This window comes from Mixophyes fleayi, chromosome 11 (assembly GCF_038048845.1).
Source record: "Mixophyes fleayi isolate aMixFle1 chromosome 11, aMixFle1.hap1, whole genome shotgun sequence".
Lineage (NCBI taxonomy): Eukaryota > Metazoa > Chordata > Amphibia > Anura > Limnodynastidae > Mixophyes > Mixophyes fleayi.
The window spans coordinates 42,331,908-42,908,623 of NC_134412.1; the positions used below are offsets into that span (position 1 = coordinate 42,331,908).

Consider the following 576,716-nt stretch of genomic DNA (forward strand, 5'->3'; position numbering starts at 1 on the left):
TGCCTATACTAAATTATGGGGAGGGGGGCTGCCTATACTGAACTATAGGGAGGAGGGGCTACCTATACTTAAGTATATGGAGTGAGATGGGGGCTGCCATATAAAACTATAGGGAGTGGTGGGACTGTCATACAAAACTATAGGAAGGAGTGGGGGCTGTCATGCAAAACTATAGGGAGGGGGGCTGCCTATACTAAACTACGGGAGGGGGCTGCCTATACTAAATTATGGAGGGATGCCTATACTAAACCCTGGGGGGACTGCCTATACCAAAATATGGTGGGGGGACTGGCTATACTAAACCATGGGGGTCTGCCTATTATTAAATTATAGGGAGGGAGAGGGGGGCTGCCATACAAAACTATAGGGATGGGGGGCTGTTATAATGTGTGAGGGAAGAGAGGTATATATTGCTAGAATGTGTAAGGGAGTGGGGTGGTCTTAATATATTGTGTGATATGAAGGAAGGGAGAGGAGTCTTAAAAACACTTTGGTGGGAGGTAGGCTTCTAATATAATGGTGGAGTTTAGGTGGATGCTAGATAGTTAATGGGTGCTATTTTATTTATGGGGTGATGGTGGGGCAATTTAATTTATTGGTGGGGCCTATTAAGTTAAGATGGGGTGACAGGACCTTTAATATAATGCTGGGGTGGTTTAGGGCTTTTAATTAAAAGTGGGGGAGGAGGGTTATTTATTAAATGTGAATATTAATTTTTTAATGACGGAAAAGGTTGTGGGAAATGGCTATATTAAATGTAAATGCTGTAAATGTATTCCTGGGAATGTTTGGAGGGGGGAATAGGTTTATTTATTAAATGGCAAAACTATTATTTTAATGTTGGGACTGGAGGGAGGCCTAATTATTAAATGTGGGTGCTATTGAGTTAATGCTGTGGCTGGTTGGAGTTTTCTAAATGTCATTTACCCATTCTTTTTTCCAAATAGGGCCTCCAACATTCCAGGATCCAGACAAGTAGCAACTGATCTAAAGAACCAGCAGCCACAGTTGGTGAAAGTGACAAGAACAGGTAGAAGACAGCAGGCCAGTCTGCCAACTGTCCTGAATCTGTTGGGACAGTCCTGAATTTAGGTGACTGTCTTGCTTAGTCAGGATTTGATCCGACTACAAGGACAGTTGGGAGGTATTTCCCCCTTCTCAGGGGAAGAACTTGACCAGCCAAACGGGATCAGATTGTTGCTGTCAACTCTGCTATTTTTCTTGTGTTCATTAACCAGAGGGAAAGTTGCAATGGACTTGGTAAAACTGTGTGCCCACCTAAGAAGCAGGGTGACAGATAATCTTGTCCGTACCAAGCTGGTAGAGAAGCATAGATAATGGAGTAGGGACCACAGAACAGCGCAACCATTTTAAGTTTAGCTTTACCACCTGGATGATTGGAGCCTGACTGCTTTTGTGACTATTGGGAGACTGGCTCCGAAAAAGTCCAGTGTATTATATTGGCACAGACTTCCAGCATCCTTGAGACAATGACCTTTTCATATATCTGGCTGAAGTGGGAGATATTATGGTCCTTGTTACATTAGGTAGTGGTAAACCTTTGGCAGTTTGGTAATAATTTTTGCTTATATATATATAAGTCTAAGTGTTGTTACATAAAAAATTATAGTCATGTTTTTCACATAACTGGTTTCCTGAGTGATTGTGTCCTCACAACCATATGCGGCTAACTGTCTCCTTACCACTGTGCCAATGTACTGTATCACAGTCAAATGACAGTCCTTGTTTGCCGACCCCATTTGTTCTGACCAGTGTTATGCACGTTTTGTCGCTATCCAATAACGATTGTCGAATATCGATTTTTGTGTTTCCAAAGCACAAAGTAATTTAATATCCAAAGGTAGCAGAATAACAATGCGAAATAAAACAAGTACAGCCATTACTTATTGCAGGCGCTCTGGATCCAGTGTACAGTCATTCAGGTCTGAAGGCTGTGGTCAAAGAAAACTGGTCACTAAGCCCAGAGCTCCTGCTTATATGCAATCAGTGAATACAGTAAAACAATGCAGATGATGTGGCTTGCTTCTATTGGTCCAGGCATCAGGAAGGTCCAGTGTACTGCAGGTCATAGGCCAGTTCAAACCAAAATAGCCAAAGGTGGGGGTCATCTCTCCAGGGAATGTGCTCCGACTTTCCCCCCAAGAATCCAGTTTCAACTAGTCTATTAGCATTTTACAGTCTGTATCACTTTTAACATTTATCCCTTAACATCGCTAACTAGAGCATGCAATATGCGATTCCTTCGGCAAATGAACCGGATAACTGCTGATGAAAAGGGGATTAAAATGATACTAAACATGACATAATTCCTGCAACCTGAACCTTTGATTTCACTAACATGCATATAACTTATAATATTAAACATAAATACTACTATATTTCGACATAAATAACTATGTGTTGCAACTACAATTAATGTGTACTAATTTACACATGTGTGTGTTCGTGTGAATGTGTGTAAAAGTGTAAAACCTGTTATTGCCACGTGTTGCAGCTGGATACGCCCTTCCACGCCGTAGCGTGGTCTACACATAATTTCAGACAAAGACAACCAAATCTGCTCGATATTAATTGAAATGACTTTATCCAATTTGCTGACTTCGACACCAGACTATCTCAGAGATGGAAAAGATGATGTGTAATATAAAAGTAGAAGGGTGCGAAACCGAAGTCTTTTTGAAAGTTTAGAGACTTCAGTGCACACCAGCCTGGTGAATTCTGGGAATCTTAAAGAGTCTTATATTGGGGTCATATGTGATCCCTGAGGCATTTTTTTTTATTTTTCCTTAGCAGTCTTTGCTGGTGAAAGCAGAGAAGAGGAAAAGTTGCAGATACTTGACTTAGGGGTGCTACATGTTGATTCTGATATATCTCAGTTAAGGAATCTCACGTCATTGATGGCAAGGAAAAATAATAGTAGTTAATGGAAAACCGCAATGATAAAGTGTTTCCTCATATGCCAAGAACCTGGATCGCCTTTACCAGCTAGACAAAATAAAATGTGAGGTAATAGAACAATTAGTGGCACCTCTGTCCTATTGTAGGAACATGTTGTATATGGGCCACAAACATGAGTAACAGGTTAAAAAACCTGAGTTCAGATTTTACACAAGTTTGTTTGGCCAAGGTTACATACAGATGTCCAGAAATATTGTGAATCCTGTCCTGATTGTCAGTTATTGGCTCCTGTATTTCATTTCAGTGCCCGTAAGTACCACATCCCATTATAGAGATTCACTTTGAAGGGATTGCCATGGACCTGGTTGGTACCTTAGTAAAGACCATTAAGGGACACCAGTACATTTAAGTTGTAATGAATTATGCTACCCTCTATCCAGGAGCTATTACCCTAAGGAACATGTCTTCAAACAATATTGCCAAGGAGTTGTTTCATATATTTATTCGGGTGGGAATTCCAATACAGAGCCTCACAGACCAACACATGCCCTTTATGTCTAAAGTCATGAGGTCACTGTGTCACTTATTAAATATCAAACATTTATGTACTATTATTGGTAAATTAATAGATTGTCTGGTCCAAAATTATGTAGTTCCAAAGCACAAAGAAAGTTATTCGCAACCAAAGTTAATTTAAATGTTCAGGCCAATAGTACATAAGCACGGCTAGTGCATGGCACAACAGCTTCAATGCAAAATGCTTAGTTGCAGTTACAGACTGCGATCTGTATACAATCGCATATAGTAAAGTTACATATCATTGGTCAATAAGTTCAAACATCTCAATAACTCAATGCACAATAGGTAAAACAGTCTTCTTGGTATTAGGATGCTACAGTTGGATTTCAAACTTGTATAGCCAAAAACTCCCGCTACTAGATCCTATTTCGAACATATTAAAGGTGTGAATCTTTCATTTGATGCTTTATTAATCAACCTAAAATTTTAAAATATTACCAGTGTGTAACATTTGTAATTACTGTGTGTTAAATACAGTTTGCTATGCCATAGCAAATATATTAAATGCGTATAAATCGCAATCTCGCGCAATAATAATTGGTATAAAATTTATCTTTTCATATTAATTTGATGTACTAAAATTAATCACTTTAACAGTACTTCTGTTTATCAACAATAAATGGATGGTCTGGTTGACAAGTTAAAGAAGACTTTGAAGAGTATGCTAAAAAAAAGTGATAGGCAAGGATGGGAAGGACTGAGATTGTCTATTACCATGTTTAATGTTTGCCATTCAGCAAGTGCCACAAGCTTCCACAGGTTTTCCCCATCATCATCAGCATTTTTTTATATAGCGCCTTCAAATTCCGTAGCGCTTTTTAATTGGGAACAAACATTAATAAGACAATACTGGGTAATACATACAGACAGAGAGGTAAGAGAACCCTGCTCGCAAGCTTACAGTCTATAGGACAATGGGAGTTTGAAACACAAGGGCATGTGCTACATCATATTGCACAATAGACCAGCTAGAATGCAAAGGTAAAAGTATTGAGTGGGCTGTGTGTGTTGCAATGTTGGTCAGAGGGTTGTTGTCTTGCGTTAGCAGTGCAGAGGATGGTAATAAGGTAATCTAGGGAAATTAAGATGGTGGTTGAGGAATATCATAACCTTGTCTGAAGAGGTGGGTTTTCAGTGAACACTTGAAGGTTTGAAGACTAGAGGAAAGTCTTACTGTGCGTGGGAGAGAATTCCACAAAGTGGGTGCAGGCCGGAAAAAATCCTGTAACCGAGAATGGGAGGATGTGATGAGAGTGGAAGAGAGACGTAGATCTTGTGCAGAACGGAGGTGTCGAGTTGGGAGATAGTTTGAGACAAGTGAGGAAATGTATGTCGGTGCAATTTTGTTGATGGCCTTATATGTTAGTAGAAGAATTTTATATTGGATTTGTTGAAATACAGGCAGCCAATGTAGAGACTGACAGAGTGGCTCCGCAGAGGAATAACAGTTTGCAAGGAAAATCAATCTAGCCGCTGCAGGCAAAATAGATTGTAGGGGATCAAGTCTGACTTTGGGAAGACCAGTAAGGAGGGAATTGCAATAGTTGATGCGGGAGATGATGAGTGCATGAATTAATGTTTTTGCGGTGTCTTGTGTCAGATATGTGCATATTCTGGAAATGTTCTTTAGGTGTATGTAACATGATTTAGATATAGAGTTGATGTGGGGAATAAGCGACAGTTGTGAATCAAGGATTACACCTAGGCAACGAGCTTGCGGGCTGGGAATTATGGTCATGTTATCAACAGAAATAGAAATGTCAGGTAGGACGCTTCTGTTTTTGAATGGGAATATTATTAATTCAGTTTTTGAAAGATTGAGTTTGAGTTGCCGAGAAGACATCCAAGATGAAATGGCAGAAAGACAGTCAGTAACGCGATACAACACAGATGGTGAAAGATCAGGAGAGGATAGATAGATTTGTGTATCATCTGCATAGCGATGATACTGAAATCCAATAGAGCTTATTAGTTTTCCAAGAGAAGTGGTGTAGATAGAGAATAGCAGAGGACCTAGGACTGAGCCTTGTGGTACTCCAACTGATAAAGGAAGCGGAGCAGAGGTGGATCCAGAGAAATTAAAATGTGATTAGAAAGGTAGGATGAGAACCAGAATAGGACAGTGCCTTCAAGACCTAAGGATTGCAGCGTTTGTATGAGGAGAGAGTGGTCAACCATGTCAAATGCAGCAGAGAGATCCAGGAGAATTAGAAGAGAGTAATGGTTATTCTTTTTTGATGTGATCAAATCATTGACAACCTTGGTCAGCGCAGTCTCTGTGGAGTGTTGAGAGCGAAAGCCTGACTGAAGAGGATCCAATAGGTTGTTTGCTGTAAGAAAGTGTGTGAGGCAAGTGTAGACAATTCTCTTGAGAAGCTTGGAGGGGCATGGGAGGGGCATGGGAGCTGGGAGATGGAACGGTAATTTACGAGAGAGTTAGGGTCAGAATTCTGGGTTTTTTTTTAAATGGCAGTAATCACTGCATGCTTGAATAGTGATGGAAAAATACCAGTAGAAAGAGATAGATTACAGATTTTAGTTAGAGGGGGAATGAGCACAGGAGACAGGGACATACCAATTTGTGAGGGAATGGGATCAAGAGGGCAGGAGATAGAGTAGGAAGATGAGAAGAGAGTAGAAACTTCCTCTTCATTTGTGGGATCAAATGAAGAGAGAGTGTCAGAGGGTGCTACAAAGGAGTTGAGCTGATTGCTTGTCAAGGGAGATGATATCATTTCAAGTCTGATCTTTTCAATTTTGTCCTTGAAATAGGCAGCAAGATCCTGTGCACTGATGGTAGTTGGAGGATTTAGGGCAGGAGGATTCAGAAGAGAGTCAAATGTGTTAAAGAGGCGTTTGGGGTTAGAAGCCTGAGCATAGATGAGAGATTGGAAGTAGGTTTGTTTAGCAGTGTCCAGAGCATTTCTATAGGAGTGGTAGATATCAGTATATGTGATGAAATCATTAGAGGTACAAGATTTACCCCAGTGACGTTCTGCTTTACGAGAAAGTTTTTATAGAGTTTGTGTTACTGTAGTGTGCCACGGTTGGCAACGATCTCTATGCGAAGTATGTAGTGTCGCTTGAGCAACTTGATCCAGGGCAGTTGCTAGGGTTTGATGAAAATGGGGTACTGTCCAATCAGGGGAGGAGAATGTAGAAATTGGGGAGAGAAGTTGTTGGAGAGAGGTGTAAAACTGTTGAAAATCAATAGTTTAAATTCCTGCGAATGTGAGGAGACTTGGAAGAGTTTGACACTAGGGAGAGTAAAGAACTGGAGGTGAGCGACTAGCTAATAAGGTGATGATCCGAGAGGGGGATTCAATCCCCTGGGAGAGGTCAAGTGATGATGTTAGAGAGAGTAGTTTGGAAGTAGCATTGGAACGTGGATTAGAAATAGGGATGTTGAAATCACCCATGATGATGTCAGTAGATAAGAGGTGAGGGAGCCATGCAGAGAAGTGTTCAAGAAATTGTTAGTGTGGACCGGGGGGCGATAGATGACAGCAACACGCATAGAGAAAGGGTTAAAAATCCTAACAGCATGTACTTCAAAAGATGTGAACGTGAGTGATGGGACATTTGTTAGAACTGTGAATGTGCACAGTGGGGAGAGAAGTAGTCCAACCCCTTTTCCTTGTCTGCCTCCCGGTCTGGGGGTGTGGGTGAAATGGAGACCACCATGTGAAAGGGCTGCAGGTGAGGCAGTGTCTGATTGCGTGAGCCATGTTTCTGTTATTGCTAGAAGGTTGAGGTTGTTTGAGAGGAGGAGATGAATGGAGGTAAGTTTGTTACAAACAGAACGTGCATTCCAAAGGGCACATTTAAAGGACTTTGGAAGAGAGGGGAGACAGGTGATGCGTTTGAGGTTTGCTGGATTTCTGTAGTGTTCAGATATATGTGTGTGGGAGAATTAAGGGGGACCTGGATTAGGTGATATATCACCAGCTATTAGAAGCAGGGAGGAAGAAAGGTAGGAAAGATGATTGTAAGATGTGTGTTTTTTTTAGTTTCTGGCGGCAGGGTGCGGCTGTTAAAGGTATTGAATTTAAATTGGAAAACAGTTCATGAGTGTTCACTAGAGGTGAGTGAAGTAATGAAGGGGCAATGTGGACAGGATGAGTGAGGGATGATATAGTCTTCAGTCTTCAAGTTGTGAAGCTTGTAGCCAGGGAGAGATGGAAATATCAGGGGTAGATTATGGTTTTTAAAGTGAATACTGACTGTTGACCTTGTGTTCCTGTGATAATAGGCAGAATGTTCTTCTCCTGTTTCCTCCGGTATAACTCCGAATTATGCTGTTTAAATTTGTTACACTTGTAACTGACACACTTAGAACTAGACACACACTAACTATGCAGCCATCACTGGCTTGCAGCCATTCTACAATGAATATATAAGGTTAACAAACACATGTGATCAGTATTCTTCAATCAAGCCCTCAATAAACTCCCCCAACCAACACTAGCCATAAAAGGTTTAAACAAACAAACAGTGAAAGGACAACTTGCAATAAGGCTGGAGTAATTACCATTAGAAATAAAATTGCACTTTCTTAATTTCAGATCAGACTCTGGTGCAATAAGGCTGGAGTAATTACCTGTTGATGAAAGAGAGAAAGCAGAGATTAGACCCCATTTGAACTTGTGTATGGTTAGTGGCCACAAGGACTCCTGGACCTTGCTAAGGAGGCTTGGGAGCAGGAAGATACTCCCAATCAAAGTAAAATTGAACATATTATTGCTATGAAAGATAGATTTGTGCTGATATTGTCAATTGTAAAGTAACATATGCAAAAAGCTCAGGTAGTCGAGTATATAATAGGTTCGCTAAGGTTAAGATGTTTAAGCCCGGATATAGAGTGTTAATCCTGATGCTCACTTTGGAAAGTAAATATCTATTTATGGTATATTGTCTTTCAGCTAAAAGTGTTTGACCGCACAGGTTTGAGCAGTGGGGGTGGGGGTGGGATATGTGAGAAGGTGACTGGAAAAATCTGGGAAAGGAGGTATTTTAATCCCATTACCTTGTCCTAGGTGTTCTAGAAGAGGCTAATTATGCTAGAGATCACCTGCGACCTGATCTCTTATAAGGAGGTTGTGTCTGCAGAATTGAGGACAGAAAATTATCGATACTTTTACACAATTTAAGTAAACTATTGAAACTCTACCACTCAAACTCCAAAAAAATTATAAAATTATGACGATTAAGGCAGAAGCCGTAATGGACGTGTTCCTTGTGCCATCACACCCTGTGGTTAGCTACATATGCAGCACTATCATGGGGTGAGATTGCTGTCACTCACAAAATGGTGGAGCTTTTAATTCAGAGAATACACAAATGCAGTCTATGCAACTGAAGGTCTGAGCAGCTATGTAGCACAAAAGATAGTACCCAGATCTGTTCCTTTCTTTCCTGATTTTTGGATGGTAATTTAATCAAGCGTGTTTGAAAACTTGGAGCTACATACTGGAGCTTGGTTTGTGAATGTACATAGATTTGTTTGTACAGAACCCACATTTTGAGTACTTAGGGCCGATTCATCAAGGTTTTTTCTGTACCTGGAATTTTTTTTATATGACATTTTGCAAACATATCTTTGTTGTATGGATATTAATTTGGCCCATATTTTCCTATCTCTACAGAGTTTGAAGTTGCTGCATTAAGATAAATTTTCTGAAACATTCATTTTAGTACTAGCAAGAAGACTGTATTGGCCTGCATAGTGTCATGATATTAGATAACTGAGGCTTACTTACTGGTATTTGCACAGCTAACAGGGAGGCACAGAGTCTAAACGTACCCCTGGTCTTTGCTAGGAACCCCCGCAAGGAAGTTTGGAGTTCGCTGCAGAAACACGCAGGTCGCAGCCCTCCAAGTTAGCCACCAGTGAAGTAATGGGTGAAGTAGCGTAGTCAAGCAATCTGGAGTCTGGCCGTGCTGGTAGCGAGGTACAATGGGAACAGGCAAAAGCGTACTCAAACAATCCAGAGTCAAACCAGGAAGGTAGTAACACCAATGGATGATCCCCAAAGAAGGTCAGGGAAGCCAAATCAGGAACCAGCAAGTCAGTCAGGGTGCTGGGAAGCACTAGGAACACTGGAGCAGAAGGGACGTAGACCTCGATACTCTGGCACCAGGAGGGCACCAGAGTCTTCTTGAAATAGCTGCTGCATGAATCCCATTGGTGGCAGTGGGCGGTCAGTGATCAGATGACCGATAGCCAGCATCCCGTTGACTAGCAGCGGTGATGCGTGCCCTTGTGCATGCGCCCGGCGGCTGAATGTGGAAGTGCGTCATCTGTTGCATCCCGGCACGCCCCTGCGTATGCGCCCGGCAGAAGTGAAAGTGCGGGGACAGCGCCTGACACATAGATGACCAATTGGTGCAAGGAATGGGGTGCATCAATCCCTCCCTCAACAGTAAAACAATCCCGCCCAGGTAATTTTGATATCACAATACATGCATCAACTTTTCAAATGATTGTAATGTGACAAAATAAATCTTAACATCTCCACCAACAATTTAAATATGTCCATGTTTTCTAAATTAATCTCCATTTGTTATCAAAAACCTCACCAAAGTCTAGTGCCCTAGACTGCAATCCTGATGGCAATCTTACGAATTAACACACACAGAGCTATGATGTTGCACACAATATCCAGTACTCCACCAGATTAGTCAAGCCAAAAGAATATGGCCTTTAAAGGTTCATAAGTCGTCTTTATAACTGATCTGTTAGAGGTGTGCATGGAATTATAAGCGACCTCTTGCTCTGTGTGTAGGTTTAAAGAGAAAAAAAAAAGTATGTATGAGTAATATTAACTAAATCATACAATTAGAGAGATATATTTGCATGCAATGGCGCTAATATAATGCTACAATATTCAACTTTTTTTTTTTATATAAGTACACCATAATGCAAAGAGTGTTACAATTTTGCAAAAGTGCTACAATGGCCTAATTCTAAATAATGATGTGATTGAATAAAGCATCTAATAGCCAGGCTTCTCCATGTGTCCTGGCACCTCCTTGCTTATGCTGTATTCTGCACCACATACATGATTGCTTGAAGGCAAAAGAGTTGGTCAGCGGTGTTATTAATGTTGAGGCGTAGGGTCCAGGTCACTCAGCACAATGAGCAGGGTGTCCATGATGACATTAGGTGGAAGCCGATAGTGATGGACCTCCTCAGCATCCGACATGCCAAAGAGGCTGATATGTGGCCTGAAGAAACACTCCCTGGGCCAGCAACATGTTTAGTTGCTGGTTTTGGAGGAGACGATGCAGCAATGATTGGCTACATGTGAGAAAGGTGATTGGAAAAAATATCTATTACCTTATGCATTGTAGATTTTTGGGTCTCATTTGACATTATACATTATACATTATAGACCAAACATATTTACAGCTAACAAAGCTCTGTTCATATTAACAGTTTTCAGAAGTTTCTGTTTTAAAAATAAATCACAAATCGCTCACACTCTACATAACTGATGAGAAATTCTAAAAGACAGCAATTAGTGTGTGTCAATATCCCAAGGGACAAAAGTACAATCAGATATCAACTCAATCATCTGTAATTCAAAAATGGATTGTGCAAAATGTGTCTGTGTGCATTTTGTTGACCATTGTTCAAAGATATATATATATAATACAATTTTGAAATTAATGTGACAAAACAGATAGATTGTTACAAATCACGGCAATCTTTGACTATAGGAGAAGAGACAAATGTATTCAACCCTATTTCACTATGTAGAGATAAAACAAAAACGTGTGCCTTATTTTGCTTCTGACACCAGGCTAACCTCTGGATAGTGAAACACAGATTAGAACAACTCCTAATTAAGCTATAACTTATCCTGGCAAAGAATTCTAAAATAATATTTTCTTTCTTTGCTGTGACATCATGGTGTCAATCTTTGACAAGGTAAGATAGAGTCTTGTCATTCGTCCAAAAATCACAGATTCTTCTTCTATTCTCCATTTTCTATGGGGAGAAGAAAAACAAACAAACAAGGATTACACATCACTTCTAATATTATTATCCCAGGACATATATATATATATATGTATATAATATATTATTATTTTTTTACTTAGGACATTTGATAAGACAGTTACCCTACAATCCATTTTATAAGAAGTTTACCATTGTTACGGCTCACGCCCCAGGTATCAACTCCTAGAACCGCTATGTTCTGTTTTCAATTTGATAATTTTGCTATATTTCCAAACATTAAGTTACAACTTGCATGAGTTGATTCTACATATATTAGCATTTACAATTTTTGGAATATTTATTATTGTAATTACTGTTATCACCTCATTACTTGGAGCCATATTTTGTGTACTTAACCCAGATGTACCAATTTCCTGATTGTCAACCATAGTTTTGGGATTGAGCTATGCACTGCCCCTCCCTCCTGTCATGGAAGGCCACTTTGGCTGTGTAGCACACGGATAATGGTGGCAACATTATAGATACAGACCAGCGCTACCACAAAGATTTAGTGATAAATGTGAGGACGGGGTGAAATAGTAAATTGAATAATGTAGTATTAAATACAGTATTGACGACAGTAAAGACTGTAACTAGAAGTATCAGTCTAAAATGAATAATTCAGACACAGAGATATGTATTCAATAATAAACATGTATATTGAGAAACATATATAAAGAGATTAAAAACCATACAAATGAAAATAAAGGGAAAAAAGTTTAATCCTAAAATGCGTAAAAAGTCTATCCTAGGAATAAAAACATCCTGAAAACTTCCTAAAAAAACACAATCGAAATTTGCCTGTGCATGCCAGGTAAAAAAGGTGAGGATCCTATGAATGTGATAGCGCGTACTGCCCTCTGTGTTATTTGCAATTGGTGGAGTCCTCTGCTTCAATCCTAGAAACGAATAAAGTCCTATTTTGGCCACTGAGAGGGAGAAGGCAGTCGCTCATCCATACCCTGCCAATGGCGTGCGTTCCACGCTATTTCCGGTTCCTGTATGACGTCAATGGGGTCCTGACCTGTTTCATCTTCCGACTTTGTCAAGGGATATCTTTACCATGTATGAAGTACCCTATTTTATAGTTCCTTACTGCAATCCATTTGGACATCTAGTTCCTTGTGTGAAAATAATAAAAACCATGTTAGCAATTAATATCCTAGATGGAATTAGACCGATGATAATGTAAATAGTTATAATCAACTGGTATTTGGAGATAGTTAATTACATGTTGATGATAATAAAGAACAATAATGGTATTGTTATACAGGCAGCTATTTGGTACATGTTGATGATAAAGAACAATAATAATATTACTATACATTCAGCTATTTACAATAATATGAGGATATCAAGTTGTGATCTAGAAAAAACGAATAAGGAAGTAAATACAATAAACAAATATACAAAAAACAAATATAAAAAAATATATAAGAAACAAGTAAAAGACAGATTTGCCTACATGGAAGATAAGTACTGAATAGTGACAGAGAAATTCTGAATGCGTAGATATTAATTGCTTAAATGGTAAATCTCCATTGACTATACTACACCTATATAGATATAAGTATGCTCATATGCATATTTAAACAAAAACACAAAATGGGGTATGAAAATGTTATTTTCAATAATGTTGTTAACACAAACAAAAAAAAACACTAAATAGATGTATATAACCACTATAATATAATATATAATATGTATTGTAATAGACCTAATGTTGTTTAGGTGGTAAAGGTTGCATTAACCTCTTTATTCTATTGGAGTACCTAATAGGCACAAGGATAACAGACGATGTCAGACTGAATTGCCCCTAGACACCTGCAGTACCAGGTATCCTCCTGTCTCCTAAGACGGGGTACTAACCTAGCTCACCTCATTTCGCTTCCAAGATCGGCAGGGTTTGGGCTGATGGAATGGTGATTTGACCTTAGATGTCTGGGATTCGTCCTTGTCTGTTCCTTGGCTTAGATAAATCCCATATTTTCAAAATCAATTGGTTGTCACCAGGGGCCACTGCAAGGTGGTTTGGACTTAGCTGCGTCCGTCCACAGGTCGCGGTTCTTACCAGGAGTGTCAGGCGAGACACTATAGGGGAAATAGTAGAATAAGATGCTGTATGGAGGCAAGAACACAAGGCCAGAGGCCAACGGAATAATGGAATCAGATTGAGCGTTATCTCTTAAGCCAGCGGCACAATAGAGACAGGTAGAGCGTGGGCTCTTTAGCCAGCGGCACAGTAGAGACAGCTGAAGTATGAGTTCTTTAGCCAGCGGTACAGTAGAGACAGGTAGAGCGTGAGCTCTTTAGCCAGTAGCACAGTAGAGACAGCTGGAATGTGAGTTCTTTAGCCAGCGGCACAATGGAGATTGGTGGAGCGTAAGTTCTTTAGCCAGCGGTACGATGGAGATAAATGAAGTGTGAGTTCTTTAGCCAGCGGCACAATGAAGATAGATGAAGTGTGAGTTTTTTAGCCAGCGGCACAACGGAGACAAGTGCAGTGTGAATGATTCAGTCAGCAGTATAGCGGAGACAGGTGCTGCTTGAGTAGTTCGGCCAGCGGCACAACGGAGACAAGTGCAGCATGAACATTTCAGCCCGCAGTATAGTGGAGACAGGTGGAGCTTGAGTAGTTCAGCCAGCGGCACAACGGAGATAAGTGCAGCGTGAACGGTTCAGCCAGCAGTATAGCGAAGACAGGTGCAGCTTGAGTAATTCAGCCAGCGGCACAATGGAGACAAGTGCAGCATGAACGGTTCAGCCAGCAGTATAGCGGAGACAGGTGCAGCTTGAGTAGTTCAACCAGCGGCACAACGGACACAGATAGGCGCTGAGGATCCAAGGTAAAATACATAGGAGGCAAGACGGTAAGTCTAATCAGGCAGGTAACTTGATCAGCAGGCACTGAGGAGAAGGGGGAAGCGCCCCCTGAAGTCCGGAGCCAGTCCAACAGCCAATAGAAAACTTGCAGAGGACATCAAGGACACGGTCCGTGCATGCGCAGCACCAAAGCCAGGACCCCAGCAGCTGCAGCACGAATCAGGGAGGAACAGGCGAGCGTGTCGGTCCTCGGTTATAAAAGCCAAATGACCGTCGTGTGACATCCTCCCTATATATTGCTGGTGACAGGGACATTCAAGTAGGTAAATCACATCCTTGGTGTCACATGTCATGAAATCTTTTATATTGTAAACTTTTCCTGTTTTGTTGGATTGATATTGCTGAATAGGTTTAGTGTCTCTTTGTTTGTGGTTTCTACAAGTGATGCATCTCCCACAAGGGTAAAAGCCTTTAGGTTGATGTTCGCTAGTGAGTGACAGTTGAATAGATCTCTTGGGGGCGATGAAGCTGCTAACTAATTGGGTCTTGAGATTAGGTGGCTTTCTTAAGACCATTTTGAGCCCATCAGATAATGTATTATGCAAGTCAGGGTCTTGGAGCAAAATGTTCCAATGTTTCTTAACTATGTTTCTGACTTTAAATGCTGAATCATTATAATTTGTGATGAAAAAAATATTGTTTTGACTCGATGCATGACTATTTGATTGTTTATAAGTCAGTAAGTCTTCTCTATTTAGCTTCATAGTTTCTAAAAGAGCCTTTTCAACGAATTCTGAATCATATCTTTTTTCCAAAAATTGGTTTCTAAGTTGTTGGCCTTGTGTCTCAAAGGTATGTAAATCAGAGCAATTCTTCTAATTCATCTAAATTCTCCAAATGGAATATTGGACAGCCATTGGGGGTGGTGTTTACTGGTAGCTAAAATAAAGCTATTCACATCTACTGGCTTGTTGTAGGTCTTAGTTTTAAGTTGATCGTTTTCGACATCGATGCTTAAATCGAGGAATTCAATGGATTGTTTGCTGTATTTTGTACTAAATATGAGATTGTGAGCGTTTTGATTGAGTTCTGTCACAAAGTGGTTAAGGTAAAGTTCTTCTCCCTTCCATATGAATATAATATCATCGATATAGCATTGCCAGAGGACCAGGTTCGCCATTTGCTCATAAAAAGGTTAGCATAGCTAGGGGCAAATCTGGTCCCCATAGCTGTGCCTCTAATTTGAAGTTGAAATATATATTGAAACCAAAAATAATTGGGATTTAGTATAAATTGTATACTATCTAGAATGAATTTGCTTTGTTCAGGTTTCATGTCTGAATCCTGCAGAAGAAAATATAATATATTATCCAATCCTTGTGTGTGATCTATGACTGTGTACAGTGATGTCACGTCACTTGTAGCTAACTAGTATGTGTCATTCCATTCTATATTGCTCAAAATGTTGAGAATCTGGGTAGTGTCTCTGATGCACAATTCTTGCCTTCCTACAAAATTCTGTAAAAAGGTATCTATATAATGTGATAGGTTTGATGTCATGGAGCCAATACCTGATATGATTGGCCTCCCAGGTGGGTTGGTTGTGTTTTTATGTATTTTTGGTAAATAGTAAAAAAACAGTATTTTAGGATGTTGTATATGTATGTAATCATATTCTGTTTCCCTGCTTGTAGGCTCTGTTTGAGAAGATTAGTCAGAATTTTATGAAATTTAACAGTGGGATCTGATATTAATTCTTTATAGGTCATGGTATCTTGCAGAATTCTATGTGATTCTTTGATGCAGTCTTCTTTATTCAATAATACAACACCTCCCTCTTTGTCTGCTGGTTTTATAATAAGATCCTTATTGTTTTGTAAGTCTCCAAAGCTTTGATTTCTGTTATAGTAAGTAAGATTGCAACAAGTGAGGGGTCCTTATATTCGCCGTCATACTGCCACAAATTTAAATATTAACTCTTTCATTTATAGATTTTAGCTTACAGATTGTAACATTTCTTTATCAAAAGTACCAATAACACCGAACGGTTTCACACAATCATCATTCTTCAAACATCACTTCATTTTCCGTGCATATTGGTTCTGCATCTATATTTAGTATCTATAATATCTATTTTGATGTACCAAGTCCCCTAATATTATTTTGCTCCACATTCTAGCTTTCCACTTCGTTACATTACAAAAACATCTCCAATAAAACCTTTCCAACGATTCCTCACCAGGGGCTGGCCAATACAATCATAATTGCATGCATCGGACCATAAATACATTTGTTAGTATCCTAAAGTTGTTTAATTGGATTCCATTTCCTAGGCTCTTCCCTAGAAGATACAGCTGCAACAGATAGGTAGGATATACAAACTTCGACACACTATATACTTTAATTATCGGCCAATACAATTCTAACTCTCATCTGCACATCCACAGGGCCCACTCTTCCTTCTGAAGTGGATACAAATGTATCTCCTTTCATGGAGAGGGTAACCGGACCTCCTTTCAGAGAGCATCTACACCTACCAACCACTTTTGCGCTTTAACGCACAATTGTAATATTCTCAATTACCCTATGCTATCTCACCCTAGGCGATCCCAGCTTTTAACTGGTTGTCCCTACACTAACCTATACACTATACTAAATCACTATACCAATTGATTGTTTATAGATACCATGAAATCAATGCACAGCTTCAGTACACATAACTCATTCTCACTCAATTCAATCTTTACGCATTCACTGATTACACGCAATTCAGTTACATGTTACCATTCATTTATAACACTCAATTAAAAACTACATGTATTTAACAATTGCGCACAATGGGCTTGAGTTATTAAAGAAAGTAAGGCAAAAAAAGGAGTAAATGTTCTCCGGGACAAACCATGTTACAAATCAAGAGGTGCATATTAGTTTATTACTTTGCACATAAATTAAATACTGGCTGTTTTTCCATGTAGCACACAAATACTTGATTGCTTTATTTTTACACTGAAATTTGATCTAGGACATGCTCTACCCCAACTATAAATCTGTCCCCACATTTTTTACCTCCCCTTCCAATGCAACATGGTTTTGCCCAGGTGCAAAGTTACTCCTTTTTTTTGCTTTGCTCTCCTTAATGGCTCAGGCCCAATGAATTAGTAAGACACTTGTTTGTACTTTTGATATCAAGTTACAGAGGGCTTAAGAGGAGGTGATTTCCAAGAAGAACTTCTTCAGGAGACACAAAGAAAATCATTCTCATGGATAGTTTGGTTCCTCATGGTCTTAATGATTTTAACAACTTCATGGTATTTCTACATTGATATACAGTGGTTAGAGTTATCTTTATAACCTAACGAGATTGGGGTTTTTTTTAGAAGTTTTTCATTTTTTAATGACAAGGGAATGGTATTCCCGAGAATATGATATGGTGAATCTCAGAGTATATTTTGGGGCTCTGAATGTAATAGCATGAACACACCACATGCTAGTAACCTGAGGGTATACTATGATAGACAATATCTACAATTTCAATTTTAATATGTGCACTTATTCTCAACTTGATCTACAAGTTCACCATGGTAATATTTTTCAAATCTTATTAATTTCTTTCCAGCAACACAATAATTTCACTCTTTAGTAAGAAGTCACCCTCATACATCAACTTTTAAAACTTAAATACTTAAAAATTAAAAAAATTTTTTTAATAGAATCCAACACTTATTTCTTATTCACTACACACTTGAGGTTCTTTTAATATAATTTTGTTTGTCACTATTATTGTTATAGCTTACTATTAAATCATCGTTTCACTTTTTGTTTTTTACACAACTAGCTTACACCTTTTCACATCAAAAAATCAGTCACCTTCATGTTCTTCATGGTATTATTGGAAATATTTGTAGATCAAGTGTCCTCTTATATTTTAATAGGGTTTTTCTTTACCTGTATGAGTAGACTTCATTTATGTAATTAATAGTATCAGCAATATCTATGGTCTCTATGGGGGGCATTTCTTATTAATCCTTATTATTACTCTAATTGTTACCTTAACTCTGGCCCTACATATTAGTAGCAGCATTGCTGTCATTTAATACTAATAATAAAATGAAATTGCTTAATATAATCAATCCATCATAATTGGTTTTATATGCCCCCTTGTCTGATCTATATACAATTGGACTGTGAAATATTGAATCCACATCGCATGGATTAACAACAATATTCATTCTAGCAAGTGGGTGGTTAACTGCGCTCCCTAGATGTAAATGTAGTGGGGAGCTGCCAAAAGGAGAGCAATATAGATGACCCCTTTCCCTAAAGAATACTAAACAAGTACAAAACAGTACTTCTTGGCGCTAAGAAAAGGAGGGGGGGTACAGTAGTAATGAATGAAACTGAAATGGTTTATTTTCAGTGTTTCTCATTGAACACAATAAAACATGCAGTTCTGGCCAGAACACAATACAAAACAGCAATGGTATGCCACAATAATGCATCAAATGGGGGTACATAGATACCCCCACCAACATTCAAATGTGTAACATCAGAAGGCAATATTCATGCCCAGTATATATTGCAGCGCAAATAGTCATATATGGCTGACGTAGTATGGTGCCTAAATAGCACATATGAGTCAAAATTGCAAGAGTCTGTGTAGGCTAAAGTAGCACAGATTTGTACCAAAAACTAAAGTTTAGATCCAATTTAAACAACAGTCCAATGGGAATCAGGAAGGACTAACTCGTTCCTGTGGAATTCTGTGTAGTAATCTTTTCCTTACCTCCCCTTAAGCGATCGGGGGCAGTGTTTTCCTGGCTGTAGAAGCTGTAGTTGCGACGTCTCCAATGGACCGCTCATGCGCAGAACGTGTTGGGATGTCCCAGCTGTTCCCTCGGTTCTGTAGCGTAACACGAGCGGGTGATTCAAAGGTCCTGTCTTAACTACACTCTAGATCAGGCACTAGAACAGTGTTTCTCAACTCCAGTCCTCAGGACCCACTAACAGTGCATGATTGCCAGGTGACCAGTGAAATAATTAGTACCACCTGTGGATCTTTCAAAATGTGTCAGTTAGTATTATTACTACTGTACACCTGTGCTCCAGCAAGGAGATATGGAAAACATGTACTGCTAGGGGGTCCTGAGGACTGGAGTTGAGAAACACTGCACTAGAACGTCGTTAAGACAGGACCTTTGAATAACCCGCTCGCGTTACGATAGCCCGCCCCGTCAGCATACAGAACCGAGGGAACAGCTGGGACATCCCAACATGTTCTGCGCATGCGCACACTATTAGTATTATAAAAACAGCTTCAAAAATATAGTAATAGTAGCAGTAATAGTGCCTCAATATCACAACTGTTTTTACTTTTTTGTGTCTAAAAAACAAACCAGTTGAAAGAGAATTAATCAGAAATGTTACAAAAATAAATAATAAATTAATCTATATACACAAGCCCTATAAAATATTACATAATACCATTGAATTATAAATTCTCATTAAAGCCAGAAGGATTCAGTGTATTTAAAGAATGAATACAAAATACTTCTTGGTGACATAATATTTTAAATGTATCTCCACCACGGTACGTAGAACTAATATGTTCTATACCCAGTACTTCTAAACAGCTAGGATCCCCATTAGATTGATTTGCAAAATGATGTGATACATGTATGCCAAGGAACCTTATTCAAAATATTTCTTCTATGTTCCAAAAATCTGATTTTTAGGGCCTAGTCGTCCTTCCTACATAAAGCAACTGACAGCTGCATCTAAGAACATATATATTGTATATAGTTATATACAGTCCAATCACTTGTAGAGTGATCAAAAATAATATAATTATGTATAAGAATGAAGTCTAAGGAATCTATAATAAACTGTCACTGTGCCTCTGTAACAGTGAGCATCCTATATGCAACTCTTTCAATAACCTTAAAATCAAATTTATGAGGAATGTCACTATACATGGATTCCACATTCAGAATAAGGAAATCATAATTTTCTTTCCATTGCATATTTTTCAACATATTTAGTAGATGTATAGAATTTTTGCTATATTAACACATTCCCCTTCAATTGTAAAAAAAATTAACATAAAAGACAGCAAAGAAGTAAGTGTACCTGATATTATAGGCCAACCAAGGGTAGTGTTCAAATTTGTAGACATTATATATAGCGGTGACAGGGTGCTCATTCAATAAAAAGTGAAACTCATCTTTAGTAATAACTTCCAATTTCATAACGCTCTCCAAGATGACATTCAATTCCCGCTAGAATTTCAAAAACAGATCACCACTTTACATTGTACAGAAAAATCGATGTCATCCCGCTGTTACAACCATCTTACAGTGAGTACCATCTGTGGAATGATAAGTTTGCAAATATATATGTTTTCTGATGAGCATTGCCTTATGTGTGGTTACAACAGTTTGTAAAAAACACAACAGCAATAGATTGAACACCTGTTCCAGTCATTGGATTAAGGGTGATAATAGCACTCTTTACATCTTAGAGTAGATCTGAGACTCCCCTGGAATGTTTCATTCATATCTTCCACTGCCTGTCATTACTTGCTCACAGTTCATGGTTTCTGAGCAGAATTATTTCTAATTTGTTTGAAATTTGCACTATCTTTATGGAGGCTAATCATGTATTGTTTTCATGGAAAGTGCATGCTTTTGTGACGGGTCGCTCTGCAGGCAATATTACTGATGAAGAGTATATAAATAATCTATTATTTATGTTTAATTTTATAATATATGAACAGATTCAGCCACAATTGAATTAGCACACTGATTGGGAACAAAAATCCTCCCCCCACCTGGGACTATGGGTTGTAAATACTTAAACAGGTTTTGAACATTTGGGGCTAGATTTACTAAGCTGCGGGTTTGCAAAAGTGGGTATGTTGCCTATAGCAACCAATCAGATTCTAGTTTTCATTTATTTAGTGCTTTCTACAAAATGACAGCTAGCATCTGATTGGTTGCTATAGGCAACATCCCCACGTTTGCAAACCCGCAGCTTAGTAAATCTAGCCATTGGTCTGTAATTATTGCCCACAAGAGGGGTTTACACTGTATTCAAGGTAAAAGTTATCTCTCTCTCTTCATGCTTGATCCCCGGACTGAGAGGTCATGCTGCTTTTGCTACTAGGTGAACATGTAGGGAAGTGAGCCATATCACGGCCTACATAGGCCCTGACTTGTATGGAGTTTGAATGATAAGAAAGATGAGTGAGTGAGTATGGATAACATGAGAATGAATGATTATTTGTTGTAAGTGATATAAAAGTTTGAATACAGATGATAAATGTAATTGAAAAGATTTTGGTTTGGTATAGACAGTGTTACATGAATGCATGCCTTGTTTGGGATAGATAAATGAAAGCATTTATGTTATACATAGTTTGGGATAGATTGTTGATATAAATGGATGTGTTTGTGTTATACATGGTTAAGTTTTGGTCATGGAAGCATTGGTGTTATACATAGTTCTGTGGTTAATGCTGCAATTGAGTTTTTAAATGGAAATAGTTTGCTTTATGCAGTTTAGTGTTTATGCATAGAAAGTGCAGGAAGTAATCAGATTGTTAAATATAACGTTTTGTTGGATTGTTGGTTCAAAGGGAAAGTAAAGCAGATAAATCTGGTTGAAATACCAAGTGTTTAAAAATGGCCGTTGGACTTGAGTGAGATGTGTATGGATTCTCCCCTCCCCCTTCACTACACAATGCATACACATACACATAGCTTAAAACATTCACACACACACACCTTTAGACAATAGTTAGTCAAAACACACACACAATGACTTATATATTTATATTACAGTCAATAAGTGTGGTATATGGCATCAAAATCTATATTTTGTGTAAAATATTGTTACGCTGTTTATTGTTCTATAATATAATACAACACGCTTTAAATGAAGTTATATCTTATTGTGGTTATTCTTGAAGTCTGTCGATTTAAGGGAGTATAATGATGTTTCTTGGGTTAATTTAGAAATACCTTTGTCAGGAGTTGGTTGATGGTAATAGTCATATATATATTGTGGCAAAAGTGCGCTACTGCAGAAGCACACGCGAACAACTTCTTCCTTTTTACGTAATTTTATTGTCAGGATGGTAAATGTTTTGACACCGTACAGATTTCACAGCATTTCTTGGAGACCCTAAACGCTAGCTAGACATTGCTCAGCTCTCTCAAGACCAGCCAGCTTCCCCAGCGTTGATCTCTCTGAACAAATGGCACAAACAAGCTTTTATACATGTTACTCCTCCCCCAGCCTTAGCTTGATAGACAGGTGACACACCCACCTTCTCTTTAAAAGAAAACACCCATCAGTGGCTCTGTTTGCACAGACACACCCTGTCTGTTTGCTGAGAGGAAATCATGTAAGTTAACAAACTTTAAACTACACATACGTTTTTGACTGGTTTAATCTCCACCTAGGTGCATAACTGTGCCAATGTTTTATTCTGTTTGTATACTTTCTCTGCCTCTTGTCAGAAAAATGCCTCCCTTTGTTACCCATCCCTCCCCCTAGCGTCTTCAAGTAGGGGGACGCGGACTTCGCGAGGAGTGCATATTTTCGTGACAATGCATCTGCATTCTTGTGCAGAATCCCAGGTCTATGTTCTACTGAGAACTTGAAAGGTTGCAGTGCCAAGAACCAACGGGTTACCTTGGCATTTACCTCCCGGTTGTTCTGCATCCATCTTAATGGTGTATGGTCTGTTATTAAGGTGAAATTTCTGCCTAGGAGATAATAGTGCAGAGCTTCTGTAGCCCATTTTATGGCGAGACATTCTTTCTCCACAGGGGCATATTTTTGTTCCCTTGGAAGCAACTTCCGACTTAGGTACAGGACAGGGTTTTCTACTCCATTCTTCTCCTGTGACAAGACTGCACCTAAGCCAACACCAGAAGCATCAGTTTGGAGGTAGAACCTCCGGGTAAAATCTGGTGCTTGTAGAACTGGAGAGGAACAAAGAATTAACCGAAGATCAGATCAGGCGGTTTCTGCAGAGTCAGACCAGGTTAGTCTATCTGGACAACTTTTTTTTAACATGTCCGTAAGTGGAGCAGCTCTAGTGGCGAAGTGGCTTACAAAACACCTGTAGTAACCTACTAAGCCTAAAAGGGTTCTTAACTGCGACTTTTTTCTGGTCTTGCCCAATTTTTGACTGCCTCCACTTTGTCTAGCTGGGGTTTTACATGCCCTCGACCAACAATGTACCCCAAATATTTGGCTTTCTCATGGCTATGGCACATTTCTCTGGGTTAGCTGTTAATCCTGCTGACCTTAATGAAGCTAAGACCGCCTCGACTTTGGCTAAATGTGATCCCCAGTCTGGGGTATAAATCACTATATCGTCCAGCTGCATAAGCTGTGTGAGGTCGTAGAAATTTATTCATGGCCCTTTGGAAGGTGGCAGGTGCCCCATGCAACCCAAAGGGTAGGACTTTATATTGATAGAGACCATCATCGGTGGAAAATGCAGTCTTTGGCTTGGCCGTGGGGAACTTGCCAATAACCCTTTGTTAGATCAAGGGTTGTTAAATAATTGCTACCAGCAAGATTTTCCACTAGTTCATCCACACGTGGCATCGGATAGGCATCAAACTGCAACATACTGTTTAGGCGCCTAAAGTCATTGCAGAACCTAATTGTCCCATTGGGTTTCGGGACAAGCACAATGGGACTATTCCATTCACTAGTGGACTCTTCAATTACATCTAACTGGAGCATCTTCTCGACCTCCTTCCTCACGTCCACCCATCTGGCTTCTGGAATACGATAAGGCTTCTGCTTTACAATGACTCCTGGCGCAGTGACAATGTCGTGTTCGATTAAGGTAGTGCGCCCAGGAATGGAAGAGAAGACATCCCTGTTCCGGCGAATCATTTCTTCAGTCTGTTGTCTCTGCTGAATGGACAAAGCTGGCTCTATGGGCACTTCAGACTTTTCAATGGCAGTACTCACTACCTGAGGAGAGGTTTCCTCATCATGCCAAGGTTTAAGGAGGTTAACATGGTATATTTGCTCTTCCCTTCTCCTACCTAACTGGCGGACTCTGTAATTGACAGGGCCGACAGCCTCTAGAACTTCATATGGACCCTGCCAATGGGTGAAAAGTTTGCTTTCCTGGGTGGGAACCAGGACTAGAACCTTGTCCCCAGGCTTGAAAGATCGAACAACAGCACTTTTATCATAACTTTTTCTCTGTAGTTCCTGAGCCCCATTTACATGTTGCTGCACAATGGGCCCTATCTTTCCTAGCCTCTCATACATTTGTGACACAAATTGTACTAGATTTGGCTCCCTGGGACCTTGCTGCTCCCACCCTTCTTTTAACATATCCAAAATACCCCTGGGCTGTCTCCCAAACAATAACTCAAAGGGACTAAACCCTGTTGAAGCTTGAGGTACCTCACTGATGGCAAACATCAAATAGGGAATAAGAGTGTCCCAATCTTTTTTTTCTTGAGCCACTGCTTTCCTGAGTATGTGCTTTAATGTGCGGTTAAAGCATTCCACCAAGCCATCTGTTTGTGGATGGTATACAGAGGTGTGAAGCGCCGTAACCCCTAGCAACTGGCACATGTCCTTCATCAGTTTAGACATGAATGGAGTACCCTGATCTGTGAGAATTTCTTTGGGTATTCCCAAGCGTGTAAACATCAATACAAGTTCCTTAGCTATGGTGCTGGACTTTATGTTTCGTAGGGGAATTGCCTCTGGATACCTGGTTGCATAGTCAAGCACCACTAGTATATATGGGTGAATACGTGCAAATTTTTCCAGTGGCCCCACAAGGTCCATAGCTATCCGTTCAAAGGGAACTTGTACTATTGGAATTGGAATGAGAGGTGCCCTGTACATGGGTTTGGGACAGGTTCTCTGACAAATGGGACAGGACCGGAAATACTTTTTCACTGCCATGTGTACACCGAGCCAGTAAAAGCTAAGCAGAACTCGTTCCCGTGTTTTATCCTCCCCTAGGTGTCCCCCACAGACATGTGTATGTGCTGCTTTTAACACTAGGGTTACATGGACCTGAGGAACCATTAATTGTTCTACTTTGTCCCCCTGTACAGTAGCAACTCTATACAGGAAATTATTTTTAACAATAAAATATGGTATACCTTCTGCAGGCTGGGTGGCTTTTGCTACCCCATTTACCTCAGTCACACTTTTGAAGGCATGTTCCAAAGTGGAATCATTAAGTTGGTCTCGAGCAAAGTCCTGCAAAGGAAACAAAATTGGTATTGCGAACCAGTCCGTATCCGCACTGATAGGCGGGGTGGGCTCATCTGCGACATCACCGACCAATGCTAGTTTGGACTGTCCATGTTTCCCCGCAGGTGGATGCTTTTGTGCAACTCTTGCTGTGACTCCCAGGATGGCATTCTGGTTTGGCGGTTCCCAAAGATCGATGCCCAGATGTTGTGGATTCTTAGGCGGTTCCTTTAAGACCGGGCTTCTTTCCTTTGCATCAATTGCCGGCATGTCCGGCCGGATCCGCTCACCGAGGACATCATTAAACAGTGGGAAGTCTCGCCCCAAAATGAGTGGATATGGGAGTTTAGGTGCTATGGCAGCTACCACCATAACAGTTGTGTCTTTGAGTGTGACTGGTAGTATTGTTCTTTCATACTCCTCTGTCGTGCCATGTACGCAAAGAACCTTCACCTTGGGCAACCGAGAAGTTATGGTTTCGGGTAAGACAGAGGTAGAAACCAATGAGAGTTCATTCCCTGAGTCAACCAAGGTCAGAACAAGGTTTTAGTTGATTAGCACAGTCACCCGGAACAAACAAGGACTTCCTGATGTGGGACTCATGGTAAAACAGCTTGTAAAAGCAGGCCCAATATGTGCCACGGAACAGTCCATGGGTTCCGGTAGTTTAGGACACTCTGCCTTAAAGTGGCCTGGCTCACCACATTCAAAACACTTCAGATTAGACGGCTTTGCACCTGGCCCTCTGTCCGTAGCAGTTTTGCCATTGGGCCCTGTAGCAAGTATTGTCAAACCTGGCTTTTGGCATGGCAGCGGCTTTGGCACAAATGCAGGTTCTTTAGTCATTTGCTGTAGCGCACAAAACCTTTCTACCACGGTGGCAAGCTCTTCATAAGTTTGTGGGTCTGATTGCAGAAACCACCTTTGCAAATCACGGTTCAGCCCCCGGATGCAGTGATCTATCGCCAGAACTTCAATAATCCGAGAAGACGAATTCTCCTCAGGCTGCAGCCATTTCTTTAAAATTTTAGAAAGCTAAGCCACTTGCGCTCTGACCGATTTTTCATTATCATAGCGCCATTGGTGATAGTACTGGGCTCGGCCTGGCCCGGAAACTCCAATGCGAGCCAATATCTCAGACTTTACGCACAGATAGTCAGAGGCCCGTTCCTCATCTAGATCCATATAAGCTCGCTTAGCTTCACCAGTCAGATATGGTGCCAGCCTCTCAGCCCAGTCTTTAGGAGGCCATTTTGCCTTTTTTGCAAGTCTCTCAAAGGACACCAGATATGCTTCTATGTCATCACCTGGCGACATTTTCTGGAGAACAGGACCAAGTGGTTCATTTCTGTCATGCCTCACCTGGCTTAACTCTTCTCTTAAGAGCCTTGTGTTTTCCACTTGTGCCTCGGCAACTCGTAGCATCTGAGCTTGCTGTTCTTGCTGCGCAGCGGCCACATTCACGAGGGTTCTCAGTACTTCCTCTATGTTGACATCTGTGCGGGTTGGGTAGCGGAAACTTGCTTCCCGGAGCATCCCACTTCTGACACCACTTGTGGCAAAAGCCCGCTACTGCAGAAGCACACACGAACAACTTCTTCCTTTTTACGTAGTTTTATTGTCAGGATGGTAAATGTTTTGATACCGTACAGATTTCACAGCATTTCTTGGAGACCCTAAACGCTAGCTAGACATAGCTCAGCTCTCTCAAGACCAACCAGCTTCCCTAGCGTTTATCTCTCTGAACAAATGGCACAAACAAGCTTTTATACATGTTACTCCTCCCCAGCCTTAGCTTGATGGACAGGTGACACACCCACCTTCTCTTTTAAAGAAAACACCCATCAGTGGCTCTGTTTGCACAGACACACCCTGTCTGTTTGCTGAGAGGAAATCATGTAAGTTAACAAACTTTAAACTACACATGCGTTTTTACCTGGTTTAATCTCCACCTATGTGCATAACTGTGCCAATGTTTTATTCTGTTTGTATACTTTCTCTGCCTCTTGTCAGAAAAATGCTTCCCTTTGTTATAATATATATAACGGTATTATATGGTCATACATACATTTGCCAGAATATTAAGGCGATTGAAACCCATAAGGAGGGAAAAAATCCTTTAACAATTACCATACTCAGTCAGTACATTTTACCCTGGCTAGCTGGTGGGTACGGACAATCCATACCAGAGGACCTCCCCCGAATACACGGTTGTTTAACTCAGTCACCTGTGGACAAACTCTAGTGCAGTAATGTGGTGCAGTGCAATGAAATATTGGGCGCCAGGCCATCCCAGTTGAAAACAAGAAACACTTTATTGAACTCCTCTTCTCCTCCAGCACAAAAGAGCATAACGGTTGCAGGTAAAGATTATCTGACCACTTTAACTCCTCCAGTACAAAAGAGCATAACGGTTGCAGGTAAAGATTATATGACCACTTTAACTCCTCCAGCACACACATTGCAGCAGTAAAATATTTCTGTCAGCTCACGCATCTGTTATGGTAGAAACAGTCATCACACAACATCAGCAGATCCAATCATATACACAGACAGACGGTAGGCATGGTCCAAAGGTTCTCACACTACGCTCATGTGCACCATCCCCTACGTCGGGGACCCTCCATCTCAACTTGCTGCCACACTGCCTTCATGCAGTGACCCCCCCCCCTCAAGTATGGGGGCTCTTTCCAAGGGGGCTCCTACTGGTGCTGTACAGAGTGGTTCCCCATTTCCAGGAATCTTCCCTCATCTCTCTGCTGAAGATGCATTTAACTATTTAGGGGAACACTTTCAGAACATTTTATAGCCGCTGCACATCCCAGTTGTCAGGGATCTCCGCATCACTTACTTTTAGACTTATACTGTCTTGCTGACTCACAGTACTCCCCTGGTTGCAGGGTCCAACCGTACTATTACACATGACACATTCTCTCCTGCTAAGGACACTTGATTCAGTCTAACAGGGCATCTGATCATGAACTCTCTCCTGGGTGCTAAAACTCATCAGGACTCTACCCAGGGGCCCTTTTCCCCCCTGCTGTCATACAGACATACTTCCGTGGCAGTTGCCGCTCACTCACCTCTATCCAGGGTCTCTGGCTGCCATCCATCCAGGCCTTTCTCTCTCAAGCACACTTTTTCAGTAGCTTCTCCTCCAAAGGCTCTACCTTTCTGCTGGCCTTTGTAGTGGGGGGGGGCTCTCCCCCCTCTTGCCCACTGTTATACATGTGTTTCATCACTCCATACACTCTCGCTCTCCATTGGTGCCTCTTCTGAGGTACCACTAATGGTGGGGATCCCCCTCCACATAACTTCTACCCACTTTAGGACTCCCTTGCTGCCCTTCATCAATAAGAGCTTTTACTCCCCTCAGGGAGATCTGTTAGTGCCACACTTACTGCACCCCCTACTTTATTGCCCTTCCAAGTACTACTCGATGAGGGCACTGTCCCCCTACAGGGGTCTCATTTATTTGGCGACTCGCGGCACCTGCCGCGCCCCCCAGCCTCATTTGCCGGGGACCCGGGACCACTACCTCCCTCCCGGGTCCCAGCTGCAAGATCTCTCCCTAAATGGCGGGAAGTCAGACTCCCACCTGACCAAGTCCGTCTCCCAGCGTGCTACATCGTTGGCCACACCCCCAACCAATGACGTGGCATTCGCGTCATCAGTGGGGCAGAGCCTAACGGTCGCCGACATTACATTTTTTTTGTATTTATACAGGCTGAGTCCAACGAATAATCCATCAATATTTCGAATGATGGAAATAGATTTATATTTTACTCTTTCACATACTGGTATGTTGGCACGAATAGTTGTAACAAGAACTTACTACATATTGATCACAGCATTTATTATTATTGTTATATGTTTTAAAAATTGAGAGATATTATTAAAATATATTTTATTTATTTACCTATTACTATCTGTGTTAGCATTAATATTTGTGAGAGAGATTATTAACAACTTCCAGCACTGTACATTTTTATTTTTTCATTAGTGTATTTTGGGAAGTTCACATATCACCTATGCAGCATTGGTTGTTGCATACTCTATCACAGTGTTTCCCAAACCCAGTCCTAACAGTGCTTGTTTTCCATGTCTCTTTGCTGGAGCACAGGTGTATTTATTACTGAGTGACACATTTTCAAAAGATCTACAGGTGGTACTAATTATTTCACTTATGACCTGGAAAACCTGCACTGTTAGGGGTATTTGAGGACAGGGTTTTGGAAACAATGTTCTATCACATCAAATCGGTTAATATTTGTTTATGTGTTCTTTTATTCATTAAGATATATGGTGCATCATTAGGAGTTTTTTCTGTTTTTTATTACTTTCTAGTGGTTTATGCAATAGCAAGGAGGTTGAGGGATGTAGAAATGAATAGATCATGAATTGAGGTAAGTTTGTTACAAACAGATCTGACATTCCATAGTGCACAGAAGAATGGAAGAGAGGGTAGTGAAGATTTCTGAATAAGGTTGTCGGGTTAGGAAGTACGGGGTGGATGGAAAGTTTTGGGTGGAGCAAGTAGCATGATGGTCCTGCATTTTTCTATATCTGCAAAGTTCAGAAGTGCTACATTAATATTCATCTTAGTGTGAACACAGTACTAGCCAGAGGACTGCAATTTGGAGGCACATGCAGATGTATTGTAGAGGGGTTGCTTTACTTAAGGGCAAACACTTATTAGGGACATTAGGTCTTACACCTGTATAATAGGAAGATTTAGTAAAGCAATTATTTCTGAGGCCTAGACTTTCCTGCAGATACAACACACTAAAATATACCACTAGACTATTAAATAAAGATACTTGCATCCTTCTTCAGTAACCTGCCTCCTCCATCTAGGACTCCTGGGTTTCCGCCATTGGCTACTCCTGGGGTTCCCCTAGGGACTCTTCCATGGACTCCAGGGGATATTCAAGAAGTTTGTCTGAGGGCTCCTCCTCTGGCTACTCCTTGGCTCTTACCTGGCCTCCTCCCTTGTCTCTTGTTGGTGGTGTTGGTAAAGGTAACGTTCTGTTTAATGAAATCTGACACATTAGTATTTACAAAAATATTTTATATCTCTCTCCTATATATATATTGTAGCAAAGAGTCTGCAGGAAGAGGTTGCAGACAGGGTTAAATTCCCTCTGGTTTTCCCTTACAGCACACAAACACACAGGTGCACCACATGTGTGTAATTGATTTGTTTCTGTGATTAGTTTGAAGTGCTTGGGTGGAGGATAAATCACTGTCATGTTCTTGTGGATGGGGGTAACCTACGCCAGATAGTTTCCAGTGACTAGATAAGGGAACTGTGTTGAGCTAGAGTGATGGTTGTCTGGGGTCATCCTAACATAAATTTGCTGTATTATTATGATGTGAACAACAAAAGCACCATTTATTCACAAAAGAAGTTGTTGGTGTCTGTCATCTGCCGGGTATCAGTATCATAGTGGTGTCATTGTGGGATTGCAAAGGTCAGCCAAAACATGGCTGTCCACCCAACTAAACTGATCCAATGGTGGTGAGTGATACGTGTTCAATACCACTATTAAAGCACCAAACTGTTATAAAGCTACCAGTTGCAGTGTTATCAAATCCAACGTATGCTATCTGTGGATTGATGCCGAGCTTATACATAATCAAAGGAAATCTTATTGCATGCATGCATTACGATCGATCGGAAAACAGACTATACACAATGGGCCTGAGTCATTAAGGCAAAAAAGGCAAACCATGTTACAATGCAAGGGGTGCAAATTAGTTTATTATTTTGCACATAAGTTAAATACTGGCTGTTTTTTAATCTAACACACAAATACTTGATAGCTTTATTATTACACTGAAATTTAAAGTTGATCTAGGACATGCCTTACCCCAACTATAAATCTGTCCCCACGTTTGAAATTTACCTCCCCCTCCAGTACAACATGGTTTTGCCCAGGTGCAAATGTTACTCCTTTTTTATGCTTTGCTCTCCTTAATGACTCAGGCCCAATATATCTTCTGTATAGAATCTGCTCTGCCTTAATGCATATTAGGTTTAAACCTTTATAGTACTTTTGAGGAACTTGTTCATGTGCAGAAACAGTTGATGAATCACAAGAGCAGTTTCCTGACAAGCCTGCAGTTGCACTTATTCTAGTCTTTTGGTGCAATTTTCCAAGAATCCTAAGGAAGTATATTATTTGTAATCAGCTAATTCTGCAGATCTCATTTTTACTTCTGCTTCTAAAATTCTCTGCAATACGTCTTACAAATTCTAGAATATATCCCTGAGCATATTAAAATGTGAAGCATTCTTAAAGGTACACTACATTTCATATAAAATACATTATCAGTGTGGAGATTGCTGTGTTGCAGAAAAAGCAAAAATTTGTCTTTTTCTTTATGCCAGAAAACTACACTGTCGCAGTACAGCCTCAATTAGAAAGGGCTCATAAGCATCCTTTTACAAAAATAAGGGTCCATTAGTGGAGAGAGAAGAGAGGACAGGCTGTTTCAGAATGGTATTCTTAAGTGACGTGAGATAGGGTCTCTGTTTGTGTGCTGGTGGGCGTGGTTGAGAGAACGCTTAAAATGGTAATGAAAGTGCTCCTTCACAGAGATGTGCTCTCTGCAGTGTCTGCATCAACGAGGTTTGCGATGCTAAGGAGAGGGGTATGTAACAAAGAGGCCAATTTGTCACATCTCTCCTACAGAGGGATGGGTGATAACCCAGGGAGTCTGCAGTAACAGGCTGCAAACAGTTAAATTCCCTCTGCATTTTCCTTACAACACACAAACACACAGGTACACCACACTGGTGTAATTGATTTGTTTCTGTGATTGGTTTGAAGTGCTTGGTTGGAGGATAAAACACTGTTCTTGTGGGTGGACCAATGTCAGCTAGTGGCCAGTGACCTGATAGGGAAACTGTGTCGAGCTAGAGCAAGGGTCGTCTGGTGTCATCCTGACGGAAGTTTGCTGCATTATTGTGGTGTGAACAATAAAAGCATTGTTTATTCACAAAAGAAGTTGTTGGTGTATGTCATCTTCTGGGTGTCAGTATCACCATAGATACATATATATAATCTAAGGTTTCAATATGAAATATTACATAACACACATGAAGCATTACTGCACCATTGACCAAATGCAAACACCTCTACACCACTTGGAAATGGACTTGACCTATGAGGTTCATTTAAAATGAATTATTCTAAAGTGAATGTAATCACATACTGATACTGACACATCACTACTACATAGCAGACCTTGTACTTTATACAATGAAGGTTATTATACACCACATTACTATCTAAAATACTTTCTCTTTTACACTGGGATATAATCTAATTGGCCAGATAAAGCTATAATCAGATGAATGCCTGGAAAGCTCCTTCCTAATGTTCGCAAGGATCTGCAATTGCCTCCTGTGAAGAACCAATGGTGTTGCAGTTAAGCAACTGACCACCTGATGCCCATTCCATGCCACAGATATTGTTTTGCAGCCCTAAATGCTGCATTTTTAGCACCATTGCTAATGTATTGGGCTGCGGTACACAAACAATGGTCCTTAGCTGAAGTAAGGGCCCGCGGAGCAGTACTTGAGAAGCTTGCTGCATGCATGATTGCAAGTGAATGAGACTTTTAAACATTTTCCTCACTGATTTACTCGCAGGACATTTGTGGGCATAGGTACGTAAGTCGTGGATCCCTTCTAGACCATATCTAAAATGGCAGAAAAACTTATCTTTTGCTTGTTACTAATAGAGTACCTACCCTATCACCTTCAATCACAATAGTGGGCTGTACCAAAGCAATTAGTGGTGTCGCAACGCCTGCCCATTTACACACAACAATTTGCACTTTTGCAGAAACAATATAAAGCTGAAGAGGCAAAGATTGTTCCTTTACGTTTTGTGACTCAGGCTGTATATTGTCATTATAGGCTATAGATTGCTTTTTTTTAAAAAGGCCCCATATAGAGTAGAGATGAGCGCACTCGGATTTCCTGAATCCGAGCCCACCCGAACGTTGCCGATCCGAGTCGGATCCGAGACAGATCCAGGTATTGGCGCCAAATGAAAACTTGAAAGCGAGGCTCCGAGTCATAATCCCGTTGTCGGATCTCGCGATACTCGGAACCTTTAAATTCCCCGCTAGTCGCCGCAATCTTTACTCGGGCATTGATCAGGGTAGAGGGAGGGTGTGTTAGGTGGTCCTCTGTTCTGGTAGATCTCGTGCTGTGCTGTGCTGTGTTCTGTTCTGCAGTATCAGTCCAGTGGTGCTGTGTGCTGTGCTCTGTTAATTTTGAGTTCAGTGGTGCTGCTGGGTCCTGTGCTGTGTCCTGTTCAGTCCAGTGGTCCTGTGTCCCGTGCTCTGTGCTTCTAAGGGCATAGTTATTTCCCCAATATTCCCAAGTGTTTAAAAAATTTAAAAAAAGTTAATAAAAAAAATATACAAAAAACGAATTAAAAAAAAATTTAATTACAAAAAAATTTGCCAAACCAATCCTGCAGTATAAGCCCATTGGTACTGCAATATTACCAAGTTCACACATTCAGCAGTAAAAGTCCAGTGGTACTGCTGCAATATTACAAGGTTCACACATTCTGCAGTATCAGTCCAGTGGTGCTGTGTGCTGTGCTCTGTCAATTTTGAGTTCAGTGGTGCTGCTGGGTCCTGTGTGCTGTGTCCTGTTCAGTCCAGTGGTCCTGTGTCCCGTGCTCTGTGCTTCTAAGGGCATAGTTATTTCCCCAATATTCCCAAGTTTTTAAAAAATTAAAAAAAAGTTAATAAAAAAAATATACAAAAAACTAATTAAAAAATTTTTTAGTACCGGGGCCACCCAACTACACAGTCCAGAATTTTTTTGGGGGAAATTCAGAGCCGTGGAGGGTTTTTTATTAATTATATTGTGGTGACCACTCCTCTACGCAGTCCAGATACATTTATTGGTGCGAATCATACAAGTTCAGGGTTTTTAAATTATATTGTGGTGACCCACTCCTCTACGCAGTCCAGGTACATTTTTTGGTGCGATTAAGACCAGTTGATGGTTTTCCTATTATATTGTGGTGACCCACTCCTCTACACAGTCCAGATACATTTATTGGTGTGAATCATACAAGTTCAGGGTTTTTAAATTATATTGTGGTGACCCACTCCTCTACGCAGTCCAGGTACATTTTTTGGTGCGATTAAGACCAGTTGATGGTTTTCTTATTATATTGTGGGGACCACTCCACTACGCAGTCCAGAAAGATACCTCGTTGCAACATTTTGGACTACTAACTATATTGTGAGGTGTTCAGAATACACTGTAAATTAGTGGAAATGCTTGTTAATGAATGTTATTGAGGTTAATAATAGCGTAGGAGTAAAAATAAGCCCAAAAACTTGATTTTTGAACTTTTTATGCTTTTTTCAAAAAAAATCCGAATCCAAAACCTTAAATCCGAACCAAAACCTTTCGGCAGGTGTTTTGCGAAACAAATCCGAACCCAAAACATCGCGAAAATCCGAATCCAAAACACAAAACACGAGACACCAAAAGTCGCCGGTGCACATCCCTAATATAGAGGAAGAGTTGTCTGGCTCTACTCAAGCATTCAGTAAGTTAACACAGCCAAACTTTGGCTACAAAGAGGTTGAACTGCTGGTGAAGCTCATGTTGGAGGTGCTGCACTATAGTAACCACCAATATCCACCACAACAAAGCACCACATTCGGAAGTATATCGCCGAGCAGGTCAATGCTGTGGGTCCTATTAGTATGTCTGTCACTGAAGTCAAAAAGTGGTAAGTGAGCACAAATATTTTTTAATTATATCATGCTCAGATTACATTTGAAAAATGGCCACTTTATTTCAATGTTGTAAAACACACAGATATTGTGCAAGGCATGGGATTATCAAACCCAAAACCTTTACAACATATAAACATTTGTAAAATTACATTGCTATCTTTTTTATGTTTTAAAAATGTTTGTGTGTGTGTGTGTGTGTGTGTGTGTGTGCGCGCGCAAGCGTGCACCAGTACTTTATAAATATTTTCTGGTGTACATTGTAACATTCTTAACTTTAGACATTTCACCCAGGTGGCAGAACTTTAAGCGCATGCTTAAAGATAAACTCCACGACCACGCAGACATGCATGGTGGTCCCATAGAGTCCTTTGACCTCATCCCTTTGAAGCCCACAGAGTTGACCTGCATCAACGAACACCTGGTGCAGGGTCTGGGATGTATAGATAGTGGCAAGAGTTCCCCCCAACCACACAACAATCCCCTCCAGGTAAATATCATATAATAAAACATGCATTAACTATTCATCTGACTTTAATGTTGTAACTAAATAATTATGGACACCCCCACCAACAATGTATATGTTTCTGCATTTCAAAAATCATCTACCTTTTAAATAGGATATTTGCTATTTTTAAACACCGCTCCTCTAAAGACTACCACCCTAGAAAGCAGTCTATTCAGCCTATTGAATAATCTGAACTTTTATGCATATTGTTAAAACATTTTGTTCTCTCTAAATGACTCCAGATATATATACATGTAAATATTTTGTGAGCTGTACAAGCCAAGGACCCCAGTGAGGGAGAATCTGAACCAACTGCTGAGGACACCCGTGATGGTGCGAAATAACAAGTGGATCATGAAAGCGATGCATCTGGAGCTAATGACACAGCAAATATGTCCATTTCTCAACAACTGTACCACAAAATAAATGTTAACAGCACCATTGTACAAGGCAAAATTGTGCCCTTGCTGCCGCCTCTATGGCACCTCCTGCCCTTGCTGTCCTTGAGGGAACCTGGTGCACCTGCTGTCCCTGCTGCTTCTGGGATCCTGAGCAGGCAGAGACAGAGGCTGTACCACCTGCTTCTGTGCCTGTTCCATCCCTTGTTCAGGTGATCCAGATGCAGCTAAGGTCAAGCAGCAATGGGAAAATTGGGCCTGGGGGAGTGCTTTTCGTGTGTGTGTGTGTGTGTGTGTGTGTGTGTGTGTGTGTGTGTGTGTGTGTGTGTGTGTCTGTCAATAATGTGTTTGTTTTTTTACCACTAAATGGACTGTTTGTAATTTGAATGGTTTCTGGAGGTTTTTTTTTAAAACATTTTTGGTAATGATTCAATTGTAAGTCAACACAAAAGGTAACATAAATGTAAAGTATGATGAAACCACATATGCCTTGAAAGGTGAATGATCTTGCAAATCTGGAGGACTAGGATCGACCTCATCTTCCTTCTGGCCAGCAACCTCAGCCTCTTCCATCCATGGAACATCACTCCTGATGGCAATATATTGAAATATCATACAGAGCTATAATGTCCCACACAATATCTGGTGCATAGGTAAGGGCTCCACCAGACCGTTCAAGGTAATAGAATAGGACTTTTAAAAGCCCAAGGGGTAAATTTAACAAGCTGCAGGTTTGAAAAACTGAAGATGTTGCCTTTATCAACCAATCAGATTCTAGCTGTCATTCTATAATGTACTACTTAACTGATAACTAGAATCTGATTGGTTGCTATAGGCAACATCTGAACTTTTTCAAACTCGCAGTTCGAAATATTTACCCCCAAAAGCCTATTCTATAACCGATCTGGTTCAGGTATGTGCGGAATAGTATGCAACCTCTTCTTCTGTGTGTGGATGTAAAATAAAATGGAAGTGAAGAATGTGACATATGCGTATCATTAAAAAAATATTTTAAACAATAAGGGAAATATATTGACATGATAGAAGGAAAGTGCGGGAGGGGAGGTTTGTCTTAATGTAATGAGGAAAGTGGGGAATTGTTATGTAATGCATATTAATTTAATTTTGGATGGTGAGTGGGGGCTAATTATTTAATGTGTTATATTAATTTACTTGTCTGGTGATGGTGGGGTAATAAATTTAATGGTGGGACCTATTAATTTAATGTTGAGTAATGGGACCTTTAATTTAATGCTAGGCTGGTTTAGGGGCTAATACTTGAATGTGGGGATGAGTTTGGGGAGAAAGAGGGCTATTTATTAAAGGTGAATATGAATTTTTAAGGAAATATATTTATTTATTAAACGGGAATACTATTTAATTTTGGGGCTGGTTGGGGGAGAAATAGGACTATTTATTAAATATGAATGCTATTAAATTAACATCAGTACATCTAGTTGAAGTAACATAGGTATATTTATTCAGAGTGAATACTATTCATTTTATTTAATTTAATAGTTGGGGCTGGTTGCAGGGAAGGAGGCCTAATTAAAACAAATAGATATTTTTCAATACACTCTCTACTTATATAAAAAATATGGGAAAATCTAAACCATTTATTATATATTATACTTACCAACTTTTGAAAGTTGTCTTTCGAGAACCCGCCGGGGGAAGTGGGATCCAAAGTTTGCGTCATTTTGGCCCTGCCCCGTGACGTAATGACAGTGTCGGACTGGGGCATGAAGGGCCAACCGGGGGACTGCAACACTAGGGGCCCACCAGAGGGGCGTGGTCAGCCATCATAGAGGCGGGACCAGAAACTAGAGGGGGAGTGGTCAGTCCACGAAGGACAGCTAGCACCTTAGTGTAGTATATAAAGAATGCAGTGTGTGTATAAAGAATACACAGTCTTGACCTGCCCCTTAGATTGGGCAGAACAGTCACCAAAAATCAGGATTGTCCCACTAGACCAGGCTTGGCTAACCTGTGGCACTCCAGGTGTTGTGAAACTACAAGCCCCAGCATGCTTTGCCAATATATAGCAGCTTATTGCTGGAAGGGTATGCTGGGACTTGTAGTTTTACAACATCTCGAGTACCACAGGTTAGCTAAGCCTGCACTAGACTCAGATCATTTGACAGACTGTCCTACCTGTTGTTGTCACTTTTTCCACTATTTGGAAAAAATAATTGGTACATTTAGAAACACCAACTATCCCTGCCATTAAATCAACAGCACCCACATTTAATAATTAGGCCTCTCTCCAGCCTCAGCATTAAAGGTCCCATCACCCGCTCCCTATAGTGTTCTCTGTGCAGCCCCCCTCACTATAGTTTAGTATAATCAGCCCCCCCTATAGTTTAGTATAGATAGGCAGCCCCCCTATGCCACATAGTAATGCCCCCAAAACAATGTTATACAACACAGTAGTGCCCCCAATGTTATGCCACACAGTAGTGCCCCAATGTTATGCCACATAGTGCCCCCAATGTTATGTCACACAGTAGTGCCCCAAATGTTATGCCACCCGGTAGTGCCCCAAATGTTATGCCACATAGTGCTCCAAATGTTATGCCACATAGTGCCCCAAATGTTATGCCACCCAGTAGTGCCCCAAATGTTATGCCACGCAAGTGTCCCCAATTTACACACACATACACACTAACACACACACACTATATATATATATATATATATATATATATATATATATAGTATAAACAAATGGTTAATATACTTACCGATATGTTGATTGCTGCAGGGCAGGCTCTCTGCTCCTTCTCCCTTCTTCAGCAGTGGGAACATCAGCTGACGGGGAGGGGGCGGGTCACATGATCGCAGCTGCGATCGCAATTGAGCAGCGGGGACATCGGAGAGGACCCTCGTGAGGACGGTCCTCCAGGTAAACTCCGCCCATGGATAAAAGGGGGTGTGGCCGTAAGGTAGGCGGGCCTACCGGTGATTTTAGCGGTAGCCGGCTGGGCCAGTCCGACGCTGCGTAATGAGACAAACGTGTCATTTTACAGCAGGGGTGGGGCCAAATGCCGCAATTCCTGGTGAATCGCTGCATTTTGGACCTAATTCTGCCCACTTCACTAGGAAGTAGGCAGATCCGGGAGATTGCCACACTCTCCCAGGAGTCCGTGAGACTCTCGCGAAATGCGGGAGTCTCACGGACATTCCGGGGGAGTTGGCAGGTATGTTATATATTCCTGATTCAGATTTCACTAGTGAGAAGGAAATATAGGAGCAGGGACAGTTATAGATAGATGGGAACAGGGGGGTAAGGGTTGTAGTGAGAGAAGCAGGAGGTAAGTATGGGTTGAGAGGAGCAGGGGCTCGGGCACAGAGGAGAGCAGATGGAGAGCGAAAGAAGACTTACCTTGGATCATGTTAGGAGCACATGGGCAGACTGGACAGGTACCAGAGAAGTAAAAGTTGAAGGGTCACAAGAAAGACATAAAGGAGAGGTGAACAAACACAGGAGTGGTAGGGGACACAGGGCGGGTAGCCTTGCATTATTTAATATCTTTTGCATTATAATATACACTGTAAAAATGCATCTAAAATTAATTTCACACTATCAAAATATCCAAAAGTATCTGGGGGCCCATTAATTTCAAATTTCCACTTCGAGCATTGACAAAATTTGTACTAGATAGCTATACTGTCACCAAAATAGTGATTAGTAATTATATCCAGATTTATATAGGGATACTATACATATAAGATAAAATGTCTAATAAGGAAAATACATTTCACACATTGATCGACCAATTCCAAGCTGGCTGATTTCAAGACCAGCAGGCTACAAAAAATGTGGCAATAATCTATAAATCACCTGGGACTGTATTACACTTATTGTAATAAATTCAGATCAAATATTATACTAATTTTAAATATAAAATTAAAAGTTTTATTAACTGTCAAACTGACTATGTAATCTACCTTTGGAACGTAGCTGCCAATTCCTATATATTGTTTGCCAATTCCTAGAATACAGATGTAACATTATCAAAAAACTATATGCACAAATGAACATATGCCCATTTGCATAGCATAAGTTGTGTGATTTTGCACTGCACATACTTACAAAAACTCTACAGCCTAGGGGCTGGTGCAAATACACGATGATGATGATAATGATAATGATGATGATAATGATGATGGTGATGATGACAATCGCAGGCACTAGCTATCTGATTCTGGTTGCAATTTTACCCCTGAAGCTGCTGGGTGCTTTCTTCATTGCATGTGCATATATTAAAGGATTATATGAAGCCTAATAAAATATGTGTTTTTCCCTATGAAAACAAATGTCTATAAAGTTTTATTGCACTTGCAAGCTGGTTCTGTGTATGTGGATAATTACACCAGCTATAAACCTGGAGCATATGCTACAGATATAGAGTTGGATGCACCTTGAGATGCCTTCAACACTGCATCAGCTCCAGTGTCTCAAGACACCCCAATTATTATTATTATTTGGGCACCACAAATGGTCTGAAGCTCCAACAGAGAGCATATTACAACAAAAGAGTACATAGAATTACAGGACTATACAATGGACACATTGCAGTAAAATTCATAACACAGCTATGACACAATTGCCTAATCTCCCAGAATGTCTGGGACATTCCCAAATTTCTGGAAGTCCTACAGGAATCCCGGGAGAGCATGGCAAACTCCCAGATCAATCCCACTTAATAAGTGGTTGTTGAGGGCCAAATGGTGATGTTTACTTAGGGTGCGGGGCCAAGATTACATAATTTGTCGAGACCAAACCATTTCTCTTTGTTGATAGCAGAGCCACCTGCATATGATTTTGAACCTAATAAATCTGTATGTAATTCTCAATCTGATAAATCTGTATATGATATCCTGCATCTGATTATCTGAATATGCTGTTTGTTGCTGATCAACCTGATAAATCTGCATATGATACCCTGCATCTGATTATCTGAATATGCTGTTTGTTGCTGGTCAATTGTGCTATTATATAAAGGCTGTAATTGTAATTCACACTCCTTACTTTCTGCTGTTAACCTAACAGAGAGGTTAAAATGAGAAACAGTTGTGTGAGAGGTAGGAATTAATCCATGACAGGCAGGACAGTGTTAGATAGACAATGGTGTGAAGGGTGCACAGTAGGAGAAGGTGGTCTACGTTGTCAAAGGTTGCAGAGAGGTCCAGGAGGATAAGCAAGGAAAAGAAGCCTTTAGACTCAGCAAATAGATGATCATTCGTGAATTTAGTCAGGGCAGTTTCAGCAGAGTGGAATGGGCGGTAGTCAGATTGCAGAGGATCGATGAGGGAGTTGGAAAACTAAGAGGAGATAAAAGACTTAATGAAGCATTATTTGGGAGAGGAGAGGACATAGCTGTAGGAGGAGAAGATAAACTTGAAATTAAGGAAGTGTGTCAGGGAGTTAGATTTCCTCCAGTGGCATTAGGCAGTATGTGAGCAGTTTTAAAGGAACCAGGTAAGTTTGGAGTGTCAAGGTTGGTTAGGAATGGCAGAGACAAACAGAGGTGGCAGTGGCAGCAGAGTTTGTTTTGCACATAGCTTCACTTAGAAACATTAAACAGCAACAAATGAAATAATTTGAAGGTGATTGCACAGTTATTTGTTTGCTTCATTCAACTTTAACTACCTTGCTCATTTAACAAATGGACAATACAAGGGAACTCCGATCAAGGATTCAAAATGTCCTTAATTTGAAACTAATTTTTTTTTTGTATTAAACTATAAAAAGATGCCAAAAAAAGAAAAAGAAAAAAACCTAACTGATCGGATACCTTGCATGGTTTTGTACTTAAAAGCCTCAGTTGAAAAACAATGCAGCCTCAAGTATAACTCATCAGAAAAGCCTTAGTGGTTTGGCCAGTTAAGAATGCATCCATAGCAGCCCAATTTCTTGCATGTGTTAATTTCTAAAAAACTAGAGATACTCGGGCTCGGTTTTTCCGAAAACCGAACTCACCCGAACATCGCAGAACCGAGTACTGAGCCGAAACGACTCAGTACTTTCCTGCTAAATCGAGGCAAAACATCTTTGTTGTGTTGTTGGATCTCGCAGGTTTTGGATTCCATAAGTACCTCCTTCCCCAGGAGAACCAGCGTCATTGCTCACACAGAAACAGGGGTTTCAGTGTTTTTGTCCCTTTCCAGTCTCCAGGGCCATTGCTCATACACAAACAGGAGGGGTAGCAGTGCTCTTGTCATTTAACAAAAATTGACTGGAAATTATTGGAAATCATTGAGGTTAATAATAATGTAGGCACAAAAAAGAGCCAAATTATGTGATTTTAGCATCTTTTAGCAATTTTTTTTAAAAAAAGATACAGATCCAAAAACAAATGTGGGGGTGGTTTTGCCAAAAACAATACCAAAACACAAAGTTAATACAGATCCAAAACACGGGGGTCACTGAACATCCCTATAAAAAACATAAATACTAAACAGGTAAAAAAACAATGGTAACTTAAAGAGTATATTAAAAGTGAAGAAATGCTAGAAATGGCATTGGGGTTGCACACAATGCTTAATTACTTTTACCTCCAATGATTATCTGATCACATCAGATAAAATAAAATGCTAAATAACATTATTAAACATCATTAATGATCATATCACATAAAACATATCTAACATTATTATATCACTGATCACAAACATCACGCATCTCCTATGACAAAATCTGCAACATTAGCAAGATCACAAAGTCACTCTAAAATAATCCTAAATATTATTCAATAAAGAATATGTTTTCAAATTATTTTTAAAATGTATTTAAAAGCTTTTTTTGCTATAAAACACCTTTCGCCTTCATCAAGTTGAATGAATTATGCTACATTCAGTAGTTTTATATCTTTGAAACAGTTACATCCTTAGAGAAAATCTCAAACTTGATGCAATAATTATCATTGTAAATGTATTTATTTATTTTTCATTTTTTTATTTGTTAAAACAGGAAGGAGTACCAGAGCCAATTGCCAAACTGTATACCAAGCAACTAGTCAGCGCACTTGAGTTCATCCATAGTAGAGATCTGGTCTATCGAGACGTCAAGCCTGAAAATGTGCTTCTTTTTGGTCCTGATTGTCAAAGAATCAAATTAACAGACTTTGGCTTAACTCGTCCCAAAGGCACCATGCTTAAACTTGTATCAGGTATCATACCTTACACTGCACCAGAATTAAGCAATACTCAAAATGGGGAAGCAATACCTATTGATTTCACACTAGATGCATGGGCCTTTGGTGTTCTCCTCTTTTGTTTAATGACGGGGTATTTTCCATGGGAGAAAACACTGTCATCTGACCCCTTCTTTGAAGATTTCATTATGTGGCAAGAAACTGGCAGGAAAGAAGATTTATCTTGGCATTGGAGAAGATTGACACCAGATGCTATGGACATGTTCAGGGAGTTAATGGCTTTGAATCCATCTGAAAGGAGTCCTGTAAACAAAGCTTTATGGTATCTGGATTTTCCATGGAGAATGGAAAACTGGAAATCACTGGAAGAATTATAAAATGAGTGTACACTTATGAAAGCATTTCACAATATTTCAAAAATAAACTTAGTAGTGAACAGCTATGTATTTTTAAAGCAGATTGATCACCCCATTTTGGAAAGTATAGGTGCCCAACGCCTTTACTTGACCAATCTGCATTTGCTATTCCAGACTTGAAGTCACTGGAGTAGTTTTGGCTCTATAACAATGCTCTTGACTACAACTAAATAGATAAATATTGTGCGTGTCATATCCACTACCTAGTCTCTGATTGGTAAACCTATCCATACACTTGTGAACTCGTTAAACCAATAATTCTAGGAAATACAAGGACGGCCAAGTTATTTCTGTGTCAGCTTTAAGAGATAGGTCTCATTATTTTTTGTTTCAAATTAATATCCCCAATTAATAATAACATAATTTGCAAACACTATTATTCATTTTTTATGCTTTAGTCTTTAAAATAAGCTTCTCTGTAGTATCAATGGTTAACTATTTTGCAGAGAAGGTACATTATTGTAAAAGCTACTACTATCAATCTAGCTAGACTTATAAGTTGTGCATTATAGTAAATAGTGACAGGAGGTGGATGTGCAAGCTCTTGGAATATTTAATGCACAAAGAGGAACAGTTTTAAAGGGGGATGTTCACTCTTGTAGACGTTTGCCTCTTTGTAATCTGACTCCCTGGTACAGCAAATGGGGCAAGTTACTCTCTTACAATATTGAGCTGTATTGCAGAGGGATATAGATTAATAAAACCAGCATGTACCAGGGGGATAGTCTATTCTAGGGGATGGGTTAGACAGAAGTGGCCTTCTGTAAAAGTGAACATCTCCTTTAATATATGTTAATTTCTTCTACCAGAATTCAGTAGAAATCTTATTAATAATAATGGGCAAATCAGCTTATTGGGAATATGCTATTTTTTTATTTTTTTTTAAATGTGTACAATTGCCTTTTAAAATCCAATTGTCATATATCTGAATGGATTGAAGTGCACCTTAGTTATAATGTTAACATCTATACAGCTATTTTTATAATATATGTATGTATTAAAGCAGATTACGAGACAAACTGCAATATCATGTTTTTATTCAACTATTTCATTATACAACATATACATGAACAGTTTATATTACAATTCACACTAATAAGCTTTATTTAGAGTTTTATGCTGCTTTTTCTTAAAAAAATGTTTTGACACAGAACATTAAAAAAGGTTAAAATTAGGATGGACCAAGTTTTTTTAGCGGTAAGAATGATTTGTCTACAATGTGTATTTTCAAAAATCTACAATGCATAAGGGAATTTTTCACCATATTGCCATTCGGAAAAGGGTTCCATGGGTGGAAGAGACCAAGGTTGCTGGCCAGAAGGAAGAAGATGTCGATCCTAGTCCTCCAGACTCACAAGATTATTCAGCCTTCAAGGCATATGTGATTTCATCTTATTTTACATTTTTTTTCTAAACAGTGCATTTAGTGGAACAAACAGGCAAAAAAGTGACAAACAAAAATTAAACACCTGGTCAATTATTCTCTGTGTTGCTTCAATGGAGTTGACTCTGGCTCAACTGAGCAGCAGTTTCCACAGGGGTAGGAGGGGCAGCAGGTTCAATAGGGGCAGGTTGGGCAATAGGTACCACAGGGCAAGAAGGGTAACCAGGTGCACCTGGAGCAGGAGGGGCAACAGGTGGATTCCCAATACAATGAACAATCACATTGATAAATCTTTCAAAAGTAAAGGTTTGTAATGGTTTTCGCATTGTGATCCCTTTTGCATGTAAATCTTTGCTGGATTCATACATTTTTGGGAACAATTGTTGAAAGATTAACCCATGGCCACTATCCACAAATGGTTCTTCATGTGGCTGTTGTTCCACCACCCCATCACAAGTGTCTTTGTCTGTGGGGTCCTGTTCCACCTTACTTGGCTCCTCAGCATCTACTGTCACAAGCTTTCTAACAGCAGCTTCCCGAATTCTGTTCTGGTTCCTGCCCTGTTTGGATGGTAATCCCTTGGTTGACAGCAGGATCATCTCCAGGTCTCAATCTATTCAACTTTTTATGGGCACTGTGACAGGATGGACCACCTATGCCACCCTGTCTGTTGTTGCTGGGAACCGGCTGGGCTTACTTTGCCACCGTTCCCTTTCAGTATCCCAAATGCGCCCTCTTGCTGCAGTAGGAGGGGCTTACAATGCTGCCACTGAGCTCCTATGGCAATCAGAACCACGTTCCTTCTGGGTAACTGACGCTGCTAGTGTACCTCGTTGCTGGTGTACCCGGGCTGGTACTCCTGACCTCTCATTATAGATCAGGGTTGCTGTGGATGGATCCCCCGCCCCTTACATTCTGAGACCCTCTCCCTTTACCTGATCTCCTGCCCTTCCGTTTCTCTCATTCTGGGACATCCCTGGCTCCAGTATTATAATCCTCATATTGATTGGAGTAAGGGGGATATCATATATCTGCTCCTCAACCTGTTTGACTTTACCTCTGCGGATTCTACATCCTTGACCGAAACGGCTTACATACACTTATAGGGATTTTCAGGATGTTTTCTCTAAGAAAAAAAGCGGATTCCCTTCCTCCTCATTGGGAGTATGACTGCCATTGATATCATTCCTGGGTCCACATTGGCCAAGGGCAGGTTGTACGCACTTTCTATCTTGGAGACTAAGGTTATGGAGGAATATGTGGAGGAATACCTACATAAAGGCTTCATTAGACCTTCCAAGTCCCAGCTGGGGGCGAGTTTAAAGCCATGCATAGATCATGGCCTGAACAAAATAATAGCAAAGAATACTTACCAGTTTCTGCTTATTTCGGTCCTCTTCAACCAACTTAAGCAGGCAACAATTTTTTCTAAGATCAATCTATGGGGAGCATATAATCTCATCTGGATCAGTCAGGGTGAAGAGTGTAAACTACCTTTAATACCCATTCGGTACACTATGAATATTTGTTCATGCCCTTCGCAGTTTTCCAGGACTTGATTGACGATGTGTTACAGGAGATGTTAGGCAAATATTAGTGGTCTACCTAGACAATATATTGATCTATTCGCAATCTTTGACACATTATCGCCAACATGTTCAAAACTCCGCAAACATCAGCTTTTCGCCAAACTCAAAAAGTGTGAGTTTGAGGTCACTCAAGTAACTTTTCTGGGATATGTCATCTCCCCCAAGGGTTTTTGTATGGATCTCAGCAAGGTCCAAGCAATCCTGGATTGGGTGCTTCCTACAAACTTAAAAGCCATCCAGCGATTCTTAGGTTTTGCAAATTATTATAGGAGGTTCATTTGCTCATTTTCCGTTCTGGTGGCACCCATCACTGCTGTTACCCAGAAAGGGGCCGACACAGCCAATTGGTCCTCCATAGCTTTGGCATCCTTTCCAACATTGAAAAAAGTTTTCATCACTGTATCGTCAGGCACCCGAATACTGAACTTCCTTTCATTATAGAGGTGGATTGCTTCGGTTATGGGTTCGGGTGCTATCATTTCGCAAAAGGATCCTCGAAATCAGAGACTGCACCCCTGTGCTTTTTTTTCTCAGAAATGGTAACCGGAAGTTGTTAGCCATCAAATGGGCATTTGAAGAATGGTGACACTAGTTGGAAGGAGTTACGCATTAGATTTCTGTCTTCACTGACCACAAAAACCACTAATACCTCCAGTCAGTCAAAATATTAAACTACAGGCAAACCTGATGGGATTTCTTCTTTACCCGCTTTAAGTTAGTTATTACTTACTGACTAGGTTTCAAGAAAGTCAAGTTGGATGCGCTCTCCCACAGCTTTGTATCCACACATTCATCTTCTGTCAATCCCTTTTCTATATTTCCGGTTTCCTTTATTGTTTCAAGCCTCACACAAGATCTGGGCACGACCCTATGCAAGCTTCAACAATGGCACCTCCTGAGACTCCCGTTAACAGGTTGTTCATTCCTAACCATCTGAAAAGAGTGGTTCTCATTGAGACTCCGGGCATCCCAGAGTCTCCAGGACCATCAAAAACTTGTCCCGTGTGCTGTGGGGCTGTCTCCGCCTTCTGATACCAAGGAGTTTGTGTTGTCCTGTGAGTTCTGCACTAGGAAGAAAACCTCCCACAATTTTCCTGCAAGTCCTCTTTTCCCTTTATCTATTCCAGAAAGAACTTGGACACACTTATCCATGGATTTTATTGTAGATCTACCCCAGTCCTCTGGCTGCAACACCATTTGGGTAACTGTAGATCTATTCAGCAAAATGGCCCACTTTGTACCCTTAACCGGATTACCGTGTGCATGAACTTTGACCTCCTTGTTCACACAGCACATTTTCCGTCTCCATGGACTTTCTATCCATCTGACTGTGGCTCTCAGTTTGTAGCTACCTTCTGGGAAACCTTTTGTACTTTATTTCAAAAGTACAGAATTAAGCTCAGTCTCATGCACAGTCCAACTGAGAGAGTAAACCAGTCCTTAGAACAATTTCTCTGCTTGTATGTTTCAAAGTTCCACGATAAATGGGCTACCATGCTTAATTGGGCAGAGTTCGCTTACAATAATGCCTGCCATTTTCCACACGTGTTTCTCTATTTTTCTGTAATTTTGGGTTCCATCCTCAGGCTAATTCCTTGACCTTTATAGTGCCCTCAAGCTTGTCTGATGTTCGTAGCCCTGCCATTTGCCTCACCTGGATTTGGAGGAAGGTCCATACAGCCCTCAAGCAAGCCTCTTTCAAATTTAAGTACTTTGCAGACTAACATCGTAGGCAGTGTTCATTTAAAGTCGGTGATAGGATCTGGCTCTCTACATGGAATATTAAACTTCACCAGCCCTGCAAGAAACATGATCCCAAGTTTATCGGACCATTTCTCATTACCAAACAAGTCAATCCTGTGACATTCAGACTGGATATTCCCTGCTCTCTTAGAATCCTGAAGTCTTTCCATTGTTCTCTGTTCAAACCAGTTTCCTGGTCTCAGAAGTTTGGGCCTCATCAAGCTCACATACCTCGTTGTGTCAAGGTCAAGGGATGCCAGGAATTCACTGTTGAATAAATTCCAAAAGAGTTCAAGGACAAGTCCACTTCCCGGTGTACTGGAAAGGTTATGGACTGGAGGAATGTTCTTGGGAACCTCGGAAATATCTGCAAGCTCACAGACCTTGTTGTGTCAAGGTCAAGGGATGCCAGGAATTCACTGTTAAAAAAAATCTTGATTCCAAAAGAGATCAAGGACAAGTCCACTTCCTGATGTACTGGAAAGGTTATAGACCGGAGAAATGTTCTTGGCATGCAGAAATATATGCATGCCAATAGGTTACTCAAGGAGTTCTTTAAACAATTCCCTGGGAAACCAGGATGTCGGGGCTCTTTAACCCCTCCTCAAGGGGGGTACTGTCACGGGTCTGTCTGGCTGCGTCCCGGCATTCACTATGTTGACCGGAATGTCATTTCCCCTTCAACGCCCCAGCCGTCACCAGGGCAGCGACCAGGACGTTTCCCCTATAACGATGGGAGGAAATTAGGGATGTTGAACGCTGGTTCCTCATTGGTCAATGTGGATATAAAAGGCAGGGAGGGCTTAGCTTAGCTTCCGGTTATAGCACTCAGTAATGTGTTAGCTGACCTGCTTCCTTATAGTCTTCTGACTTCGGATTGAATCACTGTTACTGAGCCTTGAACTTTTTGGACCCTAATTGTTTGCTTGTTACCCTGACCTCTGGCTTGTTACTCAGATATTCTTGCTCGCTGCCAGCCTTGACCCTTTGCCTGTTTCTGACCACGCTTTCTGCTACGGATCCCTGAGCTCGGCTTACTTCTGACTACCCGATATCATCCTGTCTACTGTCTCCTGTTTCCAGCTACTCTACAGCCCCAAGGATAAGCTTTTACTAAACTAGAGCTTAAGACCTGGGGACATCTAAGTACCTGCGAGCACATAAAGCTCTACGGGAAAGGCGGCTGCTAAAGGGGAAGACCTCCATACCATCTGCTCTAAAAGTTTATCCTAGTAACCATGAACCCTAACAGTTACTTTAAACCATGATTAGGTATCTGCGCTTCCTAATTAGTGTTGGTGTAGGCTTCATTATTTAAGGGAAGAAATGGGTACGGAGGGGGGTTCCAACCCACCCAAGTAACATAATATATGTATACAAGAGGTCCCAAGACGACCTAGGTGTAATTAGATAACATGTACATGCGGACTATAAAGTACCAACACCATATATTGGCAAACAGTGTGTATTGATGCAAAAAATGTAGCAAAAGGGTCATCACTCCAGACAGAATAAAACCAACAAAAATAAGATACATAAATATGTCAACTTGCATGATATGAATAATATCTGTCCTTGTCAATCTCAAGCAGGCATATTAGCTATTCGTTAAAAATAGTCCTTGTTCTTATAATCAAATGTTAAAAAACTCCATATAGCAACATCTCTTAAGTTCAGATACACGTGTCGCTACACAAAGTGACAGTCTTATTCGTAAACAACAGTGGGCAGTACAAGAGAATGGGTAATCAGATTTACCCATAATCAAGATGAAAATCCCAGGTTCTCTGGTCTATAGAGATTTTCACTGCTTCTGTTCCTCAAGCTGCTTGTTTCCTCTAACAGTATTGTGCTGTCACTGCGCATGCACACTGTCACATGCCGCACTCCCGCTGTCCGGCGCTGGAGCCGGCATGTGCAACTGGGGCCTCCGCTGCTCCCCCCGCCTGATGTCCTGTCTTACTTACCTGGTTCCACGCTGCAGCTCCCCTCCAGTGCTGTCTCTCCTTCCTGGTTCAACGATCACTGGTTCTGCGCATGCGCGGAACGTCCTATCCTTTTTCTGTGTTTCTACTGCCCTCTATTGGCTGCCTAATAGGAACTACACTATAAGACACCTCCTGACCTGAAATCTGTGCTGGTTCTTTCAGTCAGTCTCTGACACCCGTATTGAATACAGCTCCTGTGTCGTTTCTAGTTCCCGGGGATTCCTGCTCTGCCTTTTCAAGTTCCTGCACCTCCGGGCTTCCACGCCACAGTATACTCCACCTATTTCTCCTAGTGCCGATATTGCATCATTTTCACTACCACCTCCAGTGGCAACGCAACAGGCTATCCGGTAGATCCGCTCCTAGCAACATTCCTCGGCTCATCTTCTCGCCAGTTGCCAGTAGCACCGCATACTACCTATCATCTGTCTACGCTCTCGCTCTCTTGTGGTTCACTGGGAACTTCCTGGGGGGCCGTGACCTGCAAGTGAAAGCCGCGAAGTCCAAATTCCCTTGCGGGAATCACTGGTGAACACCTTTCGCTTGTTAGACTCTGCGCCCCTAGCTGAAGTCACGTCAATTCCAGTGAACCACCAGGATCCAGTTGTCCTTCATTGGAACCGTGACATTAAGAACCAGCCATGTCTGATCCTGACAGAGAACCTTCCGCCAAGGACATGCTTCAACACTTGGTTGGAAGGGTGGAGCGTCAAGACGCCGTCCAGATGCAATTACTACAGTGTCTAAAAACGCTGACAGTCCACCTGGATGCACTATAGGTGGCTCCGCCTGCCCCGGTTGTCCAACCACAACCTCAAGTCGCCGAGATTCCTTAAGGCTGCTGCTTCCTCTCTGCGTTTACCTACCCCCTCCAAATTCGATGGAGATCCAAAATCTTGCCGCGGATTTTCAAATCAGTGCTCCATTCAGATTGAGCTCCTACCACAGAATTTCCCCACTCCCAGGTCAAAAGTGGCCTATATGGTCTCCCTCCTATCTGGGCAAGCCCTGGCGTTGGCCTCTCCCCTCTGGGAGCGAAATGACGACCTCATCAATGATGTGTCAGCTTTTACTTCTGCATTCCGGAGGATTTTCGATGAACCCGGATGTGTGACCTCCGCGGCATCTAGCATCCTGAGACTACGTCAAGGTTCCTGCTCGGTGGCGCAGTATGTTATCGAATTTCGGACCCTATCCTCCGAACTCCAGTGGAATGAGGAGGTGCTAGTTGCTGCTTTTTGGCAAGGGTTATCAGATAAAATCAAAGACATCCTTTCCTCTCAAGAGTTACCACCCAGCTTGGACGCCCTAATTTCTATCTGTAACCGGATGGACCTTCGGTTCCAGAAGAGAACCTCCGAGAAGGAAGTACTCAGACACCCTATCTTTCGTCCAGGGCCCTGATTTCCACCATCCATTCCTGTGGATGAGCCAATGCAGCTGGGACGCTCCCGTCTAACTCCTGAGGAGAGGGACAGAAGGATGAAGAACAAATTATGTTTATATTGTGGAGATTCTGGTCATCTTCTAGCCTCCTGTACCCGGCGCTCGGGAAACAACAGACCTTAGCTTGACCTGGAGAGGTCAGGCTAGGGACCTTTGCTTTCTCTCCAACTTCCCTTCCAGACCCTACATGTTCCTTTCCCGTCACTTTAAGTTTGCCTTCAGGGTCCATTCCATCCATGGCATTGCTGGACTCAGGTGCAGCCGGGAATTTTATCTCACAATCTTTGGTAACCCAGCTTGCCTTACCTACGGTTCCACTGAAGAAGCCTGTGGTTACTACCGGCATTGATGGTTCCCGTCTCCCTAATGGCAGCATTCACAAACAGACCAGACCCATCTCCATGCAAGTTGGGGCACTCCACTGGGAAAAAATCTCCTTTCTTTTTCTGCCACTAACTATTAGCCCCATCATCCTTGGGTTACCCTGGCTACATCTTCACTCACCCCACCTGGATTGGCCTTCTTCACAAATAATCGCATGGGGTTCTGCATGCTCTCACAAGTGCTTGACGTCTGTTAAACCCATCTGTTCTGCTCAAATTCATTAGACCCTCATCTTCACCTGCCGGGGCCGGATTTTTCTTTGTGAAAAAAAAGATGGAGTCTTCAGTCCCTGTATCGACTACAGAGGGTTGAATGCCATCACTATCAAAAAACGGTACCCTATCCCATTGATCACGGAGCTGTTCAATCGCATTAAGGGTGCTAAGGTTTTCACGAAATTAGACCTACGTGGAGCATATAACCTTATTAGGATCCATTCTGGCGATGAGTGGAAAACGGCCTTCAATACTCGGGACGGTCATTATGAATATCTAGTGATGCCGTTCGGCCTTTGTTTTTCAAAGCTTTGTTAATGAAATTTTCCGTGATCTATTATATTCATATGTAGTAGTATACCTGGACGACATTCTCATTTTATATAAAACCAGATATTTGCAGGCAGGCTCCAGTCAGGAGATACAATAAAGTCAGGAAGTTCAAAAAAAGTTCAAAGAGTCCTATATCCAAAGAACGAAAGAGTCTTCTGATAAACTCCATGGAGCTTCATAAATCCTCATAGGTCAGACATACAAAAGAAAAAAAGAGGACAAAACATAGTGTTAAAATGTAAACAAGATTCAAAGGGACAAAAAACACCCTTATAATCTCCGTGTATTGAATAACAAGACTGGATCACCATGTGGATTAGAGGCTTAAGACTTGAGGGGTACACACTCACCAAAAGGTGTATAACTACAAGCCTTTAATATGAATCTCGCTCCTTCTATAAAAAGATCCTCCAACATGTAGTCCCACTCATTCATAAAAAGATCCCAGGAGAGAAAAAAACTTCATAGTGTAAAGCCGTACATATAACATTTATTACAATCAACAATAAAACCAAAATAGCGGCAGCGTCAGGCGGATCCTGACATTGGGGAATAGATGGACCCTTACCATCCTCAGAGTGGTTAGAAGCGTGTTCAGAGTTGAGCAAATTCCCGGGAAGCTCACACTAGCGATCACCGTTCCACCAGCAGAAATGCACCAGAGTCCGGTAATGGAAGGAACCGGACTCTGGTGCATTTCTGGTGGTGGAACGGTGATCGCTAGTGTGAGCCTTTTATGTAGGCTGGTCCACATATTTTACTTCATGACCCATATGATAATGAACCATGTCACTCCACCATGAAAGTATACAGTTGCACTTGAAAACCATTCTCTATTGAGGTTGTGAAAATATTTTAAACCCTGGGAGCTGATATAAAAGTCCAATTTAGGTAATCACTGGTGAAAGCTCAATGTTATGCAAAATTATATAAATGCAATCAAAAATCGCTTTTTACAAAAAATATAAATATTAATATTCTTGAAGAAGGTTGAGAGCACCTGAGAGACCACATGAAATTTGAAACTTATGTGCATTTCCACAGGTTATTCGTATCTCTGGGAAAACATCACCTACCACACTAGGGGCCGGTGGTTTCTCAGAGAAACAGTATGTACATAGTAACTTTAGAAGCAAGTCCACCTTCTATCCGCAGCACTGCAAAGGCTTTATCACCTTTCAAAAGTTAGTAGAAAGAGATCTTGAAAGAATAAAAGGAAAAAGGAAAACTGATCACCCCAATATAAGCCAAGCAGAATACAAAGCTGGAAACCAACCAGAACATAGTCATTAAGCCGGCTGATATGGAGGGGGAGGGGCGATAACTATCTTCAATAAAAAAGATTTCTTATCAGAAATAGAAAAGGCAATTTAGTGATACTACCTCTTATGAACACTTCCTAAGTGATCCCACTAATGAATATCAAAAATTCCTAGACCTAGCAAAAGCAATGCGAATAGGTATACTTAACAAACTGAAATTAGAATTTCTAGCTAACAAGAACCCGAGACTACCAGTGATTTATCAATTGCCAAAGATCCACAAAATTTTAATTAATCCAGCTGGTAGGCCTATTGTATCGGGCATTAATTCCATCACAATGAACTTATCAAGTTAAATTGACTTTTTCCTTCAACCTCTTGTCACCCAACAAAGGAGTTACCTGAGGGATACGAATCACACACACTAGAAATCCTCCAAAATACTGAATGGAAGGAAGGTTATTTCTTGATGACGTGTGACGTTATGTCACTGTATACCATCATAGAGCACGAAGCAGGCTGCAACCATGCCAAAACTATCTTAAAGAAAGACATAAGCTATCTGTAGAACAAATAGATTTTCTTGTAGAAAGTAATAACTTTGTCCTACATCACAGCTATTTCTGGAATTCCAGCGGGTATTATAGGCAGATTTGTGGAACTGCTATGGGCACGAAATTCATTCCCAGTTACGAGAATTTGTTTATGGCCCACTGGGAAGACAAACACATATTGGACAATAATCCCTTCTCCAGCAACATTCTTCATTGGTGCAGATTCATAGATGATGTACTTTGCATCTGGACGGGGAAAAGGAAAGAATTGGGTCTATTCTTGAGTCACATTAAACACAATTATTTAAACATATATTTCACTGCTAACTTTAGTAGTAAAAGGGTTGAATTCCTGAACTTGGACATTTACATTGAAAGCAATTACATTGAAAGCAAAACTTTCTTTAAGGAGGTGAACTTGAATTCTGATATCCCGTCCTCTAGCAACCACCATACCAACTGATTGTGTAACATCCTGAAAGGTCAATTTATGAGACCGAGTTGGAACTGCTTCAGCTTGGAGCAGTATGAATTGCAAGCCACCACACTTCAGAGCAGATTCCGTAAGATAAACTATAACCCACGTTTAATTGAACAGGCCTATACTAAGGTGAGGGAGATAGAGAGGATCTCTTACAGAAAATGTATGAGGCACTTCAGAGTTGCCCCAAGAACCTTCCCTTCATCAACCTGTTTTATAAGGAATCCAGAAAGATGAAGTGGGTCTTTAGGAAACATTGGGGGAACCTACTGTGTGATGAAAAACTGGAAGGTCTCCTGCCAAAAAGACCGAAATTTGTCTATAAAAAGAAAGACAACCTTAAGAATAGGTTAGTCAAGAGCAGCATATCTACTAGCACCCAACCATAAATGAGCATTTGGTTAGGGGAAAATGATAGTGGTTTTTACTTTTGCAACAGATGTCAGGGATGCAAAACCAACCGCATTAAGAGTACTATTAAAATGTTTATTTCAAACTGTGACAGGATGGACCGCCTATGCCACTCTGTTTGTAGTTTGCTGGGAACTGTCTTACTTTGCCACCGTTCCCTTTCATTATCCCAAATGCGCCCTCTTGCTGCAGTAGGAGGGGCTTACAAAGGCTGCCACCACTGGATTCCTTACCGGCATCCAATACCGGGTTTCTTCTGGGTAACTGACACTGCTAGTGTACCCCGTTACTGGTGTACCCGGGCTGGTACTCCTGACCTCTTACTATGGATCAGGGATGCTGTAGATGGATCCCCCCTGGCCTATCACACTGACCAGGGCTGCAGGGTAGCAGGCAGAGCGGTGGTACCGGAAAAGCTGGGTCCAACCTCAGAAACAGCCGGAGAATGGATTAGATTTAGAGTCTTATCTGCAGGTCACAGGAATACAGCAATATTGAAGATGTTTTTCGAGCAGGTCTTTGAAGCAAGTGATGTTTATTTGCTCGCACACTGGTGGAAGGTACCAGTGCTAAAGTCAGAATAAAGAAGAACAAGTTTTCAATAAAAGCCAGTGCCTTTTATACAGTTTAGAACAGGTTATTTTTAGAATCAGGATGTAACCTGTTTACCAAAACATAGATTTTCATGCATTGCAAAGGTTATTTACACTTACCTGTGAAATTCTAGAAACTCTTTGATGTCCTGTATCTTGTTTTTAGACGCAGAAGATCTAGCAGCACATCTTTAATTAAACCTTCCTGTCTTTAAGTGAGCCCTCACACATCAAAAGATCCAATCAACATGAATCCTATTTTTAGACAGTCACATAATACACATTCTCAAAGACAGGTGCAACCCCAAACAAAGCATTTCCTTACACCAAGATATACAAAAGGATTTCAAAACAAAGGCTTATTGTATCAGATATATACATCAGAAATAAGGCATTTCCTCTAGAAAGGTTAAAATAGAAAAACAAATTTTTTTACCCTAGTCTCAGAAATAACAATTTCCTATCTCAAAATATACACAATCAAAAATAAGTGCATTGGCAATTATATAAATAAGCGCACTGTGCTATTTCCTTTAAATAAATTTATACCAGAAGTTATTTATCAGTGATCCAGTCACACAAACACTACATTTGAAATATACAATATTAAACACAAGCTCACATGTGACAGTAGAGGGGTCATTTAGTAACTTGAATGTCCATGTGGTAGGCAGTACATGGGAAGGACCAGCAGATGCCTGCACATGAGAATTGCTGAGCATTATAGAAATGTTAAAAAGGGTTTTGAGGCACACAGTGTCTCGGACCACTTTATTAAGTGCCACTACAAAGATCCCTCTCTATTGAACTACTTAGCGATCTGCAAGGTACAAATACCCTGGAGGGGGGCAGACTATATAAGTCTCATGTCTAGGGAGGAATCCAAGTGGATCTATAATCTCAAAACTCTATCCCCAAAAGGACTTAATATAGATTTTGAACTGCCAGCTTTTTGTAGATCTCAAACCTGTATTGTGTGTCATCCATTGTGATTTCATTCCTTATACCCCATTTTACACAAGAACACCATTATATATATTTTTTTTGTAGAAAGCAATTTTGATTGCATCTATAACATTTTGCATAACATTGAGCTTTCACCACTGATTACCTAAATTGGACTTTTATATTAGCTCCCAGGGTTTAAAACTTTTTCACAACCTCAATAGAGAACGGTTTTGAACTACAGCTGTGAACCTTCATTGTGGAGTGACATCATGATTCATCAAATGGCTCTACCAATCACGGAGTAAAATATGTGGACCAGCCTACATCAAAGGAACCTCATGCCTTGAACCCTACAGCTATCCCTGATGAAGCCACTCTGGCGGTGAAACACGTTGGTTAAACACAGGACTGCAATTGGTGTAAGGGACCTTACATTAATAGAACTCATACTGTTATTCCCAAAAACGTCAAGAGAAACTGTCTCATTATTTTCAACGTTGACGCATGCACGTGCGCCGTGAAAGCACAATAATATATATATATATATATATATATATATATATATATATATATATTATTTTTGTTGATTTTATTCTGTCTGGAGTGATCACTCTTTTCTACATTTTTTGCATCAATACACACTGTTTACCAATATATTGTGTAATTACTTTATATTCCACATATACATGTTATCTAATTATACATAGGCGCCTAACAATTACTTGCATGTTTTAAAAATGCAAGTTGCATTCACAGTTCATTAGAAGATGAGGACAACGTTAGGACATTAACACAAATCATCGTAAAGCTTCTTCCACTATACATAAATAAATATGATTTTTTGGACTGTGCAACAAATGTGTTAAGTGTGCTGTTTAAAATTTGTTTTACAAAGTAACTGCTTCCACAGTGAAATTGTCCAGCTAACGTGCAGAAGAAAGGATCCCGTGAGGATGTATCCATGGTTTATAGCTATCATCTATCAGGGGTGTTGAAGCATAAACTCAGAGTAATCCCAGTACCTAGGGGTTTATAGATCACAAAGTGTAGGAGAGTAGAATTATACAAAATAAGATATGAACTGTGAAACAGTAGCAACTGTGTACAAAAAGCAGGATTAACAATAACCAGAACAATCGCCAATCTCCATATGCTATTAAACAATATTAGTTATGTTATAATACCTTAAAGGCTTGGTGGCCATTATGGCAGCACATATTTTTAGGGAGCTCCGTGCCCAAGACTGTAATATAGGCTAACATCGGGGTTCTCCCTACTCCTGGGCGGCAGGCACCGGTCTAATGCCTGTTCTCTGCAGTGAGGCCTGTTTAGCATGAAGAACCTCGACACCTGCTTCGCCCGTCCATCAGGGGACAAATAAAAGGTCATAGCCAACAATCACTGCTGCTTGATATCAGAGACCCTTCATCTACCTGTCTGAGGCTGCAGTGTATACAGATTAAAGGCAAAGGCACACAGCGGATCATGACTCCAACCATCCACACACATTCTGTAAAAATGGTGATTATAGAAACTCATCCTCTACCAACCACTCCAGAATGACCTGCCCATCACTCTTCTGCCACCCCTACTCTCCTCTCCCTCCAGCCACCAACTCTTGTGCTCCTTCCTCCCCACTATGGGTGAAGAAGTCAATTCTCTTACACTATTCTCTTCCCCCTCAACCAGCACCCTGGATCGTATCCTCTCTTACCATCTTTGGTCCCTCTCTCCCACTGACTGCTCCCACCTTGTTCACCTCTTCAAATTTTCTCTCTCCACTAGCATCTTCCCCTACCACTCTCTATCTACCACCCCATTTCTCCTCACCCCTTTGCCTTCAAAATACTTGAGCAACTTGACTACAATTGTCTCACCAGCTACCTCTCTGACAGCTCCCTACTTGATTCCCTCCAATCAGGCTTTTGCCCCCTCCACTCCATAGAAACTTCCTTGATCAAAGTCACCAGCGATCTTCTCCCTGCTTGTCCTCCTGATCTCCCTGCAGCCTTTGACACCATTGATTGCCCTCTCCTATTGCACACCCTTCACTTCTTTGGCTTTTCTCACACTGTCCTTTCATGTTTCACGTCCTACCTCACCAACTGTTTCTTCTCTGTTTCCACCTCTGTTTCCTTCTCCTCCACATCCATCCTCCCACCTGTCGTCGTCCCCCCGCTGCAATCCCACATGGTTCTGTCATTGGCCCTCTGCTCTTTTTTATGTGCACCTCCTCCCTGGGTGAAGTCATCAGTTCCTTCGGCCTCCAGTATTAGCTCTATGCCAACAACTCTCAACTCTGCATCTCATCTCCTGATCTCTCCCCATCCATCCTCTCTCCAGGTGTCCAGTTGTCTCCCCACCATCTCCTCTTGTATATCCTTACACTTTCTCAAACTTAACATGGCCAAAACTGAACTCATCGTCTTCCCTTCATCAACAGTCTCCTCCCCCCGACCTTTCTATCACTGTTGACAACACCACTATCTCTTCTGTTCCCAAACTCCACTGCATGGGTGTCATTCTTTACTTCTCCCTCTCCTTGTCCCCCCACATTCAATCTCTTGCCCAATCCAGCTCCACAACATTACTCAAATCAGAACCTTCCTCTCCAAGGATGCCATTAAAAGTCTTTTCCATTCACTGATCATTTCTCCCCTTGACTACTGCAACCTTCTCTTTACTGGCCTTACCCACTGCCATCTAACTTCTCTTTGATTCATGCTTAATGCTGCAGCTAGACTTATCTTCATCTCTCGCTGTATCACATCTGCCTCCCCTCTCTGCCAATCCTTACACTGACTCCCCTTCCTCTACAGAATCCATTTGAAATTAATTATCCTCACATACAAGGCCCTTTCTAACTCCACTGCTCCCTACATCTCCTCCCTGATCTGCAGACGTACTTGCTCTCGTCCGCTCAGCCAACATCACCTTTTCTCCCCTCTGTTAACCACATCTTACTCCGTTTCCAAGATTTCTACCGTGCTGTCCCCCATCACTGGAACAATTTCCTTCGTTCTATCAGACTAACCCCTTGTCTGTATGGCTTTAATCGGTCATTGAATTCCCACCTATTCATAAAGCCTACCATTCCTACACCCAACCATTTCACCATATAGTGTACATCACCCTCTTACATCCTCCATCTCTCCTACTCTTGCTTCTTGCCCTGAAATCCACTTATACTGGTTCACCCCCATGTCAACAGTTTGTCTGCTCCTTTCCCTTTAAATTGTAAGTTCTAGTGTACAGGGTCCTCTTCCCACCTGTTCTCATGTTCTATATCATTGGCTCCCCAACTACCCTGCACACCTCTTCCATGGGCTCTCTGCCCTTTGACTTCACTCCTCCATTGTCTTTGCAACTCTTTCAGTGGCTCTAAATCTGTTAGTTGTGCCCACGCTTATGGGTACAGGTTTCAGCTTGCACTGAATTTACCCCTTGCACCCCATTACCCATACAGGCTATCAGTAGCTGTGTTTAGAGTTTTTCCAGGCCAAGCTGTAGTTAAAACATATGGTCCTGATGAATTTTCTGGGGTTACTTCATCAATGGTACATGAAAATTCGCTAGTCTGTGTCTCCGACGTTCCTTCGGGGTTAAGCAAGAGCGATTCACCTGCATGAGCTTATTATATTTAATACAATGACAGTTTCAAATAAAATTTAAAAATATCTTATGTTTTTAATACTTTGGGCAGCTGAAAGTGTCACAAATATCTTGAGAGCACATATGAATAGAAGACATCTAAGCTCTGTGAAAAAAAGTATTTAAAAAAATCGAACTTAATCTTAAATTCCTTTCCATTCTTCCTCCAATGCTGGAACCGTAACCAAAATGGAACCGGAATGCAGGCTACACTGTCTGGGCAGAAGAAACTGAGTAGAACTGTAGACTGCTAGAAAGCAGGATGGAATCTGAGTAATCAGCGTTGCACTGACAACAGGTTAGGGCTCTAGGAAGTCCTTTTAGGAAAACTTTTATCCACTGATTGGAAGCTGCAGTCAGCTGAGGTGAAGCAGCACTCTGACTGGCTGAGAATGTTTAGGTCATTGGATCCAAGATGGCAGCACCCTGGCACTGGTTTTGTAGGGAACTCTGAGACTGCTATCCTCTGATTGGAAGCTGTGGTCAACTGAGGTGAAGCAGCACTCTGGCTGAGAGAGTGCAGGTGATTGAATCCAAGATGGCAGTGCCCATGCACAGGTTTTGGTGAGATCGCTGGAGTGGAGACAGACTGGGCAGCCTCGTGCAGAGAGATTTGAAACCAGCAGAGCTTGTGGACCGCAGGGACTGCTTAGAAAGAGAGCGGAGTTGTAATATACAGGGCCTGAGAGCCTAGTGCATGACAGACTCCACATATACACACATGACACCCAAAAAAATATACATGTGAAATAACTAATGTGTGTTAAGAAATATATCATTATAATACAAAAACTTTGATGTTTTGGACAAACACATACATGATTATGTTGTTATTTTTTTCTTCCATTATGTTAGCTAGGGGATGTAGTCGAAATGTCTCCAATTAAATTGTCGACCTTTTAAAATGTCTACGGCATAATATCGACTGAAATAATGTCTACACGGTTATAATGTCAACCAAAGAAATGTCAACACGGTCATAATATCTACACATTTAAAATATTGACATATATAATGTCTACACATGAAAAATGTAGACAACTATAATGTCAACACATGAGAATGTCGACAAGGTCATAATGTCTACACTGTTGTAATGTCAACATACCTAATGTCAACACATACATAATGTTGATCTGTGAAATGTTGACACATGACATGTCCGATAGGTTTAAAATGTCAACATTATATGGTTACATTTTCGACATCATATAGGAACATGTACAATATATTTGGCAAACTACAACTCATGATAGGGCATGTGCATACAGTCATGTCTGCTTATTGTCAGCCATATGTTCTGTATTGTCTTAATAATTATGTGTTGTCATGGTATATCATTAGACATAACAGAGTTAGAATGATATGAGTTATTGTAAAAATGGATGCACTAAATCTATGCGACCATTTTACGCCTCTTAAAATCCAATAACCATGTCAGTTCTTATTACTGTAAAGTAACTGATAACCAAAGAATACTTTACTGACTTAGTTTAGTGCATCAATTAAAGTTTTAGACCTCTGCTGACCTGTAAAGAATTCAAAGTTTTATTACTTATAGGAAAATATATTTTACAAACAACAATTTCATTACAGCACTTGCGCATACAATCATGACAGCTCATTGTCAGCCATATTTTCTGTATTTTCTTAATGATCATGTGTTGTCATGGTATTTTACTTGACATAATTAAAATCATTCTAACCATCTTTTTGTATGAATAGATACAGTAAATGTAGGCGGCTGTTATATGTTGCAACCAAAAAAATTATTTAGAGCGACCATTTAACTCCTTTAAAAATCCTGTAATCACGCCTATTCTTATTTCTGTAAAGTAACTGACAACCAAATAATACTTTATTATATATTTAAAACTCGTTCTCTGGTATTCCCTTGAGATGTCTAATAGAGAGAGATATGTACCTGGGGTGCTGCTGATATAGAATTCCGCTACTCTGATTCACCATATAAACACTGTGTGATCAGCTCTGCACCAGAGGTACTTGTGTATCTATCCACAGTATGTGTGATTGTATAATGGTTCACTATAGATAAATACATTTATTCGTGAGGTATGAGAAGCAATTTATTGAAATTAATCGCATCAAATGGATAGATCTAAGGTCGCAAACTCTGGGGAATCTATAAAGTCTAATCATGGGCCGCAAATGGCATAGTATGTTTCAAAATAGTCAGAGGAGGAGCTTCTTTTATTGTCTATCATTGTAAAAGTATGTGGGTTTAGTGTTTATGATATGAAGCTCATTAGTCTTGAAAATTTACAGTGCGCGTTTTCAGGAGATAATCATTATCACATTTGAAATATTTACCAACACATGTTAAAATGTAAAACTATGTCTACCAATGATTGATGAATATACCTGTGCATAAGTTCATTATTATGAAACAAAGTCTGTTTTATTGATTTGTATTGGTATTGATAATAATGCTTAAAACACTTTTAATATAAATAAAATAATTTCACAACAATCACAGTAATATTGAAAGCTTTTATACTGCTATAAAGTTACAGAACACAAAAATGCACGATTACTGTACAAAATTAATAAAAAAGAAATACAAATATAAAATTCACTGAAGTCATATTCTAAGTTATAGAAGCGAATGCATTATTTTAATTTAAAAAATAAGTGTGCAAATCTATATTTATTATTGAAATACAGTAAAGAGGCTGTAATTTATACCACAGAATATTCTTAATGAACATATCAGATACATATAAGGAAGCATAATCTGGGGTACTGGCCATCAGTATGTACCAAGAGTTTTTCAGCAAAGTTTATTAAAGCAATACCTCTTTGGAAAACAAAATGGATCAAATTCAAAATACACTTAGCATAATCCATGCAACCTGGAAGAGATTGACCAATGTCACTGATTCCTGTATTCAGAATGCACCAGTTTTACTCTCTTGCCTCTCTCTCTCTCTCACCTTTGTATCCTCCTGGCTCTGTGCCACCTGTTTTCCCTTCTTTCCATATGCTATTTGTTTCCCTCCTGCCCTTTTCCACCTGTATAAAATATGGCATATTGGAAGAAGAGTAATCTCCTTCCCATATGTCACATGTTGTCCTACTTCCCATCTGTCACTTGTTGACACTCCTTACTATCTGCCACATGATTACACTCCTACCCTGAGGCATCTGCTTCTCCTCCTACTTGGGTGTTATGGAAGCAGCTATGATCTAGCAGCACAGAGATTATAGAAGTACACAATCATGCAGGGCCGTCTTTCCCATAGGACACAATGGGCAGGTGCCCGGGGGCCCTGCAGCCCAGGGGGACCCGTCGGAGGAAGCCAAAAAAAAAAAAACTGGAAAAAGAAAAGAAGAAAATACTTACCGTGCTGTCAGCTGGCGATCCAGCTCCCTCCCTTGTCTCCTCCTCTGTCGCGCTCGCAGTGCATGTCGGGCGTGATGTCTTCACGCCCGCCCGACATCCATTGTGGAGCGCGACGGAGGAGGAGACTTTTTTCCAGGTTTTTTTTTTTTTGGCTTCCTTCGATGGGCCCATATATATAATCTTTTTTATTTTTTTTTGTATATATAGGGGCCCCGGTGCACTTCTGTGCCCGGGGGCCCAAGATGGTCTTAAGAGGGCCCTGCAATCATGCAAAGAGTGTTACAATTTTGCAAAGATGCTAGACCCACTGTTTATTAGTACACTGTATACCAATCTATTAAAGACAACAAAGGCCTAATTCTAAATAATGATGTGATTGAAAACAGTACCTAATAGCCACACATCTTCATGTGGCCTTGCACATTGTTGCCTCTATTGTAATCTGTGCTAAATGATGATGTTAATACTGCCAGAGATTACCGTGGCCCCACTCCCCTATTAAACGGACGCTCTGGCACCATTAGGGTGCTATGGGGGTCTCCAGTACTCCACTGTGATCACTGTGACCTACCCCTGCATCCTATTACTAGTCTCGTAGTTTCCTTTGGTTCTGACCCAGCTCCCTTTCTGATTTCTGTCCTGGAATACATTTTGGTTGAATCTGCTCTCTTGGCTTCTGACTCCAGCTCGTTTAACTACTCCTTCGGATCATCCCTCTTTACTTTGCTTCCGGGCTGGCTTGACACAGACCATTTCACTATTCTGATTCTCTAACTAGTTTGCTTGTACTGTCTAGTAGATCCGCGACCTGCTCGTCCCTTGAATCAAAGTCCATACCTCCTTGCGGGGGTTCTTGACGAATACCAGGGGCTCGTTAGACTCCACACCTCCTAGCTCAGTAGTGCCAATCCCAACAAGTAGGTTCCATCTACAACCTCAGCATGACATATAGATGTTATTCGATATCACAAAACAGGTATATGAACCTTAGTTTTATGCAATGTAAGTTATATAGATTTAATCTTTGAGGCAACGTATTCCTATATGTCAATAGTAGATGCTTCTTGTATGATATATATACACTGTAGTTTTGAATAAAAGTGAGGGATTTTCCAACTCACGTTTATAGTGTGAATTTCGATCTGTGCTGATTACCCTTCTTTCTGTTGTCCTCTATCGGATCATATCCTCTTTACCTCCCCTGTGTCAGCAGGAGGTGGTTATTGTTTCCAGGCTCTCGATCTCAGGACGTCATCAGGAATCTGTGCATGCAAGGTATGGATAGAGTCTTTTCTGCTGGTCACGAACAGCCGTCTATTGCTTATCTGCTGTGTCCCAGTAAGCGGGCAAGCAGAATTTACAAATGGTGATGGTGATGTACTTTTTCTATTTTTCCTTAGTGTGGGAGCCTTAGTGTGGGAGCTTGGAAATGCCTCTACTGTTGTTTGATACATTCAATTGCTCCTTTCCCTCCCCGTTGCAAAAGTTAAATTTTTGTTCGAAAATGAAATGCATATACTTGTGTTTACTGACGTATAGTCCATTTCTGGGCATGAGCAGAACAATTTTACGCAAAATACAGTACATATTGGGATTTGCATTCCTTAATAAATCAGAACCTATGAGTTCACTTATGAATATAGAGACAAAAAGAGGCATACTACTCACAATTAAAATTATACAACAATGTAATGATCATGGAATTTATCAGATAACAGTTCTACTCAGATTGTCCATATTCATTTTCCAAATACATTGCCTAACCAGATGACTTAGGTTCTATATTTTGGAATTGCACATTTCTTGAACATGGGAGGGACAAGAAACTTAGCAGTTCTCACTGTCGTGCATTTGCTATAAACCACCATAAACAATTGATTGGAAAGGGAAGTAGGGGGACAGAAGGAGATTTGTGGTCACATCAGTAGGCTTAGGAAGCCATCTGTACAAGACCTGGCTCAACTTAGCTGGTAGGTACCACTAGAAAAATAAATGTAAATAGTTCAGTATCATGCATTTCCTTCCACATCTCAAATGCCACCTAAGTTGGATATCCACTTAGAAGTTACACACTTTTGAGAATAAAATAAGGTGGAGTGTGCAAACGTTATGTTGAAAGCATTTACCATTTACAGATTAATAACATCTAATAAACATACAAGTGGGTCCAAGAAATAGGAATTGAGATCATGAAATTGATATAGTAATTTACTTTTGTCCAAAAATATTTAAAATAATTATCATGATCTGCGGCAGTGCCCCAAGCTGCTGCTGCTCACTTCATACTCACCAGCCCCTAGCATTACTTAGTGCCTCGTCCTGCCAAAAGTGCCAACCGGACATATGCGCATTAACTATGTTTAATTAATTAATCAGATCCAGGGGCTGATTATTCGCAGGCTGGCTGCCTGTTTTCCCATTGGTCATCTTTTGCATTTAAGGCATGGCTTTGCCTCCCTGCCAGTTATAGCACTTAGTGTAGACACAAACTGCTGACCAGCTAACCTGTACCTCTGAATACTTGGCTATCTGTGAACTGATTTCCCTGTTGTGACCGGGGCTTGTTTTCTTGACCCAGCTTGTATTCCTGTGCCCTTTGACCTTCACTTGTTTTCTGGATTTTCCATGTTTGCTACCTGTCCACGACCTAGGCTTGTCTCTGATTTCTGCCTTCAGTATTCCGGTTTCTCTACCCTGCGCTGTGGCTATCCTGATAAGCATCTACTACTACAGAGTTAAGTCCTGGGAGCATCCAAGTACCTCCAAATGCATCTTGTTCTACTGGAAAGGTGGTTGCTAAAGGTGATGACCTCTACGAGTCCGGTTCTAAAAGCTAATTAGATAGCCACAGCCTTAACAATAATGACAATTTCAATGTTTTTCATACTTTGGAAAAAACAGAAAAATCCCACATGGGTTAATGGCGCACACTGGGTAGGTGGAGGAATGGACACAAGATGAATATCTTGAAAGTTAATGCATAGATATTGTATGGTGATAAAAATACAGAGAAGGGATAATACGGGTCTCAGCTGCTGCACTGTCGTGGTCTATTGCATATCAACCACTATCACACATATGTGTGTATCAGCCAGAACAAACAAAACAGGTTGCGCTGCGGAGACCTCTATTAGTATAGCTCAATAAATCTAACTGGAGAGTCCATCAAAGACAATAGAAAGTGTTTGAAGACATCAAAAGAGAGTATATATTTAATCACAAGTAATACATTAAAACATATATTCTTTATTCTATTCTATTCTATATTCTTTTATTTTTATATTTTACTTTTTATTTACTTTATCTTTATTTAGTTTTTTTTTTTATGTTTTTGTTTTTATTTTAGCTCTGGTATTAATATGTTTTCCATTATTAAAGTTGTGAGACACTGTCTCTCTGGTTAACAAGAGTGGTTTTTCCACATGTCTCTATTATTTATTGCTATTAATGAATTATATGTCATGTGCAAATTTTATTTTTGGGGATAATTTATGAATCCATCGTTTATATTATGTTTTGGAATTTTTAACAGGTTTTTTGCCTTAAAGAATGTGAATTTTACATATAAGTCAAAAGCTATTAACGCTAAATATAAGAAATCATATTAATAGGTATAATTCATATTGTTGAAACACTGGATTCATCATGATGTTCTAAAAAATTCTAAATGTCTGTATACAATGGAAGAATAAAAAATGTGAAATAATGCTTTAGCTATGTCCATCTGGTGCATTGTAAGTTAATGAATTACTGAATTTAGTGACTGGAAACGATCAGGAAAATATAATCAATCTAATACACCTGCTTAATCAGCTCCCTATTTAAAAGAATGGATTCAGACCTCTAACAGCTTTGAGAAAGTGCTGAGAACAGGCAAAAAAAGCGTCATGGAATGAGGTTTATGACTGCATCCCACTATCTCGTGGACAATATATTTACTATAATCGGCTTTAATTCATCACGGATACGTTGGAACAAAGACTCACAATCCTCTTGATATTTATCTATTAGTCCTTACCGGACGAGCGCTGGATAGCGCAAGAGAGTTTTAATCTGGAAGTCAATTTGTTCCACTCCCGCTGACGAGCGGGTCTTATCCGGACCACCACTGTGGCGTGTCGACTATTAGAACCGCGATCCAGTAGTCACAGTAGGTTTGCCTTTGGAATTTTTTATGGTACCAGTTATTGTAATTCCCTCCAGAGGGTAGAAGACGACCACTGGTAAGAAGTACGCTGCTACATTTGAATCGCAGCTTTAAACATCTGTAATAGCAAATATCTGCTGTTGAGAATGAGCTGATTGCTTCTGTTACATTTGAACTGCAGCCTTGACATCTAAAATAACAAATATCTGCTGCTGACAATGAGCTAATTGCTTCTATGTATTCAGTTGTATTAGATTGGACATAGCTATAACCTTGATGCCAAAGAAACTTTTCACCACTCTTGCTCTAACTGTGATATAAATTGAAGTACGAGCCTGTTTTTTAAAGAGTGTATCAACTAATGTAATAATACTCTTAACTGTTGAGAGCAGTGTGGTCACTGCCCGGTATATTTGATTTTAACCTTGAAGATCTGTTTGTATATCAGATCTTTTGACACATGCCGGCGGCTTTATAATTTTTTTTTATATAGTGTCATTATACAGAATATATGTGTTAATATATTACTTGTGATTAAATATATTCTCTCTTTTGATGTCTTCAAACACTTTCTATTGTCTTTGATGGACTCTCCAGTTAGATTTATTGAGCTATATTAATAGAGGTTTTTTCATACTTTGGGCAGTTGAAAGTGTCATAAATACCCTGAGAGGACATATACATAGAAGATGAAAATCCTTCTTAACTGCACTTAAGAAGTTCTCCCAACACTTAAGAAAAAGGGTTGAGAAAGGGGGATGAATGGGTGGAGATTGGGCGGAGATCGTACTAACTTAATAAGAGTAGGAGTTTACCTCCGGATCCATCCGATAGATAAGAAGAAATGCTTAGTTTTTTCTTAACTTCTTCCATAATCTTAAGGAAGCTTGGGGTTATGTCTAAGTCCAAAGCAGCTATTAGCAGCAGCATTGAATAACACCACTAGACTAATCAAAAAGCATTGTTCGTTTTAAAACTTACAACTAAATATGCACAATATACATCTTAATACATTTCACTCAAAAAAGATTTTTATTTTATTTTATATTAAAATAAAATATTAAACAATTTGTACTCTTTTTTTTAAAAACAACCATGGTGGATGCACAGTTGTAATAAATTGCAATGTAAAGTGCTTGATGTGTCTAATAGTTAGCCTATACCTTTTTCGATATTTGTAAAAATCTGCTAATAATACGCTAATAATATGAAAGCCATAACAGCTTTTAGTTTACCTTTTTATAGACACTTTAAACGTTTGTGTTTGTAAGATATTGTATGTTCCACAATAACAGTGAATCTCTGTTTTCAAATTTAATGTGTCTTGTTTGTCTTATAAATTTTAACCCAATTTTTTTTTATGGGGGGGGGGGGTGTTGTAAAGCTTTTAGATCTAATATCTATTATGATGATTCTTATGTGTTTTGGCACTTTCCCATGTTGCATGTTTGTCCAACAGATCCCCAGCCCTCTTGAAACTGTGGAGGCAGGCCACTTCAGGTTCCAGATTAATTAGCACGTTAAAAACTTTTTCTAATATGATTTATATCGCAGTTTTAAAATTCTCTAACATCCTAAAAATAGAATTGTTGCTTGGTGATGAAAGTAAAGGCCTGTTTCATTTTTCTAAACATATACACATGCATGCACCAGACCGTTTGGACTTTAAAAAAAAATCACCTTTGAAATCTGCAATTTTGAAATCAGCCTGTATGGGCTGCCTCTGCCCCTGCTGAGATTATCAGATGTGAGTTTTCTAGCCATAGCACTTAGAAAAATAATGATGAGGCTTGATTATTAGAGTTTAGGTTAAAATAGACTAAACTAAAGGCTTTCATTGATGTACTACCAGGCCTTAGCTGAGACATGTCTGCCTCACCTGAAAAATATTCAGTAATTTAGCATAGTCTGTGTTAATCATATATCTGACTCACTATGTGACTTTTCTTTTCTGCCCAGTAAAGTACATAAACTAAGTGTTGTGTGTTCATTGATTTTAAGGCACTGATTTGTCAATGTTTTCTAATGGAGATACCTTGCATTCGCTTTCATTTTGTGGATAAGTGAGAAACAGAAACCATTTTAGTAAATGGCTAAATGTTTGATATTTATTCCAACAGACCATAAGACCCAGCTGTCTGGTGGAACACAAAGGAAGTGTGGCAAGGATCATTTCATGGAGGAAGATCAAGACATGAAGGAGTTTCCTTTTGCAGCATGTAAGTATCTATAATTATCAATGTTATTCCTTTTAGGTTATTGGGGGACCTGCGGTACAGTTAAGGTAACAAATTGTAGGTTTTAAGCTTGAAAGTACAGGTGTGTACAAAGTACAGAGAAAAAGGGGGGGTTTTATCCGCTCCAAGGTAAGGCTAAACCTCAAATTTATATGCAATCTTCTTTGCAGGTGATATCAAAAGGCAAATGTCACATGGAAAGATATAATTTTGTCTTTCATAGAGCTCTCCACATGTTATAATCCGTGAAAATTTGGAAAAAAGAGAGAATAAATGGATATCAGATTAATATTTCCAGTAATAAAGATCCATCTTCCTTAGTTCTAAAAAGTCATTTATTCTATTGAGTCAATTATTGGAAAAGGCTCATATGAAGATTAAGAATATGGAAAGAACATCACTATTAGAACCAAAGAAACAAACAGACGAAAAGGAAACAAAAGATATTATGTTTATTACACAATATAACAACAAGCATAAGAATTATGAGAATGTTATTAGGAAATATTGGAAGGTATTAACTAGTGACCCTGTTCTTAAGGATGAGCTACCTAAAAAACCGAAATTTGTGTATAAGAAGGCCCCTAACATTAAAAATCAGGTAGTCCGTAGTATATTGCCCATGAAACGGAATCAGCAACGGATAACCACTATAGGTTTTCATAGATGTGGCATGTGTATATCCTGTAGATCTGTTGCCAGTATTGAAACTAAGATAGTTGAGTGCAAATCCACAGTCAATAATTTGAATTATAAGATCAAAGATTTTATTACCTGCCACACGAAGAATGTATTGTATCTAATTCAATGTAAATGTAAAAAACAATATATAGGAAAGACCAGCCGCCCACTGAAAATCCGCTTAGCGGAACATATGAGAAATATAAAGAAGGGATATGTGAATCATACAATATCAGCACATTGTAAAGATGTGCACAATTGTGACATCAACTCAATAGAGTCTTTTTGTGGCATTAAGAAAATTATTAATAATTGGAGGTGCAATGATATCGATGTGAGACTAGCCAAAGCAGAAATGGAGAATATCTATAGATTTAAGACCTTGATACCTGATGGTCTCAACACCGAGTTTGAACTGAAATGGTTTTTAGAATAAAATAGGAATAGAATACTACTTATATTGGTTTCTGAAGTATTGATCCTTAAAAGATTTGGGTGGTTGTCTCCTATTGTAGTAAAGAATCCATGTGAGAGGTTGATATTTGTAGTTCACAATTTGGGGAACATGAAGTGTTTTGCCATAAAAGGGATTGGGGATTGAACCAGACACAGTATAATCTGTATATTGCTGAGTGTGATCATATATATAAGGAATGGGTGTTACAGAGCTTAAATGAAATTATTTTATGATTCCATTATAATATCAATACTAATATATGTTCAGTATACTTGTAGGGCAGCTAATTATTTGTGAACTTATTAGCGGTATGATGGCTGAGTTTATAATATGAATTTGCTATATACTGAATTTTTTATATATTGTATTTTTTTTATATATACTGAATTTTTTATGTATTGAATTTTTTATATAATGAATTTTTGACATATTGAATTTTTAGCGAACGGTTTATTGTCATGTCCAGTTGATACTTGATTTCAGATGTATAAGCCTATTATTATTTTTTAGAAAAAGGAAGAATCCATAGCCAGAATGAATAAGTTGGCTTTACAATTGTTTTTTTATAATTGTTTTTCTATTGTTTGCATTATCATTTCTTGTATCGACTTTAGTAACTGTATCATTAGTATGAAGACGTATATGATTGATTAATATAAATGAAGAAATGAAACTTTATTTCTATAATTGGATTATACGATCAAAGATTGGACATTTTAGGTTTAAATAGATACTGAATGGACTCTGTGTATACCTTGACAAAGACCCCAGAGGCGGGGTTGAAACGCGTCGGTGAAACACAGATCAGCCCACTTGACAGCAGTGTTACACGCGCCGGAGGAGAGAGGACTGTCTAGCGGAGATTGCCCGGGAGCTATTCAATCTACACGCTGACTCTTCACTTAAGTCTGGTACGGGTCCACTTGTTGTTTATGTTGGGATACCGTATATGATAAGAGCATTTTATTGTGGTGCTTTTAAATTATGTGAAATAAACCCTGATGATATTATGCCAGATTCTTTTTGCATACTTCTCTCGGTATACATATTCCGAGTGAGCACCGTGTGGCAATTGAATCAGGCACGATTTTGGATATCAGTCAGTGGATTAACGTCACTGTGTAAGTGATTCATCTCATTTTCTCATTTTCTCACTTCACCTGTGTGGGGTGTTAAGTAACCGTTAGTTTACACACGGTGAAGTGGATATATGTCACTTTTTTTAGAACTAAGGAAGATGGATCTTTATTAATGGAAATATTAATCTGATATCCATTTATTCTCTCTTTTTTTCCAAATTTTCACGGATTATAACATGTGGAGAGCTCTATGAAAGACAAAATTATATCTTTCCATGTGACATTTGCCTTTTGATATCACCTGCAAAGAAGATTGCATAGACTGGACCTATGAGAAGCGTTCTGATTTGTGTGAACATTGATGGACTTTTTCTCCTTTCTATTCTATGGTGAACTTGTTATATGCACCTTTATACCTTTGTTGTATTATTTGTGATATATTGAATGTTGTGCCATTTATTGTGGTATTAGGCAGCTGTAACAGGGAGCGCTTTTTTTGATCTCTCCCTTTTTGTATACTCAAATTTATATGGTTTACAATTAACATATAATATGAGAGGGTGCTCTCATAACTAGACGAATCTAGGGTTTAGAGGAAATACAGTTGATATTAGATATCGACTGAACAAAGTAGTGTGCGAGGCACTCCTATCCATAGGATTTGTGAATGTAAAATCAACTTTATTAGTCATTGTTAAAAAGATTTAGACAAATAACCAAATGTCATAACAATCGGCGAAATAAAATTATAGATGTGAGAAAGATTGAAATAAAGTGTGAGAGAATATATCTAAAAAATTGACCCGTAGGGATGGTCAGTTACCCCTATTTGTTATCAAATCCATATATTAGCTAAATATAGCTGAATACATAGGGGTTGGTCTAGTCTCAAATTGAGTAGTGGTTTCTAAGACCACTATTAATTAGAATATTCGGTCTCATCAGGGTATGAATTTATAGTATGTTTGGCTATCATTGTAGCTATCACAGGGTCATTATTTATCCCACATCAAAAAGGGTACTGTCATAGATACATATGAAACGTTCTCATATGTTATTAATGTATCCTCTGTGGGGAAAATATTAGGCTAGAAAGAGAGGGATTATGAAGAGGGTTTATATTCATGCACAGTATCAGTAGCTATAATTGATTCCCACATACAATCCCAACTCTTGCTTATAACCCCATATGAAAATGCGGTCATATGTATCTGCGTAATATAATCGTGTATTGATGCACACATCCTTCCTTCCAGTGAAAAAATCTCTTATAGTTTAGTTGCAGATTAATAGTGGCAAAGGTAATGGATAAAGGGTCCTATCACAAAGATATCATATGTATAGCAGAAGCACCCATCGATATATATTTTTTATATCCAAACCAAAATATAAATAAGCCAGTTGTGAACCCTGTTGTACAGATAAGATAGGTTCACCCCAGGATTATATATCCATCTGTTTTATTGTGGCTTGATATTAAATTAGAAGCCACTGTGTCTGCATAACAGTATCAACAAGTGAGAGATCCCTCTATGCAGAATCTCACAGCCGTGATATCTGCCCTCAAGTGGAACTCTCTGAGCTTCCCACTGGGATCGTCGGAATTACCCACAGATACATTATATGGCCCTAAGATAAAGACCCTGAGATAGACTCCTTCCAAGCGATTTAGATTAATATTGCCCTTATTTATGAGACATTTCCCATGATTAAGCCTTGTCGGACGTACGTCGGGTAACGTGACGCGTGACGTCACAGGACCCGGAAGTAGGGAGCCGGTCAGCAGTATTTCACCGCGGTCGTGTCTCATAAATAAGGGCAATATTTAAGCAATAACTAGCGATTAATCTAAATCGCTTGGAAGGAGTCTCTTTCTATAACACTTTAAACAGATAAAGAAGACAGTCATTATGGGTTCCAGCATGACCTGCCTTGCAGCACCTCTAACCAATAAGATAAAACCAACATGCATGTGTTTGTTTTTTGGGGGGAATTTGTGTTTACAAAGGAGTTTGTATTTTCAGTTTGTTTTTATTTTGTTTCATTTGATTACTGAAATTGTGTTTATAAATAAATATTATTATTTTTTTGTTGCAATACTCATTTTCCTGTAACACTCTGCTGCTTGGACACTATGGAACACCTTCTTCTCCTAAACATCCTTGACTCCATTGTCCATCTAGACACAGTTCTTTCCTGGGTCACTTCCTACCAGTGTTGGACTGGGGCATGAAGGGCCCACCTGGGGACTGCAATGCTAGGGGCCCACCAGAGGGGGTGTGGCCAGCCATCATAGAAGCGAGACCAGACACTAAAGGGAGACTGGTCAGCCCACGAAGGACAGCTAGCACCAAAGTGTAGTACGGTGGTTCCCAAACCGTGCGCCGCGGCTCTCAGGGGTGCCGCGGCGCTGTCACTGGGGTACCGCGGGCCAGCCATATAAAAATAAAAGAAAGAACACAGTAACTTGCCGGGCGCCGGGACCCAGTAGACTCCTCTCTCCCGCAGCAGCTGTCACTGACGTCGATATTCAGTGACCGCTGCTGCGGGAGAGAGGAGTCTACTGGGTCCCGGCGCCCAGCAGATTGGTAAGTTACTGTGTTCTTTCTTATTTTTATATGGCTGGCCCGTGGCAGAGGAGATAGAGGGATCGTGAAAGCGGGGGAGAGGAGAGGAAGAGGGTGACAGCGAGGCAGAGGAGGGTGACAGCGAGGCAGGGGCGGGGGACACAGCGTGAAAGGGGCAGTGGAGGGGGACACAGCGTGACAGAGGGCAGAGGAAGGGAGACAGCGTGACAGAGGGCAGAGGAGGGGAGACAGCGTGACAGAAGGCAGAGGAGGGGAGACAGAGGGCAGAGGAGGGGAGACAGCGAGCAGAGGAGGGGGGAAAGCGTGACAGAGGGCAGTGTGTCTGGATGCAGAGGGGGCAGTGTGTCTGGATGCAGAGGGGGCAGTGTGTCTGGATGCAGAGGGGGCAGTGTGTCTGGATACAGAGGGGGCAGAGTGTCTGGATGCAGAGGGTGCATTTTTGCATACACTTTTTTGACCCAACTACTTCTAAAACAGGACTGCTCAATAATTATATTGGAGGGGTGCCTTGAAAAAATTTGGAGACTCTAAGGGTGCCGCAAACTGCAAAAGTTTGGGGACCACTGGTGTTGTATATAAAGAATGCAGTATGCTCATTCTTCTCTTTTAAAATGACAGGCTGACTGCACATTTAGTTACTAACCTGCTCATGCTCCTCTGGGCGGTTGGATATCCGGAACTCCTACTCTCATCTGCTCTGCTCAAAGTGAAAAACACACTACCGCGCAGGTTCAGGAAGCCCAGACGTGGCTCTCTGCACCTGTGTGGTAGTGTGTTTAATGGGAGTGTTTGGCAAAAACAGGGGGGGGGGGGGAGTTGCGCTCTACTCCTACTGTTGCAAGAGCAGCATTAACACAGGGTATTCCTACCTACGAACTAATAATATACTGAAAGTTTAGCGCTCATTGACTTATGTATTATTCCAAGTGTAATACTAATAATAAAATTTGTATTCTTTTATCTTGAATACAATTCGTATTTTTCTATATCTTGTATTAGGCTGTGAGCAAGAGGCTCGATTCAGTTAGTGGGATAACATTTAATGTTAGTTTTATCACAATTTATTGAATCCTGGTTAAAATACATAAAAATACATTAATATAGACAAATAAAATACTCCCATTAAACCACAGTATCTATATTATGAGGCATTGATTTCTATATACATACATATGGTATGGCATCAATTGAACATACATAAAAAAATCAGACAACCCTAGGTATATAGACCTGGACTAGTCTACCTATTGGGAGGCAAATGGCAGTGGGTATAAATGCTGTATTGATCCAGATATAACAGTCACTGATATCTAAATAAAATAATGTTCATAGCATACAAGTCCAGTAGATGGGAAATGGTATTTATTTAAGTCTCTGCTAGTGCAATATAAATATTCAGATCACTGTCCACATATATCACATGGTTATTGCTGCGATGCTTTCAAATGTAACTTTGTTTACTTGCAGTTTCAATGTATATAGAGATGGTGGCCGGGTACCCAGTGTGCTGAAATCAGAGGATGTTTCTCGTGGTTCGTGCTTGTTACTGTTGGAGAGGAAGGCGCCTGCGTTTCACTGAGGAACGCATCTGTCCCTTCCTGTTCTCGCGTATGTCCATTAGATGAATTGTATGCAAGTTGGGAGTCAGCTGTTTTCTTAGCTCCTCCCTAACAACGGAGGGGGCGTGGCTATAATGTGGCGGGGCCTACCGGTGGATAGTCCGGCTGCCTGACAGGCCAGTCCGAGCCTGCTTCCTACCTCTCTAACAGCTCCTGTAGATTACGCACCTTTGGCACATTCTCCCTTCCACTCTCGCTCTCTATTGAGGTCTCACAAGGCTTTTTTTCTTTTTAAATGTTGTACTTTAATATTGTACATCTCTTATTTTGGGCTACTAATTTGATCATTTGGCCTCCAATACCACCTCTACGCCGAGGACACCCAAATGTACATTGCTTTTGCTGACCTATTTCTTTCAGCACTATCTGTTGTAAACCACTGTCTTTCTGCATTTGCCCCATGGATGTCACAAAGATAGCTAACGCAAATCATGTTCTATACAGAGCTCATTATTGTCCCTCATGCTAGAGTCGCCAACTGGCCTCCAATCTCATTCACTGTCAATAACATCACTATACCCTCTGTGGTGTCTAAAATTTAATTACTCAGTAAGATTGTGATGAGGATAGAAGGAACATATTCATGAGGCAAATTAGTGCCCAAAAAATGTGTTACTTTGAACCTTGTTAAAACCATATTCCAAAGTTATGTTTTAAATTTCAGACACATATTTTAAACCCTAAGCAAATTACTGTCTCCTTTTTGTGGTAGTTACCTCAAAATTTAACACTTTTTTTTCCTACATTTACAACTCAGCTTGGGCAAAAAGTAACACACTTAAAATCTAGTGTCTGTTATCAGGTGCCAGTAATTGTGAAAAGCGGAGTACAATACCCATTGGTCTGCCCCCCCGTTTGCTAGGATTTTAGGAATGACTAGCCAAAATTTTGCACACAGATATGTAAGAGACCCGTGAGTGACGTAAGCTCGTCCACATGTGCTCTGAGAACCAATTTCAGAGATTCTCTTTTTATTAGTTTTTCAAATTATTTAGAATGTGTTTTTTGGTAATATGCATGTTTTAAAAATGGTTGTAAAAAAAAAAAAACTAAAAAATTGTTGTGGTGTGTGTTTTGTAATTTAATTTCACAATATGCGTCGAGGTTATTTTTGGTCCCTTTGCACTACATCATAATTTCTTTCATTATTTATTTATTTATGATGGCGCCAGCTAATCTGAGGCTCAGTACAGAGAACACAGTCCCTGTCCCAATAGAAATAACTTTTGATTGGTGAAGTCAAACGGAGTTCAGGGAGGACAAAACAAAACATGGGGAGAACATACAAGGCAAGATTTGTTAAGAAAAGTTAGTCAATAAAAGGAGTAACTTGGTCAAAATATATTTGATTGCATGTATATTGAAGAAGATGGTATATATTTATAATTTGGGTAAGGCATGTTCTAGATCAACTTTCTATGTATCTGTGTGGTACTGGAAAAAAGAGCCGTTAGTTTACTTTGGTGCCTAAAAAACAACTTTTTTTTTTCTAAACTTTTACAAGGTTCATAGTTCCTCTAATTTTGCCTTTGCTTAAATTAATGGGCCACAAAGTCCACCTAGATAAGGCCTTGTTTGGGAAATGAACTCATGACTCCAGGGCGGTAAGGCAGAAGTGCTAACCACCAAACCACTGTGCTGCTGAAGTGCTTTCTGCATTGGGAAGCTGAGTACATAAAATACAAGCGGCAGATGAATAAAAAATAAAAGGTTTGCACACAATACTTGCATTAAACTCTAAGGAGCATGCCCCCTCAAAATGAACCCCCTCCCCCCCAAAAAGTCTAAGGACATTCATAGTAATAGATGACAGCATACAAAGTTGCATTTGAGGGGGAGGTAGATGTATGTTGTAGTGTAACTTTGAATGCCAGAGTAAAAATCAAGTGTTTTTTTGTATTTGTGTGTTACATGAAAAAAAGCCATTACTTTCCTTATGTGCTAAATAATAGCCAAACACTACCACTTGCTAATTAAAAACATCTGCTCCTCTTGTATTCCTTTCTTTATTGATTCAGGGCCACAAGTTGCACACAGATGCTAAGGTCATGTCTGGTATGTGAACTCATAATGCCAATGCTGTGAGACAGAAGTACAAACCACTAGGGTAACCGTGCAGATGTTAACTAGCATATATTTTTTCTTAAGAAGGGAAGAGTGCCAGTGTTATATTTATTTTTGGTTTAAAGCACTATTATGTAGCTCTTACATCTGTTGCACACATGCTCAATTGTTGTGCGTTTCACTCTAGTCTATGTATTTATTTTTCAAACTGAACGCTCACTTAGTAGTTAGCCAATCCACCTTCCAACAATGGAGTCATGAGTTCAATTCCTGACTGATGACCTTTGTCTGTGTGGAGGTTGCATGTACTCTGTTATGTATCGATTATGGAAGCGTACGCTACACATTTTGTAACGTCAATGATATAAATTTTTATAATGCACAAATGTTTATTTTAATATGCATGTTTATTTATGCTAGCGAATTATTATGCAATGAATTTGTATCAACATTCCTAGTTCAAATCAAACAAATTACACGGTCTTTCATGTAGGTGAATAACAAGGTATGTTGATTTAGCTCATTAAAAACACTTCAAAGTCATTTGTCCCCCCTGGTTCTATAACATGTAAGTGTTAAAACGAATAATGAGGATACAACTGTCCTTCACAATACACCCAGATTGTGTTTTAACATTTGTAAACAAACCTTTCACACCTTCCACATTTGCAGTTACTTAACACTTTCTTATCTTTAAATAAGAAGTGGATCTTCAGATGAACTACTTGCTTAAGATCCGTTGTATCTTATTTTCTGTTGCGTAAAACACTTAAGATGAGCGTGTCTTTGAACTTTCTGCTCCTTGTTGAATTGCAAATTTCTTATCTCCCTGTTTGTTCTTAAAATACTCATCGCAACTTCTGCACAAGATAAGATCAGTAATGAATCAGGCCCATATTCCTTAAAATGGTCCTGTATGAACTTTTTATAAAAGTTCTGAATCCTGATGGGTATTCCACCAGAGCAGTCTATTAGGGGAGTCTGTTTTTATGAGTACAAATTTTTCAGGTTTTAAAAGTATAATATAAGGGATTGAGGGAAAAATACATGTTGTGAACATATTTAATATTTCTGTAACCATTGTAGTAGACTTGATCTAGAATATATACATTGTTGTCACAATACCAGAGCATCCTTTGAGTATTTATCCTGACCTACTGGTAGAGAGTATGGGTCTATTAGCAGCCATCCCAAGGATATCAGCTCCAGGCTTGCTTCAATGCTGCAGAGGCTTTACTGATGATTCTGATGGAAAGTCAGTGGTCCTGCTTTCCTGCTTTATTGTCCCCCATTTTTAGCAGGCACACAGAACCACCGGACTTGCAGGGAATCCAGATGTTAAAAGAAGCCTTGCTGATAGCACAATGATTCTTCAGACAGTCAAGCAAGAGCTATAACTCCTCTTCAGCTCACAAACACACAGGAGATGCTAAACACTGAATACAGCCAAATCCAGTTTCTACCCCTGAAATAAATTTGATTAAACATTTCAATCACTGCACCAATCCTACTGGATATTTGAGCATGGTAGCCAAACTGGAAGAGGAGATTGGTTGACTCAGTGCAATCTATCAGGACTAGATTTGTCTGTGCCATTGGGAAAAGCTTTTATGAGCAGGTGTGTAGTGAACAGAGATAAATTACAGTTATAAGGAATAACCAATAACATAATTGAGGGGAATAAGGCCTAATCATAACTGCAGTGTAAATATGTTATATCAAATGAATCCATTGATAAATTGAACTACTAAGGTGTAAAATGTGTCAGAAGGTCTGGTGTGTATTTACCTGATGCTTCTGCCCACCTCTATGTTAAAAGATAACAGTAACACTTTCAGGGAAAACTGAGCATCTTCAAAGGCCGATGGGGGTGAATGGCATCCTGACATAGGAGAGTTTTTTGACACAGAGAGAGACTATAAGGAACCATTCACAGCTGGCAAAACACGAAGGCTCTCTATGCAGGCATGTAGAAACATGAACTTCAAAGAAAATTCCTTTATATTTCATATTTTGGAAAATCTGTGTGCTATTCCATACAGAGGAACAGAAGTCACACCAGGGTTGTGAATTACAGGTACAGAGTAGTCACATATCTTTGTGAAGGTTATGTCATATTGTTATAATCCCATCATGTTTTGTATTTAAATGTGCAAGAGATTATGACCCATTCATTGATGGGGAGTTATGTTTCTGTGATATACCTGAGAAAAGTTAAGACAGACCAAACATTAGGATTAGGTTTGGACAAGCATTAGGTGACACCCAATAGACATTTCCACCCGCACATTAGCATCCACACTGACCCTGTGAATACCGTCCCAGTTGATTTTGCTTTAAAACCTGTGTCGTGAAGGGACAAACTGTAAGTCTTTGGGAATTCAATCATCATTGATAAGCTGTTCATCTTCAAGCCAATTTCCCTTGGCGCAGATTGTCTTTAAGTTATAGTCTGAATTTTACCCCTTTATTTTACCTGTTTTGCAACTCTTTATTTGTATGTCAATTGTTTAATATTGTTCTTTTTATCATATATAACCTGTATGCATTGTACCTTTTGTATTAAATCTAACATTTAATTAGTTATGTCCTTACTGCTCTAAACCAATTCACTGCTTGTTTAGAAGAGACTGCTGGACCATGCATACCTTTCATTGCTGAGGTGTGAATTGTGAATACATTTGTATACCAAGCCGAGTGTGTGCCTACATGTACATTGGTGTCATAAAGCCTTGAGGGGTTAAGTGTTAACCCTTTAATTGCTGGTGTGTGCCCTGCTAAACTGTGTGTAACAAGGAGTGCTCATTTTTGTGCCTGTGTAAGGTAGTATATTGAGGTCCTATTGCCCTTATTCAATAAGTGGTGTCAAGCCGAAGTGGGTGTGGTTGTGTGAGCGCTGTTCAGGGGCGATTCATCAAATCTGTAACCTGTGCGATAGGTGAGAGGTGAGAGGAAGGCCCAAGGGGCCTGATTCATTAGCGGACTTATCTTGAAGTTGAGCAGAGTATTTTAAGTAAAAGCCTGATTCATTAAGGAAAGTTAAGCAAAAAATTGAGTACATTTTCTTACTCAAGTTTTCTGGACTAAACCATGTTGCAATGCAAGGGGTGCAAATGAGTTTATTATGAGTTTATTATTTTGCACATAAGGAAAATACTGGCTGTTTTTTTAATGCAGCACACACATACTTGATAGCTTATTTGTACACTAAAATTTAAAGTTGATCTAGGACATGCCCTACCTCAACTATAATCTGCCATCACATTTTAAATTTAAATTTAACCAATGGTTTTGCATTATCTGCATACTTTTGTATAACGTTCCTTAATGAATCAGATCCCTAGAGATAGGTAATGAGCGATTCAACATTGAATGGAAGCCAAGATATGAACGAAGATGAATTCGTTCTTATGCCACTTACATAATGGAGAAAAATATGCATCACATAGATGACAAAAACTATGCATCTTAAGTTGTAAGTTCAACTCAAAATACAAACTATTTAGTACTTAAAGATAAGTCCGTATTACGGAACAAGAAATGTGGTGATGCGAAGAGTTGTTCTTTAAATTTTAAATCAAACTGGAGTGTATTGTGCAGAACTGTTGTTACCTAATTATTAGGAATAACATTTTCTTTATCCTGGGACAAATTTCTTTAAAGTGTTAATTGTTAATATTAATCTCACACACACACACCGGTCATGGAAGTGCTAGAGTGCTTTCATCCCAGGGGTGGGTACCCCTAGGGAGGGGCACATTTTGGTGGGTACCCCTAGGGAGGGGCACATTTTCCTAGGGAATGTGTGCAAAGACGACAAGTCATTCATTACACTCATAAGGGGGGGGGGGTGCATGTTCAAGTTTGGGGATACCTGTGTTGGGGTATCGGGGTTCACCGATACTTCTATCAAGCACCTTCAATGTCAGTCAGATCTTTCTTTGTTTTCAGTCGACTGGTGAACAGAAAATACTCAACACCTGTATGATATAATGCTGAGCAGCTTTATTCTGTTCCAATTTGAGACCACTTCAGCGCTTATTTTTATACATGTAAGTCTAGGGGTATAGATTCTGAACAACCAATTATAAGACAGTAAAATAATGAGAGAAAATCAATTAACAATATATATATTTCAGTTTTACATCAAAGATCGAACAACTCTTTCTTCTTTGTGTGTTATCTCTTTCCAGGCTTTTCGCCAATATCCTTGTGCTGCCCCCATCTTTGAGTCCTTGGGTTTTATCTATCAAGAATGTTGCTACATGTTCTTGGAATGTTTTCGTTGATGGGAACATGGCGCTGCGTGGCCAACCTTGAATAATTTGTCTTTTTAAACTGAAAATAATATCTGCTTAATTTCTCTTAAAGTTATAGCATAACATATTAGCATCTAAAGCTTAGCACATGATAGATATTAAATCAATAATCATACAATTCCACTCTAACATTCCCCTCTTTGATTAAATATCAACTATTAACCTCTACCTATCAGTCATGGCGATACTCAGCAGAAGACAGTTAGTACCTACATTTAAACATATGGTATCATAAGGACCCCATATGATTAGAACAAGAATTCATTAAGCACATATCTCTGGTACTTTATCACCATAACTTTTCTTTCCCTACTTAATGTTTTATCTCGGTGCATAGAGGGGAATACTTTGCTGATATCTATTCAAAAACTTTCTTGTATTACATTTTAAGTAGCAGTTCCATATAATCATTATAGTTAGTACAAGAAGAATTAGTATCAATGGATGAATCAAGATATTCATTGCTTTCTATATGGAATAAGATTCATTAACAAATATGTCCCACTAATGAAAAGGACATCAATTTTCATTCTGGTTTATCGATGGTCACTGTCAATCTCTTGTTGCAGACTGTGCAGGTTTTTGGTTTGATTGTTGACCATTGTTCATAATGTTCACTGTTTGTCTCAGACATTAAACTTGTAGAAATTTCTGTGATCATTACTGGTTCTGGAAGCTCATTATTTTTCCTGCAGGAACAACAATCAAGTGTCAGTAATTTCTTAATCAGCCATATAACAATTTTCTCTACCACATATACAATGAGCTGGATTGCCAAACCCTTTGCTACTAATGGCAATATTCCCAATATTCAAAATGAATCATTGCTGACAACTTTGCCAACGAGGTTATGTATTCACAAAGGCATTTTCAAAGTTTATTCTCCTATGAGTGCAAATTGTTGAGCACTCCTTCCCCTTCTGTTTCTCACAGTGACATAGGCAATTTGTCACTTATCTGTCTGTTTCATACTGGGTTAGGGAGGCCTTGACCCCTACTTCAGGCACAAATATTCTGGTAAGACATATCAATACCATAAGACAGTTATTTCTATTTATCAGAACAAGACTCCCCTGATTTGAAGACTTTGCAGTGTGATGCGTGAATCCAGGTGTCTTTTTCCTGTACTTTCACTGCCATGGGAGTCATCAACAGGACTTGATAAGGACCCTTATATCTGGGTTCAAGACATCTCCTAATGTGCTTTCTTATGACCACCCAGTCACCAGATAGCAGTTTATTGGTACCTGTATCAAAATTAGGGTCTGGAATGAAGGAGAACATTTGACCATGTATTTCAGTTAGTTGTTTCTGTAATAAGGCAACATAGTTCAACAAATCACCACGTACATGCTGTAGTTGCTATGGAAAATAACAGCCTGTTCTGTGTGCTGTGCCAAACAGAATCTCATGTGGTGCTAAACCTGTGTCTCTTCATAAGTGTAGTTCTAATGTTAAACAGAACTATTGGTAAATATTCTAACCAAGTCTTTTTGGTTTCTTGCATCATTTTCTGTAGTTTCAATTTAATGTCACCATTAAGCCTTTCTACCCTCCCACCTGCTGGTGGCCTATAAGGAGTGTGAAAAGCTTGTGATACTCCCAAGTTCTTCATTACATGCTTCATTATCTCTTCTGTAAAGGTTGTACCTCTATCTGATTCAATAACTTCAGGTATGCCATATCTATAGATGACTTCTGAGATTAATTTCTTTGCTGTATTTTTAGCAGTAGCTTTTCCTTCTAACACATACTCGTAGGTACCACATTTAGGAAGTTGTATATAGTCGATCTGAAGTCTCTGAAAGCGATAGAAAGCCTTTGGGGTCTTTACTCTTTGCCCTGGATTGTGTATTCCACATATCCAGCAAGCTGCCACATAGTTTGTGTCCGCACAGTTAAATCCAGGGGCAATCCAATTTTTCCATACCCTATTAGTCATTGCTTCTTTGGAATGATGCACTTGTCCATGTGCAATCTGAGTCATTACTGGGTATAAGGCTCTTGGTAGGCACCATTTATTTTCTTTTGACCATATTCCTTGCTCATCAAGCTGTGCACCTTCTTTTTCCCACTTATTCTTTTCTTCCTTTGTTGCTTGTTTCTGAAAGTCTTTAAGGCTTTGTAGGTCTGGGAATTGAAATTTGTCTGGGTCACCTTCTGTTGAGTCTACAAGAAATGTAGTATTCTTTGGTTGGAGGGCTGCCTTTTTTTGCTGCTTGATCTGCAAAGTTATTTCCTCTTGCTTCTGGAGTTTGTTCTCTAGTGTGAGCTTGAACCTTTATAATTCCCACTTGTTTAGGGAGTTCCAATGTTCTAAACAGTTCATTAATCAAGTTGGCATGTTTGATGGATTTTCCATTTGATCCTTGGAAATCTCTGCTTTTCCAAATGGGACCGAAGTCATGCGCCACTCCCCAGGCATAACGTGAATCTGTATATACATTGGCTTTTGTCCTTCTGCATATACACAAGCTTTAGTTAGAGCTATCAATTCTGCTTCTTGTGCTGATGCTCCATTAGACAGTGTTCCTGAGTCAAGCACCTCTTCCTCAGTTGTGATGGCATAACCTGTATATTGAACTCCATCCACATACTATCTAGATCCATCTACATAAAGAGTTAGGGTTGCATCTGAAAGTGGTGTGTCAGTAACATTATGCAAAGCTCAAGTTTCTAATTTCATAAGTTCCAAACAATCATGTGAAAATTTTTGTGTGTGTATTTCTTCAGTTTCTTCTTCAGACGCTTCACTCAGGTCCTCATATCCCCTGTCTGATGATTCATCTTCTTTGCGACTCCCCTTACTCCCCTCTTCTGAATCATCAATGGGGAGCAGGGTTACTGGATTGAGGACTGTGCAATTGGTAATTGTTACATGTGAGGCGCTGAGCAAGGCTACCTGATATTTAGTTAGTCTAGCTGCAGACAAATGTCTTGTTTTTGCTTGATTAAGAATTTCTGTGACTGCATGTGGAACTTGAATAATAAGTGCATGGTCCAATACCATATCTGCTACCTTTTCTTTCAGTATTGCTGCTGCTACTGCTTGTATACATGATGGAGAACCTCTTATAACTGGATCGAGTTGTGCAGAATAATAGGCCAGTGGCCTTTGCTTCGTTCCATGTTTCTGTGTGAGGACTCCTAGAGCATGTCCTGACTGCTCATGGCAGAACAATGTGAAAGGCTTCAGGTAATCTGGTAGTCCAAGTGCTGGTGTAGTAGAGATAGCATGTTTCAGGGCTTGCACTGCATTCTCTATTTCAGTTATATTGAGTGGTTCTGTTCCCTGTTGTTTCCTCAAGCATTCATACAGTGGTTGCATAAGAATTGAAGCTGAAGGAATCCACTCTCTACAATATCCGAGGAGTCCCAAAAAGGCTCTGAATTCTTTGACTGTTTTTGGTGTCTTCATGTCTCGTATAACTTTAACTCTTTCAGTTGTAAGATGTCTGGTTCCTGCAGAGATACAATGTCCTAAGAATATTACTTTTTCCTGTACTAGTTGCAACTTGCTTGGTGATACTCTGCAGTCTTGTTCGGCCAGAAAACAAAGTAATGACAGTGTTTCTGCTTTGCATTCTTCTTCAGCTTCCGCAGCCACCATGAGATCATCTACATATTGAATGAGTTGAGTAGTTGGATTGATAGGCCTCCATCCTTGGAGAATTAGTGCCATTGCTTCTGAAAATTCTGATAGGCTTGTGGCTCCTCCTTGAGAGAGTCTTGTCCAACAATATTGGTTTCCATCATGGGTGAAGGCTAGAAGGAATTGACTATCTTCTGTGATTGGGACTGAGAAGAAAGCATTTGCCAAGTCAATTACTGAAAACCATTTTGCATTTGGCGGTATCTGATTAAGCAAAGTGTGGGGGTTGGGTACAATGGGAGTGTTGATCAGAAGTCTTTTGTTGACCTCTCTTAGGTCATAAACCATCCAGTATTGCACCCCCTTGTCCGACATCTTGTTTCTTTACTGGGAATAGGGGTGTAGAATAAGGAGAGCGACATTTTCTTAACATCCCTATTTGTAGATATTCTTGTATTTGTTCTGAGATCGCTTTGGTTTGAGCTGCAGCAAGTGGGTACTGTTTAATTGAGACAGGATGTGTTCCTGGCTTTAGTGTCAGTTTTACAGGATTTACTTTAAGTGTGCCCACATCGTGTTTTCCTTTGGACCATAACTTGTCTGGTACTATGTTCAGCCAATCTGGTAGATTAACAGTCTTATCCTTGTGACATGTGCTCATCTGCTCTAGCATCTAGATTGCTGCTGTAAGCTCTTCTTGGACTGGAGATGGGAGTTGACTTGTGAGTTTTACTCCAGTTGGGGTGTATTTGATGCTGGCTTGTATCTTTGAAAGTACATCTGCTCCCAACAGATTATAGGGACAAGATGAGGAAGTGAGAAATTGTATTGGTACTTCAATTGTCTCTTCACCTACTAAAAGTGTAACTGGTTTACTTTCTGTTAGTTTTACTTCTTTTCCTGCTAGGCCTGTAGCAGGTAAATCAATTTCTGTTAATAGTTGTTGAGGTACCTCCTGTTTTCTTAATACAGTGTGGCTTGCTCCAGTATCAATTAGACACTCACGTTCTTGACCATTGGGTAATATGATATTCATTAGGCCTTTAGTTAAGTCATCTTTCAGAGTTTGGTTATATGTGAGCCGGAGGTACGTTGGAGTGCCAATTTCCTATGCCAGTTGTTGGTCTGTAGCTTGTTGATTTCTTCTTTCCAGCCATTTCTTATGCTTAATGCAATCTCTTTTCATGTGCCCTCTCTGTTTGCAAAAGAAACAAACGCCTTGCTTTTTCATTTCTTCCAGAGTCATGTTTTCTTTTTCCTTTATTTGTTGCTTTGGTGCACCTCTTGTGTCTGTACGAACCTTCCAGTCTTGATTCTCTTGGACCACATGAATGGTAATTTTCTGAGTTTGAGATTTGTCTTTGGCTTTCCTTTGCTTCTCCTTTTCCCGGTCTTCTATATCTTCCAGAACTTGGAGCATGGATTGCATTTCCATTGTTGCTGCTTCTGGTCTTATAAGGAACAATTGTTGATGATATGTTTCAGAAAAGCCATTGAGGAATCTGGTCTTAAACAGTCTGCGATGTTGGGCATTATCTTGAGTGAAGCCTTCAACTTTGTGTGCTTGAGTAGCTCTGTCACAATCTGGCAAAGCCAGTGCTGGTGCTGAAGTTGCTTTAGCTTAAAATTGGTTAAACATTTGGTTTTGCTCAGTGGAGAGTGTAAATGTCTTACTATCAACCAGAATTACTAATGCAAAAACACAGATAATAGCTCATAAAGTCTTAAATCTTTTTCATTTCCGTACAAATATTGAATTCCCATCAATGCATTACTATACCCACGATACAAAGAAGGACTTGCAGTATACTACTATTATAGCACAGTAAATAATGGCAGTGAATGCGTTTACAACACTGATTGACTCAAAATTGTTATGAGGATAAAAATAAAAACCTTTTGCTTTCTGCACATACAGAAAAACCATCTGGTTCATGCATTTGCTATGCGAATAGCACATAAACTCTAATATCTCTTTACAAAACAAGGTAATCATTACTCAGCAGAGTCTACGGTTTTTAAATTCTTGATTAGTTTCTACTTATGTTTGTTGTAGCTGTGGATCAAAACATTGCAAACTTCTATTCATTGGAATTTGGATAAATTCAATCTGGATTGAAAGGGTGCTTTGTAGCTGGAGAGCTTCTGTGAAGAAAAAAACTTTTGCATAGAGATTAACATTTATTCACTAGGAATTACAGTAACTGTTATTAATTCACATTGAACAGCTGCTAATACGACACTTGTTTAAAAGTTTCTCTTTGTAGCTTAACTGTGACGCTATGCGTTCCATGCAATGAAAAACTGATTTCCTCAAAGGGGCAGTCCCTAATCTCACAAACAGGGAATGTCAAAGTGACGAGACCTGGGCGAGTGTTCAAAGCCACTCCTTTCTCATCATCTCTTTGTAAACCAAATATTCACACATATTTCCAGATTCTGTGATTTCCATGTTTAAAGTACAAATATTTATTCACAATTCTCGCTCACAGACGACATTTTATCTCGTAACATTTCTTTATGGGCATAACAAACCCTCCTTATTTCTGAGAACATTCATCAGCGCCATTTTCACACAGATAAAAACAGCTTGTAATATATATCTTCATGTAAAGGCTCACTCCCACAATTCTCAACTTCATTAAAGAGAAAGCTATTTTTCTCAAATTTCAGAAACAAAATTATTTTGTTCAAATACAGAAACGGCTTGTTGGACCCCAGCCAACTTGTCCGTCCACTGAATCGTGTAATGACGGACCAAAACATTTCAACACTTGTTATGCATCTCTTTAAAAGCTTAGAATTAAGCAGGCAGGCATTATATTATTTACAAAAATGTACAACTTCTTTAACCTTGAAACATGTCTTTTGTAAAAAAAAACAAAAAACAGACAAGACAGACAAACACAGATCTCCCTCACACGAAGTAAGACGGAGACAAAACTCACATACAGAGAAAGAAAAATCAGCTGATACCTTCCAGCCTACTGCTGTGGAACTACAAGTCCCAGCATTAGACTAAATACAAGTTAGCCTCAACATGTCATTATCACTCAGCACTCCGGACATATTTTATCAGCATTACATACATTGTCAGATAACAAAAAACAGAGTGCTTCTTATCTCAACACACTGAAATCTTTTACACAGAATAAGGGAGGGGCACATCTCACTCATTCAGCTGCGCAGGATCAAACATACATTTAGCATATCCACACATTGACCTGATCTTCATAGCCAAGCCTTTTTATCCATTCTTTATTATTCAAATAAAACCCATACCATTTCTGTAAGTCTAATGTCCCTTCTGGGGGAAATCCTGCTCTCTTGAGTACTTTATGAATTCTTTTAAGAGCTTTACTACCTTCTCTCTTTTTCATTATATCCATAGGCTTGCCTATAGTAGGCATCTTACTGTTCTGTGCCCCCATTTACTGGGTTACTGGTCACAGTACTGTCAGTATCTGGGATACAATGTCTTATAAGTGGAATAAGGTAATACAATTTTCCCCTTTGTACAGACTATAAGTATCTTTAATCCTTTACCTCCTAGTCTGCCCTAGGAACACCAGATGTAAGGTTTATTGGCTGTAGATTAAAAGGCTGGCATTTATGGCTGATCCGATTCTTCCCCTCAAGTCAGTGTATGGACATATAGGTTTATAATCTGGTAACATATGATTTTGTGGCCAGTATGTAGTATTTCTTCATTCAAATGCACCCTAACGTAAAATATAGTTCTTTTTCATTACTTACAAAACCGTAATATGCATTTGTAGTTGTAACACCCTTTAGTCTAGGTCCTTTGCAACCTGAATATTTTCTCAGAACAATGCAGCAGGTACAATTCTTACATTCAACTCTCTTATTATCTTCTAACTCAAATTGTCTACATCCATCATAATCTACAGTATCCATACATGTATCATTTCATTATCCTTTCCTCTGACTGTACATTGGGTTCATAGAATACCCTCTAATCACCTCAACTGACTTTCCTTAGACATACAAAGAAATACTGAACAGAGTAAGATGGTAGAAATCTACACTTTTCTTACTCACCGGATTTAGTTCAGCAGTTCTCTGGACATCAATGGAGTGTGGCGTCAGGTGTGGAGATATTGGAGCATCCCGGATCTAGCCCCCAGAAATGTTGGGGTATCGGGGTTCACCGATACTTCTATCAAGCACCTTCAATGTCAGTCAGATCTTTCTTTGTTTTCAGTCGACTGGTGAACAGAAAATACTCAACACCTGTATGATATAATGCTGAGCAGCTTTATTCTGTTCCAATTTGAGACCACTTCAGCGCTTATTTTTATACATGTAAGTCTAGGGGTATAGATTCTGAACAACCAATTATAAGACAGTAAAATAATGAGAGAAAATCAATTAACAATATATATATTTCAGTTTTACATCAAAGATCGAACAACTCTTTCTTCTTTGTGTGTTATCTCTTTCCAGGCTTTTCGCCAATATCCTTGTGCTGCCCCCATCTTTGAGTCCTTGGGTTTTATCTATCAAGAATGTTGCTACATGTTCTTGGAATGTTTTCGTTGATGGGAACATGGCGCTGCGTGGCCAACCTTGAATAATTTGTCTTTTTAAACTGAAAATAATATCTGCTTAATTTCTCTTAAAGTTATAGCATAACATATTAGCATCTAAAGCTTAGCACATGATAGATATTAAATCAATAATCATACAATTCCACTCTAACACCTGCTACCCTCCTCACAAACTTCCTTATCACTAAAATTATATGTCAGTTAATATCAGCATGTTGCCTTAGTGGTTAGCACTTCTGTCGCACTGCACTGGGGTCATAAGTTCGAATCCCGAACATGCCTTATTTTTTGGGCCTGATTCATTAAGGAAAGTTAAGTAAAAAATTAAGTAGTCTCCTGGACAAAACCACGTTACAATGCAAGGAGTGCAAATTAGTTTTCTATTTTTCATGTAGCACACAAATATCAACTTTAAATTTCAGTGTACAAATAAGCTATCAAGTGTTTGTGTGCAACATGACATGCTGCAGGCTTTATAAGATGGAGGTTCAGGGGAATGGTTCTACATGGGACCCCCTGAATATAAATTTCAATCACTAGTTTAGGGACTCACCTACAGGAGATGACTTGATGATGGCAGGTGAGCCTTATCCCTATATAGCCAATATTATGCACAAAATTATCCTTCATGTTTATGCTGACACATGGTGATTTTTATATATTGTTTGTTTCTGAGTGCCGGACAACATTTTAATTTATATTATTCCCTGGTGCACTACAAGTCTCAATGGTGGTGGTTCCCCAAGTACCAGCATGACCTGACAACCATGGTTAAGCAGGTGCTTTTAGTACTAGTGCCAGCATCTCCAAACACTTAATGACAGCATGGGCATGTTGTGACCTGTAGTGCACAATGGGAAAATCATTATTAACATTGAATTAGTTATTATTACTCAGTGTTTTTCTGCACGGGGCAGGTTAAATCTAAGTGGTGTGTGCATTTTTTGCAGACTCAATCTCCTTAGGGATTCCAGCCTCATGCTGAGCAACCTAGGGTTGGTTTTGCATTATGGCAGGGGGACCTCATGCTGTGGATTTCCCTACTTTAGTGCCACCAGCTAAGGATTGCAAATTTGTGGCTTAACGTTATTTAACCTTTGTATGTGAAAGAAAAGCTGGTGCGTAGATGGGGTAGCATTTCACGGAAAAGCTGGTGGACATATGAGAGAAGCAGGGGGACATGTGAGAGAAAAGCCGGTGAGAATATGGGCTAAAAGTAAAGCTTGTGGGCATGTGTGGTGTCATGTGAAAGAAATTTGGTGACATATAGGGCGGCATATGATAGAAAAGCTGGTGGGCTTATAGGGTGGCAGGTAATTGAAAAGCTATTGGATATGTGGGTGACATGTGAGACAAAGCTGGAGGGGAAATGGGGTGACACAAGAGAGAAAAGATAGTGGTCTTATGGTATGGCATGTGGGGGAAATACATGTGTGCAGGTTTGGGATGTGTGAGAATCTGGTGAGCATATTGGGTTACATGTGAGAGAAAAGTTATCGGGCATTTGGGGTGGTATTTCAGAGAAAAGCTGGAGGACATGTGGGGTGGCACCTGAAAAACATGGTGTGCAGGGGTGACATGTGAGACAAAGCTGGTGGACATATGTGGGTAAATGTATCAAGCTGCTAATTTATGGTGGGTTTCAAAAATGAAGATGTTGCCTATTGAGTCTAGCTATCATTTTGTAGAATGTACTAAATCCATGATAACTAGAATCTGATTGGTTGCTATAGGCAACATTTCCACTTTTCAAACACGCCAGAAACTCGCAGCTTAATACATTTACTCCATGAGATGAGATGTGATAGAAAATCTAGGGCCTGATTCATTAAGGAACTTAAATTAAGAAGTTTCTTATTTAAGTCTCCTGGACAAAACCATGTTACAATGCAAGGGGTGAAAATTAGTTTTCTGTTTTGCACATAAGTTAAATACTGTCTGTTTTTTCATGTAGCACATAAATACTTGATAGCTTATTTGTACACTGAAATTTAAAGTTGATATTTGTGTGCTACATGAAAAAACAGACAGTATTTAACTTATGTGCAAAACATAAAACTAATTTTCACCCCTTGCATTATAACATGGTTTTGTCCAGGAGACTTAAATAAGAAACTAGTGAGTGTGTGGGGTGACATGTGAGACAAAGCTAATGGGCATATGGGGCAGCATACAAGAGAAAAATTAGGGGGCATCTCTGAGAAGCAGCAGAGCAGTTGATGATGTGAGGGAGAAACTAGTTGACATACAAGATGGCATGTGAGAATATATATGGTAGAAATGCTGTTGGACAAATTGAATGGCATAAGACCAAATCTAAAGGGCAGTAGGAGTAGCACTTGAAAAAATTCTTATGGGCATAATGTTTGGCACGTCGGAAAAAAGCTTGTGGGCATATGAGGTCACATGAGATAGAAGTTAGTTGCTATGGGCTTGATTCATTAATGAAAGTTAAGCATAAGTAGGAGGTAGGGGGAGGTAAATTTAAAATGTGATGGCAGATTTACAATTGGGGTAGGGCATGTCCTAGATCAACTTTAAATCAACTTTAAATTTCAGTGTACAAATAAGCTATCACGCATTTGTGTGCTACATGAAAAAACAGACAGTATTTTCCTTATGTGCAAAATAATAAACTAATTTGCACCCCTTGCATTGTAACATGGTTTTGTCCAGAAAACTTGAGTAAGAAAACTCACTCAATTTTTTGCTTAACTTTCCTTAATGAATTAACTACAAGAAAAAACAGCCAGTATTTTCCTTATGTCCAATATAATCCTCATTATTTTCCTTTTCTTAATGAATCAGGCCCACAAACTCCAAACAGATGGTCAGAAATCGAACTCATGACCCCAGTGCTGTAAGGCAGAAGTGATAGCCACTAAGCCACTGTTACGAGCCGCGGCGGTGTCCAGCCACCGCGATTCACTCACCTGTGTCCCAGCTGTCGCTATGGCGACCGGGACGTCACTTCCGGCCCTGACCCGGCCGTTGCTGGGGCAACGAGTAGACGCTTCAGCACTGCGTCCCGGCAATGAGAGGGAGCCGGGCGCAGCGCTCACCATATTCTCTAGTCTGTGGGCTAATTAATGCAACCTATTAATTATGCTGGGGGCTGTGTCTAATTCAGAGCTAGGCTCTGATTGGTGGCCACTGGTATTTAGGGCAATGAGGTCTGCTGCCTCATTGCCGGTTATAGCTTCTGTGCTCCAGTCTGCTGACCTGCTTGTTCCTGTTCCTGTATCCTGATACTGCTATTGATTTCCCGTGTATGACCCTTGGCTTTGAATTGGACTTCGCTTGTGTTTCCTGTGACCCTGAACTCCGGCCTGTTTACCGTTTCTGCTACCCGCTTGTGACCCCTGACCTCAGCTTGTTTACCGATACTGTTGTTGGCTGCCGGCCCTTGACCTCTGCGTGGACCTCACTCCGCTTGCCTGGGTTCTCCCCAGCCGGTACACACTTCACGACCCTCTGTCAGTCTGCGGCCCAGTCTGTCCCCACCATCAGGGGCTCCAGTGAACACCTGATTGGCAGAGTAGATTCCGGGTTGTGTTGTGCCGGCTGGAGGGGTTCCTAACATTATAACCGGCCCACACACTGAGACGAGGTTGCGATGGAAGGAAGCGGATCCACACCGTCTCCGGCACAAGCCTTAGCAGCCCATGTTGAGTCCTTGTATCAGATGATCCAGGGATTGGCTGAGCGTCTGTCTGTTCAAGAGGAAGCCGCAAAAACTTCTCAACCCATTCCAAGTTCCTCCTGTGAACCTAAGATGAACTTGCCGGATCGCTTCTCTGGAAATAGATCTCTGTTCCGGAATTTCAGGGAAAGCTGCAAGCTCTATTTCCGGTTGAGACCCCGTTCCTCCGGGTCAGAGCATCAAAGAGTCGGGATCATCATTTCTCTCCTACAAGGTGACCCCCAGTCCTGGGCCTTTTCTTTGCCACAGACCAGTCCTGCCATGCAGTCCGTAGACTCTTTCTTTGAGGCATTGGGTCTACTGTATGATGACCCGGATCGAGTTGCCTCCGTGGAAGCTCATCTATGGGCCTTGAAACAAGGCCGGCGGTCGGCAGAAGAATACTGCGCGGAATTCCGTAGATGGTCACCTGATAGTGGATGGAAAGACCCCGCCTCACGTAGTCAGTTCCGTCTCGGCCTATCGGAACAGATCAAAGATTCTTTGGTGCAATACCCCTCTCCTAGCTCTCTGGAGGATCTGATGCACCTCTCCATTAAAATTGACAGGAGGTATAAAGAGCGGAGAACTGAAAAGGAGACATCTTCACCTCCATCCGCTTTCGTTCCTGTTTCTACGGATGGTGAGGAACCGATGCAGTTAGGAGCATATCACCTTTCCCCTGAGGAAAGAGACAGGAGACAATCACAAGGCCTATGTCTGTATTGTGGCACAAGAGGCCATTTCTCCCGTTCCTGCCAAAATAAGCCGGGAAACGAGCATGCCTAGGGAACGAGGGGAAAGTTCACCTGGGTCTGCAAATTGTATCCCCGAAAAATGCTGTATTGATTCCTGCGCAGCTCATGTTCAATACCCGTTCCATGAACCTGGCAGCCTTCATTGACAGTGGAGCTACGGGCAACTTCCTTGACATCGGGTTCGCCCGCGCTGCTGAAATTCCAATAGTAAGACTCAAATCTGCTGTTACTGTCTGTGGGTTAGATGGAGCTACGTTACCCGGTGGCAAGATTTCCTGGGAGACCCCGCCACTACAGTTGAATATCGGAGCCCTCCATTCAGAATCAATAACCTTCCTCCTTATTGATTGTTCATCGGTACCCTTCATCCTGGGTCACCCATGGCTTTCCCGGCATAACCCTGTAGTGGACTGGATAAAAGGAGAAATTGTCCACTGGAGTTCTTATTGTGAACAGTCCTGTTTGTCACTACCGCTGCGGGTGATCCAGTCTATTCCGGAGCAACTTCCCTCACAATACCACGACTTCTGGGACGTGTTTTCTAAGAGAGCGGCGGATACCCTAACAACCTCACCGTGACTTCGACTGCGCTATCGAGCTCATACCTGGTTCCAAGTTGCCGAAGGGACGTCTGTATTCCCTCTCAGCTCCCGAGTCCAAGTCCATGCAGGAGTATATTGAGGAGAGTTTGGAAAAGGGCTTCATCAGGCCATCCAAATCTCCAGTAGGAGCTGGTTGTTTTTTTGTATCTAAAAAAGACGGAGGGCTAAGACCCTGTATTGACTACAGAGGATTGAACCTCATCACAGTCAAAAACACCTATCCACTTCCTCTCATCTCTGTATTGTTCGATCAACTAAGGGGTGCAACAGTCTTCACCAAAATTGATCTCCGGGGTGCATATAACCTCATACGTATTAAAGCAGGTGATGAGTGGAAGACGGCATTCAATACGCTCTCTGGCCACTATGAATATTTGGTCATGCCGTTTGGTCTGAGTAACGCCCCTGCAGTGTTTCAGGATCTAATTAACGAAGTACTACGTGAGTTTCTGGGACATTTCGTTGTGGTTTACTTGGACGACATCCTCATATATTCGGACTCATTGTCAGTACACCAGGGTCATGTCAGACAAGTTTTACAAAAGTTGAGAAAACATCAGCTCTTTGCTAAACTCGAAAAATGTGAGTTTGAGGTTCAGAAGGTATCCTTTCTTGGTTATATCATCTCCTCAGAGAGATTCTCTATGGACCCAACCAAGGTCCAAGCAATCCTAGACTGGGTACAACCGAATAACCTCAAGGCGGTCCAGAGGTTCCTGGGATTCGCCAATTATTACAGGAGGTTTATTGACGGCTTTGCGGATATTGTGGCTCCCATCGTCACCTTGACCCGTAAAGGAGGTGATCCAGCTGTTTGGTCACAACAGGCAAGAACTGCAATCGAAACTTTGAAGAAAGCTTTTGTGTCTGCTCAGGTCCTCAGACACCCGGATCCTAAGGTACCGTTTATTCTTGAGGTTGATGCCTCTGACGTCGGTGCCGGGGCCATCTTGTCACAAAAAGACCCTCAGACCCACCGCTTACATCCATGTGCCTTTTTTTCCCGTCAGTTTTCCTCAACAGAAACTATGACGTGGGAAACCGAGAATTGCTGGCAATTAAATGGGCCTTTGAAGAATGGCGACACTGGTTGGAAGGCGCTGCACACCAGATCTTCGTTATAACGGATCATAAGAATCTGCAATATATACAGTCAGCCAAACGTCTGAACCCCTGACAGGCTCGTTGGTCGCTGTTCTTCACTCGGTTTAACTTTATTATCACCTATTGTCCTGGTTCTAAAAATGTTCAAGCGGACGCTCTGTCCAGAAGTTTCCTGGCACATCATGCTCCGGTCACTAGCCCAGAACCTATTGTTCCTGTGTCTATAATCCATGCCGGATTAACTCAAGATTTGAGCTGTACCTTACAAAGGTTCCAGAGGTTGGCTCCTGATAATACTCCAGTAGGTTGCTTGTTTGTCCCAGTACATCTTAGGAAGGCAGTCCTTGCGGAAGCACACAATAATCAGATCGCGGGACATCCTGGAGTCTTCAAAACGTTGGAAATCCTTTCACGTACGGTATGGTGGCCATCTATGTCTGCTGACGTCAAGGATTACGTCTGGTCTTGTGAAATCTGTGCCAGAAACAAAATTCCCAGGACTCGTCCAGTAGGCCAGTTGGTTCCTTTGGCCATTCCTGCAAAACCATGGACGCACTTGTCCATGGACTTTATAGTGGATCTGCCTATCTCTACAGGACACAATACTGTCTGGGTCGTGGTAGATCGGTTTAGTAAGATGTCTCATTTCATTCCACTAACCAGACTCCCTTCTGCTCGAGATTTGGCCTTCTTATTTATTCAGCACATTTTCCGACTCCATGGACTTCCTACTGACATCGTTTCTGATCGGGGGTCTCAGTTCATAGCATTGTTTTGGAGATCCTTCTGTACCCTTCTCAGAATCAAGGTCAGTTTGTCATCCGCATATCACCCTCAATCAAATGGGCAAACTGAGAGGGTTAACCAGTCCTTGGAGAAGTTTTTATGTTGCTACACATCAGAGTTCCATGACAACTGGTCCTCCTTGTTACCCTGGGCAGAATTTGCCTACAACAATTCCTGTCACTCATCCACCAAAACCTCTCCGTTTTTTTGGAATTATGGTTTTCACCCCAGGTCTAACTCTTTATACTCACTCAAGTCCGTTGGTACCCAGGAGATCCGCTCCACTGCCAGGGATATCAGAGTTGTCTGGAAGAAGGTCCAATCATCATTAAGACAAGCCTCATTTGTGGCAAAAAAAAATTCGGACCGCCATCGTACCATCTGCTCCTTCAAGGTAGGCCAGAAAGGTTGGTTGTCTACAAAAAAATCAGGCTTAGACAGCCTTGTAAAAAGTTAGGCCCTAAGTTCATTGGACCATTCTCCATTATCAAGAAGGTTAATTCCGTAGCATTCAGGTTAAAAATTCCGGTTTCGTTAGGGATCCCCAACACATTTCATTGTTCATTGTTGAAGCCTGTACTGTATCCAAAGCAATCTCCAAGTGTGCCTGGGAGAGATTCGAATGGACCACGGAGATATGTGGTCCAAAAGATCCTGGATTCCAAAAGAGTGCAAGGGCAGGTGCACTTCCTGGTACAGTGGAGGAACCGCGGCTTAGAAGAGCGGTCTTGGGATCCGCGGAGACAACTCCATGCCCCTAAACAATTGAAGGAGTTTTTCAAGAGATTCCCAAGAAAACCTGGATGTCGGGGTCCCTCGACCCCTCCTCAAGGGGGGGTACTGTTACGAGCCGCGGCGGTGCCCAGCTGCCGTGACTCACTCACCTGTGTCCCGGCCGTCGCTATGGTGACCGGGACGTCACTTCCGGCCCTGACCCGGCCGTTGCTAGGGCAATGAGTAGACGCTTCAGCACTGCGTCCCGGCAATGAGAGGGAGCCGGGCGCAGCGCTCACCATATTCTCTAGTCTGTGGGCTAATTAATGCAACCTATTAATTATGCTGGGGGCTGTGTCTAATTCAGAGCTAGGCTCTGATTGGTGGCCACTGGTATTTAGGGCAATGAGGTCTGCTGCCTCATTGCCGGTTATAGCTTCTGTGCTCCAGTCTGCTGACCTGCTTGTTCCTGTTCCTGTATCCTGATACTGCTATTGATTTCCCGTGTATGACCCTTGGCTTTGAATTGGACTTTGCTTGTGTTTCCTGTGACCCTGAACTCCGGCCTGTTTACCGTTTCTGCTACCAGCCTGTGACCCCTGACCTCAGCTTGTTTACTGATACTGTTGTTGGCTGCCGACCCTTGACCTCTGCGTGGACCTCACTCCACTTGCCTGGGTTCTCCCCAGCCGGTACACACTTCACGACCCTCTGTCAGTGTGCGGCCCAGTCTGTCCCCACCATCAGGGGCTCCAGTGAACACCTGATTGGCAGAGTAGATTCCGGGTTGTGTTGTGCCGGCTGGAGGGGTTCCTAACAGCCACCGTGCGCCAAAGTGTTATGTGCATTGTTTTTTTGACCCCTCCTCAAGGGGGGGTACTGTTACGAGCCGCGGCGGTGCCCAGCCGCCGCGACTCACTCACCTGTGTCCCGGCCGTCGCTATGGTGACCGGGACGTCACTTCCGGCCCTGACCCGGCCGTTGCTGGGGCAATGAGTAGACGCTTCAGCACTGCGTCCCGGCAATGAGAGGGAGCCGGGCGCAGCGCTCACCATATTCTCTAGTCTGTGGGCTAATTAATGCAACCTATTAATTATGCTGGGGGCTGTGTCTAATTCAGAGCTAGGCTCTGATTGGTGGCCACTGGTATTTAGGGCAATGAGGTCTGCTGCCTCATTGCCGGTTATAGCTTCTGTGCTCCAGTCTGCTGACCTGCTTGTTCCTGTTCCTGTATCCTGATACTGCTATTGATTTCCCGTGTATGACCCTTGGCTTTGAATTGGACTTCGCTTGTGTTTCCTGTGACCCTGAACTTCGGCCTGTTTACCGTTTCTGCTACCCGCCTGTGACCCCTGACCTCAGCTTGTTTACCGATACTGTTGTTGGCTGCCGACCCTTGACCTCTGCGTGGACCTCACTCCGCTTGCCTGGGTTCTCCCCAGCCGGTACACACTTCACGACCCTCTGTCAGTGTGCGGCCCAGTCTGTCCCCACCATCAGGGGCTCCAGTGAACACCTGATTTGCAGAGTAGATTCCGGGTTGCGTTGTGCTGGCTGGAGGGGTTCCTAACAGCCACCGTGCGCCAAAGTGTTATGTGCATTGTTGTTTGGTAAAAACAACACAAAACAGCGCTAAAAATCCAATAAGATAGAGAAGTATCAAAAATGGCTTGTACCTCACTATGACAGAACTATTCAAATCAAAACTGGTAATTGTAATTCAAAATATTTAATAATACATATTTATAAAAATTACACATACACATAAATACCTCGAGATTATCACGTGAAAAAGAGAGACTGGTCTCAATTAGAACTAAATCAAAATGTCCATTAATTCACTACACAATAAAATGTTTGATCTACCGATTTAAAATCTGTTAAATGTCAGTTTAGTGATACCTTCACAGTAGACAAATGTTCCTAATATACAGCAGCTGACTGAATCATCTTGATTTCTACTAATAAGTGAAAATGGATGTACAAACGTCCAGATAAAAATAAACAGACTTTTCAGTAGAAGCCGATTCCTCCGGGCATATTGTGACTTGTCAGATCCAACTCTGTAAGAATATGTGAATACAGCAGCCGATGCAGGCACAATAACGTTATCCCTACGGACATCCACAGTAGTCGTATGCCGTGTAATCTGGTTAGCAAGTAAAAAGATAATTCATGCCTCTGTCCGGCGGTCACGTCCAATAAAAGCAAATTATTGCAACCACAATTCTGTCGTGGTAAGGTTTGTAATAGGATAGATCTGTAGAAGGACGGATAAATAACCATCCCAGTCCTGTATTCAACTATTGTGTAACAGTTAATATTTAACTTCATCTCAAGCTATTTTTTACAACTCCGCTCTTACTGTCTTAATAATATAATTTGTACGTTTGTTCAGTAGATAACATTTAACTAGAGGTGAGATACCATGATCAGAGACTTGGATTTAACACCTATTTTACTAACCGAATGAACATTTAGACTATATGCACCGCAAGTTCGCCAGTTCTTCTCCTGGCAGGTGATTTTAATGTCAGGCTAAACAGTTACCGAGATGAAAAAACATTAATACACTTCTATTCGTTCTAATCAAATTATGGCTGGCATTGGACAATTTAATAACAGGGCCTTATATATAAGGGTTCTCTTGTATAGATTCCTGTCAGGTATTGGTGATCATATTGTAACATATTCTATAGGAGTAAGGACTCTTTCCAGTGCCATGACCTCCCTTATGGCAAGATAATATATCTAGCATTTTACTTACTGTACCAGGTGTTTTCAGGTGGTCACCCATCCTGTTACTTACCTGGCTCCACTCTGCTTAGCTTCCAAGATTGAACATGGTTGGGCATTCCCAGAGTGGTGTGACCGTAGTTAATGCAACAATGCTGCCTATCCAGGCAAGGATATATATTATATAGTATACTATATATGGAATACTATATAGTATACTATATATAGAATACTATATATAGAATCCGGGCTATGATCTATAGAATACTATTAAATCCTAAAGGTAAGTAGTGGATAAGAGTATTAAGATCTAAAAGGTTTCCCATCTAATGGGAAAGTGTGAGTGTGGTGTGAGTGGCTGAACTGTACTGTAGTCTAGGTAGTAATTTGTGTTTGTCTGTACTTTAGTGTTAATTGTGTGCTAGTTCATCATGTAGTCCCCTGCTGTGAGTTGATTTCAGACAGTCTTGCCGCCCGTACTCTGCTTAGGTGTTGAAGTCGTATAATTGGATGAACGAAAGTATATTGGTTTAATATTGTTTTGCCGTGAAATTGCGATCCGTACGCCACGTAACACATGGCGTGGTGCGATCGCACGGTAAAATACGCACACACACACTCGCATTACAACATTTAGTTATTTATATAATTCCTATTCATATTGGTTTTGTTACACTGTAATTTATGAGCAGATAATATTTGGTTTATTAGTAGTATATATATATATATATATATATATATATATATATATATATATATATATATTGATTATACGTACACTTCAGTGATATATATGGTTCAGGTTGTGGGAAATGTGGCATGTCTGGTATCATACTGAAACCCTATTCATCAGCAGCTGTCCGATGCAATCGGCGAAGAGATCGCACATTGCATACTTTAGCTATTGATATTAGGGAATAAACCTTTTGTATGATGCTGGCTATGAAAGGAGCAGACCCCCTGGAGAGACGACCCCCACCTTTGGATTCCTTAGATTTGTCACGACTGATAGTGGGTGTATGACTGGTAGTGGGTATCTGCTGTTGTTGGCGCAACTCAGAGGAAGGCGCGGAGTCTAACGTGCCCCTGGTATTCACCAGGAACCCCCGCAAGGAAGTATGGACTCCGCTGCAGGGACACGCAGGTCGCGGTCCTTCCTAGAGTCCACAGCGAGATACAAGGGGGTGTCAGACAGGCCGGTTCAGCAACGTTCAGGTAGAGGAGGTACAAAGGGAAATCCAGAAGAATGGTGAGGCAAGCCGGGTCGGTAACTTTCAGGGAGTGCAGTACAAAGGCAGAATCCAGATAGGGGTGGTCAAACGGTCCGGGTCAAAAGGGTCACAAGCAGCACGAGGAATGTCAGGAACAAATACAGCAACTGGTACACACAAACGCTGGAGACAGGAAGACCTGATACTCTGGCACTGATTAGAGGGCAGGAAGAGGTTTAAATAGTGTGGTGATCCAATCAGCATCAGCGCTGCAGCGCTGTCATACCTGCCGCCGGGAATCCTACATAGCGTCCCGTTGCCTAGCAACGGGGCGCGTCATACAGCAAGGGGTCAGATGGCAGGGGGAATCCGGAAGTGATGCGTCTGGTTGCATAGCAACCAGACGCGCGGTCAGGCAGTCAGGCGGCCGTGCGGACGGCGCCTGACAGTATACCCTCCTCTTCTTCCTCCTGTTTGAAGGAACTTTTTGAGAATTCTAGGAGCGTGAAGGTCCTGCTTGTCCACCCATGATCTCTCCTCTGGGCCAAATCCTTTCCAATGGACAAGAAATTGCTGTTTGCCACGAAGAATGCGAGAGGCCAAGATCCGATTGACTTCGAATTCAGTTCCAGAAGAGGTTTGTATTGGTGGGGGACGACAGGGAGGTCGATAGAATTTATTGAGTACCACTGGTCGTAGTAATGAGACATGAAAAGTATTATGACATCTCAGAGAAGGAGGAAGTTTCAATTTAAAGCATACAGGATTAATGACTTGCATGATGGTGTACGGGCCAATAAATCGAGGAGCCATCTTCATAGAAGGAACCTTTAGTCTTAGGTCCCGGGTGGATAGCCATACTTGGTCTCCCACCTTTAAGAGAGGAGTGGCCCTCCGATGACGATCTGCAAAGATTTTGTGATGCTGAGTAGCCTTGAGTAAAGCCATCTTAGTCTTAGCCCAAATGAGAGAAAACTCCCGATAAAGAGTATCTACGGCTGGAACCGGTGAAGAGGACACTGGAAAAGGATCCGGAAACACAGGGTGACTTCCATATACAATAAAGAAAGGGGAGAATCCGGTAGACTCATGAATGTGTTGATTATGGGAGAACTCCGCCCAAGGAAGGAATTGAGACCATTTATTCTGGTTGTCGGAGGTAAAACAGCGGAGGAATGTCTCGAGATCTTGATTGATTCGCTCCGTCTGTCCGTTGGTTTGCGGATGGTATCCCGAAGAGAATTTCAATTCTATGTTCAATCTCTTACAAAAGGTTCTCCAGAAATGGGATGTGAATTGGACTCCACGGTCCGAAATGATCTCCTTCGGGCAACCATGTAGTCTGAATATCTCTTTGATGAAGATATCTGCCAGACGACTGGCCGTGGGCAGTCCAGTTAGAGGAATAAAATGTGCCATCTTCGAAAATCGATCAATAACCACCCAGATAGTGGTAAACCCTGCACTGAGGGGTAGGTCCGTGATAAAATCCATGGCCACACTTTCCCAAGGAGCATCGGGGATAGGGAGTGGACGAAGAAGGCCTGCCGGAACTCTTCTACAAGTTTTGTGTTGAGCACAAGTGGTACAGGAAGCAATAAATTTACCAACATCGGCACGTACATTAGGCCACCAGAAGCGTCGGCAAAGCAGCGATGTTGTCTTCTTTATTCCAGCATGGCCGGCAATGCGGGATGAATGAGCCCACTGCAGGGTCTTGAGCCGGAGATGGGGTTCCACGAATGACCGGCCTGGAGGAGGAGAGGACGTTTTGGTCCTAGTAAGGGCTACGATATTAGAAGGATCAATAATATGCTGAGGAACCAACGGTCTTAAACGATCGGAATCGTCAAATGAGCGAGATAATGCATCGGCACGTCCGTTCTTGGCTCCCGGGCAGAATGTGAGCTTCATGTTAAATCGAGCGAAGAAGGATGCCCAGCGGGCTTGCCGAGGATTAAGGCAACGAGCCTCTTGAATGAACACTAGGTTCCGATGGTCGGTAAACACAGTAACAGGAAATATAGCCCCCTCCAACAGATGTCGCCATTCCTCCAGAGCCGCCTTGATGGCCAGTAACTCCTTGTCCCCTATTCCATAATTACATTCACTTGGAAGAAATCGTCTGGAGAAAAACCCACACGGGTTGTGTGAGCCAGCCGGAGACTCTTGAAAAAGCACCGCCCCAATGCCTACAGAGGATGCATCTACCTCTAAGAAGAAAGGTCGTTCTTGATCTGGCTGGGACAGAACTGGGGCTGAAGAAAATGCTTTCTTTAACGTTATGAAGGCAGACATGGCTTCCGAGGACCAAACCCTGGGGTTGGCAGTCTTCCTGGTTAAAGCTGTAATGGGGGCTATAATGGTGGAGAATCCCTGAATAAATTGGCGATAATAGTTTGCAAAGCCGATGAACCTTTGAATAGCTTTAAGGCCTTGTGGCTGAGGCCAGTCCAGAATAGCTGACACCTTGGTGGGATCCATACAAAGACCTTGACCCGACACAATGAAACCAAGAAAAGGTACCTGGCTAATCTCAAACACACATTTCTCCAGCTTGCAGTAGAGGTGATGTTTCCGGAGTCTACGTAAGACCTCCTTTACTTGTTCCCGATGAGTCTTCAGATCTTTAGAAAATATTAATATATCGTCTAAATACACTACCACAGAAGTGTACAACAGGTCATGGAAGATATCGTTAACAAAGGTTTGGAAGATGGCTGGGGCGTTGCAGAGGCCGAAGGGCATCACCAGGTACTCGAAATGTCCATCTCTGGTGTTAAAGGCCGTTTTCCATTCGTCTCCTTCTTTGATGCGAATCAAATTATAGGCCCCACGGAGATCTAGTTTGGAAAAGATTTGAGATCCACTGAGTTTGTCAAAGAGGTCGGAGATGAGGGGTAGTGGATATCGATTTTTGACAGTGATGCGGTTGAGAGGACGATAATCAATACAAGGCCGAAGAGACCCATCCTTCTTCTTAACAAAAAAAAAACCTGCACCCGCTGGGGAAGTGGATTTGCGGATAAATCCCCGTTTCAGGTTTTCTGAAATATATTGAGACATGGCTGACGTCTCTGGACGAGATAAAGGGTAGGTCCTCCCTTTGGGGATGGGTTGGTCAGGAGATAAAACAATAGCACAATCCCAGGGACGATGAGGAGGCAAGATCTCCGCTTCCACTTTACTGAATACATCTTGGAATTCTATATAGGCCTCAGGAAGGTGGGTTAGCTCGGAATGAGCCATTACTTGACATTTTGGAGGCAAGACTCTAGACAGACATTCAAAGCGACATCCTGAACCCCACGACATAACTTGAGCGTGGTCCCAATCCATCTGAGGAGAATGTTTTCTCAGCCACGGTAGCCCCAAGATGAGGGGATTAATGGACCTCGGCAACACCAAAAGTTGGATCATTTCGCTATGAAGTACTCCTACCATCAACCGAACAGGAGACGTCACGGAGGAGATGGAGCCGTGAGTGACACGACTTCCGTCGACTGCCGTCAGAGATAACGGTTGGGGCAATGGGTTTAGAGGTATTTGGAGCTGCGAAGCTAGATCTGCCGAAATGAAGTTCCCGGAGGAGCCGAAGTCCACAAAGGCCGTGGTGGAAAAGGTACCCTTGGGGGTGCTCAGGATGACAGCCATCTGAAATTCTGGGGAATTTTCTTTAGAATAGGGAGCAACTGTGGATTCTCCTAAAACGGCCTCCCCGCCACCGTTTAGGAGGAAGAGTTTCCCGGTTTCTTGGGACAAACTCTTAACAGGTGTCCCGGATCTCCACAATACAGACACAGGCGTTGTTTGAAGCCTCTCTCCCTCTCTTCAAGGGATAATTTAGAGCGTCCTACTTGCATTGGCTCGTCCACTGGCAGGATGGGATTTTGGAACTGGGGTGCTAGCCGTGGTATGAACCGTTTGCCAGGAGAGCGTTCTTGCGTGCGCTCTTGGTAGCGCAAATCCACCTTGATGCACATGGAGATGAGAGAATCTAACTCAGCCGGGAGTTCTCTGGAAATTAGCTCATCCTTAATCCGGTCCACCAGACCTTGCCAAAAGGTTGCCACCAGTGCTTCGTTATTCCATTTTAACTCGGAAGCCAGGGTTCGAAATTGAACTGCGCATTGCCCCACGGACAGGTCACCTTGGCGGAGGTTTAACAAGCTGGTAGCTGCAGAAGCAACTCTTCCGGGATCATCGAAGACTTTCCTGAAAGCTTCAATGAAAGAGTTGGAGTTATTAAGAAGTGGACCCCCTTGTTCCCATAAAGGTGAGGCCCAGGCAAGGGCTTGACCACTGAGGAGGGAGATGAGAAAGGCTACTTTGGTGCGTTCTGAAGAAAAGGCCCCTGGGTTGCACTCAAATTGAATGGCACATTGGTTCAGAAAGCCCCTGCACTTCTTGGGATCACCGTCAAACTTTTCGGGTGTCGGGATGCGTACACCGGAGGCCGCTGTAGAGACCGTAACCACACTGGATGCTGTGGATGCCGCAGAGGTTATGGCTGGTGTAGCGGGTGCAGCATTCTGAAATGTATCGAAGCGGGAAGCAATCCCTTGGACACATTGTAGAAGATGCGTCAGGCAGTCAGGCGGCCGTGCGGACGGCGCCTGACAAGATTGAGTCAGCCTATGACCTGTTTACCCTGGACCCACCCAACGTCTGGACCTATAGAAACAATCTACGTCATCTCTATTGTTCACTGTGTAACACTGTACTGTATATAATCATAGCTGCACTCCCCCTGGCCCTCAGTCAACTCTGACACAGTATTCTAACAGATATACTGTCCTCCGGGTCCCGTGGGTGCGCAGCGAGCGCATGCGATAGCATCGGTATGTATTTATCTTTTGGTATTGGCTGTACTGTACTGTATCATAATATAATAATGTATTGAATTGTTGACTATTTACATCTGCTAAAATAAATCGCTTTGTGCTTTGGAAACACATACAATTGATTGGGCAATGCTTATTTTCAAAACAATAAAATTACTTTAATAGAGGCATAAACGCCAACTATGGGCGCAAATCTGTCAGGCAGTTAATGCAGTGAGTCCTTTAAAGAGGTCTGTGCCTCACTGTTGAAAGCGCTTCTCAGACTTCAAGAGGCATCTGAAAGAGAAACTGGGAGAAGAAGGCAGCAACAGCCACAGGGGGGGGCACCTTTGCATGTGGAGTTTACTTTGTATGAGGAGGAGCTGCGTCAAATATTACCTCCAGAAATTAGGGAGTCAATGAACAGGACACTGATGCCAATAGAGTTCCACACAAATCTGGTGAGTTGTTTTTAAGTTTTTTTAAAACTGCTTAACAATGAAAATGCAATGTAACATTTTTTTATTTTATTTTTTTACAAGAACATTTGCAAAGTAGACTGTATACATAAAGCAAGTTTGGTCACTGCTAATGCAGTTTTTAACTTTTTGTTTGAAATCAGGTTTGCCTTTAACAGAGTCATCACAAACCAGAACTCCTACTCTTCCTCCTTCACTCAGGGATGCCGCCCCGCAAGAACAAGCTGGAGTGAATTAAACAAGCCATCAATAGGATTTGCATAACGGTATTATGGGCCTGATTCATTAAGAAAACTTAAGCAAAAAATTTCGTTTTCTGACTTAAGTTTTCTGGACAAAACCATGTTGCAATGCAAGGGATGCAAATGAGTTTATTATTTTGCACATAAAGAAAATACTGGCATGTAGCACACAAATACGTGATAGATTATTTGTACACTGAAATTTAAAGTTGATCTAGAACATGCCCAACCCCAACTATAAATCTGCTATCACATTTTAAATTTACCTTCCCCTCCAATGCAACATGTTTTTGCCTTACTTGCTTAATTTTGCTTAACTTTCTTTAATGAATCAGGCCCTTGATGGGTATACTAATGTATTTTCAGTGTCAAATCTGCAAGCAGTTTACATGTGACTTTCAATATACTTACCATTTTTATTTCTCTACAGGAACATCTTCACAACAAGCTGTTCATTTGGAGCAAGCACAAATGTCATCTCCTGCAGAGCAAGAAGAAGACACATTAGTGACACTATACCTAGTAAATGTACCCATTTCTAGTCACCCGGAAGAACCCACTGACCCTGCGGTAGAGTCACAGCAGCAGCTATCTCCACCTCCTCTACTTGATACAGGGAGAGAAATGGCACAATCTATTGCTAATTTCAAGGTGCAGCAATCTCACTTTATGGAGACACAAACTAGACACATGTCGCAAATTATAGCCCATTTGAGTACAGGGTACCGCACAAACACTGAAAGTAACGTTGCTTTAAATTGTATTGCTGTAGCTATTGAGCAAACAAATAATAGCCTCAGATGGCTGGTGCAGTTGAAGATTTACTCACCACGGTCAAGGAGGTAAATGCAGACGTGCACAGAATGAGTGCACAAATGCATCACAACATCATTTCAAGGTTACCTGCTCAAAGTTCCTTGGGAGAAACAAGTATGACAAGGACGCATGTTTGGTCTACCGAAAGTATTCTGCCACGGTGAGGAAGGGGAGAGTCTGTGTCATACTCCGTTCCCCGGGTATCTCCACCCGAGCCTCTAAACACTGATTTTCACTTTAAATCTCTCTTCTTAATACAAGCTGCCAGCTATGCCTTGTACCTGTGATTACTTCACCTGCGTGTTGGTCAGTTCTGCTATTGCTCAGCCACCCTTTATAAGGCCCCTCCTTTCATCCTTTCATTGCTGGTTCTTCAAGTCATACTTGACCTGATTCTGATGCCCCCCCTGTGTTCCACATCTCTGTGGTAAGCTGTGCTTCATCGTTGCTGTATATATCTGGACTCTGCTAATCTCTGTGCACCAGTTCCAGTACCGTGGTAATCATTATGATCAACGCCCGCTATTCATCCTGTCTGCACCGCTGACTACTGCTGTTTCGTTCCACATCCCTGTGGTAAGCTGTGGTTCATTATTGCTGTATACATCTGGACTCTGCTGATCTCTGTGCACCAGTTCCACTACTTGTGGTAATTGCTGTGATTAACACCCGCTACCTACTCGGTCTGCACTATTGACTATTGCCGTCTTGTTCCATATGCCTGTGGTAAGCTGTGGCCCATCGGTACTGTATATATTTGGACTATGTTGATCCTTGTGCACCAGTTCCATCACGTGGCAATCACTAAGATCAACGCCTGTCATCTATCCTGGCTACACCACTGACTACTGCTGTTTCGTTCCACATCCTTGTGGTAAAATGTGGCTCATCGTTGCTGTATATACGTGACTCTGCTGACCTCAGTGTACCTGCCGTGGGAGCAACGCTTGCTATATACCCTATCAACATTGTTGTCTAGTGCTGGCTCGTTTTAAATCTCCGTAGTGAGCAGTGATTCATCGCTGCTGCATATCTGGATTTAATTGATCTGTTCATCTCCAGTAACTTCATTGAACATTTTATTATGTTTCACTCCTTAGTGGTATAAGTGGTGACTTTGCTTATTAGGCATTCAGTCTACATTATTGAACTTTACTGATGGTTCCTACTCTCTGTATATTATCATGACCATCATCTACAGTTTATTCAACCTTCAGTGAACTTTGTATTATATTTTATAATAAAGTGGTAATCCTTATTATCACCATTTGATGTCCGAATTGGATTTCTTCTACTATTCAATCTGTTCTCCATCTGTCTCACTGGGAACTTCTCCGGAGGGCCGTGACCTGCAGGGTGGAAGCCGCTGATGCCCAAATTTTCTTGCGGGAGTCTCTGGTGAATACCTTCCACCTTGTTAGTCTCTGCGCCTCTAGGGAAGTCTAGCCAATACCAGTCTAGACAGCAGGATCTCACTCATCTATTCGTGATAACCTGACAGTCAGTTTCCAAAAGCAAGCATTTACCTGCCAAAAGGCGCAAGCAAAAACATGTAAAAAAAATATTCATATAATGTTACAAATTGTCTGCAAATCCTCAAATTTAAATTGTTTTGTGGTCAGTAATATGGTGTACTTTTTTTGTGGCCTTTTAGTTATGTTCAATGAACATTTTTGGTGTCACCAATATAGTGTTGTACATTGGTGTGCTCGTTTTTTGCATACTCTGTTAAACTTTATCTTACATACCCCAGTAAATACTTTTACTTTTAAAACAGTATTCTTTTTTTTTTTACTGGTACGGAAACAACATTAGTAAACGTGTTTTTAACAAAGTGTCTACATTGTACAAAAAAAATAAAATCACACTTGTATGTCACCTACCAATCAATATTCAAGAGTGCACAAGAAGAGGACAAACTACCGTGCTCCAACAATCCCTACTCTAAAAAGCAAATATAAAACATAGTGCATTGCTCACACATAAAGCAAAAGATCAAAGATTTGGGGTATTATTATTATCAACTTACATGTGAAGTAGTTGGCAATCAGACGGTCTTTAATATGATTCACCCCCTCTGTAGTCTGCACATCACCAGATGGTACACAAACCCCTACATGTTCACCCTCTACTGCAATAATCTGTGGGATAAATTGTTGTAAAGACAGATTATGCAGCAGACAGCAAACCAGCACCATATCAAATACCTTTGCAGGTGAATAGAGAAGCACACCACCAGATTTATCAAGGCACCTGAACCTGATCTTCAATAGTCCAAAGGTACATTCTATCACATCTCTAGTGGCTATGTGTGCCTCATTATATTTGTGCTGGGCAGGAGTCTGAGGATGCAGCAGAGGAGTCATCAGCCAAGAATGACACCCATATCCTGAGTTACCTGTAATTATACACAAATGTTAGCTAACATTGAATACAGAGTATTCTACTGCAGGTAGCACATGTGAGGCAAGTAAATCAAGGATAAGATTGCATAAAATTACGCTATTTACATACCCAAAAGCTATCCCTCCGGCACTTCTCCACTCTCAAATTTGGCATAAAAGGCAGACTGCCTCAGTATATAGGCGACAAGACATGAACCAGGATAACCAGCCAAAATACTCATTATGTGCATGATAGCATCACAGACAACCTGAACATTGAGGGAGTGGTAGTGGTGCCGATTAATGAAAACCTCAGTCCTGTGTTGAGGTGGTTGCAGCCCAATATGAGTGCAATCTATAGCTCCCAAAACATTAAATAGTCCTGAGAGCCTATAGAAAGCTACCTTAGCTCATGCCACTGTGACTCCTGGCTGGAGAAGCAGATATATGTAGGGGCAACTCTTTTTCGGGCACTTAAGACCTGTCCAAATGCCTAGAAAATGTGGGCTGAGTGATCCCAATCACTCTTGAGGTCACAGACTGAAAGGAGCCTGTGGCCATAAAGTGTACAGCACACAATAGTTTGTGCAGTCCAGACACAGCATGTGAGCGAGTGGTTTGAGGCTCCAAATCCTGCTTCATTTGCTCATAATGTCTCAGGAGGTTATTGCGGTTCAGGCAGAACATTTGGACTTCCTCCATATCAGCCAGAGAGTCCAGGTTCAAACATACAGAAAACACACGTGCAGTGCAAGTTCGTTGTGGGCTTCGCGGAACAGGTGCCAGCTGCTCAGTATTCTCCTCCTCTTCTCTCCTTTCTGCCTCCATCAACTGGGAAGCAGCATACATACACTGGCAAGAATATGCCAGATTCCCTGAAAAAGTCATTCTCCAACAAAGTCACACCTGCACACACTTGTTGGTCCCTTTTTTATAGGCTTCATAATTAACTGCAGGCCAAAAGAATGTGATTGATTCTGATTTCTCCACTCAGAAACACCTCTTTTGTTTTGCACATTTTTATTTAATTATCTTTATATTATGGGTTCACTATTTATGCCACATTGTGCATCATAAATAATTATAGCCCCTATTAACAGACAAATAGTATTGGCAAGGTAATATAATTATATATAATCATATTTCCTTCCATAATATCATGCAAAAATGTAACCGTAATATAATAAAAAAAAGCCACCATAAATTATTTCTAAATTAATTTTGCACCTTAATCAATAAATAATGATTTCCCAAATAACACAGGTCTGCAAAAAAAAAATTTTTGACAGCTGTTTTGGTTTACTTGACTGATTCTTACGTTTTTTGGTGTGCTGAATCCAAAAATGACAGCCGTTTTGTCCTAAATACGTCAGGTTTTCGGTCATCGTTTAAAAAAATCTCTTAACGCAAATATTTTATTTACATGAAAAATATTAACTCATTTGCACAGGTGACTACAAAATTAACACCACACTCAAGTAGATTGCTTGTGAAATCGTCTTTTTTTAAACTCTAAACTTCTTTTTGAGCTTTTCCTCTTGTAGGTGGCTTCCAGAAGATCCCTGTACAACATCCAGCAGTAGTCAACCATCATCGTAACACTCCATTTCCATTGATACCTTTTTTCCATTTCTTTTCTTTTCTTGATGGAAACGTTCTCACTGCTCCCAAATTTTCAGGAAAATAGTCAAGGTGTGAGTTGAGAAAATGGACTTTTAAGCTCATGGAGCAACCAAGCTTGTGGAACGCTTTCAAGATTGTTTCCACCATTTCCATGTAATTTGGGTCCTTTTGGTTTCCCAAAAAGTTCTTTATGAACACAGTAAAGGCAACCCACGCCTCTTTTTGAGTTGGAGTCATTGAACTGATGAAGTCTTTGTCGGATATGAGTTTTCTAATATCTGGGCCACCAAAAAACCCCTTTTTCAGTTTTGCCTTCGTTAAACCTGGAAACTTGTATCCCAAGTACTTGAAGCATTCGCTATCTTTGGGAAGTGCCTTAACAAATTGCTTCATTAATCCTAACTTTATATGGAGTGGTGGTAATAAAACCTTCTCAGGAGGTACCAATGTATCTCTGAGAACATTCTTTTCACCAACAACTAGACTTCTTGGTGGCCAATTTTTTTGCTTCCAGTGATTTTGTCGGTCTCTACTGTCCCATAAACATAGAAAACAAAGGTATTTGGTGTACCCAGCCTGTTGTCCCAGCAGTATACACAATACTTTTAAATCCCCACATACCAACCAGTTTTGATTTTGATAACCCACTTTCTTGAGCAACAACTCCAAGTTCTCATAAGTCTCCTGCAAGTACACCGAATGAGCAACAGGAATGGATGCATAACGGCCACCATTGTGAAGTAAAACCGCTTTTAAGCTTCTTTTGGAAGAGTCAACAAAAAGCCTCCATTCAGAAGAATTATACTGAATGTGGAACTTAGCCATCAACCCCTCTAGCAAGCACACTCAACAATGAAGTGATCACCATCAGGACCAATAAACATGTATTTTCATGTTTTTGGGAGCACTGGCAGTGAAAATAAATTTGTCTTTCCATGTTCAGTTTTTTTCCCCCAAGTATGGGAAGTAATTATTTCCAGCTGCCTGTTTGACCAAGGCACATTTCGATTGTGAAAAATCCTGACGTCCCAGGAAAAAACCGTGGTCATTTTCGAATTCAGCGCACCAAAAAACATAAGAATCATATAAAAATATGAAAACAGCTTTTTGGTTGCAGACCTGTGTAATTTAAATGTGAATGGTGCTTTCTCTTATGTTCTGAACAGAAAAATAGCTCAAACACCATGAAGTTTGATCAATTTCGCCACCTGCAACCACCTCTTTTAATTTGGCCGTTTGGATGGCGGTTTTGCAGCAGCTTTGCAAACCCCAGCTTAGTAAATCCAGCGGTTTGTATGTTTATTATGATTAAAATCGGAATGGCAATTTGTAAAGTGGTGGTTGTGAACACTATCCATTCTGGCTGTTTTAATGGGGGTTGGGGCTTAGTAAATCCGTTGGGTTTAAAACCACTGGACATATCGCCGAAAACCGGCAGTTTCACCAAACCGCCCTTTAGTAAATCTAGCCCTAAATGTCCATTAGTGTTAAATCCGAGTCTATGATCATGGTATCTCACCTCTAGTTAAACGTTATCAACTGAACACATGTATATATTTTACTATTAAGACAATAAGGGCTGAGTTGTAAAAAATAGTTAAATATTAACTGTTACACACAGCACATCAGTTGAATACAGGATTGGGATTGTTATTTATCCGTCCTTATACAGATCTGTCCTATTACAATATGTGAACTAACATGTGCATTATTCATACTTGATGATTTGCATGTACATGAATGATCATGCAAGCTTATCCAGCTTGCATAATTATTAAGGAAAGTCCGAAAGATATAAGGTTTTGTAGAGTCAATAACAAATATTATAAGGGCACAGTCGTGCCCTTATATTAATGTTGCATCTAATGAACAACATTTTGCCATTAGAAATCTGTGAGAGGGGGGGGGGGCATGGTGTTTAAGGGTCTACATTTTAAAAAGTATTAAAGCTATTAAGATGAAATGTGGCATGCGAATGGAGAACTGTCCACAGGTGCCGCATGCCAAAGTTAAAAAAAAAAAAAAGAATAAAAAATGAAATATTATGAATAATCTAAACTTCAAAATCTCGTAATATTTTTCCAATTCCTGTTTAGCAAAAGTCGACATTTTTCTGTTTTTTTTGGGAGAGCGTAATTCGGTGTACAGGGCGTTCAAAGACATGCGGTCAGTTTTGTTAGAAAGCTATTATGGCTGAGGAGTGCCTTTGAGGGTTCAGAAGTTTGACAAAGTTACAGTTTTTTTTACAATTTTGTAAAATATGCCCCATTTAAACATAGGGGATTTCATAAAGTTGGGCATGTCAGATAGAAGTGTGTGCTGGGTGTTAAGAGCGTTTTGTCGCTATCCAATAACGATTGTCGAATCTCGATTTGTGTTTCCAACGCACAAATATTTATTCTCAAAAAGTAGCAGAATAATTCAAGCTAAATAATAATGATAAGTACAGCCGTTACTTATCGCAGGCGCTCTGGATCCAGCGTACAGTCATTCAATCCTGAAGTCTGTGGACAAGATGTCTGTTCACTGGATGTGAGGCTCATGCTTATATGCAAACAGAAATACAGTAAAACAATGCAGAAGATGTGGCTTGCTTCTATTGGTCCAGGTTTAAGGAAGGTCCAGGGGGTTGTAGATCGTAGGCTGGTTTAATCTAAGGAATCCAAAGGTGGGGGTCATCTCCCCAGGGGATGAGCTCTGTTCTTCCCTCCATAACTCCAATTACAACCAGTCATTAGCATTTTACAGTCAGAATCATATTAAAGGTTTATTCCGTAACATCAATAACTAGTGTATGCAATGTGCGATCTCTTCGCCGAATGCACCAGACAGCTGCTGATGTAAAGTGGATTAATATGATATCAAACATGACACATTTCCCTTAACCTGAACCATAGGTTTCACTAGTATGCATATACCTTCTTTATTAAACATGAATTCTACTATATTTCGACATAAATAACTATGTGTTGCAACTACAATTAATGTGTACTATTTACAAATGTTTATGTTTGTGCGAATGTGTGTAAAAGTGTAGAAACGGTTTATTGCCACGTGTTGCGGCTGGATACGCCCCTTTTACGCCGTAGCGTGCTCTACGCATAATTTCAGACAAAGACAATCAAGTTTGCTCGATATTAATTGAAATGACTTTATCCAATTTGCTGACATTGACAGCTCCACCCTTTGATAGTGTTCTAAACTATCACCTAATCACCGTCTCAAGTTCAGGATTATACAACAGTTCCTCACAGACCATGATCTCGGTATCTCTCACCACTCTTTCAGTCTCGTTCTCAGTGTTTCTCCCAGAAGACTGTTTTTCACACTTCAACACAGTAGGAACACATTTGACACATAAACCAATTGCTAAGATGACACCCAGTATAAGGAGAAGGAGCTTACCTTCACTAGCAACCATTTCCTGTACCCACTCCCCAAAACCAGAGAACCATTTCACAGGGTTTAACCACGAGAACCAACCTGCCACCTTTTCCCCGACCTCATACAACGAAGAATTATGGTTCCTTCGAAATTCCCATTTCAGTTGCAGAATTTCCTCCATCTTCCGGTCTATAACCTCCTTAGGGTCATCCGTATTATTGGTGATGTACGTGCAACATTTGACACCGAACTGGGTGGCCAGTGTCACACAGTACCCACCAGTAATAGAGGTGAGATAATTTAGTACCAGTCTATGTTGCACCAACTCCTTCTTGTACGCTTGTAGCTCCCTTCCAGTATACCTGAAAGTGTCATCATACATCTCGTGATATTATCTATCAATTTAGCTAGGTCTTGAATATATTTAAAATTCAACGTTCCCCAAGCGGTGCTGGTGAGGTCTAGAGCAACCATAACTTGAAAACCAGCGGTTTCACTAATCAATTTTGTAGCTATGGGTTCCTCACCAGGAATCATATTTCTCTTGCCACGGTGTTCATACTGTGTGTGTATGTATGGTAGTGATGTAGCCTTGTGAATACAAACCATTTCATCATGAGTAATAGTCATGATTTCAGGAACCAGTTTAGCTAAGAAACACAAACCCTTGGAACTCGGAGTCACCCAGGAATAAGCTTTTCTTCCTCAAAGTACACATCATCAGGGAGAACATAAGGAACAGTATGCCCATTAATTATATCACATAAGGTGTTAACAAAACTACCCATGCCTATTGTCTCCATTTGTTCAAGACACGTGTCGGCATGGATGACATTCTTACAATTACCTATAGAGACCTTTCCAATGGCTATTTTCTCATGTTTAGTTACACACCCTAATTTGTGGTGTCTATCAACAGTCCTGCCTATTGGTGACCTTACAAGTCTCCCTCCAAAATGAGCGTGGCGAGCCATTGTCTGATCGGATAGGTCAGCTTCCCAATTCTCCAGACGCTTTGCATGAGAGATGTTCAGGCACAGTAAGGATCTGTCTAAGGAGTATTGTCGAAGCTTCAGACTAGGGGACCTAGTGTTATTGTACCTCCCTTCTATGGGCCTCCCTCCCTTGAGTTCTAGTACCTCAGAGATGTTTAGTGGGAATGGTACCAGTCCTATGTTATGCTGTCCCTGAGGCACATGTGAGCAAACCCAGCACTCAGTGTGATTTAGAACCTTACCCACTAAGGAGTGATAATCCTCCAGAGGATGTCCGCCCATGTCCAGGATACTGGTGGACTGGCATCGCTGGATGAACTTTTCTTTAACTAGGGAGTCACAGAACTTACAGATACAATACTCATCAGACAATAGCCCCTCACACAGTCTCAGAGTTCCCGAGCTAGCAGACCTTTTCATAACCCCTGGACCAAGCTTGATAATGGGCTGCTCTGGGTATTCTAATAACTCCATCTCATCCGTATCACTACCAGAACCTGCCTCTGTCTTCCATCCTCCTTCACAAAAATCGAGTGTCCTAGAGAAAGTGAAAACAAGGAAAATCCTGGAACAAAAGAAAAACAAAAACCGCCACTCCATCGCTGGAAAGATAGTTCTGAGGCAACGTCTCTGGTTCAGGTGTCTTGACTGCAAGCTTTAGGTCTCCCGGAACAGGTTTACGAGTGACAAATCAGTGCCGTCAGTCTCAGTTTTATCTCACACTTTCTCCAGGTTTCTGACTCTCCTGCAGTGGGTGGAATGGACCCAAGTGTCTCTCTCTGCAACCTTCAGTGATGTGGTACTGGTCAGCAGCACTTGGTACGGGCCTTCCCAACTGTCTGTTAAACAACCTGAACATAAAAAAATTGTGGCTCATAACATAGTCCCCAGGTTCAACATCATGACAGTTCGCTTCTGGCATACCAGGTGACAGCATTTTGAGTTTTTGTTGTTGTTGTTTCAGCTGTCTGTGCTCATTTTTATAAGATATTGCACAGTCACTTCATTATTACACTTTAAGTCGTCTTGCGGACTCACGATCAAATAAGGTTGTCGGCCGAACAGTATCTCAAAGGGGGACAGATTAAGAGGAGGTCTAGGAGTGGTTCGGATGCTATGGAGGACTAGTGGCAAAGCTTCAGGCCACGCTAACCCAGTTTCAGCCATTACCTTACCAAGCTTGTTCTTAATGGTACCATTAACTCTTTCCACCTTACCACTGGCTTGTGGTCGGTAAGGGGTGTGAAGTCTGCTACCGATTCCCATGAGTTTACACATATTTTGGAAGATATCACCAGTAAAGTGGGTACCCCTATCACTTTCAATGATTCTAGGGATACCGAACCTACACACAAAATCTTGTACAATTTTCTTTGCAGTGAACACAGCAGTATTAGTGGCTTCCGGATATGCTTCTGCCAAACCGGAAAACACATCAATACATACTAACACATATTTTAGATTCCTGCAAGGTGGTAATTGGATATAGTCAATTTGTATTACCTGAAAAGGTCCGTCTGTAGGAGGGATGTGGGATGGCTCAGTTGGAATAGTTTTCCCAACATTTTTCCTCAAACAAATAAGACATGACATTGCTTTCTTACCAGCCTGAGAGGAAAATCTCAACAGTTTGCACATACCTTCTTTACCCAGGTGAGTCAGACCGTGTGCTGCTTCAGCCAGGCTTGGATAGTATGTTCGGGGAGCTACAGGCTTACCTTGTCCATCCCTCCAGAGTCCTGAAGAGTCTTGACCGCCTTTTCCTGCAGGGAACACAAATCTTGTGTCACGGGCACTAGGAGTCTTGCCCAGGAATTCACCAGATGACTGGGCTTACCAGAGTAGTGAAGTTCACACAACGGTCCTCTGGTAGCAGGGTGACTAGTGGAACATATATCACAGCAGATGGAGAGAGAATGCCAATAAAGAATAGGAAAGTCAGTGACTTGCAGCAATCTTGGTCAATGAGTCAGCGACTAGCTGAAATAGTGGAAAGGCAGATTTGAACACGGAGATCAGGATGGACGTGAGCAGATGCGGTAGGTAGTAGGGAAGTCAGTGGTCTGCGTACAGCAAGTTGTACCACTGCTATGGTGAGGATGTGTACAGGTGTCGATGAGTGGAGGCATACAAGGATAATAGGATGCAGACACTAAGAGCACAGAGGAACTTGATCCCAACAGATATGCAGCGCATCCAGCAACGTCTATAATGGTATGTGTGGCGCTGCTTGGTAGAGACTTGCTCAGCACAGATATGCAGGCCAATAATGGATAGTCAATCACAATTATGCATATAACGACTGAGTAGTATGGTTAATTCCAAACAGATATGCAGCGTAACAATAACAGTCTATAGCGGGTATGGATACCGCTGCTGAGAGTGAAAACTTGTCCTAGCGGATATGCAGAGTAAACGTAGAAAGTCAATAATAGATAGGCATACCGCTATTCAGTAGAACAGTCTGTCCACAGGAAGATGCAGGGACTGCAGAGACGCTGAACGGCAGAGACGAGTGTAGGAACCACAGATGAGTAGATCCGGTAATCAGAGTCCAGCTGAGGACACAGGCAGGAAACAGGAGACCGTAGCAGGTATGGAAACCAGCGATGAGTAGCACAGGGAATCCACAGATACTGAAGACACTAGTAGTACACAGGAGACAATAGCGGGTATGGAAACCAGCGATAAGTAGATCAGGAATAAGCAGGAAACTGAAGACACTAGTAGTACACAGGAGACAGTAGCGGGTATGGAAACCAGCGATGAGTAGATCAGGAATCAGCAGGAAACTGAAGACACTAGTAGAACACAGGAGACACCTTCAGAGACTCACAGGGAATGAGACTCAAGATCAGGCAATGAGGTAATGAGCACAGGTGCCTTAAATAGGGAGAGTTGCCTGATCAACCAATTAGATTAAAAGCAACAGTCACAAGAGTTCTTGGGTGCTGCGCATGTGCAGTCCATCAGGATGGTGGACGGCCGCGGTTCAAGATAGGTGTCGGCAGGAAGGCTAGGGAGCCACGCACCAGCGTAGAGGCACTCACGGTCCGGTGAGTGACATCTTGCATTTCAATTAATTTCTGCATGTCTAATGTCTGAAAAACCATCATAATCTCGGTCGATACAGTCATAGGTTGCCCTGCCGCCCATTTAGCAGCTTCGTCTGCCCTGTTGTTGCCCAATGACACCGGGTCTTCTTCAGAGGTATGGGCTTTACACTTTATGACGGCTACTGTCCTGGGTAACTGTATCGCTGTCAGAAGTCCTTTTATGTGTTGTGAGTTTTCCACTGGCATACCCGCTGCTGTACGTAAAGTTTCTAAGACGCCAAAGGTCCCCAAAATCGTGCACTACCCCGAAGGCGTACCTAGAGTCAGTATATATATTAGCTGATTTATCTTTTACCAACTCACAAGCTCTCCTTAATGCTACTAGTTCAGCCACCTGGGCTGAGTGAGGTAGACCAAGGGGTTTAGCTTCTACAACATCCTGATCGTCTACAACAGCGTAACCAGTACATAGTTCTCCCGTCTCTGTCTGTCTATGACAACTCCCGTCTGTATAAAACGTAAAATCAACATTTTCTAAGGGGGTGTCACGTATGTCGGGCCTGGCAGTAAAGGTCTGGTTCAGGTATTCCATACAATCATGCGTATCAGTACTCTTGCCAAACTCATCATCACCCAGGGTCTCCTCACCTCCCACCCTTTGTGTCTCTCGAGACACATATGGAAGGTATGTAGCTGGATTTAAGGTGCTACATCGTTTGATGGTGATGTTTGAGGGTGCCATCAGAGCTAGTTCCCATTTTGTGAATCTAGCTGAGGAAACATGTCTGGTTTGAGTTGAGTTTAACAGAGCTGATACACCATGGGGTGTATAGACAGTTGAATCATGTCCTAATACTACATCCTCGCTCTTACTTACTAGTAGAGCTGTCGCTGCTACACTTCTGAGACATGTTGGGAGTGATCTTGCCACAGTGTCCAATTGTGCACTGTAGTATGCTAGCGTCACCATGTTTCTGTGTGAGGACACCTGCTGCGCAACCATCAGCTTCCATACAGTATAGCTCAAAAGGCTTTTCATAATCAGGTATTCCCAATGCAGGTGCTCTAGTCAGACTATCTTTAAGATTAAAGAACGCTTGCTCTGACTCTTCTGTGTGTACAACACGTTCTGGTTTTGAGGAAGAGACTAGTGTCACGCTGTAGGCCTATGAAGGCTGAAGATAAATAGACACAAACCGGTATTAGCGCAACTGGTCAAACAGGTGCGGAGTCTAACGTACCCCTGGTGTTCACCAGGGACCCCCGCAAGGAGGTTTGGACTTTGCAGCAGAGAGCACGCAGGTCGCGGTCCTATTAGCCAGTTACCAGTGTAGCGTAGAGAGGTCAGACGGTTCCGGGTCACAGCAATCAGGTATATAGGTACAAAAGGGAAATCCAGTAGAGTAGTCGCCAAGCCGGTCACGGTACAGAATGGGTCACACAGAGAAAGAGGATGGTCGCCAAGCCGGGTCACAACGATAAACAGGAAGCAGGATACTCAGGGAAAAACAAGGGAGTTTGGAAGCCAGGAACACTGGTGGTGAACCTGTTACTCTGGCACCCTAATGGCGCCAGAGGCAGGTTTAAATAGAATCCAGACTGAGGTGATTGGTGGAGAGCAGAGGCGGCAGCGGAAACTGAAGCAGCGTCCCGTTGCCTAGCAATGGGACTGAGGCCAGGGCGCATGCGCCCGCTATCCGGAAGTCTGCGGCAGCCGACGGGGGGATCAGACGTCCGTTCCCCGTCTGACAGGGAATCAGCGGGGACGGCGTCTGACAGTACCCCCTCCCCTCCTCCCTCTCAGAGAAGTATTGCCTTTCCTCAGAAATTTTGCAAGGAGACGAGGAGCATGAAGGTCGGCCTCCGAGACCCACGATCTCTCCTCTGGACCGTAACCTCTCCAGTGTACAAGATACTGAGGTTTGCGCTGGAAGAAACGTCTCTTCAGAATCCTCTCGATCTCGAATTCATCCCCTAAAGATGTTTTAATAGGTGGAGGAGGAGCAGGTTCTCTGAAGAATTCGTTGAGAATCAGCGGTTTCAGCAATGAAATATAAAATGTGTTATGGATTCTAAGAGACGGAGGTAATGCAAGTTTAAAGGAAACAGGATTGATGACTTGTGATATGGCAAAGGGACCAATAAACTTAGGAGCCAATTTCATGGATGGGACTTGAAGTCGAAGGTTGCGCGTAGACAACCAAACACGGTCTCCTACCCTCAGGACTGGAGCAACTCTTCTATGAAGATCAGCCGCTTTCTTCTGTCTCTGTACTGAAGTAGACAGTGCTTCTTTGGTTTGAGACCAGATTTGAGAGAAGTCATGGATGAGAGTATCAGCCACTGGTACTAGAGAAGAAGGAGCTTCGGATAAGAGAGGAGGAGTGGGATGTCTGCCGTAGATAATGAAAAATGGAGAACGCCCAGAGGAGGAATGTAGAAGATTGTTGTGGGCGACTTCGACCCAATACAGAAGATCATTTCATGTCGTTTGATGATCAGAAGCAAAACACCGTAGGAAACACTCCAAGTCTTGATTCACTCGTTCTGTTTGTCCGTTAGTTTGGGGGTGATATCCGGAAGAAAATTTGAGACGGACTCCAATCTTATTACAAAAAGCTCTCCAGAACTTAGCGACAAATTGTACTCCTCTGTCAGAGATGATCTCTCGAGGGCATCCATGAAGACGGAAGATGTTCTTTAGAAACAAATCTGCGAGTTTAGGGGCTGAAGGGAGACCTTTACAAGGACCACGACCCAGATGGTATTGTAGCCATTGCTCAAAGGGAGATCGGTGATGAAGTCCATAGTAATGCTGGTCCAGGGAGAATCCGGAATAGGCAGAGGAAGGAGAAGACCAGGAGGGCTTTGTCTTGGCACCTTGTGGCGTGCACAAACCGAACATGCAGATACAAATTTTTGAACATCTGAAGCTAGTTTAGGCCACCAATAATATCTGGAGAGGAATTCTTTGGTTCTCTTGTAACCGGCATGGCCGGCAAAATTGGACTCGTGAGTCCAACATAGTAGTTTAGAGCGGAGATGAGGTTCCACAAATGAACGCCCTGGAGGGGGAGAGATCACTGAAGAATTGGTAATGGCCACTGTTTGTATTGGATTTAGAATCATTTTGTTGTCTAAACAAGTGAGAATACCAGCATTATCAAAGGACCTGGAGAGAGCATCGGCCTTAGAGTTTTTGGAACCGGGACGGAAGGTAAGAATGAGTTGGAACCTGGCAAAGAAAAGAGACCAGCGAGCTTGACGGGGATTAAGACATTGTGCCTCCTGGAGATAAGTAAGATTTTTATGATCTGTCATGACCGTGACGGGATGTAATGCACCCTCTAGTAAGTGGTGCCACTCCTCAAGGGCAATCTTGATGGCTAATAATTCCTTGTCACCGATTTCATAATTTAGTTCAGTGCTAGAGAATTTCTTAGACAGGAATCCACAAGTCTCTAATGTTCCTGAAGCAGATTTCTGGGAAAGTATTGCTCCAATCCCGACTGAAGAAGCGTCCACTTCAATAAAAAACGGTCTCCCCTGGTCTGGCTGTTTGAGTATAGGGGCCGAAAGAAATGCTTCCTTAAGAGTCTTGAAAGCCAATATGGCTTCGACAGGCCATGGTTTTCTGCAGGCACCTTTTCGAGTTAAAGCTGTAATAGGACAAATAATGGATGAAAAGCCTTTAATGAACTGCCGGTAATAATTAGCAAAGCCAATAAAGCATTGGGTAGCTTTGAGACCAATAGGTAATGGCCAGTTGACAATGGCCTCCACTTTCTGCGGATCCATCAGCAGGCCGGTGCCTGAAACTATGTATCCTAGAAATGGAACTTGTGAACGCTCAAAAAGGCATTTCTCCAGTTTGCAATATAAGGAATTTTTCTGGAGACAAGAAAGAACAGTCTTGACATGGAGACGATGAACATGTAAGTCAGATGAAAATATCAAAATATCGTCCAGGTAGACAATAACAAATTGATACAGAAGATCCCTGAAGATCTCGTTGACAAAATCTTGAAAAACTGCTGGGGCATTGCAAAGTCCAAACGGCATGACTAAGTACTCATAGTGCCCGTCACGGGTGTTAAATGCCGTTTTCCACTCATCGCCCTTTCGAATGCGGATCAAGTTGTAGGCCCCACTGAGATCTAATTTAGAGAAGATTTTGGCTCCTCTAATCCGGTCGAACAGTTCTGTGATCAATGGGAGCGGATAGCGGTTCTTGATGGTAATATCATTAAGACGGCGGTAGTCTATGCACGGTCTTAATGAACCGTCTTTTTTTTTTTTGTACAAAAAAGAATCCAGCTCCTGCTGGCGAGGTAGACTTTCTGATAAATCCTCTTTGAAGGTTGTCTGAGATATATAAAGATATTGCCTTTGTCTCAGGGAGAGCCAGGGGATAGACTCTACCTTTGGGAATAGTTTTGCCGGGAATTAGCTCAATGGGACAATCCCATGCTGGATGTGGAGGGAGAGTCTCTGCAGCGGTCTTGCTAAACACATCAATGAAGTCTAGATACGGCTCTGGTAGTTTGAGGTGGGAGTCCAGAGAGAGACAAGGAAGTTGGTTAGGAGGAAGTATTTTCGAGAGACATTGATTGAAGCATGAGGAACCCCAGGAGGTATATTGAGCGTGAGCCCAATCGAATTGTGGTGAATGTTTTCTGAGCCATGGTAGCCCTAAAATGATGGAGTTAACGGACTGTGGGATAACCAGGAACTGAATCCACTCTTGATGGAGAACCCCTACCTGCAACTGAACTGGAGCAGTAGTGTCAGTGATGGAACCGTTGCTGACACGGTTACCATCAACTGCAGTAAGAACCAGAGGTTGCGGCAATGGAGTACAGGGTATGTGAAGCTTCGACACCAGAGTGGCAGAGATGAAGTTTCCTGCAGATCCGGAATCCACAAAAGCAGAACAACTTAGGGAAGAGTCCGAGAATTTGAGGGTGACAGGCATCAGAAAACTGTTATCTTTGGAAGGAGAGGGAGAATGGAAACAGGAACCTAGAACAACCTCCCTGGTGTTGCCTAGGCGGTGAAGTTTTCCGGCCTCTTGGGACAAGAAGATAGCAGATGGCCGGATTCTCCACAGTACAGACACAGACGATTCTTGATCCTGCGTTCCCTCTCATACCGTGACAGGCGAGAGCGTCCAATTTGCATCGGCTCTACCGCCGGGAGAGCTGGAGATTGAAAACAAGGAGCCAAACGTACAGTGCGACGACCTTGGACCCTTTATTGAGAACGCTCTTGAAGGCGAATGTCTACCTTGACACACAGAGAGACCAAGGGCCTGAGTCATTAAGGCAAAACAGGAGTAAATGTTCTCTGGGACAAACCATGTTACAATGAAAGGGGTGCAAATTAGTTTATTATTTTGCACATAAGTTAAATACTGGCTGTTTTTTCATCTAGCACACAAATACTTGATAGCTTTAGTATTACACTGAAATTTAAAGTTGATCTAGAACATGTCCTACCCCAACTATGAATCTGTCCCCACATTTTAAATTTACCTCCCCTCCAATGTAACATGGTTTTGCCCAGGTGCAAATGTTACTCCTTTTTTATGCTTTGCTCTTCTTAATGACTCAGGCCCCAAGTCGTCAAGTTTGGACGGAAGCTCTTGCGAAGCCAGTGCGTCCTTGATAGGATCTGACAGGCCTTGCCAATAGGTGGCGGAGAGAGCTTCATCATTCCAGCCTAATTCTGAGGCTAAGGTAAGAAACTGAACAGCGTATTGACCTGCAGTTAAGGAACCTTGGCGAAGAGCTAACAAACTGAATGCAGCCGAAGACACACGACCAGGTTCATCAAATACCCTCCGGAAGTTCTCAATGAAAGTATCAGAATGAAGGAGGGATCCATCTCTTCGTTCCCACAGTGGTGAGGCCCAAGCTAGGGCTTGTCCCATCAGGAGGGAAATAATGTAGGCTACCTTAGCTCTCTCAGATGCGAAGTTTTCCGGTGAAAGTTCAAACTGGATGGAACACTGATTCAGTCCTTTGGGATTACCGTCATATTTCTCTGGGGTTGGAATCCGTAGTGTTCTAGAGGTAGCAAGTACTGCGCTTGGTGGTGCAGCGGCTGGAGCAGGATCAGGAGCGGGAGCTGCTGCCTGAGAAGTGCTCAGGGCATCCAAGCGGGAAATCACTCCTTGTAAACACTGCAAGAGTTGTGCTTGGTTGGCCTCCTGGCGTTCTACCCGTACTCCTAAATGGATGAGGAGGTCTCAGGATGAGGGTTCTCCGGTACCATCAGTCATGGCCAGAGTAAACTGTCACGCTGTAGGCCTATGAAGGCTGAAGATAAATAGACACTAACCGGTATTCGCGCAACTGGTCAAACAGGTGCGGAGTCTAACGTACCCCTGGTGTTCACCAGGGACCCCCGCAAGGAGGTTTGGACTTCGCAGCAGAGAGCACGCAGGTCGCGGTCCTATTAGCCAGTTACCAGTGTAGTAGAGAGGTCAGACGGTTCCGGGTCACAGCAATCAGGTATATAGGTACAAAAGGGAAATCCAGTAGAGTAGTCGCCAAGCCGAAGTCACGGTACAGAATGGGTCACACAGAGAAAGAGGATGGTCGCCAAGCTGGGTCACAACGATAAACAGGAAGCAGGATACTCAGGGAAAAACAAGGGAGTGTGGAAGCCAGGAACACTGGTGGTGAACCTGTTACTCTGGCACCCTAATGGCGCCAGAGGCAGGTTTGAATAGAATCCAGACTGAGGTGATTGGTGGAGAGCGGAGGCGGCAGCGGAAACTGAAGCAGCGTCCCGTTGCCTAGCAACGGAACTGAGACCAGGGCGCATGCGCCCGCTATCTGGAAGTCCACGGCAGCCGACGGGGGGATCAGACGTCCATTCCCCGTTTGACAGGGAATCAGCGGGGACGGCGTCTGACACTTAGCTCCTGCAATGGTAATGCCAGATTAGAAAAACCTGGGATCCAGGATCTACAGTATCCACACATCCCCAGGAAGGTACGAATCTGCTTCTGGCTCTGCGGCAGTCATGTGTTGTATAGCCTCAATCCTGTCGGTTGTCAGGTGTCTTAGCCCCTTGGTGAGGCAGTGTCCTAAGTATTTGACCTTAGTCTGACATGGCTGTAATTTATCCTTTGCCACCTTGTGCCCTTTTTGTAAGAGATGGAGAAACAACAATTTAGTATCATGTAAACATGACATAAAAGAATCAGAGCACAGCAACAAATCGTCCACATATTGAATTAGAACAGACCCATTGCAGGGTTGAAAGGATTGCAAACAGTCATGTAAGGCTTGGGAGAAAATACTGGGGCTGTCAATGAACCCCTGAAGCAGTCTGGTCCATGTGTATTGCACTCCCCGGTAGGAGAATGCAAATAGGTATTGGCAGTCAGGGTGAAGAGGGACTGAGAAGAAAGCAGAACATAAGTCAATGACAGTAAAATGACTAGCAGACGGTGGAATCTGCATGAGGATGACAGCTGGATTCGGCACTACGGGGAATTGGCTCTCAACAACTTTATTAATTCCCCTTAAGTCCTGGACTAATCTATAGCCCCTTCCCCCGCTCTTCTTCACAGGGAAAATGGGACTATTTGCTGTGCTAGATGTACGAATTAAAATCCCTTGTTGCAACAGCCTCTCGATAACAGGATATACCTCTAATTCCACCTCTGGTTTTAATGGATACTGTGGGATTTTTGGAGCTATCCTACCACTTTTTAGATTTACCATGACAGGGGCTACGTTTGCCATCAATCCAGTGTCCTGTCCATCTCTGGTCCATAGTGAACCTGGTATTTCCAGCAACATCCCCTTTACTTGAGATGGACTTTGTTCTATAACAGTAGAGTGTAACATTAACCTTTGAGGGGTGTCTAATATATCCTGTACCTCATGCGCGACCTTCTCTGGTATATCTAAGAACACACCATCTGGAGTACAGTATATGACACATCCCATTTTACATAACAAGTCTCTCCCTAGCAAGTTAGTAGGAGCCGCTGCAGCTAAGAGAAACGAATGCTTAGTATGCAGGGGCCCGATAGTAATTTCAGCGGGTTTAGTTAGAGGATAATGTAACACTCTTCCCGTTACCCCCACAGCTGGAATAGTTTTACTGGTCACCTGTAAATTAAAAGGAGAGGTTATCACAGATCTGGCCGCCCCTGTATCTTCTTGGTTGGTATCTATGTGATCCCCCCCTGGATGTTTCTTTTCTTGCTTCTGGACAGAATCTCCTTATGTGTCCCTCTTTATGACAGCGAAAACATACCACTACCTGTTTACTTGAGTTGTATGTGTGGTATGTTTGTGGTTGTGTGCGCATTCCCTCTAAAGCCTGAATACTTACCGTCATCAACCTGTCACTCTTCTCTTCCTTTTTTCTAAAAAGGTTTTTGTCATGCTCCACAGCAGACTCCCTAAGAGAATCTACTGTGATGCCTTTCCAATTAGGTAATGTGGTTTCTACCCTCGTCTTTAAATTTTCTCTAAGGCCATTCATTAATACCCCTACAGCTACCTCTCTTTGATGTGGGTCCTCACCTATGATTGATATCCCAGTGAACCGTACTATCGCTGTTAGAGCTCTAGCGAAGTATTCTGATGCTGTTTCACTATCTTTCTGTTTAATGGTGAAAATTTTACTCCAATTCACTACTACAGGAAAATAGATGGCTAAATGTATGACAATTTGTTCTATATTTTCTTGATTAACCTCATCTGTCAAGGTGTCGTCTTCCTCCAACGAACAATCTTTAATACATTTTTGTAAGTTAGTATTGGGAGGAAGACATGCCCTCAACACTACACGCCAATCCTTATTGGTTGGTTCGTTTGCATTTCCTAAGTCTTTAACAAATTTCTGACACTTAGCCAACTCTTTTCTAGGGTCTGGGAATTCAGTCATAATGGAACGTAATTCTGACCTAGTCCACGGACAATGCATTATAACATTTCTTAAAGGAACTACACAATCCTTATCCGCCTTCCCATTGGGAACTGATATTGTGCGGACTGGATACGTACCCACTGGTTCACTGTCTTCAGAAGTAACTACAGGATTTGCTGTTTCAGTATTTTGAATGTTATCCCCCCTAGTGGTCACACTACTCTCACCTATCTCAGCCATTGCCCCCTTTCCATAATTACGACGAACCTCTAGTATATTAACAGCATGGGCAATGGCTGAAATTACAGTGGGTTCATCTTCTTCATCCGAAACACTTGTTTTAAACTGACTTAAAACAGGATATAACTTAGCAAATTCCTTTTTTTCATTTTTAATAACGGCTGTACTTACTCCTCCAGCGCGCTTGCGCTGAGTTCTCCACGCTTATCAACGGCTACTTCCATTGTGCGCGCGCTTTTCACCACGCCTACTTCCACTGTGCACTCGCTGCTCTGCCACGTGTTGCCTTCCATTTGCCACAATTTTAAACAATCATTATGTTTATTTCTCACCTTTGTTGACTTAATCAACCACACTTTATCTTTTACATTATTCAGTACCTCTGAATTAAAACTTCCTATTGTTGGGAAAGGCCTAACACAATCCTTGGTCATCTTGACCCACGTGTCCACACGAACCAACTAGAGATTTTACCGGCCTCTGTAACTGTTCTCCTTTCAAACAGAGCCTATTTGTGGACGGTTTCACAGGCTATGCCCACACACCTCCTAACACAGAAATATCACTATGAACAACAGAAATATCAACTCCTCGATATCCTGGCTCTACCACAAAATCTGTTGAGTATATTACTGAACTGGTAGCATCGGAGTTTACCCGCCTTACCAGAGTAATTCCTCCAGCCGTTCAACCCAAGTCACAAGCACGGTTGCACAATAAACCATGCGGTCTGATCGCACCACTTAGCGTTACTAATTAGCGCTAAACTTTGCAATTATTATTGGGAAGAAAGTTTGAAAATCCTCCTTTTAACAGAGCTTTTGCTGCCAGTATACCTGCCATGTATAATTAACCTCGGTTGTCCAGCCCGCCTCGTCAGACGGCAACCGATATCCCTGTCTTTTCAACAGTAAACCAACTTTCACTTCAAAATCAACATACACCTTTTCTGCGCAGAAAATCAAAAGTTCCCAACAATAGTAATAATGTCTCAGAGGCTTTCACAAGTAATTATACTATGCACATATAATAACTATCAAAACGATTGTTTAACCATGTGGCAAATCTACCGGAAGTTCACATACGCTAAGCAGGAAGTACACATACGCTATGCAATACAATATATCAAAACGCAATATGACAGAAAAAGAAACAGTTTTCTCTTTTGTCCCTAGATTCTAGTTAGCGCACCTTCAGATTATGCAAAACGGACATTCGGTTTCACAACACAGTGTAAAATTCAGGTTTTGAACACATTGCCTTCTTACCCGTATATGACGCGTCTTTGTTGAGAAACCGAAATCCGTTGGTCTTGCCTATCGTCCGGCAACGAAACCACCGCCGCGAGCCCCCAAATTGTTAAGAGTGTTTTGTCGCTATCCAATAACGATTGTCGAATCTCGATTTGTGTTTCCAACGCACAAATATTTATTCTCAAAAAGTAGCAGAATAATTCAAGCTAAATAATAATAAGTACAGCCGTTACTTATCGCAGGCGCTCTGGATCCAGCGAACAGTCATTTAATCCTGAAGTCTGTGGACAAGAAGTCTGTTCACTGGATGTGAAGCTCATGCTTATATGCAAACAGAAATACAGTAAAACAATGCAGATGATGTGGCTTGCTTCTATTGGTCCAGGTTTAAGGAAGGTCCAGGGGGTTGTAGATCATAGGCTGGTTTAATCTAAGGAATCCAAAGGTGGGGGTCATCTCTCCAGGGGATGAGCTCTGTTCTTCCCGCCATAACTCCAATTACAACCAGTGTGACAAAACGAGTGTGATATGTGGATTATAGCAAATACTTTTTATAGCCCATGCTTTGTTCCCTAGCTCACCAGACTACAACTGCATTGTCCAATAACATGTGGCTAAGGGGACATTGTAGTTCAGTGTACATATGTATATTGTGTATTATATATTGATGACTTGCAGTAATGTTATTCATTGTCCTTAAACAGAAGCCAGGAGGGTTATGGGTAAACTTCAGGTGGTGTCCAGGATACAGGTGAGAGGGTTGAAGCTGCATTCATTCTCCCCCCTCCTTCCTCTACAGGAAGCATGGAACAGCTGGGGACCCTGTGACATCACAAAGTAGTGTAAGGGGTTAATTTTAGGAGGGGCTCACTTCTACCTTATCCTTGGAAGTAGGGGAAGCCAATTAGCATCAATTGTTCTCCTTAGGACTAGTCCAGACGTGCTGTCTGCATCCCAGCAGGGGGCTTCTGTGAAAGGACATCTCATCTTCACTGCCCTGTCCAATCCCCTAGTCCTGCACTGACCAATGGTTAAGAAGAATAGACCCAGGGGTTTGCCCAGGGAGGGGAAAGACTGTGGAAATTAGACCTGGGATATAAGTAACAACTCCAAGGGGGGAGGGTGGTCATTCTGGGATTTCATTCATGAAGGTGCAAGATCTAGCTTTTGAGTTGTCGTTCTCTAAGTAGAGTCTATATATGCAGCTGAGAGAAATCCATTGGTCGTGAAGTCTGGACAGCCAGGTGACTATATCTTCTTAAGTTAGTGGGGTAAGGGACGGATGATGTGGTAAATCTGCCTGGCATTTATTTACTGTGTGTATATAATATTCTAGTGTTGTTTGTATGACAATAAATATACTGTTGTATTTTTATAACTGCATTTTGCCTGAGTGACCATACGAATCCTAGAAGGTACTGGGTAGCACTGGGCCAGATATACCCGGTATCTTCACAACCAGTCATTAGAATTTTACAGTCAGAATCATATTAAAGGTTTATTCCCTAACATCAATAACAAGAGTATGCAATGTGCGATCTCTTCGCCTTATGCACCGGACAGCTGCTGATGTAAAGGGGATTAATATGATATCAAACATGACACATTTCCCTTAACCTGAACCATAGGTTTCACTAGTATGCATATACCTTCTTTATTAAACACGAATTCTACTATATTTAGACATAAATGACTGTGTTGCAACTACAATTAATGTGTACTATTTACAAATGTTTATGTTTGTGCGAATGTATGTAAAAGTGTAGAAACTGTTTATTGCCACGTGTTGCGGCTGGATACGCCCTTTTACGCCGTAGTGTGCTCTACGCATAATTTCAGACAAAGACAATCAAGTTTGCTCGATATTAATTGAAATGACTTTATCCAATTTGCTGACTTCGACATGGGTGTACTCAGAGTGGCTTCACTTGAAAGTACAAATATGGTTGACTGACCCTCTCACTAAGAAATTTTATTCTGTGAGCAGGAGAATTTAGCCATATTTATTGGGTACAGGGGGGCTGGTTGGTATTTTGGTACTGATTGGAGGCACATTATACTAGTATTAGCCCTGGCACCGCTCTCATTTCAAAGTTTAATAATCTCTCCGAGCGGTGCCAGAGCTGTGTTACAGAGCCCGTTTAAACTTCCCGGGGAACGGAGTGTGACACAGAAATTCAAAAGTGCTCTAAGGTTTCTGCACTGATCACTGTCATCCACTCCCCCTCTCCTCCTCATGTCATCCGATCCCTTCTCTTTTGCCTGTCATCCGATCCCCCTCTCCTCTGCCTGTTATCTGATCCCCCTTCTCCTCTGACTGTCATCCGATCCCCTTCTCCTCTGCCTGTCATCCGATCCCCTTCTCCTCTGCCTATCATCCGATCCCCTTCTCCTCTGCCTGTCATCCGATCCCTTTCTCCTCTGTCTGTCATCCGATCTCCTTCTCCTCTGCCTGTCATCCGATCTCCTTCTCCTCTGCCTGTCATCCGATCACTTTCTCCTCTACCTGTTATCTAATCGACTTCACCTCACAAGACAGAATTTGCACTGCACCTTTTTCACTTTTGCTAAGCTTTCGCTAAGCTCATTGCGTTTCAGAGCTTGTACAGTGTAGAATCTCCGATGCGCAATGAGCTTGCGGTAGATCTAATTATAGTATTAGGGGTTTCCCACAACAGCGTGGGAAAATCCCTTAATACTATAAATAGACCCAGCGCAATGAGCTAAGCTCATTGTGTATCAGAGCTTCTACCTAGTTGAAGCTGTTTGCGGCGGACCTGATATTTTTTTTTCTTTAATCAAGAGAGAAGAGTCGTGGATCTTACAAATATGGGGCTCTCCTGGCTGAAGACAAGAAGACTTCAAGCAACAAGGGGGACCCCTGGCCAAGAAGATAAGAAGACTTCAAGCAACAAGGGGGGCTTTGTGCCCAAGAAGAACAGAAGACATTACAAGCAGGGACTTTTGGATACAAATACTTTACAAGCAGAGACTTTAGATTTACAAATTCTTTTTGGACTTTGCAAGCCGGACTTTGGATACAAAATGATTGGTTTACAGCCATTTTTGGATTAAAAGCTGCTGACAACAGATGAAAACATCAGTGGTAAGTATAGGGCATTTATTATTTTTAATAAAAATATATGGTATAAATGAGGGTGTTTATTGTTTTTATTGTGGGTTTATTATTTTTATTAAATGTATATAGTTTTAACAAGGGGTGGTTTATTTAACATTTTCTTTTGTGGAACTACAGGTCCCTGCCAGCCCTGGGTGTCAGGGCATGTTGGCACTTGTGGATCTCCAAGTGCCAATATGCCCTGGCTGCCATGGGTATGCTGGGGCTTGTAGCTATACAAGTAGCAGCATGCCCACACTATTTATGGCACCCTGGCTGGGACTTGTAGTTCCACAAAACAAAATGGCGTCTAATTGTTTTTTATACTTTAATTGCCATTATTATTAGCCTACACCCACCGTCCAGGGGTGTAGGAAGAGCCCTAGTACTTTCAGCACTGGGCTGGGTGTGCCTAGAGGGGGGGCCCAATCGTTTATTCGGTGGACCCCACTCCCTAGGGAATCCTAGTGCTGGTTCTGTGAATATCGGGGGGATCCCACTCAAATATTTTCCCCGATTTCACGGAACCAGCAGTAGTCTGGTAGCACTAGGGTTAATAGAGTGGGGCCTCCGCGCTTTCTTTTTTTTTTTTTTTTTAAATCACCACAGGAACCGGAGTACCTTTGAATTTCTCGTGCCCAGCTTAGTACAGTGAATAAATTAACTGACATCAGTGAGGGGTGGGAAATTTGTAATGGTTTCTGTAACCCATCACACACACACTTTACTGACATGCTGCCCATCACACACACACTTTACTGACATGCTGCCCATCACACATACACTTTACTGACATGCTGCTCATCACACATACACTTTACTGACATGCTGCTCATCACACACACACAGACTTTAGTGACATGCTGCTCATCACACACACACAGAATTTACTGACATGCTTCCCATCACACTCACATATTTTACTGACATGCTGCCCATCACACACACTTTACTGACATGCTGCCCATCACACACACACACACTTTACTGACATACTGCCCATCAAACACACTTTACTGACATGCTGCCCATCACACACACTTTACTGACATGCACTCCATCACACACATCAGTAAGGGGTGGGAAATTTGTAATGGTTTCTGTAACCCATCACACACACACTATACTGACATGCTGCCCATCACACACACACTTTACTGACATTCTGCTCATCACACATACACTTTACTGACATGCTGCTCATCACACACACAGACTTTAGTGACATGCTGCTCATCACACACACACAGACTTTACTGACATGCTGCCCATCACACACCCACACTTTACTGACATGCTGCGCATCACAGACACACTTTACTGACATGCTGCCCATCACACACTTTACTGACATGCTGCCCATCACACACTTTACTGACATGCTGCCCATCACACACACACACACACACACACACACTTTACTGACATACTGCCCATCAAACACACTTTACTGACATGCTGCCCATCACATACACTTTACTGACATGCACTCCATCACACACACATTTTACTGACATGCAGCCCATCATATACACATTTTACTGACATGCTGCCCATCACACACAAACTTTACGGACATGCTGCCCATCACACACACACTTTATTGACATACTGCCCATCAAACACACTTTACTGACATGCTGCCCATCACACACACTTTACTGACATGCACTCCATCACACACACATTTTACTGACATGCAGCCCATCACACACATTTTACTGGCATGCTGCCTGTCACGAACACGCTCCCAGCTGCCGTGACTTTGGGGTGTTCGCTGTATGAGGTCACACACGATTTCAGCCCGCAGTCTCTCTCTACCTATCACACAGGTTATAGACCTACGGAATCGCCCCCAAACACAGCGCTCTCACACCCCCAGACACTTCAGGTTTTGCCACCACCTATTGAGTACGGGCAATAGGACCCCAATATACTGTCCCACACTGGCACACAGGCTTCTAGTTCCACAAACTAGTAAGACCCACACCAGCACACACAGGGTTAACTCTTCACACCTCCAGACTGTTACACAAATGTAAATGCAAGCACACACAGCTTGTTAATCAAATGTATCAACAAATCACACTGGCATTCAAAGGGTTAACCTGGTCGAGCAATCTCTCTCTTCTAATAGGCTAATGGATTCGTTACGCAACTTATTAAATTATAGATTTAATATACAAAAATACAGGTAAAAAAATAATGAATAACAATTAATGTACATAAGCAAAACAGTTTAAAATAAAAGAGATAACGTACAAAGCGTAACTTACTTATAATCTGTATGCCTGGGGCAGGCAGAAAAAATGGACAGTCCCTCAATTAGATTGATTCCCCAAGAAGCTGACAGTTTGTCTTTTCAGAACACAGGTTTTTAAGCAACATTAAATGGGATGGTCTATACAGGGGCAGCGTTTAATGCTAATAGGGAGTTGTCGCCTGTGACACTTTTTCAATCACCATTTGCCTGTTGCCTGATTTACTAACCAATTCTACTATGTGATATAACTTTTTTGTAGAGCGTGACATCGATCCCATTTTATCATTAATAAATTTCTTATCACTCTGTCCATCCTTTGATACCAAACATGATGACTTTTGATAATGGGACATACGTTTTCCAAATATATGTGATTTCAGCTGTTCCCGGATACTCCCCGTACCTGTCATTCACAACCCTGGTGTGATTTCTTCTCCTCAGTATGTAGTGCCACACAGATTTCCCAACATATGAAAAATTAATTAATTTCCTTTCAAGACCACAGTTCTACCTGCATAAAGACCATACAGGTTTATACAAGAGTCTCCAAGATTCTCACCTAGGCATATGGCTCTCCAATTTACACCTAGTGGTTAGTTGTGTTTACAACCCTATTGAAAGGAAGTCAATTAGCTAGTGGAAATACATGATCAAATACAATGGAAGTCTGTGATCTGCATATCTTGAGCTGGTCTCTTCACAAAGGGTTTGCTTAAACTTAATTAACTTCTACTGGGCTCATTTGGTCACACATTTATCTTAGTTGAAGATCAGGTTCATTTATATGTAGCTATGCAAAGTTTTATTTGGGCCCTGACATTCAATATTCTATTTCATCATATCAGATTTATGCTCTCATCCTGACACTGCCCATCACACACACACTTTACTGACATGCTGCCCATCCCACACACACTTTAATGACATGCTGCCCATCCCACACACACTTTACGGACATGCTGCTCATCACACGCACACACACACACAGACTTTACTGACATGCTGCTCATCACTCACACAGACTTTACTGACATGCTGCCCATCCCACACACACTTTAATGACATGCTGCCCATCCCACACACACTTTACTGACATGCTGCTCATCACACGCACACACACACAGACTTTACTGACATGCTGCTCATCACACACACACACACTTTACTAATATGCTGCCCATCACACACCCACACTTTACTGACATGCTGCCCATCACACACACACTTTACTGACATGCTGCTCATCACACGCACACACACACAGACTTTACTGACATGCTGCTCATCACACACACAGACTTTACTGACATGCTGCCCATCCCACACACACTTTAATGACATGCTGCCCATCCCACACACACTTTACTGACATGCTGCTCATCACACGCACAGACTTTACTGACATGCTGCTCATCACACACACAGACTTTACTGACATGCTGCCCATCCCACACACACTTTAATGACATGCTGCCCATCCCACACACACTTTACTGACATGCTGCCCATCACACACACTTTACTGACATGCACTCCATCACACACATCAGTAAGGGGTGGGAAATTTGTAATGGTTTCTGTAACCCATCACACACACACTATACTGACATGCTGCCCATCACACACACACTTTACTGACATTCTGCTCATCACACATACACTTTACTGACATGCTGCTCATCACACACACAGACTTTAGTGACATGCTGCTCATCACACACACACAGACTTTACTGACATGCTGCCCATCACACACCCACACTTTACTGACATGCTGCGCATCACAGACACACTTTACTGACATGCTGCCCATCACACACTTTACTGACATGCTGCCCATCACACACTTTACTGACATGCTGCCCATCACACACACACACACACACACACACACTTTACTGACATACTGCCCATCAAACACACTTTACTGACATGCTGCCCATCACATACACTTTACTGACATGCACTCCATCACACACACATTTTACTGACATGCAGCCCATCATATACACATTTTACTGACATGCTGCCCATCACACACAAACTTTACGGACATGCTGCCCATCACACACACACTTTATTGACATACTGCCCATCAAACACACTTTACTGACATGCTGCCCATCACACACACTTTACTGACATGCACTCCATCACACACACATTTTACTGACATGCAGCCCATCACACACATTTTACTGGCATGCTGCCTGTCACGAACACGCTCCCAGCTGCCGTGACTTTGGGGTGTTCGCTGTATGAGGTCACACACGATTTCAGCCCGCAGTCTCTCTCTACCTATCACACAGGTTATAGACCTACGGAATCGCCCCCAAACACAGCGCTCTCACACCCCCAGACACTTCAGGTTTTGCCACCACCTATTGAGTACGGGCAATAGGACCCCAATATACTGTCCCACACTGGCACACAGGCTTCTAGTTCCACAAACTAGTAAGACCCACACCAGCACACACAGGGTTAACTCTTCACACCTCCAGACTGTTACACAAATGTAAATGCAAGCACACACAGCTTGTTAATCAAATGTATCAACAAATCACACTGGCATTCAAAGGGTTAACCTGGTCGAGCAATCTCTCTCTTCTAATAGGCTAATGGATTCGTTACGCAACTTATTAAATTATAGATTTAATATACAAAAATACAGGTAAAAAAATAATGAATAACAATTAATGTACATAAGCAAAACAGTTTAAAATAAAAGAGATAACGTACAAAGCGTAACTTACTTATAATCTGTATGCCTGGGGCAGGCAGAAAAAATGGACAGTCCCTCAATTAGATTGATTCCCCAAGAAGCTGACAGTTTGTCTTTTCAGAACACAGGTTTTTAAGCAACATTAAATGGGATGGTCTATACAGGGGCAGCGTTTAATGCTAATAGGGAGTTGTCGCCTGTGACACTTTTTCAATCACCATTTGCCTGTTGCCTGATTTACTAACCAATTCTACTATGTGATATAACTTTTTTGTAGAGCGTGACATCGATCCCATTTTATCATTAATAAATTTCTTATCACTCTGTCCATCCTTTGATACCAAACATGATGACTTTTGATAATGGGACATACGTTTTCCAAATATATGTGATTTCAGCTGTTCCCGGATACTCCCCGTACCTGTCATTCACAACCCTGGTGTGATTTCTTCTCCTCAGTATGTAGTGCCACACAGATTTCCCAACATATGAAAAATTAATTAATTTCCTTTCAAGACCACAGTTCTACCTGCATAAAGACCATACAGGTTTATACAAGAGTCTCCAAGATTCTCACCTAGGCATATGGCTCTCCAATTTACACCTAGTGGTTAGTTGTGTTTACAACCCTATTGAAAGGAAGTCAATTAGCTAGTGGAAATACATGATCAAATACAATGGAAGTCTGTGATCTGCATATCTTGAGCTGGTCTCTTCACAAAGGGTTTGCTTAAACTTAATTAACTTCTACTGGGCTCATTTGGTCACACATTTATCTTAGTTGAAGATCAGGTTCATTTATATGTAGCTATGCAAAGTTTTATTTGGGCCCTGACATTCAATATTCTATTTCATCATATCAGATTTATGCTCTCATCCTGACACTGCCCATCACACACACACTTTACTGACATGCTGCCCATCCCACACACACTTTAATGACATGCTGCCCATCCCACACACACTTTACGGACATGCTGCTCATCACACGCACACACACACACAGACTTTACTGACATGCTGCTCATCACTCACACAGACTTTACTGACATGCTGCCCATCCCACACACACTTTAATGACATGCTGCCCATCCCACACACACTTTACTGACATGCTGCTCATCACACGCACACACACACAGACTTTACTGACATGCTGCTCATCACACACACACACACTTTACTAATATGCTGCCCATCACACACCCACACTTTACTGACATGCTGCCCATCACACACACACTTTACTGACATGCTGCTCATCACACGCACACACACACAGACTTTACTGACATGCTGCTCATCACACACACAGACTTTACTGACATGCTGCCCATCCCACACACACTTTAATGACATGCTGCCCATCCCACACACACTTTACTGACATGCTGCTCATCACACGCACAGACTTTACTGACATGCTGCTCATCACACACACACACACACTTTACTAATATGCTGCCCATCACACACCCACACTTTACTGACATGCTGCCCATCACACACACTTTACTGACATGCTGCTCATCACACACACACTTTACTGACATGCTGCCCATCACACACACTTTACTGACATGCTGCCCATCACACACACATTTTATAGACATGCTGCTCATCACACAGACTTTACTGACATGCTGCTCATCACACAGACTTTACTGACATGCTGCTCACCACACACACACACTTTACTGACATGCTGCCCATCACACACACACACTTTACTGACATGCTGCTCATCACACACACACACAGACTTTACTGACATGCTGCTCATCACAAACACACACACTTTACTAATATGCTGCCCATCACACAGACTTTACTGACATGCTGCTCACCACACACACTTTATTGACATGCTGCCCATCACACACACTTTACTGACATGCTGCCAATCACACACACTTTACTGACATGCTGCCAACCACACACACTTTATTGACCTGCAGCCCATCCCACACACTTTACTGAAATGCAGCCCATCACACACACATTTTACTGACATGCAACCCATCATATACACACTTTACTGACATGCTGCCCATCACACACACACTTTACTGAAATACTGCCCATTAAACACACTTTACTGACCACTTTACATTTTACTGACATGCAGCCCATCACACACACACTTTACTGACCTGCTGCCCATCACACACACACACATTTTACTGACATGCAACCCATCATCACACACACACTTTATTGACATGCTGCCCATCACAAACACACATTTTACTGACATGTTTCCCATCACACACACATTTTACTGACATGCAGCCCATCAATTACCTTATTCATCCCATCCGCCCGCTGCTCCTCACACATGGGATGGCACCTGTCACAGGGATCTGCGGCCAATGAAAGTAGGTGGCTGGCGCTGGAGGAGGGGCCAGCCACCAAGCAATAGAGGCTTGGGACGTTCATTGAACCGGCCGAAAATAGACTGATTCTATCCGGCCCAGGGGGCATATGGCCCCCTGGCCCAGTCCGCCCCTGCTAACAACATTCATTCTTTTACCCAATTATAAAATTTGAACAGTTTCTAAGACAGTCCTTGAATTACGAGAATTGCGGACAATAGCACTCTAGAAATCACACTGTCCCTTCCTTTCCACTCGAGGATCTAGACCATACAGTCTTTAGTTATAATTCAGGAAAGTCTGATCACTGGGCATACGATAACCCACTCCCTTTGATTTGATTGTGGCAACTACGATTTATCTGCCACACTTATATTAGAAAAGATTTTGAGTTTATACGAGAACTCCAGTGAGTGTTTTTTTAAATACACATGTCTTTTGTGTTTATGTTTTTGGTTTTAATATTTCACATTTTCTTTGGCAAGATGATGTCCCATTATTTTTATTTCATAATTAATAAAAGTTACATTTTAGGGTGGAGTGCTGTTTAGCCTTTTCTTATCGAACTCTGTTTCGTTTCTCTTTTTCCAAAATTACTCACAAGGCTATCACCCCCTCCTGTATAAAATTGAATTCATTCAGGAGATATAAATATCACACAGGATGTTCCCCTTTTCTCTTTTATTCTCCTTGTGCGGAGCATTCCTTTCATGTTCTTGGAAGTGAGCAGAGCAGCATCAGCGTGAGAACGAGCCAAGCGGTCAGCATCCCCATCCTGATCCGAACCCACTAACTACGGTCAGGGCTGCCAAGAGGAATTCAGGGCCCCGGTACAACAAATTCATGGGGCCCCCCTCATAGCTGAGCATGGTAAAAAAAAAAATTCAGGGTTGTGGTCGTGCATTTGGGGGCATGGCAAATTCACCATTGGGGCGTGGCTAACACATCAAAATCATTTGGCTCTCAATTCACACGAGCGTCACATATGTCCAAGCACTCCTGGCTTTCAGGACATCTAGCACCAAAGTGTAGTATAGAAAAAATGCAGTGTGTACACAAAGAGTTCAATCTTGGCCTCCACCTTACACTGGGCACAACACTCACCAAAAATTGACATTGTCCCTACTAGAATCACAACATTTCACATACTGTCCTGCTCTCTCCTACCTGTTCTTCTCACTTTCACCACCTGTTGCTGCATGTTTCTTTAGTTGCGGCTTGTCTGGATCCTGGAATGCTGGGGGCCCTATTTGAAAAAAAAAATCTACATTTAGATAATTCCAAACAACCCTGGCGTTAAATCAATACCATCCACGATTAATAATTAGGCCTTCCTCCAGCTCCAATATTACAATAATGTGCCCCTTCATCATCGCCATGCCTTATGATCACACTGCGCCCTCCATGCTGCTTTTGCCCCCTTCATCTGGCTCCCCTTCATCACACTATACTATGCTGCTCCCCCCCTTTTTCAATCCCACTGTGCCATGCCTCCCCCCTTTTTAACCCCACTGTGCCATGCTGCCCACCATTTTTTAAAACCCCACTGTGCCATGCTGCCCCATTTTTTTAACCCCTCTGTGCCCCCCCTCATTTTTTAACCCCTGTCATGCTGCCCCCCCTCATTTTTTAACTTCTCTGTCATGCTGCCCCTCTCCCCGTTTTTAACCCCTCTATGCCCCCCCTCATTTTTTAACCCCTGTCATGCTGCCCCCTCCCTCATTTTTTAACTTCTCTGTCATGCTGCCCCCCTGTTTTTAACCCCTCCATGCCCCCCCCCTCATTTTTTAACCCCTGTCATGCTGCCTCCCCGTTTTTTAACTCCTCCGTGCCCCCCCCCCCCCCCCCCGTTTTCCTCCCTGCACTTACCTTTTCTCCTTTCTTGGTCTTCTCTGCTGCTCTGTGCTCCATTGCTCCAGACTGACTGAATGCTGGGCATGACATGATGACATCACACCTGGCATTCAGACAGTCTGAATGGAGCACAGAGCAGCAGAGAGGAGGGATGCCGGCTCCGCGATCAGGTGAGTATGTTTTGTTGTTTTTTTAAACTAGCCTGCTCTCCCCACCAACGACCAAGCCCCCCCCCTGCAAAAAAAAAAAGAAAAAAAAAAAAAGAAAGAAAGAAAAAAAACGTTTAAAAAAAAAAAAAAAAAGCAGCAGCGCAAGGGCCCTCCTCACCATCTCATCACAGAAAATGCTCAGCATTCCCCCCTCCCCTATCATAATAAATGCCCCTCCATCATAATAAATGCTAAATAAAGTATGCAGCTATGTACAATGTACAACCCTTTCTAAAGTACATTGCACATAGCTGCAGATTTACAATACCCGCTTAAGAGCAGCATTACCAGCGTCGCCTATCTCACTAATGTCATCAGGTCGCGCCAGCGTCTTTTTGCATCGGGATTGGCTGAAGCCAATTCACAAAAGAGTAGTTATGGATCCTCATCGGGAATCACCCTGTCCGGACTGAAGATGTTGGGGTAAGTGTTGTTGGTGTACTTAGCACCATTGGGCCGTACCCTACCCCCAGACCCTGGGCGCAGTGGTGTTGGTGATGACGACTTCAGGCAACCGGAGCTTTTAAGTTCTGCTGCTTCTAACAGCTGTTTGGTCCTTTCATCTTAGCCAAGCTGAAAACGCAGAGCCATACCTATGGTACATGTCAAAAGAGAGTGCGTGTACTCAGCCTGGCTTCACATGAGAATACAAATATGGTTGACTTTTTTCGCTAAGAGATTTTCATTTCTGAGCTGGAGAAATTAGCCATATTTTCTATCCACAGGAGGGCTGGTTAGTGTTCTAGGGCTGAGAGGGGGCACTCTGTAGTATTATTAGTGCTCTAATTTGAAAGTTTAATCCCTCTGAGTGGTGCCAGATCGGCTGTAACAGAGCCGTTTCAACTTCCCGCCCCTCAGTGACGTTAGTTAATTTATTCACTGCACTGAGCTGGGGGCAGGAGATTTAAAAGTGCTCTGAAGTTCCTGCTGTGATCACCTATTATCATCTGTGTTCTGTGCCAAAAGTCAACGAGGTATGTAACGAGTAACATAACAAAGCTCTCCTTATAGCAGCCCACACGCTTTCCTCCTACCTGCCTTGGAAGCTGAATTTGGGGAGCGCACGATGTTCACAAGCTGCACTTCACAGCTGGAAAATATGAGCCACTTGGTGTATGCCATTGCGTGGCTCACTAACATGTCACACACTTGCTGTCCTTATACTGCAGTACCTGTCACTCACTGCCCTGGAAATTGCACTGTTTTACAAATATTATAATAACATATTTTCTTTCATTACGGACCTCGTTTAACTGTGTGCCAATAGATGCACAGGTGTAGACATGTTTACATGTATTTACTATATCCTGTCTCACGTTTATTAAATTCACAAAACGTCATGCTGTGTCTGCAAGATATGAAAAGATCAGTGCTAGTATATCTATTTTGTCTTCGTGGGTGGACTTGGGTTGAAAGGAATTGAAGCATGTGTGCTTGATTTTGCCTTTGTTTTTGCAAAGATATGATGTTTTTGTTTGAGTTGTATGGCTCTATGTGCTGGGGTTTCTTGCATTCCCGTTTATCTCTGCTAGGAGATGGGAAAATCTGGCTGCTATAGATGGACATACACTTCAAGTTGTCACACTGGCTGCACTCTGGAGCGATGTGTCAGTGTGCAGTATACTACAATGCTCAGTATAAATCTCTATCTAGTCCACTGCACTGCGGATAAATTTCTTCTAAAGTACTGTCAATCTCAGTGCATTGCACTATATAACTGCAGAGCGCATGTATATCTATGTATAACCAACGGTATCAACTATATATCTAGCCAAGTGCCCTTCTCATTCACTGGAAGTAATGGTTCTCAGTGGAATGCATAGGATATAGAGAGATGCACTATGCCAGAGACATTCAGAAGTAAGTTGCAGCACGCATACGAGGGCGAGACAGCAAGCTGACTGTGATCATCTGTGAACATCTGATAGTGGAGACAACATGGCAGCGTGTGGACACTTAGAATACTTGTGGGAGATCTCCATTGGAAACCACGAGATAAACTTCTGTCCACTAGGAAAACCACCAATAGCTGTACTTTGGGTAAGACAGCACAATTTACATTTACAATTTAAGGGACTAATAGAAGTCAGTTTGTATGATAAAGATCCATTTATTCTCTTAATGTTTCGATGGAGAGTCTCTCTGAGATGATTCTATTCAGATTGTTTATATTGACAACAGGGCCGGACTGGGACTAAAAATCAGCCCTGGCATTTAAAGCACACAGGCCCACCTCTGTTGATAAGCTGGAAAAAAAAATGTGTGCCGCGGTGCCGCCAAAGGCGTAGCTACATTATGTTGGGGGCGTGGTCAAAATGGTGCGTTGATACATACATTATAATAAAACATTACATTTATCAGACCCTCCCCATCCACATTACGCCACCCCCCAGATACATTATGACACCCCCAGCCCACTGTACTTATCTATGAGTGAGCAGGGAAGCTCTTAGTCTCACGAGATTAATAAATCTCGTGAGACTTAGAGCTCCGCTGCTTGCTCTGCAGGCTGTGCCCTGTCCGGGACGGAGCACAGATCCTCCTGCTGACCAACTGGATTAAGGCTCGGGGGGCCCGGGCACTTAAGTCAGGGGGGCTCCTATGATGCAATTTGGCTATTAGACAAATTTTTGACAAATACAAAGGCAATACAGTGTGTACTACTGTTAGGTGCACGCAGTTCTGCCTTAACAAGCAGTACAGTGTGAAGCAGGACATATCTCCCAACTGTCCTTGTAGTCAGACCAAATCCTGACTAAGTGGGACAGTCACCCATCAAATTCAGAACAGTTGGCAGACTGTCCTGGTCTCTCCTACCTGTCTTGTCATGGTCACCACTTGTGGCTGCTGGTGTCTTTAGATCAGTTGCTGCTTGTCTGGATCCTGGAATGTTGGATGCCCTATTTGGAGAAAAAAATGAGCAGATGAAATTTAGCCCTGGTGTTAAATCAATATAGCATCCATGTTTTAAAATTAGGCCTCACTGCAGCCACAACATTAAAGTACTAGTATTCACATTTGATAAATAAATCTATTTCCCTCCAACTAGCCCTGACATTAAATAGTATTCCCATTTAATAAATAAAACTATTTCCCTCTCTCCAAAGGACCCCAGCATTAAATTAAAAATCCAATCACCCCATCTGAAATTGATAGGCCCCACTATTAAATTGCCCCCATCTTCACCCCACAAATAGAATAGCACCCAATAATTAGCCCCCACCTGCAATTCCCTATTAGATTAACAGCCTACCTCCCACATTATATTAAGAGCTACCCATACACACATTATGGTCATACACAGGCCCACACACACATACTATAGTTATACTGTTACACACATACACAATATAATCATAACCTGTCACACACACACACATACTATAGTTATACTGTTACACACATACACACTATAATCATAAAGGTCATTCTTTGGATATTTTTTTGGGGGGTTATTTTTTTGGTAATTTGTATTCAATGTCATTCAGAGCTTGATTTATATATTTTTTAACTTTGTCGATCCTATTTTTATTGGCGCCTGTCAGTAAATTCTGTGTTATTTTTTGTTACACTATAATCATACCCTGTCACACAAATAGATAGATACCCTGTCACACAAATAAATAGATACCCTGTCACACAAATAGATAGATACCCTGTCACACAAATAAATAGATACCCTGTCACATAAATAAATAGATACCCTGTCACACAAATAAATAGATACCCTGTCACACAAATAAATAGATACCCTGTCACACAAATAAATAGATACCCTGTCACACATATAGCTCCCCTGTCCACATATAGCTCCCCTGTCCACATATAGCTCCCCTGTCACACATATAGCTCCCCTGTCACACATATAGCTCCCCTGTCCACATATATGTCACACATATAGCTCCCCTGTCCACATATAGCTCCCCTGTCACACATATAGCTCCCCTGTCACACATATAGCTCCCCTGTCACACATATAGCTCCCCTGTCACACATATAGCTCCCCTGTCCACATATATGTCACACATATAGCTCCCCTGTCCACATATAGCTCCCCTGTCACACATATAGCTCCCCTGTCCACATATAGCTCCCCTGTCACACATATAGCTCCCCTGTCACACATATAGCTCCCCTGTCACACATATAGCTCCCCTGTCCACATATAGCTCCCCTGTCCACATATATGTCACACATATAGCTCCCCTGTCCACATATAGCTCCCCTGTCACACATATAGCTCCCCTGTCACACATATAGCTCCCCTGTCACACATATAGCTCCCCTGTCACACATATAGCTCCCCTGTCCACATATAGCTCCCCTGTCCACATATATGTCCCACATATAGCTCCCCTGTCCACATATAGCTCCCCTGTCACACATATAGCTCCCCTGTCACACATATAGCTCCCCTGTCACACATATAGCTCCCCTGTCACACATATAGCTCCCCTGTCACACATATAGCTCCCCTGTCCACATATAGCTCCCCTGTCACACATATAGCTCCCCTGTCACACATATAGCTCCCCTGTCTACATATAGCTCCCCTGTCACACATATAGCTCCCCTGTCACACATATAGCTCCCCTGTCACACATATAGCTCCCCTGTCCACATATATGTCACACATATAGCTCCCCTGTCCACATATAGCTCCCCTGTCACACATATAGCTCCCCTGTCACACATATAGCTCCCCTGTCACACATATAGCTCCCCTGTCCACATATATGTCCCACATATAGCTCCCCTGTCCACATATAGCTCCCCTGTCACACATATAGCTCCCCTGTCACACATATAGCTCCCCTGTCACACATATAGCTCCCCTGTCCACATATATGTCCCACATATAGCTCCCCTGTCCACATATAGCTCCCCTGTCACACATATAGCTCCCCTGTCACACATATAGCTCCCCTGTCACACATATAGCTCCCCTGTCACACATATAGCTCCCCTGTCACACATATAGCTCCCCTGTCCACATATATGTCACACATATAGCTCCCCTGTCCACATATAGCTCCCCTGTCACACATATAGCTCCCCTGTCACACATATAGCTCCCCTGTCCACATATAGCTCCCCTGTCACACATATAGCTCCCCTGTCACACATATAGCTCCCCTGTCACACATATAGCTCCCCTGTCCACATATATGTCACACATATAGCTCCCCTGTCACACATATAGCTCCCCTGTCACACATATAGCTCCCCTGTCCACATATATGTCACACATATAGCTCCCCTGTCCACATATAGCTCCCCTGTCACACATATAGCTCCCCTGTCACACATATAGCTCCCCTGTCCACATATAGCTCTCCTGTCCACATATATGTCACACATATAGCTCCCCTGTCCACATATAGCTCCCCTGTCCACATATAGCTCCCCTGTCCACATATATGTCACACATATAGCTCCCCTGTCCACATATAGCTCCCCTGTCACACATATAGCTCCCCTGTCCACATATAGCTCCCCTGTCCACATATATGTCACACATATAGCTCCCCTGTCCACATATAGCTCCCCTGTCCACATATGTCACACATATAGCTCCCCTGTCCACATATAGCTCCCCTGTCACACATATAGCTCCCCTGTCCACATATAGCTCCCCTGTCACAGATATAGCCCCCCTGTCACACATATAGCTCCCCTGTCCACATATAGCTTCCCTGTCCACATATAGCTCCCCTGTCACACAAACTACCCCCTCCCTCTTACCTTGTGCGCTCCGCAGCGCGCTGTACAGTCTCTCCTAACACATGGGACGGCACCTATCACATGGTGCTCGTCCCATGTGACATCTCCAGAGCCATTCATAGAAGAGAGGGGAGGAGCGACCACACCAGGAAGTAAGTGTATTGCCGACCCCACTGCTCAGCACACAGACTGTCATGCTGAATTCTGGCATGACAGTCTGTGTGCTGAGCGATGGGGCCGGCCAGCTAGCAACCGGCCCATCTGGCCATCGGCCCTTCTGGCATTTGCCAGAAGTGCCAGATGGCCAGTCCGGCCCTGATTGACAAGAAATGTTCTACCTATGGGATACTAATTTGCGTCCATAGGTGAGTGGCACTTGTTTGTACTGGTATTACTATATCCCCTAAGGAAAAGCGAACATAGTGACATTATTCACTTATTTGTGTACACTTATTATTATTTCTATTTCATACACACATGGTCTATATTTATTTACCAACTCCCCTCAGACACACGACTGAATATCTCTCTGGATTTCTTACCAAACACACAGAGTGTAGAGCTAATTTATTTTCTTTATAGTTGTTGTAATCAAGGATGCTGGATACTGGTGCATAGGATGTCACAAATGAGAGAAAAGCTGGTGCGCAGGGGGTGATGTGTGATAAAAAAGCTGGTACGCAAGGGGTAAAAGGAAAGAAAAGCTGGGGAACATTGTGACATGAGAAAAAAAGCTCCACATACAGTACTAATACATTTTCTTAGATTAGCTTGTAGTTTAGGGCTTGCGTGTCTTAGAAAGAGACAGTAGAGCAACTTCATAAAAAAGTAGAACTACAAAAACCTTGCAGAGCTTTTCTCCATCCAGGCATGAGGAAAGCGTGTGGGCTGCTATAAGGAGAGCTGTGTCATTGTTTTTGTAGTTCTACTTTTTATGAAGTTGCTCTACTGTCTCTTTCTAAGACACGCAGGCCTTAAACTATGATAAAGCTAAACGAAGAAAAAGTAATAGTACTGCATGAGTATATTCCAGTGAACACACAAATCTGTGAATTAGCAGTTCCACCATTTTGTGAGTGACAGCAATCTCACTACATGATAGTGCTGAATCTGCAGCTAACTACAGGATGTGATGGCATACCATGTCTGTATTGCTCAAGTAACACGTTCATTAATGTTTCTGCCTTGATGGTTGTAATTCCATTGCTTTTTGGAGTTTGAGTGGAAGAGTTTCAATAATTTTCTTACATTTTAGATGGTGTGTAAGGAACCTTAATCGGACATGTTAAACCGTAAGGTTTTTCGTTTATGGAATCTATCTATCATTAATCAGAGCTCACATGGGCAGTATGGCGGCTTAGTGGTTAGCACTTCCGACTCACAGCACTAGGGTCATGAGTTCGATTCCTGACCATGGCCAGGAATCGTGGAGTTTGCGTGGGTGTGCTCCAGTTTCCTCCCACACTCCAAAGACATTAAACGGCTGCTATAAAATTGACCTTAGTGTGTGTGTGTTAAGGAATTTAGACTGTAAGCGCCAATGTGGCAGGGACTAATGTGAGTTCTCTATACTGTGACCGGGTCCCCCGAGTGCAGTGGGCATCTTGAAATGGATTCCCATGCCGGGATCATTACCAGGCGCCGGAGGGGTTAAGTCACAGGTGCTACGTGTATACTTTAAATGTGTTTAACTTAAATAAAAATGTGTTCCTGTATGTGCGCTGCAGTGCTAGGTGGGTAGTGCCCAGCACTACAGCAGGGAAAGGATTCAAATGTAATTACAATTAAAATTAATGAAAATGTGTATGTGTAGGTGCTGCAACGCTGGTAAAGAACCAATGCACAGCACTGAATGGGTTAACTCTTGGCGCCAGGAGTATAACTGTGTGTATCATGTGGTTTAAATGTGCAAAGTGTATTTAAATGTCTGTAATGTGTATGTATATGTGTATATAAAGTAAAAAAGCACTTACCTTATGCTGGGGCTGCAGGGGCAGTTCTGGATACCCAGCTTTAGTGGTTACCGGAGGGACTTAGCAACCAGCCTTCTGGAAGCCAATGGGTCCATGAGATGCAGCACCTCCTGGGGTTCCCAGAAAGCCAAGAGCTTCAACTAGTGACATAGAAACATAGAATTTGACGGCAGATAAGAACCGCTTGGTCCATCTAGTCTGGTTTAAGGTAACCTTAAACCTTTTTTGATTCCTTATTCTTTATAAGGATATTCTTATGTCTATCCCAAGCATGTTTAAACTGCTCTACTGTATAAGCCTCTATCAGCTCTGATGGGAGGCTATTCTACTTAGTTTTTCCTCAAATTTCCTCTGAACCTACTTCCCTCCAGTTTCAGTGCATGTCCTTGTGTTCTAGTACTTCTCTTCCTTTGAAGAATGTTTCCCTCATGTACCTTGTTCAAACCCATGATATATTTGAAAATTTCTATCATGTCCCCACTTTTCCTTTTCTGCTCCAAACTATACATATTAAGTTCTTTTAGTCTTTCCAGGTAAGTTTTGTGCTGTAAGCCATGCACCATATTAGTTGCCCTTCTCTGTACACTTTCTAATGTATTTATATCCTTCTGGAGATATGACTTCTAGAATTAAACACAGTATTCTACTTGAGGCCGTACCAATGACCTATACAGTGGCATTATTACTTCTTTCTTTCTGCTACTGATTCCTCTTCTTATGCAACCAAGCATCTGACTTGCCTTCCTTATTGCTTTGTTGCATTGCTTACCTACCTTTTAGTCACCTGAAATAGTGACTTCTAGATCCCTTTCCTCTTCAGTAGTTTCCATTATGGTTTCCTCCCACACTCCAAAAAACATATTGTTTAGTCAATTGGCTGCTATTAAAAATTGCCCTTAGTCTCTCTCGGTCTGTGTGTGTGTGTGTGTGTATGTTAGGGGATTTAGATTGTAAGCTCCAATTGGGCAGTGACTGATGTGAATAAGTTATCTTACAACGCTGCGGAATTAGTGGCGCTATATAAATAAATAAATAGATGATGATGATGATTATAGTGCCATTAATACCTTTGGGTTTTTGAGACCCAAGTGCATGATTTTGCATTTTTTGGCATTAAACTGTAGTTGCCACTCTCTTGACCATTCCTCTAGTCTACCTAGATCCTCATTCATTTTTTTCACCCCTCCTAGTGTGTCTACCCTGTTGCATATCTTTGTGTCATCTGCAAAAAGGCATACTTTCCCTTCAATACCATTTGCAATGTCTCCAATAAAGATGATAAAAAGTACTGGTCCAAGTACAGATCTTTGGGGTACTCCACTGATAACCTTTCCCTCCTGTGAATGTACTCCATTTACTATAACACTCTGCTTTCTATCCTGCAACCAAGATCTTATCCATTCCACCATCTTTGAATCCAATCCCAAGCTTTCAAGTTTAACAGTCTGATTAGTGACAGTGTCAAAAGCCTTACTAAAATCTAGATAAGCTATATCTACAGCCCCTCCTTAAACTATTACTTTAGTCACCTAGTCAAAAAAGTCAATAAGATTTGTTTGATATGATCCTTCCCCAGTAAATCCATGCTGCTTGGGATTTTGTAAATTAATGGATTTGAGATATTCTACAACTCTTTCTTTTAAGTGTGTTTCCATCAATTTTCCTACTACTGATGTAAGGCTCAGTGTTTTGTAGTTGCTTGCCTCTTCCTTGCTTCCACTTTTGTGTAGCGGGACTACATTCGCTCTTTTCCAGTCCTATGGAATTACTCCTGTAGCTAGTGACTGATTGAATAATTCTGTTAATGGTGTTACCAACACCAGTTTAAGCTCATTTAATATCCTTGGATGTATCCCATCTGGCCCCATTGATTTATCCACTTTCAGTTTTTAGAGCTCTGTTAGGACCTTCTCCTCTGTAAATGTACTTGTATCTACCTCATTTTTATGTATACTTGCAACTTAACTGTGGTCCCTTCCCTGCTCTTTCTGCAGTGAACTCTGAGCAAAAATAATTATTAAGATGATCTGCTATTACCTTGTCTCTGTCAACAAAACTCTCACTCTCTGTCTTTAGTCTTATTATTCCTCCTTTTGTTTTTCTTCTTTCACTTACATACTGAAAAAAGTTTTGCCCCCTTTACCTACTGACTGGGCCATATCCTCTTCAGCTTGTGCCTTTGCACATCTGATTACCTTCTTACCCTCCCTCTGTTTAGCAAGATACATCCCTTTGTCTTCATTATTCTGCTTATATTTCCTAAATGCCATCTTTTTTTCTTTCACAATACTTGCTACTTCTTTTGCAAACCACACTGGCTTCCTTTTTCTTGCACTTTTCTAAACCCTTTTGATCTGTTGCTTTAAGTATTGCACTTTTAATTTTTCCCATCTCTCCTGCACTCCTTTTAAGTTCTTCCACTCTGCCAAAGAGACACTTACACATTTTCCCATCTCTACAGAGTCAGCCTTCCTAAAATCTAACACATTTGTTTTTATGTGGTATGAGTCGGTCTCTGTCTTTATACTAAACCATACTGCTGGATCCTAGGTTCTCACCCACATTTACATCAGTTATTCTGTCACCATTTGTATGAATTAAGTCTAATATTGCATCTTTGCGAGTGACCTCCCTCATTATTTGCTTGAGGGATGCTCCTTGCAAGGAATTCAGAATATCCCTACTTCTAGTGAAACTTGCAGAAGACTCCTCCCTGTTCACATAAGGTAGATTAAAGGCTCCCATAATTATTACCTCTCCTTTTAAAGCCATTTTATTAATGTCCTGCAGTAAGTTCCTGTCCAGTTCTTCTTCCTGACCTAGTGGTCTAGAGATCACCCCAGTAGGAAGAATAGCCTTGTCGCCCAATTCTATGGTCACCCAAAGGGCCTCAGTTTTGTTTTCAATACTTTGTATTAAAGTAGTCTTTATGCCTTTTTTCACATACATTGCTACCCCTCTTCCGGTTCTTCCCACTGTGTCCTTCCTAAATAAAGTATATCCCAGTATAGCTATGTACCAGTCATGATTTTCATTGCACCATGACTCTGCTGCATCGGGATCTGGCTGCTCTCCCCTGGTACTATTTTTGGCCAGGGAGCAGAGCCAGACCCTGGAGCTCAGTCCCAGGAAGTCAGTGTGGGCGGGAGATTTAAAAGATAAACCTCCCTTCCCAGACAAAACGGCACCAGGGGAGGAGTGTGTGCTGGGACCCCCTCTCCCTGGCAGCTCATGGACGGGGGGGGGGGAGTATACTCCCCGCTGCCACTAGTTTCTATGTAAAAAGGTGTTGACTTCTCTGGCCTGATTCACCTGCAGACTGCATGAATCAACCCATATTGGTTAAAAGGTAAAGGAGGAAGGATTACCTCCTACTAAGACTGGTCTCCAAATGTGTATAAAAAGAGCATTGGTTTCTATTGAAATGCTTTATTGTTTCTTCTGACCTCCTGATCACTGGTCCCTTCAACCAGTGTGAACTGTCCTTGTTAGAACTACTGAAGCTAAATAAACATCATTTGCTTCAAAGACCTGATTGACAACTTCTTCCATGCTGAAATTCCTGAGACCTACAGATTAGACCCAACTCTAATCCGTTTCCGGCTATTATGAAGTTTGGGCCAAGCTTTCCGATACCACCCCTCTACCCAGCAGTTCTGGTCAGTGTGATAGGCCAGGATGGATCCATCCACATCAACCCTGATCCATAGGACGAGTTCAGGGGTACCAGCCCAGGTACACCAGCAATGGGGTACACTAGCAGCGACAGTAACCCAGAAGGAATGTGGTTCTAGATGATGTTAAGGAGTCCAGTGGTGACAGCAGCTTAAGCCTCTTCTACTGTGGTTACTGCGCATTTGGGATAAAGAAAGGGAACGGTGGCAAAGTAAGCCCAGCCGGTTCCTAGCAGCAACAGACAGGGTGGCATAGGCGATCCATCCTGTCACAGTGGTGTTATATAAATAGCTAATGATGTTGATAGAGGGTAAACTATTGTTTTATTGTTCTCTTGTTCATGTGAATATATGCTATGGATTTAATTTTATATGGTATAGACATCTGCATAATGCATATGAATATCACCCCTCCATTAAGATGTTTGACTCATGTTTGCCATAGTCCAACAAAGAGTTAATTTCTATTGGCTGGAGACAGTAATGACGCTGCCAGACAAAAAACAAAAAAAAGGTATCCCATTACCTATGACAGACACAACCCATAGAGAAAGTCTACTAGTCAGATGAAACGTGTTGGGTATGCCTCCTATGACATCACACAGGAAGGAAGTATTGCTCATGTGTTCCACAATGGAATACACGCCAAACCTCTGATGGATCACACTGCTACCATTGAACTGGTCTAAGCTCACAGAGGCAGTTTTATTCCATCATACTGGATTGCCATTCTAGCGTAGGATTTGCTGACTGACTGAATTACACTCCAGTTTCTGGACTTTATTAACACCTAAGAACCAAGCAAGTAACTGGGCAGTTAGCCCAGTCCTCATCTTTCTTTTTACTTTTTTATCTTTAGCCTCTTTTTTATCTTCATTTTTACATCGTGAAGTTACTCTTGACTGTGTGTTATAATGATTTGGCATCACATGATGACCTCTAGTTAGTTTAGCTCAATTTTACATGTATGTACAGCATTTCAGAGTTTTGATAAACAAGCACAAGAGATGATAAGGGCTTTTGAGGATAAGGGATATCCATCAAGAACCCTTAAAAAAGCATATGAATATACCAAACATATAGACCGTAATTCTCTCCTAGAATCGAAAAAGATAATTTCTGCAAATAATAAAACTGAAATAATAGGTAGTGCAAAATTTATTTCGAAATTTAATAGCAAATCAATGGCGATAAAACGTATTATTCATAAGAATTATCATATCTTGAAACAGGATCCTATTTTAAGTACCATGTTTCCAGAAAAACTGTTGAAGTAATAATTAACAAAAACCCTATATTACCAATTAGTTCAATAGAATGAACCAATGAACTTGAATTTTGTTTCTGTGTGTCTTTAAGAGAACGGAGAAAAACACATATTGCATAACAAGAGACACGTTTGTAATTTTCCATTACTGCACAAGTCATGAGAAAAACAGATTAGATCATGGTCTTATGATTGTACTTAGCAATATCACCGGATATGTCCAAAATAAATATTGGCACCGTTAAAGGTCAAGCTGACCATCCAATAGAACATTGTTATTTTAATGATAGAGTGCCAGCAGTGATGTAAGCTGGGAAGGTGTGTTTTGAAGTAAGAAGGAGTTTCATATCTTATAAAAGAATAAGTTAATCAAATATAGGGGGTCAATTGGCATTTGAGACCCTAGGCGTATGTCTGCTTTGTTCAGTATGGCTGTATCTATGTATTATATCTTTTTAATAAATTATAGAAATATTATATTTTGGAAACCTGCTCATCTCATTAATTATTTAAAGAGACGGGAAGAAAATAACTTATACAAGCTGGGGGGCGATTGTCCTATGAGTATCACATACCACACCTTACTCTCTTCATGACTGCTTCGACAAGGGGTAGACGATTTAATGACCTACACTCTTCTGCACTGGTGAGTATCAGATGTAGATATATCTATGTATATCTGTGCTCCGAAGTCTATCGAGTGTACCGAAGCAGTGAGTGAAGAGAGGGTGGGGGGGATGCTGATATGTAAAGTAACTTAGGACCTTATTGCTAAATGTGTGGTAGTTAATTTAATGTGTTTCTGCAGAAACTTAGTAACTTAAGAAAATATTGTTGGTTTAAATGTTGCTAAAATGTGCTTTTTTCCAGACTGGCCACCCATAACTGGCAAAAGACATTTTAGTGTTTTAGTGCTCAACACTGTAGAGATGTGACTTGCAAAGTTAATGTGTTAAATGAAATGCTTTTGCAGTATAGGCTGATGACCTATACTTGACAGAAAGCGTTGTGATGTTTTGCGATCTACTCGGTAGACTTATTTGGAAAAAATAATAAGTTATAATATACGAGTAGAAATGCCGGTTTCTCGTGATGGACGCATCCCTGATGAATTGAGACTTTAAGTCAGGATAAAGTCTGCTTTTCATAAGGAGAGAAAGGGCGTGGCGTGGCGTGGCGTGGTGTGGTTCCCCCCCCTCCCCCTCCCCCCCAAGTCAAATAAGTGTGTGCCTATAGAGTTTTAAATCCTGATTGCATGAAAACTCTAAAACAGGGGATGCCAGGGAAAAAATAACATATAAATGTGAGATTAAATTCTCTTATAATAGTAAAGTGAAAAAAAAAATAAGACGGTTGAAATGTTGTTTAATTGTTAGGTGTTAATAAGTGACATGAGCAGTGAAAAATTTTTGCATCAATTTCAAATTGCAGAAATAAATATATAATTATACAGCCAGCGCAGCGTATAATCTTATCATGTTTCATCTATTCCTGACAGAAAAAAAAAATAAGGAAACTGAATGGGTTGAGGTTTTTTTGATCAGTGAATTTTTTGTTTCATACATCTGTCTCATACTTTTGTTATCCATACTGATACTTAGTTCTATTGCGGTAAATGCTGGACATTTAATTTCTCTATCATCTTGAGATGAAATAAGTTTGTTTTTGTGAAGACAATAGGCTAAAGATAGTCTGATTTTTTGTAGTGCCTGTTAAGACTTGTGTAATGATTAAATGAGGTTTTAAAGCATAGAGAAATGTCTCATTGCAAGTGTAAGTTTATCTTGTGTGTGTGCATTCCAGAGGTTTTTTGTGTGTGTGATTTCAGTGTGTGTTCAGTGAAACATCTGGTTTTAATATGCGTAGTACGTATGAGAAAATTATGTGCTTAATTTTCAGAACGACAGGGAGATAGGAGAAAAATATATATATATATATATTGTCAGAAAATATGTTGGTTTTATGAATCTGGAAGATATACAGATTAAATTTAAGGTTTAAAGACTTTTATGGAGGTATTAAGTAAATAAATAGTATTTGTCAGTTTTATAGCAAGCAACTGCAAAAGACAGGGTCACACCCAGATTGGAAGGGACTTTGTTGATTGAATCGGCAGAAAAGCATGAGATGAATATTTAAATAAGGTCTTTAATGTGTGTTAAATAGTGAAATAGTGATTTTGCAGATGAAATGTATGTTAAAATATTTTCAGAGCGATTGCATAATGTTTTTGGGCATGTAGTGTGAACCGAATCTCCGGTTACACATAGAACACAATGTGTGTGTTTAAACTTTGAGAATTCGTTGCTGTTTTGAATTACAATAATTGATATTTTAAATACGGCAACAAAATCTGTGTTATGTTAGCTTCATCAGAAAATATGGCATCTGTGTAGTGATTTACATAGGGAGATTGAGAAATAATAGCTGTGTCAGTAATCCATTCGTTTTTTTTTGAGGTTTCGCCATTTTGCAAAGATGTCTCTACTCCCATCTCCCACGTCTTATGGAATTGGGCGGATTTTTCATTTGTCATGCCAAGAGGAGGAGTTCAGTATATGGAAAATTTTCTGTGTTCTGAGCTTTTATCATTGAATGGACAAATGACTGGACCCCGCCCTGCATACCCATGCAGATCTCAGTCATAGATTGCGCAGCGTTGATTTTTAATGCTAATAAGAAGTATTTAGAATATTGTTTTTGTTGCCAACAGGGGGTTCAATCTTTATAAAGTTTTATAGACAGTTCTAATTATTTGTTATAACGTGTGCAGAATAATTTGCAATCTTTTGTACCTACAGAAAACCGGAATATGTGGATGTTCTGCAGTGAAGAAACGAAATAATTATTGTGTTTTCTTTCAGAAGTATCCAAGAAGGAGAAAATTAATTTACCTAATTAAAAAGATTAAATTGTTGGACACCTGGCCAGAGATATTTAGGTTTCCTAAAGGGTGGTCCTGATATTTGAACACCCTTTACCTCAGAATAATGAAAAGAAAAAAAATAAATAAAAGCAGTACATTTATTTCTTGATATGTCACAATTATGTAGCCAGTGAATACTAGTATTTTCAGCCACAGCTGTATGCTAGATGAAGTTGAAAAACATTATCTAGCATACACTTCTTAATACATTGAGGCAGTTGAAGAGATTAAAAGACTCTACCCCTGCATCAGGCATCTAAAATTATAAGAAATGCTTTTTTTGTACTGAAGATAACACTGTTTTAGGATATCTAAAAGATAATTAGTGTACAATTAGATAGGTAGCAAAAGCATTAACTTTATGTTAAAGGTTTATAGCCATAGCAGCTATTATTGTGGAACAGATACAGGATATTGTGTTGCAGCGTGAGTTACATTTTTTTGTCCCTCGTGTTGTCACATAACTCCTGAATAATGCACAGACTACACATGTGTCTGTAGCAAGGTGTATACAATGGGAAATGAAAAAAATTAAATTGCTTTAGTTCTTCTAACATTACAATATGCAAATGTCAGAATCTCAATTTTGTTACATCATTGTCTTAGAAACCTCACATGACAAGGAAAACAATGAGCATTATTGAATTAAGTAAATGTGTAAGTTTTTTTCTGTATTACCAGACATTTCTGAGACTACATTGGAGAATTTAGATTAAAGTTTCTTTACTGATGAAAATGTTTTATAGATAAATGCATGAGAGCTCACTAGTGACAGTATGTGCAATCACTATACATAATGAGATAACAGCACTCATCAGAGCATGTCAACTAGGTAAAAGAAAACGAGTAAACAGTTACACAGATTAATAATAACACAGTAGTTTATGATTTTGGAATTATTTGAAAATATAGGGGTTACCTAACATCAATGCCTAACACCAACGGGAACACCTATATAACATGCACAAACAGTCAAACAACTGATAGAGGCTATACAGTTGCCAAAAGAGGTTGAAGCCATTAAGTGCCAGGCACATACCAAACAGACAGTTAAAGTATTATTAGAATATAAAAATAAAATAAAATGGAAGTTACTCAATCAATTTATAGGGTATAGCAGGTGCTTGAAAGGGAGGGGTTATCCTGAAAGGAACAAATACACAGAGAGATCTCCCAGTACACTGCTATAGCCAGCAACAGATCTGCCAGAAAACAGACTAGCAGACTCTGCAACTCGGAAAAAAAGGCAGCCACATACCCAATTGATGATTTTTAATGATATCACATTTGAGAACTTACGACAATGTCAGTAAAAGTCTATATTGAATGAAATTAATACATGTAAATTGAAACAAAGGATGAAATTTGGGGAGATATAGAAAATAAACCAGTAGCATTAAAAATGTTGTTACCAGCACTTGTAGAAGGTACTCATGGGTTAGTACACATGGGAGCAGATATCATGATTAGAATTGTTAAATCATACTGGTATGCACCAGGATTTACTACTGTTGCTAAGACAAAATGTGGAACATGTGTAATTTGTATTAAAAATAATGAATGAAAGATAGTACCTACTAAGGTCAGACAGTTGCCTAATATAACCTTTTCAGAGGTTACAAATTAGTTTATAGATTTTATTTAATTAAGAAAAAAAAAGAGAAAAAAGTTAAGAGAGTTACAGTATGTGTTAGTTGGTATTGATACGTGTTGGTGGGATGAGGCCTAGTTAACTGCCTCAGAAATAGTACAACTCATTGCTAAGAAGATTTTGCCAGAATTTGTATGTAGATGTAGTTCCCCCAGAGAGTGGACTCATTTCAGAGAAAAAGTGTTTCAAAGAATGTGTAATATGATAGGAATATATTCAAACGTTATTCACTATATCATTCTCAAGCTTCAGAGAAAGTTGAAATAATACATGGAGTAATTAAATAATAACTAAGCATACTAAAGAAACAGGAATGGCACTTCTTTAGTTTATCATGGTAGTAGAATCACTTCTAAACCTCTTCTCAATCTCTCTCCATATGAACTGTTATTGGAATTCAGCCAAGATATGTTATTAATCCACAGACTTCAAGCTGCATCATGATCTAACTGTGCAATATGTCATACAGTTGTCTGAACAATTGCAGAAGCTTCAGAAGGTCCAGAAGAACACTTGAAAAAAGACATTCAACCAGAAGCAGCTCTTAGGCCTGCACACAGAAGATACAACTTAGAGACTATTTTATGGTAAGAAATCTCTTACACTCTGGTTCTATAACGACTGAAACTGCTGTAAAAGTTGCAGAGAAAGACATTTGGATCCATAGTTCCCATTGCAAACAGGTCAAAGACCCAGGCTTAAATGAACCAAAGGACTCAGGACTGAATACAGATAAAGAGACTGAGTTAGGTTTAAAAGAACTCTTCAATCAAGATGGAAGTGATGATGTATAATCAGCTACAAGATTATCGACTTATGACACAAAGAAAATTCAACCTTGTTGCCTTTGTTATAGGAACAATGATATTTGAAGCCTCAACATGTTATTTATATATTTTGGAAAGGAATTGAGGAGAAGTTGGTAAGGTGATAGCCCATCTGAAATATTAGATGAGGATGATTTTAATAAGACTATTTCTGCTTCTTTTCTAAACAGGAAAACCAGAGAATTCAGAAATTGTAAAGGATTACCACCAATTCCAAAATGTATTTGTGAGTATTGTGGTACTCCACCAAAAGAAAGGTGGTTAATATGGTGGTCTGATAATAATGAATATTGCTAGAGAGAATATCCAGTTGACCGATAGCATGTTATGTTAAGTGAAATGTTAGGAGTTACAAATTGTTGAGCGTGTACTAAAGCTCCCTTATTGAGTAAAAATATGCCAATGTTACCATTTCCAGTATCTTATGAAGAATGACACACAAGTAGTCCTAATATGTCAAGGACAAAAGTGAGATTTTAGTGATTATGTTCGAATTGTTGAAAATGTATATAACTTGACTAAATCTCTGGTTATAGTTTTAGCACCTAACTGAATACATTTCTTTTATGTTTAATAAAGCAATAAATGAGGTTAAAACGATAACACCTCAGATATAGGACAGCTTCAGGTATATACATTGCTGCCATAAAACAATAAGTATTTCAAATTGTAAGAATTAGCATGAATAAGTGTAACACAATGGTTATAGTGCCCGAACCATATGGGCCCGAATGTAAAGAACCGTGTACTTTTGATGTAGACAGAGATTTAGGGCTAGATTTACTAAGCTGCGGGTTTGAAAAAGTGGGGATGTTGGCTATAGCAACCAATCAGATTCTAGCTGTCATTTTGTAGAAGGTACTAAATAAATGAAAGCTAGAATCTGATTGGTTGCTATTGGCAACATCCCCACTTTTTCAAACCTGCAGCTTAGTAAATCTAGCCCTTAGAAAATTACGTAAAATGAAAAAAGCTAAACTAAAGATAGAACTTCAAACAGATGTAACTAAGTTTGAAAGGTATGCCACCAAAATACTAAAGAGTAAAATATGTACACAATGCACTTTGTATTAGTAAAATTTACTTTTTAAGCATACACTACCAGAACCAGACTTAGGCGAAGAGAAAATGATACTAGATATAAAAAATGTCACTTGGGTATGATATTCTAAACCATGGTGTTAGAATATTGTGGTTCATTTCTTTTACCAGGAAACATTTATTATATAAACATATATTGAAAATATGCATTTAAATGGTTATTAATTAATTATGAATTATGCTGTTTAAGAAGAGTGGTTCCTCAGTTTTATACAGTGTTGAACGATGAGTTAAAAGAGATATTATTAATAAAAATATGTTCTACTCATTAATAAGTAAAATGGGAATAAATATTGATAATATGTTTACTTATGGAAATTATGAAATTATGGATTTATGAAATTAAATGTTTGCCAGGATTTAATTGAGAATGTGACTGAAATTTATCATGATAACTTTCATTATGTTTACTTGAATTACAGGTATTTAAATATGAACTTTTACAACATTGAGTAGTTTTGGACTATTTAACGGCTCAAACAGGAGGATAAAGTTTAATCCTTGAGACTGAACTTGGAGTCCATTGTTTATTACCTAATGAACGACACTTCCGATCCAGAAGCTACAATTATACGTTATATAAAAAACGCCCATAATACAAAGGATTTTGATGACAAAATTATTATAAAGACTTTTAAAATGATTCATCATGGACATGTCTAAATCAAAGCATATGGTTCTTTGGACTTGAAAAGTGGCCATCAAACCAAATGTATATTTACTTGAAATTTATTGTGATAATAATTGTGACAATATTGTTTCTGTATACTTGTTTAAAGGATAGATTTGTATTGTATACAAATATTTGCGAGAGTCAAACCAATCCGAGAACATCAGTGCTGACAGAAATATATACTCCCATTCAATTAAGTATAGTCACATGAAAAAGTACTTTTTATGTGTATACAAAAGGGTGGAAAACTGTCAAAGTAATAATTAACAAAAACCCTATATTACCAATTAGTTCAATAGAATGAACCAATGAACTTGAAATTTGTTTCTGTGTGTGTTTAAGAGAACGGAGAAAAACACATATTGCATAACAAGAGACACGTTAGTAATTTTCCATTACTGCACAATTCATGAGAAAAACAGATTAGATCATGGTCATATGATTGTACTTAGCAATATCACCGGATATGTCCAAAATAAATATTGGCACCGTTTAAATGTCAAGCTGACCATCCAATAGAACATGTTATTTTAATGATAGAGTGCCAGCAGTGATGTAAGCTGGGAAGGTGTGTTTTGAAGTAAGAAAGAGTTTCATATCCTATAAAAGAATAAGTTAATCAAATATAGGGGGTCAGTTGGCATTTGAGACCCTGGGCGTATGTCTGCTTCGTCCAGTATGGCTGTATCTATGTATTATATCTTTTTAATAAATTATAGAAATATTATATTTTGGAAACCCGCTCATCTCATTTATTAAAGAGACGGAAAGAAAATAACTTATACACAACCTACAGTGGTTTTTAAAAAGAATAAAATGTAAGAAATGTATTAGCTCCAAGTCATTTTTGTCTAACAAAATAAAAACAAAAAGAATCCTAAGCCTCTAGTATAGCGGGCGATATAAAGGGGAGCTATAAGTGTGGTAAACCACGTTGCACAACTTGTCAACATATTAGAAATAAAGAAGTTCACAAGAAATTTTACTATACAAGGTCTCTATAATTGTAGTACTATTTATGCTATCTATGTGCTGAAATGCCCTTGTAGCCTGCAGTATGTGGGTAGAACCACCAGGACTGTTAGAGATTTATGGAACATAATCAATAAAGTACATAATCATAGTGTATCTAGACATTTTATGGATACACATTTCACCAACCCTTCAGGTCTTAGGATGGCGATTATAGAGTCCATAAAACCCACAACTAGAGGTTGAGATAGATTCAAAACCCTCTGTGAAAGGGAGACATTTTGGATTTTTAAACTTCGGATCCTGACACCAGAAGGGCTGAATGAATATCTAGAATTCAATTACAGATAATATCAGCCACTAATTTTCGATCTTCATGTTTAGTAGTTGTAATTTTATACATATATGTATCCAACTTATTTAATTGCTATTACTGGCTAATAGGATTTTATAGAAATTATTATGTGTATATGTTTTTTGTTATCTTTTTTCTTTTTTAGTTGATCCATAATATCCATATGATGTGTTTTTCACCTTATTTTTACAATGTTTAGGTTTCCTTCCTTCCATATAATATTCATAAAATATTTAAACCAGTGGTGGTTCATATATATCTATTTTGTCCTAGTAATTCATTCATGAGAGCATGATTCTCTTAATGACCGTCGTTTAATTACTTAATTCATAAGTCTGTTATCTTTTATTTATTCTAGGAAGTGTTTTTGCCAATAGGCAGAATTTATATTCATAATACCATCTAGTTATAACATAGCTCACTATGCAATTCGAGATCCATATATACTATACAGATATTTATTAAGTTTAAAATGGAATTCCACACACATATTTTTTCTTATTATTTTTTGTCCATAACTTCGTTTTCTTTTTTGTCCATTTCTTCTCCACACAATACCAGAAGACGTGTGGCTCAGCTCATATACACACCGTCCTAGTAATATAATAACGAGGGTTCGATACCCCTCATGGATCACATTTTTTTGTCAATACCACAATTATTTTTTTTCAAATAATTTATTGACAGTGTTTTGCTTTCAATAGGCAACATTGCATTTAATATATATCCAAGGTAATGGATTGACAGGAAATGCAAAGGAGCTACACTCATTTTAGGTTTCTCTTCTCTTCAGCCGATACATGAATCATTTCATATAAGATATTAAGATATAAATATGTATAATGAAATGGAGTTTCACAATTTAATTATATGTAATTTAAGTTTATTTATTATTATTCTTAAGTTTAATAAGCCTTATAAGTGTGGAAACAGAAAAACTATGCTAATAATTGAAAATACCAGTTTCCAATTAACAGAACAGAGCTCTATAAATACCAAGAGAAACATCATTGGACAATCTTTGAAAAAGTTGGCCCTGGAGCTGACGAAACGCGTTAGTTGCCATTTATCTCTGGACTTGTGAACAAAGTGGAGATCAATATTTTTTTATTGCGATTTTCAAGCCTCTGCTCTACTATGTACTAGGAGGTGGTAGTCAGTTTCACGATACTGACTACACCATCAGAGGACAGAACTGCATGAGGAATGCGATTACTAGAGATGGGCGGGTCCGGTTCTCCGAGAACCAAACCCACCCGAACTTTGGGTATCCGAGTACCGAGCTGAGCAGCTCGGTACTCTCCCGCCCATTCCAAATCCAAATCGAGGCCGAACGTCATTGTGACGTCGTCGGATCTCGGGGCTCGGTTCTCGCGATACTTCAACTTTATAAATACACGCCTCCACAGCAATCCATCGCCATTTGACAGAGGGAGAGAGCAGGGTGTAGTCATAGGCTAATTAGAGCAGGGACAGAGAATACAATATTGTTCTTGCAATTGCTCTAACCAAAATCGCTAGTGCAGAGAGGAGGATAGAGGTTTATTATTTTTTCTTCATATTTGGCACTCCCCAGCGCTTTTGGGGTGTCCCCCATAATTGTGCATAAATATTTCTGGCTGTCAAAAGTCATATCTGTCAGCAGTATCTACTAAATAATTTTTAGCACTCCTCAGTGCTTTTGGGGTGTCCTCCCTAATTGTGCATTAATATTTCTGGCTGTCAAAAGTCATATCTGTCAGCAGTATCTACTAAATAATTTTTAGCACTCCTCAGTGCTTTTGGGGTGTCCTCCCTAATTGTGCATTAATATTTCTGGCTGTCAAAAGTCATATCTGTCAGCAGTATCTACTAAATAATTTTTAGCACTCCTCAGTGCTTTTGGGGTGTCCTCCCTAATTGTGCATTAATATTTCTGGCTGTCAAAAGTCATATCTGTCAGCAGTATCTACTAAATAATTTTTAGCACTCCTCAGTGCTTTTGGGGTGTCCTCCCTAATTGTGCATTAATATTTCTGGCTGTCAAAAGTCATATCTGTCAGCAGTATCTACTAAATAATTTTTAGCACTCCTCAGTGCTTTTGGGGTGTCCTCCCTAATTGTGCATTAATATTTCTGGCTGTCAAAAGTCATATCTGTCAGCAGTATCTACTAAATAATTTTTAGCACTCCTCGGTGCTTTTGGGGTGTCCTCCCTAATTGTGCATTAATATTTCTGGCTGTCAAAAGTCATATCTGTCAGCAGTATCTACTAAATAATTTTTAGCACTCCTCAGTGCTTTTGGGGTGTCCTCCCTAATTGTGCATTAATATTTCTGGCTGTCAAAAGTCATATCTGTCAGCAGTATCTACCAAATAATTTTTAGCACTCCTCAGTGCTTTTGGGGTGTCCTCCCTAATTGTGCATTAATATTTCTGGCTGTCAAAAGTAATTTCTGTCAGCAGTATCTACTAAATAATTTTTAGCACACCTCAGTGCTTTTGGGGTGTCCTCCCTAATTGTGCATTAATATTTCTGGCTGTCAAAAGTCCTATCTGTCAGCAGTATCTACTAAATAATTTTTAGCACTCCTCAGTGCTTTTGGGGTGTCCTCCCTAATTGTGCATTAATATTTCTGGTTGTCAAAAGTCATATCTGTCAGCAGTATCTACTAAATAATTTTTAGCACTCCTCAGTGCTTTTGGGGTGTCCTCCCTAATTGTGCATTAATATTTCTGGCTGTCAAAAGTCATAACTGTCAGCAGTATCTACTAAATAATTTTTAGCACTCCCCAGTGGTTTGCGCTCAGAATGGATTCAAAGCAGTCCACATATGATCTGAATGAGCAACCAGGTTCTGTCACCAGTCCTGATGTTAGTGTTCCCAGTACGTCATCTGGCCAAGGCGATGTCAAACAACAGAGTGTTTTCAAATTAGTGCAAAAAACAAAAACCAAAAAAAAATTTACTGTATTGAAGCGAAAAAGAAGTGTAACTGAGCAAAAGTTAAGTGACGATAAAAAAAAAATTGCAAGCATTCCATTCTACACACGCAGTGGCAAAGAGAGAATGAGGCCTTCACCTTTGGCTATTAGTGGCAGATCCCAAAAAGTTACCCAGCCTACAATTGGTGCACAACTACTGTTACGCGTCAAAGCTGAGCTGCAAGATAACAGTGAGGCATTACAGGAGAATATTTGCTCTGATTCACAAATGACAACAATCCCTGTGGAGAGTCCATCCAACAGTGGGATGTCTAATCGTGAGCATTCTGCTGATGTGTGCCTTAATAGCCCGAGTGTAGCCGGTGATACCCAAATTGAGGATGCCACTTTGGAATTAGAAGAGGATGAGGGGGAGATTTGTGTAGGCAACGAGGGTGCTAATGAGGATGTTGATGAGGATGAGGTTGTTTGTGTAAGTCCTGCACCAGTGGCAGCAGTTCTGGCACGTGACAAGAAAAAGGCCATTGTCATGCCTGGGCATAAAACAAAAAAATCCACTTCTTATGTGTGGAATTATTTCTACCCAAATCCAGACAACAATTGTATAGCCATTTGTAGTGTATGTGAAGCCACAGTCAGTCGAGGGAGGGACCTTAACCATCTTGGAACCTCGTCTATGTTACGCCATTTAACGAGAGTTCATGGCAAAGTGTTGGGAAAAGCTGAAAGTTCTTCCCAAAAGAATACAAGCACTCCCTCATCAGCTAAGACCCTCCGCTCACCGACATACCGATGGCTACAAAATACACCCACCACACCATCCTCATCAATATCCTCAGTAGCGCTCGGAGTTAGCCCGGCATCCCACTTAAGGCTGGATGACTCCGGCTCTATTATTGATTCCTCTGAAGAAAGCGTTAGTCCTGCTGCTGCTGTTGCTGCTGCTGGGGGTGAATCGTCATCCCAGAGGCAGGTTAATAAAATGAGCAGTCCTACATTTCAGCAATTAACTGTGAAACAATCATTTGCGAGGGGAAGCAAATATGACAGCAGTCACCCAGTCGCCAAGCGAATCACAGACGCCATGGCTGCAATGTTAGTGTTAGATCTGCGTCCAATCTCCACAATAAACGCAGCTGGTTTTTCACAGTTAATTGAGGTTTTGTGTCCGCGTTACAGAATTCCATCGCGACACCATTTCTCCCGTAAAGCTATTCCACAACTATACCAAAAAGTGTGTAAAAATGTAGAGATTGCGCTGAAAAATGCCATTCTGCCCACTGTTCACTTAACCACAGATATGTGGGCAAGTGGAAGTGGCCAAACCAAAGACTATATGACTGTGACAGCCCACTGGGTTGGTCATTCACCTTCACCAGCAGGAACCGCAGCAGCATGTACAACACTACGTAACATTTGTCACAGGCAGGCCACTCTTTGTATCACCGGCTTCACTAACAGGCATACGGCTGACAATTTGTTACGCAAACTGAGAGATGTGATTGATGCATGGCTTATACCACTCGGACTCTCCCCAGGGTATGTCATTTCAGATAACGCCAACAATATAGTGAGAGCATTACAGCTGGGTGATTTCCAACATATTCCCTGTTTTGCTCACACCATCAACTTGGTAGTGCAGAGCTTCCTACGAAATAACCGTGAGGTGCAGGAGATGCTTTCGGTGGCCCGTAAAATTTCAGGCCATTTCAGGCATTTAGCCACAGCATGTAGGAGATTACAGCAGCTCCAAGAGCAGTTTAACTTGCCCTGCCACCAACTTAAGCAAGAGGTGGTAACTCGGTGGAATTCCACCCTGTACATGCTTCAGAGGATGGAGGAACAGCGCAAAGCCATCCAAGCATATTGCACAAGTCATGACATTGGGAAAGGAGGGGGGATGTATTTCACTCTTGCACAGTGGGGAATCCTTTCAGTGCTGTGCAAGGTGCTGAAACCATTTGAAGTTGTGACATGTGAGGTCAGTGCAGACTCTGCTAGTTTGAGCCAAGTCATTCCTTTAATTAGACTATTGGAAAAGCAGCTTGAGAAAATGAAGGAGGAGCTGAAAGCAAGCAATTCAGCAAAGTATGTTGGCCTTGTGGATCAAGTACTTAATTCGCTTCACAATGATCCTCGAGTTATTAAGATCTTGAACTCGGATCAGTACGTTTTGGCCACTGTGCTTGATCCAAGGTTTAAAACCTACATTGAGTCTTTACTTGTAAATGAGCGAGATGTGAACTTTTGCAAGGAGCTATTGCTCAGCAAGTTGGCCGCTGAACTGGGCCTCGGCTTGACGACGTGTCCTCCTTCACTTTCTCAAGCTGTTGCTCGTAAAAAATTAAATTTCCAAAAAAGAAGCAGGGAAGACACAGGGGGCAGACCAGAACAATTTAACATCTGGGCTGGTTTGAAGGATTTTTCAAAAAAATGTGTCACTTTGCCCATAACTCCATCCAATATGAGTATAAACATGCAAAGGATGGTGGAGGATTACTTTCAAGAGGTAGTTGATATGGAAATGTCAGACAGTCCCTTTCCTTACTGGGAAGAAAAGCAGGCCATTTGGAAACCCATGTACAAACTTGCTTTGCAATACCTAAGCTGCCCACCCTCCAGTGTGTACTCTGAACGAGTGTTCAGCACAGCAGGGAACTTAGTCAGTGATCGCCGTAGAAGGTTACTTCCCAAAAATGTGGAGAAAATGATGTTTATAAAAATGAACTACATCTTCCACGAGGAAGGCCTTCACCATCCAAGACATCCAAGCACTGACTGTTCTCTAATGGCGGATTCAAGCGGCGATGAATTGATAGTCTGTGATGATGACGTACACACTGATGAGGGTGAGGATGAAGCTGAAGATGATGCCGATAACATCTTTTTAAAACTTTCTATGTAAGTGTAGGGTGCAATCTACCCCCAAAGAGGAAAGGGACTTGTGGCATTTCCATATCACATACCATCTTGAAAGGCTGCTGTTAGGGCAATTTATCCTTAAGGGTAGGGTGTCATAGACAGAGTGACCCTAAACTGGCTTTGTCCATTTTTCATAATATTGTACAGTCTATAATGGCTGAATTTTTGGGTATTTTATACAAGTGGAGGGGGGCCTAGAGAGACAGAAACCAAACTGGCTTTTTCCATGTCAATTAATATTGTACAGTCTATAATGGCTGAATTTTTTGGTATTTTATACAAGTGGAGGGGGGCCTAGAGAGACAGAGTGACCCCAAACTGTCTTTCTCCATGTCAATTAATATTGTACAGTCTATAATGGCTGAATTTTTTAGTATTTTATACAAGTGGAGGGGGGCCTAGAGAGACAGAAACCAAACTGGCTTTCTCCATGTCAATTAATATTGTACAGTCTATAATGGCTGAATTTTTTGGTATTTTATACAAGTGGAGGGGGGTCTTGAGAGACAGAAACCAAACTGGCTTTTTCCATTTCTTTACATATTTAACTATAAGTGTAGGGTGTAATATACATTCAAAGACGATGGCTGCATTGCCAATATGCATAGATGGAGAGGAAGACAATCTGTTTTGTGTGTAGAATAGGCCTACCAACGAAGAATTAAACTGTTTTTTTTGGATGATTTATTACCTCAACAATTAGATTACTTGTCTCTAAAACAGTTGGAGCACTAAATTGGGTTAATTTAGGCCCAAAAACATGGATTTTCCAAAAAAATAGCAAAACAAAACCAAACAAAACCAAAACCAAAACCAAAACACGCAATGGCGGTTTTGCAAAACCAAAACCAAAACCAAAACACGACGGTAATCCAGAACCAAAACCGAATCCAAAACCAAAACACGGGGGTCAGTGACCATCTCTAGCGATTACCTAGTACACCGACCTTCTAAGAAAACTAATGAACGCAATTCAGATGACCTCATATTCCAATTGCTTGTCTTGTAGACTGCTGAAAATGACATGATTAGAAACACCGACTTCCCTTAAAGCGGCACTGGACGGACCCACCTGTTATTTATTTCCTGTAAGTATTAGGGGTTAGGGGTGTTAGGGTTAGGAGTTAGGGTTATATTTCATAAGTGTCAAAGGTTTTAATTGACAGTTACATTAAATGTATGCAAATATTCAATATTTGCAGTGTTGACCCTTCTTTTAGAAGACTTCTGCAATTTGCCCTGACAAGCTGTCAATCAACTTTTAACCGACATACTGACTGATGGCTGCCCATTCTTGCCTAACTAATGCTTGGAATTTGTTAGAATTTGTGGGGTTTTGTTTAACCACCCACGTCTTGAGGATTGACCACAAGTTCTCAATGGGGTTAAGGTCTGGGGATTTTCCTGGTCATGGGCCCAAAATTTCGATATTTTGATCCTCGAGCCACTTAGTTATCACTTTTGGCAAAGTGCTCCATCATGCTGGAAAAGGCATTGTGCGTCACCAGACTGTTCTTGGATGGTTGGGAGAAGATGGTCTTGAAGGATGCTTTGGTACCATTCTTTATTCATGGCTGTGTTCTTAGGCAAAATTGTGAGTAAGCCCACTCCCTTGGTTGAGAAGCAACCCCACACATGAATTGTCTCAGGATGCTTTACTGTTGGCATGACACAGGACTGATGGTAGCGCTCCCCTTTCTTTCTCTGACAAGCGTTTTTTCAGATGCCCCAAACAATCTAAAAGGGGATTCATCAGAGAAAATGACTTTACCCCAGTCCTCAGCAGTTCAAAACCTGTACCTTTGAATTTCAGTCTGTCCCTGATGTTTTTCCTGGAGAGAAGTCGCTTCTTTGCTGTACTACTTGACACCAGGTCATCCTCCAATAGTCTTCGCCTCACTGTGCGTGCAGATGCACTCACACCTCCCTGCTGCCATTCGTGAGCAAGCTCTACATTGGTGGTACCCCGATCCCACAGCTGAATCAACTTTAGGAGACGGTCCTGGCGCTTGCTGGACGTCCTTGGGCGCCCCAAAGCCTTCTTCACAACTATTGAACCACTCTCCTTGAAGTTCTTGATGATCCGATAAATTGATTTAGGTGTAATCTTACTAGCAGAAATATCCTTGCCTGTGAAGCCCTTTTTGTGAAAAGCGATGATGACTGCACGCGTTTCCTTGCAGGTAAACATGGTTAACAGAGGAAGAACAATGATTTCAAGCACCACCCCCTTTTAAATATATATATATATATATATATATATATATATATATATATATATATATATATATATATATATATATATACATACACACACACACACACACGCATACATACTGTTAGGAACCCCTCTAGCCGGTACAGCACAACCCGGAGTCTGCTCTGCCAGTCAGGTGTTCACTGGAGACCCTAGTGGTGGGGACAGACCTGGCCGCAGACTAGCAGAGGGTCGTGAAGTGCGTACCAACTAGGGAGAACCCAGGAAAGCAGAGTGAAGTCCAGGCAAGGGTCGAGGGCCGGCAGCAGACAGGGAATCCAATACACAAGCCGGGGTCAAGGGTCACAGGCACGGTAGCTAGGTCCAGATACAGGCAAGAAGGTCAGGGTCACAAGAAACACAGGAAAGGTCCAAATCCAGGCAAGGGGTCATACACAGGCAATCCAATCGTAATATCCACAGGACAGGACTGGGAACACAGCAGGTCAGCAAACTGGCAACAGGAAGCTATAACCGGCAATGAGGCTGCAGACCTCGCTGCCTTAAATATACAAGTGGATCAATCAGAGCCTAGCTCTGCAAACACACCCAGGGGCTTGCTGATTAACATATAATATCTTAATAGCCATCAGGCTATTAGAGGTCTCTGCGCACGCGCCCGGCTGCTCCCTTGTTGCCGGGAGGCGGTGCTGCCTTGCAGAGCGTCCAGCCGTCGCCAGGAAGTGACGTCCCGGTCGTCATGGTGACGTCCGGGACGCCAGGGCACACAGAAAGCGAGCCGCGGCGGCTGTGAGTACCGCCGCGGCTCGTGACAGTACCCCCCTCTTGAGGAGGGGTTAAGGAACCCCAACACCCAGGTTTCTTAGGAAATTTTTAAAAAAATTCCTTCAGGTGTTTTGCAGCACAAAGTCGTCTTTGCGGAATCCAGGATCGCTCCTCCAAACCATGATTCATCCACTGTACTAGGAAGTGCACCTGACCCTGCACTCTTTTAGAGTCGAGAATCTTCTGAATAATGTATTTTTGTGATTTACTCGTATTCCACACAGGCAAACTCGAAGGCTGGGATTGGTTAGAATATAGCACAGAACAATGAAATGTTTTAGAGATCTTCAATAAAGCAGGAATTTTCAATCTGAAGGCCACAGAATTAACTTGCTTGATGATGAGAAACGGACCGATATATTTAGGGCCCAACTTCCTGCAAGGCTGTCTGAGCCTAATATTTCTCGTAGAAAGCCACACTCTCTGGCTCACTTTGAAGGAGCAGATGGTACGGTGGCGATCCGATTTTTTTTTTGCAGAGAGTGTGTCAGACGCCGTCCCCGCTGATTCCCTGTCAGACGGGGAACGGACGTCTGATCTCCCCGTCGGCTGCCGCAGGACTTCCAGATAGCGGGCGCATGCGCCCTGGTCTCAGTTCTGTTGCTAGGCAACGGGACGCTGCTTCTGTTCCCGCTGCCGCCTCCGCTCTCCACCAATCAATTCAGTCTAGATTCTATTTAAACCTGCCTCTGGCGCCATTAGGGTGCCAGAGTAACAGGTTCACCACCAGTGTTCCTGGCTTCCCTATTCCTCCATACTCCTGAGTATTCTGATTCCTGATTACCTGTTGTGACCCCGGCTTGGCGACCATTCTACTCTTCTGTGTGACCCATTCTGTACTGTGACTTCAGCTTGGCGACTTTCTTTGGATTACCCTTTTGTACCTGATATTCCTGATTGCTGTGACCCGGAACCGTCTGACCTCTCTACGCTACACTGGTAACTGGCTAACAGGACCGCGACCTGCGTGCTCTCTGCTGCGACGTCCAAACCTCCTTGCGGGGGTCCCTGGTGAACACCAGGGGTACGTTAGACTCTGCGCCTGTTTGACCAGTGGCACCAATACCGGTTAGTGTCATATCATCTTCAGCCTCATAGGCCTACAGCGTGACAGAGTGAAGCCCGTCTTAAAGAGAATTAAAAAAATTTCCAGAGGACCTTGAGATCAGCGGCTGTGGAGCGAATCCCCGGGATACCAGCAGATTTGAGGGAATATAGAGAATCGGACCTGGGATGAAAACCAAAACTACAGTAGAAGGGAGAGGTTTGAGTAGATGAATGGGATGAGTTATTGTAGGCAAACTCTGCCCAGGGTAACAAGGAGGACCAGTTGTCATGAAATTCTGAAGTATAACAGCGTAGGAACTGTTCTAATGACTGATTAACCCTTTCAGTTTGCCCATTAGACTGAGGGTGGTATGCTGACGAGAGTCTAATCTTAATTCCAAGAAGGGTACAAAAAGATTTCCAGAATTGTGCTATAAACTGGGAACCACAATCAGAAACTATATCAGTAGGGAGTCCATGGAGACGGAAAATGTGTTTTATGAACAGGACGGCCAAATATCGAGCAGTAGGGAGCCTGGTTAGCGGTATAAAGTGTGATATTTTGCTGAACCGGTCTACCACGACCCAAATGGTGTTGTGTCCCGCAAAGATGGCAGGTCTACTATAAAGTCCATGGACAAGCGAGTCCTGGAGATCTTATTCCTGGCGCAAACCTCACAAGAGCGGATATGACTCCTGACGTCAGCAGACAACGATGGCCACCACACAGTGCGGGAGAGGATTTCCAAAGTTTTATAAACTCCAGGATGTCCAGCAGTTTGGCTATCATGTGCATCAGTCAGGACTGCTTTCCTTAAATGAACAGAGACAAATAAGCATCCTACCAGAGTTTTATCAGGAGCTAATCTTTGAAACCTTTGCAGGGTGCAGCTCAGGTCTTGGGTTAACCCAGCATGGATCATGGACGAGGGAACGATAGGCTCCGGACTAATAACTGGAACAATGTGTGCCAGGAAGCTTCTGGACAGAGCATCTGCTGGGACATTTTTATAACCTGGACGGTAGGTGATCACAAAGTTAAAACGGGTGAAGAACAGCGACCAACGAGCCTGTCTGGGGTTCAGGCGTTTGGCCGCCTGTATGTATTGTAGATTCTTGTGATCAGTTATCACAGAGATCTGATGTGTAGCGCCTTCTAACCAATGTCGCCACTCCCCAAAGGCCCATTTGATTGCAAATAGTTCCCGGTTACCCACATCATAGTTGGCTTCTGCTGAGGAGAACTGATGGGAGAAGTAGGCACATGGGTGTAGGCGGCGAGTATGGGGATCTTTCTGTGATAAGATGGCACCAACACCGACATCGGAGGCATCAACTTCAAGAACAAATGGTACTTCAGGATCTGGATGTCTAAGGACCTGAGCGGAAACAAAGGCTTTCTTCAAGGTCTCAAACGCGGTTATTGCCTGGGGTGACCAATTAGTTGGATCCATTCCTTTGCGAGTCAGGGTGACAACAGGAGCCACAATATCGGCAAAGCCGCAAATGAATCTTCTATAATAGTTGGCGAAGCCCAGGAACCTCTGTACCGCCTTGAGATTATTCGGTTCTACCCAATCCAGGATAGCTTGGACCTTGGTTGGGTCCATGGAGAATCCTTCAGAAGAGATATAACCTAGAAAGGATACTTTCTGCACCTCAAACTCATATTTTTCTAATTTAGCGTAGAGGTGGTGTTCTCGCAATTTCTGTAGAACTTGTCTGACATGATCCTGATGTACAGATAATGACTTAGAATATATGAGGATGTCGTCCAAATAGACGACCACGAAATGTCCAAGGAACTCCGGTAGCACTTCATTAATCAGATCTTGGAACACCGCAGGCGCGTTACTAAGACCAAACGGCATGACCAGATACTCGTAGTGGCCAGAAAGCGTGTTGTATGCCGTCTTCCAATCATCTCCTTCTCTAATGCGGATGAGGTTATATGCACCATGAAGATCGATTTTGGTGAAGACTGTTGCACCTCTTAATTGATCGAATAGTACGGAGATGAGAGGAAGGGGATAGGTGTTTTTGACTGTGATGAGGTTCAATCCTATGTAATCAATACAGGGTCTTAGTCCTCCATCTTTTTTAGACACAAAAAAAATCCAGCTCCTACTGGAGATTTAGATGGCCTGATAAACCCCTTTTTCAAATTCTCCTCTATATAATCCTGCATGGATTTGGTCTCGGGACCAGAGAGAGAATACAAGAGTCCCTTGGGTAACTTGAAGCCAGGTATAAGCTCGATGGCACAGTCGAAGTCACGTTGAGGTGGTAAAGTATCAGCAGCTTTCTTGGAGAACACATCCCAGAACTCGTGGTATGAATGAAGCGCTCCAATGTTCAAGTTTAATAGCGGAGTCTCCCATTCAATCTTGCCTTCAGGCAATGGATTCCCATATAAGCCACAGACTGTAATAGCGGATTTCAGCTTTACAGGTGGAATCCCAGCAGAGCGGGCGAGCCCGATGTCAAGGAAATTGCCTGCAGCTCCACTATCAATGAAGGCCGACAGGGCCACAGAACTGGCATCGAAAGTGACTTGTGCGGGAATCAGGACAGCATTCTTTTGGGAAAAAATTTGCAACCCTAAGTGGACCTTTCCTAGACATGCTCTTTTTTCAGGTTTGTATGGACAAGAGCAGGAGAAGTGGCCCTTATTGCCACAATAAAGACATAGGCCTTGTGACCGTATCTTGTCTCTTTCCTCAGGAGGGAGGCGAAACACCCCTGACTGCGTAGGCTTCTCAACATCTGTGGAAAATGGATAAAATGCAGACGAAAAAGATGACGCCTCCTTCTCTGTCCTCCTCTCCTTGATTCTCCTGTCATTTTTAATAGCGAGTTGCATAAGGCTCTCCAACGAGGTGGGGGAAGGATACTGCACAAGTGAATCCTTAATCTCCTCTGACAGTCCTAAGCGAAACTGGCTGCATAACGCTGGATCATTCCATTCGCTGTCAGGCGACCATCTGCGGAATTCTGCGCAGTATTCTTCTCCCGAGCGCCGGCCTTGCTTTAAGGCCCATCGATGAGCCTCAGCAGAGGCAACTCGATCTGGATCATCGTAGAGGAGGTCTAATGCATTGAAGAAAGCTTCCAACGATTGCATGATAGGACTCGACTGCGGTAGGGTGAAAGCCCAGGACTGTGGGTCACCCTGCAGGAGGGAGATGACAATTCCAACTCTCTGCTGTTTCAGCCGAAAATAGAGTTTGCAGCTTTCTTTAAAATTCCGGAACAGGGCTCTATTTCTGGAGAACCGATCTGGCAAATTTAACTTGGGTTCATCAACAGAACCGGAAATGGGCAGTGTATTCCAGGAGTCCTCCTCTTGAGAGGACAACCGCTGAGACAAACCCCGGACCATTTGGTACAGGGTCTCAACATGACCCGCTAGGGCTTGGAAAGGAGACAATTTGGTTCCGCTTTCTTCCATCCCAACTTCGTCTCCGGAACGTCTGCTTAGGCCAGTTATAATGTTAGGAACCCCTCTAGCCGGTACAGCACAACCCAGAGTCTGCTCTGCCAGTCAGGTGTTCACTGGAGCCCCTAGTGGTGGGGACAGATTTGGCCGCAGACTAGCAGAGGATCGTGAAGTGCGTACCGACTAGGGAGAACCCCGGAAAGCGGAGTGAAGTCCAGGCAAGGGTCGAGGGCTGGCAGCAGACAGGGAATCCAATACACAAGCCGGGGTCAAGGGTCACAGGCACGGTAGCTAGGTCCAGATACAGGCAAGAAGGTCAGGGTCACAAGAAACACAGGAAAGGTCCAAATCCAGGCAAGGGGTCATACACAGGCAATCCAATCGTAATATCCACAGGACAGAACTGGGAACACAGCAGGTCAGCAAACTGGCAACAGGAAGCTATAACCGGCAGTGAGGCTGCAGACCTCACTGCCTTAAATATACAAGTGGATCAATCAGAGCCTAGCTCTGCAAACACACCCAGGGGCTGGCTGATTAACATATAATAGCTTAATAGCCATCAGGCTATTAAAGGTCTCTGCGCACGCGCCCGGTGCTCCCTTGTTGCCGGGACGCGGCGCTGCCTTGCAGAGCGTCCGGCCGTTGCCTTGGCAAGCATCAGATGGAGTGGTGTAAAGCACACTGACACTGGACTGTGGAGCAGTGGAAACGTGTTCTGTGGAGTGACGAATCACGCTTCTCTGTTTAGCAGTCAGATGGGTGAGTCTGGGTTTGGCGGATGCTAGGAGAGCGTTACCTGCCTGACTGCATTATGCCAACTGTGAGGTTTGGTGAAGGATGGATAATGGTATGGGGCTGTTTTTCAGAGTTTGGGCTAGGCTTTTTATCTCCAGTGAGGGGCAATCTTAATACTTCAGCGTACCAGGTCATTTTAGACAATGCTATGCTTCCAACTTTGTGGCAACAGTTTGAGGAAGGCTTTATCTATTCCAACATAGCCCCAGGGCATGGAATACAAAGACATGGTTTGGCGAGTTCGGTATGGAAGAACTTGACTGGCCCGCACAGAGTCCTGACCACAATCCCATCGAACACCTTTGAGTTGAACTGGAACGGAGATTGCGAGCCAGGCCTTCTCGTCTAACATCAGTGCCTGACCTCATAAATGCTCTACTGAATGATAGAGCACAAATTCCCACAGCAACACTCCAACATCTTATAGAAAGCCTTTCAAGAAGAATGGAAGCTGTTATCGCTGCAAATGGGGAACCAAATTCATATTGAAGTATATGAATTAAGAATTCAACATCATTACAGTCCCTGTTGGTGTAATGATCAAGTGTTGGTTTTGGATTTTGTAAAATCATGCCATTTTGAGCTGTTTTTGTTCCTACATTAGTTTTTCAATCATTAACATTAATTTATGTCACGAGTCGCGGCGATACGCCGCATCCTGGCGTGATCTAACAGCCAGGCGTGTGCATGTTTCAAAGCACTGTTATTTTTCCTTGGGCTTATCTTTGTGGCATAGAGTAGGACATCCTCCAACACCAGGGGGAGCTCTCCTATGATTTAAATTGGTTCATTTATACATATGATTTATGTTATTATCTATGCCAGTTCTAAGCTAGTTCAAATTAGCAGCCTCCTGAGGCTGATTGCCAGCCCTGTCCTCCTCTTTTCTGATTGGCACATCAAAGTATTTAAGGCAGAGAGGGCTTAGCCTCACTGCCGGTTATAGCGTCCAGTTTCCTGTTAGCTAACCTGCTCCTGTGCTGTGTTTGGTGAAAGCCTTTTGGATTGATTTCTGTGTATGACCTCTGCCTGTTTCCTGGATTTTGATACTTGCTTGTTGCCCTGATCTTCTGCCTGTACCCGGACTCTGAACAATTGCCTGTGACCCTGACCTCCTGCCTGCACCCGGAGGCTGAACCAGTGCTTCTGACCCTGCTGGTATCTGACTTCTCCACCGGTGCTCTGTCCAATCCGCAGACCCCCTGGCCTGTCCAACTCTGTGCATTACCTCCTGTACCTGTGCGTCGCCGTGCAGGCCTAAACTTGTACTACTCTGAGCATAAGTCTTGGGGGCATCCGAGTACCTGTTAGCATAACCAGTCTCTACGGGAAAGGCGGCTGTTAAAGGTGAAGACCTCTACCCCTTGTTTTACAAGTTTATGCCGCACTAGTGACCATAACAATTTACAGTCAGTTACAGTCCATTATCTAATGACTACGTCTCAAATGTCAAAATTTTCACCAATATTGGCCAAAGGCTGCAGCGAGCTGGCTGGCGAAAATTAGTGACAGAGCAGCAGGACGAATATATGGCAGTTTAATAAAAGATACAATTCCTATCATCATCATTTATTTATATAGCGCCACTAATTCCGAAGCACTGCACAGAGAACGCACTCACATCAGCCCCTGCCCCAATAGAGCTACAGCCTAAATTCCCTAACACACTCACAGATTAGGGTCAATTTGATAGCAGCCGATTAACCGACTAGTATGTTTTTGGAAACATAGTAGCGCAGCAGTGGTTGATAGGATGGCAGTTTAATAAACTAAAGGACACCTTTAAAACAAAGGCGTTACCTAACGTGCGACACAATGAATAGTGACATCAGTAGCAGTAATAAATTGTAATTTTAGAAATGACCACACACCAAGGTAGTCTCCAGTGTGCTGGAGTAAGGTAACATGTTCCCCCTCTCCAAAACTCATGGCTTCATGTTTAGGCCTTGATGGCTTGTTGTCGTTCCCCCAGTTGCTGAAGCATATAAAGTGTGGAATTCAGGTCATTTTTGCCGTACTGATCTAGATGTGGTCTTTAAATGTCGAAAGTGCTCAGAAATTTTAAAGGCCACAGCATCCCATGCTTCAACATCTCATTTTTAAAAGCATTCTGAACATCCTTGTCTATTGTATGTGCAAAACATGATACGTGTTGAAATTAACCCAGTCGCAACGCACACACAGGGCCTTGTTCATATGTTTACAAGCGAGATGCTTAGGGAGGCAAGCTTCCCAACCCGCATAGAAATTAACATGGAGAAAATATTGAGAACCCTCGCGAATGTGGCTGCTGCACAGCAAGAGCAGCAGGCTAAGGTGCTATGAATTGCAGACCACAGGAGGAAAACACCAGGCTCTTGCCGAAAGAGTTAGCCGTACCCCCAGGAAATGAATCACACTCAGAACCTTGGGCCTAGTAGGTGTTGAAGTTTAATAATTGGACAAAAGTGGTAATAATTTCTGTACACTACTATCAGTTGCGATTAATAAGCAGCGTAATTATCATAGCAACATTTAAATATGTTTAATGTATTTTCTATCTTTTAATATAAACTATAAAGGAGTGAAGAAGCTAATTCATGTCTCCATCATTTAAATGACAAATTACGAGTTTGGTATAATTCTGTTTGCGATTGCATGAGAACGTGTTATTTATGTACCCTTGAGAACACTAGTTATAAATAATATCACTTTTCATACACCAAATAGCCAGTTCACAGGGATTTCAAAGGAATCAGTCTGTATAGATCTAGAGAGGCGGGAATCTGAAGAAGGACACCTGGCAATCTCAAGGAACAATGACCAGAGAAGTCATCCAATGACACATTGAGTTCTTGGGAGGTCCTTCGACCTATGAATGCGGACCCAAATACTGTTACTGTGAATCTTTGTGATGCTTTTACAACAAGTGTATAAATTGTTTATCTCTGGCTTTGGAAACCAGAGCATTCTGATAGAAGCTTGTGCTAGTGCTAACAAGCGCATGCGTATGCATACCAAACTTTGTCTTGTAATACAATTGTGAATAAATGTGCTTTGCAACCACAGCAATCACACTAGAGAAACTTTATTGCATCCAGTACATATGGACATAACAGTCTTGGGGCTTATGAACGGACTCCACTCTATACCTACGGATTTCGGTTTCTCAACAAAGGGTAGAAGATGCATCAAAGAAGATAAGAACGCTTAGCATTTTATACTTTTAATTTACATCTTGTATTGATAAACCAAATGACTGCATTGAGAGTCTATTAAGGGGTGCTGGGTTAAACCTGGAGGGACAAAGGTAAAATTGTTTTACATAGTCCTAATGTACAATGTTCATATGTTTAAATAACACATATTACGTTTCTATACTGCCACAGATTTAAATATAGATATATAAGATTTTGTTGTGTCATAATTTAGTAAAGTAAATTGTGAAACATGTCTAGGCAAGAAGGCTGCCAACAATAGGACATTTTACTAACAAAGTATGTATGTGATCACGTGTGTATGTGTCATGTAAGGCAAAGGGAAGTTTGTGTTGGTATGCAACACAGACGTTTAACAATACTGTTGTGTTTCTCGTTTGTATTCTGTATGGTTAATAGTACCGTCTGGCCAAGCAATTCATATAGTATACTATAATACATTGTAGATTACATAAATTAAAAATACAATATTAAATTGATCATAATTGAAAGAGTATCCTCGCTGGACAAAAGAAAGTTTCCGGGTAGGAAGGTTAAAGAGAATGCTCGCTGGAAAAAAAAAAAAAAGTTTCCAGACGGGATTGAGTATCCTCACAGGAAAAAGCGTTTACAGTGGGAAGAGTGAGGGAACGTTGCTTTAGAAACGTTTAGCTCCACTAAAGTGCAAATCATGTGCAACCTGTATTGGTAAATAATTCAGCATTCTTCTTAATCTACCCTAGAGTCTGAAGGACCACAGACCACGGGATCTAGGCAGGCAAGATATGGGTAATATTAGAACATAAGTAAACGGTAGAACTTAAAGAGTCTGCAATATACATTATGAGCAATAAATATGGTCAGCATGAGCAACTGTGTATTGTGAGAAGTGGACAAAAATAACTGTTGAAAATGTGAAAAATGTTACTGATGTTGGTAGCTTTGATCCTGATGTATTGAATACAGTTAAAGATCAGATTTGTATGCTACGTTAAATGTTTTTCCAATGTTTTGCAAAAAATACATGTATTAATGAAGGGGATAAGGATGATCCTACTTTAATCTCTGCAGTAGCTCATACATTACAGTTATCTGTTACAGAACCCAATAAAACCCTTCCACATACCAATAAGCACAACAATATCCATTGTGCAGAGACAATAGTTCCAGCTATTGACCCTGTGTGTAGTGATATTGTAGAATTACATCCAGTTAGAACAATAGTTATTCCCAATGGTGCATATGCTAAAATCTGACATTAAGGCCACACCTGCAATCTGTAGATGGTTAAATTGACTAATAAGAACCAAAAGTAAAAATGAATATCTCTGGTACTAATCTTTTTTTTCAGACATAGGGACGGCCAGATCTATATTTATTTGAGAAACTGTTCCATCCCTCTGTCCCTTGGGGCAGCACAATGGCTTAAAGATTGGCACTTCTGCCTTACAGCACTGTGGTCATGAGTTCAATTCCCAACCATGGCCGGGTGCACTGGTTTCTTCCCACACTCCAAAAACATACTCATAGGTCAATTGGCTGCTAACAAAAATATTGACCCTGTGTGTTAGGGAATTTAGTCTGTAAGCCCCAATGGGGCAGGGACTGATGTAAATTCTCTGTACAGCGCTGCGGAATTAGTGGCGCTAAATAAATAAATGGTGATGATGAGGTTTGTACAAGAAGTTACTATTGGGCCATTGCATACAGTACCCACACATTCTTTTCTTCTAACTGCAGCGGTCCCTATTAACTTACTTGGCCAGAATTTATTAATTAAAATGGGGCATGTAATATACTGTACTTCTGATGGTGTGTTTTTAGATATTCCAGGAAGGCACACAGGAAGTAAGATATACTGGACAGCCCACAAGGACTAATGTTGCACTCCTCTGTTATAGAGACAAGTCCATCACAGGTAAAGAAAATGTTATCACATATACCTGGATGGATTATAGATGGACAGGACACTGAAAAGTAGCTCCCATTATAGTTAAGATTAGTCCAAAATTTAAGGGGTATTAATAAGGCAGTCAAGAGCCAATTCCCCGTAGTGCCCAATCCAGCTGTCATTCTGATACAAGTTTTCTTTATCTGCAAACCTTTTTCAGTATTATTGTTCTTTACTGTTTTTTCTATTCTCTATCCTATCCTGACTGTCAGTACCTATTTGCTTCGCTTATAAAGGGTATAAAATACATGGACAAAACTGCCTGAAGGGTTTATAGACAGCTTCAGTATATTGTCACAAGACCTGCATGACTGTTTACAATCTTTTTCAAACGAGCAATGAGTTTGTTTTAATTTAGTATGTAGGATTGCGATGTTCTGAATCGTTTATGTTATCTTTTTTTTTGTTTGAATTCTATTTTACTTTTACTTGCATTTCTTTTAATTTTATGTGCTTTTCATTTCATCTCATTTCATCTGCACTGTATTTTAATTTTTACTGTATTCTAATTTTTGCTGCATTTCATCTGCACTGTATTTTAAATTTTTACTGTATTCTAATTTTTGCCGCTTCTCATATTGTTTTTGCCACTGCCATCGTTCCTGCTCTATACCATGCCACCCCGCTCCTTTCCTATACCTATCCTCTCCCCCAACCCCCTTCTCCAGCCCAACTCTCACTGCCACGCCTCTCCCCCTCGCTCCATCAACCCTAACAATCTCATCGACATCTTCCCTGTTCCCTCCCTCCCTTTCTCATGTGCCCTCTGGAACTCCAGGTCCATCCATAACAAACTATCCTCCATCCATGACCTCTTCATCTCCAACTCTCTAACTTTTCTTGCCATCACTGAAACCTGGCTTACTTCTTCTGACACTGCCCACCTGCTGCCCTCTCCTATGGGGGCCTCTCCTTCACCCACTCCATCAAACCGGATGAGCGTCCAGGAGGTGGAGTGGGCCTCCTCCTGTCTCCTAACTTTACTTTTCGGGTCATTCCTACTTTACCTACCCTCTCCTTCTCCTCCTTTGAAGTTCACTCCATCCGTCTCTTCTCCCCTATCCACTTCCGTGTCTCTATCATCTACCGTCCCCCAGGCCCCAGATCCCTTTTCCTCAACAACTTTGCTGCCTGGCTCCCCCACTACCTTTCCTCTGACCTCCCCTCCATCATACTTGGCGACATTAATATCCCCATTGACAACTATTCTGACCCCGCCACAATCAAACTTCTCGCTCTTTCCTCCTCTCTAGGCCTTACTTAGTGGACCTCCTCACCCACCCACTGTCTTGGTCACTCCCTCGACCTTGTCTTCTTCCATCTCTGTGATCTCTCTGACTTCTCTAACTCTCCCTTCCCACTCTCTGACCACCATCTCCTCTCCTTCACGCTGTCCTCCTCCCCTGCTCCCGTCCCACCTAAAAGCCACCCTCACTAGGCACAACCTTGATGCTATTGACCCTACCTCTTTCTCCTCCTCGCTTTAATCTCTCCTATCACCCCTTCCCTCCCTGGCCTGTCCTGACCAGGCGTCCTCTCTCTACAACCTCTCCCTCACTACTGCCCTTGACGCTGTCGCCCGGCCTCCTCTATTTGCCAACGCTGACTTATTCCCCAACCATGGCACTCCAAACTCACCCGCTTCCTCAAAAAATTGCTCTCGCACTGCTGAACGCCTCTGGAGAAAATCTTGTTCCCTGGCTGACTTCCTTCACATTAAATTCATCCTCTCCTCTTTCTGCTCTGCCCTCTGCCTCGCTAAACAATCCTTCTTTAAGTCCCTCATTTCTTCTCAGTCCTCCAATCCCAGCCTCTTTGCCATCTTCAACTTGCTACTCTCTCTCTCCCCCTCTTTCCCGCCTTCCCTCTCCGCTTCTGACTTTGCCACCTTTTTCTCTTCCAAAATTGAGGCCATCAGACTGAACATCTCCTCCTCTCCTTCTCCCCCCACCCTCATTGCTTCTCCTCCCTCCAACTTTGGTGCTCCTTTTGCCCCACAACAGGTGAAGAAGTTCACTCTTATTCTTTCCTCCCCACCCTCTCCCTGTCCTCTCGACCCCATCCCCTCTCACCTCCTTCGCTCTCTCTCTCCCACTGCCTGTTCTTACCTCGCACACCTATTCAACTTATCACTCTCCTCCTCTTTTAAACACGCTCTTATCTCTCCTATCCTCAAAAAACCCAATCTTGACCCCTCCTCTCTTGCTAATTATCGCCCTCACTACAACCATATGCCTCCAAATTACTCGAGCGGATTGTCTGCAGCCACCTCGCCAGACACCTCTATGACTATTCCCTCCTCAACCCTCTCCAATCCGGCTACCGTCCCCAACACTCCACCGAAACTGCCCTGGCCAAGGTTACTAATGACCTCCTATTGGCTAAGTCCAAGGGTCACTTCTCCCTACTCATCCTCCTTGACCCCTCCGCAGCCCTTGACAATGTGGATTACCCCCTCCTGCTGCAAACTCCTCTCTCGGTCTCTCTGGATCTGTCCATGCCTGGTTCACCTCATACCTTGCCAACCGCTCCTTCTCTGTATCCACGTCTGGTTCTTCCTCCTCCCCCTACCCTCTCCCTGTAGGAGTCCCGCAAGTATCTGTTCTCGGCCCGTTACTCTTCTCACTCTATACTTCCTCCCTTGGTGCTCTCAGCTCCTCCTTCGGTCTTCAGTATCACCTTTATTCTGATGACATTCATCTTTACATCTCTTCTGCTTATCTTTCTTCCACCCTCCTCTCTCAGGTATCTGACTGCCTCTCCGCCATCTCCTCCTGGATGTCTGCTCGCTTTCTCAAAATCAATATCTCTAAAACGGAACTCATTGTCTTAACTCCACCCAGACTCCCATCCCACAATGACCTCTCTATTGTCGTCAACAATACCACCATCTTCTCTGTTACCGAACTCCGCTGCCTGGGTGTCACCCTCGACTCCTCTCTCTCTTTTGTTCCCCACATTCATTCCCTTGCCCAAACCTGTCGCTTCCAACTATGCAACATCGCCCGCATCCGTCCCTTTCTTTCCCAGTACGCCACCAAAACTATCATCCACGCACTCATCTCCCGCCTGGATTATTGCAACCTCCTCCTCACTGGCCTCCCCCACTCCCCCCTCCACTCTATACTCAATGCGGCCGCTAGACTCATCTTCCTCTCACGCCGCTCCTCCTCGGTCTCCCCTCTCTGCCTCTCCTTACACTGGCTTCCCTTCCCCTACAGAATCCTTTTCAAACTCCTCACCACCACTTACAAGGCTCTCTCCCAATCTACTGCCCCCTACATCTCTAACCTCCTCACCATTCACACTCCTACCTGCTCTCTGCGCTCAGCCAATGATCGTCGCCTCTCCTCCACTCTCATTACCTCTTCCCACTCCAGAATCCAGGACTTTTCCTGTGCAGCCCCTCTGCACTGGAATGACCTCTCTCGTTCCATCCGTCTCTCTCCTACTTTGTGCTCCTTCAAACGTGCACTGAAAACTCACCTCTTCCGTAAAGCCTACCATATACTTAAACACCTCACCTCCTCCACTCGCTCTTCCTTCTCTCCCTTTGCCTCTTCTGGCTCCCCTTGTGCCTGTTCTGTCTACCCTCCCTTAGGATGTAAGCGGACATGAGCAGGGCCGTCTTCCCTCCTGTCTTCTCACCTGTTCTTCTACTCCATGCTTATTGTATTAGCCCGTGTGGAGCTTCTGAAGTATTGGTATTTTTGTTTATTGTTCTGTAAGGTTTCACCCTGTATAGTCTACTGTTTGTACTGTGTACGACGCTGCAGATACCTTGTAGCACCTAACAAATAAATGATAATAATAATAATAATATCAGTGTCTGATACTAAATACTTGTTGCTTCATTTCTCAAAAATAGGACACAAGTTTGCAAACCATACATTATAGCCATGCTAGACAAATGTCAAATACTTAACCCCTGGATGAGACAGTGGCCTAAGACATTTGACAACGGACAGGATTCAGGCTATCCAGGACATGACACTACCACAGAACCAGCAACAGATTTGTACTTTCTTAGGGATGTGTGGGTACTGTAGATCCTGAATACCATGTTTTCTCTATATTGGCTTAACCAGTGCAAGAGTTAGTCTCATCATCTAAACCTGAGCTTGCATCACATACAGAGGAGTCAGAGCAGGTGCTTAAGTCAGAGTTTGACTAAAGCATCTCCCCTAGGAATAACCGATAACGAAAAACCTTTTGAGTTATGCTGTACAGAAGCTGCTGGTTGTGCTGTAGGAGTCTTAACATAGATATATAGCGATGCAAGCCAACGGGTAGCATACTACAGTGCACAATTGGACACTGTGCCAAGATCTCTCTCTATGTGTTTAAGAAGTGTAGCAGCAAATGTTCTTCTGGTGAGTAAGAGTAAGGACATAGTACTGGGACATGATTTAACTGTCTATACATCAGATGTGGTATCTGCCCTCCTAAATTTTGCCAAAACTAGGCATGACTCGTAAGTAACATTTGCGAAATGTGCCATGAGATGCAAGGAAGGATAGGAGACTCTAGCTGAAGGTGAATTTGGCAGGTATACAGATGCACGATTGTATGGAATATTTGAATCCGACCTTTACTATAAAAGCTGAACCCCTTGGCCCACCTCACTTAACTTGTGGGATTGAGAAGGGCATGTGAGTTGGTAGAGGATAAATCAGTCAATATAGACACTGATTTTAGGTACACCTTTGGGGAAGTGCATGACAATGGGGCTCTATGGCATCTTAGAAACTTTATGACAGCAGCAGACACACCAGTAGCGCACTCACATCACATAAAAAGGACTTCTGACAGTGATACAACTACCGAAGGAAGTAGCTATTAGAAAGTGTAAAGCAAACACATACGACAGGGACCCCATATCACTTGGTAATAACAGAGCAGATGCAAGGAAACACGTGCCGTCATCATTGCTTTGCACAAAAAGAGCTTCACAGGCAAGGATATTGTTGCTAGTAAGATTGCACCTAATTAACCATTTATCTGATCATCAAGAACTTCAAGGAGAGAGGTTCAATAGTTGTTAAGAAGGCTTCAGGGCGCCCAAGAACGTCCAGCAAGCTCCAGGAAATCTCCTAAAGTTGATTCAGCTGAGGGATCGGGGCACCACCAGTGCAGACCTTGCTTAGGAATGGCAGCAGGCAGGTGTGAGAGCATCTGCATGCACAGTGAGGCGAAGACTTTTGGAGGATGGGCTGGTGTCAAGAAGCCAGCAAAAATCCACTTCTCTCCAGGAAAAACATCAGGGACAGACTGATTCCTCAAAAGGTACAGGGATTGGACTGCTGAGGAGTGGGGCAAAGTCATTTTCTCTGATGAATTCCCTTTCAGATTGTTTGGGGCATCTGGAAAAATGCATGTCTGGAGAAGGAAAGGTGAGCGCTACCATCAGGCCAGTGTCATGCCAACAGTAAAGCATCCTGAGACCATTCATGTGTGGGGTTGCTTCTCAGACAAGGAAGTGGGTTCACTCACAATTTTGCCTAAGAAAACAGCCATGAATAAAGAATGGAACCAAAACATCCTCCAAGACCAACTTCTCTCAACTATCCAAGAACAGGCAAAAGTGATAACCAAGAAGCTTGGGTATCAAAACATCAACATTTTGGGTCCATAACCAGGAAACCCCCCAGGCCTTAATCCCAATGAGAACTTGTGGTCAATTCTCAAGAGGCGGGTGGACAAACAAAAACCCCCAAATTCTGACAAACTCCAAGGGGCATATTCAATTGTTGGCGTTACTGCCTAAAGTAACATGGCGCACGCACTATTACCGTCATTACGATAATAGTGCGCGTAAATACCGTCATTACCGTACACTTCATGCTGGATTTCAGCTCGCGGCTCAGGAAGCTGCGAGCTGAAATCAGACTTAGTATATGTCACGGGCACTAGGAGTTGCTTACCCGAGTTTCACCAGATGGAACTCTGCTAGAGAGGCGGGGTTATGGCACGCACCTCAAAGCAGGCAGGTGAATGATTGGAGCGACACAACAGCAGGAGAGTAGAGATAGTCTGAGGAAGTCAGCGACTTGCAGCTATGGTTAGAGGAAAGTCAGCGACTTGGAGCAGTAAACTGGAGGCTGAAGATAATGTAGACACGAGGAGTGGACGTGGATAGGTGATGGTAGGTAGAGGAGGAGTCACTGGTCTGCGTACAGCAAGTTGTACCACTGTAGTGATGGGAAGAATAGTACTGGTGCAGGTAGGTAGCAGGGTAGTCGGTGGTCTGCGTTCAGCAAGTTGTACCACCACTATGGTTTGGAGTCTGGTCCAGGTGTAGGTAGGTAATAGGAGAGTCAGTGGTCTGCGTATACCAAGTTGTACCACCGCTGTGATAGGACTTGTCCAGGTGCGGGTAGGTAGCAGGGAAGTCAGTGGTCTGCGTGCAGCAAGTTGTACCACTGCTGTGAGAAGGAATGAGGACTTGTCCAGGTGCAGGAGAGTGAAGTTGAAAGGCAAACTGTGGCTGTATGGAAACAGCGCGAGTAGAGCAATGTCTTGTGAGGCAGAGATGGAAGGCACAATGAATAGTCTGTATGGAGTAGATGCCTTGCAGTGAGGAGAAGTTGGTCACAGCAGATATGCACAATAACGCTAAGTAGAGCGTGAGGAGATATCGTAGCTTGAGTGAAAGCTTGTCCTAAATGAAGCAATGCAGTAACACAGTCTATATGGGTACTTGTACCCTGTGCAGCAAACAACAATGGAAACAACTGGTATGCGAGCAATAGGCAATAGTCAATAGTCAGTAGAGCATACCCAGTTGTGTAGATCCGGAATCAGCTGAGAAGTGAAGCGTTGTAGCGGTATGGGAACCGCCGCTGAGTTGAGCAGGGAGCAGCGTGGAAGCTGAAGCACGAGTAGAGCTGAAAGCAGTTGGAAACTGTACACACGAGTAGAGCTGGAACAGTTTGGAAACTGCACACAGTACTCCTGTGTGCAGTTTCCAAACTGCTTCCAGCTCTACTCGTGTGTACAGTTTCCAACTGCTTCCAGCTGGAAGCAGCTTGGAAACTGCACACAGGAGTAGAGCTGGAAGCAGTTTGGAAACTGCACACAGGAGTAGAGCTGGAAGCAGCTTGGAAACTGCACACAGGAGTAGAGCTGGAAGCAGCTTGGAAACTGCACACAGGAGTAGAGCTGGAAGCAGTTTGAAAACTGCACACAGGAGTAGAGCTGGAAGCAGTTTGGAAACTGCACACACCTATAGAAGTTCACTGGGAGTGAGACTTCAAGATCAGGCCACTACCTAAGGCTGCAGGTGCCTTAAGTAGGGAGGGGTGATTGATCCATCAATCACATTAGTGGTCAGGTGTAGTTGTTAAAGGGACCTGCGCATGCCCAGTGCGACAGGATGGCGGACGGCCGCGGTTCCACACAGGTGTGAGCGGGAAAGTTGGAGAACCACGTACCAGAGTGGAGGCACTCACACTCCGGTGAGTGACAGTATGACCGTAATAACGGTAATACTTTTTCCGCGGCGGAAACTGCCAACAATTGAATATGCCCCCAAGCATTGATTAGCTAAGAATGGGTGGCCATCAGTCAGTATGTGGCCCAGAAGTTGATTGACAGCATGCCAGGGCAAATTGCAGAGGTCTTCAAAAAGAAGGGTCAACACTGCAAATATTGACTCTCTGCATAAACTTAATGTAATTGTCAATAAATGCCTTTGACACTTATGAAATGCTTGTAATTTTACTTCAGTATACTATAGCAACATCTGACAAAAAGGTCTAAAAACACTGAAGCAGCAAACGTTGTGAAAACCAAAACTTGTGACATTGTCAAAACATTTGGCCATGACTGTACAGAGAAAAGAGCAGAGGGTCAAGGACAGAGACTTGGCCATTAGGAAGAGGGGGGAGAAAGAGTCTGAAGCAGAGATGCTAAAAGATTGGCTAGAGTGAGATGAGGCAGACCAGGAGAGAGCAGTTTCGTGAGCTAGAGAGTAAAGAGTGGTGAGGAGAAGACAATGAGCAACGGTGTCAAAAGCTGCAGAAGGGTTGAGGTTTGCGAGAAGGGAGAACTGACCTTTGGACTTAGCTGAGAGTAAGTTGTTTGTTACTTTAGCGAGGGTCGTTTCAGTTGAGTGAAGGGGATGGAAGCCAGACTGGAGAGGGTCAAGAAGAGAGTGGGAAGAGATAAAGTGGTTCAGACTATTGCAGGTAGTTTATAGAGAGGATACAGTAAATAGTGAATTAAAAGGAAAAAGTGGTCAATGGAGTGCATGAAGAAACAAAATAAAATCCAGACAATGAACATATAAATATAACTATTAAATGGTGTATAAGTCAAATGTATTTTATCACCACAGTGGTTTCTCCATAAGATCCAACTGAGGAATCCGTGCATGGTGGTGAAACACGCTTGGACTTCTAAATTTTGATTTCCCCCAATCTTTCTCATTTCTATATCTTACACAAACAGACTTCTAATTTTGTCTTGCAAAATACACACGCATATATTTACTTTTCACTTGTCATATTGCCTCCACACCCTTCTATTCACATGTATTCCTTGGCATCCTAGATTCTCTGACCACCAGCACATCATCGAAAATGAAACTGGAGCACACCACCCCTCCAGACATCGATCTACAAGACACTTGCAATGCTCCACTGCTGCAATAGGATAAATACTACTTTTTTCTAGTCTTACTAGGTGGAAGATACACATATTACATGTTTTGTAATGATCACCCACACTCCCTAGCCACACAGCCAGACACATTAGTATACCTACCATTTTGTGTGGACAGTGCTCAGTGCTGTGGATCTCAGATCTAAAATTAGTGGAAATAAGTTTAAAGTCAAGAGTTTTGTGAAGATGAGGGGTTTATCTGGCCCAATGCTACCCACTTCACTCCTGCTGGCTACCCATGAGTGCTTTCCTAATCCAGGGAAGCCTACCCAGTACCTTCTAAGGTTATTATTAGCCACTCAGGCAAATGCAGTTAGAAAAGTACAACAGTACATTTATTGTAATAAAAACAATCACTAGAATATTATGTACACACAGTAAATACATGCCAGGCAGGTTTACCACATCTGTCCCCTACCCAAATAGCTTAAGGAGCTACAGTCATCTGGATGGCCTTACTTAAAGTCGGAGTGTGGAGTTTTTCTCTTAGCTGCAGCTGTAGTCCATTGGTAGAGAATGAAAACTCAAAACCAGCTACACTACCCCTTTCATGAATCCAAACTCAGAATGAATATCACCTTCCCCCCCTGGAGTGGCTCCTTATATCTAGGGTCAAATTTCCACAGTGCTTTCCACTCCATGGGTAAACCCCTGGATCTCTATCTGTTTAAACATTGGTGGGCCCTGGATCAGGGAGAAGTGGAAATAAGCTGTTTCCACAAAAGCCCCCAGCTGGAATGCAGATAAAACATCTGGTATAGTCCTATGAAGAACAATGGATGTCGATTGGCCTCCCCCACCTCCAAAGTTAGGGTAGCAGTCAGTGCCTCCTAAAATAAACCCTTTACACTACTTTGTGATGTCACAGGATCCCCAGTTGTTCCATGCATCCTGTAGAGAAAGGGGGGGTGGGGAATGAATGCAGCTCCAGCCCCCTCACCTGTATCCTGGACACCACCTGATCTTTACCCATCTTTACCCATAACCCACCTGGCTTTAATTTGAGAACAATGCATAACATCACCTAATCAACAACCAACACGTTTTTACAATGAGTAAAAAAGAATGAAGAAGTCTCTTATCTAGGCATGGCTACAATGGCCACTTATCCACATCTAATTACATGTGTCTACAGTGTCTAATTATAATTAGACACTGCAGTTGTACTCTGTTCAGCTGGAGAACAAAAGCAAGGGCTATAAAAAGTAAATGCTATAATCCACATTTTGTGAAAAACAAGGGACAGGTTGGTTAGGGTGATATTAATACCTTGTTTCACAAGTTAGTATTACATGCAACAGTACATTTGTGGTTTATTTAGTATAATGTCCTTGCAGGATTCAATATGTTATATAACAAAATTATTGACAGTGCATCTATTAAATAGTCAACCTGTGTAACACATGAGAGTTGCTGTCCGCAGAGTAATCCAAATCTCATATACAACAATGCTAAAAACAAAGAACATTTTTTAGACATTTTTTGGCTTTATGTGCTTTATGTGGATCGATTCATGGATTGCCTGTTACATGACAATCTTATTTCACTAATTAATGACTCTGGACAATATATATTAGGGAATCCCCCACTACTAATTTTGCTCATGTGCTATTGAAGAGAATCTCTCAAAATGCATAGACAGAACACAAGATATTGGTTGGTTCGGATCTGCTACGGTGGGTGGGTAGCAGCCCAGTGCTCACCTATTTATGGTCTTCAACATGTAAGTGTATTTTAATTGTTCTTTAATAAATTAAAATGGATTGATCTATTTCAAATTGTGAGGCCACGCGTCTCCATAACTGTATATTATGGTCTATGCCTTCTTGCTGCCTTTCAGATTTTATTACTATGATGTTGTTCTTATGAGTTTGGTTGAACATGTCAGTATAATACCTTACGTTATTATGCTGACATTGAGGTTATATATGATCTACACAGGTTATTCTTAAAGGTCGCCAAGTGGGTTGTTATTATTGAGCTTTATTTATAAGGCATCACAAGATTTCCACAGCCCCGTACAAAAACTGACAGTGGACCATACAAGGTTACAGTACAGAATAAACAAAAAATACCAGTACTTCAATAGCTCCAAAGTTTAGAATTGGAGAAGAACAGGGAGAGAGACAGGAGGGAAGAGGGCTCTGCTCATAGATGCTTACATCCTAAAGGGAGGGCAAACAGACAGGAGGCATAAGGAGATCAATCACAAGAGGAACAAGAAGCGGGACAAGGGAGGAAAGTGAGAACAAGCATGGAGAGAAGGGTAGGTGGATGGCTGGTAGGCTTTGAGGAACAGATGAGTTTTACGTGCCATTTAAAGGTGCACAAATTAGGGGACAGTCAGATGGAGAGTGGGAGGTCGTTCCAATGGAGGGGGGAGGTCTGGGAGAAGACTTGGATTCTGGAGTGGGATGAGGTGATCAGATTGAAGGAGAGACAACAGTCATTGGCCGATCGCAGGGAACGGGATGGAGTGTGAATGGAGGAGGAGGTTGGAGATGTATGGGGCGGTGGAGGGGGAGAGGGCCTTGTAGGGGTGAGTAGTTTGAAAAGGATTCTGTAGGGGGAAGGGGAGCCTATTTAAAGCAAGGCAGAGGGGAGGTAGTATCAGGGAGCAAACTTCCCACGGAATCAACGGTCTCCAACCACCAGGGAAGAACACCAAGGGAATAGGTCTTACCACCTGTCCACCTATCATAGCTTGACTACCACTCCTAGTCCACCCTCCTTTAGCCCCACCACTGTGGGGTTATTAAGGTGGATATAACCTGTGATTGAGGTTGACCGTGAATCGATAGGATGCTGTGGCTGTGTGACTCTGCAAATCTGCCAAAAGCAGAAAGGTATTGCGCTGGGTCTACCTTGTGGTTGGTAGGAAGTCTGCCTAGGTGATTTTCAGGAACTCATTAAGACACACAGTCCTGACACCTCCCGCTCTTTTATACCTACATACAAGATCCAGCCATTCTGTCAGATAAAATGGTGCAGCCAATAGCTCTACCCCATGGAGCATCCAAAGAAGCCATGTGAGATACATAAATAGCTACATGTTAATATTTTAGAATGATTACAGATTATAAGAAAATGTTTTATATATGTAGTGAAAGTTCTGTTGTACAATAATTCCTTTTTACATCTTGCATTTATAGTATCTAATTTTATGTAAACAACTTTTTACATATTATTTGTCCTTCATGATACAATCTCCATGTAATGAATGCCACACATTTCTGTAATAGAGAACTACTTTATTCTCTGTACAATATTTCAATATAATATATTGTCTAATATATATTCTAAAAAGTGAATGGTATTTAGTGGTCTATTTTTTCCAAGCAAAGTGAGTATGTGGTAAGTTTGTCACATAGAGGGGACAGCAACTTAGTCATAAGCAAATTAATCTACCAGTATGTTCGCATTGGGGAAAAATAGAACTGAAGGACCCCATGTAAGCACTGGAAGTTACATATCCTATATATAGAGAGCCTTGGTCAAAATCAAAACCAAGGTCTCAGCGCTGTGAGGAATAAAGATATAAAGCATGTCATATATAACAAGTTTTGCCAGGAAAAAAATACATTAAGAGTTTCCACTAATAATCAGACATACAACAGCTTCTTTGGTCACCTCCCTTTTATTTTGTTAATAAATGTGATATGGTTGGGATTGGACATAAATGTGATACAATTACATTTTACATATGCCATAATTTCCCAGAGTAAAATAACAGCAAGCTGTAGGTTAGGTCATTAATTTAGTGATATTCATTGGCCCTGACAAAACCATTAACAGACCATAAAGAATGGTTGGAACATAATGCATCCTTGCGATAGGACTCCAATCAATTTTGAAGTATGCAAGTTTTCATTGCTGAATGTGTATAAGGCTTTTGAAATTTTGATCTTGATTGATTTCATATACAAATGAATATTTTTTTTTCTATTTTCAATGCATAACAATGTAAAGGCACATATGGCATACAGGATTAACAAAACAAAGGTGTCCCTGGCAAAAGAGGTAATATAGCCAAGGTTTAACCAATTCACTATATATATTTATTTTGTTGTTGTCCCAGATAGTCAAAATGGCCCTCTTGTCATTAAAAAAAAACAACAAAAAAACACAACAAAAAAACGAAGCACCATACAAATGGTCAAATAACAAAAAAGATTTAAAACAAATTATTTAATACTCTTATGAATTTGTAAATCAATACAGAAGTACAAAGATCTCTTTGTCTGGTCGAAATGGAGTAAACCTGCATAAGAAATGTCTACAGGTTGCATTTTTAAAAGTCAATGTTGGAGACTTGGTCTGACCATTAGGCTTGAGTGCTGCTTTCCTTCTGCAATTTTGCTTTTGCTACCTTGAAATGTTTTTAAAAAAAAATAGTAATGTCCCAGAAAAACATAGAAATAAAATATCAATTAAATGTTTCGTTCCCCAGTTTTATTTAGTTGAAGTCACTAAGGGGGGAATTCAATTCCCCCCAAAGTACCGCCGCGTTAAAGCTATTACCGCTATTATGGCAAGTTTAATCCGGCTTCCTGCTGGCAGCTCAGGGAGCTGCGAGCAAAAAGCCGGCGTTAAAACTACCATTATACCGGTATTTACGCGCACTATCACCATAATAACGGTGATAGTGCGCAGGCCGCGTTAGTTTTTCAAGCAACGCGGCCAATTGAATTCCCCCCTAAAAGTCAAATATGGACTGCAAAAGTGTAAAACCACAGCATAAATACATTTTAGTGTTATTGCCTGCCTAGGTGCAATTGCACCTGTTTATTCAGGAAAACACAGTTCTGCTGACCAGAATGAGGGAGGGAGAGAACATTTTGTGGCTTAGAGCTTTTTAATGAGATAAATGGCTGGAGAGAGCACAATTACAGATGTGTTCCCTGCTTTAGAGAATGGCACAAAGCCTTTTTCTTTTTGCAAAAAGACTAGAAATTTCTGGCACTTTGGAGGTTACTTTTATGGGAAGCATTTTACACTGTCCAGTTGATATGATGTGGGGAAGCACATTAGGGGAAATTAAAAAAAAATACATGACACATGCGATAAGGACTGTACTGATCTCCTTGATCTCATGATTAATTTAAGACATACATGAAGCTAAGACAACCAGTATTTTAGCAGAAAAGCTTAAATAAAAATGGGGCTTGCCTTAAAGTGTTAGTAAGATAGACATTTTTTCGCTTTCCATAATGTGTATTATGAGGTGCGGCTGAAAACTTTAAAACTGCTCCTGTTAAATCACGATGCACCTTTGAAAGACCTGAAATGTACTAGATGGACAAGTAGGTAAAGTTGCACACAAAGGGTCTGTACTTTTTGCGATTCATAATTGACCCTTAGTGTGGTTATTTAACGGTGAGGATCACTCACTGAAAAAAATGGAGGTCTTTAATGTGTACTGGAGTGTCATGCTCAACCACATATATACACTGTTCCCCATACGTGACATTTTTGGGACTATAGTCTGTTTTATGAATGCGTCTGTTGTAAAGTATAAAAGTAATTTCAAAGTACTGCCTACTCTAAGTTTAGAACCATCTCCTTAATTGTTTACAAAATTCCTTTTATTTGTTAAAAAATACAGCTCATCTTGCATAATTAAGTTGAACAAATTATAGGAAATTCGAGATGATTTTTGTATGTCACATTGAACCGGATTTAGGATTTAGTTCATGAAGTGCAGTGGATGCCCTGCAGAACACACTTTGGGGCAAATTCAATTGAGCTCGAATACCGTGGCCACGCATTTGTTAATAAGGTACCGCAACATTGTGGATTTCCCTTCGCAACCCTATGGGGTTTAACGGAAATCTGCAATGTTGAGGTAACGTGGAGTGCCTTTGGATCCATTTTGGAGGAGCGTCGCGCTTAATTGGTTATGCCCCTTTGGATCTCACATCTGTGCATCTTTTGGGAAATACCTCTTTTCTAGAAGTGTGCCTAAGACTTGAAGACTTGCACTATACAAAGGTAAATGTCATATCAAGAGTCTAACCACGTTAGAACGATTTCTTCATTCAAATAAACATTTTAGATTTTACTAAACTCCTTTGTTTAGCCTCATTTATAGCTTAAACTAATTATGGGAGGGAGTGACAGCTGAACTGCTTTTATTAGATGTGACACACAGTGATTGAAGTGAAACAGAAGTAGCAGTATGAAATTTAACAGTTGTACAATCAAAGCAGTAGAAGTGGTCATATGGCATAATACCGAATACCAGCTCACTTCGACCACTGACAACACTCATGTTTTTTTTTTTACATTTGTAAAAGCAAGCTTAGAAATTCCCTTCTTAACCAAATTTCACCCGATACCCATCAGTTAAGAGTGATTGTTAAAATGAAGTCCTTTAGTGGAGTTACAAGTTCTACACGCCCCCCCCCCCCCCCCGACAGCAAGGAATGCCCCCCAAAAATGCTCTCTTCTGACCTCTTTAAATCTTTTTGGTTTTGCTTCACAAAACTAAGCATTAGTCCATAATTAGCAAGAAAAGATCTCACTGTGCCAAATGTTTGCATCCGCCAGTGCAAACTCTCATTTTTCAAAAACACCATCAAACCAATGCACTGTGGTGGATATCTAGGTGTAGCTACGTCAACTAAGGCGCACAGCACCAGAAAATTATATTGTGCACTATGCTTTGGCTGTTTTGTGCAAAATTGTGTTTTGAAAGTCCACTGGTTTATATCAGCCTATTAATGCACTGTCCCACATAAAATGTGCAGAGCTGGTAAAACTCTTATCACTGAAAGCAATAACCAGCATCTGATTTCTATCACCAGATTTCCATTGAAAAAAAACAAAAAAACAGGTTATTTTGTGTTTATAAGAGAGGCATTGGAAATTAGATGTGTTCTGCAAAACATCCTGGTTTTGCATCTGTTAACTTGAATGGACCTCCTAGCCCAGTTGAAAGTGCAAGTCTACCCTTCGATCAAGGGCTGGCTGGGCTAGGAGGCATCTGCCCTCCCGTCCGGTCCAATAATGGGCTACTGTGTCACCTACATTTTTTTCCTTTTAAATAGGCTGCTGAGTCGAGACTTTCTCCCCCGGCTAAAATTTGCCAGGCCTTCCCTGCCTCCACATCATGGAAGTGCACCTAGGTGTGTGGAAAGGTGAAACAATTCTGAGGAGGCTAATTGAAACACTTAAAATATCACAATAAAGTACTATTTTCATTAAAAAAAACTGTTCTATTTTGCACCTAAAATACAGCTTGGTTTTGTTACTTTTATGGCTTACATTAATCATGTGTGTAAAGAGTCATCAGGACTGTCTTCATTACATTTGACAATTGTGTATTTAACTTTTTATTATATTTCTCAGTATGCATAGAAGTGTGCATCTCTGCAGAAGTGCAAGCACAAAACAGGGTCCACTAAGAGAATAGGATGAGATCCCACAAAAAACACCTCCTTACTACTTTATTTCATTACAACAATCTTGCTCAGCAAAATGAAATCTCATTCCTACACTTTTACGCAAAATGAGGTGGATTGGTACATCCAGTCTATACTTCTATACACTCCAGCAGCAATGTAGGTGCACTTGCTCAAATTGAGGTCCCAAGGCTGCTTAGCACTATGGAGCGGCCATTTTGCACTTTGCAAATTTACCTTCCCGTGTACACATGCTAAACTAGAAAGTCTCCACAAAGTCCATCCACTTAAGTCTATAACAGTGAAATCTCCAAATTGCATTTTGGTGCATAATTAGGCACACTATAAGCTACTTTCTAGCCCAAATTATACAATAAAGAGGTCCAGCTATCGCCTTCAAACTTGTACCCGTAAAAATAGGAATTAGTGCGCAAAGCAGAAAAAAAAGGCATTTGTGTTGAGTCTTTGCAATTTTCAATGTGCTTGGTTCTACATGAACCTTGGATATATATAATTACCGCTCACTTGGCTATACATGTGCACTCAATTAGCTTGGAGAATAATCAAATAATTAGTGGTAACAATGTAGCTATCTATAATTTTGCAGCACAGTGAGAAGTGACAAGCTATTGAAAGGAAGATAAAAAAATTATTTCGGCATCACAATATGGATATAACCTACTTAAAGATGTATAAAAACAAATGAACATTTTGATGTGTCCCTTTAATGATGAAAAAAATATATATATTTCCTCTGTTTTGGTTCATGAGGAGCATTTAACTGAATAATTATAGCTTGGACTGTGCATTAATTCATGAACTGCGTGTAACCCTCAGCTCCTGTGACGATTACATCCATCCAAATCCGCATGGCCTCTGGAGAAGGAGCTACCATATAATACAGCCGATCATGGGTTTTGACACAGAAGGTCAGTGCTGGGTTGGGACTCTGTGAGAGAAACAAAAATTAGAAAAACATTAATCTATCTTTAATTAATGGTAGAATAGAAGTAACAAAGAGGCTAGCATAAATTCTAAATATTACCTGTAATAATAATGTGTAGTGCACAGGAAATCAAAATTATATTTTATATATATATCAACTAATATTTCAACAAATAAAAATCTAAGAATGTGTGATTATGCAGATGTAAATGTAAACCAGTATGCTAAATACAAATACACACTACATTAAAAGCTGTGTACACACATTAACCCACCTCCTTCAACAGGGGTACAGAGAGAAAATCGGATATCTGCTACAGATGACAAGAGAGGAGTTCAGTGCAAAATAATATTAAAGATTAAATCCTAATTTCATAGAGAGCAAAATACACACTAAGGGGCATTTACAAACCACAAAAACCGTGGACCCGCAATGTTTGTTTATAACCACTGTGCTGGATCCCCTATAAATAACTACTAGTATAAATTTATTTAAATTAGTGGCACAGTGCGCCGATATATACAATTGCAAATGTACTGATTTTTGTGTTAGAAAAGTATTGCAGTAGGCATATGTTGGAGGAAAAGTGTTTTTGTAAGGAAGAAAGAAAATTCCATGCTAATTAGGCCTTTTCATTTGTAAATGACCTCTCTTAGCCTGAATGCATAGGAGAGGGTCCTTAGACTTTAATACTGTATCTTAGAAAGATAGGAAACCTAACAGCAAGTAATTTAGGAAATCAGACTGATATAAATTTTGTTAAGTTTAAATTGCATTTAAATCCAAGTACAGAGAACATATTACATCCTGATGCTAATCATTGATGTAATATCGCAGACTTTGTTGAGCCAGGTAGCAAAGGGAACTGGTTTACCCCATGCCAACATGTATCAGAAACAGTAAAACAGCTGTTTGACCATGTAATATATTATACTATCTGTACATCTAGATGATCACTAGTACCTCCAACTAGTGTATAAAGGTCCTTCTAAGTACCCTTGAACAATAAACATCACTGATTTAAGATTCTGCCTGACGCCTATTGCCTGCTGTATCCTGTGACCAACAGATAAGCGCTTACACTCTAATCCGTTCCCTGGATTTCCTGTGTTGAACCCAGCGCCACTGTGCCAATGTTCTGCCCGCTACCCAGCAGTTCTGATCCATAATAAGCAGTCAGGAGGTACCAGCCAACCCACAGCAAAAAAGCACTGTAGCAGCTATACCAGCTAACCCTGAAGAAAGCGATTCTAGGCACCGTAAAATGCCAAGTGGTGACAGCAAGATTCGCAGTCGGCGAGTGTATGGTGGCAAGATGACACCAGTAGGAGTGGTCAGTAACTGTCGGGTTTCTTTCTCACCGTACATAACCAACAAAACTGTGCAGGAAAAACATCTCTTCATGATTCTTCCCCAATAGACTTTGGATGGACAAAGTAAGCCCATCCAATCACAAGCACAAGTGTGGCAAATAGTTCAACAAAAGCATTTTAAATTGCATGGTCACTTTACGGTCTTTCATAACCCCCTATAAAAAGACTTTCTACCCTATATATTTCCCAGAGTATCTGGCTGCCTGAAATATTTGATGAAGGTTCAAAGTCCTGTCAACTAGCAGTTTAGAACTAACCCTATATTCATTTAAAATATCTATTTTTCTCCTACAATACTGACATTTATATTGATGTATGGCTAAAATTGTTTATGAGAGTGAGGAGACATTGGGACTATCTTTATTCTAGTTCATGTGTTTGAGGCTTTCTATTACATTGGTGAAGGTGTGCCCACAGAAGTGTGAATGGTTAAAAATGTGTACCACGTGGGTGTGGCTTAACAGCCATACTTGTCAGTCAAATTATCCATCAGCTCTCCACCAGCCAAGCACTTATCGCTGGCATCGGTGTCTTGTTCCCCTAAATAGGCTTCAGAACACGGCCATCAGCGGAGCCGCTCTCTCCCACACACCTGGGAGTGTGAATTTTCTCTGTAGTAGCCCTACATCACCCAGACAGTGTTGAGGCCTACAGCACTGTGGATGCACGAATTGGTGCGGACCGCGCCCTAGTTCCTGGTTAGCTGTCCAGACCCTCTTATCACACTGGAGCCTGTAATGCCTACCCTTCCGACATCTACTGCTTCAATTGGAGCCGGTCTTCTTACTACTTCATCATGTCGCCTGGCTCCATGAACAGGTGAGCTTAGACTCGCAGCTTAGCCCCCCAGAGCTGAACTGAACACTTGCTGGCTCCTCCCGGACTCTTACCTGTCAGACGCACTTGCCTACCCTCCACGCCTGGCTGGGACCCTCAAAATGTGCTCTTTCCCCTGTCAACGAAAAACGTAAGTCCCTGGCACCCGTACTTCCGGTCCCTGATGTGCACCATGGGCTCTGGTCCTTGGAGCCTCCTAGGGTTCTCTCAGACTGCAATCTGGTCTCTGTTCTAGCCCTATATGGTGGCTTGAAGATTTCCAGCCATCTAGTTGTACTGACCTAGACAAGCTGCAGGCTGTTTGAACTCAGACACAACATCGGGTTACATTAACTCACCATTTGCCTACATTGGTCACATATCTGACTTGGATCTGTATGTGCCATCAGCACTTGAACTTATCCTATTCGACACGGATATCCTCTCAATTCTGCTCTAATATTTTGCACGCTGATTACCTGCAATATCAACACCTTGCTTTGCAGCGCCGGTGCTAGGGTTCACGGCGCCCTAGGCAAAATAACGCCGCCGCCGCTCGCTCCCAGCCCGCTCACCCTCCCGCACACCAGATAAAAGAATAATTAATTAAATGTTACTTACCTTTTCTTCCTCTAGCTGCTCCTCGCGATGCATGCTGAGAGGGGATGGGAGAACTCAGAGGCGCCGCCGGACAAACTATCACATGATAGTCAGTGATCATGTGTGACTAGTGTGAGATGGAAAAACAGCGGCGGCACCCCACCGCTGCTGCCCTTCTCTCCTGAACCGCTGACTAGATTAGAAAATCTAGTCAGCGGCGCCCTGCAGGTCCCGGCGCCCTAGGCAACTGCCTAAGGTTACCTAATGTGAGCGCCGGGCCGGTTGCTTTGGTTGAATACACCCTCTCCACTTGACTCTCATCATCTAACTTGAAGGGGTGCTGCATCACTATCCCTTCCTGTGAACCCTTGCAGAAATCAGTGCATTTATCCTATCTGTGTATATTGGCTCCGTATTGCTAGCATTTGAGCCATTGCTGTAGGACACTGCTGCCATCTAGTGTCTAATCTGTCACACTACATCTTGTGCTTATTCAGATCTCACAGACAGTGCTTAATTAACAAAGTGCTTACTAGATAAACATGTAATTTACTACCTTATCCATGCTTGTAGGATCCTACACCCTTTCAGCTGTACACCAGCTGCACACTGTCTCAGTCTTGCTGACCTAAAGAGAACTGCTTGACTACTCTACTACGGAGAAATACTCTAACCTAATTGCTGCTCATTCCGTAACATTTAGTACCTACCTATGACGATATCTTTAACATAGGAGGTCTCTGACGAATACAGTCTGTGTAATCAACACTGCCTGGGAGTCATGGCTCCAAAAAAATTAAACCCGACAAACCAATTCCACCAGTGAACTACTTCGGCACTGGCTCAATGACATCTTTGTTCAAATCAGCTGCATCCCATGCCGCGTCGCAGAAGTGCACTAAGCCTCCCAGACCTCTCCGGCTAGGACACAACCAGATCCATCTGGCGCTCCGGTTGACACACAGGCCTTGGAAATAAATGGCCCTGTTATTTTGGAGTCCATTCATTCTCTGTTGACAGTGATAAAAGCGACATCACCTCTGAACTTAGGGCCTCAATCAAAGAAATTCAAGCTGAAGTAACCCACTTGAGAGCCAGAATGTACCAACTTGTACACAAAATGGAGGAACTTGTGCCTTCGCATAATGACTCGATATCTGCTCATGACCTCCTGCAGGAAGAAGTTACTGGGATTAATGACAAACTGGTGGATCTTGAGGACAGACCGCGGCACAATATCAATATTTGGGGTATCCCTGACTCTGTCTCTAACTATGAATTATATGAATTTGCCACGGACCTGTTCCATAAACTATTGCCAATGGCCTTGACTAATGACGTCCTCAAACTGTATCCACCCTCTGCCCAAATCTAGGAATGCCCCGGACTCAAGATCCAAATATACTTCATTTTAGGTGCACTTCTACAGAATTAAAGAACAGATTCTGCATGCTTCGATACCCTCTTCTCCTACTTCAGCGGAGTTGGGGGATCTACAACTGTATCCGGATATATCTGCCGCTACTCTGGCGAAGCGCAGGCCGTTTCACCAGATTTTAGTGGCCTTACGATCGGCCAACATCCAATACCGCTGGGGCTTTCCGACAAAACTACTAGTCCAGGAATGGTACTTTGGTGGCCATACCGTCTCCCAACAAGGCCATTGTGCTGCTTAATAATTGGAATATCCAGATACAAGACCCAAAAGATACAAGGCAAGCCAAGTCGACAAGGAATGGTCTACAAGCAACACATGAAACTGTTTCCGTTTATTTCTCTGGTTGGAGTAGATATGTCTCACACTGATCCAAATCAGTACAGACAGAAACTCTGTATCCTCCAAATCTGCTTCCCTACCAAGGTTTGTTAGTTGGGGGAATCCCTATACCTCGCTCCTGGACACTCCCCTATTTTCCCACAGAGGTACACCAAGCTCCATTCTCTTACTCAACTGTTATGGTATTTTATAGTTACTGTTGCGTTACTGACATTACATACTGCACTCATATGTCTCACTTTTAGATCTCTTGGTACACTATATCTATGCCACAGAATTGACACATGATGAGCAAGCATATTTAATAGCTTGGTTTATATATTTTGTTTAGACTAGATTAGATTAGAATGCCCATGACCCAGGCACATGCCCCCACAGACAAACACTTCCTTTCTGCCACACCAATTACTCTATTCAGTGGCATAAGTGTTAGTTCACTTATGGGTACTATTTCAGTTTTTTCGGTCTATTTCCATCTTCTCTCACCTGTCCTTCACTTTTTTCCCCTAATTTCTTGGGAGACTGTTTGGAGATGTAAACAGCCCAGGTTAGATTTTTGGTTACGTGGTCTTAATCAATGTTATGATCTAGGAAAATGGTTAAATTTCTCTCTATAGATGCGAAAGGTCTGAACTCCCCTAATAAGCGGAGAAATGCCCTCAAGAGCTGTTCTTACTACATTATTTAATTTGGCCACCCGAGAAATGCTCGAAGCACGAATAAACTACCATTCCTAAACCAGGTAAAGATACTTTCCAATGCCATAATTACCGACCCATAGAGCTTCTCAAATGTGACCTCAAAATCTTTTATAGGCCAATTTCTAACCGGCTAAACCCTATTCTTCCCCAAATGATCCACTTAGATCAAGTTGGATTTTTGCCTGCAAAACAGGCACCAGATAATATGAAGAGATTATTAAACATTATTGAGACGCACACTGCTAGTTCCGTACCCCTACTACCGTCTCTAGACCCTGAAAGGGCATTCGATAGGATCCATTGGGAATATATGGCCGTGGTACTACCCAAATTTGGGTTTGGGGTATTTTTCCTCCAAGCCATCTTCACTCTCTACACTACTCCTTCAGTCAGGGTCATCAGCAATAGGTTACGCTCATCTTCCTTTCAGATCACTAATGGCACTAGACAGGGGTGTCCCCTCTCCTCAATAATCTTTGCATTCGCTATGGTTCCCCTGGCCACCAAGATTAAAATAACTGATGCAGTCAGAGGGTCCACTATTGGTTCCACCCACCACAAAAATCTGTCTTTTCGAGGATTATGTTCTCCTATTTGTCACGAAACCTGAGTCCTCATTGCCTGCACTATCCCAAATCCTACAGGATTATTCAGGTGTCTCCTATTATAAACTTAACACCTCTAAATCAAAGCCACTAGGTGTGGCCCTACCACACAACACTTTACGGTCCCTAAAGTCACTTTATAAATTCAAATGGTGCCTCACTTCTATGACATACCTAGGCATACGTATTCCCCCGAATCCTGTCTGTTACTGAGTGCAATCACCAACCACTTCTGAGAATTTGACACACTCACTAAATCTTGGGTAAACTATGAAATCTCTTGGCTGGGGAGGATGGCCGCCCTGAAAATGATGTTACTCCCGACGATCCTGTATTTGTTCTGCTCTATCCCCTACCTGGTTTTGGGGTATCAAATAAATTTTATACCATAGCATTTCACTTTATCTGGCGCAATAAACACCCTAGACTTTCTAGAGATCGAATACTTTGCTCTAGGCTAAGAGGTGGCCTGGCCACGCCTACATTGGAAGCCTATCAACAAGTGGCTCTACTAAATTAACTCAGATTAGCAGGCCCCTTCCCCTCTCAAACCTTAGGTTACCATTGAACAAGACAACTCTTCCCCATTCCCGTTAGCGGACCTCCTTTGGTTAGATAAGCCTAGTAGACCTATTTCTGCAACTACTCTCCAGAGTTTTAATGATTCTCTCTTTGTGTGGGATAAGATGAAGCTCTCACCAGATATCCCACTCCCCTCCTCCAAATTCTCTACCATTGCCCTGTCACAACTGATCCCAGATCTCCGCCTTGATTTGTGGCATAGACAGGGAGCTGGCCAAATACAGGATCTTCTGGAGGGTGGCTTACTTCCTGCCTTTTCACACCTACAATATAGTATGACATACTAGCTCGAGATTTTTATAAATATCTCCAGATCAGACACTGGATACAATCTTAACCGTCACAACCCCCAACACTGAAGCCTATCCTCCCCCCACTATGTACAAATGTCAGTCTCTTCCTCATCCCATGTGGGTAGCATTTCAATATAGTACCAGTCCCTTTTGTCCCCCATTGACTCTTGTGACCTCCCAGTCCAAGATACTGTGAGCCAAGGTTTTCCATCTGATATCCCAGGTTACTAAATCCAATGTCCTACCTTGCCTTGCTGTAGCATTGCTACCCCTATACCCGCCTCATCTCCAACACCATAACCACTACGTTACTGGGCTGCTATAGCACAGCATTGGAAGTATCCACTACCTCCATACCTTACAAGCATTATTGCCAAATATAGAACGCAGCTATGAGATGCAAACAATTGGTTTCAGATATTCCACTGTCGTGTCTTCTCCATTCATTAAGTGTTTCCCGTAGTATGAATATTATTTGGAGCCTCGACCCCTGAAAGATCCTTCGCAACTAACTCCGCTTATGGGAACCTCACTGTTCTGATGTTCCCAAATGTGCCCTTTAGAAACGCTGCATATCTCTAAATTAGTCTCCTCCCTTTCCCCCCCCCCTTGCTCCCCTCCCCCCATTTATTTTGGGATTATGCTTTTATTTCTGTAAGGTGTCTTGCTATATGTCAACAATGTTAATTTAACAAATTTCTGGTATTATTGACTGCAACCACTATACATTGTTATGTCCGTTTTGCATTACTTTATAAACTCAATAACAAACTTCCCAAGTTAAAAAATGTATACCACTGAAAATATAGGGATGAGACCTGATCTCAAAACCTCAGAAGTGGAAGAGAATTCAAGTCTCAAGGAAGAAAGATGTGCATCTTCCCACAAAGCAGGGAGTATCACTGTAAATGAACCGTCACAACCCCTTCAACTTATTTAATTAATCCCGTCCCACAATATGAAGTTTCATATTTGAATGTTCTAGATCTGTCCAACACTTCCCACTGCCTGGTGCAAAAGTTTTCACATTCGCAGATGCTTTCACATTAATCTGCAAGGCATGTGCTTCCGGGTGCAACTGCGTACATCTAGGTGTTTGGCATCAAAAAAGATCATTTGCTGTGCGGTTTTACAATTTTGTAGTTCATAAATGAGCCTTACTATGACACACACACTTTGGCACGAAAAAACCCTATCTACAGTCAGGTACATACAGATAAATACAGATGTACTAGCTGATGCACATAAACATAAAAAACAGGCCAAAAATTCAAAAGTAGCAATATATGTACACAAACAACTTAAGAAGATGAGCCTCATCTAAATGTACACTCACACCAATATAAAGAAAGTCATTAATGCAATAAAACTGCACCTTAAATAACAGTATATTTTAAGAAGAAAGAAAAGCAAATATTAGCAGGATGTCCAAATAAGAAGGAATGCAGACCTCATTAACAACATGCACTCATGCATTTGCAACAGTGTGCTTATATGGTACACTATATGCCCACCTACAAAAGCATGCCTATTTTCTGCTTTTGGGAGATGCCTTTACAAACTAAATGTCCAACATGGTGGAGGATATGTAGAAAAATCTGGCTCTGTGACTGTGTTTCACTTATCCAAACACACAATGTGGCAGACAATTTCATTATATATTATTTATGGTGTAGTGCAGGGATGTGCAACCTGATACACTTCAGAGATCGCAAGTGTGTGGCCCTCTATCCTTCAATCTCCGTAATAAGTTAAAAATACATTCAGTCAAAGAGACATCTATCTAGAATAACATATCAGCAGACATTTAAAACAAGTGTTTCAAGCTATAACAAAAATCTGACAAAAAAAGCAAGAAAAAGCTGGGGTTGAAGGCCTGGTGTGCCGCCTGTTGCCCATCAATGCTCTAGAAAAACAAAGCAGTTTTAGGCTACGTACTGAAAAGCAGATCCAGAAGGTTTCTAATGAACTTAGGAGAGAGAAGCAAAGAAGCAAAGCAATGTAGCTCAGTGAGCTGTAGCTACATATACAGAAAGTATAAAGATTAAGGGCACGAGTCAATAAGGAGAGCAAAGCAAAAAAAAAAAAAAAAAAAAAGGGAGCAACTTTGCACCTTAGCAAAACCATGTCGCATCGGAGGGAGAGGTAAATTTAATATGTGGGAACAGATGTATAGTTGGGGTAAGGCATGTCCTAGATCAACTTTCAATTTCAGTGTAAAAATAAACGCTATTAAGTATTAGTGTGGAACATGAAAAATAGCTAGTATTTAACTTAAGTGCAAAATAATAAACTAATTTGCATCCCTTGCATTTTAACATGGTTTGTCCAGGATCAAATACACTCCTTTTTTTGCCTTGCTCATCTTAATGACTCAGGTCCTAAATCTCTCAAATCAGAGAAAAGTGTGCTAGTGCTGAGTGGAGGCTGTCACTATATTGAATATACAATTTGCAGGCTAATCATCGTGAACAGATATGGGGAGCAGCCTGGATTGGTTAAGTTAGAGGGGTGGCTGGTCTACCCACACAGAAACCTGTATGAAAAACGTATGAAAGGAGGGCAAGTGTATATAAAGCATTACATTCTTGCATGCACTTGGAAGTGTTCATATATGAGTTAACACAAATATTATTAGATTCTAACTGGTCCTATGATATTCTTGCTCTACTATGTCCCTGTGATCTCCAGATTAAAGATAACCCTTTAATTCCTCCCACCAAAGCTGTTCTGCACGGAGCCCAACATTCCTAAATCTGTGCTCGTAGAGCATTCTTGATACACAATTAAGTGGTTGGAAAGGATTCAACCATAGCAAAGAAAAAGCCTGGTGATGGCAGCATTACCCTCTTACAATTATGGATGCCACACTCGTGTTCAGTTGACACTCACACTTAGTGAGTGGCTGTCTGACTTGACCAGCTGTCATCGGTAATAGATTAGTTGCTGAAAGTCAATGTAACACCATAAAGCATGTGGAGCATGCTGACATTGTAAGTCTATCCCATCAACATGCAATAGTGTAACTGTTACATGAAAAGCCCATCCTGCTATCAGTTAGAACCACCTATTTCACTAAATACAACTTTTCCATTTGTTCTGCTAAATGAACACGAGGGAATGTCAAGACAGTATTTTGTGTGTTTGAAGCTTTGATATATATTGGTTTATATTTATAAAGATGGGGAGATTTAATCCGCACACCACAATTGACCTTATAGAAGAATGATAAGCACACTTTATACACTACAGACATATTAAACACAATAAAACATTTGTGCATTAGACTTATATAATATTACATTGCAATATTACAATCAAACAAAGGGGTTTTGGTGCACATTTTGATCAAATGCCAAGGCTAATCTACCATCACAGGGTGACCTCATTCAGATGGGTACCTAACATAACAATTAATTTCTATAACAGGGAACATACCTCTCTCACTGTAGCATTTGCCAGCAGGATATAGATACAGGGGCACCCTGGGGGGAGAAAGTTTCCAGTTGCCCAGAAACTACGCTAACACAAGAATCACGACAGTTCTGTGGTTTAGAAGGAGGAAATGGCTTCTAGGAACCTCCTCCCTCTTTCTGTACTAAAAAAAACAAAAAAACCTATTAACCAGTCTGCAGTCTAAGACCCAGTTTTGTGGGGATCTGATTGTGTTTTAATGAACTTTGGCTTCAACAAAATGGTCGCTGTGACTTTAGAGAAAAAGGAAGATGCAGTACATTAAAGTTACTTGTGATATTCTGCAGTTTCAGGTATAGCATATTATATTTGTTTTGGATGGTCAAGAATAATTAAAAGGGATTAATACTAATGTGTTTTTCTTGTTTGTTTACTTAAAAAACGTTATTACATTTATATGTATTTTTCTACTTTTATTGTAATTGTATATGTGATTAAAAGGATGTCAGTGTGATCAGTCCCAGTCTCTGCTCTATCTAGAGGAAGGGACTGCAGGGTCTCTGCTGTGAGTAAACTATATGTGCTGGAACTTCTGTTTTGTTTAGTTTGACAGTCAGGAAGGATATGTGTTTAATTAGTGCTGGACAGTCAAGGTGTTTATCTTTAAGTTTTCTTATTTTTTTTCTACTTAAATAAAAGTGGCTGTTGCCAGCAGTACCAACACCTGTTTTCCTAAACCGGTTAATATATAAATATATCTACACTACACATATATAATATATTATAACAAAGGGAGTTATTTAGCTGGCAATATGCAGAGAAAGCATGCAAGAAGCAGAGTAAAATATTTGTGCAGTAATGCACCTAGATTGAAGATAACCCAGGTGAATACATATGCATGACAAACAATAGTTTAATGTTTGGTTAACTTGCATAGTTTGAGCGTGTGTGTCAGAGCGAACAAACAGAGCCACTGATGGGCGTTTCCTTTTACAGGGAAGTTGGGTGTGTCACCTGCCAATCAAGTTAGTGCTTGATTGACAGATGACACAGGTGTTAGTGGAAGGAGTGTCATGTATAAAACCTTGCTTGTTTCATTGCTCAAGGAGATCAATGCTGATGCATGGTTAGCTGGTGTTTAGGGTCTCAAAAAACAGTGTGAAATCTGTATGGTGTCAAATACATTTACCATCCTGACATTAAAACTGCATAAAAGGGAACAAGTTGTTCGCATGTGCTTCAGTAGTTTCAAACCGCCACCAAACTCGATTCTTAGCAAATCTAGCCCTAAATCTCATATCTTTTACAAAAGATATATAAATAATTTGTTTGTTATATGGTCTGGAACAAAAAAAAAGAATGTAAAAAACTCGGCACTGCTGTATATCAAAAACCCACTTATCCCACTCTTAATAGCTAACAGTCACCCACAATCTTTAAAATATGGGTTACCATACCCTCAGGTATTAATAGTTCACTGAATGACCAGTAATATGAAGGTTACTGCCACACAAATGGACAAGATAATTGAAAAATTCCTACATTGTTGTGACCCCAATAACCAATTACTCAAAATTAAAGACAAAGTATTGGCCATACCCAGATATTAAACGCTAATCACTAACAGATCGAATAGAACCAACAGACTACCATAGTTTCAATCCTATACCATCAGTAGCCAAACAGTTCAAAAATGCCACTGCAGATCTGTGGCCACTAATAAAAGCAGATCCAGATTCCAGCATTAAAAGACTTTAAAAATGATGCATGATGCAGTGTTATAAAAGAGAAAAAAATTAAAATCAAGTATATAGTTATGTAAACTGATGTAAAAACTTCGAAACCAAACTTCTTTACACCTAAAAAGGACTGTTTTTGATGTCCTAAATGCATTACCTGTAGGCACCTGGATACGGGCAATTCTTTTATTTATTTCCACTCTGGAAAAAATTTTCTTTCAACTTTACTCTAACCTGTACCAGACGCTTCTTAGTAAATATATATGCCCCTTGTATATATGCCCTTGAGGCTTATACTATGTAGGGAAGACATCAAAACAGTTTCAAGAAAGCATGGCACTCCACAGATCAGCCACCAGATCTGTATTAGAGGGGAAATCCATTCAGCAATCTGTTTCCAGACATTCTGTACAAGCGAGACATACACCTTGCCACTATGCTACAAGATTATAGATCATGTCTCTGTATTAGACAGAGGTGGAGACAGAGATAATATGCTATTAAGACTTGAAGCCACTTGATTAAGCAGTTACATACTGTATTTCCAGTAGGACCAAACATAAATTTATCTCTAAATGGTTTGCTATAACTTAAATGTATCTGCATTTTGTTACGGCTAGCGGCAGATATCATAAAATTGTCAGAACTGTAGGAATAGAGGTCTTCACCTTTAGCAGCCGCCTTTCCCGCAGAGACTAGTTATGCTCACAGGTACTCAGATGCCCCAGGTCTTAAACTCAATGTATTGAAAGTTTATGAGTAACTCCGCAGTATCGCGTAAGAGGTGATGACAGGCAGTACGGGTGGTCAGGAATAAGCAGTGGTCCACGGACTGGAGCAGAGAGGCGTAGTGAGGTATAGGCAAAGGTCTGGGCCGGCAGCAAACAGGGGTATCCGGGTCAAAGGCAAGGTCAGGGCCACAAGCAAACAATCAAATCCAGGAAAGCAAGCTAAAGGGCCATACATGGTAATCAATCCAGAAATCAGAAAAACAGACAGGAGCAGGTTAGCTAATCAGGAACGGAGACGCTATAACCGGCAGGGAGGCTAAGCCCCCCTGCCTTAAATACTTAGATGGACCAATCAAGAAGGAACACACCCAGGACTGGCAATCAGCCACAGCTAATTAATACTATAGGCTGTGAGGTCATGGCTGGCCCGGAACCAGTATGTAGAATAAACATAATGCAAAAATTCCACTTGAAGTTACATGCTCCCTCCTATCTATCCTAATATGGCAAACACTACATTTGTTTTATGTGTGCGCCCAGCTGAATCATGCTGGGACGCGGTGCTGACAGGAAGAGGCGTCCCGACCGTTGTCTTGGCAACGGCCGAGCCAGGAGATGAAATGAAGTACCGGTCGTCATGGTGACGGCCAGGACGCCTTTGGAGCAGAGAGTCGCGGCGGGTGACACATTTATGCTTATACTCTGTCTTCTCAAATTCATTATCAGTGTGCTCATTACATGTTTCCTCTCTATACTTCAAATACCATATGGTTAAATATATTATCACAACACGCCATATTTCCAGCAGGACTAAATGAAAATTTCTAAATTGTTTTCTACAACTTAAATATATCTGTATTTATGCTTATATTCTACCTTCCCTATCTCATTTCTAATGTACTTAGCACTTTTGTTTCTCTCTATACTTCTAATACCATATGGTAAAATACATTATAACACTAGATCTTCTCACAAATGTGTATCTTTTGTTTACTTTATTGTATATACACTATAGGGACAAAAGTATTTGGCCACACCTGTTAATTATTGAAGTGAGGTGTTTCAATCAGGCCCATTACCAGAGGTGTATAAAATCAAGCACCTCACCATGCAGTCTCCATTTGCAAACATTTGTGATACAAAATGGGTCGTTCTGAAGAGCTCAGTGACTTCAAGCATGGCACTGTGATAGGATGCCACCTTTGCAATAAGACTGTTTGTAAAATTTCATCCCTGCTGGATATTCCACGGTCAACTGTAAGTGATATTATTAGAAAGTGAAAGAGTTTAGGAACAACAGCAAATCAGCAACGAAGAGTAACATCACGTAAAATCCTAGAGTGGGTTCAAAGACTGCCAAGGCATTTAGTGCATAAAAGTCGCCAACGCACTGCTGATTCCATAGCTGAAGAGTTCCAAATTTCCACTGGCATTAATGCAAGCACAAAAACTGTGCAGCGGGAGCTTAATGGAATGGGTTTCCATCGCTGAGCAGATGCTTGCACGCCTCACATCACTAAGACCAATGCCAAGCGTCAGATGGAGTTGTGTAAAGCACACCAACACTGGACTGTGGAGCAGTGGAAATGTGTTCTGTGGAGTGACGAATCACGCTTCTTTGTCTGGCAGTCAAATGGGCGATTCTGTGTTTGGCGGATGCCGGGAGAATGTTACCTGCCTGACTGCATTTTGCCACCTGTGAAGTTTGAGGGAGGAGGTATAATGGTATTGGGATGTTTTTCAGGGTTTGGGTTAGGCCCCTTATCTCCAGTGAAGGGCAGTCTTTATGCTTCAGCATACCAAGTTATTTTGGACAATGCTATGCTTCCAACTTTGTAGAAACAGTTTGGGGAAGGTCCTTTTCTATTCCAACATGACTGTGCCCCAGTGCACAAAGTAAGGACTACAAGAGACATGGTTTGGGGAGTTCAGTGTGGAAGAACATGACTGGCCTGCACAGAGCGCTGATCTCAACCCCATCGAACACCTTTGGTATGAACTAGAACGGAGAGTGCGAGCCAGGCTCTCTCCTCTAACATCAGTGCTTGATCTCATAAATGCTCTACAGAATAAATGGGAAGAAATTTCCACAGAAACAATCCAACATCTTGTTGAAAGCCTTCCAAGGAGAGTGGAAGCTGTTATCGCAGCAAAAGGGGGACCAACTATATGAGTTTCAATACAATGTCATTACAGTCCCTGTTGGTGTATTGGTCAAGCGTCCGAATACATTTGTCCATATAGTGTATATAAACACATACATAAACAATTTTTTTTTTTTACACCAATCAGTTACAACATTAAAACCAGTGACAAGCAAAGTGAACAACATTGATTATCTTGTTACAATGACACCTGTCAAGAGGTGGAATATATTAGGCAGCAAGTGAACAGTCCGTTCTTGAAGTTGGTGTTTTGGAAGCAGGAAAAATGGGCAAACATAAGGATCGAAGAGAATCTGACAAGGGTCAAAATGTGATGGCTAGACGACTGGGTCAGAACAACTCCAAATGGCAGGTTGTATGGGGTGTTCCTGGTATGCAGTGGTTAGTACCTACAAAAGAGCTACTGTGGCACAAATTGATGAAAAAGTTAATGCTAGCTATGATAGAAAGGTGTCAGAACACACAGTGCACCATAGCTTGCTTGGTATGGGGCTGCGGTCAGAGCACCAATGCCGACACCTGTCTACCACTTAAGGCTCCTACAATGGGCACGTGAGCTCCAGAACTGTGGATCATGGAGAAATGGAAGTAGGTGGCCTGTTCTCATGAATATTTTTTTCTTTTACATCATGTGAATGGCCAGATGTGTGTGCACACACAGAAGATGGCACCATGATGCACTGTGGGAAGAAAGTAAGCCAGCGGAGGCAGTGTGATGCTCTGGGCAATGTTCTGCTGGGAAAACTTGGGTCCTGGCATTTATGTAGATGTTACTTTGATATATACCACCTATCTAAACATTGTTGCAGACCAAGTACACACATTCATGGTAACTATATCCACTGATGGCAGTGGGGTCTTTCAGCTGGATAATGAGCCCTGCCACATTGCAAAACTTGCTCAGGAATGGTTTTAGGAACATGACAGCGTTCAAGGTGTTCACTTGGCCTCTAAATTCCCCAGATCTCAATCTGATTGATTATCTGTGGGATGTGCTGGAAAAACAAGTCTGAGCCATGGAGGCCCCACCTTGCAACTTACAGATACCAGTACACCTTCAGAGGCCTTGTGGAGTACATGCCTCAATGAGTCAGTTGATTTGGTGGCATAAAGGGGACCTACAAATTATTATACATGTGGTTTAATAATGTTAATAATGTTTTAATAATGTGGCTGTTCGGTATATTATTGTGACAAACACTGGAATGGTGCTTTTGGGCAGGTATGTTTATCCTAGGTTTCTGGGCAGGAAAATGTTTGTCTGTATTTAAACAGCTTGCCAAGGGCTTTTGATAAAAGTTGCTATAGGATTCCTGGGGTTATGGATGGAGAGTGAGAGCAGGATCCATCCACAAGGTCCCATTTCGGGTCTTTTGGGCCACCAGCCTGAGCATAGGTTGATTAGTATTTGCACCTGGGTAAAGGTGTTAAAAAAGCAGTCAAGCTAGACATCCTGCTGTCTATATGTGTTGGAACTTCCAATGTCTTTTATTTTTTAGTTGGACAGTCAGGAAAGGCTGGTGTTTAGTTAAAGGTTTTGTTTATTTTATTTTTTGCTTAATAAAAATGGAGGAAGGAAATCCCATGTTAATTAAGCCTTTTCATTTGAGAGTGACCAACACATCTATTAGCCTGAAAGCACAGCAGGAGATCACTATCCTTTTTATCCTTTGTGTTTTGTGTGTTAGAGTTGTGAGGAAACTATTTGAACAATGAGGCAGAATTTTTTTTTAAGAACTGTAAGTTTTAAGTTAAATTTAAATTGTGTTATTTGCAAGTTTAGAGAATATATTGAATCCTGATGCTAAACATTGAGAGCCTGATCCATTAGGGCACGCAAAGTAAACGTATTATGCATTTTGTCTTCATTAAAACTCACATAAATTGGGCATAGGTGCGTCTGCATCCAACAAGGAGCAGATGTAAAAGATACATATGTTGATGAATACAGGTCTAGGTCCACTGTACACTGCAGGTTATGTTAAATACATATGTGGAATATAAAGTCACAACGAAAGGCACATAACAACAAAATAGTCCATTATTGTCACCAGTAAATAATATAGTCATTAATAAAAAAATGTTCCAAAAAATGTTTTTTCCCCATAAAATACATTAGGATGTTATAAAGGTCTACTGTACACAAAATTCATTTGTCTAGTTTCATGCGCGACAGTCTTCACTAGTAATCAGCACTTAAACCAGCCTGTAGCTGGTGCAAGTGATACAATGTGAAAACATGTACATTTGAGATGTCCCAATCTTCAAATCAGTCGCTACTGAGTGTGCTCCTGAAATCGTAGGCTGTAGTAAAGGTCTTTTGCGCTCAAATATTAATTGGACATTGCCGAGTTCTCTGGCATATGGTTTGTTTCGGGGCGTTTGCAGAGCTATTTTATGCAAAATAAAATAGGTACGTATCAGCATTTATGTGCCTTAATGAATCAGGCCCTGAATGTGATTTCAGACTTGATGGTGCCAGGTATGGGAAGGGGGGGGGCTAGATTACACCCTGTCAGAAACTGTTTAAAAATAGCTTTATTTTAACTCATACCATCTATACTTCTAGATAATCACTAGTACCTTTAATTAGTGTGTAACAGTCCTTATAAGGACCCGTTCTGAGCAATAAACATCACTGGTTCAAGATCCTGCTTTGAAGTCTATCCACCTGCTGTAATTCCTGTGATTTACAGATTAGACCACTCTAATCCATTATCTGGCTATTCTAAAGACCAAGCATCTAGCAACAGTACTCTGCCCGCTATTCTGCAGCTCTGGTACATTGTGAGGGGTCAGGCGGAAGCATCCACAGCAACCCTTATCTGAAATAGGAGGTCAGGGGTACCAGCACAAGTGCGCAGCAAGGCAGTGCTCCAGTAGTAAGCATTATTATCTTTAATTTATAAGGTGCCATAAAAGGTCCGCAGCGATGTACATGACATATACAGAAAACAGTGACCCATGACACAACATGATACATAAAGAACAAAATATGAAGAACAAAAATATATAAACACACACACTCACACACAGGTAACATGATTATGCAAATCAAATTATTTCTGGGACAATGAGTGAAAGTGATGCTAGAAATCAGCGAGAAGTAGAACGAAGCTTAAGAAAACAGGGCTAGTGAAGCAGGCCAAGAGGTACAGAGGGTGATGGAATAGTAGAAGCAGCACACAAGGAAAGAGGGCCCTGTTCCTGAGAGCTTACATCCTAAAGAAAAGGGGGAGACACAAATAGGGTGGTACTAATTGGGGGAGAGAGCTGGGATAAGGGAGTTAGGAGGAGGACTGATAGACTTGAATAAAGAAATGAGTCTTAAGGGCACGCTTGAAGCCTTTGAGAGTAGATGCTAACCTGATGGAGCGTGGAAGATCGTTCCACAGCTGGGGAACAGCCTGGGCAAAGTCTTGGAGACGGGAGTGAGAAGAGGATCAGTGAAGTGAGGCGGCGGTCACAGGCAGAGTGGAAGGGGCGCCTACGGTTGTATGTAGAGATGAGATTGTAGATGTAGGGAGGGGAGAATTTATTAAGAGCTTTAAAGGTGAGGGTGAGGAGTTTAAATTTAATTCTGTAGGCCATGGGGAGCCAATGTAATGTCTGTTAGAGGGAGACAGCAGAGATAGAGCCGCAGGAGAGAAAAATGAGGCGGGCAGCAGCATTGAGGATAGACTTAAGAGGGTCAAGGTGAGAGTCAGGTAGGCCAGAGATGAGGAAGCTACAATGGTCAAGGCGAGAGATTACAAGCGAGTGAACAAGGGTTTTCGTGGCTTTCGTGGTGAGAAAGGGGCGTATCTTGTATATATTCCGAAGGTGGAAGTAGCAGGATTTTGAGAGGGACAGAATGTGAGGTTTGTCAAAGAGGGAGGAATCAAGGATGACCCCAAGGCATTGGACTTGAGGGACAGAAACAAGGGTAGTGTTATTGACAGAACTAGAGAGGGGGGGGTGGGAGAGTCCTGGAAGGGGGGGAAGACGATAAGTTCAGTCTTGGATGTTCCCACGCTTCCTGCAACTCAATATTTCCAAGATGAGATGGCCGAGAAACAGGAGACAAAAGAGAAGGGGAGAGGTCAGGGGATGAAAGATAGATTTAAGTACCATAAGCATAGAGGTGGTACTGGAGGCATGAGGAGCAGATGAGGACACCAAGGGAGGAGGTGTAGAGGGAGAAAAGTAGGGGGCCAAGAACGGAATTTTGGGGAATGCCAACAGGTAAGGGAAGAGGGGGGATGTAGAGTCATGTGTAGAGACTGAGAAGGAACGGTTGGTGAGGAAAGAGGAAAATCAGAAGAAGACAGTGTTAGAGGCCTATAGATTTGAGAGTTTGCAAAAGAAGTGCGTGGTCAACGGTATCGAAGGCAGCAGAGGGGTCAAGAAGGATAAGAAGGGAGTAGTGTCTTTTGGATTTAGCAAGGAAAAGGTCATTAGTGACCTTAGTGAGGGTAGTTTCTGGTGGAGTGGAGGGAGTGAAAACCGGACTGGAGTAGGTCAAGGAGTGAGTGAGAAGAGAGAAAGGAGAGGAGACTGTTGTAGATAACCTGTTCAAGGAGTTTGGAGGCAAAAGGAAGAAGCAAAATAGGACAATAATTAGAGAGAGAGGCGGGATCAAGGGATGGTTTCTTGAGTATGGGGGAGACAAGAGCATGTTTAAAACAGGAGGAAAAGATTTCAGAGGACAGAGATGGGTTGAAGAGGTAGGCAAGGTGGGAGCAGGCCTCAAGAGAGGGAGTGGAGGAGGTGGGATGGGATTGGGTCCTTTGGGCAAGTGAAGGGGGCTGAGGAAGAGAAAAGGGTATGAAATTCATCTGCAAATACCGGAGTAAAGGAAGAGAAAGAGGGTGAGCAAACAAGTGGGGAGGGGAGAAAAGAGATAGCAGTTGCAGAGGAGGGTGGGAAGGGGGACAGAGTGGGCAGGGAAGGGGGAGAGGGTGGGGTAAGAAGGGACTGCTGGGAGATGTCATGACGTATTGACTCAATCTTGGAGGTGAAGTGGGTAGCAAAGTCGACAGCATTGACCTTGGGGGGGAGTGGGAGAGGAGCGAGTTGCAGGTAGCAAAAAGCCGACGGGTGTTGGAGGATTGGGAAGAAATAAGAGCCTTAAAGAAGGAGTGCTTAGAGAGTGATAGGGCCGAACTGTAAGATGCAAGCATGAACTTGAAGTGGAGAAAGTCAGCAAGTGTGCGTGACTTTCTCCAGAGCCATTCTGCACTGCGGGAGCATTTGTGAAGATAGCGGGTAAGTAAGCATATAACCAGAAGGAAGTGGTTCCAGGTGCCAGTGAAGGAGCCAGGTGGTGGCAGCATGGTGCCCTATTAGTGGGACAAAGAAGGGTGGCAGGGTAAGCCCAGCTGCTCCCCAACACCACGACAGGGTGGCATAGGAGGTCCATCTTGTCACACACATACACACACTGCACAAAGTGGGCTGGTATACAGCAGTATGACATACCAGCACTTCTCCAAACTGCTCAAGTGCTCTACAAAGGCTACTGCTCGTTTTCCACAGCTGGCATTATACTAAAGAATGGAGATACCAAAACGGATCTCAAAAATGGCACCAGCAGTGTTGTAATATATTATTAAAACTACTAGATTTCAAATGAACATAGCCGCTATAAGCTTGTTTACTCCAGCTGCCTCTACACTACTTTCACCCTGGAGGTCAACGTTTCTTTTGATCAAGGCGGTAGTAAGTACATGGAAGGTGTACCCTTCCCAATATCCTATTGGAGTCACAAAAACTTGCTCTGTGTTCTACATTTTTCAATGTGGGCTGAGCAAGGCAATCGTCATTGTGATAATAAATGAAATATATATCAAAAATTAAACTTTAAAAAACAAACAAACATTGTGCTTATACAGACAACAAAATGTATAACTTTTATAACAAAAAAACAGTCTCTCTTATCCAAGTCTATGTTGAAACAAATTAATATATTCTATCTAAATGTGCACATTATATAGTTCAGTTTATTTAATTTACTTTTAAAGTGCTGCAATAAGAGAATTGGAGTAGGAGCTTCCAAACCATCTCCTCCTGTGAAAGATTTTGCCATTTGAAATTGAGAAAATCATCTTTTGGTTTACAGATCTTCCTGCTGTTAATTTGTTTGGACACAGACACAGAATTGGATGAGAGACTGTTTTTTTTTAAAGTTACATATTTTGTTGTCTGTATAAGCACTTTTTTTTTGCAATATGATGTTTGATATATGATATTTCATTTGTTTTGAACCGGGAAAGCGCTAAGAAGGTGTTTTCTCTTTATTAATAGTTATTGTGAGGCTTTTTAACCTGGCCTAAAAGGGCTTATTTGATGTGCTGGTGCCACTTTGTCTAGTGTACTGTCTACCAGGAATGTAGCTCTTTACATCCTTAAAGTGTTGATGGGATGAAGAGGAAAGGTTATACTTAACCTTCGTGGCAAATGGTTGGATTTACCCCCAGAAATCTTTTGAATCATGGAATCTATCTGGTCACCAAAGAGAAAGTGACCTTCAAAGGGACTATTCTTAAACTGGGTACACACTACACAGTTTTCATCCAATAATCGGCTAAATCAGCCGACATACGACCGCTAGTTCAAAAGTCGGGTCAGTGTGTGCAGTGACACGATGGTCGAAAGTCTGCCCAAATGGACGATTGTCGCCTCATTTGGATGGTGGTACCATTTAATATTTTCGTTCCATTCTCGTTTCCGTTGTGTAGTGTATATAAACTTCCGACCGATCCACAACAGAGAGTATAAAATTACAGTCATTGCTCAGGCCAACATGGCTGTAAAAAGTCGCTAAAGGGACGTCCGCTCTTCCCTTTATCGTCCTAAACAAGGCTAGTGTGTATGCAGTCCATGGACCGAGCGATCGCATGTAAAATCAATCGGCATAAAAAGTTGGTTGAAATTTCTGTAGTGTGTACCCAGCTTTAGTGACCATTTGCTGCACATGGACCTAGCCCGAGATCTCATGTAGCTACCCTTACTGAAGCCATAAATTTGCGTGAAGGGGCACTGGTATTGCATGATGCCTCATAAAGGAATTATTTCCCGCTCTTCAAAAATTCAATTCCATCTAATATTGTCTTTTAATTTTCTCTTGAACATCCACATAAGAGTCTCTCTCCTCATAGCCTGAGTGCTCTAGACCAGTGGCTCCCAAACTGTGCGCCTGGGCTCCTTGGGGTGCCTCGGCGATCTCACAGGGGTGCTTTAGCCAGGACCAATGGCGGTGGACTACTTGGTAATAATTTTGGCTTGCCTTGAAAATTTTTTGGAGACCCTAAGGGTACCTAGAACTGAAAAAGTATGGGATCAACTGCTCTAGACACTGAATCCATTGCCACACCTGCCTTTAAGACAGTATCAGAAGAAATAAACGTTTCTTAAAACTAGTTTTCATCTTTCTATCCATAGGACCACCATTTTGTAATGAACCTAGTTGACAGACTGAATATTGCTGCATCCACTTTTGAAACCAAGCTCCATCTTAGCGCTTCTTCATCCCTTAAGAGTTGTACATTTTGTAGCCTTTGAAGGTTATACTAGTGTTTTTCCAAGTGATCTAATTCCTTATGAACAAACTCTTTTACCATCTTATGCACAAGGAATACTCTATTTTATTAACAATCCTCAAAGACAGAATTCTAAACTACTGTGGCCAAAAATATCAGCATCTGACGAAAAGAGGGACTTGCTTTCACTTTTTTTCTGTCTGTACCTCATTTCACACAAAATATGGACTACAGTACTCTTATAGCCCTGTTTGATATTCCCATCCCCAGTGTGATTGGGCGGAAGGGACACGGTCCCATTACCTGAAGGTTGTGCTTTCCCTAAGTTCTTAAAAGGTCTTATAATATTCATTTGTGTGGATTATATGTGTTACAATGTTGAGGTTCCCTGCTAAAATGTATAGTTTACTCTAGTAAAATACATGTTGGTAGCAGGGAACGGTGGAACTACATCTTAATCTGTGGAGTTTGTATGTTTTCACCGTGTTTGCGTAGGTTTCCTCCGGGTGCTCCAGTTTCCTCCCACACTCCAAAAGCATACTAGTAGGTTAATTGGTTGCTATTAAATTGCGCTTAGTCTCTACCAGTCTGTGTGTGTGTGTATGTTAGGGGATTTAGATTGTAAGCTCCAATGGGGCAGGGACTGATGTGAATTCGTTTTCTGAACAGCGCTGCGGAATTAGTGGCGCTATATACATAGATGATGATGATGTAAGGGCACCCACAAGTGGTTTGGGAGTGGGACCGAAAAAGAGGATTGGTCAGCAACCCAGTCAGAGGGCCAGTCATGTGGTATATTAAGAGACAGGCACCCAGAAGCTCCACTGGACTGCCACAGGAGGCTAAGGATTCACTGTCAATTGACTATTTGTGGTTGGGCATTCCGTGGTGGGGAAGTCACCCAAAGAATGGCAAAAAATAACTGCTATCACTGATATGTGCTCAGTAGTGGCACAGTTTTTTTCTATTCCTGCCATACAGCAGCATAAGCCCCACCACAACTGGGTGCAAATATTTTCCTGCATTCATAGGACTCTGGGGAGAGATCCAAGAACTGTGCACTGGTGTCTACTTTACCACCTAACACAGGTGAGAAGTCAGCATGGCAGGTCATTAGCTTAGGTCAGAGACTTTGGATTTCGGGGAGAAAAGTTTGCTTAGAAAACTATGGCTAAAAAGTTGGGGAGATATGTAATTAAATAAGGGGCTTGCTTTCACTTTATTCTGTCTGTACTTTTATAGCCCTGATTGATGTTCCTCTGATTCCCAGGCTTCTGGAAAGGGGACTGTGTCTTATTACTTGAGGATTGAGCTGTTCTTTTCATTTTTCTTTCTGTAAACATTGAGATGATGTGCTTTACTAAAAAGCTCTAATTTGGTCTCAGGTGTTCATAGGATTTTCACCCAGAAGGAATTTGGCTTGCCCTCCTGGTCCTCATATCATAGAACTCCCTTTCATTGATTTAGAGACTGATGGTGTGTGAGCTGAAACAGTTGTACCTTGTATCTGAAGGTCAGTTTGAATCTGTTTGACCTAGGTGCCTTCTCCACCATTCAATCAATTCTGTAATCTTCGATCAAGTTTTCTCTTGCAGCCACATCCCTGGAATTGGGATACAGTGACATGAACCTTAAACTTCCTAATATTACACATGGTGAAAACATCATGGTCTCTGGATATTGATTTGTAGTCTTGAGATTGTCCATGCTTACCTGCAAACTTCTATCTGACCTCCACAGATCATTATCTGGCTTTTTGTTTCTCCATGCTTATTGCAGTACACAGTGATATAAAACAGCTGGAGTCCTTCTCTCTATTCAAATTCATTTAAAGGAGTGATTATTTTAATTGCAGGCACCACATGTGAGTTTAGTTCCAAAGTGAAAGAAAATTAACTGCTTGAATTCCAATTAATTCTAGTGCTGGAATTATAGGTCAACCCGTGATCAAGCCCAATAGGTGAAACGTATGTTGGGATCAAGATGTCACTAGTGAGGCCACAATCCACTAAGATAGAAACCGGTACAGCAGCATGATCTATCTGCTGCCGAAACACTACATCAATTTTCAATTATAAAATAAACTAATTTCTTATTCAACTCTATCCGTGCCAAATAAGTTACCCTTAACAGTGGTACGAACATAGCGCAAAATGCACAGCTAGATACAATATACAGAAGGAACTTTAATGAAAAAAAACCAAAAACATTTTGTTACACGTGGCACTAATAGTCTTGAATTTCAAGTGAAAGGTAATAAGTCATTTTAATAAAGACAAATGAAATACTCACTATATATATTGTGACAAGATCGTTTTTGGGATGTTGTCCTCTGGGGTGGACGGTTGCACTTCAGCCAGATAAATCACACTAATCCAGTGTTTCATGTTAAATAGCCTTATTCACCAGCTTGCAAACAGAACAAAATATAAATAAAATCCTAGCTGTCTGGCTACTAACTAATACAAAGGTATTCCCTTTCTAGATTGAAGGGCCTAGTGTCTCCCCACAAACAATGGAACGCACAGATCAAAGTTGCAGTTTCTCTCAGGAGCCATCTGACCTCCTCCCTAGACAGTGAGAGAGAGTGTGATCAGAGCTGCAGATTTTTACAGGCATCACTCCTAATTAGTCAGTTGTGAACCCTGCACTGGGAAGCTTTTTCCACATACCTAAATAAACTGTCTGGTGTTTTAAAATACAAATGACAGAAATCTAAGACTTCTATACCTGCCATTCACTTCTTTCTCAGTACTTCTGTCACAATATTTATAGACTACACTAAGATCCTGTTAATTTCAGAAGGGATTATAAATTTTGAACCCTTTAAAACAATCCATATGTCAGAATATGAGCCTCTTTCTACTATTCAGATACTATAATGGTATCCAAAAGGGAGAAACACAGACTCAAGTATTCAAAAACATATATAAAAATGATTCTTCTCTGATCAATAATTATTCAGTTGCTTATTACAACTCGCCTGCAATAAATATCTTTTGTCAATATATTCTACAGTGAATTATTATTTATTATAGATGTGCATACAAGATAAGGTGCATGCAATGTCCCACCACTGATTTGAATTCCCATGCAGGATCTGCAAACTAGGTATACTGCAGACAGAATTAAATGTGATACCTGTTAAGGAATTGAACACTGTGCATGTGAAATACACAATATAATCAAACAAATGAATAAATACTCAGTTGTTTTACTGTTATCACCCTACAGCCTAATACACCTAAACACTGAATAACACACTTTTAAACAAAAACACTTAGAGGCATATTCAGTTAGCTCCAGAGATCCTGGTTACTCTGCGGAACGGCCCACAAAATGAATCTGAGGTACCACAAAAACGCAGATTTCCCATTGCTCCCCACAGGGTTGCAAAGGCAAATCGGCGTTGTTGCGGTACTGTATTACCTAATTGAAAAATATGCCTCTTAAGGGTAAATGTATCAAGCTGCGAGCTTCTGGCGGGTTTGAAAAGTGTACAAGTTGCCTATAGGAACCATCATCACCATTTATTTATATAGCGCCACTAATTCCACAGCGCTGTACAGGGAACTCATTCAGTCTCTGCCCCATTGGAGATTACAGTCTAAATTTCCTAACACACACACAGACAGAGAGAGAGACTAGGGTCAATTTTGATAGCAGCCAATTACCCTACTAGTATTTTTTTGGAGTGTGGGAGGAAACCGGAGCACCCGGAGTAAACCCACACAAACACAGGGACAACATACAAACTCCACACAGATAAGGTCGGGAATTGAACTCATGACCCCAGTGCTGTGAGGCAGAAGTGCTAACCACTTTGCTACCGACTGACTGCTTAAGAGCCATTGCATCTTATTTTCCATTGCTTAAAAGAAGGGTGGCGTGTCTTTGAACTTTCGTTCCCTGTTGAATTGCAAATTTCTTATCTCCCTGTTTGTTCTTAAAATACTGATAGCAACTTGAGCACAAGATAAGATCAGTAATAATTCAGGCCATGAGAGACTAAGAGGCAGTTTCCCAGACCAACGGTAGAGCCCTGGGAAATAAATGATAGCTAAAATCTTATTGGTTGCTACAGGCGGCATCTCCACTTTTCAAACCCGCCGGTAACTCGCAGCTTGATACACATCTAGTCCTTAGTCTCACAGCATTATGATTTGAGACAATTATACTGTGCCTCAGACATTATAACGTAACTAACTCTTTAAATGAGATTCTTCATAATAACCTGTGTCTAATTTTAAGGTCTAGTTTCATAAACCTTAACTGAATATGAACCTGCCTGTACGATAATTGTGTGATGTCTCAGCTGCCTTGGTAGACATGAAATTATAAATATACTTGCTGAACTTTTAATTTACATACTACATTATCAGAATTAATGGGATCAATTATATGGGTCAAGGTGTTTACATACTGCAAGCTGGACATGAAATCATAGATGAAAATATGTGATTACATTAATTAGAAGTGCTTGTATTTTCTAACATTCTAACCCTACAGTAAATGACTGCATATGGACTCAACTAGCAGCTTAACATACTTAACTTTTGTGGTACTTATAATAAATTACTACACCATTTAGTGCTTCTTTAAACATTCCTGAGCTACACAGATAAGACTTGGAGAGGTAGAGTCAACAATGGCAATGGGATTAAAACAGATAACATTCTTTATCCTATTTGGTACCCAGATTAACTATTACAAATTTGTTTAACTAGTATGAAGTACTATTGTATATCTGGTTCTTTTCTTCTATTTTTCTGGCACAGTGACAGTGGGATCCACAGATTCTGGATCTACACATATAGATATGCCTTGTTTCTTCATATATATGATATATAAGCACCTGAATACATATTGGGTCTCATGTTTTAGATTTGACTTTTGTACCTGATGAATCTCCAGGCATCTAAAGAATGGCAGGCAGTTAGGAAGGGTCTTTATTTTTTGCCCTTGTCTACACATATACTGTATGTGAGTGACTAAATAGTTTGGTTGCGTGCCATTTTTCACTTCTTTTTTTTGTGTTATATAGCATAGGATACTCAATTTCTCCAAACTCACTAGATGACCAGTCCAGGCCCTCCAAAGAAACCAACTCAGAATGACAGGACCTATCATTAAGTCCATACTTGTCTGGTACAGACTTGAAATTATCTGGTGCACAAAAGACCAGTTTATAATCCACACAAAGGTTTGTCATAGGCTGCACAGACCCAATTGCTGTTGGGCTTTACTAGGTTTCTTATCTTCCTCAGGCTTTAAAAGAGTACTGAGGGGGGAGGATGTTACAAAATAACTAACCAAAATCACTTAGGGGCTTTCCTAGAATGGGTGTCATTCTGCTTTTTGGGTATGGTCTCAGGCTCCATACTGCTGGCAACATATATCCGGTCTGTTTCATATCTCGGAAGCAGCAGTAGGCAGAAGTGTTTTCCAGGAGTGCAGGGAACGCCACTATACTTATGGTTCAGAAGCACACTAAAATATATCCAGCTCTACATGAGTCCAAAAGAGCCTAAAATGAGTTTGGGTGAATGGCAAGGTCTCTTATCGTAATTAGCATCCGCTCAGCATATGATTTGTAGTGCGTTTTCACACAAATTACATTCCCTTCCAAGTACATATGACGCTATTCATCCAGTGTGCCCAGTTGCACAGGCAGCTGGGTAGATTACTCTTATGTTTTATTATTAACTTGGTGACCAGTCTGTGGCACCAGTTCGCCTTGCGGATGGTCTCACAATAAATAGCGTTCAGATCAATCGGATCTCATTTTGCTTTGGGTGCCGCCCTCGCCATCTTTCCAGCCTTCGGCTAAAACGTGTCCCATTAGAGGAAATCTGCCCTTAGCTGCACCTGTTCTCACAGTAACCAATCAGGACCCCTTGGACTACCATGAGCTGCACCCGGTTTAATGATCATGTGTGCACTGTAACTGGTCCCTGCAGCTCACTGCGGAGCAGGAAAAAAGATTGGTGTCGAGAGCACCCTAACCAGCAGCTAGCCCTTAGAGCATACGCTCCAGCTGCTCTGCCCATACTACACCTTTGCCAACAGTGCAACCACAATATCCACATAAGTATTATATATATCTATTCTTAAGGACTTGTCTGTAAGTTCAAGAAATTTAATAATGAAAATAGCAGGACATAGAAATAACTTGTGGAAACTTCTATATGCTTGTTCCATCCTATTAAACTTGATTTTGTTTAAATACATTTTTATAACGGTATCAATCATACATTAACAGTAAAGTTTCTTGCGATTGAAATGTATTTGATATTTAAATTTTCTATTTTGCATGTGAAAAATTATGACAAACATCTACCCACTTCAGGTCTCTTATAATATTACATACTTTGTGCCCAGGGGGTGAAAACCCTCTTACTGTGTCAAATTTAAAATAAAAGGATACCAGGCTTCCCATTCTGCTCCACACACCCCCTACAAAAGGCAGCATATCCCACACATCCCCAAAAAAAAAAAAAATTACAGTGCAGATAGTTCAACCATTTCATCTGTACTATCCCTCTAGGAATCACTCATATAATTATATAAAATAATAATAATAATAATAATAATAATAATAATATTATGTGCCTTGTGATAGCTGTATTCTATAAAATATTTATGAAAGTTACTGTAGTATACAAAACACAGACAGCAACTTTATGCATTGCATAATACATTAATAGATAAAACAAAATAATACAGAGACCAGACATCTACTAGTTAACAGATAACTTGGTAATGCAGATGAAGGGCTTGGGAGATAATTTCACAGGAGAGGAGCAGCCCAGGCAAAGTCCTGGAGGCAGGAGAAAAGCTAATCAATGTGGTAGTGAGGCGGCGGTCATTGCAGAGCGGTCATTGCAGAGCGGAGGGGGCAGGAAAGGAGTGATGGAAGATATATAGTTGGAGATGTAGGGGGGTGGGTTGGATGATGGCTTTGTAGGTAAGGATGAGGAATTTATATTTAATTATATAGGCCATAGGGAGCCAGTGTAGCAACTGACAGAGAGCAACAGCAGAGACAGAGCTGCGAGAGAGAAAAATAATGCAGACAGCAGTATTTAGGATAGACTGAAGACTGGTAAGGAGGAACTTGGCTAGGCCAGAGAGGAGGAGGTTACAGTAATGAAGGCGAGAGATTATAAGAGAGTGAATAAGTGTTTTGGTAGCTTCTATGGTGAGAAGGGAACAGATCTTGGATATTTTCCAGAGTTGGAACCAGCAGGTTTTGGAAAAGGACTGGATGTGAGGTTTGAAAGAGAGGGAGAAGTCAAGGATGACCCCTAGGTAGCTTACTTGAGGGACAGACGAGAGGGTAAGAGGGTAGCATTATCAACAGAAACTAATTGGGTGGGAGCCCTGGAAGAGAGCAAGACAATGATTTTAGTCTTTAAAATATTACGTTTAAGGAAACACTGTGACATCCAATATGAAATGAACAGGATACATAATGTTGATGTATCATAAATCCATGTGTGAATCTAAATGTGGAGCTTCCCTAAGAATTTTCTTCAACAGACATGTCCATGCTTAAATGGTTAAAATGTAATTAAAATAATTATACATCAAATACTTTTTGCTGAAAGTGTAACTGTTCCCGATTGTCACATTGTATGCTAATTTATTAAGGAATGTTGATCATTACTTCGGGCAAAAGTTAATTTATGTTCACACAAAGTTAATACCATAACCAATGTACATAGTGTTTGGAAAAACTGTAACATATGTCAAACAGCAACAACCGTTGGTTAATTAGAAACTGAACATGCAGTTAATGTCAACACATCAAGGTGATTGTGTCTCACACCCAAGTAGCCACAGCATTGCAGGTGTTTCTTACAAAGCATCGTAAAATGGAAACTGCAATAAACACAAGTTCTGAGCCACTGTAATGTTATTGCTAGAGTGAAGTTATAACTAATATTAATTTAGAGGAGTTAGGATTATAAAGAAGTAATGACAGAGCTTGGGATGCAGTATACGTACAGAAGCCAGACTCAGATTAAAAATTCTTTTCTGTAAGAATAGAGAAGAAATCACTGTGGTGTTAAGTGATAGGAATACATTCTGTAAATGATTGAAGAGAGAGACTGTACTGGTCAAGTAATAGAAAAGGAAAAGGCTGGTTGGGTGAGCAACAAAATTAGTTGTAGTCTCACCTTTGCTGCACTTCTAAGGTGGTCATAATAAACCTCCTCAATAGCCTGGAAATAGATAACACCTTTCAGCTTTGCTTCATGTTTGTCTGTAAGGAAAATCAGGTTGTAGAAGATATTAAAAAAATAAAAATACAATCAGAAATAGTTATTGAACAACCACTATACCACAACCCACACATTCTCCCTTATTTCATTGCCCTATCAGTGTGCTTACCACAGCCTAGGACACGAGTTACAAATTGGTTCTGAAACCAACAGATTGCACAAGCAAAATAAGTTAGCCAAAACCCCATATCTTATATTTTATAAAAATATGATAGCAAAGTTGCCATTTGATTAGCAAATATCATATTTTGTAGTTAAAATGCCTCTCATATGTCACAAGGGTGGATTTGTGAAGCCTCAAAATAGGCGAAACTTGACACTTCCTGCCCGCATGCCAGCAAATAAGCAGTGTAAACACAGAGGTCCCATCACATCAACACTAATAAAGCTATTTTCAACGTTGCCAGCATTGTTTCCAGACACTTTGTTTTGTAGCTTTTAACCAGACACACATTTCTTTATATTTAATAAATTAAAAGTTGCAAGGTTAAAATTTGTTGCCGTATATTACTTTGAAGGATTTGACTTGCCTTTACTTTGGCTTTGCACTCCACCCATTTACCTATAGGTGTTTTTAAGTTAATGGAGAACATAGGTTCATTTAATGTTGACATTGTGACTGTCGATGTTACTACTGTCGACAATCACAGTGTCCTCATTTTTACTATGTAGACAAAATGAATCTGTCAACAGGTAGACTGTCGACATTTTGGTGTCGACAGTCATATTTTCAACTCTGAAGCACTGGTAGGCTGTCCACAAATTCAAACAACGTAAAAAAGATTGATACAAATAGAAATAAACAGTCACACTTTCCCTCACTCTCATGATTAATTTAAGCCATAAATTAGGCTAGATAAGTATTTTAATTAAAGGGATGTTACTAAAGCGGTAGGAGGATGGATTTTTGTTTGACAAATTTAAACAGTACACATCTTGAGATTTTTCTACCTCTCTGCACATTTAGCTTCACTGGGTAGACCATTCAGGTGCACCAGTGGAAAACCAAGGTGTTCTGAAGAGCAATTTGTAAACAACCACCTGGTTATTTACTATAGTAACTACTCTGTTGCTAGGCTTTCTCTTCTGTATCTTCAAAAGTACCCAATCCCAGTGGCAGAATGACATCACAAGCTGGAACAATGACTCATACTAATATAAAGCACTTTTTTCACTTCAACATACTGCCGAAATAAGAAGCTTGGGAACCATAGAGGAGAGATGTCGCTGGTTTGCGTCTCTCAAGTATCTGTATCCAGCAGCAGTGTGAATGTAGAAGTAGTGTGTCCTGTCATGCACCTGTCTTCCAATTGATTCTACGGCTTTCCTATCTTCAGCAGAACTAATTGGGTGGCATATTGTAAGTAGAGAAGAAAACAGCACTACAATGGTTATTATCCAGCACTTCGTACCTTTAGACAAAAAAACCCAGAAAACTATGGATAAACAAACATTTATATTGTGCAGAGATTTAAACTTCACTGATAAAACATACTACAGATGCAGGTCAAAAGTAAAATGATGTTTGATCTATGCATATGCCTATGTACTCTAGACATTCTGGGGCTGATTAATCTTCATACACAACTTGCGTTTAAAAAAAGCAGCACATAACTTGAACACATGTTTGCCACTTGTCGGCGGGTCCAGTATTCTGCCCACTTTAAATGTACTCCAGCACCACTGGAGAGTTAATACCCGGCGCAGGAGGGGTTAATTCATTGGTGCAATGCTCTGCATGTATAAAGTAAATAAAAATGTAATTAATATATTTTAACCTCTCGCTGCTGCGTCAGGAGAGTAATACCAAGCGCCGCCGCACTGAAGGGGTCAAAATTGAACGAGTGTGTAACTTTGTGTACTACTATATTTTAAAACGTATTTAAATAAATGTGTATGTGGGTAGAAGGCTGTGGTGCCAGTCAGTGCCCGGTGCACAACATAGTGTAAATGTGCATGTTTTTAAAATGTATATTTGATAAAAAGAAATATGTGCTACCTCTCAATAGTAGTCTAGTAGCTTCCTATAGCAGTTAAACAGTAGCACACAAATATCAACTTTAAATTTCAGTGTACAAATAAGCTATCAAGTATTTGTGTGCTACATGAAAAAACAGTCAGTATTTAACTTATGTGCAAAACAGAATACTAATTTGCACCCCTTGCATTGTAACATGGTTTTGTCCAGGAGACTAAAATAAGAAGTTTCTTAAGTTAAGATCCTTAATGAATCAGGGGCTAAGTCTTTTGAGACGAAGTGTCAAATGCCTGCTCTGGCCGAAGGTCCAGCAGGGGGTTGTTACTGTGTGGTCTTTTGTCCAGAGTGTTAGAACCTGTCTGAACATTGTACACAGCACAAGATTCAGGAAATCACAGCAAGTTTAGGATATCACAGATAATTGTAAATATTGTTAGCCTTGCATGTAAATCAATGTTTGGGTAAACTAATTGCATCCTGATTCTAATAACTCAGACCTCAGAGGACAGGCTTTCCTGTGAGGCTGTGTTCAAATCTGTATAAAAAGCACTGTCTTGTATTGAAAATTGTACTTCTGGTTCCATCTGGCCTGACCACTGATACCTTCAATCAGTGTGACTGCAAATAAACATCACTTGCTTCAAAGACCTGCTTGAAAACATCTTCCATGCTGAAAATCCTGTGACCTACAGATTAGACTCAAAATCAAATCAGTTCCCGGCTGTTTCTGAGTTTTGGACCCAACATCCAGTACCACCGTTCTGCCTGCTCACTTGTACCTTCAACCAGGGTGAGCAAATAAACATCACTTGCTTCAATAACCTGCTTGGAAACTTCTCTATCCCTGTGACCTACAGATTAGACCCAACTCTAATCCGTTCCCGGCTGTTTCTGAGGTTTGAACTCAGCTTTCCGGTACCACCGCTCTGCCTGCTACCCAGCAGCTCTGGTCAGTGTGATAGGCCAGGGGGGGAATCCATTCACAGCAACCCTGATCCATAGGAAGAGGTCAGGAGTACCAGCCCAGGTACACCACTAACTGGGTAAACTTGCAGCGTCAGTTATAAAGAAGAAACCCGGTTCTGGATGCCGGTAAAGGAGTCCAGTGGTGGCAGCATATGTAAGCCCCTCCTACTGCAGTGAGAGGGCGCATCTGGGATAAAGAAAAGGAACGGTGGCAAATTAAGCCCAACCGGTTCCCAGCAACAACAGACAGGGTGGCATAGGCGTCCATCCTGTCACACATACATTCATACAGATAGGAAAGGCACATTTATACATTGATAAAACAGTTGATGTAGGCCATGCATTGTATTTGATGTAAAATATATGAAACTTTCTATACTGTTATTATATATTATATATGTGTAAAGACGGTTACTGAAAATACCTATTGTTAATAAGAAAACATTGGGCTAGATTTACTAAGCTGCAGGTTTGAAAAAATGGGGATGTTGCCTATAGCAACCAATCAGATTCTAGCTTTCATTTATTTAGTGCTTTCTACAAAATGACAGCTAGAATCTGATTGGTTGCTATAGGCAACATCCCCACTTTTTCAAAGCTGCAGCTTAGTAAATCTAGCCCATTATCTTAAATAAGACTTTGTGGAAAATATTTCTTGATATCATTTTAATTAATAAAGTTTGTGACTCTGGGGAATCAATAGTGCCAACCACAATTGGTTATATAATTTATATATATCCTTAGTCTTAAGAAAGGATTATATCTGTTATTCGCCATTAAGAAATATTACCCCTACGGTAAGAAAAAAGGATATCAAATTATACCACACCAAATACATAGTTGCCTACTTCTCCCAGAATGTGTGGGAGATTTAGAATCTCTCCCCGACTCCTGGGAGAGCAGAACAACCTCCTGTATCCTGGCCACTTCGTTAGTGAAGTAGGTGGGAGTGGGGCTTCGGAAGTTATTCACAGCGAATTGGGTCATCATGACCACTGCCCCCTGCTGCAGTAGGCTGAAAATGTTAAACTAAGGGGGAAGTGCATAATGGCGTTATTCACGTGAGCACACCCCCAGGACACGTCATCAGTCATCAAGATCTCCTCTCCCGGAGGGGCAGAAGTTGGCAAGTATGAGCAAATGCACTTTATAACACTAACTTTAATAGTCATAGTCCACAAGGGATTAGTGCATTAAAAGGCACATTTATAATGCATTATATGGCACATTTTTAGGGTCACACTTTTGATGCTCACAGTACAATTGACATTTTAACATTATTAATCAATCCTTTGTTCAAGCACATTGAGGAATGGAGTCAGGGATTGATAATGCACATGGATATGTGTATCATAAATTGATCTATGAACGGAAATTGCACAAATTGAATAAACTGCATAAACTTGCTATAGGCAATATCTCCACTTTTTCAAAGTCACAGCTTGATAAATTTACCCCTGAATGTTAATGTGCCCCACACTGGGCAGGTATGTAGGAAGAACATCTATATAAACAATAGATGTGTAAGATCTTCACACACACCTCCCTGAATAAGTCATGTTATTAGAAAAAAAAAACACGTCCCCCCCCCCACTCCCCTCGTGTGCTGCACATAGCCGGACCGGAAGCTGGCTACTCAGAACAACTTAAACACCATGGCCAGATAGGAGTTTCATTCATCACTTGGACAAGCAGGGCGCGCACAGGTTGCAGCTACAGAGAAGACTCTTTTCTTTTTACATAAGGATCTTCTGTGACCACTAGAGATATAGAGAATGGGCCCTATACTTATAATTGGTGTCTGTATAGGTGCATCTTTCTTCATTTTTCATAGCGAGATTAGTTTCAACGTGTGGTGTGTGTAGTTCAATAAAGATTATTTAGTTATTATTTTACTTTATCCATATTTTGCTCTATTATATTTATTTATTTTTACTTTTATTACACACATACACTTTGAGGAGCAATGAACCATCTGAATCAAGGATGAAGAATTAAGGATGAAGATGCATAAGAACTTTACCATCTAACTAGAAAAGGAATATTCTTTGTATTTAATTTTCCCAAACGATAAAAAAAGGACAATCAATATCGATTAATATCGCTATACCAGTTGTGACAGAATGGACCGCCTATGCCACCCTGTCTGTTGTTGCTGGGAACTGCCTGGGCTTACTTTGCCACTGTTACCCTTCGCTATCCCAAGTGCACCCTCTAACCACAGTAGGAGGGGCTTGCAAATGCTGCCACCATTGGACTCCTTTACCGGAATCCAGTACCGGCTTTCTTCTGGGTAACTGACGCTGCTAGTGTACCCCTTTGTTGGTGTACCTGGGCAGGTACCCCTGACCTCTTTCTATGGATCAGGGTTGCTGTGGATGGATCCCCTCTGGTCTATCACATTGGCCAGAACTGCTGGGTAGCGGGCAAAGCGGTGGTACCGGAAAGCTGGGTACAAACCTCAGAAACAGCCGAGAACGGATTACAGTTGGGTCTAATCTGTAGGTCACAGGGATAGAGAAGTTTCAAAGCAGGTATTTGAAGCAAGTGATGTTTATTTGCTCACCCTGGTTGAAGGTACCAGTGAGCAGGTCAGATGAAACAAGAAGAACAATTTTCAATACAAAACTGCTTTTTTATACCGTTTGGACACAGCCTCACAGGGTAAGTCAGCCCCCTGAGGTCTGAGCCATTTTTAGTATCAGGATACAATATGTTTATCCAAACATGGATTTACGTGCAAGGCAAAGGTAACAATATTTACACTTCTCTGTGAAATCCTAAAACTTGCTGTGATTTCCTGCATCTTGTTTTAGACACAGGAAATCTAAGAGCAAGTCTAATTAAACCATCCTGTGCCTTCAGGTGCTGGACCCTCACACATCAAAAGGTCTGAAAACATGGGTCCTTTCTGCAGACAGTTGCAGAATACATATTTCCTCCACTTGAGAACTCCCAAAGAAAATTACAAAACCCCAAACAAGTTGATTTTTGCATCAGCTATATGCCTCAGATATAATACAGTTTCTCTAGCAAAGTTAAAACACAAAACAAATTTCCTCCTCTGGTCTCAGAAATAAAGATATTTCCTTTATCAACATATACATAATGTCAAAATTAAGTACATTTGCAATTATATAAATAAGTGCCATGCGCTATTTACTTTAGATAAGTTTATACCATAAGTTATTTACAAGTGATCCAGTCACACCAGTGTATATGTTCTGTTATTTGTCTTACAGAATAATTTGAGTTTATTGTGCAATTCTATGATAATAATATCTAAAAGATTTTATTGTTGGTAGGTAACTCACTGATTGAATTACATCATTTTTCAGAATAGATCACAAATTATTTTAAAACTTCACATACATAACGAAGTTGTATCAGACACTGATAAAATTCTCGCTATATTGTAAATGATAATAAATCAAAGTGGTATTCAGCCACTGTACAAACCAAAGCACCTTTGATAATACTCACTAACTGATTTGGATGTTGATAGTTAAAAATATAGATAATTGAAAGCGTTACCTATCGATTAGGGATACTGGACACCCCCCTCTTTTTGCTAAGCATCTTCTAAGACACTTCTACATAACTTTAATCAGTTTGAGCGCAAGCGTACTTGAGGTTTTCCTAAGGCGGTTACACTGCTGCTCTGGTTCCTGGGGATGGACCTCCTAAGAAGCACTGCCGTGCTAAGGTGTCCCTTGATCCCTGTTGGTCCAGTGGCAGCTGCACAGTCACTCCAACCGGCAACCTAAATTCAGCGACTGTGGAAGGTCTTCTAATGGTGCCTCCTGGATTCAAGTGAATCCAATCCAGGAGGCGTAGTGCATGCTGAGGAACCCAACATGCAAAGAGCCAGGAGTGGCAGTATGAAACACCTGCCTGGTATCAGACTGCCTACTCGCTGGAGCAAAATTTGGATACAGGGGGGAGCAGGAACCCAGGAAGGTCCCTGGAAGTTATTTTAGTTGGGAGATTTAAAGATACATTTCCCGCCTTAAACATAGTGGAACCAAGGGTGGAGAAGAAGCTGAGCCCCACTCTCCAGGAATTTATTAATGAAATATTTTGAGACTTGTTGTATTCGTCAGTGGTTGACTACCTCAATGACATCTTGATCTGTCCTCAAGACTTTTCCTCGCTTCAAGAGCATGTCAAGGGAGTTCTTACCTGTCTCCAAGAGAACCACCTGTCTTGTAAGTTGGAAAAATGCCTGTTTGAGCAACCACAAGTACATTCCCTTGGATACTTAATTTCTAGTGTGGGTTTGCAGATGGATGCCAGGAGAGTGAGGGCTATTCTTGATTGGCCTTAACTCTCCGGCCTTAAAGCCACTCAACATTTCATCGGTTTCTGTAATTATTACCGACCGTTCATCAAGACCTTTATAGGTCTTTTGATCAGTCTGATACCTGCCCTCCAGATTCTAAACCTATTAGTCCACTCAAAATTCTAGCTTTGACCGAGTCCTCTCGAAGATCCCTCCTGTTTGGCATTCCTTCATGGATGTTCACCTTCACCCCAAACTTTTAGCCTGGGCTCACGACTACAAATTTGCCAGTCACAGTGACACCAAGAAAACCATTGCTCTTCTGTCCCGCATTTTTTGGTGGCCTTCCTTAAGCTCCGACGGCCACAAATTTGTAGAAGCCTGTGACGTTTGTCCCCGCATAAGACGCCCAGGTGGTCTCCTGCCAGTCTTCTTCTACCACTTCCGGTTCTAGACTCACCATGGACCAGCATTTCAATGGACTTTATTACGGACCTCCCTAATAGTCATGGTTTCAACTCCATTTGGGTAGTAGGGAACAGTTTTTTAAAATGGGCACACTTTGTTCCTCTTAAGAAGTTACCTTCTGCTACAGAACTTGCCCTTCTTTTTATCAAGAATCTTGTTCGACTTCATGGTTGCCCCTGGGAGATCATTTTTGATCGGGGTCTACAATTTATCTCCAAGCTTTGGAGATCTTTTTGTAGTCATCTTGGGATCCAGTTAAAATTCTCTTCGGGCTACCACTCCGAGACCAAAGTTCAAACGGAGCGGGTCAACCAGGATTTGAAGACCTTTCTCTATTGTTATTGCTTTAATCATAAAGCCTTCTGGAAAGATCATTTTCCTTGCGCAGAATTTTCTGATAATAACCATCAGCACGAATAAACCGGAACATGCCCTTTCTTTACCATCTTTGGCAGACACCCTATTTTACCTACTTTCTCTGACAAATCCATTATCCAGTACCCGCTGTTCAAGGAGTAGTCTATAATTTTTCTAAGATCTAGACCCAAGTACAGGATAAACTGCTACAAGCCTCGAACCGGTACAAACACTTTGCAGATCACCATGGCAGGAGCCTTCTGGTTCTTCATGTAGGGGACAAGGTGTGGCTATCCACAGTAACTTCAAACACAGAGTACCATCTATGAAGTTTGCACCACGCTATATTGGTCCCTTCAGCATTTTGCACGTTATTAATGCTGTCACTTACAAACAATGAACTTTCTAAGTTATCTTCCACCTCCTCCCTTCATCAAGTCGGTCTACGGGTGATGAGTATGAGGTAGAACGTATCTTGGATTCTCGTTCTATTCGAGGCAGAAGACATTTTCTAGTCCATTGGAAGGGTTACTACTAGGGTGCAAGAGTATAGTCTCCTCTGCTTCAACACCTTGTTTGCATCCAGAAATCTGCTCCTCTCTATTTCGTCTGAACTTCTTTTGGATTCTGTTTTGGTACCTTGCTGCTAGTTCTGGTTTCCCAATTCCTGGCTTGCCTTTGACCAATCTTCGGATCTCCCCATGTACCTCGCTGCCTGATTGGTTTAGACTCGGATTGATTGACTACGGTCTATCTACTCTGCTACTACGCTGGTGCCTAACTTGGAGAACCGCGACCTGCACACCCTTCTGCAGCGAAGCCCAAACTCCCTTGCAGGGGTCCCAGGCGAACACCGGGAGTGCGTTAGACTCCGCGCCTCCCTGCTAAGCAGTGCAAATACCGGCTAGTAGCTACCTCACAGCATGACACTGTAGCAACAAGGTTAAATGTGTTAAATCCCTCCAAGCCGATTCATGAGCTAGCTGCATGAATCAGCCTGGATTGGTTAAAGGGGCAGGAGGCTGGCTTATCTCTTGCCAGGTTATGGGGAGAATTCAATTCTCAGCTGTAATTTATTTCAACACAGGTTTCACTCATTTTGGAGCACTTTAAGTTAACCCGTTATTCAAATATATTTTTAACGCACTGTTTTGTTCGCGTAAACGGTCCCATCAAGGAAAAGTAGATGATAGGGAGGGTGGGAGGCAGAAGCGTTAAAAGCTATACAATTCTTTTTTAACATAGCTCGGTAAACTGGCCAATCGGCAGTTTTTTCTCGCACTTCTTATAGCTGTGTAAAAAATAGAAGAGATAAAAAAGAAAATACAAATCATGTAAATATGGTAAAAAACAGAAAAATGACGTTTCTTAGCAATGTCTGGCATGGTAAAGGTGCAAAAACTGTACAAAAAGCATGTTAAAAAATACCAAAGATTACTTTTTCCGTCAACCATCATTTGAAGCTAGGAATATAAAGAGATCCAAATACTAGAGACACCAGTCCATCAAGTTATAATTGAAATTGATCCAGATTAAGCAATCGCCAATCTGTTTCAATCGGGAAAAATCCCTCCAGACCCAATATTGCAGTCCTATTTTTACCCTATATCCACTACTAACATTCATTTTAATCAACGGTCATATCCCTGGATACATTCTTGAATCTGCTATCTCAACCTTCCCTGGGAGTGAATTCCATATCTTGACTGCCCTTACTGTAAAGAACCCCTCCCTTTGCTGGATGTGAAACTTCCTCTCCTCTAACCTTAGGGGGTGACCGCGTGTCCTGTGTATATTCCTTGGAGTAAAAAGTTCCCCTGAAAGTTCTCTGCATTGACCCTCAATGTATTTGTACATAGTAATAATATCTCCTCTTAGACGCCTCTATTCTAAAGTAAACATGCCTAAACTGGCTAACCTTTCCTCATAACTTAATGACTCCATACCCTTTATCAATTTTGTTGCCCAGAACTGTACTGCATATTCAAAGTGAAGTCTTACCAATGATTCATATATAGTGGCAAAATTACACTATCTTGCCTTGCATCTATGCCCCTTTTTGAAGTAGTTTTTGAGTCGTATAACTATGTCTCGAGGCAGTTGGCCTGGGCCTGGTTTTGGGCATAGCGCCCAATGTGCTCTATCCAGATTTAGTAAATCTTTTGGAAGATCAGGGATCATTTGTAGAAACATACCTTCAAGATAGTTAGGTAGGGCTTGCAGCTGAATCTATTACGGCAGATTTTTTTATTCTGATGTTGTTGCATCTATTACTGTTTTCTAAATCTTTTAATTGATCTTTGAAGATGTTGAATTCCACCCGTAGATCTCTGTATCTGTTTGTTGATGCTTGGAGATTACATTTATTTGACTTTCAACAACATCTGTACGGGACCCGAGCTCTGAGATTTCCGAGCGGAGTTCTGAGATAATTGCCTGCATTTCTGACTGTATTGTTCTTGTGACTATGGCAATCACATCATTCGGAGTGAGTGGAGACTTAGATAGCGAAGTGTCATCTGAGTCGGATCCCAGATTTGTTTGGTCGGGATGTGGTTTAGAACGGTGATTAGCCTTTTCGAGGGCTTTAAGGATGGTATGTTTAGGAGTATTGCTTTTTTTATTATTTTTGTGAGACATAAATGGTAATTGAAAAGGTTCAATAAACAAATCAATTGCTATGTAGAGATCAATATCAATTGAAATATGTTGAGTAGTACTTCAGATGGCTTCCCATTATATGTAAAGAAATTTAATACATTAAGTGCAGATGGAATTTCCCACAGCCACTGTAATTACAGTGCGAATTACATTGTTTTGTGTCCTTTAGTCGTTGGACAGAAGGCTATTGTTAGAAAATATTAGTAGTTTAAAAGTGAGAGGGTGTTAATATTGATCAGGAATCAGGATGTAATGGAGTGCGGTGAGGGCTTTCAGAAGAGATGTAATATATCAGTTCGCCACTTCACAGCAGCAAAATGTGGTGTTCAGACAGCTACCAGTAGAAGGTACAGCAAGTGTGACTGTAATAATATGCCCACTCAGATTATTTAAAATGCACTTCTTTTAAGAAAGAACGAGGGTATTAGGCAATTATAGCAGACTTCTAGGATTGTGATGATAAATTGATGTGAATTCACCAGAAATTATGTAGGTTGAGATCCTTTTAGATTAAGATCTCCTATCACGATGTGTCACTGTGATGACGGCAAGAGATGTATTTTGGCGTCAAAGTTTTAATGTCAGTCAGCAAAACAGTACACAGTTATGATGCAAATAATTGAGATATAGTTAAGTGACTGTGAGAAGCAATATGTTAAATGGCCACCAGATGGCAAACTGACCAACTTTGATCTGAACGTGATAAGGTAAGGTTCACTGAGTGACCAGCACGTAGCAGCACCCTTGTTAGAAATGCAGTGTCCTCTTCATTATTTATAGATTTTCACAGAGTCTGTGCTCAATATGTCAGATAGGCATATGACTGCTGATAAATGAAGCAGGATCGCTGCTGCAGGCTTTCCCTACCAGTTCTGGCTGGGCTCCCTGCAGGTGGCTGTGGATGGTCAGAGATGCTTTGTCGGAGATTTAAGCAGCCAGGAAAGTCACAAGGGAGTGAGAGAACGATTCCAGTGGGTCCTCTGAGGGATGACTTTTTCCGGTCCTATGGCTCTTCTCGATCACGTGACTTGGCGCGAAATTGCAGCAGCAGGCAAACTTAAGAAATATGGAAACTTTACTCTCTAAACCAGGCCTGTCCAACCTGCGGCCCTCCAGATGTTGTGAAACTACAAGTCCCAGCATGCCCTTCCAACTATCAACTGGTTGTCTACCAGCAAAGCATGTTGGGGCTTGTAGTTTCACAACACCTGGAGGGCCGCAGGTTGGACAGGCCTGCTCTAAACCATCACCACGGTCATTAATAAATATATTAAAAAGGAGTGGCCCCAGCACGGAATCTTGAGGTACTCCATTTAAAACTTTTGACCATTTAGAATGCTAATGATAAAATCAGTATATATGAACACAATCCTGTGTCATCAAAGGGTGTATTCACAAAGAGACTACTCTGTATCATAGGATTGTGATTATAACATCATCTCAGCGTGTATGCCGAATCTCATTTATATATGAGGTAGTTAACATCGGGACATCAGTCCTCGGCTAATTGGAAATCCAGCACCTGAGTACGATCATTCCGAGACCGCTTGGACATATCATCATACTTATCAGCGGACATCTGGTTTTACCGGGACGCCGGTTTATTGTGGTGAAGAGCATCATATTAACATCCATACCATCTATTAGATCTCGGAGGAGACTTACTATATTCTCATTTGGGAGCTACAACCAGTGATAATTGTATCACGCTCCAGACCAATACACTCTACAGACGGATCCAGTTCATGCACCCTTGTGCTGCAGCCGCATACGATGAATGGGTGAGATCCATCCTGCTATACACCCTTTGATGACACAGGATTGTGTTCATATATACTGATTTTATCATTAGCATTGTGTACTGGCCAGACACATCTATCATTGTTATTTGATGTACACATGTTTATTGTGATGTAATATTGGACATCCATTGTTATATTTTCTACATGTGAGTTCCGCCATTGGAATAAATCATATTTGTATATTTTAGAATAAAGTTTTATCTCTTCTTTGGACGCACCCTGTTTATTTCTGTTGTTCTATATACTTTTGGAGATTGGCAATCTCACACAGGGTTTGCTACAAGAAGATCTGTATACTCAATCATTATTAATATACTGAGGTGATATTAGGTTGTAGCACAGTAAGCCATTTTTGTTCTGTAGTCATATATGTTCTAATGTTTTGTATAAATTAGTGTATTAAACAAAAATTCAATATGTAGATAGTATTAATTATAGATGCAGTGTAATGCTAATGTATGCCAATTCAATTGATTGCAGAATACTCACAGCCAGTTGCTATGCAGTCACCAAGCCAACCAACAGCTACCAGCAAATGACAGTTTGCTAATGGCCATGTTATTTTTATAGTCAAGATGGCCACGTTAAACCCTACCCTCCACTTCTCTAAAAATTTGCATACACCAATGGTTAACGCGTCGGGCGCCGTTACCGGCTTTCAAAACGAATACCACGATTTTTACGGATGCGTTAAGCAAAAACGGCTCCATTGCATGTCCAAACCAGCGTGAATCGTTTCAATCACTGATTCAAGATCCTGCTTTAACACCTATTTGCTTGCTGTAACTCCCTGTGACCTCCAGATTAGACCACTCTAATCTGTTATTCGGCTGTTCTGAGGTTTGGGACCCAGCATCTAGCAACAATGATCTGCCCGCTACCCTGCAGCTCTGGTCCATTGTGAGAGGCCAGGGGGAACTATCGACGGCAACCCCTTTATCTGAAGGAAGAGGTTAGGGGTACTAGCCCAGGTGCCCAGTAAGGGGGTGTTTTTGCAGCAAGAGTTTACTCCATAATGTACATACAATGCACATTCATAGTTTTTCTTCCTTGCATATATATATTCTGTGGGTTTGGTTGCATATGTGTAGTCATCACTTTCAATCGGCACTTATACCTGCCCTGTAACTGGTGCAAATGATACTGCTACAAAATATGTACGTACAAGATGCCCAGAATTTGAATCGTATGCATTCGCATTGGCACGCCCTTAGTGTACACAGACTACGTTCATTTGTGTCTTCCCTCCTCAGTTTCACCCCTAAAGCCGTAGGCGGTAGTAAGTGTCATTTGTGTTCACACACAAATTGGATGCAATAGCGTTCATTGGTGTAAAGTCAGTTTCTGAGCATGACAGAGCAATTTCATGCAAGATACAGCACGCAATGAGACTTGCGTCTGTAGATGAATTGGGCCCTCTACGTATTTCATAAATTCTAGACATAAGCACATCATGGTATTATATATTAATATGTCCATTTACTCAGTGTTTCTGTAAATATGACCCTTACAAGTACCTCACTTTATCTAGATTAGGATATCTATTGTTCATACATTGACACCAACAAAAATCAATTCAGCATAAATTGTGGTATCATCATTCTCTGGTCTGTTATGCCAAAAAAGGGTTGGATATTTTTATTCCGAGAAATAACATCTATAGCTGTAACTATTAGTTTGTAATATTGGAGTGATTGATCCAAGGAATTCATGTGAATGCCATTTGTGGAGTCAGAAGAAAATCTTTCTCCTACTCTGTAGACAAATTGCCAATTGCCTCATGGTGGTTTTGTTTGGTCTTCCTCTGTATAAACACAAATAGAATATCCTTAATATTCTTTATACTCTGCTAATAATTTCTTGGAAAAGAAAGTTTTACATTCTTCAGTTTAAAAAGGTAGCTTGTGAAAATTAAGCCTTGTTTTTATCTATAATCCTATTAAATAGAACACCAATGGTAACACTATTAAAGTTATTTTAAAGTTATTTTGAAAGCAAAATTTGTTTACTAATGTTCTGTGCAAGCCTTAATTAGCCACCCCCTTAGTCCTGTGGTAGAACAATTCACACTTTTCTTGTTCTTACAACAAAATAACCTGTTCATAGTTGGAAATTAAATGAATTTTCTTCCTACAAGGGGTGACTGTGTCCTTTGTGGAGACTCAACTCTAAACTGTGCTATAGCCATGTACTCTAATGTGACATAACTATACCTGTGTGAATGGGTCTACATTATGTGTATAATTTAATTACTAAAGTTAATAGGATATGTAACTACATATATATCAATGTCAGCATATATTTGCAACTCTTCCCTTCTTCTCCATCAATTCATACAACAGTAAGATCACTATAGGGAATACCTCCTTGTAGGAAGGTCTGGGGGTCCTTGCTTGGGTAGACTGAATCAAAATTCAACTTGCTGGACAACACCATAGGAAATGATAACAATGTAATACAAATATCCTTGTACCTAAACAAACAAATTGTCCAAGCATACCTCAGGTGGGACACCTTCCCCCTTCCCATCACATATCAAAACCTCAATTATCTACAGTCAAGTTAATGAAAGAGTTTACATTTTCTGCACTGTAGACAGGGACCAACACTGTAATGGTGGCCCTGATTTAAGAATATTCTTAAATCAGGATCCTTTAGCAATTGAAAATAATCCACCATCAGGCAGATTTGTTTATAGTCAGTGGCATTACTACATGATTTTTAGTCTGTTTGCTAATATACAAAGCATAAGCAAAGATATAATCTGAAAGTAGTCCTGCATTTTGTTGCCCACTAGGCAAAGTTGTCCTTTAATATTTACAGTGTTGAAAAGCAAAGTAGACCAGCAATTCTATGGCTGGAAGGCACAGCAGCCGTTAGTCTTAATAGTTAGATGGCAATGACAGACCTCCAATCTTGATTGCATATATCGAGTGTTGGTTAACTAGGAGAATTTGTTAATGAGCCTTGTTAGGTTTATCAGAGCTGCCCTGCTGATGGGAGCTCTACTATTATACCAATGAAAAAGGTAGATACTGCACAGCTTAGACACAGATTTGGTTGTATGAGTTTGGTATAATGATGATGATTAAACATGTATTGAATAGTTCATAGTGCATGTCTACTATACATATATTATTGCATTATTATATGCATATGTCAGTTATTAACAATCTATATTTATAGAACAGTACAAGTTTGATCTTACTATGAAACACTTGCCATTTTTCTTTAGCCAATACAAGTAAAGCTAAATTACGTCAGATCCCCAACTAGCTACTTACCAACATAATAGGACAGAGTGCGTTTCAAGCGATCAAACACAAACCAGCGCTTCTTCCAGGATTTGATTTTACCACCCATCTTTGTTAGAAAGCCACGACACATTTTTTCACTCAGAATAATGTGAGAACACGCATCCACGACATGACCTGAAGACTCAATGTGAGTTCGGAGGTCAAAATCTTCTTTGCGAATAGGGAGATAGCGGGTGAGAGGACGGGCCTTGAGGATAGAGTGCAGAAAATAAATAAATTAAAAGCACAGAATATTGAAATACAAATCCTATATGTGGGTAGCATAGGGAAAGTTGGGATTCTAACCTGTGAAAAGTGTTTCTCTCTCATTTTGACCTCTTTCTCCACTAGCCTTTGTCTGTGAGAGGTCTCATCTTGCAGACGTCTCTCCAGTTCTTTTCTCCTCCTCCTTTCATCATCCAGGGCTCGCCTACGTGCCTCAACCTCACGTTCCTGCAAATAAGTACACTATAAATAATACATAGCGAATACATACATACAAAAGCAAATAAAAAACAACTCACAACCGCAACATCAATGACTCTCAGCAGTAAAAGTCAAACACTCATTAAGTTTTCTTTCTTGAGGTTAGGTTTAAGGACGTTCTCCTTATATAACCTTAAGCAGCAAATATTTTATACTCAAGAGTAAAACCAGAATATCCAGTATATATGTTAATAACAAATATTAAATTAATTAAAACATATCATGATATCTAGATCATAACAAACATAAATTTACCTTCATCAAATGGCTTGCATACTTATGATATAGATACATCTAATCATTACAGAGACCTCTACATTATTGCTTCAACTCACTCTGGATTCTACAAGTCTTGCTCGCTCTGCATGAGCCTCTAAAAGCATCCTCTCCATTTCCTCAATCTTCAGCATGTCCAAGCCACTGGCACTGAAGTAACAATTAATATAGTGTAAGAAACTAAATGACTAAAACAAGTAAACCATAGAACAAGGGTAGTTAGAAGAACTCACCTAGACATATTATCGGGGGAGCAAGCAGAATTCCCTGTAGATACACTAGTGTCCAGACTATCAGAGCTCTCCAAGCTCAAAGTGTCATATCCATGTGAGGGATCATCTTCACGAGAATGCAAAGGTCGCTGGTGGTGCAGAATGGAGTGATGCATGATTGGAAGGTACCCTGAAGGTGTGGACTGAAGAGACTGCCATTGTGACTGCGCCTCAACAACAGCTTTCTGCTTCAACTCTGCAAGACGTTTACGTTGTTCCTCTATTACTTGCTGCCCTGTAAAAACAAATAATTGATTGTAAAGGACAATTTATGAAGGGCACATCATTTGTAGTGAATTTCTGTGATAATCTCAAATTCATTTGACTGCAATTATATATCAAACTATTCACTGCAGGCCAATATGCATAGAAATAAATAGAATAAAAAATAGTTTTAAGCATTTTTCTGTTTGTTTTGAAGTCAGGAAAAACTTCTAATTTATTTTGAAATTAGGCTTTCCCTGCTGTCATACTGTAGTTTTTCTAGGGTAGGTGGGTCTCCAACAGATTATAAAACATAAAAAGCAAAAATTAAGGGTGGTGATCATCAACAACACATCAGGCGATGCACATATTAAAAAATAATGAAGCATTAAGCAATTCAATTGGAGTAAAAAAAGACTAGTCATCATTCATGTTATCCCTTCTTATACTGTACATATTTCCTGTGAAATGCTTTGGTTTTCAAATTGTGAAAGGTCAGCCAGCACATGAAAGCTTTTTCATGCAAAAATAAAAATGTCACTTTATAGCACTATAGTGTTGGTAAGAAGGTGCAATAATGCAGCCAATATTGAATGACTGTCCCAATATTGCAGTCTGTGTTGCCTGATAACAATGGCAATGCCTGAAAATAATACTTTTAAAACTGATCAGCTAATTTTCAAGTATATTGGTAAATGTAGTGGAAAAAGGACCACTATCGGTTAGTATGGCCATCTCCCAAGCACACTGACAGGCCCCAGTGATTACATAAATGTGTGGCCAAACTGGACACTAATTTATGTGTGGCACCTCTAAAATGTGCAAAATCAAATTGTATCACATTTGAAAATATAAAAAATGGGGTTAAGAAATTTACTTCTATAAATAATGGAAAGAAATTTGACAATTTGGGTTTTATTAATTGTAACACCGATTATACGATATATTTGCTACAATGTAGCTGTTCCCTTCAATATATTGGCAAAACCACAATACCTCTTAAAAGAAAAATCAGAGAGCATAGATGCAATATTATAAACAAATATCCTTCTCACAGTGTATCCCGTCAATACGTTTCTTATCCATAATGGTGACCTTACATGTTTGTCTGTTAAAAGAGATTAGGTGACAGATTTAGACATTTGTGCAGACAAAAGGTATTCTGGATGCAATGAAGCCATGGAAAGAAACAATATGTTGTGAAGGCTCATTTTGACTTTGGAGTTGCTTTTCCTTATTTTCTAAATCATCATTAATGCAGAGGCATAAGCCTGACGAATGGTAGCTGTAATCCATCTAGAGACCGTCTGTTTTGTGGCTGGCCAGCCACGCTTCCATACATAACACAAGACCACAAGACAGTCAGTCTTCCTGACTGACGCTAATCGGTCCACATAAATCCGCAAAGAGCTGACTACATCCAAAAGCAAAAAAGAGAAATTTGCTCGCCAGAAAAGGTAGGAACAACAATATCCTCACTTACCTGGAATCGGGACACCACATTTGGAAGAAAAGATGGCACAGGACAGAGTACCAACCCGTTATCATGGAAGCAATGAAAGGGAGGTCAACAGGAAAGAGATGCCAACTCCGAAACTCTCCAAGCCGAAGAAATGGCCAGCAAAAATACCACATTCCAAGTAAAGAATGTGAGACACAGATTCCAGTGGTTTAAATAAAGAGTCCTGCAAGACTTGGAATAGTAGATTTAAGTCCCACAGTTCCAGTGGCGAGACAAAGGGTGGTTGCACATGGCGAACCCCCTGCAGGAATGTTTTTACATCGGGTAGTAAAGCCAACTGTCTTTGAAAGTAGACAAACAAGGCCGAGATCTGCACCTTAAGCAATGCCAACCGCAGATCCTTATCCAGGCCCTCCTGAAGGAAGGCCAACAAACAAGGCACCCTAAAGGAGAAATTAGGAACCTTCTGCAACTCGCACCAGCCGATGTAAGATTTTCAGATCCTGTGGTAGTTACTAGAGGAAGACTGCTTCCTGGCTCTGAGCATTGTGTGAATGACCAAGTCAGACAAACCTTTATTTCTTTAAATTAAGGTTTCAACTTCCAGGCCGTCAAAGCGAACCATGCCAGGTCTTGGTGGAAGAACAGACCCTGGCTTCTCTCAGAGGAAGATTCCAAGGCGGCTCTGTGTACCAGGAATGCCAAGGCCAAATCGGGAGTCAGCAGAATGTCTGGAACCCTTTCTCGCCTTTTGCAGGATCCTTGGCGGAATTGGAAGCGGGAGAAAGACGTACCCTAAGCTAAACTGCCAAGGAACAGTCATGATGTCCACCACAAACGCCTGAAGATCCCTGTTCCTGGCACAATACTTGGCCACATTGCAATGCAACCAAGATACCATTATGTCTACCTCCGGTAGACACCATTTGTGTACAATCATGTTGAACACCTCCGGGTGCAAGGGACCACTCCCCTGGATGTAAGGCATGAGCAAATGCGGCTGAAATAGTCCACCTCCAAATTTTGGACACCTGGGGAAAACACTGCCGAAATGACCGGAACCCCATCATTACACCCATTTCAAGATTTTGGCTACCTCTGCCAATCGCCAGTGAACTCCTGGTTCCTCCCTGGTGGTTGATATAAGCCACCGCAGTGGCGTTGTCTGACTATATCTTGACAGGCCCGTAACCTTAAGATCTCCAGGGCCTGAGTCAGCGAATTGAAAATTGCCTTCAGCTCTAAGACATTTATGGGTAGGCATGCTTCCTCGCGAGACCAAGTGCCCTGCAAGCAGAGATGCAGTGCCACCGACCCCAGCCGGAGAGACTGATGTCTGTAGTCACCACCATCGAGTCCCACGACACCAAGTGGCACCCCTGAGTCAGGGGTGCCTAGAGGCATCTCCACTGACCTTCCAGTTGAGGATTCAATCTAGACCATTTTGCCACAATTTCCACTTGGAAACATCGACAACGGAGCCGTGCAAACAGACCCGCCTTGAAGCAGGACACCATGTGGCCCATCAGTTACATGCACTGCAGAACTAAAACGCGGGTCCAAGAGACCAATGATTTCAACTGGACTTGAAGTTTCCGAACCTTGTCCCATGGTAAACACACTCTCTGGGCTTTGGTGTCGAACAAGAGGCCCAAACACCATCCGCTGGGTACGAGTCATGTTGGATTTCTTTATATTGATAATCCATCTGTGCTCCTGAAGGAATTGCATGGTCGAGTTTAGATGAAGGCTCAGTAAGAGATAGTCCAGGTGAGGAATGATCACTACTCTCCGTAACCTCAAATGGGTGGCATAACAGCCATCACTTTCGTGAACACCCTGGGAGTTGATAGTCCAAAACGGAGAGCCCTGAATTGGAAGTGTTCCCGGTCCACTACGAACCGAAGCAGGTTGTGGTGACCTTGCCAAATTGAATTCATCCTCTACCATGGAATTTATAACTGAACGTATAGATTCCATTAGAAATCTCAAATTTCTCGACCTTTCAAATTTAGAATGGGCCAGAAGGACCGATCTAGTTTTTCAACCAGAAAGAGGTGAGAATAAAAGCCCAGTCCCCTCTCTCTTGGTGTGGGACTAAAACCACAATCCCTAAATCCACCAAAGAACGGACAGCTGATTTTAGAGCCTCCAGTCTGGCTGGATCATGTGGAAGATGAGTGTTTAGGAAACTTCTGGGAGACGAGCCAACTGTAAGAACTGTTTGAAGGATTGCCTATCACACTTAGTCTGTCCATTCGCCTGGGAACGATAGACATGTGTCAAGGCCTCGGTGAAATGGACAGAGGCATCAAGCCCGGAAGACAGTGTCCATGGTACCTCAGTGCATGCACAACTAGTGCATGATCGGATGAAGGAGAAGACATCCTTCCTTACAGTGGACCACAAGAATTCCCAAGAGTACGAAATAAATAATTTAATAACCGTGAGTTATGCCTACCTTTGCAGAACCTGCATCTAGGTGGAAAAAGCAGCTTTCATTTCAATGCCTTGGGCACTTTGGTGAGAGCTGCCATTGCAACCAGGATCCTGACCAGCAACTCTGAAGAAATGGCTGCTCCCAGAATCAAGCCAGAAAGAATAATGTTTTTGCCCTCCAAAATGGATCTTTCTGAAGAGAACTGCCGGGAGAGTGTAACAGCCTTGATGCTGCTGGACCCAGGCCGGTATGTTAAAATGAAGTTGACGTGGGTTAGAAATAGCGCCCAACGTGCCTGTTGAGAGTTCAATCTCTTGGCCCTCTGAATATTCTGCAGGTTCTCTGGTCTGTTATGATAGAGAGGGGGAATCTAGCCCCTTCTAGAACATGCCTTCACTCTGTAAGAAACAGGATAATGGCCAGCAACTGACGGTTCCCACGTAATAGAACCATTTAGAAAAGAAAGAGCAGGGGTGGAGAATGTCTTTGTCATCAGTCTGGCACAGCATGGCTTCAGCTCCACTCTCTGATGCATCCACCAAGGTTATAAGCTCGACTGGGGTCGGAATACCGGAGGATGGGTGCTGAAGGACAGAGTTGTTTTTTTTAAGATGTTAAAAGCCTGTTGAGCCCATAGAGTCCAAGTGTCATGGAAGTCCCTTGGTTGTCCCACCCTTGTATCTGTTTTCACCTCCAATTAATCACTTGGCTGTGCATGTAGAACCATCTGTCAGTGATCAAAACAGATACATATCAAAACCCAGATGGAATTGTGGGCTACTGAAGCTGGGGTTATGGATTGTCCATTCACAGCTTCTGTTGCCATTAGCCTGATATTAGGAACCAGAATTAGAATCATCTTTCGGGTGAAGCCCAAGTTTATAAAATTCTCCATCGCTTCAGAATCCAAGAAGGCCTCAGTTTCCATGGAGCAGAGCCCTGAGGAGAGAGTGATGGAGAGATGGAATTGAAGAATAGAAAGTGGAGGAAAACGGACACCAATGCTCACCAAGACTGTGAGCAGCTCCATTTTCTGACGACTCCGATCTTCTTAATTCTGTACAATTTTCTTCTAGTGAGAATCGCACCCACAATAAAGACACCTACCCTTCTCTAGATGGTGAGTTCTCTCATCCTTGTGCAACACTTAGATGACACGGCATTGATTATCCATGGCTGTTGGGCTGACATGAGACAGTGAGTAGCAGTCTCTTTCCTCTGAAGCCGACACTCCTAAATACGAGTGTCAAACAGAATGCACATGGTGAGGAGTCCCTCCAGGGATGAGGGAAGATCCTAGCAAGTGAGTTCATCTTTAATTGGGTCCATCCATCCTTTCTGGAAGGAGGCTAGCAGTGCCTGATAATTTAATCCAGCCTCTGCTGTGAGGGTCTGGAATTCGATGACATACTGGGCAACTGATCAACAATGTTGATCAATTTTGGGCAAGTATTGTGGAAGCATTGGCCGCGAGACCCAGACAGTCAAAGATCAGTCTCAATGTGGTGAAAAAGTCATTACTGTTACCCATCAGCGGATCATCCCTTTCATGGAGTGACCTAAGCCACAGCCTTGACAGTCAGCAGAGAGATGATATATTCTACTTTGATCCACTCTGTGGTGAACAAGGTTGTTTGTAGTTCAATCTGTAGGCAAATCTGGGTCAGAGATTGCCATCATAATGCAAAGGTGTAGTAACTTTAGGCTCCCAGACAACAAACAAACAAAGATCCTGTGGGTAGTTCGTGGAATTGACTGACCAACCATTCATAGTGGGTATTAGCTGACATGAGTGCTTGCATCAGAATACCAATTTTCGCATCATGCATCTCTGAGCGGTATTGCAAAGTGTCACACTGCAGCTCTACCACACTTGGCCGGGGCAGCAATCGGGTAGACACCATGTACAGCCAAGTTGCTTAGTCCTGAGAGGACTAGTAGTAGTGAGGTACAATTTGAAGTCAAAGAATTGGAGAACATAGTGTAGTAGGTGGCGAAGCAGAGGTTGAAGAAATGGATAAGGGAGAATTATGATATAGTCAAACAAAACAAATCTTATTCAAAGTACATGCAGAGAAATCCAAAACAAAAAACTGTGCTCCTGCAAAGGTTTGATAGAATTGAGGTACTTATAAAGGGTACAAACAGATGAGAAAGATGTTCTGATTAATTTGACATTTTCACTGAAAGGCTGATTGCAGATTAAAGAAAGCTGTGCAGTAGTCCAGGTGAGACTAGCTAGATTACTTTTCTTAGCAGAGTGCTGATTACAGGAATTGAGAGAAGGTGTTTGTCAGAAAACCGTTCACAGTGATGGCTACAGTGTTAGGCTAGAGACTACTGTCATAAGCTTGCAAAACCAGGAATAGAGGTCTTCGCATATAGCAGCCTCCTTTCCCGTAAAGCTAGACGCACTCTCAGGTACTCAGATGCCCACCGGGTCTTAACTCTATTGTAGTGTAAGCTTATGAGCAATACTGCAGCAACGGAGGTAGGAGGCGGTAGACTGGATGTTAACGAAGGTCAGAAACAGGCCGAGGTCAGGGGTCCGTAGCAGGTAGACTGATCAGGGTAAGTGAAGAGGTCAGGGCTGGCAGCAAACAGGGAAATCCATTGAAACAGATATAAAGGTCAAGGCTATCAGAAAACAAGCGAGGTCCAGTAAAACAAACCAAGGGTCACAACAGAAGGTCAAACTATAAAACTAGAGTATGCAGCTCAAAGTAAAAGGCAGATAGCAACTGACTAAGTCACCGCTATAACCTGCAGGGATGCCAAGTCCTCCCTGCCTTAAACATAGGGGAGCCAATCCCTATGCAGGGGACACAGCAGGAGGTAATCAGCGCCAGGGCTGTTTAATCAATAGCATCTGTTGAGCTCATGCCTCTCATTTCGGTATGCAGCGTTTTTGACAAAGCATCCAGAAGCAGGTAGTGAGTCATGGCGGCTTTGGGCACCTCCCAGGCTCATAACAGACAGCAGTCATCTGGAGCGAATGTTGACTCATCACAGGGCCAATTCTACCATATCGAGGCTGGTCAAGGAGCTAGGCACTTAAAACCCAATTGCACAGTTGCAGAAGCTCCTCCCTTTTATTAGAACCCATCTGTAACGTACCTGAGGAAATAACCAACCACCAAAAGAGAGGGCAAAGGGATAAAACCCATTAGAATAACTTGTTTCCAGAATACAAGCATTGGAAAACCAACAGAACAAAGACAGTCTAAAGGGTGGGACTGCAGGAGAAATCAGAGAAATGGATTTAAGTACAAAAATCCTCTTTTCTCTTTCATCCTATCTGAGAGAATTTTTTTCCCATGTTCCTCCTAGTTGAGAGCACGCTTTGACAAAGCTGTGTAAAAACCTTCCTTCGAAAGCTGGCTTCTTTGGAGGCAAAATAGTAGAAGAGGTAAAATTCTGTTAAGGTGTTGACTGAGGACTATGTGACCACCTGACACACCACCGTGGAAGCAGTTACTCAACTGATACAGGGAGCCGTGATGCCTGGATCCAGCTCTCAGACGCTAGGATATGCTTGCTGAATAAACAATCTAATCCATCTTGCAATGGTCTGCTTTGTTGCTGGTCAACCTTTCTACTGTGCATCATAAAGAACCAGAATATTATCTTTCCTCCTCAAAGACGAAACAAATTATCAATACTCTGAAGAGACTCGTCAACTCCCATGGACCAGATTTATCCTAGAGAGGAAATAACAATGTCCTGGTACAGAAGGAAACCTTGACACCACCGTTGGCTGGAAAGATGGTCTCATTCAGTACAGCCCTGTCATCATAGAACAAAAGAACAGGTGAGCTGCAGGATAGCAAACTCAATTCATAAACTCTCCTTGCCAAAGACATTGTTTTCCATGTAAGAAATGTAAACTCCACAGAGGCTGATGGATCTAAAGATAGGAGTTGCAAGGCTGAGAGAATAAGATAAAAGATCCCAAGGTGCAGTTGGAGGTACATAAGGTGGCAGAATACAGAGAACTTTCTGTAAGAATGTCTGGTCCTCTGGAAAAAGGGCAAATTTCTTCTGAAAATAGATTGACAGGGTCGAGACCTAGAACGTAAGAACGGCGTCTCAAGCACCTGTCAAGGTCGTCCTGCAAGAAAGACAGTATATTTTGCTTCCATACTAGGAAGTATACAGACTACACACTCTATGCTAGTTCTTCTTGATTGATTTCCTGACTTTAATTGTAGTCTGATTAACCACTTCCAAAAGAAATTTAGCTCTTAAGGAGGCACACTGTTAAAGCCAAGTGAGCCAAGTCTAGGTGCATCCTTAGAGTGTTTGCACACTAGAATCTATCTGGGCACTCCATAGTTACCAGGATTACTGGAGTCCTTTCTCTTTTGGCCTTTTTTAGTAACCGATAGATGGCTATCAGTGGAAACAGGTATATCAACCGATAATATCACAAATTGTCATGACTTCCAACAAGAATGCCTGCAGATCCCTCAAGAAAAACCAATTCACTCTGTGGTTTAGCCAAGAGATCCGCATATCGACCTCCTGCTGACCCAACTTTCCACAATCTGACAGAAGACCTTTGGTTGGAGAGATCATTCTCTGGAACAAAATGCATGCCATCTTCAGCCACCACAAGAGAAACTGGTTGGTCAGAGATGACACTATATGAACTAAGAGGCTAGTTTTAGATTGGACTGAAACCAATTGGCTATTTCTTTTTGAAAAGTCTAGAAGTGGAAGCATGCAACTGCACCACATAGACATAGGCTACCATTTTAACCAACAACTTGAAGCATATGAGAATATATATATCTGTCTGTGGGTTAAGAGAGACCTCATCAGGTTTTGGAAAACAAGGAGCTTTTCCTCTGACCAGAAGACTTTCTGGTGTCGAAGAGGAGACCCAAAACTATTATGCCTTAGGTTGGGACCAAATTTGATGATTTATGATCCACCCATGGGGCTCCAGAGTGTGGGCTGCTAAAGTCCTTTAATGAACGAAACGCGCTGGCATTTGAAACGCCCATCACTTTGATCCTTGCCGGCTGCCTTCCATTTCAGCTTGCATTCCAGGTGTGTTCCACAGCACCCGGCAATGCTGGTATTGGTACATCGTAAGCTCCGGACAAGAACTCCTCTCTTACATTGGCGGCAACAGGAGAGGAACCATAGAGAAAGTGCTAGGGTAAGACTTCATTTGATTATCGCCAGTACTCCCATTGTGCTTTGCCTGCCAACAAGTAACGCATCCAATCACATTATCACATAGCGCTATAAACCTTGCACCCACTGAGATTTTAGTGAGGCACATTTTCCAGTGCCTGTCCTTCCACGATATTTAATTTAATTTATTTATTTTACATTTGGAGTTATTTCATTCTTTCATATTACTTCAATCCTAATAGGATTACTCCATCTAGATATAATTCAAAATTGTGCCAATTTCTTTTGTTCTATTGTTACCCATAGGGGTGTGTTGAGAAGGGATTGACAGCCTGTTTTTAAAAAGGGACCATCATTATTCCCTTTGATCTTAAGAGACCAAAACTGCCATGATTTTCGTAATATTCTGGAAGCCATGGCCAGACAGAAGGGAAGTGCTTTGAATTGAAAATCTTTCATTGTGAGAAGAGTTCGATGTAGTCAACCCCCACACCCCACCGCCATTTTGTTCCATGCCTTTTATGACCAATCTAAACTCCATACTGAAGCTGTCCACCGGAAGCAGAGTATTTAGGGATTTCAGCTTCAAGATGTGTCCAAAGATAAAATCCGGCTTCTGGACAAGACGACATTTAACTGAGAACCTAGAGTTCTCTGCTACTTTGGAATTGGGAGAATCCCCATTATGAAAGGAGGGACTGAATGCCTCCATAAAAGGCCTATCTTTTTGTGAACAGTGCAAAAGAATCAGCTGAGTGGAGACACACGCAGGTCCAAAATGTAATCTCTATCACACCTCTCAGCTGCGTGTCCAAAGAGATTAGAAACCGATTCTGGATAGGCATTGCTGGGTAGGTAGGGAATCAGTCATGTGGTCTATTTATTGGAGGGCTTCGGAGTTGGTTGTTTGCCTGACCTTGACGGTTTTCCCCTTCTGGTGTCACTCCTAGAATACAAATCCTTGGTTTGCAGAAAGGTCGAAAAGAATGAAGTCTCTGGCCCTTTGCTTGGGAGTGTTTACTGAAAGTGGTCTGACAAATGAAGCTTCATATTCCAGGCCAAACATCACCCTCCTTCAAAAGACTAAAACTACCAATGACTGTTAATGCTGAAATTCTACATTATATCTCTCCTGCATCCAGAGTGGTCTTACCCAGATACTCTGAAACTCCATAATATGATCAATTAAGGGCTATAACTCAGGCCTGGGGTTACCCGATTGTAAGCCTTCATTAACCTGATTGCACTATTTTTCTACCATTTTGTTTACCCTTGAAAACCGGCCAAAGGGCTGCTCCTGCTGCCACATAAATATATTTTAAAACCATCTCACATTTTCTATTCATGCTGTCCTTCATAGAGGCAAAATTAGGAATGGGAATTGTTGTAGATTTAGTAAGGTGGTCAACCGTTGCATCCACCATTGGCGGCTATTCCCATCTACCTGTATCTACATGAGGAAACTGGTAAACTGTAATTTGCCCGCATTAAAAAGCGCACAGCAAGATCCTCAATCCCAAGAAGCTTGCCTTCCTCCTGTGAGGAACTATCAGATTCTGAGTCCTCACAGGCCTGAATATAGACTGGATTAGGTTATTTTTGCGGTTTCTAAGTCAAAAAGTTTTCCTTTAGTGAGGTAGTAAATGCGGTGCCCCTGTACAAACTTTTTCAAACTCCTAGTATAAAGTTATTACACCTACAGGCTTGGATGGACCCTAGGTAAGGATCACTAGAGAAAGAGACTCAGCCCCAGACTGTGTAATGGGTGGAATAGAGGAAGGGTTTATGTTTAGCTCCTTAGGACTTGTAATGAACAGAGATAGCTTTTTGATGGACAGAGCCACAGACTTTGCCCAGACAGGTTCTGCCATTTCGGCTATGTTCCACCTAAATATGCACATGCAATGGTCCTCTACCTCGCAAGCTGCGAGGTAGAGGACCATTTGGCAGATTATCTCAACATCTTTGTGGCTGGATCACATATAAACATATTGCAATAATATATTTAAATCATCAGCACAGTGTGCCAATTTATATTGTTGAAGATGTACTTATTATTGATAATGTGTATTAGAAATGTACTTATTTTATTATATTGGGTTAGAAATTAATGCATTTCCTATACAGAAATATGAGGTATTGATTTGTAACTTCTGAGAGAGGATATCATGAATGGATTTGTATAACTTTTTTAAAGAAAGTCCCTCATGATAATTAGACCTTTTCATCTCAGTGGCCAACACGTTTGTTCAGCTTGTATACACAATAGTGGGGTCAGCTGCTTCGCTGTCTTTGTGTCTTGTATTCTGCATCTCAGATCCTGTCCAAATAATGCACACTGAAGGTTTTGGGATATGGCAGATTAGTGTAAATTGTGTTAACTTTGCATTGCATTTAAATCCATGTTTTGCGGAAATATTGCATGCTGATACTAAAAATAACTCAGACTTCTTGGGGCCAGCAAAGAGTTGACTCCGTAAAGGAGTCAATCGGTGGCAGCATTGTAAGTCCCTCCTAGTATGGCAAGGGCAAAATTGGGATAAAATAAGGAAACGGTGGCAAAGTAAGCCCAGCCAGTTCCCAGCAACAACAGACAGGATGGCATAGGCGGTCCATTCTGTCAATCTTGAACAAGTAATATATAGAACAGATTTGCCTTGGAACTCACATTCTCCGTTATGACACACAAAAAAAAAAAGATAAGAAGTGGGACAGTGAACAAGGTAAGGTCTGTGGGATTTGTGGCAGCCAATATGGCTGAATGCGCTCAAAATCTGCAGCCATCGAGCTATAAAATACTATTTCATACCTATAAGTAACATACTTGTGCACCTCTAACCAGGTGCTTGCTGCACATATAAAAGTTATACTTTAAAAATCTTTCTCCACTGTGTGGCCTAAGCTCTCCCTTCCCTGGAGTACTGGGCTGGTGCTGACTGGCATTGCAGCACCTAAGCCTTTTCTAAAGGTCAATTAGATGCCCCACCTATTTTTTCTTGGCGCGAGCATAGCATTCCTAGAAACCTGGAAGGCCCACTAGCATGAAGTTGCTCACTACCGGATCAAGGTCTAAACATGGACTGATACAATATCCAGTTTGCCACACAGTTAACAAATCAGCAGCTCCTGAAGGTGCATTGGAACCGGACAGGTGTATAGCCCCATATCCAAGAGGAGCTACTACACCCCTGAGACCCATCTAACCCACTAAGTGGGCTATAAAACCACCTGGAGCAGAACCCACTCCAGGTATTGGCTGTTTGAGAGGCAAGGAAGGATAATCCCTTACAACCTGAAGGCTGATAAAAACATCACAGCCTATCAATAAGGAGCTGAGCACTCTCTAACAGCATACTCACTGTCCTTCGAATGGGAACACTCACTACAGGGAGGACACATCCCAGGAGTTTCACACCCCCTGTAGCAGGAGCCCAGCAATGCCAAAACTACTTCTGGGACAGTATTCAGAAGTATTTTCCGCATACCTTATTTGCATTCCTGTGTTAACTTGAGTTCAGCATATCTACTTCTACAGTTTGCATAATAAACACAGAATCAAGTGCTAGAACGTCTCAAAATCAAATATAATTTGAGGAAGAAAGCCCATTACTGGCTCACACTCCTCAACCAGACATAAAGCCATTTTTAGAAAAGTATCGAGGGTAGCGACTGACATGAATCCACAAGGCTCCCCAACACAAGCTCCATCTCCAGAAAGACCATCTCAGACCAATGAAATGGAGTCACATATATTCTCTAATGTCTGAAATGAGATCAGGGTGATACTTTTGTAAAAACATTAAAAAAATATGAGATATTGTGTGAAAGGCAGTGCCCATTCTCCAAAATGGAATAACCTAGCTGACCCAGACTCGCTATATTAGAGAAAGGAAAGAAAGCTACAGATGACCTGTGCCTGAAAGTGAGAAGTTATCTTCTCACAAGCTGATGATCTGAGATCATTATACAGATTAGTAAGCATGATTTGGACAACAGGGGATGTCATAATAACATTTGTGTGAGAGATTTGCAATTAGACGTCAACCAACAGGCCTGACACGCATTAACATAGATTTTCAATGAGATTTTAGACCAGGATCCAAATTAACAAATCACAGAGCCATAGAGTTGTGACAGAGCCTCTAATACTTTACACAAAAGTGTAAATCCTCACGAAGGTGTGACATTTAGACTGGATCTATTTCAACAGAGTCCGAATACAGATTTTTCAAGACCTGACTTGGCAATGTGGAACCTTGAAACCCATCACAGATGAGCTTCACAAAAATAACTTTACAATGGAAATGCTGACACACTCTATGTCCCATGCAACATGGAACCCTTCTGCTTATCTTTGGGGACTCCGAAGTGGAAAGATCACCAGACTTGCGAGTTTCAAAGAGAGCTGTTCAGGTATTAGTATGGCTGTGGTAATGGACAAATTAGGTATAGTCTCAACCAATGCTAAAATCCTACACATGCCAGAAAAAGTTTCCATGCTCATTGCAAGCAGCCAAGGTTGATGGAGAATCTCGCTACCACCACTATGCTCCTTAAAGGCACCTAGAACAGCTTACTTATGGGTAGCTGGTAGAGCTGCAACAGCACCTCTTTACTGTGGGTTTGCTGGTGCCTCCTGAACACGTACTATGGATCGTTAGCCGGCAGTGTATTGACACAGAGACGCTGGGTTCAACACAGGACAGCCGGTGAAATGGATTAGAGTGTAAGTTCTTATTTGTTGGTCACAGGATACAGCAGGCAATAGGTTTCAGGGAAAATCTTCAAGTAGTGTTGTTTATTGCTCAAGGGTCCTGACAATGACATTTACACACTGGTTAGAGGTACTAGTCTTCTCCAGAAGTTCAAATGGTATAATACAGGTAAATGTTACATTCACTATTTAGCATCAGGGTATAATATATTCTCTAAACTTTGATTTAACACAATTTAAACTTGAGAACATTCACGACAATCTATGATTTAATAAATTACATGCTTTTACATTATTCAGATAGATTTCCTATCTTTCAAAGACACAGGATGGCATTCAAGCCAAAAAGATGTGTTTGTCACTAAGAAGAAATGGTCTAATTAGCATGGGACTTCCTTTAGAAGAGTTACAAAAAACAAAATTCCCTCCAACAAGCATACTGTCTAAGAAAGCAATACATTTCCAAGACAAAAATCGGTACATTTGCAATGATATACAGTGATGCACTGCACCACTAACTTAAATACATTGATACAATAAGTTATTTCTAAGTGATCCAGCCACAAACTTCTTACTACAAGACACCTATTGCGAAATGCAGTTAGAAGCCTTGATCAAGGAATATTTAAAAAGCACTTACAACAAAAAATAACATTTAAAAAGTACTAGTTTTGGAAGCACACAAATGTGTGATAAGAGATGTGCATTCAGTTGAAAAAACAAAGAGGATGCACAGAAGCATTGGCTACTTCAAAAGATAAACGAATTGAAAACTGGCCACAAGTCTTTGGTCTATCCACAAGTCTATTTGGTGGAAGCGAGGGTCGCTGTGTACAAACTATTGAATGACCAGGTAAAACTATCATACCGCAAATGTCGCATCCGCTTTTTCAGGTAGAATACACGTTAAAGCTTTAACGGGTCACTGCATATGCTTTGCGACAAAGAGAATAGCAAGTGAATTTCGGTCAGACTACTCTAAACTCTATAATACTGCGTAATCTTCATCTTGGGGGGAGAGGACCCGTGGTGCTATATAAATAAATGGTGGTGATGATGATGACAACGAGGACAGGGGTTACAAAAGTGACAGTCAAATACCTCTAGTCAATTGATTTCCCAAGATTCTTCCCCGAGAACAATAGTTTATTAGTGTAACCTTTCAAATTACAAAAAGCCAAGCAATCAATAAGTTTTCAAAAGCACAGGCCTGTTGACGTCACAACCTTGTACTAAAAAACTGTCAAAAGCCAAAAACTTCTCCCCTTGGTCTACAGGCATTTTACATCATCTCCAAAAAAACACAAAATTCCCAACACAATCATTAGAATTTCATATAACAGTCCTACCGAAAAAGTAGGCCTCTTATTTCCATCCTCTGCATGGAGACGTTGTCAAGATCAATCAGGACTAATCCGAACATTTTCAGGATTAAGCCCAAAACCTTATCCTGGGTCGAAAAAATAAATATTGTCTAAATGGACACGCTTCCCAAAAGTTTTTGTTTTTTTAATCTGTTTATTTTCAACAACAGGTACATAAAGGAGGAAAATTAGCTATATATATATTGGGCATCTAAATAAAGATTGCATTATCACACAACTTACGAAAATAAAAATAGAGCCTAAACATATGCTACTAGGTAACTTCATAGAATAGGTAATGTGGTCCAGAGTAGCTTATTGCAATGGTTAAATACAGTTGACTGGCGTCTACCAGGTAACATCTGGTCCGGAATCTAACCCCGGAGTGCAGGCCAGGGTAGGTACCATGTTGTTGGGCTTTTCTGTATCGGTATAGGAAGGTGAAGAGACAGGGGGAGGGAAAGGTGGAGAGTGGGAGAAAAGAGAACAGAGTTTGTATTAGAAAAGAATTAAAGTAATGGAGAGGGGGTGTTAAAAGAAGCCAAGATATAAGTCCATCCACCGCGCCAGGGGATAAGAGACAATACTTTAGAAGAAAGAAGAAAACAAGAAAGTACCCAGGTGTCAAGAAGTGAGGAAGTGGCTCACTTAGTGCCAGATAGTGGGGTGTGATACCATGAATCCCATTCGCATGTCTTGTGAAAGTCAGGTACCTTGTCCTTTAAAAGACTTGTGATATACTCCATCAACACTATGTACCACGCCCGAGAGATTGCCACCTGGAGGTGTGGAGAGGATGAGGACTTCAAATCTGCGTCAATTTTTAAGCGGGTTGCTACACTGATGTGCTGTACAATTTTGTCTCTATGTTTATCAATGGTTTTCACCGGAGAGCAAAACAACATAACCAAGGGGGTTGAGGATTACTTCACTGTCAAAGATCTAAGTAGCGCAGTCACTTGTAGCCAAAAATTTGATATGTTAGTGTATTGACAACAAAATATGTTAAAAAGTCCCGACTCCCCCACACCTCCTCCAGCAGAGATCGGATGTGCCTGAATAAAGTCTGTGTAATCGTGTAGGAACCAGATACCAACGTGTGTAAAATTTTAATGATTGAGGTGTTAATAGATACCTTAGATATCCTGAGTATGCAAGGATGGACCACATATGCCACCCTGTCTGTTGTTACTGGGAACCGGCTGGGCTTACTTTGCCACCGTTCCCTTTCTTTATCCCAAATGCGCCCTCTAACCGCAGTAGGAAGGACTTAAACTGCTGCCACAACTGGAATCCTTCACGGCATCCAGAATTGCATTCCTTCTGGGTAACTGTCGCTGCTAGTGTACCCCCTTGCTGGTATACCTTGGCTGGTAACCCTGACCTCTTCCTATAGATCAGGGTTGCTGTGGATGCAACCCCCTGGCCTATTCCACTGACCAGAGCTGCTGGGTAGAGGGCAGAGCGGTGGTAATGGAAAGCTGGGTCCAAACCTCAGACAGCCAGAAACGTATTAGATTTGGGTCTAATCTGTAGGTCACAGGAAATTACAGCAAGGAAGAAGTGGTCAAGCAGGTCTTGAAGCAAGTGATGTTTATTTGCTGAAGTGCCCTGATAAGGACAGTTCACACTGGATGAAGGTACCAGTGATCAGAAAGTCAGATGGAACAATAATGATACATATCAGTACAACCCAGTGCTGTTTTATACAGTTTTGGACATAGCCTCGCAGAGGGTAAGCCAGCCCCCTGTACTATTTGCTGGCCCTAAGAAGTCTGAGTTATTTTTAGTATCAGGACGCAATCTGTTTCCCCAAAACATAGATTTAAATGCAATTTATACTTAACAAAATTTACACTTATTCGTGATATCCTACATCACGTGCTGTTTACATTGCTAGATTTCCTGTCTGTCTAACAAGACCTACACACAGGTAACGATCCGCTGCCGGGCCTTCAGGCCAATTTGTCACTTCACATGAGAGAATTAGTAAGCATTTCCTGCTATCAGCAAAACAGACTCCCTCCCCACATATGCCTAATTGGAGATTTCCTATAGCAAAGTTATAAACCAAAAATTAATCTCTTCCCTGGTTCCGTCTCAGCAATAAATACATTTCCTATAAAAAAAAGTGCACAGATACAAACTAGCGCCCTGAGCGGTTACCTTTAAATACATTTATTTAAAGGTTGGACCAACCCTCCTTGTCCAAAGTCCTCTGGGCATCACGCTCCCATGCTGTCTCCAACGGTTCCAAGGTCTTGGTAGCCGGTGATAAGGTAACATGGTATATGAGGGACACCAATCCTGGGAAACCCACTCAATACATGCAAAACTTCTCGAAGGTGGTATGTTTTCGCAAATTGGCGGTTTTGCAATGGGTGTGGATGAACCCTCGGATTTGAATGTAAGATAAATGCAAGGAAGACGGGAGGCCCACTCTCTCACTAAGATCAGAAAATGTGTGTGAAGCAAATTCCCCCGAGATATGTTTGAATTGGGTTATTGCCGCTCTTTGCCAGGGTGTGATATACGAAATTGAACTCCCTAGAGGGAATGCCGGATGATGCCAAAGTGGAGTAAGAAGTGAGGGGAATGTAGTGAGGTACTTCTTCTTGAGGAGTTTATCCCATATGTCTAGCGTGAATTGTATAGTGGGGTGATATTATACCAAGGCTGATCTCTGGTTACGTGGGAGCCAAGCAAGGTATGCAGGATGTAGGCAGGTGTTAGTGCATTCTCCAAATCTACCCATCTCTCTTTCCCCCGGAGTCGGTTGCCAGGAGGTAATGTGGCTGAGATTGAGTGATTGGTAGTAATGTTCAAAAATCGGGACCCATACCCCCCAGACACAGCTGTTTTTTGCTAAACAGGAGCGCCGAAGTCGTGGTTTCATCATGCCACACAAATCATCCACATATCTGTTGAAGGGAGGACAGGAAAGTCCCTGGAACTGGGATTGGGAGCATTTGAAAGAGGTACAAAACCTTGGGGAGTACGTTCATTTTAATCACGCTTATTCTACCAAACCACGAGATGTAGAGGGGATCCGATTTGGTTAGGTCCCTTTTGATGGAATCTAAAAGTCGGGTATAGTTAATTTGAAAAAGTATGCTGTACTCCTTGGTGATGAGTACCCCTAGGTACAGTGAACTCTGCTGTAGCAATGACAATTTTATATATTAAAAAAAAATAATCAAAAGCTTAAAATAAAATATAATAGAGTGGCTGACACTTAAAGCACTTTGTTTAAACTGGAAATAAATTGGAGAGGGGTTCTTGAGGAGAGGAGCTTCTGAAACTGTGCAGTTTGATTTCTAAGTGGCAAAGCTTCTTGACCACACTATGCCTCATTGTAACAGTGTCCCACAGATAGGATGGTAGAGAAAATAATATTAATAATAATAATCATGCCACAAGAAACTTATAAAAGGCCATCAAGCATTGTCACAGAAATGGCCCATGACAAATAATGTGAGCTGGACAAGAAAATATAGAAGCTACTGCTTAGCTGCATAATTTGTAACTGGTTCCATCACCTTTTTGTTGAAGGGCTAGTTGTCTCTTGCTCTGTATGTCCTGCAGTGTGACAGCTAATCCATGGGAAAGGCTGCCTGAGCCATTCTCTGTCAAAATTGCATTCTAAGAAAAGAAGAGCTGAGTAAATTTGTGAACCAACAATCAGTAATTACTTTCAGATGAAACAAATTAATATGTAAGCATATACAGGTATTGTAATCATCTACCTTTGGTGAAATGCTTCGGCCAAGTGTGGCAACCGAGAACTGGGAAGTAGGTGAAACTGCTTTCATCCGTGGGAGGGTAGCACCACCATCAATTTCTGTTCGTGAGCAAGACATCTGAAAGGGTAGTTATGGTATATGTAAATTTGACTCAATAACTGTAAAGTGGTTTTAATGTTTTTTGGGCTTTTTTGTTTTTTTCATTTAAATTCAAATCATGTGGTAAAAAGTCCTTGACATGAATGTGGAAAACATGTAAAATGATATAATTTAGTATGCATAAAAAACACAATGAACAATGAGCTAATTAAAGCACTAGATAGGGACAAAATATTTAATTAGCCTTCAAATGAGCCTAATACATTTTAACTAATATGTGAGTTGAGGAAGCAGAGAAGGAGGGGGGCATTACCTGTTGGGCCTTACGAGAGGAGAGAGATTTAGCAGGGAGGGGCGGAGGGGAGGAAGGAGGAATGCTACAGGGATCAGGTGCAAATTTCTGGTGCTGGTCTTCCAAATTAGAAGCAGGTGTAGAGTGACCCTCATAAGGCACAGAGCCTGCCTAAAGAAGTAGACAAGGAGAAACGGAAAGACGAAATAGGTAGTAGAACAAGGTGATAGAGAAGAGGTATTATGAAAAAAAGAAAGAAAAAACAAAGCAAGAAAACAACACCAACATGGACTTGTTTAATTAAGCGGTGCTACTTGAGCCACTGCATTGTGAATCAACTTCATAAATTAGGCTTCGTAACCCAATGGTTTCCAAAGATTCCTCTTTAGATTTTATTACAATTTTTTATGCTATCCAGCCCATAAACAAAACATATACACCGATTTAAAAAAATACTTAAATAATATGGACATGTCAAGTTTAGGGCTCTAGAATATACCACAATGCTGTATAAAATGCATGCATAATGAAAGATGTCACAACCATATGGTTTTGTTTGATGATATTATATATAATATACTGGTCAATATTGAAGATCGATGTTGTCAAGTACACGCAAATTCTTGAGGAAAATCTGCGGCCCACTGCTAGACAGCCAATGATGGGCAGGTGGTTCACCTTCCAGCATGACAACGACCCTAAACATACTACCAAGAAAACCATGCAGTGACTTAAGGATATGAAGGTGAATGTCCTTGACTGGCCAAGTCATAGCCCTGACCTAAATTTGATAGAAAATCTGTGGATGGATTTGAAAAGAACAGTCCATTGCCACTCACCATGAAATTTCACTAAACCTAAACAATTCTGCAAGGAAAAATGGGGAAATATACTACAATCTAGATGCACAAAGATGGTAGACATACATCCAAACAGACTGACATCTGTAATTATAGCAAAAGGTGGCTCTATAAAGTATTAAATCAGGGGACTGATCGCTTTTCCAACCTTAGTTTTTTATTTTTTCAGTTTTTATTTTATTAATTTTCAGAAAAAGTTTGCTTTAATTTCAACTTCCATGGTGTAATGTGACAAAAGGTAATGAATTTAACAAGGTATGTGAATTTGTATAGGTGCTGGTGCATATGGTGCATGTCCATTAACTACAGTTCTTTTCACTTTTGTAGGATTTACAGTGGTTGAATAAACAGCATTTTCTTGTTAATTATATAGTGAATAAAAAAGGTAAATTGATGTACAGTGCCAATTTTTTTTCTTTCACAAGCCAAGTATAATGGAAAATGTGTCAAAACAGTCTCAGCCCACTAATATTTTAGGGTCACTCCTCATCAAATCAACACAGGGTTTCAATCTTACTTTTTCAGATTGTAATGAAATTTTGTATAATAAATGCTGTCATTGGTGTAAAGAAAACCCCCAAATCTGGATTTTATATACACCTTTAAAGTTGCACTTTTTTTTAATGAAAAATTTGCTTCTAATGTTTATTTAAATTGCATTTGAGCTCACCTGAATGAGCTAGAGAGTTAGGCACAGTCATTTTAAACCTCTTGTTATGGGCTTTCATATGGTATATAGCACAACAGTATGTTGCAATAAAAATTTAAATTGTAAAATTTTCCAAATCAAAATTTTGATTTTCTCAAAAAGCCATTTTTAATTTTTTTGAAAAACTTCTCAAAAATCGTTCATACTGCAGTTAAGAAATCCCCAACTTTTTATTTTGGAATCAAGATGGGATCATCTGCTACAAGAGCTTTCATTTTGGACTGTTTGTTAAAATAATGAAAATGAGAACTATCTAGGCCTGTTCATTACTTTTATTTCCTGTAGCAACCAATTTAAAACACCACAGCAGTCTCGGACTGGGCTGCCGGGGAAATAATTTCCATGAGACTCTGCTGAGGTGTAAGAGGTGCATGTGCTGAGCTCTGATTGGAGGAGCCCATCACATGCTCCTCTGACCGGTGGAAATCAGCATATAGCCTCATGGACTGTGCCTTCTCTTCTCTGCCTGGTCGGGTGACTAAGGCTTGTTCTTGAGAGTACAGTATTGCTCCCAGTAAGCTGGGTCTCTCCCTCCCAGCACTCCTTCTCCAAGTTGCTGTTCCTTCCTTCTCCCAGCACACATTCTCCCAGTCTGATACTCCAATGTAATTAAACACCCTGCTTTTTCAAATGTGGCACAAATGGTCCAGGGTCAGGTTAGGTTTGGGTGGCCTTAAATTAATGACCCAAGGGGCTTTTATTCACTAATTAAAGCCAAAACAAACCTAACCTGTCCCTGTAAAATCCGGGTCTATTCAACACAATTGAAGTGTCCTTCCATTTAGAGTATCTTTCCACTTAAGTTTAAAGACCTGTGCAGAAGTGGGAGCAGGCACTGTCTGTAAAATCTCGTTCCCAAACATACCTGAAGAACGTGCATTACGCTAATGAAATGAACTGGAAAAAAATATTGTTTTGCATTTTATTAGATGTGTAGTGCCTCAATAAATACAATTTTCATGAATTACTCAAAACTTAAAGCTCTTGTAGCAGAGGATCCCATCATGATCCCCAAATAAAACGCTGGGGATTTATTAATGTATGAACAATTTTTGAGATGTTTTTCAAAAATGTAAAAAATATGTACTTTTGAGAAAATCTAAATTTTGATATTGAAAAATTTAACATTTTTAATTTTTATTGAAACATAATTCTGTGTTATATATCATATGTAAGCCCATAAAGAGGTTTAAAATGAGACCTTGTCCAACTCTCTAGCTCAATCAGGTGAGCTACAAATGCAATTTAAATAAACGTTAAAAGCAAGTTTTCGTTAATAAAATTGCAGCTCTAAAAAGGCATATAGCTTCAAAGCTAGTGTACGTATCAGCCTAGGATTTGGGGGTTTTCTTTACACCCATGGCAGCATTTATTATACCAAATTTAAATGAAATTTAAGAATACAAGGTAGAATTTTTTATAAAATTGAATTGATTTGATGCAGAATGACCCTTTACGGAAACTATATCCATACCATTCAAGAGTTACACTTTATGATGTACAAATTATCATGCACCTACTTTTTTCTTTTCTAACATCGGGGTTTTACATACAACTGCAATGAATCCCTTTTTTACTTTATCAGTATTGCTATTTATCTCCGACTCTGCCCAGACTATAACACACACCAAACCCTCCCTCTATGTCTAGATAATATGCATTTGAAAATGCAAATAGAAATGTAATTAAAATTAATAGAAAAGTGAAGCAAAACAAAGCTCATTGCAAAAACCTCTATCATAGGCTTGAAATTATTCGCTTTTCCAATCCTTATTTCAGTGCAGATATACAAGTCCGAAAGTTGTCCCATGCAGTAAAGGAGGGTGTGTTAAAGACAATATGCAATCTTATTGCATGACCAATCTTATTGCATGACCAAAGTATGTAGACACCTGCTTCTAATGAGTGTGTTTGCCCATTTCAGCCACACCCATTGCTAATAGATGTATAAAATAAAGCATACAGCCATGCAATCTTAAACATTACCAGTAGAGTGGGTTGTACTTAAGAGCACAGTGACTTTCACCACACCATGGCACTGCCATAGGGTGTCACATTTCCATCAATTCAATTTGTCCAATATTTGCCTCGCTATAGCTGCCCGGGCACATGTAAGTGCTGTTACTGTCAAGAGGAAACATGGAGGAGCAGCAGCAGATCATCTGAGACGCTTACAGAATGGAACCACAGAATGGAAGAATGTGTAGCACATAAAAATTGACTGTTCTCAGTAACACTCAATTCCGAACTGCCTCTGAAAGCAGCAATGTCCACATAACAACTGTACTTTATGAGCTTCATCAATTGGGTTTCCATGGCCACATGTCACAAATTTTTAAGTCAACAAAGATGAATTATTCCATTAAGCAACCATCAATATAGACATCACATAGACTGAGTTACTGACCTCTCCGTGAAATCCCTGCTTTTCATGTAAATATTTTAAATGTTGGTTATATAGATGACTTATCTCCCTACCAACTCTCAGATTGGTGCTTGATCTTTTCACTCACTTCTTCTCACTACTGAAAATGCTTTTAAATTGCATAGCCTCTTTCCTGGTACCAACTTAAGTGCTTACTTTATTACTTAAGTTCTCCTTCACCTACCTCCACCATCATTTAACTCCCACTGGCTTCTCGGCACTCCATCCATTGATCTCCTTTCTTTAGGATGTAAGCTCTCAGGAGCAGGGCCCTCTTTCCTTATGTGCTCCTTTTACCAGTCTATCACACTCTGTACCTCTTGGCCTGCTTCCCTAGCCCTATTTTCTTAAGCTTCGGCCTACTTCTCGCTGATTTCTACCACCACTTTCACTCATTGTCCCAGTAATAATTTGATGTGCATTACCATGTTACCTGTGTCTGTGTATACATTTTTGTTATTTCTGTATCATGTTGAGTCATGGCTCACTGTTTTTTGTATGTTATGTACGACGCTGCGGACCCTTTGTGGCGCCTTATAAATTAAAGATAATAATAATAATAAAAAAAATAATACCACCCTTCCTACTCCTCCAGTCTCAATGGTATTTGCCTCTATAACTGCTTTTACCATTTTATAGTAAGGTAAATTCAACAGCTTACCTAATTCATTACTTGCCCATTCTCTGTTGTATATTTACAGGCTGCCTAATCTTGCTTCATCCTGCTAGATATGTTATGCTTATTGTACTGCTATTAAGATTCTTTGCCTTGTCACCACTTTCATCAATATTGTCCTACCTCATCTCTGCTTTTATACGCTGTTTCTGTATCACTTAGAAATAACTTATTGCATAAATTTACTATAATTAGTAGTGCAGTGCGCCAATGTACATAATTGCAAATATACTGTTTCAGAAATAAATACATTTTTCAATTTTAAAATCGGTACGGAGTAAATTTGTTTTTGTAACCTTTCTAAAGGAAGTCCGATGCTAATTAGACCTTTTCTTCTGAGTGACCAATACATCTTATTGGCTTGAATGCACAGGAGAGAGACGTTAGCCTTTCATCCTGGGTCTTGGAGACACAGGAAACCTATCTGAATAATGTAACAGCAAGTAATTTAGGAAATCACAGATTGATGTGAATTTTGTCACATTTTGTGAATTTTAAATTACGTTAAATCCAAGTTTGACACCAATGACCATCATCTCCTCTTGCAAATCCTCCACCTCTGAGACACTGTGCTCTCATGGTTTACCTCCTACCTGACAAACTACTCTTTCCCCCTTTATCACTGCCTCCACCTCTTTCCTGCTGGCATCCCCCAAAGGTCTGTTCACAGCCCTTGCCCATCCCCTTCTACACTTCTTCCCCCTGTAACCTTCTCAACTACTTCAGCCTCCAATACCACCTCTTTGCTGACGGCATCCAGATTGACCTCTCCCCCAACCTATCTTGGAGTCACCTATTGTCTGTTGGCCATCTACTGTTTGATGTCTCTGAGCTTTCTTTAAATGAACAAGTTGAAAACCGAATTCATTGTCTTCCACCTTATACTATCTTCTCTTCTGTGTCCCTGAAGTCCACTGCCTTCACCCCCCACATTCAGTCTCTCTCCTGGTCTTGTAGCATCAACCTTCGTAATGTCTCCAGCATCAGGCCTTTTCTTGGAAGCATGTAAAACTCTCCTCAATTCTCTTGTTATCTTTCATCTTGATTACTGTAACCTTGTCCTATCTGGCCTCCCTTACACCCCCCACTTCAATACATCCCCAAATCTGCCGATTGGTCTTATTTTCCGCTCTAAATCTGCCAAACCACTCTGCCAGTCATTGCAATGGTTTCCTGTACCCTATATATCCAGTTAAAACTCCGCACTCTATTCTCTTAGAATATCCATCCATCAATCACTCCCTAAAACCTTGTCATTCAAGCATACCAGAACCACTCCTAACAGTCACCTCCACAACATCTGCCCTCACTCCCTTTGTGTTCACCACTCCACTTTGGAATGTATGCTCTCATGAACTGGCTCCTCTTAGTGTTTTCTTCACATAATTAAGTGTGTGGGCTGTATTTATGTACATTTTGCTGTGTTATATTGTTGCTTTTGTATCTTTGTAATTTTGTTGCACAAACCCCCTATGTACAGTGCTGTGGGATAATAAAAGATAATAAAATATCAAATGAATCTCACAGCCAAAGCTAAAAAATGGCTTATTCCTCACAAATTCTCCTTTTCCACTGGCTTTTTAAGTTGTTCATAGAAACTCTGCCCACTATTGTTCTGAGGCATGGCGACCTATCTTAATTTTCATATTTTTAGTATGTCCTTTAAATGCTCTACTTCTCATTTGCTTCTACTTTTCAATAAATCGGAAATCAGAACTGATTTCCCTCCATTTCTCTGCATCACAGTACTGCACCTACCCAAGCCCCTCATTGTGACTTATACAATTTGTCATTTATTACCATCTTGCATGTCCATCTGCAAAACTCCTCCAATGACTCATCATTGACAGTCTCCTAGCCTTAAAATATCCATAAAAATCAGTAGACTAGGTTAGAGCTAGTCTATTGTCAGATATCTCTACTGTGCACATAATACCTACATTATTATGTACTAAATCATTGATCTTTTGCATCCTTTGTTGCCTCCATATATTACTGTATTGAGATAGTAATTTATATCATTTATATAGCACCATTCATTTTATGCAATGCTTTACAGAGAATATCTAGTCATAAACATCAGAAATCATCATTACTAAAATATAGATATGCAAGTCTTCTGGCTGAAGAAATCTAAAAATCGAATGAAAAGGAAGTGTGATGCAGCTTGACGGAGAAGAGTCAGAGCTTTAAATGTATTACCCCTCTACTGGTATTTTATGAATATGCTCAATATTGCAGTGTGTATGGCTTAAAAACAGATGCAATGCCCAATAATAACACAATAAAAAATGAATTGGCTCATCAGGCATTTGATAAATGCAAGCTAACCGCATCACAAATATCAGCCTGTTTGTGAAGACATCTTCTGATCACATTAGACCCCAACACATGTCAAAAGTGATCCAACAGGCAGGATTAGCCCATCATTGGCGAACTTAACACTACATACATCTGCACTGAAATGAAGGTTAAAAGTGAATGCTTTATTATGCATATGTTAATGTCAAAAATTACTTTAATACTTGATCAACTGGTATTTAAGATTGCAGGGCCTTTATGGGTAAATTGTAGTGTATATTGGTCACATCTGGTTTTGGAGAAGATAAAAAGTAATATGTTCGAAGAAATGTTAAAACATTATGGTATCAAAAGATATGAATACAAATACAATCGCAGAATTGACAGTTTGGATAGTTTGAATATGAAGAGAAAAATTAATAAGAAAATAAAATATATGTATAAATTAATACAGGTTTGTATGTGGTGAACGAACCTCCGCAGAGATGGAGGGAGAAGAGGATGATGAAGAGGAGAAATGAACAGAATGGGGCTCTTCACAGGAAGGTGCACAACAGGTAGATTTCGCACCACAGTCAGCAAAATGGACAGCAATAGAACCATTGCTTGCAGTCATGTTTCCCATTATATCATGAAGCTGGTCTATAGTGATGTACTGAAGAGAATACAGTAAAGCAAATAAAAAAACAATTCAGTTAATAAGTAAAATTTGATATCTCCTGATGTAAGAGGGTCTGTGTACAAAAACCTACAACAGAAAATACTTATAAAGAGCTATGTACTCACTTTATACTATACAAATAGACATTTACCCTCACAAACTGTGCAATATACCACGGATTTATCTCTGCGTACTGCTCACAATACAAGAGATAAGCAAATTTTTCAGTACTGTTCCACAAAATATTCCATAGTGGAAAATATTTTTTTGCATGTTACGCCATTCACAACAAATAGAATTAATTGACGAGTCTCAGCTCTGGTTTGTGAAATTTAAATTTACAAATACACTGCAAAATGGCACACCATTAAATGAAGTAAAAGTAGAACTCAAAGACAGCTGCAGTGCAACTCTACACCTCTGCAATGTTGATTGTTCGACCACGAAAGTCGATTTGCGTGAAGTTAGGCATATATTAGTAATGACTGTGCTGCTGTCTTATAGTTAAACTAGTGTGTTCATAAATCCACGGCATCATTCTTTAGATGCCGCCACCTGGCTACCCCAAAGCGCGTGTACCCAGAAGGAGAGCCGAAAGGATCCAACACTGGACACACAAGATAGGAAAACTTTACTAAACGTCAAGGAGCCGGTAATACATTTACTCTCCTTTAAGGACAATACCCAGACCAAGATTTCTCTGCATGCATTCTTAGCTACAACAAAGTATATAAGATTTATCCCAGCAAGATTATTTTTGCATCATTATTATTCTTGAAGTAGTTAACCAACATTTTAGATCACCATGTTATGAACTTATACTACCATGGACAAGCCAGAATTGTGCTTTGAGTAATTGGACATTGAAACACTTTGTCCCACTCAGCAAACCGAATTTGTACACTATACAGTTTGCTTGATAAATTGCTTGCATCTTATTGATATTGTTTTTGATCTAATATTTTGTCAATACACTTCCTATGATCAGCTTATCTAGGTTGCTTTTTGTTTCTGTTTTTGTTTTGTATTCAATTTTTCTAATATATCAAGTTTTACTCATTCCTTATCACCACACACAAACACACTATCTACATTTTCATGTGCACTGAAACTACTCTCTTTCTTTGTAATCCACTAGCCCGTGGAGGAAAGGATAGCTCTACCCCCAATCCGATCAGCACGAACACCAATTTATTTAGGAAGTGCAGAGAGGATCTAATACCCAATGCCTCCAAATTGAGTCAGTCATTCGTCCATCTGTACATCAGTGAGATACTCTCTTTTTTTTTTTTCTTTACAATTAATGTGCAACATACCACTGATGTATTAAAGTAGACAAATAAATACAATATGGTTCCATTATTGGAGAACACCATTTGCAAGCTAAAATCACCTTAATGAAAATAGGCATAACATTTTTTGTATTCCATATAGCGATAAAATATATAAAACTGGATAATATATAGGCCAGCAGTAGTGACATTCTGGACACATTGGGGCTGATGCAGAGTGGGACGAGTGCCAGTTTAAGCACGCTTGCACAATTCTGGCACTTACGCTTGCCTGCGTCTGGGGAGGTAGGACAGGGGAGGGAAGGGTTGTTCTAACATTGAGCACAGTAAAGGAGTGTCCACGCAAATGCAGCTCATGCAGACCTGCCGAAATATAAGCATACGTGCCTGTAAGGAGGTGCATCTTTTACACCTGCTGTAGGGCAGATGCAAATACTTGTAGATGATGATGGCTTGCTGTAAACCTAGGGCATATGCTGCTGTTGCTGAGACAGGCATATCTCAAGATGGGTAGAGCTCTGCATATGGGCAGACGCTTTTTTTATCAACTCTGCATCAGCCCCACTGTCTGGGTTCTCTCTAACCACCATGCATGGACAGAAATTGTGTGTGTGTAACCGTGGATTTCTCAAGGGTGCACAAAACGTCTCTACGCCACTACTATAGCGAGATTGGCGAATGGCACGTATTAATATTGGCATTATCTAAATCATAAGGCAACAAAAGCACTACACCAGATATGTCAGAAAGGAAAGAAAAAAACAAAAAAACCTATGGTTGTCCAAGGAAGTGGCAGCTGCTATAAGCTGCACATAACAAATACAGACAAATCCCAGCAGTTTATTTAAAAATGGAGTTTGTCTTCACACAGAATGAGGTGAGGAACAGTATAGTAGTTACAGAATTAATGAAATTGCTTTAAAAATTATCCTGGCATCTCATGTACAGGAGAGGTGCCTCTCATGCAAACAGCAAACTATTCCTCTCATATCTGCCACCTTTTTCACGTCACTGGTGAAGAGCAGCGAAAACACAGGGAAGGCAGATCAGCATACTACATGGTTCTGAGCTATGAAGCCTTTCCCTAACAAACAAGGTAAGGAGGGTTGGTACAGTAATTTCATAACCTATATTTAGCAAAAAAATGTCACCTTTCAAAAGATGGTTGACCAAAATTACCCACCACATCCATGAGAGATACAATTTACAAGACCTAAGGGAAGTGTGGATTTACTGGGAGCATGGATTTATGCATAAGTGTTCAGGAGCTGAGAGAAGGAATGACAGTGCTGGGAATGGGATGGATATTTATTTGTAGCCCAACTGTTAATTATTAAAAAAAGGTGCAATTCTCTACTGCCCACACCAATGGGTAAATAGCAGCAACTCAGATAGCAATAATACACACTTATAGAAAGCTATTGTTACCTCTCTCCAGAGCACATTTCAACTTTGCTTACTGACAAATGTGCAATAGTAATGCGAATAAGGAGTATTTCTATATAAAATATCTGAATTTCTCAAGCAATAAATAAATTACAGCAAACAAGGTTGAACATTACAATAAACAGAAAGTTGTAGAAATTTGGTTCAGAAAGTAATAGAATCTGAAAAATCAAAGTTAGACAAAAATAATGCATAACTTAAAAAAAGATTAGCAATTATTTGCCTGTTAACCTCTTGCAACAAATGTGAAACTATGCTATGAGCTCTGTTAGAGAACTGAAGGGTAGAGCAGGAACAGGAGGCGAGACATTGTAGAAATGAAGATCTGCAAGGCACAGGTAAAAGCAAGGAACTGAGTAGAGTGGAAAAGATGGAAAGACCATGGGCCCTGTGTTTAATTGTTAGCTTTTCTGACGTCTGTCTGCGACGTAAAATCATATTATAATCTCTCTCTCTCTCATATATATATATATATATATATATATATATATATATATATATATATATATATATATATTTATTTATTTATATTTATACACAGACATGTGCTGTGCTTCTATTCATACTCCAAATAAGTGGGTGAGAGATTCATAGAATAAAGTGGATGGCAGGTGGTTTGTTACCTCTCTGAGACCCAAAGACCCAGTGGAGTAAACCCTTCGACCTGTCAATGTTTGGTATCTTCTCTCCAATTGAACAAGCTTTTCTTTCTCCTGTGAATACATACAAGCAATTTAATAAACCATGGAAACATTTAGCAATACTGAATGATGTATACAAAACCTGTGTTGGGGGCGGGGGGGATAAAATACATAAAATAATAAATAAATACAATTTACTCCTAACTGCCCACTTAACATAGTAGCTACTCCAGTTGAGTTATGCCTTGCACATTAGGGTGTGGTCCCAACCCTTCCCAAAATGGAACATGGCAGTTGACTACAGTTACTGTACTGTACCGTGAAACTATTTGATAAAATGTGTGAACAATAGATCACCTCATGACAGCATTCAGAATGGATGTTGTGTTTCCAAATGCATAAGCATTAGCTAAATAATGCCTTGAATGAGAGCAATATTAGAGGAGAGAAATTATTATATATTGTTCTCCTTGCAAGTATACTGTAAGAAACGTTATCAATAAATGTAGTATACAATGTTAATATTTTCAGTACTACAAGACAATGTCACATATTCTGCTTAATACCAAAACATTTTGCATATGACAAAATGTATAAAATGCAGGGTGAAAGAGGCCTTTAACCCACAAAAAAGCTAACTGCTTAAATTTTATCCTCCCTGCCCCAGCCCACCAGACTGGTGAATTGCACAAATCACTTGTGTACATGGATTGTATACAGTAATTGCATAGACACAAATACATACGTATGTAATGCTTTGTTCCTGGACCTTATAACTGCATCAAACGTTGATTAAAGAACACATTTTTAATCCCTATACTCAGGAGAATAATATTGTCAATAATTGGGTAAAACTTTGGAGAGATGCACAAATTGTCACATTTTTGCATACATTTATGTATATTTTGTATAATTATTGTCATTAAATAATATAAAGAAAAAAATATTTCAGCACACTACCAAATGAAAGCTAGTAAAACAAAGACATTCCTGGGTAAATGTTAAAATTGGTCTGGTTATGAAGGGTCAAAAACATCTGGTCACAAAACAGTTAAACAATTAATTTAAAAAAAACAAAGAACAAAGGCTAAAACAGAATGCACATTGAACAGCATTATATTGCTAATGACAAAAATATCTCCATTTTACCTTGTGTAGCTGTACTAATGTGGTACTTCTCTCCTGACCCAAATGCTCAGCATCCTGTGCAGCCTGAAAACGGATTTGATTGGCTTGAAGCTCCAGTGCAGCCAGACGTTCCTGTTACAAATTAGAAACAATTCCCTAAATTAGATACAGTAGTTCTCGTGTAGGTCCATGCCAAACAAAATTTTATTTGAAATGCTGCATGCTTCATAATCCCCAGTAAATGCAGAGACTTTAAGGAACTTAAGAAGAAATAGACATTAACTCCAAATAAAATAAATATTCACTTCATTAACACAGGACACTCAAGTATACTAACATAGAAACATAATATGATGGCAGAAAGGAACAAAACTAGTCTATCTAGTCCACCCATTTTAGCACCTATATTGGTTCTTATTGTTGTGTTTATTTTCTTTTTTGTAGTATAAATCTTGTACAACAGTGTCTTTCTATATTGCTGATATAAGAGATGTTCAGTGTATAAGTTATTGGTAGACTCGGGCAGGATTTTCCAGAGCCAACTTTTGGCTTACATTGCCAAGATCTACATCCTCAAGAGACAACACAACTCAGGTGGAGTCACTGCATTTGAGATCTTGAGGAAAAAGATGGTGTGTGTAAAGGCTGAATACAGTCATGGCCAAAAGTTTTGAGAATGACACAAGTATTGGTTTTCACAAAGTTTGCTGCTTCAGTGTTTTTAGACCTTTTTGTCAGATGTTGCTGTGGTATACTGAAGTAAAATTACAAGCATTTCATAAGTGTCAAAGGCTTTTATTGACATTAAGTTTATGCAAAGAGTCAATATTTGTAGTGTTGACCCTTCTTTTTGAAGACCTCTGCAATTTTCCCTGGCATGCTGTCAATCAAATTCTGGACCACATACTGACTGATGGATTTTGTTTGTCCACCCCCCTCTTGAGGATTGACCACAAGTTCTAAATGGAATTAAGGTCTAGGGAGTTTCCTGGCCATGGAGCAAAAATTTTGATGTTTTGATCCCCGAGCCACTTAGTTATCACTTTTGCCTTATGGCAAGGTGTTCCATCATGCTGGAAAAGGCATTGTTCGTCACCAAACTGTTCTTGGATGGTTGGGAGAAGTTGGTCTTAGAGAATGTTTTTGTACCATTCTTTATTCATGGCTGTGTTCTTAGGCAAAATTGTGAGTGAGCCCACTTCCTTGGCTGAGAAGCAACCCCACACATGAATGGGTCTCAAGATGATTTACTGTTGGCAAGGCATGGGACTGATGGTAGTGCTCACTTTTCCTTCTCTGGACAAGTGTTTTCCTAGTTGCCCCAAACAATATTAAAGGGGATTCATCAGAGAAAATGATTTTACCCCACTGCTCAGCAGTCCAATCCCTGTACCTTTTGAGGAATAACAGTATGTCCCTGATATTTTTCCTGGAGAGAAGTGGCTTCTTTGCTGCCCTTCTTGACACCAAGCCATCCTCCAAAAGTCTTCGCCTCACTGTGCGTGCATTTGCACACACACCTGCCTGCTGCCATTCCTGAGCAAGCTCTGCACTGGTAGTGCCCCGATCCCGCAGCTGAATCAACTTTAGGAGACGTTTCTGTCGCCTGCTGGACATTCTTGGGCGCCTTGAAGCCTTCTTCACAACTACTGAACCTCTCTCCTTTGATCAAAACAGCAAGTATTATCTTTACTACTGAATTTTTTACTTTTGTTCCTATCCAAGAGACTGTTTATTGTTAAAGATGGCACACGGCGATTCTAATTTTTGACAATGGATCATTCTGCTAAAGCTACATTGGATCATCATCTCTTTACTGAATAGTGTTTGGAAGTTTTGAATTAGGTTGTAGTACTGGTGGATTATTCAGTATCTTACTATTGAGATACCAACGTTAGACTTTATTGTGCCATTTACTTCTGCCAGTTGGGACTGGTTAACATCATTTGAGGAGCTATCTTTGTGATTCAAGTGTTTTATGTGTGCAATCTCCACTGTCATAGTTACATCAATTGTTGCCAACTGTTTGCTTTAGACTAGTTATTGTCTTACAGATTTTGTATTAATTTATTTATTGGGGCTGTGCAATAATTGTTCTGTACTGTGCACTTTATAGTTTTAATATTTTAGTAAAATATTTTTATCTTTACATTAGTCATTTATATAATATAAGACAATATGTTAAACACCAACACCTATCATATAAATATTCCATTTATAGTATCAAGTGTGGTGTGAGCATTGTTCTATATGACAATCTGTGTATACATACTATCTCAAGGAGTGATACGTTGAAATCTACGTGCTGCTGCACCACACTATCGGTTTTTGAGGTTTGAGCACGGCTAACCATAACTATCTGTAAACCTATATAGGCATGGCTACCCTTATCCACAAGTAACTAGACACTGCATATGTACTCTGGTTAGCTAGGATACATTAACAGGGCAATAAAAAGTACATGTTGTAATGCTCCACATTTTGTAATAAATGAGGGACAGGCTGGTTAAGGTATTATCAAACTCATTTTGTGACAGCATCACCACCTGAGGGACACATACAGTTGACAAAGACCTTCTGGAGGAACAATGATCTCAATAAGGTGCAGACTCCATGGTCTTTATGTAAGTGAATAGGTCTAGTCCCTTTTTCCATATTGATATGGTACAAACTATCTTTTGCTTTTGCCACTTCTTTTACATTGGAGAAAACCTCACAGGGAAACATTTCCTGCAACTCATGATCTAACGCGTAGGAACAACCCTAATGGAAGAAGGCTAACAATGTAATGAAGACATTTTGTTACCAGCATTATTCCGATATGCCACTTGGATAATGATGGTGTCTCTACATGTAGAACTATGACTTACTGCAGCTCAAGTGACTGATTATTGGAACTTACGGGACCAGAGAGAACACCACTCAGCAAACTCTTTTGGGTCTATAATATTGAACCTAAACTTATTCTACAGGGTGATTCAAAAGTCGCAGTACACCCTTTTATTTCAAAAACTCTACAGGGATTGGGCCGATTGGCCGATTTCAAGATGGCGCCCATGTTTGGTACATACCGTAAAAGATAGACCACGTCACCCATACCTTACTGGAGTATTCAGGTTTCCCAATTTCCTGTAGAGTTTTTGAAATAAAACGGTGTACTGCGACTTTTGAATCACCCTGTATATTATTTCTCCATACATAGCTAGAGTTAGTTTAGGTATCCATACCATTGCATCAACCCTTCAGAACTACCATCAATATAAGGTGACATTCTCCAGATTGCCTAGGTTTCTTTAACACTTAGATCATTCCTCCCAATCAGGTTTTATTACCAACACATCAATTCCTGTAAAACATTTACAGAAAGAGCAGCCACACATACATACACGTCACCTTAACAGTGATTTGAGCATTTGCTACTGTACTTCCCTTCACATTATATGGGATTCAGGGTAACTTCTCAGTGCTTTCCATAGCTTTCTTTTAAATAAATGCATCCGATTACCATGGTAAAATATCAAAATTACCTGAAAATGGCAAATTTTAACATGATATTTTTCCATGACAATACAACTTCCATATGAAAATACACTCACATTTCTTTACTTGTGCTCTTTTTTTTCAATCACTGTTACATAACTTCACCACACCACCATCACTTGCCTGGGGTTTCTCTTTCATGATGACTCACTCATTCCTCACTTTCCAGAATATCAAACTATTGGCTCAACACAATTACCTTCCTATGAGCAATACTCCTTTGGCAATCACCCTTGTTCTTTAGTAGTTGCTGACTTGTGATTTCTCTCTCTTCTTCCAAACGACTCTCCTTTTCCAGCTGTTGGAACTCCAGGTCTTCAAATAGCTTAATTTGTGTCTCTAGGTGCTCAGATTCCTTAAGAGAGCCACACAAGTATCTGACATTATTCACAGTTGCCAAATGAGGATAATTAATACAAAGGACTACATCATAAAATACAACAACGGAGAGTATAGTAGGAGATCACAGTGGCAGAAAATAGGTGCATAAAAGAAAGTAACAGTGACGAATCTTAAGAGACATGGCAAGAACATTTAGATATAACAAAACACAAGATATAAAGTTCCAACAAAACAGAACACACAAAATAAACAAGCAAGCATGCAAATAAAATAAGACATCTAAAATGCATAGAACACAAAACGGTCAACACCATAACACAAAGCCCAAGGTGCTACAACCTAGTGATATTGAATACCTGCGCTAGTGTGAAACAACACAAATACATGTAAAGTGTACAAAAATACAAAAATAATTTAAGTCCATAGGTATAGTCCTTAAATAGAAAACGTGGAGATGGTTCTTCTTGGTGACTCCGTTGTGAACGTAAAAGAAAAAGAAAAAACAAAAACAGTGTAACCTGTATTTCAAACTTGGATGCTTTCTCAGATATATTGCATTGGAAACAAATAATATTCAGTGCAAGTGTGTATAAAACACTACATTAATTGTTCACCATGTAAAGATGTAATATATTTCAAACAGATATATAATTAATATCTATTTAGAGCCAAATGGTAAAAAAATAATATTTTTCCACTCCGAAATAATTCCCAATAGGGAATAAGAAAGTATAATAAATAGCAATTACTCACTTAAATGAGAAAAAATATTCAATCATTTTAATTACCAGACAAACTGGATAATACTTTTTTCAGAATAAAACATGACAGAAATTTTTTCCCATGTGAAATCCAATATCAGTAGCTATGTACGCTGACCCCATGTAGATAACAGACAGGCATATATAAAAACGGACTGACAGGTCTGCACAACATGAGATGTTAAACGGCCTGCAACTCAGCTTTTCTCAGTTCTTTAGTTATTAGATGTTTTCCATTATGGACAGCGAACCTGAAAACGGATCCCCACTTTTACAAACGCGTTTCGAATTTGCTTCTTTATCAAGGTGTGGGGTACTTAGCATAGGATCAGGTTTGAAATACCCCGGGACCAATCCAATTTCAAATATCTTTATAATTAACATATTTCTTAGTTTTATAACACAGTATACCTAATACTATAAAAATACATATTGTAAAAAAAAAAAACAACCTGATTATTGTTGTCTACAGACAATATATTAATAAAGCAACAAATAGACCTGGACTTGTATAAGTTACCTAAAATATAAATAGTCCAGCTAAAACACGTATAAATGGAATCTATATTTATAAAAGTAATAAAGTGTTAATAAAAAAAGGATCCTATTTAAAAAAAAAAAGAAAAAATTAGTTTTACATGCCATTGAAACCACTTTAAATTCAAAATCCTTGTTTAAACCGTTTGGTAATAAGGAACCAAATGAATAGATCAATTGCATTTCTGCCTGTGCTAATGAAATACTGGGATCTTTCTTTCTCCATTCTCCAAAAATGTTTTTAATCCCACAAATCGAAATAATGGAGTCCATATTACAACTCTGTTTCTCTTCACAGTGCAACGATAGGGAATGTAGGTCGGAACCTTTTTAAATATTTCTTACACACTCCGCCCATCTCTCAATTTTCTTTTAGATTTCCCTATGTACTGTTTTTTGCAGCTACACTCAATAACACAAATATAATTTTTAGAACTGCATGTTTGGCCGGGTCCCTGCAGTGTTCAGCTGCCGCACATGTGCGGCGGCCATCTTTAAATGGATTCCAGCGCCAGCGGGGTTTAAGCACCAGCATTAGGCACTGTGGGCATAAGAAACGGTTTAAATGTTTCAGTTACATAAAAATTTATTTTTATGTGTGCAATGGAAAACATCTGATGACTAGAGGACTGAGCAAAGTTGCAGTGCCGGCCGTTTAACATCTCATGGTGTACAGACGTGTCAGTTTTTAAATATGCCTGTTTTTCATTTACATGGGGTAAGCGTACATCACTACGGATACTGGATTTCACACAGAGAAAATTGTCTGCCATGTTTTTATTCTAAAAGAAGTATTTTCCAGTTTATATCTGGTAATAAAAATTGTTAAATATTTTTCTAATTTAAAAGAGAAATGGCTATTTATTATACTTTCTCATTCCCTATTGGGAATTAATTCAGAGAGGAAAAACATTTTTTTTACCGTTTCGATATCAATAGATATTATATATTGGTTTGAAATTTATTAAATGTTTACATGGAGAACAATTTAAGGAAGTGTTTTATACATGCTTTTATTTGTTTCCAATGCAATATATCCAGGAAAGCATCCAAGTTTAAAATACAGGTTACACTATGTTGTTTTTGCTTTTTCTTTTTTTCACATGTTAACAACGGAGTCACCAAGAAGAACCATATTCACGTTTTCTATTTAAGGACTATACTAATGGACTTTTTTGTTTAATTATTTTTGTATTATTGTACACTTTACATGTGTATGTGTTTCCCATAGCGCAGATATTCATTATCACTAGGTTGTAGTAAATGTTTATGGCATTATTTTGGGTTGACAATTAGATAGTGTGGTCTGCTGCATGTGTAGAGGGCGTGTTTTATTGAATATTTTGTTTGTTTTATGTTACAAAGCACAAGGTGGTTGGTATACATGTCCACATATAAACTACCAAGAGTTGTCTAAAATCCAAAAGGCAATAAATATTATATTAAATGCATACAAAAAAAATACAAACCCCATTTTAAGGGGTCTAAAAACACATACCATATGTGAAAATTGCCATGCTTCTGACTTCAAATCAGAATTATTTTTGTTGTGACATTCTTAATTAATCATTCACTTAAAATTGTGGGCAAAAAAGAATATTTAATAAGATCACATTTACCCACATTCATCTTGCATGTTACAGAGATAATTGTGGATATATAAAAACAATGAAATATGTTTACTCTACAAATATAACAGCCGATCAATCAGACTTTCCCACAGCTTTCCTTCAAATCTTTAGACGCTCTTTGAAAACCCATCTCTTTTTTAGAGGTGACCTTATTCCTGATAGCACTATTCACACGAATACACCATCACAAATGTTCCATTCTTCACTCTGAGCCGCTCCTCTTGTTTCAGCTGTGCCCTCTTCCCCTTAGAATGTAATCTCTCTAATGAGCAGGATCCTTCATAAACTTTGTTTTCATGTCTGCAATTACTTTGTCTACCTTGTATGTCATTGTTTTATGTACATACTGTTTTCCTTACTGCACAGCGATGTGAAGCACTGTGGCTCCTTGCAAATCTGATAATAAAAATAATTTTCATAAAATATCCAGCAGTTTCAAGTTGCTTATTGTAGCTTATTCTTGCAGAAAAACCCACTAATGAAATTACATACAAGTGGTGAAAAGAGTCTAAAATAACCCCTGCACTACAAGCACACATCTCCTGTGGATCCACATATTACCATGCTCCCTCCTCCACAAACACTGCTCCACGGACAGATAAGTATTGCTTTATCTTTAGATTTATTAAATGGAGGTTCTTGTGTTCAGAGCACACAGACACATACACTTCCCCACAAGCAAAGGGCAATACCGTATGTAAATCTGTACCAACCACTTACAATTATCAACCTTCTACAGCAATACCCAAAAGTACATGGAAATAATGTCATGTAACAAGAGGAAGTGAATGTCTCTTGGTTGCCTACTTTGACCCGGATAGGACATGCAGAGACTGCTCCCAGTTTATGAATCTGTAAGCTTAATGCAGTGGAGGTTTGTGCATGTGAGGGGCCTGGGGAGGCCATTTATATATGAATCTGCATAGCAGTAAAAATATAGTTTTAATGGAAATTGAATGAAGGTGGTTGAATGCAGATATGTAATATACACACACACACATATATATATATATATATATATATATATATATATATATATATATATATATATATATATATATATATATATATATATATATATATATATATATATATATATACACACACACACACACACACACACACACCCCCCTTTATGGTTTAATGCTACAATGGAGTTTTGAATGGAATACTGTTAAAATGTGTAACTGTGAAGATGTATAAGTGTACGTGTGTTTATGGAAGTTTGTATTAAGTGTGTTTGAATGGAACTGTTGTGGTTACACTGTATGTGAGCTGTTTGCGTTAAGGGGGAAAGCTTGTGATAGTACTTAACCTAACTGGTAAATAGTTACACATTATAACTGTGTTATGAAAGTGTGTGATTAATACGTGACTGTTGTAGATTAATTGTGTCAAACAGAAATTGTATACATTTGAAGTGACACTGTTTGAGCAGTGTGGCTAGATAGAGTGGTAAGATGGCTGACATTGTGTAAGCTCCTGTAGTGCTATGCATTTGTGAGACTGTGCTGTACATTCGATTTATGAGACAGTGAAATAGGATTATGGTGTTTCAATGAAATATAAATAGTTTGTCTTATGTTGTAGTTCGGTGAAGATTGAAGTTTAATATGTGACTGTGTGCAATATGTTACATCGTTTTGTGTAGGGATGATAGGGATGTGTAGGAATGGTTTGATGGTAGAAGAGAATATTTGGAAGATTGAAATGTGTGCTTAAGAAGGGAGTCTAGCATGTGTCTCTCCCTCCCCCTCCACACACACACACACACATACGCACACGCCTTTATACAATAAGTGAGACTATCTCTTACACCCATATCCATACACTACACAATAGTTGGTCAAAACACAAACAGAATGACTTGTAGATTTATAAAAGAGTTAATGAATGTAATGCATTATTTGAACAACTATGCCATATCACCCATGTCAATAGAGTGAACGAAACCTGTTGAGTTTGTATAAATACTCTGCCTACTGTTTTATAATATATGAGTTTTGTACAATTAGAATCTTAATTAATAATACAATATGTTTTAAATGAAGCTACATCTTGTGCTCGGTTTTTCTTGAAGGGATAAGCATAAGTTATGTAAATATTGGTCCTGTGGATTTAAGGGAAAATAAGACTTATATTTCTTAGGTTGAATCAGAACTGCCTTTGCGAGGAGTTGGTTGACGGTAATAGTCATGAGTAAGGTTATTAAATGGTCATCCATACATTTGCCAGGATATTAGAAGCCCATACCAATAGGATCACCCTTTTACACTTAAGTGGGCTTTGTCAATTATGCCAATATGATAGTAATTGGGAAAGTTAAGACTATCATAAAGGACCGCTCAGGTGAAAAAAAATAGCATATGATCATTGTGACATGTTTACAGCACAACATCTTGTTCAGAGTTTAGTAAATGTTAATAGTAGAGATCATTCAACATATACATACATTTGCAGTTCAGTGTACTACACATGCAGTAATCTAAAATGGATTGAGCCAATAAGAAAAAGTAGTTTTGGAATGGTGAATCTCATTATTCATATTTATTTAATATGGTTGTGTAAGACAACTGGTTGAGCAAGAAACTACAAAACAGGATGTTTAAATGTAAGCATACAACTATTAAAATTATCCAGATTTATATGTAGGCCATTCTATTTTTTCCATAGGGAATTAAAAGTTGGATGTATGAACTTTGTTTTATATAGTGATAATTTTGCCAATTCACTTAAATAGGTTCCTCACATACTGTGGCTGGATCACCTTTTAAATAACTTATTATAATAATATATTTAAATTATTAGCACAGTGTGCCAATTTATATCATTGCAAACATACGGATTCTTGATACTTTGTATTGGAAATGCCTTCATTTTTGAGGTATTGATTTGTAACTTCTGAGACACACGGAAGGTTTTGGGATATAGCAGATAAGTGTAAATTTTGTCAACTTTGCATTGCAATTAAATCCATGTTTTGGGGATAATCCCGATACTAAAAATAACTCAAGACTTCTTGGGGCCAGCCAAGAGTGCAGGGGGTTGGCTTACCCCCAGCTAGGCTGCGTGCAAAACTGTATAAAACAGCATTCGCTTGTCCCGAAATGTGTCATTATTGTTTCGTCTAACATTCTGATCACTGGTACCTTCAACCAGTGTGAACTGTCCTTGTTAGGGCACTTGAGCTAAATAAACATCACCTGCATCAAGACCTGTTTGTCAACTACTTCCATGCTGTAATTTCTTGTGACCTACAGATTAGACCCAACTCTAATCCATTTCCTGCTCTTCTGAGGTTTGGACCCAGCTTTCCGGAACCACCGCTCTGCCCGCTACCCAGCAGCTCTGGCAAGTGTGATAGGCCAGGGAGGATCCATCCACAGCAACCCTGATCTAAAGGAAGAGATCAGGTGTACCAGCCCAGGTGCACCAGCAAGGGGGTACACTAACAGCGACAGTTAACAAGAAGGAACGTGGTTCTGGATGCCGTGAAGGAGTCCAGTGGTGGCAGCAGTTTAAGCCCCTCCTAATGTGGTTAGAGGTCACAATTAGGATAAAGAAAGGGAACGGTGGCAAAGTATGTTCAGCTGGCTTCCATCAATAACAGACAGGGTGGCATAGGTCCATCCTGTCACACATACACACTATGTGCAGTTGGGGGATCCTGCTACCAGGATCTATCTCTGTTTGTGCCTTCCTGCTAACTTCTATCTACCTTCTTACATGGTGACACTATATGTAGTCTTCTCGCTTGCACAATAATGAGTGGACAGGCCACTGCCTACCACAAGATAAGCACTATAGTCTTTACTCCTGTGAGTATTCTATTTGATTGGCTACAGGTTCTGTCCTCACTCACTTTGAAACTGAAAAAAAAAAAAAAAAGAGGTGCGAAGAAAATCCTATCAGAAAAATAGATGAAATAAGTATCTAAATAACTATCTAAACTTATGCATGCATTTCTTTAACCTTTCAATTAATTAGAGACGACAGAATATATCACCAAAAACAGTAAAAGTGTACAAACCGTTACAAAACAGTTACCTACTCACAACATTTGTCTGTTTAACAAATACCACAAAATTTCATTTTCATGTATTTTTTATCCTTTTTCACAGTATTATACAGCATAGCAACAGATTAAGAAAGATAAATCTATGACTGGATGGACAGCCTATGCCACCCTGTCTGCTATTGCTGGGAACCAGTTGGGCTTACTTTGCCACCATTCCCTTTCATTATCCCAAATGCGCCCTCTTGCTGCAGTAGGAGGGGCTTACACGTGCTGCCACCACTGGACTCTTTACTGGCATCAAGAATCGTGTTTCTTCGGGGTGACTGACGCTGTTAGCGTACCCTGTGTATCTGGGCTGGTACCCCTGACTTTGTCCTATAGATCAGGGTTGCTGTAGATGGATCCCAGTGATCAGGTCAGATGAAAGAAGAACAGCTTTTAATAATACACAACAGAGCCTTTTTTCTACACATTTGGAGAATTGTCTTAGCAGGAGGTAAACCACCATCCTGTCCCTTTAACCAATCTGGGCTGATTCATGCAGCCTGCACGTGAATCAGCACAGAGAGTTTAACACCTTTAACATTGCTGCTAGTGGCAGGGGGGAGTATACTTCCCCCCTGTCCACGAGCTGCCAGGGAGTGGGGGGGCTCAGCCCATTCTCCTCCCCTGGTGCCTCTCTGTCTGGGGCGAGAGATTTATCTTTTAAATCTCCTGCCCAAACTGACTTCCAGGGACACTGCTTCGGGGTCTGGCTCTGCTCCCTGGCCGAAAATAGTACCCTGGGGGCAGCAGTCCATGCCCTGTTACTAGTTGAAGCTATTGGAGCTCCAACTAGGGACTTGGCTCCCTGGAACCCCCAGGAGGCGCTGCACCTCCTGGAACCATTTAATTCCAGGAGGCTGGTTGATAACTCTCTCAGGCAGCCACTGAAGCTGGCGTTCGGCGGATGAAGGTGATCCAGGGCTGCCTCAGCACAGGGCAAGTACTTATTATTATACACATATACATAATCACTTCATTACATTTAAATTACACAGTTATACATTTAATACATATAGTTAACCCCTGAGCGCTGAGCGCCGGTTCTTTACCGGCGCTGCAGCGCCTACACACACTTCCCCGTTTTTAAAATTTAATGTACATTTATACAATTCCCGGCGCCTACCGCCGGGGTTTAACCCATAACATGCTGCAGCGCTGGGTGCTACCAAGCCAGCTCTGCAACGCCACATCTCAAGCATTTTATTTACATTTTAATACATATACAATACACGCGGCGCCTACCACCAGTGATTTAACGCCTCCGGCGCCGGGTGTTCACCCTCCCAACGCCGGAGTCCATTTCAAGATGTCTTCCGCACAAGTACTAGGGGACCCGGCCACAGATAACCATAACAGAGTGAGAAAAACAGGTGAAGGGAAAAGACTACAACCATCAAACATTAGATGAGCACCACCTACTATTTGGTATGCAAAAAGATAATATCCAATTTACTTCGAGAAGGGCCAAGAAAGATGGTATTGATGGCAACTGTCTAATTGTTTTCAGATAGGTAGAACACTTATACTCTTAGATTTTTTTTAAGTGTCAACCATAGGGCCCAAGTAACATAAACCTACCTTTTTTTTGTTACTATGAGTGAGCTTTTCAAACATCACTCTACCCAAATCCACACCTGCAAAGTGACGCCCAATTACCCTTGAATCAATACATTTCTCATTTTCATTAAGACAACTACTCTCTCCTATTACTTCCCTATCCTGACCTGATCAAACTAACTCTTATTACAACACTCACTTCAGCATTAGATAATGCAGCTCTAGCCCCCACATACATTAAGATTGGACCTTACAAGCTGACTTTGCAAAAGATGCATATCATTCATTTACAACAATCAACTATCAGCGATACATGTGAGCCTCTTAAGAAATAAAGCACAAGAGACTGTGAGCAACAGAACCACTCTGCAATACCGGCACTCGTGTGCTTGTAGTTGGCTATTCCACAGAAATGCAACACCATTCATACTTCAGAACCCAATCAAACGGTTTTCATTCAGGTGCCAATACAACTATGACATACACTCGGGATCATCGACCAAGCAGTTGACACCTGCTGGAAGGCCTGCCTGGAGCTTCTCTCATTGCAGCTCCGTGTATAGAGCCAGTGCAGTCACAGATCTATTTGTATAGTGTCACTCCAACATAGAAACAGAGATCCTCATACACTATTAATCCCTGGTTTGTGGATTATTCATTCATCTATATATTACATTAGGAGGCAGCACGTGGTTTGGAGTTATTAATCATTACTTACTTATGTGGATGAACTACAATCTATTTAACCACAATCTATACTTAAAGCGATATCCTCTGCGGTATCAAGTACTTTTACGGGGATGCTGGCTCTGCATATACAATTTCATGATCAAAGAGTTTAGGACATCTATATTTGATCGTAGCAGCGGGTTGAGTGTAAGAGATTGTATATACAGTCATGACCAACAGTTTTGAGAATGACACAAATATTTTTCACAAAGTTTGCTTCTCAGTTTTTATGATAGCAATTTGCATATACTCCAGAATGTCATGGAGTTATCAGATGAACTGCAATTAATTTCAAAGTCCCTCTTTGCCATGACAATGAACTTTATCCCAAAAACAACATTTCCACTACATTTCAACCCCGTCATAAAAGGAACAGCAGACATCAGGTCCGCGATTCTCTGATTAACACAGGTGAGAGTGTTGACGAAGACAAGGCTGGAGATCCCTCTGTCATGGTGATTGAGTTAGAATAACAGACTGGAAGCTTTAAAAGGTGGGTGGTGCTTGAAATCATTGTTCTTCCTCTGTTAACCATGGTTACGTTCAAGGAAACACATTGTCACGGGCACTAGGAGTCTTGCCCAGGATTTCACCAGATGACTGGGCTTACCAGGGTAGTGAAGTTCACACAACGGTTCTCTGGTAGCAGGGTGACTAGCGGAACATATATCACAGCAGACGGAGAGAGAATGCCAATAAATAATAGGAAAGTCAGTGACTTGCAGCAATCTTTGGTCAAGGAATCAGCGACTAGCTGATGTAGTGGAAAGGCAGATTTGAACACGGAGATCAGGATGGACGTGAGTAGATGCAGGGAGGTAGCAGGGAAGTCAGTGGTCTGCGTACAGCAAGTTGTACCACTGCTTATGGTGAAGAGACTTGTCCAGGTGCAGGGAGGTAGCGGGGAAGTCAGTGGTCTGCGTATAGCAAGTTGTACCACTGCTTATGGTGAGAAGACTTGTCCAGGTGCAGGTAGGTAGCGGGGAAGTCAGTGGTCTGCGTATAGCAAGTTGTACCACTGCTTATGGTGAGAAGACTTGTCCAGGTGCAGGTAGGTAGCGGGGAAGTCAGTGGTCTGCGTATAGCAAGTTGTACCACTGCTTAATAGGTGAGGATGTGTACAAGTGTTGATGAGTGGAAGCAAACAAAGATAATAGGATGCAGACACTGAGAGCACAGAGGAACTTGATCCAAATAGGTATGCAGCGTATCCAACAAAGTCTATATAACGGTATGTGTGGCGCTGCTTGGTAGAGACTTGCTCAGCACAGATATGCAGGCCAATAATGGATAGTCAATCACAGTTATGCATATAACGACTGAGTAGTACGGTTAATTCCAAACAGGTATGCAGCGTAACAATAACAGTCTATAGCAGGTATGGATACCGCTGCTGAGCGTGGAAACTTGTCCTAGCGGATATGCAGAGTAAACGGAGAAAGTCAATAACAGATAGGCATACCGCTATTCAGTAGAACAGTCTGTCCACAGGGAGATGCAGGAACTGCAGAGACGCTGGACGGCAGAGACGAGTGTAGGAACCACATGTGAGTAGATCCGGTAATCAGAGTCCAGCTGAGGACACAGGCAGGAAACAGAAGACTGTAGCAGGTACGGAAACCAGCGATGAGTAGCACAGGGAATCCACAGGAACTGAAGACACTAGTAGTACACAGGCGATAGTAGCGGGTATGGAAACCAGCGATGAGTAGATCAGGAATCAGCAGGAAACTGAAGACACTAGTAGAACACAGGGGACACCTTCAGAGACTCACAGGGAATGAGACTCCAAGATCAGGCAATGAGGTAATGCACACAGGTGCCTTAAATAGGGAGTTGCCTGATCAACCAATTTGGATTAAAAGCAACAGTCACAAGAGTTCTTGGGAGCTGCACATGCGCAGTCCATTAGGATGGCGGACGGCCGCGGTTTAGGACAGGTGCCGGCAGGAAGGCTAGGGAGCCACGCACCAGCGTAGAGGCACTCACGGTCTGGTGAGTGACACACATATAGTCATCATTGCTTTGCACAAAAAGGGCTTCACAGGCAAGGATATTGCTGCTAGTAAGATTGCACCTAAATCAACCATTTATCAGATCATCAAGAGCTTCAAGGAGAGAGGTTCAATAGTTGTGAAGAAGCTTCAGGGCGCCCAAGAACGTCCAGGAAGCCCCAGGACCGTCTCCTAAAATTGATTCCGCTGCAGGATCGGGGCACCACCAGTGCATAGCTTGCTCAGGATTGCAGCAGGCAGGTGTGAGGATGGCCTGGTGTAAAGGAGGCCGGCAAAGAAGCCACTTTTCTCTAGGAAAAACATCAGGGACAGACGGATGTTCTGCAAAAGGGTCAGGGATTGGACTGCTGAGGACTGGGATAAAGTCATTTTCTCTGATGAATCCCCTTTAATATTGTTTGGGGCATCTAGGAAAACGCTTGTCCGGAGAAGGAAAAGTGAGCACTACCATCAGTCCCATGCCTTGCCAACAGTAAATCATCTTGAGACCCATTCATGTGTGGGGTTGCTTCTCAGCCAAGGAAGTGGGCTCACTCACAATTTTGCCTAAGAACACAGCCATGAATAAAGAATGGTACCAAATCATCCACCAAGACCTACTTCTCCCAAGCATCCAAGAATAGTTTGGTGACAAACTATGCCTTTTCTAGTATGATGGAGCACCTTTCCATAAGGCAAAAGTGATAATCAAGTGGCTCAGGGATCAAAACATCAAAATTTTGGGTCCATGGTCAGGAAACTCCCCAGACCTTAATCCCATTGAGAACTTGTGATCAGTCCTCAAGAGGCGGGTGGACAAACAAAAACCCACAAATTCTGACAAACTCCCAGCATTGATTAGGCAAGAATGAGCATCCATCAGTCAGTATGTGGCCCAGAATTTGATTGACAGCATGCCAGGGCGACTTGCAGAGGTCTTCAAAAAGAAGAGTTAACACTGAAAATATTGACTCTTTGCATAAACTTAATGTAATTGTCAATAAAACACACTTATGAAATGCTTGTAATTTTACTTCAGTATGCCATAGCGTCTGACAAAAAGATATAAAAACACTGAAGCAGCAAACTTTGTGAAAACCAACACTTGTTTCATTCTGTGGCCATGGCTGTACATCTAATCATATTGTTGAGTTGATTTCTGACAATTAGCTGCTCTATTTTTCAGCTGAACATAAGGTCTACTTCTACCCATTTGTACATGTTTTTATTTATGGATTATATAATATTATATGTGTGTTTATTTTTATTTTATATTTAATAAATGATTTAGGCATTTTACTTGGTGATCTGTGAGATATCTACACACTATTAGTATAATAATTATACTGATATTGCTCACTCAGGTGTTTAGCGCTGTAATAAGTTATACTACCTGGTGACATTTATCAGGGAGGTTTGCAGCCTCCCATTTTTACAGCTGCTTGACCTGTGTTTGCCATATTGACTAGTATTGCTAATTTGGGCGTCATTATCAAAGATTGTGTGTGTTTTTTCCACACATACAGACTCCAACGAACCACATTTCAACCATGTCACACCAGTAAAAGTGCTCCTGCACTGCTTATTGCTACTGGAGGAGATTTCACTACTATGTTGACTTCCTGCAGTATAAAATAATCTTTTAATCTTACAACCCTGCCTGTACACTTGCCAAGCAAACATACTTTAGTTCTTGTGACCGGATGGACTTAGTTTGCCATCCGTTCTGTTGGGGAGCAGAAGGATGAAGGGATGTTATTCCTGCACAGTCTATCTGTGTTTCTTTCTCACTGTACGTAACCGACTGTTACTGACCACTCCTACTGGTGGCCCCAGACACTTGCCAACTTGTGAATGTCAACTGCCCGATAGTTGCAGGAGAATTCAGCTGCCACCACCAGGCTTAATTAACGGCACCTAGATCCGCTTACTTCTGGGTTGCTGGTATAGCTGCTGCAGCAGCTCTTTGCTGTGGACTGACTCGTACCTTCTATCCACTTACTATGGATCTAGGTAGCAGGGACAGCATTGACACAGAGATGCTGGGTTCAACAAAAGACAGCCGGGGAACAGATTAGAGCGTAAACTCTTATCTGTCGGTCACATGATACAACTGGTAATAGGGATCAGGCAGAATCTTCAAGCAGTGATGATTTATTGCTCAGGAGTCCTGACAAGGACCTTTACACACTAGTTGGAGGTAGTAGTGATCATCCAGAAGTACAGATGGAATACCATATACATGGTCAAGCACCACTTTTTTTCTTATACAGTTTCTGACACACGTTGGCAGGAGGTAACCCAGCCCTCTGATACTGGCTGACATCACAAAGTCTGAGATATTACATTTAATGTCTACCATCAGGATGCAATATATTCTCTAATCTTGGATTTAATGCAATTAACTTAACAACATTCACATCAATCTGTGATTTCCTAAATTACTTTCTGGTTGCATTACTCATATAATTCATCTATCTTTTTAACAAGACAAGATAAAAAGGTAATGACCCCGTGCTGTATATTCAGGAAAGTTTTGGTCACACACAATTGAAAAGGCCTAATTAGCATGAGATTAACTTATTCGTTTCTTACAAAACTACATTTCCTCCAACATATGCCTACTGCATTAGAAATCAATACATTTCTAATACAAAAAGAGCCTTCTTTTCTTGTACGATTAGTTTGATAAGATTATTAGAACAATCATGTAATATATTATCCTACTTAGTAATAAATTCCTGATTATCTAATCCAAAAGTTGGAGATTTGTTTATCCTAAGTCCTCTAGAGATTCTATCCACTTTGAGGTACGACTCCAGACTTTTCACATCCCACCAAATTTTTTTATTATTATTATTATACCCCATGATATATTTGCTAAAGCTATTTTATTCATATTGAGCATTTGGTTCTATCATGTAAATGCAATTTTAATATGGGGCTATTAAAATCAATTTTTTTGGAACATACCACACTATATGTGCTTTCTTCATCCTGCCTATGAGTCTAGGACAGATCGAGAATACAGATAAGCTTCTAAAACTTTTCTTTCTGGTACGCATATTTGCATTGGAGTGCTTTGGTGGAGGGTTCCACATATTTAAAGTTGATTGCACTATTGTGTGATTTTTTTCTGTTTATCCCTATTTTCATGAGAGGACTTTGATATCCAGAAGGATCATCTAACCAACATAACCAGTTGTTGAAGTGTCTGCTTTATTCTTTTTTCCGCTATGCATATATTGTGAACTATCTTCAATATATCTAAGGTGCCTACTTCATTCAATGTCACTACTTACTACGACTTCTCAGTTACAAATTTTCCAGTGTAAAGTCACTGTGGCCAGGTCCCCATCACCCCTCACATGGTCAAGGTGGCTGCCGTAGTATCTGATGGATTAATAACAGATACTGCGGCGCCTAATGGATTAAACATGCTACATGCTGGGGAAAGGAAAAATGTATTAAAGGTAAGGTCTATTAATTTAAATGTATATATTTAGTGTAAAGCTACTGCAGCCCTGGTTAGTAACTGGCATGCATCACCAAAAAGATTAAATCTCACCACCGGGAATGTATATGTATTTATTTTCATGTTGTTCATGTATCAATTTATGAGGTAGCATGATAGTTTGGAGGCAACTTAGTTCTGTAACATTTCTGAAGAAAGCCTTTCCATCTGAGAGCAACTAAAACATCTTTTTAGCCTGCATGAATAGCAAAGGGATGTTATTTTTATCCTGTGTGTCCTCCTGTGCATTAGAGAGCTAGAAAATGTATTTGAATAAAGGAATAGGAAGTAATTGGGGAGATCACAGACATATTTAAAGTTTGCCAAGTTTAAATTGCATTAAATCCAAGTTTAGAGAATATATCCTGCATTGAATGTGATCTCCCAGACTTGGTGATGCCAGGTATGGCCAGGGGGCTGTATTACCCGTAAACATGTTTGTCCAAAACTGTATGAAAAGAGCTCTATTTTGTATTTCAACTGATGTATCCCATCTGTACGTCTGGATGATTACTAGTACCTTTAACTAGTGTGTAAAGGTCCTTGTAAGGATCAGTCATCATCAACTATTTATATAGCGCAACTAATTCTGCAGCGCTGTCCAGAGAACTCCTTCCCATCAGTCCCTGCCCCATTGGAGCTTACAATCTAAATCCCCTAACATACACAGACACACAGACAGAGAGACTAAGGTCAATTTAATAGTAGGCAATTAATATACCAGTATGTTTTTGGAGTGTGGGTGGAAACCAGAAAACCCGGAGGAAACCCATGTAAACACGAGGAAACATACAAACTCCACACAGTTAAGGCCATTGTCGGGAATCTAACTCATAACCCCAAGGCTGTGAAGCAAAAGTGCTAGCCACTAAGCCACCACTGAGCAATAAACATCGCTGCTTCAAGATTCTGCCTGCTGTCTAAAAGCAAAAGCAGGTGAAGTATTTGAAGAAAAGTATAACTTCCCAACCATCAAGCATTTGGGGTTGGGTTTATTATGCTTTGGGTTGTGGGGCACAAGAAATATTGTCCAGGTGGAAGGAAGGATGGATTCAAATAGGTGTCAACATATCCTAGAATCAGAGAAGAAAATGAGCTGAAGATATTTGATAAGGTTTGATATTTCAGCAAGCAAACAATTCATAACAGACCTCAAAATCAACAAAGAAACAAGAACTTAAAAGTAAGAGTGTAATATTATTGAAAATCTGTAGGGAGATCTCAAACATGCAGTGCATGCAGGAAGGTTTAAGAATATTTTTAATCTACAAAAATGTCCTAAGGAAAATAATTGACAGACTCTTATCTGTAGACATCTTCAAATTGGTTAAGTGTCCTTACTGATCAAACCCCTCTTAACTCCACCAGGTGACATGGTCTAGAAAGTATTAAACATACTTCTACTCTTTAATAATCTATTATAGAATTCTGAAGAGGTTTATCTCATGGTGTTAGCCTAAAAGTCAATCCAACTGCAGCAACTATTCCACATAGCCTTGACTCTTTCACAATGGATTCAGCAAGATTCTTGCCTTATCCACACTCAAGGTACAACATTGAAACTGTGTGTCTTCCTAGACATCAAATTATCTTCTGAATTAGTTATTTGATTCTTCTGATCACTGACACTCAACACTAGCAGTACAAACCTCTTGGGCAAGAAGGGCTTGGGTACATCCTATTGTAATGGCTGCCATCGAGGATTGAAGAGGAAATATAGTGAATTATAGCTACTGTTAATTCCTTTTCCTGATATACCATGGCAGCCCAGTGTTCCACCAATGTTGATATGTTTACATATTTCAGTGACCACTTAGGAAGTTACTCAAAGTTGTAAGCGAAGAGGAGCAGCTTCATTATATATTGTCTCGGGCGTTTCTTTAACTGAACCTGTCGCCACATAAACGAGACAGGAACTTGCCTATTGCCATGGAGTATCTCAGGGGAAAAGTATTAACGCCAACTACAATTCTCTATTTGTATTACAGGTTTCAGTTTTATGAAGTGTTTTATTGAATTTCAACATGGGGGCATGAAATGGCTTCCATTAAAAGTATAAGATGAGACCTGGGGGTAAATGTATCATACCCTTTTTTTTTCATCTCGCGGGACATCGGCATCTTCACAGCTAAAATTTAAAGGGGCAAACTTTCCTTTACAAGCCATCGCCCCTTTAAATTTTAGCTGCGAAGACGCCGATCTCCCGCGAGATGAAAAAACCGGGGTATGATACATTTACCCCCTGGTCTCTGCCAGTTCAGAGTTGGTGCAAAATTCAAGTCTTTTGTGTAGCGGAAATGGTTGCTCAAAGTACCTCGATATTTTATTCCAATAATCTTGTGTCCTAGAACTGAAATCTTGTTTCTGCTCTGCTTCCAGTATGAACTTTATTAGGAACACATTCACTCTGCACAAGAAAAAAAATTTTTTTTCTCTTCTTAAAACAAAGTTCTCCTCAAATTTTGCACTTCTTAAAACCCCAAGGGTTGAACAGGTGAAGCAGTTCCTTAATCAAATTAAGCGTACACCAGCAATATAAACATATGTTTACAGGGACCAATCTCCAAAGGTGAGTCTATATAATAACTATATAACAAACTAGCGAATGTAAAGATCACACCATTGGCTGTCTTCCATTCTCTCACTATTTGGTATCACTAATATAAGGCTCTGTGTGACAATGGCCAGTCCAATCTATATTAGAAATGTGGTGTGTCCCATTCGCTGAAACACACATAGCTGGTTGTCTGTAAAAGAAGTGAGTACCCACCTAGTAATACAATGGATTGAATAATTTAATGTTCTTAAACCATCAGATACCTCCAATTTCATTTTTATATGCGCCTATCCACCTACATATTTTAAAGACCATTAAGCAAACAATATAAAATGAATGTCCATTGAAGGCCTTGACAGCTATCTATTTGTCAGGTACCTGGGTGGGAATATATATTTAATTTTCTGTATATTCTCCTGCAAAAAAGTTAAGAAATTAGGATAATTTTGAGGAGGTACTATTAGGGTACTTTACAATGAGCTTTGCAAGATATTTGGGTTCATTTGAGAAATGAAAGAAATAGACAAGCTGCTGAGAGTGAAGAAAATATTTGCTCTTAAGGTAACAAATTAACTTGAAGATATACAAGTGAGTGTTTTGAACATGAAAGTAATCATGCTCATAAAAGGAAGAAATGGATGGTTTCAAAACACAAGGAAGAAGAGAAAAATCAATATGGGAAAGACAAGCTGAGTAATAGATATACAAGTAAATCAACAAAATAAATATATATTAGCCAATGAGAAGTAATATTGAAAGATAAATGGTTTGTAGTTTAGAAGTCTATGAGCTTGTCACAAGCCTGTGTATGTAAAAAGAGATATAGTCAGGTATTGAGAAAGAGAGAGATGTATATAATGGAAAAAAAATAAATATTGGAGGTATGTGACAGAAATTTGTGCCAGGAAGGGTCTACTATTTGCAGACTGACCCGTGTGAGCTGGCATTGCACTTGCTCCCTTAGAGCTTCGGGGCAATTATGGAGTTGCCTCTGCAGGTCATGGTGAGAAATCTGAACACTCTGCATTTCCATCCTCTGCTGCTCCAGCTTCTCCCGCACCTTAATCCCGTGGGGTTATCCAAAAGACAAAATGGGGAACAGGACACTGCACTTCAACCTCAGCCATGCACAGCCAGAAAAGGCTGAATATAGAGGAAGCAGAAAAGGTTGAAAACGAAATAGGAGAGAACGAAAGGATAAGATATCAAGAATAAGAATATAGACAGAAATCAAGAGAAAAGGAATAAAACTTGGAATAGTAGATCAGAGGACAAACTGTGTTGTGTGACTGAGCATTTAGTAATGCCAACTTCACTGCCAGAGGGAACTGCAACAGATTTCTGTGTATTTTATTAGAAATACTCAAGAATGTGAAAAATATACTGCGTCACCATCTACAGCATTATTAAATGATCACTAAAAATAGGCTGCACAAAACAATTTTTAACAGTAGCAAATGTAAAATATTATACATAGATTATCATACACATCAACGTTATTGAACAGTGAAATAATTATCGATTTACAAATATTTTGCATGAATACATAGAGTAGCAGTTCCAAACCAAGGCTTCAGAAAAAAAAAAGTGTCACAGAGCTAGACTGGATGTGCCACAATATTATAGGGGAGATATGAAATTAAAAAGAAAAAAGAAAAAAAAAAAAAAACACTAAATTGGGAAAAAGATAATATTTCAATATGATAGAGTGTATGGGGCAGATTAAATACTGCACAAGGTGACACTATGCATCTCCGGAACAGTCCATGGAGGCACACTGCGTCAGTTTTTACTAAAATCTCTGCTCAGTTTCCCTCGGAAGACATTGAAGAGAAAATGAGCGGAGATTCCTGTATCGTATTAGCCAGCAAGGTGCACAGTCGGACATTGAAGTGGTCTGGCATCAGCTTGTGGCTAATTGAATCTGCCCTAATATGTGAAATATATTTTATAGACAAAGAATTCAGACAAGTTTCTAATATTTTTTCATAAAAACAGCAGTATTTTTTCAATTATTTTATATAAACTGAAAAAGGTTGGGAACCACTAAAAAAGCTTAATTTTTATATTAGGTGTATTTTACTTACCTACTGCAACTACAGCATGCAAAGTGAGAGTGGAAGGGATGTTAGTATAGTTAGAATTTTGGGTTAATCACAGGACAAAATCTTGAATTGGAAACATATAACCTTGACTTGTCATAAGAGCTGCATACTACTACAACCAACTTTAGTTAAACTGTATGTAATCTACAATGAAAGAACTAGAGCAGAGATAGATGTGCAGGAAAACACAGTAACATATACAACCTGCTTTCATTTTTCATATGATTTTAGAAAATAGATAATATACAGTTATGTCTTTACCATGGATTATAGAACGTTTGGTTAACAGTTAACCATGCTAGCTTGTATAAATATTTTCCAGTCTGAACATATTTGATTATACTGCATGAAATACAGGTGTAAACCACCCTGACAGGAACCATTACCAAAGTAATGCTGCTTAATTTATAACTATATGTCTGAAAACCCTTATTTAACAATATTCCACTTACAAGATTGCAAACAACAAAAAAAATGGGCTGGGTTTAGAAGTTTTCGGGCACAGAGCAGAAGGGAAGCTGGGGCGCCAAATATTCAAATTACTGAACCAAATGTGTTATTATTAGGTCATGTGCATCACTAAACCCCCCTACACTGAAATTATAGAACTGAAGCAGTGGGTCCCGGGCACAGGGCTAAGAATTACTTAGGGGTATATTTATTAAACTGCAGGTTTGAAAAAGTGGAGATGTTGCCTATAAAAACCAATCAGATTCTAGCGATCATTTTGTAGAATGTACTAAATAAATGGCAACTAGAATCAGATTGGTTGCTATAGGCAACATCTCCACTTTTTTAAACCCGCAGTTTAGTAAATATACCCCCTAGTGTTTGAAGTTTGTCTATAGGAAAAAAAAAAATTAATAGCTTCATAGAAAATGGAATTTATACTACACTTAAAATCTTCTCATTTATTTCCACTTTTTAAATAACCCATTGGGATTTCTACCAATGCATGAAAAATTGAGTGAGGACCATTCAGATGAAAAGCTGTACATGATATATCATTTATAATGGCAGAGGTGTGACAGGGAGGCAGGCTCATAACATATGTTGTTAAAAGAAGTGTTGTTTACAGGCCTCTCTGGCAATGATAAGATACAAATAAGACTTTACATATTCAAGTTAAATTCTTTATCAGAATTTCAGATATTTTTATTTCAGTCAATAACTACTACTTTTTCCATTCAAAGGTTGGAAAGGAGAACAATCAAGAGCTGGAAAAAAAATAAGAATGTAGAGGGAGAGAACAATGAGGATGAATAAGCCCTGTAATCTTACAGGATATTTGGTACCTTTTCTTTTTCCTTCTGCATGTTACTTTCCAGGGCACTTAGACTGTCCTGTAGCTGCTGAATCATCCTCTGTTCCTGCTGCAGCTGGGAGAGCTCAGACTCTTTTTCTCCCTGCAGTAGGGCACGCTCCATCTCTGCCTGCATAGAGAAAGGAACAACAAGGAACATTTGGATTAGTATTTCCACTGTCTAAATAGAAATTACTGACTTTCTCTTTGCTATTTACAAGCTGTATCTTAATTTCTTTCCATATCTTCCTACCACTTAAGATCTGCATAGAAAGATGAAGCAACGTTTTGAGAAATTAAACTGCAAAATTATTTACACAAGACAGATTTCTTTGAGCTTGAAAGAACATGCAAGAAATTAATCCTTCCCAGCCTGGATGTTCTCTAACCTCTCGTGCGCACTCTTGAAGTTGTCTCTCAAGTTCTGTCACTCTGTTCTTCAGCTGATCCACACGGCTTAAAGTCAGTCTGCGCTGTTCCTCCAAAGTGAGCAACTCACCAGTTGCATCACCAGGTAACACAGCATCTTCCTGCTTAAAAAACAAAATAAGCGGACTGGGTATCATTAAAACAGCTTTCATATGGTACTCCAACTTAATTTTCCTGCATTTTCATTTGTCAAAGAAATCCAGATGAATATATCCATACCAGTGGCTAATGTTTTTGCTGTGATTTTACCAAAGGCCCCTTTGTACCTCTCACACACAAATGTTATATTCTTAGATTTGAATTATTTCATTCTTTAGAGTGTAATTACATAGTAAAAGAACAAGTAGAACAATTGAAATTTGAAAAAATCTTGAGTATATTTGCACCGCTCAGATAAATTTATTATGTACTTATACTCTAAGGGAGGAATTCAATTCCCCTCGAAGTGCCGCCGTGTTAAAACTATTACCGTTATTACGGTAGTTTTAATCCGGCTTTCTGCTCGCAGCTCAGGGAGCTGTGAGTAAAAAGCCGGCGTTGAAACCACCGTAATAACAGTAATACAGCATATTATTATCGTAATAATATTACTGAAGTATTGCTGGGCAGAACTGCCAAAGTCACAGTGGAGGATGAACTTGAAAGAGAGCTGACCATGGCAAGAGTAGGTATCGATTGGGGATTGGGAGTTTCAACAGATTTGGTCATGTGCAATGATCTTTGCCATGGATGTGGACAATGTTTAACATTCCCATCACCCGGAGTCAAGCTGCCAGACTACGGTCTTCAGGAACTTACGGTCCCACAGAGCTTTCGCACACAACTGATGTCAGTAGCTCAGAAATTCCCTATGGCTGAGCACCAGGGAAGAGACCGAACACTGAATGGCCTGATGCAGAACTTTTTATGGCCAGGAATGTTGGATGATGTATAAGCCTACTATCACTCCTGCAATGTGTGTCAGCAGTTTCGGGGCCCCGGTGCTCATGCTCCTCTCAGGTCCTTGCCAATAGTTGGGGAATCTTTTTAGCGAGTGGCTGTGGACATAGTAGGATCCCTCCCTGTGCCTAGTAGATCGGGGAAGAGGTAAATCCGTGTTGGATTACACTACACGACAAACAAGAGGCTGTAAAGGTAGTGGACGCCGCGCTAGGAAAATTTAGTAGAGTAGGATTTCCTAGTGAGATCCTAACTGTATTGCGGAAACTCCGTAATGTCTTCTACCATCCACAGACCAACAGACTGTGCGAGTAGATAAATGGGATTCTAATGAAGAAGCATCGGGTATTTGTAACTTCGGAAGGGCTGGAAATGCTGCTGGTCACACTTGCCGTTTGCTTATCGAAAGGTGTCGCAGGAGTCTACTGGTTTCGTGTGGAGTCAATAGCTATGGTCTGCTGCTTACGGACTGAGGAACCAGGAAGTGATCCACTACCTGACCTCCATGTGGATGCCAGAGGTGAGGGTGGCAGAGAAGAAGTGGTCTGGGATGAGCAGTCGAGTGTCTGCAAGAGGGAGCAGCTTAATGCAGTGCTGTGGCCATTTGCGACTCCGTTTAGTAGAAAGTGTGGCAGGACTTCCATGTGGACACTGGCGGCCATAGGCTTATCAGGCATCCTGATTTTCTGGTGTCACCAGTGGCTGACGAGAGCATACATAGGGGGGTGCAGGAGATGCTTGAGTTATGTTTAATTCAGCCCTCGCGCAGTTCCTGGGCATTCTCCGTTGTATTGGTTCCCAAGAAGAAGAAGACAACACGGTTTGCATTGATTACCACCAATTGATTAATGTTACTGTATCCCCTACCCCACATTGTCTCTCTGTTAAACAAGTTAGCTGGAGCAAACTATATTTACACATTTGACTTCAGCAAGGGGTACTGACAGATGCCACTGATCCCAGAGGCTCAAGAGCCGTCGGCATTAATGACACCATTCTGCCTGTTCACGTTTAAGTCCATGCTGTTTTGGATGAAAAACATGCCCAGCCACCTTCCAACGTGTAGTTGATTACCTGCTGAAAGGGTGTAAAGGCTTTGCTCAGGCTTACTTGAATGACATTGCCATTTATTCAGTCAGTCCTAGGAGCACCATATAAAACTAGGGGAAAGGTGTGATCCTCAAACATGTGTGGCTGTTATCTTTAAATATGTGTCGGGAGAGTAAATTCATTGGTGCTAGCCGCCATATGTGTATAATGAGTATTTTAACTGTGCACAGCGGCGCCGGGAGCGTAATAACTGGCGCCGCAGCAGTGATGTTACACTCACTTTTTCCCGTTCCTGCGCCGCGATCAGCGCAACTACGTCTCTCGCTTCCGGGTGTCGGCTGTGTCACATGATCACGGCGGGGCGGGGAATTTAAACTTGCCTTTATGTAAACTCCGCTCTGATGCCTGGGCAGTGTCAGAGCAACTTCCTCGGCTCCTGACTCAGTTCTGTGTTCCTGTGTAGCTTCTCCTGTGTACCAGACTCTGAGGCAGGGTCCCTGGGAGAATTTTTAGGCGCAAGATTTAAACATAAATATCCCATCCTAGATTGATGGCAACAGGGAATGAAAGGAGGATGAGTCCCCACTGTGTATAGGGTGAGTAACAGCGGGAAGCCCATCGATCAGCAGGTCTGGTGTGTGACAATTCTGCCTGATGCCTATTGCCTACAACAGATAAAAGTTTAGACTCTAATTGATTCCTCCAGCTGATCAGTATCGAGTTGAATCCAGTGTCGCTGTGTCAACGTTCTGCCCACTACCCAGCAGTCCTGATCCATAGTAAGCGGTCAGGGAATACCACCCACCTCACAGCAAAGAGGTGCTGTAGCAGCTATACCAGCTACCCAGAAGTAAGCAGTTCCTGGTGCCGGTGAAGGAGTGGTGGCAGTTCTATCCTCACACAACTATTGCACAGTTGGCATTCGCAGTCGACAAGTGTCTGCTCGCAGGTGACAACAGAAAGAGAGGTCAGCAACAGTCAGTCACTGACAGTGAGAAAGAAACCCAGATAAACTGTATAGGATCCTACCAGACCATGTGGCAAACTAAGCCCATCCAATAAGAGCTACCCTATAGCTTCTAAAAACAATTCAAGAAATTGACTTGTTGATATAGTTTGTTCATGTACACAGTAATTTATATATTACAATAATACTAAATGTGTGTAATATATATATATTATATATATATTTCCTTCACGGTAAGTGTTACATATATTCTAGATGATCATTTTTGATGGAAAAAGTGTATTCTTTAATAACAGGATCCCTGGATAAAAAATAAAAATGGAAAGAAAGGAAAAATGTGAATAATTCAAACATAGTATATTCCGAAGATGCAATACCTGGTGGTATTATATATCAAACACACACATTCCTCTTTTTCTCTTTCTATAAGGGATATACATAAGTGGACATTTACTTTGAACACCAAAGACACCCCCCCAGCCACCCAATGACTCAGGAGAATCAAAATCCCCCTATGTGGTTGCGTTTACTTGGTGTTCTTTTGAACCTTGACATATATAAACATGGTGTCTTTATCCTTTATGCACTTCCTTTGTATCAAACCATAGGCACTCCCCAAAGTATTCACCCTGGAGTAAAGGAAAAAAGGAAGAAAGATCTTGATTATTACCATTTTTATTAAGTGGCTTTCATAAAATAAATACAACCACACACATATTTTCATATTTAAAACAGGCAAATAAGACATCATTGAAGTCCAATAATAAAATAGTGGATAATTTCCCTACCAGATGCTAAGCAAATGAGCAAACAAAAAAGTGTTTTCACTATCCCGGGTATTAGTCACACCTCATCGAGTTGCCAAAAACCTGATAGGAAGGATCACTGTTATAGCTACCAATGCGTTTCGACTTAAACAAAGAGTCTTTTTCAAGGTGGCCATTTAGTGTATGGATGTGACAGGATGGACCGTCTATGCCACCCTGTCTGTTGCTGGGAACTAACTGGGCTTACTTTGCCACCGTTCCCTTACGTTATCCCAAGTGCGCCCTCTTGCCGCAGTATGAGGGGCTTACAATGCTGCCATCACTGGACTCCTTAACCGACATCCAGTAATGGGTTTCTTCTGGGTAACTGTCACTGCTGGGCTACCCCCCCCCCCCTTGTTGGTGTACCTTGGCTGGTACTCCTGACCTCTTACTATGGATCAGGGTTGTGGTGGATTGATCCCCCCTATCCTATCACACTGACCAGAGCTGCAGGGTAGCAGGCAGAGCGGTGGTACCGGAAAAGCTGGGTCCAAACCTCAGAAACAGCCGGAAACGGATTAGATTTTGGGTCAAACCTGTACGTCACAGGATTATCAGCATGGAAGATATTTTCATGCGGGTCTTTTAAGCAAGTGATGTTTACTTGCTCTTCACTGGTTAAAAAAGGTATCAGTGATCAGGTCAGATGAAACAAGAACAATCATTTTTCAATATAAGCTTTTTATACAGTTTGGACATAGCCTCAAAGGGTAAGCCAGCCCCCTTGAAGTCTGAGCTATTTTTAGAATCAGAATGTCATGTGTTTACACAAACATGGATTTACATGCATTGCAAAGCGAACAATATTTACGCTTATCTGTGACATCTTAAAAACCGTGTTATGATTTCTTGCATCTTATTTCAGAGCCAGAAAGTCTATTAGCAATTCAAAATGTCTAATTAACATGAATTTAGCATAAGTCCTTTCTTCAAACAGTTGCAGAATACACATTTCAAAAGAAAGGTACAAACCCCAAAGGCTCATTGTATCAGATATATACATCAGAAATAAGGCATTTCCTTTAGCAAGGTAAAAACAAAAAAAAACTAATTTTCTATTTTCTGGTCTCAGAAATAACGATTTTCTATATCAAAATATACACAATATCAAAAATAAAGTGCATTGGCAATTATATAAATAAGCGCCCTGCACTATTTCTTTTAAATAAATTTATACCATAAGTTATTTATAAGTGATCCAGTCACAATGGAACTTCATTTTGAAGACGGTAGCCTATCAGTCCCTTGTGGAATCATACTGAGCTACTGGTACAGAGAATATCCAACATTTATTATGGAAAATTCATTAATGTTTAATTTGCCTGTTTTAAATATGAACATGTGAGTGGTTTTATTTATTTTATGAAGTCAAGTTAGTTTAAAGAGTAATACACAAGACCTTGCTTTTCTTTTTCACCTTTACTCCCCATGGATGCTTTGTGGAGTGCCTATGGGTTGATACAGGATAAAGGAATAAAGTATTATGCATATAAAACACTGTGCCAAAGATTTTTCGGAGTCACCGGTGAGTGTGTCTATGGTGTTTAAAGTAAATTTGCATTTATATATAACCCTTATTAGAAAGAGAATGAGAAGGGTCTGCATGTGTTTCATATACAATTCCACCAAGTGTCATATACTACTTTTACTGTGAAGGATTCAAATACAGTTTGTATTTTTTTGAAAAAACTACACTATATTTTTTTTATTATTTGTTCTTATTTCTTTCTGTTTATTATCCAGGGATCATATTATTAAAAAATACTCCCACCCCATGGATAAAGCTATGATATCACAACTTTATATCTTTCTCGAAGCCACTATTCACCCGCAACTCTCACATGAGGCCGACTGGGAGAGAGATCTTGGCCCTCCCCCGGATGAGGAGGCCTGGGAGGACATGAGACTGGGGATAGCCAAAAGCTCCATATCGACCAAACTAAAAGAAACATCCTATAAAATTTATTACCGTTGGTACTATACCCCCACCCGACTTCATACAATGTTCCCCTCCTCATCACCTGACTGTTGGCGGGGTTGTGGCCATAGGGGATCAATGCTACACATCTGGTGGACTCGTCCAGTTATTACTCCCTTCTGGGACGCGATCCATGGTTTTATCAACACATTGTTTGAGGCTCCAGTTACAAAGGACCCTTGGATCTTTCTCCTTTGTTACCCCCCCCCCCCCCCCCCCCAGACCTTGACAAATTTTCTAGAAAACTAACTGCACACATCCTCACAGCAGCCAAATCCCTTATAGCCCTTAACTGGAAATCCAGCTCTCCTCCAACTTTATCCACGCTCAAAAAGCAAATATGGCATGTGGCAGCCATGGAGGAGATTACTTATTACCTACACGATAGAGGTTACAACTTCAACCAAGTGTGGGCTCCTTGGCAGTTTGCAGAACGTTCGTTTCCCTCTGGCCCTTAACGACTCCGCCATGAGCGGCGATTAGGACCCTACTCCTGTTCCGCCACTTTCTGAGCCTCTAACATATACATCTCACCTTCTTCTTGATTACACTCCTGCAGTAGCTTTTGTGGTCTCCCCTCCCCCCCCCTTTTATTCCTTTCCCTTCTACGTCTCCTTTACCCCTACCCCACTTTACTTTTTATATTGTTGGTTCATATATTTAACCAAAAGCAAAAAAAATAATGAAAATATGGTCAATCTTTGTTTCAAATTGTTGAAAAAGTGCCTTCACTGGAACTTACTATAATGTAAATATCTTTCTATGTTTATTTTGTAAATGTTCTACCTCCTTTTGTACATACGTTTTATTGACTGACCATCTAAAATAGAGAATTTAAAAAAAAAAAAAATACTCCCTTCCCATTAAAAAGCATAATTTATAACATATGGAACATGTACCCTGAAGAGGAAGGGTTTCCTGTGCGACTTTTCTTACTATTTTAAAGAATAAGGGGACACATGAGTATTTATCTGATTCTTGTAGTTTGATATTTACATGCATAACACCTAAGTGGGGTTGTTTTTTTTTATATGAACTAGGCTGCAAACAAAGGAGCACTTGAATCAGATTTTCTTCTACCCTCCTTTAAAGGATACCCTGTTTGTAGCTTATGGAAAAGTGAATGGACTATGCAAAAAGAAATGCATTTATATAAGTTTAAGAACTGCCCAAAACAACAATTTTACAGAATGAACAATGCAGGGCAAAAACACAAAATTGCACAAGATTTATTCAAACATAAATACATGCAGCCTTTCATTGTATTTGTCTTTCACTTACTGATAATTTTTCCCCATATTCTATCAATTTGGTCATCAGTCATTAAACTTCACATTTCTGTACTAGTCTTTGTTCTTCTTTTCTCCATTGCTGATGATTATGACACCCACTTATACTCCCTGCATATGAAGTATTACATCAAAACCACAGCAACACTTACCTCATGCTGGGTACTTTCTGTGCTGCTATTTTCCTCTCTCTGGGTTTCTTCGTCATTATGTTCTCCTTTCACTTTTATTTGGTTCTTGCTGTTTTCAAGGTTGCGACCTTTAGTACCCTCCCATGACAGTCTTCGAGTGTCCAAGAACATGGCTTCTTCCACCTTATTTCCCACTGAAGGAAAAGCCCATAGTTCCTCGAGACGAGCAGGGGAGGTGTTTTCATCAGTTTTGCTGTACTCGGCACACAAATTCAGGATAGTCTCCAACCTCTGGCGTTCCTGTGTAATAAATCAACAGATCTGTATTATGCGTCCATTTTATATTAAACTACTACATGACAAACATTTTTTCAAATGTGTCATTAAATCATGCCTAGACAAATAATGTTTGGATACATTTCTCAGAAAGCTATGAGATATGGATACATTTTCTCTATACAAATTTTAGGGATGGACAATGTTTTCATTTTTCTCACAGTAGACAGAAAGGGAGAGGGAGAGAGAGCGAGAGAGGAGAGAGAAAGCTATATATGTAGAGAAGTAAATTCAGATTAGTACCTTTAAATTCATATTTTATTCATTCCATAGTTGTAATTAAGCAACTTGGTATACAGATGCAATTAATGTTTTCAGCATAGTGTACATTCCAAAACAAAGAAAAATAAATACTTTTTGCATGAAGCACTCCTAGGGTAATAGTATTTAGAGGTATAGCATTTGAGACTTTATACAAGGACAAAAAATGGAGCTCTGCAGTGCTCCATTTTGAGAAGAATTACTGAGAGAATTACTATCGGAGCTTGCTGCATTAAGACAAATTAAAGTTTTGTTAAGAAATCACATTGCTCCGAATTCAGACATTTATGGACTAATCGTTCATATAGTTTTTTGTGAATTATTGGACACAGATATACATTGAAGCGTCATTGTCCAAATATTTGTTATATATTGTATATGGGTCTATGTGACATTAGGTATAGGTTGGGCACATCAGTGTGGTGTGCTTGGGAAGTTACTTTTGTGTTTTAGACTCTAGAGCAGTGATGGGCACCCTGACCTACTTGAGTATGTGGTTTTCAGTCAAGCACCCACTCTTTCACACCCAGGACACTTCAGTGCAACAAATTGGTCTTTTAAGCACAGTTTACATCTTTCAAGTATGTCTCACACTTTTTTCTAAGATTGGGAAAAGTTTGTAAAAAAAATATTTTGTAAAAACATATGTATTTAGAAAGATTATTTTAGTTCTCTATAATCAGCTTCTTCAAGGTAGCGGGCAATCCAGGGCTGACTGGCCACATTGGGGTGCCTTACTATACCAGGGAAGTATACACAGTACCTTCTAGGGACCCTACAGTCACTCAGGCAAATGCAGTTATAAAGGTACAACAGTGCATTTTTTTTGTCACTAGAGTTCTATACACAATAAATAAATAAGTGCCAGGCAGGTTTACCACATTACCTTGTCCCTTACACCAATAGTCTAAGGAGTTACAGTCACCTGAATGTCCTGACTTGCTAAATCCCGGCCAATCAACCTGACAATCTCTACTCTACCAGCATGGTAGGAGTCAAGCCCTTGGTCTCCCTGTTAGATCAGGCCCACCAAGTAACAACATAGGGGGTTGTTTTGTAATGAGAAGTAAAGCACTATGCAGTAAAGCAAGTCCTCAGGGGGTATCAAGAACTAAGATCACACTAATGGACATTCCATGATGAAGTCGGGACACTGACGAAACGTGTTGACGACTAGCCAACAGTAAATTGACCCTTACAGGCTCCTACCACTCAGTGCTTTACAACCCGGAAACAGGACACACGCTGCTGCCGGCTCCTGAGAGAAAGACAACGGCGCAGCAGGAGAATAGCGCGGACTCTGTTAATCTGGGGGAGGACACTGGAATCCTGACGCAACCAAGTTTTAACCAAATTGTAAGTGCATTTATGACAGAATAAAGTGTTTGTAACATATTTTAAAATATGTGCCATTTCTTTTTCTATTGTAATATCCTCGTTGAAACAAACTACAGCAAAACAGAGGTGCTATAAGAACGTAAAAAAAAAAGCTCCAACCACTGAAAATATTTTGTGAGTTTAACACAAAAAGACTTCACCACTGGTCTGTGTCTCTTCCTTTATTTTATGACAACCACTGGATTGTGGAAACCGGATAAGCGAATCAACAGAAGACTTGGCAAGGGTAGAATTAAGCCACAGAAAAGAGGAAACAACCTATAGAACAGAACAGTAATACACTTTTTACACAGTACTACACTTTTTATTGTACTTACTTTACTGCATGGTGCTTTACTTCTCAGTACAATACACCCTCTATGTTGTGACATCACACCAATATACACCTATTTGTAGCATCAGAACAATCATACTAGATATAGGAATATTCTTAAGCAGCACCAAAACCCTACTATATTATTGCGTATTTAATTTCAAGTGGGAGGACAACCCTTTCTTTTTGGGTTTAAGTCAGTAGCTTAATTAGTTTTGTAAACTTCAGAGCCCCTCTCTTTCCCACCTTTCCTCACGCCCACCAAGTAACAAGACTCATGCAGCTCATGCAGTTCTTCTGAACTGCAGATGTCCCAGCAGGATGTTCAGTCCAGCAGAAGCTTAGACTTCTTCTCATGATCAAAACAAAATCAAAAATAATCTCTCCTGTCTCTCACTCTTTCCTCTATAACCTGTAGTTTTTCCCCACACTCCAGGGGGCTGGGTCAGGGGAGGCCTTCAATAGTGGAATCCTCTGAGAATGGTTGCCTGTCAAAATTGGCTATCACAGGGCTGTTCCTTCCCATCCCAATAAACCTCTTTGTCCACTCCTGGGTTGATTCCAATGTGTCTGGATAGAGTAATGGGAACATACTCAGGAGAGATTAATTCAAAGGCTAGGCCAAGATGATTAAGTGACACTCCCCCTTATGAACCACTTACAAACTTGTGGTTGGGTCCCCGAGTGTCCGGCATCTTAAAATGGACTCCAGCATTGGGAGGGTAAATACCTGGCCACGAAGAAGTTAAATCACTGGCGCTGGGCACCGCATGTGTATAATTAACGGTATATATTATGAGTATTATAAACGTGTACTTAAAATGCAGCATTAAAGGGGTTAAACCCCGGCACCTATGTGAAATAATACTTTAATAAAAAATAACTGTAAATAATGAATTTGAGTGGGCGCTGCAGCGCTGGTAGACAACCAGCACACACCGTCAAAAGTGTTAACTCCTGATGCTAGGCGCCGGCAGTGTAAAAATGTATATGTAAAAATGTCTCCTCTCGCTTCTCTCCGCTCCCCTCAGTGACTCTTTACCTGTCATCCGTGCCCACCCTCTTGGGCCATAGTTACCTGCCTGTACTCACTTTTCCCCTCCCTCTCTTTCTTGCTGTGACTGAGCCCCCAGAGTTATAGTGCTTACTGTTACTTGTACTGTGCTGTTTCACCTTGTACTGTGCCATTGTTTGTCCTTGTACGGCGCTAAGGATACTTTGTGGCGCCCTATAAATAAAAATTAATAATAATAATATTAAAAATTGCATTGTTGTATTACATTCCCTCAGCAAGTGCTGGCAAATGGTTGTGCCTCTCCTGCTTTAACAATTCGTAACGGTACTAGACAGGGGTGCCCCAATCATCCCCTTCTCTTTGCATTAATAATAGAACAATTTACAGCTAGAATGAAAACATAACTGGAATCTCATCTGGCAAGAAGTCATCTACATTAGCCCTCTGTGCAGACGATGTACTCCTTACCCTCACAAATCCCCACTTTTCGTTCCTTCTGTTTTTTCCTAAATTAAAGATTATGGCCTACTGTGACTGGTTCACTTATAAATAACTTACGGTATAAATTTATTTGAAGGAAATAGTGCAGGGCGCTTATTTATAAAATTAAAAATGTACTTATTTTTGATATTGTGGGTATGTTGGTAAAAAAAGATATCTTTATTTCTGGGACTAGGGGAAGAAATTTGTTTGTTTTATCTTTCTAGAGGAAATGCATGATTTCTGAGGTATATATCTGATACAATAAGCCTTTGTGGAGGAAATGACTTGTTTGGGGTTTTGTACCTTTCTTTGGGAATGTTCATTCTGTGACTGTCTGAAGAAAGGACCCATGTTAATCTCATGTTAATTAGAGCGTTTAATGTGTGAGGGTCTAGCACCTAAAGGCACAGGAAGGTTTAATTAAGACTTGCTGTGACTTCCTGCATCTCATTTTTAGACACAGGAAATCTAGTATCAAGTTATACAATATCACAGATAACAATAAATATTGTTAGCTTTGGATTGCATGTAAATCCATGTTTGGGTAAACAAATTAGGCTGTGTTCAAATCTGTATAAAAAACACTGTCTTGTATTTAAAATTGTTCTTCATGTTCCATCTGACCTGCTCCCCCGGTACCTTCAACCAGAATGAGCAAATAAACATCACTTGCTTCAAAGACCTGCTTGGAAACTTCTCTATCCCTGTGACCTACAGAGCACATCCAAAATCGAATCCATTCCCAGGTGTTTCTGAGGTTTGGACTCAGCATCCAGTACCACCGCTCTGCCCGCTACCCAGCAGCAATGGCCAGTGTGATAGGGCAGGGGGGATCCATCCACAGCAACCCTGATCCACAGGTAGAGGTCAGGAGTACCAGCCCAGGTACACCAGTAACAGGGTACACTAGCAGCGTCAGTTACCCCGAAGAAACCCAGGTCTGGATGCCGGTAAAGTAATCCAGTGGTGACAGCATTCGTAAGCCCCTCCTACTGCAGTGAGAGGGCACATTTGGAATAACGAAAGAGAATGGTGCTAAAGTAAGCCCAGCTGGTTGCCAGCAACAACAGACAGGGTGGCATAGGCGGTCCATCCTGTCACATCCACTCTCCAACTCAGACAAAATTGAAGCCCTAGCACTTCATTTTCAACCGAATGCCCAAAAATACTTGCAAGACACCTTTAAGTTTAATTGGCAATTGCAACATATTAAATATTTAGGGATCAAACTAACCAAATGTTATAAGTTATTTGCAGTCAATTTTCCTACTTTAATAGTCACCTTAAAGTGCAATCTCCGCTCTTGGACACCCAAATACATATTATGGACTGGCAGAGTCGCCTCAATAAAAATGAATATCTTATCCAGACTTCTTTATTTCAAACCTTACCAGTACGAGTCCCTTCGCTTGCTCTTAAAGACATACAGTCTAAAAGTCCTTTACCGACATTCTAAAAACGGTGGCTTGGGTCTTCCCTACCTCCATAAATATTATTTATCATCACATCTCACTCAAGCTGATTTGGCTCACGCATGCCCCCACACCAGACTGTGGGTGGACACAGAAGCGGACCTTCCCCAGATGTTATCTCCCAGTATTTTATTCTGGCTTGATAGAAAAGACCACACACCTCTTCACACTCTCTCCCTCCTACAGTTCGTTTTTCACTCGAAATATGGAAATATTGTACAGGCACCTTCAAGCTTATAAACAATCCAAAACGAATGGTCCCTCTCTGCAACAACCCATCATTACCCATAGGCACAAATCCCAAAGCTTTTACCCACTGAACTAAGCATAATATCATGTTTTTACATGATAGTTACTAAAAAAAAAAAAAAAAAAGGATTTTTATCGACCTTCTCTGAGCGCCGCGATGGTGTCCACCTTCCATCCTCAACCTATCATCAATATTTGCAAATTTGTCACCTATTCAATAACCAAATTGACCCGTAATTTCCTTGCCGCCCATCTCCTCTGGAGTCTTTCTGTGTCAAAAAATAAACTTCCAAAGGCCTAAACTCCACCTTTTAAGCGCTGTTGATGAATAACAATTTGCGCTGGGAGGAGGATATGTTTGAATATTTCCTTAGGCATGTCTGACCACTCTTCATGATCTAAAACCTCAATCTGCACTCAGATAAAAGAAAATTCTTACATGCTCTTATTTTGTTGGTATTTACTCCCTTCCAGATTGAAAAGTATTTACCCGACAGTCTCCAGTTTTCACAGGTTTGTACATATATTAAAAATCAACCAGGCTGTAATATACAGGTGTCAAAACAACAAGCCCTTTACAAACAAATTGTATCCAGCATAGTTTTTAGTTCATTCTAAGTGATGAACAGTTAAGATTTGAAGAATTGTTGGTTGCATTTATTACTGCATAAGCAGCATGACCACGTGACATCACAATGGGGGAGTGCCCATGTCACACCCCAGAGGTGTGTCCAGCAATTTTGAAACCCTCGGCTTACCCACACCCATCTAACTCCTAATACCCATTCAATGCTATGCAGACCAGCTATAAATGGGTCCAACTTCCTGGCCAGCAGGACAAAGCTACCAAATCAGGACAGCAGGACAGAGCCTTCAAAGTGGGACTTTCCAGTTTAAATCTGGTCAGTTGGGGGAATGTGGCTAGGAGTTTTGTTTATTTTTTATAGGGATTGCTAAAAACTTACCTTATCTTTCCTCAATAGCGCATTGTTACAATGTTCCAAAAGAACAAACTGAAAGCTTGATTTACAATTCTAATAGCATTTTTTTATTACTTTATATTGGTTAAATATGTGGAACTACCCAGATGTCTCATTAATTTGCATAATTTCCTGAAGGCTGAAGCAACGTTATCTGATGTTGCTGTAGTTATGTCTCCAGGACAAGGACAAGTGCAAACAAAGGTTTTTCAATGTCTGTAAAGTCTTTGGAAGCAGCATATTGCAATTCGTGTGTGTGTCATTAAACTTTTCTCTATCTCTTCTTATATTTTATATTAACAGAAGATATGAGAAACAGCTGTGGCTCAGGATCATTTGACACTATCTAATGTATGAGCCGGAGTTCGATTCCTGGGTCATTCCTGTAGATAAATATTATATTTTTTCCATTTTTATTTTGTCTATATTATATATTTTATACAAAATAAGTTTTTATTTCATCATAGGTGAGGTATATATTATCCCTTGAATAGAAAGGACATTGTCATTATTACCATTATCACTACTCTTCAGCTGACATTACTGTTTTGAACCATTATTGTAAGGTATTGTTTTAAATAAATATAAAAAAGTATTTTCATACAAGGGATCGTTTTTTTTATGTTTTGTTGATTTTATACATATATAATTCATTATATTTATTAGTTTTAATTTATATGAACTGGAACATTAAATGTGATACAATAAGACTCTGATTGACTTTAGGAGTTTTTAATTAATATTAAACCACACACCAATCAACATCCAAGCAGTGATTTAAATAGACACATAGGAGTGTCATTTTGTTATCTTTGAAAAAGTTTGCCCTTTGAGTGGACAGATAAATATACTAGACATACTTCTACTGATAACAGCATATGTTTGGATAAGCAAAGCATCATTATCTATTTACTACTGGACATACTGAATTTACTCTTACAAGCAGTTTATCTACATCAATTCCACCCTTATGAACAAAACACTCCTAATGAGGGTCTGTCTGTATGCTGTGAAAGCTTCAAAGGGTAAGGGACTCTTCCCACACCAGCTAGAACACTCAATATAACTCATTTAGATCCTGAAGATAAAGGTCACATAGTGTCCAAAGGACATCTGAGTGCTTATTTTGAGACCGTGTTTTATGGATGTGCGATCAGTACGTAACTAGGTGCCAGCTGCTTTTGGGCGAGATTATGAATACAACAGTTTTTACTCCGCTGATCAATTAACTGAATATTTCAGACTCTGAATCTTTACTATATGCCCAGTATTTAAAATTTACACACTCTGTCTTTTTGATCTATAATATATAAATGAGAAATTTGCAAGGATAATTTCTCTGCGCTGTATGTCAGTTTTGTTGATCTGTATTTATATCCTACTTTTGGAGGAGGGAGAGGGAGAGAGAGAGAAAATATGTGAAGAAGATTGTGCCCAACAGCTGTTTTGGTCCTCCTCTAGCACTTTTCTCAAGGACTACCAAATAAATAATGCTAACAAACTAGTATATAAAGGAAAAATGGTGACTTTAGATACATTTGAGCAGCACTCATTCCGGCTCTGCTCCACGAGTACATTTAGTTTGTCCCATTCCAAAGTAGTAGCTGGTTATTAAGCAACCATGAAGATTCAAGAAGTGAGTTTTTTTATATGTGTTTAGGTGGTGGGTTTCGAACGCTCACTGTACTAGCTGCATTTTTTGTAAAGTTTTGGTAATATTATTGTACCGTTTTGTATTATTTGCTATATATTATTTTTTTTGTTTAATGATTAATATGTATGGAATACACACACATATTTGGTAAGGGTGTGTTCATATTTGATTAGACATCATTTTGCCATTATCCATGAATATAACCCATTTGATACTAGCACAAAACATAATCACAATTATCTAAGATAAATGCCAGTAGATAGTGATATGCTTAAAAATGAGTAACATCCACATCTCTCATAATTAATTGCCTTGGTCATTATATCCTGCATTCTGATCCATATTCACAACCTTTTCTATTCAACCCTTACAACATATTTCATTATAATTTCCCTCTATGATAACCGGTCATCAAAATTACTATGATGTGAAATTCTATTACGTTGCCGTATGATTTTCTTTTCTGTACATTGCCATTTGATGACATATTGAAAGTGAATTACTGGTATATCTGCGTCGATTAAGCCTGTAAATTTACATAATAGCAACCCGAGACCCCTTCATTCAACACGCCTTTGAGAAAGACAAAACGCTTTGGGGGCACGCCCATTGCAACGTCATCACAGGACGTAATCGGATAGAGTTGTGTAACGAAAGCCATCCGGTATCAGGCACACTTTTATGGAACCAAGACTAGGGGTAAATGTATCAATATGCGGGTTCTTCAACACCCGCGTGTTCAGCCTCTTCCGCGATTAAATTTCAATAACCCTTTACAATGCAGCGCCGCTTGAAATTTAATCGCGGAAGAGGCTGAACACGCGGGTGTTGAAGAACCCGCATATTGATACATTTACCCCCAGCTGGTTACCCAGTTTGGATTTGTTCATCGCGGCAAATAGCAAGTATTCCTGCCGGCTGGCAGTACTGTTTACTAAACAGAAGATTCATTTCTTGCGAATTGTGAATAAACACTCCATAAGACGTTGCTGGAAGTTATGATTATACACGGTTTAGCTGTGTGTAGGTACTGTATATGACGGTTTTTAGCTGGTCTGGACTATCACCTTACACCCTATTGGAACAATTGCACTTATTAAAAAGGAGTGCTAAAGATCAAAAGGATTTTTGTTTTAAATATTGCAACAGTGTTTTACTCTTGTAATAAGTGCAATCAAGGCTTGGTAACAAGGAGTGCTAAAGATCGAAAGTATTTAGGTTTTAAAAGATTGCATTAGTGTTTTAATATTGGTACCAAACTTTGATTATCAACTGAATTATTTTACGTCTCTGATTATTGCCTTATAATTCTATTAGCTCAATTTCTCTTGTTCAAATTGTAAGATTAGTACAATAAATCAAAAAAGTCATATTGCATAACCTTCTTGTGAACATTAATACTGTAACAGATACAAAGCATTACGGGTATTGTGATATACACAAGATTTGCCCCTGACACCTGGCATATAAACATCGACACACAACCTTAACCTTAAATTATTATAAAACTCCATTATACATCTATTGATCCCCACACTCCATAAGTCAATGAACGCTTCACTCTTGTTTTAGTTATATGGTCTGATTTGTTAACTATGTAAAAAAATCTGGTAACTGAAGGGTGCATGAACATGTGGCTACCATAAAAGTTTCTACTAAATAGACACAAGTCACCTTACATTTTCAGCAATATATGGCTACAAGTGGCCAGGTTCAGTGTCCTTACTAGAGACAAATCATCCACAATACCAAATATCTTCAGTTCTGATAAGCTCCTGAATCCTTGTCACTTATATATAATAATTACATTAGTAGCATTTTATTAAAGCAGTCTGTATTTTATTTGTTCTACACCCAACTACATCTCTAAAGTAAAATGCTATCACACCATGTTTTCAAACTAAAAGTTTTTTGTAGTACAGATATATATGTATGCCATTAAATATTTTTAAATCTCCAATAGAGCATGAAAAAAACAAGGATACAGATTCTCACTTACACAGCTTAATGCTATTAACTATGCTGTCACAAGTTATTAGAACACATTATTATAAGAACCTATAATATTCCTTGCTAACAGCTACTAAAAAAAACAACATTTTAAAAGCACTGAAGACCCTACTTTAAATATTTTAATCCGATCAGAATAGTGAAAGTTCAGATGTTTTACAATACCTCACTTTTGATGGTCTTTTGCTCTGTCTAAAACTGAACTGGTAAAAAATATGTATCATATGTATCAAGACACCCTCAGGTAAAAATGTGAAACTTAAGAAAGCAGCTGTGTTGCAAAAAAGCAAAATATCTTTCCTATGCCACTCCCCAAGCCAACTGTATGACAGATCATTATTCAGTGGTGCTGAATTAACCCCTTCAGTATACTTACTGTACAAGTTGACCCTGGAAAACTTCTATTGCTCTTATGACAATCCAGCACTTACAAAAATAAAAATAAATACTCTGTATTACAAAAAAAAAAAACAAAAAACATGGACTTAACAGACAGGGAAACAAATTTGTGCAGCAGGTGCACAAAATCTATGCTGTTTCTGTAGAACTGTCATTATATTGTAAATTTTTAAGCATGTATTGTTGCCAATAGATCACAAACTTTCCATAATCAGGACTGCTGCCAGGATCAGGGATGTTGATCTATGAACTTTGTTTCAACTATATGTAAATTTCATGGGTTCAGCTCATTTTTTTTGTATGGTTTCTTTCTACTCCTAATTTTCACTTCTCTGTCAATAGTGCTTTGGAGTACAACATAATATCTCCAATGTCCAGTATAATGGTCCCAATATTTTGCATAGTGAATATTGCTTCAATGCCCGGCTTTTGAAATAGTCTCAATATAATTCACAGTATCTCCCATGGTCAGCAAACTGCTACATCAGCTCACGTTCCCCACAATATAGCTTGTCTCACTTAGGTGTGGAAACACATCTTGTTCACTGAGCATGTTCCATAATAAAATCATTTTTCACACTTAGAAATATTTTTTTGTACACTCATTGGGGCATATTCAATTAGGTTTCGGTCCGCGGTAATGCGCGTTACTGTGAAAAGTGCACAGTTTTGCTGGTAATACGGCACCGCAATAACGCAGATTTTCCTGCGCAACCCTATGGGGTGCGCACGAAAATCCACATTATTGAGGTAGCGTGGATTGACTTCGCGGCCCGTTCCAGCGAGTTGCCGCGGACCAGAAACCTAATTGAATATGCCCCATTGTTTATTTTTTCTTTTTGTATATATATTTTTTATGCCTATATTGAGGATTGGAGAATTACCCACAAATCAACTCCATGGGGTAGATGTTTTAAAGTGAGGAGTTTGCAAGTCGACAATATTCAGTGACTTTAAAGGAAAAACTTACCTTTAAAGCCATTGCCGTTTTAAACTTTTCCTGCAAAGTCATTGCTATTTTAAACTTCCCCTGCAAAGTGGGCGAATATCGTCGACTTGCAAAATAATACATTTAACCTCATATCGGATTAAAAGAATCCCAGGATATCCAGAAGAGTTTTAGACATTTTAACCTGCCCATATTTAACTTAAGAAATATTTCTTAAACTTTAAGATTAATTAAGGTCCAGAAAATCAAAGTGCCATAACTTTCTCACTATAAATATTGTTTTTATTTTCTATGAGAATTGAGGGTCTATATTCCAGGAGAGTCAGATTTAAGAGTATTTTAGTATCGTGATCTTGTCAGTACAGGAGATGAAGATGGCTAAATTAATGGAGTTATGTACAGAAGTAAATTTAAAAACAGACACTTAAAATACAAAATAATTTTTTCAGATATAGATATATGTTTAATGATCAACTACATGTCGGTGATGTATATATACCCTAAATCGTGACTAGTAAAATTCATTCAACCAATACATATGCATCCTTGCTAGTTTTTGTACTGACTCCTCCATTAGTCTAAGAAATATTTTATCTGCGCTCCCTTTTTAGTAGCATGTAGATGCTGCCAATTTTTGGTTAACAGAAGTCAGTTCGAATTAGTACAGTTTAGATAAATGACAGAGACTGAATAGTATAAGTTAATTCTTACCTGCACCATCTCACTTATAGATCCCAAAATCCTTAATTGTTGCCAACTGGGTTCACAAGAATCGCTGAAGTCACTCAGATCAAACCAAGCAATCATAAAAAATTTCCAACTCAGGTCAGGAGATAGATATCTAAAAGCGGTACATGCTATTTGAGTTCTAAACCACTGTCATACAGTGAAAGTTTGTTTGTCTTCAAGCAAACCTCAAATAAGAAATAAATATAAGTATATCATCCAAGCGCTCTGATGTGATATGAAATGGTTTAAATTATATTGGTTTATTTTTATCAGAATAAAACTGTGCCCTAGAAATGATCTGGAAAATATAAATGCTCATATTGCAAGTGGTAAGTGAGCATTTCTCAATGATTTGAATTTAAACATGTACAATGTGTGTTTTTCATCCTTCACATGAGCATTCTTGAAACTGTTGGAATTGTTGCATCAAACAGTGGAGGAACCAACAGGCTTGCACGATATACTTATATGAGATATGGTTTGTTTTTTTCTTCATGTCCTGACCTGGTCCAGGGGATTGCTACGATTATTTGAAACTGAATATTGGACACTTTCACAACGAACAAGCAGCTGCAGTTTCACGCCTGCAGAACATCGCCTACTGCACTGCATCTCAGTGCTGAACAATACAGACTGAATTTATGCTGCCATACTTTGATCTCTCCAACTACTGGAACAAATCCGGAGGAGAGCAACCCGCATTTCTGGAAGGATAATACACCAAGGAGCATGAGTAGCTGACCATCTACACCAGGAGACCAGGAACAAAACGAAGATAAACCGGCATGGGACTTAGACTGAACCATTTCTTAACAGTGAGCCTCCACTATGCAGTCTTTGTCACCCAGATTGTAAGCTTACAAGCAGGGCCTTCTCACCTCTTTGTCTATATCACCCAGTATTGTTTATTGCTGTGCTTGTCCCCAATTGTAAAGCGCTACAGAGTTTGCTCGTGTTATATAAATAAATGTTGATGATATATCTTAAGGGTACAAATTCGATACCAATAGAAAGTTTTCTGATTTGTCTTGTTTTACCTTGATATAGTAACTTTGGTTAATACACATTTTTCTACTAAAACTTTGGTTTTGCCCACACAGTGTAACACCCCCCCAAAACATCAGTGACTATCACATACGATTTACAAAACTATACCTTATAAACTTTTCAACACACCTACAGAGACCCCCAGATGCCTACATAAAGATTTTGTGTGTGCCTTTTGGTTCCTCCATTACACATGTTGCATTGATATATATTTATATGTACTTCCTGCAAGTATACTGTTACACTCACCAGTTTCTCCATTTCTTGTTCTCTTAGTCTCTCTTCCCGCTGTCTTCGATGGTAATCCAATAATTCTTCCTGGTTGTCACGGATGTCAGTGATGCTATTTTTGCGTTCTCGCAGTCCATGTTTCCTTTGAGCATTTGGACTCTGACAAGGAGTTCCTAGTGATCCAAGGCTGTAAGCTGGAGTCAGTCGACGGGAGAGTTCTTGAAATGCAGAGGGTGATGGGCTTCGATCTCTCATTTGCCTGGTAAAGACATTCTCTTCAGAACCATGGGGACTTTCACTGCCCACTCTGCGACGGGCTGCAGCACGTGGGCTCTCAGGAACTCTTGATGGACTCTCAGGAACTCTTGATGGACTTTCTGGGCAAAGATTGTTAGAACTGGGAATCCCTCTTCGTGATAGAGAAGGACTCAGTGGAGGAAGGTTTCTCATACTCTCCAGGTTTTTTTGCACCGGCCTAGGACTCTCTGGTAGAATACTTCTGGTTGTCCCCACCATCTGTTTATAAGGGCTTGACGGTCTATCCATAAGTGAATGTTGAAATTTGCTGCCTAGGAGTGGGCTACTGGGAACACTGACACCACCCATTCGGATTCCAGCTCCTGGACTGGGTGGGCTAAGCAGGAAACTACCACCTCCCCCCCGTGTAGACCGTAATTCCAAATTGCTTCCTCCATATGTGGGCACGGGACGTGGCAAGGAGTGGCTAAAACTGGATGTTCTAAGAGGCACTACTGGGGGCACAGTTGAAGTTACAGCATCTTGCCTAGAAGAGGGACGTGTGAGACCGCCACTGCCAGGAGAGGACAAGGGTGACTGAAAGGCATTTTCATACCCAGAACTGGAGGAGAGTGGACTTATAGGTGGTGAAAGTAAGCGTCCACTTCCCCCATTAGACATAGAGGAAAGGTTCTGAGTAGAGGACAGGGACAGTTTCCTGGCTAAAGGTGCATGCACCTCTAGGACCAAAGAGTCCATGATGTCTTGAAGATTTTTCTCAATAGAGCTCACCAGTGAAGTATGTGAAGGCACATTGGATTGGTATCCTTCACGAGAACCATTCAGAATAGCAGGTGAAGTTTCTAAAATAAGAATGTAAAATAATATTTTAAAAAAACAAAGTCAAATTAAATTCATATAGGAAATGCTTCTATTGTTGAGATAACAGCAAACAAATGCATCGCAAGAGATTAGGACCCATTAACATATGCTTGTTTCCGACTGTGCTGTTCCATTCCAGCACAAACATTTTTAACTATGACTATACATTGTTCTTTCACACAAGCATATGAGAAAAAGAAAAGAACATTCACTTCAAAATGCATGTGCTTCTTACATATTTAACATACAATTTTTCATCTGTGAAAACCAAAAGAAAGCCCCCAATATTCACATATAAACATTATAAGAAACCTGCAAACGATGAGTTAAGCTGGACTATTCCGATTTATATAAATGGCCTGGTTTAGTATAATAATAATAATACTTACAGTTATCTATGGGTTAAAACAGCGAGGCCACATTTAGATGAAAATGATAAAAGTGGTTGAAGAGTAGATTAGGAAGATGACATCCTCAACAAAGATGGACATGTATTATTAATCTATATTGCCTAACACGATTAAATTTTGAGACAATTATCTGGAAAATGAAAATTAATTAATTTTACAGCTACCTGGAAAATGTTCTTCCATTTAATCCCTAAAAGACATTACATTTAAGAGATAACTCCAGCCAATCGACACAAAGTGGACGAAAAGAGCAAATATTCAGCCAAGCAGCTTTTGTTTTGAAAGTTGTTTTTTTTAGAAAAGACCTTGGGCCTGAGTCATTGAGGCAAAAAAAAAAAAAAGTAAAAGTGAAGTAAATGTTCTCCGGTACAAACCATTTTCCAATGCAAGGGTGCAAATGAGTATATTATTTTGCACATAAGTTAAATACTGGCTGTTTTTTTTTAAGGTAACACACAACTACTTGATAGCTTTATTTTTACACTGAAACTTAAAGTTAATCTAGGCCATGCCCTACCCCAACTTTCAATATGTCCCTACATTTTAAGTTTACCCCCTCTTCCAATGCAACATAGTTTTGCCTAAGTGCCAAGTTACTCCTTTTTTTATGCTTTGCTCTCATTCATGACTCAGACCCCTTGTCTCTCTGTAAACCTCAGTAACATAAGAAAGACAGCAAGATGGAAAGGATGGTTATTTTGTCTTTGAGTGATTAGAAGAAGGGGAATGTCCAGATAGGGAAAAAAAAATCACTAACTCTTCTTAATCCATCTGAACCAGTGCAAGTGAGAGAATGTCTAAAGATATAGAAGGCTATCCTTTTCCTGCAGAGAATGCAATATGGAAGACTCTCACGCCATGAAAATGGAATGGTCAACAGTACCTTCACATCAAAGGATAATCAAACTCAGGAGTAGTGTACATTGTATTATACAAAGACTGCATATCACAGAAGGCTGAGGAAACTAAAAGTTCTAAAGAAAACAAAACAGGAATAAGTTTATACCATCTCTAACTACAGCTGTGGCAGGGCCCCCCCTTCACCTCCTACATGGTCATGAGGGCTGCAGTAGCATGAAATGCCATGCTAACTAAGCCTTTTCAGCTAAGAGTAACAAACTTGTTGTACCCTAAATGCACAGCAGGGGTCATTATCCATTGTTAGGTGGCAGAGCGAGCACTCCTGGGCGCTTCACCTGCCGATTGTCATCTTTGGGGGGTGTGAATTGGCCAATCTGCAGTATCCAATAAACGGCATGGCATAGGCGCCCGTCTGGGGACAGGCATGATCCGACTTGCTGACAGTTTATACCCAAGAGCTGCACACAACAGCTAAGAGGGAGCAGACTTTGCAAGCTTTAAAAGCCTCAAGCCCGTGCAACACCAGCACATCTCGCTGGACCCCTCACAGTGCACTAGAGGAACACTTACATGGATCCTGGTAAAGCTTCCCTCAGAACTCAGCATCTTTTAAAAGGTACTTGGATTTCTGCTAACGGCACTACTTTAACTTATTATGCCTAAACCTTTAACACTATAATCTCTGTGTAATTATATACCTAAATTATACTTTGTTGCACCTACAGTTTAAAGCCAACAAATGCAAAATTATGCACTTGGGTCTCAAAAACCTAAAGGCTAAATATAGTATTCATGGTATTATCAATGGAAACTACTGAGGAGGAAAGGGATCTTGGAGTCACTATTTCAGGTGAATTAAAAGGCAGGTAAGCAAAGTAACAAAGGAATGAGAAAGGCAAGTCAGATGTTGGATGCATAGGGGGAGGAATCAGTAGCAGAAAGAAAGAAGTAATAATGCCACTGTATAGGTCATTTGGTACACCCTCATCTAGAATACCGTGTTCAATTTTGGAAGCCATATCTCCAGAAGGATATAAATACATTAGAGACTGTACAAAGAAGGGTAACTAAAATGGTGCATGACCTACAGCACAAATCTTACCCAGACAGACTAAAAGATCTTAATATGTATAGTTTGGAGCAGAGAAGGGTAGGGGGGTCATGGCAGAAACTTTCAAATATATCAAGGTTTTTAACAAGATCCAGTAGGGAAACATTCTTCAAAAGAGGAGAAGTCAAATAATTGTCTTAAGTTGGTTAAATTGATTAATATTGGTTTACCGTCCAATTGCGATTAGTATGCTATGTCCAATAACTCATTGCACGGGTAAACACTCACACTTACATTTACATGTACATTTGTAAATAGTGATTATAAGATTGATAATCTATAATATTGTATGCAGCACATGTAAAAAACGGTTTGCTCAAACCAGCTTGAGCCTGTTCCCTCAGGCAAGACACCTAAGCAGCTGTTGGAGAGAGCTGCCCCCCACCATTGGAGAGGAATTCTTTAAACTGACCTATGATCTGCACTGTACTGGAATGACTTGACCCCTGAACCAATAAAGAAAGATCTTATTTTATCTTTGTGCACATTGTGACATCATCACTGTTTATCAACTCAAACTGCATAAAAAGTCACTGGACATTATCATTCATTCTCTTTGGTAAATCAGACTTCAGGACTGATGACTGATACCTGAACTCCAATGCGCTATGCGTAATGTATTCGTTTATACTTTCTTGTATTTTGCTATACTTTCTTATGTATCATTATGGTTTGCTGTAATTCTGCTATCTTTTGCTATTAAATATCTTTGTGTGTTGGAACAACATTAATCGCATTGGACAATATTTATTGGTAGCGACAATACAAGCATAATAGATAGGTGCTTGAAACAGTGCCACACTACTCAAGGAATCACAAAACCTTTGGATTTCGGTTTACCAAAGGGGAGGAGACGAGTCATATACAGGTAAGAACGCAAATAGTCCTATGCCTTTTTATCATTCAGTGTTGCTAAACCAAATATCTGCTTTGTGTGAGCCAAGGGGTGCTGTTAAGGATCTAGGGACAAGATAGAAAAACTTTATTTTTCATGTCATTTTGCGATTAATACGTGGTTTGTATGCATAACATGCACATGTATATCCCCCATTACATTTGCCACATGTTTAAACGTTTATATTGATATCTATCGCTGTTGTATTTTATATAGTGGACCGATATGTTAAAACCTGAGAAATTATCATCATGTGGAAGTTAAATAATTGGATGATGACGACTAATATTGGGTTTACCGTGCGATTGCAATCAGTAAGTCACTTGTAATGATGCAATCACACATATTAATAACACACATAAACTTACATTCACATTTTCACTTTAAATAGTACACATTTTCTAAATGTTCCAGTTTACACTCAATCATTTACTACATGAATTAAAGGTTATTTATACAGATAATTTAGTAAAAGGTATTTATGGTTCAGGTCAATATGCGATTAAAACTCAAAAGCACTCTTCAAATGGGTCATTTTAAACCTGTTCTTTGGCTGGCAGACACGCAAGTAACAGATGGAGTGAGTTGTCCCCTCCTTTGAGAGAAGATCAAATCAACTGACCTATGACCAGCATTCTACTGCAACATCATTTACCCTAGACCAATAAAGACATCACTATTTTTTCTAAACAGAACATAAAAGCAACCTGATTTAGAAACAGCCTTACTCTTAGCCAACAGACATCAGGATTGATGGGCTGTTTCTGGATGCAGGACTGCTCAGTGTATGTATCGGTTGTATTATCATTGTGTTCTGCATAGTTTTGCTATTAAATCTCTTTTGTGCTTTGGAACCACATTAAATCGCATCGGACAATATTTACCGATAGCGACAATACAACCAACATTTGGGAAAATATTTTTCTGTACAGAAAACAAAGGGGTTTGTGGATTGTTAATCTTGAGATTGTGAAAGTAGACAGACTGTTGAGGAAATGGTGTAAACAGGGTATAAAGTGGACGTCAGGTTGGTATACGAGGTATACTTTGAAAACAAAGATTTTCATGATAATCCCAATAGTAATTGTAGAGTGTACAGATAAATCTGTAAACTGTGTAATCTGACCGCACGTGTTGCATACACAACTGTAATTGTGACTTGTGTGGATGGACTGAGGAAATTTTCTGGAATGGCTGGTATTGTTCAATATTTAGTGCTCCCAGTTCTAAAGTACTCGGCCGGAACTTCACTAGAAAGGCGCAGCATCGTTTTGTGCTGGGAAGCTTTGAGGAGTCCACTTCCACACGGACACTAAACGTTGGTATTTCCATTCTCCCAGTTGAAAGTGACTGTTAGGAACCTTGCTGTGTACACTGGCAATCACATGTATTGTTTAGTGGTACGCAGTGGAGAAGTGAGAGGACACCGCTTACAGAATTCATCCACGGCTGCAAAAATCTCTAGTGAGCGTTTTGTACTGCGAAGCATTGAGGATTCCATTTCCACATGTGTACTAAATAAATGTGAGAGATGCTCGATAAAGTACGGGTTAAGAAAGGGCCGTCAGGTTCGACAAAGTGTGTAATGTGTAAGGCAAGTATGCAATGGTCTACTATGATAACTGGGTCAAAATGACCGTTGAATGTGTGAAACCATTTTCCTAAAGTTGGCAGTTTTGATCCAGAAATATCGAGTACGGTTAGAGATATAAATGTTTGTGTAAATCACTAAAACTGAGAATTAAACACACTGACTGTTTAAAACCGGAGCAACAGGAAGAGAGTATGTTACAAAAGAGAGCATGTGCATCAGTAGGTAGCGTTGCGAAGAGAAGAGAGAGCAAACGCAACCACTGCTGTCATATGCAGACGGTGGGAGAAAGTATAACCGATACAAAAAAAAGAAAAAAACTTCTAAAAATAACAAATGTAATTTATATTCTTGAGTGTTATAAAAATGTAACTTTCTAGAGGAAGATGAGTAACCCATTTTTATTTTTTTGTTTGTTTTAGCCATAGCCCTGCAATAGATATACAATAGATTAGAAGTTTTTTGTAATCTATGTAATGGCAAGTCCATCACTGGTTGTAGAAATATTGTTATCAGAGATACCGGGTTTCTTATGAACTAATGATGGATTGGATGAGTAATGTAACTCCCTGTTTAAAAAGAATGGGGTAGGTGCCATAGATAAGTTTAATATTAATAAGGAGATTAATGAAATAGTTAAAAGCCAATTCCCCGTAGTGCCCGATCCAGCTGTCATCTTGATGTAAATCTCTTTTTCTGCAAATCAATTATTATTATTCTTTGCTGTTTTATTCTCCATTCTTATAGTTCTGACTGTCAGTACCTCATTCTTTTATAATAAAGAGGTACAAAATACGTAGACATTGTCCCAAAGGTTTATAGGCAACCTCAATATCTGGACACAAGCCTGGCGTGACTATTTTCAATCTTTCTAACCAAATAATGGGTGCAGTATGAAAAATAGTATCACTGTGTTCTGATTTATTTAGATCATCAGTGTTTGAAACTAAATACTTGTTCCTTAATTTCTCAATAACATGACATGAGGTTGCAAAAGGATAGATTCAGCCATGACAAAGGTCAAACACTTGTCAAAAAGTCTTAGCCCCTTGGGTGAGACAGTATCTCAGTGGACAGAATCAATGGTTTACACTACACTGACATGGCCACAAAGGCAGCTGCAGATTTGTACTTCCATACTCGCTGAAGCTGCTGGGTTTTTTCTTTCTTTGTTGTAGGAATCTTGACGTAGTACTGGGACTTGACTCAAATTTCATACATTGCATGCGGTATCTGCCCTCCCAAGTCCTGCCTAAATTACATACGTCTCCTGAGCTAGATGTACAAAGGGTGGAAGGAGAAGTGACTCTGGCAGGTATACAGATCTTTGTATGGAATATTTGAATCAGACTTTTACCGAAAAGATCCTACATATGTGACACCTCTTAGAAAATGTGAATTTTTTGTATGTTTTATATTTCTCATAGACAGACGGACATGTACTGGGTATACTGTTATAGATAGTTATATAGATGACGAAAGCACTATAGAAGCTGAACCTTGGCACGTCATACCTAACCCAAGTATTCAAACTTGTGAGATTAAGAAAGGCATGTGAGTTAGCAGAGTTAATATGTACACTGACTAAGTAAGTTTTAAGGTAATGCGTGACTCTGGGGCTCTATGGTGACTTAGGAACTTTTATGACAGTAACAAGATATTAGTAGCACAGTCACAACACACAAAAAGACTTTTGACGGTGATAAAATGACTCAATATCAATGGGTAGTAACAGGGCAGATGGAGCTGCCAAGTGGGCAGCAGGTTAATCTAGGACAACTGACAAAATAATGGTTCAAAATAATGGTCTTTGAAACACACAAGTATTAAAATGCAAGATTTGAGTTCCCTTCAGGAAAAGGCTGCCTGGAAGGCAAAGGGATGTGGTCAGGAGTCCTCTGGACAAAGTAGGCCCGTGGCTCCTAGAGCACCTTTTCCAGGCCTAGCTGAGGCAGCCCATGGCCTGACTCATCTGGGTAAAGAATGTATGTGCAAGCTGTTAAACCAGACTTTTCTTCTCAACCTAGCAGGAAGGCAATGTCCTGTCTTACTTGATTGAGGAAAAATGTTGGAAAGACAATACCAATAGAGCAATCCCATACCTCTCCAATAGATGGACATTTTCCAGGTAAAACAGATCAACTTCATCGAATTACCACCTTGCAGGAATCTCAAGTATCTATTGGTGTGTACTATGTATTTTATAACTGGGCAAATACATTTCTAACTGCCACCAATACTGCTGTTTCATTCCCTGAAGCTTGAGGCAGATATTGTATCCCTAGAGTTATGAAAGTGATAGGGTTACTCATTTTACTGGTGCTATCTTTCAGATCATGTGTGAAACTTATGGGCATTTGTTCATAATTTACATACTCTCTTTAGGACACAAAGCCAGTGGGAAATTAGAGAGGGTAAATGGTACTATCAAGAACAAACTGAATAGAGTGATAGTTGAACCTAGATTGGAGTGGCCGGAAGCTTTTGCCACTAGTCCTCCCCACTATCAAAACCACTTCTAAACCACCTCTTAATCTGTCGCATTTTTAAATACTTTTGACAAGCAACCACAATAGATGGTAGATTCCCGAGAGGAGTTAAAATATAATGATGAAGAGACTGTTCAAAATCTTATAAAGAGAAGCAAACAGTGAGACAGCAATACTGTTGGGTCATTCCATGTCCATTCACCCAGGCCATGACACCCACTGACTCAGATTTTCATGAAACTTTGTACACCTGATACTACCACATATCTACTAACCCATGTAAATTTACCTTCTCTAACCTTCATAGTTTGAGATATAGGGACTCAAAGTCATGCAAAATTGCTCAGAAATGCCACTCCTGATTCTCCGTTTTTAGTGTCATAAAAAAAAAAAATCTCAGTGCCTAATCCACATATCACTTTGATTTTCCTATTGTGAATGACAAGGGCTCAAAGTTTCATTTAGTTCAAAAATCAAGAATTTTTTGAGATTACAATATTCTTGTGTTCAATAAGCATTATCAACCTGAGGCAGATGAGTTAACATGTCTTTTTTAAAAAAAAATAAAAAATTGATCCTTAAAGTATACTTTAAAAGGCTATGAAAGTAAAATGTGATTTCCAGCTGTTCTGAGGTTTGGACCCAGCTTTCCAGTACCATCGCTCTGCCCGCTACCCAGCAGCTCTAGCCAGTGTGATAGGCCAGAGGGGATGCATCCACAGCAACCCTGATCCATAGGAAGAGGTCAGGGGTACCAGCCCAGGTGCACCAGTAACAGGGTACACTAGCAGTGTCAGTTACCCAGAAGAAACCCAGGAAGGATTAGAGTTGGGTCTAATCTGTAGGTCACAGATAAAGAGAAGTTTCCAAGCAGGTCTTTGAAGCAAGTGATGTTTATTTGCTTTTAAAGTTATTATTATTATTATCATTTATTTGTTAGGCGCCACAAGGTATCCGCAGCGCCGCACACAGTACTAACAGTAGACTATACAGGGTGAAACCATACAGAATAATGAACAAAAAGTACCAACACTTCAGAAACTTCGGCTAGTCATATGTAGTAAAGACGGAGCGGAAGAACAGGTATGAAGACAGGAGGGGAGGGGGCCCTGCTTGTATGAGCTTACATCCTAAGGGAGGGTAAACAGACCAGGCACAAGAGGAGCCAGTTGAAGCAAGAGGAGAGAAGGGAGGACGAGCAAAGGGAGGAGATGGGGGTTAAGTAGATGGTTGGTAGGCTTTGAGGAAGAGGTGAGTTTTGAGTGCACGTTTGAAGGAGCACAGAGTAGGAGAGAGACTGATGGAACGAGGGAGGTCGTTCCAGAGAAGGGGGGCTTCACGGGAAAAGTCTTGGATTCTGGAGTGGGGAAGAGGTGATAAGGGTGGAGGAGAGGTGGCAGTTGTTGGCCGATCGCAGGGAGCGGGCAGGAGTGTGAATAGAGAGGAGGTTAGAGATATAAAAGGCAGTAAAGTTGTTTTACAACATTAGAATTAATCACAAAATAACCACGAAAAAAATAAAAAACATTCTAGCATAACTGTATCTTCTGATACAGAACACCTTCACTCTAAAACAGATAGCAGAGGACTGACTACCACAGTGCAGGCTCAACAAGAATGAGCCTGCTAGTGCAGGTTGAAGCATGCCCCAACCTGCCTTAAGTGACATCACCTTTTGAGAATGCTGACAGCTACTATTGTTTAAAAAATTACAGAAAAACATCAAGAGGTGCAAGGTGGCCTTATACGGGTAATTTTTATGAGGAATTTAATGGTGGTGTTAAAAATTCCAAAAGGGAAACACTTGGTGTGCAGAATTATAACTAATTGCTTTTTATTTTTAAAGAGAAAATTTGAATTAAACATTAAAAACTCATATAGGCAATCAAAATCCCACAATTTTTCTCTTTCATTGACTTTTAAAGCATACTTTAAGGATACATTTATTTATTTTTAAAAAAAACGACATGTTAACTCCTCTGCCTCAGATTGAGAATGCTTATCTCCCTAGATCTCAGAAACTAGGAGGCCTAGAGAAAATACATTTTACATGGGAAGTAGATATGTGGCAGTATCAAGTTCATGAAAATATGAGTCGTTGGGTGTCCAAAATTAAATTTTTCTGGGTGATTTAACATGGAACGACTGTCTCCTGATATGATGTACACTAACTGTCATAATATTGGACTGGGAGAATATGTTATGGACTGTAATTTCCTGTGCTCAAGTTGTTTAACAGACGTGATAAGGCCCATTCCAAGTGTTGATGACCAGCACCACATCTCTGAAAGTAGCAGAAAGACACTTGGGGCTAGATTTGCTAAGCTGCGGGTTTGAAAAAGTGGGGATGTTTCCTATAGCAACCAATCAGATTCTAGTTGTCATTTTGTAGAAAGTATTAAATAAATGATAGCTAGAATCTGATTGGTTGCTATAGGCAACATCCCAACCTTTTTCAAACCCGCAGCTTAGTAAATCTAGACCTTGGACCGTAACATCCACTGCAGAGAAGTTAACAGTTACCCAGCAGCTCTGGCCAGTGTGATAAGCCAGGGGGGATCCATCCACAGCAACCCTGCTCTATAGGAAGAGGTCAGGGGTACCAGATCAGTTACACCAGCAAGGGGGTATCCTAGCAGCGACAGTTTTCCAGAAGAAACGCGGTTCTGGATGCCGTGAAGGAGTCCAGTGGTGCAGGATCTGTAAGCCCTTCCTACTGCGGTTAGATGGCGCATTTGGGATAACAAAAGAGAACAGTGGCAAAGTAAGTCCCGTCAGTTCCCAACAGCAACAGACAGGGTGGCATAGGTGGTCCATCCTGTCACAGATAGCTGCAACTCCTTTTCAAGCAGTGTCTGGCAAGTTGGAAGAGCCGGAATCAGCCTGATGAATGGAACCTGCTCTTGTTCTCTCTATTTGTAACCCCGGGGTCCCTTACACCAGTGTGCAGTGTGACAGAATGGAACTCATATGCCACCCTGTTGCGTTGTTGGGAATTGGCTGGGTCTGCCTTGCCACCATCCCCTTTCTCTATCCCAAATGTGCCCCCTCTAAATGCTATAGGGGGCTCTTTTGCCACCACCAGGCTCCTTCACCGGCACAAGGAGCTGCTTCTTTCTGGGCAACTTTTGCTGCTAGTGCACCTCCTTACTGGGCATCTGGGCAGTAACCCCTGACCTCTTCCTTCAGATCAGGGTTGCTATGAATGGTTCCCCCTGGTCTCTTACAATGACCAGAGCTGCAGGGTAGCGGGCAGAGGTCTGTTATTAGATGCTGGGTCCCAAACATCAGAAGAGCCGGATAAGAATTAGAGTAGTCTAATGTGTAGGTCCCAGAAATTACAGCAAGGAAGTAGGCATCAATGCAGGATCCTGACAGAGTGATGTTTATTCCTCAGAAAGGCTCCTTACACACTAGTTATAGGTACTAGTGATCTCCGGAATTTCAAAAGGTATACAACAGTTGAAATATAAAATACAGGTCTTTATATACTGTTTCTGACACACATGTTGCCAGAGGATAATCCAACCCCCTGCCCACATCTGGCACCACGTCTGTGATATTACATTCAATGTTTAGCATTAAGATGCAATATATTCTCAACTTGTAATTAACGCAATTTAAACTTAACAAAATTTCAATCTGTGATCTACAAATTACTTGTTGCATAATTCAGATATTTTCCCTATTTTTTATTTTAACAAAGTATTTATATTGAGCTTTTTTACAACAGTCAGAGAACAGATAATAAACATCCTATCAACCTCAACTCTCTAAAAGTGTCACTTATGTCAGTATATAATAATATAGTCATAGAGAAAAGCAAAACCATCTCGCTCTAAGGTTAGGACTACCTCATCATTTATATCTAGGAGTTAATTATAAAATTCAAAATGAGGGGGTGCTCTCACAACCGGAGTAACTATCAGGAGAGAAATGGTGAAAGGAATCACCTTAAGAGATTGTTGATTGAGGCACTCCAGTCCCTTGGAAAATATTTATTTAAGAACAAACTTTATTGAAAATGTATTAAAAATTGATGTGCCAGATAACATCATAGTCGGCGAATATTAAAATAGAGAGGTGATGAAAAATAAAGATAAGTGATGGAAATAATTAAAAATACCCTTCCGGGAAGCCGGTGGTCACAAAATTGTGACACTTATGATTTATTGGGAAAGATACCCATAATTATGGACATTGTATCAGTGAGATTCAAAATAAACCAATTTATTGGGATTCAATTATATTCCCTATGTTCATCGATACATAGTATGTCACATATAGCCAGCAGGTGTGTCCACTCTAAATTAAGTAGTTGAAGTGTAAGAATGCACTTGTAGGGTTTATAATTTATCAAAAACACTCAGGTATAATAGTCTGACATAGACATACAAAGGAACTTAGGTAAGTGTATATAGTTCCAAAGACTCAGGATTGGTACTCTAATCTAGTACCCTCTCATATAGTGTGTAAGAGAGAGGGATTAACTAGGACATGACCACAGAGGATTCCTTTCTAACACATATCTGCTACATAGGAGATTGAGTCATTTCTACCTATAATAATATTGCTGGTAAAGATCTGACTAGCGATATGAAGGAACCTCAAATCATTTGAATCATTTCAAATCATCACCAGCGCTGAACAGTCTAGGGTTGGTTAGTCATTATGGCAGGGGGACCTCTGCTGCGCGTCTCCCTGCTTTAGTGCCGTCAACCCTGGCTGGTTTGCCTAGTGCTGGTAAAGTGAAAATCGGGGGAACCCCACGCAAAATTTTTCCCCGATTTTCACGGGACCAGCACTAGTCAGGCAGCACTAGGGTTAAGCATTAATAGTGGGGGGACCTCACGCTTTTTTTTTTTTCAACTTTTATCTGTTCTTTAACATTTTAACAGCTGCCGGAGCTCTGGCAGCTGTATGACAGGTCAGTGTAACAGTGATGTGTTTACAACTCACTGTTACAACACAGGAGAGTTTGCCAAACACAGAAGAGTTTACATCGCTCAAAATCGCCAGAGATGACCAGCGATTTTGAACATGAGTGTCAAAATCGCAGCTTGATACATTTCCATTTTTTTAAAAAAAAATCGCGGGTAAACACCCGCGATTTGCCGCGATTTAAACATGCTGGCAAACTCGCACTTTGATACATTTACCCCCAGTTGGCATAGTAAGTCCATACTGTCACAACAGCTTTGACTTATTAAAAAGCATTTAAATAGCATTTAGAACGACAGCATACACTGCCAGTCTGTACCTGTTGCCCGTCAATAGCCAGTATTATACAGTGAATCCATCATTTTAAACATTACTTTCAAAAACCAAGAAAATACATAAAATGCATATAAAATTATTCACATAGTGCTACTAACTTACAAAGAGCCCTTGTAATACCTCAGTATTGAACATGGTGCTTAAAAAACAGATTACATTTAATGCAGCTCTTTTCCAAAACACAGCAGAGATAACAAAGGATTTCGGCACCGCCTGACTCCACCCCCGGTGACCATCCCAGGCTGCCACGCTAAATGGCCATCTGAAGGCTAATGCAGAGAAAAAAGTGGCAATGCGGTAATATTTGCCTTGATATACGGACCTGATAGTAGTTGGTAGGTCTATTAACATTAAATATATAAATATCTAGGTATTAGCTCTGGATAGTATAAAACCTGAGCAAATCAAGACTTGATGAAAAAAAAAAAAATACAGTAAATAGAAATAGCACAAACTGTAGAGGAAAATTAAGTCTGAACATCTAAGATAAAAGAAGAGTTTACAGCAACATTAAACTATTGTACATGACCTTAGCTCCCGAAAGGCCCTCTGTATGCATCACCCATCAAAGCTTTAATAAGAGCAGATACTAATATAGTGACAACATCTTAAACTGCCCTTACATACATATGTTTATATATAAATCTCACAAGCTGAAGAAGACTACATATAACCACTAATAGGGTCCAGTGTATAGTACTTTTATGCATAGAATAGTAAACCCCACAGGGCATGTAACATAAGCCTTCGGTTATGGACATCAAAAGCACAATTTACAATAGTTACAAAGAAAGCTCCTATAGACATGACCATGAAATATCGGAAGCCAGCAGTATCAATGCACATTTATTCAGAACATTGAGGATATCAGTATGTAAATACATGACACCAGACCAGGCTCATAACAGCTATTGGTGCATCAGTGATTGCGGTTTTAAAATGGAATCACTGCCTAGATTCTTTATACCATCTGTGCATTAACATATCAGGCATATGTCAGGTACACTACATGGCCAAAAAGGTATGTGAACACCCCCTGTAACCACAACCATTGCTGACAGATACATAAACTCAAGCATACATCTATGCAATCTCATAGTCAAACATTAGCAGTAGAATTGGTCATATTGAACAGCTCACTGGCTTTTACAGTGGTACAGCCACAGTCATAAGATACCACCATTAAAACAAATCAGTTTACCAAATTTCTGCTTTGCTAGAGCTGCCCCAGACAAACGTGTTATTGTAAAATGGGTACATTTAGGCTTAACAGCAGCAATGAAGCAGTATACCACACATGCACACAGGATTGCCAAGTGCTGAAGTGCGTAGAAAATAAGCGTCTGTCCCCAGCTGCAACACCCACTACAGAGTTCCAAATTGCCTCTGGAAGCAATGTCAGCACAATAACGGTTCGTTGGGAGCTTCATGAATTGGGTTTACATATCAGAGTAGCCGCACACAAGCCTCATATCACCACGCGCAATGCCGCAACTGGTGTGCAAAGTACCAGTCTGATCAGTCGTGGTAAGTAATTCCATAAGTGGAAAGAGGCACAGGAGAGGTCATGAATGCGGGAGTGAGAGGTGGTTGCATGATGCAATGTGCCGTTCAGAGGTAGATCGAAGATGGAAAGGGAAGGGGAGCGTGGCCTGACAGCCAAGGTGGGCGGACAAGTTTTCTAGAACAGTCCCTTGATAATTTCAAACATCATCCATCCGGAATACAACTACCAATACACGGTTCTGTCTGCCACCATTAGACAGCTGTAATATCACAGCCTCCACAGCTTGACTTATTTCTGGGCTTATTATCCCTGGAGGCTTAAAATTCCCTCCGACCTGTTGCCCTGTGAATTTGACACGAAAAGCTCCTGTCTGCCCTGAGGAGCTCTACACCAGAGTGCCACGATCTGTGATTTTCCCAGTACCCACACCTTGTGGACCCCCTCTCTGGACCGTTGTGTTAAATTCGGGTGATTTGAGGAAAGAGGGGGTGGGGTGGAAGAAGTTCTGATCGGGTCGTGCACCCAAGCCGCCATTCTTCCCACAGTGCCTGCCCCCACCTACCTAACTCACCAGCTACCGACTTGTCCGCGTCCCTACATCCGCTCCAATTGCTGGACAACAGCACAGAGCAATTGGTCTCAGCTTCCTGCTACATACCAAGGCTCTGCCATACAGGCAACCCAGCTTCCATCCCAGAGTGCCTCTCTCCACTCACCTGCAATCAGACGCCGAAGTCCTTGTAAGCCCTCTGCTTTGTTCCTGGTGCCTGTGACATTGCACACTAATCTGCCTGCTGAACGCCGTAAATGTGAGGGGTCCCTGGAGGCAGAGCTCCGCTACACGCTGTCACTCCAACAGTGATCACGGATGAGCTACTGGGATTTGATATTTCCCACAAGACTCCCTACACTGTTAACTGGGTTATCTGATACTTTGCCCTGATATTTTCTCTGCCCGCTGTCAACTTCAAGAGGTTGGGCACCACAAACCTGCCCCCCATTCATTACAACACTGGGCATCTGCATCTAGAGGACTTCATTAACTTGCCGAACAGTGTCTGTTCCTGAGTGTCTGCTTTTAACTTACTGACTGCTTCTCACGGACCTGAACTCTGTGGGGTTCTTGGTATATCTACGATTGAAATACATAGTGGTCACCTATAATTTAAAGTACTGATAACTGTTGTACACTCAGCTTTTGATCAGGAGAAATTATACCCAGTCATTGGACCTCAAACTCTTTGTGTACTGCATTTCTATGCTACCTATTGTGCTTTTCACATCAGCTGCATGAAGGTAAAATTATTGACGTCCATTGTTCATTCTATTGTTAATTCTCTTTGATGTAATTATATCGTCCTTGAAGCATCACTGCCATCTTGTGGCCAAAGTATATATATCACATTTTCTGTAGTTCTTGTTCAGAGAATTGCCAAATTATATTCTGCATTACTTTCCTTTATGACCTAATTTTGAATCGATTTGACATTAAGTCACAGGCCACTGATATTTATTAGCTACCCATGTATTTGAAAAGACACCCCTCCAACTCCTGTTGCAGTCTCAGTGATATCCATTGAAATCATATTCTGAACATATATTTTACCAATTCATAAGAGGCTCGTCCTCTTTCAAATATTTCTATATGCCAACAAATCCAGAAATGGAAAGAATTGTAACTTCTAAACCTCAGAGTGAGGAATGAGAAAAAACAGACGGACTCTAACACAACCACATCAAAGACATCTAGAAGGGACGATATTCATACTAATCCAGATATGAGTGCCCCTCCGTGGGCCCGGTTTCTTATGCAGATGTGGTGAAAGAGATTAAAGAAACCATGGAGCCATTACTTTCAGAGCAATGAAACAAAATTTTTCTCAGCCATTCATGAGCTAAAAGAACAAGTGGCACAGAATTCTCAAATGTCAGGCAAACCAAATTCAAATTGGTGAACTCTTCCAAGAGGTTTCTTATCAAGTCTCGCCATCAATTGTGGAATAGGGTTGATGACCTCGAAAATCTCTCATGCAGAAATAATGTACGTATTGTTGGATTGCCAGAATCACTTAAGAATCAAGCACTCCTACACTGTCAAAAAACACAAAATCAGCTTTTGAATATTGGATATCATCCATTAATAATTGAATCCACAATAACGATATATAAAAAACAACAATATTTATTGTAAACAATTAAACATAGAAAATAACAATCCTGTTTATACTCACAGATTGTCATCATCTGAAATTCACCTTCTTGGAGTCCAAATTTCACGCTATAACCTTGGTTGGGAATTACATGATAGGATTGTTCATTTCTATTACTGCCGACACTAACAGACTATATTATCTTTTCTAATACGGATGTCAATCTGATACATATTGTGAAGGTTTTTATTGTACATGTATTTTATGTGGTAATATTTATCAGTGCACCGATTCTAAAATATTTAATTGTTTACAATAAATAATGTTGTTTTTTATATATTGATATTGCAAATTCAATTATTAATGGATGATATCCAATATTCCAGTGCTGATTTTGTGTTTTTTGTCCAATTCTCTGTTAGAACCCACAGGTTCTTTTCAGCTGCAGGATATTTGGACACTCACCCATTCTTATTGTGAGAACTTAGTGTCTCAGTGTCAGGAGCCGCGGTGGCCCCGGGCACCGCCAGGACTCCACTACTGCCCCTGGTCTCTGGCGTCCCGGCCGTCGCTATGACGACCGGGACGTCACTTCCAGTCTCCACGTCCCAGTTGCCTAGGCAACAACCGGGACGCCTGTGTCTCCCTGCCACCGCGCCCGGCCAACTGCCAAACAGCCAGGCGCGCGTGCGCAGGACTAGTTAGGTTCAGCCAATTATGGCTGATTAGTTTTACGCAGCTGGGCACTCTGCTCGTTCATTGACAGCAGTGCCAGCATTCATTATGTAAAACCTGTGAGCACTTGCAGGGCTTTGCCCAGATTGGTCCTTAGAACTATTTAAGGCAGTGAGGACTGTGCCTCACTGCCGGTTATAGAGTCTTGTCTCAGTACTGCTGCCTGCTCCTGTGCTATTTTGGTGTTGAACCTTGGATTGATCTCTCTGTGTATGACCTCTGCCTGTTCCTGGACTCTGAACAATTGCCTGTGACCTCGACCTTCTGCCTATACCTGGACTCTGAACCATTGCCTGTGACCCATACCCTGCTTGTGCCTGACGTCTCCACCGAGGCTTTGTCCAGTACGCAGATCTCTGGCCTGTCTCTACTCCATTTATTACCTCCTGTACATGTGCACTGCCATGTAAACATAAACTTGTACTACACTGAGTGTAAGTCCTGGGGGCATCCGAGTACCTGGGAGCATAACTAGTCTCTATGGGAAAGGCGGCTGATAAAGGTGAAGACCTCTTCCACTACTAGTTCTACAAGTTTATGCCGCACTGGTTGTCATAACACTCAGCGACTAGATTATTATATTTTTTTTTTTTATAACACCTACACTTTGTATCTGCTACATTACCTACTCTGCTCAAAATGCCAGAATCTTCGGGCCCCATTGTGATAGAATGTGCCCACAGGTTGGGCCCAACAGGAAAAGATGTCTCTACACGTCCAAGGGCTGTGATATTTAAATGCCTCAACTATGTTCAGAAGGTTGAATGGTGGTCAGCATATAAAAGAGCAGGCAACACGTCATGGGAAGGAAAACGTCTTTATTTATTCCAAGAATTTTCTGCATTAGTCTCAAAAGCACGTAAGGAATTCTCCCCCTTATGCTCCTCTCTAATTCAACGTAAGAGAAAGTTTTTACTAATCTACCCAGTAGGCATCAAATATATCACTGACTAACTACACTTTATAGACTACTGGCATTTATTAAATCCCACTTCACGAGAATATTCATGCTTGTCTGCGGCACATGGTACCCTGTTCCGAATCGATTATTAATATCTCAGTCTCTCTTGCCCATACTTAGTGACACTGGCATAAATACCATTTCATTATCTGATTATGCCATGTCGTGGACAGATATAACTAACCCGCATAAGATAGGAACACATAAACAATGGAAATTCCTGACTTATTTAACCAATTCTATTTCATTTCGGAATATGCTTATTGCAGCCTGGCATGACTTTTTTACACAATAATGAAAACCATCAATCTGACCCAACTATTTTGGCAGACAGCCAAAGCCTTGCTTAGAGGCCATATCATCTCTTATACTAGTCAACACATAAAAACCCAGCGTGCTTGGATCACTTATAAATAACTTCTGGTATAAATTTATTTAAAGGAAATAGCGCAGGGCGCTTATTATATATAATTGCAAATGCACTTATTTTTGATATTGTGTATATTTTGTTATAGGAAATGTCTTGTTTGGGGTTTTATAACTTTGCTAGAGGAAATCTCCAATTAGGCATATATGGGGAGGGAGTGTGTTTTGCTGATAACAGGAAATGCTAACTAAGTCTTTTGTTTTGAAGTGTCAAATGCCTGCTGTGGGCCAGCAGGTAGCCGTTGCCTGTATCCTGGTTAAAGTGCAAGGAAACCTCTGATCAATGTGATTTAGGATATCACAGATTACTGCAAATTTTGTTAGGTATAAATTGCATTGAAATCCATGTTTGGGGAAACACATTGCATCCTTATACTAAAAATAACTCAGACTGCAGGGGACTGGCCTACCCCCCTGTGAGGCTGTGTCCAAAACTGTATAAAACAGCACTAGTTTGTACTGAAATGTATCATTATTGTTTCTTCTGATCTCTTGATCACTGGTACCTTAAACCAGTGTGAAAGCAAATAAACATCACTTGCTCCTCCTTAACAACTTTTTCTATTCTGAAATTCCTGTGACCTACAGATTAGTCCCAACTCTAATCCGTTCCCGACTGTACTTCGACCCAGCTTTCCAGTACCACCGCTCTGCCCGCTACTCAGCAGCTCTGGCCAGTGGGATAAGCCAGACTGGATCCATCCACAGCAACCCTGATTTATTGTAAAAGGTCAGGGGCACCAGCCCAGGTACACCAGCAAGGGGGTACCTTAGCAGCGACAGTTTCCCAGAGGGAACGCGGTTCTGGATGCTGTGAAGGAGTCTAGTGGTGGCAGCATTTGTAAGTCCCTCCTACTGCAGTTAGGGGGCGCATTTGGGATAACGAAAGGGAACGGTGGCAAAGTAAGCCCAGCCAGTTCCCAGCAACACCAGACAGGGTGGCATACGTGGTCCATCCTGTCACAACGTCACCATATCATGTCACATGCAGACAATAAAATGTCTCTCCCTGCATCTAGCACTTTTGATGATTATGACTGGATCACTTATAAATAACTTATGGTATCAATTTATTTAAAGGATAAAACGCCGGGCGCTTGCTTATATAATTGCAAATGCACTTATTTTTGATATTGTGTATATTTTGGTAAAGGAAATCTTTATTTCTGAGTTCAAGGAAGAAATTTGTTTGTTTTAACCTTGCTAGAGGAAATGCATTATTTCTGGGGGTATATATCTGATACAATAAGCCTTTGGGGAGAAAGTCTATTGTTTATCATGATGTGGGGAAGTGACTTGTTTGGGGTTTTGTACCCTTCTTTGGGAATGTGCATTCTGCGACTGTCTGAAAAAAGGACCCTTGTTAATCTCATGTTAATTTTGATGTGAAGGTCTAGCACCTGAAGGCATAGGAAGGTTTAATTAGACTGCTGTTAGATTTCCTTTGTCCAAAGTAAGATGCAGGAAATCACAGCAAGCTTTAGGATATCACAGATAAGTGTAAATATTGTTAGCTTTGCGTTGCATGTAAACCCATGTTTGGGCAAACAAATTGCATCCTGATTCTAACAATAACTCAGCCCAACAGGGTAAGCCAGCCCCCTTGAGGTTTGTGTTCAAATCTGTATAAAAAGCACTGTTTTGCATTGAAAATGGTTATTCTGGTTCCATCTAACCTGCCTCCCCAGTACCTTCAACCAGGGTGAGCAAATAAACATTACTTGCTTCAAATACCTGATTGAAAACGTGTTCCATGCTGAAAATCCTATGACCTACAGATTAGACCCAAAATCAAATCAGTTCCCGGCTGTTTCTGAAGTTTGAACTCAGTATCCAGTACCCCCACTCTGCCCGCTACCCAGCAGCTCTGGCCAGTGTGATAGGCCAGGGGGGATCCCATCCACAGCAACCCTGATCCATAGGAAGAGGTCAGGAGTACCAGGCCAGGTACACCAGTAATGGGGTACACTCGCAGCGTTAGTTATCCAGAAGAAACCCGGTTCTGGATGCCGGTAAAGGAGTCCAGTGGTGGCAGCATTTGTAAGCCCCTCATACGGCGGTGAGAGGGCGCATTTGGGATAACGAAAGGGAATGGTGGTAAAGTAAGCCCAGCTGGTTCACAGCAACAACAGACAGGGTTGCATAGGCGGTCCATCCTGTAACACCTATAATTACGGATTTTCAATCCAAAGCACTGACAGTTACTATATAATCACATCAATTGTGATGAGCATATGCCTGTAACGTTGCAACCTGCAGTAATTCCATTATCTGCTACATATCTTGTGATTTATTCGGCGCATTTATTGTTTCCATTTTCCAGATATTTGTCTCAGACTCACCAATTCAGAAAGCTGCATATATTGGGTTCCGATTAGGACATGCTTTTCAACTTCCTTAATGGACAATTCTACAAATAATGAGTTAAAAGCTAATGTTTTATATGAAAAAGTGACAAGACCAATTTTTGTATTTTTTGCTGCTGTTGTTGATGAGCAGGCAATTTTATCAAAATGCGCTCAATGAATTATCTATTTTAATCCAGTTATGACTAAGTTTTGGCAACATTAAATTATATTCAGTAATAACAAACAGCATGTTTGCAGATCACAACTGGTCCATACAGATCTTACCATTAGGGTGCAGACTTGATGAAGGGCTCCTCCCAGTGGAAGGAATCATTGTTTTCATCCAGTGAGCCTCAGCTGGGTGGTTAAATCTCAGAAAAGTGGATTGACCCAGACAGATCATACAACCTACAGAGATAAGAGGCACCATAAGAGCTTAGTAGAAGTATATTAAAAGTCATTATAATATTTACAAACAATACAGAGGATATCGGTATCGGCTATTTCAAATATTACTGCAAGGACAAGAAAACAATATGACAGGATTTCCCACTCTGCCATAATAAAGCAAGTACCTGAATACAATAATCAAGGCTTAACTTGCATAAAGTTACAAAATTAATTTGCAAATTGAACAAAGAATAGTACAATGTATCAGGGCTGATGCCCTTTGTTTGCAATTGAATAAACATTTTGAGACCTGTCACGTTGTATGCAAGTCAAGCCGTGGTTATAATGCTTCAGTACCATGTTTCTCAAAGTACTTATTATAATGATAATTCTCAAAGTGAACTTTCAATCCCACATAAAACCATATTAGTTTATTTTAAATATCAGGTAATTTGGATAGATAACATACAAAGTGTTACATACACAAACAGAATGTTGTAATGCATAATTTCCTGTGAATGCAGAAATTAGAGGGGGGGGGGGTGGAAAGATATGTGGCTGGATCACTAGTAAATAACTTATTGTAATAATTTATCTAAAATTATTAGCACAGTGTGCCAATTTTTATTGTTAGAAATGTACTGATTGTTGAATGTGTATTAGAAATGTACTTATTTTTTATATTGTGTGTATTTTGGTATAGGAAATATATTTATTGCTGAGACAGGGCCAGGAGTGGAAATTTGGCTTTGTTTCTGTGACGGTCTGAAGGCAGATAAACTCATGTTAATCAGACCTTATCATCTCAGTGGCTAACACGTCTGTTTAGCCTGTATACACAGCAGGGGGGCGCTGCCTTTCTCTCGTGTGGCTTTTCATCCGGCATCTCAGATCCTGTCCAAATAATGCAACCAGCAAGTTTTAGGATTACAGATTAGTGTAAATTTTGTTAACTTTGCATTGCATTTAAATCCATGTTTTGGGAAACCTATTGCATCTTTATACTAAAAACAACTCGGACATGGTGGAGCCATCCCAGATCAGGGGGCTGATTTATCTCCTGCAGGATTTGTGTCAGAATCTATATAAAAAAAGCTGTTGACCATGTAATGTATTATAGCAACTGTACCTTCCTGGATGTCACTAGTACCTACAACTAGTGAATGTAACTGTCCTTATTAGGACTAGTTGAGCCAATAAACATAAATTTGCTTCAAGAATCTGCTTTGACAATTACTTACCCAGCTGTAATTCCTGTGACTTGCAGATAAGACCCAAATCTAATCCGTTCTTCGGCTGTTTGGAAGATAGACTCAGCATTGCAGCACCAATGTTTTGCCCGCTACCTACAGCTCTGGCCAGTGTGATAGGTGAGTGGAGAACCATCCACAGCAACCCTGGCCTGAAGGCATGAGGTCAGAGTTACCAGCAAGGGGGTACCATGGCAGCGAAAGTTACCCAGAAGGAAGTGATTCTAGGTGCCAGTGTAGGAGCCTATTGGTGGCAGCATTACAAGCCCGTCCTACTGTGGTTAGAGAGCGCGATTTGGGATTTTTAAAAAAAAAAAAGGGTGTGGCGTAGCCGTCATCCAAGCAAGATGTGCACTTCAGGAGTTCCCTTAACACCGAGCCCACAATATAAAAAAAAAAATCTAGGGGTACATTGTCCTCTATTCACCTCAAACCTTCTGTGTGACCTCACTGAAAGCAGCGAGGACAAGTGACAGTAAAATTATTGCTGTCTCACGGCACTCCCTGGAATTTGTCCACTACATCCTGTTCGAGCCAAGTCAAGAGACTGTTTTGTGCCATAGATCCCAGGAAATATCTACTCATAGTGGACCCCTCAAACCTGTTACCAAGCTCCACTGCAACCTACCTCGCTGTTCCAGTCACGGATTATACCATCTCTGGAGTGTCTCTGTCCTCCTGTGACAATCTCCAGAGAGCCTGGATTGATTTTGCAGAAAACAACTGCAGTCACTGTCCACAGCCCAAGCTGCCTTGATACAGACAGGTGGGTGAAGTGCATGCAGTCACCCTTAGCTTGCACACGCTATATTGACAGACCGACCGGCAGACTAGTAATAGACTGCCTCAGACTACAACAGCTCCCTACTGAACTCTTCACCTACAGAAATGAAGACCAGGAAGACCCCTCTCCTATCCACCTCCATGAATAGAGTCTCTGTAGTTTCTTATACGGCGAGTAGGTTTTGGACAAATGATTTATAAGAGCAGGACCCCCCTTTCACAAGGGACACATGGATCCAGATAAATTAAGAGATATGAGAAGGAGTCACCTGAAATGTATACGAGACGAAAACCTAGCAAAACAGATCAGTGGCATGTATCTGCATAAAGATTGGTATATGAATTAGAATTGGAAAAACAGATGTGCAGTATGAACCTTGTAACAGTTGCAATTAGATTCTTACTAACATTTTTAGTAGAGACAAAATGCAAGAGTATCCAAAGACAAAATTACAGTGAATCCAGCGATCCTAGTACAATTGTTAGGACATTGTATATCTGTATAAAGATTCTGTGCAAAAACTGTGATTTAGTGAGAAACATTACAGACAGTTTTAATCTGTGTGAAACTGGCACGGAGCAAGATGTGGAGGAGAGGATGGAATGTACCCCCCTCCTGTGTAAAAAAGTGTCTGTGTTTTAGAGTGAAGGAATGGGGGGGTTGTGGTTTTATTTATCGGACAATGCATGTAAAATTGATAAAAGGGTTCTTCGAGTATGCTTCTATAATTCAAGAGTAATTAAAATGTCTCCGGAGTGGTAACAACACATTGAAGCTGATTAGTAGTCAAATCATCAACAATTATTTATATAGCTAAATGATGGGACTTGTGTTTTTGCTTTGTGGTGAATTACTAGAAGGATAATGTGATCAGATGGACTACCTAGTCTGTTGTTGCTGGGACCAGGCTGGGCTTACTTTGCCAACGTTTCCTTACTTTATCCCAAATACGCCCCTCTTGTTGCAATAGGAGGATCCTGCTGCCACCACTAGGCTCCTACACCGGCACCTAGAACCGCTTCCTTCTAGGTCATTTCCGCTGCTAGGGTACCCCATTGCTGGTACACCTGGGCTGGTATACCTGACCTCTCGCCTTCAAATCAGGGTTGCTGTGGATGTTCCCCCCCCCCCCCCCCCCGGCCCATCACACTGGCCTGAGCTGCAGGTAGCGGGCCATACTTTGGTACTGGAATGCTGGCTCCACCTCAGAACAACCGGAGAACTGATTAGATTTGGGTCTAATATGTAGGTTACAGGATTTTACAGCAGGGTAAGTAGTCGTCAAGCCAGGTTCTTGAAGCAAAATTATGTTTTATTAGCTCCAGTGTCCTAATAAGGACAGTTACAGCCACTAGTTGAAGGTACTAGTGACATCCAGAAAGGTACAGATGGTATGACACATTACTTGCTCAAACAGCCCACTTTTATACAGTTTTGACATAACTCTTGCAGGGGGTAACGCCGCCCCCTGATTCTCCCTGACCCCAATATGTCCGAGTTATTTTTAGTATCAGGATACAATATGTTTTCCCAAACATGGATTTACATGCAATGCAAAGTTAACAATATTTACACTACTGTTATATGCTAAAACTTGCTGCTTGCATTATCTGGGATGCAACCACACCAGACAGGAAGGCAGCGGCCCCCTGTTGCGTATACAGGCGAAACAAAAGTGTTGGTCATTGAGTGATGAACAGGGCTAATTAGCATAAGTTTACCTAGACAGTTTCAAAAATACATCCCCTCCCTTCTTTTGCTATCTTGGGACTTCTATAGGAAAGTTACAAAACCCCAAACAATACATCTCCATACAAAAAACACATCCCAATGTAACAACATAAGTGCATTTACAATTATATACATTGGTGCCTACATCACTAATTGAAATGCATTTCTACATGATCCAGCCACAAATAGGTTTCCCAAAATAGGGATTTAAATGCAATTTATACTTAACAAAATTTACAGTAGACAGATAGTTCAGACGTTTCCTTTCCCTTTATCCAGGCAGGTTACAGGTAATGACTCCCTGTTGTGTATTCAAGTGTTGGTCACTCACATTGAATAGACTTAGATAGCCTTAATGAGGACTTCCTCTCAAAGTTACACAACAGACTCCTTAAATGCTTATCGCATCAGAAATCAAAACCTCAGAAATGAATGCGTTTCCTATACAAACTGCCACACGATATAGTAAAATCAGTATATTACAATGATATAAAAAAAAATCCTGCACAATTTCCTTTATAAGTCATCCAGAAACAACATACTTGTAACTTACTATGCTGAAACCAATGAATGTCATAAGTGGTTCAAGTTTAGGGCCACCTAATGTCCGATATGTCGAGTTTTGGCAGTTTTATCACAATCATTATTGCATCTACCTTTTACTTTTGTTGCCTATCTTTCGCCCTACCTAGTTAAAAGAGGATTGTGTGACATTATCTACATTAGTAATAGAAATAAGAAATATTGTAACGGATTGATTCTATGTCAGATTTAAGATGATTAGTAATTGCCTGTAACTTGCACATATATATTGATATATTTTAAATTGCAATAGCTAACAATTTGAATATAGGTGTAGATATTAGACGTGAAAGGGACAGAAAATAGGTAGATGTGAATGGTAACGTCTAGCTTTACTAATGATTGATTGATCCCATGATTTGGAAGTCATTAGGATTTCTAAGTTATGATATAGGGATTTCTATGGGGACCAAACATTCGTCTTGAGGTTGGTAAGGTTTTGAACAAGGTTTTGAAAGAGTTAACGGTTTGATTGTCTTCTAAATGTTTTTTTCTTTTATGCAACATTATCTAGGATAAACTATACAAATTACAAAACTAAATTGAAGAAACATGCCAAGCAATGAAATAAAAACAAGAAACAAAGTTTACCTAGCAAACAACTACACGATGATAGTGGCGATGAGAACAGATGAGGGAAGTGCTTATATAGAATGAATACTTAATATAAGAATGAAAAAGAAAAAAAGTCATTGTGATTAGAGTATGGAGTTAAAATTGAGTTTAGAGCAACTCATGAAATCAGAAGAGTCACACAGTGTGATGAATTTCTTCCTTAAAGGCAGATAACATGCTCTGTAATGCTGTTTGTTTTAGACATTTCCTAACAAGCCTCATCCTGGGGCTATGAAAATGTGCCCAGACAAGATTCAAAACCAGAGAACACAATTTAGATGGTATCATTAATTGAACATGATGTTACATAAAAAAAACACAGGCAAATTTTATGGATGAAGAAGGTGACCAATAAAATAAACTTTTACATGAATATACGTTTTAGAAAAATACACGTGTTACATACAAAAAAATTGCCAGTACAAGATATGCTATATGGAGTGTACTTATGCTAAGATCTAGACAAGCTGAAGTTCAATTTGCAGCACCGAATTAAATACATTTTTATTTAGCTGTAATCTGCAGTTTTGAAATCGCTGAATAGAGACAAAATTGTACGCGACCATTACTTTCAACAGGACACATTTTGCTCAGCCTTAAGTTTTATATTTTACAAAGGATGTATATTAAGACACGCAAATAAATCGATTAGATGTCTTAATTAGCTTTCATAAGTTACCAATACATAAGTGAGGGTCAAATAGTTAATTGTGAGGAAAATAAATGATAAATTAGATATAGCCAGTCTAAATGTGATAGTAAATAAATTATAATAGAAAATAGTGTGCAGTATTTTGAAGTGACCCACATTGTATATATTTTTAAAGGTTATATCAAGCAAGGCACAGACAACATTTATACCATCATCAACAATTATTTACATAGCACCAGCAAATTCCACAGACCTTTAGTTTTGAAAACAAACATAGTAATAAAACAATCCTGGGTAATACAGACAAACAGAGATGTAAGACGGCCCGGCTCGCAAGCTTACAATCTATCCACTTACCATCTTATATTGCCATTTTGGTCTTTTTTGATAATACATATAAGGTTTTGGAAGTATGTACACTTATCAATGAAATAACTTATGACTATGTCCTGCACTGCATATGGTACATTCTAATCACCTTTTTAGAAAACAAGACATTGAGGGGCCTATTTATTAAACCTTCAATTGGCGTCTATTCCCTGAAAACAGCAGTTTTCGGGGAATAGACGCCAATTGAAGTATTTGCCTCATCTATCAACAGTGTATTGCAGCAGATATAGATATCTACTGCTTTGCACTTTTTTTTTTAATAGCAGTCCCCATAGATGTCTATGGGGACTGCTATGTACCGCAATTTAACAATGAATAGAAATGGTTTAACACACACGGTAATGTACACGAGTTCAGGCTGACGTACATTACTGTTTCTGCTATTTTTCAGCACTGTTCAGCTCTGCTCCGAAGAGCAGAGCTTTACAGCGCTTGTGTGGAGGGATCACATGATCCCTCCGTCACACTCCGCTCTCTGCAACAGTGAAGTGCGGAGAAGTTTTCAGACAGAGCATGCGCACAAGACTTCTATGGATCGCACAGCAGCTTCAGGAACGAAGAGGCAGTGAAAAGGTAAGTTTATCGTGACTGCTGCTCCTGTGGAGATTTTTTAATAAATATGAGAAATGGTCAGCACGGTGGCATAGTGGTTAGCACTTCTGCCTCACAGCGCTGGGGTCATGAGTTCAATTCCCGACCATGGCCTTATCTGTGAGGAGTTTGTATGTTCTCCCCGTGTTTGCGTGGGTTTCCTCCGGGTGCTCCAGTTTCCTCCCACACTTCAAAAACATACTAGTAGGTTAATTGGCTACTATCAAAAATTGGCCCTAGTCTCTCTGTCTGTCTGTATGTGTGTATGTGTATGTCAGGGAATTTAGACTGTAAGCTCCAATGGGGCAGGGACTGATGTGAATGAGTTCTCTGTACAGCACTGCGGAATCAGTGGCGCTATATAAATAAATGGTGGTGATGATAATGATGATGATAGTTCAATCCTTATCAATGCGATAAGGATTGAAAACTATTTTTCATTTTATGCGACTGTTGATAAATGTGCCCCTAAGATTGCAGCGAATTAAAAGGTCAGTGACACAAAACAGTTCAGAAAACTATCTAATCCATAACTTAAGAAAAAAGTATTAATATTTATCTAGGAATTCAGAAAGGGCATAGTTTTATTGAGAGAATTAATCTGGAAGTTGTTTGAAAGAATGGGGAGCATTCAGTGTCCTAGAGGAAAACATATGATTGCTTGAGAAATGCTTACAAACTGACCTCTCCACATTTTTTCAAAGTTCACCCAGCAATCGCCATCAAAAGCATTAGCATTTAATGCACAGCATGCAAGCACCTATTTAATTACAAATTGACAGGATCATGCAAGCTGCCATTGACTACACACACTTAGGCTAGGTACACATTACTGACATTTTTGACCCATGAGGTATTTATAACGATTTTACCAATGACTGAAAAAAAATCCCAATCAGCATGCCGCTTCATGTGTATACACTATACACGTTTTACCTTCAGATCTGTGCTCTTCATCTGTCATAATCATCAGCTGAAAAGTTCATGACTCTAAACTCTATGGATCGTGAATGCATATACACTGCAAATTTGGAACAACACTGTTCCATTGCTGAACGAGATTTTCAAGTCAATTTGAAAATCTCGATCACCGATTTCATTGGCTTTGGAACGATAATCGTTCCAGGGTACACACTGCTGTGATATCGGGCCAATTAGTCCTTTATCATCCGATTGCCCCAATAATCGTCTGAAAACACTGCAGTGTGTCCTAGCCTTAAAAATGGAGTACCTAAATACTCAAGGACATTTGTTAAATCTGGTTCACATGAAAAGAGTTGTGTTGCCCATAACAATCAGAGCCTCTTTATAATATTACAGTACATTTTAAAAAAGTAAGTAATCTGTGCACCAGTTTATAGTCTACTGATCACTTATTCTTACTTTTAAATCAAACATTTTTAAAAATTGTAACACTATAATCAAGACATTTACTTGACTTATTACCATTAATTTAAAAATACTATTTTAGTATGATATGACATGCTGTATGTATCCTGTTCTCTTTAGATACAGATATCAAATAATTCACAACCTGTGACCTCATATCTTTATATAGTCACAGAATGCATTGGTGACTTTTAGTGCCAATTTAGAATGTTCTTATATCTACAGTACAGGATACAATTTCATTGTCCATGAAGACTTTAGGAAAAAGTCAGCAAATTGGTCCTCTACTCAGACTTCAAATAACAATTGAATAATGCAACTAGAATTAAAACAGCCAGCTACATCGATGTCCCCGAAAGACAGAACAAAACAGTATTGTATTTTTACACACAGCAACAATAACTACACTAAATATGAAATTGGATATAATTTCCCAAAAAAAAAAAAAAAAAAAAACTGTCAACCGATATGATCTGCTGTTAAATAAGGAGAATCATCAGGGTAAAAAAGGCTATTCTGAGCACAGAAGTACATTTCCCGAGAGAGCTGCCCAGTGACACCAATACTTTTCATATGTTTATACATACTTGTAAGTTGGTATATTTAGGCATGGCTGAAAGTGGATATGTTAGAATGCACATAGTTGGGAAATGTTATGTAGTGTATTTCCTGACTATGATACATGAAACGGGTATTGCCTGCTGTTTTGTTGGGGGAGGGGGCTGTTGTTCCCTGGCATTGAAATGACTCACTCTTCCTACATAAGGTATTCTGATTCAGTCCAATGTGTGCCAGGCTCTAAATATTATATGTGTACTGTAACATCGATTTATGGACCAATATTCCTGGAAAACTCAATGCCATATCCTCGAAAACGTGTAGGTAGACTCGTTTGTGTACCAGTTTTCCCTGAGATTTTTACCTCATCCGTATATGTAAAACGATGAATCCACAATGTCTGCTTGTATATATGCATGTACATCCGAGCCCAAACATAGAAATCCTTGCTTGTGTGTATGCCGGTTTCTGTCCTCTCAGCCCAAACATTAGGGACCCATGTAACACCAAACACAGATAAAGTGACTACCGGCTCGCTGCTTGCCACATTATTGTGGTTTCTCTCCAGCACCGAGACTGTCTTGCTGTACTCTTCACCGGCGCCTTCTTTTTTTCACTCTCCCTTGTTCTTCTTTTCTCTCTTTCCCTGCAGCTGGCTAAAATTCAAGAGGAGGGGATCCTCTCTATGGTGCTCTAGAATAAACCAATCCCAAGCTTTCTTACTTTTCATCCATGGAAGGGGCAGGAAAGGGAGGGAATAATATGCCACCCCTCCGTCCTACCCATAAAAATCTGGTTGATGCTGTTATGTATAACTGTGCAATCCTGACTCATTCTTTTTCACCGTGGAGCTTTGTGTTTTGTTTTGTTTTGTTTTGTTTTTTTAATCTACGTTTCTGGTAATTACACCGTGCAAGAAATTTAGATTAACTTTCTTGTATATCCTGCACATGGTGGTCAGAATAATTTATGACTACACTTTATAATTTTATACTTAAAATTACTTTTATGCCACTTTGCGATCACAGCACTTTTCTTACTTATGGTTCCCTTTTTGATCCTCGGACACTCTCTTGCAGTTAATTGTAGTACTTTTTAATTGATCCCTCCCCGTCAATTTCCTACTCCACTCTCCTCTTGTCCCTTTAAGTTTTTCCCGTTTTTGCATCTCTGCACTAAATCAGTTTTATTCATCCTTCCTTACCAGTAGTCGTTTTTTTGTTTTATGCTTTTCATGATATTTGTAATTGCTGTTTTTCATATGTTAAATATCTACCTTGGGGTACCTATTGATAGAGCTCAAGAAAACATCACCTACTAATTTGCAAATCGGAATTTATTTTAAGAATATGCAGATATGTAGAATGTTTTGTAATGCAGGATAATAGACAAAAGTTTATACAACAGGTATATCGTCCCCTAAATCCAATCTAAACCTTTGGTCGCTCATAGTATTTATATATCACATAGGGCAGTGGTTCCCAAACTTTCTCAGTTCGAGGCACCCTTAAGGTCATCATAATTTTTCCAAGGCACCCCTAAGCCAAAATAATTACCGGGTAGTCCCGTTTTTAAGTAGTTAGGTCAAAATGACGTAAGATGTATTTAGGCCCCTTCACTATCACATTGTGCCCCTTCATCATATCACTGCGCCCCTTCACCATATTACTCTGTCTCCCTCTTCGCCATCTCACACTCTGTGTCCCCTTCTTCGCCATCTCTCTGTCCCCCTTCAGCGTGTCTCTCTCTGTCCCCCTTCAGTGTCTCTCTGTGCCCCCCTTCAGTGTCTCTCTGTGCCCCCCTTAAGTGTCTCTTTGTGCCCCCCTTCAGTGTCTCTCTCTGTCCCCCTTCAGCGTGTCTTTCTCTGTCCCCCTTCAGTCTCTCTCTCTGTCCCCCTTCAGCGTGTCTCTCTCTGTCCCGCTCCTTCAGCGTGTCTCTCTCTGTCCCCCTCCTTCAGCGTGTCTCTCTCTGTCCCCCTCCTTCAGCGTGTCTCTCTCTGTCCCCCTTCAGTGTCTCTCTCTGTCCCCCTTCAGTGTCTCGCTCTGTCCCGTTTCTTCAGTGTGTCTCTCTGTCCCCCTCCTTCAGCGTGTCTCTCTCTGTCCCCCTCCTTCAGCGTGTCTCTCTCTGTCCCCCTCCTTCAGCGTGTCTCTCTCGGTCCCCCTTCAGTGTGTCTCTCTGTGCCCCCCTTCAGTGTGTCTCTGTGCCCCCCTTCAGTGTCTCTCTGTCCCCCTTCAGTGTCTCTCTGTGACCCCCTTCAGTGTCTCTCTCTGTCCCCCTTCAGTGTCTCTCTGTGCCCCCCTTCAGTGTCTCTCTGTGCCCCCCTTCAGTGTCTCTCTCTGTCCCCCTTCAGTGTCTCTCTGTGCCCCCCTTCAGTGTGTCTCTCTGTCCCCCTTCAGTGTCTCTCTGTGCCCCCCTTCAGTGTGTCTCTGTGCCCCCCTTCAGTGTCTCTCTCTGTCCCCCTCCTTCAGCGTGTCTCTCTCTGTCCCCCTCCTTCAGCGTGTCTCTCTCGGTCCCCCTTCAGTGTGTCTCTCTGTCCACCTTCAGTGTGTCTCTCTGTGCCCCCCTTCAGTGTGTCTCTGTGCCCCCCTTCAGTGTCTCTCTGTGCCCCCCTTCAGTGTCTCTCTCTGTCCCCCTTCAGTGTCTCTCTCTGTCCCCTTTCATCATGTCTCTCTCGGTCCCCCTTCAGTGTCTCTCTCGGTCCCCCTTCAGTGTGTCTCTCTGTCCCCCTTCAGTGTGTCTCTCTGTGCCCCCCTTCAGTGTCTCTCTCTGTCCCCCTTCAGTGTCTCTCTCTGTCCCCCTTCAGTGTCTCTCTGTCCCCCTTCAGTGTCTCTGTGCCCCCCTTCACTCTTCTTTACTTACCTTCTTTCCTGACGTCCTCTCTGCTGCTGCTCCTCACTGAGGCTGACGGACGTGATGACGTCACGCCCGGCAGTCAGTGAGGAGGAGGATCCGGCGCTGGAATATTGGTAAGATTTTTTGTTTGTTTTTATTTCTCTTCCTTTTCTTGCTAGGGATCGCGGCACCCCTGTGAAAGCGCCGCGGCGCACAGTTTGGGAACCGCTGACATAGGGGCATATTTATTAACCATAACTTTTTCAGGAAGATCCATTTCAATCCTTATCGCAAAGATAAAGATTGAAATATTGTGACTATCAGTAGCAGTCACGAAAAACAAGACCTGTCTCCTATGTCCTCTGGTGACTATCGCAAAGTAGTTACCTTTGCAATAGTGACCGGAGGGGAGAGCGGGTAATTTGCGGTGAGGGATCCGAAGATCCCTCTACCGCATACTTGCCAACTCTCCTGGAATGTCTGGGAGACTCCCGGATTCGGGATGGGTCTCCTGGACTTCTGGGAGTGTATGGCAATTTCCCGCATCTGCCCACAATTGACCCTAGTCTGTGTCTGTCTGCCTGTGTGTGTGTGTGTGTGTGTTAGGGAATTTAGACTGTAAGCTCCAATGGGGCAGGGACTGATGTGAGTGAGTTCTCTGTACAGCGCTGCAAGGACTTCTCTGCTGTCTTCAGTAAAGCTGGTGCTGACTCCTTACCACCACATAGAGAGTAGGATTGTCCTATAGATTTCATACCAGGGAAAACACCTCCTAGGTTGCGTACCTACCAGTGCTCTCTCCCTGAGACTAGGTCAATGTCTGACTATATCCAGGAAAACCATGAGAAGGGGTTTATCCGTACATCTTCCTCACCTGCTGGAGCAGGTTTTTTTTTTGTGAAGAAAAAAGATGGTGGTCTCCGCCCCTGCATTGACTTTCAAGGTTTGAACAATATAACCATTAAAAATCATTATCCTTTGCCCCTTATTACAGAACTGTGTGATCGTGTCAGAGGTGCCACCATCTTTACCAAACGTGGTAAGGACTTACAATTTAGTTGGAATTTGTGAAGGGGACCAATGGCAGAACGATTTTAACACTCGTGACGGACACTACGAGTACCTTGTCATGCCAGTTGGATTGAGTAATGCCCCAGCGGTATTTCAGCATTATGTCAATGAAATCTTCCATGACCTCCTGTACAAAACAGTTATTGTCTACTTGGATGACATTCTTATCTTGTCCAATAATCTGAAATCACATTGTGCCCATGTCAAATAGGTTCTTTCACGACTCCGTACCAACCGGCTCTTTTGTAAATTGGATAAATGCACCTTTGAAGTACCATCCATCTGCTTTTTAGGTTACATTATTACTGATTCATTTCACAGAGAACTCACATCAGTCCCATTAGAACTTACAGTCTAAATTCCTTAACATAAACAAACAGACAGAGAAAGACTATGGTCAATTTTAATAGCAGCCAATTAACCTACTAGTAAGTTTTTGGAGTGTGGGAGGAAACACCCGAAGGAAACCCATGCAAACACAGGGAGAACATACAAACTCCATAGAGATAATGCCATGGTTGGGAATGAAACTCGACCACGGTGCTGTGAAGCAGAAGTGCTAACCACTAAGCCACCGAGCTGCCCATTGCTTTAACGTTTTTTAACTGACATTAAAGTGTATTTTGTTTTGTTCAGTGTCAAGAATGACATTATTCTATGATACAACAAATACAAATATTTAGAAAACCTAAACTAATGGACACTCCAATTTCTCCACTTGTAACCTGGAACAACAGGAATAAACATGTCTGGATTCCAGGCAGCATTCCACTAAATAGGGGTAGTCCAGGGTTGACCTGATTAAACTACATGGGTATAAGATTATTGGAATAAAATAGAAATAGTGAACCAAACCCTATAATGCAAAATTACATTTAGAAACATCACATCTGCCAGTACCATACTACAGATCGAAGTTTAGAAACATCTTCAAGAAAATTACAGCGATTTGGTGCGGACAAGGATCCATTTTGTTCAGTTTGTAACCCCGCAATTTGAACAAAGAAAGTTTTAAGCTGAATGCTGTTTGTACAATCCAATAGTACCAGAGTGATATTGCATTGTCACATGTAATCCCAGTGATGTTACTATGTGTCATCTCTACGTATTTCCTCCATGTTGGTAGACCTGGGTCATTGCTCAGGATAGTTGAATCAGCTATCTCATGTCAGACATTATTTATTAGATCTATGCTGACATAAAAATAATTTAACTGCTAGTGGATCAACTAATAGGTCTAGTTTGTGATTTAAAAATAGAGATTTATTAGAATCTCTAATGATAAAAATGGATAAAAAAAAAACAAATGTTGAAAAAGTTAAAACAAATATAAAACCAAACAAACAAGAATAAAACATGTCAATATTCCCGTTCTTATAACTTCATAAGATCTGTATTATAGATATATATATTTAGTATGCCTATACTCGAGAGAACTAGAAAACAATTGTAATTTTTTAGCATTACTTTATTTATGTAAGAATAACCCTAGGAAAAATTGTTGCAATATTGGCTAGCTTTTCCTACCTAATTGATGTATAAAACTTCTATTCAATATGTTACCAAAAGAAACCCCTACGTGTCCCATAAATAATATAACATAACATTGGGTTGAATAAGAAATTAAAAAGTAATTGCCTGTGAAACTGACACAATGCACAACCATATAAATGAGCATGGTCATATACATGTAAATCATCTCTGGTTTTCAAGGGTTTATCAATTTTATCCTCAATTACTAAGTTAAAATAATGGTGGCCATCCTTACCTTGTGTCAGTCGGGTGGGTTGAGTAACTGCAAGCCCATCGATAGAACAGGGATTTCCACATGGATGAAGAGCGAGAGCTCCATGTATATTCTCAATGAAGCAATGTTCAGCAGCAATACCAGGACCTCGTAAGTTAATGTCCTTGGATGCATGACCTAATGTGGTCCTGCCTACGGAAAAAGACAACAGTAAAGTCAGTATATGTATGCTAGTGTTTTCTGTGGTGAATTGACCATGAGTTGAAGGATTATTTTCAGGCAAACATACTTTAGTTAGAAATGTGGATGTTTTGCCTTATTTTTATATATATTTAAATGTTAAATAAAGCTGAACATTTATTAACAGAGAACTTTCAAATAAAATTGTCCGACAGCATCAGGTATCCACAAAAGGTGCTTACCTTAGGAAAACTACTAAAACAGTAAGTACATAGAGTAATTTTACCATACATCCTCCTACTACATCACATCACTTCCTCTTAGTTTTCGGTCACATTACTAGTCACTCCCCCCAAACATTATACATAATATATTTTTGTGCCTTATTATTTTGTGTATTTTAAAAATACAGTTTTAGTATTAAAAGGGATAACATGTCTAGAAATGTTTGGATTATAAATATTCAGGGGGAAGTGATCCAGTCTTGCACATGGAGTCCACAATGAATTGTCACCCCACTTGCACAAATATACATCAGTGCAATACTGAACGCGTGGGATATACACATTATTCTGTCCTTGCAAACTGACAGCAAAAAAGTCTTGTGGCAGGGTGTGCGCTGCCAACAGATGTTGAAACTGTAATGAAATTGAAGGCGAGGTTCTCACTAGTTGTGGGATTCAGTCATGACATTTGTGAATGAACTGATATCGTTGATTAGGCAGGCAACAATTATGAAACTTCATTTACTGATGATTCATATATGTTAAGTTTTCAATTTGGTGATTCTCTACTTAAAAACTAAAGTTTCCTACAGTGTATTCCTGCCCAGTTAGGTACTCCACACCCAGAGCCTACTTAGTATATCTCTAGTGTGAGGAATGCATTTCTAGCAGTGTTTTTGACTTACCTATTTTTGTTATATTTTATTCTATTAATACCAAGGACAGAAGACTATCCATTCCAAAAATCATAATGTATATTTAAGGAACAATACCCTATTACACTACTACAGTCCAATATACTTAAACACTGCCTGTCTCAAGAAGTATAGCAAAATATATAATATGTAATATACATATAATATATAATATATAGGGATAAATGCAGCGGTTTTCCACAGGCCTCTAAGGTAGGAATTAGCTATTCAGGTGACAGTCTGCAGGGGAATGCTGCATTCAGGGTTAAGTTCTTGCACAGTAAAACTCCTAGGCTGAACACAAACAAATTGTCTAATGAGATAATTAAGATCAAAGGGCGGGGATTTGTGCATATGAACCTGTATTGTGCATGTATGCAGGGCGACAGATGCCAAACAGTGGCCGGTGTATAGACAGTAGTACTATGTCTAATTAGGTTTTCTGGTAAGGTGCCCCTATCATATAGATATATATATATATCCACTTATTGCAGTACATGTTAAGCTTATCAACTCGTGCCAAAGTTTTCCCCTTCTGTGCTTTTTAACTGGGTTGAATCTTGCCTGCACATAGTTTTTAAGGGCAAGTACTTCCCAACAACAGCACTTATTAGACATCATCATCATCATCAACTATTTATTTATATAGCACCACTAATTCCGCAGCGCTGTACAGAGAACTCATTCACATCAGTCCCTGCCCCATTGGAGCTTACAATCTAAATCCCCTAACATATACACATACAGATCGAGACAGACTAAGGGCAATTTTAAAACCAGCTAATTAACCTACCAGTATGTTTTTGGAGTGTGGGAGGAAACCGGAGCACCCAGAGGAAACCCACGCAAACACGTGGAGAACATACAAGCTCCACACAGATAAGGCTATGGTTGGGAATCCAACTCATGACCCCAGTGCTGTGAGGCAGAAGTGCTAACCACTAAGCCACGGTGCTGCCCACACATGGGGAATCACCTGACACAAGTTGTGTAGAGATGGAAACCACATAACAGTTTGGTCACAAAACCGATTTTTTAACAAAAGAATGCTTATAGCTTATTGCACTCTACCACAAGTATTAAAATGGAAAAATAAGAAAACTGGGGTGTGACCATATTGTGTAAATGCTAGAATTGATAATGTCATTGGTGAATGCACAGAATCCATCCAGGGAATGATTATTATTTTTTTTACAGAAGACCACAATTTTTTATAGCCTATTTGTTAAAAATGGATTATGTGACCAATCCCTTACTGTTTTTAAATACTAAGTACAGCTTGAAGTAATTACAATAGTATTAATAATATCTTTAGTGAATGCAGGGAAACCAATTGTTACACCTTTCTTGCATTCCTGGTTTTGTTTCTGATGCAAGCAATAAGGACTTACAGCTAGATAACTAAAGCCATGTTAATAACAGGAACAGGACACACAACACATCCAGGTCAAATGTAAAGTCTGGCAATATTAACCAATAACATTGCACCACTGGGGGCAGACATAAGGATACATCTGTAACATCTCACATTCTTTTCTTTTTGTGTGTGTGTGTCTATTATAACACAGCTAAAAGTCTACTATACTGTACATCTATAGATTGAGTCAGTCAGGGGGTCATAACTGATGCTCAACAGTGCTCTGTTAGGCAGAGGTCTGTGTAGCTTTAATAGGTGTTGATGAGCTGTTCTGAGATACCTCCGATGGTATATGTGGAATACCTCTGCCATAGTTGAATGTTCCATGCTTTCTTTATGACAGCTCTCTGGTATAACTACATGTAGTCTTTTACCTTCTTGACCTGACAGTGGTGCAATTGGCACAGCATTTTTCCACTGTCAGGCTAAGGGCAGAACATTCTCCATAGTCTGGCATCACCTATCATTCAGCTACTTGCAGGAACCACATGATTGCGCCTGTAAAGAGTACAGTCCACATCCACAATTTAGGAGCATGGTGCATCTTTCCCCACACAGGGACCTAGTCTCCAGCAGCCTGTATTCACCCAATCAGGCTGGCCATCACGTGTGAATTGTGCCTTGCAGTGTTTTATTTTCGAGTTATCTACCGTCTACCAAAGGTACAGAATACCCTAGACAAACGGTCAGGTAGACCCATTGTGGCTGGATCACCTATAACGTATTGAATACATTTATTTTAATTAATAGTACAGTGTGCCAATACATTGCAAATGTACTGATTTTTTGTATTGGAAATGTATTTATTTCTGAGGCTGTATGCCATGTAGGAGAGATTTGTTTTTGTAACTTCTGAAGGCAAAAAATGTTAATCCCATACTAAGTCTTTTCATTTAGTGACCAACAGTTTTTTAGCCTGAATACATAGCAGGAGGAAACCCACGCAAACACGGGGAGAACATACAAACTCCACACAGATAAGGCCATGGTCGGGAATTGAACTCATGACCCCAGCGCTGTGAGGCAGAAGTGCTAACCACTTAGCCACCGTGCTGCCCCATATTCACATGTTGCTGCTTTCTCTCTCCATCAGGTAACAAAGTTGTCAATTGTTTTACATTCATCTTGTTTGCAACAGCCAAAGATTTACTTTTCATAGATCACATTTTATGCAGGTTTAAAGTATTTCTTTAATGCATCTAATACTGCTTTAATATCCTTTTGCTCTGTCTCTGTAAGGCACAGATTGTGCTTAGAAATGTGATGACATTTATTGCCCATCACCATCCTCAGTGTGGCTGCCAGAATCTTTCCTGGCTTGTCAGTAAGGCCTGTGGCTAAAGCAAAAACTTCAAATTCAGCTCTGAAGTTGTCCTACTTGCTACTCAGCTTGCCACTCATCTGCATCCAGTTTGGGGGAGGAATACTGTTAGCAGTTGCAATAATAATTTGCTCTCTTCCTCTATCTTCAAAATAGGTGTAAACTTGATCTCAATTTGAAGGTGCTTGTACTTTAAATCACACAGACCTTGCACAAGGCTTACCAGAATCTTGAGTGTGTCATTTCCAGCGAGCTTCATCAGTTGTGGGCTGGATAAATTCTGACACCATGTTTCTAATGCATGCAATAAGGACTCATACACAAACTTCTAGATAACTGTTAAAGGGGCAGGAGGCTGGATTATTTCCTGCCAGGTTATGTCTTGTATAAAAAGAGCCCTGTTGTCCATGTAAAGTTGTATACCATCTATATTTCTCGATGACCACTAGTACCTCCTACTAGTGTGTAAACGTCCTTATCAGGACCCTTAAGCAATAAACATCACTGCTTGAAGATTCTGCCTGAGGCCTATTACCTTCTATATCCTGTGACCAACAGTTAAGAGCTTGCACTCTAATTCATTCCCCCGACAGTCCTGTGTTGAACCTAGCATCTCTGTGTCAATGCTCTGCCCACTACCCAGCAGTAATGATCCATAGTAAGCAGTCAGGAGATACCAGCCAGCCCACAGCAAATAGGCGCTGCCCAAAGGTAAGCGTTTCCTGGTGGTGACAGCCCTATCCTCCTAAAGCAATTGTGCAGTTGGCATTCTCGATCAGCGAATGTCTGGTGGCAAGGTGACCCCAGTAGGAGTGGTCAGTAATAGTTACTGACGGTACAAAAGCAACCCAGATAAACTGTGCAATTTATTTGCTTATCTTTAGTCTAGTCCTTTCTTGCGCTGAGGCTTAGTGTATGTGTGTGTTTGAAAGTGTGAGTGCAGGTTGAGTGTGTGTTGTAACCGGTTATAACGATCAATGGTAATCTCCTCTTCTCCAGCTACTTTTTTATTTTAATATTGTGCTATGTATGATCTATGTTTAAAGTTCACAAAACTCCTTGGTGACTTTTAAAATCCTTATAATCCACAGTATAGAATACATTATTTCCTTATTCTCCTTTTGGGTTTTATTTATTCTTCTTTTGGGCTTTAATCTCCTTTTAATTTAAATTGTTCTCTATATAAATTATATCCAGAAGGGCAAAAACTGACAGTGTTTCAATTGCTTAGGTCATTTATAATTGATAAACCATATACCAAAAATATATACTATGTAGTAACAGAATGTTCCAAATAAATGATTAGAAGAAATATTAACAAGGAAATGAATATTCCTAAAGGTTATTAATATAGATAAATACCTTCTTCTAGTGGCAGTAGAGTGATGGCGGTGCTCAGCCTCCCACTTCCAAGACTCACAAGGTGTGGTTTCTCAGTTTGTACCTTTAGGGCTTTTCCTGTGTCTATGAAATCCAATGGGGTGCTCTGTGGGACACAAAGTGATACAACTGACTCCAAGGTAGAACATTACATCATTATGCACAGGCAAACATCTTTTGTCATTATCTCTTTATCAATTTGCTGGGAGAAGGACAACTTCCATGATCCATATCTCTTTTGTGAACAGTTTGGGGGTATAAACGAGGACCAAAATTTCTACACACAACTCTTATAATTCAGTAGTTGCATCATCTGTCTAAAATGGTGGCTGTTGCTGTATTATTGCAGGTTCTCTTTATATTATTTCAATTATTGGGATTCACCATAATAGGAGAGATACATCACTTACTATGTAGATATTTTAGATCAGTTGTGGTGTGTGGGGAAATTAATGAATACTACTAATTATAATGTATTAACTGGAGGACTTTTAATACATACTATCATTGTAAGGACTCACTCATTTTGGTATGTTTCTCACCAAATCTCAAGTTGGCCACACATGGTCCTATCCATTTGCTTCAATGATGATGGCCAGATTTGTAAGCATATTTGTCATACATAAGTAGCGAGATTGAACAAATTGGGATATTCTGGCATGGGTTACTTTTAGACAAATTGATATAGCACCTTGTTTGGCTGCTTAAACAGTCATTCTCAATAATTAAAATCCATTAGAATTTAGTCGGGCATAACTTGGTACTGCATGTCTGAAGTCATGAATATCCTGGAAACAGTGATCTATCCGTCCATACATTACAGCCAGTTCGCCACATATTTTGTCAATTGTGGACATCATAAAATTCAAAGATTTTACCATGTCAAAGATCTTGTAAGCTTAGGGTGTTTGTGCAATTTAAAGTGTCAGATGAGGTCATTTTTCTCTAATCACCTGATTTTGAATTGCTTTGTATGGCCGTATTTCTGCCTGTACTACAGGGAATAGGAAGATATACCAACAATGCCAGCTCTGATCCTTGGCTCTCTTTCTTCATCGAATTATGAGATTAGCTGTTAATTCCACAAGTACTATTATTCAATGGATAAATCCAATTACCTTGGACTGTAGTAATTAATCTGCAAATGCACTTATTTGTACATGAAAACACATGCACCTATTTGGGGGATTAAACAAATATATCCTTCTAATGGGAAGAACATGTTAAAATGCCAAAACCACATTTAATGATCTTTCAGAAATTTACATGCGCTTCAAGAGAGATTGCCCATTAAGGGGTAGTTTCAGTTTTAGCAGGTAGCCACATCGTTTTTACCCCCCATAAAATTACTTGTTTTTACAACAGATCAGCCATCAACCAACTCATTCAATATAACAACTTTTGCATCATACAGGCTTGCTTTATATAGCAAAGAGCATTTATAGCTGCATGAATATAATAATAAAGGCACAACCAATATCCCCTTACTTTACTGATTCAATCAGTATAGGGTTCACCAATTTACTCAGAGGTGTTGGCACTGGAAAAACAGCACGTAGCATGTAATGAGATGCATGATTGTGTTGGCAGTGTTTGAACAGTATAAGTGTGCTGCTGTTGGGGAGACTAGACACAGGAGTTGAAGAAACATGAATAGCTGCTATTCTTCCTAGTATAGTCCTGGAGAGGGAGTATCGATGTGGGACACAATTGATACTCAGGCATTGAGGAATACACTGAGTAGGTTCTTATAGTGGCAGATTCATTGGTGATTCCCCACATGTGTCATCATTAATTGAGGTTAGTGGTAACACCTGATAAAGGTGTTTTGTCATATCTAGCCTGAGGCTGAACCCAGCTGAATTAAGGATTCTAATTGGGAAGGCCAGCAATCAGTGGACTGCTAAGTGTTGGAGGCAGGCCAGTGATGTCTAAGTCTCTGGTACCTAGTGTGCTGTTGCTGTTGTCTTTAGCTTACTGGCTTGGCTGGATCCTGTTGTGGACCTGTTTGGAAAAAAGATTGTTATTATTCACCTCAAAGAAAGCAAATAAGCTAAAGAACACTCTAGGGGGTAAATGTATCAACCTGCGAGTTTCCGGCGGGTTTCAAAAGTGGAGATGTTGCCTTTAGCAGCTAATCAGATTTTAGTTATCATTTATTTAGTACATGCTACAAAATGTCAGCTAGAATCTGATTGGTTGCTATAGGCAAGATCTCCACTTTTCAAACCCGCCGGAATCTCGCAGCTTGATATATTTACCCCCAGGTATTCCTCCCCTTACCAGCCCTGACATTAAAACAAAGCACCCAATAATCAAGCCTCCCTTCCGAGATTAAATTAATATTATTCATATTTAATAAATAGGCATATTTCCCCTCTACCATCCCTGACATTAAACTAAAAGCATTCACATTTCATAAACATGCCATCATCCCACCTTAAATTAATAGGCAGCAAAATGATAAATAGCTCATGCCACCACAATCATCCCACAATTAAGCCCCAACCCCATTCAATTAATAGCCCATACTAATATATTAATAGCCCCTATCCCCATTAAATGAATAGTCCCACCAATACATTAATAGCTTCTACCCCATTAAATTTATAGCCAAATAAGAAGGATGGAGGCAGAGAGGATGGAGGGAGAGACTCTCAGGCTGAGGGGTAGACAGAGAAGAGGGGGAGACAGATAGAAAGGGGCAAGACAGTGTGGAAGTCAAATAATTGGATGAAGTTGTTTAAAATTAATAAACATTGCTTTAATAGATTTTATGTAAAAATATGCAAATACTACGCAACGGCATGGAAGGGGTTATTACGCAATAACACTAGTGAACACTTATAAATACATTTACACCAACACCTACATTTGTAAATAGTTCACTTTAATAAAGTTCCAGCACATAGTCTTTTATTCAAATGTAATAGTTTTAACAGTTTAATATAATAATGTTAAAACCACTTTATCTGACATTTAATGTTCAGGATATAGAAAATGTATCATGTTTAGTGTCATACTAAGCCATTTTTTACCATTAGAAATCTGCTACTATCGGCTAAGCGATCGCACCCTGCGTATGCTAGTTATGGATGATAAAGGATTAATGCTCAAAATTATATTGTGTTTGGAATGCTAATAGACTGGTTCGAACCAGTATTTTAGCGAGCTCCTGAGAGAAGACAAGTAGGTAACAGTTGGAGTGAGTTGCCCCTCACCTTTGGAGAGCATCGTTTGAACTGACCTATGACCTGCATTGTACTGAACTGTCCTAAATCCTGAACCAATAGAGAATGCTTTTACAATCGTCTCATTTACTTTATGACATCATCACTGTTTTTTATGTACCAAAAATTGTATACAAACCAGGCACTGTGATCATCACTGAATGACTATTTGCTGGATCCAATGCGCTGCGTATGTATTAGCTATACTTTATTTTATTTTATTGTAAATTGTTACATCTTGCTATTAAATCTCTTTTGTGCGTTGGAACCACATTGATCGCAGTGGATAATATTTATTGATAGTGAAAATACGAGCATAACAACAGTGTCACTCACCGGACCGTGAGTGCCTCTGCTCTTGTGCGTGGTTCTCTCTCCTTCCTGCCGACGCCTGTCCTGAGCCGCGGCCGTCCGCCATCTTGATAGGACTGCGCATGTGCAGGATCCCTGAACTCTTATGACCTTGCTTTTAACTTAATTGGTGGATCAATCACCTCTCCCTATTTAAGACACCTGTGGCCTTTGTATCGTTGCCTGATCTTGATTCTCACTCCCTGTCAGTCTCTGAAGGTGTTCCCTGTGTCCTGCTCGTGTCTTCAGTTTCCTGCTGGATTACCTGCTCTGCTCATCGGCGGTTCCCATACCCGCTACAGACTCCTAGCTCTCCTGCTCGTGTCTTCCGTTTCCTGCTGGATTACCTGCTCTGCTCATCGGCGGTTCCCATACCCGCTACAGCCTCCCAGCTCTCCTGTTGTGACTGCACCAGGACAAGCCTCTCTACTCAGCGGCGGTATGCATACTTGTTATTGACTATTAACTGTTATCCTGCATATCTTGCTTGGACAAGTTTCTCTACTCAGCAGTGGTATACATACCCGCTATAGACTATTAGCTGTTACCCTGCATATCTGTTTGGACAAGCTTCTCTGCTCTCCAGCTGTATACATACAGCCATAGACTATTACTATTACTCTACTTATCCGCATCTGGACAAGTCCTCACCTCCTCGCAGTGGTACAACTTGCTATCCGCAGACCACTGACTTCCCCGGTACCTACCTGCACCTGGACAAGTCTTCCCATCACAGCAGTGGTACAACTTGCTATCCGCAGACCACTGACTCCTCCGCTACCTACCTGCACCTGGACAAGTCTTCCCATCACAGCAGTGGTACAACTTGCTATCCGCAGACCACTGACTCCTCCGCTACCTACCTGCACCTGGACAAGTCTTCCCATTACAGCAGTGGTACAACTTGCTATCCGCAGACCACTGACTTCCCCGCTACCTACCTGCACCTGGACAAGTCTTCCCATCACAGCAGTGGTACAACTTGATATCCGCAGACCACTGACTCCTCCGCTACCTACCTGCACCTGGACAAGTCTTCCCATCACAGCAGTGGTACAACTTGCTATCCGCAGACCACTGACTTCTCCGCTACCTACCTGCACCTGGACAAGTCTTCCCATCACAGCAGTGGTACAACTTGCTATCCGCAGACCACTGACTTCCCCGCTACCTACCTGCACCTGGACAAGTCTTCCCATCACAGCAGTGGTACAACTTGCTATCCGCAGACCACTGACTCCTCCGCTACCTACCTGCACCTGGACAAGTCTTCCCATCACAGCAGTGGTACAACTTGCTATCCGCAGACCACTGACTTCTCCGCTACCTACCTGCACCTGGACAAGTCTTCCCATCACAGCAGTGGTACAACTTGCTATCCGCAGACCACTGACTCTCCCGTTACCTTCCTTCACCTATTCATGTCCGCCCGGCTCTTCTTGGTTGATACCTGCCTCTGCACCATAGTTGCAAGTCACTGACTTTCCTACCATTATAGCTGCGAGTTGCTGACTCCTATCTACTCCATTGACATTCTCTCTCCACCTGCTGTTGTACAACGTTCCTACTATTCACCCTACTGCCCAGAGGATCGCTGTGTAAACCCCGCCCCTCTGGTAAGCATTATCATCTGGTGAATCCTGAGTAGAACTCCTAGTGCCCGTGACAAACAGTAAGGAGTGGGGCAGATAGAGGGGAGGAGGGAGATAGAGACTCACAGGCTAAGGAGGAAGCAGAGGGAAGGGGGAAAACAAACTCACATACTGAGGGGGAGACAGAAGGGAGGGAGGGGGAGACAGGCTCACAGACTGAGGGTGAGACTGACATGTAAGGGGGAGACAGTAGGGAGGAAGGGAGAAAATCACATGCTGAGGTTATTAAAATATTACTTGCCTACATCGCTGGAGGACAGGCAGCTCTAGAATGGAGGCAAAGCTGGTGGGTTGCCCAGAAGGTGGAGCATCATCAAGTCTCTGGTGGACAGCCAAAACTGCTCCTTAGACCATGACAGCCGAAAAGCCAAAGTTGCAGGACGGGCAGTCCTGCCTCATACTGCATTCCTTGCTTGGTGTGATAGCGGGTGGCAGTGGCACCCCCCCGGACTTATGCCCTGGGCAACCGTACCAGCCGCACCGCCCTTGTTATGGCACTGGGTCCAAGTGGCAAGTGCATCGGCCATGACGGGTGTAAGATGCGTCAAAGACTGCTCAATACCATGATTTCTGTCATCGAGCAACAGGGGATGGGGTCAGATGTAATGATTCACCACAAGTTGTGTCATCAAATTCCTGCCTACTTCAGTAGGCTAGTGGGTTTGATCCAGGGAGGTGATTTACTCTACCAGGAGTTCAGGAGAACTTCCCTAAATTTGTGAGTCTCCTGAACATTCTGGGAGAGTAGGCAAGTACGTATTGAAATACAGTCCAAATATTCAAGCATAGGTGTATTTGTAGATGTTTTGGCCACATGTTCTGCCTATTGCGTAAACATATGTTACTATGTAATGACAGATAATGGCTATGGAAGTATAGTAGCAGAATTTACTATATAGAATAACTGCATTATTGCTGTAAATTACTTTTGTACACAACATTACAAATAAGAGACATGCCTTTACTAAAATGCAATAAGCAACATTTATTTTAACTAAAGAATTCCAAACACTACATTTTGTTCTGTTAAAAGTTTAATAGTAAAACTTATAAAAACACATGGAAGTTAAAATCTAAGAAGTGCAGGTCTATTTAATTCTGCTATAGATCCATTATAAATAGAAGGCAAAGTCACAAACAAGAAATATACAAGGCAAGGGTGTAACTAGAAATTTCTGGGCATCATAGCAAAATATTGATAGAATTCTCAAAGAGTAACAACCACCCCCCACTTACCTCACCTGGCATTACCACTCTGAATTTCATGTTGAGAGAGAGAGAGGGAATATGAGAGTTCCTTAACACTTTGAGAAGAATATAATTTTGAAACTCTAAAATGCTGATTCTTGTGCATGGAATTCTGGGGCTTTAATTGACTTACAAGACCTGAGTCATTAAGGAGAGCAAAGCAAAGCAAAAAGGAGTAAGTTTGCTCCTGGACAGACCATGTTACAATGCAAGGGGTGCAAATTAGTTTATTTTGCACATAGGGAAATTACTGGCTGCTTTTTCATGTAGCACATAAATACTTGATCGCTTTATTTTTACACTGAAATTTAAAGTTGATCTAGGACATGCCCTATCCCAACTATAACTCATACTTGCCAACTCTCCCGGATTGTCCGGGAGACGACCGAAATCCGGGTCTCCCGCATCCTGCAATTCCCTGGCCACAACAATGCAATTTGCGGTAAATCGCGACATTTCACCACACCACGCCCCCTCCTGCCCTCTAGTCACGCCCTCTGCCCAGTATCTCCCGGACGTCACTGCCTGAAAGTTGGCAAGTATGCTATAACTTTGTCCCCACATTTTAAATTTACCTCCCTCTCCAATGCAACATGGTTTTGCCAAGATGCAAATTTACTCTTTTTTTATGCTTTGCTCTCTGTAATGACTAGAAAGTTCACTATAGTTTCTCTAGGAGCAGAGGAAAATGTCCCAACAAGAAATGTCTAATCATGTAAAAACCATGAAGTGTTAGTACAGGTTCATCAAAGTACACCAAACAACTAGTATCTACAAAAGTCAAAGTTCCAAATAATAAATGTCCAAGCTTATGCATTTCCAGTTGCTCGTTCTGTATGGGTTCCATTTCAATTATCTTATAATCCTCAGAATGGAGTTTATAGCATCTTTTATCTTCTTGTTGTCCATGGTGGTAGTTGTGAACCATAATCTTAGCTGCTACAGGATTTTTGCTTGAAGTACAGCGACAAGGCTTTTTTTCTCTCTCATGAACTATCCAGGTCATCTTATTACTCCACTCTTAGTAAATAATAATAATAATAATAATGATAATCTTTATTATTGTTGCAATACTGAAGATAATATATTTTGCTTTATAATGTAAAAAACACAACAACGCTGTGATAATAAATGTACAAAAATGTGGTTTGCTGTAATACTCACATGAACAAGTGAATCACTTGTTTATATGAGTATTGCAGTAAACCGCATTTATTATGTGTTTATATTAATAAAATGGTTTTATATTCGATCTCACGGTGTTGGTATTTTAGTATTAGAGATTGACCAATTATAGCACTGTTGTGTTCTTTACAGTATTCATTTTTTTGCTATTTGCAATTTGGGAACATATGCAGTCCCTTTACTGCTGTGTTTTTGGCTCAACCTTTTAAATATTTGGAAAGTTAAACTATCTAGTGTTTCTCGCAGCTGGTGTAGATGTTAAAGATTACCTTGCATTTCCATCTGGTATCATTGATTTGCTTGCTATCATTTGGTGATCAGGGAACATCTCCTTGTGTGGACATATTCTTTCAGGGGCTCTGGGAACAAAAGCTAAGTATTTATCTGGGCGAATGTTGTGGAGACTTTGTTGACACAATGTTGATGTCGGGAAAGTTGTCTTCTTGCTTGGTTCCCCTTGCTCTCACTCCATGTCAACTACTCACAAGAGATATAAAATCTAAAACCATGTTCAGGCTTTTTTTTTCAAACTTACTGGGGTTGCTATCTTACGACCCCCATATTGCTTAAAAATGGCATGCATAGACATGGCTAGTGGCTGTGGCAGCACAAATATTGGGGGTGCTCAAGCTTCCACAAAGCTTGCTCCTATGTACACTATAACGGAAACTCGCAGCGTGGGGGCCCCATATTATTGTGAGACTAATTGATACATTGAAATTTATTGACACCCAATGTTCATTAATAACATTAGATCCCATGTGGGCTATAGAACCAACCAGAGCAGCTTAATCACACTCTGTCACATCAAAGCAAAGCAATTCTGGCTTGTCAATTTTGTCGGGCTTGCTCCAGGAGCACTTAAGCGTTATGGTACAGGATTTTTCTTCAATCCTATGGATTCAACTTGGCCAGAAGATGAAAGTCGAGGATCCCTTTGGAATCCCATCCGGCTCTGAATACACCAGCATGGCCCAGTCAGTAGGGAAAGGGGGTTAAAACTTTTTTTAGGTATATAAGTGAAAGGAGAAAAACAAAAACGGGGAAAGACAGAGTGAGAGTTTTGTTGAGGGAGACAAGGTAAGAGCAGATCTTCTTAATAATTATTGTTGCTCAGTGTTCACTACAGAAAGAGCAGGGAATGGGCCACAGTTAAGTTGCAAGTATACTCATAAAAATGAGGTAGATACAAGTACATTTACTAAGGAGAAGGTCCTAACAGAGCTCGCAAAACTGAAAGTGATACATCCAGAAAGGATACATCCAAGGATACTAACAGAGCTTAAAGGGGTGCTGGTAACACCATTAACATAATTATTCAAGCAGTCACTAGCTACAGGAGTGATTCTAGAGGACTGGAAAAGAACTGGAAAATAGTATTAATGGCACTATAATGGAAACAACTGCGGAGGAAAGGGATCTAGGAGTCACTAATTCAGGTGACTTAAAAGCAGGTAAGCAATGTAACAAAGCAATGAGGAAGGCAAGTCAGATGCTTGGTTGCATAAGGAGAGGAATCAGGAGCAGAAAAAAAGAAGTAATAACGCCACTGTATAAGTCATTGGTAACAGCCACATCTAGAATACTGTGTTTATTTCTGGAGGGCATATCTTCAGAAGGATATGAATACATTAGAGACTGTACAAAGAAGGGCAACTAAAATTGTGCATGGCCTTGTTACGAACCGCGGCGGTGCTCAGCCGCCGTGACTCTCTCTTCCGCGTCCCGGCCATCGCTATGATGACCGGGACGTCACTTCCGGGTCCCGTCCCGCCGTTGTCTAGGCAATGATCAGGAAACTGCAGGGCATAGCTCTGCGTCCCGGCATTAGGTGCAGCCGAGCGCGTGCGCCAATTAGCAAGTGCACTCAGAATGACAGCCTCTAGGGCTGATTGGACCCATGACCCCATTGGCCAGTGTTTGTTTATAAGACAGGGAGGTCTTAGCCTCCCTGCCGGTTATAGTTCAGTGCTCCTGTGCCTTAGCCTGCTCCTGTGCCTCTGCTAGTGAAAACCCTTGGATTTGACTACCTGTGTATGACCCTTTGCCTGCCCCTGGATTCTGAGCCTTTGCCTGTGACCTTGACCTATTGCCTATTTCCTGATTCTGAACCTTTACCTGTGACCTTGACATATTGCCTGTACCCGAACTCTGAATAATTGCCTGTGATCCTGATCTATTGCCTGCTCCTGGATTCCGAACCATTGCCTGTGACCCTGACCGTGCTGATACCTGACACCCCCTCCGGCGCTCCGTCCAGTCTACAGATCGTTGGTTCGCCGCTGTTCCGTGTGTCATCTCCCGTACCTGTATGCAGATGTGTGAGTATAAACTTATATTACTTTGAGTTTAAGACCTGGGGGCATCCGAGTACCTGTGAGCATAACCAGTCTCTACGGGAAAGACGGCTGCTAAGGGTGAAGACCTCTTATACCTGTTCTATAAGTTTATGCCGCATTCGTTGTCGTAACAGGCCTACGGCACAAAACTTCCCTGGAAAGTCTAAGCAATCTTAATATGTATAGTTTGGAGCAGAGAAAAGAAAGGGGGGAGATGATACAAACTTTTAAGTATATTAAAGTTTGAACAAGGTACAGGAGGGAAACATCCTTCAAAGGAAGAGAAGTACTAGAACATGAGGACAAGCACTGAAACTGGAGGGAAGTAGCTTCAGAGGAAATTTGAGGAAAAAGTACTTCACAGAAAGGGTAGTGGATAAGTGGAATAGCCTCCCATCAGAGGTGATAGAGGCTAATACAGTAGAGCAGTTTAAACATGCTTGGGATGGACATAAGGAATAAAGGATCAAATAGGGTTTGAGGTTACCATAGGTTATTAAAACAATGGGCAGACTAGATGGACCAAGTTGTTCTTATCTGCTGTCAAATATTTCCATGTTTTATATCCAAGCAAATTATGGCTACCAGTGTTTGCTGAGACTTGTAGTGCCACATATGAAATTATTAGTTTTGGACGTGAAAACATTAATACCCTAACACCCAGTGGTCAGGGGTAGTAGTAGGAGCAACAGCACAGGGCCTGCATTTTTTTAAACATTTTAAACAAATAAACATATTTATCACCACCTCTGTGAAGACTGTAAAATTATAGGAGTTTTGCATGATATAAAAACCTTGTGCCACATTGCAAATCAGAAAAGGCCTTACAGTTTGCCCTTTCAATGCAGCTCATTCAAATATCTTGTACAATGTCCGTAGATATTTTCTTGCATTACCTGGGTGACAGTATGAGTTTTCCGGCAGGGACTTGCCATATCCCTTTTCAGTGCTTTCATCACCTCTTCAGCCTCTGTCTTAGGAAGGAATTCTGTTTCCAAATTATCCTGACAAGAGATAACGGAGTCAGTCCAGCTATACAGGTCCAATAAAATGTATTAAAGAGGGGTACTGTTATGTAGTATTATGTTAGATATCATTGCAGTGCATTCTGACGCTAGGATCACACCTCCAAACTGATTACTAATGTTATTTTGAAAGCTCAAACCTACTAATTGTGTTTATCTGTAGGAATAGATTTTCCAAAAGCTATTTCTCCCTGCTCTGCGATATCATGTGACTATTTTTACACAGCCTCTGTTTTGAGGGACTTGAGCTGATATTTTATGGGCATTTAACCTGAATACACACCTATGCAATTATCGTACAGATCACAGATAAATGACTGCTTAGTATGATATTGCAAGACTGTGTACGCTCCCACGATAATGTTTTATCACACCAAAACACATTGTATCGTTTGATTGGTTTTATAAACCTCCTAAAAATCATGATCAACGATGAAACGTTGTCGGGCAACTTTGGAAGTGTGTGCACATTCACAACAGTCTCATAGGCAAACCGGGGGGGGGGGGTCCTAGTGCCTGGAAACCCCCCTCCCCCCCTCCAAGCCTGGGGCACTATATAATTGAGGTGGCTGGACCCTGTCCCCACTTCACATGGCTCTGCTTGAAAAGGGGAGAGCTGTGTGCACCTAACAGTAGTCCACACAACATTGCCCATGTATATTATGGGGATAGGAAGAGTTGGAGAGCAGCCAAGCACTGTCTAAAATTGTAGCCATACCCCCATGCATGCTGGTCACGCCCACTGGTGTGGAAATCCCCCTCTACAAACCCTGTCTTTGCCCCTGTCCATTTCTTCTGCTGATAGTTCCTATGTATATTTGTAAAGTGTGTATGGAGCAGGGGCGGATCCAGGGGGAAGGCAATTTGGGGCAAATGACCCCCCATAGCACCTCGAAGTGACATAAAACTGAAACCTCTGTATACAACTAATAGAGGTCAGTTGCAAATTTGAGATGGCTGATTTCTACTAAAAATTTGAAAAAAGAAACACGAATAAGAAAAAGATCTATATACTAATAAACAATGAGAAAAGGAATAAGAGAAAAAGAGGAGAAGAAAAAGATAAATATAATAAAGAAAAAAGAAAGAAACAAATAAAGAATAAATAAGATAATACATATTGGTGCTTTTTAATTATACAATAAGGATTATATTTTACATTACTCTATATTACATTACTTTTAATAAACTGGTCACTATATAATTTGCACTAACTTACAATTGTATCATGTTTCAAGATCATTTAATTTATTTATTTATCTACCAATTATATTTTTTATGTTGATTTCTAGCACTTTTACCTGCATCTAATAAATCATTAGTAAGCAGGAATAATAGAGATGAACAGTTGTTATACAATAAACTAGCAGAACATTTATTGGGAGTGATACGCTTTATGTGAGAGGAGCGTTCATTTGAATACAAATCAGTGGATGTCAGAACACAAATCAACAGTGTAATCACTGGAAGTAAAAGGTATATATATGTGAGAGGTGCCTGACAGAGCTGTCTGTGACCTGTCCGCAGTATTGAGAGAACAATATATAGAACACTAGGCGTTGCATGAGTCGACACAATCCGACTGTATAAAAATATCTCTCTTGTCTAGAGAATTATTAGAAAATCATAAATGCAATGTTATGTAAGCCATAGATTATCAGAAAATAATATATTAAAATATATATATAACATTTAACAAAAATGTAACAAATTCTCTACATTTGCATTATATTCTAGAGAATGTTAGAAGAATTGTAATGTAACATTCCCTCTTTTCCCTATCTCATTGGGCATTCACCTGGTGTGGTGGCAACTACAAGTAGCTCTAACAATTTACTCCTCTTGTCACCCATGAATCAGTCTACAGATTAGGAGTATCGCAGTACCAGTAGTGGCAGTAATAGTTCTTTTTCGACCTCTACTAGTAAAAAAGGTCACGCAGGAAGAAAGTGTAAGAAACTATGCTCGAAATCCACAAACACTGTTTGTCAATCTCAAAGAAAACATCAGCTCTTGATGCAATGATTAAGGGAAAGGTTTCTGACGATCGTGGTGATTTGTCTAAAAAGATGAACATAGATAACATTCCATACACTACATGCATTGGCAAGAAAAGGCTCAGACCATGCCCACTTATTCATAGTAGGTCCTGCTACTTCTGGTACAGGTACTAGAATGTGAATTGCACATGAGAGTGTCCAACACAGTCATGCATTATTATTATTATTATTATTATTTTTTATTTATAGGGCGCCACTAGGTGTCCGCAGTGTCGTACAGGGACAAACGATTACAATACGAGGAGAGACAGCACAGTACAGTAAACAATAAGCACAGTAACTCAGTAAGCTCAAAGCACAGCTAGACAGGGCTGGGGAGGAGAGAGGGAAGATCTGCATACGACGGAGCCAAAGAGGGAGAGCGCAGATGACAGGGAGACCCCCAGAGGGGAGAGGAGGGAGCGAGAGGGGACGAGGGGTAGAGGGTCCTCGAGGAGGAGGGCTAGGTAGCTGGAGAGCAGAGTTAGAAGTGGTGGAAACAGGAGGAGAGATGGCCCTGCTCAAAGGAGTGTACAATCTTCTTTAACTTCCCACGCATCAGCTTCTAGCTCAGACTGTATGCCTGTCACCCCCAAAATAGTCACATCAATGCATGAAAAGAACACTTAGGCTGATGAACAACTTGGGCAGTATTCTGAGGAGTCTAAGGGTATCCATGAGCAGGGCTGCCAAGAGGAATTCAGGGCCCCGGTACAACAAATTCATGGGGCCTCCCTCATAGTCGAGTAACGGCGGCGCAAAAATTTTCGGGGGTGTGGTCATACATTCAAGGGTGTGGCAATGCGCCGTTGGGGCGTGGCTAGCCTAACGGCGGCACAAAAAAATTCGGGGGTGCGGTCATACATTCAGGGGCGTGGCAATGCGCCGTTGGGACGTAGCTAGCACATCAAAATCACTAGGTCCTGAATTCACCAGAGTGTGACATATGTCCCAGCACTTTTAAGACATCTAGCACCATAGTGTAGTATAGAAAGAATGCAGTGTGTACACAAAGAGTTAAGTCTTGGCCTGCACCTTACATTGGGCACAACGCTCACCTAAAATTGCCTTTGTCCCTACTAGAATCACAACATTTCACACACTCTGCTACTCTCTCCTACCTGTTCTTCTCACTTTCACCACCTGTGACTGCTGCTTTCTTTAGTTGCAGCTTATCCGGATCCTGGAATGTCGGGTGACCTATTTGGGAAAAAAAATGGCTACATTTAGAAAATTAAAGCCAGCCCCGGCGTTAAATCAATAGCACCCATGATTAATAATTAGGCCTTCCTCCAGCCCCAACATTAAAATAATAGTATTCACATTTAATAAATAAACCTATTTCCCTTCCCGCAAACAGCCCCGGCAATACCTATTTCCCGCAACCATCACTGCCATTAAATAATTCATAGTCACATTTAATAAATAGACCTTATTCTCCCCAAACTCACCCCAGCATTCAATAGCCCCCAAACCACCCCATCTTAAATTAATAGTCCCCACTATTAAATTGCCTCACCATCACCCTACAAACAAAATAGCACCCATTAATTAGCCACCACCTACCTCACACTCACTACATTGCAACAAGCCCCCTGTGTCATCACACACACATTACTGTGCCCCTTCTTCACAACTACACTGTGCCCCCTTATGCTCACACTGTGCCCTCCGTGCTGCTCTCCCCCCTTCTTTTTCTCTCTGTGCCTCTCTCCCCCTTTTTTTCACTCTGTGTCTCTCTTCCCCTTTTATTTTCCTTTGTGCCTCTCTCTCCATTTTATTTTCCTTTGTGCCTCTCTTCCCCTTTTATTTTCCTCTGTGCCTCTCTTCCCCTTTTATTTTCCTCTGTGCCTCTCTTCCCCTTTTATTTTCCTCTGTGCCTCTCTTCCTCTTTTATTTTCCTCTGTGCCTCTCTCTCCCTTCTTTATAGTACTGTTCCTTTCTGTTCTTTCCTCCCCTTGCCTCTCCATTTCTTTGCTTACCTTTGTCAGCTTCTTTCTTTTTCTCTTCTTCTCTTCTGTCTTGTCTTCTTTCTTCTGGCTGGCTTGGTCCTGGCTGCGGCGCTCCTCACTGACTGACGGGCGTGACTTGATGACGCACGGCAGTCAGTGTGAATGGATAAGAGAGCAGAGAATGGACGCTGCCTCCATGATCGTGTAAGTATGTTTTGTTTTTTCTTTCTTTCTTCCAGCTACCGCCACCAATGGACCCCCCTCCCCCCTGCCCCCCACCAGAAAAAAAAAAAAGAAGAAGACAATATCGCAAAATAAAAAATGGAAAAAGAAAATTTTTAAATCAGCAGTGGGGGCCTGGCCCGGGCCCCCTGGCATGGCCGGGCCCGGGTAAAATGTACCCGCTCCCCCCCTCTCGGCGGCCCTGTCATTGAGTGCTATATGTGAGGCTGACATTTCAGATTCTGACAGTAATTATAAAGTAGCCTCATTCACAAATTTCTCAACCATTTGGAATAGCGAAGATGAGTAGTAATGATAATGATTTAGAAATACAAATTGAGGACACTCAAGAAGATAAGGATTAGCTTTAAACAATAATTATTGGTGAAGCAAGTGTTTGCAAGAGGACAGTCAGCATCCTGTTGCATAGCGGATTACTAAAGTCATGATAGCTTGGATGTGCGTCGAATTTGCACCATCAATGAATCAGGTTGTAGCCGAATGTGTCCATACTACCAAATTCCATTTCAATTCCATTGCTTCACAACAGCAATTCCTCAGCTGTACAGGGAGGTTAAAGAAAAGTAATTCAGTTTCTAGAAAAATGCCATTGTATTTACCTATGTATATGTGGACAAACGACAACGGTCAAACAAAAGACTACATGACCATGACAGCCCACTAGGTAGGTGTATTGCCATCAGCAGCTGCAGCGTCGATAGCTTCATCATCCTCCTCATCCTTTCAGCATGGTAGTGTCAGCACACATTTCCAGGTCATTCACAGGCAAGCTACCCTTTGTATCACTGTCAATCTGTTGGAAAAACTCTGGAATGTCATAGCAAAATGACTCACTCCACTAAGACTCTCCTAAGGATTCCTTATTGCCGATAATGTAGCAAACATTCTATATTACAACTGGGTGAATTTTAACACTTGCCATGCTTTGCACACACAATAAACTTGGTGGTGCAGAATTTCTTAACAAATTAGAGCTCAATGCAGAAGATGCTGTCCGTGGCCCGTTTCTGGGCAATTTCTGGCCATTTTCAATATTCAATGACCACAGAGAATGTATTACATCCTGATGCTAATCGGATGTAATATCTCAGTCTTTATGGTGCCAACTAGGATCAGGGGGATGGGTTAACCCCTGCTAACATGCGAGTCAGAAACAGTATATAACAGCTCTGTTTGAACAATATAATGTATTATACCATCTGTACTTCTGGATAATCACTAGTAACTCCAACTAGTGTGTAATGATCCTTGTAAGGATTCCTTGTGCAAATAGACATCACTTCTTGAAGATTTTGCCTGATGCCTATTGCCTGCTGTATCCTGTGATCAACAGATAAGAGCTTCCATTCTAATCTGTTCACCGGTTGTCCTCTGCTGAACCCAGCGTCTCTGTGTATATCAACTGTATTATACTATCTGAACCTCTGGAAGATCACTAGTACCGTTAACTAGTTTGAAAATGTCCTTGTAAGGATCCCTGGGCAATAAACTATAATAGAAGAAGAAGATGATGAAGATTGTGCCTGATACATATTGCTTGCTGTATCCTGTGACCAACAGATAAGAGCTTACACTCTTATCCATTCCCTTGCTGTCCTGTGTTGAACCCAGCATCTCTGTGTCAACGCTCTGCCAGCTACCCAGCAGTCCTGCTCTATAGTAAGTAGAGATGCTCAGGCTCGGTTCCGTGAGAACTAAACACACCCGAACTTAGCAGTTCTTTTGCGCGGCCTCGGAATTGAAAAGGAGGCAAAATGTCATTGTTACATCGTTGGATCTCGTGAGTTATGGATTCTATAAGTACCGCCCTCCACGGCGATCCAGTGCCATTTCACAGAGGGACATAGAAGGAGTAGCACGGTTCTTGGCAGTCTCTAGTGCAGTTGGGCAGCGTCATAGTTAGAAAAGAAAGATGAGTGGTAGCAGTGTTCTTCAAAGTCTCCATTGACATTCAGGAGAGCTGCATTGCTCCATTGCTAATTGTCATTTCTGAAATAGAAATAATAGGGCTGGCAGTCTTGTTCAGTCACTGTTACGGCTCTAAAGTTTTTTGCAGATCCCCTGCCTCTACTATCGAGGATGGTGGAGGCAGAATACAATGATATTCACAGGATAAGTTCACGGCTTACAAGCATCAAATGATAACACCGGAGAAAGTAGTAGTGCTGCAACGTAGTGTATTGAATATTGGTACAACAGGAATAGATATATATATATTGGCAGAGATGAATACACGGCAATTCTTAATAATGCAGACACAATTCACATATGCTACTTCATAGTCGGTAACCCTTGGCAACAGCATGAGATGAGATGATATACAGTTCAACGCAGTGATGATAAATAAGAACACTAGGATCCAATAGAGAACCACACAGCAGATGAATGTGAATCACTGGTACAGCATACATTCCAAACAGAATAGTATATAGAACTTTAGCTGATCTGAGAGTAGAGATGACTCCACATAGCAGGTGGTACTGGAATCGCTGATTCTTATAAAGTAAAGCAGTAAGCGTTAAACATCACCCAAGGACTTGGATGAACACTGACACATGCAGTAGAATGTTGCCTAGAAGTAGCAGAGATGTGAGTAGTATCTGAATCATGCGTGGAACTACAGGTAGCAGCATTCGTTGTAACTGCAATGGTAAGTTCGCTGTAGTATGGAGCAACTGAACAGAGACACACAACTTGAGCCCAAGTACTAGTCACCGGCACAACAAGTAGTTCACAATAACAGTCCAGTAACCAGGTAACAGCAGAGTAAGGATAACCCGTGTCAGACGTGGAACTACAGGTGACAGGTAACTTGATAGTAGCTCTAACAGCGAGGTGCAGCGATCTTAGCCAGCCAGCAGTAAAGTTGAACCAATAGATAAGGCACAGGTTTAGCAACAACTCACGATACTCGTTCAGCATGCAGATGAATAGCGGTAAGGAGTTACAGCTTGCAGGTGAAGAGCAGTGAGGAGTTTGCAGCTTGCATGTGAACAGCAGTGAGGAGTTTGCAGCTTGCAGGTGAACAGCAGTGAGGAGTTTGCAGCTTGCAGGTGAACAGCAGTGAGGAGTTTGCAGCTTGCAGGTGAACAGCCAGCACCTAACTATGGGACAGTCACATTGTACAGTGTTATATAGCTCACACACAAACAGGAGAGCTCCATTGATCCATTGCTAATTGTCATTGCTGAAATAGAAATAATAGGGCTGGCAGTCTTGGTCCAAATCTGCAGTCATATTGTATGGTGTTATAGAGCTCACACACAAACAGGAGAGCTCCATTGCTAATTGTCATTGCTGAAATAGAAATAATAGGGCTGGCAGTGTTGTTCTTAATCTGCAGTCACATTGTACTGTGTTATCAAAATGGATTTACAGCAGTACACAGAAGACCAGGAGCACCAATCAGCTGCTGGCACCAGTCATGATGATAGTAATCCCTCTACGTCTTCTGCTAAAGCCTATGTTAAAGTGCATAGTGTTTTTAAGTCAGGGAAACAAAAATGTAAAACAACACCTTTTACCTTGGTCAAGAAAAAAAGACCTGTAATCCAAGCAAAGTTATCTGCAGAAAAAAAAATTGCCAAAATGCCATTCTACACACGCAATGGCAAGGAAAGAATGAGGAGTCTAGTTCTGCAACTGTCACTGAGGCATCTTCTTGTAAGGTCAGTCATGACCAAGCAAGACCTGGTCATTCTGATTCCAAAAGTGGTGTCCAAATACTTTTACATGTAAAATCCGAGCTAGAAGAAAACAGTATGGCATTAGAGGAAAATGTATGCTCAGATTCAGAAATGACACAAATCCCTGACGAGAGTCTATCCACGAGTGCTATGTGTAAGCCTGACCTTTCTGATAGTGTACCCATAAAGAAGGCCCCTTTCAGCATTTCTGCAGATGTGTGCATGAGCAGTCCAAGTATAGTCGGTGATACACAAATTGAGGATGCCAATTTGGAATTGCAACAGGATGAGGGGGATATTTGTGTAGCTGATGAGGGTGCTAATGAGGATGATGTTGTTTGTGTAAGTCCTGCACCGGTGGAAGCAGTTCTTGCACGTGATAAGAAGGCCATTATCATGCCTGGGTATAAGACAAAAAAATCCACCTCTTATATTGTAATTATATTTACCCAAATCCTGTTGTCTAGCCATTTGTAGCGTTTTTAAAGCCACAGCCAGTAGAAGTAGGAACCTTAACCATCTAGGAACTTCATCCATGTTACGCCATTTGAAGCAAGTTCATGGCAAGCTGTTGGGAAAATTGGAAACTTATACTAAAAAAATAACAACAAACAGTTCAGCATCAGCTAGGTTCCTTCTCTCAGCTAGATCCCGACACCTGCAATCTATACCCACAACACTGTCCTCATCAATATCCTCAGTAGTGATCAAAGTTAGTCCTGCATCCAAGTTGATAAGGCTAGATGGCTCCTCCACTATCCTGGATTCCTTAGAAGAATTCTTGAGCATTAGTCCCACTGCTGCTGCTGCTACTACTGGGGGTGGATCTTCATCCTGGAAGCAGGCCAAGAAGAAGACTACTAGTAGTTTACAACAACTGACTGTTAAACAATCCTTTGCAATAGGAAGCAAGTATGAAAGCTGTCACCCAGTCGCAAAGCGAATCACAGACGCCATGATGACTATGCTAGTTTTAGATCTGCGTCCAATATCCACTATTAATGCCGCTGCTTTTAGACGTTTACTTGAGGTCTTGTATCCCTGTTACCAAATTCCATCACAACACCATTTTACTAGAAAAGCTATTCCTCACCTCTACCAGAAGGTTTGTAAAAATGTAATTATTGGGCTACAAAATGCCATTCTTCCCACTGTACACTTAACCACAGATATGTGGACAAGCGTAACTGGGCAAACTAAAGATTATATGACTGACAGCCCACTGGGTTGGTGATTCGCCTTCACCAGCAGAAACAGCAATAGCATATACCCAAGTACGTCACATTTTTCAGAGGCAGGCTGATCTGTGTATCACAGGCTTCACTAAGAGGCATACAGCTGACAATCTGTTACAAACACTAAGGGATGTCATTGCAACATGACTTATCCCGCTTGGACTCTCCTCAGTATATGTCATTTCTGATGACGCCACCAATATTGTGAGAGCATTACAGCTGGGTGAATTCCATCACATTCCCTGTTTTGCTCACACAATAAACTTGGTGGTGCAGAGCTTTTTAAAAAATTACAGGGACGTGCAGGAGATGCTGTCTGTGGCCCGGAAAATATCTGGACATTTCTGGCATTCAGCAACAGCATGTAGGAGATTGCTGCAGCTACAAGAGCAATTTAATTTTCCCTGCCATCAACTGAAGCAAGAGGTGGAGACAAAGTGGAATTCCACCCTGTATATGCTTCTGTGGATTGAAGAACAGCGAAAAGCCATCCATGCTTAGTCCACAAGCCATGACATTGGGAGAGGAGGGGGGCTGTATTTTACTCAAGCGCAGTGGAGAATACTTTCCGTGTTGTGCAAGGTGCTAAAACCATTCAAAGTATTCACCTGTGAAGTGAGTTCAGACACTGCTAGCTTGAGTCAAGTGATTCCCTTAATTAGACTTTTGGAAAAGCAGCTTGAAAAACTGAAGGAGAAGATTAAACAAAGCAATTACGCTAAGTATATCGGACTTGTAGATCAAGTATTTTATTCGCTTCGCCACAAACAAAGAGTTAGCAAAATCTTGAAATCGGATCACTACATTTTGGCGACTGTGCTTGATCCTAGGTTTAAAAGCTATGTCTTCTCTTTGTTTCCAACTGACCCAGATCTGAAGAGATGCAAGGAGCTCCTGGTGAGCAAGATGACAGCTCAAGTGTTACGTGACAGGATGGAGTCTCCTCTTTCAGTTTCTCAATCAACTGCTGCTAGGAAAAAGCTTAGCTTTCCCAAGAGACCCAGGGATGATGCAGATGACTCAGCACAACATTTTGACGTCTGCGGGTAAATGTATTAAGCTCAGAGTTTTTCGGCGAGTTTGAAAAGTGGAGATGTTGCGTATAGCAACCAATCAGATTCTAGCTGTCATTTTGTAGAATGTACTAAATAAATGATAGCTAGAATCTGATTGGTTTTTCAAACCCGCCGAGAAACTCTCAGCTTGATACATTTACCCCCTGGTCTAAAACAATTGACGAAAAAATGTGACACCTCTGCCGTAATTCCACCTGATCCTATTATCAACATCCAAAGGATGGTGGAGGATTATTTTAACGACTGCATAGAAATAGACACATTAGACAGTCTCTGTACATACTGGGAGGAAAAAAAGGGAATTTGGAGACCAATGTAACAACTCACTTTGCACTGGCTAAGCTACCCACCCTCCAGTGTGTACTCGGAAAGAGTTTTCAGCACAACCGGGAACCTTGTCAGCGATCGGCGTAGGAGGCTACTTCCTCAAAATGTGGAAAAGATGATGTTCATAAAAATGAACTTCAATTTGCACGAGGAAGGCCTTTCCCACCAATTACATCAAAATGCTGTAATGGTGGATTCCAGAGGTGATGAATTAATAATGTGTGAGGATGATGTACAAACTGATGAGGGTGAGGATGAGGCTAAGGATGATGACAATAACATCTTGCCACAGTAGAGTTCATTAACAGCTCTGTTATCTTAGGTGCCTTAAGCCCATTGTTAGCTTGTTTTGTGGGGGCCCAAACAAAACAAACACATCTCCCTCAAAAGTGGCACTCCTTGTCGCTGAAGTGCTTGGTTTGTTAAAGTGTGCATGTCCTTTTTAAGATCCAACATAAGGGTGGGTGGGAGGGCACAAGGACAATTCCACCTTGCACCACTTTTCCTTACAGCTACCGCTGTGTGCCAATGTTACCTACATGTGCTATATACTGTTGTGTGTTTGTGTCATTGCTCTGTCGCTTAGCATCCACAAGGTCACTGCAGTCTTTGTTTGAATGTGTATGAAAATAATATTGTGACCTGTGAGTTGGTCAAAATTGACTGCAAATGACTTGAATTTAGTGTTATTGAGGTTAATAATAATGTAGGGAAAAAAAAGCAAAATTATGTGATTTTAGAAAATAAATAGGGATCCAAAACCAAAACACACCAGGGCGGTTTTGCCAAAATAAACAAACAAAACCAAAATATGAAGTCAATTCAGATCCAAATCCAATACCAGAACACGGGGGTCAGTGAACATCTCTAATAGTAAGCGGTCAGGAAGTACCAGCTAGCCCACAGCAAAGAGGCGCTGAAGCAGCTATACCCAGTATCCATAAGTAAGTGGTTCTAAGGGCTGTTGAAGGAGCCTAGTGGTGAAGAGCCGAATTTTCCTACAAATGTAATGCAGTTGGCATTCGCAGTTGGCCAGTGTCTAGTGGCAAGGTGACCCCAGTAGGAGTGGTCAATAACAGTCAGTTACTGACGGTGAGAGCGAAACCCAGATAAACTGTGCAGGAAGAACATCCCTTTATCCATCTTTCCCCAATAGACTGAGTGGCGAAGTAAGCCCATCCAGTTACATTCTCTGAACTTGGATTTGACATATTTAAATCATAACAAACCTCATATAAATCTGTGATTTCCTAAATCAATTGCTATTTCATTATTCAAATAGGTTTCCTATCTCTCTAAGACAAAGGATTAAAGACCAACAACCTTCTCCTGTGCATTCAAGCCAAAAATATGTTGGTCACTCACATGAAAAGACTTAATAAGTGTTATGGCAACCAGTGCGACATAAACTTGTAGAACTTAGCAGAAGAGGTCTTCACCTATAGCAGCCGCCTTTCCCGTAGAGACTGGTTATGCTCACAGGTACTCGGATGCCCCCAGGACTTACACTCAGTGTAGTACAATTAATGGGCACACAGCCAGTGTCGGACTGGGGCATGAAGGGCCCAACGGGGGACTGCAACGCTAGGGACCCACCAGAGGGGGTGTGGCCAGCCATCATAGAGGCGAGACCAGACACTAGAGGGGGAGTGGTCAGCTCACGAAGTACAGCTAGCACCATAGTGTAGTATATAAAGAATGCAGTGTGTATATAAATAGTACACAGTCATGACCTGCCCCTTAGATTGGGCAGAACAGTCACCAAAAATCAGGAATGTCCCACTAGACCAGGCTTGGCTAACCTGTGGCACTCTCAGTGTTGTGAAACTACAAGCCCCAGCATGCTTTGCCAATATATAGCAGCTTATTGCTGGGAGGGTATGCTGGGTCTTGTAGTTTCACAACATCTGGAGTGCCACAGGTTAGTCAAGCCTGCACTAGACTCAGAACATTTGACAGACTGTCCTACCTGTTCTTGTCCCTTTTACCACCTGAGGCTGCTGGTTTCTTTAGTTGTGGCTTGTCTGGATCCTGGAATGTTGAGGGCCCTATTTGGAAAAAAATAATGGGTACATTTAGAAACGCCAACCATCCCCGCCATTAAATCAACAGCACCCATTTAATAATTAGGCCTCTCTTCAGCCTCAACATAAATAGATCTATTTCCCTCCAACCAACCCCAACATTAAATTAATAGTATTCCCATTTAATAAATAAACCTATTACCCTCCCTCCAAACAACCCCAGCAATAAATGAATAGCATTTACGTTTAATACATCCATTTCCCACGACCATTCCCAGAATTAAATAATTAATATTCACATTTAATAGATAGCCCTCCTCCCCACACTAAAGGTCCAATCACCCCCTCCCTATAGTGTTCTCTGTGCAGCCCCCCTCACTATAGTTTAGCATAGGCAGCCCCCCTCACTATAGTTTAGTATAGTTAGCCCCCCTATAGTTTAGTATAGATAGGCAGCCCCCTATGCCACATAGTAGTGCCCCCTTACAATATTATGCCACACAGTAGTGCACCCAAACAACGTTATGCCACACAGTAGCGCCCCCCAAACAACATTAGGCCACACAGTAGTGCCCCCAAACAACATTATGCCACACAGTAGTGCCCCCAAACAATGTTATGCCACACATTAGTGCCCCCAAACAACGTGATGCCACACTGTAGCACCCCCCAAACAACATTATGCCACACAGTAACGCCCCCCAAACAAAATTATGCCACACAGTAGTGCCCCCAAACAACATTATGCCACAGAGTAGTGCCCCCAAACAACGTTATGCCACACAGTAGTGCCCCCAAACAACATTATGCCTCACAGTAGTGCCCCCAAACAATGTTGTGCCCCAATGTTATGCCACACAGTAATACCCAAAATTCACATATGCCATGCTATAGAGTCCCCAATTGATATTATGCCACACAGTAGTGCCCCCAAACAACATTATGCCACACAGTAGTGCCCCCAAACAACACAATGCCACACAGTAGTGCCCCCAAACAACGTTATGCCTCACAGTAGTGCCCCCAAACAACGGTATGCCTCACAGTAGTGCCCCAAAACAACGTTATGCCTCACAGTAGTGCCCCGAAACAACGTTATACCTCACAGTAGTGCCCCCAAACAATGTTGTGCCCCAATGTTATGCCACACAGTAATACCCAAAATTCACATATGCCATGCTATAGTGTCCCCAATTGATATTATGCCCACAGTAGTGCCCCCCAAATCACATATTCAATATGCAATAGTGCCCCCAATTCATATACACACATATATATATATATATATATATATATATATATATATATATATAGTGATAGCACAAAAAAGTGGTTAAAATCTACTTACCCATGTGTTGTTAGTTGCAGCCTCTCTACTCCTTCCTCCAGCGGAGGCGGGAGCATCAATCAGCTGACAGGGGAAGGGGGTGGTCACATGATCGCAGCTGCGATCGCATTTGAAGCAGCGGGGACAGCGAGCTCCATGCTCCGCCCACTATTAAAAAGGGGGTTTAGCCAGGAGCAGGCTGACGACAGTAAACAAAACAAAAAAAAAACAGTTGTTAATGCCTGATGAACATAAAATACATCTTTACAGGTGCTCCTGATTGCAAACACATGTTATAGCATGACTAAAAGACTGTCATCCCTAGTACTCAGGACTTTGATTAGCCCTGAAGCTGAAGTAAGAGATACAGCAGAAAAACTTGTAACTTTGAGATGGCCAGAGCTATATTCAGACCTGACAGCGAGCGATTGAGTTTGGCACACTCTTACTGTAAATTGACAATGGCAAAACGCCCCTTCCCCATCCCGTTCACTCCTCAAAATTGTAAGCTGTAGTAGGTGTCCCTTATGTTTGCAGACGAAGCAGACATGGGCGCGCTTACTAGCGTATGGTCTGGTTCTGGGTATGTGCAGAATGATTTTGTGTACAATTCACACAAAACCGGGAAATACGTGCCTTGAGGAATCAGGCCTATTAACCCTAGTGCTGCCAGCCTAGGCTGGTGTTAGCAAAATTGGGGGGACAGAAAGCTTGGGGTCCCCCAGATTTTACTAGCACCAGCACTATGCTTTGGCAGCCTGGGTTGGTGGCACTATAGCAGGGGAACCCACAGTGTGGGGTCCCCCTGCCATAATGAAAACCAATCTTAGGCTGTTCTGCACGCAGCAGGATTCCATGAGGTCTGCAAATAAAAGAAAGCCCCCGCCCCACCTAGGGGTACCTATCCCTATGCTGAAAGCATTAGTACCCTTCCCACACCCCTGGGGTGGTAGGTGTAGGGTAATTAAAATATTATATATTAAAAACACCATTTCGTCTCAGGTGCACTACTGGTCCCAGCAAGCCCAAGCTGCCATTAACATTTTGGTCATGCTGGTGCTTGTAGTACTACAAATACCAACATACCCATGGCTGCAAGGGCATGCTGCCACTTGGGGAACCACAAGTACCAGCATGCCTTCACACCCAGGGCCCACTGGGACCTGTAGTGCACCAAGACAAAATTTAAATAAAACACACAAGCTTTCTAAAAATAACTTTATTTGAAATACATTTTTTAAAAAATGTACTCACCAACACCCAAGTTCTTCATCTGTAATAATTCCAATTATCCATGCTTGTCTACAAAATAAAATCAATGCGATCCAAATTCTTTTGTATTTTGTATTTTAATGTGATTTGTGTGTTTTGTTTTAATGCACTGTTTTGTGCCTGCAGATCTGCTGGCATTGCTGTTTAAATGTCAACAGTGTGATTGTTGACATTGATATTACTGTTCACAGTCCCAATGTCAACATTTTATCCATGTTGATACACTGAACCTGTCAACAATCTGATTGTCTGCATTTTCGTTTCGACAGTATGATTGTCGACAGATTCAGTGTCAACAGATCATACCCAACCCTGACCAACAGATAAGAGCTTACACTCTAATCCGTTCCCTGGATGTCCTGTGTTGAAGCCAGCATCTCTGTGTGAACTCCCTTCCTACTACCCAGCGTCCTGATCCATAGTAAGCGGTCAGGAGGTACCAGCCAGCCCACAGCAAAGCAGCAGCCATACCAGCTACCCAGACGTAACTGTGGTTCCAGTTCTGGTGCCAGTGAAGGAACCTGGTGGTGGCAGCCCTATCCTCTTACAACATTTGTGCAGTTGGCATTCACAAGTCGGTGAGTGTCAGGTGACACCAATAGAAGTGGTCATTAACAGTCGGTTACTGATGGTGAGAGAGAAACCTAGATAAACTGTGCTGGAAGATCATCCATCCCTCCATTCTTCCTTTCCCCCCTACAGACTGAGTGGTGAAGCAAGCCCATCCGGTCACAGGCAGGCACCCTGCTGGCGAGAACTTACAGCGCAGTATAAACACTTTGAACTTGTCTGTGGCGCCCATTGACAATTTATGACATTATTTCATTTTACTCTCTCTCTCTCATTTATTTTCTATGCGCTTACAAAGATATATTTGCTCTTAGCCTCACTTTTCAACCACAAAGTTTTTCTGCCACTGGGCAATTGTCACTTGAGTATGAGGGTGAGGGGAGCGTGCCTTCAGCAACAGAATACCGGACAAAAAAAATGCAGTTATGGCCAACAACCCAGTCACAGGACCAGTCACGTGGTATAACAGGAGACAGATGTTTTTGAAGCCTCTCCAGATTGCCACAAGAGACTAAATTTTCCTGCCAAGGAACTATCTGAAGTTGGGCAATTGAGTGTGGACAAGGCACACAAGGAAGGGATGGTGGCCTACAACTCTGCTACCACAGATGTGTGCAAAGGAGTGTCCCAGGAGTGTTCATTGTTGTCTCATCTTATCCCACAGGGCAGCATAAAGCCCCACCCCAACTGGGTGGAATGATATGCCGGCACTTATCTCACCCTGGTGGGAGATCAAGGAACTGTGTACTGCTGACTACCCTACCACCAGACCCCGATGAAACCACAGCAGGCCAGAGACTTTGAACTTGAGGAAGAAAGATTTGCTTTGGGTAAGTGAGCCACTGAGGAATAAGAGCTAAAAAAAAGTGGGGGAGGTATGTCACGAAACATGTTTGATATACCCTTAACCAGCCTGTCCTTCGTTTCTCACAAAATGTGGAACATGTACTTTTTATAGCCCTGGTTTATGTTCCCCAGCTCACCATAGTCAAAATGCAGTACCTAATTACATGTGAATAAGGAGACATTGTAGCCATGCCTATATAGAATTTTTTTTTCACTATATGTTACTTATTGTAAGAAAAATGGATATTGTTTATTGTATCTTGTTGATATTGCAGTTAAGCTGTTATTAATTGTTCTTAAAGTGATGCCAGGTGGGTCATGGGTAAGGATCAGGTGGTATCCAGGATACAGGTGAGGGGGCTGTAGTTGCATTCATTCTTCGCCTCCTTTCTCTACAGGAAGTCCTGAACAGCTGAAAGGTAGGTCTAACTGAAAAAGCTTGCAAGGGTTTAATCTCAGGAGGGGCTGAATGCTTTCCTAGATTTGGAGGTGGGGAAGGCAGATTAGTATCCATTATCTTCCACGGGACTGGGCCAGAACATCTGTCAGGGGCACAGCAGGGGAGCCACTGTGGAAGGACAGCTCATCTCCACTTCCCCTCCAACCCCCTGATCCAGCACCTACCAATGTTTAGGAGGGAGAGAGCTAGGCAATATGTGGACCCACCACCTGAATTTCATGATACAGGCTGTGGGTCCATCCATTGCCACTTTAAAACCGCAGTTTTCATTATGTCCATTACAAGTGACGTGATTTGTTAGTGTTTTATAAAAAACTAACACATACAGTCAGGTCCATAAATATTGGGACATCAACACAATTCTCATATTTTGGGCTCTTTACACCACCACAATGGATTTTAAATGAAACTAACAAGAGGTGCTTTAACTGCAGACTTTCAGCTTTAATTTGAGGGAATTAGGTGAACAGTGTAGGAATTACAACGGTTTCTATATGTGCCTCCCACTTTTTAAGGCACCAAAAGTAATGGGACAATCGACTCAAAAGCTATTTCATGGACATGTGTGGGCTAGTCCCTCGTTATTTTATCAACAATTAAGCAGTCAAATGGTCTGGAGTTGATTCTAGGTGTGACATTTGCATTTGAAATCTGTTGCTGTCGACTCTCAATATGAGATCCAAAGAGCTGTCACTATCAGTGAAGCAAGCCATCATTAGGCTGAAATATCAAAACAAACCCATTAGAGAGATAGCAAAAACATTAGGTGTGGCTAAATCAACTGTTTGGAACATTCTTAAAAGGAAAGAATGCACCGGAGAGCTCAGCAACATCCAAAAGATCCGGAAGACCACGGAAAACAACTGTGGTGGATGACAGAAGATTTTCTTCCCTGGTGAAGAAAAACCCCTTCACAACAGTTGGCCAAATCAAGAACACTCTCCAGGAGGTATGTGTATATGTGTCAAAGTCAACAATCAAGAGAAGAATTCACAAGAGTGAATAAAGAGGGTTCACCACAAGATGTAAACCATTGGTGAGCCACAAAAACAGGAAGACCAGATTAGAGTTTGGCAAACAACATCTAAAAAAGCCATTACAGTTCTGGAACAACATCCTATGGAGAGATGAGACAAAGATCAACTTGTACCAGAGTGATGGGAAGAGAATAGTATGGAGAAGGAAAGGAACTGATCATGATCCAAAACATACCACCTCATCAGTGAAGCATGGTGGTGGTAGTGTCATGGCGTGGGCATGTATGGCTGCCAATGGAAGTGGTTCCCTTGTATTTATTGATGATGTGACTGCTGACAAAAGCAGCAGGATGAATTCAGAAGTGTTTCGGGCAATATTATTTGCTCATATTCAGTCAAATGCTTCAGAACTCATTGAACGGCGCTTCACAGTGCAGATGGACAATGACCCGAAGCATACTGCAAAAGCAACCAAAGAGTTTTATAAGGCTAAAAAGGAATGGTATGCAATGGCCAAGTCATTCACCTGACCTGAATCCGATTGAGCATGCATTTCACTTGATGAAGACAAAACTGAAGGGAAAATGCCCCAAGAACAAGCTGGAACTGAAGACATTGGCAGTAGAGGCCTGGCAGAGCATCACCAGGGATGAAACCCAGCGTCTGGTGATGTCTATGCGTTCCAGACTTCAGGCTGTAATTGACTGCAAAGGATTTGCAGCAAAGTATTAAAAAGTGAAAGTTTGATGTAGGATTGTTTAGTTTGTCCCATTACTTTTGGTCCCTTAAAAAGTGGGAGGTACATATAGAAACCGTTGTACTTCCTACACTGTTCACCTGATTTGGATGTAAATACCCTCAAATTAAAGCTGTAAGTCTGCAGTTAAAACACATCTTGTTTGTTTCATTTCAAATCCATTGTGGTGGTGCATAGAGCCCAAAATATAAGAATTGTGTCGATGTCCCAATATTTATGGACCTGACTGTATATTAAATGTAGCTTTTATTAAACATATTAAAATCAATGGGCCTGATTTATTAAGGAACTTAGGCAAGAAATTGAGTAAGTTTTCTTACTTTAGTTTTCTGGACAAAACCATGTTGCAATGCAAACGGTGCAAATTAGTTTATTATTTTGCACATAAGTTAAATACTAGCTGTTTTTTCATATAGCACACAAATACTCGATAGCTTTCAAATGTAATCTTGATATTTGTGTGGTACATGAAAAAACAGCCAGTATTTAAGTTATGTGCAAAATAATAAACTAATTTGCACCCCTTGTATTACAACACAGTTTTGTCCACAAAACTTACTCAATTTCTTGCCTAAGTTCCTTAATGAATCAGGCCCAATAACACTAAAACGTGAAATATAAAGCTAAAATATGTAAGAATATCAAAGGACGCTGTATCATTTTGGTCTCAAATCGACCTCAATAATTTCATGTGTGTTAGTGTTTTATAAATCACTACCAGTGGTAGCCATATTTACGAACATGATAACTGCGACTTTACACCGACAGTAATATGCTGGTGACTACAATCCCGGCATACACCAAATACAGACTTACCATAAAAGTGACTGACAACATTTTAGACACGCCGCATATATTTTCCGATAGCAGAACATGCCGGGACTGTGATCCTTGTGATATTGCCAGTTTTAAGGGGGCAATATAAGGGGACAGTTCTTCATATATGAAAAATATATTGTACAAGTTAACCCGTGCATGATACTCATGCATTCTAGTCAAATCAAGCTACTTAAGGTGTTAAAAAGGTTCTTGTCATCTTCATCGCCACACACACACGCCGCTAGGCTTTTATATATTAGATAATGCTAAGAATTTAGTAGGTCAGTGTAGTATATAACTCCGCCCAGCAAGTGGCACTGCAGCTTGAGCACTCTGTCACCCGGTAGTTTTTTCCACACACACACACACTAACACAGCATGTGTGTTCATGAGGTAAAATTACCTCACGAAAATGAGTTTTAACCCTCAACTCGTAAATTTAGCCTTTACTACCCCTCCCACGGGGGAAAGGGGGGATAATGGAAGTTAACTGACTTCACTATTCTATTTTTTTTGTCAAATAATGTCAGTATACCAAATTTCAGGTCAATTTGATGAGTCCTTTCTGAGAAAATAGTTTTTTTACACACACACACACACACACACACACAAAACACACGCCGCTACACATGTGTGTTCATGAGGTAAAATTACCTCCCGAAAATGAGTTTGAGCCCTCAACTCGTAAATTTAGCCTTTACTACCCCTCCCACGGGGGAAGGGGGGATGATGGAAGTTAACTGACTTCACTATTCTATTTTTTTTGTCAAATAATGTCAGTATACCAAATTTCAGGTCAATTGGATGAGTCCTTTCTGAGAAAATAGTTTTTTCCACACATACACACACACACACACACTAACACACGCCGCTACACATGTGTGTTCATGAGGTAAAATTACCTCACGAATATAAGTTTGAGCCCTCAACTCGTAAATTTAGCCTTTACTACCCCTTCCACGGGGGGAAAGGGGGATGATGGAAGTTAACTGGCTTCACTATTCAAAATTTTTTGTCAAATAATGTCAGTATACCAAATTTCAGGTCAATTGGATGAGTCCTTTCTGAGAAAATAGTTTTTTCCACACACACACACACACACACACACACTAACACACACCGCTACACATGTGTGTTCATGAGGTAAAATTACCTCACGAAAATGAGTTTGAGCCCTCAACTCGTAAATTTAGCCTTTACTACCCCTCTCGTGGGGGGAAGGGGGTGATGGAAGTTAACTGGCTTCACTATTCTAATTTTTTTGTCAAATAATGTCAGTATACCAAATTTCAGGTCAATTGGATGAGCCCTTTCTGAGAAAATAGTTGGAGTAGGTGCATGGTAGTTTTGTGAAGCAGTGCAGAAACAAGATTTCCTTTACTTTTGAAGAGCTAGTCTATTAAAATGAGATCAAGGTGTAGAATGTGCATTTTTATGGGTGACCTTTGGTGAGCAGAAGGAAGCATGGTCATATCTACTCCACAAAAGGTCTCGTCCTATACTTTTAATGGGACTGACTTTTGTCTTTATGTTGCACTGGGTAGCTGTTTAAGTAGTCTGTGTGGTGAGAGCAGTTTGCCAGGAAATAATAATACAGTATATTATATTGCGCTGATAATGTAAATTAATGTTTTAATGTTATCTCATTGCAACTAGGGGCAAATTTATTTAATATATTCAGTTATGTTTCAAATGTGCCTGCACTATGTACAGTGACATTTATATTCATATATTGTGCAAAGTATCATATTGCTGCATTCACATATTTTTTATATAACATTTTCAGAGTGATCTTGTGGCACTGTAACACCCAGGTGCTAAAATTGTGCAGCTGAGCAGGTAAACAGATTATCCACCCAGTCATTGTTGACAGACCCAGGCCCGGCGCTCCCATTAGGCAAGGTTAGGCACTTGCCTAGGGCGCCGGGCAATACTAAAAGACTTTAAAACTGTGCGGCGACCGCTGACCATACCTGTCACAGCCGCCGCACAGCATTCAGATGCACGGGGAGGGGGGAAGAGGCTATTTTGTCACCACCGCCGCCTCTCTGCTCCGTCTCCTCCCCTCCACTTACTAGTGTCAGTGAGTGGAGGGGAGGAGACGGAGCAGAGAGGCGGCGGTGGTGAGACAAGGTAAGGAGAGGAGGGAGGAGGGCGGCGATTTTTGCAGGGGGGGGCGGCGATTTTTGCGGGGGGGGGGGGGGGGGGCGCCGCTTTTTTAAAAATGCCTAGGGCGCCGTGGACCCTAGCACCGGCCCTGGACAGACCCATACCTATTAACAGACTATTGTGTTCAAGATTGTTCCTTAATATGTAGCAAAATGTTTAATTAGTAAATTAGAGTATATTTGCTAATTTGCTTGTGTGTGTATATGCAGATATTCAACTACAATGGGTACTGATTCAGTAAGGCACTTGCCCACTCTCCAGGAATGTCAGGGAGACTCCCAAATTTTGGGTTAACTGCAACTGCATATACTTTTCCCACATATGGTTATCAAGCAAAACACTGTAGTTATTTAATATGCACTCTGGGTCACGTATATATATATATATATATATATATATATATACAGAGAGAGAGAGAGATGTGCGTTGACCCCCGAGTTTTGGTTTTGGTTCTGAAACGTGTTCATGTTTTGGTTTTGTTACAGGTTTTGCCAAAAAATTGTGAAAGGTTTTGGTTTTGGATCTGGATTTAAATAAAATAGGTACAATAATGTCATTTTGAGCTGTTTTTGCTCCTATATTGCTATTGATAGCATTAACATTAATTTCCAGTCAGTCTATTTTCTAATGATCCCTTCACAACTTTCCCAACTGTCACCAATTTTAGATAAAATCTGCAGCAAGCTGTTTTAATGAAGGATTATGTAATTTTGCCATTGTTGCATTTGCTTTCTCCCATTTAATTCCAAAAATAAATAATTAGTCTATACAGTTCTCTAACTCTTTCACTTAGTGTAATTCGTCAGCCATAATATCTCCATTTTACATGTCTTTTTTTGCCATTGCCAAAATCTGTCCTCTTAATTTCTTAGAAAGTGGACTTACAATTGAATTGTCAAGACATGTTTTGGGCAATCAAATCTGCATCAATGTGAATATTATACATACCTACATGTATGAGAAGGGCAACTATTGATCCATCTGAACTGTCTGTTTTACATATGCCTTACATTTCTCTAATAGAGCCTATAAATAATATACATACTTTCCATAGTTATATACATGGGTCTTGGGGACCACCTCTGCTGCAAGTCTCGGGCAGTCCCCTTCACCCCGGGGTTGGATAAAGCTTCCCCAGATGAGCAACATCAGAGTTCTCCTAACCCGGACCGCTCATCTTATATATATATATATATATATATATATATTTATATACACACACACACACACGCACATATATATATATACACACACACACACTCGCACATATATATATATACACACACACATACACATATATATATATATACACACATGTATATAAACAAATGCATATAAACATGGGTCTTGGGGACCACATCTGCTGCAAGTCTCGGGCAGTCCCCTTACCCCAGGGTTGGATAAAGCGTCCCCAGATGAGCAATATCAGATTTCTCCTAACCCAGACCGCTCATCATATGTATATATATATATATATATATATATATATATAGACACACACCACACAAATACATATATATATATATATATATATATATATATACACACACACATACATACATATATATATACACACATGTATATACAGATATACATACATGCATATATATATATATATATATATATATATATACATACATACATATACCTACATACATATACATACATTAATATATACATATATACGCATACATATATACATATACATATGAATATATACATATATTGCATAAATACCATTAAAGTGCAATAACATGTCACCAAGTTCCAAATTCATACTTAATATTTCATAAATATGCTCAAAGCTTTCATTCCATGCACACTATCAGGTCTATTTATCATTGGCAGGCAGTGGACAATGGTACTTAAGGAAATTTATCGCTGCTGGCTGCAACAATGCAGAAAGATGTTCCACTGTTATTCAAGAATATTTACCTGCTGTGAGATACTCTGAAAATCATTCTCTAAAAAAACCTCTTGTTTTGTTGCGAAAGGGACTGGCTCCATACTGTGAATGCACTGATGTTTCTTTACGCATGCAGAGTAAAGTCAACTCTGGCCTAAATAGGGGAGTAGGGCACAGCCTGCGAATAAGATCCTCTCTAGCGTGACAGCACTCCATTAGAAAAGGTTAGTAATGTCATCCTGAGATGGCGTTAGGCTTGTAGTGCTAATGGTGAAAAGCAAAGCTTGATGAATAGATTCAGTTCACCGTCTCCGTAGAGGTCTATGGGGACAGTGCTAAAAAGCTGAATCTCTGATTTCTCCAGTGTTAAGCCTTTGTTAAATGGGGCGAAGCAGTGAAAGAGCCTTTTTCTGGAACTTTTGCTGGATTTTAGGTTCTTCACCAGCTCACAAATAGACCCCTATATCCAGGCGCGGGCTGGGAGAGGCGTGGCTGGGGGCACACAGGCGGCCGCATCACATGAAAAGGGATGCGGCCGTGTTATTGATGACGCGGCCGCATCCACTGTCATGTGATGCGGCCGCCTGTGTGCTGACACGGCCGCATCTGATCAGATGCGGCCGCGGGGGAAAGCATAGTATTTTGCAGCCGGGGGGCCGGCCGGCCGGCCTACCCCCCGGCCCTAATAGCTGCCTGACTGAGCGGCCCGGGGGGCCGATGCCCCCCGGGCCAGCCCGCCCCTGCCTATATCTCTTGTCAATGTTATGCTTGCACCACTGAGTTTGAATAGGAAAGGCTTGGGCTGCCTAACCAACATATGGTTGAATATTGAGATATAGTAAGCACTGTATATTGGTTTATATATAGCAGACAGTTGTCCATCTTTGAAAGATTTGAAAGATTTTTTTGGGCACATATGTATATGTTACAGTTTACCATAGCACACATATCACAGTTTTCAATATTATGCTGTTATTCTTATATCCACTTTTGCCATATCACATATATACAAAGCACAATAAGTACATGTGTTTGTTGTTTAGTACAGTATTGTCATTTTCAATGTTCTCCAGTGAACTTTGTGCAGTGTACTAATGTAGTCCTTAAGATACATGGCATAAAAGGATCATCTTGGGGGGAAAAGTTTGCAGGTATGCCATTATATTACTACAATACAATGTTCTGCTTATTGGTAACACAAGAAAATAAATTAAACAGGTTTGGTTAAAGAGAGGAAAAAAGAGAAAGATCAGAATAGTAACAAAGACACATGGAAGCCCATGTTCCAGTCTTAACCATTAATTAAAAACTACTTACAATATGAGCTGAAGCAAGGGTGCAATTAGTGTCACTAAATCAGACAGCAGAGGGCCTTCTCACAATGTGTGCCAGTATAGAGTTTCAGTATAGCATATAGTATTATCTCAAATATATTGTGTACTTAACTGTCTTTTTATTTAACACTTAACAGCAAAATATTTTACTTGCTTAGTATTTAGTTATAAAACAGTAACTGTAGCACAGAACACACTTACAAATAAAGACTGGTACAAAACTAATTCTTAGAATGTAAAAAAAAACCTCCATGACGCAATCTATACACAGCCAAAAATAACAACATTTAATTTCCTTAAAGAAGCTTTCATCCCTGTGTACTTTACTCACCAGTCCTTCGTTGCACTCCTGATGCCAGCAGAAAGGGATAATTCTGCGGCAAAGCTGAGTCAATGAGCCACAGCATCTCTCCATATCTCCTCCACCAAGGTGTGGAGGGATGATGGGCCACTCACCATGCCTGTGCCCTTAGGCAAGGATAGCAATCCACCACACTGCCATAGATACTGTGAGTGATCACTGGCCTCTCCCTGTGACTTGTACAGGATGTGGATAAAGGAAGAGAGGGAGGAGAAAGCCATTGTATGTTCAGGAAGCTGGGAGTGGAAGAGAAGAGCAAGCTCTCTATATGACATAACCAGAAAACATTGTATTAGAAAATTTGAGAGGATATGGAAAGATTTTATAGATTAACAAAATAAGTTGTTAAAATTGATTATATGTAAAATGTTGACATAGTATAGGTTATACAGCAAGGTGAGTCAAAAGGAAATAGAAGTAGGAGCAATAGGGCTCCTCTAAATAAATAAATGAAATACATCTGTGACTGGATCAGTTATAAATAACTTATGGTATAAATTTATTTAAAGGAAATAGCGCAGGGGGCTTATTTATATAATTAGAAGTGTACTTATTTTTGATATTGCGTGTATTTTGGTAAATTAAATATATTTATTTCTGAGACCAGGGGAAGAAATATGTTTTCTATTTTAACTTTGCTAGAGGAAATGCATTATTTCTGAGGTATATACCTGATGCAATAAGCCTTTGTTGAGGAAGTGTTTGTGTACTTTGGTAGGGAAATGACTTGTTTGGGGTTTTGTTACTTTCCTTTGGGAATGTGTATTCTGCAACTGTCTGAAGAAAGGACCCATGTTAATCTCATGTTAATTAGTCCTTTTAATGTATGAGGATCCAGCACCTGAAGGCACAGGAATGTTTAATTAGACTTGCTGTTAGATTCTCTCTGTGTCTAAAACAAGATGCAGGAAATCACAGCAAGTGTTAGGATATCACAGATAAGAGTAAATATTGTTAGCTTTGCATTGCAATTAAATCCATGTTTGGGTAAACACATTGCATCCTGATTCTAAAAATATCTCAGACCTCGAGGGGCTTACCCTGTGAGGCTGTGTCCAAAAACTGTATAAAAAGCACTGTTTTGTATTGAAAATTGTTCTTCTTGTTTCATCTGACCTACTCACTGGTACCTTCAACCAGAGTGAGCAAATAAATATCACTTGCTTCAAAGACTTGCTTGGAAACTTCTCTATCCCTGTGACCTACAGATTAGACCCAACTCTAATCCGTTCCCAGCTGTTTCTGAGGTTTGGACCCAGGTTTCTGGTACCACCACTCTGCCCGCTACCCAGCAGCTCTGGCCAGTGTGATAGGCCAGTGGGGATCCAACCACAGCAACCCTGATCTATAGGAAGAGGTCAGGGATACCAGCCCAGATGCACCAGCAACGGGGTACACTAGTAGCGACAGTAACCCAGAAGGAATGCGGTTCCCTGAAGGAGTCCAGTGGTGGCAGCAGATTAAGCCCCTCCTTCAGCGGTTAGAGGGTGCATTTGGAATAAAGAAAAGGAATGGTGGGACAGTACGCCCAGCCACTTCCCAGCAGCAACAGACAGGGTGGCATAGGCGGTCCATCCTGTCACAGTGGGACATTGGGTCTCTTTAAAAAAAGGAGCTGGAGGGATCCCAGGGTGTTCTACTCTCAAGACTGATGTTGGAGTCTAGACTTCTAATTCCACTCTATCAAATACAGCTAATTAATTATGTTGATTACATAGTCAGAGTAGCCTTTGGTTGGCTAGATAAAACACGTTGGACATATCTTTCTGCTGCTATAAAGGGCATTGGTCATCCTGGAGTGAAGTTCTTGCGTGTTGGAAAATCTGTACAGTGAGACAAGTTTAATCTCAGATACGTGGATGTTGTTTTTGATTTATGTACATGCATTACTTTTATTTTATTGCTAAAATCTGAAAATGGGCTCACAGTTAAAAAAACCCACACCATATGCTTCCTTAACGACACTAACTAACAGCCTGGATTGTATGTGTATGGACACAATATTCAACATTGCATCCCATACTAGGAGACATTTTTTGCTTACTGCCATTTTTATTTCCAGTTATATATTGCTCAAGAGACTGTATATAGTTTAGATGGGGAGGTGTAGGTTACACCTACATGAACCTCAGCACGTGTATAAGCCAGAGCTGCTGGGTAGCGGGCAGAGCGTTGGTACTGGAAAGCTGGGTCCAAACCTCAGAACAGCTGGTAACGGATTAGAGTCGTATCAAATCTATAGGTCACAGGAATTTCAGCATTGAAGAAATTGTCAAACAGGTCTTTGAAGCAAATAATGTTTATTTAGCTCCAGTAATCCGAACAATGACAGTTCGCACTGGCTGAAGGAAGAATACATTTCAATTCAAAACAGTGCCTTTTTTATACAATTTTTGGCTACTAGCTTAGCAGGGTTAATACATCCTCCTGTCCCTTTAACCAATCTGAGCTGATTCATGCAGCCTGCACGTGAATCAGCCCAGAGAGGTTAACACCTTGTTGTATAGAGACTAGTGGCAGGGGGGGAGTGTACTTCACCGCTGTCCACAAGCTGCCAGGAAGAGGGGGCTCAGCCCATTCTCCTCCCTGGTGCCTGTCTGTCTGGGGTGAGAGATTTATCTTTTAAATCTCCCGCCCAAAGTTACTTCCAGGGATTTTGCTCCGGGGTCTGGCTCGCCCTCCTGGCCGAAAATAGTACCATAGAGGAAGAGACTACGTCCCGGGGCAGTATTCTATTTTGCACATAAGTTAAATACTGCCTGTTTTTTCATGTAGCACACAAATATCAAATTTAAATTTCAGTGTACAAATAAGCTATCAAGTATTTGTGTGCTACATGAAAAAACAGGCATTATTTAACTTATGTGCAAAAGAGAATACTAATTTGCACCCCTTGCATTGTAAATGGTTTTGTCCAGGAGACTGAAATAAGAAGTTTCTCAAGTTAATATCCTTAATGAATCAGGCCCCATGCGAGGGCAGATCCAGAGAGGCAGAGAGAAATAAGAGTATGCAACAGGAGGGGGTTATTCAACAGTGTCGAAGGCCGTGTAGAGGTCCAGGAGTATGAACAGGGAGAAGTGACCGTTACATTTAGCTGAGAGAAGGATGTATCTTTGACCAGGGCGATTTCAGTAGAGTGGAAAGGACGGAAGTTGGATTGAAGAAGGTCAAGGAGGGAGTTGTCTGAGAGATGCCTAGTTAGGTGGTTGCAGACTATCCTCTCGAGTAATTTAGAGTCAAAGGGGAGAAGTGAGATGGGGCGGTAGTTAACGAGTGATGTGGGGGTCAAGATTGGGTTTTTTGAGAATGGGAGAGATAAGGGCATGTTTAAAGGAAGAAGGGAAGATGCCAGTGGAGAGTGACAGATTAAAGAAGTGAGCTAGATAGGACCAGTCAGTAGAAGAGAGGTAGTGAAGGAGGTAAGAGGGGATTGGGTCCAGGTGGCTCTTAGAAGGGGTAGAGGAAAGAATGATGGATTGGATTTATTCACTGTATGTAGGGCGGAAGGAGCACCAGAGTTGGTTGTTAGAGGAAGGCGGAGCAATGAGGGCAGCAGGAGAATAATCCAAGGAGGAGATGTCGAGTCTGATAGCCTCAATTTTGGAGGAGAAAAAAAGAGGTAAGGTCGGTGGAAGAGATGGAGAGCGGGATAAGAGGGAGAGGGGAGATGAGAGAGTTGAACGTGGCAAAGAGATGGCAGGGATGCTCTCTACCCTACCCCAAAGCACTCTGCTATATCACCCTGTGATACAATGCCCCATCCACAGACAGTCTATATAATTCTCTGCTTCTTTTACATTGACTTTTTTTTTCCAGCATTTAGAGATTGCACACAGGATTCTTTAATTCTGTGTTATTACTGTTGACACAGCAGCACTTTATGGACAATTCACTTCAGGCACAATAGGGTAAAGCAGGATGGGGACTATTAGACTGACGGACATGTTTAGGTTGCCATGGCACATTTTCAAGTAAGCCAATGGTATTTGTCCAGCATAGTTTAATTGGTACTGCTTACAAACCGACTCTCTATCTTCATGAGGGTGGTCATACAGAGTTCTCTATGCCTGATGTTAGTCGTTTGAAAAGATATTTACACTATTAAGTTGAAAGACAATGATGTCAGGCATACAATGCAGTGGTGGGTGCACTTTTAAGATAGAGGGAGGGCAATGACAAATACCAATTAGCTACATTGTGCTAAATAGTGTATTTAGTCAGTAATTACAGATAGTCCTGTTGTTGCATTTGTGCTTCATAATTAATTATGTTAAGGATCGTTACCCATACACAAGGTATTCACATTCCCGATTTGTATTATAACTCATCACTATATGTTGATATCAAATCTCGGGCGGTGCACCCAATACATATATAATTAGTATGAACGACAAAAGATACAAAAAGGAGAAAACATGCTTCATTGGGGAACTCAATTGATAATGATAATTGATAATGGTCAGATTCATATTAAAACATTAATTTTATTAGGTCAATTAAAATAATAACAAAATGTTTACAAAAATTAACCTGAATTTCACTTGTAGTGAAATATTAAAAAGGAGAAAGTGTTGAAAAAAATAGACTAATAAAAGAGTTAGTCATAAAATGGCAGATATACCGCCAGGACACACTGTGTTATTGATTATAAATGTATAAAATATATACCAACATAGATATAGGTCTTCTTATAACCAGTCTGTTGAAGTTCTAACGCTGTGACGAACATGTTAACATATATAAGGTTGTATAAACCACCAAATTTGGTCCATTTTTATTGTTTTAATTCAAAGAAAGGTTATATTGACAAAATTGTCACAGAGATATATTAGCTCAAAAAATATATGTGTTCCTAGACGGTGGCTAATGCTTTATTGTCACTGATGGTAATGTATAGAGTTTAAAATTAGATTCATATAGGGGAGTATAGAAGTCAGAATTTACATTGCCATTGCTCTAAAGTGTATAGGAGCACATGTATATAATAATTACAAGTTATCTGTCTCACTGAGCTACTAAGCAATGAAGTAATCTAGAATGGCTTCACAAAACGTTTGTTCAAAGTGGAGCTTCAATCCCCCCTTAGTTACTTGTGATTCAGCCCCCCCATCTAAAAATTGTTGTATAATAATGGTTACGATTAATTATGTATCTCACACAGAACTTGTCTTACTGTGCATGCATGTAACTTGCAACAGTATTTTTAGCCACACATATCTGACACTTGCCATCCCTTGTGTTTTAAGAGGCAGATCCCGGGCATGCAGGTGCCAGTGTTGCAAGGACATGAAGACGCACTTTAGCTATGTCCTTTCAGATGCATTGGTATTTTGGTTTTCCTGTCTTTTATTGTATGTTACTTATGGACCATAAATGAAACGCTTAAACAAGACAGGTGCAAAGTACGCATCTTGCAGCTTTGATATTTACACAGCACAATCTATGCACTAAATTTATTATCTATTATATGATGCAACTTACTCAAAATACGGCTGTACAGACGCACATTTAAGTGTATTTTGCATATTTAAGAAACAAGAAATCCACAATATGAACTTAACCATTAATTTTACCACAGCAGCCCCGTACCTAAACTATTTACATCTTCCCTAAGCTGAATCCTCCTTATGAGCTACTATCACTTGCGGCAGTGTAATGAGCCCATTCACTGTGTGAGGCGGTCCTAAATCACATATGACATGATTCAAAACAGTGTGTTACAAGGTGGAACCATATGAGTAAAGCAACATTTTGACACATATTAAGGAAAATCATTGTTAGAACTTGTAGAATACGTTTTTTTCCTTAGTTTTTTTCCTTGGCAAAAACTAAAAATGACTTAAAGAGATTAGTATTTAAATATATGTGACAGTAATATCAAGTTTTGAAACATAATAGGGGCTGCTTCTCCCAATTCCACTGTTTCCCATCTTTCTGATAAATATATGTTGTGACAAGATGGGTCAGACAGGCCATTTTCCCCATCTGTCATTTTAAAGAACATGGTGGATGTACTATTTCCTGAAAAATACACTACTCCCCTCTTACAAACAGGACGTCTAGACCAGGGTTGTCCAACCCGCGGCCCGCGGGCCTGTAAATGTGGCCCAGAAGGAGTCTTGGTTGTGGCAAGGGGGCAGCACTGTTAATGGAAAAAATAAATCCTGCAAAAAAAAGAAAAGAAAATACTTACCTTGCGGTCACACGGTCACGTCAGCTGGTACTCCGGCTCCCTCCCTTGTCTCCTCCTCCGTGTGGTGCTCGCAGTGAATGTCGGGCATGATGTCATCACGCCCAACATCCATTGCGGAGCGCAGCACAGAGGAGACACCCGCGCGAGAAGAACAATCAGCAGCACAGAATTGAAGAAAAAAAGAGAAGAGGACAGAAGAACAAGCCGATTAAAAGGTAAGTTAAGGGGGATTTTTTTTATTATTTCAAGGGATGCTGACTAGTGAATAAAAGTCACCTAGTCCTGGAGCATCATGGACCTTATCTCCCTGCTACATACTTCTACTTGTAATACTAATGGGGCATTATATATTATTCTCTTTGGCCCATTATAAGTTGTTATCCCTTAACTAACATAGTGGTGTAGTTAGCAAAACAGGTCACAATTTGGGGTCACAGTGATGTATATGTCAGGTACCGCAGGCCTGGTCAGGGCACCCTGATATACAATGCCTGGCTTAAATGCACTTTATTGATATTGCATCGAAACAATACAAAAAGTGATTATAGTATAATAACTAGAGAGGATTTTTTGAACAGGGCGATTGAAAGGTAAGTATAGGGGGATTTGGAAAAAAAAGTGATATATATATATATATATATATATATATATATATCACTTTTTTTCTCATATATATGTTAACTATGTTTTCTATAGTTTTTTGGATGATCAGCTATCGTTATTGTTGGTGTATCTTATGTGCGGCCCAAACCAACTCGTCGTCTTTCAATGTGGCCCAGGGAAGCTAAAAGGTTGGACACCCCTGGTCTAGACCATCTAAATCCTCTTCCACATCACAAAAGCATGGAACAGGTTAAAACAGGAAGGTTCTCCTATACCCCATTCATACTGCCTGAAAACCCTGGATTTTTGCCGGGGCAAGCCCAGACTACCCGGGTTTAGGCGCAGTATGAATGGTGCTAATGAAAAATCCTGGGTCTGAAAATCCGGGATTTAGGTCCGGGCCTTTTGTGGGGTAATTCCCGTGTCGGCCCTGGTTAGCCTGCAGTATGAATGGTGAGACCCGAAAACCCGGGTCTCACATAAAACAGCTGATTGGGTGTCTGGGACTCTGGCCCTGAGAAAAACTCTCCTCCCGTGCATATACAGACAAATTATTCTCCCTCTGTGGCAGAAATTGCTCCTTTCTCCTTCTGAAATGACACTGTGCAGCTGCATCAAGCTCTCATTTGCTGTATAAAACAGCAATTAAACGCAATAAAACAGGAACTCTGGGCTACCCAATAGTGACTCGTTGGCCATGATTAAAGCAATGCTGTGAACAGTCACCACCCACTTAGACCTCATCTTTGTGTGCAAAAAAACTATTCCCCTTTAAATAACCTCAGTATTTTTCAGCCAATGAAAGCTCCTCTTTTGGTGACTCATACTTATACAGACCCATGTTCAGTATGAATGAGGGTCGACCCAGGAAATTCCCGGGTACAAGGTGCAGTGTGAACGGGGTCTCTGAGCTCGGACACTCTGTGCCTCGGCAAAAATTCTGCTTGAAAAACCCGGGAAATTGGAGGGACGACAGTATAAAAGCGGTATTACTTAACCAGGATTAAGTCAATCAGAAACTGGTTTGAAATGTTATTGTTCTCCCTGCTCTTAGGCACCAGACCAGCAGGGCGAAAACCCACATGGGAATGACATTCCATCTCTAACTCCTAAGGATGTATGAGCCAATAACATTTTCTATGAACGTGTATTAACCTTGTGGGGTGGGCTTTCAAGCATGGGAAAGGTGTACTGTTTAGGAAGACCCTGCAAGAGTTTTTGTTAATTTTTTGAGTTTGGGTTTCAAATTCTGTTTCCAACCAGATTTAAAGGGTGACCAGATTGCAAACCTGTTGCCTGGAAGAAACTCTGCTGCATCGGGAGCTGCTCGTGAGTCAGTCCACCTGGTGTGCCTACTGGAGTAGGCTCATTGGGGGTTCAGATCACTACCATCTCAGTAGAGAGCTTTGGCCAAGTGACCAGGAGAGCAAATTGACAGGAATTGACTGTGGTTTGATTAGATATACCTTGAAGTGTATGGGATCTAATTCACTAGAGAGACTAAACCTTTGGTAAAATCTGGTGCACCTGAGTGCGCCTTTGTCAATATAATTGCCTCAAGACCACTTGAGCACTATAACTTTGCATGAGAACTATTCTCTACTACTTGCCCTGGTCAGAACGCAATCCCATTTAAAACTATATTGGTTGCGTTAAAACTGACTCCGCATTGGTGTGGGGTTGTTATTGAAATTTAATGATATCCTGGGTGTTGTTTTTGTTTAAATACTTCTCCTTCTCCTCCTGTAATAAAGATACTATTGCATCATCTCTCTCTTTGCCTGTGTTCCAGAACTCCAGGGTTACCTAAGTCAGCTCCTGCCGTAACACCCTGGTATCCTGACATATGTTATATCATACAGTAACTTAAGTCAGGTCCACACAGTTTAATGTTGTCTGCTGCTGGTAAGGAATATTCTGTTGCAACAAGCCATCTACTTCTTAAGGGAGCCTCCTGATGAGAAAATCATAGGCCTGCTATAAAACATATAAAGCAAAAAAGTCCTCTCACAGGGAGATCCTGGTGGTCTTGAAAAAAGAAATAGGATGAACATTTTACTTATGTAACAGGGTATACAAACTCTTCGAGAATGTATGACTGAGGCCAAGATGTGGATCAGCAAACTTGGGGAATATGTTTCTCCATCACAGGTTGAATCGTATACCCTGTACATCTCTTGGCTGTCACAATAAATTGGACAAAATTACGAACCACATGAGGTGGAATGATATGTGCATCATAAGTCTCTGCTGAAAATAAGAGGACTTAAATCAAGAGAAATACTTTATTTCGCTATGAATTTGTTTTTTCCCAACACTCCAAGACCACTACTGTCTAGATTATTAAACCACAGGGACTGTGGTATAAAAATCCTGTTTCTGTGTTTCCTTTAGCGCGCAAATGTTAAAACCCATTGGACTGACCATATGATCCACGGGCTAGTAGCATTCATGTCAGGCCGTAGGCCTAGGGTCACTGGAGAGGAGTAAACACTAACCGGTATTAGCGCAACTGGTCTAACAGGCGCGGAGTCTAACGTACCCCTGGTGTTCACCAGGGACCCCCGCAAGGAGGTTTGGACTTCGCTGCACAGGGCACGCAGGTCGCGGATCTATTAGCCAGTCACCAGTGTAGTGTAGAAAAGTCAGACGGTTCCGGGTCACAGCAATCAGGAATATCAGGTACAGAAGGGTAATCCAGTAGAGTAGTCGCCAAGCCGAAGTCACAGTACCGAAGGGGTCACACAGAAGAGTAGGATGGTCGCCAAGCCGGGTCACAACAGGAAGACAGTAAGCAGGATACTCAGAAGTATGGATACTAAGGAGGCCAGGAACACTGGTGGTGAACCTGTTACTCTGGCACCCTAATGGTGCCAGAGGCAGGTTTAAATAGGATCCAGACTGTGGTGATTGGCGGAGAGCGGAAGGCGGCAGTGGATAGTGAAGCGGCGTCCCGTTGCCTAGCAACGGGACTGAGACCAGGGCGCATGCGCCCAATACCCGGAAGTCCGCGGCAGCCGACAGAGGAGTCAGACGTCCGTTCCCCGTCTGACGGGGAATCAGCGGGGACGGCGTCTGACACATGTAAGGTAAAACTTTGTAATTATTTAGACCCTAGTTCCTTCCATACAATTTGTTCCAGAGGGAACAAATGTTATGGAAGGGACTAGGGTCTAAATAATTACAATTATAATTATAGTCTGCTCAATGGTTTTCTGCTCTTCTGTGCACAGGACCTGCACTAGTTAGATAATTAAGTTTGTCACCTATATAACCTGGTTTGTGGATTTAGTAGAATATTCTATGTAGGAAAGGGAGGGCAGGGTGGGCGCAGTTCACAATGTGTTGAAGGAGAGAAGTGAAGCTAAAAGTAGTCCACACTATAGGATGGGGGGCTCTATAAATGTGGTGAAACCAGCCTCCCTAGGGGAAGGAACTTTCATAAATCAATGCCCAGTTCCTCAGAGTGGAAAGCCTCCATGAACTTTCTAATGAATGGAATGAGGCTGTTTGATTTCTCCAAAGTAGAAATTTTAGCAAAATCCACACCTAGTGGAGTCACAAAAAGCCAAATAGATCACAAGCGCACATCATATGTACTGCAAGTAGACAACTGCAGGCGTGCAGAACGAAATTTGGAAAAAAAAGAATAGCCTCTTAAAGATTTGTTATGAGAAAGAAAGTGCCTAGGTATAATAACTCAAACTTTAAAGATGTAGAAACAAGGTATCAGGAAACAGAAAATAGCCTCCAGGAAATTAACCAGAGCTGGGCTGAAGGGAGCCTGGAGTTAACATAGAAGTCAATGAAAGAGGTAATGCAGAATGCAGCTGAAAAAAACTTAAGCTTACGAAAGTTGACAGACAGAAAGGATGGTTTTTCAATGAGTGCAGGATAAAAATACATGAGCGAAATGGAACCAGAAGACAAATGCTACAAGAAATACTATAGACAGCACAGAGGAATATGAACAGAAGAGAAGAGAGGCCGATTGTGGACGGGTCCTGAAAATTGACTCCGGTGTCGGGAGGGTTATTACCCGGCACCCGGCACCGGAGGGGCTAAATCACCGGCGCTAGGCGCTGCGTGAAATGTTGTTATTGAAAATGTTTTTGTTAATAAATAAAAATGTATTTAAAATTTGCGCTGCAGCGCTGGGTGGGTGGCATCCAGCACAGCAGCAAGAAAGGGGTTAAACCCCGGCGCTAGATGTCGGGGAGTATAAAAGGGTATTTTAAATAAAAATAAATGTAAAATATTTAGAGTGCTGGTGCTGCAGTGCCGGTACTTAACCGGTATGCAGCACCAGAGAGGTTAATTCCAGGTGTAACTATATGTATATTAAGTGTAAATGTGTATTTAAATGCAGTATGTATGTGTAGATATGTGTAAAAAATAAGAAAGTACTTACCCTGTGCTGGGGCTGCAGAAGCAGCTCTGGATCCTTCACCCTCCGGCAGCCAGCTTCAGTGGTTGCCGGAGGGATTTAACAACCAGCCTCCTGGAATCAAATAGGTCCAAGAGGTGCAGCGCCTCCTAGGGGTCCCAGGAAGCTACGTCCCTAGCTGGAGCTCAAATAGCTTCAACTAGCGACAGGGCATGGACTGCTGCCCCAGAATTGGCTACTCTCCCCTGGTACTAGTTACTGCCATGGAGCAGGGCCAGACTCCTGCGCCCAGTCCCTGTAAGTAACTTTGGGCGGGAGATTTAAAAGATAAATCTCTTGCCTCAGACAGACAGGCACCAGGGGAGGAGAGTGGGCTGAGCCCCCCTCTCCCTGGCAGCTCGAAGTATACTTCCCCCTGCTACTAGTATCTATGTAAAAAAGTGTTGACCTCTATGAGTTGATTCACATGCAGGCTGCATGAATCAGCCCAGATTGGTTAAAGAGACAGGAGGACGGATTACCTCCTGCTAAAACTAGTCTCCAAATGTGCATAAAAAAGGCTCTGTTTGTATTAAAAGTTATTCTTCTGATTTCATCTGACCTGAACACTGTCAATCACTGTCAATCAGTGTGACTGCGAATAAACATCACTTGCTTCAAAGACCTGCTTGAGAACATCTTCCATGCTGAAAATCCTGTGACCTACAGATTAGACCCAAAATCTGTCCCCAGCTGTTTCAGAGGTTTGGACCCAGCATCCAGTACCACCGCTACCCAGCAGCTCTAGCCGGTGTGATAGGCCAGGGAGGATTCATCGACAGCAACCCTGATCCATAGGAAGAGGTCAGGAGTACCAGACTAGGTACCCCATTAACTGGGTACACTCACAGTGTCAATTACCCAGAAGAAACCCGTTACTGGATGTAGGTAAGGAGTCCAGTGGTGGCAGCACTTGTAAGCCCCTCCTACTGTGGTGAGAGGGCGCATTTGGGATAATGTAAGGGAACAGTGGCAACAGCAGACAGGGTGGCATGGGCAGTCCATCGTGTTACACCGATATAGAGTGCAGAAAAAAGTAAATGGAATATGAGAAGCATTGGGTTACAGAGATTGAACAGCAGAATAGTAAACATGAGATGAGGAATTTCTATAAAAGAATTAAAGATATGAAGAAGGCCTTTCAACCACAAACTAACTTCTGCAATGAAAAAGAGGGGGAATCTTATAGGTAGAAAAGAGCAGATACTTAATGCTCTGAATATTTTTTACAAATTTTCAAATATGAATAAGGAGAGTGAATCCAAAGGCATAGCAGTAGAAAGAATAGATTAAGAGGAGGGATTAAAAAATATGGAAAGGACAAACTATGAAAAATTAAATGATAAGCAAGAACAGGTCCTTACACTAAAATAAGTTAACATTGGGGTTAGGGGCCTTAAAATTAATAACACCCCTGAAGAAGACATTGTTATAGCAGAAATGATAAAGTATGGAGAACAGTTGGAGATAAACTGTGCAAGATCTTTCCCCAGTCCAGGTGGGAAGCCCATCTAGTCACAAGCGTTGTAAAACTCATTTGCATTTACACAGGCTTTCTGGTTCTGACATCATAGTGGAAGGGGGCTGTGGGCATCTGAATCATGTTTAAAATGTTCTGTAAAGGTAAAAGATTTGTTCACTTTGGGGAATCAATTTCATATTGAGAAGTGTTCAAACAAATTCATGCTCTCCCAGCAGGCAACAATGTTATCATTCATGACTTTAACATTTTCCTGCTGTTTACTCCATTTCATTTTACAAGAAACTATTATATAATGTCTAAGTATGTCATTTTGTCAATTTTACAAGAATATGGATGATCTAATCCTCTCATTATCTGATAGGTTTGAAGACTATTGTACCATTCAGCCTAGATGGTTAGAGTTTCAAAAAACTAGAATATAGTCAGGGCCAGTGGGGACTGCAGCAGCCGCATCTTACCTGTTAGGGCAAGTCCTTTCTAACAGTTTGCCCTTTGCTACTATTCTTTTGCCTTCGCCAGTCTTGCTCAGGCTCTCTGTCGGAATTTGCGTCTGGCTTCCTGCTTAGCTTAACAATCCTCGCTGGCGGTTCTGCACATGTGCAGAACTTCTAATTAATTTTTTGCAGTGGAACAATGGCCTCTTGTGAGTATGTGCAGTGGGGACACATGCACCAGCTCAAAAGAGGCCTCCGCTCTTTAGAGAGCAGAGCAAGATTCCTTGAAGGGAGCAACTCAGCATTGCTGATTCCATCACCTCCGGGCCTGGTTGCAGCTGCTTCACCTGCACCCCCTGTAGTTTCACCCTTGTTTGTTTTCCAGTTAGGTATGTAATTTACAGTCTGTGCTACTCTATATGTCCTAACAAATGCCTACTTGTTTAATTTAGCTTTATTAAATCTTATCAAAAAGAGTAGAAAATACAGAAAAATATTAAGACCTAAAATATTCACAGATCCGATAATTTTGCAGTTGAGTTGAATGACTGGATCACAGGGTGCCCCATGTAGTGCAGTTGGCCAATACCAGCTTATACAAAATCATTATTGTATTTTTATCCGGCAAAGATGCATGCATGATTCAAGATGATTCATGCATTTAATGAGTATTATTTACACAAAATCTAGTGTGTATAGGAAAAATCTGAAACATCTTCAGTTTTAATAAGCTCCCAATGCTTATATTTTGCATATATAAGTGTAAATATCATTAGTTGCTTTTGCTCACCTCCATTTTATCCCAGTGTTTCTGAAACACACGAAAATAAACATTGGTGGAGCAGTGAAGGAAGTCAGATTTAAATTAAAGTTTCTTGTGGCGAGATCACTCATAAATAACTTATAGTATAATATTTAATTCAATTAATGAAGCAGTGCGCTGATGTATATAATTGCAAATATACTGATTTTTATATTGGAAGTGTATTGATTGGCACCATGCCATGTTGGGGGAAATTTATTTTGTAACCTTGCTGAAGGCAGGAAATCCAATGCTAATTAACCCCTTTTCATGTGTGAGTGACCAACATGCCTGAATGCACAAGAGGGGGCCGTTAGCCTTTCATCCTCTGTCTTAGAAAGATAGGAAACCTCTGTATAATGTAACAGCAAGTAATTTGGGAAATCACAGATAGATGGAAATTCTTTTAAATTTAAACTGTGTTAAATCAAAGTTTACAGTTTATTTTACATCCTGATATTAAACATTAAATGTAATATCTCAGACCTTGTGGGCCAGCTAGGATCAGGGGGCTGGAGCTCTGTTTGACCATGTAATTTATTATACCATCTGAACTTCTGGAGATCACTAGTACAACTAACTAGTGTGTAAAGGTCCTTTAGCAATACACATGACTGCTTGAAGATTCTGCCTGACGCCTTTTGCCTGCTGTATCCTGCGACCAACAGATAAGAGCTTACACTCAAATCAATTCCCCAGTTATCCTGTGTTGAACCCAGCTTCTCTGTGTCAATGCTCTGCCTTCTACTTAGCCGTTCTGATCCATAGTAAGCAGTCAGGAGGTACCAGCTAACCCACAGCAAAGAGGCGCTGTAGCAGCTATACCAGCTACCCAGAAGTAAGCCGTTCTAGGTGCTGTGAAAGAGCTTACTGGTGCCAGCGAGATTCTCCTACAATTATTGGGCAGTTGACATTTGCAGTGGGCAGATGTCTGGTGGCAAAGTGACACCAGTTGGAGTAAATAGTAAACAAGTTTCCTCAAGCATGGCTTATTACCACATAAATCAATATATGAACAATGTAAAAATAAATACATTTACACTCCCAGTGCTGTGACTTAACCCTTTCTGGCTCTGCACGCTGGTTACATACCGATGCCGAAGCGCCCATGCTTTAATTGCACTCATTCTTTCAAACCTGTGCCACAAACTCAAGTTCATTCAAATTGAACTGAGAATCACACATTGCTCTATGCACTACGCTGTCCAAATGTAATTATGATGGCAAGATGGTGTATCTATTTTGCACATTTATGATGTCATTTAGAGTTAAGAGCACCTGGACATGCATTTCCTGGCCCTTGGAAATGTCCCCAGAAAGTCAAATTGTGTCTAGTTTTGTTGGTTTGTGTGAGGGGACAGTTATTTTGTGCATTTGAATGATTTTTATTACGGCAGTAGATGTGCATATTCAAATCTGTTTTTCCATCGAAGCAACTAGAAGGTGCAAAATGTAATCCATTCAATGTATAAGATGAGATTTGATTTTCTCCATCTCATAGGTGGTGGAAAAATCAAGTCCTTTCGCAAGGAGAAAAAGACTATGTGCCTTCTTCACCCATTTACCTAATTTAAATAGTTTTGTCACATAAAATAAAACGTTTTCACTCATGCAGATGCTGCCATCCTGGCCCACAAATCCATTCAATTGCCATAAATAAGGTGCAATCACTTAAAAGCATACTTGCCAACATTTTTTTTTCTTTTTCCGGGAGATGCCGGCTGGGACGTGGGCGTGCAGGGGGCGGGGCTGCGAAATCGCGTCATTTTGGCCCCACCTCCGTGACGGAATGACGCAAATCGCGTCATTTTACAGCGGGGGCGGGGCTAAACGCCGCGATTCCGGGTGAATCGCGGCGTTTAAACTGAATTTTTCCCCCTTCCTATCAGGGAGATTGCCACACTCGTCCGGGAGACTCTCGCAAAATGCAGGAGTCTCCCGGACAATCCGGGAGAGTTGGCAAGTATGCTTAAAAGTAGGCCCATGATATCATAAAGAGTATTTGTGCAGCAGGATTGCACATTTTTAAATTAGTTTTATAGAATGGGATTATATTTCAGAGAAAATCAATATGGTTTTTTGATTGCCAGATGTTGAAAGCTGGACTGGATGTGATCTACTAGGACTTTGCAGCAGCTTTTAATATACAGTAGGGCTTCACGATTAGACCGTTAAAGATATTTGTACCTGACTGATAAAACAGGACCAGAGAGTGGTTATCAATGTCTCATACACGAACAGGTCTTGAGCTGATAATTGATGTATTACAGGCTGTATCCTGGAGCAGCTCCTAATTAACTTGTTTATAATGGCTTAGAAAAGGGAATTGATAGCAATATCTCTGTATTTGTAGATCACAGAATTATGTAACTAACGATTTAATTGGTGCTTGACAAGTTGAGGACTTTAGACAGGTGAGGTTCAATGTGTTAAAATACAAAGGTATGTACTTCGTGTGTACACTTTACATGCAACACTAACTTTAAAAGACAATATGTTATGCTGTTCACCCTGCCATGTCTACGGGAAAATTGGACAATTATCCTGACCCTCATTCTCCATAATAATCTAATTGAAATTGATCAAATCATTATCAAACATGGCCTGTGTGTACGGTCATCTTCTGATCATATTATCGGACTCCAGTTACACCAGAAGAGTCTCTCTGCGCAACCTGAGCACCAAACAGAAGGATTACATCCAATTTGGCTACTGACATGTGGGCCAACTTGGTCCTTGATCCTGGCAGGATTGTATCAAAGGAATCTGCTAGTATATAACATAGCAATACAATTTAATGTCAATTTGCAATAGAGCCGCAATCTTATACTGAATTAACCCTTTCATAGTTGGAGGCATTTCATACCATAAGCTCTTTACTCTTTGATATGGGGACAGTGGTATTCGTTGTTAACGCCAGAGAAGTCATAGATAAATAGCGCAAAACATTAGTTTATCCTTTCTCTGGTGTTTTTATCGTAGTTAAGGCATTAAACATTTTGATAAAAAGGTCCTGTGGCTGGATCATTTTTAAATAACTTATTGTATAAATTTATTTCAATTAGTGGTGCAGTGCGCCAATGTATATCATTGCAAATTTACTGATTTTTGTATTAGAAATGTATTGATCTCTGATGCAGTAGGCATATGTTGGAGAAAATGTGTTTTTGTAAGAAAGGAAGAAAGGAATTCCCATGCTAATTAGGCATTTTCATTTGTGAGTGACCAAGACATCTTTTAGTCTGCATGCACAGCAGGGGGTTGTCTTGACTTTAATCCTGTGTCTTAGAGAGATTGGAAATCTAACAGTAAGCAATTTAGAAAATCACAGATTGATGTAAATTTTGTTAAGTTTAAATTACATTTAAATCCAAGTATAGAGAACATATTACATCCCAATACTAATCATTGAATGTAATATCTTAGATTTTGTGGTGCCAGGTAGGAAAGTCTGCTAATTTACCCCCTGCCAACATGTGTCAGAATCAGTATACAAAGATCTTTATTTGACCATGTAATGTATTATACCATCTGTACTTCTGGATGATCACTACTACCTCCAACTAAAGTATAATGGTCCTTATAAGGACCCCTAGAGTAAATAAACATCAGTTCTTGACGATTCTGCCCGACACCTATTGCCTGCTGTATCCTGTGACCAACAGATAAGAGCTTACACTGTAATCCATTCCCTGATTGTCCTGTGTTGAGCTCTACATCTCTGTGTCAATGCTCTGCCTGCTAACGAGCAGTCCTGATCCATAGTAAGCAGTCAGGAGGTAACAGCCAACACACAGCACAGAGATGCTGTAATAGCTTTACCATGCACCTCAGAAGTAAGCGGTCCTAGGTGTCACGAAGGAGCCTAATAGTGGCAGCAAGATTCTACTACAACTGTCACGGGCACTAGGAGTTTCTACCCAGGATTCACCAGGTGTGATTATGCTTATCAGAGGGGCGGAGTTTATCACAGCGATCCTCTGAGCAGTATGGTGAATGGTTGGAACAGTACAACAACTTAGGATAAGGAATTTCAATGGAGAGTCAGCGACTTGCAGCTATGCAGCAGGAGAGTCAGCGACTTGCAGCTATGCAGCAGGAGAGTCAGCGACTTGCAGCTATGCAGCAGGAGAGTCAACGACTTGCAACTATAATGCGGAGGTAGGTATAACAACTGATGTGCAGTGAAGACTCGTGCCAGTGCAGGTAGGTAGCGGCGAGAGTCAGTGGTCTGCAGATAGCAAGTTGTACCACTGCTGTGATGGGAAGAGTTGTCCAGGTGCAGGTAGGAGCGGGAGCGTCAGCGGTCTGCGGATAGCAAGTTGTACCACTGCTGTGATGGGAAGAGTTGTCCAGGTGCAGGTAGGAGCGGGAGCATCAGTGGTCTGCGGATAGCAAGTTGTACCACTGCGGTGATGGGAAGACTTGTCCAGGTGCAGGTAGGTAGTGGGAGCGTCAGTGGTCTGCTGATAGCAAGTTGTACCACTGCGGTGATGGGAAGACTTGTCCAGGTGCAGGTAGGTAGCGGGAGCGTCAGTGGTCTGCGGATAGCAAGTTGTACCACTGCGGTGATGGGAAGACTTGTCCAGGTGCAGGTAGGTGGTGGAATAGCGGGTAGTCTGTAGCGGCAAGTATACCACTGATGAGCAAGGGAGACTCGTCCAAATGCAGGCAAGCAGCTGAATAGCAAATAGTCTGTGGCGGGTACGTTACCACTGATGAGCAGAGCAGGTTTGTACAGGTGCAGGTATGCAGCGGAATGGCAAGCAGTCTATAGCGGGTACGTTTACCACAGAAGAGCAGATAAGGCTTGTCCAGGTGTAGGCATGCAGCGGAGTAGAGGTAGTCTGTAGCGGGCAAATTTACCACGGATGAGCAGAGAGGACTTGTCCACAGCAAAACCGATCACACGAGCAGAACACAGGAAACACCTAGGAGTCTCAAGGAATGAGAACCAAGAACAGGCAACGATACTAAGGACACAGGTGCCTTAAATAGTGAGTGGTGATTGATTCACCAATAGGATTAAAAGCAAGGTTTTAAGTTCAAGAGTCCTGCACATGCGCAATCCAGTCAAGATGGCGGACGGCCGCGGCTTAGGACAGGCGCCGGCAGGAATGAGAGAGAGCCACGTACCAGACCAGAGGCACTAATCGTCCGGTGAGTGACACAACTACTGGGCAGTTGGCATTTGTGGTTGGTGAATGTCTGGTGCAAACACTCGCTAACTACATCAGACACTCGCTAGTCAGTAATAGTCGGTTACTGATGGTGAGAAAGAAACCTAGATAAACTGTGCAGGAAGAACAATTTATCCTTTATTCTTTTTTCCCCAACAGACAGGGTGTTGAAGTAAGCCCATCCAATCACAGGCCCCTTAGTAACTTTGATATTATCCAAGGTGTCTGGAACCTTAAACACTTAACAATTGTTTTTCTTATTACAGATCTATAGTTTGGAGGCTAAGATCCAATGTCAATGATGGATGGTAGAGAGCTAACTTACTAAAAGCTGATCAGACTGGTCGGACTACTGTAGGTGCTTATCAACAAACTTTGTGGAGCTGATGCGCAAATTTTAATGTGTTTTTTTTCATTCTGATGATAATTTGCCAGCACTAATAACATCTGGCTATGGAATTGTATACTGCCACCGGACAACTAGAAATGCTTTACAATACCCGTTGCTCACATACAGATGAACAGCTGTACATCTAGAGCTAACATGCTGTTCATTATCACATCCACCTAAAAAACAAAACATAATTTCCAATTTTCAATTAGCTCTCCTTCTTTTCACTAATGCACAAGCAATAACAAGATCTTTTCTGCCTTTTACAATGCGAGGCAAGCTTTTACTTATACAACAATGTTGCCTTATATTAGAATTATCAAAGTAAATTAAGATTTGTGCTGCAGTATTTTTTAACAGCAGAGGTGCTCAAATTGAGTCCTCAAGATCTATCAACATTTCATGTTTTCAAGATTTCTTTTCTCATGCACAGATGAATTAATCGATTTCTCAACAGACATAATCCTAAAAACATGACCTGTTGGTAGATCTTGAGGACTGGGTTTGAGCACCTGTCATTTACAGAAACCAACACTGCAGCTTCATCAGAGCTATCACTCCAACATGCCACAAGCACCATCACCATTCACTGAGCCAGTGTCTTAGAATTATGGCTACTGAATACCAGGCTTCAAGCAGAGAAGCAGTTTTACAGTTTGTTTGGAAGTACATGTGGTATCGGTGCATAGAAAGGATTTATTATTGTCAAGGCTACATAATCTGCACTGCTGGCCAAACCTCCTTTCCATCATTTTGATTGGTTACATTTGCCACATGTGGCTGATTATTTTCAAATTTGTAAATTGCACAAGTAAACAAGCTGATCCTTGTCATTGCTGCAATCTAATTTAACATTTTGGAACCCACTGTGGGGACTGCATTTAATCTCCCAACTGGATGGGCTTATTCTATGTTTAACGCAGCAGGATTGACAAAGAGAGCTCTTGTGATCAGTACAGAGACTGAGAGATACAGAGTGGGAGGAGGGAGACACTGTTATTAGTTCTAAAACTTTAAATATGTGAAGTTAATATTGTGATCTATAATTTTTGTATTACATAAATATGAACAAATACATTGAATGGTAATTAATACATAATAAACTTTCAATTAACAGTGCATTAAATACAATCTTCAATCTACAATCATCAGGCTATCATCTTGTTAAATTTTTGTCTATTCTTCAAGTCTAGTGTAACATGCACTCCCTATAATAGGCTGTTTATTCTCTAAAGCACAGACTGGAAATTATGGTTTTGCATTGCATTGACTGGACAAAGGTGGCTGTGTCTATCTAGTTCTAAGAAGGGCTTTAAACTTTGACTCAGTAATTTTTAATGACTGAAACTATTTCAGCTTAATAACTGAAAAACAAGTTGACAATATCTGATGGAGTTGGTCTGTTTTTAAAATAAGTATGGCAAATAGATTAAACATCACATAAATATATTATTTTTAATAACAAACTCAGTAAGTGGCATGGAAATATTGTAATTATCCTATTTGGCAGATTAAAATTTAACATCATAAAGTTCTTTGAATAATAATTAAGTAGAACATAATAAAATAACTTTCTTCTGAAAACAAGCAGCTTTTATTGTCAACTAGCCCATGTATTAAAGGGTTGTTAAGAATAAACTTAGCTAAAGTTTCAGTGAATAAGACAAAAGTGTGTAGGTAGAATGGGTTGTCTTCATAATCTCCCCTATAGCTATTTATGGGGTCCTAAACAGTTCATTCAAATTTTAAGGATGAGGTAGATGAAAGATAAAATTGCTCAAAATATAAATCTATTCTACTGCTGTTACTAAAGTACTGTATTGAATCACTGAATAAATAATAAACATCTTCTCCTACCCTCTTGTCACTATTTACTTTGGAACAGAGGAAGAGGACCTGAGCTCTCACAGACCACTCACCCTCTCCTATCTACAACAGGCAATAAATATGAGTACCCTCACTTGAAAGAGGGAACTTTTCGTCTATCTAAGAAGGTTCCACCATAATTCTAAGTGCCAGGTAAAGGGAGACAGAGACTCTAAACAAGCCCCCCCTCCCCCCAGTGGCACTGTTACCTTTTTTCTATACATACATGGAAAGTGATCAGGATTATCATATAGCCCCATAACTTGAAGATGAGTATAATTCATTCCTCACTATCTTGGGGCAACCTGGAGAATGAACCACTTGTTCTTCACTGCAAAGGGGTTAATGCACCATTGATGTTGTGTAGTTTTCCTGACTCCTTTATGAAATACATTTGTTTAGTTATTGCACTTGTGTTCCTCATGTGGCCTGTCCAGTAATTTGTCTGTCTATGGATATCTTCAGTGCACACAATCCTTGCCTGAGAAACAACTCATTATAAACCTAATCAGATTCCTTGGATTTTGACCACTGTTACTTATGTCTGTATTTGATATTTGCCTACTCCGACCTCTGACTGTTCTGTGACTTTACATTACTACTGCCTGCCACTGATTTTATATATTTTCTCAATGTCAATCACCAGGGCCGCAGGAGTCCACATCATATACCTGTTCTTACAAGGGGAATGGCACATACCACAAGCTTTTTGGAACACAAAATTTTCAGCCACCAACCAGATCATGATGATTTATTTGCCTAAAGCCTCTGCACTAGCTGTATGACATCAATATACACTATTATTTATTATTCTATTTACTATTTTTTAATATTATATTATTTATAAGGTGCTGACAAATTACTCAGCGCTGTACATTGAGGAGATCATGACATGACAGAAAACAAATTACATACAATGACATGCAACAGAAGGTAAAGATGGGCTTACCCAAATAAGTTTACAATCCATGATACAGAAGATAGCAAAATAACAAATGGTTGGGAAAGTGTGAGTGGCAGCTGTTAGGCAGCAGCATTATCAGCCTCCAATAATAAAGTAGTCATAGACATGTCTATCGGTGGTGTAGTACAGATGGAATGAGGAGAGACAACAGAAAACAGAGACACAAAACATGAACTAATGTCTGTAGAAATCCTAAGCTGCTGGCAACCATAACTGTCAATCACCATTTACCATACCATAAAGGAGCCTCCTTCCTCTCCTGTTCTTAGAGGAGAATTTCACTTTCATTCTGCACAGACACTCTTGTGTAATCTTTCAGTTCATAGTAACTGTGTGTAGCCCAGTGTTTTTTTTTTAGTATCAAGCTCACTACTTAAAAAAGAGTAAGGACAATTGTTCCCCATGTTCGATGGCAGCTGTTGTTAGCGTGGAAGCAGCGGTGAGCACCAAAGGAGAGATAGAGATGGCAATAGCAATAACAGTTGACAGCAGTAACAGTTAAATTCACTGAATGCGGGAGCTGAACTGAGATGGTATTTCTATTGATCCTCTAAACAACCTTGTTCTTGATGTGATGAGACTTCTCGGCACTACCATGAAATTTCCCACTGTCTTCACAAATTTTTAGATATTTTATATTTGTGGGAAGATGATTATCTGGAAGGTGTCACACGCCAGGCGATCAGGCTGCACACCCGATCCCCAGCGCATTTACCTGGCACCGCCGACAGCTCCCTTCTTCCCAGCCGCCACCATATTCATTTCGGGTCTGCGCATGCACCTTTGCTCCATACCTATTGTATTTTGGCTCCAAAATTCAAAAGGCACTTCCTCCTGATGTTTGGTGCCTCTTTCTCAGGCGCGGTCTCCGCACTGACACTTGGTGCAGAAGACGGACGCCTACCCCCTCTCGGCAGCCTATTCCCCTGCACGGTGTGTGTGCGCATGCTCTGTTCAGTCGCATCCCGTTGCTAGGCAACGTGGCAATTTCTCAGCTCACCTGACCAATCATGGTGCACATTAGGGTTTATATAGCGCCCTCTGACACCTGTAAGGTGCCAGAGTATTGGTTCACTCCTACTCCAACGCTTCCTGAACTTCTGATCCTGTGTTCTTCGTTTCTGACTCGGTTCCTGTTACCATTCTCCTGTGTTACGTTTTATACTTCGCTGCTCGGCTGGTTTGACTATTTGGCTTGACCTGACTCCTCCCTGTGTACCGCATCTCTCGTTTGGCTTTGACCTGGACTGTCTGACTACGCCTGTCTACTACTTTAGCTACACCGGTGACTGTCTTGGAGAACCCCGACCTGCGTACCCTCTGCAACTAAGGCCAAAACCCCTTGCGGGGGTCCCTGGTAAATAGGGGGTACTTTAGACTCCACACCTCCCTGTTCAGTTGCGCTATTACCGGTTAGCAGCTATCTCTCCAATTCCGTGACACTGTTCTTTTAGTTACTCTCAGGTGCTATACGTGGCTCCATTTTCTCCTGCTGTTTTTTTTTCCCTTCTGGTGGACTGCATTTCATTTCTACCTGTTGACTACAGAGCTGACACTCTACAGAGTATTTCGCCGCTATGCCAGTGGTAACCTGCTGACTGCAGAGCCGACATTCGGCAGAGAATTCATCGCCATTCCAGTGGTAACCTGCTGACAGCAGAGCTGACATTCCACAGTGTACTTACCGCCATTCTAGTGGTAACCTGTTGTCCGCAGAGCTGACACTCTACAGAGCATTTCGCCGCCATTCCAGTGGTAACCTGCAGGTCACAGAGTTCATACTTCACAGTATACTCGCCGCAATTCCAGTGGTAACCTGTTGTCCGCAGAACTGATGCTATACACAGTATTTCACCGCCATTCCTCCAGTGGTAATCTGCAAACCTCTACTTCTTCTCTCCTCGTGTTGTCTGCCATTGCTGACCATCTCTGCACATTCCCCTAAAGGTTTCGCCTAGTACTCTTAGTAGGGGCCGGGGCCTGTGGGACAGATGCAGCAAAGACCAAATAGCCTTGCGACGGTCCCTGGTTAATATCGTCTCCCCGTTAGACTCTGCGCCTTACTTGAGTAGTGCTAATCTAGGCAAACCAAAGGATCCATTACCAAACCGTGATAGAGGGTATGGCACAGAGCTGATCTAAACTATAGCCAACTGTAACTGTAATGTCATTTATATGCCACCATACAGCAAAATTCAATTTGATGCAGTGCTGTAAAATGAATTATTCCGGCACAGTTTACCAGCCCAGTTACACTTGCAGTCTAGTTTTTGTACCTTGGTCAGAGGGAGACAAAGTGAGATTTCAAAGGTCAAAAGTAGCCGGGAGATAGGATGTTCTCTGCGGCTCCCAAAATCTTTGAATAGGAATTTGCATAATAATAATAATAATAATAATAATAATAATAATAATAATGTAAGAACTTATTCAGGAAGTATAAGGCTGCCATTGTTACTTAAACAACATGGATTGTATTTTATATGTTAAGTATAATTTGTCACAAGGAACCATGAATGCCAAACAATTTTCTGTATACTTGGAACTTGGGTTCAGCATATTCTGGATCAGGTTGAGCCCAGCTCTGTCAAACCTGATGTCTAGTCACTTTGATTAGGGGATACCTCATGTTCCAGATGTCCACAAACTCTTGTTCCCTGGATCAATTATGTCAACTGCTTATTTTTGCTCAATATAACTATAGATACAATTCTTTATATGAAAGGCATGAAATCCATTTTTAAATCCATCCAGCGATTCTGCTCTTACTGCCTACAGTTGAACTGTCCTCACAGTGAAAAACTCCATTGTATGTTAGCAGTGAAAAAATGTTTTCATGCAGTAATTCAGTCACTCCAATAGTAGTAATAGAGGAAGTCCCCTTCTTAGCTATACAGTTCTTTATTTAAAGGACATTAGTCAGGTCACCTCTATGGTACCTTTTTTTTTAACAAATTAAACAACCTAAGTTTCTCAATCATTTCATTATAATTTAGTTCTCGTTTGTCTCTTATATCCTGGTACACAAAAATGTATCACCTATTTAAGATGTATTTTGACATTTGATTTATGCAAGGATTTCTTTTATTCTTGAAACATTTGCCTAGCACTCGGTGCTACCTTCTTAGATTAATGACTACTAACATACCTAAGTCATTTTCCATCAAAGATCTCTCCAGTGTATCCCATCTAATGTATAAGTAGTACAATTATTACAATGTCCGAAATATCTTATCTTAATACATTATTCTACAGTGAACCTTGTGTGCTATGTCTCTGCCCAACTTGTCATTTGGTCCTAATCCTGCTGTAGTGATTTAATGTAATTACAAAGCTGAAATTTATCTGCAAATATGGACATCTAGTTCGTAGACCTTCTAGAAGACTATTGATAAAGACAATGAAAAGGACAGGGTTCAGTACTAAACGCTGAGACATTCTACTAATATGTTTAGCTCAATATGCGTATGTTTCTTTTACAGCACCCCTCTGCTTTCTATATCTTTGTTAGTAACAGAAATCTGTGACAGGATGGACCGCCTCTACCACCCTGTCTGTTGCTGCTGGGAACGGGCTGGGCTTACTTTGCCACCGTTCCCTTTCGGAATCCAAAACTCGCCCTCTCACTGCAGTAGGAGGGGCTTACAAATGCTGCCACCAATGGAATCCTTTACCGGCATCCAGTACCAGTTTTCTTCTGGTTAACTAACGCTGCAAGTGTACCCCATTACTGGTGTAACTGGGCTGGTACGCCTGACCTCTTCCTATGGATTAGGGTTGCTCTGGGTGGATCCCCCCTGGCCTATCACACTGACCAGAGCTGCTGGGGGTGGCAGAGTGGTGGTACTGGATGGTTACTCAGTTCCCCAGTGATTTGACTAGCAACGATATGGCTGAATTTAATACTTTGTCAGGCCAGGTGCATATGCGTGAACCAGCTTGCCGGTTCACATATGCTCAGTGGAATTGAGCTACCAGTTCCATTTTTAATAAACATAGAGTCTTCCGGGATGGGGTGCTAGCATTCAGCCACCTATCGAAAATCAGCAACCATCAAGCCATCAAACCAGCTGTATCAGCTCTAAAAAGTGTCCACACCATCAGCAGAGAAGTGAACAGGCAAGTGGTAGTGTTTTCTCCAGCTCCATGGCACATACCCTGGAGTTCATTGACATAATGTTTGGCGCCCAGATTACAGCCAAGAGCAAGCTCAGCAATATCACCTAAACAGGTGGATATTGATGAGCCCCAAGCTCCTCTGTTCAACTATCCCAATACAGGTCAGGTGGTGGTGAGAACTCTAACAGAGGAAAGATGTAGGATCCATGATGGTGCTCTGTCTCCCTGAACCTGAGATAAACCCACAGAGAACTTTGTAGCATTACTTCTAAGTACAGACCATCCAGGTGCTTACCCCTACACATTTGCTGCAAGCAGATTCATATTGATATTTGCAGGAGTAATTGAGGAGAGGTTGGCATGTAGAGGGAAACTTGTTGTATGTTGTTTTACTGTGCCAACATGTATTGAACTTATAACACACTTTAGCTAAGCAGACGTTTTCTGTATGAAACACATTGCAATATTTTCTATAGACACTGGAGGGCAGCATCAAACTTGGTGGTGAATTACTTTACACCTATGCTTATCTAGTCAGAGCAAAGAAAATGTTTACTTTTTGATATTATAATTTGCACTGACTGATTTTGTCCCTATGTAACATCATCTGGACATGATACAATTTTTTCTGTTATAGCTATGGAGAGATTCATAGTGAGAGCTCCTCATGGTGGACATGCTACTAAAGCAACAAAAAAATCCAACCCAAGAACAACACCCTCTCATGAAAGATAGGATTCCATGGACATGGAACTAGACCCAACAAAATACAGCTCCCAAGCAGTAAAGAGAGCACTGTAAATTTCAGAAATGATTTCCCCATTGCTGGATAAATAGATTAGCCAGTCTCAAAGAATCAATTGATTCAGCTATCATACAAATATCCAATCATGATCGCTACATTACAGAGACGGAGCAATGGATATAAATAGCAGAAGATGACATGGTAGAGGCGAAAAACCTTCCACATACACACAAATCAACCATAAATGTACTCCAGGATAAGCTCTAATACCTGGGGAACAGAACGAGAAGAAACAATCTCAGAATTATTGTTCTTACAGAACATATTAAAACTAAAGGACTTATGCAATTTGTTTCAGTATGGCTGCCTACAGAACTTGGCCTCAATGTCAACACTGATCCAATTATGGTAGAAAGAGTCCATAGAATTAGCCGAGAAGAAAATGGAGAAGAAATGTAGACAGATTGTGACAGGTCTAACAGACGCAAGGTAATGTTTATTCTTTTTCTGACTACGTGTTTTATTAGTATATTTAATGTGCTTATTTTGTCTGAGTCCCACAATTAAGACATGGCATTTATTGTCATGTTCTTTTTCATTGTTACAGAGTACTACAGTTAGTGCTGAACTATATTGATTACCTAATACAGCCCAAGTAGTCAGTAACTTTTCAATTATGCTTTGTTTGCTATTCATTGCAGCCCAATTGGTTGCAACAGTTGTTTAAAAAAGAAAAAGAAAGGAAGTTTCTAATAATATGTTGCTCTAGATTAGAACATGTATGTCCTAACAGGTAGTTTGTTTTATTTTTATACACAAAGAGATATGCACTTTTTCCCATTACTCACTCGCTGGGGTGAGCCAGGGCTTAACTAAAGTTTAGTTAATATTTATCTGACATACAAAAGGAGTATTTGTTAATAGCCAATATTTTTAAATAAAGGAATAGTGCATGATAACATGCAAAATACACAGTATATAAGATGTGTATCTTGGAATGTGGGTGGTCTAAATACGCAGCTGAAAAGAAATAAAACTGACATAGTCCTACTTCAAGAAACCCACTAGCGCAGGGACAAATCCAACTCTTTTTTAAACATACATGGATTAGAAACTATAAGGCAGCCTCATATACAACTAAGCAGAGAGGGGTCATACTACTATTTAATAAATACATTCAATATACCATTCATGATAGTAAACTAGATTCAGAGGGCAAATTTCTCTTCCTCAAGCTAAAACTTGAAAGTGAGAATTAAACCATTATTAGTGGTTACAGACCTACCGGTTCTAATCAACTTTTCTTTTCTGAATTGTATACTCAATTACAAGACTGGGTTGAGGGACGTTTTATAATGGGTGGCAATTTCAATACCATCTACAATTCAGCACTGGACAGGTCAATTTGTTAAATAAGAGACAGCAGAGCAGCATTATATCTAAATGTGATAAAAGACTCATTACTACTTATTGATACATGGAGATATCTACACCCTGTGGATAGACAATACACATTGGGTCTGATTCTTTAAGGAAAGTAAGGCAAAAAAAGGAGTAAGTTTTCTCCTGGACAAACCATATATTACAATGCAAGGGGTGCAAATTAGTTTATTGTTTTGATCATAATGTAAATACTGACTGCCTTATCATGTAGCACACAATTATTTTTACACTGAAATTCAAAGTTGATCTAGGACATTCCCCACTCCAAGTTTAAATCTGTCATCACATTTTAAAATTTGCATACCCCTCCAATGCAACATGGTTTTTGCCAAAGTACAAAGTTACTCATTTGTTTTGCTTTCCTTTCCTTAATGAATCAGGCACATTCTATTCCCAAACACACAACATATCAAGAAGAATTAATTATTGGCTGATTTTGACTAGTTTACATCTCAAAAAGCGTTATTTGTCTCAGAAAACATTGTGATATCAGATCATGCTACAATTTGGTTCACTTTTAAAATAGAAAAAAAGTAGATAATCCTATTTGTAGCTCTTTTTACTAGGGATGTGCACCGGCCACTTTTGGTGTCTCGTGTTTTGTGTTTTGGATTCAGATTTGCTTGAGGTTTTGGGTTCGGATTTGTTTCGCAAAACACCTGACGAAAGGTTTTGGTTCGGATTTAAGGTTTTGGATTCGGATTTATTTTGAAAAAAACATAAAAAGTGCTAAAAACCAGTTTTGTGGTTTTTTTTTTTCACTCCTACGCTATTATTAACCTCAATAACATTCAATAACAATCATTTCCACTAATTTCCAGTCTATTCTGAACACCTCACAATATTGTTTTTAGGCCAAAAGGTTGCACCGAGGTAGCTTGAGCACATAATGCCAAAAAAAGAGGTACAAGATGGAATTGTTCTGGGCCCTCCCTCCCACCCCTCGCGAGATTCGACGCGAGGCTTGGACGACAGAGCCTCGTTTTCAATTTTTTGCCCGCCGGAAATATCCGAACAGTGCTCGGATCCCGTTCGGATCCGCACTGTTTGGGTGGGCTCGGATTAGCGGAATCCGAGCCCGCTCATCTCTACTTTTTACTGGCATTTCCCCTTCCTATCTAGCCTCATCAGAGATATTTAAAATTACAGCTGGAATATCATTTCCTGAATTAGATGGTAACCATGAACATATACAAGATATTAATTTATTTTTTGATCCAGTTTTAAGAGGTTATATTGTATCTTATATGGCTCAAAATAAAAGAAAATATCAATGTCTCCTTGCCTTGAATGCAGAATCAGCCCCACCACTGCAGCAAAATTACATTTTCATTGTGGGAGCAAAATTATGTGATTGACCGCGTTCCACCTTCGCATGCTGTTCTGCCATGCCCCCTGATCGGGATCTTCTGGACTTTAATAATTAAAAGTTGGCAAGTATGGGTTCAGGTATGTACACATCTTTTGATTTGGAGCAGCTTTCAATCCAGTTATACATCTCATTGCACTCTTACAGTCTAACCCTATCACCTTTCCTGCTAGCTAATAAATATAACCCATTGATCCATTCTGTGTGTACAGCATGGAGGCAAATAATTTCTAAATTGAAGGTTTCTTCCAGAGATTCTCTCTTCTATCCAATAGCTTCTAACTCCAATTTTTAAAATCTTGTAAAATAATACAATACTAGTTAAACAAGACTGCAATTCCACAATCAATTTTTATATGTTAATACCCTAAAACCATTAAAATCTAATAAATTAACCAGGGCCTGATTGAGGGTTCAGGCCACCCTAGGCTAATACACTCACAGTGCCCCCTCGACTTCCATGACAGGCTAATACCCAGTAGGTAAAAACAAAGTTGTTCTTCATTTAAAATATGGCTTAATAAATAACCCCTTCACCATCCCCAATGTTTAAGTCCCAGTTTGAATTATGTCCCACTGGGTATTTTTCCTACTCCTCAAGTTAAAGCCATCTTTTGATGGTGTTAACCACGTGCTTGCATAGGTCTGTTGCCCAGCAGTGGAGAAGCATAGTAGCAGCAGCTCACCACTTCCTGGTTCCTCTTCTGCAGGCTGCTTCAACGTGCATGACTTGCAACAAGCAGTAATAAAAATTAATAGTTTTCACTAGATTTAAACACTGATTAATAAAAAGGCCCCTAAGTTTCACTACGGGTGTCTGAATACATAGAGGATAGCCCTTAAAACATTTCTTTCTTGGTTCCAGTACTCACCATGTCCCTGCACTTTAGTTTTCTTAATAACAGTGGGATGTTTGCATGTTCACTTGCCACTGGTATGATGTTATGCTACTACAAGTACTACAGTGCTTCACTATCACTACTGTACTTTAGAATGGCAATGGTTCCAATAAGCAGAACATTGAAAACTAAACCATGTGATGAATTCCATCCTGCATTCTGATTGGCTGTTAGCACTTTCCAAGCCAATTTCATTAACTTTTTTGAGCTCATATTTGCAAATTGTTTTGCAAGTTGAAATGTGCTGATAATGGTAGAACCCTATACTCTTGTCAAATTGAATCAAACTCTTACAGTGTATATAATTTAATGAAGTACCTTCAATATGCAAGAAATTGACTGTTAACATATTGATGTTTCAATTCCAAAGTACACCCATCATCATTTGCTGATCAGTTGTTCAAATCAACACCTAATTCTTTCCAGTATGTGAGCTGGCTACACTGCATATATCAGGCCCCAGCTACCAAATTTCCACCAACAACAGCACCCCTCAATTGGGACAGATTTTATTTATCTAACAAAACAATAAGACATGGAATTCCTTTTGTAAAATGAAATATTTTTTGCCTGTCAATGATCATTTAGACAATTAATTGGTCCACTAAAGGTACTTATGCTTACATCTTCCAGTAAATCAGTTCATACCCTAAACCTACTGTAACACCTTACATGGACTAAGATAACTAGATTTCTTTTTATGCATCCAAAGTCCAAACACCCATGATATAGAAACTTTTACATATCCATTTTTGAAAGTTTCAAAGTGACTTTTCATATAGGTTAAAGTTGAATTTCAGATTTAATGGCCCTTTACTGTAATCTACTTCTAGCTTGCTATAATTATTTTGTTAGAAAAATATTAACCAGACTGCTGTCCTGGTGACTAATACTCTGTATTGAGTGTAGAGTACAAATATCTAACAAGAATTTGGGTGGTGGCATGCAGAGATAACGTGGCAAAGCACAAAGGGATGTGAAGAAAGTTATCAGGTAAAAGATTAAAAAGCGACCTGTTCCCAGAAGCAAATGACAAGGTTATGATACAGTTTGGAGAAATAAAAAAAATAGTCTGCTTCCACTTGAAAACTATTTGTTACGTATACAGCTCTCACATATATAACCAGTACAGGCACAGTTAGTAAACATATGATACTGTTTATATACAAACAGCGAAGCTATCACACACCTATTTACAACCTTTTCAAACTATACCCAATTGTAAAGCGCTACAGAATTTGCTGGCGCTATATAAATAAATGTTGATGATGTTGATGATATACAAATGTAACATAATATTCAGAGTTTACTATAAGAGCAGTGTTGATAGTACAATCTTTCCCTAATACACATATTATTAAAAAATATCCTCTAACAAGTAAGAAAGAGTATAAGTATTAAATAAAAATACACAAATGACAAGTGTATATTACATCCCTACATGCAGACAACGTAGCTATAAAGCAGGCCCCATTACCTTCTGATCTACAGACTTGCAGGCTCTGCTCTCCCCCTCCTCCCTGTACCACGTCTACACAGAATCCAGGGATAGAATGCAGGCAGCTGTAAAGTAGACAGAAGACTCACTGTCCCATCTGGGATGAGGGGGCCTGTCCCTCCTACAGCTGGCTTGATTCGCTTTACCAATAACAAGCTAGAAGCAGTGATTGTGAGGCCGCCCTAACTCTCCACCATACAAGAACAAGAAGCAGCTTATTCTGTAGTGAGGAAATAAACATTCGCTGCTCTTTTAACTTTCAAAACTGCAACTTAAAGATTTTTAATTATTTGCAAAATGTGGAAATGTATTTTATGTCCACTGCCCACCCAAACCCATGTAAATTGATTCAACAATGGAATATAGTTACATTGCTGCCCTGCCCTAAAAGAATATTTAGTAGTAAGAAGCTTTATTTTAATCATTTAGTCTGTCTATTCTACTCCCCTTCTGCCTACGTTAATTACAAGAATGCTACAAACATGTTATAAAAATAGTTCCCACATCTGCTGAGAATTTTTTTCAAACATTTACCTTAAGAGAAAATACTTGGAAAAACTTTAGCAAATCATTGACAGTGTAAATATTATCTCTGGTGCCTCCCTTGTCCGGAAAGTTGCCTCTCTTATAATATATTAGAGCACATTCATGTACAGAAAGGTCTGTATCATATTTGCAGAGTATGATTAAAAAGATTGATTAGTGATTGGAGGGCTTGTCTTAAATAATTCCATCAATAATCAATAATATTAATTCTGTACAGAACTTCCCATTTTTTATTAGGGCATGGTGTGTGTCAGGGGTGGATTAGGAACTTAAAATGGCCCTGGTAAAAAACCTGAATGGGGCCTCATGTATGTGGGACCAAGTAAATAGTAGGTGGGGCCAACACAAACATAGGTAAGGTTAGCACATTGTGAGCCCTTGTCACGTCAGTGGCAGGCGAGGCCAATGCAACACGTAGTGGGCAGACTCAGCACACTAGTGGATAGATGGAGAACATGCATCAGTTAGAGTTAGTGGTGCAGCTTAATCCAGCAGCAGGGAGTTCCCTGAGTTAGAATTAATGTGTTGTGTCTGGGAAGTCCTTGCTATTGCATGAAGCCTGACAACTATGATATAGATCATTCTAACTGGGGTCTCATAACTGACAATTTCCCACTGATTCTAAAGACTAGCGGTATTAAAAAAATGTAAAAAATTTATATTACCTCTGCTTACCTGTATGCAAATCTTTGGGATATACCAACCATGGTGGTTAACTGTGATTACTTGTAAACACTAGCATCAGCAATTCAACAAATGCTTGTCTGCTTGAATTAGACAAAAATACACCATGCAAAATGTATTGCAAGACACAGCAGGAATTATATTGCTTTGAATGATAATTTGGCCAGTATTAGTGCTAGATATATATTGAAAAAAAAAAGCATGCTAGTGAGCCATACAATACAGAGCTCATGCTAGTGAGCGCCATTCAATACAGAGAGCATGCTAGTGAGCATCATACAATAAAGATGAGATCCTAGTGACCATCATACAATAAAGAAACCATACTAGTGATAGGAATACAATACAGAGAGCATTCTAGTGACCACCATACAATACAGAGAGCATTCTTGTGACCGCCATGCAATACAGAGAGCATTCTTGTGACCGCCACACAATATCATCTCCATCACCATTAATTAACTCCTCCTCATAATAATTAACTTCTTCAGCATCATAACACCTCATTCCCATGAATAATTAACCCTACATCATCAATTAATTTCAATCATATTCATTAAACCCTTCATTATCTCCATCAATCTCATCAAAAGAACCCTTTCATCATAATTAACATAATTAATAATCATAAATTTGAGATGAGCGGTTCAGATTCTGAGAGATCCGACAAGAACCTAAGTTGTGGATCTGAGTCTAACTGGGACAAGACTCTGTTTCGCACCCAAAAATAGGATCCGAAAAAAACATCGCTTGGAGGTGGTTGGACAGGGTGAAAGAGGCTTTTTATATTGCAGTAGCTGTGATTTTACTGTAGTTTGTGTAAAGATTAGTCTGATAGAATTGTGTGCTGACAGCAAGGAAATAAAGACAGACAGGCAGAAGAGTCTGCCTCTAAACATCTACAGAGGTAGAAGTTAAGTAGTGGTGAAAGCTAACTATAAATTTAAAGGTTAAGTTGGGGGATAATCATTTAATAGTAAGTGAGAAATATTAATTTATATGTGGTTGCAAATTTATTTAAAGATGGGGACTATTTAATTTAATAGTAGGTCATAGTAATGAGTATTAATTTAAGGTGGTGTGATGTTATTTATTTATTAAATGCTAGGGTGGATTTGGGGCTATTATTTTAATGTGGGGCTGAGTTTAAGGAGAAGGAGGGCTATTTATTAACTGTGAATACCAATTATTTCATATTAGAGTAATTTGTGGGGAAATAGGTTTAATTATTAAAAGGTAATACAAATGATTTGATATTGACACTTTTCAGAGGGTATCTATTAAATGTGACCTTTCCTTTAATGTCAATGCATTCCGGGGAGAGTAGGTCTATCTATTAATTCTGAATGCTATTAATTTAATGTTAGTGTCAATTGAGGGGAAATAGATCTATTTTTAAATGTAAATGCTATTTAATGTTAGAGCTGGTAGGAGGCAATAAGTCTGTAACATCCCCTAGTGGTGTTTTAGTAAACCCTGCACTCCAGTGAATAGAGAACAGGTCACCTAGAGGGCAAGTTAGGTGTTTGTGAAAAGTAACACAAGCTGGTGGCCGAATCAATTCTGCCGCGAATAACGCAGCGTTAACAGTATTACCGTTAATACGGCAATTTTAACCTGGATTTCTTCTCGCGGCTTAGGGATCCGCGAGAAAAGATCCAGTGTTGAAATTACAGTATTAATGGTAATTATGCGTAGGGGTTAACTGCAGTGAAGTAAGGAGTACTGGAGTGTACAGTAGGAGACATGTGAACTATGTTATATTACATCTAGATAACATTAAGAACTGTGCAGGAGGTGTAAGGAGATATATTTGCAACCATATTCATATTGCTCATTAAGAACTATACTGGAGAGAGTAAGGAGCTGTATATATTTCTTTATTGCTGCAACCATAATGATTATCGTGCTGGAGGAAGAGGAGTGTAAATAAAGAGTTCAATTTGTCATAGAGATGGTCTGGCGCCCAAGTTATTTTGACTTTTATTGCACTGCATCACAAAGTGACATCACCTGTGTCCCACTGCTTACAAAGAAACACCTGCATGTGAAGGGACCCCCTGGACATTTACACCGAATACCATGAGCTAGCCAGGGCTGGAGAAGGAGATGCACTGTGTAACCTTTGCACCCCACACTACACAGTGACAGGGGGTTACAGGTCTATTTATTAAATATGATATTCATTTAATGCCAGCACTAGTTCCTGATAGAGAGGCCTAACTATTAATTGGAGATGCTATTGATTTAATGTTGAGGCTAGTTGAGGGGAAATAGGCCTAAAGTGTTCACTGACTGCTACACTTTCCACATTTTATGCAAACAGGGCCCAAACATGACAAGCCAGACAAGCTTCAACTCAGCTTAAGACATAGTAACATAGTAACATAGTTGATGAGGTTGAAAAAAGACACCAGTCCATCAAGTTCAACCTATTTTGGATCTCCTGCGATCCTGCACTTATATTTGAAATTGATCCAGAGTAAGCAACCGCCAATCTGTTTAAATTGTGAAAATCCCCCCAGACTCAATATTGCAGTCCTATTTTTACCCTATTTCCACTACTATCCTACATTTTAATTAACGGTCGTATCCCTGGATACACCTTTCCGCTAAAGATTTGTCTAACCCTTTCTTAAACATATCTATTGAATCTGCCATCACAACCTTCCCTGGCAATGAATTCCATATCTTGACTGCCCTTAATGTAAAGAACCCTTTCCTTTGCTGGTTGTGAAATTTCCTCTCCTCTAACCTTAGAGGGCGACCACGTGTCCTTTGTATAGTCCTTGGGGTAAAAAGTTCCCATGAAAGTTCTCTGTATTGAACCCTAATGTATTTGTACATAGTAATCATATCTCCCCTTAGACGCCTCTTTTCTAAAGTAAACATGGGCAGCAACAAGTAGTGGAAGTTTTAAGAAAGGTAGGAGAGATCAGCACAGTCTGCCAACTGTCCAGATTCTGGTGGAGTAGTCCCAATTTTGTGTGACTGTCCAGCTCAGTGGGGACTTTGACTCGACTGCAAGGATAGTTGGTAGGTTTGACCCATTTCCCTCTGTACTGTTCATTATGGGCCAGCTGTGTGTACTTTAGTGATGTGCAAGCAGCTCGCTCTTAAGAATCAGTACAGTGTAAAGCAGGACATTCCTCCAAACTATCCTTGCAGTTCAAACAAAGTCCTGACTGAGCGAATGTTCCACCAGATTGAGAACAGTTGGCTACCATTGTCTGTGTATTTAAAAGGGATGGGAAGAGTTGGAGAGCAGCCTAGTACTGTCTCAAATGATAGTCACGCCTCTTGCATACCCTCTAGCAGCATGGCATACGTACCTCCCTCTATAATCCCTGAGTTTGCCCCAGACAGTGGCTACTGGTTGTTGTAATCGTATATATAGTATAAACATCTGAACTATTTAGTGGCGAAAAGGCAGGGTGCTCTATGACCTTGAGCAGCACATTCCACAAAAACAAATAGATGTCTTGCTTTTAAAAACCCAAGTGTTTCAGCCTAAAAACTATTTTGTGAGGGACAATATCAGTGACATCTGAATTATTTAGTAGACCAAAACCATTTTGTCATATCTTTCTCTTTTATGTATTGCCACTGTACTGATCGTATGGTAAGTTGTGCATATGGACCCGCTTACTAACCCTCCCAGAACCTGCCTGACCCTAAAGGAAAAAGAAGGGGAGGGGAACCAAGACCCATCACTTTCACTAATTGATGGCATTGATCTGTTAACACACCAACACTGTAGTTATGTTGGTCATAGTGGGGACAAACAATGAGGTCTCCACAAAACTTGTCAATGCTAGCCACTGCAGATGACCTTGCTAACATACTTGGTATCAAGATCTGACAGGTCCCCAAAAGACACTTTCGGACTAAAAATGTGTTTTTCTGAAGTTGATGGGACAGTGTGTGTGCACGACAACACTGGATGTCACTGGAACAGCAGCATTTGTCCATGTGCATGGCCGGAAGTGAAGGAGATTGCAGGTTTCCCGCCCCTTTAACACATAATGGGAAGAAGAGATGGTACCATCCTTCTCCTGCCAAAAGGAAAGTGAGGACAGTGGGTCATGACATATCCAAGTGGTGACTCCAACTATAGCCTGACCCTTCAGAGGAGAGTGGTTCAGACACCAGCAGTAGCAGTGGTGATGCTACATTGCAGGGCAATGAAGGAACACAGATTCACATTCTATGCCCAAGGATTGTTGTTTTTAACACACAAAAATATTATGCGGTGTCCATCTAAACACATTCCCAATGATGGCAGCAGTGTGTATAACAAAAAGCAGTACTGCCTGTATTGTGAGAATCCCCTCTCAAAAATAGTCTGGCATATTCAGCATGTTCACCGTAATGAGATTGAGATAGCCTGGGCCATGAAATTTCCTAAGCACTCGAAAGAAAGGTACATGCAATTTGCACATCTTTGAAATAGAGGCAACTTTGTCGAATTGGAACATTCATCAGCTCTTATCTTTTCCTGAAGATGTGAAAAAGATATACTTGTATCATGATGAAAAACAGCAAGCGTACTAAAATGATTTATTCACCGAGCCTATGCTTAACAACTGGATATTGCTTACAAAAAAGTCACCCTCACACCGGTGATCTTGTTCAATTGAAGAAGGGAAGGGGAAGGGGAAGTTTTCAAGAAGCTTTTGACTACCTTCTCTTCAAGAATAAATTTGGATCTCCATGAAGATGTTTCCCTAGTGCTTTCCAAGCTTGCAAAGAAGTTCTGCAGGCACTTCACATATACTGAAATCCAGGGAAAGTGAGGGAGAAAAGTTGAAAAAAAGTTGAAAAGTTGAAAAGTGGCTACCCAAAATGTCTATGTGACTGGATCACTTATAAATAACTTATTGTAATAATATATTTAAATTATTAGCACAGTGTGCCAATTTATATCGTTGCAATTGTACTGATTCTTAAAACTGTGTATTAGAAAAGTACTTATTTACTATATAGTGTTACATTTCTGTATAGCAAATGCATTAATTTCCGAGGTATTGATTTGTAACTTCTGAGAGAGGATGTCATGATTGGTTTTGTATAACTTTTCTAAAGAAAATCCCTCATGTTAATTAGACCTTTTCATCTCAGTGGCCAACATGTTTGTTCAGCCTGTATGCACAGTAGCGGGGCCGCTGCCTCTCTGTCTGTCTGGTTTGTATCCTGCAACTCAGATCCTGTATGAATAATGCACACATAAGGTTTTGGGATATAGCAGATTAGTGTAAAATTTGTTAACTTTGCATCGCATTTAAATCCATTTTGGGGAAACATATTGAAACCTGATACTAAAAATAACTCAGACTTCTTAGGGCCAGCAAGGAGTTCAGGGTGCTGGCTTACTCCCTGCTAGGCTGTGTACAAAACTGTATAAAACAGCACTGATTTCTACTGAAATGTATCATTATTGTTTCATCTGACTTTCTGATTGCTGGTACCTTTAACTAATGTGAACTGTCCTTATCAGGACACGGGAGCTAATCACCATCACTTGCTTCAAGATCCCGCTTGGACAACTTATTCCCTGCTATATTTCCTGTGACCTACAGATTAGACCCAAATCTAATCAGTTTCTGGCTGTTCTGAGGTTTGGACCCAGCTTTCCAGTACTACTGCTCTGCCCGCTACCTAACAGCTCTGGCCAATGTGATAGGCCAGGGGGGATCCATCCACAGCGACCCTGATCTAAAGGAAGAGGTCAGGGGTACCAGCCCAGGTGCACCAGCAAGGGGGTACACTAGCAGCGACAGTTACCCAAAAGGAACTTGGTTCTTGATGCCATTAAGGAGTCCAGTAGTGGTATCATTGTAAGCCCCTCCTACTACAGCTAGGGTGCAATTGGGATAAGGAAAGGGAACGGTGGCAAAGTAAGCCCAGCCGGTTCCCAGCAACAACAGATAGGGTGACATAGGCAGTTCATCCTGTCACAGTCTATATATGGACTAAAAATCCCCTTACACTGTCTTCCAATAAGCTTCAAAAGTATGTTCTCACTCTTTCAAAGTTCTGTAACCTAAACGACACAGAATTGGATCAGTTGGCAGACTTCCTTGGGCATGACATCAGGGTGCACCGGCAGTATTACCGCCTCCCAGAAGGTATTCTCCCAAGATCAGCAAACTTTAAATAGATCATGAGAGTGGTAGACTGGTTGAATTCAAAGGCAAGAATTTGGACGAGATGGACATTGACAGATGATAGGTTGGAATCCTTGTATCTGATATATGGTTTTGACTTTTACCTTGGCCATTTACATCTCTGCTTCTTTTTTGAGTGACAGGTCGGATGATGAGCCATCCCCTGTAACATTGATACAAGTGGTAAAGCTTTCGGTGGACACTTCCCTGTCAGAAGGGAGGTGATATAGGGACCCGGCAACACAGCACCAGTGCCCAGCCAACTTCCACAGGTAGATGTAGCACACAGTTTTGTTATGCAAAACCATGTTGCCTTCTCCATTTTTCACAGTTTCGTAATAGTTCTCTCTGCTTCCTGGACATACGGGAGAGAAACAGAGAAATACGGTCATGTACACAAGCAATGTGCGTGTGAAAGCGAGAGCAAGGACTACTTACAACAGTCTGTGACTACAGGAGAGAAAAGAGGCGTGTGATGGGTGGACACCCCTAAGAAATACTCAAAGGAGGCGTTTAACTGTAAATAAGTGACACTCATACTCTGCCACAGGTAGAAATAAACTTATCATCACACGCAAACCTTGCACCGGCTCGGGGTCTAGTCTAAGTCCATGCTGACAGCCAGGGCTGCCAAGAGGAATTCAGGGCCCCGGTACAACAAATTAATGGGGCCCCACTTATAGTTGGGTAAGCAAAAAAAATTTTCAGGGGTGTGGTCACACAATTGGGGATGTGGCAATCCGCCATTGGGGAGTGGCTAACACATCAAAATCACTAGGTCCTGAATTCACCAGAGCGTGACATTTGTCCAAGCACTCCTGACTTTCAGGACATCTAGCACCCTTGTGTAGTATAGGAAGAATGCAGTGTGTACAGAAAGAGTTCAGTCTTGGCCTGCGTCCACTGGGCTCACCAAACACTCACCAAACATTGGCATTGTCCCTACTAGAATCACAACATTTCACACACTATGCTGCTCTGTCCTACCTGTTCTTCTCACTTTTACCACATGTGGCTGCTGGTTTCTTTAGTTGCGGCTTGTCTGGATCTTGGAATGTTGGAGGACCTATTTGGGGAAAAAAATGGCTACATTTAGAAAATTACAGCTAGCCCCACCATTAAATCAATAGCATCCATGATTAATAATTAGGCCTTCCTCCAGTCCCAACATTAAAATAGTATTCCCATTACCCCATAAACAAAATAGCAACCATTAATTAGCCACCATCTACCTCACACACACTACATTGCCAAAAGCTCCCTGTGCCATCACACACACATTACTGTGCCCCTTTATCATCACCACGCTATGCCCCCTTATGATCACACTGCGCCCTCCATGCTGCCTTTGCCCCTTTCCTCATCTCCCTGTGCAATGCTGCCTTTGCTCCCTCCTTTCATCATCCCCCTGTGCTTTGCTGTGTTTTGTCCCTCTTTTCTTTATCCCCCTGTGCCATGCTGCTTTTGTCCCTCTTTTCTTTATCCCCCTGCCATGCTGCTTTTGTCCTTCCTTTCTTTAACCACCCATGTCATGCTGCTTTTGTCCCTCTTTTCTTTACCCCCTGTGCCATGCTGCTTTTGTCCCTCTTTTATTTAACCCCTGTGCCATGCTGCAATCCGCTTCCGGCTATTCTGAGGTTTGGACCCACTTTTCAGTACCAACGCTTTGCTGCTACCTGCAACTCTGGCCAGTGTGATAGGCCAAGGGTACCATCAACAGAAACCCTGATCTGAAGGCAAGAGGTCAGGAATTTCAGCCCAGGTGTTCTAGCAAGGGGATACACTAGTAGCAACAGTTACCCAAAAGGACGCGGTTCTGGATGCCGCTAAGGAGTTCAGTGGTGGCAACAGCTTAAGCCCCTCCTACTGGGGTTAGAGGGTGCATTTGGGATAAAGAAAGGGAATGGTGGCAAAGTAAGCCCAGCCAGTTCCCAGCAACAACAGACTGGATGGTATAGACGATTCATCCTGTCACAGAAGGATTTGCACTCGATCAAAGTTATACGTGACCCGTCTCTCCTCATTTGTGACCTGGTTGATGTATGGGGTGGGGCACATGACTCCTCCACTTTCATCAGGGAAGTGGCACAGATTAGAAGAGAGGCAAGGGTGTACAAGGCCATATGGAGAGTCGTGGCTGCTCTGTAAATTTATTTCCATTTTTAATTATGTAATTAACCTTTTGTGGTCATTTAGACCTTCCTATACACTGCAGTCAGAAATTGTAGTTTGCCCTCTGTTGCTAAATCTCACCATTCTGTAATATTGTGCATGCTACAATGCAAGTGATGTTTTTTCTTTGTTGTTTTCTTTGAATATGGCAGGAATAATGTTAGTTTATCAGGTTTTCCAATTAGCAATCTACATGGTCTGAGACATGCTCTAACCAAAATAGAAATATATTGTCGAAGTCAGCAAATTGGATAAAGTCATTTCAATTAAAATCGAGCAAACTTGGTTGTCTTTGTTTAAAAAGATGTGTAAGGTAAACTACGGCGTGAAAGGGCACGCTACGGCGTGGAAGGGCGTACGCAGCTGCAACATGTGGCAACAACAGTAGTTAGTCTTTTACATACATTCGCACAAACACGTACACTTGTAAAATAGTACACATTAATGGTAGTTGCAACACATAGTCATTTGTGTCAAAATATAGTAGTATTTAATCCTACTAATCCTCTTCGCATTTGCAACTGTCCGGTTCACTCTGCGAAGGAATCGCAGAGTGCATACGCAAGTTATTAATGTTAAGGTATTATGGACTATTATGATGAGTTATCTTGGCGGGAAGATCAGAGCTCATCCCCTGGAGAGATGACCCCCTCCTTTGGATTCCTGAGCTTAAACTAGCCTATGATCTGCAACCCCCTGGACCCTCCTGATGCCTGGACCAATAGAAGCAAGCCACACCTTTGCATTGTTTTACTGTATCTCTGTTTGCATATAAGCAGCAGCTCCTCATCCAGAGTTCAGTCACCTAGACCACAGACTTTAGGACAGAATGACTGTTTACTGGATCCAGAGCGCCTGCGATAAGTAATGGCTGTACTTACTATTTATTTCGCTTACATATATATACTGCTACTTTAAGAGAATAAATCTTTGTGCGTTGGAAACACAAATCGAGATTCGACAATCGTTATTGGATAGCGACAAAATGCTCATAACAATTTGGGGGCTCGCAGCGGAGGTTTTGTTGCCGGATAATACGCAAGACCAACGGATTTCAGTTCCCCAACAAAGGGTGGAGACGCGTCATATACGGGTAAGAATGCAATGTGTTCAAAACCTGAATTTTACTCTGTGTTGTGAAACCGAATGTCCGTTTTGCATTATCTAAGGTACGCTAACTGAACCTAGGGACAAAAGAGAAAACTGTTTCTTTTTTTTTCTGTCATATTGCGTTTTGATGTATTGTATTGCTGTGCGTATGTGTACTTCCTGCTTTGCGTACTCGAACTTCCGGTAGATTTGCCACATGGTTAAACAATCGTTTTGGTAGTTGTTATAAATGCATAGTAAAATTACTTGTTAAAACCTCTGGGACATTATTACTATTGTTGGGGAACTTTGATTTTCTGCGCAGAAAAGGTGTATGTCGTGTGATTTGTTGACTTTCAATACACTAAGGTTTGATCTATTGTTAAATAGAGTGTCAGTTGCTGTTTGACGAGGCAGGTGCCCAACTGGTGTACGGTATACAAGGCAGGTATACCGGGGGCGGAAACTAAGCGAGTTTTCGCAACGTGCACCCAAGGGTAATCGCATCACTTACTGATAACCTTTAAGCGTTGCGATTGCACTGCACAGCAAGGAAAGCCGTGATTGTGACTTGGGAGTAACGGGGAGGAATTACGTTGGTAAGGATGGTAATTGACTTTACCGGATGCTACCAGTTGTAATAAACTCAACAGATTTTGTTGGAGAGTCAGGGGTGATCAGGGAGCTAATAACCCTTTAGTCCGCACTGATATTTCTGTATTAGGGGTCCTCGTTCAATAGGAGAGGAAGTGAGTGGACGCGGCTTGTAGCAAATACGTCCACGGGCCGGTAAAATATCTGTAGCGGTAGTGTTGAAATTAGTGACAGGATATTGTGTTATTTCTGGAACCCTATTTTGTGGCAGGATATTGTGATATTTCTGGGACCCTATTGTTCAACATGGGTGCTAAGCAAACGCTAGAGAAGTCCAAAGTACTGCCAAAGGAAGGGCCTATTGGTTCAGCGAGATTTCTCATGTGTAAGAAATATGGTGCATATGCAACTGCGTATTGCGACACGTGGGTCAAGATGACCAAAGATTGTGATAGGCCTTTCCCAACAATAGGGAGTTTTAATGCAGAGGTACTAAATACTGTAAAAGATAAAGTATGGTTGATTAAGTCAACGAAAGTGAGGAATAAAAATAATGATTGTTTGAAATTGTGACAAATGGAAGGTAACACGTGGCAGAGCAGCAAATGCACAGCGGAAGTAGGCATGGTGAAAAGCACGCGTGCGGCAGAAGTAGCCGTTAGGAAGCGTGGCGAACTCGGCGCAAGCGCGCCCCAGCCACCTTATGTGGCGGGAGGGGTAAGTACAGCTGTTATTAAAACTGAAAAAAGAGAAATTGCTAAGTTATATCCTGTTTTAAGTCAGTTTAAAACAAGTGTATCAGAAGATGAAGATGAACCCACTGTAATTTCAGCCATTGCTCATGCTGTTAATATGCTAGAGGTTCAGCGTAAGTATGGGAAAGGAGCAATGGCTGAGATAGGTGAGAGTAGTGTGACCACTAGAAGTGATAGCATTCAAAATACTGAAACAGCAAACCCTGTAGTGTCTTCTGAAGACAGTGAACCATTGGGTGCGTATCCAGTCCACACAATATCAGTTCCCAATGGGAAGGCAGACAAGGATGGTGTAGTTCCTTTATAGAATGTTACAATGCATTGTCCCTGGACTAGATCAGAATTACGTTCCATTATGACTGAATTCCCAGATCCTAGAAAAGGGTTGGCAAAGTGTCAGAAATTTGTTAAAGACTTAGGAAATGCACACGAACAAACCAATAAGGATTGGCGTGTAGTGTTGAGGGCATGTCTTCCTCCCAATACTGACATACAAAAATTTATTAAAGATTGTTTGTTGGATGAAGATGACACCTTGACTGATGAGATTAACCAAGAGAATATAGAACAAATTGTCAAACATTTAGCCATCTATTTTCCAGTAGTGGTAAACTGGAGTAAGATTTTCACCATAAAACAAAAAGATAGTGGAACTGCAGCGGACTATTTTGGTAGAGCTCTTGCATCAACAACACGGTTCACTGGGATATCAAACATAGGTGAGGAACCACATCACAGGGAAGTAGCTGTAGGAGTACTAATGGATGGTCTTAGGGAAAATTTAAAAACAAGAGTACAAACCTCAACCCCTGGTTGGAGGGGCAGCACGGTAGATTCTCTTAGAGAAATTGCTGTGGAACATGACAAAAATATTTTTAGGAAAAGGGAAGAAAAGAGTGACAAGTTGATGACGGTGAGTATACAAGCATTAGGGGGAATGCATACACGACCACCAGCATATAACCCACATAACAGGAAACGCAGAATGTTGAGATGTTATAATTGCAAAGAAGAAGGACATACGAGAAAAGATTGTACTAAGGGAAGGTATAATCCTAATGAAGGGTCACATAGATATCCTCCAAGGAGGGATTCACATAGACTAGAAGACTCACACCTGCCCGCGCATATTACAGCAGCAAATGCTGCGCGGGAAAGCAATAGTCAGCGCTAGGGGTCAGGTCATAACTGTAGTCTACAGCCAGTGAGGTTAACTGAGTGTCTGAGAGAAGAACCAACAATGATAGTTGACATAGCTGGTAGGAAACAAACCTTTCTTGTAGATACAGGGGTGGCCAGATCTGTGATAACCTCTCCTTTTAATCTACAGGTGACCAGTAAAACTATTCCAGCCATGGGGGTAACGGGAAGAGTGTTACATTATCCTCTAACTAAACCCGCTGAAGTTACTATCGGGCCCCTGCATACTAAGCATTCGTTTCTCTTGGCTGCAGCGGCTCCTAATAACTTGCTAGGGAGAGACTTGTTATGTAAAATGGGATGTGTCATATACTGTACTTCAGATGGTGTGTTCCTAGATATACCCGAGAAGGTCGCTCATGATGTACAGGACATATTGGACACCCCTCAAAGGTTAATGTTACACTCTACTTTTATAGAACAAAGTCCATCTCAAGTAAAGGGGATGTTGCTGGAAATACCAGGTTCACTATGGACAAGAGATGGACAGGACACTGGACTGATGGCAAACGTAGCCCCTGTCATGGTAAATCTAAAAAGTGGTAGGATAGCTCCAAAAATCCCACAGTATCCATTAAAACCAGAGTTGGAACTAGGGGTATATCCTGTTATTGAAAGGCTGTTGCAACAGGGGATTTTAATTCGTACATCAAACACAGCAAATAGTCCCATTTTCCCTGTGAAGAAGAGCGGGGGGAGGGGCTATAGATTAGTCCAGGACTTAAGGGGAATTAATAAAGTTGTTGAGAGACAATTCCCCGTAGTGCCGAATCCAGCTGTCATCCTCATGCAGATTCCACCGTCTGCTAGTCATTTTACTGTCATTGACCTATGTTCTGCTTTCTTCTCAGTCCCTCTTCACCCTGACTGTCAATACCCAGGGCCGCCATAAGGGGGGTACGGGGGGTACTGTTGTACCGGGCCCGGGCTCACCAGGGGGCCCGGTACAACAGCTCAGCACAGACTTACCTGGGGCCCGCCGCTGGTCTCCGCTATTCTGTCTTCAGCCTGGCTGTCACCGTGACAGCCAGGCACCAGGATCCGATCGCAGGGGTGGAGGATTCATTCCCACTGCGATCATGTGCTCTGCCTGTGACAGATCACATGATCGCAGGGGGAATGATTCCTCCACCCCTGCGATCGGATCGTGGTGCCTGGCTGTCACGGTGACAGCCAGGCTGAAGACAGAATAGCGGAGACCAGCGGCGGGCCCCAGGTAAGTATGAAAATATGTGTTGCTCATGGAGGGGGGGCGCTCACAAGGGGGGGGGGGCCCGGGTGGCATAGGGGGCCCGTATTGGGCCCGATTTTTCCTGAAGGCGGCCCTGTCAATACCTATTTGCATTCTCCTACAGGGGATTGCAATACACATGGACCAGACTTCCCCAGGGGTTCATTGACAGCCCCAGTATTTTCTCCCAAGCCTTACATGACTGTTTGCAATCCTTTCAACCCCGCAATGGGTCTGTTCTAATTCAATATGTGGACGATTTGTTGTTGTGCTCTGATTCTTTTATGTCATGTTTACATGATACTAAATTGTTGTTGCTCCATCTCTCGCAAACAGGGCACAAAGTGGCAAAGGACAAGTTACAGCCATGTCAGACTAAGATCAAATACTTAGGACACTGTCTCACCCAGGGGCTAAGACACCTGACGACTGACAGAATTAAGGCCATACAACACATGACTGCCGCAGAGCCAGAAGCAAATTCGTACCTTCTTGGGGATGTGTGGATACTGTAAATCCTGGATCCCAGGTTTTTCTATTCTGGCATTACCATTGCAGGAGCTAGTCTCTTCCTCGAAACCAGAACGTGTCGTACACACAGAAGAGTCAGAGCAAGCGTTCTTTAATCTTAAAGATAGTCTGACTAGAGCACCTGCATTGGGAATACCTGATTATGAAAATTCTTTTGAGCTATACTGTACGGAAGCTGATGGTTGTGCAGCAGGTGTCCTCACACAGAAACATGGTGACGCTAGCAGACCGGTAGCATACTACAGTGCACAATTGGACATTGTGGCAAGATCACTCCCAACATGTCTCAGAAGCGTAGCAGCAACTGCTCTTCTGGTAAGTAAGAGCGAGGACGTAGTATTAGGACACAATTCAACTGTCTATACGCCCCATGCTGTATCAGCTCTGTTAAATTCAGCCCAAACCAGACATGTTTCTTCAGCTAGATTCACAAAGTGGGAACTAGCCCTGATGGCACCCTCAAACATCACCATCAAACGATGTAGCACCTTAAATCCAGCTACATACCTTCCATATGTGTCTCTAGAGACACAAAGGGTGGGAGGTGAGGAGACCCTGGTTGATGATGAGTTAGACAAGAGTACTGACACGCATGATTGTATGGAACACCTGAACCAGACCTTTACTGCAAGGCCCGACATACGTGATACCCCCTTAGAAAATGTAGATTTTACATTTTATACAGACGGGAGTTGTCATAGACAGACAGAGACGGGAAAGCTATGTACTGGTTACGCTGTGGTAGACGATCAGGATGTGGTAGAAGCTGAACCCCTTGGCCCACCTCACTCAGCCCAAGTGGCGGAACTAGTAGCATTAAGGAGAGCGTGTGAGTTGGCAAAGGGTAAATCAGCCAATATATATACTAACTCTAGGTACGCCTTCGGGGTAGTGCACGATTTTGGGGCCCTTTGGCGTCTTAGAAACTTTACGACAGCAGCAGGTACGCCAGTGGCACACTCACAACACATAAAAGGACTTCTGACAGCGATACAGTTACCCAGAACAGTAGCCGTCATAAAGTGCAAAGCCCATACCTTTGAAGAAGACCCAGTGTCATTGGGCAACAACAGGGCAGACGAAGCTGCTAAATGGGCAGCAGGGCAACCTATGACTGTATCAACCGAGACTATGATGGTTTTTCAGACATTAGACATGCAGAAATTAATTGAAATGCAAGATTTGTGTTCCCTGCAGGAAAAGGCGGTCTGGAAGGTGAAGGGATGTAGTCAAGAGTCCTCAGGACTCTGGAGGGATGGACAAGGTAAGCCTGTAGCTCCCCGAACATACTATCCAAGCCTGGCTGAAGCAGCACACGGTCTGACTCACCTGGGTAAAGAAGGTATGTGCAAACTGGTGAGAGCATACTGGTGTGCTCCTGGATTTTCCTCTCAGGCTGGTAAGAAAGCAATGTCATGTCTTACTTGTTTGAGGAAAAATGTCGGGAAAACTATTCCAACTGAGCCATCCCACATCCCTCCTACAGACGGACCTTTTCAGGTAATACAAATTGACTATATCCAATTACCACCGTGCAGGAATCTAAAGTATGTGTTAGTGTGTATTGATGTGTTTTCCGGTTGGGTAGAAGCATATCCGGCAGCCACTAATACTGCTGTGTTCACTACAGAGAAAATTGTACACGATTTTGTGTGTAGGTTCGGTATCCCTAGAATCATTGAAAGTGATAGGGGTACCCACTTTACTGGTGATATCTTCAAAAATATGTGTAAGCTCATGGGAATCAGTAGCAGACTTCACACCCCTTACCGACCACAAGCCAGTGGTAAGGTGGAAAGAGTAAATGGTACTATAAAGAACAAGCTTGGTAAAATAATGGCTGAAACTGGGTTGGCATGGCCTGAAGCTTTGCCACTAGTCCTCCATAGCATTCGAACCACTCCTAGACCTCCTCTTAATCTGTCCCCCTTTGAGATACTGTTTGGACAACAATCTCATTTGATCGTGAGTCCGCAAGATGACTTAAAGTGTAATAATGAAGTGACTGTGCAATATCTTATAAAAATGAGCAGACAGCTGAAACAACAATAACAACATAAACTCAAAATGCTGTCACCTGGTATGCCAGAAACGAATTGTCCTGATGTTGAACCTGGGGACTATGTTATGATCCGCAATTTCTTACGTTCAGGTTGTTTAACAGACCGTTGGGAAGGCCCGTACCAAGTGCTGCTGACCAGTACTACATCACTGAAGGTTGCAGAGAGAGACACTTGGGTCCATTCCACCCACTGCAGGAGAGTCAATAACCCGGAGAAAGTGCGAGATAAAACTGAGATCAACGACACCGATCTGTCACTCGTAAATCTGTTCCGGGAGACCTAAATCCCGCAGCCAAGACACCTGAGCCAGAGACGTTGCATCAGAACTATCTTTCCAGCTATGGAGTGGCGGTTTTTGTTTTTCTTTTGTTCCAGGATTTTCCTTGTTTTTACTTTTTCTAGGACATTCTATTTTTGTGAAGGACGATGGAGGATAGAGGAAGGCTCTGGCAGTGATACTGATGAAATGGAGGTTGAGGAAAAGTTATTAGAATACCCAGAGCAGTCCATCATCAAGCTTGGTCCAGGGGTTATGAAATGGTCTGCTAGCTCGGGAACTCGGAGACAGTGTGAGGGGCTATTGTCTGATGAGTATTGTATCTGCAAGTTCTGTGACTCCCTAGTTGAAGAGAGATGCATCCAGCGATGTCAGTCTACCGGTAATCTGAATGTGGGCGGGCATCCTTTGGAGGATTATCACTCCCTGGTGGGTAAGGTGCTAAACTAAACCGGGTGCTGGGTGTGCTCTCATGTGCCGCAGGGGCAGCATAACATAGGACTAGTGCCATTCCCATTAAACATCTCCGAAGTACTCGAATTGAGGGGTGGGAGGCCCATAGAGGGGACTTACAGCAACACTAGATCCCCTAGTCTAACGCTTCGACAATACTTTGTACTCTTTGCTGTGTCTAAATATCTCTCATGCAAAGCGTCTGGAGAATTGGGAAGCTAACCTATCAGATCAGACAATGGCTCGCCACGCTCATTTTGGAGGGAGACTGAGGCCACCAATAAGCAGGAATGTTGACGGAAGTCACAAATTAGGGCGTGTAACCAAACATAAGAAAGTATCCATTGGAAAAGTCTCTATAGATAATTTTAAAAATGTCATCCATGCTGACACGTGTCTTGAGCAAATGGAGACACTAGGCATGGGTAGTTTTATCGAAACTCTGTGTGGTGTAATTAATGGACATACTGTTCCTTATGTTCTCCCTGATGATGTGTACTTTGTTTGTGGGAGGAAAGCTTATTCCTGGGTCACTCTGAGTTCCAAAGGTTTGTGTTTCTTAGCTAAACTGGTTCCTGAAATCATGACTATTACTCATGAGGAAATGGTTGGTATTCACAAGACTACTGTCGAAGTCGTATAATTGGATGAACGAAAGTATATTGGTTTAATATTGGTTTGCCGTGCCTATTGCGAAGCGTACGCCACGTAACACGTGGCCTGATGCGATCGCATGGTAAAATACGCACGGACACACTCGCATTACAACATTTAGTTATTTATACAATTCATATTCATATTGGTTCCGTTACACTGTAATTTATGAGCAGATAGCATTTGATTTATTATTAGTTTATATATATATATATATATATATATATATATATATACATTGATTATATGTACACTTCAGTGTTATTAAAGGTTTAGGTTATAGGAAAGGTGTCATGCCTGATATCATATTGAAGCCCTATTCATCAGTAGCTGCCCGGTGCAGTTGGCGAAGTGATCGCACATTGCATACTTTAGTTATTGATATTAGGGAATAAACCTTTTCTATGATGCTGGCTATGAAAGGAGCAGACCCCCTGGAGAGACGACCCCCTCCTTTGGATTCCTTAGATTGAATCAGCCTATGAACTGTTTACCCTGGAGCCACCCTATGTCTGGACCTATAGAAGCAAGCTACGTCATCTCTATTGTTCACAATGAAACACTGACTGTATATATATTCATAGCTGCGCATCCAGACCTCAGTCAACTCTGACACAGTATTCTAACAGATATACTGTCCCCTGGGTCCCGTGGGTGCGCAGCGAGCGCATGCGATTGCATCGGTATGTATTTATCTTTTGGTATTGGCTGTGCTGTACTGTACTGTATCATAATGTAATAATGTATTGAATTGTTGACTATTTACATCTGCTAAAATAAATCACGTTGTGCGTTAGAAACACAATACAATTGCTTGGGCAATGCTTATTTAAAAACGATAAAATTACTTTAATACTACATCACCACCATACATACACACACAGTATGAACACCGTGGCAAGAGAAATATGATACCTGGTGAGGAACCCATAGCTACAAAATTGATTAGTTATGGTTGCACTAGATCTTACCAGGACCGCTCGGGGAACATTAAACTTTAAATATATCCAAGACCTAGCTAAATTAATAGATAATATCACCGAGATGTATGATGACACTTTCAGGTATACTGGAAGGGAGCTACAAGCGTACAAGAAGGAGTTGGTGCAACATAGACTGGTACTAAATTATCTCACCTCTATTACTGGTGGGTACTGTGTGACACTGGCCACCCAGTTCGGTGTCAAATGTTGCACGTACATCACCAATAATACGGATGACCCTAAGGAGATTATAGACCGGAAGATGGATGAAATTCTGCAACTGAAATGGGAATTTCGAAGGAACCATAATTCTTCGTTATATGAGGTCGGGGAAAAGGTGGCAGGTTGGTTCTCGTGGTTGAACCCTGTGAAATGGTTCTCTGGTCTGGGGAAGTGGGTACAGGAAATGGTTGCTAGTGTAGGTAAGCTCCTTCTCCTTATACTGGGTGTCATCTTAGCAATTGGTTTATGTGTTAAATGTGTTCCTACTGTGTTGAAGTGTGGAAAACAGTCTTCTAGGAGAAACACTGAGAACGAGACTGAAAGGGTGGTGCAAGACACCGAGATCATGGTATGTGAAGAAGTGTTATATAACCCTGAACTTGAAACTTGGTTGTCTTTGTTTGAAAAGATGCGTACGGTACGCTACGGCGTGAAAGGGCACGCTACGGCGTGGAAGGGCGTACGCAGCTGCAACACGTGGCAACAACAGTAGTTAGTCTTTTACATACATTCGCACAAACACGCACACTTGTAAAATAGTACACATTAATGGTAGTTGCAACACATAGTCATTTGTGTCGAAATATAGTAGTATTTATATGTAATATTATAAATTATAGGCATATCAGTAAAACATATGGTACACGTTGAAGGAATCTAGTCATGTGTGGTATCATACTAATCCTCTTCGCATTTGCAACTGTCCGGTTCACTCTGCGAAGGAATCGTAGAGTGCATATGCAAGTTATTAATGTTAAGGAATTATGGACTATTATGATGAGTAATCTTGGCGGGAAGATCAGAGCTCATCCCCTGGAGAGATGACCCCCTCCTTTGGATTCCTGAGCTTAAACTAGCCTATGATCTGCAACCCCCTGGACCCTCCTGATGCCTGGACCAATAGAAGCAAGCCAAACCTTTGCATTGTTTTACTGTATCTCTGTTTGCATATAAGCAGCAGCTCCTCATCCAGAGTTCAGTCACCTAGACCACAGACTTCAGGACTGAATGACTGTTCACTGGATCCAGAGCGCCTGCGATAAGTAACGGCTGTACTTACTATTTATTTCGCTTACATATATATACTGCTTCTTTAAGAGAATAAATCTTTGTGCGTTGGAAACACAAATCGAGATTCGACAATCGTTATTGGATAGCGACAAAACGCTCATAACAATATGCACACATTTTAATTTTAATTTTATATTTCCTCTCCAATGCAACATGCTTAAGCCAAGGTGCAAATAACCACATTTAGGCTGCTTTGCTTGCAATTAATAAGCATATCGCTTGAATCATAAAAGAAAGTAAGCTAAAAATAAAATAAAAGTTTCTCCTGGAGAAACCAGAATAAAATGCAAGGGCTGCAAATTTGATTCTTATTTTGCTCAGAAGTAAAAATGTGCATGTTTTTTCATTGTAGCTCACTTAATTTTAGCTTTATTTTTACAATTTATTTTACAGTTGATCTCGGACATACCCCACCCCAACTATAAATCTGCAATCACATTTTAAATGTACCTCTCCTCAAATGGAACATGGTTTTACAAATGAGCATAGTTAATATTTTTTTCACTTTACTTTTCATAATGAATCAGGCCATTTGAGGCAAATTTGTGTTTTTGGACTATACCATTCCCATACCATTGTCTTTCTTGTCACCCTTCATATGAGATAACACATACCTATTCCGCCCTTGACTCCTCACTCCTGAAATCACGTAAAACTCGACACATACAGGCACCAGATCTGTCGTGGAGAGGGCATTTTGGCTTTTAAAGGCCTGTTTCACATGCCTCGGCCGATCTGGTGGCGCACTGATTTATGCGCCGAGGAAAGTATGCAACATCATTGCTCTGTGTGTGGTGTTCCACCACACTGACATCAGCAGTGGAGATCCAGGGGTGGAGGGCAAGGTTGCTTTCCACACGGCTCTGTGGTCTTTTAACCCTGGATTCTGGTTACCTGTGATGTGGAAGGGTCAGTAGTAGAAGCAGTGGTCATTGGGACAGCAGAGAGTGACCGAACATGTGATAAAGGGACTGGAGGATGGGGCAAACGGACTTGAGTGTGGGCATAGGGAGCTGGAGGAAAAGATGTTGTTGGTGGGTAGGTAGAGTGGGGTGGTTTGTAGCCATAGGTTACTGGGTGGTAAAATGTAGCTGGTCGGGATGCAGAGTGGGCTAGGGATGAGATGTGGCTATTGGTAATGCAGAGTGGGCTGGGGGGCGAGATGTGGCTGGTGGAGATGTAGAGTGGGCTGGGGAGCAAGATGGTTTGGGGACAGAATGATGGATTTGTGTTGGAGAGGCTAATGGAGTAGCATGAGAAAAGTGGGAACTACAAACAGGGAAAAATGGTGCATGATGGGGCAAAGGGTCTGGTGTGGGTAAATTAGGCGGATGGATAGGAGTGAACAATTGGGATAATGGGGAAGGAAAGGAAACTTGAGAAATTTGGGTAGGAAGGTTGGAAGTGTCATAGTGGGAAACCAGGTTAGTGAAATGTGAAAATATATTGCAGATGTCTGTGAGTGTGGAACTAATAGTTGTGAGGTTAGTGTCCAACTTGTAATCTAGACGGGTGAGGGTAGTGCTGATCTCCTGTGTATTGCTTATAAGTAGTGCGCTGGAGTGGTTCAGGTTCTCATACAACTGAATTAGTGCCTACTGCCGAATGGCCCCTGCTTCCTCCATCTGAGGCTCCTCCACATCAAGGGCCTCCTCCACCAGTGGCTCCTGGCGTTCCTCCTCCCCCTCATCAGCTGGAAAAAGACAAATGTATAGTTATTACTAAGCATACCAACATTTGCAATATCTAAAACAATGTCAATTTTATGCACCTCATTTAGCTGTGCACCAAGTTTGAAATATTACATCATATTTTAGGGGAAAATAGTAAACAGCACTGTATTAACCAGCATATTTGAGGGGTGGATTATAAAATATGCATCATTTGGATCCTGATATAATATTTAAAGAAGATAATCATTTATGTTAAACCCTGTGGATTGAATGTACACTAGGATAACTATGTTGCAGAAAAAGTGGCAAGGATTTGTTATGTATATTAGAAATTTAACAATAAGCCAGATAATGTTGGTGATGGGGGCTATTTTATACAATCAAAAACATTAAATTCTCTGAAACAATGTATAAATGGTTACAATGTGCCTATGGGAGATAGAGGTTCTAAGAGGAGTGGGTTGCATGTGTTGATGCGGCCCACCCTTGCATGCTCTGCTCGTCAATGCAGGACAATGCCACAGTCTCCAGTGGAGTCAGTTCAAGGTTTGCTGGGGGATCCCCGCCAGCTCCGTTGGTCATTGATCATATCTTTTAGGCGCCTCTTAAAGTCTTGCCAGCTATCTGAAATGAGAAAAGATAATGCTTTAATCAGTGGCAGTCAGTGGCAGTTAGCATCGATATACTGACTGCCACTGATTGAAATAAAGATTGAAGGCCTGGGATGAGCAGCACAGGACAGCAGATGAGGAAGCTGACAGTGACCAGGAGGAGATTGTAAGGCACGATCTAAAAGCATCTGCAATAACATCCCAGAACACAGCACCTGTTACCAGTGACAGTTACTTCCCACAGAGTGAACCAGTGGCGCAAGTTCAACAGCGTGATGAGGGTAACTTTTATGCGCTAATGCAGCAGCTGCGGTCCCTGGGAGACAAAACAACTGAGGGGGAGCGGTTGCTTATCATCAATTTGTGTGGCAATCGGTGGGCACCTCCTGCAGCGTCCCGTGAAGAGTCATCTGCTGTGCCCAGATTGGGCTCTCTTCACTTTACCAAATTTGATGACACTATTGGAGATTTTGATGGACATTTGCAAGTGTTCGAAATGTCTTGTAGCCTCCATGACTTGCCCAAACAGGAGAGGGTAAAGTATCTGGTTCCCACGCTATAAGGTCGTGCAATGGAAGCTTATCGCAAAGTGGCCCCAGAGGACTGTGCGGACTACGACGTGGTAAAATGGGCCCTCCTTAAGTGATATGTTATTATTACGGAGACCCACCGGCAGAAGTTTCGGGACTTGGCTAAAAGCACCCATATCAGCCACAAGGAATTTGCCAACCAGTTGCATCAGTTGGCGATAAGATGGATTAATGGATCTGATACCAAGTCCTGGGAAGATTTAGTGGACTTAAATTGTCAGTTTCACCGCCAATGCCCACCAGAAGTGAAGGAGTGGGTATTGGACCGTAGCCCAGCAACCCTGGAAAAAGCGGCCCAGTTGGTGGATCAGTATGTGGCAGTGAGGCCACCATGTCAGAAGTTCCAGGTTAACAGCCAACACCAATGGACTGTACAATCAGATGGACACCCTTCTTCTACTCACCCCCAAAGCAAGTACCTAACCCTTCAGGTACCACTTGCCAGACATCGCTCCACTGTGTCCCTGTGAGTTATCACAGACCATCGGAGCCCAGGCTGAAAAGGTATTGCTACAACTGTGGGAAAACCAGTCATCTGCAGATGAACTGTCCCACAGCTCCTGCAACCCAGACTCGTGCTCCTAATCCGAGTCCTGGGGCCTGGGTGACTTGCTTAACTGGTGAAAGTGAAAGTAGAGACTGTTTCCACCCCTGCCAGCCCAATGGAGTGTGGCATGTCTGAAGGTGACTCAGCAGAGAGAGCAGTGGAGGAACCTGCAGCTGGTCCAAGTGGAACCCCTGCAGGGAGAAGGACTAAAAGACTCAGGGGCATCCATAACTGTAGTGAGCCCCCATCTTATTAATCCTGCTGCTGTATTAGGGTCGCATTGCCAAAGTTACCATGGCAGATGGACTGGAGAAGGAGGTGCCTGTAGCATGGGTGTATCTGGACTGGAGAGATGGTCAAGAGTTGCGAGATGTTACCGTTATGGATGGCCTTCCAACTGATGTGATCTTGGGCAACAATATTGGGGGGGGGGGAATTGTGACTGCATTTCTCACTAGTGGAAGCAGTTCTTGCCAGTGATAAGAAGAAGGCAATTTTCATGCCTGGGCATAAGACCAAAAAATACACCATGAGGATTCAAAGACATAGCAGTAGAAGTATATATAAAACAAAGTACAATGTCAAAGGGTGCGTGGGGGTGGTCCTGAGTCCGTAAAGGAACCCACAACAAATTCTTAAGGAAACATTTGCATTAGTTATATCTAACAGGAGAACAGGGTGCTAGGGGAACAATGTATAAATATAACTTAAATTAAACTAAACATATTAGTAGGGGAGGAAAGTAAAATTGGGGGGTAGGAGAGGAGGGGTAAGGGGGTAGAGGGGGGAGGGTGAGGAGGAGAGGAGGAATAATAAATATGGCTCCCCTATCAATGGAATAGAAGGTCAGCAGAGTTAAAGTTAAACAATATAAGTTACTAAATGCAATATAACAGGTGAAGAAAATAGTAAACGTGAAACACATGGAAACTGAGTATCAGAATCAAGAAGTCAAACTTTGTGGTAAAATTTAAACATAAACTGGAATCAGTCAATCAAGGCAATAAGTTCCATCTATTGTGAAAAGTCAACCTGAAAAAACAAAGCGAGTAAAAGACAAACACTAGGCAAAACAAGATGATAGTCAAACCATGGCGGCTCAGCATCCCGGGGACGTCGGCGAGAGGCAAGGGACCATTCTGGGTGAGAAGGCTCTGAGCATTGGGCCACTGAAGATGTAGTATTAAGATCAGACAACTCCAGGAGGATATCCAGCTTGGCAAGAAGGGCCTGACCGTGATCTAAGGTTTTATCAAAGTGAGAATTATTAGCAGAAGAAACTTGAAGCTGAAAAGGAAAGCATCAGCTGTAATGGATATAGTGTTGGCGAAGGATTCTAGTGACAGGTTGAAGGTCCCTTCATTTTTGGATCCTGAAACAATTGGATATCCATGTCTGAAGGAAAGAACAGAATGCTCTCTGGTGGCTGTGAGAATGTGGTCTCTAGGGCGGAAGTAGTGTAACCGGACTATGATGTTCATTAGAGGTTGACCGCTAGAGGGTTTGGCTCTTAGGGCTTGGTGAGCTCTGTCCATGATACAATCCACCTCGGAAAGTTCTGAAAGGAGGTGTAGAAAAAGAGCCTTGAGGAAAGCTTGGAGATCCGCTGGCGCAACACCTTCTCCCACGTTTCTGATAAATATGTTGTTGCGACGGAAGCGATTTTCAGCATCCTCTTGCTTCTCCTTTTAGTCTCAACTTCGTCATGGAGAAGGGAGAGTTCCTAATCAAGTATAGAATGGGAACAGCAGAGGTCATCAGTTTTTGATTCCAAGGCATCCTTCCTGGTGCCCAGCGAGTGCTATTCAGATTTAATATCGATGACCGCCTTTGACAGTTCTTGGTGAAATGCCGCTTTAAGTCTCTCCAGGATCAGGTTCTGGGATTGACTAATGGTTATCTCCTCCTCCTTTGTGTTTAACTATAGTCTTGAAAATCAGCCCTTGCTCTGTGTCATGACTATCACACGCTAGGTGATTGGGCTGCGCACCCAACACCCGGCAGACTTACCTGTCCCCGGCGCTCCGCTCCGTGCTGGGCACCACCATCTTGGATCCGGGTCTGCGCATGCTGTTATAACTCCTCTCTCTCCCTCTCATTGGTCCATAGCTTTGGCGGCCAGTTTAAAAGGCACCTCCTCACTACCTATGGTGCCTGTTCTTTGAGTCACCTCCTGGTGATAAAAGTGGCTTCCCTGCGTGCCCTGCATTTGTCTGCTAAGCTGACGTTCATCTGCTGCATTCACTATCCTCTCATTTGCAGAGCTGATGCTCCTCCTGCTACATTTACCACACAGTGGTCTGCAAAGCTGACGCTCATCTCCTGCATCTACGCTGCATTTGTCTGCAGAGCTGATGCTCCTCCTGCTACATTTACCACACAGTGGTCTGCAAAGCTGACGCTCATCTCCTGCATCTACGCTACACTTGTCTGCAGAGCTGACGCTCCTCCTGCTACATTTACCACACTGTAGTCTGCAAAGCTGGCGCTCATCTGCTGCCTCCAGGGCCGTAACTAGGGCTGTGCAACAGGGGCAACCGCCCAGGGCGCAACGCTGAAGGGGGGCGCAATTAAGGAATATTTTAGGTTAATTTGGTTACAATTGAGGGCTAGGGGGGCGGCATTTGTCTTTCTCGCCCCGGGCGCTAGAATTCTAGGTTACGGCTCTGGCTGCATCTCATATATTCTCGTCTACAGAGCTAAGGCTCACCTTCTGCAACTACCATACTGTTGTCTGAAGAGCTGACGCTTCATCCTGTGCACCAGTATTCGGTTACTGCAGAATTCTCGCCCCATCTCCGGTTCCTGGGTGTCTACCTACTGTTGGCACTGCTGACTACTCCTCCTATGGTTCTCTCCCCTGTAGCCTTCCCAAGGGCTTCCGTTCAGTACTCCTAGTGGGGGCCGCGACCTGCGAGTCAGACGCAGCTAAGACCATACTGCTTTGCGGCGGTTCCTGGTGAACACCGTCTCCTCGTTAGACTCCGCGCCCTGCTAGAGTAGTGCAAAACTGTACGAACCTCTAGGATTCGCTGCACTTACTTGATACCTTCGTGTGAACTGTGACAAAGGCCTTGAAAGTCTTTTCTGTTAATGGCCTCAACTCGCCACAGAAATGAACGATCCTGCTGGGAGGCTGTAGGAGGGAAAGAGCAGACATTGTTTTCTTACAAGAATCACATTTCACTGGAGTCCATTCCCAACTTCAGGGTAAGCAGTTTTCTCAGACCTTCTTTACCTTCGCAGATTGTAAGAATGGGGCGTGACTATCCTGATCCTTAGCAAAGTCCCCTTTCTACATTTCAATACTTATGCAGACCCAGATGGTCGCTTTCTACTGGTTTGCGGCACTTTTCGTTCTGCCCTTGTGACTCTAGTTTCAGTTTATGCCCCAAACCAAAAACAAAACCCTTATCAAAATTTTTAAGTACATTGAGCGTTTGGCGAGAGGCCACCTTATTATGGGCAGTGACTTTAATGTCATTCTTGATCCCGTCTTGGACAGGTCTCTTCCCTCCACATCCCAGTTGGGAGCTCTCCCCTCCCATGACACCACTTCACTTACAGCTTTGTTAACCCGTAATCGCCTGTACAACTCGTGGAGGTTATGTAATTCCGATGCCAGGAACTACACCCATTTTTCGTCCCCCCATCAGTTATACTCGCGTATAGACATGTTATTTGTATCCCACTCTCTCACCCCTCATGTGACTCTTGCAGGCATTACTCCCCTCTCCTGGACCGATCATTTGGGTGTTTTTATTCCCCTAGATTTGCTTAAGCTGCCACAACAACAGGGTAGTTGGTGGCTAGATGACTCTCTTCTCCTTAACTATTCTACCTGTTTAGATATTAAAACCTCTATCACTACTTACTTCCAGGAGAACTCAACTCTTGATATTGCCCGAGGTATTATTTGGGAGGCCCATAAAGCTACCATCCATGGCTACTTGATTAGTGTGGCTGCGTTCTCTAAGAAACTGCGGAATAGGTTGCTCCTTTAGAACACAAGATTGGTGTACTCCTGACCCAACATCAGGCTCATCATGACCAGACTTTGCTCTCTCAGATTGACTCGCTGAAAGGCCAACTTTACACACTCCTTTCCCGCAGAGCCGCCATCACTATGCAGAAACTTCAACAGTATTATTATGATAAAGCCGAAAAGGCTGATTCGGTGTTAGCTAGAAAACTCTGGAAAAAAATAGTTCTGAATCACATTGATAAAATCCGACAGTCCTCCTCAGGAGAAGTCCCCTATGACCCAATGGCAATAGCCTGAGAATTCCAAGAGTGAAGACCTCTTGGTTCCTACCCTGGAGGATTACCTTTTAGCCATTCCTTTTCCTAAAATTACCTCATCACAGCAATCTGCGCTGAACTCAGATATATCCTTGCCTGAGGTCCTGGAAGCTATTAAATCTCTAAAATCATCATTGGCTCCAGGCCCCGATGGCCTTACTCCTCAATATTTCAAAAAGTTTGCTGGGGTTCTTGGGCCGCACCTAACAAATTTTTTTAATGAGGAGCTTGAGGGGGCTTTCTTTGACTTTGCTACCACTAGGGCTAATATCATTGTTATCACTAAGCCTGGGAAGGACCATTCTCTTGTGCCAGCTACAGACCTATATCGTTACTTAACGTTGATTTGAAACTTTATGCCAACATCTTGGTTTCCAGACTGAACCCGCTCCTCCCTTCCATCATTCATTTTGACTAGGTGAGTTTTATCCCAGGGCGGCAAGCCCCTGATAATACCAGAAGGTTGATTGACTTGATTTATGCGATTAATACAGATAACCTCCCCTCTCTTCTTACGGTGCTCAACTTCAGGCGTTCAAAACCCCCATGAATTAGCTTGGGAAAACGACCTTGGCAAAACTCTGCTAGATGAAGAATGGTCGGAGATTCACGAGACTGCTGTCTCCAGTTCGATTTGTGTCAGAATAAAAGAAAATTTTTATAAGATTGTGTTTCGCTGGTACTACGTGCCTACACGACTGCACAAAATCCTAACCAACTCTTCTGATTGCTGCTGGTATGGATGTTCCCAGGAGGGCTCTTTGAATAAGTTGATTAGACACATTCTCTCGGCAGCCACTTGCCACATTGCAGCTGACTGGCGGAAGCAGGCTCCCCCTTCACTCCAGGCCACAATTAGTAGAGTCTGACAGATGCAAGATTTGGAACATATGACTGGAATCATTCGTAATTCCTCAAGAGCTTTCTCCAAGGTCTGGGACTCGAGGACCTCTTTCTTTCAGGCTCGCTCGCCATTTATATAACCTCCTAATGCCATCCATCTGTCCTTCCTATTTCCCGCTTTTTATTCATGTGTTTCTTCTTCTCATCTTCTGCCTTTTTTTCTTATATGGAAATTGACACTTTTCCTTCTTCTCTTTCTCCTCTTAACTCATCCCCCTTCTTCTTCTTCTTCTTCTCTCTCCCCTCTTTCCTACACAATAAAATTTCTTGGTCTCTCTTTCTTTCAACTATATTTCTATGCTGTAATCAGTAGTCTATAAATGCTACGCTGGTCGTAGCCCTTATGTGTTTATCTGTTTAGTCTTTTCAGACGTATTCTGTTTGTCAGTTGTATTGCTCTCTTGAGTTGACCTTGCAAAATAAAACTTTATAAAAAAAAAAAAAAGTGGGAGCGACCATCTGCAGTGACTCGTAATCTAGAGGGGAATAGCTTGGTGTAAGGAAGCTGGAGGTCCCTCACTTATTTGTTTGTTGAGGTGAACTGTGAACGGGCCTTTTGACCCTCCACCGCAAATTCTGGGAACAACATAACCATTTGATTCCCAAAGCTTAGGGGGTCTTGCTGTCTGGTCATCTGTAGAACTACATCTCTGTCCTTTATTAAAGCCAATAAAACATTGTCCAATGCGATTATTGTGGTTCCAAAGCACAAAGATATTTAATTGCAAAATATAGCAGGATTTACAGCAAGCCATTATTATTACGCATAGAATATATTACAATAAAGCAGGAAAGTATAAAAACACTGAATACATAACATCTCCTCTAGCGCTTCATCTAGGCCCAGGATAAGGTAATAATGTCCGCTGTGTAGTCAGGCAAAGAGAGAGCCAGAACAAAGGGCCAGCGTGCTTATATGCAGCTTCAGTGGCTCAGGGTTAATGATGTTCCAGTGGTCTACTGATCATAGGTCAGTTCAAAGGATTCCTCTGATAAGGAGTCACCACCCCACCCCCAACACATGTGATGTTTAAGGAATCTGACCCAAACCAGTTTTAAACAAATTTAAAACACAATGTAATTTTGATCATTCAATCTTCCATCTGTCAGGCGCTGTCCCGCTGTCTCCCCGGGACGGCCGCCTGTGTCTGTGCCCGGTGCGCCTGGTTGCCTAGCAACCAGGCGCGGAAGTTCCGGACGCTCGGCACGGCCTTCTACTCTCAAGTCCCGGCGGTAGCCAGGATTAGCGCTGCCGCCCATCAAGTTTCCTATTGGCCCCTGATACTTTATAAGGCACTTCCTGTGACCTCATCAGTGCCAGAGTATCAGGTCTTCCTGCCTCCAGCGTATTGTGTGTGTACCAGTATCCTACTTTGTTCCTGACTATCCCTGTGCTGCCTGTGACCTTTTGACCCGTACTGTTTGACCACCCCTATTTGGATTCTCCCTTTGTACTGCGCTACCTGAACGTTTTCAACCCAGCTTGTCTCTCCATTCTTCTGGATATCCTTGTGTACCGTGTACTACCAGAACGTTACTGACCCGGCCTGTCTGACACCTCCTTGTATCTCGCTGTTGACTCGTGGAAGGACCGCGACCTGCGTGTCCCTGCAGCGGAGTCCATACTTCCTTGCGGGGGTTTCTGGTGAATACCAGGGGCACGTTAGAATCCGCACCTTCCTCCGAGTTGCGCCAACAATAGCAGATACGCATATAGTTGTGACACCATCTTCCATAACTATTGATCGCAGTAATCAACCACAAAGCCGAAAGTAGCAGATTAGAAATGGTAATGTGCAGATCAAAATGACACTAAACATGACACATTTCCTGTATCCCGAGCTTTAGATACTTTTAATATATTATCATTTATGTATAAACAATCACTAATAATTTGTATTTATTTATCTGCACCACTAATTCATTGGAGGCCTTATCCGTATATAAACACATTATCCCCTCCCTGCTTTCAAACACCCCATCTGATACACTCCCCTTCTCTACTTCTACACCCCCATCTTGCAACACTCCCCCAATTTCAAGAAAGAAAGAAAGATTACATTAACTTTGATCTAGGTAAGTGCATGTACAGTATTTTTATGTATTACTAATATTATACGTATATTATTGTTTTCATTTCTTACAATTAGAAAATAGCCTTTTAGGTTCAAAATATTTAAAACATTGATATCATGACATATATTATATAAGATGCAGTTTTTTAACTGAAACGTATTTAAATGAATAGTTTATTTTTTTTTTTTTTTTAAATGTACACCACTGTAGTTTGCAAAAATTGCGCTGCTATTTACACTGTTTTAAAGACTTCCATAGCCTGACTGGGCTGGTGACTTATTCACTGTTTTGATGCTGGCAGCAGAGAAATTGATAAAATGGTTCAAGTGGAAGTAGCGGCACAGAGCTGGCGATCCAGGGTGGTATAAGTATAATTAACCTACATCTGTGAGCTGCATACACATTTCATGGGTCCTTACCAATACACTACCCCAGAGGACCCTACATGCCCCAGCCTGATCATGGAGGTGCAATGGAGAACTTACACCGCTGCCAGCAAAGAAATGGAGTTACATGACATTAAAATACCTCGGATATTTTAGCTGCAGTGTGTGCTGTCAGCTGTGCTCTGTGTTTGGAAAACCCTGTTTGAAGTTAGAGGAATGTATACAAAAATGTGACCGCAATACACATTTGTTTGAACACTGCAAGCACAAACATGCCGAAGTGGAGATGAATGAATAAGCTAGCAATGTTTCCTAGTTAAAATGGGCCCTGATGTTTACACCATATTTAAAGAAAGGTTGGAAGTGTAGTTTATTAAGATATGACTAAATACAAGGATATAGTTACTTTCAGTGCAGTGTTACCCTAATCTGACAGGCACGCTAAAGGCTCCAAAGGCTTCATCTGTCCAGTTTTAGGAACAGTTACCCTTTAAGGTAAAGGCTCTTTTATATATCTATTAATCAGCTGGAGTCTATAAGCTTACTGGAAAAACATGCCCAAGTTACAAATTGATCCAAGGTATAATGTAACATTCACAAATAAGTGTGAAGCATTCTCACATTATGGCAAAACTTATTGTGTGTCAGTTACTAAGGAGAGCAAAGTGTAAAAAGTAGTAACTTTGCACCTAGGCAAAACCATGTTGCATTGGAGGGTGAGGTAAATTTACAATTTGAGGACAGATTTATAGTTGGGGTAGAGCTGGGGTAGAGCATGTCCTAGATCAACTTTAAATTTCAGTGTAAAAAAAAAAATTATTGAATATTTGTGTGCTACATAAAAAAGCAGTCAGTATTTAACTTAACTGCAAAATAATAAACTAATTTGCACCCCTTGCATTGTAACATGATTTGTCCAGTTTGCAAACTTACTCATTTTTTTTGTGCTTGGCTCTCCTTAAAGACTCAGGCTCATTATGTTTGAAATTGTACCCTGTACGTTAGAAAAGGTTGTACATTGTACATAGCCGCATACTTACATTACCCCCTTAAAAGCAGCTTTAACGGCATCGCCTATGTCACTGACATCATCCAGTTGCGCTGGCATCTTCTTTCATTGGGATTGGTTGAAGTCGGTTCACAGTCCTCATCGAGAAGCAGTCGTCCGGACTGAAGATGTCGGGGTAAATGTTGTCGGTGTAGTCAGCATCGATATGCTGTCTACCACCGCTTTAAAATTGGTTATACATGAGCAGGTATAACACAAACGCCATACCAGGACTGCAACACATAAATAAGGTAGAGGGTACTATACACAAGCACAAAACAGTAGATTATGTAGCTCTATTTAATACAAAATACACAAATATTTTTCTTTCATGTTAATTGCACTCCTCTTTCTACCATAATGCTGGGGCAGCACGGTGGCGTAGTGGTTAGCACTTTTGCCTTACAGCACTGGGGTAATTAGTTCAATTCCCAACCATGGCCTTATGTGTGAGGAGTTTGTATGTTCTCCCCGTGTTTGCATGGGTTTCCTCCGGGTGATCCGGTTTCCTCCCACACTCCAAAAACATACTAGTAGGTTAATTGGCTGCTTTCAAATTGACCCTAGTCTGTGTGTATGTCTGTCTCCGTCTGTCTGTCTGTCTATCTATCTGTGTGTGTGTTCGGGAATTTAGACTGTAAGCCCCAATGGGGCAGGGACTGATGTGAGTGAGTTCTCTGTACAGCGCTGCGGAATTAGTGGCGCTATATAAATAAATGGTGATGATGATGATGATGATAATGTGTAAAACATGATAAATACACTTGTTGCAAAATTCAACACATAACATTTTCCCCCATAATTCTTGTATGGAACAAACAAGTTGTTTCTTAAGTTGGTCTTCACTTTGTTGCCCATTTTAGTTCATTGGCATTTAAATCAGGAGATTTTGGTTGCATCTTGTCAGAATATTCCTTGTTGTTCCAGTTATGCCGCACAATTGTGCCAGAGTAGTCTGTGACCAGAAAAACAATGTGCTCTGATGCATAGCCCCAGTCAACTCTCTTGGTCCTGAAGAATGTATGATCTATTGTACCCTCAAAAACAAGTTGTCTTGAACTTAGACAATATAGTCCACCCAGCAGTTAAAATTTAGGGGATGCTTTGTCTTTGTTTCATTGTTTTTTTGTCTTGAAAGCATATCTGGAAAATTGTTTGAGTGCAATGGAGTACACAAAGAGCCTGATTTAGAATTAGATGTAAGACCATCAAAGCCTTAGCCTGGCAAGTCCAGGGTTGAAGCCCCTAGAGGTTGAAGACCAACAAAAACTACAGCACCCAAAAACTGATAGCACAAGGGCTCCTACAAACTCCTCAGAATGATGGGGGTTGGGGTATTATGGTAACATGTATAAAATAGTAATTAAGTATGCACGGTGAGAGTAGGGTAACAGGCTACTTGAAATTAAAAATTAAGCAGCCTTGGCAATCTCTCTCACCAGTTATACTGATGTTATTATAGGTATGATAGTTGTATATTTAATTTCATGTAATGCACAGTTCTTAAACGCTGCTAGGTCGGTTCTGCAAGCACTGATAGAGTTAACACGACCCCTAAAGGAACTATTTTCATTTGAGGTTACCAGGGTACCCAGACAACTGAGGGCATCCTGACTAGTAGCGTTAGCACAAGAATTTGGACTTAGGACTTCCTCTGCTAGTGGTAAGCCATACTGTGCCAAAAGTGTCAGTCGGTCCAGAGCACAAATCACCTAAAAAGACTGGAAAGGATTAAATGGGGGTGGCTCAAGATGCCCCTATACCATGGTGATTTTGTTCCTTTAAGTGGTTACCCATTGTTTAACATGATTGCCATCTAGACTTCCTGGAGCCAAACACTGCTGTTTATGTGATGTAGAAGCCAACATCTGAACCAGCTTGGGGCTAAGAGGATGTGTCTCCCCACCTTCTACTCGGACAGTTCTGAGTACAGTCTACGGATCCTGATGGAGTGGTCATGGAACAGTGGATCATGTTTGTGATCAGGAATTTGTCTCTTTGTGTGCCTTTCAAAGCAAGTTAATAACAAACTTGGTCCCTGCCGTTTTGGCAAAGGAGTGAAGTATTTCTGGTTCCAACAGCTGTATAAGCACTTTGAGAAATGGTAACTATAGCTTCTTTCAGATAGGATTGTATGTTGTTCATGGTGTAGTGAACCCACTGGTACGTGATTCTTAAGGGTACATTAATTAGTGTGCTGTGCATCTACAATAAAATTATGTTTACTGTCATTAGCTATCCAACTTCAGACTCTGGAGCAACAACATAAACTCTCCCCAGATGAAGCTACTTTGAACAAACTTCTAAAAGTGCGTTCTGATTTGAATCTCCTCCTCTCAGAATCCACAGCCGCGGCCCTGAAACGGCTGAAGCAAACGTTTTACGAGAAGGAAGACAAAGCAGACAGGATCTTGGCCACCCGTTTGAGTGCTCAAACTTCCCAAAATAATGTTATGACCCTAAAATCTGCCTCGGGCTTTCCCATATACAGCCCTGATCAAATAGGATGAGAGTTTCAAAAGTTTTACTCTGCCTTATATAATTTAGATAGCTCAAATCCTGGAAGTACCCCTCCAGCTAAAATCATAAAAGCTTTTCTAAAACAAGCAATCCTCCCCACTCTCTCCTGCGATTCGGCCCAACAATTAAATGAAGAAATCTTGTCAGACGAAATACTGGATGTTATTAAAGCACAAAAGGCCTCAAAGGCCCCGGGCCCAGATGGCTTCACTGCAGCCTATTATAAAAATTTTCACAGGACATGGTCCCCCACCTCCGCACCCTGTTCAATGCTGTCTTGCAAGGAGCTCCATTCCCTAAATCGATGTTGGAAGCACATATAGTAGTTATACACAAGGAGGGGAAGGACCCTAGTGACTGTGCAAGCTACCGTCCTGTTTCCCTCCTTAATGTAGATGTTAAGATTTATGCAAAATTATTAGCCACCCGTTTGAATGGAGTCCTTCCGGACCTGATTCATTATGATCAGGTGGGATTTATCCCAGGTCGTCAAGCCAGAGATAATACCCGTCGAGCAATAGATATAATTCAAATAAATAATCAGAGGCGTCTCCCAGCCTTGTTGCTCTCTTTGGACGCCGAGAGGGCATTCAATCGGATTTCGTGGGACTTCATGTTTCACACTCTGAAGACGTATGGCTTCTCGTCTGAATTCCTGACGGGAGTATCTGCTCTTTACAACTCTCCCACCGCTAGGGTATTGGTTAATGGCTCGCTTTCCGATCCTCTTTCCCTTTCCAATTTCCCCTCTAACTCCCCTCTGGAGCAACCCGCATTTCCACACAGGTGGCCAGCCACAGCAACTTAAACTCTGGAAACGTGCAGAGATACGAGTGGGCTCAGACCTGGTGGTTAATAGAACATGGGCCTCTATCTCAGATCTTCAGCATAAGTTTGAATCTTTTTGCCGGCTTTTCTTTGAGTACTTCCAGGTCCGACACTTCGCTATGTCCTTGCCCAAATCTGACACTCTTAGGCCCCTCACTCCCTTTGAGTACATGTGTTTGCATTCCCCACTCACCAAAGGGATGGTGTTGAGGATTTATAACTGGCTAATAGAGATATCCTTTGACACTCCAGGATGTCATGAACGTGAATGGGAGAGAGATCTGGGACCCCCTCCGGATGAGTCTTGTTGGGAGGAGGTCAGAGAGGGGATTGCCATGAGCTCAATATCCACACTGCATACAAGCAGTACTATACCCCAGATAGGTTGTCTAGAATGTTTCCCATTGCTACTCTGAACTGTTGGCGGGAATGTGGCCAGAGAGGCACGATGCTACATATATGGTGGACCTGCCCCCATATAATCCCTTATTGGAACATGGTCCTTGCACTTATTAACTCAGTATCTGAACAACAGATCACTAAGGATCCCTGGTCGTTCCATCTCTCTCACCCTATCCCTGATGAGAGTGCCTCTTCCAGCAAGCTGATATCCCACATACTGGCTGCTGCCAAATCCCTAATAGCTAAACACTGGAAAGATCCTAACCCTCCCTCTATGCAGGCCTTACGGAACTACATCTGGCATATCACAAGCATGGAGAGTATTGCATGCTACCTTCACGATAAATCTTGCAACTTTGACAAGGTTTGGGCCCCGTGGTATCTCCAGGAAAACCGTAGCTGTTTACCCACTTTGGCTCTCTCGCCCTCTAATGGTACATAGACTCTGGGCCATCTCCGGATCCTCCAGGTTGGTCATCGTGCGCTATGGGTAAGAGATCCATATATCTTGCCGTCTACTTTTTATTTTCTTATTTATTTCATAGGTCGTTAATCTCTAGATATGTTGCTTATAATCTCTTGTAATAGGTATGGTGATATACGTGCCTGTCTTTCCCAACCCTCCCCCCTACTCCGCCTCCTTAACTCACTTTGTTTCCTGTCTCTTTCCTACCCCTTCCTTCTACTATAAAAATTTAAAATAAGAGGAGACATCTTGTTGTCTTAAAACAGTTGGTTTTTACTTGTTGTTTGCTCTTTTCTATGCTGTTTCCTCTTGTAACAAATAGAGTTTAAAAAAAAAAGTATGTTTAACTTATCAACTACATGCCTAGGTGATTTTGAAACCACTAGGTGCATTGTGTGAGCCAGGCTGGTACATTGGGCAAACCAGCCAGCTGGTATGGTAAAAGAGCTGAACATTAACCCTGTATCCTGACCTTTTGTAGCCATTTACTGCTTGGGTATGCTTGAGTTTGTAGAACTGTGCCATATAAAATAATAAAAGATAAAAACACACATGCCATCACAGGAAATATATTTGTTATAACTAAAGACTCACCCAATCCATCATTAGCATCATTATTTCACACCTAGATCCTTAATAATCTTTTGTTCTTCTTTCTTCCAGTTATCTACAGGTTAATTGTATCAATAAAGTTCAATCATAAAATGTTTAAAAATATGAAGCCCTGTTATAGTGGGACCATGCCAGCTGGTCATAGCCTGGTGCTAGTTCGGCTTTTGCAGAGGGAACACACACTGTTTGTCTTCGTGCATTAGCTGTAAATAGAGTAGGTGATGAGTACTGGTGCTGGGTTTACTTTTGGTGGGGAAGGTTATGAGGTTATTTGTTTTTAATTAGTTATTTTTTTACTTTTTGAAAAAACACATTCTAATCAACTTGTTGATGATGACGATTGGCATATCTACTGTGGTAGTTTGGTCTATACACCAAAGTGTATATGGATGCGGCTGCATTCTCACGTAGTATTTTGAGGTGCATGTTTCTTAAGATAGCTCAAAATACTCTAGTAAGTTCTTACTGTGTATGAAGTTTCCCCAAAATCGAGACTGTCCCATCTGAATTAGGACAGATAGCCTGTGCTACTTTCTAGTACCTGTTCTTACAGTTTCACTACTTGCCGCCACACCTGCAGGTGTCTTAAACTCTGTTGATGATTGGCTGGATATTGGAATGTCGGGTCCCCTTTTGGAGAAAATTTACTTGTATCGATATACAAGCTGAAATCCTTCTCCTGGACAGACGATAATGAGTGAACCCAACCAGCCCCAACATTAAATCAATAACATCCTTACCAAAGAAATTAAAACATGGTGGGAGAAACATACACTTCAATGGTACCATACTGAACTTATTGTACCTAAAGGTCTTCTTATTAATAAGAAACCTACACACAATTTAGAAAATAAAAAATTCATGGATAGATGGGATGCTATTTTAAAACAAGACTGAGAAATTGCACAAATTGGATGGAGCAATTTTACAATTAGATCTCTCATTGTCCAATTTTAAGGCTAATCAAGATTACATTGCATTAGAAAATCTTATTAAAAATTGTTTAGATAAAAAAAGAATTTGAACTCATTCAAAATAAACAAAGTCATAAGGGACAAATTTGGCATAAAAGGGATTAAAATAAAAATCCCCATACCAAACCAGTATCACAGGTACCAAACAACTCACATTTGAAGCAACACACTATTCCAATATACAAATAACTAAAATTGACATATTAACAATATAAGACCATTATACATTGCGATGCACAGAGTATGTATATGCCTAATGGATCCTTGAATACACCATCAATTGACTGTTCATTTTCTATCCATGAATAAGATGATATTGGTTTTAACAATATTGCGAGAGAATCATTTGGCCAAGGATAGCTAGATGCCGATCTGTCACAAATAATCCAAACACACAATACTTCAAAAAAGAACACCACAAATCTTGACCACTCTATTACAGAGAATCATTTTGATTCCAATTCAGATGTCACAACAGTAGACACCACAAATATTAAATTAGTTCCAACATCATCAAACGCCAGCAATAAGCAGTCTTTTTGTCAAGGGCACTAGGAGTCTTTGCCCAGGATATCACCAGATGATGTTCTTACCAGAGTAATATAGCTGGTACTATGGTCCTCTGGTAGCAGGGTGACAACGGAACAGGAGAATCAGCAGATGGTGAGAGAATGCTCAAGGAAAGTCTATGACTAGCAGCAACTGGTAATGACTTAGATGTATGTACACGAGGAACCAGATGGACAAGTAAACGTGAGGAGAGTCAGTGGTCTGCGTACAGCAAGTTGTACCACTGCTATAGTGAGGAGGAATATCCAGGAGTAGAGAGGAGGTAGTGAAAGTCAGTGGTCTGCGTATAGCAAGTTGTACCACTGTCTATAGTGAAGGAATGGATTCCAGGTGCAAGTAGGTAACGGGGAAGTCAGTGGTCTGCGTACAGCAAGTTGTACCACTGCTTATGTGAGAGGATACTTGAAACTGGTGCCAATGGGAAACAGGAGTCAGTGGTCTGCGTTCAGCAAGTTGTACCACTGCTATATATATGTGAGGAGGGGCACGAGGAGATGAATGGAATGCAGAGGATACACGGGGCACACGGAACTTGATCCCACGATGATAACCACAATATAATAATAACTGACAAGCGCTGCTTTAAGTATACAAAGTCACTACAGAGATCCAGGTAATAGGAAACAAAGTCAATAGTAACAATAGCTTCAGTAGATGGAAGACTCCGGAGATGAACACAACACAGTCCAGACGGATATGCAATATAATAGCAAAGTCAATGGAAAGTATGCATACCACGGTTCAGGAGAGCAGGCTGTCAAAGAGACGTGCAGGGATACCTGAACGGCTGAATGCCGGCAGGAGGAGTGACCACTGGAGGATGGAAGCGGTAATCAGGTTGGTGCAGCGCACGGAAGGTAACCGGTAATCAACGGAGCAATACTCAGGAAGCAGTAGTAAGTAAAACTGGAAACATGATGAACACGGAGAGTTGAGGCTGTCAGGTATCCTGCAGTAGTAGCGAAGGCAGCGGAGGGGAGACAAGCTGAACACAGGAGAGTAGAGACGGTCTGGAATCCGGCAGCAGTAGCAGATAGGAATCAGTGGAGAGCTGACACGATGACACAGGAGAGTTGAGACGGTCTGGATCCCGGCAGTAGTAACGGAGGCAGCGGAGAGCAGACACGCTGAACACAGGAGAGTTGAGGCGGACTGGAATCCGGCAGCAGTCGCAGATAGGAATCAGCTGAGTGCAGACACTATGAACACAGGAGAGTTGAAGTGGTCTGGAAACCACAATCGAGTAGACAGGAATCAGCTGGAGCTGAATACACGAGGAAACACAGGAACACCTTCAGAGGCTCATGGGGAATGAGACTCCAAGATCAGGCAACCAGGTAATGATCACAGGTGGTTTAAATAGGGAGGGTTGCCTGATCATCCAATCAATTAAAAGCAACAGGTACTGAAGGTTTCATAAGGGCTGCACATGCGCAGACCCTCAGGATGGTGGACGGCCACGGTTCCTGAACACAGGAGAAATGGCACTCACAGTCCGGTGAGTGACAGTACCCCCTCTTTTAAAGGTGGGCACAGAACACCTGGAACCGGGTTTGTCCGGAAACTTGGAATAAAACTTCTTAAGAAGAGCTGGAGCGTTGAGATCTTCTGCTTTAATCCATGAACGCTCTTCAGGACCAAAGCCCTTGCAATGAACGAGGAAACGAAGCACTCCTCGCGAAATTTTTGCATCCAATATGTGAGTAATCTCAAAGTCCTCCTCTTGATGAGCTTGAACTGGCCGAGGTGCTGAAGGAGGGACCGAGAAACGGTTGATGATAAGAGGTTTGAGCAAAGACACATGGAAGGCATTGGAAATACGAAGATTCTTAGGTAGTAGAAGTTTGAAACAAACTGGATTTATCACTTGAATGATCCTATATGGACCAATAAAACGAGAAGCGAACTTCATAGATGGGACCTTCAAACGAATATTTTTGGTTGATAACCATACACGATCTCCGATTTTAAGTGGTGGAATAGCCCGTCTCTTTTTATCTGCAAAAGACTTATATCTGGCAGATGTCTTCTTTAAACAGGTTTTGACCTGAGACCAAATATTTTTGAAGGTCTGACAAACAGTCTCTACAGCAGGAACTTGGGTGGGAGGGACCAATGAAGAAATTCCGGAAAAGACGGATGGTGACCGTAAAACACAAAGAATGGAGTTTTAGAGGATGATTCATGATACATGTTGTTATGAGCGAATTCAGCCCATGGAAGCAAATCTACCCAGTTGTCTTGGTTGGCTGAAGAGAACATCCTTATAAAAGTCTCAAGATCTTGATTGACCCTTTCGGTTTGTCTGTTTGATTGAGGATGGTAGGAGGATGAGAGTGATAATCGGATACCCAAGGTCTTACAGAGGGCCCGCCAGAATCTGGAAACTAATTGCACTCCTCTATCTGAAACAATCTCGGAAGGACATCCATGAATACAGAAGATTTCTTTGATGAAATAATCAGCCAGAGTAGATGAAGAAGGTAAACCGGTCAAAGGAACGAAATGTGCCATCTTCGAAAATCTATCCACCACTACTCAAATAGTATTGCACTTTTTACTAGGAGGAAGATCAGTAACAAAGTCCATACTAATATGGGTCCACGGCTTGGAAGGAATGGGTAGTGGTTGAAGCAAACCCGCTGGAGTTCTGCGGGGAATCTTAAACTGGGAACACAATTCACAAGCAGCCACAAAATCTTTGACATCTCTCCTCATAGAAGGCCACCAGTAACTTCGAGAAAGTATTTCAAAAGTTTTGCGTTCACCAGAATGTCCAGAAAAACGAGAAAAGTGAAACCACAAAAGGATTTTCTTCTTAAGAGCAGGAGGCACGAGGGTTCTCCCAAATGGTAGCACCTTAGTGGAAGAAGCAGCCAGAGAAACACATTTGGGGTCTAATATAGAGTGGTTAGGACCATCTTCAACGTCTGAGGACGTCACAAAAGCTCGAGATAGGGCGTCTGCTTTTTTATTTTTCGCAGCTGGTTTGAAGGTTATGATTAGTTCAAAACGAGAAAAGAAAAGAGACCATCTTGCTTGACGAGGATTCAAACATTGAGCAGACTGTAAATATGACAAATTTTTATGATCAGTAAAAATTGTCACAGGATGACGAGCTCCTTCCAACAAATATCTCCATTCCTCTAATGCTACTTTTATAGCCAGCAACTCCTTGTCCCCGATGGTATAATTCTTCTCCACAGGCAGAAGACCCCGAGAGTAAAAGGCACAAGGATGGAATTTTTGTTGCTCAGATCTTTGGGAGAGAATGGCTCCTAAACCAACATTAGAGGCATCTACCTCTAGGAAGAAGGGAAGCGTCACATCAGGCTGTCGAAGAACAGGAGCGGAGGAGAAGGACTCTTTGAGAAACTGGAAGGCTTGAAGGGCCTCAGAGGACCATTGTTTAGTATTGGCCCCTTTACGAGTTAGGGCCACATTAGGAGATGCAATCGAGGAAAAATCTTGAATGAAGCGTCTATAGTAATTGGCAAAACCTAAAAAACGCTGAATTGCACGAAGAGTAGTTGGCTGAGGCCAATGTAATACAGCATTCACCTTTTCTGGATCCATCTGAAGACCAACTCCGGAGACAATATATCCCAGAAATGGAATCTGGGGCAACTCGAATGAACATTTTTCTAACTTGCAGAATAATGAATTTTTCCGGAGTCTGGAAAGGACCTCTGCCACATGTTGATGATGAGAAGGCTGGTCCTGAGAAAAGATTAATATGTCGTCCAGATAGACGACGACACAAACATATAACAAGTCCCGGAAGATCTCATTAATGAAACCCTGGAAAACAGCGGAGGCGTTACATAACCCGAAGGGCATTACTAAATATTCATAATGCCCGTCTCTGGTGTTGAAAGCTGTCTTCCATTCGTCACCGGACCTGATACGAATTAAATTATAGGCACCACGAAGATCCAACTTGGTAAAGATCTGGGCTCCCTTGATACGATCAAATAACTCAGTAATTAATGGAATGGGATACCGATTTTTGTTAGTTATGGCATTAAGTCCACGGAAATCTATGCAAGGACGTAATGACCCATCTTTCTTTTTTACGAAGAAAAACCCTGCTCCAGCGGGAGAGGTAGAAGGTCGAATAAATCCTCGCTGGAGATTCTCTTTGATGTACTCAGATGTGGCTTGAGTTTCAGGTAACGAAAGTGGATACACACGAACCCTGGGAGGAGTCTTGCCAGGTTGAAGATCAATCGGACAGTCCCAGGAACGATGAGGAGGAAGACGTTCAGACTGAATTTTATCAAATACATCGGCAAAAGAAGTATACTGAGGAGGAAGTCCCGGTGAACAAGGTGAAATGGAGGATTGCTGTATCTTGAGAGGAACAACTTGAGAGAGGCAACGATGATGACATTCAGGCCCCCAAGACATAACTTGAGGAGTGTGCCAGTCAATCTGGGGAGAATGACGTTGAAGCCATGGAAGGCCTAATACAATCGGACTGGTAGTAACAGGAAGAATTAAAAATGAAATTTCTTCCTGGTGTAATACACCAATTTGAAGGGTTACTGGAGACGTACTCTGGGTGATGAGACCATTAATAATGCGTGATCCATCGATAGCAGTCACAGTAATAGGTATTTTCAAAGTAATCACTGCTAGGGACCATTGATTCACGAGGGATTTAGAAATGAAATTTCCTGCAGCTCCAGAGTCAATAAGTGCTTGGGACATGAAAGATTTGGTAGCAAAGGAAACCGTAACATCAAAAGCACAAACTTTTAATTTCGTAGAACATGGAGAGGACTCCAGGGACCCTAACTTCACCTCTCCAGAACTGGTTAGGGCCTGGCATTTCCCGATTTTTTAGAGCATGAATTGAGCATATGAGTAGAATCAGCACAATAGATACAAAGTCTATTTTTTACTCTTCGGTCCCTATCCTCTGAAGTTAGTTTGGAGCGACCTATCTCCATAGGTATCACCGGAGATGAAACTTGGCGAACTTGAGGACTTGAGCGAAGAGGTGCTTTAAATGAAGTTGTTTTTTCAGACTCTCTTTCACGAAATCTCATGTCTACACGATGGCAAAGAGAAATCAAATCTTCTAGAGAAGTAGGTAATTCTTGAGTAGTCAGTGCATCTTTAATTTTATCAGAAAGCCCCTGCCAGAATGCAATTAAAGCTTCAGTGTTCCACTGAAGTTCAGAGGCTAATATCCGAAATTGAATGACGTACTGGGCTACAGTACGAGAACCCTGACGTAGACGGAGGATGCTGGATGCAGCAGAAATAACGCGACCAGGTTCATCGAATACACTTCGAAACGTGGAAATAAATTTGGCACTATCTTGTAATAATGGATCATTTCTCTCCCACAGAGGGGAAGCCCATGCGAGAGCTTGTCCAGAAAACAAGGAAATGAGATAGGCCACTCTGGAACGATGAGTAGAGAAATTGTGAGGTTGAAGCTCAAAATGAACTGAGCATTGATTTAGAAAACCCCTGCATGTTTTGGGGTCTCCATCATATTTTGAAGGAGTAGGCAGGTGTAGCGTGGAAGCAGTAGACACCTGGGATGGCACTGGGGAAACGAATGAAGGCACAGGAACATCAACAGTAGCTGTGATATTTTGCACAGAAGTTCCTTGGGAGGCTAACGCCTGGCAACATAGCAGCAATTGTTGTTGGCGAACATCCTGTTGTTCAATACGGGTAACCAGATACTGCAGCATCTCTTTAGCTGTAGGTTCCGCTCCTGGGTCTGTCATGGCCTGATCTTACTGTCAAGGGCATTAGGAGTCTTTGCCCAGGATATCACCAGATGATGTTCTTACCAGAGTAATATAGCTGGTACTATGGTCCTCTGGTAGCAGGGTGACAACGGAACAGGAGAATCAGCAGACGGTGAGAGAATGCTCAAGGAAAGTCTATGACTAGCAGCAACTGGTAATGACTTAGATGTATGTACACGAGGAACCAGATGGACAAGTAAACGTGAGGAGAGTCAGTGGTCTGCGTACAGCAAGTTGTACCACTGCTATAGTGAGGAGGAATATCCAGGAGTAGAGAGGAGGTAGTGAAAGTCAGTGGTCTGCGTATAGCAAGTTGTACCACTGTCTATAGTGAAGGAATGGATTCCAGGTGCAAGTAGGTAATGGGAAAGTCAGTGGTCTGCGTACAGCAAGTTGTACCACTGCTTATGTGAGAGGATACTTGAAACTGGTGCCAATGGGAAACAGGAGTCAGTGGTCTGCGTTCAGCAAGTTGTACCACTGCTATATATATGTGAGGAGGGGCACGAGGAGATGAATGGAATGCAGAGGATACACGGGACACACGGAACTTGATCCCACGATGATAACCACAATATAATAATAACTGACAAGCGCTGCTTGAAGTATACAAAGTCACTATAGAGATCCAGGTAATAGGAAACAAAGTCAATAGTAACAATAGCTTCAGTAGATGGAAGACTCCGGAGATGAACACAACACAGTCCAGACGGATATGCAATATAATAGCAAAGTCAATGGAAAGTATGCATACCACGGTTCAGGAGAGCAGGCTGTCAAGGAGACGTGCAGGGATACCTGAACGGCTGAAGGCCGGCAGGAGGAGTGACCACTGGAGGATGGAAGCGGTAATCAGGTTGGTGCAGCGCACGGAAGGTAACCGGTAATCAACGGAGCAATACTCAGGAAGCAGTAGTAAGTAAAACTGGAAACATGATGAACACGGAGAGTTGAGGCTGTCAGGTATCCGGCAGTAGTAGCGAAGGCAGCGGAGGGGAGACACGCTGAACACAGGAGAGTAGAGACGGTCTGGAATCCGGCAGCAGTAGCAGATAGGAATCAGTGGAGAGCTGACACGATGACACAGGAGAGTTGAGACGGTCTGGATCCCGGCAGTAGTAACGGAGGCAGCGGAGAGCAGACACGCTGAACACAGGAGAGTTGAGGCGGACTGGAATCCGGCAGCAGTCGCAGATAGGAATCAGCTGAGTGCAGACACGATGAACACAGGAGAGTTGAAGTGGTCTGGAAACCACAATCGAGTAGACAGGAATCAGCTGGAGCTGAATACACGAGGAAACACAGGAACACCTTCAGAGGCTCATGGGGAATGAGACTCCAAGATCAGGCAACCAGGTAATGATCACAGGTGGTTTAAATAGGGAGGGTTGCCTGATCATCCAATCAATTAAAAGCAACAGGTACTGAAGGTTTCATAAGGGCTGCACATGCGCAGACCCTCAGGATGGCGGACGGCCACGGTTCCTGAACACAGGAGAAATGGCACTCCCAGTCCGGTGAGTGACACTTTTTTAGGAGTGAATCATGTCAAAGAAATTTTACAAAAACCGACCACCCCAATCCAACACATCAAAAGAAATCTAGAGCTTATAAAAGAGGATGCAGGGGAGGTCAAAAGGATAAAAACCACCACAGCATCTCAATTCACCCCAATGAACATGGAGCAGGAATCTCCAGTCTCAGTAAGTACCCACTAGATAAGTCTCATATATCATTATTACAAAAAAGGTTGAAGCTTGCTCCTAACAACCATTTGAATAAATTTGAGATGTATTTAGACTTAAACAAGTTTAACTTGCCCTCAAAAAATATTTAATAAAACATCTGAATACACAATGGGTAACTCCACAAATATTCAAGCATACTGACCTCAAATCTCCTTCCAAATTTAAACCATGTCAACTTAAAGACCCATTAGTACAAACCTTTGAAACAATGGTAATGCATGATATTGAGAAGATTAATACTCAGAAGGATTATATAAATTGCAATCTCAGCAGAACACAAATCAAAGCTTTCAGAGACTTATAAAACAAAAAGGATCTTATTATAAAACCAGCAGATAAAGGGGGAAGAGTTGTATTATTGAATAAATAAGACTATATTAAGGAATCACATAGAATCCTACAAGATACCACGACCTACAAAGAGTTATTATCAGACACCACTGTTCAATTCCCCAAAATTTTGACAAATCTTCTCAAACAGGGTCTCCAAGCAGGATTTATTACCAAGACAGAATACGATTATATACATATACAACATCCTAAAATACCGGTATTTTACTACTTACCAAAAGTTCATAAAAATGCATCCAACCCACCTGGGAGACCAATCATATCAGGTATTGACTCCATGACATCAAACCTATCAGACTATATAGATCATTTTTACAGAACTTTGTAGGAAAACAAGCATCGTACATTTGAGATACTACTCAAAGTCTTAACATCTTGAGCAATATAGAATGGAATGATACATACTGTTTAGCTACAAGTGACGTAGCATCATTATACACAGTCAAAGATCACACACAAGGATTGGACAGCATATCATATTTCCTTCTACAAGATTCAGATATAAAACCTGAACAAAGTAAATTCATCCTAAATAGTATACAATTCATACTAAACCATAATTATTTATGATTTCAAGATACATTTCAACTTCAAATTAGAGGCACATCCATGGGGACCAGGTTCACCCCTAGCTACACTAAGCTGTTTATGAGTAAATGGGAGATCGATAACATCTGGTCCCACCTTGAGGCCGGGGCGAATCTGGTCCTCTGGCGACGATATATCGACGATATTATCTGTATATGGAAGGGTGATAAACCCTTCACTTAAAAACTTTGTGACAGAACTCAATCAAAATTCACACAGCCTTATATTCAGTAGAAAATACTGTAAACAATGTATTGAATTCCTCGATTTAAGCAACTATGTCAAAAATAATCAACTTACAACTAAAACTTACAATAAACCAATAGATGTGAACAACTTCATTCTAGCCAGTAGTAATCACCATCCTCAATGGCTGTCCAATATTCCGTTTGGACAGTTTAGACGAATTAGGAGGAACTGCTCAGATTTAAATACCTTTAAGACACAAAGCCAACAACTTAGAAACCAATTTTTAGAAAAAAGATATGATTCAGAATTAGTTGATAAGGCCCTTTTAGAAACTACAATGCTAAATAGAGAAGATTTACTGATCTACAAGGAATCAAGCAGTCAGATATCGAGTCAAAACAATATTTTTCTTCATCACAAATTAGAACGATTCAGCATTTAAAGTTAGAAATATAGCTAAGAAACATTGGAATATTCTGATCCAAGACCGCGATCTGTATAACACATTATCTGATGGACCTAAATTGGTCTTTAGAAAGGCACCCAATCTCGAGACCCAATTAGTCAGCAATTTCATTGTTCCCAAGAGATCTATCCAACTGTCTCTCACTAGTGACCATCATCCAAAAGGTTTTTGTCAGCATTTCCCAGGTATGACCACGGAGAGAGAGTAAGTAGTTATAGTGGCTTTATTAAGAAACACAGATAACAGTCCACCACGGATTGTGGCACAAATATACAAAGGTGAAAAGTCAAAGCAACAGTTCAATGGGAACAACAATGTTGAAGACTTAACTGATCCGTTAGATGGTAATTCAGCCAGGAGCTGAGAACTTGGTAATGCAGACAGGAGCTGAGAACTTGGTAATGCAGACAGGAGCTGAGAACTTGGTAATGCAGACAGGAGCTGAGAACTTGGTAATGCAGACAGGAGCTGAGAACTTGGTAATGCAGACAGGAGCTGAGAACTTGGTAATGTAAACAGGAACTGAGCACTTGATAATGCAGACAGGAGCTGGGCACCTGCTAATGCAGACAGGAGCTGAGCACTTGATAATGCAGACAGGAGCTGAGCACTTGATAGTGCAGACACTAGCTGAGCACCTGATAGTGCAGACAGGAGCTGAGCACCTGATAGTGCAGACAGGAGCTGAGCACTTGATAATGCAGACAGGTGCTGAGCCCTTGATAGTGCAGACAGGAGCTGAGCACTTGATAGTACAGACAGGAGCTGAGCACTTGATAGTACAGACAGGAGCTGAGCACTTGATAATGCAGACAGCAGCTGAGCACTTGATAATGCAGACAGTAACTGAGAACTTGGTAATGCAGACATGAGCTGAGAACTTGGTAATGCAGACAGGAGCTGAGAACTTGGTAATGCAGACAGGAGCTGAGAACTTGGTAATGCAGACAGGAGCTGAGCACTTGGTAATGCAGACAGGAGCTGAGAACTTGGTAATGCAGACAGGAGCTGAGAACTTGGTAATGCAGACAGGAGCTGAGCACTTGATAATGCAGACAGGATCTGAGCACTTGATAATGCAGACAGGAGTTGAGCACTTGATAATGCAGACAGGAGCTGAGCACTTGATAGGGCAGACAGGAGCTGAGCACCTGATAGTGCAGACAGGAGCTGAGCACCTGATAGTGCAGACAGGAGCTGAGCACTTGATAGTGCAGACAGGAGCTGAGCACTTGATAGTTGTCAAAGTTGAATAATTGGATGAAATAAACTCTATTGATTGTATATTGTTATGACGCAATTGCACGATAAATAACACACACATACACTTACACATTCACTTGTAAATAGTTCACCTTAAAATAGTTCCAACACACAGTTGTTTATAATCAAATGTAATAGAGTTTACAGTTAAATATAATAATGTTAAAAGCACTTTAAAAGTATCTAAGGCTCAGGATTTAGCAAATGTATCATGTTTAGTGTAATTTTGATCTGCACATTACCATCTCTCATCCTATAATGTTGGCTTTGCGATCGCTTCCTGCAATCAATAGTTATGGAAGATAAAAGATTGAATGATCAAAATGGCATTGTGTTTTAAGTTGTTTAGAACTGGTTTGGGATCAGTTTCCTTAAGAAGCACGTTTTCAGCTGTTGGGGGAAGGTGATCCCCTCTTGCCAGAGAAATCCTTTGAACTGACCTAAGACCTGCATTACATTACTGTCCTGAACCCTGAACCAATGGAAACATGCCATGACATCCTCAGTAGTTTTTTCTATACTGAAACCAGATACTATCAAGCTTTTTTTTATCGGCGAAAGCTCTCTCTTTCTCTCTCTCTCTGAATGTGGCTACATGTGAGCATGGCTGTGTTCCATGGACCTTGGTGAAGCTCTATAAGGAAAATGTAATGTATTCTGTGTTTTCATACTTTCCTGCGTTAATGTAACATCTTTAATAGGTATCATGTATCGGCTATATTGTACTGTATTGTACTTCTTTATTGAACTGCTAAACAAATTGCTTTTGCTAAATAAATTGCTTGTGCTTCGGAAACACAATACAATCGCTTGGGCAATGCTTATTTGAAAATGATAGAAATACTTTAATAATTTGGGGGCTCGATAAGGCACTACATTGCTCAAAGATTCACAAAACTGCCGGATTTCGGTTTACCAACAAAGGAAGGGATGAGAATGTATTCCTTTATATCATCTAGTGTTGCTAAATCGAATATCCGCTTTGTGCAATCCATGGGGTGCTAGTGAGAATCTAGGGAAGAGAAAAAAAAACAAAAAACTGTTTCTTTTTCATGTCATTTTGCGATTTAAATGTGGTTTGTTTGCATTGCATAGCGTATGTGTTTCTGCATTAAGTATGTGAACTTCCGGTATTGTTGCCACGTGTTTAAACAATCATGTTCATAGTCTGTTGTATATGTATAGTATAATCACTTGTTAAAGCCTCTGAAACGTTATTACTATTGTTGGGAACTTTGATTTTCTGCGCAGAAAAGGTATATGTCATGTGATTTGGTGACGTTAAATACACTGAGGTTTGATCTATTGTTGAATAGAGTGTCAGTTGCTGTCTGACAAGGCAGGTGCCCAACTGGTGTACGGTATACAATGCAGGTATACTGGTGGCGGAAACAAAGCAAGTTTTCGCGACGTGCACCCAAGAGTAATCGCAACGTTTACTGATAACTAGTATCTTTAAGCGTTGTGATTGGACCGCACGGCAAGGAAAGCCGTGATTGTGACTTGGGAGCGACGGGGAGGAATTACGTTGGTAAGGCTGGTAATTGACTTTACCGGATGCTGCCAGTTGTAATAAACTCAACAGATTTGCTGGAGAGTCAGGGGTAATCGAGGAGCTGATAGCCCATTAGTCCACATTGATATTTCTGTATTAGGGGTCCTCGTTTAGTACGAGAGGAAGCGAGTGGACGCGGCTTGTAGCAAATACGTCCAAAGGCCGGTAAAATATCTCTAGCGGTAGATTGTGGGTGGCAAAGTGTTGAAAGTAGTGGCATGATATTATATTCCTGGGACCCTATATTGTGGCAGGATATTGTGATATTCCTGGGACCCTATATTTTGGCAGGATATTGTGATATTCCTGGGACCCTATTGTTCAACATGGGTCCTAAGCAAACGCTAGAGATGGTCGATGTACTGCCTAAGGAAGGGCCTATTGGTTCAGCAAGGTTTCTTATGTGTAAGAAATATGGTGCATACGCAACGGCATATTGCGACAAGTGGGTCAAGATGACCAAGGATTGTGTTAGGCCTTTCCCAACAATAGGGAGTTTTAATTCAGAGGTGTTAAATAATGTTAGAGATAAAGTGTGGTTGATTAAATCAACAAAATGAGAATTGAACGTGATGATTGTTTGAAATTGTGGCAACTAGAGGGGAACACATGGCAAGGCAGCGCGTGCACAGTGAAAGTAGGCGTGGCGAAAAGTGCTTGCATAGCGGAAGTAAGTGTTGCCAAGCGAAGAGAAGCGAGCGCAAGGCAGGAAAGTATAAAACACCAAATATAATTTAAAAAAATATAAAAATAGCAAATGTAACTATCTGTGTAACTATTCAGGTTTAAAAATAGTCAGGTTCTGGGCGCTTGTAAAGGAAAGATATATCAATTTAATATGGATAGGTCCACAATACGCTCCGGCCGGAACGAGACAGCTTAGATGTGTTAAACAATTAACATGCATCAATTGACACTGCTCAGTTTCGCATTTGGCTGCTTCATATATTTGGAGGAAGCGCAGCCTATCCCTCTTTTTCAACCATTCAGGTTTAAAAGCTGAGTAACTTAAATGTATATTTTTATTTTTTTGTGTATGGTGGGTGTGATTGAATTTAGAAAAATAACCCTACAATAGAGGGGGAAAAAAAACAGTCTGAAGAAACTTTACTTTTCTCTTTATTCCATGCATAAAGTACAGCCAGGGAAACGAAGTGTAACAAAATAAATTTGTTGTGTCTATGCAAATGGCTTAGATTCAGGAATCCTAGAAAAAAAAAATCAGTGTCTCCAGACAAATGGTCTTGGTTAATTGACCCTGACTGTAATGAGGCTATATAGCTAAAGAGTTCTTTTGCAATGAATGAAGAGACAGAGAGTTTTGTTTTTTTTGTTTGTTTGTTTTATGTTGTGTTGAGCTTAGATTCCTGTCACAAGTCGATGATAAGGATTGAAAGCAAAAGAAATATCATGTTTGTTTGTTTTTTTTTTTTATTTGAAACTAACTTTATTTTGTTTCTCTTTTTGTAGGTAAGGACAAAGAAAGCAGTATATATACTTAGTTATTATGGGGATTATGGAAGAAGTACAAAGCTTTCCCTTGAAAGGCAAATTAACAATAATTTATTTGGTTGAGATTCATTATTTAAAATAAAGTGTGCACATACTTCGCTCTAATGTTGTTTTATGCATTTCAGGAGGACACACATGAGAGATATAAAGTATGTGTCACAATGGGTAAACTTTGCACTTCTCCATTATAGTCATCAGATACTGAGTTCCATATGAGCTAACGACGGACGACACTGGATTGCACGGTTGATGTAAAACACCCTAGTTAAGTATGGTGAGGGGATCATAGTTTAGTGAATAGCTAAGGGGATTAGTGAAATAAATACAGACATTTTCCCATAGTGTCCAATCCAGCTGTCATGTTTGCTGTAAAATCTCCCTTTCTGCATGTTTATTTCTTTGCAAACCCTTGTATTCAAATCTTTGTATTCTTATTATTCATTGCTCTCCTATTTTCTCATTCTTTACATCTATGCTAGTATCTCTCTCTTTCTCTTGTATAGAGATACAAAAAAGACATAGACACAGTCTCCTTAAATGGGGCTAAGACATTTTTTGACATAAGACGGACTCAGGGATACACACACTAGATGGGCATAAGTCACAGAAACAGTTAGGGGTTTGGTTTTATACGTATAGAAGCTGCTAATTTTAAGCAGACAGCTTTTGTTGTGGAAATATAATCCACGTTTTATAGATTGCATAACTGTTTTGTTTTTGTTTTTTTTGTGTTTCGTGCCTCCTGTACAAAAATGTGCCTTTATATGTATGCATATAGGGTGGTTAGGAGATTGCTGGAGGTTAGACATACAGATATGCATCTCTGAGTATAACATTGGAGTAGGATTTTTGCCACAAGATACAACATAATGTGAAACCCTAGAAAATGTAGAATTTACGTGTTTAATATTTTTTCACTGTTAGACAGACATATACTGGATACTGTTATATTTTGAAGAAAGTGTTATAGAGATAGACCCCTTTGCCCTTCTCACTTAGCCAAGTAGCTGAATGTGGGGTACTGAAAATGACATATGAGTTGGCAAAAGGAAAATCGATTGATATACATTGGTCTTCAGCATTTTTCTAGTCTAGGGGGCGACGTTGAGGTGACTGAGAAATCTTTTTATAGCAATACCAGCACATGAGTAGGACATTACATAGAGGACTTGATACAGTAACACAGTTACCAAGTGAAGTAGCTGCTAGTAAAATCTACATTTACACACACGACTATACATGGCTGTCACACCAGGGCGAACATAGCTGTCAAATAGACAGCAGGGTTTTATGTGACAGCTGACAAATCTATGTTTTGTTTTGTTTTTGTTGTTGTATTGTTTTAATGTACGCATACACATATTGGTTAATATATGAAGATTTGTGTTACCTGAAGAATAAACTGTCTGGAAGGTGAAGGGATGTGTTTGGGAGTCTGGCAGACCCGGGAGAGATGGACAAGGTAGACCAGTAGCTCCCAGAGTGTATCTTCCAGACCTAGTGGAGGCAGCACATGGTCTGGCTCAGCTGGGTACAGAAGGTATGTGCAAGCTGGTAAGAGTATATTGGGGTGCACCAGACGTTTCTTCTCAAGCTAGTAGGAAGGCAATGTCCTGTCTTGATTGAGAGAATGTCAGGAAGATGATACCAATAGAGCCATCCCATATCCCTCCTGCAGATGGGTTTTCTCCAGGTAAAACAAATCCACGTCATCCAATTACCACCATGCAGGATCCTCAAGTATACACTGGTGTACCGATAAAATATGTCTAGGTGTATTGAAATGTGTCTAATTATGTATTACTATGTCATACTCAAAGCTTTTGTTATTCAAGGTGATAGCCCTAGAGTTATAATAGGTGATAGGGGTATTCATGTTATTAATAATAAATGTATAATGTATGAGTAGTGTTAACAAATTACATACTTTTGATTAGACGTAAACCAATGTGAACATAAAGTAACAGTACTAGTTAGAACAAATTGAATAGAATGAGGGTTGAAACTTGATTGAAGGGGCTGATAGCTTTGGCCACTAGTCCTTCCCCGCTAACAAGATCACTTCTAGGCTGCCTCTTAACCTTTTGACTTTTGAAATGTTTTTGACTTCTCTTGGGATGAGTTTGTAACTGAAAGACTAGTTTAGACCTTGAGAGGGAAGGTAAACAGTAAGACAGCAACCGAGAACGTTCAAAACACTGTTTCCAGAAAAGTTACACTAACTGTCAGGATGTTGGACTGGGAGAGTAAGTTGTGGAACAGTAATCTCCTAGGCTCAGGTTATTTGACAGACAGGTGCCAGGTGTAGGCTACCAGCATCACGACTTCAAGGGTAGCAGAGATACACTGGTACCCATTCCACCCACTGCAGAGGAGCCAACACTCAGAGAAGGGTCCAAGTGCACTCATGAATCTGTTCTGGGAGGCCTCAAATGCAGTTAGTAGCACCTGAGCCAAAGGCTAAGACAGTTGTCCAGCATGAAGTTGCAGTTTTTTCCTGTTCTGTGTTTCTCTCATCTTATTCTCTTTTCAGGACCGTCAAATCTTTTAATTATTATTATTATTATTATTAATATTTATTTATAAGGCGCCACAAGGCATCCGCAGCGCCGCACAGAGACAAACAAAATCACAACAAAATGGGAGACAGCACAGTACAGTAAACACATCAACTCAGTACGCTCAATGCACAGCTAGAGAGGGCGGGGAAGGGGGAGGGAGGATCCGCAAACGACGGGGCCCAAGAAGGAGGGCGCGGAAAACAGGGAGACCCCCAGGGGGGAGGAGGGAGTGAGAGTGGACATGGGGTGGAGGACCCTCGAGGAGGATGGCTAAGTAGCTGGAGAGCAGAGTTAGAAGTGGTGAAAACAGGAGGAGAGATGGCCCTGCTCAGAGGAGCGTACAATCTAAGGGGAGGGGTGGACAGACAGAGAGACGCAGGGGAGAGAGGGAGAGTAGGGGGACAGAGGCAGAAGATAAGGTAGGAAGTTAAGTGGGAGACAGAAAGGCTTTAAGAAAAAGGTGGGTTTTTAGGGCCCGTTTGAAGCTGGACAGATTAGGGGAAGTTCTGATGGAGGGAGGGAGCTTGTTCCAGTGGAGGGGGGCAGCGCGGGCGAAGTCTTGGATACGTGCGTGGGAGGAGGTTATAAGGGGGGAAGAGAGGCGACGGTCAGAGGCAGAACGGAGAGGGCGGGATGGAGCATGAATAGAGAGGAGGGTGGAGATGTATGGCGCAGAGGAGTTGGCGAGGGCCTTGTAGGTGAGTGTGAGGAGCTTAAAGAGGATTCTGAAGGGGAATGGGAGCCAGTGAAGGGCTAGGTAGAGGGGGGAGACAAAAGAGGAGCGGCGAGAGAGGAAAATAAGCCTAGCTGCAGCGTTAAGGATGGATCGAAGGGGATCGAGATGAGAGTGGGGGAGGCCAGTGAGGAGGAGGTTGCAGTAGTCCAGGCGGGAGATGATCAGAGAGTGGATAAGGCATTTGGTGGCATCTTGGGAGAGGAAGGGCCGGATGCGAGCGATGTTGCGCAGCTGGAAGCGGCAGGATTTAGCAAGAGAGAGGATGTGGGGGCCAAAGGAGAGAGAGGAGTCGAGGATGACACCAAGGCAGCGAAGTTGGGGGACAGGGGAGATAGAGGTGTTGTCGACAGTGATGGAGAGGTCAGAAGGGGGTGAGGTATGAGAGGGAGGAAAAACTATGAGCTCAGTTTTGGCAAGGTTAAGTTTGAGGAATCGAGAGGACATCCAGGAGGAGATGGCAGAGAGGCAGGCGGACACCCTAGAGAGGAGGGAGGGAGAGAGATCAGGAGAGGAGAGGTATAGTTGAGTGTCGTCAGCATAAAGGTGGTAGCTGAAGCCGAAGGAGCTGATGAGTTCACCCAGGGAGGAGGTGTATAGAGAGAAGAGTAAGGGTCCCAGAACAGAGCCCTGAGGGACCCCGACTGGAAGGGTGGATGGGGGGGAGAGAGACCCAGAGGTGGTGACAGAGAAGGAACGGTGAGTAAGGTAAGAGGTGAACCAGGACAGGACTGGGCCGGAGAGGCCGAAAGACTGGAGGGTGTGAAGGAGGAGGGGGTGGTAATTGTTGACAGGTGACAGAGGCTGGTTCAAGTAATGATATTGAGGAATTGGGGATGAAGAAGAAGTTAGTAGCACAATTGGTCCAGCCAATTTCTCTATTCAATTCAGGGGTAAAGGAAAATGTGGAAACTTGGAGCTTGGAGAAAGTGCGAGGGGCTATTGTCTGAGTAGCATTACGTCCGTAAGTACCTTGACCCCATAGTTGAAGAGAGGTACATCCAACGATGCCAGTCCAGTAATATTCGGACTTGAGCAGGCATCCTTGAGAATTATTATCATTCTTGGGTGGGTAAGGTTGTAGACCAAAAAGTGCTGGGTGTGCTCTCACGTGCCTCAGTGATTATATCGAGTAGGACTAGTTCTGTTTCCACTAAATATTCCTGAGGTACCCAAATTATGGGTGGGAGGTCACTAGGGAAAAAGTACGACACCTAGGTCCCTTAGTCTGGAGTTTCCCAATATTTGGCAAGCCGATCACTGTTTCACGTACAAAGAAACTTGAGTATTGGGAGACTGGGAAGAACGAACAGACAATAGCCTGCCCCACAAGTGTTGAAGAAAAGAAATGTTGATTTTATTGGAATGTATATTTTAACTCAGGTTGATGATGTTATTGGTGAACATGAACTATCTAAATGTTTTCTGAGCTAAAAGACATGCTTTGGTCGGATGAACCTGTTAGACATGAAGAACTGTAGTAGAGTATTCTGTATAACTGATACATGTTCTATTGTACTCTGTACCCTTACAAATAATGTATTACATATTTTAATGTACCCTTGAAGGGCAGACAAAAAGGTTATCTCCAAGCTCCAGATGTATACGGTCTATAGCAAAAGAAAAAAAATTGTTTTGAGGATTAAGGCTCTCTATTGTGATAACTTGTTTAAATCTACAGACAGCGTCGTCATACACCAAGGGGGTGTTATGCACGTTTTGTCGCTATCCAATAACGATTGTCGAATCTCGATTTGTGTTTCCAACGCACAAATATTTATTCTCAAAAAGTAGCAGAATAATTCAAGCGAAATAATAGTAAGTACAGCCGTTACTTATCGCAGGCACTCTGGATCCAGTAAACAGTCATTCAGTCCTGAAGTCTGTGGACAAGATGTCTGATCACTGGATGAAAAGCTCATGCTTATATCCAAACAGAAATACATTAAAACAATGCAGATGGTGTGGCTTGCTTCTATTGGTCTAGGTTTAAGGAAGGTCCAGGGGGTTGTAGATCATAGGCTGGTTTAATCAAAGGAATCCAAAGGTGGGGGTCATTTCTCCAGGGGATGTGCTCTGTTCTTTCCGCCATAACTCCAATTACAACCAGTTCATTAGCATTTTACAGTCAGCATCATTTTAAAGGTTTATTCCCTAACATCAATAACTAAAGTATGCAATGTGCGATCTCTTCGCAGAATGCACCGGACAGCTGCTGATTTAAAGGGGATTAATATGATATCAAACATGACACATTTCCTTTAACCCGAACCATAGGTTTCACTATATAACTTATATATTACTTATAATATATATAACTATAGCATATAACTTATAATATTAAACATGAATACTACTATATTTCGACATAAATGACTATGTGTTGCAACTACAATTAATGTGTACTATTTACAAACGTGTGTGTATGTGCGAATGCACATAAAAGTGTAAAAATTGTTATTGCCACGTGTTGTGGCTGGATACGCCCTTCCACGCCGTAGCCTGCTCTACGCATAATTTCAGACAAAGACAATCAAGTTTGCTCGATATTAATTGAAATGACTTTATCCAATTTGCTGACTTCGACAGCTCCACCCTTTGATAGTGTTATAAACTATCACATAATCACTGTTTGAAGTTCAGGATTATACAACACTTCTTCACAAACCATGATCTCGGTATCTCTCACCACCCTTTTAGTCTCGTTCTCAGTGATTCTCCCAGAAGACTGTTTTCCACACTTCAACACAGTAGGAACACATTTGACACACAAACCAATTACTAAGATGACACCCAGTATAAGGAGAAGGAGCTTACCTACACTAGCAACCATTTCCTGTACCCACTCCCCCAGACCAGAGAACCATTTCACAGGGTTCAACCACGAGAACCAACCTGCCACCTTTTCCCCGACCTCATATAACTGTTAGGAACCCCTCCAGCCGGCACAACACAACCCGGAGTCTACTCTGCCAGTCAGGTGTTCACTGGAGCCCCTGATGGTGGGGACAGACTGGGCTGCAGACTGACAGAGGGTCGTGAAGTGTGTACCGGCTGGGGAGAACCCAGGCAAGAAGAGTCAGGTCCACGCAGAGGTCAAAGGCCGGCAGCAGGTAACAGTAATGATGAACAAGCTGAGGTCAGAGGTCACAGGCAAAGTAGCAGAACGGGTAAACAAGCCAAGGATCAGGGTCACAGGAAACACAAGCGAAGTCCAATACGAAGCCAAGGGTCATACACGGGAAGTCAAACGTAGATACAGGATACAGGAACTGGAACAAGCAGGCCAGCAGACTGGAGCACAGAAGCTATAACCGGCAATGAGGCAGCAGACCTCATTGCCTTAAATACCCAGCTGAACCAATCACAGGTTGAACACACTCCTGCAGGTTAATAGAGCAGTCACTAATAGAGCCAATCAGGGCTTGCCCCTGGCCTGCACAGTTGCAGGCTAATGCCTGTAATTGCCTCCTATAATCTGCCCATATTAATTAGCCCACAGGCTGTAGAACGCTGCGCCCGGCTTCCTCCTATTGCCGGGACGCAGCTCTGAAGCGTCTGCTGGTTGCCCCGGCAACGGACGGGTTATGGCCGGAAATGACGTCCCGGTCGCCATGGCGACGGCCGGGACGCGGGTGAGTGAGTCGCGGCGGCTGGGCACCGCCGCGGCTCATAACAGTACCCCTCCTTGAGGAGGGGTCGAGGGACCCCGACATCCCGGTTTTCTAGGGAATTTTTTGAAGAACTCCTTCAGTTTCTTTGGGGCATGGAGTTGTCTCCGCGGAACCCAAGATCGCTCTTCTAATCCGCGATTCCTCCATTGTATAAGGAAATGCACCTGTCCTTGAACATTTTTAGAATCAAGGACCTTTTGAATCACGAATTTTTGTGGCCCACTGGAACCTCTCCCAGGCACACTTGAAGACTGGGCTTGACCAGGATAAAGCACTGGCTTCAATAGAGAACAATGAAAGGTGTTTGGAATTCTTAACGAGCCTGGAATTTTTAACCTAAATGCGACGGAGTTCACCTGCTTGATGATAAGAAACGGCCCGATGAAATTAGGGCCCAATTTCTTGCAAGGTTGTCTGAGCCTGATATTTTTTGTAGACAGCCAGACTTTCTGGCCAACCTTAAGGGAGCAGGGGGTACGGTGTCGGTCCGATTTATTTTTTTGCAACAAGTGAGGCTTGTTTTAAAGATGAATGTACTTTCTTCCAGACAACTCTGAGATCCCTGGCAGTGGAACGGATCTCCTGGATACCAAAGGACTGGAGTGAATACAAAGAGTTAGATCTGGGGTGGAAACCATAATTGCAAAAGAACGGAGAGGTTTTCGCGGATGAGTGACAGGAGTTGTTACAGGCAAATTCTGCCCAGGGCAACAAGGAGGACCAGTTGTCATGGAACTCCGATATGTAGCATCGCAAGAACTTCTCCAAGGACTGGTTAACCCTTTCAGTCTGCCCATTTGACTGAGGGTGGTATGCAGATGATAAACTGACCTTGATTCCCAGGAGGGTACAGAATGATCTCCAGAACTGCGCTATGAACTGGGAACCCCGATCGGAGACGATGTCTGTAGGGAGTCCATGGAGGCGGAAAATGTGTTGAATGAACAAGACTGCCAAATCTCGAGCAGTAGGCAGCCTAGTGAGTGGAATGAAATGCGCCATCTTGCTGAACTGGTCTACCACGACCCAAATGGTATTGTGTCCCGCAGAGGGTGGCAGATCGACTATAAAGTCCATGGACAGGAATTACTATGAGGCTGAGCCTCCCTTGACAACCGTTTGACGAATCTCCATTGCTTTGATAGGTTTCCCCATCAGGCTTATGAAGGATCACCACACAAATAAGTTGTGTAAATTCCCAAATTAAATTGATCCCTTTATAGCCACAAGGGTTAATGCCTCCCTTCCCTATAGTCGGTAGCATAAAACAATGAGTAAAATATTCTCCTGTTCCCCTCCCCATCCCTCTAAAACCTTTCCTTTCCTTTTTGTTCGTCTCCCCCCCCCCCTGAAAAATAAAAACAAACAACATTTTTCTTTTGCATGTACAACATACCGGATTTTAAGATAATTTATCCAAGTCTTTCTTACTATTGTGTGTAAAGTTTATTGATTTTCATATGTAAGCATTATGATTATACATTCTTTTGGTATGTTTCAAACTCATTGTTTTGTTTTGAAAAAACCCCAATAAAAATTATTTTCAAAAAAAAAAAAAAAAGTCCATGGACAGATGTGTCCAAGGTTTACCAGGGGCGGCCAACGGAACTAACTGACCTACCGGGCGAGTCCTGGGAACTTTGTTCCTGGCACAAACTTCACAGGACCGGACGTGACTCTTGACGTCAGCAGACAGAGACGGCCACCATACAGTACGGGAAAGGATTTCCAGTGTTTTGTAGATGCCAGGATGCCCAGCAGTCCGACTGTTGTGTGCCTCAGCAAGGACTGTCTTCCTTAGATGCACTGGGACAAACAAACATCCTGCCGGAGTGTTATCAGGAGCCAACCTCTGGAACCTTTGTAAGGTACAGCTCAAATCTTGAGTTAATCCGGCATGAATCATAGACACAGGAACAATAGGCTCTGGGCAGGTGACCGGAGCATGATGTGCCAGGAAACTTCTAGACAGGGCGTCCGCTTGAATATTTTTGGAACCAGGACGATAGGTGATAATAAAGTTGAACCGAGTGAAGAACAGCGACCACCGAGCCTGTCGGGGGTTCAGACGTTTGGCTGACTGTATATACTGTAAGTTCTTATGATCCGTTATAACGGAGATCTGGTGTGCAGCGCCTTCCAACCAGTGTCGCCATTCCTCAAAGGCCCATTTAATTGCCAGCAATTCTCGGTTTCCCACATCATAGTTGGTTTCCGCTGATGAAAACTGACGGGAAAAAAAGGCACATGGATGTAAGCGGTGGGTCTGGGGGTCTTTTTGTGACAAGACGGCCCCAGCACCGACGTCAGACGCATCTACCTCAAGAACAAACGGTACCCTAGGATCCGGATGTCTGAGAACCTGAGCAGACACAAAAGCTTTCTTCAGGGTTTTGAATGCATTTATTGCCTGTTGTGACCAAACAGTTGGATCACCTCCTTTGCGGGTCAAGGTGACGATAGGAGCCACGATATCAGCAAAGCCGCCAATAAACCTCCTGTAGTAATTGGCGAATTCCAGGAATCTCTGGACCGCCTTGAGGTTATTCGGTTGTATCCAATCCAGAATTGCTTGGACCTTGGTTGGGTCCATGGAGAAACCTTCTGAGGAGATTAGATAACCGAGGAAGGATACCTTCTGGACCTCGAACTCGCATTTCTCGAGTTTAGCGTAGAGGTGATGTTCCCGTAATTTCTGTAGGATTTGTCTGACATGACCCTGGTGCACAGACAACGATTTTGAATATATGAGGATGTCATCTAAGTAAACAACAACAAAGTGTCCCAGGAACTCACGTAACACCTCATTAATCAAATCCTGAAATACGGCAGGAGCATTACTAAGGCCAAACGGCATGACCAGGTATTCGTAATGGCCCGAGAGCGTGTTGAAAGCCGTCTTTCACTCATCACCTGCTCTAATACGTATGAGATTATAGGCCCCACGAAGATCAATTTTTGTGAAGATAGTGGCTCCTCTTAATTGATCAAAAAGAACGGAGATGAGGGGAAGGGGGTAGGTGTTTTTAACCGTAATAAGGTTCAGCCCTCGATAATCGATACAGGGTCTGAGTCCACCGTCCTTCTTGGGTACAAAGAAACACCCTGCTCCTACTGGGGACTTGGATGGCCTGATGAAGCCCTTCTCCAAGTTTTCGTCACTATACTCCTGCATGGATTTGGTCTCTGGACCGGAGAGAGGATACAAGCGTCCCTTGGGTAATTTAGAGCCCGGAATGAGCTCAATGGCACAGTCAAAATTGCGGTGCGGTGGTAGTGTGTCAGCAGCCTTTTTGGAGAAAACATCCCAGTAGTCATGATACTGAGAAGGGAGCTGCTCCGGAATAGACTGAATAATACGTAGAGGTAGTGTCAACAAAGACTGTGTACAATGGGGGCTCCACTGGACAATTTCTCCCTTTGCCCAATCCATGACGGGGTTATGGCAGGATAGCCAAGGGTGGCCCAGAATTAAAGGAACCGATGGACATTCGATAAGACGTAAGACTATGGATTCCGAATGGAGAGCGCCAATGTTCAACTGTAGTGGTGGGGTCTCCCAAGTAATCTTGCCGCCTGGCAACGGACTACCATCTAAGCCACATACCGTAATGGCAGATTGGAGTTTAATCCGCGGAATCCCAGCAGAGCGGGCAAACTCGATGTCAAGGAAGTTGCCAGCAGCTCCACTGTCAATGAAGGCTGATAGTTTCGTAGAACGAGCACTGAACGTGAGCTGTGCAGGGACCAATAGTGCATTTTTCGGGGAAACGATCTGCAGACCTAAGTGAACTTTCTCCTCGTTCCCAAGGCATGCTCGTCCCGACTTGTTTGGGCAAGAACGGGAGAAATGGCCCCTTGTACCACAATACAAACATAAGCCTTGTGTCCGTCTCCTGTCTCTTTCTTCAGAGGAAAGACGATATGCTCCCAATTGCCTTGGTTCCTCACCAACCTGGGAGATAGGAACGAAGGTGGATGGAGGTGATGCTGTTTCCTTTTCAGTTTTCCGCTCCTTATATCTCCTGTCAATTTTAATGGAGAGGTGCATCAGATCCTCCAGAGAGCTAGGAGACGGGTATTGCACCAAAGAATCTTTAATCTGTTCGGATAGGCCGACACGAAACTGACTACGTAAGGCAGGGTCGTTCCATCCACTATCAGGTGACCATCTACGGAATTCAGCGCAATATTCTTCTGCCGACCGTCGGCCTTGTTTCAAAGACCGTAGATGAGCTTCCGCGGAGGCCACTCGATCCGGGTCATCATACAGTAGACCCAATGCCTCAAAGAAGGAGTCTACGGACTGAGTGGCAGGACTGGTCTGTGGCAAAGAAAATGCCCAGGACTGGGGGTCACCCTGTAGAAGGGAAATAGTAATCCCAACTCTTTGCTGCTCTGAACCGGAGGAGCGGGGTCTCGTCCGAAAATAGAGCTTACAGCTCTCCCTGAAGTTCCGAAACAGGGTTCTATTTCCGGAGAACCGATCCGGTAAATTCATTTTGGGCTCACAGATGGGATCTAGAGTAGGTTGTGAAGCTTTTGTGGCTTTTTCTTGAACAGACATACGCTCAGCCAATCCCTGCATCCTCTGATACAAGGACTCAACATGGCCTGCTAGGGTTTGTGCCGGAGACGGTGTGGATCCACTTGCATCCATTCTAACCTTGTCTCCGTGAGTGGGCCGGTTATAATGTTAGGAACCCCTCCAGCCGGCACAACACAACCCGGAGTCTACTCTGCCAGTCAGGTGTTCACTGGAGCCCCTGATGGTGGGGACAGACTGGGCTGCAGACTGACAGAGGGTCGTGAAGTGTGTACCGGCTGGGGAGAACCCAGGCAAGAAGAGTCAGGTCCACGCAGAGGTCAAAGGCCGGCAGCAGGTAACAGTAATGATGAACAAGCTGAGGTCAGAGGTCACAGGCAAAGTAGCAGAACGGGTAAACAAGCCAAGGATCAGGGTCACAGGAAACACAAGCGAAGTCCAATACGAAGCCAAGGGTCATACACGGGAAGTCAAACGTAGATACAGGATACAGGAACTGGAACAAGCAGGTCAGCAGACTGGAGCACAGAAGCTATAACCGGCAATGAGGCAGCAGACCTCATTGCCTTAAATACCCAGCTGAACCAATCACAGGTTGAACACACTCCTGCAGGTTAATAGAGCAGTCACTAATAGAGCCAATCAGGGCTTGCCCCTGGCCTGCACAGTTGCAGGCTAATGCCTGTAATTGCCTCCTATAATCTGCCCATATTAATTAGCCCACAGGCTGTAGAACGCTGCGCCCAGCTTCCTCCTATTGCCGGGACGCAGCTCTGAAGCGTCTGCTGGTTGCCCCGGCAACGGCCGGGTTATGGCCGGAAATGACGTCCCGGTCGCCATGGCGACGGCCGGGACGCGGGTTAGTGAGTTGCGGCGGCTGGGCACCGCCGCGGCTCGTAACAATAACGAGAAATTATGGTTCCTTCGGAATTCCCATTTCAGTTGCAGAATGTCGTCCATTTTACGGTCTAGGACCTCTTTGGGGTCATCTGTATTATTGGTGATGTACGTGCAACACTTGACACCAAACTGGGTGGCCAAAGTCACACAGTATCCACCAGTAATAGAGGTGAGATAATTCAGTACCAACCTATGTTGCACCAACTCCTTCTTGTACGCTTGTAGCTCCCTTCCAGTATACCTGAAAGTGTCATCATACATCTCGGTGATGTTATCTATCAATTTAGCTAGGTCTTGAATATATTTAAAATTTAAAGTTCCCCGAGCGGTCCTGGTGAGGTCTAGAGCAACCATAACTTGAAAACCAGCGGTTTCACTAATCAATTCTGTAGCTATGTGCTCCTCACCAGGAATCATATTTCTCTTGCCACGGTGTTCATACTGTGTGTGTATGTATGGTGGTGATGTAGTCTTGTGAATACCAACCATTTCTTCATGAGTAATAGTCATGATTTTAGGAACCAGTTTAGCTAAGAAACACAAACCCTTGGAATTCGGAGTCACCCAGGAATAAGCTTTTCTCCCACAAACAAAGTACACATCATCAGGGAGAACATAAGGAACAGTATGCCCATTAATTATATCACATAAGGTTTTGACAAAACCACCCATGCCTAGTGCTTACATTTGTTCGAGACATGTGTCAGCATGGATGACATTCTTACAATTACTTATAGAGACTTTTCCAATGGATACTTTCTTATGTTTAGTTACACACCCTAATTTGTGGTGTCCATCAACAGTCCTGCCTATTGATGACCTTGCAAGTCTCCCTCCAAAGTGAGTGTGGTGAGCCATTGTCTGATCTGATAGGTCAGCTTCCCAATTCTCCAGACGCTTTGCATGAGAGATGTTTAGGCACAGTAAAGATTTGTCTAAGGAGTATTGTCGAAGCTTCAGACTAGGGGACCTAGTGTTATTGTACCTCCCTTCTATGGGCCTCCCTCCCCTCAATTCTAGTACCTCAGAGATGTTTAGTGGGAATGGTACTAGTCCTATGTTATACTGTCCCTGAGGCACATGTGAGCACACCCAGCACTCAATTTGATTTAGAACCTTACCCACTAAGGAGTGATAATCCTCCAGAGGATGCCCGCCCATGTCCAGGGTACTGGTGGACTGGCATCGCTGGATGCACTTCTCTTCAACTAGTGAGTCACAGAACTTACAGATACAATACTCATCAGACAATAGCCCCTCACACTGTCTCCGAGTTCCCGAGCTAGCAGACCTTTTCATAACCCTTGGTCCAAGCTTGATAATGGGCTGCTCTGGGTATTCTAATAACTCAATCTCATCCGTATCACTACCAGAACCTGCCTCTGTCCTCCATCCTCCTTCACAAAAATCGAGTGTCCTAGAAAAAGTAAAAACAAGGAAAATCCTGGAACAAAAGAAAAACAAAAACCGCCACTCCATCGCTGGAAAGATAGTTCTGAGACAACGTCTCTGGTTCAGGTGTCTTGACTGCAGGCTTTAGGTCTCCCGGAACAAATTTACAAGTGACAGATCAGTGTTGTCGGTCTCAGATTTATCTCGCACTTTCTCCGGGTTACTGACTCTCCTGCAGTGGGTGGAATGGACCCAAGTGTCTCTCTCTCTGCAACCTTCAGTGATGTGGTACTGGTCAGCAGCACTTGGTACGGGCTGTCACGAGCCGCCACTCACTTCCTCCTCTATCTTCACGTCCCGGCCGTGGTCATGACGACCGGGACGTCATTTCCGCATTGTCCCTGCTGTTGCCAAGGCAACGGTCGGGACGCTAGTGAGCTGCAGCGCTGCGTTCCGGCATTCAGGGGAGCCTGGCGCGTGCGCTAATCAAATCTTAGCCAGGTGGCTAAACATTAGACATGCCCCCAGCCTCCCATCATTGGCCAGCTTGCATTTATAAGGCAGGGAGGGGCAATCCTCCCCTGCCGGTTATAGTTCCTGCTTTGATGCATACTAGCCTGCTGTGTTCCTTGTTCCCTGTTACCACTGGTTTTGATTACTGTTGCCGACCTATGCCTGATACCCGACTACGTTTGATTGCCTGTGCTCCTTGATCTTTTTGCCTGGACTCCTACGCTGCTGTTTTGCCTGTGACCTCTGACCTCGGCTTTGTTTACTGGATATTCTGTCTGCTGCCGGCCCTCAACCCGTTGCCTGTATCTCACTCTGCTAATTGCTCCTATACGCTATCGCTGGGTTCTCCCCCAGTCAGTGCACAACTCACGACCCTCAGCTGTCTGCGGCCAAGTCTGTCCCCACCACTAGGGGCTCCAGCCAAAACTAGACTACTGAGTAGACTCCGGGTTTTGTGGCGCTGGCTGTTGGGGTTCCTAACACGGGCCTTCCCAACGGTCTGTTAAACAACCTGAGTGTAAGAAATTGTAGATCATAGCATAGTCCCCAGGTTCAACATCATGACAGTTCGTTTCTGACAGCATTTTGAGTTTTTGTTGTTGTTGTTTTAGCTGTCTGCTCATTTTGATAAGATATTGCACAGCCACTTTATTATTACACTTTAATTCGTCTTGCGGACTCACGATCAAATGAGGTTGCTGGCCGAACAGTATCTCAAAGGGGGACAGATTAAGAAGAGGTCTAGGAGTGGTTCGAATGCTATGGAGGACTAGTGGCAAAGCTTCAGGCCATGCCAACCCAGTTTCAGCCATTATTTTACCAAGCTTGTTCTTTATAGTACCATTTACTCTTTCCACCTTACCACTGGCTTGTGGTCGGTAAGGGGTGTAAAGTCTGCTACTGATTCCCATGAGCTTACACATATTTTTGAAGATATCACCAGTAAAGTGGGTACCCCTATCACTTTCAATGATTCTAGGGATACCGAACCTACACACAAAATCGTGTACAATTTTCTCTGTAGTGAACACAGCAGTATTAGTGGTTGCCGGATATGCTTCTACCCAAACAAGTAAGACATGACATTGCCTTCTTACCAGCCTGAGAGGAAAATCCAGGTGCACACCAATATGCTCTCACCAGTTTGCACATACCTTCTTTACCCAGGTGAGTCAGACCATGTGCTGCTTCAGCCAGGCTTGGATGGTACGTTCGGGGAGCTACAGGCTTACCTTGTCCATCCCTCCAGAGTCCTGAGGACTCTTGACCACATCCCTTCGCCTTCCAGACCGCCTTTTCCTGCAGGGAACACAAATCTTGCATTTCAATTAATTTCTGCATGTCTAATGTCTGAAAAACCATCATAGTCTCGGTCTATACAGTTATAAGTTACCCTGCCGCCCATTTAGCAGCTTTGTCTGCCCTGTTTTTGCCCAATGACACCAGGTCTTGTTCAGAGGTATGGGCTTTACACTTTATGACGGCAACTGTCCTGGGTAACTGTATCGCTGTCAGAAGTCCGTTTATGTGTTGTGAGTGTGCCACTGGCGTGCCTGCTGCTGTCATAAAGTTTCTAAGACGCCAAAGGGCCCCAACTCGTGCACTACCCCGAAGGCGTACCTAGAGTCAGTATATATATTAGCTGATTTACCCTCTGCCAACTCGCAGGCTCTCCTTAATGCTACTAGTTCCGCCACCTGGGCTGAGTGAGGTGGGCCAAGAGGTTCAGCTTCTACAACATCCTGATCATCTACAACAGCGTAACCAGTACATAGTTCTCCCGTCTCTGTCTGTCTATGACAACTCCCGTCTGTATAAAACGTAAAATCTACATTTTCTAAGGGGGTGTCACGTATGTCGGGCCTGGCAGTAATGGTCTGGTTCAGGTGTTCCATACAATCATGCGTATCAGTACTCTTGCCAAACTCCTCATCACCCAGGGTCTCCTCACCTCCCACCCTTTGTGACTCTTGAGACACATATGGAAGGTATGTTGCTGGACTTAAGGTGCTACATCGTTTAATGGTGATGTTTGAGGGTGCCATCAGAGCTAGTTCCCATTTTGTGAATCTAGCTGAGGAAACATGTCTGGTTTGAGCTGAGTTTAACAGAGCTGATACAGCATGATGTGTATAGACAGTTGAATCATGTCCTAATACTACGTCCTCGCTCTTACTTACCAGAAGAGCTGTTGCTGCTACACTTCTGAGACATGTTGGGAGTGATCTTGCCACAGTGTCCAATTGTGCACTGTAGTATGCTACCGGACTGCTAGCATCACCATGTTTCTGTGTGAGGACACCTGCTGCACAACCATCAGCTTTCGTACAGTATAGCTCAAAAGGCTTTTCATAATCAGCTATTCCCAACGCAGATGCTCTAGTCAGACTATCTTTAAGATTAAAGAACGCTTGCTCTGACTCTTCTGTGTGTACGACACGTTCTGGTTTCGAGGAAGAGACTAGCTCCTGCAATGGTAATGTCAGAATAGAAAAACCTGGGATCCAGGATCTACAGTATCCACACATCCCCAAGAAGGTACGAATTTGCTTCTGGCTCTGCGGCAGTCATGTGTTGTATGGCCTCAATTCTGTCAGTCGTCAGGTGTCTTAGCCCCTGGGTGAGACAGTGTCCTAAGTATTTGATCTTAGTCTGACATGGCTGTAACTTGTCCTTTGCCACTTTGTGCCCTGTTTGCGAGAGATGGAGCAACAACAATTTAGTATCATGTAAACATGACATAAAAGAATCAGAGCACAACAACAAATCGTCCACATATTGAATTAGAACAGACCCATTGCTAGGCTGGAAAGTTTGTAAACAGTCATGAAAGGCTTGAGAGAAAATACTGGGGCTGTCAATGAACCCCTGGTGAAGTCTGGTCCATGCATATTGCACCCCCCGGTAGGAGAATGCAAAAAGGTATTGGCAGTCAGGGTGAAGAGGGACTGAGAAGAAAGCAGAACATAGATCAATGACAGTGAAATGACTAGCAGACGGTGGAATCTGCATGAGGATGACAGCTGAATTGGGCACTACGGGGAATTGGCTCTCAACAACTTTATTAATTCCCCTTAAGTCCTGGACTAATCTATAGCCCCTCCCCCCACTCTTCTTCACAGGGAAAATGGGACTATTTGCTGTGCTCGATGTACGAATTAAAATAACTTGTTGTAACAGCCTTTCAATAACAGGATACACTCCTAGTTCCACCTCTGGTTTTAATGGATACTGTGGGATTTTTGGAGCTACCCTACCACTTTTTAGATTTACCATGACAGGGGGTACATTTGCCATCAGTCCAGTATCCTGTCCATCTCTGGTCCATAGTGAACCTGGTATTTCCAGCAACATCCCCTTTACTTGAGATGGACTTTGTTCTATAATGGTAGAGTGCAACATTAACCTTTGAGGGGTGTCTAATATATCCAGTACCTCATGCACGACCTTCTCTGGTATATCTAGGAATACACCATCTGGGGTACAGTATATAACACATCCCATTTTACATAACAAGTCTCTTCCCAGCAGGTTAGTAGGAGCTGCTGCAGCCAAGAGAAACTAATGTTTGGTATGCAGGTGCCCAATAGTAACTTCTGTGGGTTTAGTTAAAGGATAATGTAACACTCTTCCCGTTACCCCCATATCTGGAATAGTTTTACTGGTCATCTGTAGATTGAAAGGAGAGGTTATCACAGCTCTGGCCGCCCCTGTATCTACAAGAAAGGTTTGTTTCCTACCAGCTATGTCAACTATCATTGTTGGTTCTTCTCTCAGACTCTCAGTTAACCTCACTGGCTGTAGACTACAGCTATGACCTGACCCCTAACGCTGACTATCATTTTCCCGCGCAGTATTAGCTGCTATAAACTGCGCAGGTAGCTGTGTGTTCGCTTGCCTATGTGTGTTTCTCCTTGGAGGATACTTATATGTCCCTCCCCTAGGGGTTTCTCTTTTTCTTTCTGGACAAGCTCTCCTTATGTGTCCCTCTTTATGACAGTTGTAACATATTATTGCACTGTCATCTGTGTTGTGTGCCTGATATGTTTGTGGTTGTATATGCATTCCTTCTAAAGCTTGTATACTCACCATCATCAACCTGTCACTCTTCTCTTCTCTTTTTCTAAAAATATTTTTTTCATGTTCTACGGCAATCTCTCTGAGAGAATCTACTGTGCTGCCCCTACAACCAGGTGTTGAGGTTTGTACCCTAGTCTTTAGATTTTCCTTTAAACCATCCATCAATACGTTACAGCTACTTCCTTATGATGTGGATTCTCCCTTATATCTGATATCCCAGTAAACTGCGTCATTGATGCAAGAGCTCTAGCAAAGTAGTCCACTGCAGTTTCACTATCTTTCTGCTTAATGGTGAAAATTTTACTCCAGTTTACTACTACAGGAAAATAGATGGCTAAATGTTTGATAATTTGTTCTATATTCTCTTCATTCACCTCATCTGTCAAGGTATCGTCTTCCTCCAACGAACAATCTTTAATAAATTTTTGTACATTAGTATTGGAAGGAAGACGTGCCCTCAACACTACACGCCAATCCTTATTGGTTGGTTTGTGTGCATTTCCTAAGTCTTTAACAAACTTCTGACACTCTTTTCTAGGATCTGGGAATTCAGTCAATAATGGAACGTAATTCTGATCTAGTCCAAGGACAATGCATTGTAGCATTTCTTAAAGGAACTACACCAACCTTATCCGCTTTCCCATTGGGAACTGATATTGTGCGGATAGGATACGTACCCACCGATTCACTATCTTCAGGAGTAACTACTTCAGTACTTTGGATGTTATCTCTCCTAGTGGTCACACTACTCTCACCTATCTCAGCCATTGCCCCCTTTCCATACTTTCGCTGAACCTCTAACATATTAACAGCATGGGCAATGGCTGAAATTACAGTGGGTTCATCCTCTTTTTCAGAAACACTTGCTTTAGACTGACTTAAAACAGGATATAACTTAGCAATTTCCTTTTTTTCATTTTTAATAACGGCTGTACTTACACCTCCCGCCCCATAGGGTGGCGGGGGCGCGCTTGCACTGAGTTCTCCATGCTTCTTAACGGCTACTTCCGCTATGCACGCACTTTTCGCCATGCCTATTTCCGCTGTGCATGTGCTGCCTTGCCACGTGTTGCCTTTCATTAGCCACAGTTTCAAACAGTCGTCATGTTCAATTCTTAATTTTGTTGATTTAATCAATCAAACTTTATTTCTTATATCATTCAGCACCTCAGAATCAAATGTGCCAATCTTTGGGAAGGGTTTCACACAATCCTTGGTCATCTTGACCCATTTGTCGCAATACACTGTTGCGTATGCACCATACTTTCTAAACATAAGGAACCTTGCCGAACCAATCGGACCTTCCTTTGGCAGTACAACATCAACCATCTCTAGCGTTTGCTTCGCACCCATTGTGAAAACAACCTATTTCTCAACGCTACGCAAAAAGGGCCTTTTTAACTGTTCTCGTTTCAAACAGAGCCTGCTAGAGATTAACCGTGGACGATTTAATTAGGCTACGCCACCCACCTTTTAACCGTGGATGATTTAATTAGGCTACACCACCCACCTCCTAACACAGAAATATCACTATGGACAACAGAAATATCAGCACCTCGATATCCTGGCTCAACACAAAATCTGTCGAGTATATTACAACTGGTAGCATCAGAGTTTACCCGCCTTACCAGCATAATTCCTCCCGCCTCTCCACCCAATGCTCAATCACGGTTGCACAATAAACCATGTGGTCTAATCGCACCGCTTAGCGATACTAGCTATCGCTAAACTTTGCGATTACTTATTGGGGAGTACGTTTCAAATACTGTGGACGATTTAATCAGGCAACGCCACTCACCTTTTAACTCATACAATTCAGAAACACATGCACCTTTTTCTGTGCAGAAAATAAATTTCCCAAACAATGGCACTATCTTTTCAGAGATTTTACCAAGTGGTTACACTGTGCATATATAACAGACTATGAACACGACTGTTTAAAACACGTGGCAACGATACCGGAAGTTCACATACGCAATGCAGGAAGTGCACATAGGCTAAACAATACAATACTTTTAAAACGCAATATGACAATAAAAAGAAACCGTTTTCTCTTTTGTCCCTAGATTCAAGCTAGCGCACCTTAGATAAAGCAAAACGGGCATTTGGTTTCACAACACAAAGTAAAATTCAGGTTTTGAACACATTGCGCTCTTACCCGTATATGACGCGTCTCCACCCTTTGTTGCGGAACCGAAATCCGTTGGTCTTGCGTATCGTCCAGCAACGAAACCTCCTCCGCGAGCCCCCAAATTGTTATGCACGTTTTGTCACTATCCAATAATGATTGTCGAATCTCGATTTGTGTTTCCAACGCACAAATATTTATTCTCAAAAAGTAGCAGAATAATTCAAGCAAAATAATAGTAAGTACAGCCGTTACTTATCGCAGGTGCTCTGGATCCAGTAAACAGTCATTCAGTCCTGAAGTCTGTGGACAAGATGTCTGATCACTGGTTGAAAAGCTCATGCTTATATGCAAACAGAAATACAGTAAAACAATGCAGATGGTGTGGCTTGCTTTTATTGGTCCAGGTTTAAGGAAGGTCCAGGGGGTTGTAGATCATAGACTGGTTTAATCTAAGGAATCCAAAGGTAGGGGTCATCTCTCCAGGGGATGTGCTCTGTTCTTCCCGCCATAACTCCAATTACAACCAGTCCATTAGCATTTTACAGTCAGCATCATATTAAAGGTTTATTCCCTAACATCAATAACTAGAGTATGCAATGTGCAATCTCTTCGCCGAATGCACCGGACAGCTGCTGATGTAAAGGGGATTAATATGATATTAAACATGACACATTTCCTTTAGCCTGAATAATAGGTTTCACTAGTATGCATATAACTTATAATATTAAACATGAATACTACTATATTTCGACAAAAATGACTCTGTGTTGCAACTACAATTAATGTGTACTATTTACAAACGTGTGTGTATGTGCGAAAGTACATAAAACTGTAAAAACTGTTATTTCCACGTGTTGTGGCTGGATACACCCTTCCACGCCGTAGTGTGCTCTACGCATAATTTCAGACAAAGATAATCAAGTTTGCTCAGTATTAATTGAAATGACTTTATCCAATTTGCTGACTTCGACAGGGGACTTACATTACAGAGCAATGAAACGTGGTACTGAGATCCTGCATATAAAATCTTTAGGGTGATAGTTTATTATACTATCAAAGGGTGGAACTGTCAAAGTTGAATAATTGGATGAAATAAACTATATTGATTGATATTGTTATGACGCAATCGCACGATAAATAATGCACACATACACTTACACATTCACTTGTAAATGGTTCACCTTAAAATAGTTCCAACACACAGTTGTTTATAATCAAATGTAATAGAGTTTACAGTTAAATATAATAATGTTAAAAGCACTTTAAAAGTATTTAAGGCTCAGGATTAAGAAAATGTATCAAGTTTAGTGTCATTTTGATCCGCACATTACCATCTCTCACCCTATAATTTCAGTTTTGCGATCGCTTCCTGCAATCAATAGTTATGGAAGATAAAAGATTGAATGATCAAAATGGCATTGCGTTTTAAGTTGTTTAGAACTGGTTTGGGTCAGTTTCCTTGAGAAGCACATGTTTTCAGCTGTTGGGGGAAGGTGATCCGCTCTTCCCAGAGAAATCCTTTGAACTGACTTAAGACCTGCATTATATTAGACTGTCCTGAACCCTGAACCAATGGAAACATGCCATGACATCCTCAGTAGTTTTTTCTATACTGAAACCAGATACTATCAAGCTTTTTTTTATCAGCCAAAGCTCTCTCTTTCTCTCTCTCTCTGAACGTGGCTACATGTGAGCATGGCTGTGTTCCATGGACCTCGGTGAAGCTCTATAAGGAAAATGTAATGTATTCGGTGTTTTCATACTTTCCTGCTTTAATGTAACATCTTTAACATGTATCGGCTTTATTATACTGTATTGTACTTATTTATTGAACTGCTAAACAAATTGCTTTTGCTAAATAAATTGCTTATGCTTCGGAAACACAATACAATTGCTTGGGCAATGCTTATTTAAAAAACGATAGAATTACTTTAATATAGTGCAGACAGGAGCTGAACACTAGGTAATGCTCACAGGAACAAATCACAAGGAAATGCTCACAGGAGTGGCCTGATGATCTGGCCAAGACCATTTGAAGCAGGCAGGTTTGTATAGGCCAGCAGCAGGTGAAACAACTCCCAGTGATAATGAGGAAAAATAGTCTAAGTAGCACAGTGGCCTTTTTGGTGGGCAGTAGTACTACAAGTTGGATATAATATACCCAACAAATCCAATAAAGTCACTGCAGACAGTAGCTGCAGAATGCAAGTCGTGACAGTTTTTATCCTTGTGGGAGATGTATCTCTTGTAGAAATCACAGCGAAAGAGACACTAAACCTATTCAAGAATATCAATCCAATAGAACAGGAAAAGTCTACACTATTATTGATTTTATGACATGTGACACCAAGGATGTGATTTACCTCCTTGACTGTCCTTGCCGCTTACAATACATAGGGAGGACCGTTAGGCCATTATCTGTTCGTCTTAGTGAACATACTAGAAATATTAAAAAAGGTTATGAGAACCATAGTGTCTCGGAATACTATAAAGTGAAACACAATCAAAATCCTATCTTCCTATGAGTAATGCCCCTTAAAAACAGTCACAAAAGACTGGAGAGCGGCAGACCACATAAAAAAAATCAATAAGGAAGAAATGAAACACATTTTTGAATTACAAACTCTGGCAGGGGCACACGCAGGATTGTCAGGGGGGGGTTTCCCCCCCCTGACCCCCCAAAAAAACAAAGAAATGAGTGAGAGCTCCGTATCGGCAGAGCTGTCCTATACAGCAGCAGCGGCGCTGTCAAAGAAGCGTCTGCGGCGGCCACGGACGCTTCTTTGACAGCGCCGCGGCTGCGGTATAGGATAGTGCCGCTATGGCGGCCACTTAGTTAGCGCAGGGGGGGTTTCTGGAGACTCAGAAAACCCCCTGCATGCGCCACTGTCTGGCCCCCATGGACTTAACATTGATTTTGATATTATGGGATGCTTATAGGGATCAAGGGACAGACAAATCCCTGACACCTACGGTCAAATCACCATTCCATCAGCCCAAACCCTTCCGATCTTGGAAGCGAAACAAGGTGAGCCAGGTTAGTACCCTGCCTGACAAGACAGGAGAATACCTGGTACTGTAGGTGTTTAGGGGTAATTTAGTCTGAGACCATCTGTTATCCGTTGAACCTATTAGGTATTCCCATAGAACTAAGAGGTCAATGTTATTTTCACCATCTCAACAATGTATATGTTGAGACCAGTATACTCTCTATATGTATATATATTATGTTATATTATTATATTATCAATCTAGTGTTTTAGGGATTTACCATAACATTGTTTACAATTATATTTCCATACTTCACTTTTTATTCTTGTGTGGAATGTATGAGCATACATATATTTATGTAAGTGTACTATACAAGTGTACTATACTTTTATGGAGATTTATTATCTAATTAATTAAAAATGTCCCTGTTAAAATTTAGTACTTAGCTCTTATATAAGCAAATTCTCTTATTTGCTTTTTTCTGGACTTCATATTAACATTCCCTTAATTCTATATCAATTTATGGTTGTTGTTATTATTATTGTTGTTAAAACTGCATGTATAACAATATTATTCTTGTCTTTTACCATCATAAATATGCAATAGATCATATTGCTACTTATATATTACTATTGTGTTCTGTTATCAACTACTTGTTTTATGGTCCTATTCCATCAAGGAGATTATTTGCAAATCAATGGCTTTTTACCTATTATATACAAAGAACTAAACGCCCAATTGGATCACAGTAAGGGGCTATATAATAGGACACTTTACACGTTGTATAGACATCCCTTGAAAAAGTTGAAAGACGAAACCGATCGGGACCCCATTGACGTCACACAGGATCCGAAAAATAGCGTGTAACGCACACGTGGAATGCACGCCATCGGCATAGTATAGAGGGAGCGATTGTTCTCTCCCCTTCGGCAGCTACAACAGGACTTTATTCAGTATAGGATTGAGAGCAGAGCACCCCACTAATTGCAAGTACAACGGGGGGCAACACGCCCTATTACTATCATCGGATTCTTTACACCCCCCCCTCCCCCCCTTTTTTTTGCCTATCAATATTTGGCATGCACAGCTTTTTTCTATTCTGTTTTACTAGGACATTCCCAGGATGTTTTCATTCTCAAGATAAGCTCTGTGCCTAATTTTGGAAAGATTTAAAATATGAAGGTAACTTCGTAACATAATGGGGTAACATATTACTGGGATTTAAATAACACTCACTTCCGAGAATGGTTTAGTAATATCTTATAATATCTTGCCCGGTAAACTATAATGTAATGTATGTAAGGATTATATGTACTGTGTATATAATCAGTGAGTTATCTTTATGAAGTGCCTGTATATCTAATAATTGAGAGAAAGGATAAATGGATGGTTTGTCTATATTTGTAATGTATTACAGTGGGTTTGATTACAGGACTGTGGGGATTTAACGACTAACATGGTTTTGAGTGCTATTGTATGTGGAGGTAAATAGATATGTGTAATACATGGGTGTTATATAACCTGGTCAAACAAGGGAATTATGTGAGTCGCTATCATGGATTCTTAGTTGAGAGCCATCAGCCTCTTAGCTGGTAACCCCTGGGCTTACATTGCCACCCGTTCTGTTGGGGGGCAGGAATGAAGGGATATTGTTCTTACAGTTTATCTGGGTTTCTTTTTCACTGTCAGTAACTGACTGTTACTGACCACTCTTACTGGTGTCACCTTGTCATCAGACACTAGCTGACTGTGAATGCCAACTACGCAATAGCTGTTGGAGAATTTCGCTGCCACCACTAGGCTCCTTTATGGCACCTAGAACCTCTTACATTTGGGTAGCTGGTATAGCTGCTGCAGCGCCTCTTTGCTATTGGCTGGCTGGTAGCTTCTGTTAACGATATTTCTTAATTAGTAAGTGATCAAATAAGATATAGCATAACGGCTGGAAAACAGATACACACACACACACACACACACACACACACACACACACACACACACACACACAGGTGGGGTGAAGTATATACTCTGTGTTTATCAAAACAAAATGTCCTCTACATATAATGCTTCAGTCACGTAGAGATTTGAGCCCTGTGCAAGTGTGAAAATCAAAATGCAGCATCAGCAAATATTACAAAGAACAAGGATAGATATACATGTCCTGAAAAACTGGATATAACTGTTACAAATCAACTGTTACAAATCATAGTTGCATGTCCTTAAAACTTTGGTAATAAAACTAAAGCCTATTGTGACTTGCAAAGCTGTAAGCTTGAACACTGAACAATATTTTTCTGAACAAACCAAATGAACTCTTTCAATCCTGACCGCTTACTATGGGTCAAGGCTGCTAAGTAGTGGGCAGAGTGATGACACAAATATGTTGGGATCAACAAGGACAGTTGGGAAACAGATTACAGTGTAATCTCTTAAATATTGGTCACAGGATACAGCAGGCAATAGGCGTTTGGCAGAATCTTCAAGCAGTGATGTTTATTTCTCAAGGGTCCTTATAAGGACATTTTCACACTAGTTGGTGGTACTAGTGATCTTCAGATGGTATACTACATTACATGATGAAGCAGAACTCTTTATATACTGTTTCTGATACCCATGTTGGTAGGTGGTAAACCATTTCCCCTTTCCTCCCTGGCACTATAAAGTCTGAGATATTACATACAATGGTTAGAATAAGGATGTAAAATGTTCTCTAAAGTTGTGTTTAGCGCAATTTAAATGTAACAAAATTCACATCAATCTGTGTTTTCCTAAATTACTTGCTGTTACATTATTCAGATAGGTTTTTTATCTCTCCATGACATAGGATGAAAGTCTAAGGACCCCTCCTGTGCATTCAAGCCAAAAATTGTGTTGGTAACTATCAGCTGAAAAAGCTTAATTAACATGGGATTTCCTTTCTTCAGACAGCAACATAAACAAATTTACTCTAACATGGCATCAGTACATTTCCAATACAAAACTCAGCAAATTTGCAATAATACATTGACGCACTGCGCTGCTAAGTGAAATTCATATAATAATAAGTGATCCAGCCACAGTCTTGCTTCACACTGTACTGATTATTAAGAGCAAGCTGCTTGCATCTAGCAATAGTACACACAGCTGGCCCTTAACGAGAAGTACAGTGGGAATCGGTACAAACCTTCCAACTATCCTTGCATTCGAGGCAAAATCTTAACTAAACAGGACAGTCAAACACAATTGGGACTACCTTACCAGAATCAGGAAAGTTAGCAGACTGTGCTGATCTTTCTTACCTTTCTTGAAACTTCCACTACTTGTTGTTGCTCTTTTTTTTAGTGGAGTTGCTGCTTTTCTGGATCCTGGAATGTATGGCCCTGTTTAGAAAATAGAGATAGGTACATAAAATATAGAACTTCTAGCAGTGAGTGAACAATTTAGCCCACCCCCCCACACTATCCAGCCCCAATGTTAAATCTAAAGCATCTACATTTAACAATTAGGCCTCCCTACCTGAAACTAGTGCTGACATTAAATGAATAGCATTCATATTTAATAAACAGTTCTATTACCTTCCTACCAGCTCTGATATTAAACAGTATTAACATTTAATAAATAGACCTATTTCCTCCCAAATACCAGCAACATTAAATTAACAGCACCCCCCCCCCCCAACATGCATTAACATTAGATGAATGGTACTAACATTTAATAAATACACCTGTTTCACTCTGAGCAGCCACAATATTAAATCCTTATTATTCACATTTAATAATTAAACCTATTTCTCCAAAAATTACCCTTACATTAATTAGATGTATTCACAATTAATAAATAGCCCTCCTCCTCCCTAAACTCATCCCCACATTATAAAAATAGCCCCCAAACCACCCTCATCAAATAAATTGCCTACCACAAATAAATTAATGTTTCCGACTTACTATTAAATGATTATTGCCAACCCTCACTATTAAATTAATAGTCAGACTCCAACCCTACTAGAGTAAGAGCCCTCAACCCACTCATGTACCATCTGGCTCAGTAGATTTCAGAGGCCTGTTCCGATTCAACTCAAATCTCCAGCACTGGATTTCTCTGAATCCGAAGCACTCATCTCTATTAATGACTATCCTTAAATATCACTGTAGTGAACAGAGAGGATTTACAGTTATAAGGATTAACCAATAACATAATTGTGGGGAATAAGGCCTAATCATAACTGCAGTGCAAATATGTTATATCAAATGAATCCATTGATAAATTGAACTACTAAGGTCTGGTGATTGTTTACCTGGTGCTTCTGCCCACCTCTATGTTAAAAGATAAATGCAACATTTTTAGGGAAAGCTGAGCAGCTTCAAAGCCCTCTGGGGTGAGCTGCATCCTGACATAAGAGAATTTTTTGACACTCAATGAGACTTTGGACAGATGGGAGGGAGCCTTTCACAGCTTGTGGTCTTACACAAGGAGACCACATGTTGACTTGATGTATCTTAAATAGAAAAAGGCAACACATGAAGGCTCTCTATGCAGGTATATAGAAATATGAACTTACCTTCTTATTTCATATTTTGAGAAATCCGTGTGCCACTCCATACTGATGAACAGATACCACACCAGGGTTGTAATGTAAAGGTACTAACGGTACCAGGGATTGGCTGTAGTCACATGTCTTTGGGAAAGGTATATCATATTGTTATAATTCTATCATGTTTGGTATTTAAATGTGCGTGAGATTATGACTGATTTATTGATGCAGGAGTTATGTTTCTGGGATATATCTGAGAAAAGATAAGACAAGTCAAAACATAGGAATAGGTTTGAACAAACCCTAGGTGACACCCAAGGAAGATTTCCGCCCCCACATTAGCATCAACACTGCCCCTGTGAATGGCGTCTCATTTTATTTTGCTTAAAAACTGTGTTGTGAAGGGACAAACTGTGAGTCAGTGTCCATCTTCAAGCCAATTTCCCTTGGCGCAGAACATTCTACTTATCAGTAAGTTATACTCTAAATCCCTTTATTTTAAACTATTTAGCTTGTGCATGTATGTCAATTGTTTAATTGCTTTTATAATCTGTAAGCATTGTACTTTTTGTATATTAAATCTAAAAATTTAATAGTGATGTCCTTATTGCTCTAAACAGATTCATTGCCTGTCTAGAAGAGATAGATTGCTTGACTATGCTAAACATTTAAACGCTGAGGGGTGAATTGTGAATACATCTGTATACCAAACTGAGTGTGTGCCTGCATGTACATTTGTACCATAGAGCCTTGAGGAGTTAAGTGTTAACCCTTTGATTGCTGGTGTGTGCCTTGCTAAACTGTGTGTAACAAGGAGTGCTCATAGTTTGCCAGTGTGAGGCAGCATATTGAGGTCCTATTGCCCTTATTCGATAGGTGGTGGCAAACCGAAGTGGGTGTGATTGTGTGAGCGCTGTTCGGGGAGCAATTCAACAAACTTGTAATCTGTGCGATAGGTGAGAGGAAGATTGAGTTCTGGAATCGTGTGTGACGCCATACAGTAAACACTTCCAAGTCACAAGAGTGCAGAGTGCGCGTTGTGACTGGTAAATGCAGTTAGGAAAGGTTTCCTAATGAAATAGAGGTGATATATTTTTTGACAGCATGAATATAACATAGGATATTAAATCAGGGAGTAGCTAGAGGGAGTTATTTGTGGCAATCACACTTATAAAAAATACACAATGCATCTTTAACTGTGCCCTAATGAAAATAATTTTGTAATGGAAAGGGTTACAGGTGATCAATGACTTGTCCGCCAACAATTTACACGGGGCTGTAATAAAACTAAATCTGCTTAAATTTGCATTACTACATCTGGGCTGGGTTGTGGCCTGTACAGCATGGGAGCTGAATGTGTTTCATTTCAGCTCCTACTGCCATATCAATAAAATTGCACTTCCTTGCTTACCCCCCATCCTTTTGTATGCAAATCACCTCTGTCTGGTGTTCGGTAATACATGTGTACTCGGCCAGCCATCATAAAACAAATTTGGCACTGCTGAGCACACCGTCAAACAGACTGTCCACACAGCACCGGGAATCTGAGGTCTTGAGAAGGAGTGTGGCTTTCAGCCATAAAGTCCCAGTGCACTTTAGGAGCTTTAGAAGCTCAACCCACTCCCAGAAGACCAGTGGTGGATAGTAAGAAGATTCCACAGGCCAGATGTTGGCAATTTGAACCACCTTGGTGGGCCCAATGTCGGGACTGAGCCTGACAGAGATATCCCTCCGCGTTTAATTTTCATCCAGCACCACATCATACTGGTGCCAAGAGTGTGTAATCCAGGAGAGTAACTTGTAAGATAAACAAAAAACAAAAAAAAGGGATGCACAGAGTGTATAAACAAGAAAACCTTAAAAAGGTTTAACCAGGACACACAGAAAAGTAAAATAAAACAGCCCCAATGTAACTCAAGCAATATTATTTCAAATACTATTAAAACATGTAATAAGAATAATAGTATAAATGACCCAAGGTGTTATAGCTAGGATCTTACCAATCAGTATGAAGTCAAAAATCTTAAGCCAAAGAACCAAATGTAAGCTTCTTTGTTCAGGCATGTGAGCATTGGGGATAGCATTCTAACAAGAATCTAAGCAAGAAAAAATGCATTGATACAGTTTTATATACCTTTCCTGTTACTGGGCAGATTTAAGTAAAACACCCAATCCTGGTATACAGTGTTTGACTTTGCAGGGGTCCACAATACATCTGGTATCAGATGGTTCTGTTGTAGCTTGGTACAGTCAGGTACATGAATGTGTCTTATCTCCATCTTTGTTAGATACCAACTTGAGCAGACTATTCCTTCTGCATACTATTCTATATCCTATACTAAGTCTTTAAACATAAGTATATGTACACATTTATTATTTGAATTCATCCAAGTTTCATAAAATTCATAACTAAGCTGAAATTTATATTAATATACTTTCTTGTATGTTATTTATGAACAGTATTGGACTTCTTAAAAAAGGTAAGTCGTTCATCCTGTTGTATTTATCCAGATAGAGGCATCTCAGTATCAGTCACAGTCTTTATAACAAGGAGCCAAGCAAAAATTCAATAATGACAGCACCAAATATATAACGTACAATGCAGGGCTTAAGTCCCGCAAAAGGAAATATATTGATATTAATTTCACCTTGGATAATTATTACTATTATTCTTAGTAAATTTTTTAATAGTATGTAAATAAAATTGGTTTATTTACCTTAAGAACGTTTTATTTTAATTTATGTCCTGGTTAAACCTTTTTAAGGTTTTCTTATACACTGTGCGCTTTTCCAATTGCAAAGCGTTTGTACTGGATGCTGAGTCCCAACCTTAGAACATCTGGATAACGGATTAGATTTGGTCTAATCTGCAGGTCACAGGAATTATAGCAGGTGAGTAGGCATCAAAGCAGGCTTTTGATGCAGTGATGTTTTATTAGCTCAAGTATCCTAACAAGGACAGTTACATACACTAGTTTAAGGTACTAATATTATCCGGAAAGTACAGATGGTATAATCTGATACATGGTCAAACAGTGCATTTTTTATACAGATTTACACAGATACCTTGGCAGGAGGTAATCCAGCCTCCTGCCCCTATAACCAATCCAGGTGATACATGCAGCCTACACATAACTCACTGGAGGTGCTTAATAACTTTATACATTGCTGCTATCGTCACCACTATGTCTGAGGTTTTCTATTGAGTGTTTACCATCAGGACATTTCTGTAATCTCGCAATTTAATTTGCAAAATTCCCATTAATCTGTGATCAATGGCATCCTGATTATTACACACATAGGAAGTCCACTAGCCAGTCTAATTACCCTCCCTGTGCTTTTCAGACTCAACAGACGTGTTGATTATTCAGCTATGAAAAAGTCTAATTAACATTACCTGTCTCCAGAAAGTTGGAAAATCACTTCCCCTCCACTCAGATGCTTATATGGGACTTACATAGTAACATAGTAACATAGTTGATGAGGTTGAAAAAAGACACCAGTCCATCAAGTTCAACCTATTTTGGATCTCCTGTGATTAAGCAACCACCAATCTGTTTCAATCAGGAAAAATCCCTCCAAACCAAATATTGCAGTCCTATATTTTCCCTATATCCACTACTATCCTTTATTTTGATTAATGGTCATATCCCTGGATACACTTTTCTGCTAAAAATGTTTCTAATTTCTTAAACATATCTATTGAATCTGCCATCACAACCATCCTTGGCAGTGAATTCCATATCTTGACTGCCCTTACTGTAAAGAACCCCTTCCTTTGCTGGTTGTGAAACTTCCTCTCCTCTTACCTTAGGGTGTGACCGCGTGTCTTGTGTATAGTCCTTGGGGTAAAAAGTTCCCATGAAAGTTCTCTGTATTGACCCTCAATGTAATTGTACATAGTAATCATATCTCCTCTTAGACGCCTCTTTTCTAAAGTAAAATTGCCTAAACTGGCTAACCTTTCCTCATAACTTAATGACTCCATACCCTTTATCAATTTTGTTGCCCTTCTCTGAACCCTTTCTAGTTTCAAAATATCTTTTTTATAGAGTGGCGTCCAGAACTGTACTGCATATTCAAAATGAGGTCTTACCAACGATTCATACAGTGTCAAAATTACACTTTCTTCCCTTGCATCTATGCCCATTTTTATGCATGCCAATATTTTATTTGCCCTTGCAGCTGCTGCTTGACATTGAGCACTATTGCTAAGACTACTGTCTATTAGCACTCCCAAATCCTTTTCCATTATAGATTCCCCTAAATTAATCCCATTTAAATGATAGATTGCGTGCTTGTTTTTGATCCCTTAATGCAAAATCTTACATTTATCTATGTTAAAACTCATATTCCATTTGGCCGCCCAATTCTCCAGTTTATTTAAGTCCCTCTGTAGAGAAGCTACATCTTGCTCTGATTTTATTGCCTTACAGAGTTTAGTTTCATCTGCAAAAATGGAAACTTTACTCTCTAAACCATCACCAAGGTCATTAATAATGTATTAAAAAGGAGGGTCCCTGGCACGGAACCTTGAGGTACTCCATTTAAAATCTTTGACCAATTAGAAAATGTTCCATTTATCACAACTCTCTGTTCCCTAACCATTTTTCGATCCAAGTGCAAATGTTGTTTGGTAGAACATGTTCTCTTATTTTGTAAACCAACCTCTTGTGTGGCACTGTATCAAAGGCCTTTGCAAAATCTAAGTAGACCACATCTTCTGTGCTGCCCTGGCCTAAGTTCCCACTAACTTCCTCGTAGCCTTAAACAATTTAAATGCATGCTTATTCATTTGCATTTCTTCCCTTCCCTTTTTATTTAGCCACATTGGTTTAGACTTAATTCTTTTACATTTATTTCCCATAGGAATGAACTTATACGTGTATGTTTTCAACAGCATTTTAAAGACAGCCCACTTTTCTTCTGTATTGTTTCCTTCAAAAATTTGATCCCAGTCTATGCACTTCATAGACTCCTTTAACATATTAAAATTTGCCTTTCTAAAGTTTAAAGTCCTAGTTGATCCCTTATACTATTTCTTCTGGAAACTAATTTCAAATGAGACCATATTATGATCACTGTTTCCCAAGTGTTCCCTTACTTGAATATTTGATATTACGTCTTCATTATTTGTAATTGTATAGTCTGGTTCCTAGTTGTTTCCTCTACTAATTGGGACATGGTCTTTTAGGGTGCTCAGAAACCTATTTCCCCTAGCTGTACCGTAGGTCTCAGTACTCCAGTCAATGTCCGGATAATTAAAATCCCCCATAAATAAAACTTGACCTAGTTGTGTAGCCTTTTCAATTTGCTGTAAAAGTTGGGCTTCCTCAATCATACCAATATCTGGCGGTTTATAGCATATCCCTATCAGCAACTTCTCTGAATTTTTTCCTACACTGGATATTTCCACCCACAATGCCTCTATATTATCACCAATATTCTTGTAAATAACTTCCTGAATACTTGGTTTTAACTCTGGCTTAATATAAAGACATACTCCTCCTCCCCTTTTATTTACCCTATCCCTCCTTAAGAGAGTATAGCCATCCAAGTTGACTGCCCAGTCATGTGTATCATCCCACCAGGTCTCCGTAATACCTATATTATCATACTGCTCATTCATTGCTACTAGCTCTAACTGCCCCATTTTACCTGTCAGGCTACTTGCATTTGCAAGCATACACTTAAGTATATTGCCTCCCTTAGGTATTTCTTTTTTCTTTAAAAAGGGCCTCTCCTCATCAGCTATGCTTCCCTTTCCCCCTTCTCCACCCCCTTGACTTTTGTTAAATTCCTCCTTACTACTTTCAATGTCCATCCCATAAATACTTGCTTGCCCCTCCCCCCTGAAGCCTAGTTTAAAATCTCCTCCAACCTTCTAACCATCCTCTCCCCTAGCACAGCAGTCCCCTACTCATTCATTTGCATTCCATTTTGACAATAAAGATGGCAACTGACTGAGAAATCAGCCTAGTGCTCTAAGAATCCACAACCCTCCTTCCTACACCAATCTTTTAGCCACTTTTCCAATAGAAAATTGACAAAATTCAAACATGACATAATGTCTCCGAAATCAATACATTTCCATACAAATACATACTAATATATATAAAATATATATAAAAAAAAAGTACATTTTAAATTATGTAAATTGGTGCCTGCAACACTAATTGAAATAAATTTCTACAATAAATTATTTCTATGTGATCCAGCCACAGAGAGAATAGTGATCGCTAATTGGTGGAAGCAGATGGGAGATCCAATTGCTTGTAGGCTTAGTAAGGTGTTAGCGATTGATTGGATGAAGTGCTTTATGTGGTAGCCCCAGCCGGGCTTCATATTCAGACAGAACTCGGAGCAGTTCTGTGCTGTCGGCATAAACGTCTGTGTGGCCCCCTGATGTGCAGGCCCCTTACTGTAGTACCCCCAGCAGCCTCTGGTGGGGACCCTGTCTAGCATTACAGATTCTCTTTGTAATTTGCAGCAACAACAGTATTCCTCATAAAATTTGTATTTCTTTTTAATGAACACTAGTTTTTCAAAATTTTTGTGAAGTAGTCACCTTCAACTTTCACTCATAATCTTCCCGACTGTGCTAAACAGTCTATGCTAGTGTACATTGGAGGGTGGGCAGCTTAAACATGCCATAGCTAGTTTATGCAAGGGGCTCCATTTTACTGTTTGATATCCTAATTTGTACATTATCATTTATGTAGCCAGCCATCATTCTATTAATACAAGGTGTATCCAAAGTGGTAGAGGTGTCAATATATTTGGGCATTTCTTTTAAGCCTGACCATATGTCATAATAATCTTTCACATTGGTGTACTGTGTTGACTCATCTTCAGAGTGACTCTTAGAAAAGGCACGTTTTTTCTGACAGTAGCATTTATTGGAGAAGCTGCAGCAGGGGACATGTCATGTGCGACTTGAGATGACAGCTTCATCACAATGAGCCGTCTGCATCTGTGAAGATTTGTGTCAGTTTGAATGAAAGACACTACATATAACTTAAACCTAGGATCATTATTATCATCATTTATATTTATATAGAGCCACTGATTACACAGCGCTCTACAGAGAACTCATTCACATTAGTCCCTGCCCCGTTGGAGCTTACAGTCTAAATACCATAACATACACACACAGACAGACAGACAGACAGAGAGAGACTAGAGTAAATTTTTCATAGCAGCCAATTAACCTACTAGTATGTTTTTTGGAGGATCAAGCATGGTTGCCAAAATGCAGTGATCCAATTTCAAGATGCTGCAAAACTTTGGGTCCTGGCGAAGTGAATTAAGCACTTAATCTACAAGGCCAACATACAAGCAAAATTGTTGAGTTTCATCTCCTCCTTCAGCTTCTCCATCTGCTTTTCCATTATTTTAATTAGAGGTATGACTTGACTCAGAATGTCAGTGTTTGAACTCACTTAATTGTTACAATTTCAAACGGTTTTAGTAGCTTACATAAAAATATTTTCAAACACAAGAGGTGCTTTTTTTGGTCTTATGCCCTGGCATGACAATGCACTTATCATGGGCATGAGGTAGTACCACTAGTGGCTGCCTTACTTTGGCAAAATCATTATTACTCTCCTTATTGAAGTACAACACATTCATCATTTTCAGATCCACAATTATCCCCCTCATCCTCTTGCACATAAGCAGAGTAGCATCCTCAATTTCTATGTGTAAATCATCATTACTACTCATCATCACATTTTCAAATGGTTGAGAAATTTTGGAAGGACGCTACTCTATACTTACAGTGTTAGAATCAGAAACGTCGGACTCAAATATAGCACTCATGAATATCCTTAGACCCTTCTCAAGATTCTGGGAGTGCCCAAATTGTTCATCAGCCTCAGTTTTATTTTCATGCACTGTTGTGGCTGTTTTGGAGGTGACAGACTTACTCTCTGGGCGAGAAGGTGGTGCATGGGAAGTTAAGAAAGATGCATGACCATGTTGGGCATTTTCGTTTGCAGTGGGCATTCAAGTACATGTAACAGCAGTAGCAGGACCCCTACTAACAAAAAGTATCCATGGTCTGAGCCTCTTCTTCCCACTGTGGGTGGTGTATAGAATGTTAGCTATTTTAATTTTTGGGACAAATCACCACATTCATTAGAAACTTTTCCCTTAAACCTTACATCAAGAGCTGATGTTTTCTATGAGATTTCAAACATTGTTTGGATTTTGAACAGCTTTATTACACTTTTTTTCCCACAAAACCTTTTTACTAGTAGAGACTGAAAAAGTACTACTACTGCCAGTACTGGTACTGGGATGCTCCTGATCTGTAGACTCAGCCATGGTTGACAAGAGGAGTGAACGCCCAATTAGATAGGAAAAGGTGATGATATGTTCAGTGTAAGATATGAAAGAAAGATTTTCCTATGCGATCGCTGTGGTTCCAAAGCACAAGAGTTTTATTCGCAAATAGATTACAGGGCAAAGTAGCGCATGTATATGCCTGTGTAGTCAGCACAGATAACAAGTTTAAATCAGAACTATCTGGTTTCCAAAGCAAGAGATTAACAATGTATACACTATACAATCATAAAAAGCAGTGACATCTCAAAGATACACAAATACAGTATTAAGGTCCATGTCCATTGGTTGATGGGTCATGGACTCTCAAGAACTCAGCGCCCCATTGGCTGATTCCTCTGGTCATTGTTCCTTGAAGTGGGGGGTCATCTTTCCATGTTTGGCAAGGTATCTTTCCTCAGACTCCCAGCCCTGGACCTGTATAAATTGGTTCTTTTATGGCGTCTCTGGAGTTATTATTTGGTGTATGTGTAAGGGTCCGTTGGGGGGGGGAGGGGATATCTGATCGTCAAAAACGCCAACAAGGTAAAAGGACCCCTGGTCTTGTGTGCACAATGGGAACAGCCCTCGCTGTCATAGACTCGCGTCCATGACGGCGACTCCCTCTATCCCTGTTGTTCCAGGGGTTCCATTGCCAGGGTCTTCCGAAGACTTTGCCTGACAGCCAATGCCTGACAAACAAGGGAGACCAACCCAATCCTGAGGGACCGCTACGGAACGCACCATGTTGCACTACAGGGCAGCCGCCTTGCTACTCTGGCAGGAGCCTATCGCTCCCCTCACTCAGAGGCATGCGCCCCTCTACACTGAAGGGCTTGGTGCCCTACTAACTCAAGGGCCTGGCGCCCTACTAAACTTCAAGGGCCTGGCGCCCTACTAAACCTCAAGGGCCTGGTCCAGTCCTAAACCTCAAGGGCCTGGCACCCTCCTAAACCTCAAGGGCCTGGCGTCCTCCTAAATGTAGAGGTTCTTCTGCCCTACTAAAAGTTCAGGGCATTGTGGCCCACTAAAACTCTAGGGCCTTGTGCCCTACTAACTGACTATGGGGACTTGTTCCCATCCTAACTAATATGGGGCCTTGTGCCCAGTAACGCCTACAGTGGCCACCTCTAACTTCTCCTGAGGCTTAGTGTCTGGAACCTGCCCATGGACCTTATGCCTGACCCAAATGAGTATTTTATACTCACCTACTTTGCGCAAGAAACTCAGCTTGCCTCTCCATCTTCAGGTCTTCCAGACCCTCCAGCTGGCGGTGCCTCTTCTCCTCTTCGGCGCTGGTGTCCCCACTTTCTTCTTGGTGGGGGCACCCTTACGAGGGCTCCCCGCCGGCGAGCTCTTCTTTGTCTTGATCTCGGCGTTGTCTCTCTTCTTTCCGGCGGGCTTCTCAGGCGGAGTCTTCTTTTCTTCGGACGTCGCTCTCTCTCCGTGGTCGGACTCTTCTCTGAAGATGGCGGTGCCCAGTGGCTTATGAAGCTGCGGGTGTGCCGACGTCATCAGTCATTGCTGCAAGCCCTGATTGGCACGCAACGGCGCCAAAAGTTCAACAGGCCAGAGGCGAGCCAGAATTGGCTCGCCTGTATGGCCACTGATTGGCCAGCAGCGGGAAGTGAGCCCTGATTGGCTCACTTGCCTGCTGCCACCGAGACCTGCAAGAGAAGAGGAGGAATACTCACCGCTGGAACAGTGAGTAGCTTCCGTCTTCCTTCTTCGCCCTTGTCAGGCGCCGCCTGGATCCTGGACGGGCGCCCCGCTGATCCGCGCTGGCAACCAGACACGTCACTTCCTCCCCGCTCAGCCACCCGGCTACTGTGCAGGAAGCGTTCCCGTTGCTAGGCAACGAGACGCCACATCAAGGAAGCGCTACGGCGCTAATAATAGGATGGCGCTGCAGCGCTGAAGCTGATTGGGCACCTGTGCTATTTAAGCCTCTCTTGATCCCACCTCCAGTGCCAGAGTTTCAGGTCCTTTCCTGTCCTCCAGCGTTTCCAGTGTTCCTGTGATTGCTTGTCTACTGACCTTTTGCCTGTCTCCTTATTATTACCGTATTGCCTGTGACCCTTGTGACCCGGATTGCCTTGACTACCCTTTTGGATCTCCCTTTTGTACCATGCTGCCAGAACGCTACCGACCCGGCTTGTCTCACTACCCCTTTGGATTCTCCTCGTGTACCTGCCTTGCCCGCACTGTTGCCGAACCGGCCTGTCTGATAACTCCTCTCGTGCCTCACTATCTGACTCGTGGAAGGACCGCGACCTGCGTGTTTCCTGCAGCTGCGTGTTTCCTGGGGCACCAGGGGCACGTTAGACTTCGCACCTACCTTTGAGTAGCGCCTACGATAGCGGGTACGCTATACTTAGTCGTGACAGTCCTCTTCATGGGAACAGCAGCTGCAGGGCCCCTCTCCACATATGAAAAGTAATATTAGTTATAATTAGCGTTCGCAATGTGCAAATGATTCATAAATTCTGCCGGAAACGTTCTCATGCGTTTGCAAACAGAATAAATTTGATGTACTTAACATGTTGGAATCAATTGCCTTCTTCACCACATTATATTTTATATTACCTTAAAGAAATATATTAAACTTATTTTTCAAGTTATTATTTACTACACATAATTTTTCGATTGCATACTAATCGCATTGCAACCGATAATAGTGTACGAAACTTGTTCATTACCACTTACATCCAATTATTAAACTTCAACAGAGGGAATGTTAACGTAAAATTCTTCTGACACTGCAATTTAATAAAATTGATTCTTTAAAACAAAAACAAGGGGGGCGTGGCCTGGCAGCCCTCTAGAGAGGACGTGTTCCACCAGAGCTCCTCTGACTCACTATAAAAAACACTATTTATGGGGGTCCTTTTGCTGCCACAATAAGTTAAAGGTGTCACAGCAGTTAATAAACACCTGTGCTGCCGGGGTGGGCTTCCTTAAGTCGGTGCGTGGTGCCTGGCCTGCTCACCGGGTGCCGCTGATCTCCCTGACCTGCCAAGAGACTGAATGCTGCCGGATCCAAGCCTCTGTGTTAGAGATCACGGCGGCCGTGGGCGCCGCCGCGACTCTTCCTGCTTCTCTGGGGACGCCCCGTCTGTTGCTACGGCAACCAGGCCGTCACTTTCGGTTTCAGCGTCCCGGTTGCCTGGGCAACAACCGGGATGCAGGGGAGCTTCTGGCGCCGCGCTCGGCCAGCTGTCAAACAGCCGGGCGCGTGCGCATAGGGAGAATTTGAGTCAGCCATGCAAGGCTGTTGTGGATCAGTTAATCAGGGCTGATTAGGGAGTTAGGTTACCGCTGGCACTCTGTTGTTTCCATTTGCTGCAGGATCTGCATTTTTATTATGCTGCAGCTGAGGACACATTCTGGACTGTGTCCTGATTGGCCATCAGTACTATTTAAGGCAGTGAGGACTTAGCCTCACTGCCAGTTATAGCGTTCTGTCCTCAGTCCTGCTGCCTGCTTGTACTATCCGTTTAGGTTCCTGCTACCTTAGATTTGACCACCCGTGTTTGACCCCTGCTTGTTATTGGACCTGTGACCCTTCTCTTCTGACCTTGACCTTTTGCCTGGAATTTGGATTTTGCTTCTCTGCCTGTGAGTTTGACCCTTCGCTTGCCCTTGGATATTGCATCTGTGCCTATGATCTTTGGACCTTGGATTTCTCTTATATACAGTCCACCAATCACTCCACTTCTGGGAAACTCCTTTAAGTCAGTATACGCTACTCGACCCTCGGTCGGCCCGCAGCCCAGTCTGTCCCCACCACTAGGGGCTCCAGCGAACACCTGGCCTTCTGAGTAGTTCCCGAGTTTCACTGTACTGACTTAGGAGTTCCTAACATTCTGCCTGCTGTTTTGAGGTCTGCTGGCTTTCTAATCTGCTCTGTTCAGGGGACGCTGCATTTCGAGGTGCAGGGGTGAGGCGGCGCACTTGAAGCCTGGAGGAGGCGCGGGAGAAGCAGATAGCACCTATCTTAATTACTTACCTGGGTGTTCGTGCGGATGAGAGGCCGCCCGTCAGAGGATCCCCTTGCTTTTCTAGGTCCGTGTTGAATTGGATCGGATGCCGTGGGCGCCATTGCCATCTCCATTTCTGGTTGTTTAGCCGGAGCAGTGCCTGCTGGGAAGTCCATTTGGGCACGATAGACGGCGAGAAATATCTGTCCAGGCTGCCTGGATGGTCCAGCAGTGCCTCTGTGCAGGAGTCTCCCCAGAGTATGTCAGATCAGCACAGCACTGTATATTACAGATCACCTTCACTGTTAGTGTGCCTGATTGCCCCATACCCGGCCAGTGATCAAGATAGTGGGTCCTGCTGGTCCTGAACCTGTTTTCCTGTTCCTGAACCCTTTGGTTAGGTGGTCGGCTTGAATAGTTAATTGATATATATTGGGCTGGAGAAGATCCTCAGAAGCTGCGGCTCTACTGACATCTAGTGGTCATAATATAATACTACAGTTGCTACTATTCTAGCTCTTAAGTGAAGCATGTCTGTATTGATGTAGCACATGGAGTAAATATGCTGGGTCCCTCTGTCCTCGTCACCCTTATTCTCTATACAATCTGCTAAAATACTAATCAAGAGCGCTTGACCTACTCTAACAATATAGTGTATTGAACCGCTGCATTCTGGAAAGCCCTCTCCTCTTAAACGCTCGCTACTGCTCGGCTCAGTTGATGGCTCTTGATGGCTCCTAAAAAAGTAAAGGCTACTACTTCTGCGTCACCAGTCCAATTTTTTAAGCCTCAGAATACCACCCCTAGCACGGGCAATACCAAGAATCTGTATATGTCTAAAGATAGGCCTTCCACTAGCGCTGTAGCTGCCCACGCAGCGGGGAAACAAAAAGATATCACTGATAACGCACACGCAGAAAATGTGGACTCTGATGGCCCCCTTGCGATTAGGTCGATGCAGAATATGCTGTCTCTATTTAAAACTAAAATCCTGTCAGAAATGAAGTCATCCATAAAGCAAATACATCAGGAAGTCACTCAACTGGGTGGACGCACCAGCCATATTGAAGATAAAATGGAGGAGTTGGTGGCCTCTCACAATAATCTTATAACTGAGCATGAAAAGCTGCAGGTTGAAGTTTATTCGCATCGTGATAAATTTGCTGACATAGAAGACAGATTTAGGTGTAACAACATTAGGATCAGGGGTATTCCAGAAACAGTCACTCCTTCTGAATTGCTCCCATATGTTACTGAGATGTTCCGCAAATTATTACCCGAAGCAACGGAACAGGACCTGATGATAGATCGTATCCATAGGCTCCCTAAGCCCAGGTCAGCTCCAGAGAATGTGCCTAGAGGATACCTTTATGAGGATCCATTTCTACCAGATAAAGGAGTGTATTCTGGGAGCGGCTAGATCAGAGGTCAGCGCTGACTACTTAAAGAACCTTCAGATTTTCCAGGACTTTTCATATACTATGATAGCTGAAAGAAGATCTTTTCACGTCATAACCAAAGCCTTGAGAGACCGGGATATTACATATAAATGGGGTTTCCCTATCAAGCTAATTATACGAAGAGACAATGTTACACATGTTGCTTCCTCAGTAGCTGAGGGGGTGTCCTTATTGAAATCCTGGGATATTCCGGTTCCTGAACCGGTCTCAACGCTGAGATTACGTCTTAGACAAAATTGGTCGAAATAAACGGAGGCAAGATATAGTCCCTGCTTGTTTCATTTTTCAGCACCTGGACAAATATTTTATTAACAAGTGCTACAACCCTGTGTTAGTCTTATAATTATCACCACGGACTTCGCATGACGGTGTGGGGAAGAGACATATGCAGCAGGCTCAATCCTTGTGGATGAAGTGGCTACCTTTCTTTAGGTGGTCTTTATTTTGCTTTTTGTCTTTCTGCAGGTACCAGGAGGAATGCGGAAGGATAACAGTCTACATCTGGACGAGTGACAGCACATTGACCGCAGGTTCATGTTTGTTATTTGTTAATTGGTGATTTTTGTACAACATATCGTTTATACTAGACTTTCTTTTTCTTTTTGTCTAGTTAGAGAGAGTTAAGTTGATTAGAGGTTCTCTTTTGGAATAATTCATGTTTGTTTTTATTTGGTTTGATGGGTGGTCGGAGACGAATAGACCTTTATTTCTTATGTTGCTGGTTTTTTCCCCTTCCCTTACCAGCAAACACTCTAACCCATTATTTTGGGTTATTTCAGTTTCATTCTTCCTCATTTTTCTTTTTTCCTTTGCCTTCTTTCTTACCTCCCCTCCTTTCTGTCCATGGAATACTTTAATACAAATGGATAGTCCTGCACACTATCACAGTATTATTTTTGACTTTGGTCCGGTATTCTTTAGGCTGAGTCGTTGGCCAGTTGCGGGTAGACAGACGAGAATTTCCACAGTTAGCATTATTACTATAGATGGTAAATTTTTTGACCCAAAACGCTAGAGGATTAAATTCCCCTAATAAGTGGAGGTTAGCCCTCACATCATTCTACAAACATAAAGCGAATGTAGTGGCCTTACAAGAGACACATTTTATGACTGCAGCCCCCCAGTGTTAAGAGACAAACATTTCCCGTTGTGTTTCACTGCTAATGACCCTCTTAAACGGAATGGGGTGGCTATACTATTCAGCAATAGTGTAGCGTTTATTCATAAATCATCCATAGCGGACAAAGCGCGTAGATATTTGATCTTGATTGGTTTATTAGATAATAAATTAGTTACCCTAATTTCATTGCATGCCCCAAACTCCAGACAGGTCCCTTTTTTGAATGGAGTCTTCCAGGAAATTGTGAAATATAAAGAAGGGGGGCTGATCGTAATGGGTGAATTTAATATAGTTGCCGATCCAAAATTTGATAGGTCTTCCCCATCTTCGACTCCTTCTTCTGTTATGGATATATCTGGCCCTTCCCAACTTTTACTAAATTAATGGCGGAATATGATCTTTACGATGTGTGAAGAACTGCAGACACTAATGGTAGAGATTACACAGACTTTTCTCCCGTTCATAACTCATATTCCCATATAGATTTAATCATTACTGATAAATGGTTACGTCAAGCTACCAAAGTGGTTAAAATCTTTCCAATAACATGGTCAGATCATGCCCCAGTATTTTGGTCTTGGTAGAGTGTTAGAGCTTATATACCTCCTAGGCCGTGGCGTATGCCATCATACCTCTTGTCCCTTTTAGAAGCTAACCTGGATCTTAAAAAAGCTATTCAACAATATTGTCAAACAAATTCCCCAGCCGACACGAACATCTTTCATTTTTGGTGTGCGTTGAAAGCAGTGGTGAGGGGGGTAGCGATCCAGATGGGGTCTCGTTTGAAGAGAGCCAATGCTCATCTCCAATATGAACTTGAGGTAAAATTACATAAGTTAGAATCTCAAAATAAAGAATGTCCCTCTAAAGAATTGAAAAAATAACTAACTCTGTTCCGAGGTCAACTCCAGAAAATGCTATTATCTAAAACTCAATAAACACTAACAAAATTCGACAAAGATTTTATGTGGCAGGAAACCGGACAGGGAAACTTTTGACTAGGAAGCTTAGAGGCCAACGTGCTCAGCATAGAAATAAATACTTCATAGACAACACAGGAAAAAAATGTCTCTAACCCCAGAGACATTGCTAACATGTTTGCACAATATTACTCCAAGCTTTATAACTTGAAGGACGATAGCTCTACACACCAACCAAGCCCGGCAGACATAGATGGTTTTTTAAGTAGCTTACATATTCCTACAATTGATCCAGTGACGGAGGCCACCCTGTCTGCCCCCTGGTCTCGAGCTGAAATCTTGGAAGTTATTAAGAGACTCCCTACAGATAAGGCTCCAGGGCCAGACGGATATATACGGTTTCTATGTTACCTTTCAGGAGGAGCTCCTTCCATTGCTTGAGCAATTGTTTAATGAGGGTATAACACAAGGGTCATTTCCACCTGAAATGCTAGAGTCTCAGCTGGTTACTATTCCCAAGCCGGGGAAGGACCCTACCTCATGTCTAAATTACAGACCAATAGTACTCTTGAATTCAGATATTAATATTTTTGCTAAATTGATAGCGAATAGACTTAACGGGCTTCTCCCAGATCTGGTTTACCCTGACCAGGTGGGTTTTGTTCTAGGGCGTCAGGCCTCAGATAATACCAGGCGGGTGTTTAACATTTTAGAATGGGCGTCAGAAACCCAATCAGAACTACTTAACCTCTCCCTTGATGCCGAGAATGCTTTCGATAGGTTGCATTGGGGATATATGGAGAGGGTCCTTCTTTGGTTCGGATTTCAAGGTACATTTTTGATGGCCATCTCTGCGTTATATTCTAATCCCTCAGCTAAAGTGTTTAGTAACGGTTTCCTGTCAGATAGATTCCTGATCACAAACGGTACAAGACAGGGTTGCCCGCTGTCGCAATTAATTTTTGTTTTAGCAATGGAACCCCTTTGCGATAACTGTTAGATTCTCACCTCTGTTTCCAGGTATCAGCATTAAGAGCACGTCACACAAATTATGCTTGTTTGCTGACCATGTTTTACTCTTTGTGACTAGCCTCGCTGTCGACTCTACACAACATCCTTGATTTATATAGTCTCATTTCTTATTATAAGCTAAATTCATCGAAGCCCTCCCAGTAAATATCCCCTCTTTGAAGGTAGAGTATCTTCAAAAGATTTTCCAATATTCTTGGAAAACAATAGCTCTTCCGTATCTAGACATCCAGATCACCTCAACCTTAGATAATACAATTAATCTAAATTTTACAGCAGAGTCTTAAGTTAACCAAATCTTTGGTCTGCTGCGAGGTCTCCTGGCTGGGAAGGCTGGCGACCTTCAAGATGCTTGTGTTTACAAAAATGATGTTTTTATTTCGAACCATACCTGCAATCATTCCTAAACCATTGCTTGATAAACTACATTTGATTATGACATCATATGCATGGAAACTTAACCCGCGTATAACTGGTCCTCGGATGAGCTTATCTAAACAACAAGGTTTTACTGGCTTTACTAAATTTACGTAAATACCATAATGCCTGTTTATTATCTCAAATCAGAGATTGGTCCCTACTCCCAGAACAGAAACTGTGGGTTGATTTAGAAAAAGCACTGAATACATGGTTCCCCTGGGGGACTTGATCTGGGTTCCTAGGGCTTGTTGTCCACCGCCTGCTCATCTCCCAAGAATAACTAAAGATTCCCTAACAGTGTGGGAAAGTTTTTTATAGAGATTAGTCAGGATCTTACAGGCCCTACTATGAATATTTCATTGGCAGCTATTGACAAACTTATCCCAGAACTAAATCTTAATCTTTGGATAGTGAATGGGGCCATATCACTGTCTGATTTATTTGAGGAACAGAGGTTACTTTCCTTTACAAAATTACAAGACAAATTCCACATTCCTGCTCAGGAATTTTATAAATATCTGCAGCTCAGGCATTGGTTTAGAGCCATCCCCAGACAGGGCTTAGATTTGAATTATGCCCCGACCCTAATATACACGAAGTTAACAAAGGGATCCAATAGGGCAGGTATTACTTTTTGGTGTAACTGTCTCCTCCCTATCCCATTGGAAAACAAGACTAGCATTTAGTTACAATGGGAAGCTGATCTCGGTATTACGCTAGCTAACAAACAATGAGAAAAGATTTTTGTTAACTCTTTTCGAATATCTAAATGTATGAATCATACGGAAATGATGGTGAAACTAATTAACAGGTTGTACCTTACTCCGACCCGTCTACACAAAATGTGGCCTGCTCAATCAACATTTTGTTGGAGGCAATGTGGCTTTCCATGGGATATAATGCACATATTTTGGAACTGTACCCTCATTCAGCCATTCTGGGGGCTAGTTTTTGAGTTGGACAATAAAGTCACTTTTCAAAGTCTGGATCCTGCTCTGGAAGTAGCTTTGTTACATCATTTTCCTCCACAGTTTCCGTTTCATGCTAGGTATGTGTTTGGTCACATTTTAATTGCTGCAAGAGCTTCTTTGGCACAAAACTGGAAGTCCCCAATTCCACCTTTTAAATAGGGTGGTGGCCACGGTACAATGTAGCTTTGAAATGGAGACTGTGGGTACGCTGTATTCTTCCTCCCCTTCCTCACCCCTAATGAAGTGGTTTACCTGGCATGAGTACATCACAGAAGGTGAGGGGGCGACTTCGGCCCAACCTGGTTCGTTACTCCCCCTCCCCTCGTTCTCATTGAATGAATCCCCTTAGGGGCCCCCTTACCACTCCTTCCCTTTTTTTTTTTTTTTGTCCTTTCCTTCCATCCCCCTCCCTATCTTTCTGTACCCCTTAAACCCTGAAAAATAATAAAAATACTATTGAAGTTAAAACAAAAACAAAAATTATTTTGTGGGTGTGCTGCTCACAGGAAAACAGCACAGTGGCTGTTTAGTAGTAAAGATGTCACTAACAGTGCCCTTCGCAAAATTGTCCAAAATAAAATAGACTATATACAACTTCAAGGGGTAAAATGGACCTATAGGAACGAAGCTTCACATTATCATAAAACCCAATTCTCCTACAATCCCTCCAAATAAAATACTGCATCACTTCACAAATGAGAATAATTATATACATCAAAGAAACATGACATCCTCTAACACAATACTCTGCATTACAACAACCCTGTCACCAATCTATAATACCACCCACACACCCTGTACAGTCAGGAAATGAAAACAAACTTTAAATGTATGTAAACCTTACTTAAAAAAAGGGATTTCCTCAAACTCTAATAATGAAAAAACAGGATAGATAGCAAAGAATCGAGAGACTGCCAGATGTTAGCTACCACCTAGAGATGTCTCAACCTCTGCCAGAGTCTACCAGCTTGCAGGAACCATCTGGCCTGTCACGAACGACCAGCCGGCCTGTCACGAACGACCAGCCTAACTCAGATACAGCAATCTGAACAGCTGGCCATGACTGGCATCACCTTAGTTACTTACCAATTAATGTACCTTTTCTGCCACCACAAAGGATTTACTATGGCGTCCTTACGTTCACCAAAACCACTTATTAATGTTTCACACTTAAATCAAATACACATGTAGTATGAGCCTTACTTAGCTTTGTAAATTCACAAAGAATCACAGAGAATATGCTAGATTAAATTTATTTAATCCGAAAAATGTTTCCAAGGCTTAATTACAATACACTTAATAACAAGACATACAGAATAAGTTGCACAAATAAGTTTCAGAATTAAAATAGGAAATAAAACCAGAATCACTAATTTACTAGTTAAGATATGGCGAGTGAGGAGTACAAGAAGGATGGCACACTTTCACCTTTGACAGGTCTCCCCAGAGAAAATGAACACGTTATTGTCTAAGGCAAAATATTTTAAACCTTTTTCATATAGTTCTCACCCCACCTTTGGAGGTTAGCTGTCAATCAGGACAGATTAATTTACAGAATGTCACAGGGTTTTCGAAGTGAGCTGTCTATCTCTGAAATATGTCTGACATCTCAGAGGGCATGAATATCACCTCTGTTCATTCTGCTTGGCCAGTCAGGTCCAAATCCTCTGCAATGAAGAAACTGCCCACAGATGCTTATCTATCCCTGGCCCTGACTAATTTCAAATGACAATTGACACTTGCATAGGATTAGACAAGTCATTTAGCAAAGCACACGTTAAGATTACATTACAAGATTACATACAATATACATTTTCATACCTGAATATTAAGAGAAAATGCCAATAATACATAATCGTAAAACGGACCCTCTCCATTTCCATTATCGTCCAAACCTCATGCAGAATACCACCGCACTACAGGGAAGGATTTTTCTCCTAATGGGCACTAAACACTGTGCACTTCATGTGTAACAATTGTGCTAACTAAAAAAAACGAGTGTTTTCCAATAGGCCTCCCCCACTCCCCTTTCTACCTCCGCCTAATATTTTGGAACAAAAACAAAACCCCACACTCTTATACAACTGTTAGAGGTACTGTACTACAATTTTTTGGCACATTTCAGTCCAACTAAATGTACGTGTAACTTGCTAGTTCTTTTTATGTTTTTCTGTGTATTGCCTCAGGAAAGTGCACAGGTCTTGCTGGATTTATACATTGTAATTTTCTATGGCCTGTTTTGGTCCTTACTTTGTTTGTGGAAAATATGTGTTGGTGTTTTATAAATAAGGTTCTTAAAAGACAAAACAAGAAAAAACTCCAAAAAGAGACTCCCGAGATGAAGCTTCAAGAAGGCAGTAATAAGAAACAGCACTGGGTGTCCCATTCCCAGACTATGTTCATCCTTCGGTTTGTATGCCACACTCCTCTTATTAAATTTCAAATTGTTTATCCATAACAACTGAAACATGAAGATACTGACCTCATCTCGGTAGTCTCTCTTTGGAGTCTCCCCCTTGGTGGGTAGCTGGCTAAAGAGTTTGGGTGCCCCTCTCTCTCAATGCATGGTTGGATGAGAGTCCTGTAAAAAATCTTCGTGTAAAGCATGGATACCTCCTTGCCTATGTGGTTCAGGGTTTGAAGGTGACAAGGAAATGGCAGATGAAAGTGGGTGAGGCAAAAAACACCTACAGGAGGGTGTTGGAGAAGAGGATTTTGTATACTCACTTTGAATTGCTGCTGTTACTAAAGGATTGCCCATGTGATATGTGCTCGAACAGTCTGTGTTTGGTGATTCCAAGCGGATACCTCCTACGTTTAGAGATCTCACTTTGCTTGCGTTTCACTGGAGGCTCTACGTTAAGGGGAATCTGAAGCATAGGGGTGTCAATGATCATGGCAGTCGGTGGGAGGAATATGATGGGGAGGTGGAGACAAGAGACCACTTCTTGCTTCAGTGTTCTTTTAATTTAGAGATTTACAAGGGAGTGTCCCACAACTTAGGCCTTCCCTGTCTTTCGGAGCTTCGATACCCTGACTGGGTGTATGGAGCGCACAAAAGGTGTGGGGATTTTGAGTAAAGCACTTGTTTTTTAGTTATCACAGTTGTTACATTTTAGATGTGGAATGCACTGTGTTTAGTCTCCATTAGGGACAAAACCCTTCCCTGTAGTGAGGTGGTGGATAGTATTCTGCACGAGGTTTGGAAAATAAGGGAAATGGAGAGATGCCGGATGGATGCTACGAGCTGGGGTAGACTCTGGCAGAGGTTGAGACATCCCTAGGTGGTAGCTAACATCTGGCAGTCTCTCGATTCTGCGCTATCTATCCTGTTCTTTCACTATAAGATTTTGAGGAAAACCCTTTTTTATGAGTAAGGTTTACATACATTTAAAGTTTGTTTTTTATTTCCTGACTGTACAGGGTGTGTGGGTGGTATTATAGATTGGTGACAGGGTTGTTGTAATGCAGAGTATTGTGTTAGAGGATGTCATGTTTCTTTGATGTATAATAATTTTTCTAATTTGTGAAGTAATGCAGTAGTTTTTGTGGAGAAATTGTAGGAGAATTGGGTTTTATGATAATGTGAAATTTTGTTCCAATTGGTCCATTTTACTCCTTGATGTTGCATATAGTCTATTTTATTTTGGACAAAGTGATATGGGATTTATTTTTGTTGCAATTTTTAATTAAAAAAAATCAACCCTTGCAAAACTACAGCTACTTATTCAAAATAATGAAAATGCTATCTGTGGCCATTTTTCTATCTGATTTCATGCCCAAAACAGTGTTGGGCCAGACAAAAGACAGGTGTTTTATATGTAACTGACCATCCTGTGTTGATTCCCACTGTTCAAATTGGTGGTCCAACGGCATTGAACCCTTGCAAAACTGCAGATACTTATTCAATATGATAAAATATGATGACTTTGCCCACTTTACCCCTGATGTCATGCCCAAAACCTTGTTGGGTCAGGCTAAATACTATTGCAGTGTGTATAATGGACACCTTTAGGGCTAGATTTACTAAGCTGCGGGTTTGAAAAAGTGGGGATGTTGCCTATAGCAACCAATCAGATTCTAGCTTTCATTTATTTAGTACCTTCTACAAAATGACAGCTAGAATCTGATTGGTTGCTATAGGCAACGTCCCCACTCTTTTAAACCCGCAGTTTAGTAAATCTAGCCCTTAGTGTTAATCTGATGTGAAATCAGTGATCCTACTTGATTTATTCCTTTAAAAATAAGTTTTTCTGAATAAAAGCTGGAGCATGAAAAAGAAGTGAATAAGAAGCTGGCTGAATAAGAAGCTAACTTCAGCCTCATGCACTGGAAGCTGTATTTGGGGAGTACACAATATTGGCAATTACAGCTGGAAAACATGAGCCACTTTGCGTATGTCATTGCATGGCTTGCCAGCCTGTCACACACTCACGGGGCTAGATTTACTAAGCTGCGGGTTTGAAAAAGTGGGGATGTTGCCTATTGCAACCAATCAGATTCTAGCTGTCATTTTGTAGAAAGTACTAAATAAATGAAAGCTAGAATCCGATTGGTTGCTATAGGCAACATCCCCACTTTTTCAAACCCGCAGTTTAGTAAATATACCCCACCGTCCTCTTACTAAACTGTAACACGCTGCATTGCAAGTCTTTCCAAGCATCATGTTAACTCCAATCCTGCTCTAAAATTGTAATTTCTCTAATTAGAGCCACGCTGAAATGAAAAGGAAGGGCAGTGTCTCTGAGCGCTGTGTATAAGAAATCCCTTGGTGAAAAATGAAGCAACTTATAAAATTATAAAGAAAATATGAATGAAAAATGAATACTTAAATAACCTGTAGATATATCAATTAGCCCTAATAAATATGTTCCAGAAAGCTGCAATCGTTAACAAGAGCATGTGTTCACAGACTTTCAAACTAATAAATCAAACAGCCGGCATTATGCTAACTGGAAATTACCTAGCTGTTAGTTATTACGAGTGCTCATTCATGTATACTCTTGCAGAGGTTTTTTAATTAACATGAAATAGCCGGCTAATATTAGCATGAGATCAGCTAGCTGCAATTACTGACACAATATATTTTCATAGATCCCTTGAAACTATAGAATGATATAGTCGGCTATATGTTGCCATGCGACCAGATAGATGTTATCCAGCAGTAATTGTTACCATTAAGATGTTTTCCCATACATGAGTGTAATCTCTATAAAGTAATGCATGAAAAAAACAGCTATATGCCAATATGAGATCAGGCAGTGGTCAGACAACCCTAATTGTTCATACTAAGGTGCTCTCACTCCTCTGGATGAGTGAAATACCCTGTTATATGCTAGAATGAGATCAGCTAATTCCCTATCCCCGGTGCAATATAATTAGTAGTTTCACTTACTATGTCAAATAACTATTACACTGGGGAGAAATTATGATATCGGGATTGGATGATAGCTTTTTATCAGATTGTGATTAATCCATAATAAATATTAGAGCCTACAATGAATAAAATAAAACTGAAGACAATATTAGGCACCCTCCACCTTAACTATGAGAACTGGGGGTAAATGTATCAAGGTCCAATCTTTTTAAGCATTTTAAAATCGCGGCAATTTAGTTCCCAAGTTGCCAGATGTATTAAACTGCGATTTTTACTCTGATCTTAAAAATCGCTGGTTATCTCTGGCAATTTGCTGCGATGTCAAACACTTCTGTCTTTAGCTAAGTCTCCTATGTTTCCTGCATGATTACTAAACACATCACTGTTACACTGTTCTGTCTTTACAGCCGGAGGTCCGGCAGCTGTCAAATGTAAAAATAGCTAAAAGATAAAAGGTGGGGGGGTTTGGCCTGTCAGCCATATCGGACGGCCGCGCAGATCTGGAGCTCCGTGGAAACCTATCTAATTGGGCACTTTGTGACGCTTCCCACCAGCCACAATCCCACCTACCCGGCTCTCGCTACTTACCGGAGTTACCCGCTGTGCTCCAGTCCACTCCCGAGACGCCCGCCATGTTCCCAGGCCATCCAGCACTTTTGAGGCCTAAACCACGCTGAAAAGCCGGGGCCTCGATTTTCAGACTCCGCGGACACCATCTTGTCGCGGGAGCGTTTCCTCCCTCGGGACCCCTGGGCTGGATTTCTGTGTCAGCCTCTTTCTCCCTTGGATCCAAGATCCCCTCTGAAGCGCCCGGCGGGACACCCATATTCAATCTGGGACCTGCTCCTGAGCTGTTGGCACGAAATTGGCCTGCCTCTACCCTCCAACAGGCGGTGAGTGACTGCTCCCTTCTTCTGCCTGGATCACCCACAAAATAGCAGTGTAGTAGTAGTGTGTAAAGAAGATCCTTTCAGCAGCTTAATCTCTGTCCCCAACTCTGTAGATCTGAGAATCTCCTCTTCACCAAATATAGAAGTGACACTCTCTGAGGCTGGCTGCCCCACAATTCTGTAAGACCCCCTGCTGAGAATAAGGGTCCGGAGGATCATAAATATCCATTGTCACTATCCTACTCAGATCAACCAGATCTATACAATCAAATTGCCTGACTATCTGCACTTCACAAAACCAGTGCTGCCACCTAGTGGCCAATACCTGGCATTGTATTCTATAATTTCTTAAGAAATAATACCTATATACCTATAAGTCTCTCCAGTGTCTGCATAATACCAGAGAAACAATAGCACCAACCTACAGCTCACCCTCCCACTTGGTAGCCCCTGCTTTAACCATAGTTCAACTTATCAACACACATTGTGTGCTACCAATACTATGTGGTCACTTCTCTTACTAAGAGGGGCCTTGGCTGTCAAATTCCTCACAATGTGGGAGCTCCCACGTCTCCCTTCAATTCTTCCGCCGTACGAACTGCGGATGCCTGGGTGCTAATTATGCCTTTCTACTCCCCTGGGTCTTGAACCATATGTAGCGAAGCAACCAAACCTCCTACCCCACTACTTCCTCAACTGATTTCCCTCCCATTCTACCACGATGCCCAGAGGAGGTAAAAAACCGCCAGGAGGTGATCTCCTTCTCTATCTCTAAACTCCAGCCAGATCCAGTGAACACTCTGATTCGGATCCGGACACTGAGGAATGCTGTCCTATGACTCGCCAAGATTTCCTATCCCTCCTCAAAGAACTGAAGGATGTCAAAGCATCGGTCCAAACCCTCCACTCACTAAAAGCAGACATTGCTGACATAGGTGATAGAACAGATCATCTTGAACACAGAGTGGAAGAAGTGGTAACTTATCAACAATCACATGAAACAGATCTCCACCAAATCCACCAAGACATTGTCCAACTCCAAGAAGGGCAGGAGGACCAAAACAATCGAGCACGATGCAACAATCTGAGAATCCGCGGAATCCCGGAACAGGTTGAACCCGCTCACTTGGACCTTTATCTCAAGAAACTTTTTACCCAGCTCTCACCTTCGACTCCTGAGGAGCTCCTTCTCCTAGATAGAGCCCATTGGGCACTGAGACCCCGCTCCCAGGATTCAACCCAACCCAGGGACATCATCCTAAGAATGCACTACTTTACGGCGAAAGAAGATGTCATGAGAGAAGTCCGCCGCCTTCAATCTATCACCTTTGACTACGCTAACCCTCAAATCTTTCAGGATCTTTCCCCACTCACCCTAGCCAAAAGAAGAGACTTTAAGCCTATCACCACACTTCTCGGCCAACGACAAATTAAATATCGCTGGGGATTCCCCTTTCGCATCCTGATATGGCATCAGGGCTCAATGCTTATGGCCAGAACTCTCTCTGAAGCCCAATCCCTGCTTCCGAAACTTGGAATCACTACTGGTCTTCCAGCCCCATCCGAGTCATCCTCTCTTCCTCAGAGAACAGCAAGACCTTTGTCATGTCAAGCTCCCAACACTGAATGGACCACCATACCGGCATCATCATCACCACCTAATGAAGCTTCCGGGACTTGATTACCCTTATCAGGTTTTGTTGTTCTTTTTTCTGCACTATGTGCTCTTTTTCTCTCTCCCCCTTGCTATTCTTTTCTCTCTCTGATGTCCAGCCTAGGTGCTGCACATTAGAGAGAGCCTATGTATAACTCTGTGTCCTCGCTACCGGTGAGGTTCCCCACCATTTTGAGGGGTTCACACAGGAACACTACTTTATTCCATGATATTTACCTCTTATTGTTTTATATGTTACTTCCTATATCATAATATGGGTATGTTAGTCTTATCTAACGTTATTTGGGGGGCTATGGCTCCTATTGGCTCTATTCCTCCTGTGGGGGGATGGGGCGGATGGACCAGGAGTCCCTCAAACTGTACTGCATTATGTTCGTTACTAGTACTGGTTTTTTTTTGGGGGGGGGGGTTTAGCATCTTTGCTGGGTGCTCTTGTGTCGCAGACCCTCACCACATGTGCCTCCTGATTGCACACGTTGTCATCTGTCTAATCTTCCTGCATTATTTACCTACCTGACCTGTTTTGAGTGGGGCCTGTTGCATGAGACCACCCAATTACTTATTACTTATTAATCTTTGTTTTACTGCATTATCAATTGATACCACTTTACCAGGAGCAATTGTAAAATGTATCGTTATATGGTTCCAGTATTTTACTGCAATACCACTTGATGCTATTCTACCGTGTTTAATGTTAAAATGTTTGCTTACATTGTTATGTTTTGTTCCATACTCCTACTTTTCGCTATACCTTTGACCTCTTCCTCCCACACTCTTTACCCTCCCCCTCCTATACTTCACCTCAACTCCCACCCCTTTAATATAATATTGTACAATTTCATTACCCCTACCTCCCTCCCAGGTTGCTTCGCCCAATACCCACATTTAATCCAGTTCCAAAGCCTCTATCTCAGGTTCCCCAAGAGGAGACACCCCCCCTGACCCGTTCTTTTTGGTATGCGCGATGCGTCTACTGGATGCCTCGCCACGCTCCCCTGGAGCTGTTAGCTCCTTTGCTGATCTATGTGCTCCCCCAGTACATAGTAACCCCTCCTGATGTCGGCACCACTGGTCCCGGCCTACTCTGCCATGTGACTCACTTCCTACCCTCCCCCCCCATTAGTGATGGGAATCACTAATCTTTCCCTTTTTCCAACTGACCACATGAAACATTCAGATATAACTTTCTCGCCTTCCCCCCCCCCCTGTATACCATGTAACCCCCCAAGTGCCCTCCTGGCACTTTCTTGAGACTCCCTCCGGCCCCCTCCACACTGGGCTCTATTTCTATCTTTCTCCTCCTTACCTCACATGGGTCTTAGAGTTCTCTTCTTTAATGTAAAGGGCCTTAACATCCCCCAGAAGCACGGTAAACTCTTCGCTACTCTCAAACTCCACAGAGGCAATCTAATTTTTTTACAAGAAACGCACTTCCTACACAACTGCCACTACGAATTATGCTCCAAAATGTACCCAAACACTCATCACGCATGCGACCACTCAGCCAAGAAACGCGGAGTGGCGATTATGTTTTCACGTCACCTTACCTTTGAACTCATTGACTTGCTCACTGATAAAGAGGGCCGGTTCCTCATCTTAGTAGGTAAACTTAACAATAAGCTTTATACCCTGGTTAACATCTATGCCCCCAGCCAAAACCAACATGGTTTTTTCTCAAAATTGAATTGGATACTTTGCTCACATGACTCCGAGCAGGGGGACCTCATAGTAGCGGGAGACTTCAACACCATCCTAAATAGCTCTCTCAACTGCTCTTCCCCTGTGGCTCCAGCCCTACCCATTTCAGACCCACTCTCCTCTAAATCCCTCCTCAGTCTCATGAAATCCCAGCTTCTTTATGATTCTTGGAGAGTAAAAGACCCAACAGCTCGAGACTACACGTTTTACTCCTCACCTCACCACTCTTATTCCCGCATAGATATGATCCTGCTCAGCCATGACTTTGCTTTAAACCTCCAGGAGACCCGGATCCATCCTCTGATTTGGTCTGACCACTCCCCCATTTCTATTGATCTCTCCGGCCTCACACCTCGTCTCCGCCCCATGACATGGCTTCTTAACGAATCTCTCCTCCACAACGTAGATATAGTATCCCAGCTCACATCACAAATAGAGAACTACTTTGAATTAAATGACTCTCAGTCAAGTCTACACTCCGGTTGGCACATAAAGCAGTCATGAGGGGACATTTGCTCAGCGTGGCCTTCAAAAAGAAACTCTCTCCAATATCAATAGACTCTCACTCCACCTACATGATTTAGAAATCCAACATAAAATGACCCTTGACCCTGCCACGTTAGTGGCTTTACGTAAAACAAAAGCCAAACTGGATCTCCTTCTCTCCAAACAAGTTGCCAAATGACTTAAATGGCTCCACCAAACTTTCTATGAGTAAGGAGACATAGCAGATAAAATCCTTGCATCACGTCTCCGCTCCGCTAGGACAAACAACAATATTGTCTCGATCCGTAACTCCCACAACCAGCTTCTCTACGATCCCGCGGCCATCAGAACATCCTTCCAACAATATTACACAGAATTGTATAACCTCCCACTCTCCCCCACCTCCCCAACACAACGATCCAATGCTACTCTGATCTCAGAATTTCTAGTGAACTCCAAACTTCCTAAATTACCCCACCAAGCTCTTAAACATCTCAATGAGGAGATCTTGATAGAGGAAGTCCTGCAAACCATTAAAGGGCAAAAAAAAGGCAAGCCCCGGGCCCCGATGGCTTCACGGCCGCTTATTATAAGAAATTTTCAGACTTGCTTGCTCCCCACCTGCGCTCCCTTTACAATAATGTTCTTCAAGGAGACTCCAACCCCCTGAGATGCTCGAAGCTAGAATTGTTGTAATCCCCAAAGAAGGGAAGGACCCGCTCCACTGTGCAAGTTACAGACCAATCTCCCTTTCTTAATCTTGATTTGAAAATATATGCCAAAATTCTGGCGAATCGTTTGAACCAAATCCTCCCTTCCCTAATCCATTATGACCAAGCGGGGTTTATCCCGGGACACCAGGCAAGAGATAATACCAGAAGAGCCATTGACATTATCCACTATGTCAATTTCAGGACCCCCCCAACTATTATGCTCTCTCTTGATGCTGAAAAAGCATTTGATAGGATCTCCTGGGACTTTATGAGGGCCACCCTTGAGGCCTTTGGATTTGCTGGTAGCTTCCTCACTGGTGTCCTGGCATTATATACGACTCCTTTTGCCAAAGTTTTGATTAATGGTATACCTTCAGACCCGATCTTCATCCAAAACGGTACAATCAAGGTTGCTCCCTATCACCCCTTATATTCGCTCTGGTGATCGAACCCCTAGCATCCCAGATTAGATCCAATCCCAACATTCAGGGGGTGCAGGTGGGTAGCAACAACTCCAAGATTTCTCTTTTTGCAGATGACGTCCTCCTCTCTCTATCTCAACCAGCGATCTCCCTTCCTAATCTCTATGAAATTCTTTAAGCCTATGGGAACATCTCTGGTTATAAAATAAACTATGCAAAATCATAGGGCCATGCTACTTTATGTCTCCCCTCGGGAAACGGATCTCCTCCAGACAACCTTCAATTTTAAGTGGCAAAAAAGAAAGATCAAATATTTGGGAGTTTTCCTTACCTCACGTTATGACCTCCTCTTTCCTGAAAACTTCCCTCCCCTTTTCGCTAAGATGCTCTCTGACCTGACCTCCTGGAAACGCCTCATTATCTCCTGGCTGGGCAGGATCATAGCAGTCAAAATGTCTATTATACAAAAATGGCTATACCTCTTTCAAACACTGCCGGTCGCAGTTCCTGTCTCCTTCCTTTCTAACATACAAAAATCCCTCATTGTTTCATTTGGAATCACAGACAACCACGGATCTGAGCCAGCAATCTCAAAAGGCCAATTTCTTCTGGCGGCAGAGGCCTTCCCGATATTAAACTATATTACCTGGCCTCCCACTTTTCACACATTGTTACCTCATATGCCCCCCCAGGCTCCACCTCCTGGCTCGATATAGAATCGGCTTGCCCTACCTTACACCCTTATGGGGTCTCTCCCCTGCACATCATCCTCCTGCATCCAAAATGCTCCCTACTATAAAGTTTGACATCAAGTTCTGGGACTCTTACTCCTTTAAACTGAAGCTTACACAACTATCCCCCTTAACCCCCATTTGGTACAATCCTGTATTCCCTCCTGGACTCTGCGCTGCGAGAGCCCATCTTTGGACTAAAGCTGGCCTTAAATTTCCGATAGACTTCTCCAAAGTAAACCACTGGCTCCCACTGGTGGAACTTCAACGTCACTCCCCATCCCGCATACTTAGTCTGTTTGATTTTTTCTAAATTAGTCATTTTCTACGGTCCCTTCCACCTACTTATGTTTTGCAAGATCTAACCCCCTTTGAAGATCTTTGTAAAAATCATCCTAGGGACAGAGGCATGATATCCCAACTTTATGGTATATTTATCGCTGCTGTCTTTCCTACTCTGAGGGCACATGAGGCTGATTGGGAAAGGGATCTAGGTCCCCCTCCGGATGACGAGGCGTGGGATGACATGAGATGGGGATAGCCAAAAGCTCCATATCCACCAAACTTAAAGAAACCTCTTATAAAATCTATTATCGTTGGTATTATACTCCTACTCAACTTCACAGCATGTTTCCCTCCTCTTCACCTTATTGTTGGAGGGGCTGTGGCCACAGGAGAACTATGCTCCATATATGGTGGACCTGCCCAACTATCTCCTCCTTCTGGGATGCGGTTTGTGGCATTCTAAACTCTCTATTTGAGGCTCCCGTTGCAAAGGACCCCTGGGTGTTTCTACTATGTTATCCTCCTCCAGAGCTCGACAAACTTTCCAAAAAACTAGCTTCACACATACTGACAGCGGCTAAATCCCTTATCGCGCTAAACTGGAAAAAACTTCCCCTCCTTCTCTAACAGCCCTTAAAAAACAAATCTGGCATGTCGCAGCCATGGAACAGATTTCCTATTACCTCCATGATAGAGGCCATGTTTTTAACCAGGTCTGGGCTCCATGGCAATTTGTAGAAAGCTCGCGCCCCTCTAACAATTAGCCCTGTGATGAGGACCCACGTGTGGTAAATTCGGCTTCCTCATACGCTTTGCTTCCTCACCGTCTTGAGTCATCTACACACTCTCTACCCCCTGAGCTCTTTCATATCAGTGCTTTGTGGTCTCTCCCTCCATCCCCACTGACTCCCTTCCGTCTACCCCATTCCCATATTTCACACTTTAACTACAGTTATATACAATTTGATACAGCATATAAAATTGTAAAAATGGTTGCCTTTCATTATAAGCTTCTATGTACAACATGTTGATTTGATTGTTCTGACTGTGTTTCTATATGTCTGTACAACAATAACACAGTGTCATTCCTTGTATTTGCTTATATGACCAACCAAAATAAAAAATTGAAAAAAAAAAAGATAAGGTTTCCCACGACAGCGTGGGAAAATCCCTTATACTATAAATAGACCTCGCGCATGAGCTAAATTCATTGCGTATCGAAACCTCTACACTATAGAAGCTGTTTAGCGTCGTCTGTCATCTATTTTTATTTTTCTTTAACCAAGCATGTTCAGGATTGGATTACAAATATGGGGCCCTTCTTGCTGAAGACTGCAAGCAACTAAGGGCCCTTCTGGCCAAGAAGAAATGAAGACTGCAAGCAACAAGGGGGGGCTTTTTACCCAAGAAGAACAGAAGACATTTACAAGTAGGACTTTGGAATTACAAATATATTTGGGACATTTCAAGCAGGGACTTTGGATACAAATTTATATGGACATGGTTTTCAAGCTTTTTTGGATTAAAAGCTGCTCACGAAAGAAGAAGAAATCTGATTGGTAAGTATTTTGGGGTTTTCTTATTTTTATTAAAATTTGGTGGTTTTAAACAGGGAGTAGTAGTTTATTTAACATTTTGTTTTGTGGAACTACTAGTCCCAGCCAGCCCTGGGTGTCAGGGCATGTTGGCACTTGTGGTTCTCCAAGTGCCAGCATGCCCTGGCTGCCATGGGTATGCTGGTGCTTGTAATTATACAAGCATCAGCATGCCCAGACTGTTTAGGGCAGCCTGGGCTGGCTGGGACTTGTAGTTCCACAAAACAAAATAGCATCCGTTTGTTTTTTGAACATTCTATCGCCATTATTACCCCACAACTACCATCCAGGGGTGTAGGCAGAGTCCTAGTGCTTTCAGCACTGGGCTGGGATTCCCTAGTGGGGGGGGGGGGCGTTCGTTTTTTTTGGCATACCCCACTCCTTAGGGAATCCAGCCCAGCGCTGAACAGCCTGGGGTTGGTTGTCATTATGGCAGGGGGACCCCTGCTGTGTGTCCCCCTGCTATAGTACCACCCATCCCAGGCTGGTTTGTCTAGTGCTGGTTGTATGAAAATTGGGGGGACCCCATGCAAAATTTTCCCTCAACTTTCACGTAACCAGCAGTAGGCTGGCAGCACTAGGGTTATTAGTGGCCGGGCGGGGGGACCCCACGCTTTCTTTTTGTAAAGTTGTATCTATTTTTAAACATTTGACAGCTGCCGGACCTCCTGTATAAGCAGGGCAGTGTAACAGTGATTTGTTTACTAAGCACGCTGCTAGGATGCAGCGTGTTGTATGTAGCGATTTTTAAAGCAAACTCAGGAGAGTTTGCTTAATCGCAGCTTTACACATTTGAGACTTGTATAGCTAGAGTGGCAAACAGTCGGGAGTTTGATCTCTATTTTGAAAATAGCGATTTTGACAGAAACACATCTCTGGCGATTTTATATGAAATCTCCCTTTAATACATCTGCAAGATGAAACACCCGCGAGAAAATCGATGGATTTTCAAAATCGGAGCTTGATATATTTACCCCCTGATCTCCTCGCTGATCAATGCAGGTTTCTAACTTCTGCAGCAAATGTATTCTCAGGTTAAATCCCCCCTTGCACAGCTGTGACTGGATCACTTATAAATAACTTATGGTATACATTTATTTAAAGGAAATAGCGCAGGGCTCTTATTTATATAATTGCAAATGTACTTATTTTTGATATTGTGGGCATGTTGATAAAAAAAGATATCTTTATTTCTGAGACCAGGGTAAGAAATTCATTTGTTTTATCTTTGCTAGAGGAAACGCATGATATCTGAGATATATATCTGCTACAATAAGCCTTTGTGGAGGAAGTCTTTTGTGTATCGTGATGTGGGGAAATTACTTGTTTGGGGTTTTGTACCTTTCTTTGGAAATGTGTGCGACTGTCAGAAGAAAGGACCCATGTTAATCTCATGTTATTTAGACCTTTGATGTGTGAGGTTCCAGCACCTGAACGCACAGGAAGGTTTAATTAAGACTAAATACTAAATTTCCTCCATCTAACAATGAGATGCAGAAAATCACAGCAAGTTTGAGAATATCACAGATAAGAGTAAATATTGTTAGGTTTGCATTGCATGTAAATTCATGTTTGGGTAAACAAATTGCATCCTGATTCTAAAAATAGCTCAGACATCAGTGGGTTGGCTTACCCAGTGAGGCTGTGTTCAAATCTTTATAAAAAGCACTGTCTTGTATTGAAAATTGTTCTTCATGTTTCATCTGACCTGCTCCCCGGTACCTTCATCCAGGGTGAGCAAATAAACATCACTTGCTTCAAAGACCTGCTTGGAAACTTCTCTATCCCTGTGACCTACAGGTTAGACCCCAAATCTAATCAATTCCTGGCTATTTCTGATGTTTGGACCCAGCATCCAGTACCACCATTCTACCCACTACCCATCAGCTCTGGCCAGTGTGATAGGCCAGGGAGGATCCATCCACAGCAACCCTGATCTATAGGAAGAGGTCAGGAGTACCAGCCCAGGTACACAGTGTTGGACTGGGGCATGAAGGACCCACCAGGGGAATGCAGTGATAGGGGCCCACTACATTGGGGTGTGGCCAACTGTAAGAGTGGGCGTGGTCAGTCAAGGGGGTGTGGTCAGCCCATGGAGGACAACTTATAGCACTATAGTGTGGTCCTTAAAGAACAAAGTGGACATTGCAAATTAGATAAGTTTCACATATATCATGTACACAAAACTATAGACAAAATATGTATACATCAATAAATAACCTTTATTTATAGTAATAAACACATGTATGAATATAAAAATATAAATTAGAAATAGAAAATTAAAACAAACAACTATTTAGTGTAACACTGAGAACATCTGACACAACAACGCAAAAAAATATAAATAACATTCCTTAATATTCCAACACCACACAGTAGTGATTTTCAAATCCCTTTACGTAAACATGTTTATAATCTGCTTATCACAGACAGTGCAAAATACCCGCATATATAACTTCCTTCATTTTTTGGAGTGGTATTGATGAAGCATTATCGGTAACAGCAATTAAGCTGTTACAGAAGCAATCTTTGGAGAAGAGAAGATGAATGTGCAAATGTATCAATTATATCATCAAATCTGAAATTTCCAACAATATCCCTTTCTATATTAAGAAGCAGAAATGATTCTAACAATTGTTGGCCAATCATTGATCTCAATCTTTTTTTTACAATTTTAAGCTTTGAAAAAGCTCTTTCGCAAGATACCTGAGTACAAGCTAATGTAAGAAGAGTTTTGTACACAGCAAACAGATTGGTATATGCAGCAGAGTGTAAATTGTGATCATTTAGGAGCCGGTAGCAACAGGTCAGGCAGTTTTCACAGGTTCTCATTTTTATATGACTGGACATTGTTTCTTCCACGTTTGCTTCTTCTACACTGTCGTGAACATAGAGAGCTTGCAGTTATTTATAAGGGATAATTCATAACTGCAGTGTAAATAGGTTGTATCAAATGAATCCATTGATAAGTTAGTGTAACAGTTAAAGATGCAGAGTCTGATGTAATTGTGTTTGATGACTTTGCACACCCCAGTGTAAACAGACAGAAGTGTCACCTGGGGGCAGTTCAAAGTACTCCCGGGGTGAGATCTAGACTATTTGTGACACTTGAATAGACTTTTAGGTACAGCTCAGCATGTGGTCTGGCTCAATGAGGCCATGTGCTAACATAGCCTATATGTAATACTGTATAGACAAAAAGAATTCAGTTTTAAAATATGCCATTTAAAATCAATAAAAGTAGTGATCAACCACATATTCCTCAATAGCATGATGAAGGGCAGCTCATATGTTAAATTAAGAATTCTGCCCCACAGAGAAATGAATAAAAGGAGTGTAAGCTCTGCGAATGCACTGTACTTAGGCATGTTTGATATGAAAAGATGGACAAAGTCATAGGGGATTTATTAATGATAAAATTGGATCGATGTAACGCTGTCCAGGAAAAATATATCACATAGTATAATTGGTTAGTAAATCAGGCAACATGTAAATTTGGTTTGAAAAAGTGTCCCAGGACACAACCCCCGATTAGCATTAAACACTGCCCCTGTGAATGCCGTCCCATTTGAGTTTGCTTAAAAACCTGTGTCTGGAGGGACAAAGTGTCAGACTTCTGGGGAAATCAAGTTACATTAATAAGCTGTCCATCTTCCTAGCCAAATTCCCCTTGGCCAGAATGCAATTCTTGTAAGTGCAAATCTGAAGGTAATCCTTTTTATTTTAAACTGCTTTTGCTTGTTATGTCAAATTTATTATTTGTTTATTCATTATTTTTCTTTATATCAGAATGCCCTGTATTTTCGTATATTAAATCTAAAATTTAATAAGTTGCGTCCTTGATACTCTAAAGAATCCATAGCCTGTTTAGAAGAGATTGCTCGTCCAGGTTACCCTGTGTGTGATTTGTTGATACATTTGATTAACAAGCTGTGTGTGCTTGTATTTACATTTGTGTAACAGTCTGGAGGTGTGAAGAGTTAACCCTGCTTGTGCTGGTGTGGGTCTTGTTAGTTTGTGGATAACTAGAAGCCTGTGTGCCAGCGTGGGACAGTATATTGTGGTCCTATTGCCCGTACCTAATAGGTGGTCGCTGAACCTTGAAGTGTCTGGGGGTGTGAGAGCGCTGTGTTTGTGGGAGATTCCGTGGGTCTAGAACTTGTGTGATAGGTGAGAGAGACTGCGGGCTGAAATCGTGTGTGACCTCAAACAGCAAACACCCCAAAGTCACGGCAGCTGGGAGCGTGTTCGTGACATACACTAACACTTGTGCTCGGAAGAGAATATGGCTTTTTAAGCACAGAATAATTCTGCACAAAATTTAGAAGCTCTGCTTTAAGCTGGACAATGTCTACCTCAGCCAAATCTGCAACAGTTCTCAGAGCCTCTTTTGGTATCTCACACTGATCCTTCATCATTTGGTTAAACTGCCTTGGGTCAAAGTAGGTTAAATTCTGAACGAGGCTTTCATTTTTTGAAAACCTTCTATCAATACTCTCTACTGCTTGATCAAGTACAACATAGTATGTCTGTATTTCAAAAGCTTTTAGAGAGTCTTCAATTGGCTCATCCTGAGATAACTCACCAGGCATCTTTTTTTTCCTTGCTGTTCTTTTTTCTGGTAGACTTTTTTGGACTTCAGCAGTTACAGAATGCTCTTCAAGCGAACTCTCAACTTTGTCAATAAATGAATTCACTAATTCAATTACTTTACAAAATGAAGGTCTAAGCTTCTGAAGCAGACCCTTTGCAATGTCAATCATTCACCATGCCTGTAATATGTCCAAGCCAGCAGTCTGCAGATAATCAGAAACTGGAGTTGCAATTTCAAAGATCTGCAAGAACATAAATGATACAAATAGTGTTTCGTATCTTGTCCAGCCATGGAGTAAGTACTTTGCCTCACTAATGATTTTACTGTCAAACTGTGGTGACACTGAAATATACTCCAGGCAAGAAAGCAAGGTGCTGTACAATTCATTGGATTGTTCAGAAGATGATCCAAAAATTGTACTTAATGCCCTTGGTTTGCTCCACCAGCGGGTGTCACCAATTTTCTTTAGTTGTGACAGTTTTTCCTGCCCTTGACGCTGGTTGGAGACATGTTCTGCCCACACAGATGATCTCTTGTAAGACTCTGAAAAAAAACATGCTGTTTTCTCTAAAAGCCTATATAAAGACTTTACTGGAGTAACACACTGTGTGATATCTACAATGACCAAATTGAGGATATGAGCATAGCACCAAGTGTACACTGAATTACAGGACTCTTTTCTTATGTAGGCCTGTACTCCACTGTAGTGCCCACTCATGTTTGCAGCACCATCAAAAGAACAACCAATAATGTTACTTATGCTCAGAGAGAACATTTCAAGTCGCTCCTTCAGAACGGAAAACAGAGCTTCCCCAGTAGTGCTTCTGACATCAACAAGACTGAAAGTCTTTCAAAAACCATGCTGTCTTTGGTATACCTTAAAATGATGCTACATTGTTCCACAACACCAATATCCTGTGTACTGGAATGCACTAAATTTCACAGCGTATTTCACCTCCTGGCTTATTTTCTGTTTTACCATATTTCCCATTATTATTATCAGCTTGTTAACAGTTGTTTTGCTTAAAAAAGTTACCATTCCACTCCTTCCTTTACTCTTTTGATGGCGTCTTTTCCTGGCCTCACTTTTTGCTACTGCTTGATCTATGTGTTTTTGCAGTACACCATCATATTTACTCAGAAGCAAAACTAACTCAAGAAAGTTACCGTGGTTGAGGTCACTATTGAGTAAAGTATGAGCAGCCTCATCCTTCCCTCTGTAAGCAAGCGCTTGCTTTGCAATGTATAGTATGATCGCAATTAGGCGACTGACTACCATGCGATTGTGCTGCACTTCTTCTCTATGTTTGTTTGCTAAATTTACATTGATTAAAGTTTCTATATCACTTTTCCTTTCTGCATGCAAATATGCACTGACAGCTACTTGATGTTGGCTAGATTCTTCATGTTCCCTTACTCTGTCATACACATGTTTATTAACTTGCCATCCAAAAATAAAATTACTTTTACGATTGCTACAAAATACCATACAAGTTGAACAAAATATTTTTTGACTTTCAACACAGTAAGACAGCCATTTTCTCTGAATGGCACTTCCACCGTCTACCAGTCGAAAGTAGACTTTATGGGCTTGAAAAGGCAAAGTATGAGTAGCATCTGAAGGTGGCTGCACAGGGTGAGCTTTCATAAAATGTAATTTTGCTGAAAGACTGCATAATGCTTCTGGTGCAATAAAAACATTAAAATTTTTCAGATACAGATGGAATAGGTGAAAACAAGATCTCACTTTCTGCAGAACTGTCCGTATCTTGACTCTGGGTCTCGGTGAGGCCGAGCCCACAAATGTTTTCTCCTGAGCCTTCCTTAGACTTCCATAGCTTTTGTTGGCCTGGTGCATTTCCTGCTTCTCTCAGACTCTTTTGTGACGCTTGCAATCTCTTTGATGAGCCACTATGTCACGGTCTGCCTCTGTCTACTTTGCATCATCTCCCTTTTGAATGCTGCTTGCATCCTACAGTCCCTGTGCTAGATTTATTAAGCTGTGGGTTTGAAAAAGTGGGGATGTTGCCTATAGCAACCAATCAGATTCTAGCTTTCATTTATTTAGTACCTTCTACAAAATGACAGCTAGAATCTGATTGGTTGCTATAGGCAACATCCCCACTTTTTTAAACCCGCAGCTTAGTAAATCTAGCCCCCTGTTTGTTTTGCACTGTGCAGTATTTGTGTTCATTTTATGTGTTAGCAGCAGTACCTCCACCAGAGGTGCTGCAACTGTGCCTGCCTCTTATGCTTTAAGAGTTAACCTGCATGTTCACTAATTATTCCTTGCACCTGGGTGTGTCCTTCTTATACTTGTCTCTCCCAGCATTCATTGCTGGTTATTGTTGTCCCATCCTGTTGTTCCTACCCTCTGCTGTGCTTGTGGTTTCATGCTGCCTGGATCTCTCCATATCACTGCTTACCTGCTATCTGGGAGCTCTCCATATTACCACTTTCCTACATCAGCCATCTACCTGGTATTTATTCCTGCATTTTCCTGTATATTCAGTATTAAACCATCAGATTGTTATTCCAGCAATAAACTTTGTGTGTTTTCACCTCATTCCTGGCTCCTGAGCTGCACTTTGTATTTGAACCGTGACAGTATAACCAGCCTAAAGAAAAAACAGCTTAGGAGTCGTGTGGAAGATATTTATTCTGGGACCTTGTTCTGCAACTCCTTTTTCATTTGGTTTTTGCAACATGTCTATTTTACCAATCTTGGAATTGCCACTGCTACAAACTTTACAGATGGACATTATCTTGCTACGTTCTCAGCTTGCTAGATTTTCCTCTTTACTTGTGGACCCTCTCAGGAGACTGTCTGATTATGTCTCTCCTAATACAGAAGCTGCTGGTCTGTCTCAATCCACATTTACTGCTGCTGAACCTGTGCAACCAGCACCTCTTAATTGTGCTTCTACAAATTTGTTGCTTAGTAAGAACTATTGGGTAACTAATTCCCAGTTCACAGGTGGTCCACGCCCCCATCTGACCAAAGAGGAGCGACGGCGCAGAATAACAAATTAATTGTGTCTGTACTGTGCCAGCAGTGAGCACTTCTTACAGGACTGTCCTATCCGTAGACCATGTCAGCTTACTGAACCATCCCCTGTTGTTTCTTCTCTGCATTCCAAATTTGTTTTTGCTCCACCATTTCTGTTCTCTGGGAAGAGACCCAATCTGCCAGCTCCAGCCACCGGCCCGGAGGCGCCAGCTCCAGCCGCCTGTCCTGAGGCGCCAGCACCAGCCGCCTGTCCTGAGGCGCCAGCTCCAGCCGCCTGTCCTGAGGCGCCAGCTCCAGCCGCCTGTCCTGAGGCGCCAGCTCGAGCCGTCTGCCCTGAGGCACCAGCTCCAGCTGCCTGTCCTGAGTGTTATGATCTGCCTTATATCTTTGTGTGCATTTTACCCTGTGTTATTATTTGCCTTGTTTCTCTGTGTGTATATTACCCTGCAGTACCTGTGATCCTCCAGAGGTGCTGCTGTTCAGCCTTTTCCTACTATCAGGGGTTAACTACCACTGCTAGTTATCAGCCACACCTGTCTGTGGCCTATTTATGCCTGCTTGTTCCAGAAGCCTTTGCTGGTCATTGATGTTCCTAGCCTGCTCATGTGTTTCTCTGTTCCTGATTTACCTGCATGTTTCTGACTACTGCTGCAAACTGGTTTCAGTTAAGTCATCTGCTGCATTTCTTTATTATTTACTGCTTGTTTGCCAAGATCTGGAAATCCATTGTTCCATTCAGCCCGAACTGTTACTGTTTATTTTTGCCTTACCTGGACTATACTTTTCTGCAATAAACAGTTTAAAACGTTTATATCACGTGTCTGGCTCCATGGCTGTAATTAAGGAAGTGGTTGTGAACAGAACCCTAACACTGAGGCGCCAACTCCCTCTAACTCCTGTTGCGAGGTCCCAGCCTCTGTCTCCTGTTGCGAGGTCCCAGCCTCTGTCTCCTGTTGCGAGGTCCCAGCCTCTGTCTCCTGTTGCGAGGTCCCAGCCTCTGTCTCCTGTTGCGAGGTCCCAGCCTCTGTCTCTTGTTTTGAGGTCCCAGCCTCTGTCTCTTGTTTCGAGGTCCCATCCTCTGTCTCCTGTTGCGAGGTCCCAGCCTCTGTCTCTTGCTCCGAGGAGTCATCATCTGCCTCCAGCTCTGAGTCTGCTGCCACTGTGTCCGGTCCTGAGTCTGCTGCCACTGTGTCCGGTCCTGAGTCTGCTGCCACTGTGTCCGGTCCTGAGTCTGCTGCCACTGTGTCCGGTCCTGAGTCTGCTGCCACTGTGTCCGGTCCTGAGTCTGCTGCCACTGTGTCCGGTCCTGAGTCTGCTGCCACGGTGTCCGGTCCTGAGTCTGCTGCCACGGTGTCCGGTCCTGAGTCTGCTGCCACGGTGTCCGGTCCTGAGTCTGCTGCCACTGTGTCCGGTCCTGAGTCTGCTGCCACGGTGTTTGGGCCTGAGTCTGCTGCCACGGTGTCCGGTCCGGAGTCTCCTGCCACTGCCTCTACACCCGAGTCTCCTGCCAGCATGCTGCCTGGTCCTGAGTCTCTCGCCACCGTGCTACCTAGTTCCGAGTCTTCAGCCGCTGTCTCCAGTTCCGAGTCTTCAGCCGCTGTCTCCAGTTCCGAGTCTTCAGCCGCTGTCTCCAGTTCCGAGTCTTCAGCCGCTGTCTCCAGTTCCGAGTCTTCAGCCGCTGTCTCCAGTTCCGAGTCTTCAGCCGCTGTCTCCAGTTCCGAGTCTTCAGCCGCTGTCTCCAGTTCCGAGTCTTCAGCCGCTGTCTCTGTTCCTGAGCTACACTCTGCTCCAGTGGGGGCGCGGCCCTTAAAGCCTGCTCCAGAACAGTTTCCAGTCCATGCGGTTCAGCCCGAGTTGCCTGTCCATGCGGTTCAGCCCGAGTTGCCTGTCCATGCGGTTCAGCCCGAGTTGCCTGTCCATGCGGTTCAGCCCGAGTTGCCTGTCCATGCGGTTCAGCCCCAGTTGCCTGTCCATGCGGTTCAGCCCCAGTTGCCTGTCCATGCGGCTCAGCCCGAGTTGCCTCTCCATGCGGCTCAGCCCGAGTTGCCTCTCCATGCGGCTCAGCCCGAGTTGCCTCTCCATGCGGCTCAGCCCGAGTTGCCTGTCCATGCGGCTCAGCCCGAGTTGCCTGTCCATGCGGCTCAGCCCGAGTTGCCTGTCCATGCGGCTCAGCCCGAGTTGCCTGTCCATGCGGCTCAGCCCGAGTTGCCTGTCCATGCGGCTCAGCCCGAGTTGCCTGTCCATGCGGCTCAGCCCGAGTTGCCTGTCCATGCGGCTCAGCCCGAGTTGCCTGTCCATGCGGCTCAGCCCGAGTTGCCTGTCCATGCGGCTCAGCCCGAGTTGCCTGTCCATGCGGCTCAGCCCGAGTTGCCTGTCCATCCGGCTCAGCCCGAGTTGCCTGTCCATCCGGCTCAGCCCGAGTTGCCTGTCCATCCGGCTCAGCCCGAGTTGCCTGTCCATCCGGCTCAGCCCGAGTTGCCTGTCCATCCGGCTCAGCCCGAGTTGCCTGTCCATGCGGCTCAGCCCGAGTTGCCTGTCCATGCGGCTCAGCCCGAGTTGCCTGTCCATGCGGCTCAGCCCGAGTTGCCTGTCCATGCGGCTCAGCCCGAGTTGCCTGTCCATGCGGCTCAGCCCGAGTTGCCTGTCCATGCGGCTCAGCCCGAGTTGCCTGTCCATGCGGCTCAGCCCGAGTTGCCTGTCCATGCGGCTCAGCCCGAGTTGCCTGTCCATGCGGCTCAGCCCGAGTTGCCTGTCCATGCGGCTCAGCCCGAGTTGCCTGTCCATGCGGCTCAGCCCGAGTTGCCTGTCCATGCGGCTCAGCCCGAGTTGCCTGTCCATGCGGCTCAGCCCGAGTTGCCTTTCCATCCGGCTCAGCCCGAGTTGCCTTTCCATCCGGCTCAGCCCGAGTTGCCTGTCCATGCGGTTCAGCCCGAGTTGCCTGTCCATGCGGTTCAGCCCGAGTTGCCTGTCCATGCGGTTCAGCCCGAGTTGCCTGTCCATGCGGTTCAGCCCCAGTTGCCTGTCCATGCGGCTCAGCCCGAGTTGCCTCTCCATGCGGCTCAGCCCGAGTTGCCTCTCCATGCGGCTCAGCCCGAGTTGCCTCTCCATGCGGTTCAGCCCGAGTTGCCTGTCCATGCGGTTCAGCCCCAGTTGCCTGTCCATGCGGTTCAGCCCCAGTTGCCTGTCCATGCGGTTCAGCCCCAGTTGCCTCTCCATGCGGCTCAGCCCGAGTTGCCTGTCCATGCGGCTCAGCCCGAGTTGCCTGTCCATGCGGCTCAGCCCGAGTTGCCTGTCCATGCGGCTCAGCCCGAGTTGCCTGTCCATGCGGCTCAGCCCGAGTTGCCTGTCCATGCGGCTCAGCCCGAGTTGCCTGTCCATGCGGCTCAGCCCGAGTTGCCTGTCCATGCGGCTCAGCCCGAGTTGCCTGTCCATGCGGCTCAGCCCGAGTTGCCTGTCCATGCGGCTCAGCCCGAGTTGCCTGTCCATGCGGCTCAGCCCGAGTTGCCTGTCCATGCGGCTCAGCCCGAGTTGCCTGTCCATGCGGCTCAGCCCGAGTTGCCTGTCCATGCGGCTCAGCCCGAGTTGCCTGTCCATCCGGCTCAGCCCGAGTTGCCTGTCCATCCGGCTCAGCCCGAGTTGCCTGTCCATCCGGCTCAGCCCGAGTTGCCTGTCCATCCGGCTCAGCCCGAGTTACCACTTGGTGCTGTCTGCTTTGAGGCTTCTCACAGCGCTGTCTGCCCCGTGGCTTCTCACAGTGCTGTCTGCCCCGTGGCTTCTCACAGTGCTGCCTGCCCCGAGGCTTCTCACAGTGCTATCTGCCCCGAGGCTTCTCACAGTGCTGTCTGCCCGAGGCTTCTCACAGTGCTGTCCCTGCCAAGCCTGCCGCCCAGTCCGGGCCTGCTGCCAAGTCAGCCGCCCAGTGCTGTCCCTGCCAAGCCTGCCGCCCAGTCCGGGCCTGCTGCCAAGTCAGCCGCCCAGTCCGGGCCTGCTGCCAAGTCAGCCGCCCAGTCCGGGCCTGTTTCCAAGTCTGCCCCCCAGTCCGGTCCTGCTGCCAAGTCTGAACCATCCGTTGCCAAGGGTGCCAAGTCTGAGCTACCACCTACCTTTAATGGGGATATACAGCAACTTAACGCTCTGATTAAATTTTTTATATCCTATTTACCATCAGTACCTGACCTCCTAGATAACCAACGGAAGCAAGTATATTACCTGTTATCCAACTTTATAGGAAAAGCTTTGGAATGGGCAAACCCATTTATTGAGACGGATCACCCCATCTTATCTGACTTACAATCCTTTACTGAGGCAGTTATCAGCAAGTTTGTAACATCTCCCACTATGCGATCTTGCTGGGCCTCTGCATTGTCAGCAATACCACCTAACTTACCTGGCCAAAAGATACCATTGTGCTCCTCCCAGTTGGCTCAGGTCCCAATCCCGAGGAAGTCCCGTAAAGGAGGACGTAAAAAGAAAGGAGGTTCTGCAGTGCTTCAACTTCCATCTGCCATGGCCTCCTTTGCCTCTCCACCCATGGACGAGGATTTTTCTGCCGGGCCCCCAATTCTGGACTATGATTCAGATGAACTCAGACATTTTTGGTATTTGTCTCTCCCAGCATTCATTGCTGGTTATTGTTGTCCCATCCTGTTGTTCATACCCTCTGCTGTGGTTGTGGTTTCATGCTGCCTGGATCTCTCCATATCACTGCTTACCTGCTATCTGGGAGCTCTCCATATTACCACTTTCCTACATCAGCCATCTACCCAGTATTTATTCCTGCATTTTCCTGTATATTCAGTATTACACCATCAGATTGTAATTCCAGCAATAAACTTTGTGTGTTTTCACCTCTGTCAAGTGCCGTCTCCGCACCTCCGCTGGGTGCCGGAGACGGACACCCTCTGGCCGGAAGAGACGTCCCATTGCTAGGCAACGGGACACGACCATGTGATTGCAGCGCTCGCGCATGCGCGATGCGCCGCTCGGTTGCCCGGCAACCCAGATGCTTCCCAGCGATCAGCTGAGGCTGATCGTTGGAACTTCCTCCATAGGGCTTCCTGCCTGCCCCTATTTAAACTTCACTCTGGCACCATTAGGGTGCCAGAGTATTGGTTCTACCCAGCTCCAGCAACTAAGTTATAACTCTGCACCTGCGCGGTAGTGTGTTTGTTACTGACACTGCCGCCGAGGCCCACAGACGTCAGGCAGCCAAGTGATCTCTGGAAGCTCCGCCCTAACGTCGGAGTGGGCAGAGCTTAATCGCGGCGGGGCCTACCAGTGATTAGCCCGGCTGGCCGGCAGGCCAGTCCGAGGCTGCAGGTACACCAGTAACCGGAATACATTACCAGCGTCAGTTATCTAGAAGAAACCCGGTTCTGGATGCCGGTAAAGGAGTCCAGTGGTGGCAGCATTTGTAAGCCCCTCCTACTGTGGTGAGAGGGCGCATTTGGGATAACGAATGGGAACGGTGGCAAAGTAAGCCCAGCCAGTTCCCAGCAACAACAGACAGGGTGGCATAGGCAGTTCATCCTGTCACAACAGCTTAATACTACATTTTTGTAAATAATGAAATATTTTTTTAGAATTACTACCACTATTACCAAGAGTACAACAGTGGTAACTGACACACACTGAATGTATGCACGATATTTTAACAACAGGACTGCACACAGCTGAGCTGGATCTTAAGAGCTCCCGATAACATAGAGGAAGAACAATAATTTATACCACAGTGAAAGACAGGGACAGCCAGTCAACCAAGCCGAGCGCAGTATGAAGTATGTGTGAGAAGTTTTTAATTATCTGTATTAGGTTAATGTGATTGCAGAAGAAAGCTAAGAAACAAGCAGCTGGGCAAGATTGTAAGAGCCCCCGCAAGCAATAAGCTATCTAAATCACCTAGATGGAGTGTATCAGTGACAGGGAGAGTCTGGCTGCTGGGGGAGGACAAAGTAGGTGAGAATCTGCTACATTTGTATCATTAGTAATTGTTATTTAGCATAATATAAGAGAATTGTCACAAAGAGGAGCCAGCACTTTGATGAATGGGAGAATAAACTGAAGATCGGTATTGTCAATATGGTGGATTGATAAACTAATAAATGATACATAGGAGAATCTGATGTGTACATATGTATGCTAGTGAGTGAAGACAAAGCGTCACTTAGTGACAGTGGGTTCAGATTAAGGACAAATAGACAGGGCTGTCTTAACACATGGGCTTGCCAACTTTTTAGCATATTATTCCGGGAGATTTATTCATAACCTTCAAACCCTCTTTTATTAAAACGTTTAAGTGGACTAATCACCTCCGTATCAGCTGTTATTTGTACATGCGATATTGCTGTTGCAAATACATATCTTAACTTTGACGAAAACAACGTACACATACTAATTGTACATCAGTGGGTGAGTGGTTGTGTAGATAGGGTACCAGTGTACTGCTTTGCCCAGGGGCCTCTAATTTTGTTAAGGCAGCCCTGCACAATGAGCAGTATGAGGTGTGTGTGTGTGTGTTTGTGTGTGTGTGGACTCATTTCATTTCAGGAGAGAGTAGATATATTATTCAACAGAGCAGACGTTAGCACTGCTCTGTGCTGCAGCTCATCATTATATACTACCTGGGAGATGGGATGTATGATCCAGTGCACAGGAGCTGACAGTTCAGGCACTGTCATTAGTGTCATTATCAATGTACATATTGCAGAATGTCTGACTCTATGCAATCCAGCAGCAGCTATGCAAGTATTAAAGATGTGGATTTGATTTACTATTCATTTGTCAGAATACTGTATACCAGTTCTCTAGTTAGGGTCATTCATCGGCATTAACTGCAGTGCTAAGTGTGTAAGAGTATCAATGGAATTAGCTGCTATTTCATTCACAAGATGTATGAATGTGTTCAGTAACTATGAATGAACATTATTGTACTAGGCATTTATGCAGGGGCATGGGGGTACAATGTACGGCAGCATGGGGGTAAGGGTACAGTGTAGGGGAGACTGAGCCTGTCTGTGTTGGCAGAACCTAAACATAATGTAACAAGTGCTGATGATTGCACACAGAGGTTGATACTCTCGGAAATAGTATAATACATACAAAGGGTTAATGAAACTAGCACCTATCTCGGCACAAAGTTCAATATAATTGTTGCTAATTAAAATAGACCTTATCTAGCATAAACTGCAATACATATAATGTAGTACATGGTGAAATCACTAATTCATCTCAGACTGGTGTCATAACGCACCTTCCTGCTTTAATAATAAAACCAGTTTACATTTATGTTGGAAACACATTTAAAGGGATCACTGTAATATTGCGTTCAGTTCTGCAATGCCGAAGGCATTAATTAATGTGTATAGACTTTGATGATTCCAACTTTAATAGTATTTACCATGAAAATGGTCTATTTAGTTAAATGATCACATTCAAGGTTTAGAAATAATATATATTTAGTTTCAGGAATCCTCAATGTATAATCTGTGTTCTATCCTTATCATCATTAGGTAGAAGGGATGGATTAAATAAACTATAATATTGAGCCACTAATTACATTGGGGCTGCTTTAGATTTCTGATCTTAACTTCGATATTCTGAACATCCTAGGGGCATATACACTATATGGATAAAAGCATTTGGCCACACTGCTAATTATTGAATGGAGGTGTTTTAATCAGACCCGTTGCCAGAGGTGTACAAAATCAAGTACCTAGCCATGCAGTCTCCATTTGCAAACATTTGTGATACAAAATGGGTTGTTATGAAGAGCCCAGGATGCCACCTTTGCAATAAGACGGTTCGTGAAATTTCATCCCTGCTGGATATTCCACAGTCAACTGTGATATTATTAGAAAGTGGAAGCATTTAGGAACAAAAGCAACAGCAACTCTGCCACGAAAATCACAGAGCGATGTCAATGATTGCTAAGGCTCATGGTGCTGATTCCATAGTTGAAGTTTTTCGAACTTCCACTGGCAATAATGTAAGCAAAAAAAACTGTGGCGGGAGCTTAATGGAATGGTTTCCATGGCCGAGCAGCTACATGCAAGCCTCACGTCACTAACACCAATGCCAAGCGTTGGATGGAGTGGTATAAAGCACACCGACACTGGACTGTGGAGCAGTGGAAACGTGTTCTGTGGAATGATGAAATAAGCTTCTCTGTTTGGCAGGCAGATGGGCGACTCTGGATTTGGCGGATGTCGGGAGAACATTACATGCCTGACTGCATTATGCCAACTGTGAAGTTTGGTGGCGGAGGGATAATGGTATGGGAGTGTTTTACAGGATTTGGGCTAGGCCCCTTATCTGGGGTCTGCTGCTCACAGTCAGCGCGCACCATATTTTTTGGCTGCTTAGTAGTAAAGATGTCACTGATAATGCTCCTCACACAATTGTGTTAAAATTGAAATTCTGGATTTTATAAGCAAGAATTTTGTTTTGATGAGCTGTCAGTGTCAAAAAGCCCCGTTTTATGGGCGTTTACTAGTAAAGATGTCACTGATACTGCCTCTTACATAATTACATTCAGATTAAACACTTGGGATTTTAAAAGTAAAAAATATATTATTTTTTATGGGAGATGCTGCTTAGAGTCTGTTATGCCTTGCAAATATTGACATGAGCTTTCAGAACAGGAGGCAGAGGTCTTCTCCTTTAGCAGCCGCCTTTCCCATAGAGCTGGTCATGTTCACAGGTATGTGGATGCCCCCAGATCTTAAACTCAGCGTAATGAAAGCTCATATACAATACCACGGCAGGTGGGTAGAAGGCAGTAGTCAGACAGGAGCGGATGCTTAGAAACTAGGCGAAGTCAGGGGTCCGGGGGGGGGGGGGGGGGGGCAGAATAATCAGAAACAGACAAAAAGGTCAGGGATGGCAGTGAGCAGGGATATCCAAATAACAAGCAGAGGTCATGGCAATCAGAGTTCAAGCGGGTCCAAAACAAAGACTAAGGGCTAGATTTACTAAGCTGCGGGTTTGAAAAAGTGGGGATGTTGCCTATAGCAACCAATCAGATTCTAGCTGTCATTTTGTAGAAGGTACTAAATAAATTAAAGCTAGAATGTGATTGGTTGCTATAGGCAACATCCCCACTTTTTCAAACCCGCAGCTTAGTAAATCTAGCCCTAAGTCAAAAACAGGAAATCTGTCAGGAGTCAGCAAACAGTACACAGCAGGTCAGCAATCCACGCTATAACCGCCAGGCACTCCCTGCCTTAAATACTCAAAGTGACCAATCAGGGAAGGGGAAAGAGGTGGATCCCAATGACGTCAGTAGCGGCATAATACTTAATTAATTTAGCCCACAGGCTATGAAGGTTACTTCGCATGTGCATGGCTGCCCAGCATTGACTTCCCGGCTGTTGACATGACATCCGGGTTGCAGGTAGGAGTGAGCAGCGGGTAACCGCTGCTCATAACAGAGTCAAAGAGCATCAAGGTTTTTGACCGTGACCCAAAGATGTCATTAATACTGCCCCTCACACAATTGCATACACTTTGAAACACAGAAATCTATTTTTTTGGGGGGTATACTTATGAGTCAAAGAGCACCCTGTTTTTTGCCCCTTTAGTAGTAAATGTCACTGGTAAAGCACCTCACACAATTGCATTCAGATTAAAACACTTGGGATGTTAAAAGCAAGAAATATATCTTTGGGGGGTGTGTGCTGCTGAGGGTCAAAAAGCACCCTGTTTGTTGGCCACTTACTGGTAAAGAAATCACTTATACTGCACCTCATACAATTGCATTACTATTTAAAAACGTTGAATTTTAAAAACCAAGAAATATAATTTTGGGGGCTATATTGCTCACAGTCAAACAGCACCTTGTTTTTTTCAACTAAATAGTTCAGATACCACTGATACTGACTCAGGTACATACTCCATGCAGGGAACAGGTTGATAGACTGTTTGAAAGGCTGGTCCCTCCCCCTTGACCAGCCAACTAAATGAATTGTATAGATCTGCTCCTCCTCTACCCCCTTCCTAGGTTTAAGTAAAACTACCAACTCAGCACTCCATTTTGCTAAAATTTCCTGCTATGCCAGTCTTTGAATGTATATGTTATTATCGACATTAAGAGTTTGCCTGAGAGTCAACTACATCGTGCTGTGGCTGAAGATGTCCCCTGCATTAGGGGTTTGCTTTGTTAACATATTACAAACAGCTCATTATAATGATAATAATGCTGTGAAATCAGTTAAATTATTTACCTGGTAATTGCAACATGTTGAATCACTAAAGGAACCTTGACCCCTGAGGGAGAGGAAGCCATGCCATTATCGGCTTCATAGCACTTACGTCTGTAAGAGAAACTCTGTGTGAGCCTGTCACCATGAATAGTTAAAACCTGATTTATCAGGGTGGGGTATGGAATAACGATGCTGATTATTCCGACAACACTTACCCCGACGTCTTCACACCGAAGGGCTCCTTCCCGACGAGGCTCCAGGACTACTGATGTGCCAACCGACTGGAAGCCATCGCGACTTGTTGACGTCACTGACATCCGCAACGCTGTTATCGGTGCTGTTAAGGGGGTAATGTAAGTATGCGGGCATGGACAATGTACAATGCTTTGTAAAGTACATTGTCCATGCCCGCCTTAGATTGGTACAGAGATCTGTCCGTGTCCCAGAAATGTATTACTTGGTCAATGTCCAGGATGGGTACATCCCAGTGCCTGCTGCTAGTCTCCTCTGATCTGACATTATTTATTTTACCCTTCTCTTTATATCTGATATGCGCATGCAGCAATTCTCAATGGAACGTTTATAGAGTCAAACACATTCATATCAGCACATACAGAAGCTGTTTTTTTGTTTTTTTTATACAAAATGGTGTTTTTGCAGCTTGACTGTCCAAAAGCTTGTGATGCACTGGCACTATGTTTGCCACAAGCTGGAGCGTACATTGCGCACAGATTTAGTCTTCCCACTGGCAGCAGAAGATCCTGCCTCTTCCTGAAGCACAAAATAATCCTCACCTACTTGCTCCTCTCTATGAGCCTGGTTCATTAGCAATCGGATCTGCCATTTTTTGCGAATATTATGAAAATCTTCTCTGCGCATGCCCAGAAAAGGGAGATAATAAGGAAAATCTGTTGCGTATGCTATGAATTTCTTAAGTTAAGATGAAAATCCTCCTTAATAAGTGCACTTAAGAAGAATTTCTACACTTAAGAAAAGAGGGATGGGAATGGGAGGGGAATGGGCGGAGATCCGCACAAAGTTAAGAAGAGTAGACGTTATTTGTACTGACTTAAGAAGAGTAGGCATTACCTAAGAATCCATCGAATAGTTAAGAAGAAAAGCTGTGAGTTTTAACTTCCTGCTTAAACTTAAGGAAGCTCAGGGTCATGTTTAAATCCAAAGCAGCTAGCTAAATAACAACAAAAAACTGTTAAAAAAGCATTGTTCTTTTAAAACACTCACAACTTAATATGCACAACATACATCTTAATACACTTCACATAAAAAAAAATTATTTCATTTTTTTAAAATTGATTTTATATTTATACCAAACATTAGACATTGTGTACATTTTTGTAAAAGCAACCTCTTTTTAATTTCAATCACAATTGTAATAAATTGCAATACAAAGTGGCTGATGCATCAACAGTTAGTTGCTGATATTTGTAAAACAATGGCTGAAACACGATAGTAATAATATGAAAGCATAACAACTTTATTTGTTAAAAGTGTTTTTGCTAATTTGTGCGAACTTAAACCAAGCGTACGCTTACATAAGGGACACATAGGAAAGCCACACAAACTTGCTGAGGATATATAAACTGCAGAGAGATAATGGCGTTGGTCTTGATTCGAACTCAGGTTTCTACTGTTGAAAAGTGGATTGTCTAACCTCTAAGCCAACGTTCAAGTGGAAACAATATGTGGATAAAATAGACTATAAGGAAAAGCTGAGCATCAATGTCTCTCATAACAAGCTTTTTTTCTTTTTTTAATTTTGATTCATGTCAATAAGTATACTTTGAAAGATTAGAGACCTAAATCCTTGGTACATGCACAGTTTAAATATTTGGATATGGAAATGCATTCCTGTATAATAATAATATTAATATTTGGACTTAAAAATGATTGTCATTTTTTTTGGGCACTTAGGTTTCTTTTGCTGTTATCTCTGGATATATCCTATGTCTTTGGAATCAAGTTATTTTGATCAGCAGCTTTTCTGTGTTGTAGCTGAACACAAATTTCAACATGCAATTTATCCATATTCCACAAAATAGATCAGGAATTGAACTTATGAACCCACTGCTGAAAAGTGGATTGTCTAACCACTAACCTAACATGCAGATTGAGCATTACATACATTCCAATCCACAAAGACTTGAATGACAACCACTATGTTTTAAAGTTCTATTAGGTAAAATAATAACATGTGAGTAGAAAAGCCAGAAACCAAGGTAATACTGCTCTGAAAAATCATACAACACAACACAGGCACTAAGTGGTAACATAAAGGTTTAAGGCTAAACAAAAAAATGCACACAATCATAAATATACATACACGGTATCCCAAACATATACTAGCACACTCTTCTCTAAGTGACACATTCAGTGAAACATGGGGATATATAAAGTCCACATAGATATGACTCTGGAATCAAACTCAGTACCCTATTGTTGGCAGGTTAAATGCCTAACCACTATGGCAACATCCAAATTGAAACTTATATACACTATTTAGACTACACTGAGTCAAAAATTAAAAAATGTTTGCAAGTGAGACAACTGTTACATTTCACATAAGGAACACCTAAATATTGTTACAATAAATCCCAAGAAAATGAACATAGACACTTAATACAACTTCATTATTAGTAATCGGCATACATGCTATGAGTTTAGTACTTTTCAAACATACAAGGAAACTGCGTATTCTTACCTCACCTGCACCTGTCATCATTTGATCTGCGGCAGCGTGTACACCTGCAGACACTTCTTTAATTATGAATCAGTTTAAAACACCATTTGTTGCCCTTGTTTTTTGTTGGGAGTTTAGGGACTTCGTGTTGTCAAGAGGTATGGTTTTTGGAATATATTTGAAAAATCGATAGTTGCTTTTCTGTGCTTTAAATACGCATCTCTACTTTGTATGTAACGTGTTTAAATTTGTTATTATTTGTAATTTTGGGGTGGTGGCAGTTTATTGTTCTTATTTTTGTTTATTGTAAACTATTTTGAATTGTCAAGCTTCTTGCACTGTGTCTTGTCACTTTGACTTTGGTCTGAGTATTTTCTCAAGTTTTGTTTATGTTAACTTTTTGCCCCTTTTATTGTCTCTCTTTCTTACCCCAAACAGATTTGCAGATTGTTTTTTTTTTTACCTATCCCGGTTGTGGATTGTTTATTTTTATTTTTGGAAGGTCCACCTTTTGTTTTTCCTATGTGATAAGTATCCACTCCCACCTACTATTCTGTCTGTTGTGTATCTCTTTCTGTATCTTGATGATGATTATTATTATTATTATTATCATTTATTTGTTAGGCGCCACAAGATTTCCGCAGCGCCGTACACAAAGCAAACAGTAGACTATACAGGGTATAACAATACAGAACAATAAACAAAAATACCAATGCTTCAGAAACTCCAGTTAGGTCAATGCAGTAGAGGCGAAGTAGAAGAACAGGTGTGGAGACAAGAGGGAAGAAGGCCCTGCTCATTCGAGCGATGATGTGTTTTTATGTTGTGGTGCTTGGTCACTTTGACTTTGGTCTGAGTATTTACTCGAGGTTTGTTTGTTTTTTTTCCCCCCTCTTATTCCTGACTGTACTTTTAAAAATAAAGCCTCAATATGATGCACAATTTTGTTGTAGTATGAATTGCATGTTTGGAGTCTACATTTGAAATATCAAGTTGTAAAGCCCTCAGATAATTAGTGTGTTTTATTTTAAAATCATACTTATGTCACACATACTGGAGATTCTGGAATTGGATGAGAATCTGGCTCTCGAGGAGCATGAGCCTTCACACCGATTTTGTACCTGTTAACATTTTTGAACCTTAAATTGTTAAAGAGGTGGTTAGTTTTAAAGTAATCACTACATGTGAGATAAATATTGCCCATGCCATCCCTTCAAAAAAAATCATAGACAACACATTGTAAAAAGCCTTCCGCTACCTATATTTTGTTATTTGGCAAATGTGTTTAGTTTCTTTTTTTTTTAATAATTGTTATTCAAGTTCAAAATCCACACTTAGGGCTAGATTTACTAAACTGCAGGTTTGAAAAAGTGGGGATGTTGCCTATAGCAACCAATCAGATTCTAGCTATCATTTATTTAGTGCATTCTACAAAATGACAGCTAGAATCTGATTGGTTGCTATAGGCAACATCACCACTTTTCAAACCCGCAGTTTAGTAAATATACCCCTTAGTGTGCATTTTGCCTTTGCCAGAATGTACTTGTAACATTTTTGATTTTTTGCATTTCCAGGGTGGTCATTTATTTGTCTAAAAGTTTATTAATGTGTGGTTCTTCTGTCTTTTTTCTCATCCTTCTCATCCTACATAGGAGACAATGCTTATCCCTTACGCCCTTGGCTCCTTACTCTGATGTTGAGCCCACACATAGAGCGTGAGGTTGCTTATAACTCAGTTCATACAGCCATCGGATCGGTCATTGAGCAGGCATTTGGCCTTCTAAAGGCCCATTTCAGATGCCTTGACCGGTCTGGAGGTGCACTGATGTATGGGTCGAGTAAAGTATGTTATATCATAGCTCTGTGTGTTGTGTTTTCACAATATTGCCATCCAGAGTGGAGAGGACGAGGTTGCTGGGATGGACGAGGTGGGGGAGCCTGCAGCCAGACGGCGGGATTCTCAGGAGGGTGTCCGTTTCAGGCAGTATGTCATTTATAACTACTTTTAAGGTAAATCTAAGTTATCATTACTTTTGCCTGTCAAGCTCAGATGTCAAATACAACAATGCTATCGGTTATAGTTGCAAATGGGGGACCAACTCCATATTAAAGCATGCATTTGAATACAATGTCATTACACACCCTGTTGGTGTAATGCAGGGCTAAATTGGTCATCTGGCAAATGCCAAAAGGGGCGATGGCTAGATGGGCCACTGCAGATTACCTATCACTTTCTTCCATGACCTGACTGCCATGTCAGGTCCCGGCAAGGGAGTCTATGCAGCCAAGCTAAAGGGGCCAGCCCTAGCCTATTAGTGGCCGGCCCCGACATTGACTGACTTCTTGGCGGCTGGCTCCTCACCAGTAACCAGCCACCTAACATTGCCGTACGCAAATCAGCACAGGGCTGCTGTGATCTACCCCAACCCAACCCACCCAGATCCTCAGAGCCTCCTCTGTCCGCGGTAGTTGCTCCCATCTTGTATCACACAGAAGCTGACAGCTGCGGCTCCCTCCTTGCTCAGCGCCCAGAACACCACCACAATCAGGTATGTATACATTTTCTTATGTGCAATGTATTTTTGATTACTACTACTGCACTACTATATGGCATAATATGATTTGGGGGCACAACTGTATGGTATAACTTGAACATGTTTGCACTACTGCTGCATAATTTGAACCTGAGGGCACTATTTTGGCATCATTTGAACATGTTGGTACTACTGTGGCATCATTTAAACCTGGGGGCACTACTGTGGTATAAATTGAACATGTTGGCACTGCTGTTTGGCATAATTTGAACTTGGGGGCACTATTGTGTGGCATATCGATTGGGGGCACTATTGGGTGACATAATATAAACTGGGAGCACTAGGGTATGACCTAGTACATTTACATGCACAAGTCTTTGTCGGCTAATGAGGGGGCCCTAAAAAGTTGAATAGATGCCCAAAATTCCTCTTGGAGCCCCTGCCTGGGAATCAAGGGGGGGGGGGGGGGGGGGGGGCAAACATCTCCAAGTAAATCATCTAACGGATGGCTCACATCCAATTACCGCTCACCCACCTCCTCCACCCCCCTTAATTTATATACTGTTATATAAAATTAATAGAAAAGATGCATATCCAATTACTGTAGTAAAAATATTATTTTCCGGATATATTTGTTAGCGTTTTATTTCATGTGGAATGATTCATGAAAATTCTGCCATTCCAGTTTAAGAGAAAAGGGTTCTTGTTAATGATGTGTGCAACTACTCTGTTGTTGCTATTTTGTGGGAGATTTGAGAAAAAGCAGACCATTGGTTCCCTATAGTGGCAACCATATAATTGGTGGGTATTGCTGTATTGTGAGGGTGGCATGGTGGTGGTAATGTTGTAGTGTGTTTGGAGGTTAGTATTGATAATTAATGGTAGAGGGTATTGCTTGTATGTGGGGTGTATTGATGTAGTATAAATGTGTTTTATGCATTTCCTGGTCCTTTACATAACAAGGGAAATGATCAGGTGGTCAGAACACCATACATAAGCTTGTGCCAATGCTTCATGTTACACTGCACATTACGTCAGCGTGCAACTACATGCATGGAGCCCACAGCAGGTGGGCCTGTGTGCTGTAAATACCAGGGTTGCTCTTTAGTCCCAGTCCGGACCTGGTGTAATGGTCAAGTGTCCGAATACTTTTGTCCATATAGTGTAGTTTAAGTGATGCAAGTGTATCAGTGTTGTACATACAGGTACAAATTTTGTTTATATACTAACAATACAGTAACGGTTTTGTGTTACAGTGGGCATTAGCTGAAGCTAAGTAACTTCTAAATGTCCTAACATTGCATACAAAGATGGACTGCAGGCATATGGCACTATGCTGTAGTGCTCAACAAAGAAAATTCTGTGTGGTGTAGATAATAGCATTATATTTTATTTATAAGGCACCACAACGCTTCTGCACTGTCGTACAAAGTGCAAACCGATAACCAGAATAATTCTGTATTGTTATAAAGAGTGAAGTGCCCCATTTATTCCCAAAGTCTGTTCCTCCTCCCCTCATTACTCTAACCATGTTTTAGAACCTAATATTTGGGCTTGGCAGTTTATTCCGTCAGTGATGCCATTTAAGTGATAAGTAAGTTAACTGTAGAACACCAGCAATAAAAGTACTTATACTGTAATATGTTTCTCTCTGCGATGTCGAAGTCAGCATATTGGATAAAGTCATTTCAAATAAAATCGAGCAAAGTTGGTTGTCTTTGTTTGAAAAGATGCGTACGGTACGCTACGGCATGAAAGGGCGTACGCAGCTGCAACACGTGGCAACAACAGTATTTAGTCTTTTACATACATTCGCACAAACACGCACGCTTGTAAAATAGTACACATTAATGGTAGTTGCAACACAGTCATTTATGTCAAAATATAGTAGTATTTATATGTAATATTATAAGTTATAGGCATATCAGTAAAACATATGATACACGTTGAAGGAATCTAGTCATGTGTGGTATCATACTAATCCTCTTCGCATTTGCAACTGTCCGGTTCACTCTGCGAAGGAATCGCAGAGTGCATACGCAAGTTATTAATGTTAAGGAATTATGGACTATTATGATGAGTAAACTTGGCGGGAAGATCAGAGCTCATCCCCTGGAGAGATGACTCCCTCCTTTGGATTCCTGAGCTTAAACTAGCCTATGATCTGCAACCCCCTGATGCCTGGACCAATAGAAGCAAGCCACACCTTTGCATTGTTTTACTGTATCTCTGTTTGCATATAAGCAGCAGCTCCTCATCTAGTGTTCAGTCACCTAGACTTCAGGACTGAATGACTGTTCACTGGATCCAGAGCGCCTGCGATAAGTAACGGCTGTTATTTTGCTAAGATATATATACTGCTACTTTTTGAGAATAAATCTTTGTGCGTTGGAAACACAAATAGAGATTCGACAATCGTTATTGGATAGCGACAAAACGTTCATAACAGCGACTTGATGTTACCTTTCAGTACCAGAATATTCATTATACTGTGATCTGGACTACATAAAATTGTCTGCAATAGGTGTTCCAATATTTTTTTACATGTGCCCTGACATCCCACGCACAGTATTTTGCCTCATGCTTGTTTTATATATATCCTGTTTGCAAATGTTCTCTTAGACTACTTCACTGCTAGGTCCTTCCCTCAACCTCTTCAATGTTAACACTCAACCATATAACCTTTTCGGTGATCCTTGTATGTGGTAATTTTCATGTTATATTATGTCTTGCCAACTGCATTATGTTATATTATATTATGTCCTGTTAAATCATGCGACTTGCATCGTTACCCATTTCATCCTATCTACTGTACTGCTTGGCGCCATATAAAAGATGACAGCAATAATTTATTTTGGTATAACATTTAATTATAATGAAATAAGTATTTCAGTAAGAGAGGGGGACATTCGCATTTTATCTGGGGTCCTCAAATACTTACAAAAGGACCTCTGATTGGAGCCCGAGCCTTGCATAGCTCCTTCAGTGACAAGCAGAGGGAGATTGTGTGTATATATGAAATACATAACACAACTATGGAGCGTCCAGTAGTTGAGGTACACAAACCAGAATATTTGTTCAGAGTGTAAATTTTATCAGAAATTTATATCCCAGAATTTTCTTTGAATTGAAGTTCCCTTTTAGTAGAATACGTAGTTCTGAATTAGACTGATATAGACTACACAAGTAGTCTGCAACAGGTGTTCCAATTTTATTTTTATTTAATGTGTGGCAATGTAAATCATCCTTATTTTCAGTTTCTCCACTATTATTCGCATAGTGCACCCCAGTAGGATATATTGTGCACAATATTAGGAACATACTTGATGGTATTGGGAATTCTGGAATGTTGGCATCTGTTGGAAATGAATAGCCTACCTACTTAAGATGTGAGGACAGCTACCACATATCCTGATAATGCCAAAGTGCATGTTTCTGCAGGATAATGCAGTGAACATCTGACAATGATGCTCTTCTAATATAGGGCTGCCTATAACAGATTAATCTGAGAATATAATGTCCAGGCGACTATCCTTGTGTAGTACTCATTTGCAATTCCCTTGCTATTTGCCTTAGTTTTACAGATGCTGCTTGTATGGGGAAGGTTCGCCATGAAACAGTATGTCGTCTGTTTTTTGCCTTTTGTAAAGGTAATAAAGAACATTTTTCTTCCTGAAGACAGGTGAAGCATAGTTAGCATTGAGTACAAATAACTCATGTAAATGATTAAATATTCTCTGTAGTGTGCATAATATATTAATAAAAAGCATTTTGCTGCAGATTAAAAATGTAGGGAACACATGCAATGTAAAAAGAACAAAATAAAGAAAGAAACAAATTGTCCCAAACACAAAAAGGCACTTGCTCGAATGCTTATAGTTGATAACATTTGTGGTAATCCTGAAAATTCACAACATTTAAAGTAAAATTATTATTTTCCTGAAAACAGTCATGATAATCATAGTAAAATTAAGCTATTCCACAGAACATTGGAAAGTTCAGTAGTGCATATTAAAACTATAAAACCACTTTTGGCACATAGCACTTTATAACACAATAACTACACATATTTCATTCTCAACTCATTTATTGGGTTACAGAACAGTTTCTGTATTACGGAATGTGAGTATTCTCTAAATACTTATACAGGGTTACAAAAAGAATAAGTCCTGTCAATCACTTCTTTGATCGTTCCCGACAAGATCACTAGACGTGCCCAAGACTTCCCTTTGCCCACAAAAAAATTGGCTAAATGACAACCAAACCATAAA

The 576,716-nt window shown here is 41.4% G+C and overlaps 3 protein-coding genes across 16 annotated transcripts in view; 1 reads left to right on the plus strand and 2 right to left on the minus strand.

Annotated features, from left to right (window-relative positions):
* Positions 1-44,785, plus strand: part of LOC142106763 (serine/threonine-protein kinase SBK2-like) — a 243,145-nt gene extending 198,360 nt beyond the window's left edge. The window contains exon 4 of the mRNA XM_075189769.1: positions 43,248-44,785. Coding sequence (XP_075045870.1) covers positions 43,248-43,808 — 561 coding nt within the window. The 3' untranslated portion in view covers positions 43,809-44,785. The remainder of the gene's footprint in view (positions 1-43,247) is intronic.
* Positions 44,786-196,600: 151,815 nt separating this feature from the next.
* On the minus strand, positions 196,601-436,717 carry PHLDB1 (pleckstrin homology like domain family B member 1). 13 transcript variants are annotated; one of them, XM_075191275.1, is made up of 25 exons: positions 436,616-436,717; positions 378,713-378,820; positions 367,794-367,917; positions 362,616-362,786; positions 348,298-348,420; positions 326,151-327,232; positions 312,628-312,906; positions 305,404-305,547; positions 305,007-305,144; positions 302,538-302,666; positions 284,121-284,276; positions 280,403-280,513; positions 279,236-279,325; positions 275,689-275,868; positions 268,264-268,413; positions 267,855-267,968; positions 267,648-267,750; positions 248,741-249,014; positions 248,567-248,657; positions 248,052-248,198; positions 247,734-247,953; positions 231,831-231,916; positions 231,658-231,687; positions 201,606-201,644; positions 196,601-201,334 (listed from the first exon to the last, which is right to left on the minus strand). In XM_075191275.1, the coding sequence occupies exons 2-25, from the start codon at positions 378,770-378,772 to the stop codon at positions 201,194-201,196; spliced, it is 4,182 nt and encodes a 1,393-aa protein (XP_075047376.1). In that variant the 5' UTR covers positions 378,773-378,820; positions 436,616-436,717; the 3' UTR covers positions 196,601-201,193. The 13 variants fall into 13 exon arrangements, with proteins under 13 accessions (XP_075047376.1, XP_075047372.1, XP_075047371.1 ...); XM_075191271.1 differs by lacking the exon at positions 436,616-436,717 and adding an exon at positions 404,192-404,393 and having other exon boundaries at positions 305,404-305,544; XM_075191270.1 differs by lacking the exon at positions 436,616-436,717 and adding an exon at positions 404,192-404,393.
* Positions 436,718-576,514: 139,797 nt separating this feature from the next.
* Positions 576,515-576,716, minus strand: part of ARCN1 (archain 1 coat protein complex I subunit delta) — a 45,341-nt gene continuing 45,139 nt past the window's right edge. For both annotated transcript variants that reach the window (XM_075190642.1, XM_075190643.1), the window contains exon 10: positions 576,515-576,716. This exon is cut by the window's right edge and continues 458 nt beyond it. The gene's annotated coding sequence lies outside the window, so the exon portion shown is untranslated.

Bases quoted from the DNA above. Each gene is read 5' to 3' on its own strand.
- PHLDB1 (XM_075191270.1), bottom strand. From the start codon at position 404,275: ATGGAGAGATGCTGTGGCTCATTGACTCAGCTTTGCCGCAGAATTATC. The intron at 362,787-367,793 runs GTATTTATCTAT...CTTTTTCCGTAG, and splicing joins TCTACTGCCACTAGAAGAAG to GCAGGACCACATTAGGTCAT. The intron at 284,277-302,537 runs GTCAGTCTGCAA...GGCTCTCTTAAG, and splicing joins TGCAATGCCAGCTCACACGG to GAATCTGAGCACCTAGAGAC.